Source organism: Muntiacus reevesi, chromosome 3 (genome assembly GCF_963930625.1).
Source record: "Muntiacus reevesi chromosome 3, mMunRee1.1, whole genome shotgun sequence".
Taxonomy (NCBI): Eukaryota; Metazoa; Chordata; class Mammalia; order Artiodactyla; family Cervidae; genus Muntiacus; species Muntiacus reevesi.
Window position 1 is genome coordinate 201290644 of NC_089251.1, and position 522278 is coordinate 201812921.

At 42.1% G+C, this 522278-nt stretch overlaps 6 protein-coding genes, 1 non-coding gene and 5 pseudogenes across 20 annotated transcripts; 3 read left to right on the forward strand and 9 right to left on the reverse strand.

The window, feature by feature from the left end:
- Positions 1–1242: 1242 nt before the first annotated feature.
- Positions 1243–70175, reverse strand: RALB (RAS like proto-oncogene B). 7 transcript variants are annotated; one of them, XM_065931375.1, is made up of 7 exons: positions 70040–70169; positions 67350–67438; positions 64334–64420; positions 17186–17345; positions 9714–9922; positions 5928–6105; positions 1243–2819 (listed from the first exon to the last, which is right to left on the reverse strand). In XM_065931375.1, the coding sequence occupies exons 4-7, from the start codon at positions 17297–17299 to the stop codon at positions 2700–2702; spliced, it is 621 nt and encodes a 206-aa protein (XP_065787447.1). In that variant the 5' UTR covers positions 17300–17345; positions 64334–64420; positions 67350–67438; positions 70040–70169; the 3' UTR covers positions 1243–2699. The 7 variants fall into 7 exon arrangements, with proteins under 7 accessions (XP_065787447.1, XP_065787449.1, XP_065787450.1 ...); XM_065931377.1 differs by lacking the exon at positions 67350–67438 and having other exon boundaries at positions 70040–70175; XM_065931378.1 differs by lacking the exons at positions 64334–64420; positions 67350–67438; positions 70040–70169 and adding exons at positions 44848–44930; positions 45491–45636.
- A 202-nt stretch (positions 70176–70377) lies between these two features.
- Positions 70378–72073, forward strand: TMEM185B (transmembrane protein 185B). The gene has a single exon (XM_065931372.1). It carries the CDS (start codon positions 70379–70381, stop codon positions 71429–71431), a length of 1053 nt encoding a protein of 350 aa, XP_065787444.1. The 5' UTR covers position 70378; the 3' UTR covers positions 71432–72073.
- A 15329-nt stretch (positions 72074–87402) lies between these two features.
- On the reverse strand, positions 87403–244224 carry EPB41L5 (erythrocyte membrane protein band 4.1 like 5). 5 transcript variants are annotated; one of them, XM_065931382.1, is made up of 25 exons: positions 244079–244224; positions 238111–238297; positions 215945–216049; positions 194108–194150; positions 193065–193143; positions 192087–192131; positions 191866–191918; positions 188329–188449; positions 188122–188209; positions 187102–187190; positions 184019–184088; positions 179632–179801; positions 178042–178148; positions 176666–176693; positions 170547–170589; positions 169932–170047; positions 133847–133998; positions 129328–129425; positions 114846–114974; positions 111903–111967; positions 102344–102434; positions 100395–100469; positions 97085–97126; positions 96597–96715; positions 87403–91630 (listed from the first exon to the last, which is right to left on the reverse strand). In XM_065931382.1, the coding sequence occupies exons 2-25, from the start codon at positions 238288–238290 to the stop codon at positions 91564–91566; spliced, it is 2175 nt and encodes a 724-aa protein (XP_065787454.1). In that variant the 5' UTR covers positions 238291–238297; positions 244079–244224; the 3' UTR covers positions 87403–91563. The 5 variants fall into 5 exon arrangements, with proteins under 5 accessions (XP_065787454.1, XP_065787452.1, XP_065787453.1 ...); XM_065931380.1 differs by having other exon boundaries at positions 96597–96718; XM_065931381.1 differs by lacking the exon at positions 244079–244224 and adding an exon at positions 239987–240135 and having other exon boundaries at positions 96597–96718.
- Positions 135343–135474, reverse strand: LOC136165574 (U4 spliceosomal RNA; annotated as a pseudogene).
- Positions 224431–225218, reverse strand: LOC136163385 (zinc finger CCHC-type and RNA-binding motif-containing protein 1 pseudogene; annotated as a pseudogene).
- Positions 228921–229786, reverse strand: LOC136163386 (kidney mitochondrial carrier protein 1 pseudogene; annotated as a pseudogene).
- Positions 244225–245775: 1551 nt separating the features above from the next.
- LOC136163387 (ADP/ATP translocase 2 pseudogene) lies at positions 245776–246794 on the reverse strand (annotated as a pseudogene).
- A 10263-nt stretch (positions 246795–257057) lies between these two features.
- PTPN4 (protein tyrosine phosphatase non-receptor type 4) lies at positions 257058–446550 on the reverse strand. Of its 2 annotated transcripts, none has more exons than XM_065931385.1 (27): positions 446120–446550; positions 413858–414012; positions 372536–372643; positions 363897–363939; positions 363720–363819; positions 359756–359800; positions 359156–359208; positions 358685–358805; positions 355622–355709; positions 345779–345867; positions 333040–333103; positions 328319–328491; positions 318685–318753; positions 312049–312174; positions 310242–310400; positions 301452–301611; positions 298136–298219; positions 297988–298044; positions 291603–291759; positions 287528–287694; positions 286575–286665; positions 286429–286490; positions 284116–284262; positions 281022–281150; positions 274898–275046; positions 273224–273359; positions 257058–266387 (listed from the first exon to the last, which is right to left on the reverse strand). In XM_065931385.1, exons 2-27 carry the CDS (start codon positions 413993–413995, stop codon positions 266301–266303), a joined length of 2802 nt encoding a protein of 933 aa, XP_065787457.1. In that variant the 5' UTR covers positions 413996–414012; positions 446120–446550; the 3' UTR covers positions 257058–266300. The 2 variants fall into 2 exon arrangements, with proteins under 2 accessions (XP_065787457.1, XP_065787458.1); XM_065931386.1 differs by having other exon boundaries at positions 363720–363798; positions 446120–446549.
- On the reverse strand, positions 303590–304618 carry LOC136162919 (tumor susceptibility gene 101 protein pseudogene; annotated as a pseudogene).
- Positions 442198–442270, forward strand: TRNAF-GAA (transfer RNA phenylalanine (anticodon GAA)). The gene has a single exon. It is a non-coding gene; the product is annotated as a tRNA-Phe (tRNA).
- On the forward strand, positions 446489–475469 carry LOC136164217 (WASH complex subunit 1-like). Its single transcript, XM_065928985.1, has 2 exons — positions 446489–446764; positions 475452–475469. The coding sequence occupies exons 1-2, from the start codon at positions 446489–446491 to the stop codon at positions 475467–475469; spliced, it is 294 nt and encodes a 97-aa protein (XP_065785057.1).
- A 37442-nt stretch (positions 475470–512911) lies between these two features.
- TMEM177 (transmembrane protein 177) lies at positions 512912–515874 on the reverse strand. Of its 3 annotated transcripts, XM_065927813.1 has the most exons (3): positions 515500–515585; positions 514310–514439; positions 512912–514165 (listed from the first exon to the last, which is right to left on the reverse strand). In XM_065927813.1, exon 3 carries the CDS (start codon positions 514142–514144, stop codon positions 513209–513211), a length of 936 nt encoding a protein of 311 aa, XP_065783885.1. In that variant the 5' UTR covers positions 514145–514165; positions 514310–514439; positions 515500–515585; the 3' UTR covers positions 512912–513208. The 3 variants fall into 3 exon arrangements, with proteins under 3 accessions (XP_065783885.1, XP_065783884.1, XP_065783886.1); XM_065927812.1 differs by lacking the exons at positions 514310–514439; positions 515500–515585 and adding an exon at positions 515850–515874; XM_065927814.1 differs by lacking the exon at positions 514310–514439 and having other exon boundaries at positions 515500–515602.
- Positions 515875–522278: the final 6404 nt, after the last annotated feature.

Here is a 522278-nt window from a genome sequence, read left to right on the forward strand (position 1 = left end):
AGTATTATAATACCGCGTTTAGACCAATAGAGGTGAATTTTATATCTCAATGTAAATTTACATATCCTTTTCACTTAATCTAAAGCATCCTTTCCCCGCCATGTATTCATGTCATTGAAATCAGGATGGATTCACACAATTGGCAGGCTTTTTCTTAGTGGTACATAGATTATGGTGATGTCTTAAAATCAGTGGTGTATGATATCTGATGAACTAGGGTACTTGTGGGAAATTGATATGTGTGGGTATTTTTCCTCTATGTCACTTTATGGAACTATAGCCTGTTACACCTTTTTCTGCTATTCTGCCACTCACCCCACTGTGGCCATCTGCTGGTCTTTGGGGCCTTTTCCTGGGTACCTTATGACCTCTGGACCAGCTGCACCCGAGCCTCAGAGCTTAAGTGGCTCACTTGGGTCTCTTAATGGATGTAGCGACATTGCACAAACTTGTTGACCATCCCACCTGAAATCAGCTCTATGGCCCAGAAACATTTCCTTTTACCCAGTTTTATGATCATCAGAGCTATGATAACACTTATTTGTCTCTTTCCTCACTAAAGCATAAGCTCCAGGAGAATCAGGCTCTGGCCTATCTCGTTCAACACAGTATCTCAGCACCTGGGACAGAGCCTGACGCCAAGGAGGTGCTCAGATATGTCTAGAAGGAAGATTTCAGAAAAATGACGTTAGGCTATATACAGTATCTAGTGATTTCGCAAGGTACTATGTTTCAAATTTATAAATAACATTATTTTTCTATGAGAATCTCATCTATATAAATTATTGTGTTGGGAAGATCCATTTCTGATTGCTGTTCCATTAAACATAATTTCAGAAATGTACTATTGGCATACACCTAGAATAATTTCCATAGGATGCAACAGTTCATACCACACTTAATTAATTTGCACATGTTCCAAATCTTCCTACTCTTGACTGGGACTGATGTCAAAAGGTGAGAAACTATGACAAAAAGAAAAAAACAATTTCAGAAAAATTCAACAATGTGATTACCTTCAACTTTTTTAAATTTTAGGAAGAATCTTCTCTCCCAAAGGAAAGATTTAGTTAAAATTACTGTTTATATCAAAAAACTTATTTCCCATAGCACAATTCAAAAAAATAATTGAAATAAAGTTTGTAGAACATCTAATAAGAACAATATGAATAATTTATGGTCAATTTCTTTAATTCTTATATATCACATGTATGACAAAAGGATAAACTAAAAAGACTGCAGTTCTGAAAAACTCTGAATTTCTGCTTTTATTGAAAAAAGCCCATGATTCTTTGGGAGGTCATAACAAGGTTGTTTTCCAGTCAGATCATAATTTCTACAATTTCTGTAATAACCATAAATTCCAAAGGTTCCCATTCTCCCCACCCCAATTCACTTTTGGCACCTATGTGAAATGTCACTTCTGAAAAATGGGGAAAAATATGCTGAGTACTAGGTTTTTATCATAGTCATCTTTTCTTGATGAAAAACTCTCTGCTGAATTTAGAATATTGACACAAAAAAAACGAATGCTATGTCATCCATAAAAATCTTTTTTTTTTAACTAGATGGTTGTCTCAGAAACAAATTTATATGAATACAGCAACCAGCTCTCAGATGTGAAGGGGCGCTGGCTTTTCTTATCCTGCTCCACTTCTTCTGATTTTAAATTCAGCATTTACTGAGCAATTGTACGAGGTAGCCAGGTGTGTGGCACAGCTCTGGCTTCAGGAGTTCAGAACACAGTTTGAACTCATCATGTACTTCAGAAGAACTGAGGATACACTGAAAGAAAACAAGAGAAAAGGTCCTCTCAGCCCCTGCATCCAGGAGACAGTCAGGATGGAGTGTGCTGGTTACAGGTAGAGGAGCAGGGGCAGGCCCTCATGACTGGCAACGAGGAGAGGGTTTGGCCAAGGGATTTTAAAAAAATTCTTATTAGAAAAGTGTCATTTATAAAGTATACTGATCTTGTATCTTCATTTATTATAAAGTACACTGATCTTGAATCTTCCTTTGTTAAAAAGAAGCTCCTTCACAAAAATCAGGACGCCGCAGAAGAGGAACCAGCACAGACTGTGACTGGCTGATGCTTAACTGTGAAGAATGCGACTTTCATATTGAGAAGGATTTCTGAGCTTGGTATTGACCTGCTGGGCCCAACTCAAAAAAATTGTTTTTTTTAGCTCTGCTTCCAGTTCACAGGGTATGGCCAAAAGGCTTCTCCAAAAAGTCTGAATTTTCCAGCATCATTAGAACCTAACGGGTGTTTCTGAGAGCTGCTGTGGAGCTGACAAGAGTAGGGGGAGTCTCACCCCACTCCTTGCCTCTCAAGAGCTAGTAAGACATTTTTATTTCAAAGAGATACTAATGTTATCAAACTGGGGGAAAAAAGAAGAAACAAGGGCAGTCTTTTTAACTACACTTGGCTAACCCCTGCACTACATTCATGGTTAACTTTAGGGAGGAAAAGCTCAATCTCTGCAACCTCCTGACAAAGGAGCCGTCCCACGGCAGGGTCAAGGGCTTATTTCTTCTGCCAGCCAGTGATTCACAGATATTTTTCCCCATTTACAGAAGTGTGTGTGAAGAGGTTGGGGAGCGCAGGAACAGGCTGAGAGGTCAACGGAAGTCTTGTCTCAAGGAACCTGCCCTCGGTCCTTAGTGGCGACCCACTTGGTCGTCCAGCACCTGGGCCTTCACAGTAAGCAACATCTTTCTTTAAAACTTTTCTTGTTCTTGCTGCTTTTCTTGCCATTCTTATCTTTGTTTTCTGACATCTTCTTTGTCCTGATCTCTCTCATGAGGTCAAAGAACACCTGGGGTGGGGAGGAAAAAGCCATTTCATGATGTAATGAGGCAGTATGACCAAGCAGGATATGTGGTTACATTTTAAAGCATCAAGCCAAATGTATTCTTAGAAACCACGCGGCATCAAAAACAAAAGGTTTAAAGCAAAGGAGAACAATTAACATTAAAAGCATTTTCTGGTTCTACAAAGGAGATATCTCTGCCCACATCACACGACGGGTCAAGCTAAGGACAGAAGCATCACGCTGTTCTTGCCTCCAGTGGCTTACTGCAGAATGATGAAAGCTGCTCTCGGGATAAGTAAGATGAGGGACAAAACATCACCGGACAGAGCCACAGCAGTTTGTGAGACTTACAGACACTGGGAGTGACAACAGTCATCAAACTTCCCGGCACCTCCCAAGCACCAGGAGACGGAAGGAAGGTGCGAGTACCCACTCCTGAAACAATGAACCCTAAAGGCAGGAACCTCATCACGAGCCCCGAGCAGCAGACCTGCACTCGCAGGGGTCGGGGAGAAACAGAAAGAGCAGCCTGTCTCCCCCTCCTCACCCCTGCGCCCCCAGTCCCCGATGTCAGCTGAAGGGGCTTCATCAGGAGCTGATGAGACTGTTGAATGCTAGTGTGCTACTTAGACACGGACTGTCACTCATCACAAGGTTTTTGCCCTCTGCTCCCAGCAGCCACGCCCAGGTACTGACTATACACCTCCTACAAAGAATGGTTCATGATTTCTCATGGAGAAGATGGCAAGTGTGAGACTGAGCGTAGGCATTCATTCACCTTTGGACACTTGCACAGAACAGGCTCCTGTTACTTTCCTAGGGAAAGTGAGATCAAGCTTTCTGAGGGCGGGCTCCACAAGCACTCACCACCAGCTCGGGGTGCAGTGAAGGATCCCCCAAACTGGATCAGGCTAACCTAAGTATCCCTTCCTTCCCTTCAGTCTTTCAGGAAAGCCCACCCCCTGGCTCCGCCCAATTGTGGCTGAAGTGTCAGTTGCTCAGTCTTGTCTGACTCTGTAACCCCATGGACTGCAGCCTGCCAGGCTCCTCTGTCCATGGGAATCTTCCCAACTCAGAGATCAAACCCAGGTCTCCTGCACTGCAGGTGGATTCTTTACCAGGGAAGCCCAACAGTGACTGAGAACAGCTTCAAATATCACTGGCTTTCCTAACAGCAAAAGGCAGAAGGGGGAAGGTGCATGTCCAACATCCAATGGTGACCAAGCTGTTCAGTGGCCAGTCTAGGCAACAATCCCCTTTCCTGTGAACTGCTGACAAGTGCGTACAATGCTGCCTGTCAGTCATCAGTTTCTGCCGGTTCCTGTTTGGCAGGTCCAGCAGGTCGGGGCAGGAAGGGGAGATGACAAGCCGCTCTGTGACAGCCCCTGCTCCCCACGTCCACAGTTCCATGCCCGGCAAGTCATCCTGATATTTTAAAAATGAAGTATGTGACCGGATTTCCTGTGTGTGATAATTCTATGGCTAGAAAACTATTTGATAAAAATGGAAAGATTTGGAAACACACAAGAAGCAACCTAAGAGCTAACAGAGAAAAAGGAGCTGCCGAAGGAACCTGCTTCACACTCCAGACACAACGAAACAGATTTATGTTGTTGGAGAGGCTTCTGGAGTGAACCCCTCCTGACACCAACATCCTAAGCCTTCCGGCATCACTGGCTACAGCAGCACTTGGTATCAGATTTCTTGCTCTTCGGGAGCAAGTGAGAAGTGAGAAAGGAGTCGGGGGATTCATGCCGTGCAGATGGAGCGGACGTGTCCACCACTTGGCTGCAGAGTCCTATGTGTGGGTTTGACGGGAGCCAGGTCATGACATCAGAGCTAAGGAACACGGTGACGGCAGAAAGAGAGTTTCAGCTTTAGAAGCTCTGGGGTAACCACTGTGAACTTTTTTAAAAAAAAAAAAGAACACATTATTGACAAACAGATCTTTGTAGACACTAACGCCTGTTGCTGTAATATGTCTGTAGTCAATAATGTGTTAAAGGGCTTCCCCTGTGGCTCAGTGGTAAAGAATCTACCCCCCAGTGCAGGAGACATGGCTTCGATCCCTGACCAGGGAAGATCCCATATGCCAAAGAGCAACTGAGCCTGTGCCCTATAGCCTGGGAACCCCAACTGTCGAGCCCACACGCCCTAGAGCCCATGCACTGCAATGAAGAGTAGCCCCCACTCCTCGCATCTAGAGAAAAGCCCACTCAGCACTGAAGACCCAGCATGGCCAAAAAAAGTACAATTAATATATTTAAAAGGGCTTGCATCGCTGGAAGGTGGGTTTTCAACTGTTGGTATTTATCACTGTCAAAGTCATCCTTTCCTTAGATACAGGCATTTGAATGAGAAAGTACTCTGGGGCTGAGGAAGAGAGAAGAGCTCCCTAGAGAGCCAATTCCTGGGAGAAACTACGATGTAGGGACTAAGTTATAAAGACAGGACTCCTGGGCTCTGCAGGGGGACAGGAAGGTGAAAAGAATAAATCTGCCCAATTCATGAAAGTGAAAAGTGAAAGTCACTCAGTCACGTCCGACTCTTTGCAACCCCATGGACTATACAGTCCATGGGATTCTCCAGGCCAGAATCCTGGAGTGGGTAGCCTTTCCCTCCTCCAAGGGATCTTCCCAACCCAGGGATCGAACCCAGGGATCCTGCATTGCAGGCAGATTCTTTATCTATCAGCTGAGCCACAAGGAAGCCCAAGAATACTGGAGTGGGTAGCCTATCCCTTCTCCAGCAGATCTTCCCGGCCCAGGAATTGAACTGGGTCTCCTGTATTGCAGGTGGATTCTTTACCAACTGAGCTCTCAGGGAAGCCCACCCTATCCAGCAATGAGAGCAAAACCAGCTGACACAGCCGGCCCTGCCCCAGAGGACACAGGCCACAGAGTCTGCAAGGACAAGGCTGCCACAGTCACGGCCTCGCCCACTGGGCTTCCATCTGGCCACAGGCACGCACCTGAAAAAGGCTCGGGGTGTGGAGTCTGGGGTCGGAACATCCCTGTGCTTCTTGTCGTGATGCGAGGATCCGTTCCCACCCTGTCACCCCGGCCTCCCCGGAACACCTCCCCCAGGAGCAGCAGGCGGAGGCCGACCCACCTTGTCCACGTTGGCCCGTGTCTTGGCTGAGGTCTCCACGTACTGCACACCCCACTCCTCGGCCTTGGCCCTGGCCTCCTCCACTAGCACCTGCCTCCGCTCCTCCAGGTCAGACTTGTTCCCCACGACGAGCAGTGGGATTTTATCTTCTTCAGCTTTAACGCGGAGGATCTGTTCCCTGTGGTGGTGGATCAAGAAGAAAGCAGCTAAGAAGACTGGATTAGGAGCCCAGTTCTGCCAGCCCGTGCGAGACAGCGGGCATGGCTGAGGGAGCTGCCACTTATAGCCCATCCTGAGGAAGCACCCCTCCACCCTGCGGTTAACCGGAGTTCCTCAAGTCTGGTTTCAGTTCGCTGCACTAGTTACTCGGGGTGCTCATGACAAATGCAGTTTCCTGGGCCCGTAAGTACATGCCTGGGTAGGAGCCCAGGATTTTGCATTTCAACAGCATCCCAAATTTATGCTTCTGCAAAAATGAAACAAAAAAAGGGAAAACTTGGGACCCTCTGGGATAGAAATCAGATAAAAGAAATAACTTCATATACAAAATGCTTAATAATCACTTTGGGAGAAAAAAAGTAAGTTCTTTGTAAGAATACAGAAAGTTCAAGTGGTAAGCTGTAAAGAGTCATGTCTGACTCTCTCTGATCCCATGGACTGTTGCTCTCCAGGCTCCTCTGTCCATGGGATTCTCCATGCAAGAACACTGCAGTAGGTAGCCATTTCCTTCTCCAGGGGATCTTCCCAACCCAGGGATCGAACCTGGGTCTCCTGCATTGCAGGCAGATTCTTTACTGTCTGAGCCACAGGAATATAGAAGGGAACAATCTATTAGCAGACCATGAAATCAGTGTAGCAAGTTACAACTGGTCATTCTTTTTACCTCAGTGAAATAGAATATTACAGAAAAGCAAAGAAACAGCAGAGAGATGCTCGAGTAGTAACAGTAAGCACGGATGTGAAACTCTTGCTTCAGCTCGAATCTGCATGTGGGGCCCCTGCCCTTCCCCCTAGTTCTGTGAGGCAGGAACCCCACTTCAATGTGCGTAATTTTTCTACTTACAAAGTGGTGGGAGAAAATGAAATACTCCAAGGCCTATGGAAAAGTACTTCAAAAACAAGTACTTCAAAAACATCTTCTCTAAAGTAACTGTTACCTGTAGCACATCACACTTGACTTCTACTAAAAATAATCAGCTTTCTAAAATTATTTTTTGAAAAACCACATATTTAAAAAAAGTAAATATTCTACTTCCATTATTTTGATTCAGGGGGAACATGTCTACTTCTATAAGAGACCCCTTCAAAAACATTTTGTGGAGATCTGTATTGATTTTTATATAATATAGGGTAACATTTCACAATAATAAAAATACTTAAAATTTTTTTCATACTGTCACTTTAAGTACCAGATATCAAATTATTTTACTGAAGCACAGTTGATTTACAATGTTGTCTTACTTTTAGTTGTATGACCAAGTGATTCAGCTGGATACATAATTCCTTTTCGTATTCTTTTCCCTTACAGGTTATTACAAAATGTTAAATATAGTTCCCTGTGCTATGCAGTAGGTCCTTGTTGTTTAATTTATATACAGTAGTGTGGATTCCAAACTCCTAATATATATATCCTTCCCTTTAAGAAAAATGAAAACAAAAAAAAAACCAAGTAGATGCTTGAAAGTTGCCTCTAAGTAGTTTTGCCACATCCTGCATTTCACAGGCGTCAAAGTGCATGCTGTGTTTAGAAGTTATGTGGTCAGTATACGTGATGAACAATAAAACTGCCTGCTTTCTGGCTTATTAGGGTTACAGAGGCGTAACTAATTACCTCATTGATAAACATATGGATCGAAAAACAGGAGCACCGAGTTCTGATGTAACAAAACGACTTCTCTAGTTTATGGATTATGTCCAGGCAAAGTTTCAAGGAAAAGATGGTATATTAATGTTTTATTTATGTTGGGGCCTTTCCATTTGGAAGAGAAATGCAGAAGTGCTGTTTTTAAACTGCTCACAGACGTGAAGCGCCTGAGTTTAACCATAAGGGCTCAGATAGCCCACATGCGTCCTGTGCACCGTGGGAACCTGGGCGGCTCTAGGGCTTTTCTTTAACTGCCCAGAGTTCAAGCCGCAAGCACTAACTTCCCCTTCCTTTTCTTTAAGGTTAGGACTTCTCCTTTCCCTTCTTTCCAAACAAAGCCTCTCTCCCAGGAGGAGGCGCCCATGGTGGCCGAGGGACAGACATGGAGGCCCCGTTACTCTCAGAGGTGACGTCCACCGTCAGCACATCCTCTCTCGGGGAGTCTCAGGGCCGACGGGACAGCAAAGACTCAAGATGGGACAAGAGACAAGGTGGCGTGTGCGCTGCCCCATTCTGCCTCAGAATACATCTCAACAGGACTGTGCGGATGCAGGCCTAGTTGTGAACATGGGTGCTATTGACGGAAACCTCTGGCTATGTCAGAAAGAGCTCCAAATTAACAGGATTTCTCCCAGGGAATCCTAGCCATTTAACTGCTCATAACACACACACCCTCATTGCCGAGAACTGTTGATATTCACCCTCGGGAGACTTGAGACCATGAAGATGACAAGTGAGGCACTGCCTGCCTCCATTCCCCTTGCTCCGCCAGGGTCCCCAAGGCCTCCCTCCCAGCTCACTGATGCTCCTTCCACACCTTGAGGGGGATTTTTAGCTTCCTCAGTTTCATCTTTGGCTGATGGCCTTCATTTCTGACCAGAACTTGCTAAAGAGTGGGGAAAAAGAAAAAAGAATCACTATTTTCTTTTTCCCCTCTAGATTTGGTTCTTAGAATAAAGTCACCTGAGAAGCCCCTGTCCATCCAGTGGTTAGGCCTTGGCACTCTCATTGTTCAGTCCCTGGCCAGGGAACTCAGATATCCTGCAAGCCACGCCTGGCAACCAAAACAATGAAAAGTCACCTGGATAGGTTTGCTTCCAAGGAGGGGGATGAAGAACCACAGGTGTGTAAAAGATGGCAAGGGGATGAGGCAGAGAGAGATCTTCCCTGCTAGAATCCCCGGAGCACTGAGCCCGCACACTCACTATTTCTTTATAACAATGAATTTCATGATTTCAAATAAGTGATGGCAGTGAACACTCACCACGTGCCACCACAAAATGACGGTTCTACTTGGGAAATTTAGCCTAACACAGCATTTCATTTCATCAGTGAGAGATTTTCAGGACAAGAAACAGAATGCCAAGTACACTGGCCCTGGGTCACAAGGCTGACAGGGCAGGGACCCAGACCTGGCTCTGTGTGACCTAAAGCCGGTGCTTCCCAACCCCATGGGTCCCGTGTCCCCAGGGGAGCGGCACACAGTCACTCCGACCCTGGCGTCCATCTCCTGACACCGGAGGTCTCAGAAACCCAGAGCAGAACTGTTCACTTTCTAGCAAAATTATGAAAAGAGGTAAAGATCGTTAACTCTTACCAACCCCTGCCTCTCAGGATTTACATGAAAACAAAATAACAGGTTCCTGACTGTATGGAATGGCTTTGATCTCTTTAGGGACAAATGATCTTCAAAAAGATCATTTATATTTGGAACTTATAAACCAAGGAAGCCCAAAGAGAGTATAACAAACGATGAGCTATAATGTGCCAAGATCCATAAAGCCCCAGCAAGCTCTTTAGACAGATTTCCTCCTGATGAGAAGGCTCAACTCTGAAGGTGGATGCTTAACCCCAAACTCCTTCCAAGGCTGAGACTCGATGGAAGACACAGGGCCTGCTGGAGGCTATTTCCTCAAACGCACCTGAATTCGGCAGTTGCTGTGAACGACTCATGCTCGGTGATGGAGAACACGAGCAGGAAGCCCTCCCCACTCCGGAAGTAGTTGTCACGGATGGCTGCGTAGTCCTCCTGTCCTGCCGTGTCCAGGATGTCTATCTGCACTTCTTCCCCATCGAGGACCACTTTCTTCCTGTAACTGTCAGCCTTGGTAGGTTCATAGTCCTCCACGAACTGAGCAAACAGACAACATGATCAGTAATTAACAAAATTGTAAGAGAGAAGAAAAGCTGCCAAAAAAAATAAATTTCAATATATGGCCACTTTGCTTATTATCAACTTAGCACTGAGTGTGGGTAATTATCACACCATGTGTAAGGCACTATAAAGTAAAGATAATCCCTTACGTAGTATTTCTGTTCTTTGCTCCTTTCAATTCATTTTAAAATTTTGCTTAAAAACAGTAAGAGCAGATATTCCCATTTTACAAATGAGGACACCAAGCAGAGAGCAGAATGCTTGGCAATATTCTTGTCAGTATACAATTATAATTAAACACTGGTGAGGGTAAGAAATGGGAGCTCTTATTCATAATCAACAGAATTGTAAAACTCATCTGAAAAGTAATTGGTTAAGAGGCACCAAGAGGCTTAAATAACTTACAACAAGATAAACTCCAAATGGGTCAAGATTATGTTAACAACAAAACACTCAAGAGCTAGAAAACATGGGTGAAATCCCTTTATTACCTTGAAGTGGGGAAGCCTTTTTAACTATGACTCAACATCCAGAAGCCATGTAAGAAAAAATTGATAAATTAGACTACATAAAACTGGAAAACTTCTGTATGGCACAACACAGTGTAAACAAAGACAAATGACAAACAGGGGGAAGTGCTTAAAGCCACGTCACAAAGAGCTACGATTAGTTAGGGAGACAGAAGACCGAGCTGATGGGGAAAGTGGCGACAGACAGATACACAGAGATAAATATATGCGATGCTAAACACAGGAAAAGATGTTCATACCCGCTAATAAAATAAAAATGGTAACTACAGGGAGATACCATTCTTCACCTACCAGACTGGCAAAAAATCCCCAAGTCTGACAACGTACTCTGGGGAAAAGGCCTTCTTGCACACTGCTAGTGGGAGGAGACAACATGGTCTGTATGGAGACAAATACGGCAACACCCAATCAAGCTAGAGAAGGTGCGTCCTCCTTCTAGAAATCTAATTTACAGACACACCTGCACAGGAACACGCAAGGTTATTCACCGTGGTACCATACGTAACAACAAAAGGTTAAGAACCACCCCACTGCCCAGGCCAGGGGTCTACATAATGGAATACTATGCGGCTATCTAAAAAAAGAGAGAGAACCCTGGGAGGGCAAAGCAAATAAAAGCTGTTAAACAGGAAAACTGAAACAAAGGATGTAAATGAATGTTAAATTGGCAATGCAGCCCGGCAGAGAAAGAAATTAATTCAAGAGACTTTCAAACAGAGTATCTGGATAGAATACATCCCGCTCAAAGACACTAAAAACAAAAAATTTCAAAGAAATGTTAAACTTCCCTCAGTGGTTATATTATTTAGTAATAATGATACAGAGTTATTTTCTTTATACTGCATCATTCATGAAATAAGTATTTTAATGTTATAAGTCTGGCTATTCAGGTGATAATTTTAATGACAGCAATGCACTATTAAAACTGACTTCATGCTGGCATAACTGGATATCCACATGTGAAAAAATGAACTTGGACCCTTACTTCATGTCACATACAAAAATTAACTAAAAATGGAGCAGAGACTTAAATGCAAGAACTGAAACTATAAACTCTCAGAAGAAAACATAAGGTGAAAATCTTCATAACCTTGAATTTAGCAATGCCTTCTTAGATAGGACACCAAAAGCACAAGCAACAAAAGGGAAAATAAACTGGACTTTATCAAAATTTTTAAATTTTGTGCTTTGAAAGACACCAACAAAGTCAAAATACAACCCATAGAATGGCAGAAAATATCTGTAAGACTGTATCTAATAAGGAACTAGTATCCAGAATAATATAAATAACTCTTAAAACTCAGTAAGAAAACAATTTTGAAGTTAAATACCAATTTTAAAATGGGCAAAGGAAGAAAAAAACCAAGTGAAATGAAAAAAAAAAGAAAAAGACAAAGGACCTGAACAGACATTATCCAAAGAAGATATACGGATGGCCAAAAAGCACATGAGAAGATGCTCAACCTGACTAGTCATTAGGAAAATGCAAATTAAAACCATGAGCTACTACTTCATACCCACTAAGACACTATAAATAAAAGATGGACAATAACAAGCACTGGTGAGAACATGGAGAAATTATAGCCCTCATAAATTGTAAAATGGTGTGGCTGCTGTAGAGAACAGTTTTGCAGTTCCCAAAAAGTTAAACAGCGTTACCATATAATCCAGCAAATTTCACACCAAGGAACACACCCAAGAGAAGTGAGGTGTCTACACAAAAACCTGTAGGTTAATATCCAGAGCAGCATTATGCGTAACAGCCAAAGGCAGAAATAACCAAATATCAACTGACAAATGAATATACAAAATATGGCATATCCAGACAATGGAATATTATTCAGTCCTAAAAAGTAAGGAAATGCTGATTCATGCTGCAACCTGGATGAACCCTGACAAATTTTGGTAGGTTAAAGAAGTCAGACACAAAAGATCATATATGAATCGATTTACACGAAACGTGTAGAACAGACAAGTCTGTGGAGACAGAAAGCAGATTCCTGGTGGCCGTGGCTGGGGGAGGGGGTGGAGAGTGACTGACACTCGGTGTGACGTTTCCTTTGGGGGAATGGGAACTTTCTAGAATTACACAAGTGGTGATGGGTGCACAGTTTTGTAAATATATTAAAAAAAAAACCACTGAACTATACACATAAAAGGGTCAGTTTTATGGTATGTGAATTATACTGCAATTTTTTTTAAAAGAAATGAAGCACTGATACAGCTGTAACACCGGATGAACTTTGGAAACATGACGCTCAGTCACATACTAATTCCATGTACATAGAAGGTCCTCAACAGCACAGCCATAGAAACAGAAAGCAGCCGCCAGGCTCGGGGTGGGGGGCGATGATGAGGAATGGCTGCTGTGCGGGGGGGCGCTTTTCGAGGTGGAAACTATGTTCCACAATGACATCACGGTGATGGCTGCACACCCGTGTGAGTACCCGAGAAATCACTCAGTGGTCCAGTTTAAAGGGTGAGTTTCATGGTACATGAATTCTTCATAGAGCTGTAAATTTTAAAAAATTTAAAAGTCAAATTGAGGGACTTCCCTGGTGGTCCAGCAGTTAAGAACCCTCCTGCCAAAGCAGAGGACACGGGTTCGATCCCCGGTCCAGGAAGAGCCTACATGCCGCAGAGCAGCTAGGCTTCTGTGCCACAACTACTGAGCCCCAGCTCTAGAGCCCACATGCCACAGCTTAGGCCTGAAGCAGCTGAATTAATTAAAAGATGAAACTGAAAATATCAACATGAACTTATGGACCCCTTTGCAGAACACTGAAAAACAGCCTTGTGTTATCAGTCAACAGCTATTAATTCAAATGATTTTCATTCTAAAAGTAAGATACTAAAAGTTTCAGTATTAATTTCTCTTACACTCATATAACAATCTAACAGTCTTAGAGAAAATATGAAAATTTGCCCATGCTTGATAGCAGTATCCTCCTGTTAACGTCTTTCCAAAGAGACAAACACATGACTCCCCCCCAAAACCACCCCAACACCCGGCGTGAACTCAGCACCACCGTAAAGCCCCTCAGCCGCTTATTTCTGAACTCCCACGGGTAAAGGCAGCAGCAGCCCCACTGGGTCCCCTGCCGCTGGAGCCCAAATGTCCCCACGTGGCTGCGCGGAGGCGCCTCGGAGCCAGGGGACAGCGCGCACGATGAGGACGCGAGCGCAGAGCCTTGACGTGGACACTCCCGTTAGCAGGAGCCACGCAGCTGGTTTCGCCGGGCTGCTGGGGTTCTGTCTCAGGTGCCGAGACTCCGAGCCACGGCCAGCCTCACAGACCCTTCGTCCTGAGCCGCCGCTCAGCCGACTGCCAGCCACTGCCGAAGTCTCAAAGCAGCTGCCACTGAAACCGCCCCACTGCCAACCTCACTTTATCAGCCAAGCAGGTAGCTAAAACTTTCACGCACATTAGGCCGAGGGTTAAGAAGGTGGCTCAGTCGTAAGGAACCCGCGTCCAGGGCCCTCAGTCCCCCAAGTGGTAAAGGAGCCTCCCCGCTCTGAGCTGTCTCTGGCCAGGCCTCCTGACAGCAGCGTGACTGACCCTTCAGGCTGGATGATTCCCCGGCTGGGGTCTCCCGTGCACGTTTGGTAGCGGCTCGCCCTCTACCCAGTGCATGCAAACAGCTCCAGACACCGTCCATTATTCGGGGTGGGAGTGGGCACAGAATCCCCTCCTTCATCTCCATTAATAGCTGCTCCTCTAACCCCTTCTCCTTAAGGAATCTTAATTCCTCTCCTCACCATCTCTTCTTCCCTAGCCTCTGTTACACGAGAAAAATAAGGAGTCTTTAGGAAGCAAATTACATTTTTTGGGAAAAAAAACAAAGACTTCCATAGCAGATCCTGAGATTTGCCTCTCTCACGCAAAAATGTTGTGGGTAAATAAAGAGATTCTGCTAGATTTCCCCACTTTGGCCTCTAGTATATAATAAAAGCAAGTGTCAGAAACAAAAGTATACAAATGCTGGAGAGGGTGTGGAGAAAAGAGAACCCTCCTACACTGTTGGGGGGGGAATGTAAACTGGTGCAACCACTATAGGGAACACTACGGAGGTTTTTCTGGAAACTAAAAATAGAACTACCATATGATCAGGCAGCCCCACTCCTGGGCATGTATCCAGACACGATGATGCTTCAAAACGATATATGCACCTCTCTGTTCACAGCAGCAGTATTTACAATAGCCAAAACATGGACGCAACCTCAATGTGCATCAACGGGTGAACGGGTAAAGAAGATGCGCTACACATACAGAGTGGGTTATTACTCAGCCACAGAAAAGGATGGAATCACGCCATTTGCAGCAACATGGACGGACTTAGAAAGTATCACACTAAGTGAAGTCAGAAAGAGAAAGATGGAGACCATATGATGTCGCTCTCACATGGAAGCTAAAATGTGACACAAATGAACTCATCTATGAGACAGAAACAGACTCACAGACACAGAACAGACCTGTGCTTTTCATGGGGGAGGCGGGCTCGGGGAGGGACAGACTGGGAGTTGGGGATTAGCTGATGCAAACTATTATATACAGGATGGATAAAAACAAGGCCCTACTGTATAGCAGCACAGGGAACTATATTCAATATCCTGTGATAAACCATAATGGAAAATAATATGAAAAAGAATATGTGTATAACTGAATCACTCAGATGTACAGCAGAAATCAACACAACATTATAAATCAACTATACTCCAATTAAAAAAAGAAATTGGTCATGCAGAAACATACAAACAAAAAGTTTCTCATGATAAGTTACAGGGGAGTATGACTCAGGAGGTGATGGAGGTTTTGGTCTGAAGCTTATTCACTGAAGGGTACTCTTTAAAGAAACAAATACAAAATCACACATAATATTAAATACAAAAATGATTATCTCAAAGGAGAAAAGAAATCACAAGTCATTATACATTTTATTAAATGTAAAAATACTCTGGTGAACCCACCCTCGGGAGTCCCTTGTGTGACATTCTCCCCTTGACTGCAGGGGACCCCGAGACTGGCTTCGAACCAATCGAGTATGGCAGCTGTGATGAAATGACCTCATGACTACATTTCTGTGGAGGAGGATCTGTCTAAACTACCAGAGATTTGCCTGCTGGCTGGGCAAGAGCTGTCTGTGGAATGGACCACACAACAGAGAACTAGGGGCAACCCCCAGGAGCCAAGGGTGCCATCCTGCATCTGCCAGCAGCCAGCGAGCTGGCAGGAAGCTGGATACCCTCCCCGCAGCCTGAGACCCGAGGAAGTGCCCTCAGCTCAGCCAGGCCACACCCCTGACCCCTGGAAACTGGAAGTGACGGCTGTGTGTAGTTTGCAGCTGCCGAACGTATGGTAATTTATTATACAGCCCCACTACAAATACCACTGACGCCCCAAATCCAGCACAGTGACAGTCTTGTTAACTAACTTCCTGGCACACCTCTAGAATACGGTCCTATGTTGTATACACTTGCTGTATATGCTTGAACTGTCTTGTTATATGCTAGTGATCCTGAAATATCTCCTATAGAGCATTAACAACGCATGTAGTCTTCCTTCTAGCATAGTTGATCTAAATTTCTCTTTGATGATGGTTTACAACTTCACAACCACGTGGCATTGCTAGTAATGAAGGTTTGAGGACACTTGGCAAATTTCGGCAACCTCTATCCATCTTCCCTGTAAGAGGCTGCACAACCTGGAAGAATCTTCCAGACTGGTTTCTGACTCCATGTTTCGAGCCCGCCCCTCCTGCTTCCCACACTTTCCGTGCCTGGTGCCTTGGACACACTCGTGCCAGGACCCCTGGCCCTGCACCGCCCATTACGATGCCAGGTTGAGTGAGGTGGGCGGTAGGAATCATCCTGGCGGGCAGCAGACACTGGGACAGCTGGTGATAACCCAACCACATGCCCAGTGGTTCCAAACCACACAAATGTGCATCACTGGTCCTCTGCTAGGCGTATCCTTAACCTCACTTCCCTCAGCCATATCCCAAAATGTCACGGCCATCCAGCCCCATGCTACATAGGAGGGGGCTGGACGGGGGTCAAAGTCTAGTGAAAGGAGAGGATGATCTTAACTGACTGTGGTGACAGTATCTTGTCTCGCAAATTCTAGAAAGCACGTGTCATGCGAACACACGGCCGGCAAGAGGCCCCGCGGCTCAAACTCTGGTCTGGGGGCTCTGCCGCAGGACTGGTAATTGGCCGCCAAGCAGAGACACTTGCTGCCGCAGGAACCAAGCCTGTGCCGTCACACTGGACTTGCACCAGAGTCGTTACACTCAGTAAGTGATGGAAACGTGGAACTTTACCCTGACCAGTGGGACAACTAGAGCGCATGTGATGTCTGTCAGTTGAAAAAAGATGAATTTTCGCTGTCAGTATATCCCCCGGATCGACGGTCACAAAGCTAAGCGCCTGGCTCACTCTTCAGATACACCTGTGCAAAGGCGCCCCCATGCTCCTGTCATAATTCAATCCTGGGAATAATGGGAGCCGGGACCCCAAACACCCCGTGCCAGAGCTGAAATGGTCACCTACATCAGCAGCGCAGAGCTTACCCTGGGTAGAACCTGCTGGAAAGCCGTTCAGACGCCACTGTAATATAATTTACCCCTGACTCTGCGCGCAGGGAGCAGGCACACGAGGGATGGGGCAACAGCCGGCCCGACAGGGAGGCAGCATGTGCTGCGTGTCTTACCTCGTCGTACATGAACTGCAGAGTCAGGGCCGACTTGCCGACCCCTCCGCTGCCAACCATGATCACCTTGTGGAGGGCCAGCGAGCTCTGGCTCTTACTCTTGTTGGCCGCCATCCTGCTGGTTTTCTGCGAGACGCGGCTGGAGGACCCAGGGCCAGAGCTGCCAAGGAGAGAAACAGAGACTCAGATGCGGTTTGGTTTCCACCCGAAGGAAATCAGATGAAAACGCCACGCTCCGTAAAAGCCTAACCCAGATGCTCCAACAGAGAAGTCATTCATCCAGGCTCCAGGCAGAGAGAAAGCCCCAACCACCCCGGAGTCATGGACCAGGAGCAGAGTGAAGGCAAGACAAGAAGCGTGTGTGCGCATCTGATGCCCCATCACCGGACAGGCAGGGAGGATGGCCGCCATCAGACCCGTGGAGGGACCAGACGGTGACCCCGCATCGTCTGTGCCCCGGGAACTGCTCAGGGGCCCAGCCTTGTCCTCTGTATCCTCCCGCCCACGCCCACGCCCCCCACCACCAACACACACACACGCACACAGCCCGCCCCAGGGACCAGGAGGGGCTCTGAAAAGGGTGAGGAAACCTGCTGTTAATAATCAGTACCCCTTCACGATACAGGACAGTTACAAGGAGGAAAACTCGGGTTTTTACTCCACACTGATTTACACTGATGAACTAAAGTGAGTTAAACCTTTCTAAAACAACTGTCTATTAACTCAAAATCAGTTTAGCCTCATCAGAAGTGAGGTGAAGTATGTAGAACAGAGCAACCTTGGTGGTGTGGGAAGAAAAAGTATTCTGAACAAGTACAGTTAACACATACCTGAAACTTGGGATCTAGTTAAAAGCTTCTGCACAGCAAAGGAAAATCATAAACAAAACAAAAAACAACCTACAGAATAGGAGAAAATATTTGCAAATGATGCAATCAACAAGGAATTAATTTCCAAAATATAGAAACGGCTCACACAACTGAAAATCAAAAAACCACCCAACTGGACTTCCCTGGTCCAGTGGCTCAGAACCTGCCAAGGCAGGGGAGACAGTTCCATCCCTGTCTGGGAAGATCCCACACGTGGGACCACCAAGCCCATGTGCCACACCAGAGACCCAGGAGCCGCGAGCCCGTGCTCCACGGCCAGCGAGGACGCCACAAGGAGAAGCCTGCGCACGACAACTGGAGAACAGACCCTGCTCGCCACAGCCAGCCCGAGAGGAAGCCTGCGCCCAGCAGCGAAGACCCAGCGCAGCCAGAAATAAATAAATCTTAAAAAAAAATAACCCAACCAAAAAATGGGCAGAAGACCTAAACAGACATTTCTTCAAAGAAGACATACAGACAGCCAATGGACAAAGGAAAAAATGCTCAATATCACTAATTATTAAAGAAGTGCAAATCAAAACTACAATGAGATACCACCTCACACTGGTCAGAATGGCCATCATCAGAAAATCTACAAACAATAAAAGCTGGAGAGCGTGTGGTGAAAAGGCACAGCCACTATGGAAAACAGTATGAAGGCTCCTTTAAAAGCTAAAAACAGAGTTGCCATATGATCTACATAAACCAAGTGCCAATTTTTATTTTGAAAGATCTGTATGGAAAATCTCTTTCACATCTGCCAAGGCATAAGGAAAAAGGGTGTGGGCTTGGGCATGTCATGGGCCCAAGTCTGGTTCTCTCATTTGTGAGATGTGGACCCAGATGCTTGTTACTCATTTTCTCCAAGCCAGTTTTCTTATCTGCAAACACAAGTAAACCATCACCCACCCTACAGGATTTTTCTGAGTATTAAATGAGATAACACATGTGAAAGACCAAAGCACTGAGCCTAGCATGTAAGAGGAACTTAACAGCTGGCTTCCTTCTTATCTCATTGTAAGAGAGTTCTTTTTTCTAATTAGACATGATGGAAACCTGCTTCTGACAAAGTAATTTGAAAATACCCCCAGTAGAAAAATAAAATATGTCTAAACACACATACCATTGGGTAACATAAAACATCATGTTAAATTGGTGGTTCCCATCCTCGGTGGCAAAAGGGAATCCCTGGGGAGCTTTACAAACATCCCCAGAGATTCTGATTTTGGTCTGGGCTACCTGGGAACATCTAAACGCTTCCCAGGCAATGATAATAGATGCCAAGGTTGAGAACGTCTATTAAATGCACAGGGGAGCTCAGGAGAAAGTAAGAAATCCCCAAGCTGGGGAGAAAAAAGTCAGAGCAGTAAGAGCTGATATTTCCACAGTTCTGGATGGCTGCTGCTCTTGTCTGTATAGTCACAGCTATGCTTTTTCCAGTAGTCATGTATGGATGTGAGAGTTTGGAACATAAAGGAAGCTGAGCCCTGAAGAATTGATGCTTTTGGACTGTGGTGCTGGAGAAGATTCTTGAGAGCCCCCTGGACAGCAAGGGGGTCAAATCAGTCAACCCTAATGGAAATCAACCCTGAATATTCATTGGAAGGACTGATGCTGAAGTTCCAATACTTTGGCCACCTGATGGGAAGAGCTGATTCACTGGAAAAGACCCTGATGCTGGGAAAGATTGAAGGCAGGAGAAGGGGGCAAGAGAGGACGAGATGGTTGGATATCATCATCAACTCAATGGACCATGAATTTGCACAAACTCTGGGAGACAGTGAAGGACGGGGAAGCCTGGTGTGCTGCAGTCCATGGGGTCACAGAGAGTCAGACACAGCCTGGTGACTGAGCAACAACCACCACACAGGGCCTGGAGACCAGAGGCCCATGCCAGGTGGGGGTCAGAACTGAGAAGCCAAGACCCTGAAGGAATGGATGAAGTTCTCTCTGCCCTTCTAGGTTCTTCTGACTGGTCTGAGAGTTAACGTGATGTGAGACAGATTAACAGAGACAATCCAACAAAGTTTAGTAACACATAGACCTAGGAGACCCACACAGACTGAATCAATTGTTCAAACGGCCAAGGAGGATGTTGAGTGAGGGTGAGGAGAGTCAGCTCAAGCAGTTACCAGGGAAGCCCAGTAAACAAGCTAAGGTTGTCATGCAGGTTGAAATCCTGCCTGCTTCACTGATAAGAGATTCTAGAGATTCCATCATCCTCCTCTTCCTGGTACAGTGACGGAGACACCCTTACAAATGGAGCTGTACCTGATAAGTGTCAATGTTTCCTACAGAGGTTTAGCTCCTATGTGGTTTTTGGAATCTTTTCCATGTCTGTCGTTTCCTGAAAAACCACCATTAGTATGCCAAAGAGACATATCTGGGAACAGTAAATTCTCCCCTACAGCACCAAGAGGGGAGGATGACAAGGAAGCGTGTCTGCCTGAGCCCTGGCCGAGGAAAGTGTGCTGACACTCTATAACCACAGCGCTCCTCCAGTGCCAGAAAGTAAAAGAAAAAGTAACCCCAGGCTGGTCAGGGGGCTAAACACAACCCCTGAGGAGCAGGGACAGCATGCAGTGAAGACAGCTCAGGGTTCCTACAACCAAAGGCCAGACAGGAGGCCACAGCTCCATCCTACGAGACAGTTAAGAAACTAGCCACCCAGGAGAGCCGGCATCTGTGACAAGCAGGACTTCACAGACTCTATAAAGAGCGGTACTTGATCATTTCTCACAAAGACAAAACCAAAATGTGAGGAGGACTGCATCATCAAAAGGCCAAGAGTTGAACAGAATCATTCTGAATGCCTACAGGATTTTTTTTTAAAGTATTTACCACAGAAAGTAATAAAAATGTAGTGGGGGGAAAACAAACCCATCTTAGTTCACTGGCTGGGGCCCTGAAAATCAGACTAATGAGAGATAGATCCAGGAGGAAAAACCAGACAGGTGCATCTTGCACACACATAGCGGAGCTCAGCGGTGGTGACTCCGAGGGGACACTTAGAACTTGGGCTCCCAGAGCATCTGAGCCTAAAAACAAAGAGTACTGCAGGGAAGTGCTAAGACAAGGGCCAGGGGCCTTGCACCTCTAGAAGTGGGAAACTGGGGGAAGGTAAACACACGGGGGTCTAATGCATGGTGCCACCTCTGGGCGATTAAGCATCACCCTGCCCTTCCTGGTACAGAGGGGAAGGCAGAGAATTTTTCTTCATGTCTGTCACTTTTCATGCTCAAATAAGCATGTCAAAGTGGCATCTCTGGGGGAGGCATACCCTGACCCCCTTCAATGGTCAGTAGAAAGTTTAGAAAATACACAAAACTATCTTTAAAAAAGAAAAACATCCTGTCATCCAGAGATATTCGCTATTACTGGTATTATTTCCTGCTGGTATTTTAATCAATATATTCTTATACTTTAATCCATATATTCCTATATTTAAAATCTTTCTAAGATCATATATATGTAGGTTTTTCATTCAATTTTTCATGTATCATATCTACCTGTCTTCTTAAACAGAGAAGACTGAACATAATCATACGTTTCTGGATGGTGTAAGGATCATCATCTCTATGGAAACCAGCCGTGTGACCAACCTTGGGCCGTCCCAGGTGGGATCACATGTCTGCTTGCTCCCCTCAGGTTGGATCCTCAGTCCACTCCTCCTTTTCTTTTTTAAAAAAATAATATTTATTTGGTTGCTTCAGGTCTTCTTGTGGCATGTGGGAGTCTAGTTCCCCGGACCAGGGATCGACCCTGGGCCCCTGTGTCGGGAGCATGGGGTCGTGGCCACTGCACTGCCAGGGAAGTCCCAACTCCCCCTTTTCCAATTAAGTGCTTTTTAACAAGTGTTCTAAGCAATTAACTAGATAATTAAGCACATTTGAATTGTGACTAAAATAGGGTAACTGGGATGAGAAGCAGGCCTCCCCAGAGGCTCAGGAGGTGAAACTGCTTTTGACCGAATTTCTGAGCCACGACCGTCACCCATTACAGGGCTGAAGCCGGTGCCTGAGGCTGGAGACTCCAGAACACCAGCCTGCCACATGACTTCTCTGAAGGAAACTTGCTCCCATGAATTATTATAGTTGTATGAAAATAGGGAAATCCTTTTCCAGATTAGAGGCAGGGGTGTCAAACACATGTAGACATCCAATTCTGAGCTGTTATTTTCAAAACGCAAAGTCAATTTCTCTAGAAGAAACCATAATAAACAGAGGACTGGTTTGACAAATCCACAGATATTGCCAAAGTGTCTGTGCTCAGAGCTCAAGAGCTGAAATAACCATGGTGGCCATACAGTCTGTATGACCCGTGAGCGCCTGACGTGAAGCGGGAGAGGGCAGAAGGATCAGCCACGTGCCCGGCCCTGGACCTGACCTGGAGGTGGCCAATGCCAACCCTCCAGACTCCTGTCCCTGGAGTCATTCTGAATCTCCTTATTGTTATTTGTGCCGAAAGCACTGCAGAAGCACTCTTTGCACTCAAGAAACTCAGTCTAGTGATTAGTTACGGAAGCTGAGTGAATGATTCTAGTGTGGGCTGACAGATTCTATGGCAGAAGTACAGAGGAGGGACTTCCAAACCAGAGTAGAAGGTCAGGGGACATGACCCTCAGTTCTGCGGGAGAACTGAGCCCTGAAGAAGTGGCCACAGAGGCTACAGAAGTACAGAGGAGGGACTTCTAAAGCAGAGAAGAAGGTCAGGGGACGTGACCCTCAGTTCTGCAGGAGAACTGAGCCCTGAAAGAAGAGGCTACAAAGGAGGAGAAACACCAGGAAGAAAACACGGCAGTGAGGCTCAGAAAGGTCACAGTGATGATTCATGCTTACAACAGATAAGCTTCACCAATAATCGTGTTTTTAAAAAGTAACACAGCAATCCTTTCCCCCAACATTTTATGAAAAGTTCCAAGTTTTCAGAAAAGTAGAAAGAATTGCATGGGGAACCCATATTCTTACCACCTGGATTCTACAGTCAATGTGTTGCTACTTTTGCTTTATCGCAGACCCAGTCACCGGGCATCCCTCTCCCCATCCATCAATCCACTTGGCTTTCTCACGTGTTTCCATGGAAGCTGCAGACATCAGTACCTGCCATCCCTAACCAGCAGACGTCTGTTTTTTACAAAGCAATTATACCTCTCCCGGAATGCCCAATCTCTTTTCATGAACTGTTTGAGTTTGTCGCCAGTACCCAAAAGCCACAACACAGACTTTCCTTCAGGGCCCATGACACCAAGTCCTAGCAAGTTCCCACCTTAGCGTAGGAGACCTTTTACTGGGGACTTGAGAAACACACCAGCAGACACCCTTTACTGTGTCTCTACTCACCAACAGGGAAGCTCTAAAGTAGGCTTCATTTTTTGTCCAAAAACCATATAACTCTGTGCTAAGCTATGTATCTCTGCCCTTAGAAAACTCAGTCTAAGGGAAGATATATAAACAGAGCATGGAGACAGGACTGCCCACATGCAGTGATAAAGATGGGCCAAGGTCTGATGGAAAGTGTGATGAGCTCTGTAACATAGGGAAATGCTCGACATGAGTCTGAGTTCACTCAGTAGTGGGCGTGAGACAGGGATGCTTCCCACGTGGAACAGAGGGAACGTCCGAGCAATGGAGGCAGGGAGTGTCTTGGCGGGTCAGGATGTCACGTGACAATGAAGCACAGGTGTGAGGCAGGAAAGCGCCAGGTGCTGTGTCTCAAAAGGCAGAGTGCTCATCTACATGCGTGCCCACTATCGCTGCAGTCGTGTCCGACTCCTTGTGACCCCATGGGCTGTAGCCCACTCGGCTCCTCTGTCCTTGGGATTCTCCAGGCAAGAACACTGGAGTGGAGTTGCCATGCCCTCCTCCAGGGCACCTTCCCAACCCAGGGACTGAACCTGCAACCCTTTGGTCTCCTACACTGGCAGGCAGATTCTCTACCACCAGTGCCACCTGCGAAGCCCTGTTCGTCTACAAATGGACCTAAACCGCTATCTTTAGAAACACATCCTAGAGAGAGAGGGAGCCGCTGCAGGGTGGGTCCCCCAACCCAACCTCACTGTAAGGCTGAGGGTCAGTAAGAATGAACACGTCCCCTCCCACATAGAAAGTCAAGACGCCGCCATTCAGATGGCGTGGCAGGGAAGCAGAGAGCTGGGCGATGCTCCTCCTGTGTGATGTTCTGTAGGATACACTAGTGTCAGACTGGGCTCACTACCGCTTAGTGTTGATTCAAATTCAAGGACCCATATTTATCTGAGAAGTAAAATTCTGAAAGGAAATCATGATGTACAAACATAAACCGTGCAGATGTGTGTTGTGAGGCGGGGGTGGTCTCTACTGCACCCCAGTCCCCTGGGCTACCACGGCCCTGAGTCTTTCTTAGGCTGGAAGGAAACAAATTGGTAGGTCGAGTCCAGATGAAAAATGTAGTACCTTGTCTGTATCACAGGGTTCTCATAAAAATCAAATGAGAATTTGAAAATTCAGGAACAAATTTACTCCTCAGTCCTCATGAAATTCCAGTCTCCTGGGTCACACGGCACACAAATGTGCAGAGTGAGTGATCCAGCATCCACACGGGCCAGGAACTGCATTTAGCACTTTTCTCCAGATAGTAACCTGGATGTTACTCATAGACCATCATCATAATATTTCAGTCTCTCAGAACATTATTCATGTTTTTAACCCTTGAGATGATCAAAATGGGAGAGAATCCTAAACCTGGGGCACTTTAAACACCAAAATAATTATGGGCAGTAAGGAAAGCACACACTAAAAAATGAGGAATTGATGAATCCACACCTATAAAAAATATTAAACCAGGGAGACAGAAAGGTTCCCCCTTAGGGAAGAATGCCAACAGCAGGCAAATAAACATAGGGGTGGGGAAGTGAAAAAAACAAAAAATCAACATTTTGCAGCTATCAGAGTAAAGATTGATTCAGGCAAGAATCACTCAGTCAGTCAGTTCAGTCGCTCAGTCATGTCCGACTCTTTGTGACCCCATGAATCGCAGCACGCCAGGCCTCCCTGTCCATCACCAACTCCCAGAGTTTACTAAAACTCATGTCCATCGAGTCGGTGATGCCATCCAGCCATCTCATCCTCTGTCGTCCCCTTCTCCTCCTGCCCCCAATCCCTCCCAGCATCAGGGTCTTTTCCAGTGAGTCAACTCTTTGCATGAGGTGGCCAAACTATTGGAGTTTCAGCTTCACATCAGTCCTTCCAATGAATACCCAGGACTGATCTCCTTTAGGATGGACTGGTTGGATCTCCTTGCAGTCCCAGGGACTCTCAAGAGTCTTCTCCAACACCATAGTTCAAAAGCATCAATTCTTCGGCGCTCAGCTTTCTTCACAGTCCAACTCTCACATCCATACATGACCACTGGAAAAACCATAGCCTTGACGAGACAGACCTTTGTTGGCAAAATAATGTCTCTGCTCTTTAATATGCTATCTAGGTTGGTCATAACTTTCCTTCCAAGGAGTAAGCGTCTTTTAATTGCATGGCTGCAATCACCATCTGCAGTGATTTTGGAGCCCCCCAAAATAAAGTCTGACACACAAGAATCATTAGTAGATGCTAAATCTAAAGTGGAGACTGAGACGAGGAACAGGATATTTGCACGGCCTTAGAGTGTCTCCACAGGTTACTTGTGAATCAGACTCTGCACTTTAGTATGCAGCACTATTCTAAGTGTCAAGACAACTCCCAGCCGTTCGCACCACTTCCTGTTACAAACACCTGATCTAAGTTAGCTCAGGAAGGACCCTCCCCCCGAAACAGCATTCTCAGATATGAAGGAGCACAGGAAACAGATGGATTTGCAGGGACAGTAAATGCTGAAAATGAAAAAAGAAGAGTGCAGTGATGCTGTCTATGCAGGCAACATCATTTCCATTAACACTGAAAATCCTATTTCTCAGCATCTAACACCTATTATTACATCTAACACAAACTATTTATCATTGTGACAAAGTGACTGTACATGTGGGTGTGCGTGAGAACAGGAATTGACGGCGCTGAGTCCCTACATCACCGTCGTTTTAGTGATATGATGCAAACTTCGGGTAATCTGTAAGCAGTCTCACACACTCTCCCTGGACAGAAAGGTAGGTAGCATCTTGTCCACGTGTGTGCCTCCAGGGCCTACAGAGAATCAGCGACCTAGAGATGCCCAGAGAATGAATAAAGAATGAATGAACGGTGAGAGAAGAGCTCTAAAAAGTAAAAATGAGGACACATTTTAAACAATTTTCTGTAGTAAAAGTACATTTCTCATCTACCTGTCAAGGAAACATTGGCTCGAATGTTACATCGTGAACACTGACTCTAGAAGGTGAGCAAGTAAAGCAGCAGCCCCCCCCCCCCCGAGGGTTTTATTGTAGTTTAGCAATAAATGCTGTTACCTGCAGAAATCGTAATTTTTAAAGGCACACACGTGCACACGTACACACACACGCTCAGCAGCCAATCTGAAGAGACGAGTCAAAGGTGAATAATTATAGATCAGAAAGATGACAACTGCAACAGACTGAAACATATCTAGTTTGTTCACAATGATGATATACCAAAAAGCACCTTATTCATCACTTTGGAGGACTAGTAAACAAGTCATTATTTTTAAAACTGGTAAAGGAAAAGAGTTAAAAATGTATCTCGCTTCTCTCATACCAACTGTACCAAATAATAGATGAAGCGAAGGTTCCCGTAACAAAATATTCTGACTAATCAAGAACAATAAAATTGGGGATATCACCACTTTGCAGCTCCTCATGAGTTAAGAAATCAAGGTATCAGGGGGAATTCCCTGATGGTCCAGTGGTTAGGACCCTGTGCTTTCACTGACAAGAGTGCAGGTTTGATCCCTGAAAAGGGAATTAAAATCTCACAGGCTGTGTGATGCAGCCAAAAAAAGGAAAAGAAAAGAAGTTCAGTATCAGTGGCTGCTAACATTACAAAAAAGATACAACTTGACACTTTGAGAAAGACAGGTAACCATGAAAGATGCAGTCTTTCAAAAAAAAAAAAACAACAAAAACTTCTAAATCTAACTACTGAATTACTGGAAGTGCAGGACACAGATGAACATGCTGAATATACCACAGACACGCCATCGGCAACACAGAAGCTGTAGAAGCTCTATGCAATAAGCCACCCAGTTTTGTCAACAAAGTGCAAGAAAAAAAGATGAAGAGGGAACCTGTAAATTATGAGACCTAAGAGTCATATCAACTGATTAAAATATATGGACCTTATTTGGATCCCAAGTTGAACACACACACACACACACAATAAGAAGACTAGAGAATTCTGAACATTTGGCTGGACTGGATAATACTAAGGAATTATTATTTTTTAAAAAAATTTCAAGTGACTACATTTAACTTCATTACAAATGAAGCTAAATGGAATATGGAATTTGTTTCAAAGTTATCAAGGGGAAGAGAGTGAGTAGGGATGTGGAGGAAATAAGATTAGCCATAAATTGGTCAGAAACTGTTGACGCTGATTGATAAACACAGGTAGTTCATTATATTAGTCTTTGCCCTTTTGTTTATATTTGAAATTTCCACACTAAACAGCTTTTTAAAATAATGAGGACAAAAATATAGGTACCTGGGTCCCACTCCCCTAGAGATTCCAAATTAGGCACATGGAAACTTAGGTTCTCTGTGTCCACGTGATTCCAGTTCACACGTAGATTGAAAACCTTCCCATTAGACTGACTTCTTTGAGAACAGTCTGTATGTTGTTTACTGCAATATCACCCATTACCTATCACAGAAAGCATATTTAAATACCAAGTGAATGAACTAAGATTGGAGCCAATTTGTCACCTTAAATTCTACAACTAGAATACTCATCTGGGTGGAACTGACCTGGAATTCCTACTTTCTAATACTGTTAGCTGACAATCTCACAGTTAACAGTATGCTACCACTTTTGTTTTTTCAAGGGCCATGGTTCATTGCTATCTTAAGAAAATAGATTCACTTTTCACAAACTGATTCAAAATTATTTTCCTGATTTTTCTAGTATCCTGATGGAGATGAGAAATACCATCACTCAGCTTTTTGATGTCATCCCTAGAGATGATCTTCTTTATTTTTCATTCAGCCCATCAAATGAATTCTTTTTCTCTTCATATTCACCACCTAACCAGAGAATCTTACTCACCATAGACTTTTCTATTGAACTTCTGTTCTTCAAATTCAAGTACTAATAATCATCTCCATATATTCACTCTGCAGTTTTTACGTAAAGCCTACGGAAATAGAGGATCCCTGAGTAAATAACAAAGAAAGTTTTTAAAAGACTGTCTTGGGAAAGTATAGAAGTTTACCAAGGATAGGGCAAAATCATGAAGGTTTAGAACAAATGCTCACTTCCAAATAATGAAATAAATTTAAGGAAACAAAGTGATTCTGATTTGGAAAATCATTCTTGAATTTTCACAATTAGAATAAAGAAGAAGAGACTTCCCTGGTGGTCCAGTGGTTGAGAATCCGCCTTCTAATGCAGGGTACATGGGTTCAGTCCCTGGTTGGGGAACTTAAGATCTCACAGGCTGCGGGACAACTGAGCCCACACCCTGCAAGGAGACAGCCCACACGCCGTAAAAGAGAAGCCCCTGGAGACCCAGCAGGGCCAAAAAGAGAAAGGACAGATAGAAACTCTACAAACCAGGAAACATGTCTTAATACTTTATCAAATTCTGTCAATACCTAAATTTTAATTTTTACTAAATCAGGTTTGGAACATTTTAGGATTTACAGCAACATTTTGGAATCCTACCTTAAATCATCCATAAAAACAATTGGATAAGCCAAGTTACATCATAGATTCCAATTCATGTTTCAATTTTTGATGGATACACTCTCAGAACTAAATTATTACTTTAGTTTCTTAATGATGGTCTGCTTATCAATCTTTATATTGAGGGGGAAAAAAGTACAAATTGCTTCATCTTCTCTCAACGAAACCTAGAAATTCAATTCAAAGCAGTATTTTAAAGATGTGCTTATGCACCCAAATCTTGCATATGACGTGTGTGGTAGGAGAACATGTCTACGGCAAGACTGCACGTCTCCAGATGCAGTGCTGTCAAACCACACACTTAATCACACACATTAATCATATGTGTGCTTTCACATGCTATTTTGTTTCTTGCCATAAACCACTAAACTTCTCCAAAGCTCTCCCAACTCTCCTTCGAAATAAAAAAGCAGAGGACTGCTTACAATAATAACACATTAAGAATAACAGGCCCAAAAAAAAAAAAAAAAAAAAAAAGAATAACAGGCCCTTTGCATAATCTCCAAAATATTCAAACAGCTCATACAACTCAACAACAACGAACCACCCAATCAAAAAATGTGCAAAAGATCTTAACAGACATTTCTGCAAAGAAGACATACAGAAGGTACATGAAAAGATGCTCAGTGTCACTAATTATCAGAAAAATGCAAATCAAAACTACATGAGATACCACCTTACACAGGTCAAAACAACCGTCATCAAAAACTCTACGAACATAAATGCCAGAGAGGGTGTGCAAAATGTACTGGTGGTGGGGATGCACACAGATGCAGCTAGTGCGGAGGCCCCTTAAAAGTCTACAGACAGAACTACCATGTGATCCAGCAAGCCCAGGCCTGGGCGTATATCCCAGCAAAACTTTGATTTGAAACAATCCATGCACCCCCTATGTTCACAGCAGCACTGTTCATGATAGCCAAGACATGGAAGCAACCTAAACGTCCTTTAGCACATGAGTGGACAAAGAAGATGGTACATACATACAATGGAATACTACTCAGCCAATAAAAAAAAAATGCCATCTGCAGCAACATGGATGCAAGTAGAGATTATCATACTAAATGAAAAAGACAGATACCATATAATATCACTTATATGTGGAATCTAAAATATGGCATAAATGAACCTAACTATAAAAGAGAAACAGACTCACAGGTTGCTATGGTGGGGAGAGGGAGAAAGCTGGACTAGAAGTTTGGGGTTAGCAGATGCAAACTATTACATAGGAAATGGATAAACAATAAAGTCCTACTATATAGCACAAAGAACTATATCCCTCCTGAGATAAATACTAATGGAAAAGAATAAAGGGAATGTGTGTGTATATATATACACATATGTGTACATGTGTGTATATATATATATACATGACAAAAGTACATGTGATAAAATGAATTTTAAAAGATTTCACTACATAACACAACATACACAATTAAAGTACTGTCTGCCTACATCCTTTTCTAGAGACAGTTCCCCTCCACCATCCTCATGGCTATTCCAGGAGGACAGGGCTGAGGGGGATGAGGTCTCCATGTTAGTATCTGGCCCCAGCCCAGGGGAGAAGCCGATTCCAAGGAGGGCGCCTGACCCAAGTCTGGGTGGAGGCTGAGAAGGCTGCGTCCATGGTGGCTGCAGCTGGCAGAGGAGCCCTGGGGCAGAGGTGGGAGAGAAGCAGGACCCACTGGGGCCCTTCAAACCCTGCACCGCTCCTTCCAAAAGGAGGGCAGTCTCCCAGCTGGGGTTTGGGAACGTCAGTCATCCGATTTTTTATGAGGCACCAGAAATCTGGGTTTTTATATGCAATGTCCCTTTTTTCAACGTTAGTAACTCAAATCTATTTTTAAAAGCACTGTGAGCAAACAAAGCATGTCTGCAGGCCACTCAGTTTCACAAACTGACAGCTGTCCTTTTGGCCAAGTAGTAGAAGCTGATCTACAGCAAGAAAGAGGGACAGAGCCGCACATGGCGAGAAACAGTGGCCAGTCCCAGCGACAGCCGGGGTGGCGGCTCCAGCCAGGCCTGAGCCCTGCACAGCCTCTGCTCCTTCCTGTGGCTTCATGTTCTCTCTGAGCACCCTCCCAGTATACCCTCCTTTGGGAAAGCGGGGGAGGCGTAAGCTAGGAGTTTGGGGTTAACATATAAACTCTACTATCTATAAAACAGGTAACGAACAAGGACCTACTGTTCCAGCACAAGGGAACTCTACTCAATATCCTGCAATCATCTATAATGGAAAAGAATCTTCAAAAGAACACACACACACCCCCAAATCACTCGGTTGTACACCTGAAACTAACATGACAAGGTAAATCAATTATATTTCAATTAAAAGAAAAAAAAGCCCTCTGTGGTGTGACGCTGCCTACCTGGCATTTCTGTCCCTTCTTGCCCAAGGCTCCAGGGGACAGCACACAGAGCTTGGAAGTGTACAAACAACTCAAGTCCAGAACAGATCCAGGCAGGGTCAGGGGAAAATACACAAGAACACTTCCTTCCGAAGGAATAAAGCATGAACTCCAACATCAACTCTGCTGAAGGAGCTTCCAGGGAATCCCAACACTCTGCCCCTGTATGTCAGGACTCTTGTCCATGATGACAGATGCCCCCAGGTGAAAGCAGCTTAAGCAAAAAGTCCTGGATTGGCTCACACAGCTGATGTTCGGGAACAGAGCTCGCTCCAGGGACCCAGACAGCAACTCTGGGATCCAAACTCTCTCTGCTGCTGGTCCCCCCAACCATCGCAGCAGCCCCCACCCCCAGATCCCTCGCCGTCAATGCTCAGACCCGAGGCCTCCTCCTGTGGCTTTCCAGACACCTCATGTGCTCAGAGAGGCCTCCCGGACCTCACAGCCCCCACTTCTGCTCTTTACATCTTTCGCCGCCCTGACCGCAGCCTGCAGTTCCTTTTTTTTTTTTTTTTCCTACTTCCTTGTTTTTTACTGTTTATCCCACTACAGGTGAAGCTCCATGAGGCTGGCCCCAGGGCTGTGTTTACCCCTCACATCCCGCCACTGTAGGGATATTTCCCTTTATCATCAAAGAAAGCATGCTGCAACCTAAATAACATGAATTTTACCCAAACTACGGTCATCATGGGAGAAGGAAATGGCAACCCACCCCAGTATTCTTGCCTGGAGAATCCCCATGGACAGAGGAGCCTGGTGGGTTACAGTCCATGGCACTGAAAAGCGTCGAACATGACTGAGCGACTCATGCTGCATAATTATGGTCAGCATGAAATCTAGCACATGGCATATATATGACATTTGGGGATTCATCCATATCTTATTTCTGGTACTTATAGTCAAAAGTCTAAAAACTGTAAGCCACTACTTCCTTATTTTAAAAACAAAGGTTGACAAATGAATAATACTAATATATTGTCTCAGGTTTGAGAAGCTGCCACTAAAAATTTTTAATCTCTTAAGGTTGTTATTTCAGTCTCTTTGAGCTTATTCTGAGACTGCTGTTATTACTGATGAGATACCCACAAAACAGATTACCAGCCCCAGGTAAAGTAAGTTCATTCATTTGACAAGTCTACACGTAAACAAAAAACTGTAGCCTCAGTGGTTGGGTGTTTCAATCCAGTATGCAAACTCCATACAATTATACCAGAGATACTCTAAAAATTAGAGCACCTAGTTTCTATAGGAATCTCATCATTTCACCCACTGCTTTCAATGAGGATTTACGGTCACTTGATTGCTATCTGACTGGCAGTGACCTTTCTGACTGGCCATCTCCTGTACGACTTTGCCCTTAGAAGGGAGCCGGGGCCCCTGCAGGGGACAACTGAACCTGGATGGTCAGGTGACGGGAACAGCAGGACAGGGGCTCTGAGCTCCGGGGACCGCTGGTCACCCAGCCAAGGGTCTCTACAACCACAGGTTCATGAGGGCCACTGCTCAGCCTCCGCCAAGTCTTTCCAGCGAATGAAGATGCTCAGACTGGACCTCTCTGGTTGCTAAGTTTGTACTGTCTTGTTGCTTTTCATGATACAGGGATTCCAGGAGTGATGATCCCGGCAGGAAACTGAAGTCTGAGTCTTTCTGCAGTCTCAGCCTTTCCCACATGGACTGATTCAGAGAAGGAAATTCTGTGTCCCCTCCCTGTGTGTGGATGCTACAGCCATCAGCACCGGGGAACAGAATATTTTTATCTTCTCATACAGATAGACTCAGTTTCCATGTCTATGAAAATAAGGAAGTTGAATTAAATGATCTAAGTTCCTTTCCAATTTTTTGCAGGTTTTTTTTTTTTTTTTCTTTTTCCTGGAATTAGGTCTGCAAAACAAATTAGTGCTCCCCTCCACTTAAGGAAACTTCTTTTAGGTGTTTCTGTTGCCTAAAGCGTATGTCTAATCTGTTCTCCTGCCTAAGGCAGTTGGGGGCTGGGGGGTGGCAAACAAACAAAACTAAATAAAAACAAACTGAATTGACTGAAACAAAACCACCAGAACCTCTGAGTTGCTCCTTGTAAGCTTCTGGTCTGTACCTCTGGACACAGGTTACTCCTTCCTCTTGATGAAAGGTCCACATGAATATCTCCTCCACCACCTCCCTGGAACCCAGGCCCCAGCACAGCTGACCCTCCCAGTCCGAGTGGGCTCCCAGGCCCACCACCACCACCCACAGCTGCACTGAGATGAGCAGTTTTCCTCCTGGGTGAGCTGCTGTGTGCCTGACACTTAGGAGACGCTCAGTCCTTGGTGGATTGAAAAAAGGCAAGTTCTCCATCTGGGTTGAGAGTCCTCAAAAGGACAAGTGGTAACTAGTAAGATCTGAAAAGTTAATTCCCTTAAAGGGCGACGTTCGTGACCTACAAGCAAAGCAAGGAACAAGGGGAGGTAATTTTCAAGCTCTGGTTTTTTTTAAAGAATGTGTAATTATTTCTGAAATAAAGACCTCTCCTACGAGACCCTCACTCCCAGTAGAATCTGGGCCTTGATGAAGGCCACCTATTTAGACAGACGTAAATTCCTTTTACCTGCAAAGGAGTCACGAAAGCTACTTCACTCTCTGATGGCTGAATGCCAAGTCTGGAACTAGCATACATGGCCCTATCCTGAATGATGTGTGCTACCACCGTTTCCATTTCTGCATCATCTGCTGCCACATCACATGCACACAAGCAGAGCTGGGTGACCTGGAAGGTCACTGAACTGCAGGGCTGGGAACAGCTGCCCACTGTCCTGCCTCGGGGTCCCCACTCTGAGCCCGACACTATGTGGCTCCATTAGCGGACTGGGGTGGGCAAGAGAGACCTGCAAACGTGGTGTGAAATCCTGGGACTGACGGATCAGAAAGTTCAACGTGCAGCAGAAATGCACAGGCAACCAGAGTACAAGTTCTGAAGCAAACACCTGGGAGGAAATACACAGCCCCTGGGACAGTCAGGGTCACCGAAATGAACAGGAGACTAGTGGGGGCTAGACTGGGGGCCAGGGAGGAGGGGGTGAGCGTTTAATGGACACAAGTCAAGGCTATGGTTTTTCCGTGGTCATGTATGGATGTGAGAGTTGGACTATAAAGAAAGCTGAGCACCAAAGAATTGATGCTTTTGAACTGTGGTGTTGGAAAAGACTCTTGAGAGTCTGCAAGGAGATCCAACCAGTTCATCCTGAAGGAGATCAGTCCTGGGTGTTCATTGGAAGGACTTATGTTGAAGCTGAAACTCCAATACTTCGGCCACCTCATGCGAAGAGCTGACTCATTGGAAAAGACCCTGATGCTGGGAAAGATTGAGGGCAGGAGGAGAAGGGGACGGCAGAGGATGAGATGGTTGGATGGCATCACCGATTCAATGGACATGAGTTTGAGTAAACTCCAGGAGTTGGTGATGGACAGGGCCTGGCATGCTGCGATTCATGGGGTCGCAAAGAGTCGGACACGACTGAGCAACTGAACTGAAGTTTCAGAAAGGGATGACAGAAATGTTTAGGAGACAGAATACTATTGATGACTTACAATATGAATGTACTTCATGCCACTGAACTATACACATAAAAATTGTTAAAATGGTAACTTTTATGTATATTTTACCACAATTGTCTTTTTGTTGTTTGTTGTTGTAGCTATATACCAACTGCAGTGTGGATCAGGAGGAAAAAACTGCTCAGCTTGAGGTCTGAAGCCTGCCCCAAGCCAGTTAATGACCCTGGTTAAGTTGCCTTTTTCAGCCTTAGTCTAATGCATAAAATACACAGGAGATCTGTATCCTCAGGGTCATTGTGAAAAAAACGAGAAAACACCTATCGTGATACCTGGCTCTCAGTAAGCACTTTGCTTTCTAAATACCCCTCTGATATTCTAGAATAGTCTTGAGAGAGAAATTGGCCAAGGAGCCAAAGTTACCCACGGCCAGGCATCGCCATCATCAGTGTCGTCTCCTCTGACCGTCCGGCCCCAGCCTCTACCTACTAGCTCACCAGCTCACGTGCCCGCCTGCTGCCACCTCTGCCTCTGAACTCGGGCGCGCTGGACTCCTGCACCTTCCCGGGTGCCCCACCCCGCCGTGGGCCCGTTCTCCTCTTTCCCCGGGTTGAGGCCCCAAGTCCCCCTGCAAACACGGTCTCCTCCCTCCCAGGCTCACGACGCTTTCCAGCCCCCGCGCCTGGTGTGCAAATGCTGCTGAAGCGGGAAAGCAAGTCACGGGGCCAGCCTTGGGACGCGTCACCACACACCAGGGGCGAGCGTGCACGCCACACGCCCAGAAATCTCCCTGTGAGGCTCCCCAGGCCCTCCCCACGCCAGCGCTCCACCAGCGACCTGGCCTTATTTCCCCAGGCAGAGGCCATGGAACACATCTGCCTCACGGCTGCCTCCAAATCTATAAGCACCAGCGCCTGTGCCCACTCCCCCCTCACCTCCTGCTCGCAGCAGAGGCCAGCCTTGCACGCAGATTTCGGACACTGTGCTGCCCCCACCCCACGCCCAAGAACGTCCTTCTGCCGTCACTCTGCCGTCATTCATCCTTTCTTCCGCATCGTTAATCAGCCTTTACTCCCTACGGGGTCCCCTCCAACAGCACACAGACACACTCTGTTTAACCTGCATCCGAAACACACCCGTGGTTCCCACCTGTCCCTCCAGGCAGTGACACAAGCTCTCCGTAGGCCTGGTATCTGGACCGCTGCCTCTCAGGCAAACTGCCAGGGAGTCTTGTTCAAAGGCACATCGGAGGCAGCAGGTCTGGGGTGGAGCCCAGGCTTCTGCACTGCTGGCCCCCCCAGATGCTGCTCCCACCACAGACCCCGCTCTGAACAACAGAGCCCAGTGCTTCTTCCCTCACACCTTCGTGTACGAAATCCCTCCTAATCCGCCCCGGCACAGCTTCAAGGAGACCCGTCCCATCAAGGTCACCAATAAACTCCATGTTGCAAACTCCAATCAAAGCATTCCTTCCTCCTCTCCAATACTCTCCAGTTCTTTTCAATTGAGCTGTAGCAAGTGGAATAAAACTGTGCCCAGAAGGGGAAGGCCCCTGGTGGACCACCCACAGACCCCTCTCCATCCCCTCGGGCCTCTGCACCCTGCACCTCTCACAGCAGCTGCTGCTCCTGTGACAGCAGTGTCGCTGGCAGAGGTTCCTCCAGGTGTTCCTTCCCTACCTGGCTTCCTAGTGTCAGCTGCCCCCAGAGCTCAGGCTCCCCCTCACCTCTCTAGACTCTCCCCTCAGGGATCCCATGTGTCTCAGCAGCTTCAACAGCAGCCCCAACTCTCAGAACCCGGGCCAGAGTGCTCTCCTGACCTCCAGACTCACTCACTCCCCTCTGCCTTGTACTGCCTCTCCCAAGAATCTCAAACTTAACATTCCCGAAGTACAACTCTTGATTCCGTGCCATGTTAAAACCTACTCCTCCTCCATGGTTCCCCATATCCAATCATACCCAGGTCTCATCACTAAAGCCAATACATGAGTCACCTTTGATTCCCCTTGCTCCTTACCCAACTCAATTCACGACCAGCTCTACTGACCTCACCTCCAAAGCCACCTGCTTCCTCCACCTCCTCTGCCACAGTCCCGCCCGCCCACCAACCACTGGCCAGTCACAACCTCCCAGCTGGCCTCTTATCACCACTTCAGCCCTCTGCAACATCTTCTCCACACAGTCCCTGCTGTAAACAAAAGCACCACAGGTGAACGTGTGTCTAGGCCGTTCAATGGCTCAGTGTGAATGAAATCCAAACTCTCCACCCACCGGGCCCCCAAGACCCGGAGGCACCTTCCGGCAGGTGTGCCTCCTTCCAGTTCTCGGGGCCTGCCAAGTGAGGCCCTGCGGGGTCCCTCCCATGCACTCTCCCCTTCTCATCCTGCTGTGAGGAGGACGGGAAGCAAGAAGGAACACAGTCCTGTCAGGAAACTGAAGGAAGACCCTCGGGGCTGCCTGCAGAAGAGACGAGGCGGAGCCTGGCAGGAGATGAAGCTGGAGAGTAAAGTCCCAGGAGCTCAGCAGTTTAGAGATATTAGACCTTCTGCCGAGAACGCAGAAAAGCCTTCCGAGTGTTACAAGCAAATGGGTGGCACAGTTAGCCTTGCCTGCTGAGGGTAGAAAAGCAGAGGGGCCCAGAGCTGATGAGGAGGGGCAGGGTGGAGCCAGCAGGCCTGGCCGGAGGGAATGGGAGTGGTCACGGGAAAGGTGACCAGGCTTTAGAACTACTTTGGAGGTTATGATATTGTGAGTTATAAAGGATACATATTCGGTCAGTCACATGACCTAATTAAAGTGCTCATGTGTGAAAGTGTTAGTCACTCAGTGGTATCCAACTCTTTGCGACCCCATGGTTTGTAGCTCACTAGGCACAGAATTTTTCTAGGGAAGAATACTGGAGTGGGTTGCCATTCCCTTCTCCAGGGGATCTCCCGGACCCAGGGCTGAACCTGGGTCTCCTGCCTTGCAGGCAGATTCTTTATCAACGGGCCACCAGGGAAACCCATGCTCACGTGTAGTTGGTCTGTGTCCACAGTTCCTGGCTCACAGCTCCAACTCTTGGAATTTCCTGAGTGATGAGAGCAGGGGGGAGCATCTGTCGCTATGTCTGGTCCTGTCCTCAGTTCCAAAAACCAACTCAGAGGTATAAAAGTGAAATGGTCGCCTCGTTGCTCACAAGTCCCTTTTGACCACAGCTAGGGCACGCCTACAAGCTGATCTTGGGGCCCCTCCTCAGGACACCAGGGGAACTGACCTTGCAAAGATGGTTGGAACCTTCAGCCCCGCCCCCTGATTTCAGGGGGGGGCGCTGGAGCAGGGGTTGGAGGCTGAATCCACCACCAGCAGCTGATGATGTGATGAGCCATGCTTATGGAACGAGACCTCCATAAAAATCCAATAGGTGAGGTCAGGAGAGTTTCCAGGTGGCGGAGCAAATGACCGTGGGAGCCTCCACATTCCACGAGGACCCTGTCCTGTGAGCCTCTTCCCTTGGCTGCTGAGTCATACTTGCTAACATCCTCTGTGATAAAGTGGTAATTCAGTGATTAAACGGGTTTGCTGGGTTCTGTGGGCCACTTCAGCAAATTAACCGAACCCAAGCAGAGGGCTTTGAGACCCTGTAGTCGTTAGCCAATGGGTCAGGAGTACAGATGATGACTGGGCTTGTGACTGGCATGTGAAATCCAGTCAGGGTGCTGTGGGTACCTCCAAGTTGTAGGCGGTTGGGCAGATACACAGCCTGGACCTGTGACTAGTGTCTGAAATGGGGCCAGTCCTGTGGGACTGAGCCCTTGACCTGTGGTATCTGATGCTGCCTCTGGGTAGCGAGTGTCACGCGTGAGTTGATCTGCAGGACACCCCACTGGGGTCAGAGAATTCCTCGGTGCTGTGACCCCACACACAACCCACACTGGAATTGGGTGTAGAACCCTCTTAGGAGTTAAAAAATGGCACAGTTAATGAACGAATATATATAATTTGACATTTTAAAAAGGCTTAATATGCGAGGGTGAGCAGAGGTACCCCTCTGGCTGAAAGCCATCCCTAACGATGGGATCAACTCATGCACAGTGAATGACTGGCCACAGATCTTTTCCTGTTTTTACTAGCGGAAGGGGGTAGGAGGAAGGAGGGGGATGATGGGAGAGGCAGGATAAGAGGAGACGAAGATACTAGCTCATAAATTAGGGCAGCGGATGGGAAAGGGGCCAAAAACAGGAAGAGAGGAAAGGCAAATCGTGCTGACTTCTCCAGTCTGCCTCCTGGTGACTCTCAGCAGCCTTGACCTGGGTTGGAATGAACAAAGGCAATTCTCAGAGGACTTCATTTTCTGAAATTACAATTTAACATGATTTATGAAGCTTCTTGTTATAAATATGCTTGAGTCAAAGGATATTTGTCACATGGAAGTATTAGAATCATAGAACTTTTAGAGACAGGAAAAAATCTGCCGATCATTGACTTAGGCTTCTGGCTCGGGGTCCCTAAATCCTTGTCTCCACATACAGACAACCCAGAAAGATTTCACTGAGAAACTAAAAGAATACGGCCCTTCTCTCCAGGTAGATAATTAAAATGTGTTAGGCTTCCCAGATGGCTCACTAGGTAAAGAATCCGCCTGTGAATGCAGGAATCAAAGCAGACACGAGTTCAATCCCTGGGTCGGGAAAAATTTCCTAAGAGGAGGAAATGGCAACCCGCTCCAGTATTCTTGCCTGGAAAATTCCATGGACAAAAGAATCTAGCTGGCCACAGTCCCTGGGGTCACAAAGAGCTGAACATGACTGAGCAGAGCAACCATGGGGTTTCAAATAGAAATGAAGAACTGCTAGGCAAACACTGTCCGAAGATTAAGGTAACTGGAAGAGTGGCTCCCCCCCCAACCCTAGAATGCCATAGTTTATTTATTGGTCTTAGTGTCAGGGCTCTATAAGCACTTTTTCTTGTGATTATGCCTCTTCCCTCCCCCCTTTAAAAAAAAAAAAAAAAACTTTTTACTGTGGAAAGTTTCACACATACATAAGGGTAAGAAGAAGTGTTTAATAAACAGCCTTGTACCTATCACCCAGGTTCTCTGAGACTTTTTCAGCAACTTTGCCAGTGAGTTTTATGTTTAAAAAATACACAGATGATTAATGACTAATTTTACACTGTTCATCAAGGAGATCATTTTGGCAATCATTTTTAACCAATTTGTTTTAGGGTTAAAAAAAATACTCAGCTGCTCCATTTGGTTTAGGGAGTAGCAAGATGTTAGTTTCTAATTTCCAAAGCTACTGAATATTTGGCTAATTAATCCTAGCATCTGATAATGAATGACCAGAAGAAAGAACATAAAGTTTCAAGTATAACATTAAAAGTTCTAGAATAGTAATCCAGCTGCATTTTAATCTCCTGTGGTACAGACTTCAGGAAGCACACGAAACAAAACCTTTAAAAAGAAGCTGTGGTCGCTAGTGTCCAAGAACGCTAATGGTCCTTACGCTTCCCCAGGGCGGTCCACTCCCACAATGCACCAGGCTGTCCATGTGCTGGCAGAAGCCATGGTGGACACCCAGATTAGGTACCAGCATACCACGCTTTCCAGCCTGATCATCCTCCCTTTCCCTCTCAGACCACCTGCTCCCAGGAGAAAGTGAGCTCCCATGTGGAGTCCTGTGGGGCGGCCACGTGGTAAGGGCCGAGGCCTCCACCCAGCAGCCATGTGAGTGCCCCACCCTGGGGCGGTGACCACAACCTCGGCAGAGCCTCTGAACAACAGCACCCAGCCAGGCTGTTCCCACATTCCAGAAGCTAGATGATTATGAATGTCTGTTGTTTCAAGTGGCTAAGTTTGGGGCAATTTATTACACAGCAGTAGAAAATTCATTCAAAAGATAAACTTTAGAGGTAGGTAGTCAGTCACACAGGGCCAAACTACTCTTATTTCTTTCAACTCATATACCAAGCAAAATTACATAGCTTGGAGTATCAGTATTTTAATTTGGATCAGACTGAACTTAATATTCTGTATGCCAATTCCCAATCGGTGGGCCTAAAACATACTATATAAAAATGGCCCACAAGGCACTGGCAAAAGCAACAAAGAACAACAACGTACTAGCAATTACCTATTTTTTTAAGTTTTTTTTAAAAATGTGGACCATTTTGAAGTCTTTATTGAATTTATTACAATATTGCTTCTACTTTATGTTTTGGCTTTTTGACCACGCAGCATGTGAGATCTTAGCTCCCCAACCAGGGGAGCTGCATTGGAAGGATAAGTCTTAACCACTGGACCACCAAGGAAGTCCCTGCTGCTGCTGCTGCAAGTTGCTTCAGTCGTGTCCGACTCTGTGCGACCCCATAGACGGCAGCCCACCAGGCTCCCCCGTCCCTGGGATTCGCCACTCCAAGAACACTGGAGTGGGTTGCCATTTCCTTCTCCAATACATGAAAGTGAAAAGTGAAAGTGAAGTTGCTCAGTCGTGTCTGACTCTTAGCGACCCCATGGACTGCAGCCTACCAGGCTCCTCTGTCCACGGGATTTTCCAGGCAAGAGTACTGGAGTGGGTTGCCATTGCCTTCTCCACAATTACCAATTATTAATAGCACCTGTTTCTGCATTTAGGCTTCAACTTTTCTAATGGCAAAAACTCCTCAAAGATCTGTCTATAGCAGTAACAGAGAACACCCAGGAAAATGACAAGCACTTGCCTTTTTTTTTTTTTAACGGTAACATAAACGTGAAATTGAGACCCGGCTGGCATTCTGTAGTTGCTATGGAAACCACAAGCACCTGCCCTCTTCGACAAGCAGCATTCACATTCTCTTCCACTTTCTTCCTACTCTCACCCACCCAAAAGCTCCCACGTCCTCTTGCCTTCTTTGCCCCTCTACTTTTTGGAACATCCAAGTATATGTACATATGCACCCATATTTGTATTCACAGAAACCAAAAAAAATCAGGAGCAAAAGGAGACAGCTCACGGTCAAGTGTCCAAGACCAGATACTCAGCTGCCGTTAGTCAGATCAGGGGGTCTGTGTGAGCAGACAGTTAATGCTCAATGAATACCAGTTTCCTTCCTCCTCCTCACCTCCCCCCAGGCTCCCCGGTATGGTGAGAACAGCTTCATTTACTCTGGTACTGGTTCAGTTCTCCTTCATTCAGACTCCTCAGCAAATTGCATTCACTTTAGAAAAACATCCAAGGGGCTGTTTGTTGAGAGGTACAGGCAGCCCCCAACTTAGGATGTAACCTATGATTTCTCAACTTTATGACAGTATAAAAGCAATATATGTTCAGTAGAAACCATACTTCAAATTTTGAATTTTGATCTTTTTCTGGGCTAGCAACATACAGTAAGATACTCTCTTGTGTGCAGACAACCTATATAGACATATCTCCCAAAAAGATATACAGATGGCCAACCGGCACATGAAAAGATGCTCAACATTGCTAATTATTACAGAAACGCAAATCAAAGCTACAATCATCTCACATCAGTCAGAATGGTCATCATTTAAAAGTCCACAAATAATAAAGTGCCAGAGAGGGTGTGGAGAAAAGGGAACCCTCTTACATTGTTGGTGGGAATATACAATACATTGGTGCAGTCACTATGGAAAACCATTTGGAGGTTCCTTAAAAAGCCAAACATAGAACCATCATATGATCCAGCAACCCCACTCCTGGGCACATCCAGAGAAAACTAATTCAGAAAGATACAGGCACCCGTGTTTTCCCAGCAACACTATTCACAACCTAAACATCCACGGAAAAATGAATGGACAAAGCAGATGCAGCGCATATATACAGAGGAACACTACTCTGCCAGAGAAAGAATGAAATAACGTCACCTGCAGCGACATGGATGAACGTAGAGATGATCACACCAAGTGACGTCAGTCAGACAGAGACAGACAAATACCACATGGTATCACTTACAGGTGGGATCGTAAAGAACAATACAAATGAGCTTACATACAAACCAGAACCAGACCCACAGAGGTAGAGAACAAACTCATGGTTACCAAAAGGGAGGGTGAGGTGGGGGAGGGCGGGGCAAGGGGAGACAGATTAGGAGGTTGCGATTAACATATACACACTACTATATATAAAGCAGATAAACAAGGCCCTACTGTATCGCACAGGGTAGTTACATATCCAATATCTTGCCATAACTTTAATGGAAAAAATCCAAAGATGAATATATATATGTATGTATATGTGTGTGTTAGTTGTTCAGTTGTGTCCCACTCTTGCAATCCCATAGACTGTAGCCTACCAGGCTCCTCTGTCCATAGAATTCTTAGGCAAGAATACTGGAGTGGGTATTCCCTTCTCCATACATGCATGTATATATGTGTATATATTTTTCATGTGTGTGTATATACATATGTGTGTATGTATCACTGTGCTGTACCCCTGAAACCAACACAACATTGTAAACCAACTAAACTGCAAAAAAAAAAAAAAAAGACCCTCTCCTGTGATGACGGGCCGCAGCCCCATTCAACACGGGATCATGAGGGTGAGCAACTCACACAGGGACCGTCCACACCCTCCAAACCCACAGGGCCAGTCTGCCTCCCACTCTGAATGCAGAATTCAATAGGCTACACGAGATATTCAGCACTACAAGACAAGCTTTGTGCTAGGCTGTTTTTTCCCAAATGGAGGCTGAGGAGTGCTCTGAGCAGGTCTAAGGTGGACCAGGGTAAGCGATGAGGTTCCGAAGTGTATTACATGCATCTGTGACTTATGATGTCTGTAACCTATGATGCATTTACCAGGAGGCACCTCACCCGAAGTCAAGGACGGTCTGTAATTGGAGCCAGTCAAGAGCGGGCCTCCCGCTATCACCGTGAGACAAGTTACAGCTCCCGGGACTGCTCCGTACTGTCCTTCTAGGTCGTTACACTCTCCACATGCAGCTTTCAGAAAAGAGCTCCAATTATGTTTCTAACATCCACAAATCCACTAAGTAGATAAGAATTAAGTAACAATAAAGAAGTATTGTGGGATGGGGTGATGTAGCACAAAGAATTATCTCAACTGGGTGATTTAAAAATTTCCAGCATCTCAAGCCAATCTTGGGTCAAGGCAAGAACCTTGAAGAATTAAGGCAAGAAATCAGAACTTTTACGCTTCTTCCACCTTCTACCAAGGCTCACTGAAACCCCATTTACAGCTCTAATTCTATTTTCCTATCTTTAGATGTCCAGTTCTATACCCCCCCACACACAAATAAGGTATCTAATTAACTTATTCCTCCACTCTTTTTCACAGGAAATCTTCGGAAAGGTTCTACTCCTTTGGTATAGTAGGGAAATCTTGCTGATATCTCAGATCAGAACACCCAGTTTCCAGGAGGAAATAACATGAATAGGAAGGAAGGAAAGACCCAAATGGGGTCAGAAGACAGACTAGCTGTCCCAACTGAAACCACACAGAAGAGATGTGTGTCCCTGGCCTTTTTCCCACCCAACAACCATCTACCCCCACTACCACAAACAGCACCTCAAACATTCCTTACTTTGTTTAATACTAACAAGAAAGTCAGCTATTATCACCTTTTCACAGCTGTGGACTCTGCAGCAGAGAGAGGAGCAAAGCGCTGCTCAAGACCACACATCGAATCAAGTTTCAGAATCTGGACCCTCCTGTATCTGATATTCCAATGAAACTGCTCCAGGTTGAAGGACCACTGCCTTAAATTGTTTTAATTCTTACATCAGAGAACCTTACTGCCGTGCTTATAACATGGGGCATTCACCCACTGAAAAGATACCCTATCCCCTCTGATCATTAGTACCCACTATCCATCCTCAAAACCTAATCCTACCCGCCCCCCCCAAAAGAGGTTAGGAGATCAGGACAAAGTAGAAAGTTTACTGCTCTACGAGGGTTGAAACCAAGTCACAGGTAACTGCAATGAGAGCCATCAGCCACGTCTCCCTCACTGGCAATTCTAAATGAGTCCGCCAGACAGGAGAGCTTCTCTCTACAAGAATCACCTGGAGGCAACGAAGTTCGTCGTTCCCAGATTCACCTGAAAACGAACACGGATGCGAGCCTGGGCGCGGCTGTTGCTGCCACTGGCCGTCGGAATCCAGCACGGATGGCCTCCCAGACCTACCGGGGGCGAGAAGAGAAGCGCGCGCAGGTTCAGGTGCGCCCGAGGAGAAGCCGCCCAACGCCGGCCCCCTCGGGGAGGAGCCAGGGTTGGGGGCAAACTCAAGCTCGTCTCCAACACAGGACCCAACCAAGCCCGCACAGAGACCGCACGACTGCCGAGGAGCGGCCCTGGGCCGGCCGCGGCCAAGTTCCTGCGGCACTCACAAGTTTGTGCAACACTCGCAGACTCGCCCACCGCGTCACCACAGCGGCGACTCCAGGCCTGAGGAGGCAGGAGGCCGGAAGGGCAGGCAGTGGGGGCAGAGGCCACTCCGGGAAAAGGGAAGCAGCGGCAGACTCGGGGTGGGGGAGGGGGAAGGCGGGGCGCCGCCCCTTCTTCTCGGCCCCCAGCGAGCCTGGGGGGACACCCGCCCCAGCCTCCGCCCGAGCGGGGCCGCCGCCGCCAGGTCGCCCTTCGGCCACAGAGCTGCGCGGAACTGGGCGTAGAGGCCACTGGCCCGGGACGCGCACCCGCTCCCCGCGCGCGCCCCACCTCGCCTGAGCGCGGACACCCTTACCTGGGACCCGTCCCGCGCCGCCTGGCCGTCCGCGCCCGCCCCTGCCCTTAAGCCGGCTCCGCCCGCCTCTTCGCCTCCTCTGGGGGCCGGACCCCAGCCGTGCCCCGCCGATTTGTCATCGAGCAGCCGGCCGGCCTCCCCACCCCTGAGCGCGCGCCCGGCGTCGCCTAGGCAACCCCGCCCCTCCGGAGCGCGCCCCGCCTTCTCTCCCGCCCGCCCCCCGGAGGCCGCGCCCATCGGGAGCGAGGCAGCCAATCGGAAGCGGGACTTCCGAGCCTCGGGCGGCAGGGGCGGGCTCGGCAACCTGGCCCCGCCCACCCCGCTGCTTCCGGTCCGCGGCGGACGCGCCGCACGTGACCGCTGCGGCAGTGAAGGAGTCCCAGCCGGCCTGGGGACGCTGGGTGTGGTGCCGGGGTGTTCCCGCCGTGGGCTTAGGTCAGGGCGAGGCCAGCGCCCTGGGAAGCAAAAGGGAAGGTCAGGCCTGATACAGAGAAACCAGGGTAAATCACGATGCGGCGGCGCGGGACGCGCGGACCAGGGCCGCCCGAGGCGGGACCTCCGCCTGCCGCCGGGACTCGCCAGGCTGGTGACACCCCATTAGCAGTCATGCGGCTGTCGGTGCCAGCAGTAACTTGGCCCAGGTCACGTACGGGGGCTGGAATCCTCACCCCAGCCGTAGCCTTGATGCAGCAAGTTCAGTGGGCCGTCAGCTTTTCCACCCACAGTATGTCCCGTTAAGGTCTTCCAAAGCCGGGGAACTTGTTCTTTCGATCCAGATAGGGTTTGGGTTAATTTTCCTAACCGCCCGTTCCTAGAGCTGCGTCCTCCCCTCACTCCACTTGCCTGCGAAGGATTTATGGCCCCACTGACCCCACACAAAGCTCACAGCATGTCCATCACACACCCTATGGTAATTAATTGCTTAAATGACCGCCTCCATAAGCTCTAGGGATGGAAACTATCTCTTGTTCAATTTGATATCCACAGTAGCTAGCATCGGTATAATTAATTCTTTCCTTGCTGATAATTATACACCAGGGTGCTGTGTGTATTATATGAGAGGCTTTGTGCTGTGATTAAATTGCTATGTATAAGCAACAAACAGATTCAGGCACTCGACCAAGAGCTGAAGCAAAAAGCACAGAAGCTTTTATTTGGTCTTTAAGTAAGGGGCTTAACAACAACAAAATGTCACCAGAATATCCTAGTGTTACCCTACTGTCTTAAATAGTCTGTTTCGTCCTTCTCATACACATTGGTCTTGGTGAGTGTGTGTGTGTGTGTGTTAGTTGCTCAGCTGTGTCTGACTCTTTGTGACCCCCATGGACTGTAGCCCACCAGGCTCCTCTCTGTCACTGGAATTCTCCAGGCAAGAATGCTGGAGTGGGTTGCCATTTCCTTCTCCATAAAGTCTTATATTGCCTGCTCATTATATGACAGAAATTCTGCTGGATGCTATGAGGGATAAGGTAGAAGACTTCTCAAAAAGGATAAAGATGCTCATACTGAGTGAAGTAAGTCAAGGATAAATGCCGCATGATATCACTTCTATATGTGGAATCTAAATTTGTGACACAATTGAACTAACCTACTAAACAGAAACAGACTCAGACATAGACTTGTGGTTGCCAAGGGGATGGAGTGGGAGTCTGGGGTTAGCAGATGCAAACACTTATACACAGAATGGATAAACAGCAAAGGCCTGCTGTGTAGCACAGGGAACTATAATCAATACCGTGTGATAAACATGATGGAAAAGAATATGAAAAATAAGTATGTAACTGCATAACTGAGTCAGTTTGCTGCACAGTAGAAATTAAAACAACATCGTAAATCAACTATCCTTCAATAAAATAAATTTTAAAATGAAAAAAAATTTTTTTAAATTAACAGAAGCTGTCTAGTATTTATAACCTAGAAGGGGAATCAGACACAAACTTTTTCCTACGACGTAATGACTAAGTGCACAGGTTTAGAATCAGGAAGCACAGACTCAGAGGAAAGCTCAGTCACAAACTGGCAGTGACTTAATTAGGAAGTTAGCCTCCGCCACCCTCACAGGACGGCACCTGCACCCTGGAGATGTGAGGATGTACATGCAGTTGCTTGTACAGCTCTCAGTACAGTGCCAGGAACCTGATGAATGCTTAACAAATGTTAGCTTCAACAGTGATGGCCGCCAGAGGCTGAGGTGTACACTCAAGGCTCTTATAGGAGCCTTTAGGAAGAGCTGTCTCACAGAGGACACAGCCGGGGAACACGTCCCAGTGGGGATGAGCTCTGGGAGGTAACTGGCCCTGGAAGCTCTGAGACTGCTCCTGTCAGGTCTCAGGGGATTCCCTTGTCTGCTGAGCTTCTCCTGACGGAACCCTGACTCCCCACACACCAGGGGCCTGAACATCAGGCACACAAGATCCCCAGCAGGACCCTGAAAGGCCACTCTCAGCTTTAGAAAGAACATTCTAGATGCTCCCCGCACCCCCCGCCCAAAAGCATCACTTGAGTGTTGTGTGAGTCTTGAGCGCTGTCTGATGTACATTTCCACTTCTCCTTCCCGGGTGCTGGGGAGGCTTGACCTTCCAGCTCCCTGTGCTTGAGTGAGGCTGCATGCCGAGTTCTCCCCAGTGATTTCGAAGTGGAAGTGACACACACATTTGGGGGTGGAGAATTTCTCAGTGAGAGACGCCTCTCTATGGCCATTGGGAATGTCTGGGAGTGTGGCTGCTCCATCAGCCCAGGCCCCTGCAACGAGCAGCCCCTGCCCCACCCCCTGACCCCCCCACCCCAACCTGCGATGAACATTTAGCGTGGCTGAGAAATAAACCTTTGTGGTTTGAAGGTACTGAGGGTTGGTGGGTGGTGGTTCTGGCTGCAAAGCTCAGCCTCCTCTGACTGGTGCCAGGCCCTAAGGTGTACCAGGCTGGGGGGTACTGGTGAGCGACTCAGATGAGAGGACCAGTGAGCAGACAAGCGACTGGAGAATCCCAGATAATTCTAATTTAAATTAGATAACTAAATAATTAAATTATTAACTAAATAATAAAACTAAATAAAAATAAATAACTCTAATTTATTAGAGTGAGTAATCAAGAAAAGTTCCTCTCAGGAGGTGACATTTCAGCTAGGACCTGAAGGATGCAAAGGAATCAATCCCAGGAAAGGTTGGGAGTGAGGAGAAGGAGAAACTATTTTGAGAGGAATAACAAGCTACACAAACTCCTACGGCAGAAAAAAGTGTGGTCCTTTTGACAACAGACCGGGGCGGGGGCTGCAGAGAGAGCGCTGTGGGCCAGGAGGGAAGTGAACCCCCAGCCAGGGCAGAGGGAGGCAGGGCGTCTAGGTCGTACGGAGACTGAAGTTATTCCAGCTGTGACTCGGTGCCACTGAGGCGATTCAAGCCCAGAGGCTGACATGCTTTGATTTAGATTCTGGAAAGACCACTCTCACTACTGTGTAGAGGATGGGCTAGAAGGGGCAGATGTGGGCCTCGGGGTTAGAAGGCTGTTCCAGGTGAGATGTTTTCATCTTCCAAGAGAAATTAATCCACATGGGAAACACATTAGAAAAAACTGAATCCTTGTTATTTTGAATAGTTGAATCAGCTGCCCTTATCTTTCTGCCATCACAGCTTACCATGAGCTAGCTCCCTAGAAATGAGGACAAGTTTGTCTTGTCATTAAGTAATGTCTTCATCTTTATGGCTAAACCCCACCACATGCCAGCTCATGCTCTCCCCTTCCAACTTTGTGGACACATGCTCTGAGCTTCTGAAACTCTGCAGAAAACCACTGCCAAGATCCAGTACTGACCTCCAGGTAACCAGAGAAAAAGCCCTGGATGGTGCTGCTAAGGCCCACAAGGGAGAGAGAAAATGAGATCCAAGTGCCTGCATCCTCTGCTGAGCTCGACCCGCCACGGTCTCCCAGGAAGCCAGCCCCTTCTCACGGGGTGAACATGCCCTGCCTCTCTCCCAGCCCAGACATTCTCCTGATCTGCATGAAACCCATGGAGCTAGTCAGCTCTGGGCAGCAAGGCAGACAGCCAAGAAGGACGTGAGGACACCAAAGCCTGAGTGAGGAAGAGGGATGAGGGAATAAGTGATGTCAGCCGTGTAGGGGAGCAAACTTTGCCAACCCAAAGTGTGTCTCTTTGGCCTGAAGATTATTTTGAACTAAAAACAGTCAAGGCCCCAAAAGACTCTGACCCTCCCCCTAACTGCTTAAAAGAACTTAGATAGGGCTTCCCTGGTGGTTCAGTGGTTAAGAATCTGCTTTGCAATGCAGGGGACAGGGGTTCGATCCCTGGTCCAGGAAGATCCCACATGCTACTGGGCAGCTAAGCCTGCGCACTGCAACTACCAGACCTGAGCTCCAGAGTCCGTGGGCTGCAACTACTGGACCCACGTGCCCTAGAGCCTGTGCAACAAGAGAAACCACCACAATGAGAAGCCTGTGCACCACAACCAGAGATGAGCCTCCATGCACCACAACCAAAGAAAGCCCACCTGCAGCAACGAAGGCTCAGCATGGCCAAAAACAAACTTAGATGGAGGGCCTGTTGCAGGATGATCCATCGCCATAGAAAACCATAATAGGACGGAGGACCTCTGCGTCCCTGTCACTGCACAGCCCAGCAGGCATCTGTTTACCAAACATTCATCTTCCTATAAACTACCCTCCTCCTCTCTGAAGTCCCCACACTACCCCTTCTCCTCTAGAATGGCATATAACCCTCAACTACCTAACTTGTTCTGGGGCTCCACATGCGTAGAGAGGCCCTGTATGTACGTAATTAAATTTCATTTCTCTTGCTCATCTCTAGTTAACTCTTAGGCCAACCAGAACCTTTAGGGCCAAGGAAAGCCCTTCCTCTCCAGCAGCTCAATGCCCTCTAGAGGCCTGCGCTGCGGAGCCTGCCCTTTGCTCTCTCGTGCCCTCTGCCGTGGCCTATGGGGCTGCTGCTCCTCACTTTACAGATGAGGACCTGGGGCCTCAGGGGCCCACAGGACCAAGGGGAAGAGCCAGGCTTGGTGCTTGGCCTTAACCGGCTCTGTTCTTGCCCCAGTGCAATCACAGCAATCCTGGCGGGGAGGCCCCCTCCTCCCTCCTCCCACCCCTCCACCGCGGCCCCGGCAGTGTGGTCCAGGGAACCCCCGGCCTTTTCATCACCACCTGCCTGCTCCTGGGAGAGGGCTGGAACTGCATTTCAGCCCCTGCCCCAGCAGCGGGTGAGGGGCCCCACAGCAACCTACTGTTGCAGACACTGTCACTCTGCCCCTCCCATCCATAAACGCCAATCCTCCACCCCCGGCCATGACTCTTTCATGGAACACTTTTTTAACGTGCTTTTCTTTTTTATGCATAGCCCCGTCTCTTCCCTGCAGCTGCTCCAGAAAGTAGGACAAGTCTACCAGGTCAGCGGTCTGAGGGATGTGGGAGTGACTGGCAGGGGATAAGGGACCCCTGAGCCGGGAGACCTTTGCTTTAGAAAGCAAGCAAGCTATTATCAGCAGAATCACCCCCAGCCCCGAGTCTCTCCTCCAGAAGCAACACCATCAAAATATTACAATGTCTGCCGCAGGGAACCTGGGTTCGAGCCCTGGTCTCAGCATGGCCAAAAAAAGAACATCTCTAGGCTGAGGCTTGGGGAACAAGTCCCTTTTCTAGCATCCATTTTTCTGGGGAGTTTTAATTCTTTACAATGGCCAAGAAGAAACTGGGTAGACAGGAACAAAATGAAAGTGGCAATGAGGTGAGTATGGCCCCTGTAAAGCTGCAGGCTCCCAGGGAGGCTGGGCCCCCACTGGGACAGCTAGGGAGGAACAAGATGGCAAGAGTCACACTCCCGGGACCCCCTTCCAGAACCCACGCAGGAGGCAAATCCAGCCACAGTGGGTGACACTCGGGCCGGACTCCACAGGAAGCAACTCAGGGGGCTGTGCGGACCCCTGCACGCAGGACGGGTCAAGCGGCCTGAGGCCAGATCCCTGCCCTCTGCCCCTTGGGCCGCTGCCCTCACCTTAGACAGGCAGGAGATGAGGCCCAGAGCTCGGGAAGCCACAGGGATGGGTGTGAGGCCACGGGGAGCCTCTCAACTGAGACGGGGGCCTGCCCTGCCCCTCAGCCCTTCAGGCGAGCACATCACCAGGTCCTGGGCTGAGCGGTTCACAACGCCCTTCGGCATCTTTCATGCAGCACACTCCAAGAGGGAGGTGAGATCCCTATTCACAGGTAGGTCAGTGAGGTTGAGAGTTCAAACCAGCTGTGCCTGACAAGTCCACGCACTCTATCCCAGTCCTGTGGCAGCGAGGCTGTGTGACCTTGGACAAGTCGCCTCCCCTCTCTGGATCTCGGTTTCCTGTCTGATGACAGTCTGGTCTGCTGAGCACCTGCTTTGGGCCAGAGCTCCGCCAGGCACCAGCTGTCAGGGGACAGTGTCCCTCACGGCCTGTGCTCTCACCCCTCCCGGGGGTGCCCAGACAAGGGGGACACCACACCTTTGGCAGAGCCAGCTTAGCTCCCTGCTGCTGAGGCCTCCCAAGACTCCTGGCCCCACAGTGTTCTGCTCCCATCTCATCACAGCCTGAAGTCTTTTCTGGGAGCTTCCTTGGAGGAGTGGCTGCCATCTAAATGCAAGGCTAGAGAATCTCTCCCCAGATGACCTGGTGCTGAAACATGGGAGATCAGGTCCTTTGGTTCACTGGAGGTCTGATGGCTGTCAGCCATTTTACATTTAAATATTAATTCCTTTAGTCCCTCCTACAGCTGAGATGTTAAACATCAAAGTGCTTGCTACAGCGAAATGCTCGTTAACTAATGGATGGATGAAAAGGCAGATGGATGGATATGTGGGTGGGTGGATGGATGGGAGGATGGGTGGATGGATAGATGGATGGATAGATGAGTAGATGGATGGATGGTGAATAGATGGATGGATGGATGGAGGGATGGGGAGATGAGCAGATAAGTAGATGGATGGATGAGTGGATGAATGGGTGGATGGGTAGATGGATGGATGAACAGACAGTTGATTGACTGGATGGAGAGGTGGGCAGATGGCTGGATGTGTGGGTGGGTGGATGGATGGGAGGATGGGTAGATGGATGGGAGGATGGGTGGATAAAGGCAGATGGGTAGATGGGTGGATGGATAGATGGGAGGGTAGATGAGTAGATGGATGGGTAGATGAGTAGATGGCTGGCTGTATGGATGAATGAATGGATGGATGGATGGGTGGATGGATGGGTGAATGGGTAGATGGATGGATGGATAGATGGGTGGGTAGATGAGTAGATGGATGGATGGATAAATGGGTGGATGGAGGGATGGGCAGATGAGAGGGTGCAGAGATGGATGGGTGAGTGGATAGATGGGAGGATGGATGGATGAATGGGTGGCCAGGTGGATGGATAGGTGGGTAGATGGGTGGGAGGATGGATGGATGAGTGGTTGGATGGGGGGATGGGTAGATGGATGGATGAACAGACAATTGATTGGGTGGATGGACAGGTGGGCAGATGGCTGGGTGTGTGGATGAGGGAACGGAGGGATTGGAAGAATACGATTAGGAGGCTCCACAATGAGAGAGTGCCATTCACCAAACTGTAGACACCCTGATGAGGTAGGTGTGAGCTGGTGGACACAAGAGAAGGGCAGCCAGAGGGTTGTCTGGAGGTGTTGAGAAGACAGGCGGGAGGCAAAGACACATAACAGGGAAGACACATGCCGCGGCCAGCGTCGGGAACACAGACCCCCAACGTTTCAACAGTGCCAGTCTTCCACTGCAGGCCCCGCGTGGCTCGCAGGGCAGCGTGGCCTTCGGCCCATCTCACTCATACCTAGCGATTAGGGCCCCTGCTGTCCGCCTTGTCAACTCACACGGGGTGGTGTCTGTTGCTGTCTCAGCAGAGCTGTGACAGGCTGGGCCCAGGCTTTGATGACCAACGCCAGCAGGCCCCTGATCTGGAACACCCAGAGCATCCGTTCACTTGCCCCTCCCTCAGCGGACAAAGTCCCAAGACTACTATGGCTGCCACATCAACTAGAGATGCAATACTGGGGGCATATCTATACTACAAATTATTCATTGGTGAAATTCAAGATCAGCTAAGCATCTTGTATTTTTACTTGCAAAATGTGACAATGCTGCCCAAGCCCAGGGGTCTCTGGGTGGGCAGATCTCAATGGTCCACACCCACCAATGCTGTCAAAGCCTCGGCTGCAAGGTTTGCTGAGAAGGGAAGCCAGAGTGGCAGGCCTGGACAGAGTGACTCCTCCCAGGGCATGCAAGAATCCCTCCTCAGCAAGAACAGCAGGGCTCAGTGAGATGGTGTGTGGCAGCCCTACCCCTCGGGAAGGTGGGTGCAGGGAGGCGCCCTCTAGGTCTTATCCAATCCCAGCCCCTCCTCTAGGCCTCTGATCTGTGCACACATTTTCACCACCAATTGCATGGCTCCATGTGCTCTTCTGCTGTCCTGTGGGTTGGAGAAGCCCTAGCTGAAATCATTAGACCCCAGCAGACTGAGCGCCTGATGCTACAGCCCAGCGTGATGCACTGGGGCCAGCTCTCAGCCAGAACGTGAGGCTGACTTAGATCCTGGCCTGCTGCAGCTGAGCCGAGGGACCTCAAGCAAGACGTGTCAGGGCTCTGAGCCTCAGTTTTCCTGTCTGCAGGAGAGTCAGCTAACACAAGTAACACAATGCTGAGAGCTTGCTGCCAATCTGGCCTGTAGGAGACCTTGGTTCACATCCGTTTCCTATATTTTGTTTTGAATTAATTTATTATTTTTTAACTGTGGTAAAATCCACACTATAGGGGACTTCCCTAGTGGTCTAGTGGTTATGACTCTGCCTTCCAATGTAGCAGGTATGGGTTTGATCTCTGGTTGGGGAACTAAGATCCTACATGCCACACACTCAAAGGAAAGAAAAAAAAAAAAAGACAAAACATACAAAAAAAAAAAAAAGACAAAACATAAAAAAACAAAATACACACTGTAAAATTCACCACCTAAACCATTTTTTAAGTGCACAGTTCAGGGGCACTCAGCACATTTACATTCTTGTACAGCCATCGCCACCATCCATCTCCAGAGCTCTTTCCATCCTGCACGGCCAGAACTCTTCCCCTTAAACAGGAGCTCCCAGGACCCTCCTCCCCACCAGCCCCTGGCTCCCACCCTCCTTGGGGCTTAGCTCCAGGGGGAGCTATGCCTCTATGGATCTGACTCCCACAAGGGGTCTTGTGTAGATGGAATCCTATAGTATCAGTCTTTTGTAACTGGATTGTTTTACTTCCCTTAACGTCCTCAAGGTTCGTCCACGTAGTAGCATGTGTCAGAATTCCCTTTCTAAGACTGAGTAGTATTCTATTACATACATATAATAACCATATATATGTATATGGTTATTTCATTCATCCAACACTTGGGGGTGCTTCCGCATTTTGGTTATTATGGATGCCGCTGCTGTGGACACAGCGTTCAAATATCTCTTTGAGACCCTGCTTTCAAATCTTGAGGTTTCACGCTCAGAAGTGGAATTGCAATCACACAGTACCTTCTAACTTCTTGAGGGACCCCGTGCTCTTTTCCACAGTGGCTGCACCCTTTCACACTCCTGCCAGCAGTGTGGGAGGTTCCATTCTCTCCACAGCCTCACCCACACTTCCTTTCTGCTTCTTCAGAGCAGTCGGCCTAGGGGCTTGAGGGGGCCAGTCCCCCCATTTCTGGACCTGCTCCCAGCAGGGAGTTGTGGCTGTTAGTCCTGAGAGTCTGTCCTGAGCTTCCTCCCCTGGTCCTCTGGGTCCCTGGGAGGCAAACAGGTTTCTCTCTCCCTGGGGGACCACGGACTTTGCTCCTGGTTCCCCAGAGGGTCTTCTCGCTACCCCTGGAGCTAAGCCCTCACTGTCCCACCCAAAAGCAGTCTGAGTGGCAGCTGGCAGCCCCACCACAAGGACAGCATCTCCCCTGGTCCCCAGCACTCACACTCGATGCCTGGAAGCCACCCCCTCACTAAGCCAGCAGCACGCGGGGCAGAAGGCGCGACCATGGCTGGCATGTGGTCGAGGTAAACGCTGATGGAGGGAGGGCCTGGAATGATCCAGAACAAGACGGGGAAGCGGGCCTGCATGTATCCTGCTGTTCCTTACATTAAGGGCGATGCCTCAGCAGCACTTTGGAGCCATGGAGACCTGGGTTCAAATCCCAGCCCTACCAGTACCTGCTGTGTGATGCCACGCAAGCCCCTTCATCTCTCTGGGTGTCTCCCTGTGAGAAGGCCAACACCTAAACCCCAGGGGCAAGCCTGGCAACGCAGCACCCACCCGCCTGCCTCCGTTTCACACAGAAACTGCCCTCCGCCCGCTCTTACCCCCAGCTGCCGAGATCCCCCTCTGCGTTCAGAGCATCAGAAGGAAGAAAGCGCTCGATTACAAGATAACACCCTCCTTCTCTGACTCCGGCTGGCCGGCTCTGAAGGAAAAAACAAGCCCTCTGCAGCCCCACCTCCACTTCATCCTTTCTTTGTGTTCGGGCTTCTGAGGAAACAAAGGGTCCCCCGTGGCTTTCTTCCAGGGTCCCCCCTCCCTCCCAAAATTCCCCAAAGGCTGCCAAACTCAGTGAGAAGGGAAGTGAACCATTTCCTGGAGGAGGCCAGCACACTTCAGACGTGGATCAGTGACACGGCCGCTCCTGCGGTCACCCCCTCACCCCCTCCGCCTTCAGACACTCGTCACCTGGGCCACACACCCACTAGCACGCGGCCTCCGGGAATGTGCTCAGACGCCCAAAGATAACCTGATGGGGGTGGAGACAGTCACCTCCTCCAGGCTTGTCGGCCTGCCCCCACCAAATCCCGGACCCCAAACATGAGGGGCAGGGGTAGAGAGGCATGATCGGGCACTCACTGAACACCCAGAGACCCCAGCATCCAACAAGCAGTCGTTTCATGACGCTACGCCGAGCACATGCCAGCGGCTGGGCATCGTGCCGGGGATTCGGGCCCTGGGGCGGGGGGGCCCAGGGAGTGGGGCCCAGGGAAGGCGCCGCCTGCTTTGCCCCCTCCCCTTTCCCCACGTGGCTGGTGCTCAAAGCTCTGCCCACTGGAAGCTGAGAGCAGGGAAAGAGGAGGGAAAGCAGCCGGCAGCCAGCAGCCAGACAGACAGACGGGGGTTGGGGTGGGACTGGAGTTCAACCCAAGGAAGTGGGCGGGCACAGGGGAAGGGAAGCTGGGGTCCCGAGGAAAGACCTTCCATCTTCCTTCCCCAGTCCGAGTGCAAGACATCTCCGGAGAGGGCTCCAAATGCTCCCCTTTCACCCCAGGATGGTGACGGGGGCAGGGAGGCCTGGACCCGAGTCTCTCCCAAAGCCTCTGCCCCTTTCCCCTCCTGCCCCTCCACAATCAAGGCCTGGCCTTGCCCCCCCAACAGCCTCCATGACCTCGTCTCCCAGGAAAGTCACAGCTCCCGGCCTCCTCCCGGCTGCTCCCTGACAGCACCCAGCACCCCGAGGGGCGCCCTGTCATTCCCGCCCCTCCGCCTCCCCTCCCTCCCTGGAGCGCCCCACCGTCTGCTCCTCAGTGCCCGGAGAGGCCAGGTGTCCCCTCGTCCAGGGTTTTCCGCCGGAGCGGCCTCAGGCCTGGTGGAGAGCAGGGAAGACTGATGGCTTTATTTAGCACCTACTGTGTGCAGGCGCCTCCACGAAGGTCACGGCAAACCATCTTCATACTCCATCCCCGACATGGTACTGTCCCGGCTTACAGAGCAGGAAACCAAGGCCCTGAACGGGGAGAGGCTTTCAGAGGACTTCCAGGCAAAGTGGAAACGCAGCGGAATGAAGCAGGTGGCCAGGTGTGTCCCACGACAGGTGGAGCTTTGCAGAACCAGGCGAGAAAAAGCCAAGAGGATCCTGCCAAACACAAGGGTGAGAGAGGAGGAGGCCCCCGGCTGGTGCTGAGAGGAACAAGGGCTGGCGGCAGGGAGGCCCAGGAAGGGGCGGGCAGGGCGGCTTCGCCAGTCCAGCAGGGCAAGGATGGCGTGCTGTGGACCCGGGGCAATGTCGGAGCAGTGGGCGGTGGTTTCAGAGTTGAGGAGCCCTTGCTGACAACCCCACATGGAAAGCCCTGCCCAGGGGGCTGCGGGGCCAGCAAGAGAAACCCGAACATCCCAGCCTCCAGAGATGGCTCTGGAAGGCAGAGCCACTCTCACCAGCATTCCACAGCCCATCTCTGCCTCCCCCAGGAGTCCTCCCACGCTCGGTAGCCCCTGACTCAGCTTCCCTCATCGTCGACTCTGGTCTTCGTGACTGCGGTCAGGGCTCCTATGAGGGGTGTGTGGGGGGGTATACCCATCTGTACACAGGCATGAGCCAGGGTGGGCCCGGTGGACTTTCTCTGAGGCCCACCCACCATCTGTACCCAGTTCCAGATTCAACAAGCTCAGCCCCCTGACTGGCTGCAGAAGCCCCTGCACCCCCACCTGTCTGCCGGGGAGTACATGCCCCCACTGCACGTGGGAGTGGCCGTCAGCCCACTGACCAAGGAAGGACCCAAGGGAACAACCACAGACGGAGGAGGCCTGTTACAATGTGGGGGGCGTCCCAAGTCATGCTCCCTGCACGTGTCCCAGAGCCATCAGAGGGCAGCCCCAGACACGGGCTGCACGGAGGCCAGGCGGCCAGCACGCCACTGCCTCTGCCGCAAGGCTCCCCCGGGCAGCTGGCTCTAACCCTAGCTGGTACCTCAGCCCTCACCTTGACCACGCGATCCAGCAGCCCTGGAACTGCCTGGGCTGGCGCGCCTGTTGCTTGGGACACGAGAAACGTGGGTCTGGGGGAACGCACAGCCGAGGCCCAGCTGCCTGGAGAGCTCCTCACCCGGATTCAGCCCTGCTGCTCTGGGTGGGCAGAGGGCATGGCTGAGGGGGACAAGGCATCTCGGGGGTGGGGGGCCCAGGCCGCTTGGCAGCAGCCGATCCCAAGCAACAGCTGCAGCACACAGCCTGCACCTCCCATCTCACAAGAGTGCGAAGGTCTGGCCATGCCGCTGGAAGATGACTTCCCCTGGAGCCCCACATCAACTGGGCTTTGGATTCCACAACCCAACCACTGAGTCAGCACTCCTGGGTGTCCTATGAGGGCTTAGGTGGGGAGGCCGTGACCCCAAAGTTGAAACTGTCAGACACATGTGCGCACCTGTGCGATGTGCCTGGGCTGGCCCAGGCCCTGTAAGTGTCTGCTACGATTTATCTTAAGAGGAGTCCGGCTAAGTCCAAACGAGGGATTACTGCAAACTAAAAGCTTGAGACTCTCACTCAGCCATAGAAGAGGATAAAACTATGCCACCTGCAGCGGTATGGATGGACACAGAGATCGTCCCACCGAGTAAAGTAAGTCAGAGAAAGATATCACAACATCGCTCGTATGTGAAATGCAAAATATAACACAGATGAGCTCGTCTATAAGACACACACAGAATCACGGACATAGAGGACAGGCCTCTGGTTGCCCAGGGAGGGGGCCTGGGCTGGGACTTTCAGATGAGCAGGTGCAAACCGTCATACACAGAATGGACAGACAGCAAGGTCCTCCCGTGTAGTTGTGTACTGAATAGTTCCTACAGGGAACTATATTCAATGTCCTGTGATAAGCCATATGGAAAAGAATATGAAAAAGAAAGTATACACATGTACAACTGAGTAACTCTGCCGTACAGTAGAAATTAACATCACACTGTAAATCAACTATATGTCAATAAAATAAATTAAAAAAAAAAAGCTTGAATCCAGCCCAAGGCGTAGGGACACTGGTACCATGGGTCTCCACCATCTCCTTTGCCACCCAGAGACAGGCCCTGGCTCTGAGCAGCAGCAGACAATTTCTGTGTGAGCCCTGCCGCCTCCCTCATGGACCGACTGCTACAGCAAGTCCCACTGTCACACACGGGTCATCAGGTTCTTATCACAGACCCAAAAAATAAGATCCCCTGGAGGAGGAAATGGCAACCCACTCCAGTATTCCTGCCTGGAAAATTCCAGGGACAGAGGAGCCTGGCAGGCTATAGCCCTTGGGGCAGCAATGAGTTGAACAGAACTGAGTACACACACAAATAGTCACTGTCCCACCAGAGCGACAGTAAAATCCTACTCCCTTCTCCAAGGCTGCAGACGAGAGAGAAAAGGACCAGGGTGGTGAGGAAACACTGCAGCCGGCAGCCGGCCCGCCCAGGCTCTGTTGAAAGGACTCACTTCGTGAAGATAAAAGGAAGCGAGACTGCTTTCTACACAGGAGGGTGGCTAACAGCTCTGGACGGCTTCCCCACGCATCAGGACTGCTCCAGGGCTTCCCAAGCCTGCCTTCAGCCAGTCCCACGGCTGCCCTCCCGAGTCCCTGCATCGCCTCATCTTACAGTAAAGAGAACAGAGGTGCCATGACTGGGTGGTGTGCCCAGTAAGCAGCAAAGGTGGGATCTGGACCAGGGCTGCCCCAGGGACAGTTCAGCCCTGAGCTCACAGCGCTGCCACCAACCACACAGGGAAGCCGCCCAGGGGCACAAGGCCAGGAAGCAGCTTGCTCAGGAGACGGGGGTAGGATAAGTCGATGGGCCACAAGACAGTGGACCAAGGAGCTGGAGGAAGCAGGGCCCCAGGCCATGCCCCTCCCCGGCTCTGCTGAGGGAACAGCCTGACGTCAGGGCCTGCTGTGTGCTGAGAAGTCAAACCCAGCCTGGGTCTGCGCCCTGCTCCCCCCCCCCCCCCCACATCTCCCCTGGTCCTGGTGGAAATGCAGGAGTGATCCATGCAGACCTCTCCCCTGAAAGGTGAGGGCAACACCGAGGTCAGAGCCTTGCCCACGGGAAGCAGGCAGTCTGCTGGTTGGACCGGCGCTCCCTGGGATAGAAACAGGAATGTCAACTCACAAGAAAAGGAGAAAAACCAGCTCGTCAGGAGTGCCCCCCTCCCCCCCCCCCCGGCGGCTGAGACCCAGACGGGTGAGCAGGACTCCCAGCAACCCGGGCCTTGCGGGAAGGACAAAGACCCTTCTCAGCATCTGCTCAAAATCCCACCCAGAAGCACCACCTGTGTTATGATGTCAGAAAAGGGGTTCTTATCCACTCCTTTCTGTTCACCAGAGGTCAGTACACACTTTGTTTCCTTAATGGTGAGACATGGTCATTCAGGAAATGATTCCTGAAAAACAACTTCTCACCAGCTGTTTGTCAGCATCCCTCTGGGATTTTTCCTAGGAGTACATCTGACTTAGCGCAAGCCAGAATGATGTTCTGTCTCCTCCCTGCTCTCTGTGCAGATAAGGCAGCGCTGCACGGTGACCCCAGGGTGCACAAGTCGGCTGTGACCCTGGCCAGGCACTTGGTCTCTCTGAGCATCACTGTCCTCCCGGGAATGTGGGCGAACCTCCCCCTCCCCCACGTGAATAAAGCAAGTTCTTCCTACTGACATCACTGCCATGGCCACCGTCATTGTACGTGACAGTGAAAACTGCTTTCTGGCCTCTTGCTTCCAGAGACCCTCTCAGCCCCAAACGCCTGCTATTTACTTCTAAATGTGTATCTGTTTTTTCATTAAAAAAAAAAAAAATCCTAGGTCTTCTTCATACCTCTGCCCCCCACACACCCCAGCTCCCAACCGTGTACTTGACGGCATTCCCTTTTGCTGATACATCTGTTGTGATGGGCCTGATAGCCAGTAAAACCATTTCACTGAGTTTTAAAAATCACCCACTTAGAAACTGTAAAGTAAAACCTCTTTTCTCCAACCTCTGCTCTGTAAAAGCACTTGGGGTTCAAGAAATTATCTGTCTTCATGGGGGAAATCTGCCAGTGCTGATCTGCAATAGGAATTCATCATGTGAGCAGAAACTCATTGCCCTGACGGCTCCCCAGATAACACCAGAAAGTTTATAGCTGTTTCCGGCAATTCAGAAAGAACCTCAACGATGGTAAATAATTTTTATGTTCTTACAAGACAAAAAGCCAGGCCAACAGGAACCCTGCAGAATTTCATCTTCTTTGCTATAAAAGGAGGGATTGCTTGGTCTTGGCTTTTGTCCTGTAATTCAGGGATCCCCAACCCCAGAACCAGTCCATGGCCTGTTAGGACCTGAGTCTCACAGCAGGTGAATGGTGGGCGAGCGCGCCAAGCTTCATCTGTATTTACAGCCGCTCCCCACGGCTGTGCGAGGATTACCCTGTAACCATCTCCCCCTACCCCCTAGCCATCCATGGAAAAATTATCTTCAGCGAAACCAGTTCCTTGCGCCAAAAAGTTTGGGGGACTGCTACTGTGATGTATCTCCAGCCTCAAAAACACATTTTCCATTTACAGTCAGCTGATCCACGGTGAGAAAGCAGCCCAGGTCTGAAGCTTGCTGTTTTCCTCTCATCAAAGACGACCGCCACGGCAGGGCCCTGGGCGGCGGCTAGAGACTCAGTTCCAGACTTAGTGATCCCCCCGCCTTGCTGTTTCATCACCTGAGTCAGACCGGGGGACCCATCTCTGATGGGTGAGTTCTGGGCCCCATCTCTGATGACAGGGGTGAGTTCTGGGCCAGGCGCTCCCATGGCGGCACAGGGCATTTGATGGGGACAGAAACACAGGCTCTAAGGAGCAACCCCTGGTGGGTAAAGAAGCCGCCTGCACTGCAGGAGGCCCAGGTTCAACCCCTGGGAGGGGAAGATCCCCTGGAGAAGGGAATGGCAACCCACTCCAGTATTCTTGCCTGGAGGATCCCATGGGCAGAGGAGCCCGGTGGGCTACAGTCCACAGGGTCGTGAAGAGTCGGACACGACTTAGCAACTAAACCTACCAACAAAGACTAAGATAACCTGTCAGGGGTCAGCTGGCTGGGGGTTCTGAAAGCTTGCAGCACGCTGGAATCATCCAGGGAGCTTTAAAAAAACTCTGGATTCCGAACCCAAGCTGCGAGGACTCGGATTCGGGCGCTGGGGCTGAGTTGAGGGATCTGCTTGTGTAGCCAGCAGCGCTGCACTGGGAGAGCCCAGTCCTGTCCGCTCCCTCTCACTGATAAAGCAGACCTGGGTCCAGGCGGAGACGTGACTGAGCGGCAGTCACCGGGGTTGAGTTACGCCACCGAGCCGAAGTTCCCCTCTGGTTGTTACCTGTGACCCCCTCCCCTTCACTTCCTGCGAAGACGCCCTTCTCTGAGCCTCAGCTCAGGTGAGAGGGCCAGCGGCGGGTACACACACAGCGTGGTCGTCGCCCAAATGTGACAGCCCTGCATCTCTCAGCCTGCCTTTATCCTATGAGGGGCAAAGTCATCATCCCCATTTCACAGACGCTGGGTCGTCTGGTCAAGGACACACATCTGCATAAATGACAGAGCTGAGCCTTGCATCCAGGTGGTCCCTTCTGTGGTTCATGCTTAAATCCACCAGGGGCCTCCTGCATCCGTCTAGTTCAGGGTTCTGTTCCAGCATCCTTCTTCCCCATCACCCAGCCGGCCTGGTCTTCACCCGATAGCTTATTTCCAACGCTTCTCTTTCTCTCATTTTCAGCTGACGTTTAATTAGCTTCAGCCCAGGGACCTCTGGTCCACTCTCTGGCTCCCCAAGGGTTGCCCCGTGTGTCATGTCTGAGCCGTGTGACTGTGTGGCTGAGTAAGCAGTCCTTGGGGTCAAGGCCACAGGGCCCGGCACGCAAGCGTCCTGGGAGGTGCCCACGGCAGAGTGACTGTGGATGGCCTGAGCCCGAGCGCAGAGCAGCCCCCGAAAGGGTGTGCACAGACATGCAAACCCAGGATGCCCCTGAGGCCAGAGAGATGGGAGGAGGGAGGCTGGTAAACCAGGCCCCAAAGGGCACGGGAAGGCGCTGGGCTTCGGTCCTGAGAAATGAGCAGCTGCCAAAGCTTTGTGGCAGGGAGACTCCACCCTGTGACCCAGTCTCCGTGTACCGGGCAGGCCAGACTCATGGCCCCCTGAAGGCAAGAACCTCATCCAGTTCCTGGGGTCCCTGGGTGACAGGCAGAGGCATTTCTTGTACTTGGTGGTTTACTATCATTTGCTACTTTGCACCAGTTAGTGGAAGAACGAGAGGGACTCCAGAGTGAAATCATGATTTAAAGCTGACAAATGTCTTGCTTCTGCCCCAGTAAACACATCATCCACGCACGACACATGCTCCCACACTTTATGGCAAAGCCAGGTGAGAAGAGGAGTGAGGATTAACCCTATGCCATAGAAGACTTTTGGGGCAGTAAATTAACAGTGTACACGAGACTGGGAGAAGCAGACTTAGATTTCACATGCGAACTGCTGAAAATATTCTGGGAGTGCCGATTTAAGTACAAACAGTGGATTTTGAGTGGCCTACCATTTTTTGAACAATATCCCATCGTTCAGGAAGCTTCTTGACCACAACTACAAAAAAAACATGTGAATTAATGAAGTTTAAATATATTTGGATGCCTCAGAATAAAGTGGAATTTGGAAAAGACCCTGATGCTGGAACGATTTGGGGCAGGAGGAGAAGGCAGTGACAGAGGAGGAGATGACTGGATGGCATCACCAGCTCAATGGACAAGAGTTTGAGGAAACTCTGGGAGATGGTGAAAGACAGGGAAGCCTGGCGTGCTGCAGTCCCTGGGGTCACAAAGAGTCAGACACGAGTCAGCAACTAAACAATAACAACAACAAATTAAATAATCCCAGGGCTCGGTTTATGGGTTCCTAATATTTGGCGATTACTGTGATTGACCCCAAATAAGCCACTGACCCCATACACACACATGTCAAAACCAGTCCTGGTTTTTAGTTGACTTTCAGTCTTATGCAGCCCGATACCTGAGTCTCCATGTGACTGGGGCCTTTTTACCTTGTTAGCGTTGTCCTTCACCTTTGTGGAGTTTTACAGACTTGACCAGCTGCTCTCCGTAGTGGCAGATTCGTACTAAGTCTGTTTCTGCAAAGACAACCAGAAGAAAGAAAAACACTCAATCTTTAAAAACACTAGACTTTATATGTCAAGAGCCTTAGGAATACTCATTCCTTCAATCCAGCAATTCGATTTTTGGGAATTACCCATAAGAAACTGAGTGCAGAAGAAGCTGCGTGGAGTGAGAGAGACAAGAGCCCCTCTTCTCTTAGAAAAGAACAGGAAGGACCCCAAGATGCAGTAAGGGAACAGGTGAGGAAAGCGAGGGGCAACCCTGCGGGGCCACGAGAAAGGCGCTCATGACGAAGCTATGGGGACCTGAGATGGTTCTCTTTATGTTACTTCATCACCTTGGAGACATCACTGACTGTAAGACAAACCACTGTTTCATGTATCACCAAGACAAAATCTCAGGCTGGGGCAGCTAGTAAGAGGCATCTAAGTAAAACTGGGACCACCCCCCCGCGCCCCGCCACCAAGGGCTATTCCCTGCATGGAAGGGGAATGATAAACAGCCCTGTCAGAGAGAAACGGCATTCGACTTTGACCCGAGATGTAGGGAGGCAACAAAAGTAGCCTTGAGAACCTGAACAAGCCAGGACTCAGGCAGGCTGGAGTCTGAGTTTGCACTAACGCCACGGCCTAAAAAACACCACGAGTTGCAACTGAATGTATGTGAAATTTAATGCCAAGCGCTCTCAAGTTGACAGCGCCCCCCCAGGCGACCATCAGAAGTCAACAGAACCCCCTTCGGAAGAGCTGGATTTCAAAACGGGCTGACAGTGCCTGTAAGACACCGTCAGTTGAGCCGTCAATGCATGACTCAGAGATGTGAAAATAAGTGAGTTGCAGGATTAATGTAAGCAAAAAAGAAGACTAAAATGGTACGTAGATAATGACATGTCTTTTGCAGAGGCGACCATGTGGAACGAACTACACTAAAATGTTAATAGTGATTTTGTGTAGGTAGTAAGATGAGAGCTTTCTCCCCCTCTCTCTAAACAACTCATTTTCCAGATTTTCCTAAAGCAAGCATGTATTCAGTGGTCACAGAGGAAACAGGAGAGGCAGAACAGGGTGATGCACATAGGGAGGGAGGGTCAGGGAGGGCTTCTCGGAGGGGCCTCCTGAACTGGGAAGGGGGCAGCAAGGGAGTAGTCAGCGCTGTGCACAGTTGCATCCCACGTCAGGATGGGGCCCAGGTGATGGGGCAGATGCTGGATACGTATTTGTTAAATACACAAGTTGAGGAAAATCTGCTAAAACGTGAGCCTAAGCCTCCAGGGGCCTCAATCAGAGAGTCTGGCTCTTCAGTGGGCCCATTCTCACTGGACTGAGCCGCTGCACAGGGCCAGGCTACCAGCTGGGCCAACAGCAGGACTCAGGAAAAAGTCTGCAGCTGAAAATTCGGCAGAAAACTATGGTTGCGTCTAGTTTCCCCATCTGTGAAATGAAGGTCATGCCTCTGCCACCACGTGAACTTCAGATAATACGGAGCTCTGAAATACTGAGCCCAGCGCAGCTGCAGGGCTGGGGTTCTCCGGGGCGCACTCCTGGGGGCCCAGACGCCTCCCTGTAAATGCAGCATCTCTGAGCCTTAGACAAGCTGCTCTGCTCCATCGCTCAGCACACAGGAAAGCTGCCACATCAGCTGCATCCTTCTTGCCTGCCTGTGCCTTCCTGGACACATCTGCTGCATACAGTCCTGAGCGCAAGAGGGCCCTGCCCTCGGGGCGCCAGGAACAGCCAGGCAAGCAAAGATAGGGCCCCAATGCCTGGGGGTGTGAGCCCCAGGACTGACCGCATGGCAGGGAAGACAGGCTTCTTGAAGGAGGGACGCCTCCTCTAAAGCCAAAACAGAGACCAAGGCCAGCAGCAGGATGGGGTAAGTGAGTTCGTTCTGAGTTCTTCTACATTGTTTACACTTACAATTCTATGAGTTCATCTCCATCTCACTGACGGACCGGAGGTGGGAATACCTGCCAAGGTCACGGAGCTTGGGGACCACAGTGCCAGGGTTCACAAGCTGGCCTGGGAGATGGAGGGGACCACAGAGCGCCGGGGCGCCAAGAGGGGCACAAAGGGCCGTGGGGGCTGTGGCCTCGAGAAGAAGCTGAGCTGCGCAAACCCAAATGGGTCTGAAAGGGGAAATGTCCCTGGGCCTTCTGTACAGATCATTCTCTGGCCCAAGTCACTACTAGGAGGACAGTCAGAGGGGGACCCTGTCTCCTGGGGCCAGACTCCTGCCCTGGTCCCAGCTGCTCAGGAGAACTGACCATCCAGCAGGGCCCAATGCGATCATGAGTCCTTGAAAACAGAAAAGGCAGCAGAGATGCAGCAGGAGGATGAGCCACAGTGATTCAAAGTGGAAGAATGACTCAACCCAATGCTGGTGGCCGTGAAGGGGGCCACTGCCCAGGAATCGGTGACCCAGAGCCACCCCTGGCTGACAGCTGGCACAGCTCCAGGGAACGGAATGCAGAGAAGCTAAATGAACCCAGAAGCTGATTCTCATCAGGGCCTTTCAGATGGGAACGAGGCCCTCGATTCTGGCCTGTGAGACTTGAACAGAGAACCCGCTGCGCACCCTGTGCCCAGGCTCCTGAGCCCTGTTGTGAGCGGCTGCGGTTATGCCGAGTTGGAAAGAAGGGTCGGGGGAGGAGGAAGGGAGAGCACAGGGCCCATGATGCTGTCCTGGGGCCTGGGCCTGGCTGCTGACCCCACATGCTCAGAGCCAGGGGGCAGGGAAGCACCGTCCTGAGCAGGTGCAAATGGACTCATTCACTCAACCGACTTCCCTCAAGCACCAGCTGCAACAGAAGTGCTCTCCAGGGGTCCAAGCTCCAATCTCATGGAGAAAAAGATGGCCAAACAGTCTTTTCAAACCAGTGAAAGACGCCCCCCAGGAACTAAGCCCCTGAAGTGAAGGGAGGTCAGAGAAGGGTCATCAACCCACCAGAAGTCGAGAATGTTTTCCCGGGACGGAAGCCGTGCCTTGGGTCTTGGTAGCTCCGCAGGGAGGGAGGCTGGGGTAGTGGGCTGGCCCTGAACAGAAAACGCAGAGATCAGCACGGCAAGCTCTGAGGGAGGGCAGCAGCCTGGCAGGGGACCACAGGTGGGCCAGGGCAAGCTCGGGGGCCTCCCAGGCCAGCCGAGGATGCTGAGCAGCGCTGAGATCATGCGACAGAGACACACTGTAGGCCGCCGCCCAGAATCAGCATGACAGGCCTGCACTGGGGGACCAGGGCATTTACACCCTGGGGTGTCTGCCAGCCTCGAGATGGCTGGGTGGTCAGCACCTGGCACAGAACAAACAGCCTCTGTTAGCTTGAAGGGTCAACGTAAAGTCAGGGGGAGGTCCTTGAGACCCTAACCACATCAGGGAAAACAGCAAAGGAGAGGAGTCTTGTTCAGAACTGAGGGTCCAGGCCTGGGGGCCCAGGAAAGCTGGCTGCCGGGGCAGCAGACAGTAGCCTCTCTGTGGCTCCACCTCAAACCCATAAGCAGGCTCTGACCCCCTCAGGAGGGGGCAACAAGGACTCATTGGACCGTGAGGGGCCATCGTATGATCCCCCCTTCCTGGAGGGAGAGAACCAGGTGCCTGTCCTGAGGAGCTGCAGAGATGGGACAACATACTCCAAACTCCAACCTCTGCCACAAAGACAGTAAAGTATGGGACAATATACTCCGAACTCCAACCTCTGCCACAAAGACAGTAAAGTATGGGACAATATACTCCGAACTCCAACCTCTGCCACAAAGATGGTAAAGACAGATGACCCTGAGGTCACCTGGCTACAGGATTTCTGCCCATTCTAACAGGGTCCAGAAGACTTGGCCCGGCCACCGCCTCCCTGGGGGGCTGCCAGTCAGCCCCACCCGTAAAGGATTTACTTGCCCCAGTGTGGTAAATATTAGTGGCTTGCATTTCTCTAAATGCAAAGTGTTTTCCATGTATGGATTCATCTCAACCTCAAAATGGTCTTAAGTGCTATTATCAGCCCATTTTGTAGTCGGACTGGCAGAGGGGTTTTGAATTTTAAATTTTGTTTTAGCTGACAAATCCCTCCTTGAAAGGAAACAGTAAAAGAAAAACCAGGATGCAAAACAGATGGACTGGAGCCTGGGAGGAAGGGGTGAAGGGTGAACCTGGTGTCCACATAGTCAACAGTCTTCCCACAGTGACTCCCAAGGGGTCCTAACAAACAAGGGGCCCTGAGGACTGGAGTCTGAGATCAAGGCCCACTCAGCTGGAGTCCCTTGCCTGAGGACCACCCAACTGGCCTGGCTGAGGGGAGGGTGGTGAAGCTGTGGGAGAGCTTTGAGAGATGGGACTGTCCACCCCTCACCAGGCTTCACCAACTTGGAAGCGGACTGGGGAAGGCTGGCTCCTGAATCTGGACCATGGCCCCCTCTTTTCTCTCCGGAACCCCTTCCTTGGGAGACCCCACATCAGCCAAGTCCCATTGACTGGCTCAGAGCCCAGCACTTGAATGTGGCAGATTCTACGGGAGCTGGAGGGCAGGAAGGGCGAGCAGCCAGGGCTCTGGAGAGGGAGCATGAGGAAGGCAGGGAGGGGCCTCCAGCGTCGGCGCAGCTGGCAAGAGGGGGTCCTGGACACCACCACGGCCGGCCCCCAACTTACAGCCCAGGACCCCTGAGGACAAGACAGCACAAGTCCTGCCCAGGTTTCTCAGCGGCTGGGTGGCAGGACCAGAACTGGAAGCCAGATTTCTTGACCTCTGGCTCCAGCCCCTGGCCCCAGCAGTATCTGCGAGAATCAGACTAAGGCAGGACCAGACAAGTCAAACGAGGATGAGGGACTCAATCGGAGTCTCCATTCTGCTCTAAGCTGCCGGATGACCAGCGGCAGGAAGCACCTGCTTGTCGCAACTTTGCCAACGGACCCTGAAGGGTCTAGTGCCCTTCCAGCGCCCACCCTCCACCTCCGGGTTGAGCCACCCCGGCACCCTGCCTCGGCCACCTAATAGACGGCCGGAGAACGGCCGGCCGCCCGCCCGGTGCGGTCCAGCCCCGGAAGCCGCCCGTTCCAGGCACAACCCGGGCGCTGATCGCACACACGAGCGTCTCTCCGCGCAGGCACAAGCCCACCGCCTCCCGCGCGCGCACACACCCGCCCTGTGCATTCAGCCAGCGGCGCCCACGCCCGCGCCCACAAACTCCCACACTCCCCGGCCCCCGCCCAGCTCGCTCCCACGCCGTCCGCCATCAGCGCAGCGGGCGCCCAAGCCTCCCCGCCGGCGCCTGAGCCCCCGGGTGGGCTGCGGGCAGAGGTGGGGCACCCGCGGCAGGCCGCGCCTGCCACCCTCCGGTCCCGCCCCCTGGGCTGAGCCCCGCCCCCGGGCTGAGCCCCGCCCCCGGGCTGAGCCCCGCCCCCGGGCTGAGCCCCGCCCCCCGGACTGAGCCCCGCCCCTGGGCTGAGCCCTGCCCCCGGGCTGAGCCCCGCCCCCTACCGCCCCTCGGCCCCGCCCCCGGCTCGGCCGGAGGATGTGAGCTCACTCCCGCCTCCCTCCTCCCGACGCCGCCAGGAAGCGGCCGCCCGAGGTCGCCGCCCGCTCGCTAGCAACGGACCGGCCAGGGAGTCACCAGCGCGCCAGGAACCCGGCCAGAACCCTCTGCCCGTACCCTTCCCGCGCCAAACGCAGTAGCTGCTTTCCAAATGGGTACAGCGTGAAGGCGGGCGGCGGGGCTGCCGCTAGCCCCGCTCACGGACGCCCCGCGCCGCCCGGCCTCTCGGGTCGCGGGGAGAGCGCCGGCGCGGGCGCCCCGCCCACCGCGCTTCCGGCCAGGCCACGTGACCGCGCGCGCACGTGTTTCGGCCTCTAGGTGCCGCCGGCCGGAAGCCGGTCCCGGCCGGCGCCCGGCCGCTGTCCACCCAGAGCGGGCCGGGGCTAGCCGGCAAGGCGGCGGGTCCGGGACCGGCGCAGAGGCGGCGCCCGCCCGAAGGCAGGCAGCGGCCTGGCCATGAACCCCAGGGGCCTGTTCCAGGACTTCAACCCGAGTAAGTTCCTCATCTACGCTTGCCTGCTGCTCTTCTCCGTGCTGCTGCCCCTGCGACTGGACGGCGTCATCCAGTGGAGCTGCTGGGCCGTGTTCGCCCCCATCTGGTTGTGGAAGCTTCTGGTCCTCGCGGGCGCCTCTGTCGGCGCGGGCGTTTGGGCGCGAAACCCGCGCTACCGCACGGAGGGGGAGGCCTGTGTGGAGTTCAAGGCCATGCTGATCGCCGTGGGCATCCACCTGCTGCTGCTCATGTTCGAGCTCCTGGTCTGCGACCGGGTGGAGCGGGGGACCCACTTCTGGCTGCTGGTCTTCATGCCGCTCTTCTTTGTGTCCCCCGTGTCCGTGGCCGCCTGCGTTTGGGGCTTCCGACACGACCGGTCCCTGGAGCTGGAGATCCTGTGCTCCGTCAACATCCTGCAGTTCATCTTCATCGCCCTGAGGCTGGACCGGATCATCCACTGGCCGTGGCTGGTGGTGTTCGTGCCGCTGTGGATCCTCATGTCGTTCCTTTGCCTGGTGGTCCTCTATTACATCGTCTGGTCCCTCCTGTTCCTGCGCTCCCTGGATGTGGTTGCTGAGCAGCGAAGAACCCACGTGACCATGGCCATCTGCTGGGTAACGATCGTGGTGCCCCTGCTCATTTTCGAGGTTCTGCTGGTGCACAGGCTGGATGGACACAACATGTTCTCCTACATCTCCATATTCGTCCCCCTTTGGCTCTCATTAATCACACTTATGGCCACAACGTTTAGGCGAAAAGGGGGCAACCATTGGTGGTTTGGTATTCGCAGAGATTTCTGTCAGTTTCTGCTTGAAATTTTCCCATTTTTAAGAGAATATGGGAACATTTCCTATGATCTACATCATGAAGACAGTGAAGATGCTGAAGAAACGTCGGCTTCAGAAGCTCCTAAAATGCCTCCAATGTTTGGAAAGAAGGCCAGGGTGGTGGTAACACAGAGCCCTGGGAAATATGTCCCCCCACCCCCCAAGTTAAATATTGACATGCCTGATTAAACCTCTTCTGGGGAGTGCCCACCAGTGGAAGAGAAGTCATATACACACAAAATCCACCTTCCTTTGGCCTCTTGGCCCATCCATGCCAAATCTGGAACTGAAAACAGGCTTCAAAACATCATTTCATGCTTTGAAATTGCTGCCTATCAGTGACTCATCAGTATTCACCAGAGATGCAGGAGGTTCTTTTACTGTGTAGGTGTGTGTGCGCACGCGTGCTGTGTGCCCCCATGTGTGAGGAACTTGTTTTCTAGGCTCATGCTTGCAGAGCTAGCTGAGAGCAGTAAATTGAGTTGTTCCGGTAGGTCCCCAAATGGAATAACTACCTGTGGTTTTTTAAAGTGGTACTATACCTATCGAAAGTATTTAGAAAAGTATTTTTATACATTGCTAACGTAAAATTGTATTTCAGATTGTGCCTGCTGTGACATAATAGCAAATGTAAAGAATTCTCTTTCCTATCACTTGCATATAAACCTCATAGTTGTTATTGTCAGTGTTTCCGCTGTTAAAATAGTTTTTCTTTGGGCTTTACTGATACTGGTCTTTAATAGCCTAATAGGTGAATTTTTCTAATGTAGTGAGCCCACCCATATTTATATGACTATTTTAGCAATGTAATATATATTATGTTGAATTCTAGTTTTGTGCAGTGTATTATGTTAAAGTATTTTTTTTTTAAGTTTGTGAAGATATATATGTCTACTGCAGATGTTAAAAATTGCTTAAAACATGAATATGTACCTGGTGTGGGGTCTTATCAGTTCTAGGCATGAATACAGGGATTGAAGATCCCGAGGATCTTACTAGTCAGGTGTTAGAGGATTCTAACAGTTGGGAGGTCTCTCTTGGAAGAAACCACTGACCTTTGGGAATAGGTGACATGCCTCAGTGTGGTATCAGACCCTAAAGTGACACCGTTATTTAGCACCTTGAATTCTTCCACACAGGCAAGAACATCTCTTCAGGAATAGTCAAAAGAAGCAGATGGTTTGTCCATTTCTAAGAATCTTAGAATCTTAGTTGGCTGTGATACAGTGATGATTGTACTTGTCATTGGAAAGCCAGAGAAGTTGACCTTAACCTGAAATGGCCAACAGATTCAAGTATTATTTTAAGGCCCAACTTTCTTGATCGGGCAGTGACAGGGAAATAATAGCTCAGTTTATTTTTTAAATAAGTAGTTTTTCTAGGTACTGGTGGTACCAGGGAATTAGAAGGGTGAAAAGCATGTCCTAGGAGAGTAACGTTCTTCTGACTAAGAACAAATAAATACCTTCAAAAAGGAGGTTATCCTTTAAAAAAAAAAAAAAAAAAGGTTAAAAGTAAAAGGAGTGTTGATATTATTACTGGGCTCCATATGAACTTAAGTAGACAGTCTGCCTGGTGAGAGGACAAGCTGGCAGCAAAAGCCAGCCCTTTGGAACCCGGGTCCCTGGAAGCCTAAGGGCGCCGTAGCTCAGTTTAGTACCTAGAGCTGAACTGAGGTCAGAGCCACACATAGTTGGTTCCTGCCAGCTATCAGGATGTGGGAGGTGACCTGAGCAGCCGTGGGTGTAATGTTTCCTAAGCGAGGATTCATTCATTTGCTTTCTCAACAAATATGTATTGAGGACCTACTCTGAGCCAGACATGTATGTGCAGATCCATTGGAGACCAGTTCAAAGGTGGCCCCGGCCTGCTCGTCACAGTGGCCTGCCTGTGGGAAAAGCCAGGTCAGCATACACGGGAGGATGCCACTGGCTCAGGGTGAACTTCACCTGGAACCTCAGGCCCATATTTCTTTCTCGAGCCCTGCCCTGAATGCCCTTCCACTCCCAAATAATACCCCAGACATCTTAGCGTACACTTTGGGAAGACCTGGGAGGAAAGGGGAAGGTTACCTGAGGAATCAGAGGGTGGGTTCAACAGCAGCACTGGGATAACCTGTCCCTCCTGGTTACAGTTTAAGACCAGGGACTTGTTGACACCTGAAACAATCGCTCCTAACCTGAGGGGTCACCCCTACACTTAGCCTACCCATCTCCTCACTACGCCAGGGTGGCCTGGATTGGAAAGCCAGTGCCTAGATGCAATGACACGCTTGCTCACCCAGTGGGTCTTCCCCTTCAAGCCTCTTTCCTGCCCCAAGACATATTAAGTAAAAACAGCGGGAATGATAGTTGTAGAAAAGTTGTTTCATCTGTAAAAGTTAATACAGTCTCAACTCTGCCTGGGGATTTACCTAATGGTCAGTGCGACTCTGACTATCCACAGTATGTAGCATGCGTTAAATTCTGTAACTAGTTTGTTCTGTAAGACGCTTAGTCAGTTTTTACTGTGAAACATCCTGAAAAATCTCAGCACCCTACCAATTACAAATTTTCACCCTGGGGCCTGTGGCACTTACACTCCAGGCTGTGGCTATGGTCCAGGTCTGTCCCAGGAAGCATCCCGCATCCCTGATTCTATTCCAGGTCCTGCAGCAGGACTAGCAGCCCCTGGGAGATGTCCTTTCTCATGGCAGAAGCACAAGAGGCCAAGCCCATCCCACAAGCAGCCCCGTAACCCCCATTCACACATGGTGTGTGACATAATGTTTTGCTGGTCCAAGCACAAGGCCAAGCCCGGCCTCAGGGTGGCCAGTTCAAGCCAGAGGAACACTGACAGTCGGCACCGACGTGCAGTTTCACACCGTTCTCACCGATGTGCTAGTTTTGAAGGATGGAATCACAAAATTTGTGGTAGAGTTATTTCCCCCCTAATGTTTTACAAACGTATCATGTTTTAAAGTTCACTGTTTACTATTGTAATAATAGAAGGGAATCTTGGGAGGGAGGAGGGGATTTGAGGTGAGATGAGAAAGACCCATCATTAAGACCCCTCTAGTGTGGAGGGTTCTGGGGGCTCCACACACAATGGGTTTATAACAGTGCTGGACTCAAGAGGGTTTCCCTGGGGACCCTGCAGGGTGTTCTGGAAAGGTCCAGCCTGAGCATAGGGGGCCCAGCCAGGTAAGAGGTGATGGGAAACAAAAGTGGAGTCTAGATGGGCCTCAGGAGCATTCAGGAAGCTCACGCTGGCAGGAAGACTGGGACCAAACTCCGCAGGCGTGTGCGGGTCCAGGGAAGTTGTGCTGCCAGAAACCGCAGCAAGTTTGTACCGCAGGGACCATCTGGTGAGGGTGCTGCAGCTGGGGACCCCACCGTCTGTCAAGACGCTGCCACCAGAATGACAAACGCCACCATTGTGGCCCCTGCTGCCATGAGCACTTCCTCAGCCGTCTGCCAAAAGCTCAAGACTCAAGTACCCAGAGGGTGGGTGTGATGGGCAATCCTCAGGTGTGCATTTACCCTTCCGACTCTAGAACTGAGATGGGAGGTGACCTGGTTCCTGTGGAGCTGGGAGGAGGCTGGCCGGGCTCAGCCAAAACATGCTCAGTAGAGGATCTGCCCAGAAGAGAAGGGTGTTCAGACACTGGGTGACCAAAGCTAATGACCAAATCAGTCATGTGTCCGTATGAGCTTATGCTTCAAAATCACGGCTCCTGTCTGGCAGGACACAAGTGGCCTCGAGACCAAGCAGGGATCACCCCTCCCCGAGGGGGAAGGGAGACGATGCAGAGTGCTGCGTTGATTCCTTCATCCACCTCTTCATCCACGGCGTTCAGAGACATCTCTTCCTCTCCTGTCATGCTCTCTGTATATTCTAGAATGTGTGGATTAAAGTGACTACCAGAGCAGGCCTCCAAATGTGGTCCGAGGATCCCAGGGGCCTGCAGGTATCTCCCCTCCTCGTGACACCTCTGGGGGAGGCAGATTCTATTCATCCTTCAGCCGAGACGACACACCATAGCAGGCAAGATGTAGACACAAACCTGAGACGCAGCGCCTTCTACTAGGCCAGATGCTAAAGGCTTGCAAAAATGCAAAAACAATACCACTCCTCTACTCACCAGATTCCTTGTTATTTTTCATTAAAAAAAAAAAAAAGTTAACATGTAACGGACTTTTTGTTTTTAAAAGAAATAATATTTTTTAAAGTCATCGTTTTTCCTGTCTATCGTAAACGTTACTACTAGTCACAGAAAGGCACCTCGGGGTCCTCAGCAATGTTTACGAGTGTTGAAGGGGTCCCATGACCAAAATCTTTTGAGAACTGCTGGCCTGTATTCCTGTGGGTGGAAGAGAGAGGAAGGAAACTAAAGCTGGGTGAGATAGGTTAAAATCCATGCCCATGGCAGGGAAGGGGCAGTAAAAGGCACTGGTCTGCCCCACAGCTTAGAGGATGCTCCCTCTCTGCTACCCTGCACGGCCCTGCTGGCCTCTGCTAGCCCTCAGGTGGCTGGGTTATGTAACCCAGTGGGGTAACTCATGCCTTTGTTCTGGGGGGCCTGAGCCCTTTGCTGGTCTCGCTGGGTTTTCATTTCTTAATAATTTCACCTGAAACGACGAGGGTCCTGAGGGACTGCCTGGAAACTGGCCATAATCCCCTTCCCTTTTTGTGGCAGCCACACTTAGCACCAGAGTCCCCCCCCACTGCAAGGGTGGCTGTGTTGGCTGGAGGAGGGTGACCCTGACCGCCAAGAGGAAGTAGGGATGGAGTCATCCCCCTGGAGCTCATGGGCCACCTCTGGGTTCTCAGGACGTCCTCTTGGCTAAATCGTTTGAGGGGCCTGGGAGGGGAAGTGGGTTTCAACACCTCCCTCTACCGCAGAGGCTGCGGGCTCCCCAGGTCCCCGCTCCACCCACTGCTGCCCTTCACCTGGGTGCAGAGTGTGGGTCCACTGGGTCCATCCCATCTCTTGTCCCCTGCCAACCCTGCTGCTCCCAGGAGCCTGGCCACAGGGGCTGTCCCTCCTGGGCAAGGGCCTCCCACCCCCACAAGGGTCTCCTGCCCTCCATCCTCTGCTCCACAGCACAGCCCTCTCATCTTCTTGACCTGAGCAACTCTCTGGAGTGGAAATATGACCAGTCAGATGTGGCTGAAGTCCCACCCCTTGTGGCCCACCCACCCCACTTCCCACTACCCCGCTTGTTTTAACGACAGGACTCTGTCTGGGTGTGTATTGGTGGAGGGGTGGGCTGCTGTCCTGCTGGTTAAATATTCTGAGCTTCACTTAAGGCCCCTTGTCTACTCAAGGCCTGGCTTGCCCTTCTCCTTGGTCCCTGCCTGGCTCTTGTCCCCGTGGACAGGACACCTGGGCCTGGTCTCCCAGCCGACCCTGAGGACCAGGCCGGTCTCAGCCCCAGGCCAGGGGTGCATGCTATAACCACAGGACTGTGAAGCATCAAATACACCCCTAAGAGCTGGGAGATCGGGGCCACAGCCACCTAGACCCAAGTCCTGGCCGAGGGAGGTGAACAGGGCCAGGACACCCCAGGGGGCCCAGTCACTTGCTGGCATGGCCAAGCCCTGCTGCCCCCCGCCCCCTAGAGCAACCCCAGCGGCACTCTACGGGTTCAGAGAGCCTCCCGCCCAGCAGCACCAGCACTGAGGCCAGGACCACAGAGCCTCAGTGCAGCGGTGGTGCATGGGTCCAGACCAGCCCCTGCGTCCTCCCGACCTTCATGGGGACCCACTGCACGTCTCTGGCTCAGGGACCACTCTGCTGTTTTGATGTGCCAGACAGGCTTAGGTCAAAGGCCCACACAGTGGGGGAAAGTTGGGGACCTCAAGGGGGAGGAAGAGGCCGCACCACCGGGCAGACAAGCCCAGGCGGGAAGTCCTGCAGAAGCAGCGAGCCGCTCTGGTTGCTGCTGGGACTCGGGGCTGGATGGGTCTCCCATCACTCGGGCACCAGCTGCCCTGCCCTCCTCCCCAGCTGGGGAGCAGGTAAGCCCCTCTGGGAGGTTTTCCTACAGACCTGAGAAACAGGACCATCCACAGGGCCTCTCGAAGTGTGTCTGGATCTCCGTAATGAACCGATGAGCTGGCGGGAGTGCAAGTCACCCCTCAGTTCTGAGTCTGAAGGGCCCCCCAGCCTCCTATCTGAAAGACCCCCCACATTTATTTACCATCATGACTTGTGCAATTCCTAGCTCCCCTGAAGGTGCCCTGGGAGGGCAGAAACAGCTGCTTTTGGAAAGGTTGGCTACTTGGTGAAAATTCCTCTTTTTCTCAGTAAGCCTAGGAGGACTTGAAGTTTCTGCTGGCGTGGTTTCTGCCTCCTCTTTCTAACTGTGACTTTTCCAACTGCAGCAGGGGTTTCTCATTTGGACATTTTTACTATGATCTTGATGTGATCCGTTATTCTATCTTTTTCAGGTAATTTAGTGTGCCTTCCATTTCCTGTTTCTTTTCTCATTTTGTAAAAATGAGTTATTTGTTGTTGTTTTTTTTGGCCACACTGGGTCTTCATCACTACGAGTGGGCTTTCTCTGGTTGTGGCGAGTGGGGGCTACTCTCTAGTCGTGGCGCACGGGCTCAGGTGTCCCGTGCCGAGTGGAATCTTCCCAGAACAGGGATCAAACCAGTGTACCATGCGTCGGCAGGCGGATTCTTTACCAGTGGACCACCAGGGAAGTCTTCCTGTTTCTCACAACAGTTTTCAGATAAAGGTTGAACTTGAACAAAGGCTCCTCTTCTAGGAGGTCCCTGTCCTAACATCCTATCGCAAGCTGCCCCTTCCTCGCCATTCTTCCCTCAAGATGGGACTGTCCTTCAAAGCATCTTCCAGTGTTGTCTACAATTCTTCTTTCTTTGATGGATTTCTTTGCTTTGGTTGCTTTGGTCACAGGTCCTTGAAATAAGATGTGACTCTGTCCATTTTCTCAATCTTTCTGGTGAGTCTCAGCCCGACGTATCTGAGTATATAGATTTCTCATCTTTCAGGTCTTTTTGAGAAGTCTCTGTTGAGCTCAAGAGAAGATTGGGATTTTCAAGCTTTTTGTCTCCAGTGTTTGTGTTGCCTTCAAGCAAGAAAAATAACAAGTGTCTTATCTAAAGTGACTAAATCCTGGGGTAGGACTGACTTCTAAGCCCAGTGATTCAGCAGCTTGATGACTTCATCAAGGCAGCTCTGTCTGCTGCCGCCTCTGTGGTAGCTTCATCCTCAGCCTCATCCCCAGGGGCCGCCGCTGTTTCAGACACCGGGTCGGAGAAACAGCCTCTCCTCGCCAGCTCTCAGCTGGGAACAAGGGAACCCTTCTGAGGAGCCCTCCAGCAGACTTCGCCCATCTCACTGGCCTGAACTGGGTTAATGGTGAATTACACTGATGGATTTTCAGTCCAGGATAAATCCTATTTAGTCATTATGTCATATTCTTTTAAATGTATTACTGGATTCAATTTGCCCAAGTTTTGTTAGGAATTTTTGCACCGACGCTTGTGAAAGATGTTCATTTGTAGTCTCCTTTTTGTTGTGAAGTCTTTGTCTAGTTTTAATAACTGGGAAATGCTGGTCTTATAGAATAAGTTGGGGGTATTCCCTCTCCCATTTGTTGCAAAGCTGTATAGAATGAGAGTTACGTCTTCCTTAAATGTTAGTTGACGTTCTCCAGGGAGACCATCCGGGCCTGATTTTCTTTGTGGGAAGATATTTAACTACAGGGGCAGTTTGTTTGTTTATTTACATGTTGTCCACAGCTCTTTTGTCCTATACTGTCCTATAGTTGCAGGAGGCAATATGGGCGGCAAAGCTTAAAATATATGTATCTGGCTCTTTTCAGAAAAAGTCTGCTGATTCCTGTGCCTAAGACAATGAAGCCTGAGCTTAAGAGCTGACTGACAAAGCTACATGTGAATTTTAGATATTTTCCTCCCTAACTGAAACCTCAGAGAATGTGACACAGCACTAATGGGTCTTAGTTTTCTTATCTGTAAGTTAGAAATACCAGCAGTCAACTTCTGTAAGGCTCGTTTCATCTCAAGCCTAAGACTATTACCGTATATTACCATAGATTCTTATTTTCTCGTTTTTTTTCCCCCTGAAATTTCTTTTATAACTATATGACTACTCAGGTTATCCACGTCTTGAACGAGTTTGGTAGTTTGTGTCTTTGAATTTGTCCATTTCTTCTAACTTGTCAATTTTATTGGGATAAAGTTGCTCATAACATTCCCTTATTATTTAAAATTATTTTTTTAGTCTTTTCTATTGGATGAAAGATTCTTTTAAAATTCTGTAGTGCTTTACAGTTTTCAAAATTTCATACACACATTTCATATAATCCCCCTCATCATCCTATAGTATCTACTGATTCTGTGGTGATGTCATCTTATTACCCAGCAACTGGGTTGGCCTCTTGGTAGGTGTCAAGCCAATAGACTTGACCAAACCAAAGCTCAGTAGAAGATAAGGTTTATTACTTGCAGCAAGTAAGAACACCAGGGATCTTTCCCAAAGCAGTGTCTCCCCAAATAGCAAAACCGGGGAAGTTGTACGCTAAGGGTCCAGGCATCTTCATGAGGGGACTGAGCAGAAGAGAATTCAGCACAGAATTGGGACTAAGACAGCCAAAGTCCAAGCTTCACCAGATTTAAATGAGGAGCATCGACATCATCGTCCCACCCCTCCCCTGGGCGGGGGCCTTAATTCTTACAGAACTAGAGGCACATTGCTAAGTGTGTCCCTTGGGGAACCAGGACCCTGTCCCCCAAGGCCGCACTGCTGTTTCTGGGCTGCTCCTCGCTTGTCTCATCTTCCTCTCCCTTCCTTGATTAGCAACCGTTTGAACCTGCCCTTTGGAACGTGGCTCAGAGGGTGAAGAGTCTGCCTGCAATGCAGGAGACTCAGGTTTGATCCCTGGGTTGGGAAGATCCCCTGAAGAAGGAAATGGCAACCCACTCCAGTATTCTTGCCTGGAGAATCCCATGAACAGAAGAGCCTGGCAGGCTACAGTCCATGCAGTCGCAAAGACTGAGTGACTTCACTTTGGAACTCAGGGAAGGTCATGGAGGCTAAAACCTACTCCCTATAAACAAGAAGGACTTCCCTGGTGGCTCAGATGGAAAAGAATCCGCCTGCAGTTATGGGAGACCTGGGTTCGATCCCCGGGTTGGGAAGATTCCCCTGGAGGATGGCATGGCAACCCACTCCAGTATTTTTGCCTGGAGAATCCCCATGGACAGAGAAGCCTGGCGGGCTACAGTCCACGGGGTTGCAAAGAGGCAGACACAGCTAAGCGACTAAGCATAAACAGGAAAGCGGGGACACAGAAAGGGTTTGTACCAGGAGCCCCAAGGGTCCTGCTCTGTTTCAACCTCTCCACGTGTAATTCCTGGCTTCTCCCTTTTCCCCTTGGTTTTACTCACTAGAGATTTATTAATTTTATTGGTCTTCTCAAGGAACCACTTTTCGGTTACTTTTATTTCCTCTTGTTTTATTTTTTGGTTTTCATTTTCATTGATTACTGCTTTTTATTATGCTCTTTCTTCTGCTTACTTTGGACTCAATTACTTTCTCTTATTCTTTTAAAGGTGTAATCTGGGGTCATTGATTTGAGAACTTTTCTGGTATAAGCATTAAGTGGTATAAATTTTCTTTTACTAATTTAGCTGTAGCCAGCAGGCTTTGACGTTTTATTTTTATTTTCATTCAATTAAAAACACTGAATTTCCCTTTTAATTTCTTCTTTTCACCACTAAGTCATTTAGAAGTGGGCTCTTTAGTTCCTAAATACCTGACGATATTCTAGATACCTTTCTGCCACTGGTTTCTAGTTTGATCCCATTATGTGTGTGTGCTCAGCTGCTTAGTTACATTACGTGTGTGTGCTCTGCAACCCCACGGACTGTAGCCCGCCAGGCTCCTCTGTCCATGGTTTTTCCAGGCAGGAATACTGGAGTGGGTTGCCATTCCTTCTCCAGGGGATCTTCCTGACCCAGGGATCAAGCCCACATCTCCTACATCGGCAGGTGGATTCTTTACCGTTGACCCACCCTGGAAGCCTCTTAATCCCATTACATTTGTATGATTTGAATCTTTTAAAAACTCATTTAGATTTGAAGTCGGGGGCAGGGGCTAGGGTTTTATGTGTTTACTCCTACTGATGAACTTAGAACATAAGAGCAGGAATAAAAGTATGAAAAGGGACAAGCAGTGTCACCCAAAGGCCAGTTATCTGAGTCACCCAGGGCTCTCTGAAGGGCAACTCCATGCATGGGGTGGCCTGGTTCTTTATCTCTGTAGCTGGCAACGCGTCTCTGAAATGGATGCCTTGGCAGTGAGAAACTTCATGTCAGACACTTAAAATTTTAAAAAGTGAATTCTAAGGCACTGAGATTAAAGTACTCAAATCTCTGGATGTAACTATGTTTCTCTTTGCGCTTCTGTTAGTTCCGCTTCGCACGTACTCTGAGGCTCTGCTGTTTAGCGCACGGACATTTAAGATTCTTCGGTTCCCTGGTGAAGCTTTCCTCTTTTATCATTACGTATTATCTGTCTTTATTCCTGGTGGTGGTCCTTGTTCTACGAAACTCACATAGTATAAACTAAACCATTTTAGAGTGTACAGTCCATCAGGATTTAGCCCAGGCGCGAGGTGGTGCAGCCGTCACCTCTGTCTGGCGCCGGCATTTTCAGAGGCCAAAGTGAAACCCAGTAGGACCCAGTGGGGCTCCGGGTATGGAGGCCTTTCTGCCTACGCCTGTTTGTTGCTTTTAGGGAACAGGTTCCAGCCTCCACTGAGGGACTCCACTGAGGGACTCCACTGAGGGAGTCCAAAGGGCAGGTCCAAACAGTTGCTAATCAGGGAAGGGAGGGGATGCAGAGATAAGGGAGGCGTGGCCCAGAGACTACAGGCCAGACCTGGGGCAGGATCCTGCTTTCACCTCAAGAGATACGTGGACTATCTCAGCTCTTCTGCAGAACTAAAACCCCCAACAGATGGAAGATGCTAGCTACCTAATGACGCATTCTTCATTCCAGAGGGAAGTCAGTTTGATAGCCTCAAGAATCACAGCCGCTCATCAGGAGACCACAGCAGGCCAGATCAAAGGAGCTCTGGCCCTGCGCACACCCTGATCCTTATCAGCAAGCCGGCCCTTGAACTCCTCACCAGATCCCCTCAGGCTGGGACACGGAGCTTTGAGGGCTCGAGCCTGTCGGGACTCCCTCTCCCTGGCGAAACAATAAAGATATATTTTTTCTACTTCACTCCAAACTCTGTCTTTGAGATGGAGTTTGGCCCAGAGGCCAAGCTTTTGGTGTCAAAGGAGACACTACGCCTATTAGACACATTTCCCTCAACGTCCCACTCCTGGCGACCACCGACCTGCTTTCTATCTGCGGATTTACCTGCACTGCACCTTTTGTATTGGTGGAATCGTACCGCGTATGTATGACTTCTTGTGCCTGGCTTCTTTCACGTAGCACACGATGTTTCCAAGGCTTATCCATGTTGCAGCACACAATTCATTCTTTCTATGGGTAAATGCTCTTCTGCTGTAGAGACAGACCACATTTTGTTTATCCATCCACCCATGGACAACTGAGTGGCGTCCACCATTTGGCAGTAACTTTGCTGCTACAATAAAGCCAAGTGGCGCCTCCCCAGCCCAGACTGATTTTCCCTCTGGCCCTCCAGGACCCTCAGCTGCTTTACAGACTGTCCTCCACCACCACGGTCACGTCTGCTCTCTTCACAAGGCACCAGGCTGCCAAGGGGTCAGACCCCACCGACCCTCCCCACACACGTACTGGCGCACAGGCGGGCGTACACACACCTGCACAAAGCCAGGGATAGACTCGTTCCCTGCAGGGGGTGGGTGGTGCTGGTCACACCAAGCCCACATCCCCTAAGAAATGATGATGAGTGAGGATGCTTGGTAAGCCAAGGAAAGCTGTTTGCCATTTAAGCAACACGAGAACAGGATGAAAACGATACACACTTCTAGCTGCTATCTTGACTCCTTTGGACTTAAATTCCACGGTCTTTCAGAGCCATGTCAGTTCCCACAGCCTCACTTCAGGCTCCCCCAAATCCCCACCAAGTAGCAGTGGACTTCTCATACTCTTTGGTGTCATTAACCTTGATCTCCCCAAGGTGCCTGGTTTTACCACCATCAGTGCAAATATCAAAGGTATTTTGCATGGTAAAGGGAAAATGTATTTCAACATTTTTAGACAAATAGCTTTGACTTCCCCAACCCCATGTTCCCCAAACTCAACTTTGAAAACCTTTAGACTGAATTATTTTCTCAGTATCTTCCTGTCTCATGAGCCCCCATGGGCTGGGCCCCCCAAAATTGCAGTGAGTGAGTGCTGGCTCAGAGGCTGGCATCACATCCATGATGTGAGTTTCAGGGATTAACACATGAATGAAGGATCTGGGATTTGGAAGTCGAAGTTAAGAACTCAGGACCCTAAGGCCAGACAAAGACACTACAAGTAAATGAAATTATAGACAAATATCTTTATGGATATTGGTATAAAAATCCCACTAAAAATACCAGCAAACTGAATTCAGCAGCATGTTGAAAGGATTATACATCATGACCAAGTGGGATTTAGGTGCAGATGCAACATTCAACATATGAAAACCAGTGAATGTAAGACACCACATTAACAAAATGAAAGAAAGTAAAAACATGTGGTCATCTCAATCGATGCAGAAAAAGCATCTGACAAAACTCAATATACCCTTTCATGATAAAAACGTTCAGCAAAGTAGGAATGGAAGGGAACTGCTTCAACGTGATAAAGGCCATATACGTAAAGCCCACTGCTTACGTGATGCTCAATGAAAAACTGAAGGCTTTTGGCTCATCACCTAAGGTTGCTCTAACAAATGATCATAACCTGGGCAGCTTAAGCAGCAAGCATTTCTTTCCTGCAGTTCTGGAGGCTGGGAGCAGAGTTCCAGCCCAGCCGAATGCTAGGCAAGGGCCCCATTCCTCAGCGCACAAGTGCAGAGAGAGATGCCTGTGTTTCTTCCCCTCTCTCTAACCGCATCTGTCACATCATGGGACTCCACGCTCATGACTTCATCTAAACCTAATCAGATCAGGAAAAAACAAAGATGCCCTTTCTGGGGGGCCACTTCCACTGAATACTGGAAGTTCTAGCCAAAGAAATTAGCTAAGAAAAAAAAAGTGACACCCAAAATCAAAGGGAAGAAGTAAAATTTTCTCTGGATATTCGCAGCAAAAGAATGAAGTTGGATCGTTACCGTATACAACACATAACAATTAAAATGAATCAAGACATAAAAGAGCTAAAAACTATGAAACTCTTAGGAGAAAATACAGGGGGAAATCTTCGTGACACTGGATTTGACGGTGATTTCTCCGGATATGACACTGAAAAAACACAGGCAAGATAAGAAAAAGATAAATCAGACCACCAAAATTAAAAAATGTGTACATACTAAGACATTCTCAACACAGCAAAAACGCATTTCACAGAATGACAGAAAATATTTGTAGTCATGTATCTGGTAAGAGATTAAAATCCAGGATATATAAGGAAGTCCTAAAGTCAACAAAAACAATTCAATTTAATAATGGACAAAGAATCTGAATAGAGATTTCTCCAAAGAATACACACAAATGTTCAACAAACCTATGAAAAGATACTCAGCACCACTAATAAAACAGGGAAATAAAAATGAGAATTATAATCAGATATCACTTGTGTGTCTGACTCTTTGCAACCCTGTGGACTGTAGCCCACCAGGCTCCTGTGTCCAAGGGATTCTCCAGATAAGAACACTGGAGTGGGTTGCCATGCCCTTCTCCATTATACCCATTAGGACAGCTATTATAAAAACCTAACAAACTAAAGCTGAGAACAGTATCAGTAAGGATGAGGGGCAACTGGAACGCTTACGCGTTGCTGATGGGAACATAAAATGACGCAGCTGCTGTGGAAATGAGTTCAGCGGTTCCTCAAAAAGAATGACATTATGGTTCTGCCATTTTGCTTCTGGGTCTACGGCCCAGAGATTTGAGAACATGGAGTTGAACAGACACTCATACATGCATGTTCACAGCAGTGTTATTCACAATAGCAAAAGGTGTAGGAGAGCAGGATTTTCCACCCCAAGATGTGTCTTTGGGGCATATGAATTATTTGGTTATTTTATAAGAAACAGCAGACATTTGGGAAACTCTGAACCAAGTAGAAGTCACCTTCTGATAAGGAATGTGGACATTTCTAAGGGAAATCTCCACTTGTAAGGGCATCTTCCTCCCCGTATCGGGAACAGTGGGATGACCAAATCTCTAGAAACTTCTACCATCAGAGAGGCAGGGCTTCAACTGAAAGCAGATGCAGGAGGGCGGCTGGTGGGGCTGCTGCACAGGTCAGGCATCCTCAGAGGTAGGTGGGGACACAGAGGCTCTGGTGTGCCTGTGGAAGGGGTGTGAGCACGGCTCCTTCAGGACGGATGGGGCGAGTTCTGGGTCCCCTGCGGTTCTGAGAGCAGGAGTCCATGCAGCCCTCCTGTTCACGGCCAGCGAGCCTTTGCTGGCCACACCCAGCCTGAGCTGTTGTGAAACTCTTTTTGGTGCAAGAACATCTGTGGGCACATCCAGTCCTTGCAGAGAGCTCAGTCTGTCCAAATCCACACTCCGTCTGTCTCCTGGGGCATATGGCATCAACAGCTCCATCATACATGCTGGGAGATGGGCTGGGGACCTCCTGCAGCTTCTTTCCAACGCTGGTCCATCTGGGCCTCCGGCCTGACTGCCCGTGGATGCTGCTGACCCACAGGCTGGGTTATCTCCTAGAAGGGTGACCACAGAGCAGTTTCTCTCTGCGTCACCACCAGACAGGCCTCTCCCTGCCCCTCGGCCACCTCGGCTTAGACACTGCCTGCCTCCAGGGCCTCCCAGGCCCCCTCTGCGCCCTCCACTGCAGCCCAAGCTTGGGACAGCATCTGGCCTGCAAGTCTCCTCTGGGTCTGTGGCCAAATAGGAGAGAAAAATGTATCTCATGAACCTTCCCTGGTCCCCACCCTCAGCGGGCCAGGATAAGGGACCGCTTGGCATCTCACTCGGCACCCCTGGGTCCGAGGCGGAGACGGCAAAAGACCTCCGAGCCCCTGCTGCCGTGACATGGTGACGAGCAGGACAATGCCAGAACCAGCCGGCGGCCCCATGGTTTCTGCAGTGGTCCCCAACCCCGCTTCCCCACTCAGCTCCTAAAGTCTTCCTGCTCCCAGGACACTGGATGTCCCAGACGGAGGGCTCGGGGCCTGATGCCTGGACCCCGCTGTCTGCCGTGTGTTCTGCAGCAATGTGTCTGCTGGTCGCCACTGGTTGATCTGAAAGGGCTTCCCTGTGTCACTGGGTGGCGGGAGGTTTGGTGTTACTGGCGGGGACGTGACACCCTTGTACAGATAGCCTGACACCTCGGAGATGGTCAGTCACTGGGTGCTGTCCGTCCACCTAAGCGTGTTAGGCTCGGAAAAGCAAAGCCCGGCCTGTCTGCCTTTTGGGTTAGGCAGAATGGGCTTCACTCTCGGGCTGGGGGGAGAGGGGGCCCTGGGACCCTGGTAGGTAAACCAGGGCTGCTGAGACAGCAGACCATCCAGGTCTCTGGGGACCTGGTTTCACCCCCCAACCCTGGAACCTGGGGGCGGATGTGCCCTCCTGGACAGAGAGTCCTGGGAGGTCCAGTCTCCCCAGCTGCCCACTTCTTTCTGCCTTCGGTTTGTGGGAAGGCCTGCAGCCTGGGGCACACAGGACAACCCAGCTAGCCGGGTCTGAGCCGGTTCTCAGGGGTCCTCCCTGGGCCTGGTGCGGCCCGCAGGGTGGGGGAGGGAGTGCAGGGGCAGTGGCAACGGGACGGCTCCACCAGGCCCGATGGGGAGTGAGCAGTTCTTCCTGCACCACGCTGCTCTTCCCAGGATGTGCTGGGGATGGCCAATGGGGCCATCTTAACTCTCAGAATCGACATCCAGGTTTACACCACTCACATCAAAACGAACAATGCACACTGTGGGGCTGCTCCTGCTCGACTCTTGCCAACAGCTCTGCTGAGAAGAGAAGGGCTCAGGAGGCATGCATCACACGTCCAAGAGACTGGAACGGCTCACAAAACTGAGTGCTTCAGGAAAACTTTATTGGTGGTCACATCTACAGCGGTCATCTCATTGTACAAACAGCTCACAGGTGAGTGCAGTGCTCCTAGTACAAGTCATATAAAACTGGGACACGTTGCAGGAATAGTGCACTTGATAAAAAAAATAAATTACACTTTAAAAGCTACTTCAAAGCTTTATACATATAAAAAGTAAACACAAAATAGTTAGTGAGGTCCTCGTAACCATCTATCACATCCAGACAAGGAAGATTAAAGAGCAGAGGTCTGCACCCAAACGCTTCTCTGATGAATAAAAACCCTGGAAAGGGACTGAATCATGGTCTCCATCAATGTGATAAAGTGGCTCGCGGATCCCACCTCTCGGAGCTGGAGACAATCACAGCTCTGACAGCATATGAATTCAGCAGAATTCAGGGCAAATTTCAATGAACCAAACAAACTGCCTCAACTTGCAGGCTAACAGACAGGAGAAGCTCCCAACGTTCTTCTGAACATTCAGGAACCATAAGTTTACATTTGTGAGAGGAATAAGAACAAATAATATGGAATGTGTATTATGCATTAGAAGACTCCAGGTTCCTAAGCAACCAAAACGCTGAGGGCACGATGGATCAGAACTGGGAGCCCTCCTGGCCTCTCAGGGATGGGAGCCCAGGACTGTCTTGTCCACACGGGAGTGAGAATGCCAACGGAGGAATGCCAGGGCCTCCAGGGACAGAGAACCTGCAGAGCCTGTCTGAACACCCGCTGGCTCCCGGGAGCCATCTGCAGTAAACTGCCAGGAAGATGTCCCTGCCTGCAGCCAAGCCGGGGCACTCACCTCCATCTACACTGCCCACACTCGGGCGGCAGGGGGCAGCCAAGTCTTCACCACCTCGGCTCCTCACTTTCCTGCCTGCTGTCCCAGCCCTCAATGAGAAGCTGAGAATTTGGCTTCTCAAGAGCCTGACTTACAGAAACATAAGAGAACTTCCCTCTGTGGAAATGACTGCCAAATAATCCAATCTGAGGGGGTTTCTGCAGTGACTTGTCTAAGTCTGCAGGGGCTTGTCCAAAAGGAGACAGACGCAGTGTTGGCCAGAAATGAGACGCATGAGGAACAAGCAATCAGGAAGCAGGGGTTTCCAGTGTCCAGAGAACTTCTGTGACCGCACAAGTAGATATAGGTAAAGACAAAAACTTAGGAGACTATATGACATGTTTAATAAAAACTTCTCAAAACAACGTCAACATTTTAGGAAAGCACCTAAGGGTATTTCTAAATTTATCAGGATCACAGGAGTCTAATCATTCCTTTGTTCAGCATGGTTTCCACAAGGGCAGGAATGCAAGAACCATGAGCCCTTCGTGTGCGCACAGATGCTATGACCTTTCTAAGGTCCTGAGAAACAGGATTTCATGTGCTACTTCACAAGTTCTCGAGAAGAGTCTACGGGAGAAAACTGAAACCTACCAACCTGACTTTAAATCCCACCTGCACACCCAGGCCAGGTCTCCATCCCCCCACCTTCTCTGAGAGCCAGGACGTGAGCTGATCTGCACCTTGGCCCTAAACACTGACAACCACCACCCTCAGGTGGCAGGAGACGAGGGCCTCAGCACTAACTGAACCCTGCAAATCACCAGAAACTGCAGATCCTCACAGACCAACCAGGCAATGGCAAGAGAACAAAAGCAGCTCCCTCCCACTCACCCACCCTGAGCCCCTAAACCTGCCCACAGCCACAACAAGCACCATCATCCTAGCTCCTAGGGAGTCACCAGAGTGAAAACTGGAAAGAAAGTGACATAGAACTGAGCCTCTGGTTCAAGCAGGCTTCGGTCACTTCCACCAAACAGGTCTATCAGCTCAGCTATAAACCCTGCCCAAGCACCCTCCAGTGCAGGGGTGCCCAGAGTGCTCCCACAGAGTCATTCCTGCTCTTTCCAGACACGTGCTCCTCACTCCTGATGGGATGAGACGCGGCCAGGACTCTCTCCAGCTGCACAGAGCAGAGGAGACCCTCTAGATACGGCGAAGCTTCCCACCCGACCGCAGGGTCACGTCACCTCAGAGCTGCACTCAGCGGACGAGCTGGTCCCAACGCACAGGAGGGCGCTGAGATCTTCCATCATCAGGAACTGTGCCTGAGGGCCACCTCAGCAGGACCCCCACTGCCCCCGCAGCGTGACCGCCTGCCCGCCGGTCCATCCAGAGTCCCCACACTCGGCTCTCTGCCAGCATCCTGACTCACGCCTGCCGCTCCCCCTTCCCCCCGCCCCAGGTGGGCAGGGCAGGGGGAGCCTTACGTTGCCTGGGGACGGCAGACGGGGAAGAGATGTGTATGTGACAGGCATCTTTTCTGTCAGGGCTAATTCATTAAACTATCAATTTCCATATTTACCACTCTTCTCAGGACCTGAAGCAAAACTTCCTTTTAGCTTGAGATTCAAACGCATTCTAAGAAAGTCTCCTCAGTGTTCTGACTGGCAGGGGTACAGGTACCAGAAGACACAAGGTAAGGGGATCTTTTCAACAACCTAGCTCCAAATCTAGAAAACGTCTCTGTGACCAGAAACGCGGCCTTAACGCTCCGCCTGCAGCGTCGTCAGTGTGCTGGAAACACAACATCTGGTCCCGCTCGTCCTGGGTCAGGTCCGCAGCCTCAGCCTGAGGGCTACAGGAGGCAGCCCGCAAGAAGAGCCGACCCCCTTCCTTCAGCAAAACTGTTTGGTGCAAAGTGGTCTCCAACCTCCACAGGTCCCGGGAACAGCTCAGGAAGAAGACCCTCTCCAGTCAGACACACGCGTGTGACTGCCTGAGCTGACTATGTTACAGGGAGCCCGCGACAGTCTAGACCATGGAGCTTTAGATCTTAAAACCGCGTGTTTTTTTATGGAGAACAGCATACATTAACACTCAATTAAGTTCTGGTTTCTGCAGGGCAGGAAACCAAGACCAAATTCCAGGAGGTAAACTTTAACATCAGCCCTTGATAACAGGGATTAACGACAACTTCCCAACACGGTTTCCAGATCACCCTCATTCCCCACGGCAACTGAGGTTTACACATTCCAAAGTTTTAAAGCTAAAAGAGTATTTTTCTGGGTGTTGAAATTCTTTTCTCTATTTTCTATAATGAGAATATACCAGCTTAACATCCAGAACTTTCTGTACAGATGGAAAGTAATGAGGAAATTCGAAAGAACCCCTTTAAAGTAACATAAAATCCTAATAATTCTCTCAATACCTGTATTTAGTTTTAGATGTGGATCCCGCTAACCCAATTCCCTATTTCTATCCTGATATTTTTTTCCTTTAGTTTACAAAATCTAAGTTTACTCAGCTTACATTAAAAAGAAATGGAGCCTTCATCCAAAGAGGCACCCAGAAACTACCACGCACTCCTTCCGTCCCGAGTCACATGGCCTTCAGCCCCCTGTGGCCCAGGAAGAAGTGTGGGTGCCTGGAGGAAATGCCTCAGGCTCTCTGCAACCCTCCCCACCCCTTCCAGGCCAAAGAGTGACAGGTGTGTGAGGGCCATGGAGACATGCTTCCTGAGGGGAGGCTGGGCTGAAAACGCACACCAGGCTACTGACTTTTCTGTAGTTCTTCTCATGGTCTATCTTACCTTGATGTAAACTTGCAGTGTCAAGACAGCCAGTCCAGCAAAAAGTCAAAAGTATGGGAAGCATCTGAAAATCCTCTGAATTCTAAAAACTTCTCCTTAGTAATCATTAATCTATCTATATCCCCGATCTCCAGGCAATGACAGAAAGGTGCAGTTTCTCCAGCAGGCATTCAGGGACGCTCACCCTGACACCAGCCAGAGAAGGAACTGATGACGCCAAGCTGATGACGACCGCCAGGGACAGCCCACCCAAAGGGGCGTCGTGAACACTCACAGCCACTAGGCGGAGCCAAGAGCGCGGAGGAAACCACAGGGCGCGGCAGCCCCACCGCTAGGGACTCGACTGCAGCGGAATCGGGGGAGTGGAAGACGGGCAAAAGTGTAGTGTACGTAGCCCTTCCAGCTGGACGGAAACGTAGCTGCTTTTTCATGGAACTGAAGTCTAAACCAGGCGAGCCTTTCACCCACTGGTGCGGAACCGGCCCCGGCAGCAGCGGGCTCTGGGATGGACGCTGGGGCCCGGCCTCGGGCCACAGGAGAGCCACCACCCCTCAGAGCTCTGTCGTCAGCAAACACTTCTGCTTCAAGGTGGCTTCTCCAGCTGAGGCTGGAGCAGAGCTGACAGGAGGAAAGAATGTGTTATTCAGTTTCTGGAAAATGAAAAGACAACCCTCCCACAAGACAGCAACATGCATCTCCCCACCAGCGCCCCACAGAGCACGTGGAGAGCAGGGGGCTGCCTTGTAAACGTAATTCAGCAATTTCACACAAGGTCACTTTCTAGATAACCAATGCTTTTTTCATCTTGAAATGGACTCTGAAAGACACTGATTTTCCCCGACTTCCTTGAGTAAAACGCACTGAACAGATACCCAGTTTCTTGCTGAGTCAGGGCTGTTACTAGAACACGGACATGGACAAGGCGGTGAGCAGGAAGGCCACACGCTGAGGAAGCAGCAGCGCAGGGGTGCCTGCGCCCGCGGCCGGGTCTGAGCTCCGGGACCACCTCCTCTGCTTGTTGCAGCTAAAGGAAGAGTAAAAGTACTTGGTCTGTGGGACTTCCCTGGGGGTACAGTGATTAAAACTCTGCACTTCCAAAGCTGGGGGTGTGGGCTTGACTCCTGGCTGGGGAACGAAGATCCCTCCTTCTCTGTGGTACAGCCAATACATAAGTATTTTTTAAAAAGCGCATGGGCTCTGCCTGAGGTGAAGAGCATGGATGGAGGCGCAGAGACGTAACAGCACCTACTTCGGTTTCGCTCTGTCCCTGGACCGAGGGAGCGCCTTGGTTCTCACTGAGACTGCCTGCCCAGTGTCTAACACCAAGTGTCTAACAGTGTGTCCCTAGCCTGGCAAACGCGCCATGGCTCTGTTCTCCTGCAAGTTTAATTTAGGGGTGGGTGATCCTGTGTGTTGCCATTTCCCTTGGCAATATCCTTCCTGGAATGCTACGTCCTCCTCAAATCCGCACAGGATCCCTTCTAGGCCTGCTTCACTTTCCTCCTGGTAAATTCCTGCACCTGTTTCCTGGGTCCCATGGTTTCGTTCTGGGATAGTCATCTGGTTGTTTTTTATTTTTATTTTTTTAAACCTATTTATTTTCAAATTTTAAACTTTTTATTTTGTATTGGGGTATAGCCAATTATAATCACCCTATTTTGATGGAACACATCCTCCAGTTAAGTAGTTTCCTGACAAAAGTCACCTTAGAAACATATATTTTAGAGGAATTCTATGTTTTAAAATTTCTTTTTTTTTGGCTATGTCATGTGGCATGTGGGAGAGCCTAGTTCCCTGACCAGGGACTGAACTCAGGCCCTGGCAGTGAAAGCACTGAGCCCTAACCACTGAACCACCAGGGAACGCCTGAAAATGTCATTTTAATCGCACTCTGCATTGGTAGTTTGGGTATAAAACACGAGATGGAAACGATTCTTCTCCAGATTCTGCAGGCACTGCTCTAGTATCTCCGAGCTTCAGTAAAGTCTGCTGTCATCTGATTACCAGTCCTTTGTAACTACTCTTTTCCCGCCCTCTCTGAAGACCTACATCCTCTCTTAAATTTGATATTCTGAAATCTCATGATGTTCCATGGTGTCATCTATTTTCATTGTGTTATTGGGTACTCACTGAGCTCCTTTAATGTAAAACTCAAGTACTTATGTTCTGGAAAAATCTTGATTCCTTTTTAAAATATTTTGGTCACTTTTATTTACTCTGTTCTTTCTTCTGGCTCTCCAATGATTCGGATATTGGACTTCCTAGACCAATCCTTGAACTTTCTCTTCTGTCTCCATTTCCAGCTTTTTATTCTACTTTTCTGGAGATTTCCTGAATCTTATCTTCCATGCATTCTTTGGATCTTATTTTTAACTTGGTGAATAATTTCTGGGAATATCTCGTGGGGAGGCCGAGTTCTAAATGGGTCTAGATGCTTTCAACCAAGTCTCAGGTTCTCAGCTCCACCTGGATCATCTTCATGATATTTGGTCCCTCTACCTCCTGAGACTCTCCTCAGAGCTACAGTGAGAACGTGGTTCTTACTTTTCCAGTTTCCATTCCTGCCCCATTTCAGGCTTAGATCTCAGTTTTCTCCTGTCAAGCTATTTATCACTCATCTGTCATTTTGCTGCTCCCCAAACTTATTCATTCTTTCAACTGCCGCTGTCTCCGCTCCTGTTTTAAGCCTTTAAAATAAGATTTGCACAGTGCACACGCCCACTAAATCTGAATCCTCAGAGGTGCAACGCCAGCACCATCCTTTTAAACACGTTACTGATTATAACGCTCACATGCTGGCGTGCACAAAGCAGCAGGAGCTTGGAGGTCGGGGAAACCTCACACACCAGCCGCACCTGTACCATCAGCACACAGTCAGGAAACAGAACGTCACGAGGGCTCTCAAACCAGACCTCGAGAGGAGTCACTGCGTGGTTCCTCGAGGGCTGGGCCTCTCTCTGAGCTTTACTTTGCTCACCATTATTGTGCAACAGGCACTATAAGACAACCCCCAGTGACCCAAACATCCCAGCACTCTCACGTGACTTCCTCCCCTGAGCACTGCAGGCCCGTGATTTGCTTTATCCAACAGACTGGAGCAAAAGTAACCGGTTCTCACCCCTGGGATTACAGTAGAGATGGGCACTTCTGGGTGGCAGGCAAGTGTCCCAGAAATAAAGGCTCCTGGAAATAAGGGCTCCATGGCAAGTCCTGAGGGCAGCCTCTGGCTTCAAGTCAGCTAAAAATGCGGGCCCTTGGCCTGCAGCCCCTCAGGAACTGAATCCTGTCAGCAGAGCCTCCTACACCTGACCCTTCAGCTGACGGCCCAGCTCTGGTCAACTCCCCGACTGGCACCTGGGAGAGTCTCTGCAGCAGAGGACACAGCTAGGTTGTATCCAGACTCCTGACCCACAGGGATGAGGTTGCAGAAACCTGTGCTGTTTCAAGCTGTTAGATGGGTGGTAACCTGTTACACAGCAATAAACACTTAACATAACTCAGGTAAGCAACTCATCAGTCTTTCTCTAACACACTTAGTTCGTTCGTTTTCACTGCTCTAGTCTAGTATTTATCTAGTCGACTGCTAATGGATTTTAAGTTTTCAATTACTATGATGAATACAGTTGCTATAAACATTTTTGTACATACCTTTAATGGATGTATATTTGTATTTCTACTGAGTATGCATGTAAGAGTCTTTTCAGCTTTCATAGATACTGCCAAATCTACGTGCAACACAGTTATTTAAATTTACAGAGCTTCTGTTGCCCTATGACTTCATCTCTACTTGGTACTACATGTCTCTTTCACTTGAGCCATTTTAGGTGTACAGAGTGGTATCACAGTGGTTTGAATTTGTATTTCTCAGTGACTTGTCAAGGTGTGCATCATCTAATGGTTTATTGGCCATCTGGATATCCTTCTTGTGAACTGTTTTTCAACTCTTTTGCCAATTTTTCTATTGAGCTGCATTTTTCTTGTTGATTCACAAGAGCTCTTTATATATTCTGGATCAGTCCTTTGTGAGAGGGAAAGAGTCAGAGAGAGGGGAAGTGGCAGCTGTCTTCTCTACTGTGTGGCTTCTTTTTTGAGTGCTTGAAATTGTATGTTGTTAAACAGAAGCTTTTTGATACAATCCAAGTTGTCAATTTTTTCCTGAATGAACATAGCATTTTATGACTTGTTTAAAAAATCTTTGCTTATCTCAAGGCCACAAGGATGTGTACTTATATTTTTTGCTAAACCCTTTATTTATGAACATTTCAAATTTTCAGTGCACTTACAGTAGATTTTGGTATGCAGTATGAGGTTGGGTCAAGATGACTTTTTTCCCATAAGGATATTTAACTTGTTAGGCTGACTGCCTGGGAGACCACTCTTTCCCTTCAGCACTGCATAAATCAGGGAACTGTATTTGTGTGGGTTTGCCTCTGGACTCCAGTGTTTCACTGATTTACCATCCTGTTTTCCTCATCAAGGTCCTGACATATTATACTAGCTTCAGGTGTACTATCTTATTTTTAATCTAATTCCTTTATGATTCTTTGCTTTGGGAAGGAATGGAGACAAGGCCCTGATGTCATCTGTGACTTAACATTTGGAAGTCTGTAAGAACTCACATTTTACTGTGTAAACTCAATTACAGAGAATTATTACCTGGCTCTCTGCAGGTAATCTCTACTTTAACAGTGGGTACTACTAGTCATACAAATGTTTAGGGAAACAGGCCCCACATCCATCCTGCTTACAGCTGTCTTCAATGCCAGAGAGAAGTAATGCCTGGTACCTAATATTCAATGGGTTGTTTGCTGAGTAAACAATTATATTAAAGACTACAGAGGTAAGACAACAATTTTAAAATGAACTATGAATTTCTCTCAAATTAATCATCTCTAGTAACTTTTCCTTGATACTTAGGAATTTTTTTTTTTTCATTCTCTAAAGCATCTACTACAACTGATCTGCATTCTCAACACCAGGAAGATGTGAGAAACAGCAAACACACCCATGAAAAAGTCAGAGGTAAGAAATGAAGGCAAAATCTTTTGCAAAACAGGCACAGTCTTGGTCGTAATAAAAGTTGAAGAATAACATGCTGAACAAAAGCTCTTCTGAGTTCAGTTTCTGTTTGTGGCAAGCAATGAGATAAAATGAGCTTGCAACAAGCAGGCTTCAGTGAAAGCTACACCAGAGCCCGCACATTGGGAATCCCCTGCCCTACCCTCATCTGCATCTCTTCCTCTGTATTGATGGACAACATAACAGTAAAGCATGATAGGAAAAGATATAAATCAATTTTAAAACAAATATAAAATTTTAAAGATAGACCTATTAACATCTTTATCTAACAAAGACTTCCAATTAAAAAAAAATAAGGTCTACTTCTTAATTTTATAGAAAATTGCTACTGACAAGAAAAAGAAAAAACACTACTCTAAATAATTAACAGAGGAAGAGATTTATTCAGTTTCAATTAAGTTCGGTTAAAGAAGAATGGACATTATTGCTTTAAATGCAATTAATTTTATTATTTCTTTCCTCCTAAGAGATGCCTGAGAAGTGCAACTGAGAAATAATTCCTCACCTGGTCACGGCGTCCACCAAGAACGGTGCTGGGGGAGAGATGAGCTCTCTGCTGTCCAGCCCTTCCTTCCCCGTCAGGGAAAACCCATTTCCTGCAAGCCCATTAGGAAGGACAGTGCTCTGCTGAGAAAGACACACAACACATCTGAGAGGAGGTGATCATACCTCCCTGACAACCAGCACTTCAGCTCCAAGCCATCTTCTCCAACAATTACGGTAATGGGGACGATGTTTATGATCAGAGTTGCTTTTTTTGTTGTTTATTTGCTTTTACTATCCTTCACATTAGATTTTTATTTTTATATTTGTTAGCACCCTTACACATTTACAAACAGAAAAGTTATATCACTAGTTTGAAGCCAGTAAGTTTAATTAAAAGAGCTTTGATGATGACCCCAGGTTTTCAAGGGAAAATAAGAACCTGGTACTCCTTCAGGCCTCATTCTGTAAGGAGAACAGAAAGAAAAATTCTAAATATCATTAACTTACTGGCACAATCCAACGGGGTGTGATCGCTGACGTTGAAGACACCTGAAAAAAATGTGTATATATGTGTATTTACTTTTAGGGAAGACTGAATTTTTATAATTACACTCATGATGCTTTCTTCCGCTATGAGACCAGGGGTTGGGGGTGGAATTTGAATGCTGCTACTACTTTCAGGTCATTTACTAGGGGTTTCCCGAGTCCCTAGCATTCAATTTACCATTTACTTTCTGAAATTTCATTTCAGTTCATTACAAATAATCACAGCCTTCTTGAACAGGGGACTGTGACTAATTCAAATGGAACAGCAAAAAAGAAAGTACACAGAAAAAAAATCTGTCTCTATACAGTCCATTTTCTAACTATGCATGCAGCAAACAGAATTAAAAACACCCACACTGCTCCTGACTCAAGGGCCTTTGTTATAGTCTTTTTAATGTTTGATTTGCTAGATCTCACTTTTATGTGTAGAACAGTCATCTAATGAACTCCCAACTCTCCCTGTTTCATGGAAACTTAACACTAGCCCTCGCACTGGTGACATTCTGATAAGAAAAATTAATATAAGTTCAGGTCTTAGTAATTTAGGTAACTACCAAAAGAATAAAAATACAAAATAAAGGGACTCCCCTGGTGGTTCAGTGGCTAAGACTCCATGCTTCCAATGCAAGGGGTCCAGGTTCTATCCCTGGTCAGGAAACTAGATCTTGCATGCCACAACTTAGATAAGGCACAGCCAAATTAATAAAAAATAAACATTTTTAAAATATATAAAATATGACTTTCCCATCAATATTAAGAAATGAATTTTTAACTATAGAAAATAAAACATAGAGAAAAGAAGTACAGTAAAAGTTAACAAAAAATGGTTTGGCAGAAAGAAATCCTATAATAACAATAATTACAGTAAATATAAGTGGATTTAAACTCAATCAAAGCATAGAGACTTTTGACTGAAAATAAATTAATAGAAAATTCTACTTCAGGCGATTCAAACTTAAAGCTACATTGTCAAATTTTTATCAATCAAAAGGGAAATAAAGAGAGGAAAAAGGGGCAAACAAGGACAATTTTAAGTGTTAAAAGGAGCTCAGGAAAAGTATAATTACAATCAACAAACATGCATCTATCTTCAAAATACACACAAAATTGAAAGATCCAACAATAGGTTAAGAAATGAATTAAGCAATAATTGCAGACAGAGATGCTAAACACACCCCAGAAACTGATGACAGAATATTTGAGAGAATCAGCAGAATGACTACTGAAAAGAACTCAGCAAGTTTCCTAAACACAAAATCAACTTACGAATTCAATAGTAAAAAAATTAAATACCATTAACAACATCAACAAAACTATAAAGCATTTAGCAATTAACCTAACAAAGAACAGAGAGGACTTGCAGAGGACATTACAGAGGACATTACAGACTATTCTCTGTTAAGTCCTAAATACTTTAATGGGTGAAAAATCTTACTAGCAAAAAAACCATAAATGGTCTGGAAATAACAATAGGAAAACATAAAATTTATATTGGGGAGACTATAACTACATAACTTTTAGGAGAAACAGGAAATCTTGGATGAGAAAAACATTTTATACTCTTAGCCAAGAAGATAATCACAAATATATCAGTTCTTTCCTCAAGGTAATTTATGGATTTAATACAATCACAATAAAAACTTCAAAGGCTTTCAAGGGAGTGAAACTTGACAAAGTTATTCTAAAAACCATCTGAAAGAACTAACAATCAAAAACAGCAAAATATCAGCATAATGATGCTGGACTGGCCTCATCACGTATCAAAATCACTTAAAAAGCTCAATTTATTAAAAGAGTATTACAGTTCTAATAACTAAAAATTAGTAAGTATAGTAGGATAGCTTATATGCATAATCTAAAATGCATCATATTCTACATTTTTATTTAAAACAAAGAAAACATTTTAAATTTGCAGGGAAGTAAAAATACACTAGTGATAGAAAATGCTTTTAATGAAATTCATTTTCATCACCCACCCACCTGTGAGAAAGCGTAGACACACAATAAGTGTTCTGAGCTGGGCCCCAAGGATTCCTTCTCCAGCTTCAGGCTATCTTTCATTAGGCTTAGAAGTTACCTCTTTGTCCTGGTTAAAGGATTATTGTGGCCCAATACCGCCAACACCCCTTGTATTTTCTGTTTGTGCATGTGGTAAAGACTTTGTGTTTACTGATATCAGCTGGTGGTTCCTGGCCACATCTGAACCCCCGGGAACGGTCAGAAATGCAGCTTCTCAGGTTCCACCCCACAGACACCATGTCAGAAACTCCGGGGGTGGAGACCAGTGGTCTGTGCTTTCTTTTGCTCTCCAGTGATGCACACACACCCGAGTACCACCTGTACTTCCAAGCCTTCAGGTGATGTCACAGCAGTCCCAGCACACGAGTCATTAGGCACTAAATGAGGCTTCTGTGTACCTTCCATCCCAACTAGTCTCCATGTCTCTGGAGGGAAGGGACTGTTTCTGATTTGTATCATGCTCACAGTTGGCCATGACTTGGCATGCACACACAGTACTTAACACAGTTATCTCCCAAACTCAAATAAAGATCAATGTGTTTAATGTCAACCATTCTTATGATTCCATCTTTCTGTAAATGTTTTATTTTTAAATTAAAATTATTTTAATTTAAAGAACTTAAAACTCTTTAGAAGTTCAGACAATAGAAGAAGCTGGTTTACCCCCACATGTTCCTCTCATGCTGTTTAATAGGATTATGTTATAAAAAGAGCTTCCCTGGTAGCTCAGCTGGTAAAGAACCCTCCTGTAACGTAGGAGACCCCGGTTCAACTCCTGGGTTGGCAGGATGCCCTGGAGGAGGGATAGGCTACCCACTCAGTATTCTTGGGCTTCTCTAGTGGCTCAGATGGTAAAGAATCCACCTGCAATGTGGGAGACCTCGGTTCAATCCCTGGGTTGGGAAGATCCCCTGGAGAAGGGAATACCCATTCCAGTATTCTTGCCTGCAGAATTCCATGGATAGAGGAGCCTGGCAGGTTACAGTCCATGGGGATGCAAAGAGTCAGACACAACTGAGTGACTTGCACTTTAGTTACAAATAGGCTCACAGTTAACATGTGGTTATGTAATGACACACAGATTCAAGTTGGCAGAACTTAGTATAGAAAAGCAATGCCATGTGGTTACTGAAATATAAACTCATGAAATGAAAAGTCTTACTAAATTATAGACAAGGTAAAAACTGGAATCCAGCAGGGACAATTTCAAACAGAAATACCTTTCCACCTTCCTGTTTTAAAGCGTCTTTACCTGAGGTGTGGTTGTGTGGTCAAGGAGATTCTCAGTGAGAGACAAGAGCAAGGCATCCAGTTCATCTGCAGCATCCTGTGGGAGACAAGACGCACAGATCTTAAACGACCCACTGACCACCAGACAGGTTTTTCCATATCCTTGCAGTGTATAATTTGGACTCATGCCTGGTTGGTGTTAATCTTGAAACAAATGGGGACATTCAGGAGCCATAGGTATCAGTGATTTCACTCGTGTTGGAGGGAACCTAGCGTACAGTCAGAACTTCAAAACACTCAAGGGTTTTGTGAATTTTCATACAGTTATTCCTTCTGGTAAGACTAAGACTTGGGTAGGGTTTAGGACTATGCTGGCTCTCAGCTCTTGAACCAGAGAAGAGAGGTAAAAGGTTCAGCCAGCAACAAGCCAGCACGTAAGGAGAGGCCTGAACTCCGAGCGCTTCGTCATTCACACGTGTGGGTGCTCTGTTCACAAAGGAGTATAATGTAAATTTCCCCCATAAACATTATTTAATGCTTTTGTCTAATCAATATTTGAAGCACCTTATACAAACAGAGTTCTGTATAGCAGTGCATGTATATGTGTTGGGGGGGGGGTGCATAGGATAAAAGATGGAACTCCAGTCTGGAAATAAGAGCAGTAAGCACCCAGGGTGTACCCTTTATTTATACATTTCTGTCTGCCTGTCCTCAGGCCATGGGACATCTCCAGTTCAGTGTTAACTGAATTTTAGTCACACGCATGAAGTAACTGTCTGCTCCCTCCTCCTGTCCCACTCCTCCTTACCCTGTGGGACCTGGTGAGCCCCGAAAGAGCCTGTGCATATCTCCACCACATGTATTAAAATTCTCTCTCTGACTGTACTACAAAACAGCTTGAAAGAGGAGGCCATGTCTCAGTCATTTTTTAATTTTCAAAGTCTAGCATGCTATCCTGATACATAATATGCAATAAATTTGGGGGAAAAATGTCCTCTGTTGCAAAACACGTCTGAGGTTCCACCTAATGATTTTCAATGATCCAACATGTCAATATATCATTTTAGGATTTTAATTAGCAGAAAGGAATTTCTGGATTGAAAATATTTTAGGTTCCTTTTTTAAAATCCCAAAGTTTTTTTTGACTACTGGGAATACAGGTAATTGCTAATGTTTTTCTTTTTATAAAATATTTGGTAAATTTCTATGATAAATGTGCTTGTGCAATACAAGTACAAATGGTAACTGTTCCTTTACAAAACTAATTTGTTGTTTAAATAGCAAATTAAAACATCCCCAGGGCAATGAACTGGGTTTCCATGATTTCTGAACTGGCATGGGTGTGTGGGGCTTCCCAGGTGACTCAGAGGTAAAGAATCCGCCTGCAATGTAGGAGAGGCAGCTTCGGTCCTCGGGTCAGAAAGATGCCTTGGAGAAGGAAATGGGAAAGCACTCGTTTTCTTGCCTAAAAAATCCCACGGACAGAGGAGCCTGATGTGCGGCAGTTCATGAGGTTGCAAAAAGACCCGGACACAAGTTAGCAACTAAACAACAATGGGTGTGTGACAAGTGGATACAAGAAAGGTAGGATTTGAGATAAGCTGGTTATAATACAACACAATTTCAGAATGTTACTTTTGATCAATCAATACTTATTTACTGCCTACCATGTGCAGTGTTCTGTTTCAAACACTAGGGAAGTAGAGTCAGCATACAGAAACCAAAAATAAGAGATCATCTAAAAAAACAAAATAACAACAAATAACTCAAAAATGGAGAAGAAACCCTGAGCTACTCTTGGGTTTGACAATAGGATTTGACAATAGGATTCTCCCTAGAGAAGTGAGGTTCAGTGCTTTCTTCACAGCTTAAGTTCTGGTGTCCATCAGAATTCACCAGATGTCCCGTATAACCAAGATTCAACTCAGTAGAATGTGAGGAGAAATCTGAAAAAGTGGCAGTAATTGTTACCTTTAGAGCAGACCCACTTTCTGCAGGTGTGGTTCGCATCAGAGCCACAGAGTCTCCACGGACGGGCACAGTGTTCTCATTTAATTCAGCACTAGGAAGAGAAAGGTATGTTCACATCATGAAGGACTGGCAGAGGTGACACAGGAGTCACAAGCAGCCTCCTCAGGAAGAAGAAAAACGAACTCTTCAATAAGAAATTAGTCCTGCTTTTCAACACACAAACTATCAACAAGAGATATCAAGAAAACAATGCCATTTAAAATTGCATTAAAAATAAAAATATAAATAAAATAAAATTGTATTAAAAATAATAAAATATCTAGGAATAAAGCTAATCCAGGAGGTAGAAGACCTTTATTTTGAAAACCATATTCTGAAAACTGATGAAAGAATCTGAAGATGATGCAAAGAAATGGAAAGATATCCCATGTTCATGTGTTAGAAGAATTAATATTGCCAAATGTCCACACTATCCAAAGCTATCTACAGATTTAATGCAATCCCTTTCAAAATGCCTATCAGGCCTTTTCACAGAACTAGGACAAGTAATCCTAAAATTTAGATGGAAAAGTTGTTGTTGTTTAGTTGCTCAGTCGTATCTGACTCTGCGATCCCATGGACAGCAGCACGCCAGTCTTCCCTGTCCTTCACCATCTCCCTGAGTTTGCGCAAACTAAGGTCCATCAAGTCAGTGAAGCCATCCAATCATCTCGTCCTCTGTCATCCCCTTCTCCTCCTGCCTTCAATCTTTCTCAGCATCAGGGTCTTTTCCAATGAGTCAGTTCTTCTCATCAAGTGACCAAAGTATTGGAGATTCAGCTTCAGCATCAGTCTTTCCAGTGAATATTCAGGACTGATCTCCTTTAGGATTGACTGGTTGGACCTCCTTCCAGTCCAATGGACCCTCGAGAGTCTTCTCCAACACCACAGTTCAAAAGCATCAATTCTTCAGCGCCCAGCTTTCTTGATGGTCAAACTCTCATCCACACATGACCACTGGAAAAACCATAGCTTTGAGTATACAGAACTTTGTCAGTAAAGTAATATCTCTGCTTCTTAATATGCTATCTACGTTGGTCATAGCTTTTCTTCCAAGGAGCAAGCGTCTTTTAATTTCATGGCTGCAGTCACCATCTGCAGTGATTTTGGAGCCCAAGAAAATAAAGCCTCTCACTGTTTCCACTGTTTCCCCATATACTTGCCATGAAGTGATGGGACTTCATGTGATCTTAGCTTTTTGAAAGTAGAGTTTTAAGCGAGCTTTCTCACTCTCCTCTTTCACTTTCATCAAGACGCTCTTTTAGTTCCTTTTCATTTTCTGCCATTAAAAAAGGTGGTGTCATCTCCATATCTGAGGTTATTGGAATTTCTCCTAGGAATCTTGATTCCAGTTTCTGCTTCATTCAGCCTGGCATTCGGCATGATGTACTCTGCATATAAGTTAAATAAGCAGGGTGACAATAAACAGCCTTCATGTACTCCCTTCCCAATCTGAAATCAGTCTGTTTCATATCTGGTTCTGTTGCTTCCTGACCTGCATACAGGTTTCTCAGAAGGTAGGTAAGGTGGTCTGGTATTCCTATCGCTTTAAGAATTTTCCACAGTTTGTTGTGATCCACACAGTCAAAGGCTTTAGCACAGTCAACAAAGCAGATGTTTTTCTGGAATTCTTTTGCTTTTTATACGATCCATTGGATATTGGCATTGGATCTGGTTCCTCTGCCTTTTCTAAATTCAGCTTGAACATCTGTAAATTCTTGGTTCAGGACTGTTAAAGCCTAGCTTGGAGAATTTTGGGCATTACTTTGCTAGTGTGTGAAATTAGTGCAATTGTGTGGTAGTTTGAACATTCTTTGGCATTACCTTTGGGATTGGAATGAAACCTGACCTCTTCCAGTCCCGTGGCCACTGCTGAGTTTTCCAAATCTGCTGGCATATTGAGTGCAGCACTTTCACAGCATTATCTTTTAGGATTTGAAATAGATCAGCTGGAATTCCATCACCTCCACTAGCTTTGTTTTTATTGATACTTCCTAAGGGCCACTTGACTTTGCACTCCAGGATGTTTGGCTCTAGGTGAGTGATCATACCATTGTGTTTATCTGGGTCATTAAGATCTTTTTTGTATAGTTCTTCCGTATATTCTTAAAACCTCTTCTTAATATCTTCTGCTTCTGTTATGCCCATACCCATTATTGTAATATGTCCTTTATTGTGCCCATCTTTGCATAAGATGCTCCCTTGGTATCTATAATTTTCTTGAAGAGATCTCTACTCCTTTCCATTCTATTGTTTTCCTCTACTTCTTTGCATTGATCACTGATGAAGGCTTTCTTATCTCCCCTTGCTATTCTTTGGAACTCTGCATTCAGATGGGTTTATCTTTCCTTTTCTCCTTTGCCTTTTGCTTCTCTTGTTTTCTCAGCTATTTGTAAGGCCTCATCACACAACCATTTTACCTTTTTGCATTTCTTCTTCTTGGGGATAATTTTGATCACTGCCTCCTGTACAATGTTACGAACCTCCGTCCATATTCTTCAGGCACTCTGTCCGTCAGATCTAATCCCTTTAATCTATCTGTCTCTTCCATGGTATCATCATAAGGAATTTGATTTAGGTCATACCTGAATGTGGTCTAGTGGTTTTCCCTACTTTCTTCAATTTACGTCTGAATTTTGCAATAAGGAGTTCACGATCTGAGCCACAGTCAGCTCCCAGTCTTGTTTTTTGCTGACTGTATAGAGCTTCTCCATCTTTAGCTGCAAAGAATATAATCAGTCTGATTTCAGTGCTGACCATCTGGTGATGCCCATGTGTACAGGCACCTCCTGTGATGTTGGAAGGGGGTGTTTGCTGTGACCAGTGTGTTCACTTTGCAAAACGCTTGCCTCTGCCCTGCTTCATTTTGTAACGCACGGCCAAACTTGTCTGTTACTCCAAGAATCTCTTGACTTCCTACTTTTGCATTCCACTCCCCTAAGATGAAAAGGACATCTTTTTTTTGGTGTTAGTTCTAGAAGCTCTTGTAGGTCTTCACAGAACTGTTCAACTTCAGCTTCTTTGGCATTAGTGGTTGGGGCATAAAATTTATATGGAAATTTATATGAAGGACCCCAAATCGCCAAAGTAACCCTGAGAAAAAAAGAATACAGCTAGAGGAATCACACTCCCGACTTCAAGCTATACCATAAAGCTACAATAATCAAAATGGTATAGTACTGGCATAAAAACAGACACATAGATCAATGGAACAGGATAGAGAGCCCAGAAATAAAGCCACGCACTTTTGGTCAATTAAGCCAAAATAAAGGAAGCAAGAACATACAGTAGGGAAGAGACAGTCTTTTCAATAACAACAGCTGGAAACCTGGACAGCTGCATGTAAAAATGAAATTAGAACATCTCATACCATACACAAAAATAAACTCAAAATAGATTAAAAAATAAAGTAAGACCAGAAACCATAAAACTCCTGGAAAACACAGGCAGAATGGTCTTTGACATAAAATATAACAATATTTTTTTTGGATCTGTCTCAAAGCAAAGGAAACAAAAGCAAAAATATAAACAATTAGATCTAATTAAACTTAAAAGCTTTTGTGGTGCAAAGGAAACCACTGACAAAACAAAGATAACAGAAAGAAAAAAAAATCTACAAATGATATGACCAATATGGGGTTAATACTCGAAATACATAAATGGCTCAAACGTCTCAATATTTAATAAAAATAAACAAACCAATAAAAAGTCGGCAAAGGGGTGGTGGGGGGAAGTGGGCAAAAGATGTGACAGACATTTTTCCAAAGAAGATATATACAGATAGAAAACAGGCACATGAAAAGATACTCAATATCACTGATCATCAGGGAAATGCAAACCAAACCCCCAGTGAGACATCACCTCACACCTGTCAGCATGGCTGCCATCAAAAAGAACATAAATAACAAATGCTGGCAAGGATGTGGGAATTCCCTTTGGTGAGAATTCCCTGTTGGTGGGAATGGAAGCTGGTGCAGCCACTATGGCAAACAGTATGGCAGCTCCTCAAAAAAACCAAAATGGAACTACTGTATGATCCAGCAATTCTGAGTGTATATCTGAAGAAAAAAACACTAATTTAACAAGATACGTGCCCCCCCCCCCAGTGTTTATAGTAGGGTTATTTACAATAACTAAGATATAGAAGTAACCTAAGTGTTCACCAAGATGAATGGATAAAGAAAATGTGGTGTATATATATGTAATGGAATATTACTCAGCCATAAAAAGAATGAAAAATTCCAACAACATGGATGCAGCTAGAGGATATTATGTTTAGTGAAATAAGTCAGACAGAGAAAGACAAATACTATATTTTGTCACTTACATGTGAAATCTAAAAAATAAACAAACAAATGAATATACAAGTGAAGTAGTCAGGAACAAATTTGCAGATATAAAGAACTAGGGGTTACCAGTGAGATAAGGTAAGTGAGGAGGGAGTGGGTAGTGGTAGGAAATCAATAAGCAGAAACTACTATGTATAAAAGATGCTTTACTCCTTGGAAGGAAAGTTATGACCAACGTAGACAGCATATTAAAAAGCAGAGACATTACTTTGCCAACAAAGGTCCGTCTAGTCAAGGCTATGGTTTTTCCAGCAGTCATGTATGGATGTGAGAGTTGGACTATCAAGAAAGCTGAGCACAGAAGAATTGATGCTTTTGAACTGTGGTGTTGGAGAAGACTCTTGAGAGTCCCTTGGACTGCAAGGAGATCCAACCAGTCCATCCTAAAGGAGATCAGTTCTGGGTGTTCATTGGAAGGACTGATGTTGAAGCTGAAACTCCAATACTTTGGCCACCTCATGTGAAGAGCTGACTCATTGGAAAAGCTCCTGATGCTGGGAAAGACTGAGAGCAGGAAGAGAAGGGGACGACAGAGGATGAGATGATGGGATGGCATCACCGATTCAATGGATATGGGTTTGGGTAAACTCTGGGAGTTGGTGATGGACAGGGAGGCCTGGTGTGCTGCCGTCCACAGGGTCACAGAGCCAGACAAGACTGAGCAACTGAACTACGTATAAAATACATAAGTTACAAGAATATTAATATAACCAATAATTTATAATAAATGTAAAAATAGAATATAATCCATAGAAATATTTAATCATTACATTGTACACCTAAAACAAATATAGTATTGTAAATCAATGAATAAGAATCCTGAGGCCAAACCAAAAAATTTTTTCAAAAAAGAGAGATTAGTTCTAGGTAGTTTACACTGCTACAAAATACAGAAAGCAGATGAAGAAACCCTTACAACGTATGTGTATACGGAAGAACACGTACAATGCTAATCTGTAACAAGTGTTTGTCCTTTAATAAAAGAATGAATATACTGTGGCAGTTAAAATGAAGAAACCATGGGCTTCTCTGGCGGCCCAGTGGTTAGGAATCTGCCTCGAAATGTAGGGAACACCAGTTTGATCCCTGATCCAGGAAGATCCCACACGCCACAGAGCCACAAAGACCATGTGCCACAACCACTGAGCCTGTGTCCAGAGCCCGAGTCACAACTGCTGAGCCCGTGTGCGGCGACTGCTGAGCCCGTGTACAGTGACTCCTGGGCCCATGTGCGGCGACTGCTGAGCCCGTGTGCAACAACTCCTGGGTCCGTGTGCAACAACTCCTGAACCCTTGTGCAACGACTCCTGAGCCCGTGCTCTACAGCAAAAAAAAGCCGCTGCAGTGAGAGGTCTGTGCACCACAACCAGAGTAACCCCACTCACTGAAAGTAGAGAGCCCGTGCGCAGCAATGGAGATCCCCAGCACAGCCAAAAGTAAATAAATACATCAATCTTCCAATGTTGGTGGAAATGTAAACAATACAGCCACTACAGAAGCCGGTGTGGAGATGCCTTAAAAAACTAGGAATAAAACTACCACATGACCCAGAAATACCCCTTCTAGGCATATACCTGAGGAAACCAAAATTGAAGACACGTGTACCCCCAGTGTTCACTGCAGCACTACTTATAATAGCCAGGACACGGAAGCAATCCAGATGTCCATCAATAGATGAATGGATAAAGCAGTTCTGGTACGTAGATACAATGGAAGAGTACTCAGCCATAAAAAGGAACACATTTGAGTTCACTCTAATCAGGTGGATGAACCTAGAGCCTATTACACAGAGTGAAGTAAGTCAGAAAGAGAAAAACAAATATTGTATATTAATGCACATACATGGAATCTAGAAAGACAGTACTGAGGAACCTACTGGCAGGGCAGCAATGGAGGTGCAGACGTTGATAACAGACTATGGACACGGGTGGCAAGGGGGAAGTAGCTGGTGAGACAGATAGAGACAGCCCCACGGAACCACATACACCATCACATAAAACAGACAGCCAGTGGAAATTTGCTGTCTGACTCAGGGAACTCAAACCAGGGCTCTGTAAGAACCTAGAGGGGTGGGGAAGGTGGGAGGGAGGGACGTGTGTGTATCTATGGCTGATTTATGTCCATGTATGGCAGAAACCAAAGCGTATTATAAAGCAATTATCCTTCAATAAAAAAATAAATTTTTAAAAAAGAATATGAAGAAATCATGGATAATTTTTTAAAATTCAGATATATCAAAACAAAAACCACTGAATTGTACACTGTAAATGGGTGAACTGCATTGCATAGTATTTGAACTGTATCTTAATAAAGCTGTTACTACAAAAACAAATGATCTGAACAGAAATTTCTCCAAAGCAGAAAAGATGTTCAATATCATTATTATTTTTTTAATTGGAGGATAGTTGCTTTACGATTTTGGGTTGGTTTCTGCCATACAATAACATCATTACGCTTAAGGTAAATGAAAATTAGGACCACATAGAGTTTTGTGGTTCATACTCACTGGGAGGGGTATAATTTTTAAAATGGAGAATAATAAACATTGGCAAGGATATGGAGAAACAGAAATGATCATACATTGCAGGCGGGACTGGAAAATGCCACAGCTGCCTTGGAAGGTAGCTGGGCAGGTCCTCAGTAAGCTAAAAATACTTACCACATGACTGAGCAACAACCCTCCCGGGTACACATTAAAGAGAACTGAAAGCAAGTCTACAAATTTTTTGTATGTAAACGTTCACGAATGACCTTATTCAAAATAGCCACAAAGCAGAAATAACAAGGGCTTCCCAGGTGGCTCAGTGGTACGGAATTCACCTGCCAGTGCAGGCAAGGCAGGTTCCACCCCTGGTCGGGAAGATCCCCTGGAGAAGGAAACAGCAACCCACTCCAGTATTCTTGCCTGGGAAATCCCATGCACAGAGGCCGGCAAGGTACAGTCCATGGGTTGCAAAAAGAGCTGGACTCAGTGACTAAACAACAAACAACGGAAATATCCATCGACACATGGATAAACAAAATATGGCATATCTACACAATGGACTATTATTCAGCTATGAAGTACCAAAACATACTACATGGGTACACCTTGAAAACATTATGCTAAATGAAAAAAGTCAGACACATATTTGTACAATTCCAGTTATATGAACCATCCAAAGTAGGAAAATCCAGTACAGGCAGAAAGCAGATGGATGGCTGCCAGGTACTCGACGAGGACGGGGAGAGACTCATACGGGGAGAATGCTTCTTTCAGGTGTGATGACAGTATTATGGAATTAATAGGGGTAAGGGCTGCACAACTCTGCCAAAGTACTAAAAAGCACTAAATCGCACACCTATAAAGTGTAAATGCACGGGAACTACAACTTTATAAAAAGGATAGAAGAAAAATGATCTAAATCTACTACAGCAAAATAGGATAATGTGACAAAGCTTGACATCTGGTGCACAGATACGTATTATGCAATCTCTACAGCTTTCTTATGCCTGAAATATTCCCTTTTAGAAAGGGGGTACAGCAATTTTTTAAAAGTCTAGTATGGCAAGGGGAAGAAAAATCAGAGTAACTGGAAAGGAAAAGACCCAGAAACAGACCCAAGTTTATATAAAAGTATATAAGAACATGAGTATTATTTATTTATTTATTTATTTTTTGCAAAAAAGGGAAGTTTATTGCTGATTCGAGTCAGGGCTTACTGCCGCAACCAACGCAGTGGTGCAGGGTCAGAAAGCCATGAGCATTATTTAAAGCAGGGGTCCCCAACCTCTGGGATCTAATGCCTGATGATCTGAGACAAAACTGATGTAATAATAACAGAAATAAAGTGAACAATAAATGTAATGTGCTTGAATCATCCCGAAACCATCCCCGCTACTCCTGGTCCATGAAAAACTGTCTTCCATGGAATTGGTCCCTGGAGCCAAAAAGGTTGGGGATTTCTGCTTTAAAGGATCCATCTCAAATGCTGGAAGGAAAATAGATGATCAGAACACCAACAGCCATGAAGAGAAATAAATGTGGAAGTTGGATATTCTAACATCTTTCCAGCTTCAGTGAAATTTCTGATAAACAACTGGGTAGTTACATCTTCATTATTTCCCTCTTCACAAAAAAAGTTTATGAGGAGGTTATTCTAAAAGGCTTCAATATAACAGTATTAAAAATGTTGTGGGCAAGGGACTTCCCTGGTGGTCCAGTGGTAAAGAGTCCACCTTGCAAGCAAGGAGACTCAGGTTTGATCACCGGTTAGGGAACTAAGACCCCACATGCCACAGGGCAACGGAACCCATGTGCTGCAACGACTGAAGCCCACGGACCGCAACTAGTGAGTCCATGTGCTGCACTGAAAGATCCCGCCTAACGAGACAGAGATCCCTCATGCTGCAACTAGGACCTGATGCAGCAAAATAAAGCAGTAATTTTTAAGGGATGTGGGAAACTTGATTTATTAGAATTAATTAAAAGGTTAAGCCGGAATTCCAGTTGTACCCTGATCACCAACGAGTACGTTTGCTGAGTACTAACTGTAAAGTCCTCTATACAAAGCATGCACTTAAGTGTTATGTTGATGACAGCACCTGGAACTGAAGAGCATTAATCAGAATATTCACTCAACAACGTTTAGCACCAAGTAAGCACAGAACACTGGACACACACAGATGAACGAAACAAACCGGCATAGAGCAGGGGGCAGAAATCTAGTAAGATAAATAAATGGTCTAACAGTCAACGAGAAAAGATGCAGAAAGAACTCAGAGGGAACCGTGAAGACACCTGCGTGCGTCACGTGAGAGCCTGTAGAAACAAAGTTTGTAGAAACAATCCACTGTGCTGACAGCGTGGCACCAAGACAGCTGCCACCCCGGAGAGGCGCTGCACGTGCTCCTCAGCAGGCAGCTCACAACACTGACAGCATCGTCACAGGTTTCAATCAGCTGAAGAAGGACGAGACTGAGAAAGACTCATCAGGAGCAGCTTCAAAGGATCTAAAAGCAGGGCTTAGGAAGCTATGTATGAATGGACAGAAGAGTGAGTCAAACTATCTTTCAAATAGATATTCCAAAACCATGTGGTCACAGACTTGAAAAAAGGGGAAAAAAAGCACCCCCAAAGAAAGGTGAGAGGAAAAGAGCATCAGTTTACTCCCATCCCCCCAGCACTGTACCTGTCTGTGGGAGTATCCTCAACACTGGCATTTTTGTGACTTAATAAGCGATCTTCTCTTGCAACCTAAGAAAAGGAAATCACAAAAATTAAATCTCTATTGATGATACTAAAGTAAGAAGAAATTTATATTCCTTTGCAGTAAAAACTGAAACACCAGTTTCCTTCTGTTCTAGAAAGAGGCAATCACAGTTCATCCATGCAATATAAGTTAACTGCACCCAGTGCGGTCCTATTCACACCTGAACTCACACACCAAGTGCCCATTTCAATACATAGGTATGCAAATCCATACGCTTTACTAGACAGCTCTCCATGATTTAAGACACCACCGTATGTTGGTCAATATACACAGAATCCAAAAAGATTCAATGCCAGAATTTTTCAAATTTATCAAAAGAAGAAATAGATGTTAAGCTGTGTATTTGGCTTTTTGTTTTTCCTTGAATATTTCAGAAGAGAATTCTAAAACATCTTTCTGAAGAAGTCAGTTTTTCCCTTAATTTTATTGAGATATCATTTACATACAGCAAAATGCCACGTTTTAAATGTATGATGATGAGTTCTGAAAAATATACAGGGGTACCTAATCAACACTACAGTCAACAGACATAACATGTCCACTGCCCCCAAACGTTCCCTTGAGGTTTCCAATGCAATCCCATCAAAAACCCGCACATGCAGCCAGCCGTGATCTGGACTTCTTTTTGGCCTGCAGGTTTCTGATGCTGCGCGCAGGCTCTCTCCAGCTGCAGTGACCGTGGGCTACTCTTCGTTGCAGCACATGGGCTTCTCGTTGTGGTGGCTTCCCTTGTGGAGCACAGGCTCCTAGGTACGTGGGCTTCAGGAGCTGCAGCACTATAGTTGCATATAAAAGGATTTATAACACCTGTCTTCTGTGCTTCCCTCTTCAGAGAGGCATGATGTTTTTGAGGTTCACCCATGGTGTTGCATGCATCAACATATTCCTTTTTATGTGATGAGTAGCTTTACACTTTACAGATATAGCCTGATTTGTTTATCTGTTTCCTTGCTGACGGACATTTGGATCACTTCTAGTTTTTACCTATTAAAAGCAAAGCTGCCAGAAGCATTCATGTACCAATATCTGTATGAACCTATGTTTTCAGTTCTCTTGGATAAATACCTAGGAGTGGGACTGCTGGGTCACACGAGAAGTGTGTGTTTAATATATTACCAAACTCCTTTCTAAATTACCTGCCATATTTTATGTTCTTAACAGCCGTGTGCATTGCAGGCAGCGCATTACTGCCCACACGGGGATGGTCGGTTAACTCTAGCTATGAGGTACGGGCTTGGCTGCAGATTATCTGCACAGACAGCCCTGCTCGAGCTGAGGCCCCACTCTCTCCCCATTCTGCTGTGAACACTCGTCATGTCGGGTCTTAGATCCTGGGCAATGTCCTTTCCATCTAAGTGGAGACGTTTTCCTTAATCTTTAATATGTTGAACTATACTGGTTTTTGAATGATAAACCACCTTTTCCCCCAAGATAAACTCTGGGCCACGGTTACTACCCTGTTTATAAACTGTTGAGTACGACCTGCTTCTATTTTGTTTAGGACTTTCAATCTGTAGCAGCTTTTTCTGTACAATCACTCTCTGGCTTTGGTATCGGGGTAAAACCAGCCTTGGAAGTGAGCTGGGACATGCTTCCTGCTCTTCTATTTCCTGCAAGAGCTTATGCAGAACTGTTATTATTTCTTCCTTAAATGTTCAGTAATCTTAACAGTGAAGACATCTGGTCCTGAGTTTTTCCTTGTAGGATGATTTTAAACTACAAAACAAAATCTCTTTCATTTAGAGCTATTGAAGTTATTTCTCTCTCTTGTTTGAGTCAAGATAGATTCAGAAATACAACTGAAATGTCAGGTGATGACAGCTGCCACCACCTCTGCTGCTACAAGAGGCAGTGTCAGCATCGGGATCAACATTTGCTAAACACTCACTATGTGCCTGCCAGGAGTCACCCCATGGCCTTCATATTTATTATTTTATTTCATCCTTACAATCCACCTGAGGGTAGGTATTACCATTACCCCCATTTAAACATAATTTAACTGAGGCTCAGAGAAATAAACTAAGTTGCCAAGTCACAAAGCTAGTAGGTGGCAGATAAGAAACAGGATTCAAACTCCAGCTGTCTAATTCCAGAGCCTGTACTAACATATTTCATAATTATTTTTACATGTAAACATTATGTTTTATGTTTCCATCTGGGTGAGAAGGTACAGAAAGCACACAAACAACATCCCTCAAGTTCTTCCAGTTCTCTTCAAGGCCTGAGCCTGGGACAGGATGGGTAAAGAGCCTCTTCTCACAACAAGGTACTGGGAAATCCTTGCTGACAACAGGATGCAGTAAGACAGGCTTCTGACCTATTTCAGCACAGAGGGTAAATCTGACAGGTGGGAGTGCCAAGGAAAAGCCGATTTTGAGAGCATGGATGCCATTAACTTCTTGGGGGCTGGTCACACTGCGTCCTTCACAAGATGTCACAACCAACGCTTTGTCTTGCAACCATCACTCAGTTGCTAATAACATGACTGATAACTTTACTGAATCAGCTATTCAGCTAATAATTTTGCTGAACTCGGATAGATGGATGGGAGGAAAAGTGAATTGATAAAGACCCAAAATCACTCTAGGGTTTCCAACTGTAAAAGTGACAAAAGATTAGGGACTCACTTCTACAGGAATTTGACTTTTAAAAAACTTTATTCTTTTTACTTCATGACTGCCCCGTCCTAATCTACTCTGACTAGAATTTAGAGCTGGAAAGGCATTTGCCACCTTGAGCGTATTTCCTGGTTTTACCCTCTGTCTCATCACCAGCCTGCTCGCTCATGTCCACCATCTGTGTGTGTTCTTGTTCCATAGGGTATCCTTCCACCTCAGTGGGACCCTAGTGAAGGCAGCTTACCTTCTGCACTGCTTCTACTTGAGCCTTCAAAATATTACTCTTCAAGTCAGGAGGAACTCTCCTGGTATTCAGCGCTGGGCTGTCGATGGCATTATTCAGACATTTCTCAGTTAACTTTACCACTTCCTCCTGGACATTAAAAACACACTGTGAGCAACTCTGAGAGGATTCAACTAAATGGAAACAGAAAAGGACAGATGCAAGTTCCTATCCAGACAACTAGGGAGTCATGTGTTTCAGGTAGCCATCTTATTCCAGGAGGAGTCAGCTCTTAACTTGAGGTTTTAAACTAAGATCAGTAATCACAAATAAGGTAGGGACCCCTGAAAATCATCGAGCCCAATTTCCTGTCTTTAAGCCAACTGAATAACTAACGATACTACCCTGGAAAAACGTCTGAATTAAACCACACATGAAGAATGTGTGCCATCTGCTATAATTAATTTCAATGGATTATAGGTTGGGCCCTAAACTAACTGATCCCTAGAGCTGTTACTGGGTAGATGCCTGTGCTTGAGACTTAAGTTATTTGGCCACAAAGAGGCCACTCTCAGGTAAAAACTTACTAAAATGATAAAATAAAGCACAAGTTCATTGAATGAAGATCATAATTAAACAACATACATTAACTATTAAGAAAAGAAATGGGAGAAAAATTAATAATTTTAATTGTCTACACTACAGCTGGTATTTTACCTAATTTAAAATAAATGACAATCAATAACAACAATCACCATCACCATCATCCTTACTGTGTGCTGTGCTAAGTCGCTTTGGTCATGTCCAACTCCTTGCGATCCTGTGGACCAGAGCCCGCCAGGCTCCTCTGTCCATGGCATTTCCCAGGTAAGAATACTGGAGTGGGCTGTCATTTCCTTCTGAAGGGGATCTTCCCGACCCAGGGACTGAACCTGTGTCTCCTGCATCTCCTGCACTGGCAGGGAGGTTCTTCACCACTAGTGACACCTGAGAAGCCCTGTCCTTACTATGGTTACCATTTAATACTGGTCTAAATAAAACTCACTCTAAACATTTTCTTAGCCTCAGATATAGCTTTTGTTCTGTAAAACAGGCCATCTGCCAATGTACAGGATTACATATTGCACCGTTTGTTCAGATTTGAAAAAATTTAACTATGTGCTTATTCTAATATGGTTTTTCTTAGTGTGGTCTCCACATACCTGTCTCTGGGTGGGATCCCATAATCTGAATGTTTAACAAGCTTTCCCATGTGACTCTGATATATATAAAAGTTTGAGAATCACTAGTTTGTACTAGATTGTATCCTCCAAGTCTACAGAATGGTTCCTAGTAATTGAGAGAAGACCCTATACCCTTTTTCAGTCATGACTAGTTCACATCATATGAGCAGGCAATGCCGCTTCTGGGTACACATCCAAAGGACATAAATTCATGATCCCAAATAGGCGTCTGCACCCCCCACATTCACTGCGGCATTATGCACAGCAGCCAAGACATGGGGATAACCTAAATGTCCATCAAGATGAAAGGACACAGAAGATGTCAAATGCACAGACACACACACATAAATATACATACACAATGAAATATTGTTCCACCTTTAGAAAGAAGGAAATCCTGCCATTTCCAACAACACAGACGAAGCTGGAAGGAATTATGCTAAGTGAATTAAGTCAGATAGAGAGTAACAAATACATCATGGTATTACTTAAATGTGGATTCTTAAAAAAAAATCCAGCTCAGAGAGTAGAATGGTTGCCAGAGACTAGGGGTGGAGAAATAGGGGGAGGTTGGTAAAAGTTATCAGATCCTGAGGACCCAATGTACAGGATGATGACTAAAGTTAATTACACTGTTTTTTATGCTTGAAATGTGCTGAGAGCAGATCTCAAGCATTCTCACCAAAAAACAAACAAAAAGGAAACTAACTAAAGTAAGGTGAGATTGTGTTAACTATCAATCTGACTGTAGGAATCATTTCACAATGTATACTTCTATCAATTTATCAAATTGCACATTTTAAATGTGTTTAAATTTTGTCAATTATACCTCAATAAGGGGCCTGGAATGTTAGGCCCACACATTAAAGTTAATTGGAAGTGGTCAAACATGAGATGGCAAGAGTGAACATTGACATTTTAGCAATCAATGAACTAAAATGGACTGGAATGGGTGAATTTAATTCAGATGACCATTATATCTACTACTGTGGGCAGGAATACCTTAGAAGAAATGGAGTAGCCCTTATAGTCAATAAGAGTCCGAAATGCAGTACTTGGGTGCAATTTCAAAAATGACAGAATGATCTCTATTCGTTTCCAAGGCAAACCATTCAGTATCACAGTAATCCAAGTCTATGCCCCAACCACTAATGCCAAAGAAGCTGAAGTTGATAGGTTCTAGTAGTCCTAGAAGATCTTCTAGAACTAACACCAAAAAAAGATGTCCTTTTCATCACAGGGGAATGAAATGCAAAAGTAGGAAGTCAAGAGATTCCTGGAGTAACAGGCAAGTTTGGCCGTGGAGTACAAAATGAAGCAAGGCAATGGCTAAGAGTTTTGCCAAGAGAACGCACTGGTCATAGCAAATGCCCTCTTCCAACATCACAAAAGACGACTCTACAAATGGATGTCACCAGATAGTCAACACCGAAAGTAGACTGATTATATTCTTTGCAGCCATAGATGGAGAAGCTCTATACAGTCAGCAAAAAATAAGACCGGGAGCTGACTGTGGCTCAGATCGTGAACTCCTTATTGCAAAATTCAGACGTAAATTGAAGAAAGTACGGAAAACCACTAAACCTAAATCAAATCCTTTATGATGATACAGTGGAAGTTACAAATAGATTCAGGGGATTGGATCTGACAGAGTGCCTGAAGAATTATGGATGGAGGCTCATAACATTGTACAGGAAGCGGTGATCAAAACCATCCCCAAGAAGAAGAAATGTAAAAAGGCAAAATAGTTGTCTGAGGAGACCTAAAAATAGCTGAGAAAACAAGAGAAGCAAAAGGCAAAGGAGAAAAGGAAAGATATATCTATCTGAATGTAGAATTGCAAAGAATAGCAAGGAAAGATAAGAAAGCCTTCCTCAGTGATCAATGGAAAGAAATACAGGAAAACAATACAACGGGAAAGAGGAGAAATGTCTTCAAGAATATTAGAACTACCAAGGGAACATTTCATGCAAAGATGGGCTCAATAAAGGAAAGAAACACCATGGACGTAACAGAAGCAAAAGATATTAAGAAGAGGTGACAAGAATACACAGAACTATACAAAAAAGATCTTAATGACCCAGATAACCACAATGGTGTGATCACTCACCTAGAGTCAGACATCCTGGAGTGCAAAGTCAAGTGGACCTTAGGAAGCATCAATAAAAACAAAGCTAGTGGAGGTGATGGAATTCCAGCTGATCTATTTCAAATCCTAAAAGATGATGCTGTGAAAGTGCTGCACTCAACATGCCAGAAATTTTGAAAAACTCAGCAGTGGTCACAGGACTGGAAAAGGTCAGGTTTCATTCCAATCCCAAGGAAAGGTAATGTCAAAGAATGTTCAAACCATTGCACAACTGAACTCATCTCACAAGCTAGCAAAGTAATGCTCAAATTTTTCCGAGTTAAGCTTCAACAGTACATGAACCAAGAACTTTGAGATTTCAAGCTGGATTTAGAAAAGGAAGAGGAACCAGAGATCAAATTGCCAACATCCATTGGATCACAGAAATAGCAAGAGAATTCCAGAAAAAAATCTGGAACATGAAACATTCTGCTTCACTGACCATACTAAAGCCTTTGACTGTGTAGATCACAAAAAAAACAGTGGAAAATGCTTAAAGAGATGGGAATAAAAGACCACTTAACCTGCCTCCGGAGAAATTTGTATGCAGGTCAAGAAGCAACAGTTAGAACTAGACATGAAACAAGGACTGGATCCAAATTGGGAAACAAGTACAAGAAGGCTGTGTATTGTAACCCTGCTTATTTAACTTAGATGCAGAGAACATCCTGCTAAATGCTGGGCTGTGTGACTCACAAGCTGGAATCAAGATTGCTGGGAGAAATATCAATAACCTCAGATATGCAGATGATACTACCCTTATGGCAGAAAGTGAAGAGGAACTAAAGGGCTCCTTGATGCAAGTGAAAGGGGAGAGTGAAAAAGCTGGCTTAAAACTCATCATTCAGAAAACTAAGATCACGGCATTAAGTCCCATCACTTCACAGCAAATAGATGGTGAAACAATGGAAACAGTGAGAGACTTTATTTTCTTATGCTCCAAAATCATTGCAGATGGTGACTGCAGTCATAAAACTAAAAGATGCTTGTCCCCTGGAAGAAAAGCTATGACCAACAAAGATAGCATATTAAAAAAGAGACATTACTTTACCGACAAAGTTCCGTATACTCAAAGCTATGGTTTTTCCAGTGGTCATGTATGGATATGAGAGTTGGACCATAAAGAAAGTTGAGCGCTGAAGAATTGATGCTTTTGAACTGTGATGTTGGAGAAGACTCTTGAGAGTCCCTTGGACTGGAAGGAGATCCAACCGGTCAGTCCTAAAGGAAATCACTCCTGAATATTCATTGGAAGGACTGATGCTGAAGCTGCTGATCACCTGATGAGAAGAACTGACTCATTGGAAAAGACCCTGATGCTGAGAAAGACTGAAGGCAGGAAGAGAAAGGGACGACAGAGGATGAGACGGTTGGATGGCATCACCTACGCAATGCACAGGAGTTTGAGCAAGCTCTGGGACTTGGTGATGGACAGGGAAGACTGGCATGCTGTAGTCCATGGGGTCACAAACAGCTGGACATGACTGAGTAACTGAACTGACTGATGAAGGCAGGAAAAATAGCACAGCATAGCTAGTTGAGTCACACAGTTGTGTCTGACTCTTTGTGACCCTATGGACTGTAGACTGGCAGGATCCTCTGTCCAAGAGGATTCCTCCCTTCCTCCTCCAAGGGATCTTCCCATCCCAGATATCAAACCCAGGTCTCCCACATTCTAGGCAGATTCTTTACTATCTGAGCCACCAGGGAAGCCCGCTGAGGACAAAAGACGAGATGGATGGATGGCATCACCAACTCAATGGACATGAGTTTGAGCAACCTCTGGGAGATGGTGAAGGACAGGAAAACCTGGCATGCTGCAGTCCATGGGGTCGCAGAGTTGGATATGACTGAGCAACTGAACAACACGAATGGCTAGTTCAAATGCACTGACATTTTCTTTTCAGAGAGAATTACATTGTAGACTTTGTATTATATGCTCAACATTTATATTTCCATGTCATAGCATCTCAAAGCAGCCTGCCACAGACCTAGGCAGATATTTCTCTTCCTGCCTACATTAAAAATCAAGAATTCAACACACACATCACAAAAGTACTTGTGATTGTTACCATCTTTCTGGAAGGCAATTTTGCAAATGTACCAAAGGCTTTAAAATTATTTTTGAAATCTGACTTAACACTTCTGCCATGCCAAGTGGTTTTTGCAGGATCTTACTTCCCGGATCAGGGATTGAACATGAGCCCTCAGCAGTGAAAGAGCTGAGAACTAACCATTGGACCACCAGGGAATTCCCAAACCTAACACTTCTACTTCCTAGGAAAATAATCAAAGATAATGCAGGATATTTATTTCTAAGACTGTTTGTCACAACACTGATTATGACAGTGAAAATTAGCAAAATGTCTAATAGGAGACTGAGTAAACACAACATTGACCTATGCATGCCATTTAACTATTATCTGTAATGTGTTATTGAAATAAAGAGATTACAACTGATTAGCTATAGAACAATGTTAACTGTAGTTATCTCTTAGGACTGGGATAATGGACATTTTATAATTTCTTGCTTTTTAAAATCTACATTTTGTGGGGAATTCCCTGGCAGTCCAGTGGTGAGCACTCAGCACTTTCAGTCAGGGCTCAGATTCAGTCTCTGGGGAACTAAGATCCTGAAAATGCACAGCATGACCAAAAAAAACCCCAGAAATAAACATAAATAAAATCTGTATTTTATACAGTTACCTTCCATGTATATAAAAGAAAAAGATTACTGAAATACAAGTTCAGTGTAACAGCTATAAAACATTTTCATATAGTTTTATTATAGGATGCAAATCCAACAATATCCAGTTACTATGCTGTTGATATGTCTGCCCTGGATGGCCAACATGTGCAAACAGAGATCCAAAATAATTAAAAAGACACCCTGATTCCTAAACACCCCAAGTTAGACCTGTTCTAACAAGACTGGATGCTCAAACTCTCCTGCAGAGGCGTCCTCACTGTCAGAATCAGCTTAGTTACGCGCTAATGTCAGGTTAAAGAGGATCCAAAGTCCACTTCAGTTTGCTACTGAGCCAGGGCTCATGCGCCTGCAGTGCAGAAAGCCAGACTGACGGCAGGAGTTTGCAGAAAACTAGGGGTGTATTTGCAGGGCACCCAGGAAGGAGGACAGGCAGCTCATGTACAAGGACCAGAACCCCCTGATGCCTTCTGGCAAAGGCCTTTAAAAACGGCGCGAGTGCACAGGGTCCAGGACGTGTGGTCAGCCTGCGGACCTTCTTCTGACTGGCTGTGCTTCGTTGCTCGGTCATGTCCAGCTGTGTGCGACCCTACAGACGGTAGCCCGCCAGTCTCCTCTGTCTGTGGGATTCTCCAGGCAAGAATACTGGCGTGGGTTGCCATGCCCTCCTCCAGGGGCTTTTCCCAACCCAGGGATTGAACCCAGGTGTCCCACATTGCAGGCGGATTCTTTACCGTCTCAGCCACTGGGGAAGGCCTCTGATTGTTTGGTGATGAGGTAATAGGGTGATATCTTCAGAACCTCAACCTTCTGGCTCCAACCAGTCTGGGGACCACCTGCCTGTGGTCATCATGTAGTCATCATTGCCCATGTGGGTGGGGGGGGGAAGGTCTTAGTTTTTGCAGAACAACTCAAAGACAGGCACAGACAGTTATCCATATCCCTTCAGAACGAATGAGAAGTCCTGTGATGCTCTTGTCCTAAACATTAACTGCTAGACTCTGCTCTTTGGAATTTGGGGAAGGTCCAGGAGATTACCATCTTTTTCCTACAAACAGGAAATAGGGATGTGGAGAGGCTTTTTGTACCTGGGATGGCCCCACAGGGTCCTGTTTGGGGTCCAATTCTCCCTTTTCTTTGATGCTCCTCAATTCTGAGGGGAAAAGGGGTAAAATTAGGAAGGGAATCAATTTTTAGACAGATTAACCACAAACTCAGCAGGGGAAGTCAGTTTTAGGGGGACTTGGTTTCAAGTTCTGAACCAGAATGCCATTAGATCCAGACTCAAAACCACTCTTGAAACAATCTTGGCTAGAAAACATAGGTAGGCCATTTATACATTCAAACACATAATGCAAAGTATTGGTATAAGTAGTAAAACTAAAAAAAAAAAAAAAATGGTATTTTTTTTTAAAACACAGAGAGATCTTATTTCTGAGAGCTCCTTCTTTAAATGCCTTAGAAAAATTGAAATTATTTAATTTTAAAAAATTATATAAGCCTTTTAAGTAAAGTGAAGTTCTTTTTAGCTCTAACTTTGGGAAGATGCAAAGAGTTATTTTAAGATTGGTATGGTTTACTCTTTTTGAGGATTTAATAAAATTTGGACCCACTTTCCTAAAAAATATGTAACTGAATTAAAGCAAGAATAGGAGCTTCCTTGGTGGTCCAGTGATTAAGAATCCACCTTGTCCATACAGAAGAGGTGGGTTCGATCCCTGATCAGGGAACCTGATTCCACATGCCACAGAGCAACTAAGCCCATGCATCGCAACTACTGAACACAAGCACTTTAGAGCTCATGCTCTGAAACCAGAAAGAAGCCCCTCACTCACTGCAACTAAGACCCAGTGCAGCCAAAATAAATAAAACAAAAAATAAAAAAGAATATGTGTTCCATTTCATAGGGTTTAAGACATCTCTTATAATTATTTGTGGGTAGATCCGTGATCTGCAAGAATCTTGCTTTAGAAGAATAAATACAATTTACCTTGAATTTTTACTAAATAAACACAAAGGTTTTAACCACTTTATAAATTGCTTCTTCCCCTTAAAGTGCTGAAAGTATTTACATAAATCCAGAAGAGTCCCTGAGATCATGACAAAGGGGATGTGAATTTTTAGGGCTGGCCTACTATATAAACTAATAAATTCTAAGATACCAGTAGTTAAATAGCCTGATTTCCAGACTTAAAAATTATTTTTTAAAACACCTGCACCAATAATATTAGTATAATATTAGTAACTATTGTTTCAGGCTTCTCAGGTAGCACTAGTGGTAAAGAACCTGCCTGCCAACGCAGGGGACACAAGAGACGTGAGTTCGATCCCTGGATCAATAAGATCCCCTGAGGGAGGGCATGGCAACCCACTCCAGTATTCTCATCTGGAGAATGCCATGCCAGAGAAGCCTGGCGGGCTACAGTCCATAGGGTCGCAAACAGTTGGACACAACTGAAGTGACTGAGCAAGCAACTACTGCTCCAGCTGAGAAAGTCATGGCAGTGAGGGTAGCAGAATGTGCCATCCCCAAATATGCCACCTGTGGCAGGTTATTCTGAGCTGAAGGCAACTGGGAAGCAGGAGATATAAGAAAAGCGTTGTCCTTCTCCTATCTATCTAAAAAGGAGTCCCTCCTTCCTTTCTACTAGGAAAGACCAACATTCATCCCTGCAAACAACTCCCAACTCTTATCATTGAATAGCAAGGACTCAAAGCTGCGTAAGAAGCCTTACTTCTGCTTACCCTGCTTTTCCTTGAACCCTCCCCTACACTTTCTTTCGTTTGTCTTTAGCTGAAGATGGTATTTAACTGGAATTCTAAGCCTAAGAGTTACTCATTCTCCCCTGGTATTGCCCATCTGAACATGAGGTACACATTAACAGTAAACTTTTGTTTTTCTCTTGTTAATCTGTCTTTTGTCACAGAAGTCTCAGCCAACAACTCAGAGGAGTAGAGGGAAAAATTATTTTTTCCCCCTACAGCAATTACTGTTAAAAAGAGAGCATTAGCCTTTGTGTTTGTAAAAGTATCATTTCTACTTACCTTACATAATATGCAATAGTTCACTGATCCCTGGAGAAGTGTGGCCTTTGTAAGGCTAACATCTGAAGCTCAATTTCCCAAAGGGAGGTCAGACCAACTGCCACACTTTTGTGTCCAAATTGAGGGTAGAAGGGAAGAAAGTTAACTACTTATAGAGCCAAACTGAAATGTCTGGTGTCACTTATGTCAGGGACAAAATGAAGACAGCCAATGTAGGCACACAGAGGACACTTAACCTAACCTCATGGGGATGTACAACTCTTCCCAAAGGTTGGCACAGGACACCAGCCAAGCCCCCACGCAAGTCTGTTCATGGCAGCTCTATGCTTCCTTGCTCCCCTGACTCAGCTACTCTGATCCAAATAAGAAAGAAGACCACCAGACAACTAATCAGCTGACAACAACAAATAACTCCTGTATTTATCCTATAAAAACCACTTAAATTTGTCAGCAACTCAGAACTTACTATTTTCACAGTCTTGAATGCTAAGGCTCATGGGTCAAAATCCAGGTAATACATTCATCTTTCTCCTTTGCTTTCTTCAGAGTGCCGATTTTGATTTTTGATATACTTTTTGGTTATATCTTCTTAAAGGTTTGGGTACGAAAAAAATCAAAAGGTTAAAAGTGACAAAGATTATTCCAAGTCACGTGTGGCAGCAATCTGCTGTAGGATTACATTCCCAACAACAAGAGAAAGACAACCTACAGGCCACATCTGCTTTAGTAAGTAAACTCCACCAGAACACGGCCATGCCCAGGCCCACATGGCTATGGCTAGCTCATGCCATGGTGGCACAGTTGAGTACAATGACAGAGACCGTACGGTTACTGAGACTTAAATAGTTACTGACCTTTAAAGAAAGAGGCTGCCAACTTGTGGTCAAGAGAACATGGTCATCATGCCTCTCTTTTAAACCTTTACACTAGAAAGACTAGCTGCTAAAGGTCAGACCTTAATCACGTCCCCATCCTCACTAACAAATGCAGCTTAGATTTTATTACTTTAAGCATTTTAAAAATTTTCTGATCAAGGACCAAGAAAAAAAATTATCCTTCAAATTTGAAGATAAAGAAAATTTTGGAATTGTCTCAAGTAATTAAGAGGAGGAAGGTAACTGAAAAGTCTTCAATTCTTGACACAGCATAAGCCCTAAAGGACTCCAAAGACACAGATCAGGCAGACATTGTGAACACATTCCCCATACCAGCAGGCACCCAGAAAGGGGAAGAATTCCAACAATGAACCCGAGGTTCAGGGTGTCCCAAGGTGGAAAGAATGCTCCAACCTCCAAGTACATCCAACCTCCAAAATATCCAAAGGCTGACTTCAGTCTTAGCCTGAGGAACTTCCCACATTAGGGAAGCTGCTGCTTTCTTAGCTATCTGTTCAATTCCCAGGTGTGTTAAGATATGTTTTCTTACACTGAGGTGAAATCTGCCTAATTTCGTCACTCACTGACCTTAGCTCTTCTCCAAGACTGTTAAAAAACATTATCAATACTTTACTTCCTGTCATATCATAGCTCCTCAGATAACTGAAGTATTCTTTCCTGAGATCGCTGAGCATCATTACAACTGTGCTTCAAGATTCTTCACTGTACTCCTCCTCTTCTCAAATCACTTTAGTTTTCCGAAATCATGTTTATCTTTCTTCCTTTTTAATACTATGGCTGGAGCTCCCCTTTTAAGCCCTTTCAGTTAATACAATAGATATGTTTCAGCAGTTACACTTCATATTGTTTACAAAATTCTCAAACTTTTTTTTAACACATGCCTGTTATATTCTACCTCCTGATCCTAATGCTGACATTTGTGTCAGACTAGTCTTAAATCCAATCCATCATTCCAGCCTTTCAAAGTATTCATAGATCCTGATTTTGTCTCTCACACTGTACTTTCCAGTTGTTGCCATCTGAAAATTCCATTAGCCTAAAACCTTCTCAGTTACCCAATTTTTAGAGCTAAACATCCAACATCTGACACTTTGCTTTAGAATATATTCTATTTACAGTAGGTGTTTCATCCTAAAATACTATACTTAGTAAAACCGATATTAAGATTAATCTGCATTCCTTAAGCAAACATTAACAGTTAGTGGCAGAGGTAGAGAAATCAAGGTGGATTAAAAGTGCGTCATATAAATAAACCATCAATTAAGGGAACTTTCATGCTGGTCCAGGGGCTAAGACTCCTTACTCCCAATACAGAGGGCCCTGGTTCAAACCCTGGTCAGGGAAAAAGATCCCACAAGCTGTAACTAAAAGATCCCATGTGCTGCAACTAAGATCCAGCACCATCAAACAAACAGATGTAAGAAAACACATGAATTAACTTGAGAACTAAAACGTTGCTGCTCTAACGGTAAACAAAGGATGCTGCAGCCATCACGCCAACACATTTCAGCCACTGGACAGTGAGCCCTGAGGCAACTCAGGATGGAGACAAACGACCCGCCCACTGAAGCCCACGCAGTGGTCAGCCTCTGCAGCCGCCCTGATGGTGCTTCCGAGGAAACTCACGACGCTGGCCCCAGACAGCCGAAGTGCGTATCACGGGAATGACTGCAGTGAGCCCAGACTCACATCTTCCCATACACAGTAAACCAGGGCTTCCCTGGCCTGCAATGCAGGAGACCCAGCTTTGATCCATGGGTTGGGAAGACTCCCCTGAGAAGGGGATGGTAACCCACTCCAATATTCTTGCCTGGAGAATTCCATGGGCAGAGGAGCCTGGCAGGCTACAGTCTATGGGGTCAACGGACTGGTTCAAAATTGGGAAAGGAGTACGTCAAGGCTGTGCATAGTCACCCTGCTTATTTAACTCATATGCAGAGTACATCATGTGAAATGTTGGGCTGTATGGATCACAAGCTGGAATCAAGATTGCCGGGATCATATCAACAACCTCAGATATGCAGATGATACCACTCTAATGGCAGAAAGCAAAGAGAAACTAAAGAGCCTCTTGATGAGGGTGAAAGAGGAGAGTGAAAAACGTGACTTAAAACTCAACGTTGAAAAAACGAAGATCATGGCATCCAGTCCTATCACTTCATGCCAAATAGGTGGGGAAAAGTGTAAACAGTGACAGATTTTATTTTCTTGGGCTCCAAAATCACTATGGATGTTAACTGCAGCCACAACTTTAAAAGACACTTGCTCCCTGGAAGAAAAGCTATGACAAGTCTAGACAGCATATTAAAAAGCAGAGATATCACTTTGCCAACAAAGGTGCATACAGTCAAAGCTATGGTTTTTACAGTAGTCACGTATCAATGTAAGAGTTGGACCCTAAAGAAGGTTGACTGCTGAAGAATTGATGCTTTCAAATTGGGTGATGGAGAAGACTCTTGACAGTCCCTTGGACTGCAAGGAGATCAAACCAGTTAATCCTAAGGGAAATCAACCCTGAATACTATTGGAAAGACTGATGATGAAGATGAAGCTCTAATACGCTGGCCACTTGATGTGAAGAGCTGAGTCACTAAAGAAGATCCTGAGGGCAAGAGGAGAAGGGGGCGACAGAGGATGAGATGGTTGGATGGCACCACCGACTCAACGGACATGGGTTTGAGTAAACTCCATGAGACACTGAAGAACAGGGAAGACTGGTGTGCTGCAGTTCATGGGGTGGCAAAGAGTTAAACATAACTTAAGAGACTGAACATCAATCCATAGAAAAGTACTAAATTCCTTAATGTGAGATAACTGGTTTTCTTTTATTAACACTAATCTTTTGATGATCATGACCAGGTCTTTGTTGCAAAAACTCCTATGAATCCGGGCTCATCCTCCCCTCTTTGAAGCAGCATCTCAGGGTTATTTGGGATACTGTCTCCCAAGCTTGAAGTCCTAAGAAAGTCTGTCAAATAACGTATAACTCTCAACTTTTAGGCTATGCTTTATTTTTCTTCAGTTGACAAACTTGTACACAGCACTAGTTGAAGCATTGAGGTAGGGTAGTCTGACATCTCTTATTTGTCAGTACAGCACTGAATTATTTCTTTTTATTTCTGCCTGGCATAGAGTAAGCCCTCACCAAATATTAGCTATTATCTTCCTAGTTACATGAGCCCCAAACACTTCTTCACGGCACATCATCCTTCACCTAACCCTCTCTCATATTCCCTTTCCTATCTTAAACCCACACTTGTATTTATTTTTCCAAGGTTTCATAACTAATCTAATAGATCCTCTGGTCCAGAGGTTCAGCTAAGTTACAGCAAAATGTGCAGTGAATGTTGCTAAAAAACAAGCAGCCACTCAATGAATTTCCTGTGCAACAATTACCCTTCAACTCCCTGTCAGGATTTACCGGGCCTCAATCTTCAGGTTCACTCCAGACCTCCACTAAATTTTTGTCAAACTGTCAACTACCTAAGCTTTCATTGAAAGTTTTCAGTTAACCCTCTGACTTTGACCCTGCATTCCCCTACCTTACAAAGACAGTAGAAAAACTGACAATGTGAAGGAAAGAGACCATATAATTGAGAATTACTGAGGGGTCAAAAATGGAAAGGCTTTCTGAAATTGAATCGGCTTCTAAAAGACATTTCAATGAAAAATGTAATAGGATGAAAAAAAAAAGAAGACACATTCTAAAGGACAGTTATAACAATGACTATGAAGGAAAGAAGTCACTCTGTGCTCCATACTGGTCTCTGAAGAAGTCCAGCTAGTTATCCAAGGATGAAAGAGAAGTGCAAGTCAGATGTTCCTTTTTCCTCTTTAAAATCAAGCCAAAACAAAATTCATTCAGCAGGTCTTTGTTATCTATTGCCTAGATACAGGAAAAAAAATAAATAAAAGGCTGTCTCCAGATTATTACCTAAAATTCACTCTTCCGTTATTGGGGACAATTATTTTTATCCTATTCCCACTTTAGTTACTGCTATAAGTTATTTAATTGTAGAAATAATAAAAAATTTTAATTACAGTCAAATAGTTAATTGAGGTTTGATTGGTTTAACTGGTATGTCACCCCACCACATGCCTAAGACTTCAGGAGGACAGGAAGGTGAAGGGTATGGGGTGATGCTTTAGCATCTCATGTCACTTATTACAGAGCAGTTCCCTTCCAAACAGATCCATTTACAATTTAAAAGGCTTTCAATTAATTTTTTCAACTAAATCAAGATTCACTGAACAGAATTAGAGAAGGGATGGGCTGAATCTAAAGAAAAAACATGAAATGACCTTATAATTCTTAACACTGCTGTCCAAGTTTCCTCCTAAATATCCACAAATTTCACCTTTTTAAATTATATAACAAGTTTTAAGAGTTCAGCACAGATAGACTTCCCAGTGAAAGAAAAGAAAAAATATTAGCTTTGGATGGAAAAGATTTCTGGGAAGTCTGGGGCTGTATGACAGGGATGCGAAAAAGAACTCAGAATACCTGGTTGTTAATGTTAACATCCACGTTGGGGTGAGGAGTCAGCACAGGACTGTTTTCCATTTCAAAGTGTTTGAGCTTCTCTGAGGCATCTATGAATGCTGGAAAAAAAAAAAAAGGAAAACAGCCATTTAGTCTGCCATGCTGTCACGGCTTGTAAATGGAGAGACTCAGGCTTTCCTCACCGCCTCCCCTCAATACCAGTTACCACCAATAAAAGGTAATAATCCAGATCACCTTGGACCAGACATTCTTTCTATAAGCAGGAAACTCACCATTAATTTGAGTAAGAGTTAACCTGAACAGGAACGTTTCCTGTATCTGCTCTGCTCCTAAAATGCCACTGGATGCGGACTCTCCGTGGCATGAGGGGTTAAGAAAGCTCCCCAGCTACACGACTCACAGAAAGGGCACAGAGCAGCGGGACACCACCCTTCCTCCCAAAGTGCGACCCAAGCTCCTCCTGCAACCTGACACCCAGCCGTCCTCCTCCTCTTCCTGACCACACGGGGCCTAAAACTACACCGATGAAGAGCACCCATCCATTCACCCACTGACTCAACCTATCACACACTGGTGCCATCAGTCAGGCGTGATGCAGGACAAGCATCTTATCTTCACTACCTGCAACAAGCGCTGCACAATACATTACAAGTCAAATCCTCCAACCACTGAAAAGAAGATACATTAAACACAATGAATTCTATCTCGACTAACAACTGTTAGTTGTTCTTATTGTGCAGGAATCAATTTGGTAGGAATTTGAATTTATACACTGTCCACATAACCGAAAAAGCTACTGAATGCCTAATAATTTCTAAGCAATCAAGTAGAAGAAAGGAGGGAAAACTATGAAGTCATTTCCTCTCAAAGAGATCTTCTAAAGTGTTCATCAGTTAACTCTAAATCTGCCCGTTGGCTACACATTAGAATCAGATGGGGAACTTTTAAGAAATACTGATTCCCAGAGCTGACCCTAGAATAACAATACCAGATTTCTGAAGGTAGTTTTCTGGCACTACTAGTTTTTTTTATTAATTTATTTATTTTAATTGAAGGCTACTTATTTTACAATAGTGGTTTCTGCCCTCCGTTGACAGGAACCAGCCATGGGTGTGTATGTGTCCCCCACCCTGAACCCCCCAGGCCCCTCCCCACCCCATCCCTCAGGGTTGTCCCACTGTACAGCTTTGCGTGGCTCTTGCAGTTTCTAAAACCCTCGAGGTGACTTTAATGTACAATCAAAACTGAGAATCACTAATTCAACATTAATCTCAAAATCTTCCGTACTCATTTTCTTACTTAATGGCCACCTCCTGTTTTTCTTATGCTTCAAATGATTGGACACTGCATTTTAACAGGATGACACTGGGCCCACAACACTTCAGCTTATGCTGTTAACTTAATACTGCTGGACTGTGGTGGTGAGGGGGAGCTGGTTAAAATAAAACTTACTCTGCTATTCCTGTTTGGCTGAGAAATATCCTGAGATTGTAGGATAAATGCTTTTCTTTTTAAGTTACTATTTATTAACTATTTACCTAAGTCAATCAGGGTTTGAATATCATAACCAAAAGAAAATATAGAATAAATTGGGCACCAAGATTCATATCTTGGTATAAAACCTTAATTCTTAATATCAAAATGCTCTAGTTTCACTGATTGACCCTGAGTAAATGTCATAACTAGATAAGTCTTATCAACTGGATAAGTCTTACTAATGAAACCTCTACATGATTCAAGAATTTCTTTTGTCATAACTTCCAACAGTATTTAAGCTCTGCTTGAATAGTTTCTGTAATGGGGGGCCCACTCACTGTAAGATATCTATTTCTGATATATGGCAAGAACAGTTTAAAAGATTCTTCCCTAAACTCATTTTAATTTGGCTTTGCTCTATTTTCAAACTGCTAATCCAAGATTCACTAAGAAGGTGACACAAATTCCCTGATATAAAAGGCTTCTGAATATTTGAAGTTGTTACATTTCATTTGGTCTTGTCATTTCTAAGCATCCTTAGTTTGTTCTACCAAACTCCTCGAAACCAATATAATCTCCTAGAAAGTGTACACTAAATAAACGTTCTTTGTTCATACAACACTACTGCAGTGCTGGAGGAATTTTAAACACTCTTCAAACCCAGACAACTGTTGTTGCTGTTCAGTCGCTCAGTCGAGTCTGACTCTCTGAGACCCCATGGCCTGCAGCACAGCAGGCATCCCTGTCCTTTACCATCTTCCGGAGCTTGCTCAAACTCATGTCCATTCAGTCAGTGTTGCCATCGAGCCATCTCATCCTCTACTGTCCCCTTCTCCTCCTGCCTTCAATCTTTCCCAGCATCAGAGTCTTTTCTAAGGAGTTGACTCTTTGCATCAGGTGGCCAAAGTGTTGGAGCTTCAGCTTCAGCATCAGTCCTTCCAATGAACAGTCAGGACTAATTTCCTTTAGGATGGATTGGTTGGACCTCCCTGCAGTCCTAGGGACTCTCAAGAGTCTTCTCCAACACCACAGCTCAAAACCATCAATTTTCTGGTGTTCAGTCTTCTTTATGGTCCAACTCTTGCATCTATATATGACTACCGGAAAATTCATAGCTTTGACTAGACAGACCTTTGTCGGCAAAGTAATGTGTCAGTTTTTTAATATGCTATCTCAGTTTGTCATAGCTTTTCTTCCAAATTAATTAATTAAATTAAAATTTTAATTTAAGCAACTTTTAATATATACAATGGACAGACATAAAATGAAAATAGAATCAATGTTGCCATTCTATAAAAGAGACTTTTTATTTTAATCTGGAAAATACTTCACATTAAGCTAGTCTTGCTTCTGGCTGAATCCAAACACCGATGGCCTCTATCTGTTACATATCACATCTTTCTAGTGACAAAGAGTGACTATTTCTAACAAGAGACAGAGTCCAGAGCAAGGCTGTGAAAACTGGAAAATAACCAAGAGCAACTGATGCAAATAAAGTACATGAGGAATACTGGCATTCCTTGGAGATACTGTGGGTTCAGCTCGGGATCACCACAGTGAACTGAGTCATGTGAATTGCCTGGTTTCCCAGTGCATGTAAATTATGTTTGCACTATATTGCAGTCTACCTATTAAACATGCAATAGCATATGTTTAAAAAAATAATGTGCATACTTCAGTTAAAAAATATTTTATTGCTAAAAAATGCTACCCATTATCTGACAGTGTAGGGTTGCCACAAACTGTCATTTTGCAAAAAAGCACAATATTTGCAAAGTATAATAAAACAAGGTGCTCTGAGTAACAGATGTGTTTTCTTAACCCGACAACTATTACCTTTAAAAAATCAAATTAGAACATCATTCTGAAATTATGAATAAATCAAAGCTAATTTATGTTTCCTGGACCTCAGACTCAGAATAACAATTAAATATGGTAGATGTCAATAAAAACATAACATATAACATGCCAGAACATTTTTCTAACAGTGCAATTGTAGTGGTTACTTCAGGAACAAAAAAACAGATTTTTTAAATCAACTGAAAGTGAAAGTGAAGTCGCTCAGATGTGTCCGGCTCTTTGTGACCCTGTGGACTGAAGCCCACCAGGCTCCTCCATCCATGGGATTCTCCAGGCAAGAGTACTGGAGTGGGCTGCCATTTCCTTCTCCAGGGGATCTTCCTGACCCAGGGATTGAACCCAGGTCTCCTGCACTGCAGGCAGATGCTTTCACCTCTGAGCCACCAGGGAAGCCCAGCAGTAATTCAGCATGTTCTATGAACCAGAAGCACTGTAACAGTTTTCATCACGTCTTTCTAAATTACTAAATCCTATTGCTGTATTCTCACTCTTCAGAGAGAACAGCATACTCATTGGCAATTTCCTATAAGTTGTTTAAAAGATGGTGCCTAATTTTAGAAAAAGAAATCAAAATTGCCAAGAGCCATGCAAACATAAGCTGCTTTTAAATGATCACAGTTACACTGAAATTCAACAGAAAGTTCTTGTTTAAAGACAGTTATGTTTCAATATCAAACCAAACTCACAAATAGATAGAAATATGTGCAATTTATTATTTCCTTTTAACCTTTTAAAAAGTTAAGGAGAGCAGCATTCTTTCTTGATTATTTACTTTTGTGGGTCTGGGCAACAACAGCTCTCATTAATAACAAAGTATTTCCTATGCGCTAATGGAATGTCCAAACATTTGTTCAGTCCTGTGCTCTAGGTCATCTCTAAGGAAACATTTTTCTTTTAATTTTCACTCAAGAAACAAAAAGCAAATTTGAAAATTCAAAAATGTTTAATGACTTATAAATAACACAAATGTTTAATGGTATCAATTATGTGATCTTAAACATTTCAATGCACTCTTAAGTCAAAAAGGCAAGCAGGCGTTAACTATTCTACATTAAAATTTTAAATTCAACTACTGCTGCATAAAATACTCTTGAAGTGACTGACAAATAGCTCAATTCAAAAGACGCAGACTAGATTAATGACACTGACATCGCACAGAACGTTCACTTACTCCTGCGCTCACCTTCAGGTCGCTCTAACGCAGCCTGCCTGGTGGCTGTGCTCACTTCACCTGGGGCTTGGGAGGTGTCCATGGTGTCAGCCACCCCAGCCACCTCATCAATGGTTGTTTCCAGTAAGTCTGGACTATCTAGCAAATCAATCTTCAGAGGCAAGCTGTAAAGGTAACAGAAAACATACTTAGACCAAGACATTTATCATGAAAAGAATTTAAAATACTAATGAAAATCTGTTGGAAAAAAATTCATATAAAAGTTCATATGCCAAATGGTTTATTCATCTGTCAAAACCTTTGGGCAGATTCTCTTCCATCCAAGATGGATGTTCCCTGAGGGGAACCAAGGGTCAACTCATTCTCACATTCCTATAAAGGCTGCCTCCCAAAAAAGCCCATGTTTGTTCATATTGCTCCCAAGAGAGGCATGATGCATCCCCATTGTTGTGAGGTTTCGTCCTCCTCAGGGCCATGAGGATATGTGTTTAATAAACTGCTGTCAGGGCTGGGCATTGTATGTTGGGCCATCTAACAGTATTTAGGGTAGAGGATCCCTCCCTTACCAAAAGGGTGTGTGAGTGTGGAGAAGAACAGCTGAGAGTGGGTGTGGGGCTTCGTTTTTGTTGTTCAGTCGCCAAGGTGTGTCCGACTCTTTTGCAATCCCATGGACTGTGGGCTGCCAGGTTCCTCTATCCATGGGATTTCCCAGGCAAGAATACTGAGTGGGTTTTCTCATTTTTTTTTTTTTTAGTGAGGGGCAAAATATTCTAAAGTAAAATTGTAATAAAGGTTGCACTTTCTATGAAAGTGCTAAAAACACTGAATTGTTGGCTGTGAATGGGTAAACAATGTGAATTATATCTTAAAAAAGAAGAAAGACAACAGGAATTCATGACCAAAAGACCAGCACTAAAAAAATATTAAAGGAAGGCATACAGGCAGAAGTAAAATGAACAATGTATTATAGGGTCTAAAACATACATAGAAGAAAAATATTTGAAAAATGACAGTAAAAAGACTGGGAGAGGAGAAATAGAAGCATGCTCCTGTAAAGTTGTTATACTACACATGAAACAGTATAATATTCTTTGAAAGTTGACTGATAAATGCTTAAGTAACCATTAAAGTAAAAAAAAACAACAACAACAACAGAGTTACAGCTAAGGAATAAGAAAAGGACACAAATGAAATTTTTGAAAAATGAAAAAAGAAGAAGATGGAAACAAGAAACACATGGGACAAACAGAAAACAAACAGAAGGATGACAGACTCAATCATATCAATAATCATATTAAAAGGAAACAGTATAAACATAACATTAAAAAAAAAATCAATCCCTGCAGAGACTGTCAAAAATTGCCAATGCGGGACTTCCCTAGTGGTCCAGGGGCTAAGACTCTGAACTCCCAAGGCAGGGTAGCTGGGCTCAACCCCGGATCAGGGACCTAAGATGCCACATGCCCATTAAAGAGTCAACATGCCTCAACTAAGACCCAGTCTAGTCAATAATTCGATACTTTAAAAAAATTGCCAAAGTCAGCTCTATTTCAAGTCATCACAGCAGAGGGTTGGGGAAAGTTTCCAAGTAACTGTGTCTCAGATGAACCTCACTGAGTGTACTGCCACTGTGCAAAGCTGAGACATACCAACTTTCAAATGCAGAGACTATCAGTTAAAATTTAAAAAGCAAAACCCAGTTATGTGGTGCCTACATGAAACAATTTAACTATGAAGAAACAAATGAACAAAGATAAAAAATAAAAGGACAGGAAAAGATATGCTATGCTAACACTAGTCAAAGCTACAGCGAACGCATTGATATCAAAGTAGAGTTAAGAGCAAAGAACAGTACTTAAAATGAAGATGACCATTTCATAAGGATAAAGGGGTCATTTAATCGAGAGAACATAAAAATCCTAAATATTTATTAACTTAATGGTGGCATTTTAAAATGCATGAAGCCAAAATTGAAAGAACTGCCAAGGACGAACAAATCAATTATGGCTGGAGATTTCAACACCCTTCTTTCAATAAGTGATAGAACAGAAAATCAGCAAGGATAACAGTGGACATGAACATCACTAACCACCAACTTTACTTGATTGACATTTAGAAAATACTCTACCCAAAACATCAAAACACATGTTGTTCTCAAGGGCATACAGAATCATCACTAAGATAGGTCATATTCTGGGCCATAAAACAAGAGTTAATAAATTCAAAAGGACTCAAATCATACAAAGTATGTATGTTCTTTGACCAGAACATAAATAAATTATAAATCAAAACAGAAAGTTCCTTGGAAAATCGCCAAATATTTGGAAACTATATAATGTACTTCTAAATAACCACTGGATCAAAAAAGATATGAATAGGAAAATTAGAAAAGAATTTAAAACTCATGAAAGCAAAAGCACAACACATCTATATTTGTAGGATTCCACTAAAATAATAATTAGAGGAATATTTATAACAGTAAACATCTATATTAGAACAAAGTTTTCAAATCAATAACCTCAGTTTATGCCTTGATAAATTAGAAAAAGAGCATGTTAAATGCAAAGGAAGAGGAAGGCAGGAAATAATAAAGATAAAAGAAAAATAATAGAGAAAATGAATTAAAGTGAGAACTAGTTCTTTGAGCTCAATGCAATTAATAATTTGTAGCTAGACTGATAAAAAGAAAAATGAGAATATGTATATACAATATCAAGAATGGGAAGAGTGAAATCACTACAAATACTACAAACATTAACAAGGCATAAGGGAATATTATGAACTGCATGCCAATAAATTCAACAACTTAAGATGATATACAAAAATTCCTTAGAAGTCACAAATCACCACAGCTCACTCCAGGAAAACAGAAAATCTGAATAGATGCAGAAAAGTATAGAAATTAACTGGTAATTAAAAATCTTCTCACAAAGAGAAGCTTGGACCCAGGGAACCTTCTGAAAAATTCTATCAAATATTTAAAAGAAGAAATAATTCTAACCATCAACAAACTATCTTACAAACAGAGGAAAGGCAGCGTTCTCCAAGTCATTCTATGAGCCCATTACTGTCCTGACAGAGGAGAAATACCTAACACACAAGAAATCAAACAAGGAATAAAAAGGACCGTCCGCTATGAACAACTGGGACTTTTTGCAGGAATGCAAAGTTGGTTTAACATTCCAAAATCAATTAATGTAATATTACATATTAACAGAAACAAACCACATGATCATCTCAATAGATACACAAAAAGCATTTGACAATATCCAACAACACTAAGGCTATCGTTTTCCCAGTGGTCATGTATGGATGTATGAGAGTTGGACTGTGAAGAAAGCTGAGTGCCGAAAAATTGATGCTTTTGAACTGTGGTGTTGGAGAAGACTCTTGAGAGTCCCTTGGACTGCAAGGAGATCCAACCAGTTCATCCTAAACGAGATTAGTCCTGAGTGTTCATTGGAAGGACTGATGCTGAAGATGAAACTCCAGCACTTTGGCCACCTCATGCAAAGAGTTGACTCATTGGAAAAGACCCTGATGCTGGGAGGGATTGGGGGCAGGAGGAGGAGGGGACAACAGAGGATGAGATGGCTGGATGGCATCACCGACTCGATGGGCATGAGTTTGAGTCAACTCCGGGAGTTGATGATGGACAGCGAGGCCTGGCGTGCTGCAATTCATGGGGTTGCAAAGAGTCGGACACAACTGAGCGGCTGAACTGAACTGAACTGAACAACACTAATGGTGAAACTCTCAACAAACTAAGAATAGATAGGAACATCTTCAATCTGATAAAGGAAATATACAAAAAAAAACACAACCCAACAGCTAACATTACACTGGGGCTTCCCTGGTGGCTCAGATGGTAAAGAATCTACCTGCAATGTGGGAGACCTGGGTTCGATCCCTGGGTTGGGAAGATCCCCTGGATGAGGGTGTGACAACCCACTCCAGTATTCCTGCCTGGAGAGCTCCGTGGACAGAGGAGCCTGGCGGGCTACAGTCCACGGGGTCATAAGTAAGCACAGCATATGACATTGCACTGAATGATGAACGACCAGATCATTTACCCTGTGAGTCAGACACAAGACAAAGACTCCACTCTTATCACTTCTATTCAACAGCACGCCGGTGTTAAAAGGTGCAGTATGAAAAAAAGGCAGAGTAAATTAAGGGCCCAAACTAGAAAGAGAGAGATACAAAGAGGTTTCTATGTGCAGATGACAGAATTCTATATGTAGAAGTCAATGGAATCCACAAAATGCTCCTGGAAAGTAATAAACAAGTTGAGCAAGGAGGCAGGACACAAGATCAACATGCAAAATTCAATTATGCCAATACACTAGCAGTGAACAATAGAAAACTGAGATTAAAATAATTCTGTTCACAACAGCATCAAAAGAATAAAAACAGGAAAAAATTTAATAAAGGATACGCAGAGCTTGAGTTTCCCACGTGGCGCTTATGGTAAAGAACCCTCGTGCAGGAAATACAAGAGACTTGGGGTAGGGAAGATCCCCTGGATGAGAGCATGACAACCCACTCCAGTGTTCTTGCCTGGAGAACTCCATAGACAGAGGAACCTGGCAGGCTATAGTCCATAAGGTTGAAAAAGTTGGACATGACTGAAGTGATTGAGCACGCATGCAGAGTTTATACACTTAAAACTATAATAAATAAACGGTATCTAAATAAACAGAAAGACACTTTATGCTCATGAATTAGATGGAAAAAACATGTGAAAATTCAGGAGCTAGAACAAGCAAGTGCATTCTGGAAAAGAAGAAAGTTGGAGGATACATACTGCAACTTGCTATAAAAACACAGTAATTAAGACAGTGTGGTACTGGCACAAAAATAGGTATGTAGGGGGTTCCCTGGTTTCCTGGGCTCAGTGGTGAAGAATCCGCCTGCCAACACAGGAGACGTGGTTTTGATCTCTGGTCTGAGAAGCTCCCACATGTCACAGAGCAACTCAGCCCCTGCGCCCCAACTACTGAGCCCGTGCTCTAGAGCCTGAGAATGACAACTAGTGGGCCCATGTACTTACTGAAGCCCACGTGCCCTAGAACCCATGCTCCACAAGAGAAGCCGCCGTAAGGAGAAGCCCAAGCGCCACAGCGAAGAAGAGCCCCTGCTCGCCACAACTAGCGAAAGCTTGGGCAGCAATGAAGACCCAGCACAGCCAAAAATAAATAAAAAAAATTTTTAAATAGATACGCAAATCAACAGAATGAAATTGAGAGCTTAGAATTCATTATATTTGTGGTTGATTTCTGCCAAGACAAATCAATGGATAAAAGAACAGGCATTCAACAACTGGTGTCAAGACAACTAAAAATACATGCAAAAACATGAATTTAGACTCTTACCTCACAAGACACAAAAGTTAGACCAATATGGATAACATACTGAAATCTTAAGAGCTGAAACTATAAATATCTGAAAAAAACACAGGAGGAAAAGGTCTTTGTGAATTGGGGTTGGCAAAATGCTCTTTGATATGATACCAAAGGTGCCACCCATAAAAACAAAAACAGGGGAAGTTGGACTTCATCACAATGTAATGCCTGAGCTTCAAAAAAAGTCTTCACTGAAATGAAGAGAGAAGTCACAGATGAAGAGAAAAATTTTGCAAATCATGTACCTCATAAGGAACTGCTATCCAACATATACAAAGAACTCTTAATATCAAAAAGATAAATAATTCATATGAAAATGAGCAAAAGGTTCAAACAGACATTCCTGCAAAGACAATCGATGAACAGCTGACAAGCACATGAAAAGAGACTCAACCTCAGCAGCCCTCTGGGAAATGCCAATCAAAACAAGGAGATGCCACTATTCACTCTCTCAGACAGCTGCAATCAAAAAGACAGAAAATAACAAATGTTGGCAAGGATGTGAAGACCTGGACCATTCAAGCATTTCCTCTCTGAAAAATCGTTTGTCAATTTCTTGAAAAGTTAAAATATAAACTCACCATACAACCCAGCAATTTTCCTCCAGGAGTCTATTCAAGAGAAATGACATTTTATGTCCACACTAAGATATGTACAGGAATGTTTATAACATTATTCACAGCCAAAACATGGAAACAATGCAAATTTCCAACAACTGGGGAATGTATAAACAAAACACCGTATATCCATAAAATGCATCACTAATCCACAACTGAAAGCAGAAGAGTAGAATACATGGATAAATCTGAAAAACATTATTCTAGGAGAAAACCAGACATAAAACCTGTATACTGTATAATTTCATTCATACAAAATGTCTAGTTAAGTAAAATTTATAAAGACTGAACTTTTGGAGATCATGAAAATGTTCTAAAACTAGACTGTAGTGATTGTACATTTCTAAAAATCATGGACTTGTACATTTACCATAAATGAACTTTTAAATTTTATTATTTTTATTTTTTGGCTGTGCTGGGTCTTTGCGGTTGCTCTCGAGCTTCCTCTAATTGCAGAAGGTGAGGGTCACTCTCAGCTGAGGTACCTGGGCTCCTCATTGCGGCGGCGTATGTTGCGGAGCGCAGGCTCTACCACAGTCAGGCTTGAATAGTTGCAGTTCACAGGCTCTAAGGCACAGGTTCAACAGTTGTGGTGCATGGGCTTAGCAGCCTCACAGCACGTGGAACCTTCAAGGACCATAAATCAAACTTGTGTTCCCTGCATTGGCAGGCAGGTCCTTAATCACTGGACCACCAGGGAAGTCCCAATAAATGAATTTTATAATGTGCACAAATATTTTTGAGTATGTAAAAACCTTAGTCAAATTTAGGATTTCAAAACTAATCTAGTTCAACTTGAAATAACAAAGTTGCAGGATACAAGATCAATATACAAAAATCAACTATGTATCTGTATCCAGGAAATGAACAACAGGAAAATGAAATACGAAAACAATTCCAGGACTTCTCTGGCAGTCCAGCAGTTAAGACTCCACTGCAAGGGGTGCAGGTTCGATCCCTGGTCAGGGAACTAAGATCCTGCATGCTATGAAGTACAGTCAAACAGTAAAAAAAAAAAAAAAAAAAATCATCTAGAAACGCAAACATTCTAACAGTTATGTTTATTTATAATTTTATTTATTTGGCCGTGCCGGGTCTTTGCTGCTGGGCAAGCTTTTCTCTAACTACGGTGAGTGGGGGCCACCCTCTAGCTAGTGCACAGGCTTCTCATTGTGGTGGCTTCTCTTATTGTGGAGCGTGGGCTCTAGGGCGAGCGGGCTTCGGTAGCTGCGGTTTCTGGGCTCTAGAGCACAGGCTCAGGGTTGTGGAACACGGGCTTAGTTGCTCCATGGCATGTGGGATCCTCCCAGACCAGGGATCAAATCCGTGTCTCCTGCATTGGAAGGTGGATTCTTTACCACTGAGCCATCACAGAAGCCCTCTTAACAGTTCTTTAAAAAGCAAGATTTTCAATTTATCTGCTGTGGCAAAGTTCCAAGGTCGATGCAGACATTTTATTTTGTTGACCTAATCCTGAGTGAGGCTGGAGGAAACAAACTGCCGCTGCTGCATGTTTTCCTAGAGGAATGAAGGCCATGCTTTAATCACCCTGGGTCTGGGACACAAATGAGAAAAAAAAAACTTCAAAAATTGGTAAGAGAGATAGTGAGAACAAAGACAGCATCTTTGCAAGTCAAGACCTCTGTGTCCCAGCCCTATCCCTGCAACCACGTGGCTGTATAGTTTCAAACAACTTCCTTCACTGTGGTCATCAATGTGTGTTCTACAGAGCCCAAAGGAGTTCAGACTCAAATGAGCTACACAGAAAGTGGTGAAGATGGTAGAGTTTTGGTTTTCCCCTGGTAACTTTTTTATGAGATTTTATTTGGAATTCCCAGATAAATTTAATTAGAAGGGTTTTTCAGTTAAAACTCACTTGGAAACCATGGGAGTAAAGGTACTTCAGGCACTTTTCATCTTCAACACTTATAAAAATCTATTAATGTAAAACCATATATTCAGCTCATTTTCAATTGGTTATCCTTCCTAAATGTGAACCAGTGCAACTTGGGAGGCTTTTTTCTTTTTAAAAAAGGTTAACAACATCAAAAGAAGAGATGATGGTGGTAACGAGGAAGAGATGAAACAAAAATGACAGAACACAGGAGTTTGTTGAAGCCGACTAATGAGAATGACTGATAAGAATGTTGTGGTTCACCATATGTTGTACCTATATATAATCCTGAAATTTTCATCATAAATTCTTAAAAATATGGATACGAATATTTTTGGACAAAAGAATGTGAGAACTGGTAGTTCACTTCCTGTAGTCCTAAGATGGACATATGATAGAAATTTTTTATTTTAACTACACACATATGTCTTAGCCTGTTCAGACTACTTTAACAGAAATACCAGAGACTGGGTAGCTTATTAACAACAGAACTTTATTTCTCCCAGTTCTAGTGTCTGCCAAGTCTTACCAGCAGATACAGTATTGGGTGAGGGCCCTCTTTTTAGTGCAGAGACTGTCTGTTTGCTGAGTCCTCATGTGGCAGAAAGAAATGAAGGAGCTCTCTGGGGTCTCTTTTACAAGGGCACTAGTCCTGTTCACCAGGGCTTAAATCCTCCTTCATGAAATAACTCCCCAAAGGTCTTACTTCTAAACACCATCACACTGGGGACTAGATCTCAGCAATGAATTTTGGAGGGACACAAATGCTCAGTCCCTTCTACCCAAAAATAAGATTGAAAGCTTCACGAATCAGAAATGAAATAGATATTCATATCTAAAAGAATGTTGAATTATCCTGGAATTTCTGAAGAACAATGTTTTAAAAGTACGCATGTTATGGATTAAACTGCCCCATCCCAAATTCATATGCAGAAGTCCTCATGTCCATGACCTTGGATTGGGATTTTACTTGGAAATAGGACAGTTGCAGGTATACATTACTTAGGTCAAGACGAGATCATACTCAAGTCAAGTGGGCCTTAGGAAGCATGACTATGAGCAAAGCTAGTGGAGGTGATGGAATTTCAGTTGAGCTATTTCAAATCCTGAAAGATGATGCTGTTAAAGTGCTGCACTCAATATGTCAGCAAATTTGGAAAACTCAGCCATGGCCACAGGACTGGAAAAGGTCGGGTTTCATTTTAATCCCAAAGAAAAGCAATGCCAAAGAATGTCCAAACTACCACACAATTGCACTCATCTCACACACTAGCAAAGTAATGCTCAAAATTCTCCAAGACAGGCTTCAACAGTACATGAACTGTAAACTTACTGATGTTCAAACTGGATTTAGAAAAGGCAGAGGAACCAGAGCTCAAATTGCCAACATCCGCAGGATCATTGAAAAAGCAAGTGAGTGTCATAAAAACATCTACCTCTGGTTTATTGACTATGCCAAAGCCTATGACTGTGTGAATCACAACAAACTATGGAAAATTCTTAAAGAGATGGGAATACCAGACCACCTTATCTGCCTCCTGAGAAATCCATATATAGGTCAAGAAGCAACAGCTAGAACTGGTCATGGAACAAGAGACTGGTTCCTGCTTATTTAACTTATATACAGAGTTCAGTTCAATCATTCAGTCATGTCGACTCTCTGCAATCCCATGGACTACAGCACGCCAGGCCTCCCTGTCCATCACCAACTCCCGGAGTTTACTCAAACTCATGTCCATTGAGTCAGTGATGCCATCCAACCATCTCACCCTCTGTTGTCCCCTTATCCTCCTGCCTTCAATCTTTCCCAGCATCAGGGTCTTTTCAAATGAGTCAGCTCTTCACATCAGGTGGCCAAAGTACTGGCGTTTCAGCTTCATATATACAGAGTATTTCATGCGAAATGCCAGGCTGATGAAGCACAAGTTGGAATCAAGACTGTTGGGAAAAACATCAATAACCTCAGACACCCAGATGACACCACCCTGATGGCAGAAAGAGAAAAAGAACTAAAGAGCCTCCTGATTAAAGTGAAAGAGGAGAGTGAAAAAGTTGGCTTAAAACTCAACATTCACAAAACTAAGATCATGGCATCAGGTCCCATAACTTCATGGCAAAAGATGGGAAAACAATGGAAACAGTGCCAGACTATTTTGGGGGGCTCCAAAATCACTACAGATGGTGACTGTAGCCATGAAATTAAAGGACACTAGCTGCTTGGAAGAAAAGCTATGATCAAACTAGACAGCATATTAAAAAGCACAGACATTACTTTGCCAACAAAGGTCCATCTAGTCAAAGCTATGGTTTTTCCAGTAGTCATGTATGGATGTGAGAGTTGGACTATAAAGAAAGCTGAGTGCTGAGTACTGATGCTTTTGAACTGTGGTGTTGGAGAAGACTCTTTAGAGTCTCTTGGATGGCAAGGAGATCCAACCAGTCTATCCTAAAGGAAATCAGTCCTGAATATTCACTGGAAGGACTGATGCTGAAGCTGAAACTCCCAATCCTTTGGCTACCTGCTGTGAAGAACTGACTCATTTGAAAAGACCCTGATGCTGGGAAAGATTGAAGGCAGGAGAAGGGGACAACAGAGGATGAGATGGTTGGATGGCATCACTGACTCAATGGACATGAGTTTGAGCAAGCTCTGGGAGTCTGATGGACAGGGAAGCCTGCTGTGCTGCAGTCCATGGGGTGGCAGAGAGTTGGACATGACTGAGAGACTGAACTGAACTGAAATCATACTGGAGGGGAGGGCAGGCACTTAATGCACCATGACTGATATCCTTCAGCTCAGCCTATTTGAAGAGACATCCTTATAAAAGGGCAAGTATGGACACAGATATACACCAAGAAGGCCATGTGATGATGAAGGCAGAGACAAGGTGGTACTTCTGCAATCCGCCAGCAAACCACCAGCAACCAGGGAAGAGGGTGGAACAGATCTTCTCACCGTTTTCAGAAGGAAGCATCCGGCCTACACCTTCATCTCTTGAACTTCTGGCCTCTAGAATCATGAGAAAATTCTGTGGTCACCTAGTTATAACAGCAGTCCCAGGAAACTTAATACATGTCACATTCCAAAGATTTGAGCAGATCTTACTGAAAAGAATCTGAGCAGATTGCACTATCCACACCATAAAAGAAAAGATAAGACATCCAAAGGGACATTCTGCAAGGGCAGGACACCAGGGCAGAGAAAAAGTCACATGAAGTAAATGGAGGCTCTGAAAGAATCTGTGAAAGCAGATGATTCCATTTCACTTCAAGGGGGAAAGGGGATCGCTAAGCTTGGCAATCCAAGTCTATGACCCAACCAGCAACGCTGAAGAAGCTGAAGTTGAACAACAGTTCTATGAAGACCTACAAGACCTTCTAGAACTAACACCCAAAAAAGATGTCCTTTTCATTATAGGGGACTGGAATGCAAAAGGAGGAAGTCAAGAAACACCTGGAGTAACAAGCAAATTTGACCTTGGAGTACTGAATGAAGCAGGGCAAAGGCTAATAAGAGTTCTGCCAAGAGAACACACTGGTCATAGCAAACACTGTCTTCCAACAACACAAGAGAAGACTACACATGGACATCACCAGATGGTCGACACCAAAATCAGATTGATTGTATTCTTTGCAGCTAAAGATGGAGAAGCTCTATACAATCAGCAAAAATAAGATCGGGAGCTGACTGTGGCTCAGATTATGAACAACTCATTGCCAAATTCAGATCGAAATGGAAGAAAGTAGGGAAAACGACTAGACCATTCAGGTGTGACCCTAAATCAAATCCCTTATGACTATACGATGGAAGTGAGAAATAGATTTAAGGGACTAGATCTGATAGACAGAGTGCCTGATGAACTATGGATGGAGGTTCGTGACATTATACAGGAATCAAGATCATCTCCAAGAAAAAGAAATTCAAAAAAGCAAAATGGCTGTCTGAGGAGGCCTTACAAATAGCTGTGAAAAGAAGGGAAGTGAAAAGCAAAGGAGAAAAGGAAAGATATATCCATTTGAATGCAGAGTTCCAAAGAATAGAAAGAAGAGATAAGAAAGCCTTCCTCAGTGATCAGTGCAAAGAAATAGAGGAAAACATTAGAATGAGAAAGACTAGAGATTTCTTCAAGAAAGTTAGAGATACCAAGGGAACATTTTATGCAAAGATGGGCTCAACAAAGGACAGAAATGGTAGGGACCTAACAGAAGCAGAAGATATTAAGAGGAGGAGGCAAGAATACACAGAAGAACTATACAAAAAAGACCTTCACGACCCAGATAATCACGATGGTGTGATCACTCACCTAGAGCCAGACATCCTGGAATGTGAAGTCAAGTGGGCCTTAGGAAGCATCACTACAAACAAAGCTAGTAGAGGTGATGGAATTCCAGTTGAGCTATTTCAAATCCTGAAAGATGATGCTGTTAAAGTGCTGCACTCAATATGCAAGCAAATTTGGAAATCTCAGCAGTAGCCACAGGACTGGAAAAGGTCAGTTTTCATTCCAATCCTAAAGAAAGGCAATGCCAAAGAATGCTCAAACTACCGCACAATTACACTCATCTCACATGCTAGTAAAGTAATGCTTAAAATTTTCGAAGCCAGGCTTCAGCAATACGTGAACTGTGAACTTTCAGATGTTCAAGTTGGTTTTAGAAAAGGCAGAGGAACCAGAGATCAAATTGCCAACATCTGCTGGATCATTGAAAAAGCAAGAGAGTTCCAGAAAAACATCTATTTCTGTTTTATTGACTATCCCAAAGCCTTTGACTGTGTGGATCACAATAAACTGTGGAAAATTCTGAAGGAGATGGGAATACCAGACCATCTGACCTGCCTCTTGAGAAACCTGTATGCAGGTCAGGAAACAACAGTTAGAACTAGACATGGAACAACAGACTGGTTCCAAATAGGAAAAGGAGTACGTCAAGGTTGTATATTGCCGCTCTGCTTATTTAACTTATATGCAGAGTACATCATGAGAAACGCTGGGCTGGAAGAAGCACAAGCTGGAATCAAGATTGCCGAGAAAAATATCAATAACCTCAGATATGCAGATGATTCCACCCTTATGGCAGAGAGCAAAGAACTAAAAGAGCCTCTGGATGAAAGTGAAAGAGGAGAGTGAAAAAGTTGGCTTAAAGCTCAACATTCAGAAAACTGAGACCATGGCATCTGGTCCCATCACTTCATGGCAAATAGATGGGCAAACAGTGGAAAGAGTGGCTGATTTTATTCTTCTGGGCTCCAAAATCACTGCAGATGGTGATTGCAGCCATGAAATTAAAAGACGTTTACTCCTTGGAAGGAAAGTTATGACCAACCTAGACAGCCTATTAAAAAACAGAGACATTACTTTGTCAACAAAAGTCCATCTAGTCAAGGCTATGGTTTTTCCAGTGGTCATGTATGGATGTGAGAGTTGGACTATAAAGAAAGCTGAGTGCCGAAGAATTGATGCTTTTGAACTGTGGTGTTGGAGAAGACTCTTGATGCAAGGAGATCCAACCAGTCCATCCTAAAGGTGATCAGAACTGGGTGTTCACTGGAAGGACTGATGTTGAAGCTGCAACTCCAATACTTGGCCACCTGATGTGAAAAGCTGACTCATTTGAAAAGACCCTGATGCTGGGAAAGATTAAGGGCAGGAGGAGAAGGAGACAACAGAGAATGAGATGGTAGGATGGCATCACCGACTCAACGGACATGGGTTTGGGTGAACTCCGGGAGTTGGTGATGGACAGGGAAGGCTGGCGAGCTGCGGTTCACGGGGTCGCAAAGAGTTGGACACGACTGAGTGGCTGAACTAAACTGAACTGAAAGTTAGCAACTGCTAGGCCCACATCATGTGCGCTGAGAGAGCTCTCAGGAAACATGGTGCACGAATCTGCAAGTCTGAGAGTATACAAAAGTGCACCTCCCATGTAGGGAAGTGCATCTCTTGAGCATGGGGACGTCCAGCTCCATGAGCTCACTGAAGTTTACCGTAATAACTGGGGGAAGGCCAGCAGCTGGACAAGGTACATTTCCAGTGCTGGGCAGGGCAAGCATGTATAGATTCTCAGAGGCCAAATTTAGAGTAAGCCACATATCAAAATGAGTAACATGAGTAGATGATACTACATTCTTAAAAAATTCATGAATCTATGAGTAACAAATTATTTCCTTTAAAGGTGAGAGGAAAGAGGAAACCCTCTTTTACAGAGGAATGCCACCTTATATTTGTAGAAAGAAGGACAGAACTTAAAAATCAACATATTATAAATACCAAAACAATAATTGATTCAGGTAAAAATTAACCACCAGATAAGAGAGTTCAGGGAATAGGCTATCTACTCTCAGTTTTAAAATGACACTCCACAGATTAAAGGGGAAAAAGGTACTTTTATAGAGATATCTGGTGGACATCACCTTAGCCGAAATACCAGCAAAAACGTTTAATCTGAATCTAGGATAATCTCACAAATCTAAGGTGCAAGGTATTCCAGAAAGAAATCAGCATAGGCTCTTTAAACAGGCAGGGGAAGTTTTCATGAGCAATGAAACACGAGAAACTAACTGAAATTCTCACTGCATCCTGAATCAGGCAGAAAAACAACTATGAAGGGCATTTGTCGCAATTTCTGGAAAAATTTTAATATGGACTTAATAGTTACAACAATGTTAAAATCTCTGGGTGTAGAAACTTCCTTGGTGGTCCAATGGTTAAGAATCCACCTTCCAATGTAGAGAACTTGGGTTTGATTTCTGGTCAGGGAACTTAAGACCGCCACAACTTTTGAACCTGCAAACGGTAACTAGAGAAAGGCCATGTGCTGCAACAAAGACCCAGCATAGCGGGGGAAAAAATAATTCTGTGTAACAAATACATTACATATAAGATTATCCTTGATTGTTGGAGATAAAGGGCTTCCCTTGTGACTCAGAGGTAAAGGATCCGCCTGCCAATGCAGGAGAGGTGGGTTTGATCCCTGGGTCAGGGAAGATCTCTTGAAGAAGGAAATGGCAACCCACTGTAGGATTCTTGCCTAGAAATCCCATGGATGGAGGAGTCTGCAGGCTATAGTCCATGGAGTCGCAAGAGTTGGACACAATTTAGTGACTACACCGCCACCGTGCAGAAAGAAGTATTAATGGATACGGACTGCAACGTCTGTGTTGTGCTCCTCAATTATTTCAGTTTAGAAAAACTCAGTGTCAGCAAATAGGCAAAATATTAACAGGTAGAAAATTTAGGGGGAACGGCATATAACTATTCCATTCACTATTCTTTCACCTTTTCTGTCGGCTTGACGTCTTCCAAAATAAAAACTTAGGAGAAAAGAAAAAAATGTATGCTTCCCTTGTGCCACATGTGAGTCCAGTCTGAGGCATATTCACTGGAACTCTACCTATGGGACAGGTGTCTCAGGGTAAGATGACCCAAGCGGAAGAAGTCTACGCAGACTCAAGAGCCAAAGCCAGCAATACGGGAGACAGAGTGTGGCAAACGGTGAGGAGGAAGAAAACTGCCTCTTCGGGGAAGTGATGGCTGGGTTCTGCGAGGGCCGCGGAGGAAACACTCAAGTGTGGCCAGTGGTTACGTTCATGCCACCACACCTGGCTGGGTCACAGCAGCGTCACACACGTTAGACCCTGCTCCTTTTCTCTTTCCTCTTCCTCAACCCTGAAAGCATGCACCACCGAAAGTGGGAGAATGTGAAGATTAAAGGAACAAACTCCCACTACTGTATGTATGGGCAAAGGAGAAATCTTTTAGACTGGAACTGAACTTTCTGTAACTTAAAGTATAATTCAGTTACTGAAAGTAAGACTGGTTTGTACGTACAAACGACGGGCTAGAGAGGGAGGAGAGGAGCTGACTGTGGAGAAAGAGGTGAACACACAGACTAAAATCACACAAACAAAGCGGAGGGTTCAGTCCTTTCCAGACGCAACAGTGATAAACTCCCAGTGGTGAACTGCTGCTGCAGCCGGGAGGAACTCAGGGAGCTGAGAGGGAAAACAAGTACTGGGGTCGGAAACCCAACTCCTCGGAGGAAACAAAACCTGTGACAGCTCCTGGGAGGCCGAGAACAAGAGTCAGATTCACCGCAGAGTCAGGGGACTGGACCTTCTGGACAGCAAGAGGTGAAAAAGCTCTAATACAGTTTCAAATGAACAGAAAGTACCTACCTGTGACAAAGGAAGAATTAGAAGTATCTTTGCAAATGACAATCAAACCTCTGTATGCTCACTCAGGACTGAAGGCAGTTTCCCTGAAAGATCCTATTGTAAGACTTCTTCGGAGCTGAGGACATAAACAGTGGCTGACTTTATTTTTCTGGGCTCCAAAATCACTGCAGATGGTGACTGTAGCCATGAAATTAAAAGGCGCTTACTCCTTGGAAGGAAAGTTATGACCAACCTAGACAGCATATTGAAAAGCAGAGACATTACTTTGTCAACAAAAGTCCGTCTAGTCAAGGCTATGGTTTTTCCAGTGGTCATGTATAGATGTGAGGGTTGGACTATAAAGAAAGCTGAGCGCCGAAGAACTGATGCTTTTGAACTGTGGTGTTGGAGAAGACTCTTGAAAGTCCATTGGACTGCAAGGAGATCCAACCACTCCATCCTAAAGTAGATCATTCCTGGGTGTTCACTGGAAGGACTGATGTTGAAACTGAAACTCCAGTACTGTGGGTCAGGCTGCGGCAATTTCAGAAGTGCCTTAGAGGAGAGGGTGAGCATAGGAAGAAGGGGGAGAAGGGTGGGGGGAAACACAATGCTGAAAGAAAACAAGGCAAGTCTATGAGCTCACAGACAGAGCCTCCAAAGCAAGTTAAGAAATGTGATACTGGGACAGACAAACAGAGGGACCCGAGAAGTAGGAGCAGTTATAGCTGAGGAAGTTGAAAGGATAACACGATCTAAAAGAGGGTTTAAAGTAAGTATATTAAATGTGCTGAAAGATAGAAAGCAAGGACAGAATCAGTAAAACAAGGAAGGAGCTTATAAAACTTGAACAGTAGATTCTGAGAAATGAGAAATTAAATGAGTCATTCAACATTCAATAGACGGGACACAGTAGACTAAACAGAGTTAAAGAATTACTGAATTAAAAGATAAAAATGAAGAAAACCACCAAGAAGGCACTAGATAAAAAGGCATGGTAAATATGAGGCAGGAAATAGAGACGAACATAGACTGAAAGTTGCAACATACATTTAATAGACATTTCAGAAAGGAAAAAGAGATAACAAAAGAGGGGCAATATTAGAGGAGATAGGACTATAAACTTTTCGAAAGGCATTCATGGGGATTACGTGCTGCACACTGAACATGCAAGATTTACTCCTGCTTTCTCATAAAACCACTCGAAAATGACAGTGTAAGGTCATAAAATCACATTCACTCATAACAAACAAAAAAAAAGGCACGGGAGGGGAGAGAACAGTTTGCAGGTGGTGGAGCAGATGGACAAGTCTTCACTGATTAGAAAGACTGAAGAAAGGCAAACCCTCTCCAGGAGGCGGGAAAGCCGAGAAAAAAGCCCAACCACTCCACAGAACTCAGGGACAGCTGTAAATATTTTCTCACATACCACAGGATGCTTTCCACTTTCCTGACGACATCCTTTGAGAGACAAAAGTTTTCATGTTTGATGAATTTCAATTTATCTATTTTTTGTTTTCTCACATGTGCTTTTGGTATCACATCTAAAATACCATTGCTGAGTCCATGGTCACAAAGATTTGATCCTATGTTTTCCTCTAGGATTTTTATAGTTCTAGCTATTAACTTTAGGCTTCTGATCCATTTGGAGTTCACTGTCTATATGACGTGAGGTAGGGGTCCAATTTCATTCCTTTGTATATGGATAACCAGTTATCCTAGCACCATAATGAATTTTTAAAAAACTAGTGTTGACATAATTGGAAAGCCATCTGGAAATGAATAAAACAGACTCATTATTCACACCTAGTAATGAGGCAATTCTAAGTGGATCTGAGATTCAAATATATATTTTAAGAAAACGAAAGCATAAAAGTGCTAGAAACAAAAACGGCTGAATTCTAAAATGTGGCAGGGGGAAAAACTTTCCTATTAAAATCCAGAAACTACCGAAGAAAAAGAGACAGATTTGTTTATATAAAAATTTAAAACTTACTAAAAGCAAAATAAAAAGACAAATGACAAATTGAAAATGTACTTGCAATTAATATTACATGAGTTAGTTGCTGATATCATGTCTGTGTGTGTGTACAAGCATGCATGCCCGACTCGTTGCAACCCCATGGACTGTAGCCTGCCAGGCTCCTCTGACCATAAAATTTTCCAGGCAAGAATACTGAAGTGGGTTGACATTTCCCACATAAAAGTTAATATCCTTAATATTCATCAAAAACTGGTTAACAATAGAAAAGAAAAAGGGACACCAGAGATAAAAAGTCAATTCAAAAAAAAATATGCAAACACTAGTAAACATATAAAAATATGCTCATAAAAAAGAGAAATCTAAATTAAAACTACACTGAGCATATCCATCATTAATCCTGATTATAGCGTTGGTGTCACAGGTGTGTAAGTGCCAAAACTTATCAAACACTTTCAGTTCAGTTCAGTTGCTCAGTCGTGTCTGACTCTTTGCAACCCCATAGACTGCAGCATGCCAGGCCTCCCTGTCCATCACCAACTCCTGGAGTTTACCGAAACTTATGTCCATTGAGTCAGTGATGCCATCCAACCATCTCACCCTTTACATAAATGTATTTTACTGTATGTCAGAGTACATCAGTAAAGCTGTAAGAAAAAAATATATACTTCATCTGCAATGAAGGGGAATATGTCATCATCTAGCAAAATTAAAATGTGTTTACCAAGAAAGAATGCCATAATTAGAGAAGGGAAAAAAAGGAATTAATCCAAGTGAATTTTAAGCATCACACTTGGAACTATTTACTCTTAGCCTGGGGAGGAAGAACTGTGAAGAAATACTAAGTGTACTTAGTAGGCCTGCTGCTGATGGAGATATGAACATAGCAACTCTGAAACTATGTAGCATCTACAGTATGACTGGGTGAACCCGGAGGTATCCATGCCAAGTCAGGTTTCTCACCAGAAGAGAAGGGAGATGGAAGTGAGGAACTTGGGTGGCAGAGAACCCGAGGTACTAGACTGGGAATAAGAGTATCTGAAAGTATTTGTGATTTCAACGTTTTGTTGTTTGTTGTTTAGTAGCTAAGTTGTGTCTGACTCTGCAAGTCCACAGACTGTAGCCTCCCAGGCAAAACTACGGGAGTTGGCTGCCCTTTCCTTCTGCAGAGGATCTTCCCGACCGAGGCGCTGAGCCCACATCTCCAGCACTGGCAAGCAGATTCTTTCCACTGAGCCACCTGGGAGCCCTACATATTAGTGTTTTAACTGTCCACAGGCTAGTGACATTTATAGCAGTAAAAAACAGAAGCAGTACCCAGATCTTGGCTCCTAAACACCATTTTAACTTAAAGGGCTCAGGGCTCTTAAAGAAATGGCTGATTTCAGGGCTAAGGCAAGGAAAGTGTAAGATGAATATGGAAACTCTTATGCTGAAAAGTAAGAAAGTGGTTAAAAAGTGGGAGGACAAGTTAAGAGGTACAGGATGCAGTGTACAGGGTCTCATTGGCCAAACGTGGGACGGGTCTTTGGACTTCCTTGGTAGCTCAGTTGGTAAAGAATCCGCCGGCAATGCAGGAGACCTGGGTTCAATCCCTGGGACAAAAGGAGTAACAGTAAGCGGCACATACCCAGTAGGTGGCGCTAGTGGTAAAGAACTCACCGCCAAGGCGGGAGCAGCTCGGTCCCTGGGCGGGGAAGGGCCCCTGGAGGAGGGCGCGGCAAGCCAGTCCAGGATTCTTGCCTGGAAAATCCACGCACAGAGGAGCCTGGCGGGCTACGGTCCGCAGGGTCACAAAGAGTCAGACACGACTGAAACCACTTGGCGTGCGTTTATAAAACGGACAACTAATGAGAACCTCCTATACAGCTCAAGGAAGTCTACTCAGTGGTCTGTGGTGACCTACACGGGAAGGAAACCCAACAAAGAGGGAACAGAGAGACACACACAGCCGATTCACCCCAGTGTACGGGAGACAGTGACACAACACCGTAAAGCAACTCCGCTCCAGTAAAAGTTAAAGAAGGAAGTAACAGCGTTCACGGATAACTCAGTCAAAACTAACTAAGGGTACCCTTGATCCGTGTGTAAGCAGGGAGAGAAAGTTCTTCCTGTAGAGCACCAACTAACTGGTTTAGAATGATGGTTAGCAGGTCGCCATTTCTAACAACTGGAATAACTCATTTTCACCATTAGGTACAAGGTTTGTTGGGAAACAATACTTACACAAAGTATCTGATATTTTTTCAATTACAAAGGAAAATAACCTTACACAAGGAATTTAATAACTTTTCAACTACCAAAGAAAGATAACTCCCTTAGTGCAAAGACATACTCTAACCAAGTAAAGTAACACCATCAGTAACGGACAGAGACGCCAAGGACCCCGTGATGTGATGCACCACCGACACGCGGTGTCTGCAGACACGTCACATGTTCTTGCCCAAAGCGCCTAGCTTGAATAGTGAGTTAACAACCAGTTAAACCCAAATTAGGGACATTATATCAAACAATAACTTTGTACTACTTAGGAATGCTAATGTTACGAAACATAGAGGCCAAGGAACTGCTGCAGATTAAGACACTCAAGAATCAACACAACACTAATGTAGAATCCTGAGCTGGACCAAAGAAGCTGCTCTGAAGGACAGTATGAGGACAATGAGGAAACCTGAATGTGGATAGTGTGTATTAGCTAACAGTAGGGTATTATACGCGATTCTCTGGATGTATGTGGTAAACGCCTTGTACACAGACCACAGAAAATAATGTTATCACTCTAAAAAAATATACCTGCTGAAGAATTTGGATGGGAAGGCTCAGAATCTATGGAAATTAACTCTTAGCTGGTCAGGAAAAAAAATCTAGCATTGTCTTAGATTCCCCTACAACAAAATCATCTTCTAAAAGAGTGTATCACAAAAATAAGAAAAAAGAAAAATAAAGTTAAGAGCATGTAAAGAACACATCCCTCCCCTACTTAAAATCCACCACAGGCTCCCCAGCGCACATGGAATAAAATCCAAATTCAGTCCAGTTCAGTTGCTCAGTCCTGTCCAACGCTTTGCGACCCCATGGACTGCAGCACGCCAGGCTTCCCTGCCCATCACCAACTCCCTGAGTTTACTCAAACTCATGTCCATTGATTGAATATTGTCCTTGATATACACGGCCCCACCTGCCCGGTCCCCTGCCTAGTGCCCTCAGAACCTTTATCACACCAGCGTCTTCCTCACTTAGGCTCCATCCACTTTCCTTTCTACCCTCAAAAGGCAACTCAAAGGCCCCTGTGCCAGCTGTTACTTCTGCCCAAGTTATTCCTCCTCTTCCGGATGGCTGACCCTTACACCACTTACATTCAACTGAAGGATGTCCTCGAATGCCTGCCTGCTCTTCCCCTACACTCACTCACACTGACATGACCTTATTTTTCTCACAGCATCTAGCACTACTGAAACCCCAGCACCTTCATCCGTTTGTATAATTACTGTCAGTCTCCTTCACTAGAATGCAGGTGTCGTGAGTAGGAACTGATGTCTGTCTTGCTCACTACTGTTTTCTAAAATACAGGCCAGTGACTGTATACAGCAGGTACTCAACAACTAGTCACTGAACAACTGAGTTACTAACTTCTATTGTGCCAAGACAGAAACTATAATTTAATGATAATGAAAATCCTCATGAAATTTCAAATGTTCATTTAGGAGCCACTCAAAACAGTACAGAACAGTCCAAAATAAAATAGTGTAACTTTAAATGGTTAGCACTGAGGAGGAAAACGGCAAGAAAAAACAAGGCCTGTCAACTTCCTACAGTGTAAACACGCCGCCACCAGGTCAGGAGTCACTCCACACATCCCCTCCGACTCCCAGCCGTTTCACTCCACGGTGAAAGAGGGGCTAAGGGGCCGGGATGCGCAAACAAGGGCCGGGGGCTAGAAGCAGCACACCCACTGTGAGCGGCGTCAGCCACGTTTTCTTTTTCAATCTTTTCCAAACTCTGTCTCAAAACAACGCCAAGGCAGCAGCATTCACTCCCCAACCCCCCCGTCTTCTACTAAGACTGTGGCGGACACATCTGAGTCACAAAGATTCTAAGCAACCTTTCCTCGCTCACCACACCCGCCTTTGAGTACAGGCTACGGTTTATCTCAAGGACGCTTGTGTGGGTTACTGAGATTTTAATAGGTAACTTCAGACAAAACACCTCTCCCGATTGAAGCCTGTCTGCAAAATCCACGTGAGGACTTATGTCATTTCTGGATAACCTGTTACAGGGCTTACCCCTAGTCAGCCAAACAGGCTCACTGCAATCTCTCTTCTCAAGGGAAATATACATGTCACTCAAACAGAATATTCTTACTGCCCTTCATCCAGACTGTCCCACTGCAACTCACAAATAGACAGGACTACCATCTACAAATAGGCACGGTTCAACAGAATTTTTTAAAATGTAATAATATACGAGTAATTCATCCCTGAGCATCCCATCTTCTGTAGATGTAAACTACAAAATTTTTTATTCTAAAACAGAGAAACAACTAATTGTCCTGGTATAAGAGTTGTTCATATATTGAAGACTTATTTAATGTAAATGTCACTGTGCATTATTTTCACTCTACACATTCTGTCTTGCGTAGGTAGGGACAAACATAGACAATGCCTCAGAACATTCAAGCAAAATATTAGTTCTTTGAAAAAATACACAAATTTGCCTCCAGGGGAATAAAAAAAAAAAAACACCCCACAAACAAAAAAGGAGACAAAATTTCAGAAGTTAAAGGTAAATAAGATTATTATAGCCAATTTTTAAAATGGGCGAGGATGTGAATAGACACATCTTCAAAGAAATATGCACATGGCCAGTATGTTTACAAAAATTCCAACATCATTAGCCTCCTGAAAATGCAAAACAAAGTCACAAGGAGACACAACACCCTCACAACAACCGGGACGGCCGTGATGAAAATGTCACGTAAACGGATGTACCTGCTTTGGAAAACAATTTGGCAGTTCAAGACATTAAACAAGTTACCATATGACTGGGCAATTTCACTCCTATGTATATGCATGCCTGAAAAGAATGAACATACATGTTTATTAAAAAAAGATAAACCTGTACATTAAAGTTCCCGGCTGCCAAAAAATAGAAACCCAATGTCCACCAACTGATAGACAAAATGCTGTATATTACACAAGGGAATTCACTGAGCCGTTGAAAGGAATCAAATACTGATATAGGCTACCACATGGATGAGTCTTGGAAACACTGTGCTAAGTGAAAGAAGCCAGACACAAGAGGTCACATATTGCACGAGTCTATTTATAGGAAATGCCCAGAATGAGCAAATCCAGAGACAGAAGTAGATTAGTGCCTGCAGGCCTGGGGGAGAGGACAGTGGGCAGTAACTGCTAACAGGTGAGGGTTTCCTTGGAGGATGATGAAAACGTTCTGGAATTTGAGAAGTGGTGACGGCTCTAACACTTCTGTGAATACACTTAAGTCTGCAAACACAAGTCAGATGTTGCACTTTCACTCTGCGGCTTCTGGCAATGATGCTGTACACATTCATTCTCCAACATGCACAGAGGAACACACAAGCGCATTACCACACCTGTCCACCTCCTTCCTTTTCACGGACACTTACCTGAACACACTGAAGCAATCTGTCTTGTTCCCCATGACATTTTAGGGCATTTTAATCCGTATTTACTTATTTAAAGTAGTACACGCTAGCTAAGAAAACCTATGTCTCCTTCACCCCACTCTCTGAAAAGTCACTCTATCCAGGTGCATTTCCTGTGCACCTTACAGACAGACACACGGCTTGGAGGTTTTTACAGAAGTGGGGACATACCTCAAGGAGCCACTTCACTAGAGTTTGTTAACTCAACAATGTAGCACTGACACATTCCAATAAGCAGCTCCTGCAGATTTTCCTCATTTCTTAACAATTATAGTATGGATACAGTGTGACTTAATTATCCCAATCTCCCACCAACTGACATTAACTCTTCACAAGGCCTCCAGAGGGCACTTTCTAAAGTGCAGGCCTCACAGAGCTTTTCACTGTGATGGAGCAAGTCAGCATAGCAGACACCAGTCTGGGCCCTACGACTAAGCTGAGTCTGAAGCTCAGCCATACCCTGTACGAGCAACATGGCTTTGGAGAAGTTACACACTCTCATCATGCCTCAATTTTTCACTTCATCTTAGATTTGTATTAGAATTCAGTGACTTGCTGGGGTAAGTGATAACTACCATAACTCCAGAATGAGGCCAGGCACAGAAGCACTCAAATGTCAACTTGTCATTATTACTAAACATCCTCATGAATTCTGTACTAACTACTCAAACCCCATTCATCACTCCTCGACTGTAACTTGCCCTGAAAGAGAGTGAAAGTCGCTCAGTCATGTCCAAAGCTTTGCAACCCCACGGATTGTAGCCTGCCAGGCTCCTCTGCCCATGGACTTCTCCAGGCAAGAATATTGGAGTGGGTAGCCATTCTCGTCTCCAGATCTTCCCCAGCTCAGGGATGGAACCCAGGTCTCCCACGTTGCAGGTGGATTCTTTAGAGTCTGAGCCACCAGGGAAGCCCATAACTTGCCTATGCTACTTTAAAATCTTCTTTTGCTACAGTCCTTTCGTCCCTAATGATTTATCAACCCAGTGTTCCTGCCCCTACGCCCCTCAAAATCTGACGTAAATGTTAGGAAGCCTTCTTTAGTTTCAACCTCATCTACCTTCTATGACTTCACTTACTAAATGACTTTGCACATGTATCTGTTATTTGTAAATCTGCTCTTCTCCACAACTAGAGTGTAAACGTCTTGAAGCCAGGGACAATATCTTGACTATCCTTTCATCATCAAGTGTGACAAACCATTAATTACCGTTTATGGAGTGCTGAGCCCCGGACTGCTCCAGGGATGGAGGAATACACAAAACACTCTCCCTTGATAGAGCTGACATTCTATTAAAGGATGTAAAGATGACAAATAAGAAAACATACCCACAAAATAAAGAAAGAAAAGAAAACATACATGTAAGATGAAACGAAGAGAAAAAAAAATGAGCAAGGTAACAGGGACACAAAAGGCCAAGAAGGTTGGGGGCCCGTTATTATTTTACAGAGGTCAGCAATGTCCTGCGGTAAGAAGCCTGAAGGTGTCAGAATGAACCACAGGAGATTCAAGGAAGGAATATCTAGGCAGAGGTAAAGTTCAGAAATCTAGCGATGGAACCTGTGGAGTACGTCTGACCAAGTCTTTGGAGGAAGGTGGGCAAGGTCAAGGAGTAGGAAAAATGACTTTTTGTCAGCATGTAGATTTTGGGTTTCAGCCTGAGACGAGGACCCTGGAAGGTCTGAGCAGAAGCAGAACGTGATATAGTCTGAAGTACCATCAATGCGGAATATGAGACAGGACTGCGTCAAGGGCGATGGGAGACCAGGTTAAGACGAGCTATATGGAAACAGGGCAGGAGCAGTACACAGTGACAAGCAAACTCTGGATACAGAGTCAGGACTGGCAGAACTTACTGACTGATGAGAGACAGGAGCAGCCAAGACGATGACAGGTGCTGAGAGCTAGGCCAGCGCTTCTCGTGCCTCAGTGTGAGCTGCGTCTCCAGGAGAGCACGCGCAACAGCCCGGGGCCTCACTGGGGCCAGTCCATGCGGGCACACGAGGCCAGACGGAGCACAGATGCTCTGACAGAGAGACACTAGTCCACCATCAGACTGCAAGATGTACAGATCACTTCTGATGGCTCATCTTCTCAGTGAACAGGAAGCAAGGTCATGACCTGAGACGGAGTGAATGAGAAGCAAGGAGATGGTGGAGGTTTGCAAGAGGAGACATTACTGCCGCCAAGTGGGAAAACCGACAGATTCAGGAAGTGTGACAGGATTTCAGCAGCACTGAAGGGCTGAAACTTGAGTTCAGTAGCCAACATTTAAAGTGAGACCATTTAATGATATGGCATTTCACAATTCCCATCCAAATGCAGAGAGGACAGAGTAGGATTTACCCAGGATCAGACCCAGAATTTAGCTAGACGTGTACAACTGGGGGGGGGGGGGGGGGGGCTTCCCCGGTGGCTCAGTGGTGAAGAATCTGCCTGCCAATGCAGGAGTCCTGGGTTCGATCCCTGGGTCGGGAAGATCCCCTGGAGAAGGGAATGGCAACCCACCCCAGTATTCCTGCCTGGGAAACCCTACGGACAGAGGAGTCTGCAGGCTACACGGCCCATGGGGCCGCAAGGGAGCTGGGCACAACTGAGCAAGTACACAGCACCGGCACATGGGGGGGGGGGGGGGGGCGTGCAGAGCGACCGTGTGGGGAGAGGGGGTGTTCTGGGAGACACTCGGCAAAGGCCGAGGTGGTCAGAAAAGCAGACAGCGATACGGCATTCCCAAAACCTTTCACTTAAAACCTTGCAGTCATGGCCCCAGCTCTCTTCACCAAATCCAAACTCCCCCAAAGGCCAGTCCACGTCTTTCCAACCCATTCAATCACTGGTTGTTGCTACTGTTCCAACATAACTGACGTTTAGGCACAGAGTCAATCTGCGAACCCTCTGGTACCAAGTCTTTCCAAGTCTTTCTAAAGGCTTCCCGGGACTCTGCTGGAAGAAGTTTATCCCCAACCAGAAAGAATTAATACAAGTTGTTAAAAATGGGCCTTATCTCCAAACTAGCAGAAGTGAAGTGAAAGTCACTCAGTGGTATCCGATTTTGCGACCCCATGGACTACATCAGTTCAGTCGCTCAGTCGCGTCCGACTCTTTGCGACCCCATGAACTGCAGCACGCCAGGCCTCCCTGTCCATCACCAACTCCCCAAGTCCACTCAAATCCATGTCCATTGAGTCAGTGATGCCATCCAGCCATCTCATCGTCTGTCGTCCCCTTCTCCTCCTGCTCTCAATGCTTCCCAGCATCGGGGTCTTTTCCAATGAGTCAGCTCTTCGCATCAGGTGGCCAAAGTACTGGAGTTGCAGCTTCAACATCAGTCCTACCAATGAACACCCAGGACTGATCTCCTTTAGGATGGACCGATTGGATCTCCTTGCAGTCCAAGGGACTCTCAAGAGTCTTCTCCAACACCACAGTTCAAAAGCATCAATTCTTGGTGCTCAGCTTTCTTCACCGTCCAACTCTCACATCCATACATGACTATTGGAAAAACCATAGCCTTGACGAGATGGACCTTTGTTGACAAAGTAATGTCTCTGCTTTTTAATATGCTGTCTAGGTTGGTCATAACTTTCCTTCCAAGGAGTAAGCGTCTTCTAATTTCATGGCTGCAAACACCATGGGCAGTGATTTTGGAGCCCAGAAAATAAAGTCAGCCACTCTTTCCACTGTTTCCCCACCTATTTGCCATGATGTGATGGGACTGGATGTCATGATCTTAGTTTTCTGAATGTTAAGCTTCAAGCCAACATTTTCACTCTCCTCTTTCACTTTCATCAAGAGGCTCTTTAGTTCCTCTTCACTTTCTGCCATAAGGGTGGTGTCATCTGCATATCTGAGGTTATTGATATTTCTCCCGGTAATCTTGATTCCAGCTTGTGCTTCCTCCAGCCCAGCGTTTCTCATGATGCACTCTGCATATAAGTTAAATAAGTAGGGTGACAATATACAGCCTTGAGGTTCTCCTTTTCCTATTTGGAACCAGTCTGTTGTTCCATGTCCAATTTTTAACTGTATAGTCCATGGAATTCTCCAGGTCAGAATACTGTAGTGGGTAGCCTTTCCCTTCTCCAGGGGATCTTCCCAACCCCAGGGGTCAAACCCAGGTTTCCCACACTGCAGGCAGATTCTTTACTAGTTGAGCCACAAGAGAAGCCCAAACTAGCAAGCCTGCAATTAAATAATCACTGAAGCTAGTGGCTGGGCTGCAAATGTAACTTTGCTGTAGGAAATCCTTCTGTGTAATAATATAGATTCTGATGGTATTTACATGCTGGGTGTGTCCGCAGATCTCTGGATGCCCCTCTAACTAGCTCCACAAGAAAAACCAAGGTAGCAGCTGTCTTCCTATATCATCTCACCTTTCATTCTTTTCTTTTGTTCCATTCCTAATAATTTAAATAGTTTCCATTATATATTAACAATAATCAGTTTTGTCTGCACATCAAGTCTTTATTAAGAAATCTGCAACCTCTTACAAATCCTAATCATACTCTGGTATATATCTCATTTGTTTTTAACATATTAAAATTAGTTAAAGACAAACAAACAAGAATTCCTTTGACAACAAGAAATGAGCTCTGCAGCTGCTGAACCTGTTTTCAAGAGGAGGAGGTATAGGTTTATTACACCACCAAGGGAGGTTCCAGTCACACTCCTTAGAGAATGTTGTTCACTGAGTCAGGTATCTATTCCCATGCCAATGTAAACAAAAGGCTGGCCAGCTGTCAGGAACAAAAAGGGAAAAAGTTCACTCAAGCACCATCACCCAGAATTAAGGCCATGGCTTGCTGTTAGGAGAACAGAGGCTTATGTAATCTTCTAAAAACAATAAGTCTATAAGAACAATTTCTTCAGGAAAAAGAGGAACACTTATTTTTCTACTTTGGCATAAATAATAAAATATATCATTAAACTTTTTTTTTCCTTTCCGCAATCTCTTTTGAAATTTTCTCTTCTCTAATTTCACTCCTTCTCTGAGGCTCTTGTGATTCTCCCACCAGTGCAAAGAGCTCAAAGGAGTTAGTATGTTACAAATTAGCAGGGGTCAAGAATTGAAGGAAGAATTGAAGTCATATAAAAACACATTTTCCACAGGCCTGTGCCCTAGTATCTTTACCATTGAGGTAAATGTCAGCTGAGCAAGACAGAATTCTCACAATGATCTCATATGACTAAAGTAAAAGTTAATTTATATGAAGAAAGGAGGAGAAAGATATATGTTCCTGAAAAGGAGAAGCTGAGGAAGAACACCATACCTAAATTCACATGATTCATAACATCTAGGAAAGGGCTGACAAATCCCATTTTATGCATGAGACAGAGGCACATGGAGAGAGGGACTTCCCCACCACAGGCATATCTTCACATTCTGTCCCTTACATAAAAGCATCTCACATGCAAGCATTCACAGCAACTCTGGAAGCAAGGTATAAGTGATAATGTGGCATGATGTATATTAAAATTAAGAAGTATGTGGGGGTAAAGAGATTAAATGTCATTGGCACAAGATGATTTTATTTCTGCAAATTCATGTAAGTCCTATATACCAGGATATAAAATAATTAATGCAATGTGATATTTTCTAACTCAATATTCAAAGCTCAGCACACAAAACATAGTGGTTTTTCAAAGCAGTTAATGATGATTTATAAATGAAGAGTCTGCTTCAAACAGGACAGAGCACTGTGGTTCAAGTGCTGACCACTCCACCGTCAGAGCACACGGCCTTAACGCAGGACAACCATCCTCCCACTTCTCTCAGTTTACGGCTGTGAACACGGACAGGAAGGGGATCAAAGCAGAGGGGATCAAAGTGTCTTCTTACGCCTATAAAGCCAGTCATTTTCACAATACTCTTCTTCCTCCTCACACCCCAAACACTAGAGCCCTCCACTCCTTACCCTTTCATCTGTTTTCCTGTTTGGCAAGACAGAAAGATGAAACACGGGATATCAAGACACATGAAAGTTATAAAGCAAGATTACTAAACAAAATTATTTTCTAACAAATCAACAAATATGCAAAAATCTAGTAAATAAGAGAATCTCCCATAAATAAGGCTCAGTTAATGGTTTTATCCCATGAAATAAGCTGCCTCCCTGTCTTCCATTCAGGAGAAACATAAGCTGTATAACCCTGACATGTTTACACGGCACCTTCTACATCCTGAACAATTTTAACAAGAAAGAATGATGCAACTGTCATGAATGTTGTCATGAACAATAGCTTCCAGGTCAACACTTTAAATAAAAGGACCCCCACTTAAAAATGATCTAAATTATACTGATATCACAATATTTGTACACGGGCTGCTTTTTAAAAATAGACATATATATAATAGGATAAAGTTTTCCTCTGTAATATACAGACATATATAATAGGATAAAGTTTATTTTTCGCTGCAAATTCATCTAGAAGTGTATCTGTGATTACACCCTATCAAGATCAGAAATGTTAGATTATACTCAGAGATAGGTAAATGCCTCAGAAGTGCTTTTACCATCAAAAGAAATAATGATCTTAAGAAGTGCATGTATTTTCATGCATCAAAGTGTAAAGGTCGCTTCACTATCTTTGCTGTTTCTATAAAAAGGCAGTTGACACAAAACCAACTTAATTCAAGATGTTAAAATTAGTTAAGCAAAATTAGCCAAAGCCCTGAAGTTGAATCACATGATCTTGGTGTTCTGGGCTGATGAAAAGGAGGGTAAACAGCCAAGTAAGGTGCTTCTGGAGTGTATTAGGTCCCCAGTCAACAACGTAGGATCACTGAGCTTTTAGAATAAAATGTAGAGTATAAAAAGGTTGGCGACAATTTATTTAATTTAGGATGAACCGCTGATAAACTCTTCATACATCTGGAAACAATTTGTATATCCATCTTGAAAATACGAGTAGCAAATATTCCCAACACTTGCACTCTGAGATCCTGGAGCACAGGAACTTGTATGAAGCAGAAAGGCTTGATTCTACAGCCATTCAGCCTTAGCCCTTCACTCCCCTACCCTTTGCCAACTTCTTGCCCCATCACCCCTCCAACCCAGACTCTATCAGCAGGAATTTACAATTATCATCCTCCCACTGATGCAAAGAGCTATTTTATAACAATGCTTTCAAACAAAGGAAAACCACATGATTCTTCTATTACTTAAAAGTAACAGTATTAACTTAAAATTCTAAGTACAGAAATGACCACTTTTACTATAAACAGAAGAGTTTATTCTTCAATCACAATCCTTCTGTACTTCCCCAAGTTAAGATTCTGGGTAAGACGAATATGAGGCATTATATCAGGGGTTCAGACTTTAAGATTAATTTTAAAGTGAGAGAAGTCAAACCTTAGGACTTTCTAAGAGACCAGAAAGCTGTGTTGATATTATCCCTCTTTCTGGTTTCTATTATAAAAATAGTAAGGATTTAATCATATTCATACACATGAAATCTTTTCTTAAATGGAACAAATCAGAGTTTCCGTGCTTAAAATGTTATGATTCAAATTCCCTTAAAAAAATAATCACCATTGACAATAAGAGTCTGAGCTATGTAAGTCTAGCAGAATCATGAGGGGTACACATTAGTGGCCATGTTTAAGCATGCTATGATGATAGCCTTCCAGAGTTTTCAGCTGAGCTATTTAAGATATGTATCTGCTCATATGTAGATACATTAAAGAATACTTATATATGACTTAATAAATTCAGGTTGAAATCTGCCTATATATTAAATTCCCTAAATATTACTTACTTCCACTTATTTATGTCTTCTGCTGACAAGGTGTATTATATTTGCAATCAAGAACCCACTAATATAAGGCCCTCTGAAACTTCACCTTCATCTAGCAGACAGTAAGACTGACCTGAGGTGAGCAGAATGGTACACAAGTTACGTTATTTTTAATTAAATCTTCATTATCTTGATGTACTATGAATTCTCAGACTATAAAATGACTCTCTCTATAAATATAGTTTAAATGTTTAAAAACTTAAATTTTTAAACTCTAAAAAGACTTCTAAGTTCTTCCCTTTACATCATTTCCCATTACATCAGAAATTTATTTCTTCCAGTTAATTTGCCTCTCTGAGTTAAACCAAAGACCACAGACAATTACATTCTGAAGTTCATAAAGAACCAAAAATAATAACATATGCAAATAGTGATTAAAAGTGATATGCATTAAGTATTAAAAGTGATATAGTTTTGGCTTCAGAATTTTATTTTAGAGGTTGTGCAAGGCCAGATTATGAGCCTGTTTGCAAACCTGAGAAATCTATCAGATGCATGAGATAAAAGAGAAAAGTGAAAAGGCAAAAGTAAATACATGTTCCATTTGTACAACCATTCAGTAGTAATATAACCATTCAGCTCACCATTGATTAATCAGTTAATCATGCAAAAGTAACCATTCAGACGCCTCTCTTTACATGAGGCACATTATAGTGATTTCTAGACCTTCTGCTAATTTAAAATACTTGTGTTTATTAAAAAGTAAGTTTTAAACTTAATTTAAACAGTAATTAAATAAAAGAAGCTCAGGCACTCAACTGAAATTAAGACTTGGGTCACTTCGGAAGTATTAGTGTGTAAGAGCAGTCTATAAAAGTACCGCCACAGGCTGATCTGCCTGGCCTGGACATGCTCCCTTCTGTGTGCATTTTCAGTGGGACTGATTCTTCTCACCTCCATCTACTGGTGCTGCATGGAGCCTGGGGTGATAATGGGCAGTTTATTCATAAACAAATCTTCTCCTGAAACATCTTCTATGTGATGTGTTAACATATTAAAATCACGGAAAATCTTTCCAAAATACCCTTTGCAACACAAAAATATTTTTTACTATCACTGATGGCATCTAGCTTCTTCAGATCCTTTTCCCTTTCACAGAAGATTTCAATTACAAACAACACTACCCAGTGAGTGATTCAGTGTAAAATATCTTCTCGCAAATTTTCTTAATGTGACTGATCCTCTATAAACTCTAGAAATGTATACCGTCAACTTGCACAACAGAGTCCCAGTGCCCAAGAGGCTCAACACTCATATGTCAGTCATGGCTGCAGGGCCAGGGAAATGAGCGTTCTGCTGGGCTCCTGCATTCTTCACATTGTGCTCATGGATAAAGGCAGGGTAGTTTCTAGGTGCAGGATGGGGTGGGGACAAGGCCCTTGTGTCCCACTGGTTTCCACCACGTTGAGAGCGATCACCGGCAGCCGAGAGCCTGGATGGTTGGGGTGGGAGGGGAGCACAGTTAGTCAACAGGAGAAGATGAAGGTGTAAGAGGTAATAAAGGCGGCCATGGGACCAGCATGCAAAACTGCCACAAGCAGTTACCAGCATCTACTCCATGCAACAAGAGCATTCAAGAACAACAAATGGGGAAATCCACAAAGTTACATGTAGTGGAAAATAGCAATATGGAAATATGTACAAGTAATCAGAGTCAGGTGAATTAAATGAAGAAGGAATTTCACAGAGAGCAAGACACTCTGTATCTGTCCCCAGTACTGCTATCAAAATCAAAGGCAGAAAAGTTGCCTGAGGTCCTAATGAGAAGAAAAAATGCTTACAATCTACTTCATTCAAGTATCTGAAAGGATAATTTTACATAAGGACAAAGCCACATACAGCAAAGGGCAATTGTGAAAAGGTATTTCACAAATCAAGTGGCATAAAACTGAAGTTCATGAAATAAAATTCAGAAAGAACATTAAAAAAAAAAAATCTGCCCTCACAGAGGCTATGTAATTGGACATCAATGTTTCCAATTAACAATGGAGAAACACTGTTCCTTCTACAGTGAATTAAATTCAACAGGTACAGATAATGTGACGAGAAAAAGCCCCTCCAAGAAAGTGTTAGTGCCTTCTATCACAAGTGCTATAAGCAAACATATGAAAGTAAGTATATGACAGTAAGAGAGTGAAACATGCAAAGCAGCAATTTCTGATTAGAAATGATCAGAGTCCTCCCGGAGAAAGAAAACATTTGCCAGAGTTTTGTGCATGGCCAAAAGGGCAGCACACATTTAAGGTAACTACAAAGGAAAAAAATCATCCCAATTATAAAAATGTCTAAGGATAGACATTCTATTCAATTAAGGCATGCATCGTCACCTTTCTTCCTTAAGGAAACTGAAAATAAATGAGCTAAAGGGATTTTCAGGACAAATTTGGAAGCCTTTTTTGTTTTTTTTAAACAATAAAATTATCATCCTTCCTTCAACTGCAATACAAGCTGTTCATCAGATCTAACCTAGAAATAGCAGATCTAGCCCTCAATATAGGGTCTCTAAAAATTTAGAAAATTAGGTTTATGTTCTCCCGTACATATGCAAGATTTTCTGCATAGTATTCAGTTTTCTTTATAAATAGTTAATGAATTTTAAATAAATAAATTCTCAAAAGATAGTTTAAATATGGGGTAATTCTATACTGACATACCAAATCATTCACTCAAATAAATAATGGTGTCATTTAGAAGATATCAGCAATAAAAAGCTACAGAACTGAACAAGGAGTACAATTAGATTAAACTGGTTAAAAGTTATTTGCCAGAAATAGAATAGTCCACTATTCCACCCAACCGTCCAAACCCAGGGAGCATTTCCAAATTTTATTAACATCACTTTCTAAAGGAGGACTGGTTTACATTCATGTGAAAGTATTAGAATCAAGGCATGCAGAAGCAGAAACGGAAACGTAGATTCGTCTTAAGTTAAGGCTGGGGAACCCATCAGCTCCAGGACAGGCCAGCTCTATGGTTAGTACCAGGCCTTGCTGACACACACGGAGGCCTGAGGGCCACCACTCTGCTCCATTTCCACAGAAGTGGCCACAATACAGTTATATAAAGAAGGACATACAGCTCCAAATTTCTCCTTTTTCTTATAGACTCAGCATTCTCTTTTCAAAGGCTGCATCAAAGGAACTGAGTAAATGCCTAACAAATCAAATTAAACAGATTTAAATATGTACCAATTAAAACTGAGAAGCTAAAGATTTAAACATTATACAGATACAAACAAATCAGACTCTCATTTGTATTAAAATAAAATGTAAGCATGTATTAAATAAGCTCTTTTCTAGTTGAAATCTCAGTACTATGTTTCCTTGCCAAAGATGTGGCGGTAACAAGGAGACAAAACATAGCCTCCTACTGGAGCTGAGTTTTCAGTAGGAAACTGAAGAAACTGTTTTTAACGATTTAAAAAAATAAAGACTAAAATTTGACATGTATAAACCTCACTGTTTATCCTTTAAGTGTGTGCCCACGTGCACACACACACAAAAAGTACCCCAACCACATTCTCAAGTAGAAAGGGGGGGAAAAAAAGGATAATGGGAGAAAACAAGGGCAAAAATCCCCTTGATCTTAGAAACTCATCAAGTTATTTGGAACTGAAGCAAAAATATGCCCAATTATCAAAAGCAAAGCACCTTGCAGTTAGTTAAGCCAAAATAACAGTGAAAAAACAATTACATAGCAAAGACTGAAAATAATCACCAACCACTGTTGACCCACCACCATGAAGGAAGAGCTGGTTGCACAGAAAGCTGACCCAAACCTTGAGATCACCAACAGAAACTCATTAGATTTCAGGTACTACATAAACTGAGAGCAAGAGAAAAAGAGAAAGACCCTATCAATTATCAAAGCTCATTTCATAAACAGACATAAAACTTGAACAGATGATGCCCAACGCGACCACTCAATCAAATAATCCCCAAGGAGCCCCCCAGGCCACATACATTCATTCAGGAAGGGATGAACCTCATGGATTAACCCCATAAGCCACAAAGTATCCATATCTGTGCACTCACTATTAGTCTCAAAAAAAAACAAAAAAAAACCCTGGGACCTAAACAAATAAAGTTTCTTCCCATCATAAGATTATTTCTCCAACTCTTTCCCATGGAATATTTCATGCTTTGTTTTACTGGACTATAATTATGGTTCTGTTTTGGCTTTATCTCCAGTCTTTAATAAAGAAAACACAGCCAAAGCAATGGCATCACGTTGTGTAGAATAATGTGGACTGAAGACATGATTCTTATGAATATGGGAAAAGGTCCTATCGAGTAGCACTAAAGTCTTTTTTAACAGAAAACCACTGCCACTCCCAGCTCACACTAACCAGTCAGGAGAGCCATCTCATAGGCTTCACTGACATGTCACCCTGCTTCATCTGCATCCCAATATGACAACTCAGCAACATGCTTTTTTTGTCAGCTTACAAATATGAATAATTTGCTTTCAATCATATTTCAAGTAGCCTAAGATTATGGCTGGGGATTCAGAACACCCTTAGGCAAGCAACATTTTATTTTGGTTTAATGAATAAACGAACCATTTCTTGTCGTGCTGGTCTGTTCCAGGACTCCTTGGAAGATTCTCGACCTCCACTACCACAGGACCAGAGGGAACAGAAGGAATCACAGGCACAGTGGACCTCACACCCCAAGCCTTTGGACACAAATTATAAAAGATCTCTTCACTGTTAAGTAGAATATTAACATGGAATACTAGCTACACAGTGAACAGTAATGATAGTAATAAACACAGCAATTAACAAATGCTTGAAAGTTATATACCTAAATAAATGAAAAATAAATAAATAAAAAAATTCTTACATAATCAGTAACAACAACAAAAAAGAAAGTTATATACCACCTTTGGGACAGATAATAATCTAACTGAACATTAGTATTTTTTCCATTTTACAGGATGTACAGGGTCAGAAAATGTTTTATTATAACATTAAAACCTTTTCTATTATAACATCTTAAGGGAATAAAGTAACAGGTCTCATATGGTTGAGCCATTTTATAGATAAGAAAAAGAAAATGCATAAAACTTTCCTAAGGTTATACTAGTATGAAAACTGGGTTAATAATACTACTGTCTATCATACTGATAATTAACTACAGCGTTCTAGTGCTTTAGAAGCTTAATACTCTCTTACCTGTTGGGAACCATTACCCTGAGCTGAAACATTGTTGTGAACACTGTAATGGGAAAAAAAAGAAAAGAAAAGAAAAAAATTACCATGAGCACCTAAAACTAAGAATAGACAATGTCCAGAAAACATCTGCTTTTACTGGCAGACACTTTCCTGCTCATTTGATATTTCCATATACCTGTATTCTACTTGTGCTTTAGATATATACTTCGCTAATCTTGTTTATTCATTGGACAACATCTGTCAAAGACAACAAAATAAAGACAACTGCACAAATGATTCCTTAAGGCATTAAGTACAAACATCCACATAAACTTACCTGTCACTTCTGTATATTCCTACCCTCTCAAGATTTTCCAAGGCCACTCAGCATTTTATAACTCAATAGGCCTTACTATAAACTTAGAAGCTTCTCTATACACCCTTCTCCTCCAAATGATTTACAAGTATGCCGTTAAATCTTTAGTTTAGGCTGTGTTCATTCCCTTCCCACCTCCCCCAAAAAAGCACTTAAAAAACTCAGCATATAATACAACATAATAAACAAAAACAAACCTCAAAGCTGGCTAAAAAAAGAACAAATATTCAACAAGAACTCAAAGATGAGATACTGACACAACACAGTAAGATAAATAAAAGAATTCACTGACTTCAGACCTTCTAACATGAGTGTAACTAGTATCCTGAGAAAAGGAACTCAGCTAAGGTAACTGAAAATATATTCAGTGTCATTAAAAAAAAACAAAACAAAAAAAACTTCTCTGAAAGTGAGAAAAATAATCTACAGATTTAATGAAAGCATTGTATTCCAAGGAGATGAAATGCAGAACTAAATACATTCAGTTCCTTATTGTTATATTACTGACCTTCAAGGACAAGGAAACAACACTTTAGAGAAGAGTTTAAAGAGATGTAAAAGCACATCACTGCCAGTATCAGGCCAGCACAGAGTTCTCCACGGCAACCCTCAAAGAATACCATACCCAGCCAGGATGTCATGCCAGCAACAGGAAACGGGCAAAGCTTCACAAACACAAAACTACTCTGAATACAGGATCCAGGAGCCTTCTCAGAGAGGGAGAACAAAACAGAAGTAGATGATGATGGAAGACACCAATTAAGAAAGAACTCGAGATGAAAAGGCCTTGCTAAAAGGCTGGGGGAGGAGGAGTAACCATTTTATACCTCGTATTTTACTAACCACAGCTCTACTACAAGTCAAAGTCACCGGAACAAGCACCTCCACTGCCTGGGTTCAAATCCAAACAGAACCACTAGCTCTGCTCTCTGAACTGCAGTTTCCTTATTTGCATGGGGCTCTTAGCAAAGCACAAAGAACAGTGACAAATACAACTAAACAAACAAACAAACAAAATCTTTCAAAAAATATACATTTAGTGTAGAATCTGTTGCCAAGGCCAGAGGGGAAGAAAACACCTGTCAGGCAGAATTTCTTTTACTAATCTTGCTGTAATTCCCAAAACACACTGTATTATATTCAGGAACTCTTAATCTCCAAGTTAATGAAAACCCACTCAATCTGTATGGTTCAGAAATGACACATTACTCTGTGGCCCTTTGGTTACACTCTGAAGCTTTTCCTTCAACTGGGAATATCTCCAGTAGGTGATAGGTAAAAGATGAAGGAATAAAACGAGAGGGAAAAAAGCACTTATAATAAGTGATATAGGACTCTAGCTCCCTGTTTTAGAGCAATTTGGAAGACAGGAAGCACTATGCTCTCATCACTGCACCTCTTCTTTCACCTCCACTAGTATGAAAGTAACAGACTACTTTTCATTACTGACCCAATGCAGCTTCCTTTTTAAAGAAATGTTTTGCTCTAATGCCTTCTCTATGTATCACTTCTTCCACCATTTCTTCTCTTCCTCTCTTTTCTGTCTTCAAGACTGTTCACTAAGTCTGTGCAAGAAGTACTACTAAATGAAATGTGAACTGTCCTTTAAAACGCCACCTCTTCCTAAGATAGTTTGTATTAGTCAAGACTCATGAGGGAGTAGTGGGAAACTAACCTCGGCCAATTTAAAAACCTGTTACTCAAACAAGCGCAGTTTTTAGGTCAAATGGTTGTGCTTTTTCAAACAGTACTGTTTTCCACGGTTCACTGGAGCAAAGCTGCTCATGCAAACAGAAATCCAAGGGCAGGAATGAAAGGGCGTTCCTGCCAGTCCCAGGCCAGGTTCTCTCAAGCACTGTTAGGAGCAGGGCTCAATAACTTTCAGGAGAGTGGCCCTCCTATAAGTGTCATTCCTAAAATTTTATTCTAATTAAAAAGTAATAAAGTATATGCTTAACTACCCCATTTTTGCTCTGTTTTCCCAGCCAAAAGCATCGCTCAGGAAGACACAGTAAAATTTAATAAGGTTAAACTAATCTCAATTCTAGAAAAGAGACTATATAGTCATATTCACTTTTTGGTCAGAAATCTGTATTTCAGAAAAACTAAAAGGAGGACAAACTCCTCCAAATAAAATAAGTTATTTTTTCAACTACATATCACTGCTTGCATGTTCTCTTTTACGTTTCTGCAAGAATCTCTTCACTTTAAGCTCTAATATTCTGTCCCAGCCTGTTTTTCAGGGAAGCAAGACATGATTAATTAAACAAACAAAAGACAAATAAAATACTTTACATGGAACACCTCTTAACACTTCTCCACCATCCACCATTCTTCTTAAAAGCATAGCTTAAAAATAAACCCAAGAAAAACTAAAGTGCATAACTCAGAAAAGGCAGAAAATGTTTTTACCTAACTAAAAATTCACAGGGCTTCCCTGGTGGCTCAGATGGTAAAGAATCTGCTTGCGATGCAGGAGACTTGAGTTCAGTCCCCAGGTTGGGAAGATCCCCTGGAGAAGGAAATGGCAACCACTCCAGTACTCTTGCCTGGAAAATCCCATGGACAGAGGAGCCTGGCGGGGTACAGTCCATGGGACTGCAAAGTCGGACACGACTGAGCAACTAACACGTTCACTTTCAAAAATTTACAGTGAAAAAATCCCTCACCTTTCTCCCTACTCTACCGATTTATTTATTGTTAACCACTTACTGACAGCTAAAGGAGCTTCAGAGGAATCCTCACTCAAAAAGCAGAGTGCTTCTGCGATGAGTCACTAATCACAGCCTGGCTTTACCGGCTTTCTAAATGAAAACAAAACTGAATACGACATCGCAAGGTGAGACCAATCCTACTCAGCGCCCAAAACAACTCCTTCTGAAGGAGCTCTAGCTATACACTTGCCGCACAGGAGATTATACAAGTTGCTGTTGTTTAAAGAGAACAATACTAGATTTGTATGTCTCGAATCTGATAGTGTACCAGGCATCCCAGGAGGCTCTGCTTCACACCAATGGCTGAGAACCATTACATGAAACTACACTACTACTATTAACTGAGCCATCAGAAGCAGGACTTCAAGAATCATGGTTTGAAGACGGGGCAGATCCTCTTCCCAGCAAAACAAACATTTGGCTGGTGAAAATTATTTTTTAAAAAAATCATTAAAAGGAATACATCAAGTGGAGACATTTATTCAAGACAATCTACTCAGCCTGAGAGCTGAGTCTGGCATCTGAAGCCCAGTTTTCTCTCCTGGTTCCCCTGTGTTCAGTGCTGTTGGGAGACTCACTCCAGGTGGGTGAGGCCAAGAAGACAATCCGCTCCCTGCATCCAGAATGTAAATCGGCTATTTTAAATATACTTGAAAACTAAAAAACCACATGTGAAGAAATAAAAGTATGACAACAGTGCATTCACAAATAAAGAGTATTTTAAACAGAGAAATTATCTTTAAAAAAAGAAATTCTGGTGTTGAAATGTACCATAACTAGAACAAAAAGTTCACTAGAGGAACACACAGCAGATTTTAGCGGACAAAAGAACCAGTGGCTTGAAGGTAGGTCAAATGAGATGATGTAGTCTGAGGGACAGAAAGAAAAAGAATGAGGGAACATGAACAGATTCGGAGGTCTGCAGGTCCCATAAGGAGGGCAACATGCGTGTAATCGGAGTCCTGGAAGGAGAGAGAAAGGAGCAGGGAAAAAATGTGAGAAATAATGAGGGAAAACTTCCAAAACTTGACAAAAACAGGTAAGCCATAGAAAAGCAACCAGAAGGGAACTGGATTGACCACACTTACATCAGACTAAGTAGACTTTAATACAAAACAGTTACTGGAAAAAGAGAGGAACTTTTTTTTGTAATAAAAGAATAAAATAATCATAAACAATATATGCACCTCACATGAAGTTCCAATACATGAAGCACAAAGAAAGAACCAGACAACTAACTGGAGAGTTCAACAGTCCACATTTAATAAAGGATAGGACTAGCCCAAGATCAATGATGAAACGGAAGTGAACAACAGTAAGCACCAAACAGCCCTCACAGGTATCTGCAGGACATGACGCTCAACAGCAGAATAAACAGCATTCTCAAGCACACACACCTGGACCACTTTCCAAGACAAACTACATGCTGGGCCATAAAACAGGCCTTGACAACTGCAAGGGATCAAAATCATGTGAAGTACATTCTATAACCACAATGGAATAAAATAAAGAGAGAGAGAGGAAAATTTAACATACAAATGTGTATGTTAAGCAAGATACTCCCAAGCAGTCACTAGGCCAAAGAAGCTATCACAAGAGAAATTAGAAAATAATTTGAAGGAATAAAAATGAAAATACAACAGACCAAAACTTATGAAATATGATCAAAGCAGTGCTTGGAGAGAAATTCATAGCTATATATGTTACATTAAAACAATAAAGATCTCAAATCTCAATAAACTGATATTCCACCTAAAGACACCAGAAAAAGAAAACTAAATAAAAAGCAAGCAGAAGGAATGAAATAATATACCAGAGACAAAGTTAATGAAATAGTATATAGAGCAAAACCAAAAGCTGGCTGAAACCAAATGAAACCAAAAGCTGGTTCTTCAAGCAGGCCAACAAAACTGACAAACCTTTATCTAGGGTGACCAAGGGAAAAAGAAACTCAAAGAACTAAAATCAGAAATTAATGAGGGGTGTGTGTGCTTAGTTATTCAGTTGTGTCCAGCTCTTTTTGACCCCGTGGACTGTAGCTTGCCAGGCTCTTCTGTCCATGGGATTTTTCGGGCAAGAATCCTGGAGTAGGTTGCCATTTCCTCCTCCAGGGGATCTTCCCCACCCAGGGATTAAACCTGTGTCTCTTGCATCCCCTGCATTAGCAGGCAGGTTCTTTACCACTGTGCCACCTGGGAAGTCCTGAAAGAGGGGACATCACTACAAAGCTTACAAAAATAAAATGGAAAAGAGAAAAATATGAACAACTGTATGTGATAAACTAGATAATTTAGGTAAAATGGAAAAATTCTAGAAAGACACAAACTCCTAAACTGATTCAAGATAGAAATTAAATATGAATACATCTACAACAAGAAACTGAACTGGAAATTTAAAAATCTGACATAAATAAAGTCCAGGCCAGATGGTTTTAATGGTGAATTCTACCTTATATTTAAAGAATTTTTTACAAATTCTTCCCCCAAATTAGAAGGAAATATTCCCCAACTCATTCTATGAAGCCAGACCCACTCTGATACCAAAACCAGATAAAGACAGTACAAGAAAACTACAGACCAGTGTCTTTGATGATACAGACACACAAATCCACAACGAAACTAGTGAACCGAATCCAGCAACGTATAACATAAAGAAAGATTACACACCAGGACCAAGTGGGATTTACCCACGAATAAAAGGAACTGTTTATCTACAAATCAACCTTTGTTCTCTGAGCTCCCTGAGAGCAAGGGTGACAGTTTATGCATCTGCATACCTTCAGTCACACACCAATAACAGATGCATGTCAGTCTCATTATGAACAGCACAGCTACCCAACCCCACTCTTTTTCTTTAAATTGCTTTATTTGCGTTGCGCCAACTTTATCTGGCACTATGAATTCATTTTGTTCCCTGCCATGTCCACCATGCTCAGGGACAAGGGAACACTCTAACAGACCTTCAACAAATATTGGTTGGATTAATGACAGCAACTACAGAAATGTTAAAACATTCTAGTGTCAACCCCTAAGGAGCAAGACATTACCCACCTGAGTTCTTCAGGTTTTCCTGTACTTGCTGACAGAAAAGAGAAAACATCCCATTAGTTTCCCTCCAACATGATAAACTGCTTTACCATTTATTAGTATTACTTCTTTTAACTTTCTGTCCCACAGTACAGCATGCAGAATCTTAGTTCTTCAACCAGGGACTGAACCCGGGCCCCCTGCACAGGAAGCACGGAGTCTTAACTGCTGGACCACCAAGGGAAGTGCCTACAAAAGTAAATCTTGATTAACTGCTTTGTAAGCTACTTTCCACTATATTTAAAAATCTTCATTTCACAAAAGGTGTTCCAGGGTTCATGCCATTAAAGTGAGTAATAATAATTATTTCCAATTTTTAAATAAGGCAATAAAATAAGTATACATTAAAAAAAGAAAAGAATCATCCGCAAGCCTCTAGAATAAGCTGATAGTGAAAAATCATCAGTGGAGTCTATGAGGTATTTAAGGATATTAAACAAACTGAAATGGTTTTATTTATAACTACATATTACTTAATTTATAGCTACATCAAAACATATGACTATAAGTCAGTTTTTTTGAAAAGATTGATACTGCCAACATCAGGTCATGGCACTTATTTATAACTCTGACACTGGACACACTTAAAATGCAATCTAGGGACTTCCCTGGTGGTCCAGTGGCTGGGACTCTGCGTTCCCAATGCAGGGGGCCCGGGTTTGAGCCCTAGTCAGGGAACTAGACCCCACATGCTGCAACTAAGAATTCACATGCTGCAACTGAAAGTCACACATGCCGCCACAGGGACTGAGGACCCACGTGCCACAACTAAGACTCAGCACTGCCAAACAAATTTAGCTTACTGGTCAAGGTAAACCATTCTTTGTATTATATAATTAAAGTAACAAACAACAGGGAACATTTATGAATTTGGAAATGTCTATGTACAACATACACTGATGATGAAATATAAAAATTATACTTAACAGAATCTTTAATATTCTAACACAATACAAAATAATCTTTACTTAAAATTTATTCATCATATACCCATGTTTTAAAAAATACTTAAGGGAGCTCTGAAAGTCAAAAAGGGAGGGAAAATGTTGCTCTACAGAAGAACTACAAGAGTAAGAACAAAAACTGAGCACAAGCTTGGCACAGCGTCTGAACTGTGATTAGCTTCAAGTTTAATCTCAGCAACCGCATAGGCAGTTTTTCCCCTTGTATTTTTTAAACTGATTATGCCAGGAGCAAATGCAATTATTTAAATAAGAGTATTTTAGCACTCCTGATATTACAGAGCTAAGAAGACTGAGACATCCTCCCCTCCAGTCAACAATACCGCACAAGATAGACTGTCAGGAGAACAGTCCTTGGAAAACAGGGCTGCATTTCACCTTTCACTTGCAGAGCTCGTCGAGAATACCGTTTGCTGGGCCTTCTTTCAAAGGATGTTGATCTTCTTGCTTTATTGGTCTTAGTGGTCTGATACTCAGTTTTCCCACTAAAATAAATGAGACATTTAACAGGAACAAGAGAATTTTAGGCTTACAGTAACCAAATACACAAAAACAACAGAAAGTCTATCCTGAGGTTTTCCTTAAAAGAACCTTCCTGAACTTTATCAAGATAGTCTTGATGACTCTCTTTATCACACCATTCTTTTCACTCTTCAGGCTTGTGTGAAAGATGCAACACAAGTTACGTTGCTTTTTCCTAATTATGCACATCACCTAAGAACATATTAAGTGAGTTTGAAATATCTGTGCTTTTATGGAACTCTTCTCTTTCCCACCCACACTCCTCAATGCAAGATGTACAATTAACTCAAGATTTTCCATTAGTTTTTCTAATTGTGATATGCTTTTCAGAAGACTTTCTCAAAAATATTAAAACTATTTTAATATTTGATACTTATTTTCATTGCCATTTAAATTCTGCAAGAAAATGTGCCCCCCTCCCATGTAAGTAAAATAGAAGCTTTCTTACATGAATTCTACACACAGTCAACTTGCCACATTACTGATATCCATTCCTTCTTTAAATCACACTGAAACATGCTGAAAACTCACCATCAATAAGCTACTCTGAGTAAACCAAAATGTTTCTAGCTTATGACTAACAAACATGGAATATGCAAGAACAATGGAACATCAGGTTTATAAGGACCAGAAATATTATCCAGATTAATATCCCACTAGAACACCAAACGCATTTTCTACATGGCATCCAGCTGCTGGATAAAGACTCCTTAAAACTCCTGCTATGTGGATTTAAACTAGGGGTTAATAAATATATAAAGCAAACATTAGTGTTCACCAACAGATGAAAGGATAAGGAAGATGCAGGAGATGTACACAAGAGACTGCTACTCAACCATAAAGAAGAGTGAAATAATGCCATCTGCAGCAACACGGGGGGGCCTGAAGGGTATTACGCTACGTGAAGTGAGTCAGAAAGAGAGCGATACTGTATGACAGCACTTACACGTGGAATCTAAAAAATAAACTAGCAACCAGAACAGACTCACAGACACAGAGAACAAACTAGTGGTTACTGGTGGGGAGAGGGAAGGGAGCTGGGGCAAAAGACAAATAGAGGATTAAGGGGTACAAACTACTATGCATAAAATAAACAAGCTACAAGGATACAGCATACAACACAGGCAATATGCTCAATATTTCATATAACTAAACTTTTTTAACAGGAAAAATTCTGTTAAATTAGTCCTTAAAAAACAAAAAAAGAAAACATCAAAAGGGATATGAAATCCATTATACCTTTACAATATTCTCTTATCTTTTCAGGAAATTACAACCAATAACAATATATACCATCTTTTCTTTGATTTTAGCCAATGAAAAACACAGGCAAACTGATTCATCTTTCTATGCCCTAGCTTCCACATCTGCAAATGAGGAACTGGGCTACATTTTCTGTCCTCTATGAAATTATGAAAGATACAGCAAGTAGCCACAAACATTCACCTGTATCTAAACCGTGATCCTAATCGAATAAATCCTGAGCGATGAGAACTCTTTTGGACAGGGCCTCGCAGCCGGAAGAAGGCGTGATGCTCCACAGCACATTTCCATAAATGCTTGCATGCTTTGGGATGGTCCAGTCTAAAGACAAACGTATGCTCCTGCTCCTTGCCCTGAAAAACAAAAGAATGTTAACAGAGGTAATTATTAACTCAGATACTCTTGTCACCTGTTATTCAGCTACAAATATAACCACAGCAATATCAAAAGTCAAATACTAATAAAGCACCTGGTTTGCTTCTTGAAACTCTGACACTCTCTAGAGCCTCTTACAGAGACAGGCAGAGTTAAAATCAAACTGTCCATTTTCTCAGCCAATATAAAATTATCCCCAAGAGTTTCCTCTCTAGTTACACGATCTCATTTCTCAGAGATATTAAATGAACCTTTCTCTGCCATACTTCAGGATAAATGAATGTATAATTATAATTAAAAGGTTCACATAAGATATGGCAATATACGTAACAGCCTTAAAAATGGCCACATTCCTGGTCCTAGTAACCATGCTCACAGGAATCAAATTATACTAGTTAATATTCATAGCCACTTTTCTAAGAATTTCACATGAATTGTCTCAATGAGTAGATACTATCATTAGCTCCATTTTACAGATAAGGAAACTGAGGATCAAGAAATTAAGCCCAATGTCACAAAGTTAGTAAGAAAAGGAACTAGACTTTGAATCTAACCACTGAGACACCCGCACCTACATTTATAACAACTAAGCTATACTGTGTCTCCAGGGGAAAGGACTCTCAAAACCAAAATTTACCCCCCAAGATTTTCTTCAGTCTCATTTATAAAAGTAAAAGCTGGCATAAAACCCTAAATGTTCAAAACATGAGAAATGTAATCAAGTAAACAATAACATTATTTTAAAAGTACACAGACAGTAATAAAAGATAAATGAACTGATGCACTACTGGTGATTCATGTTGCAGAATATGATACATAGGTTAAAGTGAAAGAACTAAAACTACATGGCTACAGATGCTTAGGTAAAATAAGCAAGCTGCAAAAAAAAGAAAAATCCCCACCTTAATGTATATATGTAATATACATATATATGCAGATTTCTAAAACATTCTACCATGTGTCATGATGTGGTTATATTTACAAAAGGTTAGAAAATATGAGACTGATAACCTGAAAGAATGAGGAAGAAAGGGACAAGCTTTGGCTTAGACCTTAGCTGTATCAAATATACTTTTATTAATTTATCAGTTCTAAAAGGGATCTGAAGTAGCAATGCCAAAAATGTTAAATCAAAGTGAGTAAAATGGTTAACAGTTTCAATTATACTTTTCAGTATATTTTTGAATATGTTGTCATTTAAAAATACTTCATAAACTTTATACACAGTTTCTTAATAACCTTGATACAGGCAGAGATCCTTATACTTTAAGACAAAAAACATACATTGGTCACAAAGGAAAAAATGTATAAACTACATTTCATTAAAATTACAATCTTTTTTATCCAAAGGATACTAATACAGGAGTCAAAAGGCCAATCAAGGTGAAGATAGTTACAACATATATATCTACAAAGAAGTGACGCCCAGATATAAAAAGAACTTCCTTAGTGAGAGGAAAAATACATGACCCAACAAAAAAACAAATGAAAAACTTAAACAGGCATTTCATTAAAAAGAATATCCAAACATCCAACAAATATAAGTGACATACTGAAACTGTCATCAAGTAAAACCCTAACACAATTCCTCTACCAGGATGGATGAAGTGGGAAAGAGACCACTGAACACAAGCAAGAGACCAGATTAAAGCCTCACGCATGCCAGGTGGGAGCGGTTCACTTGCGCAGACAGTGGCACACAGCCCAGCTGTTTCCACAAAAGCCAAACACACGCACATCCCAGGGCTCAGGGTCGCACTCTTCTCACCAGGCAAAAATTAAAAAAAAACCTCAAATGTCCATCAGCAGCAGGATGGATAAATATTGGTCTATTCATATAACTGTACACTATTCAACAGTAGGAATGAGCCAACTACAGTCACCTCCTACAGCAGGGCTGAAAGCTCAGAATCACAGCCCTGAAATACAGAAGGAAGACTCAAAGAGACAGTCAGTCAGGTGTCATTTATACCAAGTTCAAAAGTCAGTTGAGTGGTTATCCTTGATCAACTGGACCTGGAGTGGCACACAAGGGAAATTCCCTAATTCTGCTGGAATTCTATGTTCTCACCCTGGTACTGGTCATAAAAGTGTACATAAAAACTCAACAAGCTGTACATTTATTCTTAAACTTTTCTGAATGGAGGTTATATTTCAATGAAATGTACCAACAAAATCTACACAAAGAAGGAAAAAAAAAAACCATGAGAAAATGTCTTTCTCAAGACAGGGAAAAGCCTTCTGTGACATAAACCCCCAGATCCATAAAAGATGAATATATTCACCTATTTAAAAAGTCTTAAAGTGCATGACAAACCCAACAATAAGCACTGTCAAAGGACAAACAATTATCAGATAAACTATTTATAATGTCAGTGACAAACAGTAAAACTGTAAGAAAAAAAGCCAATAACCCAGAAGAAAAATGGGCAAAAAAGGAAATCAAGTAATTCAAATGTATGACAAGATGTTCAGTATCACTCATAAAGCCAGAAATAAAATTTAACCCTACAATGAAATTCCATTATTTTTTAACCTTTCAGATACAAATGTCATTAATTCCCTCCTGGAGATAAGCCTGAACACTGAAAACTATGCAAGCGGGTAGGATCGCTCTACATCCAGGACAAATGCACATAACGATTCAGGCCCACAAATCCCCCTTAAGGACATTATCTTATAGATACTTACCAATGTATAAATTATATGTAGTTAATAAAATAGTGAATAAATGTCAATTAACGGATAACTGATTAAATAAGAGTACACTATATAGTAAAACACTATGCATTTTAGTTTGCTTTTATAAGAATGGAGAACAACTTTACATATTGATATAGAAAGTATTCCAAGTTAGAACATAAAGTTTAAAAAGGATAAGCAGGAGAACAGCACATAAGCATGGAACCTCTGCACACAAATGATACACACATTTGCTTGTGTATAAAACACCTTCAAAAAGATATCCAAGAAGTTAATACTGTATTAGATTAAATCTGAAATTCCATCAATTCTAAGATGTACAATTATTTTATAGCCCAAAAAGAACAAGTATCACCAATTAAACTATGACCATATTCTTTATCATATAGAACTGTATCTTATTCTTCTTGAGTGATTCTTTTACATTTAGATACAAATATCATTTAATCACATCTGTGCTTAAATAAAAAGGAAAATATTTGTAAAATAGATTGTCTTTAGATGTGAAACCTGACTCTTCTGAAGCATTTTCAACTTATTTGTCAATAATATAATGATCATCCGTGCCATCGAGACATTTCTTTTTAAATGCTCGATTATTGTCTCTGATATTCCTCCAAGCTGTGTGACAGGGTAATCCTTTGCATGTATTTCAGTAATACAACTGAAAACTTTCCAAAAACCTGGAGTTATTTTATCTAATTTTCAGGGTCTCCTTTTTTCAGGTTCTGCTAAGTAGCCCTACTCACACTTTACTGAGCATACAGATCTTTGTAACATTTGACCTGTCTGCTTTTATTTATATCTGTTTATATATTTCCAATGTATTACTTGGCATGCAGTAAAGTTATTTTTATTCACTCATAATTCTGTGGCTTTTGAAAATGCACAGAATCACGCAACCACCACCCAAATCAGGATACAGAATAGTTCTCTCAACTCCCAAATTCCTCGTGCCGTTTCTTTGCAGTCAGGCCTCCTCACACACCCAGTCCCAAAGGATCAGTGAGTGCTTCCCTACTCCTGTAAGGGCTGCCTTTCCTAGACTGTCACAGGATGAATCACACAGTCATAATCTTTTAATCAGGCTTCTTACCCTTTGCATAATTCACTTGAGGTTCATTCATGTTGTTATGAGTTTATCAATTAGGAACCAGATTTAACTGAAAAACAGATAATCCTTAGTATAGAAGGCTTTATTAAAAAATATTACTAGGTACATCTTTCTGATTAATCTTTTTGATCAGGAACTAAAGGCACAAAGCCATTTAGATATAATTTTTATACACTTGAGATACACACTCATCAACAAAGGAACAAGAATAGTCTTTTATTTATTCTTTAATCATAAAGACAGAAAACTATAGTTTGAAGATGATATGACACAAAGCAAGGAATTACATTATTAATTATACTAAGTTTCCCCTTTTAGAGAATTAAGTTATCATATAACACAATCACTGTTAAATATGTAATACAATATAATTCCTACCTGATCATCATCTTCTACAACCACCAATGTTAGTTTATTCTTCTTAAAATCCAATCTGGTTATCTTGGGCCTATAACAATATGAGCATAACAGTCAGATTTCAAATAAATGTCCTCAAAGTTTAAAAAATTTGCTGTTACTTCAAGTACATTGATCATCTAACTTCTGAATTGAAAGCTGGTAGAGGGTAAACATAACCTGTACTACTCAGAAAAGACATCTCCAATCTAAAAAACAGTTAAGAGACCAGAAAAAAATTTCAAAAGCAATACCTTTGGCAAAACTTATGCTGCACATATATAAGACATTAAAAGGGTTAAGGAAAAAATAAAATGAAGAAACACACACGCACACAATACATATTCACAGGCTCCTATGGTAGAAGAAATTCTCCAAGCCTAATAATGCTCAGCAGCAGCACAGAAGTGGACACAAGAAGAAAGAGAAAAGCTTTCTAAAAGGCATTAAAAAATCCAGGTTACTGATTTTCAACTCTTTTCTATAGCCACTTTATGATCAAAGACATCTTAAATTTAAAAAACAAAAAATGTAAACCTCACTTCATGGCCTACTTTCGAACCGCATCTCCCCCTGTACTAAAATCCTAAGCAACCCACCCAACTTATCCGTGTGCTTCTATGAACTGTGAGTGTGAAAACAATAAGACTCTCACTAATTTTTAAATATACCTTACATAAAGTAGAATTGCACAACAGATCTTATTTACAAAAGCAGTACTAAAACAAGGAGTGAAGAAATGTCACAGGTGAATCTGGCACTCGGGTGTAACAAATTCTTACACAATGCCGAGTAAGTGGCAGGTGCCCTCCCAAGTGTTTTATGTGGTGTATTAATTCAATAGATTTTTACGAGGTAGTACACAAGATGCTCTCCTTATCTCTTGACCTGGAGTTTCTCTGCCATAAGAATGTTCCATCTGCCCCAGGGCAGGCTGGAAAGGTCAGAGAGTTAACACATAAAGAACTAGGGAAATACACAGCCCATCAAGGGACAATTATAAAAACGTGTTACATTCAAATCTCCCAGGGAATCTCTAGGAGATGCAAAAATAAATGAAATACTATCTTCAATTTTTTGAGGGAAAATAATCTAAAAGTCCATTCTCAGCCCAATTATCAAGAAATCACAAAAGAAGACTAAATAATTTTAGGGCGTCCAAGGACTCAAATAATTTACCTCTAGTCGTCTTTTCTTAAGCGTCACCTGAGGATATGTATCAGAAAAACAAAAGCAAAGAAAGGAAAATGTGGAAGACAACATAGATTTATAACTGAGGAAACAGGACAAAGAGCAGCCTGGAAGAGTCAACAGTTACAACTGGAAAAGAGCCATCTCAGGAATTTGAAATAATTTAAGATGCTGGCAAAGACTGAAGGTGGGAGGAGAAGAGGAGGACAGAAGATAAGATGGTTGGATGGCATCACCAACTCAATGGACGTGAGTATGAGTAAACTCCGGGACTTGGTGATGGACAGGGAGGCCGGGAGTGCCGCAGTCCATGGGGTCACAAAGAGTCGGACACGACTGAACTGAACTGAGGAAGACAAAGGCAGGCCACTTAAAGGGATGTGTGGGATGAGTAAGAGCTAAGGCTCTAGAATAACAAAGGAAACAATCCCAGCTGAGTTCAAGGATTTCAGAGCTCATCAAGAAAAAGACAGGAGCAAAGACAACAGTATCACACAATAAGTTCTACTGAGAAGTATCCCTTCACACAGCAGACCTTCCCAAAAAAGGAGCCCAGGCCCCCATGCAGGACAGAGGAAGGTCCCTGAGGAAGGAGGGGGGCCAGGGATGGGTTTCTCCCCGGAGAGGCCTCTGAGCCACAGAGCTCCAAACAGCAGCAGAGGTGTGGGGGCTCTCAGAGCTACAGGATTTGCTTATCTAGAGCCAGTTAACAGATGTGAAGTGCAGTTTGCAATGAGACATGCAAACCATGCAGGCTCTGAAAGGCTAAGACTATTACTTGCTGGCCTATATTTAAAGCAACTGGGTGTGTAAGAATTTTGAGTTTGGCACTGGCAGACTTCAAGTGAAGGGTCCTGACATGCTTTGAAGGAGGAAACAACAGAGGAACAGACAAACCAGTATATTATACAAGAACCCTCTTCAGCCCCTGCATATAACCCCAGTGTACTACTAAGCTTCACACCAGTTCCAACAAAGACATTATAATAGAAACACTATTTCCTGATTTCCAGCTTTTAGAAGCAACCAAACAAAAGCTAAAGAACTTAATTATGGTTATGAAATCCAAGTAATATCTATCCTTGATGTAAAGGTAACAAGCAAATATAACTGAAACATATGGATGACAGAAGTTGGGACTCAGAAAGAGAAGCACAGCTCCAGAAGAGGATAAAAGTATTAATATCTCCTTCCTATACATTGAGGGGCAGGATTTCCTGGTAGCTCAGCTAGTGAAGAATTCGCCTGCAATGCAGGAGACCCAGGTTCAATTCCTGGGTAGGAAGCTCTCCTGGAGAAAGGACAGGCTACCCACTCCAGTATTCTTGGGCTTCCCTGGTGGCTCAGGCGGTAAAGAATCCATAGGAGAGCCGGGTTCAACCCCTGGGTTGGGAAGATCCCCTGGAGGAGGGCATGGCAACCCACTCCAGTATTCTTGCCTGGACAGAGGAGCCTGGCCGGCTACAGTCCATGGGGTCGCAGAGAGTCAGACATGACTAAGTGACTAAGCCCAGCATACAGTGAGGAGCAGGGAGTAAACGGATCTCTGTGGAACAAGAAACACTAAACAGACACATAACCACACGACAGAGGGTGTGTCCATGTCAACAGCTCAGGCACAGAACCAGATAGCATTTATCCTAAGGTATGTATTTTGGCATATGTTGAAACTAACAGAAAATGCAATTAAGAGTTTTAAAAAATGGCTTGGGGAAGCAGGACTACAGATGAATAGGTGAGAGTTGCAATTCATTTTCAAGCTTGTCAGAACTATGTCCAAATTCTATTTTATGGTCTAACTTCATGTAAGTGTTTTTTTTTTCATTAAAAAAAACAAAACAACAGTAATAATCTTTGACATTAACTCTGCTTACCAAAAAAATAAGCCAATTTTGGTCTCTCCTTCAAACACAAGGACTCCTGTTGGGGTCAGTCCCAAGCTGTAGTCATTCCCATCTCTGGCCTAATTTTAGGGGAGCAACATGTGTTAGCTTTATCTGCATAAAACAGGGTTCACATTTTCACAGGACTGTTTTTCTTTTCATACTGAATTATATTAATTACATACAGGTTAATATTAATGTGAAAGGTGCTTTCAACAATTAAAACATCCAAAATAACATTCTCAGGAAAACTCACGCATATTTAGTTCACTGAGACACTAGAGTTTTAGGGTATGTGTTCACTGGAAGACACACAGGTAGCGACGACCACACCAAACTTCAGAGTCTTCCCGAACTCTAGTCACTATTTAAATCACAGAGTTTGAAAAAGACTGCATCTCTTGGAAAATGGAGCTTTTAAAACTAAAAGTAACAAATCACTCCATAAGTTATACTAGACTAGAGCTTATCAATGGAGAAGAACATGGCAACCCACTCCAGTATTCTTGCCTGGAGAAAGAATCCTATGGACAGAGGATCTCTCAGGTTAAAAGTCAACAGGGTCACAAAGAGTCCGACAAGACTGAATAGACTTAGCATGCACGCAGGCACAGCTTATCAAAGTCCCCTCAGGCTACAAATTTTCAACTTTACCTTCTAAATTATTTTCATCTTTACGGAGCCTACTCAAGCTTACATGATAAAAGATGACATGAATATGAAGTGAAAGAATAAAAAGTGATTCAAAAACTAAAAAAAAAAACAAAAAAAAACAGTGATAAAACCACAGACACACCTTTTTGGAAATTTTGGCTGTTTTCTTTCTTATAACAAGTTTTTGTGTGAGACTCTCATCATTCAGTATCTACTCTCAATCTTCATAAGCACACATCCAAAGTGCCCAGTATGCCCCTGCAAATTATACACTCTCCTTCACACTAAGAGATACCATAGTTACCTTGAGTCTTGAAGGAATAACTTTCTTAGAAAGCATCCCAACACAGTGCTTACCTTGACCACATGCATATCAACCCCATACATTTCTAACCACTTGGCTTTATTCAGATAATTGGTTTCAGCTTGTGCTGGTGTCTGACCCCTGAAATTTAAAAAATAATACATTTTAAGATGATTATAAATATACAATGAATTCTATGCTAAGTAAGAAAAACAGAAGAAAACAAATGTGGAATCACTGTTGTGGCGATGTTAAAGTACCTGTATTCTTTCCATTTCTCAAATATAGCGAGCTCCATCTCTTCTGTCTGAACAGGCACAAACCTGAACTCAGACACAAGTTCAGGGCTGTGCTCCGCAAGGTCGTAGTCTCCAAGTTCAGCTACAAATGTCAAGTTCCACAAGGTTACGTTTTGTTGGTAAGTTTACTTCCTGCTGAATCCTTCTTCAAAACCCACTTATTAATAGAAGATTAGACTTGCTTAAACTGCAAGGCATTCATAACACCCAGACCATTACCAAAAATAAATCCACCTTAGACTTGTGACTTATCTGTCTGTAGGCACAAATCATATAATTGTGCCTAGTACTATATTTTCAATTAAATGTCTTGCTCCTAACTGAGTCACACTGTACAATGCTTAGCTTTTGAAAATCTCTTTTAGCCTTCCACAGAGAAATAGCTTTTGACTGTATATTGAATAAACAAAAATATTCAGCAATCCTTTTAAAAAAACAGCTAGCATCTGCTAAGAAGCTATTATGCACAGAACATGACATCAAACATCACTGTAAGATATAATCACTGTCCCCCTGGAATTTTAAATTATTAATCCCAAAGAAATAAAAAAGAAAAGTTACTGGATAGTGCAGACACATTTATGCGCCCATCTGCAGTTACCTCTGAACTGGGTTTGGGGATGGAGGGAAAATGATGATTCTCATTTTCTGTTCTTTAGAAAGTCTTCCTTTAAAAAATATTTTACTTATATTAAATTAAAACACTTCCATTTTGATAAAAAATTCGGCCATGGAGAGAAAAAGTACATGAGTCCTACTTTGAGATAATCATAAAAATGGTAATAACTGTTTACTAAGCATTTACTTTACACAACAGTCATATTGCAGACATATAACAGTATTTAACTTCACAGCAACCTTGGAAAATATTCTAACTCCCACTTCACTGCTAAAGAAGTTGCTCTTCTGCCTGGAACATAAGTTTCTTTTTTCTTTGTAACTTTTTATTTTATATTGGAGTACAGCCGGTTAACAATGCTGTGCTCCTTTCTGGCAGACAGCAGTGACTCAGCCATACGTATACATGTATCCACTCTCCCCCAGACTCCCCCCACTCTAGGCTGCCACCTAACACTGAGCAGAGTTTCCTGTGTCATTCAGTAGATCCTTGTTGGTTTTTCATTTTAAATATAGCAGTGTGTACATGGATCCCAAACCCCCTAACTATCCCTTCCTCCCATTCGTCCCCTCCTGGCAACCACAAGTAGAACACAAGTTCTTTAAAAGCCCCAAACTAAATCGGCTACATAATGCTGTTCAGGATATATACTAAAACGGTGGAGAAAAACTAAACTTGAGTGTGTGATAAAACTGATAAAGATTATTTTGATAAAACAGAAAACCATATATGAGGGCTTCTATGGTGGGCCTTAAAAACTCCACACTTCCACTGCAGGGGGCACAGGTTCGATCCTTGGTTGGGGAAGTTTCACATGCCACAAGGTGTGGGGAAAAAAAAAAGTCATAAACAAGAAGCAAGGAGCTAATTTTATGAAAAGTGAGTAATACTTCAGTTAATTTACTCTTAAGGACCTTAATAATCCGTAGGATTTGGTGACCTATTACACACAGGACAATGAGATGCATAAGACACAGTATGAAGCTTCGAGGAATCACAAAAACAACTGCACCACGCCCACTCTGCAGCCAGGGTGTCAGATGAGTATGAGCAGCGCTCCTCTGAGGCCCTGAAGGCTGCCCGTATTTGTGCTGATAAGTACATGGTGAAAAGCTGTGGCAAAGATGGTTTTCACATCTGAGTGGGCTCCATCCCTTGCACCATACTGTCCTGCACCAGAGCTCATAAGCTCCAGACAGGCATGCAGGGTACCTTTGGAAAGCCCAGAGCACAGAGGCTAGGGTCCACATTGGCCAAGTCATAATGTCAAGCTGCAGAGCACAGAGCTTGTGATTGAGGCCCTACTGAGAGGCAAGTTCAAGTTTCTTGGCTTCTAAAAGATCCACATCTCCAAGAAGGGGTATTTACTAAGTTTAATATGGATGAATTAAAAAATACAGCTCATCCCAGACAGCTGTGGGGTCAAATACATCCCTAATTGTGGCCCCCTGGATGGATGGTGGGCCTTGCATTCATGAGAGCCCTGACACTGTCCCCTCCTTACTCGTGTCCACCAGTAAATCCTACTTTCCTGTCTCCTACCCAAAAACAATGGTAACCACGGATAGAGAGAAAATAAGAAAGAGATTTTATTTAGGGAAAAAATATAAATAGGGTTAAGAGATAATATAACAGAGCTATATGCATGAATCAGACAGTAAATATTTAGTGAGCATTACTTTAAGTGTTTTGTTAAACACACAAAAATGCACAAAGATCATTTTCAAGAAGTATAAACTCTGGCTGCCATGAAATTTACAAAATGAGACACAGAATGTATGAGGCAATAAGTGATGGAACACAGATATTGAAAATGACAGCTTTTCTATAGATCCGAGAGTTTCAGAATTCTCACACAGCAATTAGAATAAAAATGTGCTTTCAAAAAAAGATGCGTGCAATTATGCACTGTGATCTAAAGTTCTAAAGGTACAGCACTTCCAAATAGTATCCATTCAGCATTCCAGCAGCAGAGGAAACAAGTTTCAGTCTGTAGACAGGCTACAATTTACATTAGCAGCAAATTTCTGAAGTGCAGAAATTTCTTTCAGTCACCAGTTACTCTATCAACAGAAACATATGCTTTCCAAAATAGAAACACAAAATCAGCAGATTAGGTTTACCATAAAACATGAAAATTCAGTCTATCAGCCATACAATGGAAAATAAATACTACTGATTTAGAGAGGTTGGGGATAATACAGAATCACCCAAAAAAAGCATAAAATTATTAATGTCTTAATTATTATGTATTATTTTTATTCTAGTATATACAGATACTCCAGCCAAAATGTTTCTTTCCATTTTATGAACAAAGGCAAATTATTATTTTCCTAAAATGTCAATTTTTTTCAGAAGAAAAATGCCTAAGTTTAACAAATATTTGATCAGTGTAACAAGGTACAAAAGGGTAAGTTTTTCTTTAATCTCATTGACTAGAAAACACGTTTTAAAAAATTCTTAAAATAACCATCAGGAACTTCTAAATACATGCTAAGTATTTCTTTCCATGGACTTATTTTTAAGAATAAGACAAAAGAAAGCAAGCCAGGTGGCTACAGCAACAATTTACTCATACATCTTGCATTCTTTATAAAAAGAAAAAATTTGCTGAGGGTCCAACCATATCATGTATTGAATTATCAAGTAGACTGCAAATTCGGCTTGAAAATACTATTGGACAGAAAGGTAGCAAATAAATGGAAGGAAAAGAAGGCAATGCTCTGAAACAAGGGAGTCAGAGCTGGATACTGATGCAAGATTACACAAACACAGGTGTTTCTCTTCTAGCATGTCACTATGAATCTTCTGAGAGGCTTCAAAAACACACAAAGAAGAATTATGCTTCACTCTTAACAGTGAACATAAAAACTGCTTACCTTGCAAGTTATAAGCTGCCAACTGAACCGCTGTATCAAAGGGACACTCTAATCTGAGACCAAAACATAAATGTGTTAAATGAGCCAATGTCACAACCTCTGTTTTATGATAAATGGAAATAAGACATAGTTAATGCTGACTGCTTCTTTTTCACATTTAACTATGAACTTATTTTTTCAACTACTCAAGAAAACATGGTTTACCTTAAACTAATACTCACTTTCCACTGAGAATATCTTGTTTTAACTGAAGAACAAATAAATACCTAAGAAAAATAAAAGGCACAAATTTTACTAAACAGAACAATCTAAGGTGAAAAATAATCCTGCCCTTCTAATTTGAGAAGAAACCTTATTAATTACAAAATTTTACCCACAATAAAGTCTATAAAGGAAAAAGAATATGAAACAAGAGGCATTCAGCACCAGAAGGATGCACTGGAGTTCAGGACACTCTCAAAAGACAAGGTTTAAAGCAAATTGGTGAGAATGAACTCTGTGATCTGACAACACAGCCGCCTCGTAAGTAAAGGGATACAGCTACATGCACACAGATTACAGCTACGCTCTTATCCATCAGGAGAATATTCAAGAGGAAACCCTTCAACAGGGATTCAGGAATTCAATTTTTTACTTAATAAAAGTAGGACATGTGCATGAGTCACAGAAATGCAATATAGACTCAGTGGATAAATACTAAGGCAAAACAAAATAAAAATAAGTTTCTGTAACTTATCTAAAGTTATTTAAGACCATTCAAGAGAAATCAGGATTCAATATTTTCATTACTCAATGGTATGTCAATAAAGAAAGTCAGGAGCCAACCTGAAACAACTCTCAGTGGCGAAAAATAGATAATTTTGAATATTAATAAACATTAAAAGGTAATATATTAAAACACGATAGCCCTGTTATTCATGAGTTGACAGTGATACTTCAGAACTCACTAGTTACTTTTGCATGATGTTAGAGAACCAACTGTTTATTTTGAAAATTGGTAAATAAAGGAAAACATCCTACACTTAAAAAACACTGTCTCAAAATGAAATCCACTTGTCAGGTCTCCTGTTACCAGGACAAAGCATCCATTTCATAAGCTGTCTGTAAAACTGAAGGAATTATTGAGGTAATCTTCCAACATCTTTAGCTAGTCTACCTGAAACTTGACTCTTGTATATAACTCTAGATGGTGGTCTTACCGGGTCAGCTCTTCACGAAGGTTATTTGGTTCTGAGGAATAAAACTTAACTCGAAGATGCAGACAATAGGGTGAACCAACTGCCATTAAAAGAAAAGGGGGGGGGGTAATTTTTTCAATACAGCTATTTAAATAGTAAGGATTTTCAGTCAGTAAACTTGTCAAAAATCTACTGGACAGAAGAGACTAGATTACTGCAGCAATAACTGAGGTTACACTGTAGGCTTAAGCCTAACACAATCAGCAGACTTTTTAAATGTCCCAACCACCATGCAGCACTGTCACATCACCTGTCCTCCCAAGAACAGACAGCTCCAGATGAATTCCAAAAGTTTAGGGCCAAATATGTCAAATAAAAAAGCCTTGACTGTGTACGCTAACAGCCCTACACAGCTGCTGAGCTGTGTTTCTTGAGAGCAAAGAGAACACCTGTTGTTAACTGAACATGGCAAATTCACTCACATTCTTTCCAGTTCACTTCACCACTTCACTAACCTCTATATTATCAGAGATCCCATTATTTTGTAAAAAAAAAAGTTGAGGTGCCCTAAAATCTGGTACTACAAAAAACATGATGGACTATGGACTGGACACTGGTATTTTTCCCTACCACTAGGAGTAATACTAACATTTTATGTGAATAACTTCTTTTCATCAGTCTTAATAACAACAAAAAAAGTTACAGCCTTAAAGTCTCAAAATACTTTCTAAAGCAGGGCAGATACCAAACAGAAAAATTCCAATGTAACTAACTACTACACAGAAGTTAAGTATCTCATGGGAACTCAATCTCATTTCCAAACTGCAAGCCTTTGTCCTAGAAACAAACTACAAACAAACCACATGAATCTAGATTACCATCAACCCTATATAATTTAAGGGGTGTGTCAATATATCAGACTGAAATTATTTTTACAAAAATGGAGATGCTAAGAAACTCATCAGAAACAGGATTTATGTCCCAACTATGAGAAACCAGTTTCTAATATGCAATTATATATAATTCAGTTTCCAATTTTCTTTCAAAAATTTTTCAACACTTACTTTTTACTTGTTTTTTGATGCTTTTTGTACCATCCAACCAATGCTGAAAGCAAAAACAAAAAGTTCGCTGTTAAGCCAAAAGAGAATTTAACATTTTAATTACTAAAAGTTAATTTTCATCATGCTTTTGCTGAAGGAAGTATTTCACTAGAGAAAAAAAGCAGTGAGACTAAAAATTGGGGTGCAGGTGAATGCTAATCTACCTACCCATAACATAGAAACATAGGACACATATGAACAAAAGACCTACAATCAGATACATGACTTCTTAAAAACATTTCATGTGCTCTTAGTAATAAAGATGGTATTTTTAATTTTGCCCTCAGTTTTTCTCACTGTTCCCAAAAAAGAGGACCCTTTCAAAACTGCTAAAATTACAAGTATATATCATCATTTTCTAATTCTCAGTTCACTTTTGTAATAAGACTATGAGATTTACTAACAGATCGTAACCCCAAGTAAGGTGAAATAACAATTTCACTTATTAGAAATAGATACTACTAAAGTAGTAGTCTTTGCAAAAGCTTACACTATAAAATTAGATCTTTCTCACAACCAAGACCCTTTTAAACAAGCAGTCTTTGCTCCTTTGCTTTACCAAAAAAAAAAAAAAAAAAAGTTAACAGTCTTGATTTCTGTAACCTTTTCACTCTGAAACGCAGAAAACACAAACAGATTTAAGAAGCAATTCCAGAGACTTGCACTGATAAACCATTCCCAGCCCACTTCCTACAATTAATGCCTGTATACTAACAGGGACATGATATACTCATCCCAGTAAGATACACAAGACTGTGTTCTCTTCGGTATGCTCCAGTCCAAGCACCCTGAACCAAAGGCGTGCTCTTGTGATAACAGTTCACAGAGCTACGGAATCCAGTCTCAGAACCGCAGACAGGCCAAGCATGGGCAAACAAGGCTTCATTGTTAACAGACTTGTAACTATTTGCTTCTCTTGCCAATTATTTGCCTAGCCTCTTCTCCCCCTTCTCTGCCAAGATCCAAAAGTGAAATTCACAGAACCACTAGTGTGCCAGCAAAGTACCTCTGCACGTCGACACAAGATGGTCAGTAAACATTTCGAAAGGCAGTTAAATATGGTGCAATATCTTCTCTGGATTCAAGTGTGCAAGTTACTTAGCCAACCATCTCTCATCTTTCGATAAATTCAGTTGGACATCCATTTTTAGGAATATTTTAATCTAGTAAATGTTCAGTTTTATACATCGTTCCATTATAATGCTTGGCCAGCAGCAGGCAGAATACAATTCAATCTATCAGCTGAGAAGAGTTCAACTAGGACAGTGAAAAGTTCACCCATCATGGCTAAGTGCAGGAACCTAATATTCAAATACTCTAGACTTAAATTGTGCAAAATACCCACTACAGCCTAATGACAATCACATACTGGGTATGAGATCAATTTTACTTGCATGCCCTATATTGTTTTCTCCCCACAACCAGGAATCTGGGAGTGGCCTATCTTCAGGTCCCATCTATTATACTGCAATGAATTCGTAAGTGAGTGGCGGTCAACAGGGCATGTCGTGCAGCCACAGTGACGGAGATGCTCATACACATAATGAGCACAAATAAGCCCACACCTTCTGGGAGGCAATCTCATTACACCTTAAAAATAACCATGTGGCTGGATGGACCTGAGACTGTTATAGGGAGTGACGTTAAGTCAGAGACAGAGAACGAGAAGTATATGACATCCCTCATATGTGGAACCTAAATAGAAAAGATACAAATGAACTTACTTACAAAACACAGAGGTAGAGAACTAACTTGTGATGGGGGGAGGGGGCAAGGATGGGGAGAAGGGACAGTTCGGGAGTCTGGGACAGACATGTAAATACAGCTATATTCAAAATGGATCACCAGCAGGGACCTACTGCATGGCACATGGAACTCTGCTCATTGTCATGTGGCAGCCTGGATGGGAGAGGAGTTTGGTGAGAATGGATTCATGTATATGGATGGCTGAGTCCCTTTCTCTGTTCACCTGACAATACTGCAACATTGTTACTGGCGATACCCCAGTGCAAATTAAAAAGTTAAAAAAAACTGTGACTTTGACTCAGCAATTCTGCATCTAATAATCATTATGGATGGTTTAACTCACAAGGAATTATAATAAAAGAAAAGTAGGACAATCTGTATATCCAACAATAGTGAACTGGTGAAATCAAGTATTTCAACATGGTAGAACTATGCAGCAATGAAAAAGAATGAAAGCAAAATAGATAACAATCTATAAAATTAAACAATTTTAGTTTTTACTAATTATTTTGCTTTCATTCAAATAACAACACACTATAAATTATTTTGTCAAAATGTACAAATTTGTACAGGTTATCCTTAAACAACAAGGAGCTGACTTTTCATGGGTCCACTCATATGTGGAGTTTCTTCATTAGATACGCACCACAGGACCATACAATCCTTGGTGGGCTGAACTCACAGATCCTGAACCCTGGACACAGAGAAGACTATGAACGTTATACACGGATTTTCAGCTGCGTCCCAAACCTTAACACTGGTCATGGGTCCACCGTATATGGGCTTCCCAGGTGCTCAGTGGTAAAGAACCTGTTTGATCCTTGGCTCGGGAAGACCCCCTGGAGGGGGAAACGGCACCCCACACCAGTATTCTTGCCTATAAAATCCCACGCACAGAGGAGCCTGGCGGGCTACAGTCCACAGAGTCACAAAGACCTGGACACGAGTGAGCCAACACTGTACATATAAACACGGCTTTTCTTTCAAATCGAAGCAACCTAGGAGATGTTACATCTAGATGGCTGAGATTGTTGACTATAGCTTTTCTTTGTATTTTCTTATATTTTCAACTTATTCTACAACAAGCACATTTTTACTCAACAATTAGGCCCCCCTTACTTTAACATTGTATATAAATAATATATTTATAAGGTTAATTTTTTGGTAATATTAAAAGTTGTACAGTCAACAGTCCCTCCAACCCCTGCAATACCAATTTCTATCACCATATGCACTCCCCCACCTCCCAAGATTACTGGTTTCTGATTCCCTCAAGTTTCTTCAAAGGAAAAAAAAAAATCTGTGTGTTAGTAAAGAGTAAAGACATTAACAATGGACTGGAAATCAATAGGCTAAATACAAATTCTGACAGAATAAATTGTAAGGGATACTGAGAAGGAACCATTAACATAAGCTAGACCAACACTACTTCAAGAACAACCTAGTCTTTCTTAAACGGTTATAACAGAATTTTTCCAGTTTAAGAACATTTATGGCTAGTCTTAAAAGCAAACCTGTAATCTCTAATTTGTGCCCTAAAAGTCTAAGAAGCACATCAAACATACAATTCTCCTGGTGAGACGAAGGTTCAGAGTTTTCTTCCAAGTAAGCATTTCAGTCTTTCTACGTGCATCTAATAACTTCTACACTCTGCACTCCCTTAACTCAACCCAAAACTCAGATAAAGCATCAAGCACATTCTAAAGTAAAATTCAGCAACTGGGGGAGTTCCTGGTGATGCTCTGGGGAAGGTCTGAGTTCATGTTTGCATATTCTCAAGTCTGTTTTCTTTCATCTCCTCCACATTCCAAGCCCTGGGACTGGAAAATTCAGAGCTCAGAGACAGGCACTGATAGTATTTTCTTTGAATCAAGGTCTTTAGGGGTTGAGTTAAATTACAGCAGAAGATAAAGGTGAGAACATGCAGATAGAGACTTCTGGATGCACAGAGTGAAGCTAATGTGGCTCTTTTTCTTCCTCATGTACATTAAAAACAAAATAAATCGCCTAATTTCCTAAAGTGTAGTAGGTATGGGAAGCTACACTTATTTCCATCCTATTGAGCTAGGAACAAAAGAACAATTATTTACTTGTGTATCTTAAAAAATAAATAATACGTAATCACAAGCGTAACAGCCATAGCTAAACCAAACAGAGAGTCACCTAGAAAGCTTCCAAAACACTACCATACATACACCCTCACCCCAGGCCCTACAGTTCTTCAAATGAATGATGCCTGACTTCTAACACCTACACAGCTAGCAGTAGATACACCGCTACTTCTGCTCAAAGGGCAGAAAGCTGGCGGTAGACAAGTGTGAGCCATCTTTCCAAACAACTGCCTCTGCAAAAAATATTTCTCCTGGCTCATGCTCTACATTAAATTATTACTTTAAAGCAAACTTTAACACTTTAACCAATTAACAAATGTTAAAAATCAATGCCATGAAAACAGAAGATCAATCTAACTGAAAACACTTCAATTTACTTTAGATTCCATCATAAATTCTACCTGGGGGATTACTCTTCTGGTGTTAAAAGTCTGTGCTGGGCTTCCCTGGTAGCTCCGTCATAAAGAATCCGTCTGCCAATATGAGAGACATGGTTTTGACCCCTGATCGGGGAACATCCCACATGCCACATAGCAACCAAGTCTATACGCCGCAACTACTGAACGTGGAGTCTAGAGCCTGGTTACCGCAACTACTGAGGCCTCGTGCTGCAACTACTGAAGCCCGTAAGCCCTGCAACCTGTGCTCCACAAGGACACCACTGGAGCGAGAAGCCTGCGATATAGAGAGCAGCCTGGCTCACAGCAACTAGAGAAAAGCCAACACAGCAAGCAAGACCGAGCAGAGCCAAAAATAAATAAATAAAATTCTTTTTCTAAAAGTTCTGTATCGTAAGAAATTCCAAATGCAGGCTTGAAAGAGCCATTAAAATATATTTCCCACAATACCTTTCTGTGTATTATTAGTATGCCTTCTTAGGAATCTTGAAAGTCAAATTTGTAATGGAAATGTAATTGAGTTAAGCAGATTATACATCCACTCTATGGAATAAGAGCACATAATCTATTTCAGAAATATACTTATTTTAACAAAAACAGTTCCTCCTTGTTTAGCAAATATATGTGCCTCTGTGTGTGTTTCTTACAATACAGAATAAACATGCATACTTAAACATATAGGTTATTTCTATGTATTTTTCACTCCCCACTACTTCACTGAATTATTAAGCTCTCAGTAACAATCCCATCCAATCAGCTGCCAACAGTGATCATTTCACCTCCTCCTTTCCAAAGTTTATAATGTTTACAACTGCATTTGCTGTTAGTTTTTTTTTTTATTGTAAAGGTAACTTTTTTTTTCTTTTTTATTTTTCATGCTGTTACTTCTATTAAAATAATTTAATAGCAGTGGTAATAAGGGGTATCTTTGTCGCCTGCCTGTCTTTAATAGGGGCTTTCCCGATGGCTCAGTGGGGAAAGAATCCACTTGCAATGCAGGAGACACAGGTTAGATTCCTGTGTTGGGAAGATCTGCAGAAGGAAATGGCAATTTGCTCCAGTATTCTTGCCTGGAAATCTCATGGACAAGGGAGCCTGGTGGGCTACAGTCCATGGAGCTCCAAGAGTTGGACATGACTAAGCATGCAGGTATGTTGTCTTCAGTCAGAATGCGTGTGTTGTTTCTCTATTAAAGTTGTTTGTTGTATTTAAATCATCAAAACTCTGCACATAAAAGGAGTAGAGCCCTCGAGCAACCACAGATCTGTTCTCATAGGTGGGCCACCTATCTGCCCAACTTCTACCACCATCCCTGGAGATGGGCACACCTTCCAAAGCTAGGCTAGACCCACAGCACAGACAGAAGGAAGGTCAACTCCACATAGGTCAAAGTCCATGAGGTTTATTCAAGGCACTCTGGTGCCAAGAAGAAGGGGCTTCACAGGCCACCAAAACCATCTGATAAGAATTTGAGAGAAGAGTATTATCTGCCCGACCTTGCAGATGAGCAAGCATCTGCAGGCCAGAGAGAGTTTACTACACAATGTCTGCGGTGCTTGAAAGAGCTGCATTCTAACCCCGAACAAGAACTGCCTCTTCCCTTGGCTCGGTGATCGGAGATCCACCATGGAGGGATCCACTGCCGCAGCCTCCAGGGGTGCACTTGTGGAACACCACCCCCCCCCGGTGGTCCCCCAGTCAAGCGTTCTCCAGCTCTCAACTTTGGACTAAGCACCTCCATTTCCATTTGCACCGAGCGTTGTGTAAACTAAATGCCTTAAACTTCAACTCACTGAGTTCCTTCTCTTTCTTTTGTGGTTGATACTTGAGTGTCCATCTTTTTTAAATGCAGTTTCACTTAAATATATGATAGAAGGAGGTGAGCATAAATGAAGTGTCAGGTGCCTGACACTTGAAGGTCAGAAGTGGTACACATCACACAAACTCACATTCTATCATCAAGAGCAAGTACAGTGGCCAAAACCCAGCATCAGCTGAGCAACAAAGTAGCAACGTCTTACAGCAAACACAGGAACCAATCCCATGATGTACAATGCATGATGAATTATACCAACTAATACTAAATCATCTTTACATTTCTGAAAATACACTCCACCTGATCATTATGTACCGTTCACACTTTTAATAGTGTATTTTATTTTATTCAATAGTATATACTTTTAATAGTATAAATAATACATGAGCAGACACTTTATCGTCTGAGCCACCAGGGAGGTCCTAGAAATACAAATAATGTATATCAAATATATATACATTAGAAAATGTTATATTAAATATAATAATACATATAAATAATACATAATAATAAACATAGTATGCTGCTGTTTTACTTAGGATTTTTATACATAAACCAAGCGAAGTTATATATATAAACAAACCAATACTTAAATTGATTTAAGAAAAAGGCAAAAAATAACTACTGATGTGGTATTCTCCTTGTTTCCCAAGTATTAGGAAACCTACTACCCATGTTTCCCTTTCCTAAACATAAATGTCTACAATCTAGGTAATTCATTCTTCTTTAAAACCTTGATTGGGCCAGTTAAAATTCTAAGCTCCAAATATGAAGTTCGAAAAACTTCATCAACCAGAGGTCACAAACATATAAGATAGATCAGAGGATTAAATCTTTGCTGAGACATGTTTTGTTTGGTTCACGCTATATTTTTCACATTCTTTTACTGAAATGTTCACAGGAAGCTGCAATTATAACAACAAGAGGTCCTGCTATCTCCCCTTTCTCCCCCAAGGCTTCCAGCTTACATAACTACAGTACAATACTAAAATCAGACACTGCACAGCGTGCATATACAGTTCTATGTCACTTTATCACACATCTCAGTTCCTGACCTGATATCACAATCAAGATAAAGATATATTCCATTACCACCAATAGATCCCTCATACTTCTACTCTATAGACACATCTACTCCTACCTCCAACATCCCTAAACCTCAGCAACCATTAACCTGATCTCTAATTAGGTTAGAGATTGTTACACACACAGAAGTATACGGTATGTAACCTTTGGAGAATGACTGTTTTTACTCCACAAAATGTCCTTGAAATCCATCCAAGTTGTGTGTGTCAACAGACTTTTGTTTTCTATTGCTGAGTAGTACTCCAAGGTATGAATGTGTCACGGTTTCCTTAATCATTAACTTACTGTAAGATATGGGCTTTTTCAAGTTTTTCGCTATTGCTAATAAAGCTGTCATGAACAATCATGCACAAGTTTTTGTGAAGAAATAAATCTTCATTTCTCTGAAATAAATGACCAAACACACAACTGCTGAGTCATATGTAAGTTTATCTTTTTAAGAAGTTGCCAGACTATTTTTCATACTGGCTGTACCACTCCCAAAACCAATGTTTGAGAGATCCAGTTTCTCCACATCTTCATAAGCATTTAGAGTTATCATAATTTTTTATTTTAGCTGTACTCACAGATGTATACTGATGACATCTCACCAAGGTCGACTTTACATTTCCCTGATGACAAGGGATGCTGAAGATCTTTTTGTGTGTTTATTTGCCATCTGTATATATCCTCTTTGCGGAAAAGCAAAATGTTTTAATTTTTATAAAATCCACTTTGTTGATTAAAAATGATCATGTTTTTGGCATCATGCTTAATAACTCTTCTTCAAGCCCCAGGTCTCAAAGAGGTTCTCATAAAGTTTAAAACAGCTTTACATCTTATACTAATATACACTATTTTTTAATTAATTTCTGTATAGGTATATGGTTTACGTCAGGGTTCATATTTTTGCTTGATATCCGATTGCTCCAGCACAATTATTAAGACTACCTGTCTCTGACTGAATTACACTGGGTGTCTTGTCAGAAATCAGTTGGCCAGCCACACTCATGCAGAGCTCCCTATTCTGTTCCATTCATCTATTTGTCTGTGGTTCTGCCAATACCACACAGTCCTATTTACAGTAGTTATACAGGAAATAGATGGGGAAATGGTGGAAAAAATGTCAGACTTTATTTTTTTGGGCTCCAAAATCACTGCAGATGGTGATTGCAGCCATGAAATTAAAAGACGCTTACTCCTTGGAAGGAAAGTTATGACCAACCTAGACAGCATATTAAAAAGCAGAGACATTACTTTGCCAACAAAAGTCCATCTAGTCAAGGCTATGGTTTTTCCAGTGGTCATGTATGGATGTTAGAGTTGGACTGTGAAGAAAGCTGAGCACCAAGAATTGATGCTTTTGAACTGTGGTGTTGGAGAAGACTCTTGAGAGTCCCTTGGACTGCAAGGAGATCCAACCAGTCCATCCTAAAGGAGATCAGTCCTGAGTGTTCATTGGAAGGACTGATGCTGAAACTGAAACTCCAATACTTTGGCCACCTCATGTGAGGAGTTGACTCACTGGAAAAGACCATGATGCTGGGAGGGATTGGGGATGCTGGGAGGAGAAGGGGACAACAGAGGATGAGATGGCTGTATGGCATCACTGACTCGATGAACTTGAGTTTGAGTAAACTCCAGGAGTTGGTGATGGACAGGGAGGCCTGGTGTGATACGATTCATGGGGTCGCAAAGAGTCAGACACAACCGAGCAACTGAACTGAACTGAACTGATACATCTTGAAGTTAAATAGAGGAATACCTCGCACTATTTTTCTTTTTTAAAATTGGTTTTTTAGGTATTCTAGATACTGTGCCTTTTCATGTAAGTTTTCAAATAATTTTCTCTGTATCTACAAAGGATTTTCTGAATTTTGACACAAATGGCATTAAACTTGATCAACTGGGGAAGAACTGATTACTTTGCCGAGTCTTCTCAGCCATGCACACAGTATGCCTCTCCATTTATTTAGCCCTTTTCTGATTTCTTTCATCAGTCACATTGCTTTTTAAAATTTAATCCGTGTTTTTTAAAAGTGAAAGATTTACTCTGAAAATATAGAGCTCTAACTTCTCTTAAAATATTAATACCTGAAGATCCAGCAGGGTTATCTGGCAACAAATGGCTAGAGATAGGAGGTATCTGCCCCTCCAATTCCTTTTTTGAGGGAAAAGTGCTATGCTCCCTACTTCACCACAATTCCTCTACAAATCAACAGTTACATGTCAGCTACAATTTATCAACGTGTTGGTCTTTTCCTGTGTCTCAATCTATCAAAAAATGGGAAGAGAAAACATGTCAATAAAAAGGAAAAAGTTCTTAGGAGGTGAATTAGAATTGCCAACATCTGTTAGATCATCGAAAAAGCCAAGAGAGTTCCAGAAAAACATCTACTTCTGCTTTATCGACGACGTCAAAGCCTTTGACTATGTGGATCACAACAAACTGTGAAAAATTTTTCAAGAGATGGGAATACCAGACCACCTTAATTGCCTCATGAGAAATCTGTATGTAAGTCAAGAAGCAACAGTTAGAACTGGACATGGAATAACAGTTCAGTTCAGCCCCTCAGTCGAGTCCAACTCTTTGCGACCCCATGGATTGCAACACGCCAGGCCTCACTATCTATCACCAACTCCCAGAGTTTACTCAAACTCATGTCCATTGAGTTGGTGATGTCATCCAACCATCTCATCCTCTGTCATCCCTTCTCCTCTTGCCTTCAAAGTTTCCCAGCATCAGGGTCTTTTCAAATGAGTCAGTTCTTCCCATCAGGTGGCCAAAGGATTGGAGTTTCAGCTTCAGCATCAGTCCTTCCAATGAATATTCAAGACTCATTTTCTTTAGGATAGACTGGTTTGATCTTCCTGCAGTCCAAGGGACTCTCAAGAGTCCTCTCCAACACCAGAGTTCAAAAGCATCAATTCTTCGATGCACAGTTTTCTTTATAGTCAAACTCTCACATCCATACATGACTACTGGAAAAACCGTAGCTTTGACTAGATAGACCTTTGCTGGCAAAGTAATGTCTTTGCTTTTTAATATGCTGTCTAGATTGGCCATAACTTTTCTTCCAAGGAGCAAGTGTCTTTTAATTTCATGGCTGCAATCACCATGGGCAGTGATTTTGGAGCCTGAAAAAATAAAGTCTGCCACTGTTTCCACTGTTGCCCCTTCTATTTGCCATGAAGTGATAGGACTGGATGCCATGATCTTAGTTTTGTGAATGTTGAGTTTTAAGTCAAATTTTTCACTCCCCTCTTTCACTTTCATCAAGAGGCTGTTTAGTTCCTCTTCACTCTCTGCCATAACAGTGGTGCCATCAGCATATCTGAGGTTATTGATATTTCTCCCAGCAATCTTGATTCCAGCTTGTGCTTCCTCCAGCCCAGTATATCACGGGAGGTACTATGCATGTAAGTTAAGTAAGCAGGATGACAATATACAGCCTTGACGCATTCCTTTTCCTATATGGAACAAGTCGGTTGTTCCATGTTCAGTTCTAACTATTGCTTCTTGACCTCCATACAGATTTCTCATGAGGCAGGTCATGTGGTCTGGTATTCCTATCTCTTGAAGAATTTTCCAGAGTTTGTTGTGGTCCACACAGTCAAAGGCTTTAGCACAGTCAATAAAGCAGAAATAGATGTTTTTATAGAACTCTCTTGCTTTTTTGATGATCCAACAAATGTTGGCAATTTGATCTCTGGTTCCTCTGCCTTTTCTTAATCCAGCTTGAACATCTGGAAGTTCACAGTTCACATACTATTGAAGCCTGGCTTGGAAAATTTTGAGCATTACTTTACAAGCGTGTGAGATGAGTGCAACTGTGCAGTAGTTTGAGCATTCTTTGGCATTGCCTTTCTTTGGGACTGGAATGAAAACTGACCTTTTCCAGTCCTGTGGTCACTGCTGAGTTTTCCAAATTTGCTGGCATATTGAGTGTAGAACTTTCACAGCATTATCTTTTAGGATTTGAAATAGCTCAACTGGAATTCCATCACCTCCACTAGTTTTGTTTGTAGTGATGCCTCCTAAGGCCCACTTGACTTCACATTCCAGGACGTCTGGCTCTAGGTTGGTGATCACATCACCATGATCAGTTAGAACTGGACATGGAACAACAAACTGGTTCCAAATAGGGAAAGGAGTATGTCAAGGCTGTACATTGTCACCCTGCCTGTTTAACTTATATGTAGAGTATAACATGCGAAATGCTGGGCTGGATGAAGCACAAGCTGAAATACAGATTGCCGGGAGAAATATCAATAACCGCAGATGTATAGGTGACACCACCCTTATGGAAGAAAGCGAAGGAGACTCTAAGGAGACTCTTGATGAAAGAGAAAGGAAAGTGAAAAAGTTGGCTTAAAACTCAACATTCACAAAACTAAGATCATAGTATCCGGTCCCATCACTTCATGGCAAACAGATGAGGAAACAATGGAAACAGTGACAGACTTTACTTTTTGGGGCTCCAAAATCACTGCAGATGGTGACTACAGCCATGAAATTAAAAGACACTTGCTCCTTGGAAGAAAAGCTATAACCAACCTAGACAGCATATTAAAAAGCAGAGACATTACTTTGCCAGCAAAGGTCTATCTAGTCAAAGCTATGGTATTTCCAGTAGTCGTGTATAGATGTGAAGGTTGGACCATAAAGAAAGTTGAGCACTGAAGTATTGATGCCTTTGAACTATGGTGTTGGAAAAGACTCTTGAGAGTCCCTTGGACTGCAAGGAGATCAAACCAGTCAATCCTAAAGGAAATCAGTCCTAAATATTCACTGAAAGGACTGATGCTGAAGCTGAAATTCCAATCCTTTGGCCACCTGATGGGAAGAACTGACTCATTGGGAAAGACCCTGATGCTGGCAAAGATTCAAGGTGGAGGAGAAGGGAACAACAGAGGATGAGAGGGTTGGATGGCATCACCATGGGCATGAGTCTGAGCAAGCTCTGGCAGTTGGTGATGGACAGGGAGGCCTGGCGTGCTACAGTCCAATGGGTCACAAAATGTTGGACATAACTTGAGCAACTGAACTAAACTGAACTGAATGAGGTGAATGAACCTAGAGCCTATTATAAAGAGTGAAGTAAGTCAGAAGAGAAAGCTAAATATCGTATACTAATGCATATACATGGGATCTAGAAAGATGGTACCAATCAATTTATTTGCAAGGCAGCAGTGGAGAAACAGACATAGAGAACAGACTTATGGACAAGCGGAGAAGGGAGGAGAGGATGAGATCTATGGAGAGAGAAATATGGCAACTTACATTAGTATATGTAAAATAGCCAATGGGAATTTGCTGGATTTCTCGGGAAACTCCAACAGGGGCTCTGTATCAACCTAGAGGGGTGGGATGGGGAGGGAGACGGGAGGGAGGGGACATACGTACACCTGTGGCTGATTCCTGTTGATGTCTGACAGAAAACAACAAAAATTCTGTAAAGCAATTATCCCTCAATTAGAAAATATATGTTTTTAAAAAATTTTTTCAATTAAAAGAAGAGAAAACATATCAAGCATGTAGCATAATTCAAAAAAAGAGAAAACTTATACTTCTTAGAAGTAAATAAAACTCCCATTCTTTAATATGCATGACATTTTCCTTCTCTTTTGTTCTCCTGATTCCTGTAGACATTTCAAGACTGAATATTATTCCTTCAAAATAAATCATACATGTTCTCTGGCAAATTGTTACTACCAATTAAATTAATTAACAATTAATTGTTATTTTTCCAAAATTTGGCAAATTCTTAATGGACTCACCTAAAACCACTTGGTATCAAAAGAATAATTCTTTCTTGCCTGGCTTAAGATATATTACTTACACATTGGAAAGTTCTATTGTACAATAAAATTACCATATTATCATTTTTTAAAACCATCAATATTGGCAGTTCTGCAGTCATAAGGCAACTCTTTACACATCCTGTCATTTTCATGGAAGAAAGTTTTCCTAAAGTGTTCATCAAAAAATATTAAATTACCATAACCTTTTTTGTAGAGTCACACAATGAGATTTAGTAAAAAGGTTTCACCAACAGTATAAAAGATAATAAATTTTCAAACACACTATTATCATAAAGACTTGAAGAAAAATCATGGAATTGAATACCACCATCTGTTTTTCTTTAAAATACAGGTTATTTATTTACTAAAAAAGAATTACTAAACAAGAGTCCATAGGTGGGCTTCAGGGATACCTGAATTACCTATATATGTGCACATCAGGTTATGTGTACATGCCGTTTTCTAGGGAAAGCATCCACAGACTTCATCACCATAACTTAAGGTTTAAGATCATCAATACACTATATAAAAGGATACTAAATTAAGTTTACATTTGAAAACAGAAGATGGGACAGTATTGTGCAGTCAACTAAAACAAGGGTAACCGTATATCCTAGTATGCAATATTGTTCCTTAGAGCACTGGACTTTACTTTCACCACCAGATACATCCACAACCGAGTGTCATTTCTGTGTTGGTCCAGACACCATTCTTTCTGGAGCTGTTAGTAATTGCCCTCTGCTTTTCCCCAGGAGTATACTGGAACCTTCCGACCTGGGGGAGTTCATCTTCCAGTGTCATATCTTTTCACCCTTTCATACTGTTCATGGGGTTCTCACGACAAGAAAATTAGAGTGGTTTGTCATTCCCTCCTCCAGTGGGCTAATTTTGTCTGAAGTCTCCTCTATGACATGTCCATTCTGGGTGGCCCTGCATGGCATGGCTCATAGCTTCATTGAGTTACACAAGCTCTTTTGCCACAACAAATATGTGATCCATGAATGTTCAAACAACAACACAATGGCATTCATTTCGCATGCTAGTAAGGTTATGCTTAAAACTCTTCAAGCTAAGCTCAGTAGTACGTGAACCAAGAACTTAAAAGGTGTACAAGATAGGTTTAGGAAAGGTAGAGGAACCAGAGATCAAACTGCCAACATCTGTTGGATCACAGAGAAAGCAAGAGAATTCCAGAAAAACATCTGTTTCTGCTTCACTGACTTTGCTAAAGCCTTTGATTAAGTTCAGTTCAGTTGCTCACTCATGTCCGACTCTTTGCGACCCCATGAACTGCAGCACGCCAGACCTCCCTATCCATCACCAACTGCCGGAGTCTACCCAAACCCATGTCCATTGAGTCAATGATGCCATCCAACCATCTCATCCTCTGTCGTCCCCTTCTCCTCCTGCCCTCAATCTTTCCCAGCATCAGGGTTTTTTCAAATGAGTTAGTTCTTTGCATCAGGTGGCCAAAGTACTGGAGTTGCAGCTTCAGCATCAGTCCTTCCAATGGACACCCAGGGCTGATCTCCTTTAGGATGGACTGGTTGGATCTCCTTACAGTCCAAGGGACTCTCAAGAGTGTTCTCCAACACCAAAGTTCAAAAGCATCAATTCTTCCGCACTCAACTTTCTTTATAGTCCAACTCTCACATCCATACATGACTACTGGAAAAACCACAGCCTTGACTAGACAGGCCTTTGTTGACAAAGTAATGTCTCTGCTTTTTAATATGCTGTCTAGGTTGGTCATAACTTTCCTTCCAAAGAGTAAGCATCTTTTAATTTCATGACTACAATCACCATCTGCAGTGATTCTGGAGCCCAAAAAAATAAAGTCAGCCACTGTTTCCCCATCTATTTGCCATGAAGTGATGGGACCAGATGCCATGATCTTAGTTTTCTGAATGTTAAGTTTTAAGCCAACTTTTTCACACTCCTCTTTCACTTTCATCAAGAGGCTCTTTAGTTCTTCCTCACTTTCTGCCATAAGGGTGGTATTATCTGCATATCTGAGGTTATTGATATTTCTTCCAGCAATCTTGATTCCAGCTTGTGCTTCCATCACAACTGTGGAAAGTTCTTAAAGATGAGAATACCAACCAGACTGCCTTACCTGAAACTGGTATGGGGTCAAGAAGCAACAGAACCTTATATGGAACAACTAACTGGCTCAAAATTGGGAAAGGATTAAGTCAAGACTATTTATCATTCCCTTGTTTACAGGCAGAATACATCACATGAAATGCTGGGCTGGATGAATCACAAGCTGGAATCAAGATTGCCAGAAGAAATATCAACAATTTCAGATACACAGATGACACCATCCTAATGGCAAAAAGTGAAGAAGAACTAACAAGCCTCCTGAAGGTGAAAGAGGATAGTGAAAAGGTTGGCTTAAAACTAAACATTCAAGAAACGAAGATCATGACATCTGGTCCCATTGCTTCATGGCTAACAGATGGGGGAAAAGTGTAAACAGGGACAGATTTTACTTTCTTGGGCTCAAAAATCACTGCAGACAGTGACTGCAGCCACAAAATTGAAAGATGCTTGCTCCCTGGAAGGAAAGCTATGACAAACCATACAGTGTATTAAAAAGCAGAGACATCACTTTGCTGACAAGAGTCCACATAGTCAAAGCTATGGTTTTTCCAGTAGTCACATACGGATGTGAAGGATGGACCCTAAAGAAGGCTGAGAGCTGAAAAATTGATGCTTTCAAATTGTGGTGCTGGGAAAGACTCTTCAGAGTCCCTTGGACAGCAAGGAGATCAAACCAGCCAATCCTAAAGGAAATCAACCCAGAATATTCATTTCAAGGATTTAATGCTGAAGCTGAAGCTCTAATACTTTGGCCACCTGATGTGAAGAGCCGACTCATTGGGGATGACCCTGATGCTGGGAAAGACTGAGGGCAGAAGGAGAAGGGGACAGTAGAAGATGAGATGATTGAATGGCATCACTGACTCAATGGACATGAGTTTCAGCAAACTCTGGGAGATAGTGAAGGACAGAGAAACCCAGCATGCTACAGTCCATGGGATCACAAAGAGTGGGACAAGACTTAGCAATTTAACAACAACAAATCCTTGTATGCCAGAATAATCCTGGTTTACTCCTATTATCCCAACCTCTCATCCAGTAAATCCACCTCTGGCTCTCTAAATTTGCCTGGTTTAAAAACTGAAGAAACAGAAAATCTGAATACACCTGTAACAAATAAAGAGACTGAGGTGCTAATCAAAAAGCTCTAGAAGAGTCCATGGCTTCACTGGTGAATTCTACCAAGTGCTGAAGTAAGAATTAATACCAATCCTTCATGAGAGCCTCAAAAAAACAGAAGAAAGAAGACTTTCCAACTCATTCTGAGGCTAGTACTTCTCTTACTGAAACCAGAGATATCACAAGGGAAAAAAACACAAAAAAACTATAGACCAATATCCCTTATGAATTTGGACATCAAAGTCCTCAAAAAAATCAAAACAAGCAACATATGTAAAGAATTTTACACCATGAGTGAGATTTATCCCAGAAATGCAATGATGATTCAACAAACCACCAAATATGGTCAATGTAATATATCATATTAACAGAATACAGGAAATATACCATATGATCCTCTCAGCAGATGCAGAAAAAGCACTTAACAAAACTCAACACCGTTTCATGATAAAATGATAAAGGGCATCTAGAAAAATCCCACAGGTAACATCATACTTGATGGTGAAATACCGAACACTTCCCATAAGATCAAGAATGAGACAAGAATGTTCACCCTGAACACTTCTATTCAACGTTTTACTAAATGTTCAAGCCAGGGCACTTAGGCAAGAAAAAGAGATAAGTGAAAAGAAAAAGGAATAAAAGGCATTCAGATTTAAAAGGAAGAAGTTAAAACTGTCCTTTTTTTGTAGATGACATGATCTTATACATAAAACACAAAAAAACTAATAAAAAAGTTTAGTAAGGTTTTAAGCTGTAAGAAACGTATACATAAATGAACTCTATATACTAGAATCCAAACTAAATCTAAAAATGATATTAAGAAAATTACATATTACAATAATATCAAAGGAATAAAATGTTTATGAGTAAGTTTAACCAAGGAGATGAAAGATGTGTAGACAAACCATAAAACATTGCTTTAAGAAATATAAAAACATAATTCATGTGTAAGACTTAACGTTGTTAAGATGACAATATTTCCCAAACAGATATACAGGTTCAGTGCAATTCTCATCAAAACTCCCAACTGCCCTCTCTGCAGAAATAGACAAGTTGATCCAAAATGTATATGGAAGTATGAGTGACCCAAAACAGCCAAAACAATCTTAGAAGAATGAAATTGAAGGACTTACATTTCCCATTTTCAAACTTACTACAAATTAAGTAAGTTTGAAATTTACTTCACCACATGAAGACAATGTGATGCTGGCGTAAGAATCAACATATAGATGAAAGTAACAGAACTCAGAACCCAGGAAAAACCCAAATATCTATGCTCAACTGACTTTCAATAAGCGTGTCAAGACCATTCAATGGGGAAAGAACCACCTTTTCAACAAGTGGTTCTAGGATCACTGGATACACACATGCATTCACATGCAAAGGAATGAAGTCTGATCCCCTACTTTAGAGCTTATACCCAAATTAACTCCAAATGGATACAGAAGAAAATATGTATAAATGTTTGTGACTATGGACTAGGTAATAGTTTAACTCTTACAACTCAGTAAGAAGGAAATAACTGAATTTCAAGTGGATAAAAAATCTGAACAGACATTTACCAAAAAAGATATACAAATGATCAATAAGTACATGAACAGATGCTCACATATCTTTTCTATCAGAGAAGTGCAAATCAGTACTACAATGAGACCACTTCATATCAAATGGTATGATCAGAATCAAAAAGAAGGGGAGGGACTTGACTGGTGGTTCACTGATTAAGAGTCTGCCTTGCAGTGCAGGGGATGCAGGTTCAGTCTGGTCAAGGAACTAGGATCGCACAAGTCATGGTGCAGCTCTGAGCCCACATGCCACAAGTAGAGAGTCCCTGCAGCACATGACGTAACTAAGACCCAACACCGCCAAATAAATCCATTTTTTTAAAAAAAGGAACTTTAAAAAAAAAGGGAGAATGTCATGTTGGTGAGGACATGTAGAAATTGGAAGCCTTATACACTGCTGATGGGAATGGAGAATGGTACAGTCACTATGGAGAACAATTTAGCAGTTCCTCAAAAACTTATATATAAAGTTACCTTATAATCCAGTAGTTCCACTCCTAGATGCATATCCAAAAGAATTTAAGAATTATGTTGAGTGCAAAAACTTGTGTGCAAATGTTCACAGCAGTGTTATTTATAACAGTCAAAAATGAATAAAACTAAATGTGTATCAGTGAATGAATAAAAATGTGGTATACCCATACAGTGGAATATTATTCAGCTGTTAAGAATCAAGTACTGATATGCTACAATATGGATGAACCTTGAAAACATTATACCAAGTGCATTTTCAGACTCAAAGTCCACAAATTACATGATTCCATTTCTATGAAAGTCTCAAAATGGGCAAATCCACAAAAACAGAAAGATGAGCATTTGCCAGGAGCTATGGGGAGGAGGAATGGGGAGCAACTGGTAAACAGTGAACCTCTGGCTATAAATGACACTCTTAAAGCATAATTTGAATGGGGTCTGAAGATTAGATAGTGGAAATGTCACAATAACTTCCTGGCTTTGATGACTATACTGAGTTGTGCAGGAGAACATGCTTGTCTGTAGGAAATTCAAGGGAAATGGGACATCATACTTGCAACTCTCTCTCAAATGATTCCAGAAAAATAATTACTTATATTGTTCTTGCAACTTTTCTATAAATGCACTATAGTTTCAATTAAATGAGTTAGTGCAACCAAAAGTAAGTAACTTAAAAAACAGCAAACTCAGATTATCTGATTACATAGGAAGAAAAGTGAACTATGACCTCATCAATCTACTTTGACTATCTCCTTGATGAATGCATAATTCTAATCATACATATATTGGACTGATCTAAAATGATCAATAAACTAAATTTTAACACACCAATTTAACAAATATGGACATGCCACATATCCAAGGTTAAACTGTAACATGTAATTCCTTGGCTCTTTTTCACCCTGTCTCACTCCCTTTAGATTTCATAGTTATGTCAACAAAGTAAGTATGATAAATAGTTACGGAAACCACGGGTTAACTTAGTTTAAACAGACGATCCTCACCAAAAAAGCCACATGATCTACCAAGTTCGTTATCTTCACTGACAAACTGAATTGTTTGTCAAGTATCAATTTTGTTTACTTTTGGGGTTACATCTGGCCACACTATAAACAACTGACAGTCATCTATCTCTATGTTTACTTATGTCCTAAGACCGTTATGGAATCAAGTGAGTCAACACTTTAAGAATATTTAAAGTGTTACCAAGAGTTGATTTTTAATAGCTTTAATTTTCCAATTATTGTTCTTACAGTTTAATTCAAAAAGTATTTGAGTGACGGCCAGAGGAGAGACTGGAAAATGTACGCCTATTTAAATTTAATCTTAATGCCTAGATTTCTGTGCATTGGGAGGCATAAACCAAAACTAAAAAGAGTAGGGATTACAAGTCCTAATGCCGGCTTTACCAGACGCTTGTTATAACCATGTGAATCAAATGAGAGGGAAAATACAGGATCTAGTAATTCAGTAAGTGCTGATATTAGCAAAGAACAAATAATGAAATTCAGGAACAGCTGCATGTCTGTTTCTTCCCATAATTACTTACATATGTTAAGAAATGAAAAGAAAGTACCTAAAACCTAATATTGACTCCTCAAAAAAACAGAAAGCTGTACAAACCATCTACCCCAAAAATCATTTGCTGTTTCATCTGAATGTAAGACTTAAACTCTCTAGAGATGAGAGTTTAATGATATTAAACTCAACAGTCAACCAAGCCTGTATCAAACTAAGTAGCAGACCAGAATTAAATTCAATCAACAGTCTAGTTTATTACTTAATACATACTGGATAACAGAGGTAACTAAGATTTATTTCCTACCCTTATTGGATTTCATCTAATAGAAGAGAAATAAGATTAACAAGAAGAAATAAGAGAAATGCCTCTTATACAACATCCATCCAAATATCAGAACTCAAACTAGAGAAAATAGCTTTTCAAATTTTTTCATGTTTATGTGTGAACATAAACCCAGAATTTCTTAAAAATAGAAAAATTCAGTTATTTTATATGCTTCCCTGGTGGCTCAAGCGGTAGAGTCCGCCTGCAATGCAGGAAACCCAGGTTCGATCCCTAGGCTGGGAAGATCCCCTGGAGAAGGGAATGGCTACCCCACTCCAGTATTCTTACCTTGAGAATTCTATGGAGAGAGGAGCCTAGTGGGCTTTATTGTAAGTTATTTTATAAATCCTTTTAATGTTTACATCGTTCATGTCAATTAGTACTTAAAAATCACTATTTTTAATGAGCTGCAGATATTCCATTGTAAAGATGTATCAAAATTTACCTAACCAATTCCCTGTAAATAAATGCTCATGCTTTTTTTAAATTGAGGTACAGGGGAAATCAGAGAAAACAAGTGAGGCTGACATTATTAACAGCTGTACATTTACTGAAGATGTTCTATAAAATCGGTCTTGGAGTTCATCTCCAAGAAATGTGGGTTTTGTAAAGTATCTCACAGAGGTACTCCAGTTAATTTATCAACCACACTATATCACCCCCTCACACACATACACACACACACAAACCCACTCAAAAGGAATTTGCTGCTGCTGCTGCTGCTGCTAAGTCGCTTCAGTGGTGTCCGACTCTGTGCAACCCCGTAGATGGCAGCCCACCAGGCTCCTCCATCCATGGGATTTTCCATGCAAGAGTACTGGAGTGGGTTGCCATTTCCTTCTCCGGAAAGGACTTTGAGATTCTTACAGAATATATATTGTTCCTGTGGTTCTAAACACTGCAGTTACTGTGTCACTAAACACAAAAACACCATCACAGACGTCCAGAAAACAAGGCTCAATGTCCTGATATCCTAGCCCTCTTCTGCCCCCACACCCCTGTGAATGCCCTACTCTAGACCCTAGTATCACTTTTATCCCCAAAATGTTTGCACTGACTCTGACTTCCATCTCTGTCCACTCCAAGCAATCCTACACAATACTCCTATGTAAACTTCCTAAACCAAAATATAACCTCTCTGAATGAAAAACCCCTAATCCCAATTATTAGAGAATACTGCCCACTTATTAATACTTCTGTAACTCAGTGTGGATGATGTGGCCACTGATCCACCTTCTAATCTTAATCACTACTCTTTTTCAAATACTGGACAAATTCTTTGAAAAGCCCCCAACTTCCTATCCTATTATATATACTGTTCTCTCACTTGAAATGCACGTCAAAGAGCATCTATTTACAGACAGAGAATCACAGAGCTGGAAGGGATATTAGAAATATTTTAGTTCAACATTCACCCTAATTGCACACTAGGAACTTCTATCATTCACCCAAGAGCCCAAAAAACTCCCATTCCAGCACCCTTCCCTCACACAGCGGTCACTCCACTCTGCTCAAGACCAATCCAGTGGTTGAGATTTCTAAGCCTCATCTGCAGAGATCATGCTCTGGGAATACAGCTTAGGGTTAGGACTTTTTTTAAAAAAAAATAAGCACTTCAGGTTATTCCAAGAAAATTATAGGAAAAAAGACATTTAAGTATAAGTAACCTTCTAGCACTGAGAACACCATCTGACATTTTCCATTTCTGTCCCCATTTTAGAGCCTCCAAAAACCAGATACTCACCGCTACCTGTGCTGAATCCATAAATCTCAGTCCAAAATAGTCGCTTTCAATAAGGTCCAAGTGGTACATAATCTGGTCAAATAGCTCTTGTCCTTTGGCTTTTTTCTGAAATGGCAAGAAAATAAATCAGTGAGTGGCTTATAAGATCAACAAGCCTGAACTGAAGATAGTTTTAATCACACAAGAGCTCTTAAAAGAAATATTAACTGCAACACCAAAAGCATAACCATGTAGCAGGTAATGGGGAAGACACTATGGTTTTCCAATAAGCTGTTTAAGACCAAAAAAGAGTTGTGATCTATTATTTGCTTTCCTGGGCAGTGCTACTACCTATCAACCAACAAGTATTACTTTCTACCTAACACTTCATGTAAGGAGCAACTCTTGTTTTATCTTTTCAATTTTTAGGGTCCCTATTTTAAAGGAGCTTTATAATGTAACTAGAAAGAGTAAATAAGAAAACTTAGAATACTTAAGCACCAACTATGTGAAACTGTTTTGCCAAAAAGAAGAGTCACTGAGGAATCATCAGTGAAGACATGAAGATCAGCCTTAAACTGGACTTGAATGTAGGGTGGGAAATAACAAAAGCAGAAATGGAAGAGGGCAGGGAATACAGACAGCAGTAAACCTCTGAGATCAACAAGATGACACCAAACTGGAGGCAGTCATGGTGATGAAGAAACTTGCCTGGAAAAGGCAGGTTGTAAAGTATGATTTCAGGACCCCCGAGGGACCCCACACAGAAGATCCACAGGGTCCCAGGATTCTCCTCATGAACCCTCAATCAGCATATTGCAACAGAGTGTATTAAAATAGCAGATAAGAGACTCTAAGTACAGTCTATTACACCAGGCATTAAAGAAATTTGCAAAAACTCTTCTCACTAAATTCGTATGTTGTTCAGTAAGGCTCTTCATAAAAATGTTACTTTTGTTAACCTACAGAAGGTATATATTGCTATTTTTAAATCAATCGGTGAAGTTTTTTATTTTTGGCTGTGCCATGCGGCATGTGGGCTCATCGTTCCCCAACCAGGGATGGAACCTGTGCCCCCTACACCGGAAGCATGGAGTCTTAACCACTGGTCCACTGTGGACCAGATCAGTCCACAATTTTTCAGCTGTAACCTCTAATATGGTAACTGCCCACAAATATAACCCACATATCCTCAATTTTTATATATGTCCTATCCATGTCTCTCTCTTATATAGCTTTAAATTATTTAAGACTATTTCCTATTAAAAAAAAATGTAGTTGGCTTTTTATTGAATCATCAGTTTCTGCTTTTTAATTGATGACTTGATGACTTACAATTTGTCCACTGCTTTTGCTGCACTTTCTATTGTGACATCTCCTTTCTATCTGATAAACTGCCATCCCTTCATCAAGATAGAACACCATGCTCTGATCTTGACTCCACCCAACCCTCATCTGATTTCATGGATATAACTCCTCTATTTCTTTTCTTTGGTTGTGGCTAATTTTTTTTTTTTTTTTTTTACCAATCTTTACTTTGGTATTCTATCACTCTTTACATGTCTTACACAGGGACATTACACACACCAGCATATGCTAGATTTCTCTACTCGTTTGAGTTTTTCCTCAAGAAATGTTCCCCATGTGGTACTTTATATTAATATGTAACTTTCTATGTTTGAGAATATTTTAATCAAGTTTTATACTTGAATGACAGTTGGCTGGATATAAAATTCTAGGTTCAAAGCTATTTTCTGTCAATATTCTATTAGTCAAAATATATAACTCTATTGTCTTCCCACTGTCTATGCTGCTGTTGAAAAGTGTGATGTCAATTCAACCTTGCCTTTGTTACTTTTTTCCCTCACCAGCCAGCATGTGCAGGATCTTCCCCTACCAGGGATCAAGGCTGTGCCCTCTGCTGCAGAAATGGGAATTTGAACCACTGGACCATGAGGATCCCCAGTTAAAAGTTCTTGAGGAACCGCCAAACAGTTTTCTATAGTATCTGCACCATTTTACGTTTCCACCAGCAATGCACAGCATTCTAATTTCTCTACATCCTCACCAATACTTGTTCTTTTCTATTATTATTATTTATTTTTTATTTTTATTTATTTAGTTGGAGGCTAATTACTTTACAATATTGTGGTGGTTTTTGCCATACATTCACATGAATCCGCCATGGGTGCACATGTGTTCCCCATGCTGAACCCCCCTCCCACCTCCCTCCCCATCCCATCCCTCAGGGTCATCCCAGTGCACCAGCCCTGAGCACCCTGTCTCATGCATCAAACCTGGACCAGCGATCTGTTTCACATATGAAAATATACACGTTTCAATGCTATTCTCTCAAATCCTCCTACCCTCACCTTCTCCCACAGAGTCCAAAAGTCTGTTCTTTAAATCTGTGTCTCTTTTGCTATCTCACATACAGGGTCATCGTTACCATCTTTCTAAATTCTATATATATGCGTTAATATACTGTATTAGTGTTTTTCTTTCTGACTTACTTTGCTCTGTATAATAGGCACCAGTTTCATCCACCTCATTAGAACTGATTCAAACGTATTCTTTTTAATAGCTGAGTAATATTCCATTGTGTATATGTACCACAGCTTTCTTATCCATTCATCTGCTGATGGGCATCTAGGTTGCTTCCATGTCCTGGCTATTGTAAACAGTGCTGCGATGAACACTGGGGTGCACGTGTCTCTTTCAGATCTGGTTTCCTCGGTGTGTATGCCCAGCAGCGGGATTGCTGGGTCATATGGCAGTTCTATTTCGCTTTTTAAGGAATCTCCACACTGTTCTCCATAGTGGCTGTACTAGTTTGCATTCCCACCAACAGTCTAAGAGGGTTCCTTTTTCTCCGCACTTTCTCCAGCATTTATTGTTTGTAGAGTTTCTGATAGCAGCCATTCTCACTAGCATGAAATGGTACCTCACTGTGGTTTTGATTTGCATTTCTCTAATACTGAGTGATGTTGAGCATCTTTTCATGTGTTTGTTAGCCATCTGTATGTCTTCTTTGGAGAAATGTCTGTTTAGTTCTTTGGCCCATTTTTTGATTGGGTCATTTATTTTTCTGGAATTGAGCTGCAGGAGTTGCTTGTGTATTGTTGAGATTAACTCTTTGTCAGTTGCTTCATTTGCTATTATGTTCTCCCATTCTGAAGGCTGTCTTTTCACCTTGCTTATAGTTTCCTTCATTGTGCAAAAACTTTTAATTACGTCCCATCTGTTTATTTTTGCATTTATTTCCATTACTCTGGGAGGTGGGTCACAGAGGATCCTGCTATTATTTATGTCAGAGAGTGTTTTGCCTATGTTTTCCTCTAGGAGTTTTATAGTTTCTGGTCTTACCTTTGAATTTTTAATCCATTTTGAGTTTATTTTTGTGTATGGTGTCAGAAAGTGTTCTAGTTTCATTCTTTTACAAGTGGTTGACCAGTTTTTCCAGCACCACTTGTTAAAGAGATTGTCTTTTCTCCATTGTATATCCTTGCCTCCTTTGTCAAAAATAAGGTGTCCAAAAAAAAAAAAATAAAGTGTCCACATGTGCGTGGATTTACCTCTGGGCTTTCTATTTTGTTCCATTGATCTATATTTCTGTCTTTCTGCCAGTACCATACTGTCTTGATGACTGTAGCTTTGTACTATAGCCTGCAGTCAGGCTGGTTGATTCCTCCAGTTCCATTCTTCTTTCTCAAGATTGCTTTTTGTATTTCCATACAAATTGTGAAATTATTTGTTCTAGTTCTCTGAAAAATACCACTGGTAGCTTGATAGGGATTGCACTGAATCTACAGATTGCTTTGGGTAGTATACTCATTTTCACTATATTGATTCTTCCAACCCATGAACACGGTATATTTCTCCATCTATTTTGTCATCTTTGATTTCTTTTATCAGTGTTTTATAGTTTTCTATATATAAGTCTTCTGTTTCTTTAAGTAGATATATTCCTAAGTATTTTATTCTTTTTGTTGCAATGGTGAATGGGATTGTTTCCTTAATTTATCTGTTTTCTCATTGTTAGTGTATAGGAATGCAAGGGATTTCTGTGTGTTAATTTTATATTCTGCAACTTTACTATAGTCATTGATTAGCTCTAGTAATTTTCTGGTGGAATCTTTAGGGTTTTCTATGTAGAGGATCATGTCATCTGCAAACAGTGAGAGTTTTACTTCTTTTTCAATCTGGATTCCTTTTATTTCTTTTTCTTCTCTGATTGCTGTGGCTAAAACTTCCAAAACTATGTTGAATAGTAGTGGTGAGAGTGGGCACCCTTGTCTTGTTCCTGATTTTAGGGGAAATGCTTTCAATTTTTCACCATTGAGGATAATGTTTGCTCTGGGTTTATCATATATGGCTATATATGTTGAGGTATGTTCCTTCTATACCTGCTTTTGGAGGGTTCTTAATCATAAATGTATGCTGAATTTTGTCAAAGGCTTTCTCTGCATCTATTGATAACCATATGGTTTTTATCTTTCAATTTGTTAATGTAATATTTATTATTTTCTCTACTTTCTTTTTCTGTGTGGGTAATAGCCAACACAACGGGTGTAAAAGGGCAGCTCATGTGAATTTTTTTTGGTGGGGGGGAAGCAGACTGTGCTGGGTCTTGTTCCTGTGCTCAGACTTTCCCTAGTTGCAGCAGGTGGGGGTTGCTCTCTAGCTGTGCTGTGTGGGCTTCTCTTGTTGTGGAGCATGAGCTCCAGGGTGCACACATGGGCTCAGGGCACTGGCTCAGTATTTGTGGGGCAGAGGCTTAGCTGTCCCGTGGCATGTGGGGTCTTTCTGGACCAGGGGTCGAACCTCTGTCCCCTGCATTGGCATCCAGATTCTTAACCACTAGACCACCAGAAAAGTCTCTCTGTTGTGATTTTGATTTACATTTCCCTAATGCCTAGTCATGTTAAGCATGCTTCATGTGCTTACTGGACATCTGCATATCTTCTTTGGAGAAATATTTATTCCAGTCTTTTTCCCATTTTTGATCTGACTTGCTTTTTTGTTGCTGAGTTGTAGGAGTTCTTTTTGTATTCTCTATATTCATCTCTTATCAGATACACAATCTGCAAATATTTTCTCCCATTCTGAGTTGTCTTTTTACTCAATTGATAGTGAGTGTCCTTTAAAGTAAACAAGCTTTTATTTTTGATGTTGTTGTTCATTCCCTAAGTCATGTCCCACTCTTTGAGGCCTCATGGACTGCAGCACGCTAGGCTTTCCTTTCCTTCACCATCTCCCAGAGTTTGCTCAAAATCATGTCCATTGAGTCAGTGATGCCATCTAACCATCACATCCTCTGTTGCCCCCTTCTCCTCCTGCCCTCAATCTTTCCCAGCACCAGAGTCTTTTCCAATGAGTCAGCTCTTTGGATCAGGTGGCCAAACTACTGAAGTTTCAGCATCAGTCCTTCCAATGAATATTCAGGACTGATTTCCTTTAAGATTGTTTGGTTTGATCTCCTTGCTGTCCAAGGGACTCTCAAGAGTCTTATCCACCACCACAGTTCAAAACCATCAATTTTTCAGTACTCAGCTTTCTTAATGGTCCAACTGTCACATCTGTGTGTGACTACTGGAAAAACTACAGCTCTATCACTTCACGGGCAAAATGATGTTTCTGCTTTTTAATATGCTGTCTAGGTTTGTGACAGCTTTCCTTCCAAGGAGCGAGTGTCTTTTAATTTCGTGGCTACAGTCACTGTCCATAGTAATTCTTGAGCCCAATAAAATAAAGGCTAGCACTGTTTTCACTTTTTCCCCTTCTATTTGCCATGAAGTGATAGGACCAGATGCCATGACCTTCATTTTTTGAATGCTGAATTTTAAGCTTGCTTTTTCACTCTCCTCTTTCACCTTCATCAAGAGGCTCTTTAGTTCCTCTTCACTTTCTGCCATTAAAGTGGTATCAACTGCATACCTTCAGTTCAGTTCAGCTGCTCAGTCATGTCTGACTCTTTGCAACCCCATGGACTGCAGCACACCAGGCCTCCCTGTCCATCAACCAACTCCCAGAGTTTACTCAAACTCATGTCCACTGAGTCGGTGACACCACACAACCATCTCATCCTCTGTCGTCCGGTCTTCCCGCCTTCAATCTTTCCCAGCATCAGGGCCTTTTTTCTCATGAGTCAGCTGTTTGCATCATGTGGCCAAAGTATTGGAGTTTCAGCTTCAACTTCAGTCCTTCCAATGAATATTCAGGACTGATCTCCTTTAGGATGGATTGGTTGGATCTCCTTGCAGTCCAGGGGACTCTCAAGAGTCTTCTCCAACACCACAGTTCAAAAGCATCAATTCTCCTGTGCTCAGCTCTCTTTATAGTCCAACTCTCACAGCCATACATGACTACTGGAAAAACCATAGCTCTGATTAAACGGACCTTTGCTGGCAAAGTAATGTCTCTGCTTTTTAATATGCTATCTAGGTTGGTCATAGCTTTTATTCCAAGGAGCAAGTGTCTTTTTTAATTTCATGGCTGCAGTTACCATTTGCAGTCATCTTCGAGCCCCCCAAAATAAAGTCTGTCACTGTTTCCATTGTCTCCCCATCTATTTGCCATGAAGTGATGGGACTAGATGCCATGATCTTAGTTTTCTGAATGTTGAATTTTAAGCCAACTTTTTCACTCTCCTCTTTCACTTTCATCAAGAAGCTCTTTAGTTCTTTGATTTCTGCCATAAGTGTGGTGTCATCTGCATATTTTAGGATGTTGGCAATTTGATCCCAGGTTCCTCTGCCTTTTCTAAATCTAGCTTGAACATCTGGAAGTTCACAGTTCACATACTATTGAAGCCTGGCTTGGAGAATTTTGAGCATTACTCTGTTAGCATGTGAGATGACAGCAACTGTGTGGCAGTTTGAACATTCTCTGGCATTGCCTTTCTTTGGGACTGAAATGAAAACTGACCTTTTCCAGTCCTGTGGCCACTGCTGAGTTTTCCAAATTTGCTGGCATATTGAGTGCCGCACTTAAACACCATCATCTTTCAGGATTTGAAATAGCTCAACTGGAATTCCATCACCTCCACTAGCTTTGTATTGTTGCTTCCTAAGGCCCACTTGACTTTGCATTCCAGGATGTTTGGCTCTAGGTGAGAGATCACTCCATCATGGTTATCTGGGTCATGAAGAACTTTTTTGTATAGTTCTTCTGTGTATTCTTGCCACCTCTTCTTAATATCTTCTGCTTCTGTTAGGTCCATACTGTTTGTGTCCTTTATTGTGCCCTTGGTATCTCTAATTTTCTTGAAGAGATCTCTAGTCCTTCCCATTCTGTTTTCCTCTATTTCTTAGCACTGATCACTGAGGAAGGCTTTCTTATCTCTCTTTGATATTCTTTGAACCCTACATTCATTTGGTTATATCTTTCCTTTTCTTCTTTGCCTTTGGCTTCTCTTCTTTTCACAGCTATTTGTAAGGCCTCCTCAGCAACCATTTTGCCTTTTTGCATTTCTTCTTCTTGGGGATGGTCTTGATCCCTGCCTCCTGTACAATGTCAGTAACTTCTGTCCATACTTCATCAGGCACTCTGTCAGATCTAATCCCTTGAATCTATTTGCCACTTCCACTGTGTAATCATAAGGGATTTGATTTAGGTCATACCTGAATGGTCTAGTGGTTTTCCCTACTTTCTTCAATTTAAGTCTGAATTTGGCAATAGGAAGTTCATGATCTGAGCCACAATCATCCCCTAGTCTTGTTTTTGCTGACTGTATAGAGCTTCTCCATCTTTGGTTGCAAAGAATATAATCAGTCTGATTTCAGTGTTGACCATCTGGTGATGTCCACGTGTAGAGTCTTCTCTTGTGCTGTTAGAAGAGGGTGTTTGCTATGACCACTGCGTTCTCTTGGCAAAGCTCTATTAGCCTTTGCCCTGCTTCGTTTGTATTCCATGACCAAATCTGCCTGTTACTCCAGGTATCTCCTGATTTCCTACTTTTGCATTCCAGTCCCCTATAATGAAAAGGACATCTTTTTTTTTTTTTTTTAATAAAGGTCTCTTGAGAAAACTTTATGAACATGAATAACAATAAATCACTCCAAACTTTCCACAGATTTATGAAGTTTTTGTTTTAAAGATGAAATTTATTTAAAAAGTTCTTATATAAATCAATCATGAATAAACTTTTATAATGAACTTCTCAAATCTTTTTACTATCTACCTTTCTGGCTCAGCTGGTAAAGAATACGCCTGCAATGTGGGAGGCCTGGGTTTGATCCCTGGGTTGGGAAGATCCCTTGGAGAAGGGAAAAGCTACCCACTCCATTATATCTGGCCTGGAGAATTCCATGAGCTGTATAGTCCATGGGGTCACAAAGAGTCGGACACAACTGAGCAACTTTCACTTTCTTCTTGGGATAGCGTTGTTATGATAGTATTACATTTTCTTTTTTATTCAAATGAACTATTTTAAAGATTAATGATTATTAGCAAATCTTGATGCAATATAAACATGATACTATAAAATTACCATTTCCTATCAACTATCTAAAGTAAAAAAGTATTTGGTACTAAGTGTTCTTATGTTCAAATTCTAAAAGTAATTTTTAATCCCAAGGGAACTTGGTACTCCAAGACTTAAAAAAAATTTTAATGATATTTATGTAATATATATATTTTTAATCACTAAGTTGCTCCTCATCACTGAAGTATGTACTTTTCTTTATCCTTGGGCGTCTTGAATCACCTGATGTTGAAGGACCTCCTGTACTGGGTTTCCGTTTCTTTTTGTACTTCTTCAATTTTGGCTTGCTAGAAACCTTTAGCCTGACTGAGGCTGTCAAGAGCAGGATCTTCCCCTTCATCTTCACTTTCTTCTACTTCTTCAATTTCTTCTTCTGGCTCAGGAATTTTCTTTTTTTTCTTTCTCTCTTTATTCTTTGGAGGTTCACGTTCTCCAGGCATATTTTTAGGACAGGCATAACTTAAGTGTCCACTTTCCCCACATTCATAACACTTAGATTTATCAAAGTAGTTTCATCTTCAGATGAACTCAGCTGCTCTTCCATTGTCGATAGCAATGCTTGCTTTTATCACTCTACCAAAACAACTGTTTGTTGTTTATTGCCCTGGTACAGTTTTGTGCAGAGTGTTTATCCAAAAATAAAATAAATGCAACCCCTTTACTCCTCCTGGTATCTTCATCTTTCATTACAGTAACCTTTACAACTTTGCCATACTTGGAAAATATCCGATATAAGTCACTGTTGGTCAGGGAAAAGGGCAGATTGTATACATACACTGTGCTTTTACTTGGGGCCAATCCACCACTCATTTCTTCAAGTGGGGTGGGCCCGGGGACAGGGCCAGAAGAGCATGAGCCCTCAGCTCACTTGGGGCTCAACACCGACCGTTTGTCACTCCTTGCAGCTACCTCAGCATCACGGGTCCCGGGAAAAGGACATATTTTTTGCATGTTAGTTCTAGAAGTTCTAGTTCTGATTCTAACTCAGGAAAAAATGTATCACTGATGAGTTAGAAATGTGGTCTTCTTTTAAATATTATTCCAGTTTATTAAATAATGATACAAGGTTTATGCCACACATTCCAACTATGTTTAAATGAAGATCTTGAAATATAAAGGCTTATGAAAACTTTTATAGTTTTTATATAGTTTAAAACTTATATAGTTATATAAAAACTTTTATAGTTTTTATAACATACACTATTTCCAACACATGAACAAATACTGAGAACAGAAACTTTTTTATATCTTTAATTAATGATTAAACAAATCCACAAACAAACAAAAAAATCCACTTTCTTCATTTTGATTATAAAAGGTAAAATTCCCCTTGCCACATTTGCCCAAGGGAATGGGGGGAGGCGGGGACTTGTAGTCACAGCCCTGGAAAGAAGGGGACCGAGTCTCCCAGTTCTTCAAGTTCTTTCTTGGGTTAGAAATTTCAACAACTGCATTACATTTTCAGGAAGCAGCAAAAAAAGAAAAAAAAACCAAAACAAGACTGTTCCATAAGGTATTTAATAAATCTGCACTGAAGAAATACTATATTTTTATCTTAAAAATGTGCTTTTACAATGAGGCTTGGCTTTCTTTTCATTCTGGTGTGAACATGGACAGAGGAACCTGGCAGGCTGCAATCCCTGGGGTCGCAAAGAGTCAGACACAACTGAGCAAATACATACACACATGAATATGTACATGTTTGAACAAACTGATACAATGAATATTGAATGGTATTCAATCTTTACATGGTCTTCAAAATTAACTTGCTTCTTCTGTCCTAGGGATTATATGTACACTTAAAATGTCTTCTACATTAAAAGAAAAAAAAGAGTGGCTCATAAAAAAACTCATAAAATAGTCATCCTTTAAACTCAAGGAATGCAAAAGTGAAAGCCTTTCTAATAGAAAACCCTTACCACCTCAGTGGAACTGTGCTGGTAAGAAGAAAACAAAATTCCTCTGTAAAGATATGATTCATTACAAGGGATGAGGCCTGAAAGGGCTCAGCTCTTCAGCATCACATTTGGAGCTGGTCAGGGAGAACTGGACTTCCACCGAGTCTTGAAGCAAGCAACACCCACATGCTCCTCCAACCTCCTTTCGTGCCTTATATCTTACTTTTGGAACTAAAATTCTGCTTCACAAAAATCTTGTTTTCAAAATCAGCATTAACAAAGAAGACAAGGTGACGGTGATTGGGAGGAAAATTGTCCAATCGCCAAGAAAAACCTGTGTGGCTTCTATGTCACTTCCAGGGAGGAAGCAGCCCAGGGCCTGGATCGACTGGGGACCTGCATTTACTGCAGGCGTGTCTGTCCTAGAGTCCCAGCGAGTATGTATTCAAGTTACTCTCAAAGGGTAGAAACAAAGGTACCCAAGTAAATATTAAATATTTCCTTTCCTGGGGATGTCTTCTTGCAGTGTAAAGGTCATGGAGAGCTCAAAGTCACTATTTTAAAAAGAATAAGATGAACACAGCAAAGGAGAATGACATCCTGTCTTCAGAAAAAACAAGAAGGAAGACACTACATACCTCTTCTCAAATTCTAGGTACATGAAAAATCACTTTTGAAATTTCAAGCAATCATTTTCCATTAAAACCGATTAGGAAGTCCAAGACAAGAAATACTTTAATAAACAGGACCAGAACTAAAGTGAAACCTGGGAAATCTAAAAAAGTCAACTCTTTGACTTACTTGCAACCTTTTGCTATTAAGGAAAACATAATCTAACCGTAGCCTCTTTCTTTCACATGGCGTTTATCAAAGAGCCTCACCCAGAAGCAGCTCTTGATAAAATAATTCTCTTCAATATACCAGACCACTTATTTTTGGATTATGGCTATATGAAAGCATGATGTAAACAGAGTGATCCTACAAGTCAAGTAGTAGCAACTACTGTTTTCTTCACTTTATTCTCAGTATCAGTAGAGGTTATCACCCTCATCTTAGACTGGGAAACAGAAACTTGCTAAAATCTAAAATTAGGAACATTACTTGAGGACCCAACTTGCTCAAAAACATCTCCCACCAACACAGACTTTGCCCACCTTCCAAGCTAGCATATTATACCATCCTGAGTTTAGAAATTAACACTTTGCAACAATTCCTCACAAACCTCAAGTGGTAAAGGTTTAAAATCACTTCCTATAATTAAGTGAAAGACCCTACCAAACTAAGAAACTGCAAAGCACTGCAACGCCCCAGGGACCCACAGCCTGCACTGTCTGTGCCCGAGGCACACCAGGTCTCCATGTGTGAGCTTCCTCCCCACACACCAAGCCAGAGCCCCCAAGGGCCCACGGCCTGCCCTGTCTGTGCCTGAGGCACACCAGGTCTCCATGTGTGAGCTTCCTCAGCAGACACCAAGCCAAAGCCCCCCAGGGACCCACGGCCTGCACTGTCTGTGCCCGAGGCACACCAGGTCTCCATGTGTGAGCTTCCTCAGCAGACACCAAGCCAAAGCCCCCCAGGGACCCACGGCCTGCACTGTCTGTGCCCGAGGCACACCAGGTCTCCATGTGTGAGCTTCCTCAGCAGACACCAAGCCAAAGCCCCCCAGGGACCCACGGCCTGCACTGTCTGTGCCCGAGGCACACCAGGTCTCCATGTGTGAGCTTCCTCAGCAGACACCAAGCCAAAGCCCCCCAGGGGCGCACAGCCTGCACTGTCTGTGCCCGAGGCACACCAGGTCTCCATGTGTGAGCTTCCTCAGCACACACCAAGCCAAAGTCCCCCAGAGACCCACAGCCTGCACTGTCTGTGCCCGAGGCACACCAGGTCTCCATGTGTGAGCTTCCTCCCCACACACCAAGCCAAAGCCCCCCAGGGACCCACGGCCTGCACTGTCTGTGCCCGAGGCACACCAGGTCTCTACGTGTGAGCTTCCTCCCCACACACCAAGCCAGAGCCCCCAGGGGCCCACAGCTGCACTGTCTGTGCCCGAGGCACACCAGGTCTCTATGTGTGAGCTTCCTCCCCACACACCAAGCCAAAGTCCCCCAGAGACCCACAGCCTGCACTGTCTGTGCCCGAGGCACACCAGGTCTCTATGTGTGAACTTCCTCAGCAGACATCAAGCCAAAGCCCCCCCAGAAGTTCAGAACAACGACACTTTCTCACAGGCTCTATTCCATGGTTTGGATGAGCTTCTTTAGAACATCTGGGGGTCTCGGCTACGATCTGAGATGCAGGAGTTACTCTCTGCAAAGGAAATGACCCACAGTTCCTGACATTCATGCAAGTTTTCCTTAGCAAGAAACGTTCATTTCATGTTATATTTGATGTGGAAGGATACTTGGATAGTAAGAATAGTGCCTGGATGTTATAGTTTATGCCATTAAATGCTTGGTGCAGAGCACCCAAGGCCAAGATATAGCAATTCACACTAACACAGTCCTCACTTGTTGCTGACACCTAAGCATCTGTGGCAGGCCAAGCAGTGGGAAAGACTGGAAGCATTGCTATTTCAGAAGTGAGCATTTTCAGAAGGATGTCTCATGCAGTCTTGTCACAAATTCAATTCCTTCAACTGCTTGTATGTCACAAAGAAAATAATATTCCAAGGACCAAGTCTCAATCAACTTGGCCAAAACCCTTTGCACAAAGCAAAAAACCCCTCATTCTTCCATGTCTATAACAAGCAATGCAGAGTGCCTGTGAAACCAGGGTGTCTGCCATCCTGAAGGACTCCAATTCATTGTATGTGTTCTCACCACACTGGCAGGGTTTGAGGCCAGGGCCCCTGCCAACCCAGAGCTGAAGCTTGAGAGGAGATGAATTACACAATGTCTCCCATCAGGCACGAGAAAATCAGATGCTTCTCAGTGAGGTTGTAAACCCACAGCTCCATGCAGCCAACATCGGTGGCCCTCTGAGCAATAAGGGACATGCCCTTCCACAGTCCTCTGGTTCCTTCTTGCTAGTATATGTTAATGAAGTCGCCTATTATTCCTCCTTGAAGGGTGTTGTTTTGTGCTGCCATCTGAATTTTCAATACATTAGCTGGAATGGAAATGGTTGAAGATATGACTCCAGAGAGAATTCCACAGACCACATTTATAAGAAGGGTTTCATCTCCTGGGCACTTGACAAATAACTGCTTCAAGCTCTGGTAGGTGCCTATCTTGATGGTGCCACAGGAAGCCTGGTGTAACATCGGAGGGTACTCCTCAAATACAGTGCCTTCAGGCCTTCCTCTCTGCCTATCCTCACTAACACATTCAACATTGCTCAATACTTGATTTCTTTAAAGTCTGCATCATTCTTCTGGTCTTGAATCGGGAGCCGTGTCTTGGTTAAATCAACTGGAAACTTACTGAACTCAGCTAGGGTGGAGGTCAGGCCTCTGTACACGAAGGGCTTCCAGTTCAGGGCCGACAAGCTCATTGCTGTCCCTTCTTTGGTTCACAGAAGCAAAGCCTCCAACAGGATTTTTCTAGGCAGGGGCAGCCCTGCACCTTCTCCTGCCCAGGCTTAGCAGCAGTTGGACAGAAAATGTGATCTTGATAATATCCTGGGTAGATGAACACCTGACTCAGTCATAATTTTTAAAAATATCAATCTGTTACATCAACCCTGGAAACAGTTCCTAAAACAATTGGATCTATCCCATTATATCTTTTTAACATAGTGTCTTTAAAAAAATTTTTTTATTGAAGTATAGTTGATGTACAATATTATATGTTACAGAAGTACAATACAGTGATTCACAATCTTTAAAGGTTATATACACCTACTGTAAACTATTGATTGTATGCCTGTGCTATACAATACCTCCCAATTCATTTTATACAGAGTAATGTGTACCTCACAGTTCCCTCCCCAGCCTGCCCCACCCATCTCTCCTCTCCCCACTGGTAACCACCAGTTTGTTCCATACGTCTGTGAGTGTGCTTCTTTTTTGTTGTATTCACTAGTTTGTTTTATTTTTTAGATTCCACATATAAGTGATATCATATAGTATTTGATTTTCTCTGTCTGATTTATGTCACTTAGCATAAGATACTCCAAGTCTATTTGTGTTGTTGCAAATGGCAAAATTTCATCCTTTTTATGGCTGAGTAATACTCCACTGTATATTTGTACCACATCTTCTTTATACATCCCTCTGTCAGTGGACATTTAGGTTGCATCCATGTCCTGGCTATTACTGTAAATATTGCTGCTATGAACACAGCAGTGCATGTATCTTTTTGAATTAGTGTTTTTGTTTCTTTCTCGTCCCTTACTTTCTTAGATGATTTTTCACTTCATTATGCACTTACTAGTTTACAGAAAATTAACATTTTTGACATAGTGTATCATTCAACTCTATTTAACAATTACTGAACGGACATCTATTATGTACTAGACGCTAGAGACAAATAGCTGAATATGCTTGTATTTCTCATCCTCGAGCAATCACAAGGTTCTTAGTAAGAATAAAACCATTCACTACTAGTTTAAACACAACAAATATGTGTGCTATTCTTGCAGTATAAACAAAATGCCAAGGAAATACGGGTGAGTTAAATCTGCCTAAAAGTAGTAAAGGAAAGGGTTAACACAACTCTGCCACCTTAGGCAGAAACAACATGAAGAAAGATACGGAATCTTGACAGTCTGTGGTGGGGCTGAGAACAGAGATACTCAAGACAGGCAAGAGTCAGAAGATCAAGAGGCAGAAGCTGCCAATGTAATTCTTCCTAAAACTGCAAAGCAGAACGTCACTCTCATCTTTAAAGCCCTTTAATTATTCCTCTTTCTCTACAGATTAAGGTGCAAATTCCAGGGCATAAAATAATTTTTCCTATCTGTTCCCTGAGCTACCCAGGTGGCTCAGTGGTTAAGAATCTGCCTGTTAATGCAGGAGACACGGGTTTGACCCCTGGATCATGAAGCTCCCCCTGGAGAAGGAAACCCATGGACAGAGGAGCCTGGCAGGCTACAGTCCCTGGGGTCCAAAAGAGCTGGACAAGATTTAGCAACTAGAAAACAACTGTTTCTTGCTTACTCTTACAGCCTTCTCTCCTATCACTTTAGCATTTTTACCTGTTTATAATTTCCCCATAAGTCTTACCTGAGCGTTAGCAAAATGCAGTTCTTTCTACTTAGAATGTACTCTAGGTCTCCAATGAACTCTGATTTCAAGAATCAGTACAACTGTGTTACTGTCCAAAAAGCCAACACTAAATCCTCCTTCCTGCGCTTCTCTGTAATTCTAGTTAGTACAAACCTGGGCAAAGGCACACAGTTGCAAAGTGGTCTACAGCCTGGGCAAAGAGTTAAGAAGGTCCAGTAGTGTCCATACTATGTAGAATATGGATGTGAAATCTGCGATCCCAGGGTCAACATCCTGTTCATTTTCACATACTCTCTCACCTTGCAGCTACTGAATATGAACCAAAAAGAAAACAAAGAGTGAAAACAAGATCCACACAGCTCTGGCAAACTACAATTTTCTTGTTAAAACTAGACCAGTGCTCATTACTCACATCCTTTTCTCTCCTAACAAATTAATCTAGGTCATCACCTCATTCAGACCCAGTGCTTCCTTCACATCTCTTTTTGATGAAGACTAAGAGCACCAAGATAGCATCCTCCCGTCAGTCTCCCAGAACACTCCTATCACCTCCACCTGTGTATATGAATCCATATAAGCAAACTCAGACCTCCCCAGGCAGCCATTCTCTACCTGCTGTGCTGTCTTCCTTGTACTGTGTTATTTCCCTGTCTTCCTTTTGCTGCCAAATCTCGTTTTTCCCCATTCTCCAACCCCCCATTTTTCCTTCATGCATTTCCTCACACAACTTAAACAATATCTATTTATTAAATACCCAATAGGTACAAAGGACTCTAAAACAGCCAAAAAATAAGACAGTCCCCAATAATTCCTTTAAGCCTTCTAGACTATGGCTTCTAAACACATCGCACTGAAGCTCTTTTCCCCACTTCACCCCTCATTTCCAGGACAGCCTGACTACCATTTCACAATCTTCCACACAATCAACACTACCTCTAACCAGAGTTCGAATTATACTTTGTTCATTTCTAATCTTCATTCTCCTCCTCCTATATACACATTTCCTCCGCTGCAAACTCACAGCCACGATTAGTCTGCAGCCCCATTATCTTATGTCTTTATTACTGTAAGGGGCTTCCCTGGTGGCTCAGACAGTAAAGAATCTGCCTGCAATGCAGGAGACCCGGGTTCAATCCCTGGGTCTGGAAGATCCCCTGGAGAAGGGAATGGCTATCCACTCTAGTATTCTTGCCTGGAGAATTCCATGGACAGAGGAGTCTGGCAGGCTATGGGGTTGCAAAGAGTCAGACATGACTGACTAACACTTTTCACTTTCACTTTATATTACTGTACAGTCTTGCTTCTCTTCCCTGTAATAAATCAACCATATCACTTCTAAATAAAAGCTATGTATCATCTTTATCATGTTCCTTAACTACTGAAAAACCTTAAGTGGAATAAAACATAAGTATACAAAAAAAATCTATGCATTCTTTTCCTTAAACAGCTTTGAGATATAAATCACATACCACATCATTTACAACAAGGCTGTATACTGTCAACTCACTTATTTAACTTACACGCAGAATGCATCATGCAAAATGCTGAGGTGGATAAATCACAAGCTGGAAGCAAGATTGCTGGGAGAAATATCAAGAACCTTAGATATGCAGATGATGATGGCATAAAGTGAATAGGAATTAAAGAGCCTCTTGATGAATGTGAAAGAGGAAGAGTGAAAAAGTTGGCTTAAAACTCAACATCCAAAAAACTAAGATCCTGGCATCTGGTTCCATCACTTCATGGCAAACAGGAGAGGAAAAAGTGGAAGCAATGAGACTTTATTTTCTTGGGCTCCAAAACCACTGAGGATGGTGACCAGAGCCATGAAATTCAAAGACTCTTGCTCCTTAGAAGAAAAGCTATGATAAACCTAGACAGTGTATTAAAAAGCAGAGACATTACTTTGCTAACAAAGGTCCTTTATAGTCAAAGCTATGGGTTTTTCCAAGTAGGCATGTACGGATATGAGAGCTAGATCATAAAAAAGGCGGCGTGCTGCAGAATTGATGCTTTCAAACTATGGTGCTGGAGAAGATTCTTGAGAGTCCCCTGGACAACAAGGTGATCAAACCAGTCAACCCTAAAGGAAATCAACACTGAATATATTCATGGGAAGGACTGATGCTGAAACTGAAGTTCCAATACTCTGGCCACCTAATGTGAAGAGTCAACTCACTGGAAAAGATCCTGATGCTGGTAAAGATTGAGGGAAGGCGGAGAAGGGGGCAACAGAGGATGAGATGTGTCGATGGCATCACTGACTCAATGGAATGAGTTACAGCAAACTCTGGGAGATAGTGAAGGACAGGGAAGCCTGGAGTGCTGCAATCCATGGGGTCACAAAAAGCAGGACATGACTTAGCAGCTGAACAACAACATCATTTACCCATTAAAACTATACAATTCAGGACTTCCCTGGTGGTCCAGTGGCTAAGATGCTATGCTGCCAATGCAGGAGACCCAGGTTCAATACCTGGTCAGGGAACTAGATCCCACATGCTGTATTAAGACCTGGCATAGTCTAACAAATATTTTTTTAAGTATACAACTCAAAGACATATTCAAACTGATTTTAGAAAATCTTCATCACCTCAAAAAGAAACCTCATAACCTTTAGCTATGGGCCTAGCTACCCTTTTCACCATTCTCTCACCCTTCTACCCTAGGAAACCTCTAATGTACCTTTTCCCCCTTTTGGATTTCTCTATTCTGGACTTTCACATGAATGGAATCACATAATGTGTGATCTTTTGTCACTGGCTTCTTTCACCCAGCATAGTGTTTTGGAAGTTCACCTATGTAGCACGTACCATGTAGAAGCTATCAGTCCTATTTCCTTTGTGGTCCAGCAGTATTCTGTTTGCAGATGTGACATATTTTGTTAGTCCACTGGCCTGCTGACAGATAGCTGGGTTGTTTCTACCTGTTGGTTATCTGGAATAATGCTGCCATGGATATTTGTGTACAAGTTTTTGTGTAAACGTGTTTTCAAGTCTCTTGGGAAGATGCCTAGAAATGAAATTGCTGAATCACATGGTAACTACATTTAATGATTTGAGGAAATGCCAGATTGTTTTTCAGAGCAGCTGGGCCACTTTAACATTCCTGTTGAAACATGTAAGAGAGTTCAGATTTCTCCACTTCCTCACCAACACTTGATATTATCTGACATTTTCATTCTAGCATTCCTAGTTGGTATGAAATAGTATGGTTTTTATTCGCACTTCTCTGACAACTAATGTTGTCAAGCATTCCATGTGCTTGTTAGTCATTTGCATATCCTATTTGGAGGAAGGTCTACTCAGATCCTTTGGCCATTTTTAAATTGGGTTCTCTTTTTATTATTGGTTTCTAACAATTCTCCACATATTCCAGCTACTTATTAGATAAATAATTTTCAAATACTTCCTCTCATTATGTGACAGTTTTTTCACTTCTTGATGGTGTCCTTTAAGGCACAAAGGTAATAATTCTGATAAAGTTTGATTTATTTACTCTTTTATTGTTCATATTTTTGGTGTCAATATCCAAGAAACTAGTATGAAATCCAAGGTCATGAAGATTTATTCCTATATTTTCCCCTAAGACTTTTACAGTCTTATGTTTAGGACTTTGATCCATTTTGAGTTAATTTTTGTGTATGTAGGAGTTAAGGGTCCATCTTCATTCTTTTCTGTGTGTTACTCACAGACAAAAGGCTACTGAAAAGACTTTTCTTTTTCCCTGCATTGAATGGCTCTGGCAGCCTATCAAAATTCAATTGACCATAGATGTCTGGGTTTATTTCTGGGTTCTCTATTGTATTCCATTGGTCCTTGTACCAGCAAAGCACACCATCTAGATTACTACTGCTTTATAGTAAGTCTTGAAATTGGGATATATAAGTCCTACTATTTTGTTCTTTTTCAATACGGTTTTGGCTATTCCAGTCCAGTGCAATTGCACATGAATTTTAAAATCAGTTTGTCTATCTCCACAAATAAATCAGCTGATATTCTGTTGGAGATTATATTGAATCTGTAAAGTTTTGAGGGTATTGCCATCTTAATAATGTTGTCTTACAATTAGTGAACACGGGGTGTTTTTCATTTATTTTAAGATATAATGGTCTACATAATTCAAAGACTTCAGCATCTATACCAGCAGATATATAAAAATTATGTAATCGTTAATCAAATATTTCCTATTAAATTAAAACTCAGGAAAAGCAGAGTTTTATAAGACAAGCTGTTTACTAACCAATTCTAAGCTCATAAGTCAAAGGACATACTGTGGCATTTCCAAAGAGAAAGTTTAAAAATCAGAGATAATTAGGAATTTCTACCTGATGCCTTTATCATTTACTAAGAGGCATTAGTTCCTTCAAAAAAAAAAAAGTAGAAGATATTTAAATCCCTCCTCCAATTTTGAAGGGAAAAGAGAACTGAAGAAAATGACCATTACTACTAGTATATATTAATTTGAAGTGTATAGACCTAGATTTCTCTACTTAATTACAGGTAATCCCTTACAGATTGCCTGGGCAATCATCTGAGTTCCATGTTGATAGACACGATCAATACTGATGCTAACCCCAATGGGAGATACATATGTGCTTCATTCAATTTCCAAAATTAACTCTAATGGTTGAAAAGCTAAATTAGAAAAAGAGAAAGACTTTTCTTCCCAGAAATCACTATTCCTCTAGCCTTTTGCTTCAGTAAGGCAGTTTAACTGGGGCGAGGGGGAGGGGGGATATGCCCACTTTATATCCACACAAGCATCTAGAGTTTACTAACTCTAGGGTTTCACCTGCACTGCAGAGCTGAAAAGGCAACTATTCTACTTCCACAAAGAGTCAAATCTAAAACTCTTGGCTCTTTCACCACAATTGTCTGCATGAGAGAGGCTGGCTAACATTTTGGGCCTTAATCAAGCATCAGAGGCCCTTACTGAGCACAAGCAAAGGAAACCATTCCATACGAGTCACTAGCCATTTAAAACCCAGTGCTGTTTTCTCCTCCACAATACGCTGCCTTTTTAAAAAACTCCTTTCCAAATTCTACTTTCCTAGTATCTTCTCCTCCATCAGCAAACTTGAGACTTCAAATATTAAGTAATAAGAGACTTCTTTCCACTCTTATATAGAAATCTCAAGTTTTTTGCCACATACCTAAGAATATGTTAATGGACTAGTACACAAAACTCTTAGGATACCTGTCAAAACGAATATGCAAACTATCCTCACAAAGAATCACATATTGGGATACTGGACAATACTGCCAATGCAGGAGACATAAAAGATGTGGGTTCAATCCCTGGGTCAGAAAGAACCCCTGGAGTAGTAAATGGCAATCCACTCCAGTATTCTTGCCTGGAAAAGTCCAGACAAGAGAAGCCTGGTGAACTACAGTCCACGGGGCTGTGAAGTCAGGACATGACTGAGCGACGGAGCAATGTATAAATATAATAAATACTCATAAACATGACTTCAAAACATTTCAGGATATCCTGTGTCTTAAGAGTAATTTTATCATATGCCATTATTTTTAAAACGTAAAAGATATATACTAGTACATTCTAAATTATTCAATTAATCAGAATATTCGTTAAAGCAAGTCATCCGATTCCTTAACCTCTCACTCTGTGAGCTGAAGGTCTTCCAGAACTTACTGGACTATATATTACAGCAGCATCCAAGCCATCACCTCGCCCAAAGGGTTTTTTAAAAACTGCATTCTGGGTGAAGGTGTGTGTACCGAAAAGAATCTATGGAGAGGAAGATACGAGAACATTCAACGACACCTCAAATCACACATTTTACAGTTTAGTTATGTCAAGTTTTTTATACAGGACAAAGGCATGAGAAAGAGATTTGGTATTAGCAAATAGCTCAGAAAGAAACTCTACTTCCCCCCAAACCATAGAGCTGCCTCTTATCCCTCAGAAAAAGACCTGCTAGGAATAAGTGAAGTCCTTTCAAACACACTGGATTGTTTCACATTGAATTATGATTACTCATAACTGCAAAAAAAAACAAAAACACCCAAATCTGAATATAATTACAACATCCAATCTTGAAATAAAGAGTACAGTGTATGGAAAAACCCCCCTGCAAACTACTTTGGGAAGAAAGAGATGGGCAGTCGAGTTGAGGGATATCAACAGAGTCCTTTTCCTCACTTCAGTCCTTTAAACTTTCCACAAGCACACCCAAGGGTGGAGAAAGTGCTTGTATTGAGGAAAGGAAACTGTTTTGAAAATTACAAAAAGTTCACAGAACTTGAGTCTTACGGGATCCCTGTAAGTATCATTATTCTTCCCTAAGAGTCTCACTGCTTTAGTAACTGCTCAACCAGGATTGTGAGAGCTCCCCAGAAGGCACACTGCATAATGCCATCCCAAAGAACGCACAAACACACACAGAGGACTCGGTCAGCAGCTGCCCTGACATCTGAAGGCTCCAGTGAGCTGCCACTAATTCCAGCGAAGCATCTGCTGTCCCCACAGGTACTCAGGCCACCTGACACAGGCACCTGTGCGCCTCGGCGCCTGATCGGCACCAGCGGGTAAGAACTCGTCCCCCAGGAAGGTACCAGCTCAGAAGAAGCAAGTGACCTCAGGACGAACACACAGGTCAGCCCGCCCTTCGTACCGGCAAGTCCACACTGACGTCGGTCCCATCCAGAAGGGACACCCGGCAGGTGATCACGGCCCGCGCGTCCCCGGCCGCAGGGATGTGCGTGGCCGCGCGCTGGGCCTCACGGAGCCGGTCCTTCTCGGCCTGCTTGCGCATCGAGCGGCGCCCGAGCGTCCTGCGGAAGAAGCTCAGCATCGTGTCACTGCGGAACCAAGAGAAAAGGGGTCAGTGGTCTCCCATAATAAGCTCTCAGACAAATGGTGTAGTTTAGTAAAGTTCTCTGGACATTAGAGATGTTATTTAAAAAAACACCTGGTCAAGTAAATTTGAAAAAATTAAAACTGGCTACTTTAAAGAACTTAACATAAAATAGACCTCACGGCATTGAGCTCAGAGCAATTTTAAGCTTTCTGGACTATGTTGTAAGAAGCTAATCTGCCAAGAAAGGGGTAAACATTTATTAAATTCAGCAGGTCTTTTGGATCAATAAATTATGTCTACAACAGTCATACACCTCTACAAACACTAGGATACAACGCCATATGCTAAGGTACCCTTTGATGATAACCATCCTCACAAGTTTCATTCCTTCTCTGACCATTTACAGTACTAACACAAAAATAATCACCTATTTTAGCTAAAATACAAATGTAATTCAAATGAATGTTTTTATCACATATTCTACTATTATTTACAGACTTTAAGCTGCTACACAATAGAAACAATTGTTTACAATGTCAAATTAATGTTACTTCTTTCCTTATCTCCATTAAGAACATTAAAGTTAATCGAAATAATTTTTTCCCAATTATTAATTGAAATAATTAAGAGGTTAAATACAGCACATATAAAATGAAAACATCACTAAAAACTACCTTGCTAAAGTTTAACTTCCAAAACTAAGAAGAGTTTGAGAAAAATAAGTACATGTAACTAAGCCAAGAAATAAATTATTAATTACAGAGAAAACAACTTGTGCAGAGAGGGAAAAAAAATCACAGTGCACTTTATGACTCAGCTAATAATTAAGTCATAATGTATTAACATTAATACTGATCTAACCATAAGTAAGCTGGGAGGGATTGGGGGCAGGAGGAGAAGGGGACGACAGAGGGTGAGATGGCTGGATGGCATCACCGACTCGATGGGCACGAGTTTGAGTAAACTCCCAAGAGTTGGTGATGGACAGGGAGGCCTGGCATGCTGCAATTCATGGGGTGGCAAAGAGGCGGACACGACTGAGCGACTGAATTGACTGACTGACTGAACCCTAAGTATAAAGTAACGATAACTCAGAGGAGGTGGCTAATACAGGTCAGGGTGAACTGAGAGCTAATTCCTCATCTTGCCTGGTAGGAATTCAATAGGTAGTTCATGAAACTACAGGAAACTAAAAATCAAGAAGCAACAATGAGCTTATTATTTAAAATATGAAAGTGGTTGCCTTGAGGAGGAAGAAAAATTCAGGAGAATGCTCTTTTGTGGAAGAAGACTTAATATCAAATGACTCTTACCACTAGATAAACTTGATAAAAATAAAAGCTAATTTAAAAATAAACAAATGCTATTATATGAAAACATAAGTATCCATAAAGATTACTGTACACACATTACAAGTAAGGATGTAAGTGAAAGTCGTTCAGTCGTGTCCGACTCTGCCATCCCATGGACCCCATGAAATTCTATAGGCCCAGAATGCTGGGGTGGGTAGCCGTTCCCTTCTCCAGGGGATCTTTCCAACCCAGGGATCGAACCCAGGTCTCCTGCATTGCAGGTGGATTCTTTACCAGCTGAGCCACCTTCCGGCATAATTCACTTGTACATTCATCTGTTTATACCTTAAAGAAATAGCTAAAATTTCAGATAGTGTTTCAGTTTACAAAGCACTCACACGTAACATCTGGGCCCAGTCTCCTCCTCAGGCTTCTTTTCCCGTGGACAATGCTCCCTTTGGACCTTGCTGGCCAGTCTTATTTCAGCTGTCTACAAAAGGCTGTACTTGTCACCCTAAGGCTTCTAACCCCCTTACGTCAGAAGATCCCTACTTGTTCCTTTTAAAATTCTACCTGTATCTCCCCTGAGCAACATTCTCTGACATCTAAAGAGTTAGTCGTTCCCATAAGACTTTCACTGAACCATGAAAATATTTTTGTCTCACTAATCAGATTTTAATTATTCATTTACACGCCTGTCTCCTTTACTGTAAGCTCCTGAAGGATACAATTCCTACTTTGAATACTTAGCCACTTAGCACATTTCATCATCAAATGCAACAAATGTTTACTTTGGAGATTGAAGTAAACAATCTCCATTGGTACTCAGAAAAACTCCCTAAAAATATTGTCTTATTTTGATACGCAACCTAAAAGTCACAGAAATTAAACCCACTGACCAAGTCCATTATTTAGTAAATAGTGAAGACAGGGGCTCAAACTCTGATTTTCTGACTCCAAATCTTGGTCTTTCATGCAAAACTCACATTATAGAAATAAGAAAGAAATTATCAAAGACCACAGCTAAAAAGATGCTGAGTAAAAATGCAATCATAGAACATACATGATGAATTTGTTTTTTAAAACTTAATTTGGCATATTCAAGAAATAAACGGCAAGCGGATGAAAAAGAGAGATACAAAGGAAACTACAGATTCAGAGATAATCACAAAATGTGGACCTATTTTAGATTCTCCTTAAGTTATCAGATGTTATCAATGAGGGAAGCTAGGTGAAATATACATGGGAACTCTGTACTACTGTAATTTTGACCTAAGTCTAAAATTATCTCAAACTAAAATATTTTGTCAATCATACATTTACTATTATATATATAAAACTTACAAGAAGTCTTGCATAACCAGCTGATGTTTTAAACTAAATGCATTTGTAAACACGATAAAAATAAAAGCTGAAATATTAAGTAGCATTTAAAAAATAATTCAGTAGCTATAAATTGAGAATTACAACCTCATTTTACAAGTATGAATACTCCTATGTAATTAGATAAACTCGCAAAACCATGACAGTTGTCATCTGAACTTTCTAAGGACACAAATTATACACATACACATCTGAACACCAATTGGATTGTTTATGATAATCAAAGAAGTACTGCCAATTTTCTTTTGGATAAAATAGTGGCATTAAAAATACGTTTTTTAAGAATAATCTTTTAAAAATACATATTGAAACATTTATAGAAGAAATGATATGATTTCTCAGACTCATCAAAATAATACAAGAAGAGAGTTAAGTGGGAAGAGATGAGACAAACTGACCAGATTACTGGCCACCAACTGTTGAAGCTGATGGGTACACAGAGACTAATAATATTCTTCTGACTACTTCTGTATATGTTGAATTTTTCATAATAAAAAAGCTTTTTTAAGGGAAAAATGCTCAAAATGCACTACAACTTTGTGGTTCTTAGGAAGTAAATGAATTATAAAACAAGTTTTCTTTCACCTCATCCTACATCTTAAAAATAAAATCCATTATATAAGTAGAGTTAACTTGCTAAGGAAAAATACAACTTCTTTCTTATTTAATAACTATGTATTTTGAACTATGAAACTCAATGCCACAAACAAGTTTTTTAATAAAAAAAATATGAAAACACTTATATGAAAACAAATTTCAGATGGGCTAAACAAGTAAAAGAAGTACTAGGAGAAAACAAACATTATATTAGGGTGATGGGCTTTTAAATTGTTTTCGGCAAAAAATATTTTTGAAGGATTAACATGCAGTTTAATAAAGAACTATCACACATAGTTAAGATAAACAACCCAGAAGAGAAAAAATGGACACGATATGAAGAAACAAGCTCTAAAATAAGACATGCAATAAAGAAATACTCATTACAAAGATGTTCAACCTCAGTAGTAACCAAAGAAATCCAAATTAAGAAAAGATACTGTCTTTTAAAAGACTCTAGATACCCAGTATTGAAAAGGATCTGTGAAAAACACTGACGTTCACACACACTCTTTCACAGCAATTCTATTTCTGGTAGGATATCCTAAAAAGAAATGTCCCATATGTGCTCCAAGCCATAGAAACAAAAATTTTCAAGGCATAATTAAGAAAACGTTAAATGCCTCTATCAACACGCAAGTAGTTAAATAATGGTTCATCCAATGGCACACAACACAGCTGTTTTTATAAAATACAGCTGACACAGACACTTTATACTTTATATATACACACACACAAAGGCATTTAGGACACACAAACTTAAATGAGGCTATCTCTAGAAAGGGTCCTGTGGAGGTACTTAACTTTTCTATAACAAGAATATATGAATATGTTAGGAGTTTATTTTTTAAATTTATTGTTCATTTTTAAAAGCCTTGCAACATTCCCTTCCCACCCCCACCCCCCGTCACGCTTTTCCCACCCCGCCCCCACTCCCAGCACCCGTCACCAAGCCGCAGCAGTGGATTTAGGCAACCACCAATCAGATTGCTGTTAACAATCTTTAACTGCCTCGCTCCCGGCTCCAGCTCCTCCTCCGCCCCGACCCTTCCGGCGCCCACTCCCCTCAGCTCGCTCGGCTCTAGTAACTCTCCCACTCAGCCCAGGCGTCTTTCAACTGGGGGCCCTTTTTCCGCCTCAGCTGCTCCAGCTTTCTGGAATGCCCCTTCCCCTTCAACTTCCATCGCTACCCAACCCCACCCTAACCCCCGCCTCCCACCTCACATGGCCATCTTCAGATTTCTGGCTGAAATGTCTTTTCCTCAGAAAATCAATCCCTGCTTTCTAAATCAGGGTCTCCTTTTAGTACCACCAGGGTGCTCTTTGCAACCCTTAAGATACCAACTTGTTCCCCCACCAAGACGCAAGGGCAGAGACCCAGTCTGACTCGTTCCCCACGCTGACCCAGCGGGCACTGCAATATGCGTATCAGGCACTCAATAGGAGCGTGTCTGAAATGGCACAATGGAATTTTTGGTTGGTAGGTGTATATGTGTGTGTGTGTGTGTGTATACACACATTTTTTTTTTAAATAGTATTGAATCTATTACGCCTGACTTTTCAGCTATGAACTAGAAGAGTTTAAGTGGAAAACTGCAAACCGAAGTCATCCATTTACCACCTAAATTAACTTTTTTTAAATACATACCTAAAATTCAAAAGTTTGTCGTGACATGTATACACTCTCCTGTGACTGGTGGACGCAACCTTTGATAAACAATTGCTACCCCCACCCCAAGGAACTATTACTCGCAGCAAGAACACCCTGGGTCTTTCTAAACCCTGTCTCCAGTACTTGCTTTCTGACAAAGCTATAAGCCAACCTACAGCGAACACCATCAGGATATTAACACCCTTCATCCTAGTCATCCCAACACAGAAATCATCTGCAAGGGAGTAATTCAACAGTTAATCACACATATGGTTTCCAGTGAACTTTACCTAAAGAAGAAAACCTGCAAACTAGCTTATGTACAAACAATCCCCTGTGTCAGATTCAGCAATCTGTTAGAGGACAGAAATGGAATGAAAGGAAACTTTTCCCTAACTCTGAAAAACACACGATATTAAAACATAGCCAAAAGGTATAAAATACTCGGCTATTGCTGGTCAGACAGAACCATAAACGGTCGTGCTACTGAAGCCGACCCCAGGAGCCATGCATTGGGCCCGGCCGCGGAGCGCAAGGGAGAGCGGTTCCCGGAGCCCCCATACCCCTACCCCCACCCCGAACACCTGCCCGTCTGCCTCCAGTGCGCGTCAGCCCAGCGCGCTCGCTACCAGTCCTCGGTACGTCCCGGAGCGACCACGTCCGCCCGCAGGTGGACGCTCGTCCGGCCTCCCTCCCTCCCTCCCTCCGCGCCGGCCCCTCGGCCACCGCCCGCCCGCCCCTGGCGGGACATGTTCGGCTGCCGACCTCGAAGCACCGGGCCGCCTGAGGGTCCCCGGCGAGGCCGCAGCCCCGGTGCCGGCGAGGAGGGCGCGAGGAGCCAGGCGGGTGGCGCGCTTACCTGGCGGCGACCACTCGAGGCCACTGGAGGGGAGAGGGCCGCGCGAGGCGGTGAGGGGGCCGCTCCGGGGAAACGCTGAGAAATGGCGGCCAGAGGCGCGCCCACCGCACTAATCCCGGCGGACCCCAGCCGCAGCCGCCCCTCCCTTAAAGCCTCTAAGCTCCGCCCTAGAGGCGGGGCACGCCACTCTTAAATGGGCAATGACACCGCCCCGGAAATGGCGGGGCGGGGCGATGCTCGGGTTAAAGCGGCGATGCCGACCTGGCTCGAGAGCTGACCGCAGGTTTAAAGGGGCGCTGCCAAAGCCGGGTCCCCTGAGGGTGCGCGCCCGCGGCGCCCCCACGTTAGTCCTGTCACAGAGGCGGCTTACCCTGCAGACGGAGTCCGGCGTCAGGTACCGCTAGGACATGCTATCAGCCCTTCAGCAAATTAATTCACTCAACAAATATTTACTTGCCCGGCTGTTTTCTGGAGACAAGAACAGTAAGGCAGCGGCGGGAAATAGGAAATTTCTGCTTAACAGGGAACGCTGCATCCTTTCTGTGTACGGAGAATTCAGGGAAGTGCCTGCGATGGGCCAGGGTGTATTCTGGACAGTGGCGATACCACGGATAAACGGGGCAAACTTTTTGCCCTCGTAGGCGTTCAGAGCTGGCAGGAAAGAGAGAAAGTGCATGTCACCGGTTAGTAAAGTTCAGCACTATTCCTGGTTCTCCTTGGGCACTAGGGTTGCGTGCGTGCGTGCTAAATCGCTTCGGTCGCGTCGGACTCTGCGACCCCATAGACTGTATCCCACCAGGTTTCTCAGTCCATGGGATTTTCCAGGCAAGAATAATGGAATGGGTTGCCATTTCCTACTCCCTGGGGTCTTCCAGATCCAGAGATTGAATCTGCGTCTCCTGTGTCTCCTGCATGGGCAGGCGGATTCTTTAGCACTGCGCCACCGCGGAAACCCCAGGTACTAGAATTAGGCATTGCTAAATGACAGAGAAAACTGGAAGCCGGGACAGAGGGAGGGCTGGTGATCTTACACAGACTGGTAGGCAAAGAGGAAAGTCTTGGAGTGAGGGCCTGAAGGAGATGAAGGCGCGCCCCAGCATGGCCTGCGCGGTAAGCAGGGTGGCTAGGGGTAGGGACAGAGGGAAGAGCCCTGGGACAGAGGCAAGTCAGGACAGAACTGAGCTGAAGGGGCCCCCAGACCTTGGGCAGAGCGCCGAGGGTTCAGTGGAGGACCTGCTGGCTGGAAGAAGGGCCCTTCCTAGGGTTTGGCACTGCCAGTTTGACCCTGCACCACCCCAAGTCTGAACAGCTGGGCTTGGTAAGGACAGCTGGCTTCTGCCCTCTGCACTGTGAGCTGGGGCAACTCAACAGGAACTGGAGTTGCCCAAAGGGCTTCACTCATCTGCATGGTATCTCAGCTGGGGTGGCTCTTAGGAGCAGCTGGGTTGTCTTGGGCATCTCCAGCAGGGTACTTGAAATGACTGAAGCCCCTCAGAGTGAAAACTGAAGCTCCAAGGCCTATTAGGGCAACGCCCAGAATCACACACAGTCACTTCTGTTCTCTGTTATTGGGTGAAACATGTCAGAAGGCAAGCTCAGGGATAGGAACAAGATTCCACCTCTATTTTTTTTTCCCCTAATAGTATTTTTTTTTATTCCAGGTATTTTTTATTTCTTCAAATTTATTTGCCAGGAGTGACTGATTGGGTCCCATCGTCGTCATGGAAATGGCTTTAAGAGAAAACTGGTCAGGTGAATATTATTGCTTCCTGTTTTCAACCAGTAAATAGTTGCCATTGATAAATAGACAGCTAATAGTCTGTCAGGAATGCTGAAGATGTGTTATATAATACAACATGCCTAGTCACAGGAGAAAAACTAGGAAATAACTTAGGTGAACTTCTTGATTTCATCATACAGGACAAGCACAAAAGCCCCGCCCATGCCTCTGAGAACACTGGACCACGAGTCTTTGAAAAAGGCTTTGGCTCCTTCGTCACGAGCAATCTTCCTCCAGCAGTCAAGCGTGCCTGTGTACATGATATCAGTTCCTTTGAGCCCTGACTGCATCATCATGCAGCGACGCACAGTGTCAAACGGATATAGGAAGTCAACCCAGCAACTGCCGTGACCGACTGTGCAATCATCCAGCTGATGAAGATATGTATGTTCTTGGGACCTGGAAGTATTCCCTTGGCAGTGTCATAGATACCGAAGTAGGCAGCTCGGTAGATGATAATATCCTGCACAGACACGTTAAAGCCTTGGTACAGGCCTCTAATCCCGTCAGATTTGTAGCTCTTAACCAGGCAGTCACCGAGGCCTCTGAATTCCCTTTCAGCTCCAGCTTTGCCCACGTCGGCTGCTGGACGGGTACGGGCAAAGTCGAGAGGGTACACGAAACACAGGGACGTGGCCCCAGCAGCACCACCTGATGTCAGATTCCCTGCAAAGTAGCGCCAAAACTGGGTCCTCTTGTCCACACCACCCAGGAAGATCTGCTTGTATTTATCTTTGAAGGCAAAGTTGAGAGCCTACGAACCATGCAGTCTATGATGCCCTTGTACTGCTTATCTGCAGTGATTTGCTTGCTGGCATGCTGCACCTGCAGCAGCAGCTTCACCCGCTCGATGGGTGCAACCGCGGTCTTGGAGATGGCCGTGGCCACTCCACCTGCCAGGAAGTCCTTGGCAGAGGACACGGTGGCATCTGTCATCTTGGAAGGAAAGAGTAAGCAAACAACTGAAAGATCGGCGAGGAACCGGCTTGGACTCCAGGGCTCTGGGCTTTTTTCCCCTAATAGTATTAAAGTTGTTGTTGTTGTTATTCAATTGCTCTGTCGTATCCAACCCTTTGCAACCCCATGAACTGCAGCGCACCAGGCTTCCCTTTCCTTCACTATCTCCCAGAGTTTGCTAGAACTCATGTCCATCCAGTGGAGATGCCATCCAACCATCTCATCCTCTGTTGACCCCTTCTCCTCTTGCCCTTGGTCTTTCCCAGCACCAGAGTCTTTTCCAATGAGTCGGCTCTTCGCATCCAATAGCCAAAGTATTGGAGCTTCAGCATCAGTCCTTCCAATGAGTATTCAAGGTTGATTTTCTTTAGGATTAACTGGTTTGATCTCCAGTTTGATCTTTTGCTGTCTAAGGGACTCTCAAGAGTCTTCTCCAACACCACAATTTGAAAGCATCAATTCTTCCGTGCTCAGCCTTCTTGATGGTCCAACTCTCACATCTGTATGTGACTACAGGAAAAACCATGCTGCTGCCACTAAGTCGCTTCAGTCGTGTCCGACTCTGTGCGACCCCATAGACGGCAGCCCACCAGGCTCCCCCGTCCCTGGGGTTCTCCGGGCAAGAACACTGGAGTGGGTTGCCATTTCCTTCTCCAAGGAAAAACCGTAGCTTTGACTATATGAACCTTTGTTGGCAATGTGATGTCTCTGCTTTTTAATATGCTGCCTAGGTTTGTCATAGCTTTTCTTCAAGGAGCAGGCGTCTTTAAATTTCATGGCTGCAGTCACTGTCCACAGTGATTATGGAGCCCAAGAAAATAAAGTCTGTCACTGTTTCCATTTACAGTATTTGTAGAGAAGCTTTCTTCTTCTGTTTTTAAAAAATAGCTTCATCAATAAGACATCTTTGAATTTTAGCTCAATAAAAAAGCAATGATGCAGCCATTAAAAAGAATGAAATAATGCCATGGATGGACCTAGAGATTATCATACTAAGTGAAGTGAAGCGAGTCAAAAAGACAAATACCATATGATGTCACTTATATTTGAAATCTAAAATATGATACAAATGAACTTATCTACAAAACAGAAACTCACAGACACAGAGAACAAACTTGTGACTGCCTAGGAGGAGAGGGTAGGAGAGGGATGGATTGGAAGTGTGGTATTAGCAGGGACAAACTATAATATACAGAATGGATAAACAACAAGGTCCTACTACATAGCACAGGGAACTATATTTAAATCCTGTGATAAACCATAATGGGAAAGAATATGAAAGAAGAACGTACATATATGTATAACTGAGTCACTACCCTCTACAGCAGAAATCAACACAACATTGTAAATCAGCTATACTTAAAAAAAAAAAAATGATGACAGTGATGCATCATGGGGGGAGGGAGGGAAGTGGTTCATGTATAGATGAAACCAGAAAGGGCCAGGGCGTGAAGCTGGGTGATAGAATCATTAAAATATTCTGTCATTTTATGTACAGGTTTACATTTTTTTCCATAGTAAAAAGTTTTTAAAAAAAAAACTATCTGGGCCATGTACCCCATGGAAAGCCTTCCTGAGACCCAGGAATTAGATTACACAGTTTGAGAACTGTTTGGTCTTGAGTGCCATCCACTCACTCTATCAGGGCTGTCTCTATCCAAGCATTATCAGTGTTTATACATGTGAAAGCTGTATTGTGCTTTTTCTGTTTACTGATCAACAATGGAAACATTTCTGTCAATGTTTATAAAACGCTTCATTGTCCTAAACTGTTGCCTAGCAAGCTAGCTTAGAGAAAGGGTCCTCTTCTCTCCTTCCGCTTTATCCTTTTTGCTGTCTCCTGTCAAAGGTGGTGGGCTTCCCAGGTGGCGCTGGTGGTAAAGAACCTGCCTGCCAATGCAGGAGACATAAGAGACCTGGGTTGGATCCCCGGGTTGGGAAGATCCCCTGGAGGAGGGCATGGCACCCCACCCCAGTATTCCTGCCTGGAGAGTCCCACGGACAGAGGAGCCTGTGGGCTGCAGTCCATGGGGCTGCAAACAATCAGACATGACTGAAGCAGTTTAGCATGCAGCATGCATGTCAAGGGTAGTGTTGGAGTGAGAGAAATAGGCTGAGAAAGATTGTTACAGGTTGAAAGACATATGAAATCTTGGTGGATGAAATCTAAGGACCTAAGTCATAGGAGGCTGTGCTCTGATCATGAAAGATTTAATTCATCCCCTCACCAAATCCTCTCTTCAATCATAGATACCTGCTGCAACATTTCTGTTTTGTGGTGAATTAGCCCGCTAACTGCCTCCTACCTGAGACAGAGAATGCAGTCTCCTTAAACACAGCTGAATTAAGTAAAAATACACTTGGCTGCAAGTAATAGAGAACACAATTGACTGTAGCTTAAAAAAATAAGGAGTTTTTTTTGTTTTACCTAAATAATCTAAAGGCAGTTGGCTGCCTAGTATTGGTTCAGGTCAACAGTCCTATAGAATCCTAAACTCTTACTTTTTCTGTTCTGCTATTTGTATGTTGATTCTGGTTTTTATGCTTCTAGCCTACAGGCCGCAGGAGGGAGGCAGTGTTTCCAGCTCTTCTTCCTGAGTTTCAGAAATGAAAGGGAATGGGGAGAATATCTCCTTTTCCTGTAGCCTTGTCTTTTTGTTGAGGCCTGCGAGGGGGGGGGGGGGGGGGGCGGGGGGGAGGGGTGGTGGTGAGCGTTGCACCATATGATTTGCAGGATCTTAGTTTCCTGAACTCTCAGGTCCATAGCAGTAAAAGTGTTGAGTCTTAACCACTGGACCACCAGGGAATTCCTAGTGAAGCTGTGTCTTTAATTCAGGGAAGGACGTCCCAACACACCCTGTCTCATTGAATGGGCTTAACTGAAATAGCAGGAGAAAACGATACCATCACTGGTTTAGACCAATTAAAATTCACACTTGGGGTTTAGGGGAGAACCTGCTATCTCTGAGATTAAGGGCTCACTATCAGCTTCTTTAAAAAGTCCAAGATCTATTAGCAGGAAAGACAGGGTGTTATGAGGAAGAATGACTGTGGGCATGGTGTTGAAAGTGCCGACTTGAATAACCCACTTTTGGTGGAATGGTCCTGGCCATGGAAAGATTTTTCCTTTAGTGAATGAACATCCTTACCCTAGATTTCCACCAGTGTTTTAGGTCCTGGTTTTCTCTCTGGAGTAACAGAAAGGGGTGCATCCAGGTTTTGTTAGTTCTGAAAACCATACAGTTGTTGCGGGCAGGGGGCGGGGAGGCTTAAGTGAAATGAGACAAACTTAAAGATTTAAAATGAGAATTAGGGTCTTGGAAGGGGCCCACACAAGTCAGGAGCCCTAAAGCTTAAACATGATGATCTTCATGGTAAATCTGCCTTTGCCCACAAGGAGAGAGTTGCTCTTTCATATCACAGCCCTTTAAATAATGACACTGGTCCCAAGTCTACAAAACCCTCTCCTACTGTCCTGATTTCCAAGCTCCTTACTTTCTCAGTCAACTTGGCTGAACTGGTTCACACTGGTGGGGCCATTCATGCTGAGGCATCCTGAGCAGACAGAATTCCAGAATGAGAGTCAGTCTTACTGGAGGCTGAAGGGGCCCTGCCTTCCAAAAGCCTCCATTGTGAAAAGACCCTTGGTGATTAGTAGAACAATGCAGAAATCAGTGTGTGACTTCCAATAACCGGCACTGTCCTGTCTGCCTTGACCTCTTGAATTGTTCACTCTGGAGGCCAGCAGCCACCATGTCGCGAAGATACTCAAGAAGCCCTAGGCAGCCATGGATGGAGAGGAACTGAGGCCCCCCTCCAACAGCCAGCACCCACTCGCCAATCACGTAGGTGGGCCATCTGGCACAGGATGCTCCAGCCCCTCAAGCATTCCTGTGACAGGGCCCGACCAATATGTATCTGTGACTGAGTCAGAACCACCTACCTCCTGTCCCACAGAAACTATGAGCAATAATAAACATCTGTTGCTATTTTAAGCCAGGAAAAAAAGGAAGGAAGGAACGAGAAAGAGAGAAAGGAGGAAAGAAAGACAAGACCCTTTTGTTGTTCATTGTTCAGTCGCTCAGTCATGTCCAACTCTTTGGGACCCCATGGACTGCAGCACACCAGGCCTCCCTGTCCTTCACTATCTCCCGGAGCTTGCTCAAACTCATGTCCATTGAGTCCGTGATACCATCCAACCATCTCAACCTGTCGCCCCCTTCTCCTCCTGCCTTCAATTTTTCCAAGCATCAAGGTCTTTTCCAGTGAGTCGGCTCTTCACGTCAGGTGGCCAAATTATTGGAGCTTCAGCTTCAACATCAGTCCTTCCAATGAATATTCAGGGTTGATTTCTTTAGGATTGACTGGACAGTGGAAATCAGGAAGAGTTTATTTTCCAGACACTGGATGAGAGGAGCACTAACTAGTCAAAAATGCATATAAGTAAAAAAAAATAGAACACAAAAAAACTCATCAGGAAATACCACTAAGAGTTTCATTAGCATACAGCAGAGTCTAGACTTCAATTCAGAAACTAAAAGATCGAAAATAACTTTAAGTCTGTAAAATGAGGATGATACCACCTTCCTAACAGGGCAGTTATGAGGCTGGCATAAAATAACTTATCCGAAAATGTTTTCAGAGGCACACAACACTACATATAATGTAAATGTTACTGTCCAAGGAACAAAGGTACTTATGCACTGCCGATGGCAGAGGCTGGGTCAGGAGGGTAGAGGGGTCTGTAGCCTGGACCTGGGTCCATGCACTTGCATGCTTTCCTTATTCAGCTAAGTCTTTCCTGAGCCAGAATCTCATGTCTGCAAGTTCACCCTTCCTCTCTTTGCAAGTATTCCTGGCAGTAGTAAGACCTTAAACTAATTCATACTAAAGTATTAGCCACACAGGCTAAATGAAGGACACCTTAAAAGGATGGGGAGAGTTGGGGTAGAGGTGTGCAGAGATGGGACATGCAAAATAAACTGAAGTCAAATCACTTCTTCCTCCAAAGCACTAAGTCAGGCTTTTCCATACTTTTGGAGATTCAGGGCAATAAACCTGAGCATTCATATTCCATGAATCTGTATTTCATGCATCATTTTGTTCAGAATTATCTGGAACATAGCACTACTGATCTGGTGGTAGACACGCCTTGTTTATTCTGCTAGGGAAAAAAATTCAGAAAACCCTGGATGGCCTCAGGCAAGTTCATAATACTGAGTAACAGAGAGGCGGAAGTGAAAACATTTTCCCATCAGATTTGCCTAGTGGTGAAACCAGGATGAGACTGAGAGAAAAGGGGTGGAGCCAAAGCACAGAGCTTCTAGAAGTTACTGCGCATGAGTCACCTGGAGATGCTGTCACAAGGCTTGTGTCTGGGGTGGGACCTGAGCGTCTGCATTACCCACAAGCTGGCAGCTGGTGACACTGGCCACTCACAGGCTACACATTTGAACGAGGAAGCCCTTGGATGACCGCTGCATACCTTGACTGTGTGGCAGGACCCACAGAGGTGTTCTAGGAGACGAGCAGCACTGACCATGCTGCCCTGAATTCACAGGGACAAGCACCTGTCTTTCCTGGTGTCAGTTATCTATAAAATGAGGTAATTAGGACAGATGCTTCCTGAGGTCTCTTTCGGATCTTAAAATCAGTGATGCTATACCTATTTCAATACATGAGAGGATTTCATTTAATTTTACATAAACCAAACCTCAAAATTCCTTTGAAGGGAGAATTGAGGAAAACAAATGATCATATATTAACACATAAATGTAGAGTCTAGAGATAGTACAGATGAACCTATGTGCAAAGCAGAAACAGAGACACAGATGTAGAGAACAAGGAAGGAAAGAAGGGGTGGGATGAACTGGGAGATTAGGACTGGGACTGACATATATGCACTGTTGATGCTATGTTTAAAATGGATAGCCAATGAGAACCTACTGTGGACCCCAGGGAAATGCATGCAGTGTGGTGGTGACAGAGGGGGATGTGTACGCACACATGGCTGATTCACTTTGTAGTTCAGCAGACACTAGTAGAGGAGCATCCCTGGTAGCTCAGCAGTAAAGAAACTGCCTGCAACACAGGAGACACGAGCACAATCCCTGGGTCAGGAGATCCCCTGGAGGAAGGTGGGGCAGCCCACTCCAGGATTCTTGCCTGGAGAATCCCATGGACAGAGGAGCCTGGAGGGCTACAGTCCACAGGGTGGCAGAGAGTCAGACACTGACTGAGCACGCACGCAGAGAAACTAACAGAACATTGTAAAGCAACTAAACTCCAATTTGTAAAAAAAAAAAAAAAAAAAAGTTTAATTTTGGAGGAAAAAAGAGAATCATCCATTTTAAATGCTTATTTTCCAAACATTGATCTAGAATGTGAGGTCAGGTTAAAGTTATGACAGTCATTGTTCAAACAACTTCAAACATATAGATTGGTACTTTTTTTTTTTTTAAATTCTCAGAGAATATTAACTTTGGCTGTAGAATCAGACACCTCCATTCACTAGCTACTTAACTTCCAAAGGATAAACTGTGTTTTAATTTCCTCACCTGTAAAACGGAGATCCTCAAATATAGCTTTGAGGATCAAATACAAAGGTAGGAGATGTGCCTTTTAGGGGCACTGAACCTCATTCTTAGCACTGTTAATGCCAGAGAAAGTAGTGGGAGGGTGGTGAGAAATGAAGCTGGCTGTTGAGGCAGTAACCACTTTATAGGCTTCTAGGTTTTCTCAGTGATAGCAAATCTTTATTCTCAGAGGATGGATTTCGTTCCTGGCAACAGACGAGAGTCAACCCAAACATAGTTGGGTGAATGTGTTGAAAAATACAGAGTCTGAAAGTAATGGGTTAAATAGAGTCCATGAAACTAGCAGTGTAAGAATCCTCTTATTCAGAACAGCAACCACCAAACAATAAAACATGGTCAGAATTAACTTTTTAAAAACTCTGGATATTAACCAAAGGTTTGCAACAATCCAGAGGTGTTTATTCAAGAAAAAAAGCTGAATTTTGGAAATAGCAGTGAGTTTTATGGCATTTTGACTGGCCCGAGTCTCATCTTCTCTCCCCAGTTCCTTTGTAGCCTTAAAACCAGCAGCTAAAGGGCCACTGGAGGGAGCAGAACAGAGTCAGAGTTCCTTCAAACCCTGTCCTCAGAGAACTGTTACTTTATTTGACCTAACTCACAGCTCAAAATGAAAAGCTGGGAATAAGATATCCAGTTAAATAAATGTTCAGTTCAGTTCACTCAGTCGTGTCTGACTCTTTGCGACCCCAGGGACTCTAGCCTGCCAGGCTCCTCTGTCCATGGGATTTCCCAGGCAAGAATACTGGAGTGGGTTGCCATTTCCTTAAGGTGTCCAGAGCAGGCTTTGAAAAGTTCTGACACATTTTTGCAAATCTTGAAGTCTACTTATGTGCACAGTGCTGTGTTCAGGCCCAGCTCTGAGAACATGTTAATGTTTGAACCTAGTTATAATCCCTTAGTCTTCGTTGCAAAAAACAGACCCCAAGTATATCATCTATTTTTTTTCTGTTCTAGTTCCAGTTCAGTTGCTCAGTCGTGTCCGACTCTTTGCGACCCCATGATCCGCAGCATGCCAGGCCTCCCTGTCCATCACCAACAGCAGGAGTCTACCCAAATCCATGTTCATTGAGTCGGTGATGCCATCCAGCCATCTCATCCTCTGTCGTCCTCTTCTCCTCCTGCTCTCAATCTTTCCCAGCATTAGGGTCTTTTCTTTTCTATATTTTTTTTATTTTTCAGTGGGTTTTGTCATACACTGATATGAATCAGCCATAGAGTTACACGTATTCCCCATCCCGATCCCCCTTCCCACGCATTAGGGTCTTTTCAAATGAGTTAGTTCTTCGCATCAGGTGGCCAAAGTATTGGAGTTGTAGCTTCAACATCAGTTCTTCCAATGAACACCCAGGACTGATCTCCTTTAGGAGAGACCGGTTGGATCTCCCTGCAATCTGAGGGACTCTCAAGAGTCTTCTCCAACATCACAGTTCAAAAGCATCAATTCTTCGGCGCTCAGCTTTCTTTATAGTCCAACTCTCACATCCATACATGACTACTGGAAAAACCATAGCTTTGACTAGATGGATCTTTTTGATAAAGTAATGTCTCTGCTTTTTAATATGCTGTCTAGGTTGGTCATAACTTTACTTCCAAGGAGTAAGCATCTTTTAATTTCATGGCTGCAATCACCATCTACAGCGATCTTGGAGCCCAAAAAATAAAGTAAGCCACTGTTCCCACTGTTTCCCCATCTATTTGCCATGAAGTGATGGGACCGGATGCCATGATCTTAGTTTTCTGAATGTTGAGCTTTAAGCCAACTTTTTCACTCTCCTCTTTCACTTTCATCAAGAGGCTCTTTAGTTCCTCTTCACTTTCTGCCACAAGGGTGGTGTCATCTGCATATCTGAGGTTATTGATATTTCTCCCAGCAATTTTGATTCCAGCTTGTGCTTCCTCCAGCCCAGCATTTCTCATGATGTACTCTGCATATAAGTTAAATAAGCAAGGTGACAATATACAGCCTTGATGTTCTCCTTTTCCTATTTGGAACCAGTCTGTTGTTCCATGTCTAGTTCTAACTGTTGCTTCCCGAGTCTGTTATAACTGTCTTGCTCATACCAATTTTTAGTAATTTTCAGGCTTTCATAAAGTTTCAGTGACTCCTTTAGGAAGCTTTTGGAAAAACACTACCCCTTTTCACATGCACATTTCACTGGCTTAGGTAACAGGTAATTCTAAATGATAGAATATAGATAAATATATTTGCATGTATAGTTTAGCAAATAAACAGAACTGATTTCAGTAAGCTTACAAGAGAACTGGTGGAATTAGCAAAGCTCTGGCATAGTTGAGTGCAGCCGGTGGTGGCAAGGGGAGAACACGAGCAGAAAGCAGAGCGCTGGTACACTGAGTGGGTTATTTGGATGCTCGTTAAGCTTCCATCACAGATAGAATATTCGTAGGAATTAGAGCAAGGTTTTTGCAAGTATACGCCAATTCAGAAGTCATAAAGGAGCAGATTAATTATAAAAGTATTAAAAATACCATGTCCTCCCCCAGACCCAAATAAGAATAGTCAAAGAACACCATAAAAAAAAAGGGTTTGCAGCCTAAATAACTGTCAAATGACTAGTTTCTTTAATTTCCAACATCTCATATAAATAAACATTAAACAACCTGATATAAAAGTAAGCAAAGGATATCAATATAGAATTTGGAGAACAAGAAATAAGAGAGATCAATAAAGATACAAAAATCTATTCAACCTCTTTATGAGTGAACTGTAGCTCAAAATAAGATAATAATTCATGTATGAGATGAGCAAATAAATTGTTTGATATCAGTCTTAACTAGAATGTGGGGAAACGGACATTCTCCTAAGTTTGGTAGAAGCACAAGCTACTAAAATCTTCTCTGAGAGCAATTATTAACATTTAAAAATGCAGGTGCCCAATGGGTTAACAAGCCTACTGCTAGAAACTTACCTTATGCATAGACTTGCAAATCTTTAATGAAAACACTTGCCTGAAGATATTCACTGCAGCACTGTTCATACACTATAAACCAGAAACAAATCAAGAAATTATAGCATATCCATCTGTATGATGGAGGTCAAGGCAGTGATTAAAAAGAATGAAGTAGATCTGAGTGTGTTGATATGGAAATGTTTGAAAGATGAAAAAGCAAGCTGCAGAATATATTGTACAATTCCTTTGGCCTTAACAAAATGTACATGTACACATAAATACTTGTGCAGTATTTTCTGCTAGAAGACAAGAAATTAACAGAGGTTGCCATTGATTTGAGGGGGACTATTCTTAGGGGCAGGGTTCCCCAGTGGTTCAGTGGTAAAGAATCAACCTGCAATGCAGGAGACTTGGGTTAGATCCCTGGGTTGGGAAGACTCCCCAGCAAAGGTATGGGACAGAGGCTTTCATAACTCCTCATGGGTCTTCATTATAGTATTTGAAGGTTAAGTATCATGCATGTAAGAACAGAGGCATGGCTTTACTTTTGCCCCGGTGGCTCAGATAGTAAGGAATCTGCCTGCAAGGCGGTAAACCTGGATTCAATCCCTGGATCAGGAAGATTCCCTGGTGAAAGGAATGACTATGCCACTCCAGTATTCTTGCCTGGAGAATACCATGGACAGAGGAGCCTGGTGGGCTACAGTCCATGGGGGTCACAAAGAGTCAGACACGACTGAGCGACTAACACTTTTACTTTATTTCTAGGTATAAAATTAATACCCTTTTATAACCTGTTAGTACATTTCTAAGGGGGAGATAAGCACACAGACTTAGTTTAACATTACATCAGCTTGTCTTTCAGGAAACCAGGTGTTCTCTGGATACTTTTGTTTATGAGAGTCTTTTCCATAGATTTTTTTGTACATCTTCTGGCCTTGAGTTTAGCAGAAAACAGAAAAGTGGCAGTCTCATGGTACAGCAGGTTGCAACATAGTAGAAATACAATCTTGTTAACTCAGAGGTCAGTCTTTTTGCAGGAGTTTTCAGCTAAATTTATCTAAAAAGTTTTACCACACAAAGACTCTGCGGTTCTGGTGAGGCAGCCTCTGTTTAGCACTCTTCGTTAAAATTAACAATTATCTCATTGTTTTTATACTAGGGCTAAACTCTTATTTTTCTAAATCCTTAACTATACCCACTTTTAGAATAATAGTTTTGTGTTCTGTAATAGGGCTTCCTCACCCCCTGGAGGGCTCTGTGCCTATTAGGGCCTTTTTTATGGTTAATCTCTATGTATAATATCTTTTGGCCTTCAGGCCTGTTCACATTTTATGGCTTGCACCTGGTGTAACTTTAAGCAACTTCAGTAGCCTTTCTCTGTCTTTCTTGTGGTTAATCTATTTTCTTTCTATTAGGCATCATCTCCATGGGAACTAGATAGGATTGCATTTTACAGAACAGAAACGCAAAGGATTGCAAAAACAGCAGATATGGCACAAAACAGGCTCTTAGTCTAAAAGTTAACTACCTGCAAGAAGTCACCAGCTAACCTCTATCTAAAGTGTTTTTTATTAGGCACATTTGTGGCTATTTTATTTGTGGAGCCTTTTCTCACCCCTCGGAGGAACCTATGCTTAATGGTTTCTTTTGTTAGTGTACTGTGCTTAGGATGTTTAGAACAATCATGAGCATTTTTTGCAATAGGAGCACACATATGCCAAACAAGCTAGAGTGCCAGCAAAAGGGTTTGAATTGAAGCATTCCCTTCATCCTTGGCCCCTTCATAGAGTACCAGCATCTAGAAGATTTATTAATTAGGGTTTTAAGTTGGTTCTCATTCAGCGAAAGAGGAGCAGGAGAGCTCTCGGCAGGCAAGACAAGAATCTGCAGCAGGGCAAACAAGAACAGCAGCAGAAAAGGGGGGAGGATACAGGGTGGGGTAAAGGCCGAGGCCAACCTGGAGGGTCCCTTGTATCCTGAACGGCCTTGCGTGTCAGGTCTTTTCCTCATGACCTCGTCATGGGTGGGATCTCCCACAACGGCTCCCGGCACTCACCCGCAAACACAACCACTACATCAGTAATTCTAGAAATAAATTTTGCACTTAGCATTCTCCTAGTCTATGACCACCCAATAATGAAAATAACCATTGTCTGAAAAGCCCAATAATGAAAACTCCCATAAAATAATCTTTAAAACTCTTATACTTAAATTACTAAAGCACATCTTTATTTTGCAATTGAACAATTTAAAGTCACAGCTAGAGTTTTTTCACGTTGAACCTGAACAACTATTTCTCAGTCAAAATGAATTATGGCCAGGAAAATACGTATAATGACTGCATTTCACATAAATTGCTTTCAGGGTTAAACAGTTTCAATGCAAAGCAACATTTTTATCCTGTTTGCCGTTAGTACATGAAATTCATTGCAGGAATTCTAATTTTTCACGGAAATTAAGACAAATCCACAAGGTCTTTCAAGCACACAGTAAGCTGCAGTGACAAATGCATAGAATGCATAGTGATGATTTCAAATAACCCAGTGTTGACCAAATTCAAGTTTACAGATTTTAACTGAACTCTACGATTCCTTATCTCCTAATTACGGGAAACCATATGGAAAGAGGTATTTTTGTGAAATGGGGGAAAAGAATTTAAAAAGTGAAGGGGTTAATCCCATTTAGCTACTAGTTCAGTACAACCAAACCTGAAATGGCAGCAAACAATGTAAAATCATAATCTAATTAGAAAATGAACTAGACTTTTAACTAGGTGACTTTTTGCCCTTCATATTTACATATAGCACCTGTTACAAGAAAAAAAATCCCAAATTGAAACAGTCTCTACATAGAAATATTATTTTTAAAACTACTACTTAAAAATATCACTGGTGAGTCTATCGTAAACTATCTATCCTAAAGTTAAGCCTACACTGTAGAAAATAAAGACTAGCTTTTCTTATTTGAAAAGATTACAATATGGGATGTAACTGTAACATCCTGATGCTGTTGGAACACTGGGCTGGACAGTTTTTATTTGCCTCAGCACTAATACTCTAATGACAGAAAACGAAAACAGCTTAATGTAAACTTTTAGTCTCTTAAATCTTGCCTTTCAACATGTATACAAAGTGTCAGAACTTTGCCCCTTTCAACTTACTGGTGGTGAAGCACTGACTTAACGCCTAAGCAGAACTCAAAACAAAACAAATGGATTCCAAGTGTTCATCATGTAATGTACAAAAATGCAAAGCAGAATGATTTTAGTGAACCAAACGTGGCTGAAGCTAGCTGAGAGAACTCAAGAGTCCAGCAAGACAGTCAACTGGATAGCCTTTATTGTACCAAATAAATCACAGAAGAATGGCAAAGCCAAAATCACACAAGTTACCCTTTAAATATCAAATGATCAAGAGATCATTGTAAAGCACTTAAACGTGGGCCTAATCCAATGAGCTTTACGTGCTAATGTTCTATTTTTCCATATTTACAAGACTCTAGGATAAATTTTATCTTTAAATGTATAAATTAAATCAGTAGTAAGCTTGAAATAAAGTGCTATTTGAAATTCAAGAAATCAATTTCAGCACTGAAATATGATCCGACTCTACTGGATACAAGAAAGCATGAGTAGTCTTGTCAACTAGCTGAAGGGTTGGTAAAAACTGGAACACAATTCAGGAATAGAAATGAAGAAGCTTCTTTTAGTAACAGGTAAAATGGGTTCAAGTGTGCCTACAGTGAATTTAGGGAAACCACAAGTCAGAACCTATTTTGGCCTAAGACTGTAGGACTGAGTCTCCTTAATGATTTTATGGTGATAATTTCATGCACCGATGTGACATTTTAGTTAAGATTATCAGATTATCTGCTAAATTTTGGAAACTCTCAGGGTTGAGGGGGCCTGATATTAACCTTTTAACAACTGTAAGAAAAGTTAATGAAGGAAAATATTACATCATAAAGACTCTACTATAAATGGAAGTTAAAAAACTTTTTTTCACGTTGGAGAAATGGAAGTAGGAGCCCAAATAATGAAGGCCCCACTGAGTCAAGCTCAGTGCATGATGAATAATAAATACTACCTTTCAAAGAAACTGCTGAACAAATTAATCATGCCTGTTGGTTTAAAATGTAGGGCTTTTTTTGTCTTCTGTTCAGCTAAATTAATAAACTCTCAGCCATATAAGACACCACTGCTATAGGTCAGAGTTGGGCTCAATGGTTTTACCTGTCCAAAATGCTGAGAATAAAAAACAAACTATCTGTCAGGGCCTTTGCACCGATTTACTGTGGTGACTGTCAGCCACAGTTTTCTGGCTTCACTGAAGTCACATACTCAGACTGCTGTCCTCATCTGTGGCTGAGACAGTGAGGAAGGCTGAGAACTTTCCTTCACAGTAAACACACGCAGCAGAATGCTTACTCTCATACACACATACTCCCCCACACTCCAGAAGTCTACAATTTAATTATTTTATACTTAAAAACAGTATGCACACATTTTTTGGAAAATTTCTATTCTAGAGCTAAGACAAAGCAAAGCGAAAAAGAAGGTATTTGAAATATTGAAATATGTTTCAATAATGATCATTGTTTATAAAGAGACATTTTCTTCCAGAATTGCATTTTGTATAATGAAATGGGAAACACTCTTCCTTTCCTTTTCAATTCCTCGCTAACTTTTTTAAAACAAAGCGTATCCTTACGATCAAGTCTTAATTCTAGTAACACTTGAAAGATACATTCATTTCTTTACAGCATGAAAGACATACAAATATCATTTTTTTCCTTTTTAAAGAACAAAGCAAAAGAAGTTAACAGTTTCAATCTTTTATCCATAGAAAAATATTTTCTGTATCATTTACACAACAATAGGTAGGAAAATTCTACAGTGTTTAACTGAAACTTTCTATGAGCAAAACAAGGCTTTCAAACATTTTCATTCTTGTACTGGTTTTAGGAACATGTTAGAGCCTCCTCCTAAAACTGTAGTCTTAAACTTGCAATATCACTAATACCTTTCACTTTGTTAATTAAAAAAACAAAGCAAAACAAAAACTGGTTTACTTATTCATTCACTGGACCCTGCCTAGTCAGCACTGATGGACTGTGCCCCAGTACCCCCGGCTGCCCAGTCAGCTTGGATTACGGCAATAAAGATAACAAGGACCACAAAACTTCAGAAATCAACAATAAACTGTAGAAAAACATACAAATAAGTAGCAGCAAATTTAGATATGGGAACAGAAATAACTATTTGGTGTCTACCCACAACAATTTCACCCAGATTATAAAAATAAAATGTCTCATTTCTCACTGAAATAGGCCTTGTTTTTGATAACATTGTAAGGCTTATTGTAGGAATTGCTACTGAGAAAAATGAAGTCTGTGTATAGTAAAACATTGTGTTGAAAATAGTTGCAGATATTGTAAAGTAAGTTAATCCCCAAAAGTACAATTTTGAGATTAACTTCATGAGCTCTCTGTAAAATTGCTGAAGTTGCCTATTAGCAGTTAGCCCTCAAATAAATTTTGCTATTATACAAATTCCTTTGGAGCTATACAATTCTCTAAAAACTTTATAAAACAGTTGCTACAAGCTGTGTTGTGATCACACTGAGACACCAATAAAACTTTGCCAACAGATCAGTAATTCTGATACTTGATAAAATTAATCCAATGGGTTTTAAAAACATAGGTATTTTACTTAGAGGAAACACCAGGGGAAAAAGATGGTTGCAGAAACTGTAGTTGGCTATCTGAAGCAAACATGAGAAGCAATGGGCTATATTAATATAGAGCAGTTACTTTGATGATGTGGCCATTCACATACAGAAGCTGTGGCACAATTAATCTTCCTCCTGTATTATTAAAAGGTATTTGCTCCAACAAATATTTAACTTAATGTAAATGACTTAAATGCAAATTGATCAGAACTACAAAGTAATTACTATAAAATAAAAGAGGTGTAAACATATCCCACATTATTGTGGTATAAATAACTTTTATGAATTCAAAACTACTTTGGCAACCTTACCATCAGAATATCTTTAAATATTCAAAACACAAATATTACACAGAACATTGTTAAAAATCCTTATTTCCTTCTCCCTTCCTGATTTAAGATTATAAAACAAATATAAATGCTTTAATTCTACATGTTCACATTATGAACATAAATTGTTTAATTATAAGTGGACATACATTCGAAATCTTCGTTTTGTGTTTCAAGTGCTTTTAAAAATCAGTCTTCTAATTTGCATTTTAGAATGTTTTCACACTGCATGTACATCAGCCCAAACACATGACAAAAGCTATTGTTTCATCAGGGAAGCATGACAATCAGACAGAGTGGGGCCCTAATTAGATTGCTTTTTAAAGCCTATTTGTTTTCTAAACTAAGTAAAAATACTGCCTGAGTATAATTCTTGAGCTGAAATAGACTAAACTTCACAAGAATTTATGATATTCACACGTTACCTATAGTAATAGAAGGTGAGCCTTGATAAAATCTTGCAAGTTTCTTTCAGCTCTCAGGTTGTGGTACTTCTAGTGGAGACGGGAGACTTTTGTTCAAAGAGCTGATTAGACCTGGCTAATCACCTGCCAACAGATTATAAACAACTCCCATAGTTAATATAATCCTTACCCCTGTTAGTATCAGCCTTGGTGAAACACACAAATGCATAATCTCATAAAAGATCGTTTTGTGTATGTATTAGTACTTGAAACCTTCAAGCAACTGTCTTAATGGCTTAACATATTTTTACACACTCAAAGTCAGTTTTTATATATAAATTTTCTCTTTAATCAACATGGTCAACCCTTTCCACCCTCCTCCTTGTGCCAGCAGGCTGTACAAAGGAAGTGAATTCTTATGCTATTTACTCTGCCTTTATTTTGAATTATGCATTGATTTAATAAATACTAAGTGTTCTTCCTGTGAATGCAGTCTATTCCAGGATATTCCTCAACCTGTGTACACAGTGCTGACACAAGCCAGATGGGAAAGAACATGGCAAAACCATTCTGAATCAGAGGCAAGGTTTTTACACATTCTTAGCATTTACAGAAGTCCTTTGATTCACCAACACCTATTTCCAGTTGTGAGAATAGCAACACTGATTTCTTGAATGTATGGGTTGTTTGGGGGAGGTGGGGTTGGCTGCTGGAGCGGGCAGTAGTTTAGATACAAGGAATTTGGCATTTTTGTCACACACTATTACATTGATATGAATGGAACCTAGAACTACTAAGTGTATGAAAACTGGGATTATTCCTAGAACTCTACTTAGATTGATGAACAGATGAAAAACATTCCCAGGCAGGGAGTCCCCTGGAAGTCCAGTGGTTAGGACTTGGCGCTTTCACTGCCATGCACATAGGTTAGATCCCTGGTTGGGGAACAAAGATCCCAAAGCATGGCCAAAAAATATCAGGCATAAACTCTTACTTGTTAGGTGAACAGGAAATCATAACTAGCAATGTTTACTTTAAAAAGCTGTAGGGATAATTTAAGATCCTAATAAATATGTCTTTGTAAAAGGATCTTTTCTGTACATAAAAATACTGACAGGGTGTACCTCCCAGAAAAAAATTCATATATGAGAAATTTAAAGGTAATTTAAAATTTTTAATATATTATCATTTAAAAACTGGCATTAATGATTTACAAAGGCAGCAGTGCTCATTGCCAACAAATGATTAGTTACTTTCTGAAGTGTAAATGTAACCCTAAGTCAAAAAACCATGACACCATGATCTGCTTACATCTATATAACTTTACCTCTTTGTCTATGGTTGTCATATTCTGTCCATAGAGTTAGGATAGGTTTTCTTTTTAATTCAGGTAAAAAACTACTTCCAAAACAGTTACTAATTATGTAGACTCCCAACATTTTACTTTTTCACATTTCACCTTACCATGATGTCATACAGCAGTCTAAATCATACCTATCTGTTGGCAGAGAATGGAATGTTCAAATAAGACTGTGTAGCTATTTACTATCTTATACTGTCTTGACTGTGAAATTCAGAAATAGATACAAGAATTTCACTTTGACATAAAGGTTATGCTTACTTTTTTCTTTAAAAAAAAAAGTAAAATATTTTAATACAATAGTGTATTTGGTATTTTGACTATTAATGTTTAGGACTTAACTTCCCAAGATTTACTATTATGGATTTGTAATATTTGAAATAACATCATTTAGATTATACCAAAGATTTAAAAATGTACATTTTCCCGCTCATACTAAATGACGTTCCAAAATATCTACCATTCAACTGTAAATTTTATCAAGACTACACAGAAATATTCAGAAACCACTAGTAAATGAATCTATTTTAACCATAATCCATATAAAGTAATTTTGTAATGTAACATTTCAATAGCTGAGAAAATTTGAACTTATATTAAAACTGGATAATTTTATAGTTCTATCTCTCTGAGGACTTAAAAATTAAAAAAACAACAGCAACAAAAAAACCTGAAGAGGATAATGTACACACTATTTTATCAGGTCCTCCATCAGGCTGGACAATCAAAACTCTCCATATTAACATGCTTATAACTTAGTAAGTATATATAAATTGGAGTAATTTAATTGTACACAAAATGACAAGAAAGTCCTCATCTTAGCTGTTGAGGGATTACGTTTAGAAATAACTCAGTAACGTTTTTATTCCTTGTTTGTAGTATCCCAATCAACAGATCAGTGTGAACAAAGCTTGACAAGAACTGAAATGAATGCTAAAAAGGGATAATTTAGTTAGTGATAGAAACAAGTCACAATTAGCTGCTTTAACTTTAGCTTATTCATATGTTTAACTTCAAAGTGTATATTAGGCGCCATTTCTAAAGGTAGGGGTAAAATAAATATGAAATTTGAAGAATAAAGCATCTTTTAACTTCAGCTGCTAAACTGTAACCCCTGTCCCTCAGGAAAGGAATGTGCAGGTTTTGAATAATTCCATAGCAGCAGAGCACTCACTCAGTAGGTCACAAATTATCTTGGCTTCTTGTGGCAAAATACAGGAATTGAGTAAGAAACAGAATTTCATTACCCTCCTTTGACTGCATAACTCTCAATACGAGAAGCCATTTTAAAAATGGTGAACTGATTCAAAATGCATAAAACTGTAAATGTACAATATACATACATACCTCCTAGTAGGGCCAAAGGAGTGCCTTTCCATTAGACATACAAAGATGTCGCAAGGCACTTACGGGGTTAAGACACAATGCATGCATTCCTTTACATCAAGTATGTGAGATCACATGATTTGGAATAAGCCAACCTTAAGATAAATGTAAGTTACATTGCTAAATTCAAGAAAATTTGTAGATTCATATTTATACTTTCTATAAGATGCTGGTAAATGGACAATGTGCAGCATTTCCTGGGAAAAGCAAATTCCACTTTCTTCTTCCAAACAGCAGGTCTCTATGGGGGGAGTGTAGGGGAAGATGTGCTGCATCCATAGGCAGTGTATTGGCTAATATTGAGAATGATATTGCTAACATTTAAAAAGTAACATCTGGTCATCAGTATAGTAAGAACACAAATCACTGGGAGACACCAGAGCTGACTCCTGATGTTGAATGCTTTTTGCTTTCAAGATACAGGTATACAACAGAGATGCTGAGAATTCTGAGCCTTGTTTGTGGCAATTCTACCAGAAGGGGACGGCATGGCACCACCACAAGATGTCAAAAATTACCCTGAACATACTCAGTTATTCACTATTTGTTTGGAGCAAAGAATGAAATAGTCTTCAAACACATGAATTATAGATTTTGAGAGAGTGACTTTTTCTTTAAAACATAAAGTGCAACAGTGCTGAAGTTTTCAGTTTTTGTTAGTTCTTCTTCTTTTTTTGTCTGTTTAGATGCCATTTCCTGTGAGCAGTGTTATGGCACAGTGACTATAATGGAAAGCAATTTCCAATACATTTCCCAGACCTTTGCTTTCTTATTTATTTGATGATGTTGTTAAAGGTTTAACAAATCCTTCTTCATAAACTTTCAAGATAGCTTCACATACAAATCTGTATTGACTCTGAAAAATAAAATATAAAAAATAGACTTGATCAGAAAGACTAGAAAATAAACAAAAAAGACAAACATCTCACCTGGCTTGCTTATACAAGAAATACAAAGTAAAACTGCATGGATACGTAATTTTTCACTAAGACTGGCAAAAAAAGTTTGACAACATATTTTGTTGGCAAAACTCACTCATACATTGCTAATAGGAATGTACAATACTACAAGCCCTATGGGTGGACATTGGCAATATCTAACAAAATTACATTAATTTACCTATTGACTCAGTAATCCCACTTTCAGGACTCTATCCAAAAGATAAACTAGAAAAAGAAATTGAAAACATTTATTCATAAATGAGGCTATTCACTGCAGATTTATAAAAACAAAAAAGCAGAAACAATTCAAATTGTCATCAGTAAAGGGCTGGGTCAGTAATCTGGTACATTCTCAAAGTGGGTACTATGAAATGGAGAGAAAAGGAAAAAAGTCTACAGAATGTTATAGAATGATTCTAGGATATTTTGCTAAGTAAAAAAAGGCAAGACAGAGATAAGTGCATATATTATCTTTATAAGACAAACGGGACAGGGATATAAATATGTATCTAACTCAATGTGTATTAAGAAAACAGCGAAGGAAGGATAAATCATTTTTTTAAAAAATGGCTTCCTTTTAGGAAAGGAGTCAACAGGGTAAAGGAGAGAGATAGACATTAGACTTTATTGAATATACTTCCTTCTTTTATAAATTTCACTTTGGAATCATGTAAAGACACTCCATAATTAGAACATGAATTTTAAAAGCCTCTATAAACTGAAAATACAAAACATATCCACGTATGTATCTAGTTGATGGCATAACAAACAGAAAGGAGCTATTTCAGAGGAATTTGAAACAGTAATTTGACTATACACTTTTTCTGTAGAATATATATTCCAAAGCAAAATAACTGTGGAAAAGAACTGAAAATTCTTTTTGGTAATCATACTGTTTGTGGTGTTAGCTTTGTTATTCTGAGACTTTGTTGAGTATTGTGGAATAAAACAAATGAGTACTTGTGACATGCTACATCTTCCTTTTCCAGTACCATGGAGAACCTGCACTCTTGTTAAAAGGGACAAAGATGTTAAGTAGAAAATGGTAAGTGAAAACACTGTGGTCTGAATCTGTAGCGGAAGCACCAGTATCAACTCATGATAAGTTTTTTTTCCCTCTTCTGGCAACTGAAGATTTCCAGAAACACACAGTAACGCTTACTCAACAGCAATAAAAATCCCTAGTGCTCAGAAGGTGGTCCCTAAAATAATTCCCCAATAAAAAGGACCAGAACTTTATGGAGAAATTACTAATGCTAAGTCTGGGACAAGAAATGCACAAGCTGGACATCTATACTGATAGCAAGTAAGCTATCAAAGTCACTAGCTCTTGATATAAAGGCTCAGGAGCTAGAATGAACAGTCTCCCAGGAACCAAAAGTGGAATAAATTATGCATATTTTAAAAAAATAATTGCAATGGGCTGAAACGTATCACATATGTTTAAATACATGAATTCAAAACAACACCAAAACAAAAGTAAGTGGTCGCCACTGGGAGAGGCCAATGAACCAATTCATTACATTAAAAACTTGTAAGTGAAGGGAAAGCATCAAGTATTTATCTTGCCTTTCCTATGCAGACTGTATCACCAGTTAACCAAACAGCAGATGAGAAGTTTCTCTTTTAAAGAAGCATTACAATTAATAAATAAAAAAGGAATAATAGAGTATCATCATTTTGCAAGCCAAATGAATCAATGATGCAGACAATGATCACCCAACACTGCTATCATCACAAAAGGAAGGCAGAGACATCATGTGCCTCTCGAAGGAAGAACGTAACACCACTGAAGGTGCTAGAGGCTACAGGTCCATTTACAGCTAAGACAAAGAACACCACCTTGTTCAGTCTAGAACGCAACCAGCAAAGCCTAGACTATGGGAGAATACGTAGCACAAACATCCTGGTTTGCTCATCAAATAAACTGCAAGATAAAAGAAGAGAGATGGGACTTCTCTGGTGGCGCAGTGGATAAGAATCTACCTGCCAGTGCAGGGAACGTGTGTTTGATCCCTGGTCCGGGAAGATTTCACATATGGAGCAACTGAGTCAGTGCACCACAACTACTGAGCCTGCACTCCGCAACAAGAGAAGTCACTGCAATGAGAAGCTCATTCGCTGCACCAGAGAGTAGCCCCAGCTCGCCACAACTAGAGAAAGCCTGCACAACAAAACAACAGACACAGTGCAGTCAAAAAAAAAGAGACAGAGAGAGGTAGGAAGAAGACACAGATTAAAAGAGATTTAGGAGACACAGACCAATCAAAATATGTGGACGATATTTGAATCCTGACTTTACACAAACTGTAAGAACAAAATCAAAAACTTATTATGTATGATATGATCCAGCAATTTGACTTCTGGGTATATATCTTAAAAGATTGAAAGCAGTGTCTAAAAGAGATATTTATACATTCATGCTCACAGCAACATTAGTCAACAGAACCTAAAAGTAGCATCACTAACTCAATAGACATGAGTTTGAGCAAATTCTGGGAGAGAGTGAAGGACAGGGGAGCCTGCCGAGCTACAGTCCATGTGGTTACAAGAGTTGGACATGACTTAGCAACTGAACAACAAAAGGTGGAAATAAACCAAATGTCCAATAACAGATAAAAGGATAAGCAAAATGTGGTATACACATACTATGAAGTATTTTTCAGATTTAAAAAGAAAAGAAATTCTGCCACACAACATGGATGAGCCTTGAGAGTATTATGCTCAGTGAAATAAGTCAATTGCAAAATCATGTATGTGTGATTCCATGTATATGATGTATCCAGAGCAGTCATATTCACAGAAACAGAAAATAGAACGGTGGCTGCCGAGGGACTGGAATTGAGGAAAATGGAGAGTCGTAATTCAATGGGTACAGAGTTTTAGTTTTCAAGAGAAAGAAGTTTTAGTGACTGGTTATACAACAGTGTGAATATACTTAGCACTACTGAATTGTACATTTAAAAATGATCAAGATGGTAAATTTTGTGTTTTGTATTTTACAACAATTAAAAATAAATCTTAAAAAAATCTATTATGTATAGATATGGATATAAAAAAACCTCAAGAAAATATTAGCAAATCAAGTCAAGCAACACATAAAGAGAATTATATACCATGTCTAAGTAAGATTTATCTCAGGAATGCAAGGTAAGTTTAACATTCAAAAATTAATCAATCTAATACACTGTATTAACAGAGTAAGTCACAAACCACATGATCATCTCGACAGATACAGAAAAAGCATTTGACAAAACTGAACACCCTGCTGTCATGAGACCACTCAGTAAACTAGTGAGAGGGAACCTTCTCAATTTGATAAAAAAGCATTAATGAAAAGTCTATGGTTAACACAATACTTAGTGGTAGAAAACAGGAAGCTGTCTTCTAGGGCCAGGAACAAGACAAGGATGTCTCGTTTCATCACTTCTACTTAACACTATACTGGAGGTTCTTGCCGGGCACTTGGGCAAGATGAAGAGAATATATGAAGTGAGATGAAAAGAAAACCATACCTATACTGGAAAGGAAGAGCTAAACTATATTTGCAAATGTCACAATTTTATATAGAGAGAATCCTAAGGAATCTACTTTCACACATGCAAAAAATTGAGTTAATAAATGATTTCAGCAAGGCTGCAGGCTACATGGTCTATATACAAAACCAGTTTATTTCTATATTTAAGCAATGCATAGTCCTAAAACGAAATTAAGAAGCCAAGTCCACTTAAAGTATGACCAAAAATATTAAAAAACTTAAGAATATATATTTAACAAAAAGTAGTACAAGATTTGCACATTGAAAACTACAAAACACTGCTGAAGAAAATCAATGAAAATGTAAATAAATGGAAAGATAACTTGTGTTCATGCTTTTGAACATGGATTATTACTAAATGGCAACACTCCACAAAATAATCTATACATTTAATGCAATCCCTATCTTGCTTTTTTTGAAGAGAGGACAAACTGATTCTAATGCTCATATGAAAACGTAAGGGATCTAGAACAGCCAAAACAGTCTTGAAAAAAACAAAGCTGCAACACACAGATTTCCTGACTTCAAAGTTTATTATAAATTTTTAGTATTCAAGACAGTGTGGTATTAACATAAGAACAGACAAACATCAATGGACTACAACCGAAACTCCAGAAATAAACACTTGTATTTATAGTCAACTGATTTTTCACAAGGGACCCAGAAACAATTCGTGAGGAAAGAATAGTTTTTTCAACAAATGGGGCTGAGACAACTGGAGGTCCACACAGAAAAGAACCAAGTTAGAACGCTATCTCAAACCGTATGTAAATGTTAACTCAAAATATATCAGATACCTAAATGTGAGACCTAAACTATAAAACTCTTGGAAGAAAAGGGAAGAATAAAAATCTTTGTGACTTTAAATTAGGCTGTGATTTCTTAGCTATGACACCAAAAGTATATGTGATTAAAAAGAAGATAAACAAAACTAGACTTAACCAAAATTTAAGAAATTTGTGCTTCAAATTAATCAAGAAAGTGAAAGAACAGTATAAAACACTTGCAAATCACAGATCTATAAGAGACTTTATTTAGAAAATAGAAAGAACTCAACAATTGAATGATAAAACCAAAACCCAAATTGCAGAACAGGCAAAAGTCTTGGATAGTTCTTGAACAAAGATACACAGATAAATGACCACATGAATAATTACTTATTACAGAAATGCAAATCAAAACCACAATAAGATACCACTTTATATTTAGTAGGATGGCTGAAATAAAAAAAAAGATAATGACAGGCAATGACAATGATGTGGAGAAAATGGAATGCTCACATACTGCCAGGGGACTGCAAAATGGTACATCTGCTTTGAACGCTTCCTCACATGACCCAGCAGTTTCACTCCTGAGTATATACCCAAGAGAAATGAAAACATTTCCACACAAAAACATATATACAAATGCTTATGGTATCATTATTCACAATAGTCAAAAAGTGGAAACAATCCAGAATATGTATCTATTCAGTGAAAAAGGAATGAAGTACTGATTATACTACAGAATGTATATCCTTTTAATATTAAGCTAATTAAAAGAAGCCAATTATAAAAGATCAAATTATATGACTCCATTCACATGAACGGTCCAGAATAGGCAAACCTATGAAGATAGAAAGTACATTAATAGTTGCCTTGGATTAGGTTGGGGAAGGCTGGGGAAGATACTAGGAAAAATGGGTACAGGGTACCTTTTTTGGAGTGATGAAAATGTGCTAAAACTAGACAGCAATGATGGTTGCCAAACACCATGATATACTAAAAAAACCAACGAACTGCACATTTGTTATAAAGGTTAATTTTATGGTACGTGAACTATATAAAGCTATTCTAAGATGTGAGAAGACATGATTAATATGAAACAACTGGAAGTCTGAATACTGGCTATTGCTAATATTAGAGAGTTATTGTTAATTGTAATTTGGTGTGATAGTGGTATTATGGTTTTGTTTAGAAGGAAAAACATTCCTTTTCTTTTAGAGAAACACACTGAAATACGTATAGACAAAATGATATGGTGTCCAGGGTTTGCTTCAAATATGAGGAGAGTCAGTTCAGTTCAGTTGCTCAGTCATGTCTGACTCTTTGCGACCCCATGAATCGCAGCAGGCCAGGCCTCCCTGTCCATCACCAACTCCCACAGTTTATTCAAACTCATGTCAAGTTGGTGATGCCATCCAGCCATCTCATCCTCTGTCGAGGAGAGTAGGTAGCCATATAAAAGAAACATGATGGCCAGTGCCAGGGCTGAGTATGCAACACAGTGTTCAATACATTACATTGTCCATTTTTGTGTATGTTTGAAATTTTCTATAATTAAATGCTAATAATATAGCAGGCATTTATTAGACCACATAGGTCAACTCACTTGAGTAACCTTAATGCCGCCAACAATGCAAACATTCCACAATGGCTTAATATAAAAAATAATCTTAATATTAACTTTAAAATTCTTTTGATTCTTGAAACATAATTCAGAGTCATTATAGAATACAGTAAGTTAATACCTTAATTTCTAAGATTTTTGATGAACATTGGGGTGCACGTGTCTCTTTCAGATCTGGTTTCCTCAGTGTGTATGCCCAGAAGTGGGATTGCTGGGTCATATGGCAGTTCTATTTCCAGTTTTTTAAGAAATCTCCATACTGTTCTCCATAGTGGAATTTCTAAGATTTTTGCTGTTGCAATTTAAGTTCTTAAGCAAAAAAGAGAGGCAATTTCCCCACAGCTACTTCACAGAAAGCAGGTCTATCAAGATTCTTTAGTCTAGGGATACTATCGTTCTCAGCATTCCATTTGACTAAGTAACACAGGATAAGTTGCTCCCCTGTACCTGTTGAAGCAGTCAAGAACTAGCAAGTGAGGGTAGTGTCAGCAAACATTTTCTGTAAAAGACCAGATAGCAAACATTTTTTGTTTTGCAATCACATGGTGGCCTGTTGCACCTTTCCAGCTCTGCTACTGTAATGTGAAAGCAGCCATAGATAACATGTAAATACATAGCTGTGGCTGTTTCCAATAAAACTTTATTTATAAACACAAGTGGCAGGCCAGATTTGGCTCATGGACAGTATCTGCCAATCCCTATGCTAGGGTTATTAACTCCTGGAAGAGAATTAAAAAGAGAAAAGTACAGTTTGGAACATACACTGATAACAAAAAACCATGGCGTTGAGAATATACACTTACACATGAGGTATGTAGTACTTACAGGAGTTTGGATCATCATGGCTCGCTGATCTCTCATTGTTCTCACAATATCTAGTGGATAAACTGGCTGATTGCATTCAATGAGACACATGGCTGTTTCCATAGTAATAAGAACCCCAGTTCTTCCAATCCCAGCACTAAAAAGGACAAATATGGGGCAAAGTCTTACTGATACTGATCTACTAAACTTCTTATGCCTTTTGTGCAGAAACTTATAGAACTGAATCATACTACAGTAGAAGAACAACTTGATTTTAATATTTTATATTAACAAAAGTGACAAGGCAACTGGAAACTATTTTGAAAACAACAAAAAAATTTCACTTAATACAGATAAATGGTTTGTAACCATCCCTTCCCCACTGTTAGTTGCAAATATACAATTTTAAAAGCGTTACATTTCAGTTTATAAAATCTGAACAAGGTATAGAAGATTAGTGACATAACAGATTTAAAATGCAAAGTAAGAGAATTACAATAATAAATCATTAACAAAAGCAAAAAAGATAACTAAAACACTCAAAAAAACAGCTTTTAAAGCCAAATTTAATTTTCATTAAACTTTACCACTGAGATAGTTAAGAACAACCTTGTGGAGCATTCTGTAGCTATTGAGAACTAAGGATATGCAACAGCCAAATGTGCCCACCATTCCTGTCACTGCGTCTCAAATACCTGGTCTACAATCTGTTTTGATGGATGTGAAAGTCTGCTATTAAAAAGTGCTGGAAAGTATAAGGATAAAGAGATACCTTAATACATCCTCTGAATCAAATCACTTATTAACAGAAGTAACAAGGAGAAGGAGAAAATAATTCCTGGCTCCTTCCTAATCTCTGGGCCTGTGGCAGTGAGGCTGGAGTCACTGATTTCAGTCCCTTGAGGGCAGATGGGCGCCTGAATCTGAAAGGAAGGAGGGTGTCCGCTATTCTCACTTGGAGCTCCTGGAAGTGGCACATCCTGAGGTAGTATTGGGTGGAGTCATCACCAACTCGATGGACATGAGTTTGGGTAAGCTCCGGGAGTTGGTGATGGACAGGGAAGCCATGTGTGCTGCAGCCCATGGGGTTGGAAAGAGTCAGACATGACTGGGCAACTGAACTGAACTGAACTGACTCCAAGGAGGTGAAATGCCAATCAAAGGTCTTAGGAGGAGCCAGGATGGAGTACCTTGCTGAAGGGGGAAATCCAAACCCTAGGATGCAATCTAATTCTCACAATATTGTTACTTCATCAAATCTGTAATACCATTAATTTTAAGACATAACCCAATTTCAGAGATGTTTGACTAGGAAAAAGACAAACTTCTAAGAACTAGTATTATTTTTACTTTTAAATGGTAATAAAGTTTCTGCCAATTGTATGTTAGGTCATACTCTTTGCTTTCTACCTTCAGAACACAGCTTTGAGTTCTAATTACCAGAGTGACGATCACAACTTAAGGGCAAAATATAGTACGTATTCCCTTTTAAAAATGACCTATTTAGTCAGTCAGTCACTCAGTAGTGTCCAACTCTTTACAACTCCACGGGGGTCAGAGGCTGCCAGGCTCCTCTCTCCATGGTGATTCCTAGACAGGAATACTGCACTGGTTGCCATTCCCTTCTGGGCTTCACTGGTGGTTCAGACAGAACCTAGTCAGTTACTCAATCATAAAAGACAGAAAATAAAATACCTGCAATGAACAACTATAGGTTCTTCCTTGCCAGCCCTCTTATTTCGTACATGGCAAACAAAATCCAGAAAGTCACTTGAATCGTCAGGGACTCCATGGTCAGGCCAGGCTATATACTGGATCTGAGTGAGTGGACGACTCTCATTTTTCTACATATAAATGAAAGATAATGCAACTGACTTAGAGACAATTCTTAAAATATATGTAAACATTCATGTCATTTTAATTTTAGAAGCAAAAGAAACTACTTTCATTATGCCCCAAAAGTAATATATAGATTCAATAAAACTCAAAAGTTTAAGGAAAAGGGAAGAAACCACTTTATAGAAACAGTTGTATCCATTTAAGTATCAGTCACCTGGATTATCACTCTTCTTGTAACTAAATTTCTATATTTGTATTTTTAGGATGATAATCAAGTAAAGAGACAAAAACAGATTAAGATTCCAGAGAAAAGTTTAAAACAAAATTAAAGAACTGTTAGGTAAGCAAAAAAGGTTAAAAAAAATTTTTTTATGAACAAAGTTGGGCTAATCCTGATAAGCACAAGTGAAATGATGGACATCAAGAAAATAAAATCTCAGAGTAAATGCAGGTTAAAAACTGGAGACCATAAAACACAAAATCAAATCAGGATTTAATTCTTCTTTGGGAACCAACTTCTCCATTGGTATAATGGAGAAAGTAAGGTATTGAATGTATACATCTTAGTTCAAATCTCAATTTCCCCAGTTAAGACAGTGTTTCATGGTCTCATTTTCTTCAAATGAAAAACGAAACAACATCTACACCTAAACGGGACAGTCTAACATTAAAAGGATTCATTGCAAGGACCTGCAAATCACCCAGACACAGCTGTTTGGAATCATATACTCACAGTCAGATTCCAACACTGGGAGATCTGGTTACTGTCATCTACACTGGGTGACCTTCCAGAGAAATGAAAGTAAAGGTGCTCAAGAAACAAGAATTCCCAGAGACAGCTCAGTTCAACCTGGTAACTAACGCTAGATGGTTAAGGCCTCTAACAGCAGAGACATTACTTTGCCGACAAAGGTCCATCTAGTCAAGGCTATGGTTTTTCCAGTGGTCATGTATGGATGTGAGAGCTGGACTGTGAAGAAAGCTGAGCGTCAAAAAACTGATGCTTTTGAACCGTGGTGTTGGAGAAGACTCTTGAGAGTCCCTTGGACTGCAAGGAGATCCAACCAGTCCATCCTAAAGGAGATCAGTCCTGGGTGTTCATTGGAAGGACTGATGCTGAAGCTGAAACTCCAATACTTTGGCCACCTCATGGGAAGAGTTGACTCATTGGAAAAGACCCTGATGCTGGGAGGGATTGGGGGCAGGAGAAGAAGGGGACGACAGAGGATGAGATGGCTGGATGGCATCACCGACTCGATGCACATGGGTTTGAGTAAACTCCGGGAGCTGGTGATGGACAGGGAGGCCTGGTGTGCTGTGATTCATGGGGTCGCAAAGAGTCAGAGACGACTGAGCGACTGAACTGAACTGAACTGAATATAGAATACTTTTGACTATTATTGTTAACAAAAGAACTTAATGGTACCAGTAATCTACAAGGAGGGTAACTAAAATCATATTTTATTAAGTTTGGGGGTAGTGTTTACCTGTTTGTCCATCTATTCATCTATGTACGTATGTATTTATGGCAGCAAATTAATTTTCCCAATTATATTTGGCTCAAACCTTAGAAACCAATTTGTGTCACAGCATAATTCTGAGGTACTCAGGACTGCAAAGAAAAGCCACTATAACATAAAAACTGCTACGGATAATTCGCAGGTGGAGAACAACAGGATATACATATTACCTGATGTGATCACTGACCATACACAGGCTCATCTTTCATGTCTATTTAGGAAAATGAAAAAAACAGCTTCTTGGCTTGCTTTGTTATATACGACCATGAATTATACAGCACACATGCCCAAACCCAAAATTCACTCTGATAGTATCTCTAGCCCATAAGATTTTGAAACTGTATTTTCTTGTAACTTCAGCTTTACTCAGTGTCAGATGCCTGCAGTATAATTAGCACAACTTCTAGCTCCTTTCCTTTCTGGTCAGCAAGGTCCCATCTCACTGGATTCTTCCTGACACTCTCAGGGAGTGGGTGCGTTAGGAGCAGTGTGTGAGTGGGGTTAGGGGGGATGTGGTCTCATCTCCGAGGGCTTCACCGTGGATGCCTGTGATGTTGGCTCTTCTCCAGCAATCACTCCTTTCTTCCTACAGCCCCTTTGCCCCAAGATGGCTGGTGTAGGCGCTGGCAGTCTGATAAGACAAGCAGATTCTGCCTCCACATACATCTTCCAGTTGGGTTACTGAGCTGGCATTTATTCATCAGTTTGCACTTCTGGCTTTAATCTGGAAGCCAAATGGAGGGACTCAGGGAGCAGGTAAGGAAAACTAACAATTTAAAAGCTGTCATCACACCCACTCCAGTATCCTTGTCTGGGAAATCCCATGGACAGAGGAGCCTGTCAGGCTACAGTCCTTGGGGTCACAGAAGAGTTGAACATGACTTACTGACTAAACAACAGCAGCAATCTGCCTGATGTTACAGTGTCCTGCCTACAATCTTGCCCTCTTAAATAATGAGGAGATGGTGAAATTGGTCTTCTCCACTCATTTCATGTTCAGTCACTCAGTTGTGTCCAACTCTTTGTGACCCCATGAACTGTAGCACGACAGGTTTCCCCATCCTTCACTAAGTCCCGGGTCTTGCTCAAACTCATGTCCATTGATTCAGTGATCCATCCAATGATCTAGTCCTCTGTCGTCCCCTTCTCCACCTGCCTTCAATCATTCTCAGCATCAGGGTTTTTTCCAATGAGTTGGCTCTTTGTATCAGGTGACCAAAGTATTGGAGCTTCAGCTTCAGCATCAGTCCTTCCAATGAATATTCAGGATGGCTTTCCTTTAGGATTGACTAGTTGGATCTCCTTGCTGTTCAAGGGACTCTCAAGAGTCTTCTCCAACACCACAGTTCAAACGCATCAAGTCTTTGGCCCTCAGCATTCTTTATGGTCCAACTCTCACATCCATACATGACTCCTGGAAAAATCATAACTTTGACTATACAGACCTTTGTCAGCTAAGTAATGTCTCAGCTTTTTGATACGCTGTTTAGGTTTGTCATAGGTTTTCTTCCAAGGAGTAAGCATCTTTTAATTTTGTGGCTGCAATCACCATCTGCAATGATTTTGGAGCCCAAGAAAAGTGTGCCACTGTTTCTACCATTTCCCCATCTATCTGCCATGAAGTGGTGGGACCAGATGCCATGATCTTAGTTTTCTGAATGTTGAGTTTTAAGCCAGCTTTTTCACTCTCCTCTTTCACCTTCATCAACAGGCTCTATAGTTCCTCTTCACGTTCTGCCATAAGGGTGGTGTCATCTGCGTCATCTGCATATCTAAGGTTACTGATATTTCTCCTGGCAATCTTGATTTCAGCTTGTGCTTCATTTAGCCTGGCATTTCACATGATGTACTCTGCATACAAGTTAAATAAGCAGGGAGACAATTCATAGCATTGACGTACTCCTTTTCCAATTTTGAACCAGTCCATTGTTCCATGTTTGGTCTTAACTGTTGCTTCTTGACCTGCATACAGGTTTCTCAAGAGGCAGGTAAGGTGGTCTGGTATTCCCATCTCTTGAAGAACTTCCACAGTCTGTTGTAATCCACACAGTCAAAGGTTTTAGGATAGTCAATGAAGCAGAAGTAGATGTTCTTCTGGAATTCTTTTTATAAAGAATTAAAAAGCAAAAAAATTGCTTTTTACACGATCCAACAGATGTTGGCAATTTGATCTCTGGTTCCTCTGCCTTTTCTAAATCCAACTTGAACATCTGGCAGTTCTCAGTTCACATACTGCTAAAGCTAGCTTGGAGAATTTTGAGCATTACTTTGCTAACATGTGAAATGAGTGCAACTGTGTGCCACTATGAACCTTCTTTGGCATTGCCCTTCTTTAGAACTAGGATGAAAACTGACCTTTTCCAGTCCTATGACCACTGCTGAGTTTTCTAAATTTGCTGGCATACTGAGTGCAGCACTTTAACAGCATTATCTTTTAGGATTTGAAATAGCTCAGCTGGAATTCCATCACTACCATTAGCTTTGTTCATAGTGATGCTTCCTAATGCCCACTTGATTTCACTTTCCAAGTGTCCGGTTCTAGGTGAGTGATCACGCCATCGTGGTTATCTGGGTCATTTAGGTCTTTTTTGTATAGTTCTTCTGTTTATTCTTGTCACCTCTTCTTATCTTCTGCTTCTGTTAGGTCCATACCGTTTCTGTCCTGTATTGTACCCATCTTTGTATGAAATGTTCCCCTGGTATCTATAATTTTCTTAAAGTGATCTCTACTCTTTCCCATTTTGTTGTTTTCCTCTATTTCTAGGCATTGTTCACTTAGGAAAACTTTCTTATCTCTCCTTAATATTCTTTGGAACTCTGCATTCAAATGAGTATATCTTTCCTTTTCTCCTTTGCCTTTCACGTCTCCTCTTTTCTCAGCTATTTGTAAGGCCTCCTCAGAGAACCACTTTGCCTTTTTGCATTTCTTCTTCTTGGGGATGGTTTGGATCACCACCTCCTATACAATGTGACAAACCTCGGTCCATAGTTCTTCAGTAAATCTGTAAGATCTAATCCCTTGAATCTATTTGTCACTTCCACTGTATAATCATAAGGGATTTGATTTAGGTCATACTTGAATGGTCCAGTCGTTTCCCTACTTTCTTCAATTTAAGTCTGAAATTTGCAATAAGGTGTTCACGATCTGAGCCACAGTGAACTTCCAGTCTCGCTTTTGCTGACTGTATACAGCTTCTCCATCTTTGACTGCAAAGAATATAATCAATGTGATTCTGGTATTGACCATCTGGTGATCTCTTGTGTTGTTGGGAAGAGGGTGTTTGCTATGACCAGTGCATTCCCTTGGCAAAACTCTGTTAGCATTTTCCCTGGTTCATCTTGTACTCCAAAGCCAAACTTGCCTGTTACTCAAGGTATTTCTTGACTTCCTAGTTTTGTGGTCCAATCCCCTACGATGAAGACATCTTTTTTTTTTGGTGTTAGTTTTACAAGGTCTTGTAAGTCTTCATAGAACCATTCTACCTCAGCTTCCTGGCATTAGTGCTTGGGGCACAGACTTGGATTACTGTCATGGTTTGCCAAAATGAATGGTTTGCCCTGGAAAGGAACAGAGATCATTCTGTCGCTTTCAAGACCGCACCCAAGTACTGCATTTTGGACTCCTGTTGACTATGAGAGAGACTCCATTTCTTCTAAGGGATTCTTCCCCATGGTAGTAGATATAATGGTCATCTAAATTTAATTCATCCATTCTGGTTCATTTTAGTTCACTGATTCCTAACATGTCAGTGTTCACTCTTGTCATCTCTAGTTTGACCACTTTGTCCACTTTCAATTTATCTTGATTCATGGACCTAACATTCCAGCTTTCCACGCAGTACTGTTCTTTATAGCATCGGACTTTACCTTCACCACCAGACACATCCACAACTGGGTGTTTTTATCACTTTGGCTCAGCCTCTTCATTCCTTCTGGAGCTATTTCTCCACTCTTCTCTAGTAGCATATTGGGCACCTACTGACCTGGCGAGTTCATCTTTCAGTGTCATACCTTTTTGCCTTTTCATACTGTTCATGGAGTTCTCAAGGCAAGAATGCTCATTAAAAAGGGGAATAATCTAACAGCTGTCCATTGTGATTTCCATGTCCATCTCCACTTCCATTGGAGATGGACTCTAATACCTTACTGATATTACTTGGAGGAAGAAATGTATAATCAACACCCTGGTATGTTTTATGAACTGGGAAAATATTAATAGTAATAGTATTATTTACTCAATTATTTTTTCACTCATTATTCATACTTAGCTACAGAAATTGGAAATATTACACTAACAGAACATATTTCATAAGATTCCAGCATATCCTAATGAAGCAAATAGTTGAACAATTTTTTGTATTTCCTGATAACTAGGACTCAAGATTAAAAACATTTTCATCTTTCAAAGCCTTTACCTTGAACATAACAGCTCTAACCAGTAGGCACCCCCGTTTCCATACCTCCTGGTTAAAAAGTGTCATCTTCCTAAAGACATATGCAGTGTTCCCCTCTTCTGAGTGGCAGGTGACTTGGTAGCAGCCGTAGGATGAACTTCCTGTGGGTTCTGGCCAATATTGGTGACACTTAACCTGGTATCAATAAATTGTAGAAACAGACAATTTAGGTTCTCCAATTTTTTAAATATTTTAAGAACTTTCAAGCTTAAAGAAATGTGACAAAAATAATTTAATGAATTCCCATATACCCTTCAAAAGAACTCATCTCACACACTAGTAAAGTAATGCTTAAAATTCTCCAAGCCAGGCTTCAACAATACATGAACCGTGAACTTCCAAATGTTCAAGCTGGATTTAGAAAAGGCAGAGGAACCAGAGATCAAATTGCCAACATTTGCTGGATCATCAAAAAAGCAAGGGAGTTCCAGAAAAACATCTACTTCTGCTTTATTGATTATGCCAAAGCCTTTGACTGTGTGAATCACAATAAACTGGAAAATTATGAAAGAGATGGGAATACCAGAACACCTGACCTGCCTCTTGAGAAATCTGTATGCAGGTCAGGAAGAAATAGTTAGAACTGAACATGGAACAATAGACTGGTTCCAAATAGGAAAAGGAGTACGTCAAGGCTGTACATGGTCACCCTGCTTATTTAACTTATATGCAGAGTACATCATGAGAAACGCTGGGCTGGAGGAAGCACAAGCTGGAATCAAGATTGCCAGGAGAAATATCAGTAATCTCAGATATGTAGATGACACCACCCTTATGGCAGAAAGTGAAGAGGAACTAAAGAGCCTCTTGATGAAAGTGAAAGAGGAGAGTGAAAAAGTTGGCTTAAAGCTCAACATTCAGAAAACTAAGATCATGGCATCTGGTCCCATCACTTCATGGCAAATAGATGGGGAGACAGTGGAAACAGTGGCTGACTTTATTTTTCTGGGCTCCAAAATCACTGCAGATGGTGACTGCAGTCATGAAATTAAAAGATGCTTACTTTTTGGAAAGAAAATTATGACCAACCTAGATAGCATATTAAAAAGCAGAAACATTACTTTGCCAACAAAGGTCCATCTAGTCAAGGCTATGGTTTTTCCAGTAGTCATGTATGGATGTAAGAGTTGGACTATAAAAAAAGCTGAACACTGAAGAGTTGATGCTTTTGAACTGTGGTGTTGGAGAAGACCGTTGAGAGTCCCTTGGACTGCAAGGAGATCCAACCAGTCAATCCTAAAGGAAATCAGTCCCGAATATTCATTGGAAGGACTGATGTTGAAGCCAAAACTCCAATACTTTGTCCACCTAATGCAAAGAGCCGACTCATTTGAAAAGACCCTGATGCTGGGAAAGATTGAAGGTGGGAGGAGAAGGGAACGAAAGAGGATGAGATGGTTGCATGGCATCACTGTCTCAATGGACATGAGTTTGAGTAATCTCCGCAAGTTGGTGATGGACAGGGAGGCCTGGCGTGCTGCAGTCTATGGGGTCACAAAAGTCAGACATGTCTGAGCGACTGAACTGAACTGAACATATACCCTTCACAGAGATCTGGCAACAAGCGACATTTTTTTTTGTCATTTCTTCTCTTTGTAATGAGAGTCTTTTAGATATATCTCGAAACTGCAAATATAACTGCAAATATCTTGTTTACAACAAGTGTCCAGCCAGTGTTTTATCATTCATCATTAATTCTTGCCTGAACTAATTATTACTATGAGGGTGGCAAAATGATATACTAATCTTGCTATTTCTTAGATTTAATAGTAAGAAAGACTCTTCAACTAAAATGGGAAATGCAATCCATTTACTTTCATAAATTAGGATTAAAAAAAAAGATTTAATGACATACAGTTCTGTTACATTCTATTCAGCTATTTAGAACACACTACTCTATGACTTTTAGAATATCCACAGGGCTGTGTAACCACCACCACAGTCGCTGTTAGAATACACGCATCGTTCGCAGAGGAAGACCCGCGCCCGTTAGTGACGCCCACGCAGCTCCTCTATCCGCCTTTCTCTCTCCACCCAGGCCTGGGCGACTGCTGCTCTTCTTTCTGCTCCCTGGGGCCTACTTCCGACATCACATATAACTGAATCATAAAACACGCTGTGTTTGGTGACTGGCTTTGTTTACTTAGAATAATGTTTTCTAGCTTTACCCATGTTGCAGCATGTATCATTTTTTCATACGTTCTTATTGCCAAATAATATTCAACTGTATGACTACACTATATTTTATCTGGTACATCTCGCTTCTCCCTACGGCCTACTAAGAACAACGCTGCTGAGAATATCTGTGCACCAGTTTCTGTCTGGACATGTATCAATTCTCTTGGGTATTTCTTCTACGAGTGAACTGCTGAGCTGCAGTCACACTGTGTTTAGCCTCTTGAAGAACTGATATGGTGTCTTCAAGATAGTTGAAGTGAAGTCGCTCAAGTTGTCTCTGACTCTTTGCGACCCTGTGGACTGTAACCTACCAGGATCCTCTGTCCATGGGATTTTCCAAGGAAGAGTACTGGAGTGGCTTGCTATTTCACCAAATCCATTAGCAAGACAGTAGGTTTCACTGTCTCCACATCATTACCAACACTGATTATTTTCTGTTGTATTTACTTTAGCTATCCAACTAGCTATGAAGTAGTATCGCATTGTAGCTTTCGTTTGCATTTCCTTGGTGACCAATGATGCTGAATATCTTTTCATGATCTTATTGGTCATTTGAATGTCTTCTTTGGAGAATCATCTATTCAGATCCTTTGGGCATTTTTAAATGGGATATTGTTATCTTATGGCTAAGTTGTATGAATTCTTCACACATTATAAATACAAATCACTTATTCAAATATATATATTAGTCCATTTAAATAATAATAATGGCTAACATCATATTTCTTTTAACACATTATGTGTCAGTTGTAGTTTTAAGCCATGAACCATGATTATTAAAAGCGTGATTTTAATCATGACACCGTAAGAAAGGAAGTTTAAAGGTTACAAAAGAGATTAAATCAATATGAATATTTTAACTATAGATGTAACGTAATTTTTAAAATGTCTGAGCAATGTGTAAGATTCAAGTATGACTTACTCTGCCACGTTCAACCTGTGTGGTCAACATCACAACCATGGAGGAGCCTTGTTCCCAAGTCATCTGCCAAAAATCTGTACAAGTGTGTGGTAATGGCCCTTGACAAGCAATGTACTGATTTATAATTCTAGAAGAAGGAATTTCCATCTAAAAAGAAAAAGACACAAAACCCAAATTGTTTTGCATTATTACTTTTTCCTAGGATCAAATATAGGAAAATCATCTACTAAATAATAATTGAATGCAATTAATCTCAATAAATTACAAAGTCAGTAATACAAATCTCTATCAACTATTTTATTTGAAAAAGAAGTTTCTTGGCAATGTGCAGTAGCTATATATACTTATCTTTCAATTAGTGGAAACAGAAAATTAAATATTTTCCAAAGCACTCTTATGGAATTAAAAGCATCTATACAGAGAATCCTGTTTCACAGGCAGATTCTTGGTATAGAAATAAAGAATATTTCTCTCTACACAGGAAACAAACTACTATATATAAAAATAAACAACAAGGTTCTACTACAAAGCACAGGGAATATATTTGATATCTTATAAGTTATAATGGAAAAGAAAAAAAAAAGTCTCTAAATATTAGCTTATTAGTAAATTTTGTGAGGAGCAAAAATTCTGCCATTTGCTTTAGTTTAGATTTTTCATATTATATATGTGCTTATATATTACATAATATGCATATAATTATATATAATATATATATAGCATGAAAAGATTGGCAAGTATTTTAAATTCATTATTTTCAGAAGTAAGACTGTAACTATTTGGGGAAGATAAACTATCATCCTATTATATTTTAAACACTGAATTCAAAAGGTGTGTGTGTTTACTTCTGGGCTTCCCAGGTGGCTCAGCTGGTAAAGAATCCACCTTCAATGGGGGAGACCTGGGCTCGATCCCTGGGCTGGGAAGATCCCTGGAGAAGGGAACGGCTATCCACTCCAGCCTTTCAGGCCTGGAAAGTTCCATGGACTGTATATAGTCCACGGGGTCACAAGGAGTCAGACACGACTGAGCGACTTTAACTTTCACCTCACTCACCATACTATTGTTAACACTTTGAACAATAACAACAACAAGCACTTAAATGAATAATGTACTCAACTTAATTCACATAAAGGAAAGTAAAAATCAAACTGTAAGAAATTACCATTTTTTACCTATTAGATTGAAATATTAGAAAATTTGATAATACCATATACACATATGTAGCCTTTATCTGAAACCACGGGTTCAAATATGCATTGGAGTTCAGAATTTGGGGGATTTTTGAAAGGTTCTTCAGTGCACACACTATGTAATGCAATAAGTAATGTTTCCTGCAGGCTATAGGTCATTACTCTGCAATCAGTCACTATCAAAAAGTCTACAAATAATAAATGCTGGAGAGGGTGTAGAGAAAAGGGAACCGTCTTGCATGGTTGGTGGAAATGTAAATTGATACAGCCACTATGGAAGACGGTATGGAGGTTCCTTAAAATTCTAGGAATAAAACCACCATGTGACCCAGCAACCCCACTCCTAGGCATACACCCTGAGGAAACCAAAATTGAAAAAGCCACATGTACCCCAACGTTCACTGCAGCACTGTTTACAACAGCTAGAACACGGACGCAACCCAGATGTCCATCGACAGATGAAAGGACAAAGAAGCTGCGGTACGTATATACAATGGAATATTACTCAGCCATAAAAAGGAACACATTCAGGTCAGTTCTTATGAGGTGGATGAAGCTACAGTCTATTATACAGAGTGAAAATAAGTCATAGAGAGAAAGATAAACATTGTATACTAACACATATACAGGGACTCTAGAAAGATGGTACCGATGAATTTATTTCTGAAGAAACAGACATAGAGAACAGACATATGGACACGGGGAGTGGGGTAGAGAGGGTGAGGTGTATGGAGACAGAAACATGGAAACTTACATCACCACATGGAAAATAGATAGCCAATGGGAACTTGCTGTGTGACTCACAGAACTGAAACAGGGGCCCTGTGTCAACCTGGAGGGGTGGGGTGGGGGGGGGGGTGGGAGGGAGGCTCAAGAGGGGAGGGACACAGGAATAATACGTACGGCTGATTCATGTTGAGGTTTGACAGAAAACAACAAAATTCTGTAAAGCAATTATCCTTCAGTTAAGAAATAAATGAATTTTTTTTAAAAGTCCTCATCAGAGGTACAAAGTAAAGTTGATCCTCATTAATCATGGATTCTAGAATAAACCTCAAAGTTTAGATTGGCCCCTCTTATTCCAAACGACAAAGGTATAATTTAAAAAAAACAAACTTACATTTATATAATTTGCATTGATATAGTCTTCATTACCCTTTAAAATGACCCGTGTAGCATCATCTGAAAAAATTTAAAAGAAAGAATATTTTAATAAAGTTATGTTAAGAAGATTAAACTTAACACACAAAGAGAATAGATACTTACAAGGCGAAATATCTCTGTATCTATTTTTGGAAATGTTCTGAGGTAATTTGGCACAACACATTGTCATTCCAGGCTTCTTCCGATACAGTTGCTAAAAAAATAAAGTACAAGACAAGTTCAGAAAGCCATCAAGAGTTTTTATTTTTTTTAGATTTGATTCTATGCTATCAAGAAATGGGTTTTTACCTTGGAATACCTCATCTATACAATGATGTACCTCTGGTTAGTGAAGTATTAAACCAGGTTTGCAAACCTGAATTCTGCAAGATTTCTAATATGAATTATAAACATTTTGAAAAACGGTAAAACATGAAAAAACAATTTTCCTTACAGAAAGAGTACCTGAAGTTTTAAATAGCAAATCTACAGGTAATATTTATGTCATTTATTTTATATTTGAAGGTACTCCTTTATTTATTTTTTAACATACATCCACTCTTTGTTAGATTTTTCTTCCCACTTAGGTAGCTTTCATTTAGAGGTGTTTAAAAGAAAAACTGATGTGCCCCAAATATTTTATAATCATTTATCTATAACATATACTCCAGAAACAGATATTAGTGATGCCTAACTACATTGACAAAAGTTAGAGAAGGATTAAATATGACAAGGCCCAAAAACTATTCTTTAACTCAGGATTTTTAAGTCTATAATAGTCTATCTTCATCTGCAACCTTTAATAAAAACAGCTATTTAATTATAGAAAAAAATGTAGTTTGATGACATATACCTATAAAATCTCCTTATCTCCCTCTTTTAAACTGATATCTATTAGTGAAATCACAGCTAGTATTTGGGGAGTAATTTTTAAAACTTTACCTTCTACAGCTCTTTTTGCCAATATTTCTCAGTAATATTAATACACTATAACTGATACTAGATTAGGCAGTTAGGAAGCTATGAAATTAATAAGAGCATATGGGCAAACACCTTTTCTACACCATGTTACTTACGTCAAACTGTGTCAGCACTGTTCCAGTGACAAGGCCCTCAGCCAGCTGGGTCATCGACTCTCTCAGGGGGTGGTCATCCCGATGGACGCTGTCGAGCGGGGCTTTCTCAGGAATGTACTGGAAGTCTGGCTCATTTTCTAGCTTTTCTTCCACTACATCATACACAGCTACAAAAACACAACCAATATGGAAACCTTAACGAATTGGCAAAAGGAATTTACCAGATATTATTTAATTTTGTGTCAGAAAAAAGTATTCACATACTGTTCACTGATCAGATCTGAGTCTGGAGTCATTGTATATGGGCCAAGAGTATTGTGGAGTTGAAAAAGTACCTCTGGAGAAAAGAAGGGTTCTTGGCCATTATTGCTGAAAATGTCTGCAATTTGCAGAGACAGTAAGAAAAAGAGGAATGTCAAGAAGGTCTGCTCTGAATAGATCTGTCCTTAATCTGTGTAATCTTGGGCAACAGCACCAATAGAGACCTATCCACCACACATGTAGACAGGAAGAGTTACACACAAACTGAACAGAATGCTAAACTAAATATGTCCTATTGTTGTTTCTCGACATATTTATCAAACAACTTAGAGGACTAGAATTTTTTTTTTTAACTTCTTTAATATATTTCTTTATTTGGCCGCACAAGTTTTAGTGAAGGCACTTTTGGGATCTAGTTCCCTGACCAGGGATGGAAACCAGGCCCTCTTCTGCCTTGGGCGTGTGGAGTTCCAACCACTGGACCACTGGCAAGTCCCAGGAAACCAAATTTCAAAGGAGAATTCTAGGCCAGAATTCATAGTCATGGGAGTAAGAGGAGCCAAACTCTAGGCTGTAACCCTTAGCCCACTCTCAGCCTGCCCTTCTCTTCTTTCCACCCTCGGCTCCACTCTGTAATGTAGGGGCCTATAAACAATACCATGAACAACATCCCGGTCCACACAGAAGCTCAGTCTACACTCCTGTGGAAATTGCTTCTTATGATACCCTACTGGCCTATAACTTGTCACCAACCCTTGGGAGAAAGGACCTGGGAAAACTGGTCACAAAGACCCAGGAAGCAGACTCAGAGCTATTTGGTCAGAGAACTGAGAGTTGAAAAAAGTGGTATAGAAAGGAAGAGGAGGCCACAGGTGCTGGCTTGCATGCACCCTTGGTCCTGCAGAATCCTGACCCCCATGCGGGCAGCAGAACTGAAAAAGAGCAGAACCTTCTAAAGGAGGGAGTCAAGCTCCTGCCTTTAAGAGGCTTTGTTCCTGCTCAGATATAAATGCATTTTTGAGAAGAACAGATTTCTGAAATGAAGAATGCAAAGACAAAAAGACATAAATACATTTTGTCTAAGAAGAAACAAGATTTAAAGGGGAAAAGACCAGGAAAAACAAGCTCGTATCTTTTGATATTTTTAGCTAACTGATTGATTGCAGCTGTGCTGGATCTTCATCGATGCATTTGGGCTCTCTCTGGTTGTGGTGCACAGGCTTCTCACTGCAGTGGCTTCTCCTGTTGCAGAGCATGAGCTGTAAACTCTCAGGTTCTAGAGCGCAGGCCAGTGGCTGTGGCACATGGGCTTAGTAGCTCTGCAGTATGTGGAATCTTTTGGACCAGGGATTCAACCCACAGCCCCTGCACTGGCAGGCAGATTCTTAACCACTGGATCACCAGGGAAGTCCTTCTCTGATATTTTTGACAAACATAATTTAAAATTTTAATTATACATTATTTTCTTTTTTTTTTTTTAATACATTATTTTCTTAAAAAATGGACATGACACCCGCACTGAAAGTGAATCCTGGTCCAGATTTTGATGATAAAACAGTATTAGAAAGATCTTTGCCAAAAGAAGTAGGTATCAGGTGGGTTCCTCTCCTAGTTTAAAGTATAAATGGGGTAAATTGGAATTGCAAAATGACCATGCCTTTTCCATTATATAGACTTTTGTTCACATTCTCTCTCTGTACTAGTCATGAATTTGCAAGCAGGTAATGAATATCTCGGTGAATAAATGTCTTCAACCATAATATGATGTTAATTCACTAGTCTCACTGGATGGCTGTAAACATTAAATGAGAAGATATAAAAGAGCCAGGTCTATGGAAGGCATTTTAAAATTATTAGCTAATATGATTATTAAGTTCTCCAGGATCTATTATCAAGAGAAAATTGAAAAAAAAAATCAGATTGAGAGACAACTCTTAGTAAGAAAATTAAGTTGCTTTATATGACAGAAAATGCCTAAAAATGAACCACCTAAATATCAGATCTAAATAAATGAGTTTCTTTAAAAGTCAAAAATGGTATGTTCTGTTGAAGTCTTCTAAATTTTCCTAGAAAGCTAATTCTAGAACGTGAATACAGGGAAAAAAAAAAAAAAAAAAAAAACTACAGGCATACCTTGTTCTATTGCATTTCTTAGATAACTTTTTTTTTTTTTTAAACAAATTGAAGGTTTATGGCAATTCTGTGTTGAGCAAACCTATTGGTATCATTTTTCAAGCAACATTTGTTACTTTGTGTCTCATATATTTTAATTCTCCCAATAAATTTCAAACTTTTTGTTTTTATTATATATGTTATAGTGCTCTATGATCAATGATCTTTGATTTAGTATTTCAAAAAAGATTATGACTCCCTGAAGGTTCAGATGATGATAGCAATTTTTAGCAGTAAAGTATTTTTAAATTAAGATATGTACATTACATACTTAACAGACTACAGTATAGTATAAATGAAACTTTTATATGTACTGAGAAATAGAAAAAATATGTGACTTGCTTTACTGCAATATTTTCTTTACTGTGGTATTTTATTTATTTATTGTGATGGTCTAGAACTGAAACTGCAATATCTCCAAGGTCTGCCTGTAGAGAAGATAAAATGAAAATGTCTGTACCCAAGAGACAAGATGGGTATGTGGAGGAGTAGGTAGTTCTAATTACATTTTGCTCCTTATGGTATGTAGTCAGCAACTAACAATGTGACATTAACCAATAATTTACTCTTCTGACTAAAACTATGATTAACAATAAATAGTTTAGAACAAAATTAGAAGAATATGTCTAATGCTAGATAGTACAGGCACTTAAGAATTTTTTCCTAAAAAAATTCATCAGGTCCAGGAGACTGATGAATGTTGAGGAAACTTGAAACTATGCATTATGAACACAGGTTGAAGGACCTGGGATTGTTAAACTGAAAAAAAAAAAAAAAAGGGCAGCTTGTAGTAAAACTCACTGCAAAACATTGATGAGGGATTGAACTTATTCTGTATTACATTTATTCTGCATAGCACAAAGTGACAGAACTAGAAACACTGGGATTGAAGGAAGATGGACTTTTAGGTCAGTTAATAGTTTCACACTGTCCATATGGGGAATGAACTGCTTCAGGAGCCACTGAGCACTCCACGTGGCAGGATATTCTTGAGGTTGCCAAGGAAACTAAACTTTAGCTTGTTAATTTTCTACAGATGGAATAACAAGTATATCTGAGTACCGAGGACTCCTTGAGCACCTTGGGGGCGAGAGAGGCAACTGCAGTCATGGTGGTCTGGAGAGAACTTCCTGAGGCTGATATCTCAGCAGAGACCTGAACGATGTGAGGGTATACGTTGTACAAACGTCAAGAGGAGTGCTTTAAGAAGACGGACCATCAAGCAGGCCAGCACAGAGAACGAGAGAGTGAGGAAGGCAGAGGGGCAGGCAAGGTGGCGGAGAATCTGCATTTGACCCTACATGTGAACACTGCTCTGGTGGCTCAGTGGTAAAGATCCACCTACCCATTCAGGAAACAGGTTCAATCCCTGGGCTGGGAAGATCCCCTGCAGAAGGAATATGGCAAACCACTCCAGTATTCTTGCCTAGAAAATCCCACGAACAGAGGAGCCTGCTGGGCTACAGTCCATGGGGTCAAAAAGAACTGGACATGACTTAGCAACTAAACAACAACCACTATGAAGGTAAGCCACAGGTCAGTCTGATGTGACCGAGTTCTAAGAAGCCCACTCTAGCTGCTGTGTCTAGTAATAAACATGAGGGAATTATTAAAAACATGCAGTAAATCACAGAGTACCCACCATTAGGTCGAACTAGAAGGACTAACTCCCCAGAATGTCTCTCACAGCTCGCTTTGATCAGCAGGACCACCTGGTCGTGGGTGTGCTCTGCAATGTCCCGACCGTTGATCAGTACCACTTGGTCCCCTTCATTCAATCGAGGGACACACAGGTCAGCCTGTCAAGGGATGCAAAGAAGGTTTCAGATTCACATGTAGCTTTCTGGAAGTAAGGAACAGCAATTTACTTTTATAGACTCCAGAGCAGAAATAAAATTACATACAGAAATCATCTATCCATTCACTTATCTATTAAAAAAAACAGAAGCAGAAAACTCACTTTCAGACCTCCCTGGTGGTACAGTAGTGAAGAATTCATCTGCCAATGCAGGGGACACAGGTTCAATCCCCGGCCCAGGAAGATCCCACACGCTGAGGGGCAGCTAAGCCTGCACACCACAACTAGTGAGCCTGTTCCCTGCAACCAGAGAAGCCACCGAAACGAGCAGCCCACCTACGACTGGAGTAGCCCCTGCTTGCAGCAACTAGAGAAGCCCCTGCTTGCAGCAACTAGAGAAAGCCTGCATGCAGCAATGAAAACTCAGCACAAACAAAAAGAAATTAAAAACAAAAACTCCCTTTCCTATAAAGACATTCTTTTTTACCTTCTTTATTAATTTTTCCCCTGATGCCCTATTACATTTCCAGACATACAGGTAAGACTAATGTTCTTAAGTGCATAGATCAAGGTAGCTCTCACTTTGCACTGTGCAGATACATACGAATTTCAGTTGCCACAGTTGAGGAAAATAACACCGGTCTCCTAACATCATGCGAATTTCAGCTACTGCATAAAGTTGAAAACTCGCTGTTAGCCTGACAGTCCAAAAATCACTATTCAAATCATAAATATGCAGCATGATCAATGACCAATCACATCCCTTCTTTCAAAGTCTATTGGTGGCTTGTTGTTACGCATCAGTTACTCAGTTCATGTGGAGGTAGCAAAGCAGGTACTTGTGTGGTCTCCTTGTCTCCCAAAGATAAACCCACATAAAAAATGGATAAGGAGCAACTGGCCAAAAAGTTACAAGTGCAGCAAAGAAACAAAAAGGGACAGTGCTGAAGCTGAAATTCAAAGTGAACATAAATGGAGTTATAAAAGTAAATGACTATGTAAATATCAACATTTCTATTGTTTGAGAGACCCTAAATACACAGGGAAAGGAATTTAGAGAAGATGAACTTATTAGCACAAATGATGAAAGTGGCTGTGACAAGGATGAAGATGTCCAAGGTAGTGATGCTGGCAAGAAACTTCTTGGGACTTCCCTGGCAGTCCAGTGATTAAGACTCCACACATCCAATGCAGGGGGTGTGGGTTCTATCCCTGGTCAGGGAAATATCCCACATGCCACAGTGTGGCAAAAAAAATAAAAAATTGAGAGGAAATAAAAATGGACAGATCTCAAAAAACAAAAACTCAATACAGGAGCTCCTGGAAGATATTTCATATCACTGAAAGTGCAAAGGACAAGTGAAAGTGGATTCAGACTTAGAATTATCACGATTTGTTGAGATAAGGAAAAATGCTCACACTGTAATTTAAGTTATATGACAAGAAAAAGAAAAGTACTGTTCACAAATCACCTTTGGTAAGTTTTCACAAAGAAATAAAACTTTGATTCTCAGTGTTTCCGATGTTCTGAATTACAGGATACTAAATCAGTATTATTATTTCTTCATTTCCCAATACATTTAAAAGAGAAAGCATCAGAAATTTTACTGTTTTGATAAAAAATTTACAGGTTCACCATTTACTTGGTATGGGTTCGGGCAACACAGTTATCTTTATAGCAGTGCACTACTGTGCGAAAACAAACAAGCAAATAAGGTAAAAGAAATCAACAGAAATGTGGACAGCCTGTTCCAGGAATACAGTAACGAGAACACAATGGAATTGAGTTTGCAGGATGATGGGTTAGACTTTGAAGGAAATGAAGGGGCTGGGCCTTACAGAAAGGGCAAAGGCTTGAAAGATGGAAGCAGGACTAAACTCACTATACAACACAGAGTCAACAAAATCCAACAAGGTACTGTCATTAGTAGAAAGAGCACTGATCCAGGAGTCAGGTTCTTCCACTGCTGCTTATGAAATGTGTGATTTTAGACACCTGAAATTCTGAAAATGGAACAGGTATCTGTTTTAATTATGCATAGTTGTGAAATGTAAAAAATGAGATATTTCAATGTAAAGAATTAAAACCTGGGAAATTAAAAAGTAAGGTTCAGACCATTCCCTTGAGGTGCTCTTTTTCCACTTCTCTGCCTGTTACAGCACACTACTAATTACGTGCTATAACTGCAGGGAACCCTCTTACACTTAATCATCTTCTGCCCTTTGTCAGGTATAATTTCTTATTTGCATTTCATTCTGATTTGGAAAGTCTACATAAGATGAATTTTGCTCTGGCAAAAGCTATTGGCTTGAATATGATCAGATAGGAAGAAATATATGACTTTGGAGAATGCTGTTGTTCAGTCATGAAGTCATGTCTAACTCTTCGCAAACCCATGGACTGCAGCATGCCAGGCTTGGAAATAATTTGAAAATTACTTTGTCCATTTCAAAAGGTGTCCAATAGAGAAAATGACATTAAAATATTTTAAACACTGCCCTTTTCTACCAATCACCTAAAATGAGGATTCTAAACACTGCAATTGTTTCTAAGTTAATAATATTTCATTTATTTTGTATTTATTTAATTGATTCTAAAGTCAGCCACTATTTATAGAACATCATTCTGACAGAAAGGAAAAGTTACCAATATAGTAATCTGTATAGCCTAGAAAGAATATTTAGAGTCATAAAGTTCTGTTTGGAAATTAACCTGTCTATAGAGTGCTCCCTGAACATCCTTTACTGAACTGCAAACTATCCATGTTCACTGATCAGAAAAAATCAATATTCACTTTATGACTACCTGGCATACAAATAAAAAAAGATTTCTTTCCTAATTGTAAGGGCAATACATGCTCACCATCACGATTCAGACAATTAAAGAAAGGAAGCAAGAGATAAATACTAGTAATTCTACCACCGAGATGAAATACTGCTAACTATTTCAGCATGTTTCCAGATTTTTAAAATATAACTCACAATTTAAAAAACTGGATAAAACACAAATGAAAGTATACTGTGTATTTTCATTGAGTATACCTGACTTACAACACTGTGTTAGTCTCAGATATGCAGGTTACACGTTACTAGGACTCGGTTACACGTGTTAACACATGCATGTTACACGTGTTAACACATGTTACACGTGTGAACACATGCATGTCTTTCAGTTCTTTCCCATTGCCAGTTATCGCAAGACACTGACTACAATTCCCTGTGCAGCAAAGCGCATCCTTGCTACTCACCCATGTTACACACGGCGGTGTGCATCTGTCAGTCCCGGGCTCCCAACTTAGCCCTCCGAGCCTCTGCCCTCCTTGGGAACCATAAGTTTGTTTTTTATGTCTCTGAGTCTGTCTTTGTTTTATAAATAAACTTATTTGTATTATCTTTAGATTCTACACAGAAATGATACCACATAATATTTGTCTTTTTCTGTCTGACCTCACTCAGTTTGATAATCTCCAGGTCCATTTACATCACTGCAAATAGCATTATTTCATTCCTCTTTTATAGCTGAGTAGTATTCCATTGTAAAATGTTTTTCAAAATACTATCTTACGAAAACTTTTCCATACACATAAAACTACATCATCTATTATTTCAATAGCTGCAAACCAAAGCATAACTTATTTACTCAGCTCTAATGATGTTCATTTTGATTTTCCCTCCAATTTTAATTTTCACAGACAATACTACAATGAACATTATTGTGTATCCTATGTTCTGTTTCATAAGAGGTAATTCCTAAAAGTAGAATTATCAGGTCAAAAGTCATATATTTGACTTTTAGTTAAAACTTTCGTATTGGGGAAAGCTATACATTGCACAGTTTAAAAAGCTGACTTGGTCTATAAGATTATTATGACAAGAAACCATTTCCTGCATTCTTCCCTATGCTTCCCCTCCCTCCCCCGCCCAGTCTGAGGCAACGTGTTTCGCAATGTATTTCAACATTTTAGCTACAGCTTTTGTATTTACCTTAGTATCACTATGTAACATTCCAATTTCATTTTTTAGTTTTTACTTTAAATATTATCTAACTTTCTACTTGATAAATGAGAATACGGCCACCTCTCACCTCCTCACCTTGCACTACCCCCATGCCCCAACACATATTTTCCAATACATACTGAACAAATAATTCTAGACTACTTCCCTTATCTTTCACATGTGTAGGAAGTTTATTATATACATCATATCCCTGGCTTGTCACTTCTGATCACAAGGGATTTCTTTAAAAGAGGACATTTTATCCAAACTGGATCTATGAGATTTTGCTTCCTCTGACTCTGTAACTTGAAATGAGGAGTCTAATGACTCTGGGGTGCTGAGCTGGTTATATAAAATATAAGCCCAGAAGTTGCTGGTAGGCACATCTCTTCAAATGAATGGAGGGACAGAATGGTGCAGCTACACAATTTCTATTTAGTTGAAATTTTGGAGTCACTATCATATCTAAACAAAGAGTGTGTCTGTGGTGCTAATGTTACAGGAAATTGGCTTGAAGCTGCTACTAAGTACACTTTTCATTTAGAATGTATTTTATTGTAGTTTGAGAGATTAAGCTGATTCCAGTACAAACCAGTTTGCACTGAGAAAGAAAAATTCACACAAAAAAGAAATGGACATGAAAAATAGTTCTGCAAAAGATTTATAAAATTCTTTCTAGAAGTCTGACAACATTCCTGTCCTGGGGTTTTATGATAAACCTCTACAGCTATATGAAAAATTTTGTATTTATAATTAAGCCAGGAGTATGCAGTGACAGACTATTTTCTTGGGCTCCAAAATTACTGCAGCCATAAAATTAAGACACTTGCTCCTTGGAAGGAAAGCTATGACAAACCCTAGACAGTATATTGAAAAGAAGAGACATCAATTTGCTGATAAAGGTCCACATAGTCAAAGCTATGGTTTTTCCAGTAGTCATGTACAGATATGAGAGTTGAGTCATAAAGAAGGCTGCTACACAAATTTCTATTTAGTAAAGATTTTAGAGTCACCAAAGAATTGATGCTTTAGAATTATGGTGGAGATGACTTTTGAGAATCCCTTGAACTGTAAGGCGATCAAACCAGTCAATCCTAAAGGAAATCAACCATGAATATTCATTGAAAGGACTGATGCTGAAGCTCCAATACTTTGGCCACCTGATGCAAAGAGCCGACTCACTGGAAAGGACCCTGATGCTGGGGACAATTAAAGAGGAGAAGGGGGCAACAGAGGATGAGATGGTTAGACAGTATCACCAACTCAATGGACATGAATTTGAGCAGGTTCTAGGACACAGTGAAGGACAGGGAATGCTGCAGTCCATAGGCTCACAAAGAATGTGTTTGTAGGCCACAGGGTCACAAAGACTCAGACACAAATTAACAACTCAACAACAACAAAAATTCCACAAGTACTCTGTTATTTGCAATCAGCAAGTTCTTAAAAACCAGAACCAAAACTATCATGATATCGTTGATCAATCTTGACTATGATCTTCAAATCAACTTTGAGGTTGCTGCAAAGCACCAAAATCTCATAACTGGTCTCTTTCTCTCAGGCTGCAGGTTCCTACCCTTCCCAGGTCAGAGACAGCTGAGATAACGGGTACTGACTCAAAAGTTCTTGAAGAAAAATGCAGTTAAACAGAATAAACAACAGAAACGGGAATCTGAAAGCAGTATTTACTATATAATGAGCAATAAAAATGATGCGCCCACAATTTATTAAGAATTGTCCTTATGATTCACAAGCAGAAAGTTTATGAGTGCTGAAGCTGAAGGATAGGGCGGTAGCGGGAGGCGGGGGGCGGGTGGCGGGTTTCATCGTCATGGGTACATACAGTATTTTCTTTACTTTGTCTTAGCATGTTCATATGAAGAGTTTCAAATAAATATTTTAAACAGAAAGTAGACAAACAGAATGTAAGTAAACAATTCTAAATGAAAAAAGAAGTCAACGAAAAAACAAACAAACTATACCTCTGTCTACATTTTGCTATTTAGAGGGGTTATTTTGATAGAATCTAGAATCTCTGTAAAAACAAGCATTTGAAAAACTGTTCTAGAAGATAGGGAAGAAATAAAAATTAACTTCCCAGCAATTTAGGAGAGCCAACAAACAACATGGTATACTTGACAAATTAAATGATTCATTTTATTGCTTTATTTATACTAAGAAAATAAGTATGTATTCTTGAAGCTAGGATCACTGAGAAGGCTGTGGAACTCACAGGGGTTCCTGGCGCAACTCGGGACACGATCACAGGCATCTTCTGGTCACACCCTCCCTGCACAACAGAGCAAATCAGGCATTAGTCAGTATTACAGATATAGAAACACCTTATTTACAAGATGAGTGCAATACAAATTCTAAGTTACCTTTACATTGAATCCAAACCTCCCATTTTCATCAGGTTTCATTCTGATTAGAACGAGATTATCATGTGGAATACCACCATTAGGCTTAAAAAGACAAAAACAGAGGACTCATCATTCTCTTCATTTACAGGCTACTGACTTTCAGACATACAGGAAGCATGCTTTGTGTATATTCATATTATCTGAAGTGTATAAAGAATCATAATTCAAATTCCTCTCTTGCCTTACCACTGTATACTAGACTATAAGCGCCAAGAGTAACAGGGCCTTTATTAATTATCTAATTAATAAACCACAGTGTCCCTAGAACCTGGCTCAAAGCTTTGCACAGAGCAAGTATTCATAAGTTTTACATGAATTCATGATTCCCTCTGATTTTTAAAAAACAGCTTCACTGAGATACAATTCACATACTACACTTCACCCATTCAAAGAGTATAATTCAGTAATTTCTACTACAGTGACAGAATTGTACCAATAGCACTACTATTTAAGTTTAGAACCTTTTCCTCATCCCCCAAAGAAACCCTGTGTCCATCATCAGTCACTCCCCCTCTGCTTGCCCCATCCCCCAAATCTTATTCAACCCCTCATCTATTTTTCTCCCCCCCTATATATACATACTTGACTATTCTGAATGTTTCATGTATGTAGAATTACACAATATATGGTCATTTGTAACAGGCTTCTTTCACTTAATGTTGTATGCCTACTCTTTTAAGGTAAGTATCTGGCTAATTCTTTCTTATCCTTCAAGACACAGGTCTGAGATGATTATTTCTGGGAAATCTTCCCTTAAATCCACAGCTGAATTAGTTGTATCTATACCAACCAGTCCATCCTAAAGGAGATCAGTCCTGGCTGTTCACTGGAAGGACTGATGTTGAAGCTGAAACTCCAATACTTTGGCCACCTCATGCGAAGAGCTGACTCACTGGAAAAGACCCTAATGCTGGGAGGGATTGGGGGCAGGAGGAGAAGGAGACGACAGAGGATGAGATGGCTGGATGGCATCACTGACTCGATATAACATGAGTTTGAGTAAACTCCGGGAGTTGGTGATGGACAGGGAGGCCTGGCGTGTTGCGATTCATGGGGTGGCAAAGAGCTGGACACGACTGAGCGACTGAACTGAACTGATACTTTTGTGAATTTCCTAAAATCACTTCTAATTACAGAACTCACCAGTAGCATTTGACACAGGTGATTACTCTCTCTGTACCGTCTTCTCATCAGCTAGCTGGCTAGTTTTCTTTCCTACCATTTTGTCTGCATCTTCTCAGTTTCCTTTGCTTTCATCTCCCTCGTCCTTATAGGTTGGAGGATTAATATTTCAGAATTTCTTATTAAGGTAATCTGCACACTCTACACTTCCTATCTCACGGTTTTAAATATTGTCTTCATGCCATCAACTTTCAACATTATAACTTCAGCTTCAATCCCTCCCTTCAACTCCAGAATCATCTCTCTAAATGGGTTCCTAGCAGACATATCATTGTGCCCCTATTGAGCTCCTGATATTCCCCCCACACCTGTTCTACCTGGCGCCTTTCATGTCCCAGCAAATGGACTTCATTCTCCTAGTTGCATAGGCCCAAAGTTGCTATTATCCTTGATTCTCTCTCCCTAGTACTCTATAACCAGTCCATCAGCAGACTGTGTCAACTCTACTCTACAACTCCACCCGGAACACAGCCACGGTCTTATTTCTCCCACAGCCATGTTGGTCCAATCACCACTGCTTCTTGGGATGACACCTCACGGCCAGTTTCTCTACTGCCACCCTGCTTTCGATTTACTCTCAACATAAAAGCCAGAGTGAAACCATTCAAACCTGTGACAGCATATGGCTTCTCTCCACAGGTATGTCCATTTGCTTCCGATCTCACTTAGAGACTGGACCAAACCTTCACAAGACCAGGCGTTTGGGATCTCAGCCTTCCCTGTTCCTTCTAGTTTGCCCATTCTGCTCCGGCCTCACGCACCCCTCGGTGCCCTCTGACAGTGTCAGCCACCCCCTGTCTTTGCGCCTGCTGTTCACTGGGTTCATCTGCTCTCCTATCAAGTATCCATGTAGTTTATCACCAAACTCACCCCTGGCTCACACCACGTAAAACTGTAACACTCCACTCTGGAAATTCCTAGCCCTTTTCTGCCTGGTCTCTCTAGCACTTATCTAATAGACTATCAATTTATTTCCTTTGTTTATAGCTTGACTCATCCTTATCCTTAGAATATAAGTTCCTTGCAGGCAGAGTTTTTAAAATTTTATTCTACTATATTCCCAGAGCCCACAACAATGCATGGCACAGAGCAGGTACTCAATAAGTAATTTTTGCTTGAGAGAAAAAACAAACTAGACTGTAGATTATTTAACAGCAGGGACGATGTCTGATTTATCTTTGTATGCCCACTACCTACCTAAGTAGGTAAAGAAAGACCTCGGTTAACTATGAACCAATGAATGATACATAGGAATCACCACACAGGTAGCACTAAAGTTGTCATTCATTTTGAATAAGGATTTTGATCTCTATGATGTCATGGTGCAGTAAGTGCGGGAGAACTTTAAATGGCTGCCTCTGGCTTTTCACTTTTAGACAGTGTGGGAGGACTGTGGGTGAAGAACAAGAGGGTAAGTGAGCAATGGCCAGCAAGGCGTTTGGCACTGCCCACATCTGCTGTGGGGCCGCCCTTCCTTGTATCTCATTTTATTCCTTGGTATCCCTTTAAGTTTCCTGAAATACACCCATATTTCTGTCTGTCCTATACTTCTTCATAAACACAATGTATCCTTAAAATTTATTAACAATCTGACCTTTGATTCATCTACTTGAAAAAGCAATGAAAATTCACAAATCAGGGGATTCTAAAAATTTACCATTTTTTTTTGGTACAAAGTACCAAAATATCTCATGGATATATTTTGAAGAACACGGCAATTATATATTCCAAAGACCTGTATTCAATTTTAAAAGGTTGATTAAAACGACAAAGTTGCTGCGTCTAATTATATAATAAAATTAATGGTATTTAATAGGCTACTAGCGTTTGTTCTGGAAATGTGTTTTGCAAGACTGAAATCAACAAATCTGTCAAAAATTAACTTCTAGAGCAATGAACGTTTTATAAATGATGATAAAAGAAACTCCCACAATTGGGTTATATGGTGGCACAATTTATGAGTAAACATATGATGAATAAGAGAAAGTACTGTAACATAATTTACAGATAAACAGGCTAGGGTACAAAAGAAACTTCATTTACAATTAAACATTTTCAAAGAAACGTGAGAATATTTGAAGAAGTTACTTACAGTAGATTTTTCAGGAGATGATGGAACATCAAATGTTTCATTAACATGGTTTTCCAGATCTTGTTGAGAATGTGAATAATGAATCTGGCTCCAACTGTTTTTCTTTGATTGTTTGGGTGGTAAAGCTGGAGGCTGCCCATCTCCAGGAGTCTCTTGCGATCTAGTTAGGAAAAGAAGGGAAAAAAATTAAGTATTTTGGAAGCTGTCTTATAGATCTGTTATTTTAAAAGCTAGGGTCAAGCAACTCAGATATTTACTATGTTTAGTAGGAGACAAGCTTTAAATACCATATTTGCAAATGCCACTGTTTAATGACAGCTTTCTTAACTTTGAAGTTTAAAGTAATAAATCTAATTTCTTAATTTATCAAATCTGTAAACAATTCTACAGATTGTTTATATAATAAATAATAAAATATCCTTTAAGGATATCCCTATGAAGAGATTTATTGATCTACCGTAACAATGTACATACATTTCCGAAAACCCCTTTCTAAGGTCTTCAGTGGAGTTCTATGGGCAGGCAGAGAGATGAGAACTGAGAGCCAAGCTGTTCACAGATACCAAGCTATAACACAGACACTCGGTGCCACCTTAGAAATCAAGGGATTGCCCATTTTATTTGAAAATAAAATGCAATTTATGGAAGTGATGAACACAATGGATAAGAGTGCTGAGTTCACTGAGGAGACAAAACTGGAGAAGACAGTGTTGGAAAACCTGATTTTAGGTGAGGATGCAAAAACCCAATTAACATTAGAAAGCAAACGCCTGAGGCAGAAGCAGCAGGCGCAAAAGAGCTGAGTCTGACAGGGGAAACCTCAAGGTTAAAAATGCAGCTTTTAGGAAGGAGCACAGTGTATGCAGTAAAAGGTGAGTTTTTCACAAAGGCCAGAAGGGGGAACCAGTGGTTCAACTTGGACCTCAGAAAGCCTGCGTCCATAGAAGTCCTGGACTTGAAAGGACCCTGAAGGGGGAAATTGACCATCAGTGGGGTTTTTATTTATCTCAGAGGCAGCAGGAGATCCTTTGGGAAAATGAAAGAATTTCCATCCCACTGCCTTAAGGACAGGTGTCAACCTCACGGCTACTGCTGTGGCAATCAGGACAGGTTACAAGCAGATGCTAAAGGCACACCTACAAGGCCTGCAAGAAGCAGAACTGTACCCTCCACTCCTTCCTGGCTGAAAGCAGGACTGGCTACACGATGTGCTCTGGCCAATGAAATATGAGTAGTCACTACTGAAGGGAAGCTTGCTGTTTATGTTTCTCTCTTCCCTCAGGCAGGAGACCAGCCATGTCCCAACAGGGGCTGCTGTCAGTCTGAGCCTTAAATGACCATGACATGGAGCAGAGCCACAGGTGATCCATGACGTATACGGAAGGTAAGGGAGAAAGAACCCTTGTTGTATGCTACTGTGAGTGGGGAGAATCTGCCTCCATGGCATAATTTGGCCCAAGATAACTGACACAGAGGTCCCTGCCAGAGTGGCTCTTGGAGACATGGTGCCCTTGGTAGAGAAGCTGTGAACTTATTGATAGACTTACTACTAGACACCTGGTAGATATGGTAGTGATACTAAAACATGCTTAGTGCCAAGGTAGTCAGCCAGGATTAACAGTGAATGGTCTAACTTCACCTAAGAGAAAATAATAGCTCTTCTAATCTAGTATAAATTATACTAACTAAATACGCAGATTAACAATAACGACCACTCAGCGGTCTACATGGAAGTCTTCAGGGATCAAAATGCTCTAAATTCTGGTAAGTCTATAAAGACTGCATCAGAGAGCATATCTCCCCATTTCAGCAAAAGCTTCTCTGAGGTCTACCTTGATGGCTAGAGATTCCAGGTTCCCGACATACTAGTTTTTATTATGCTAATTTCAACTGCCAAGAACTCAAGCCTCTAAGATCCAATACATTCAAGAGCTGGTGGTCCAAGAAAATGTCCTCACAGATTACAATAGAGATGTGTGCTTCCACCATGGCCTGCTATAGGGGATTAGGACAGGTAACTATAGGCAACTCTTGGCAGAGCCTCAGAAATGAAATTTCTAAAAAGCAGTTGATAAAATATTCCAGGACTTCACGAAAACCAGAAGTCACTGGACTTCACATGGATTAATCAACAGGTCTCATCTCTTCTTTAGGACCAAGTATAACCATGTGGACAAGGTGAAGAGAAGTTTTGCATTGTTTTCAGATTGATTTTCCATTTTCTCCAGAGCAGAATTGAGTTCTTCTTTCTCAAAAGTTCCATGTTTTCAGTGACCTCAGCTACCTCTCAATCTAGACGGGTAGTCAGCTCCCCGAGTTCCTGGTGCCCTTTCTCAGGTGTTCCTCTGCTCGTTTCAAGGCGCTGAGTTCTGCCTGGGCACGAGTCATCTCCTCCTTCATCCGCCATCTCAGCCTGTCACTGACCGCGGAGCTTAGAGAGGCTCCGACGGTGTCTTCGCTGATTGTGCCATACCTACTGGGACCAAGAGTGGTCACAGGAGGCTGGGAGGGTACTGGGAACTTGTTGTGTCAGGATACTGACCACCAGGTGGGTAAGGACAGCCTGGGTAACCACTGGGATTGGGAGGGTACCCGGATGGTTATGCAGAAATCCCACTTGGCAGGCCTGGCATGTAGGAAGCATTTGGTGGCCCTGTTGCCTGGAATGGTGGACAGGATGCTGAAACAGTAGGACAAGAGAAGACTGGAGGTTCATCTCCAAACACCACAATCATGACTTGAACAAGCCCCAACAAGCCTGACTGGGTGCTTCCATTCAGGTAGATAAGGAAGCTATACCTAAAACATGCTTTCCTGTTTTAATAGTCATTAAGCTAGTAGGCTTAATGAAACAGATAGGGGGATTATACGGATATGTGTCCAGCAGCCACAGGCAGATTGAAATATTTGTATGTATTACCTCTGTAAGGCACAGGAATTGTTCCACTAAGGTTTATTAGTTCCCTAGAAATGCCATCATTAAAAACATATGAATCCAATACAGATTTGAGATCTTTGTATCAAGTAATAACATTAACAGTTTCATGTACAGTTAGGTCTCTGTATTTGTACTTGGACACTATTTTCTTGAGCTGGCTCTCCGACCCCACCATGGCAGCCGCCTCGCGACTCTGGTCCCTGCAGGCAGAGGGTCACCTGCTCGGGGGCCGCCCCAGGCCGCCCCACACAACTGTACATGGACGAGCCAGCCGCCCCCCTTCCCACCCTCCCTCTAGCAACAGGAAGTCGGCCTCCACCAGAAGATGACTTTCATAGGTAAACCATGTATTGTAATTTAAAATTATAATACATTTGAAATAATATCATGAAATAGGCCAGTTCTTTAAAAAGCTTCTATTTCTAGGCCAGAACAAAAACAAACAAAAACTGCCAAGGAAAACAGAATGAAGAACCATCACACACTCTGGAAGGACAACCAGGCAGTGTAGTGGAATGAAGCCCTACAAGGAATAACAGCTAGCATCTGAAAGAAGGGACCTCTAACTTAAAGGAAGACCAGCATCTACTATCAGGTAGTTTAGACAGGACTTGGGAAATAGGAACCAAAATAAGAAGAGGGATCAGGGCTATGGCTGGGGTCTTACAAGTAGAGGTAATCATTCGGCTTTAAGTATGGGAGCTGAGAAAAAAATTGGTCATACAGATAGTATAGAAAATATAATCCTGAAGAGATTATTGTAATTACTCATAAAAAAGAAAAATGAACAGGATAAACCCTGAAAACTGTAAATTAAAAAAAAAAAGCCCCCAAAAGTTTAACTGTACCAATACACCTTTCATACATGTAAGTATAAAGTTTATTCTAATTTAAGAGTAGAAAACAAAAACCATACTCTTGGTAAACACTAATACAAACTTAACAGAAATGATGGCTCTTAGATTTTATTAAAACTCTTATTTTCTAAGATACACACCAGGAGCTCTTGGCTCATTCAATTACAATCACTAGTGTCACCTGTCTTCATTAGGCATTTAACCCTGCCATACTTCTCTGAGATAGATAAAATTCTGGTTCAAAATGCAGGCTTCTTGATATTTTGGCTAATTTGTAGTAACATTTAGAGTATTTCAAAGTAAACATCATTTCAGACTGATTACTAATTTATGCTCAAGACAATTAAAGTGTACAGAAACTCCCCAGGATATGAGTGGTGGTGGTGGTTTAGTCACTAAGTCGTGCCCAACTCTTGTGACCCCATGAACTGTAGCCTGCCAGGCTCTCTCCTTGGGATTCTCCAGGCAAGAATACTGGAGTGGGCTTCCATTTCCTTCTCTACAGGATATGATTAACAGAAGAATACACTTGAAAATGTCATATTATTTTATCAGTAGGCATCTACTCCAGAACCAAGGTCCCAGACCTGAGATTTCTGGTTTCAACCAAACTCCAAGTCTCCAACCTTCGCTTCCAAATGCAAGTCCTGAGACTTCTTCCAGAGCTGGATGGCAGTTAACCACCCTTCGGTGGACCAGCCTGGGACCTGCACTTAGTCCTGCTCTCAAAGGCAAAGCATCTCACATGGTTAATCCTCTGAGGCCCCACAGCTCAGCACTCTTACATCGAACCCTCTCTGGTTCTTTTATTTCCTTGTCCTAGAGCAGTCAAGTATTTGCAGGCTAGACTGGATCAAGACTGGCATGGGAGCTGGGTTACACTGAGACTGCAGGCAAAGTGATCAATGCCAGTAGTTCAGAGAAGCAGAGAGAAAGCAAAACTTTGAGGTCTAGTCAAAAGGAACTGAAGAGGTAGGACAAAGAAACTGTGACTCATTAGACAAGATTGGAATGGGGCAGTCTAGAAGAGCACAGCTCAGGGAACTAGATCTAACATTTGAGGATTATGAAATCTGCAGTCTCTGGTGATCAGGAACTGAATGATGAAGTTGAGAATTTGGGGAATTCCTCATTGTGTTCAACCAGATATCCATACTTCAGACATGCAGACAAATAAAGGGTTGATAATATACTTAAAAGTTGCTGGTATACACCACCTCCCCCAATTAAATGAAAGATGTATTTGTATTTATTAGTTAACATAACTAAGTACATTTTCCTCTGCTGAACTACTACTCATGACCATCTCATTAAATGTTCACAGCAGTCCTATGAGGTAGATATGATCGTCCTGCTTTTACAAACAAGGAAATTAAGGCTTCCAGAGATAAAACAACTCACCCAAGGTCACATAATTAGAAGTGGTGAAACCAAGTTTTAAACCCAGTCTGAATCCAGAGCTTGTGCTCTTAACACTAGGTTATAGTTGCACCTCAAAGAAAACAACTGCAAAAAGCAGGAGGAAAGTTATTTTAAATCAGGGGTTTCTTAACCTGTAGCATGCACACGTGGTACACATACTTTATGGGCTTCCCAGGTGCCGCTAGTGGTAAAGAATCCGCCTGCCAGAGACTGGGGATCGACCCCTGGGTTGGGAAGATTCCCTAGAGAAGGCCATGGCAACCCACTCCAATATTCTTGTCTGGAGAATACCATGGACACAAGAGCCTGACAGCCTACAGTCCACGGAGCCACAAAGTTGGATACAACTGAAGCAACTCAGCACGCATGCAAACCTGTAGCCATGGACTCTGCTTCAAATGAAATGCTGCTCAGAAGCCAGTTTTTAAGATAGACAAAAACTAAGCAACCCTCCTATTGTTGAAGTATCTGAGGCTTCAACAGACCTTATCAGAACAAATGCTGAACATGACTATTTTCTTTCATTCCATTTTGCTTATAAACGGTAGTATCTTAAATTCTACCAGAAACTGTTAATATTTAAAATGAACAGAATATCAGGGCTTTAGCCCTTTAGTAAACATCCATATTTACTTTAATTGATAACATATTCCTAATGCAAAGGTTTTTGATATATCTGAAACCAGTAACTTGCCTAAAATGATCCACAGTGGGAGCTGGATGGGAACAAGGACTTGAAAAACACATACTGTTCAAATTTTACCCACATAAAAAAATTTATGGACGAATTTATGGACAAATACCACCTGTCTTAACTTTTGGATATTAAGAAAAAAAGGAGAACCAGGAATGTGATTCTTCAAGTGTTCCAATGCCCAACTTTCAATAATTTGCTTATCTTAAATCTGACATTTTGGAAAATGTTATGTGAAGAGCAAAAAATGAAAATGTTATACTTAAGTGCACTTTGCTGTTACAGGCATATTGTAATACAACAGCAAAAGAGTTATTAAAATTGTCAATCAAGCCAAGTGGGTAAAAACTTTCCTGATTTATTTCAGTCCAGTCAGTTTTAAATTTCCTCATGAATGCTTCAACAACAGCAGTGATTTGATTTGCTTACTCTGCAGTCAAAACAGTTCTCTATTGCAGCCTTTAGCAATCAGTATCATAAGAAAAATAAAATTTATCCATTTCCCATTCACATGCTCTGCCAATTATTTTTTAGAAATAATCAAACTTCACCGGTACATATCATAATTGTGGTGTGAATTTATTTTTTTAAAAATCTGTTCGGTACTTTAAAAGTAACTTAGGGCTAATGATTATCTTAGAAAAATTACAAACTAAAAATAGTCTGATTTTCTGTGGAACATTTAAAGAAAGGAAGGAAATGGTAGGATGTAGTTTCAATCACCCCTGCCTATAAATGGTAACTTTATTCTAAGCAATAAAACAGCCTCCTATTTGTTTCCACAATAAACACACCTGAGAGTTAATAGCATTTTCTCCTGTGAAGCGGGCAAGCTCACCCAGTGACCCGAGTCAGGACTCACCTTAACTCCCATGGACTCATTCAAAAACTAGGGAACTGGTGAGCTAGCTCAACATCTATTTCCATGCACTACACTGAGATGCTCTGTGCTTAATCCAACATATTGCTGGAACTCTTTCCACATTTGACCAATGTAAAACTAAAATCTATGGAGTCCAAGTTGGAAAATATTTCTTCTAAATGGAAAAAAAAAATCAACAAAGACTTGTCCAGGATACAAAGATCTACAGACTGGCTCAGGTAAGAAAATCTGAATTTTAGTTCTATAATTTGGAATAAATGCTGTAAGTGTGGTTTTTTTTTCTCTTCTATAAAGTAGGGTTATGTGTCTTTTCTATTTTATTGAGTTCTCTTGAGAAGAATAGCGAGATAATTTATGAAGAAGGCTGACTGTAAGCTACTAATGTTAGTTACCATTATTAGTTTACCATTATGCTTGTCTTTTCAGAACTCTCTCATTAAATTGGCTGAATTTCAGATGCAGTGTTACAGATTCAAAACTGAATACAAACACATAGGCTTCATAAAATACATGTCCAAAGAGAAAGCCCCAAGCATCTGAAACTCTTGTGCACTGGACAGGGGAAGCAAACATCGTGCATGGTTCCAGCCTGTGCCAGACCTGCTTTTCCATTCCAGGTCAGGAAAAGACAGCAAGGGTATTCTGAAGAGGGCAAGTGGTTTGGGGGATTTGTGAATCTATACAATTCACAAAAGGGAATATTCAACTGTATGCGTGTGCAGATGTGTATGTGACTCCACAGAAACGGCCCTTCAAAAATCAGACTGAGACCAAGTGGTCAGGTCCCGGGAGTGACATGATCTGTCTATAGTGAGAGGGGCTTTGTCATTCCTCTATGTGGTCGGCTTCCATGTGCTGAAAGCACGTCATTCTAAAATTTAATCAGTTGGCATTTCAACAACATCCTTAATTACTGTACACTTCTTAAAGTTTCAGAAGTAGAAAATACATTGCTTATTATTTAAAATCAAACAAAAAGGTTAGAGTTATAATGGTTAAAGTGATAAAACATTATAAATTTCCACCAATCTTAACTCTTGTCCATCCACAGTGCACATAGGGCATACTCCACGGTGTGCAGTGTGTATCTTTCTATTCCTCCATCCTTTATAAAGTACATATACAGTCAAAATCTTTTATGCAGATACACATTAGCCAGACTAACCACCCAGTGGTCTTGACAGCTTGGCTGCCTTCCCTGCTGGCCACACACTGAGGACAGCAGTGGCTTCTCTGGACCAGGCAGGTTTTCCTGGAGCACAACACTCCACCTGCTCTCCATCTTTCCATCATTTAGACCCACCCTTTCTTCAACCCTGATCACTTTCATTGTATCTTAAACCTCTTTTTCCTTCTCAACAATTAACGAATCTTCTTATCTATTATCTTATCAAGTATCTTTTTCCTAATTTGTAAACTGTATTTTTACTTCCATATGAAATAACTGCATTATATGAACCAATAAATCAGGAACCTGCCTATTAATATGAGGTAAGCACGGTGGCATTAAACTGACATACTGAGTTATGAAGTTTAATTTATGCAGTTTGTAATGAGATAGAAATAAATTTTAGAAATGGTACATGCATGCTTTCTACAACTTATTGTCAGTGTGATCTTTTCCCTTGCTACTTAATTTCCCCCAATACTGCCTATTTATCCTTATGGCTCTCTTCCTGAAAAGTATTAAGAAAATACTACCTTTCATCAACTTACTGCCGGACCACACTGATACATTCAACTACAGAAATATGTAACAGTATGAACTAAAGTTCAAGAATATACAGAGTCAAAAAAAATAATAACAGTGATTCTGTGAAGTGAGGGGCCACCAAGACCTTCAGGAACATATAAGCACATTTACAAATATATGAATTTTTAAAACACTGTACAAATAAGATCTTGTATCAAATACCATAATTTTCCAATTATTTCAAATGAAACAATTTGGGGCATTATTATTTATAAGAAGGAAGCTAAATAAAAAAAGCCTTACGGTGATGATTCCAAAACAATGCTGTTAGCTTGTGTGGAAGATGGAGAGTGAGGATTCCCGAAGGCCTCGCTTGGGGAAGTGTGGACCACGTGGCCCACCAGATGACCCACGGAAGATGGCCGTAGCCGGGTTCCCTCTTGGGTGAATGCAGAATTTCGACTACAAGAGGAGAAAGAGAAACTGAGTAAAAATGTGCTTTACACCCGTATTTTCAAGTTTCTTCATTATATGATTCCATTAGAAAGTGGGTGTGTGTTTTTAAGACTAACCACATTTTACTAAGCTGAGTCTCTGACAAAGACAGTATGGGGTAAACAGAAAGAACACAGAATAGGAAGTCAAAGATCTGAGCTATAGTTAGCAATCTGCCATGGGGGTTTTATCTATTTCAATCATCTATTATCTCTACCAACCTTAATGTTTCTAGGCTTTAGTCACTACAGATTTGCATCTTAAGCAACATTTACAAAATAAAAGGAATAATTCAGAAATATCTTTTGATATTTAGTCTGAACTTTTTTAATCCTTTAATACATTCTTTCATTTATAAATGGGGCTTTCTATAATTTCTAAGAATAGAGATACTGAACACAATATTTCCATCCTCATAAGAGATGCAGTCACTTTAAAATTTAGGGGAAAAAATTTTTTTCAGATCATACCTAAAATTGTTTTATTACCAGAAAGTTTGACCAGAGTTAGTGACAATTAATTAATTCAATTGTCTGGTTTAAATTTCTTGTGTTTTCTACAGTTTTCTGTAATTGTTTACAGGGGCACTGGGAACAAGAAAGGCTGGCTGGAGGAGAGACTAGGTTCCGGACCTTCTTCAAGCTGAGCAGCCTCTGCATTTACACGCAGCCCATTGTGAGAAAGATAACTTAGCAAGACACTAAGAAACGTGTGAGTCTATTTTGTTTCTAGTAGTAAGGAAGACAACATGCTGTGAGCCAAATTGTTTATGAACATACTTTACATCCAACACAGTAGAAACTTAAACTGACACTCATCAGCAAAACAAGTTTTAGGATTTAGTGCATATTTACTGAACATTAATGTGCATAAAATATGTCCAAAGGAACTTCTTTAAATATTATATTCCATGCCATACTTCAAATATTTTGGGGGTTAACAACTACGGTCAACATTCAACTGACACTCAATGGTCAACTGACACTCATTTTGTTATCATTATCTCAATCACATATATATAATACAACACATCTTTTAACTTTATAAAATTAAGATAACATCTTTGGCCAGAACACATGTATTATTACTACTCCCTACACCCAAGCATCCAGCTTTTGTGAGAAATGCTAGGATGAAACATTCACAGTTAACTGCTGAGTATCTGTGCTCCTCAGCAGAGCTACGGCTGCGCCTGTGGGAACTGAGGCTGGAGACCACTGTTTCCTAGAACACAGACAGTCGCAACCCAGGAGGAGGGTACGACCTTAAGTAAGAAAATCATAGCACCTAGCATATTCAAGTAATATGTGGTCCCCTAGAAACAGAGGCAAAAGGATTATGTCATCAACAACCACACTCCCAGATGTAAGTCTACTAAGAGACCTTGATTTATTGGTCAGTGACCTGACTATGAAAGTCAGCTTTGTTAAGTGAGCATTTTTATTTCCTGCTCTGCTTATCCAGGGAGTTCCAAGATAAGAGAAAATAATGCCCTGCAGCAATGAAAATCATGCCTGAGTGAACGATTTAAATTTTACATATTATGATGTTCAGCCCCTGGAAACAGACAGCCAAAAATTTAGAACCTAGCAAAACGTACCCCTGATGTACTTACTGGTTAGGCGTTCCTGGTGGAGATCGTGATGGAAGGCTCTGTGTTTCTAACCTGTCATCAGATAGCGAATTTCTGCTGACTACTTCCCAATCCATTAATTTCCGTGCCAAGGGCTTACTTGGGGATCTGGAGTAACAATTTAAATAGTATGTAAAAATGTTTATTTTTAAACCCCAAACTATGTACCAAACCTTAGAAATCATCTTAATAGATCATAGTCTAAATGAGTAAACATAATGCTTTTACTTGTAAGAAATCAATGCATTTGGAGGCTATTTACCAAACAATTTCTTAAAATAGTAAATCTACTTTATATGAAGAAAGAAGGCTAAGAAAAAGAAGGAAAGAGAATAACGAAGAGGAGAAAAAAGAAACAAAGCAAGGACAGTAAAGAAAAAAACAATGGAACAGCTGGTTAGCAAGTTTTCCCAGATACTATCAGTATTATAGGCATTGTCTGTCTTTTCCACAGTTTCTGTGACTCTTACCTTGGGATGTTTTAATTCCTAACATATCATTTCCTGGGTGTCCTTGAACTGAAACACTGAAACCCTGATGCTCTGCCTCAATGAGGACAGGACAAAAACGCTGTGTATATTTTATTTAAATTTTTCCCTTTTAAATACAGTAGGCCAGTGGATTTTTTTCTTCTTTAGGAAACATTTAGAAAGTTAACCATTTTGTCTCATGGTGGGGCACAGCATATGTTTTCTTAACTTTATATGGTCAGTTATTACGGTGATAAAGAGACTAAGTGATCTTTGCAGAGACCAAAAACCCTTAGAATTTCAAGTAAATTAACAATTGAAGTCATTTGTTATACAAATTCAAAAAGAGGCCAAAGTTTATGAAACATACACGATATCTATTTAAATGCCGAGCTTTTTGACACACAGAATCATGTGAAGATTAATGTAATGAATTAAGTAAATTACATAAAAACACATACTATATCATCTTCTAAACTCAGGGAGTTTTATATTTCAGTAATAAATTCACTGAAGCACACAGACCGGATTTAAAAAGCATGGTAATACTGACCAAGAGTACCCAAGAAAATTTACATACCTAGTAGAAAGCATTAAAATAATGAGTGGGTACCATCAATCCTAGCTTTTATCTTCCCTTAGGCAAACCACTTAGGCTTCTACGTCTAAATACCTAAATTTACTTGTAAAATATATGCTCCTAAAGTCCTTCCCTACTTTCTGAAATGACCTATGAGTATGTAAATTTTCAGTGCAATGTTTTAGTTTACTAACTTTACTAAATCACAAATAACTTTACTTCTGAATGCAAAGCACACAAATGCTCCATCATTTAATGTACTCATAGCCAAAGTATTTTTATATTGGCCAATGACATTGCTTTTTTTTCCTTTTATTTTTTATTGAAATATAGTTGACTGACATCTCCTTAAGAACACTGAAAGTTTTCTAAAAGAGAATCAAAATCACTGACTCAGATTTCACTTTTCATAAGTGAATCTGAAGTAATTTAAACATAAACATTTCCCATTAATCATCAGTTTAAATTACAGGATTTTCTGATTTGAAAATAACTCAGTATACTATTTAGTCTGCCTCGTCATTCACAAAAAAGTATATAATCTCATGTATTAGATTTTTTTAAACGGAAATAAAGATTATTACAATAAATAGTATTTATAGCTTTTCTATTAATGCTAATTATTAATGTAATAAATAATTACTCACATATTAGATTATTAAATGTAAACTGTTTAAGTGAGCTCACTAACCACAATCAGAGAGCACCTATTTTCATTTTCTAAAAGAGGGAAAGAGTTATTTGAAGGAGGAAAAAAAAATCTAGTTATACTCACCTAATATAAAGCATCAGAACACTTTACTGTTGTTAATAAACTAAACATGGATGGAAATGCTTTGCATTTAAAACTAAATTTCAAGGTATTTTATTTTATTAACAGTTTTAACCTCAGAGACCCACCCACTCAAGTTTGCTGTCTATGTTTCCTGTTGAGTGTGGAAATTTCAGAGAAAAAAATACCACACTTCATCAGTGTTTGCAATGTGGTAAATTTATTTTCTGACCATGGCACCTTATTTTTCTGATGCATGGGAAGATTTTTTTGTTTTTTTTCTTAGATATTATATGACAATTGAAAATGTCTGGAAGAAATTCAAAGAACTGATGTATCAGAAAAATAAAATAAATTAATATTTATTATTGCTGAAAAAGCAAACTTACACAGAAAGTTTAAGGAGAAATCTTTTCTATTTATACTGCCAACTGAAATCCCAAGGAGTGAGCAAGGATTCTAGAATTCTCTAATACTCTAACAGAATAATTAAATAATTGCTAAAAACCTCCAAGGCATTTTGATAGATACGCATCAGATTACCACCATCCCAGAAAAGCTCAGTCTTTAAGAGCTAGTAGGATCATTAAAACAGTGCTAATAAAAACCCCATCCTCGTGATGACTTCATTATTTCAAAGAGGATTCACACAATCCCAGCACAACAAAAGAAACACGACACTTCCCTGGGGCTCGCCACACTGGAATTTCAGCTCTGAATAGTACAGAATAGTACTGAATAGTACGTATTCGTTTCATAAGACAACCAACTAAAACAATTTCACACTCTAATTACGTATACATAAAATGAAGAGCTATCTGACCAGTGATCCTATTACTAAGTGAAGTAAGACAGACAGAGAAAGGCAAGTATCATACAATATCCCTTATCACATGGAATCTTTAACAATGATACAAATGAGCTCATTACAAAACAGAAAACAGACTCACAGATTTAGAGAACAAACATGGTTATCAATGGGGAAAGCTGAGGAGCAGGGATAGATTGGGAGTTTGGGACTGACATGTACACACTGCTATATTTAAAACAGACAACCAACAAAGGCTTACTATATAGCACAAAGAGTTCTGTTTAACATTCTGTAATTGAAATGGAAAAAGAATTAATACTTGTATATGTGTAACTGAATCACTTTGCAGTCCACCTGAAACTAACACAACATTGTTAATCAACTATACTCCAATATAAATAAATTTTTTTTAATTTAAATAAAATTGAAAAAATAAAATGTACTGGGAACCACTCTGGGAAAAAAGAACTAAGATGCAGGTGTACCTATCTGCATATTTCTCAAAATCTGATATGCTCAAAATATTAAAGCATTAACACATACAAATAAAGGAAGTCACCTGCATGTGATATTAATATTAACATATAATACATCTATGATTTGGTATTCATATTAGAATATCATATTACAATAGAACCAGTTATGAAATCATGTTCAGTGTTTTTATAAATATCAAGCAGCAAAATAGTTAAGCTTCTTGTTAGGAAAAGAATAAAAAAGTATAAGTATTTTGTTATGGTGCAGTTTTAACAGAGAAGAATCAGGAAAGTATTTATTTTGATTTTAACAAGTCTGAAAGGAGTGTTGCAAAAAAGTTATAGTACTAAGAACTAGAACAAACACGTACATTCTAAGTTAAAGCAAAATTGATAGGAAGTAAATTATTTCTTTCTTAAGAGCAATTTCAAGGAAAATTATTTCAAATTAACATTTTGCTGTTCATTTTACCTTTATACAGATCCTTAGTATTTTCTAACTGGAAACAAGGGTATCTACGACTGTAGAAAGGAGGAATTTGAATAATTTCAGTAGGCATATCTATTAGGGTAGACAACTTAAGTGTTCTTTCTTTCTCCTTTCTGAATAACAAAAACACTAACATGACACTAAGATTTATATTTAATAGAGAAATAGACAATATTTCCATCAATAAATCTAAAAATAAAGCCAAAATAAACCAATTTAAAAATTTCTTTGAACAAATGCCAAAATGAACTATATCATTCTAATTCAAGTTAAACTTATCACAGCAAAATGCTATAGTCCTGACCAGCTAACTCTTTTCTGTATCAAGGCATTTTTCACCAACAATTTTCCAGTTTGGTAGATTATTCATAGACAAATCAGGATGAAGGTAAATCAGGAAAGAAGAAAAAAAAATTAAGTAAATTTTACTATTCAAACACACAAAAATCATGTTTTAATGATTTTTTTTTTGTTTCAAATGTCCTTACTCAAAGGCACTTGTAATATTATTTATTTTTACAAGCATTCCAGGAATAGTGCTGGCACAGCCTCAGATTAAGTAATGACTCTTGACTCTGCAGGCAGAGAAGTGGCAGAACAAAGGGAAGAATCTTAGAGTTAAAGCTACAGATTAGGATAAAAGGACTTAATTGTTTAAGATTAGCTGACATAAATGATTGCAGATTTTTCCAACATTGAAGAAAATTCCTATGATATGCTGACAGAAAAATAAGCAAGAAAAAGCATGAAACAATTTTTGAAACAGATATAGACACATAGAAACATCTTGGTGAGCATATATATGGTAAAATTTTGAACAGTAAACATTGTTTCGGGGTCAAATTTTTTCTTTACATTATCTGACATTGTTGGAACTTTAAAAAAAATTTGAACTATCATTTATATGAGTAGAAAAAAAATAAAGCGATTTATACTTTTTAGAGGAAAGAAAAAAGAATTCAAATTTTTTCTTTACATTATCTGACATTGTTGGAACTTTTAAAAAAATTTGAACTATCATTTATATGAGTAGAAAAAAAATAAAGCGATTTATACTTTTTAGAGGAAAGAAAAAAGAAACAAAAACTTTTTACTCTAGAAACACAAAGCAGGGAGGTCTTTCAGATAAAGACTAAGAAGAAAATTAAAGTAAAAAACAAAATTGCCTAATTCTCATTTATTAAAACTCTCAGGCCTCCACTGGCAGCAGACTCTCAGCACAGGAACTCTTTAAAGAGCTGTGGCTACTATGGTGAATAAGACGGAGGAACTGCCATCCTCTTAGCGCTGACATCCTAGTGCAGGAGACAGATAATAAATAGGACCATCGTTCGCATCTGTGGCAGGGAAGGAATCAAACATTCACCTGTCTGATGCAGAACAGCAAAATCTACTGCACAGAGGTTAAAAGTGTGGTTAGAACCTAGAATACCTGGTTAGAATCTTGTCGGCATCTCTCACTATCTACATAACAATCTCAGGTATGTTATTCAAACTGACTCGGTTTTCTCATTTGTAATAGATTTATTACAGTAATTCATTGAGTTTGGAAACTGTGAGTTAACATACAAAAACTGACTGGCACAGATAAGTACAAAATAGCTATTAGCCATTATGAGATTACCTGATCTCCCTCTTTCCATTCACACCCCACACAGTGCTCCTACTCCAGCAACCAGGATGATCTTCCACCCTCCCCTATATTTTTATTTTGAACATCTCAAACATAAACAAAGTAGAAAGAGGAGTTTGATAAACTCCATGTACTCAGGACCCAGGTTTACCAATCATCATCATGAGAATCTTGTTTTGCCTTTCCCGCCAATTATTCTGAAGCAAAATCCTAGAAACCATACGATATTTGGAAATATTTCAGTTTATCACTCCAAAGCATGAGAACACTACCATATTTTTAAAAACATAAGTCAGTTTACACCCCTCCCATGCTCTCAGTCCCCGTGGCTCCTACTCACACGCCTAAATCCTTACCACTCCCAGCACAGGGCCACAGAGACTCCAGCTTCCGCCTGCCACTCTGACCATTTCCTTGACTATGGCCTTGCACACTCTGGCCCATTAGGGGCTCCAGCTTCACAGCCTTCCCTGCCACAGTCATTTACCTACTGTAGGTCTCTGTTGCACCAATTAGAGTCTAAACTCCATTAGACTCAAGATGTCTATCTTGTTCTTCACTGTATTTCCAGGGCCTGAAATAATGTTCAGCATGGTAGGTCTTCAATTTAATATTTGCTGCCACCAATCTGGTCATTCTCCTTCATCAGCTCTAACTATGTAGTCATCTACTGGATATATACTGTTAGATTATTGCTCAGACATCTCAAACTAGACCTGTGCAGTTTAACTTTTCTATTACTATCCGTTTTCTCCTGTAACCCCTGTCCAATTTGCATCACTCCAATCTGGTAGTCTTTTCCAGATACTCCTGTCTCTCACATACCTACACCAACTGGTCAAGGATTTGTGCTAGCTCTACCCACAAAGCAAATTCCTCAAATTTGTTTCCAATTAACCATTTCATTGTCAATGTTTTAGTTCAGGCCTTGGCTATTTTCATTTGGATTACTGCCTAATTGGTCTCTGGGTATCCAGTCTTTACTTCCAATTCATTTTCTGTTCTTGCTCATAAAACTATTTTCTAAACCATAAATCTGATCATGTCATCTCACTTTTAAAAACTAAACTGATTATTTATAGATCTTAAAAAAATGAAGATAACAAAATAGTACCCAAATAAAAAGCAACTTCTTAACAATATGATTTAAAGAAAGATGGAAATGGGCCGGATAATACATAAAATGAGTTATTATGTTTTGCAAAAGTGTTAACAAAAGGAAAAAAAATTTCAACAAAATGTAGCATTTTTTCCTCAACATAATTTATTGTTTAACTAAAGACAGGATCATGTGGTAACTCTGGGATCACATGTGAGAAAAGAGTTTCTAGTAATTTTAATCTTGCTTTGAAAACAACTCAAGACACTGAATTAGATGTCACTTACCTTGCAAACACTCTGTCCTTATTTGCCTTTTCTTTGCCATACTGAACTGACTGAACTTCAGTTCTCCCACTGAAATACATAAATATGTAGAATAAGAAAACCTTAAGGAGAACTACAAGATAAAAGGACAACACACAACATAATGAGATTACAATTACATGAGATGGTATTTCTAGTGGAGAAAACAGAGCAGAGGATAAAAAGAAGGGACTATATTCCCCTTCAATCTGGGTGGATGAAACTTAATTGGAGTTCTTCCATTAATGAACAAGGACTTGTGCCAAAGACACTGTTTTCAGATACTCTTTCGTTTGGAAGTTAGTGTGAAAGAAGTAATTTTGTGTGAGAGAAAACCCCCTCCCCCCTCTGCCACGCCCTGGAAAGGCACTCCCTCTAGACTCAGAAGCAGGCTGCGCTGTGCCAGCTCATATGAGCCCTGCCCTCACGCCCCACGTCTGTGGTTTGGCCAGTGTCTTCACTGCTGCTACGACTGAAGTGACTCAGCACAGCACCGCAAGCACAATCAAGCGTCTGACACATGCGGAGACCTTGAAGAACTAGCTGCTCTTTCCCTAGGAAGCTTTTCTTCCTCATCTACTGATAATGATCATAGATATATCCTCAAACCTCTTCATGTCCAGATACAGGCAACTCCAGATGTTTTTATAAGAGAAGGAACAAAGGATAGAATGTGGCTGGGAGTTGGGTACTGTCTTGGAGCTGATCTGTCTCCAAGCACACCATTTATGTATGAGAAGTGAGATTCCTCTGTGGTACTGCAATAGTTCAGAGAAAATTTATTAATTAAAAGCCTGGTTCTCAGAGAACCTGTTACCTGACACGTAACATACCTGAGTGAATAAACATAAATGTCTAGAATACCAAATAAAAAACCACTTACATAGACAGAAATTTAATATATACAAAAGCAACCAAATACAGATTTCCAAAGCTAAGCAAGCAATTTTAAGATCATCTTCTACGGACAAGTATAGATGAATGTGAACAGAATGGCAAGTTTGTTGAAATTTTAATGGAAAAGTCAGAAAAACTATCATGATTTTAAAATTTAGATAAATTGATGTTTCTTGAGAAAGTATATTTCCTCTAAGAAGGATAAACTATACTTGCAACTGTGAATAGGGTAACAGATTTGGGTTCACCACTGCTGTGTATTTTCACACCAGAACAAGGACTATACTGGCCTGAATACTTTGGAACAGAGATAATAAGGGTATGTGTATAAGGAAGTTGGTAGAGGAAGTACTAAATCCTCCGATATTTCACAATCCATCCCTCAGTCTTCATAATATTTCAACATTTTAAGTATGACAATAGTTCTAGCATTCCTGTGTACAGGCTACGTACTAAGTCACCTCAATCGTGTCAGACTTTTTGCAACCCTATGAACTGTAGCCCGCCAGGTTCCTCTGTCCATGGCATTCTCCAGGTAAGAATTCTGGAGTGGGTTGCCCATGCCCTCCTCCAGGGAATCTTCTGATCCAGAGATCGAACCTGCATCTCCTGTGACTCCTGCATTGCAGGCGAATTCTTTACTGCTGAGCCACGAGGGAAGCACCCCCCTTAGTATTTCTAACCACTGCTTGTTATGAGGGAGGGAAAAAAGCATTTATCTCATGTGTTTCCATTAGGCATAGGACTGTGTCCAGACAAACATTTGTCCTGCTGCCATTCCTATATCATTTACAATACTATTAATCATTTCGGTGATTTAAAATATTTTGGATACGTCTCTTAAAGTTAAGGACTAGAAACATAAAACCTAACTTTTATAACTATAGACGTACACGGTTTACTTATACACTCATTTAACTCCATGTTAACTGAGCCTCCAGAGGCCTCAATTCTGTCCTTCTCTGCTCAGCTCAGCTCTGTGGGAGGCTGGAGGCTCCTCTACAAGCTGGCTTTCTGTTGGGTTCTGCTTTTTTCTGGGTGGAGACCAGAAAGTGGAGCAAGTCAGAAGCTGGGGAATGTCAAATGCTGGAGTGGCTGGGACAGAACACACAAAGAAACAGGACCCTGGGGATGGCGCCATCCCCAGTCGAAGTGGCACCTCCCTGGCAGGTCCAGAACCGACCTACAGTGCTCAACAGTGTAGCAGCAGGCCTAGATTTGTGGGCTCTATAGCCCATGAGTGACACAAGCTTCTAATCCTTAGGCATTACCCACTCTTCTTGTCTGCTTCTTCAAAAGCCCCCTTCCCTTTTCGATTTTTCAGTCTTTCTAACACCTGTGTAACCAACTGCCATAACTAAGTTGCCTTTATTTGACAAATCAAAAAGGCTTTCTATTTTCCTGACTGATACGGTACTATTCTGGTGAAGAGGATTCAAACAGGACACCACTACTCAAAAGGCTTAACTAACAAATCAAATTTCATAATAAAAATATATAAAGATTAAATTAAAATACGAGGGAGAAATTGTTTATATATCATATTATCCATAATATTATTCTTTAAGGGTTTAGTATAATTAGAACACAATGCAAAACTATACCATAATCTAAGAACAATAACTTCTGACAGTAAGATACTTGTCTTTAGAACAATGAAAAAATACCAGTTGGTGAAAGAATACAGGCTTATTTTAAGTGATGTAAGAAATATATAAAAGCACAACAAAAAAGTAAACAGATTTAGCCACAGCCATACTTGAGAGTCCCTTGGACTGTAAGGAGATCCAACCAGTCCCTCCTAAAGGAGATCAGTCCTGGGTGCTCATTGGAAGGACTAATGTTGAAGCTGAAACTCCAATACTTTGGCCACCTGAAGCGAAGAGCTGACTCATTGGAAAAGACCCTGATGCTGGGAAAGATTGAGGGCAGGAGGAGAAGGGGACGACAGAGGATAAGATGGTTGGATGGCATCACTGACTCACTGGACATGGGTTTGGGTGGACTTCGAGAGTTGGTGATGGACAGGGAGGCCTGGTGTGCTGCGGTTCATGGGGTCACAAAGAGTCGGACATGACTGAGCGATTGAACTGAACTGAACTGATACCCCTAAAAAATACACTCCATTATAAATAGGCAAAAATCATTCTGAAACTCTGTACATACATAGGAAAGACTATAAATATGGCCATAATTCTATTACAATGTCACTATGCTATATATGTCACAATAAAAATATCAAATGGATTTCCTTTGAATTAAAGGAAAGAAAAATGCTACCATTCATTATTTAAAAAAAAAAAAAAAAGGAAAAGGAGAATAAAAAGGCCAGGGAAAACCTTAAAAGCTTAGCATATTCACATTTCATTGTTAATATGCATTCTCATTGTTCACTCGTCCCTGCTTCCTCTTGCTTTCTTAGTTATATTATTGCTTGTACTCTGTCAAAGTTCACAACATATATATTTTTTTATTTTTTGGGGGGTTGCACTGGGTCTTCGTTGCTGCACACGGGCTTTCTCTAGCTGCGGTGAGCAGGGGCTACGCTTCATTGTGGAGCACGGGCTGCTCAGTGTGGGGCGTCTCACTGCGAAGCACAGGCTCTAGGCACATGCACCTACAGCCCGGGGCCTCGGCAGCTGCGGCTCGTGGGCTCTGGAGCAAGGGTTCAGCAGCTGTGGTGCTTGGACTTTACTTGTTTGCAGCACGTGGAATCTCCTGGACCAGAAACAGAACCTGTGTCCTCTGCATTGGCAGGTAGATTCTTATCCACTGTACTACCAAGGAAGTTCATAATATTTTAATACTATTCTATAGTTTTAATTTTCATACTTGTTAAGGATTGGTTCCATATTTAAAGATTTTAATATTTATACTTAATTAGCTCATCAAGATTATTCTTGAGTCATTTTGATTTCTCTTGGATGGCTTAAACTTAGCATTAAAAATATTTTTTTTTTTTCAAAATGAGGTCAGAGATGTTATAGTCCCTGAGGTTTTGTATATGTGATAATGCCTATCTACTGGCCCTTGTTCTAAATGGGAACCTGGCTAAGTGTAATATTTTCTGCTTACTTTTTTCCTTTAAGACTTGGTAGACAAAGGGTGGCCCATAAGCTACATATAAACTTGAAGCGAGGTTTTATTTAGCATTTACAGTGTTTAAAAATATTTAATCTAAAGTGATAAACTTCTAACAAGACTAGTAAGGGATAATGACAAATTATCGATGACAAGAATGAGAGAAAAGACAGTAGTAGATTCTAGAGATATTGAAAATACAATAGAGGAATACTGCAACTTTCATGCCAAAATATTAAAGAACTTAGACAAAATAAATTCCTTGAAAAAACATGAACTGTCAAAGTTCACCTAGGAAGAAAGAGAAAACCTGAACTGTTTCATTTGTGTTAAAGAATAAATGTGCTGTTCAAAAGCCTCCTGTAAATCACACTTCTGCATTAGAAGAACAGAACTGGAAACTTCTACCAAATATTTAAAGGGAAATAATATTACTACAGAGACTCTTTGCGAAGACTGAAAATGAAGCGATACTTCCCAGCTCATTCAAAGACACTAAATCTGATAACAATATTACAAGAAAACTGAGGAGAAATATCCTTTATGGACACAGATGCAAACATTCTAAACTAAATGCAAGCAAATTGAATAAAATGATATATAAAAAGGATAACATATAATAAGTGGGGTTTCTTTCAGAAATGTAGGGTTTCTTTACCACTTGAAAAATCAATCAATATAATTCAGCAAATAAATAAAAAGAAAACCCATATAGTCATTGTTATAGGTGCAGAAAAAGCTTTTGACAAAAATTAACATCCAAAAATCCTAATAAAAACTTACCACAAATGAGAAATAGAGGAACTTCCTTAACGTGCCTGATATATAGCATCTGTGAAAGCCCAAAACCAGCAGCGCGCTTAAGAATGAAAGACTGAGGTCCCCACTCAGATTAGAACAAGGCACGACAGCTGCTCTCACCAGTCCTACTCAACACTACACTGGAGCAACCAGCAAAAAAAGGAATAAAGAAGATGACCACTGCCCCAGTGGTCCCGTGGTTAAGAACCCACCTGCCAATGCAGGGGACACCTATTCAATCACTGGTCCAGAAAGATCCCACATCCTGTGGGACAACTAAGACGGTGCGCCAAACTACTAAGCCCACATTTTAGAACCCACAAGTCACAACCACTGAGCCCACGTGCCACAACTACTGAAGCTTACATGCCCTAGAGCCTGAACTCTCCAACAAGATAAGCCCAAACACAACCAGAGAAAGCCTGCATGCAGCAAATAAATAATTTGAAAAAAGATCAAAATAGAAAGGAAGACTAGAACTGTCTCTATCCTCCAGGAAGAAAATCTGCTGGAAAAGAGTTTTTTAGAAGCTCCTGGAAGACACGAGGTAAAGCAAAGTTTAAAGAAAAGGTAAGAGCAACATAAAAAAAAACTGCATTTCTGTGATGAACAATCTGAAATTAAAACATAGTAAGACAATTTCTAATAGCATCAACAACATGAAATATATTTGACAAAGTTGTGAAAAACCTGTATACTGAAAACTACAAACAGAGGAATAAGATTTAAATAAAAAGATAACCATGTTTCATGAGTCAGAAAACTCAATACCATGTCAATTCTCCTGAAACTGATCTATAGTTTCAGCACAATTCCAATTAGAATTCCAGAAGTGTTTTCTGTAGAAATTGATCAGCTAATTCTAAAATTCAGATGGAAATGCAATGGACCTAGAATATTCAAACAACTTTTAAAAAGAACAAAGTTGGAAGACAAATACTATTGGATTTAAGACTGCTTATTTAAGACCCATTTATTCTCTGGTTTTGCCAATATGGAGACATCCTCCTTGAAAAAGGCATTAAATCCTTCCATTCACTTTAACACCCTGTGCTGAAAACACTGTGTTTAAAGGTTTTAACTATAAAAGTCAAGTTCTCAGCACTATTCTTAAGCCTCATCTAGATTTCTTCCCATGGGTCCAGGGGAGATGATCCAAACACAGTGAAGAACACCTTAGGACTGTAGGCGCAGCTGGCCCAGAAGATTCTGCAGCTCTCTGACCACCTGGCTGGAGGATTTCAGGATTAGGACCCCAAACGGGCTGTGGCCACCAGAGGTGGAACACCACAGTCTGGGGCATCCCTGCCTGCCACCAACACACATGGCACCCCAAATCCTCCTGTCCTCTTCACTACATCTGCTGCTGTGACCTGCAGTTTCTGGATTCCAGGCTGTCTCTGGTTACACTTCTATAAACACACCTGCTGCCTCAGCCCTGCTGATCAACACCTAGGGGGGAAAGGCACACAGAACTGATTTTCAACATGGCATTATTCCACACAAAATTATTTTCTTAAGCCTGCAGATTCTTTTTCATTGGAGGACAACCCCAAGGCTGTGACTTTCTCCGACTGTGGCACCCCTGTGAGAAGACTGGCTGTGCGTGTCCAGTGCGTGTGAGTCAGGCAAGGCCGCCTGGCTCCACGCTGCTGCACTCTCCTGAGGGGCTGAGGACGGGGCCCTGGACTCCGCAGCGGGACCCCCATCTTGGGCGGGAAACTCAGGACCACAGAGCGGTTCTGTCCTGAAGTGAGTCCTGGAGGGACAAGAGCCACACGCGCAGCCGCCAGGGCTGAGCTGGAGCCACAGATGGGCCGCTGATGGCTGACCATTCTTGCCCATCTTCACAGGCGAAGAGTCGCTGTCCTTCCTTCCTGCCCATCACTGTACCTGTTGCTGGCACACACAAGGCAACCCCATGTTCTGGGGCCAGCCAAGAACAGAGACTAGCAGGAGGCCCCTAATTCACAGCGGACAAACTCCCCACTGGACGACTGCTACCTCATGGTGTTCTTGATGCTTCAGAAGTGGAACGGGACGGACAGCACGGCAGTGCGCGGGCCCCTCACCCCACCCTGTGATGCTCTGAGGGCACCAGAACCTCGCTTCACTCGACCCCAGGCACAGACGACCTCTGTGCCCACCCGTCCCGTGGGCCCCGGGCGCACCTCCGGCACTTGGCACCCAGGATGGAGGTGCGGGCGCAGGGCTCCGTGCGCAGCAGGCTCTGAGGCCACCCAGACCTGCCATGGCCCCCAACATCCCCTCTGCTGGGAAAGCTGGACTAAGACTTACTATTAAAAAAAGCTCAGAAATGTGTCCACACAAATATGGACTATACTGATTTTCAGCAAAGGTGCAAAGGCAATGCTGTGCAGAAAGAGTAACCTCTTCAACAAAAAAATGCTGGAACAACTGGATATCCTCATACAAAAAGATAAACTTCAATCCATACTTCACACCATATACAAAAATTACTTTCAAATGGATCACAGACCTAAATATAAGAGTTAAAACTATAAAACTCAGAAGAAAACAAAGGAATAAATCTCTCCGACTGTGGGTTAGGCAAAGATTTCTTAAATATTACAAAAGAAAGATCTATGAAAGAAAAAACTGGTAAATTGAACTTATCACACTTATGTGCTTTTCAGAAAACCAGCCACGTGGAAAGACACCAGGAGGCACTGGTTTGAATGTGGTGGAACTGGAACTCTCAAACACGGCGAGCAGGTGCATAAAATGACACAAGTTCCTTGGAAAATGACCAACAGTTTCTTAGAAAGTTAAACATACATCTACTATATGATCTGGTCATTCCGCTCCTACGGAACTTAAAGGAACTGTCCATACACATCCTTCCACACTAATGTCCACAGCAGCTTTATTCCTAACAGTCCAAGCCCGAAAGCAATCCAAATGGAGAAATAGTCTGTCGGATATCCACAATTAAGTGAATGGATAAACAAATTGTGTTATACCTACACATGGAATACTACCCTACACTAAAAAGAAATGAACTATCAATTCAGGCAACAAAATGCATTAATTTCAGAATAATTATGCTGAGAAAAAAGGATATAACATAAATGCAGAATATTTAAAGTGTGTGCTTCAATTTATATAAAATCCTAGAAAATGCAAACTGATATTTAGGTACAGAAAACACACCAGTGGCTACATAGAGACAGACAGGTGGGAGAAAGGGCGTTTCAGAAGAGTATGAGGAAAATTCCAGGGTGGGTATACTTACTGTCTTAATTGTGGTGTGGGTTCATGGATGAATATACATTACATATTCCAAACAAAAAATTTTAAACTTTAAATATGATAGCTTATTGTATGTCAATTATATATTAATAAAGTTGTTTTAAAAGTGTAAAATGTACCAGGACTAGGTCCATATTCCCCCGGGGCAAGAACAGGCTGAACGGCAAGTGTTGCTCCCATGTGAACCAGTATTTTCTTCTTAAATGATATAGTTAAGCTCATTTTACAAAAAGAACTATTTAATTTACTGTATAGTACTTTAACTTCCATGATGAGAAATCTGCCTCCTTCTTTTTTGTTTTGTTTTGTTTGGTTGCCCCACGTGGCATGCGGCATCTTAGTGCCTCGACAAGGAATCGAACCTGCGCCTCCTGCAGTGGAAGCACAGAGCCGTAACCACTGGACCACCAGGGAAGTCCACTGAGCTTAGTTTTTAAAAATCAATATCCAGGTAAAAATTCCATCCTGTTTCAGGGATAATTTTCTCCCAAAGTGGCTTCCTTAACAATCTTTTGTGTCTATAGTCATCATGGTTAGATTTTGTTCTCTATGGTGCAGTCAGGGTAAGTTACTTGGTTTTTCTTTTTTCATCTGAGTCTGGTTTAAGTTATGGTTAAAGACAGGTTACTACAGTCTGTTAATTTTTTTATTGCCTAAATGAAGTGGTGTGTGTATATTTACTGGGTATATCGTATTTTCAAGAAGAGAGGGAATAAAAAATTCTACAAAGTGTAGCTCTTGTAGAACAAGCCTGGTGGTCTTTAGGTTAGGGATGCAGTTTATTGAGGGAACGCCATTATGGTCTGTACTGCTCTCTCATGGGGATCTCGTCTGTCCTTGCTAAGATTTAGCACCAATAGATAAGACTGTTTGATTTTTCCTTGACTGTTACAACTGCTGGCATACTCACTATCTAAAACTAATTACCTTTAAATTTACAAGTACCAATACCTTACTTTTCCCAATACTGCTTTTAGGATGGTGACAGGGAAGTCAATCATAACATCAAGCCACTTAAGAATCTTCTGTGCCTTTTTTGTGATTACAATTTCCTTAATTCTAGTTAAGTGCTGATAATGAGTTTTGGGGCTATTTTTACTACTTATCTGGAGAAGGATGTATTTTTGATGGTATATCCTGTACTATGCTACATGCTGTGTTTTGTTTTTTCTGACTACAAATAGGGCGATTATAAATGCTTGAGGTTTATAATATAAATCTTTTCTGGGCCACACCTGAATATTTTCCTCATGAAAAGGTTTTCTTGTAAATATTTAACAAAGATACAATGAAATTATAACATGAGTAGGTTGTAAATAATATGGTTGATTTTCTTTAGAAAATAATGACTTGGAATTGTCAATGGAACAGGTGTCTTAAGTTTGTTTATATGTTGAGAACCTACAGAACTTTTTGCCGATATAAATAAAGGAGGTCACATTTCACAGAGATTTTGACTCAGATGGCATCTATGAGTAACAGATTATCTGGTTCAATAAACTAGACCTTTATTTAAGGGGAGGAAAAATCAACAGTAAAGAATCAAAGCATAAGCAATACTTACCAGTACCGGAATTTTGAACCTAATGTAAAATAATGTGCAAAAAAATTCTTTTGAGGTGGAAGCGGTCTGTCCAAACGGAAGAATGTGTGATGTTCTACACATGCTTTCCACAAGTTTTTACATGCTCTGTAATTCACCATGTTAAATCCCAATAATGTTTCTCTAGATTCATGCTGTAATAAATGACAAAAGGCAGAGAATATCATGAAAATGTCAAAATCTAATGCTCCATTTATTTTTTACAGATAAATATTCTAGTCCTATGAATACTAATCCTTCTTGTGTCTTTTCTGCTTATCCAATAAAGAAGCAGTAATATAAATAAGGTGGCAAAATGCGGACCTCATTTGGCAATGTTACAACTCATAGGAACTTTTACTTTAGAGCACAGTGAGAAATAAATTTAGGGCTTCCCTTGTGGCTCAGCTGGTAAAGAATCCGCCTGCAATATGAGAGACCTGGGTTCGATCCCTGGGTTGGGAAGATCCCCTGGAGAAGGGAAAGGCAACCCATTCCAGTATTCTGGCTTGGAGAATTCCATGGACTGTATAGTCCATGGGGTTGCAAAGAGTTGGACAGGATTGAGCGACTTTCACTTTCACAAACAAATTTAAAAATTGATATATACCTATTTTGAAAACTTAATAGCTATAATCATTTCAAAATATAATCCTTGCCCACAAATTAAACTTTAAGATACACCAACATACCTTTCAACAATATTTTTAAATTTATAAATCTGTCTAGGTTGTAAATAAGTAAATAAAAACATTCAGCACTTGTGAACACTATTCTGAAACTCATTTTAAAAGTAGCAACAGAATAGAAGCATTTCTTGAACTTCTAAAAAAATTTGGCACCAATTACTATTAATGTTCAAGCTGGTTTTAGAAAAGGCAGAAGAACCAAAGATCAAATTGCCAATATCAGATGGATCATCAAAAAAGCAAGAGAGTTCCAGAAAAACACCCATTTCTGCTTTATTGACTACACCAAAGACTTTGACTATGTGGATCACAACAAACCAGAAAATTCTGAAAGAGATGGGAATACCAGACCACCTGACTTGCCTCTTAAGAAATCTGTATGCAGGTCAGGAAGCAATAGTTAGAACTGGACATGGAACAACAGACTGGTTCTAAATAGGAAAAGGAATACATCAAGGCTGTATATTGTCACCCTGCTTATTTAACTTATATGCAGAGTATATCATGAGAAACGCTGGGCTGGAAGAAGCACAAGCTGGAATCAAGACTGCTGGGAGAAATATCAATAACCTCAGATATGAAGATGACACCACCCTTATGGCAGAAAATGAAGAGGAACTAAAAAACCTCTTGATGAAAGTGAGAGTGAAAAAGTTGGCTTAAAGCTTAACATTCAGAAAACTAAGATCATGGCATCTGGTCCTATCACTTCATGGCACATAGATGGGGAAACAGTGGAAACAGTGACAGACTTTATTTTGGGGGGGCTCCAAAATCACTACAGATGGTGACTGCAGCCATGAAATTAAAAGACGCTTACTCCTTGGAAGGAAAGTTATCACCAACCTAGATAGCATATTAAAAAGCAGAGACATTACTTTGTCAACAAAGGTCCATCTAGTCAAGGCTATCGTTTTTCCAGTGGTCATGTATGGATGTGAGAGTTGGACTGTGAGGAAAGCTGAGTGCCAAAAAATTGATGCTTTTGAACTATAGTATTGGAGAAGATTCTTGGGAGTTCCTTGGACTGCACGGAGATCCAACCAGTCCATCCTAAAGGAGATCAGTCCTGGGTGTTCACTGGAAGGACTGATGCTGAAACTGAAGCTCCAGTACTTTGGCCACCTGATGCGAAGAGTTGACTCGTTGGAAAAGACCCTGATGCTGGGAGGGATTGGGGGCAGGAGGAGAAGGGGACGACAGAGGATGAGATGGCTGGATGGCATCACTGACTCGATGGGCATGAGTTTGAGTAAACTCCGGGAGTTGGTGATGGACAGGGAGGCCTGGCGTGCTGTGATTCATGGGATCGCAAAGAGTCGGACACGACTGAGCAACTGAACTCAACTGAACTGAACTGAACTATTTAAGTAAACAGTTTCACTGAAATAATAAACCGTCTACAGCAAGGCAGACGTGTCATAAAAGTAGAGCTCTGCATTTCACAGTGACTGTGACCTTTGACCCTCCCAACCTGACTCAGAAATGTGCCATTAGCAGCGCCTGTGAGTGTCCTTCATCCTCCCTCTCTACCAGGTTACCTCTGTAAAGGTGACCACCCCTCTGACTTTATGACCACAGTTTGGTTACACTTGTTTTCAATTTTACACATATGGACCCATACATGTATTATCTTGACTTCTTTTGTTCATTATTATGTTTCTATATTCCTCCATTTAATTGTGAAGTAGTAATCGACTCATTTTCACTCTACACAGTATTCTATTGTATGAAGAGACTAAGTTACCACTTACTGTTGACAGACATTTACTCTTTCTAGCTTGGTAATATAAAAATATTGCTCCTATTTATATTCTTGTATTTTGTCTGATGCATGTAGGTGTGAACTTTTATTGGTGGATCATAGATGTCATGTGCTCACTTCTAGTAGATATCACCCAACCGTTTCCCAAGATGATTAGCTCAATATTAACTTCCTCCTACAAGCAATGAATGCTCTACATACTCCCACATCACTGGGTTCACCAATCTTTTCATTACACTATTCTGATGGCTGTGAGGAATTATCACATTCTGGTTATAATTTGCATTTCTCTGCTGTTTAACGAGGTTCATGTTACTGGATGAAGAGATATTCTCAGTACTATTCTCAGCTGTGAAGTATCTGTTCAAATCACTAATATATTTCTGGATTGACTTGGAGATACAACCAAGGACATGGTATATGTGTTTATTATACATATATTCTATGCTATCTGCCATAGTTCTTAATTTTAACACAGTCCAAATTATCGATCTTCTCCTTCAATGTTCATTTACCTTCTACGTCCTGTTAAGGCAATCTTTGCCTATCAAAAGATCATGAAGATTTTTTTCTGTAACTAAAATATAGTAAAATGTCCATGTATAAATATTAAATGGTGATGGTAGAAAATGATATGTTAAAATATCACTTATTGATCACCAGAGAATTTTTAATTATGCTTAAGAGTTGCTTTGTATGTACTAACACTACCTCAGAGAATAGTTGTGAAGGCTAAATGATATGAAAATAGTTGATACACATTATCAGGCACATAGTAAGATCTCCAGAAATGTCAGATATTATATTATTATTACAAATAACAACAGTACCACAGGAAGCAAAATAGAAAAATTGGCCCCAATATCACCTTCTACCAAAATAATTATCAAAAGTAAAATGTCTGTTCTCCAGTTTCCAGACATGATTTAATATATTTTACTCCTCTAAACATTTATTGAAACATGTACAATAATGTTCATTAACAGCATTAATCATAATAGCCACATTCGGAAATAGCAAAACTGTCCATTAACGTAACTAAGAATGAATAACGAATTGACAGTATATTCATTCAGTAGAACTCCGCATAGCAACGGAGCCAACTACTGCTCTGTGAAACAACACAGATGAACTCCCCAATGCTACGGGAAAGAAGGCAGACAAAAACATTCCGTATGATTTCATATTTCAAAAGTTCAAAACAGGACAAATCAATTCATGATGCTACAAATGAGAACAGTATTTACCTTTTGGGAGAGTTAATAACTGCTAGTGCATCAGCTCTATTAGCAATAATACCAGCTTCTGAGGTAGTAGGAATGTTCTACATAATAACATTGTATATTATACACCTATCAAGCACTATACTTAATTTCCGCCTGATTTATCTCAAAAACGCTCTTCAAAAAAATTTCATGTTTGTGAATATAAATGATGATGAATTATATTCAGTAGATCATGATCTTCTATAAAATGCATTTGATTCAAATACATTTTGCAAACATATAAACACCTTAAAATATGCATTAATTTGTCAAGACTTCTAATAATGTCAAAGGACAAGGCTAATTTAATTTGATGAAATAGATAAAAACCATTTATAAGATGACACTCTTTTTTTTTTTTTTTTTTGCTTGTCATGTATAATTTTATTTTATTTTTATTTTATTTTTTTTTTTGGGTTTTGTCATACATTGACACGAATCAGCCATTGAGTTACATGTATTTAAGATGACACTCTTTACAATTCTGTACTTTCTATGATAACTCAACATGTTGTATTTATTGATAATATAAAAAAAGGACATTACCATTCTAACAAAGACAGGAAATGTACTACATGTTCATGAACTATAAACAAAACTAAACACTCAGATTCCCTACAATGAAATGAGCTTACATATAAAAGGAAGTGCTACAGATTTAGTTTAAAAAAAGAAAGATGCAAAGAAAAAGGACATATAAATTCTCAGTTACTGACCTTATGAATAGAATACGGGGACTGACAGTGAATATCACAACTGAAATTAGTTTCTATGTTCAAGAGACAGCAGAACAGCTATCTAGAATAACCTCGGATCAGAACCACAGAAACACTGGAGAAATACTTTGTCACAAACTGTAAATTAATTAACTTAGTTGGCAGTTATTAATAGTATTAATAACACTTTTATTTACACTAAAACTTCTGTAATGAATAACTATTTATTTCTTTATAAACAATTTATATTAATAAGAACAATACTCACCAATTCTTTTCTTAACTGAATAAAAAATTGTTTGCACTTAAAAGAAATTTTCACAATTTTCAACCTGGATAAAAAGAGAATGAATTGAAGTATTTAAAATATTGAACAAAGATAAAAGTATCACCCAAAGAGTAGTAAAAAATAATCCTTTAATTGCATGTTTAGTAATATCTATTTAACTATATGTACATATACACTAAAGAATATATATACATATACACATTAAAAAATTGAAAGTTTTTAGTATGCCATAAAAAAAATTAGAATTTATACGCTCAGTTGAGCTATTTTACCAGAATATTTACCGTGAACTTATCCATTCTTCAATTTTGTATCCAAAAAATAACATAAAAACACATATTACAAGTTAAAAATTCAAGAATGCCAAAAATATAGTTTATTTATTATTTAAAACTACAAGTAGTTTTCTTGTTCCGCATGTAAAGAGCTTAGAAATCACCACTACATCCTAGCAACAAGTAAAAAGCTCAACAGACTTAAAAATCATAAATTCTTCTTGGATCTGTAAGAAAGAGAAGAGCACAGGGCAAGCTGCAACCTCCGAGATTTGAGAGATGAACAGCTGAGTACAGGGAATCAGAGATTCCCAGAGAAGAATATTGGGAGCAGAAACCGCCAGAGGAAGCAGTGCCAGGGTAGGAGAACCTGAACTGTATTTCATGAATTGTTGAAGGCTCAGCATGGTTAACTGTGAGAGTGAAGAACTCCAAGAGGACCCAGTCATAGGGAGGCCCTCACAGAATTCTAAGATTTATTCAGAAGCTCAAACAAATTCCAACAGTAAATATCAGAGGAAAATACCCTCAGGTTTCCGACAGGGAAGGGGGAAAAGAAACCATGTTGAAATAGGTCAGAGCACTCTGTTCTTAACAAGGTCTGCAATTAGGGGAAACAAGTTAACAAGAGCCTTAAATGATCCAGGGAAAGAAAATACCCGATTTCAGTCCACTCTAGAAATCTTGTCCCACCCAAAGAGGGAAAAAAAAAAAACTGAGAAAACACTTGTGAACCTCACAATCCAGAGATCCAGAGGTAGAGGCTCAGCTAATCACAGGACTATAACCCGCCACCCCCACCCACCGCCCCACCTCCCCCCACCTTCACACCTCATCACTACATTACTAAGAGCCTATTTACAGCAGTTCCTTTTACCAAGGTTACCAATCAATCCTGAACATTCACGGAAGGACTGACGCTGAAGCTCCAACACTTTGGCTATGCTATGTGAAGACCCAACTCACTGGAAAAGACCTTTGATGCTGGGAAAAACTGAGGGCAGGAGGAGAAGGTGGTGACAGAGGATGAGATGGTTAGATGGCATCACTGCCTCCAGGGACATGAGCTGAAGCAAACTCCAGGACATAGTGAAAGATAGGGGAGCCTGGAGAGATGCAGTTCATGTGGTCACAAAGAATCAGACACAACTTAGTGACTGAACAACAATCTTTTACCAGGATATCAGATCGGCCCATCAAGAAAAGATGACAAGGGATACTAAAAGGCAAAAAACACATGAAGACACAGTATGTATCAGGGCCAGATGTGAAAGGAGTGCTGGAATCATCATTCTGAGAGTTTAAAACAACTTAACTAACAGGCTAAGAGCCCCAGTGGATAAAGTAGAGAGCAAGAAAAGATGGGCAATGTAAGCACAGAAATGAAAATCATGAAAAAGGGTACCAAAATATAAAATTAATATTCAGAAACCTGCTCCACTTCTACACACTAACAACGAACTAACAGAAAGAGAAATTAAAACAAGCCCACTTACTCTCACAGTAAAGAGAATAAAATACCTGGGAATAAACCTACCTAAGAAAATGAAAGACATGTACTTGGAAAACTGAAAGACACTGGTGAGAGACACTGAAAATGATGCAAACATGTGGAAAGATACACCGCATTCTTAGATTGGAATTATTATTATTCTTAAAATGACCATATTACCAAAAGCAATCTACAAATTCACAGCAATCTCTATCAAAATATCAATGCATTTTTCACAGAACTAGAACAAATAATTTCAAATTTTGTACAGAAATACAAAAGACAGCCAAACAATCCCGAGAAAGAAAAACAGCAGAGGGAATCACGCTCCCTGACTTCAAACTATACTACAAAGCTACAGAAATCAAAACAGTATGGTACTGGCACAAAAATCAGACACAGAAATCAATGGAAGAGGATAGAAAGTCCAGAAATAAACTCATGCATGCACCTATGGCCATGAATCAATGACAAAGGAACAAAGAATATACAATGAAGACAGTCTCTTCAATAAGTGGTGCTGGGAAAACTGGACAGCTATATGTTAAAAAACGAGGTTAGAACACTCTCTAACACCATATACAAAACTAAACTCGAAATGGATTAAATAAGACTGAATACCACAAAACTCCTAGAGGAAAACATAAGCAAATAGTCTTTGACATAAATCATAGCAACGCTTTTTGTGAACCATATCCTAAAACAAATGAAATAAAAAAAAATGAGACCTAACTAAACTTGAAAGCTTTTGCATAGAAAGAAAACCAACAACAAAAAGATAATCTACTGAATGAGAGAAAATATTCGCAAATGATAAGACCAATAAGGGATTAACATCCAACACATATAATCAGCTCATACAATTCAACATGAAAACAAAACAAAAATCAAACAACCCAAGGAAAAATAGAACTGAATAGATGTGCTTCCAAAAAGGAAATGCAGGTGGCCAACATGCATATGAAAATATGCTCAATACTGCTATAATTATCAGAGAAACACAAATGAAACTACAAATGGATACCACTTCACATCTGTCAGAATGGCTAGCATCAGAAAGACAATGAATGTTGGGTGAGAATGCGGAGAAAAGAGAATTCTCATGCACTGTCGATGGGAATGTCAATTAGTGCAGCCACTTGTGGAAAACACTAAAACTACAACAACTAGTTAAGGGATATGCAAACTAAAAGGTGCAAAATATAACATTAAAAACATAAAACATGAAAGGGGAGGAGTATAAAAGATACTTTGCACAGAACTAGAACAAATAATCATCTAATTTGTATGATACCACAAAAGACCCAAATATCCAAAGCAATCTTCAGAAACAATAAAGCCAGAGGTACCAGGCTCCCTGACATCAGACTATATATTACAAAGCTACAGTAACCGAAACAGTCTGGCACTGGCACAGAAATAGACATAATGATCAGTGAAACAGAATAGAGGGCCCAGAAATAAACCCATGCTCACATGGTCAATTAATTTATGACAACAAGGAAAGAATGTACAATGAAGAAAAGATAGTCTCTTTAATAAACGGTGCTAGGAAAACTGGATGCTACATGCAGAAAAATGAAACTGGACAACTCTGTCACACCACATACAAAAACAAATTCAAAATGGATTAAAGACAAAAAATGTTAATGCCTGAAAACATAAAACTCCAAGAAGAAAACACAGATAGTAACCTCTTTTGATATCAGTATTAGTAATATTTTTTGGATATGTCTCCTCAGGTAAGAGAAGCAAAAGCAAAAATAAACAATAGGACTGCATCAAATTAAAAAATTTTGCACAGTGAAGGAAACCAACAAAAAGAAAAGGTAGCCCACCAAATAAGAGAAGATATTCACAAATGATACACCCAGTAAGGGGTTGATATCTAAGTATACAAAAAGCATACAACTCAATACAAAAAATTTTGATTAAAAAAAATAGGCAGAAGACCTGAAGAGGCATTTTTACAAAGATATACACAGTGACATTAAAAGATGCTCAACATCACTATCAGAGAAATGCAAACTACAATGAGATACCATCTCACACCTGTCAGAATGGCTATTATCAAAATGATAAGAAATAACAAATGTTGATAAGGATGTGGAGAAAAGAGAATCTCTGTGCACTGTTGGTGGGAATGTAAATATGTGCCATTATCATGGAAAACAGTACAGAGGGCCCCCCAAAAACTAAAAACAGAACTACTGTATGATCCAGCAGTTCCACTTCTGGGTATTTATCCAAAGTAAATAAAAACACTGAATCAAAAAGATTTATGTATGCTTCTGTTCATTTCAAGAAGCAACATTTAGAACCTTATATGAAACAACTGACTGATTCGAAATTGGGAAAGGAGTATGACAAGGTTGTTTATTGTCACTCCATTTATTTCACTTATATGCAGAGCATATCATGCGAAATGCGGGGCTGGATGAGTTACAAGCTGGAATACAGACTGCTGGGAGAAATATTAACCTCAGATATGCAAATGATACCACTTTAAAGGCATAAAGAGAAGAGGAACTAAAGAACCCCTTGATCCCCTTGATGAGGGTGAAAAAGCTGGTTTAAGACTCAACATTCAAAAAAACTAAGATCACGGCATCCGGTCCCAACACTTCATGGCAAGTAGAAGGGGAAAAGGTGGAACCAGTGACAGATTTTCTCTTCCTCGGCTCCAAAATCACTGGATGGTGACTATAGTCATGAAATTAAAAGACGACTGCTTCTTAGAAGAAAAACTATGACAAACCTAAACAGTGTATTAAAAAGCAAAGACATCACTTTGATGACAAAGTTGCATATAATCAAGACTATGGTCTTTCCAGGAGTCATGTACAGATGTGACAGCTGGACCATAAAGAAGGCAGAGCACTGAAGAACCAATGCTTTCAAACTGTGGAGCTGAAGAAGACTCTTCAGAGTCCACTGGACAGCAAGGAGATCAAACCAGTCAATCTTAAAGGAAATCAACCCTGAATACTCATTGGAAGGACTGATGCTGAAGCTGAAGCTCCAATACTTTGGCCACCTGATGTGAACAGCCAACTCATCAGAAGACTGCTGCTAGGAAAGACTGAGGGCAGGAGGAGAAGCGGGAGACGCAACCTGGCCGCTGAACAATAAAGTTCACTGCAGCACTGTTTGTAACAGCCAAGATACAGAAACACTCTGAGTGCCACTAATAACGAGTGGATAAAGAAGATGTGACGTATGTGTATAGATGTGTATGGATATTCAGTTCAGTTCAGTTCAGTTCAGGCGGTCAGTCGTGTCTGACTCTTTGAGACACCATGGATTGCAGCACGCCAGGCCTCCCTGTCCATCACCAACTCCTGGAGTCTACCCAAACTCATGTCCATTGAGTCGGTGATACCATCCAACCATCTCATCCTCTGTCATCCCCTTCTCCTCTTGCCTTCAACCTTTCCCAGAATCAGGGTCTTTTCAAATGAGTTAGTTCTTCGCATCAGGTGGCCGAAGTATTGGAGTTTCAGCTTCAACATCAGTCCTTCCAATGAACACCCAGGACTGCTCTCCTTTAGGATGAACTGGTTGGATCTCCTTGCAGTCCCAGGGACTCTCAAGAGTCTTCTCCAACACCACAGTTTAAAAGCATTATTACTCAGTCATTAAAAAGAAATCTTACCATTGTGGCAACATGGATGGACCAGGAAGGTATTGTAAAAATGAAATAACTAGAAAAACAAATACCTTATGATTTTATTTATATGCAGAATCTAAAAAACGAAAAAGTGACTCAGATATAAATAGCAAATGAATGGTTGCCAAGAGGAAGGGTCGGTGCAGATAGACAAATATGTGCAAAGGATTAAGAGCACAAATTTCCATGTATAAAATAAGTCATGGGAGTGTACTACATACAGAGGGAATACAGTCAAAAACATGTAATAGTTTTATATAGTGACATATGATAACCGGACTTATTATAGTGATTGTTTCATAATGTGTACAAAATACTAAACTACTATGCTGTATACCTGAAATTAATGTTACACTAATTATAACTCAATAAAAAAAAAACTGTTGAAGCTTGTTTTATGGCTAGCATATTTCCTCTTCTAATAAATGAACTATGTACCCTTGAAAGGAATATGCATTCTGCTATTGCCAGGAGCAGTACTGAAACAAGAGGGAAGCAGGCAGGGCACAATCTTTAAAAAGAATGACACAGCCACACGACGTGACAGAAACTGGTCAGAACCAACTAGATCCACGCTGGTGGAAGATCTGATTTCCAGGGCATCTTGAGCCTCATTATTTGCTTACTGTAATGCATTAGCTACATAACACACCTGAGCTTCCCACTGAACCTGAGATTCAGTGCTGAAGAAACAGCATGCAATGTAGGAGACCTGGGTTTGATCCCCGGGTCAGGAAGTTGCCTGGAAAAGGAAATGGCAGCCCACTCCAGTATTCTTGCCTGGAGAATCCCATCTTCCCAGTCTATTACTATCTGGCAGTTCGCCTGCATGAACTCTGCACCCCAATCTTCAGTATGTTTCTCCTACTGCTCTGCAGGAAGGCACAGCCTTGGGCGTGCCCCAAGTAACACTGAAATGACAGCAGTATCAATCACCCCATCCTTTCAAAAACCACACCCAGCTGTGAGCTTCTCTAACTGCCAACACATGGCTCTATCATTTTCAACAGTGCCCTCTGTCATCAATTCCTTTAGAAACTAATTCAATTCAAACTGTGGCTATTCTGAAGGAAGAGTTTCTGTGGTAAGCACTTGAGGCTATCTCTTCTACTGTCCTTGATTTTCTCTCCCCTGTTGCCTTTGGGTTTCCCAAGAGAGTCCTCCTTAATTGGTCTGAGCTTTATAGTTAAATTTTGAACCTTTGTTATTATATAGGAGCCCTGGTGATGTGGCAGTTAAGTCTGGGGTTGGGTAGAAGCCAGTCTCTAATCCTGTGATCTGGTCTCAGTGGGTTAGTGGTTTGGGCCTCTTGGCTGCACCCTTCAGCGCTCTGCAACTCACCCCTCCTGAGCCGAAACAAAAAGTAGAGGCAGAGCTTCCCTTCCGCCACCCGGTTAGGCCCTGGCAACCCATTTTGATTAAGTATAAATAGACTTCCTTAAGGGCAGATCTTTGCTAATGAGAAAAGAAGGCTCTGAGCATATTTCAAACTAGTTACATCCCTGTTCAACCCTGATACCCTGCCCTTCGATCACAAGCGGATTTTCTGTCAATCTTGGCCCTGAGATCCCTGGTAGCAAAGGGCCCTTTCTAAGCAAGCAGGGCCTGAGGGAGTGTTTATCTAACAAGCTAGTCTCTGCTCTGTCTCCAGCAATTTGCCAACCACCCTTTATGTACTCCGGCCAGGTACTGCTGAGGCAGTGGTTTCTAGACCTGGTAAGCTGTTATTTCTCGTATTCATCTGCTTCTCCAACTTTCAGAAATGCAGTATGCCCTGTGTTTTCAATTCTTTGAAAGATCTAAAAAAGAGTTGTTGATTTTGAGTTTTTTCAGGTTTTTTTTTTCTTCTTCTGAGAATAGGAGTAACAAGTTGCAAAATCTTTACCTGCTGGACTGGGAAATAGAACTGTCCCCTTCCCTTTTCATTTTACTAATGATGTTTTTTGATAAGCAATAATTTTAATGAAGTCTAATTTACAGAATCCAAATAATTTCCAATCCAGTACTCAACATTTTAAAAGTATGAACTTGAACTGGGTAATTTAGGGTTAACCATATACAGAAAGAAATGAGGAAGTATATTTATCACATGGAACAAAACTTTTTTACACATAGCTCTACTTTTGAAAGAAGAGGTTAAGTGAGAAGCTTGTGTTTTAGAATCTGAAGGACCCAAGCTTAAGGTTCCACTTCATATTTATCGAACTTATTAACCTTGGCCCAGTTAGCTTCTCTGGCATTTCTTATTCCTTATCCACAAAACAATGCTAAGGACATCCAAGTTGCAGGGTTATCAGGTACAGACAAAATGCATTAAAATCTGTGAGTGATTTTCTTCCTTGCCTTAATCTCCTTCGAAAGGACTTAGGCCAGCCCGCCGCGGCTCCCCGGACTGTTGTAGTCAGTGACCCCGCCCTGTGGCAGGCCACTATCAACCCATACCTCCATTGGAGACTCCTGGACACTGATAGGCAAGTCTGGCTCAGTCCCTTGTGGGGCCACAAAAAAACATCTATCTCTGTTTCATCCACTACGCTAAAGCCTTTGACTGTGCAGATCATAACAAACTGTGGACAACTCTTCAAGAGATGGGAATACCTGACTATCTTACCTGTCTACTGAGAAACCTACATGTGGGTCAAAAAGCAGTTAGAACTCTACATGCAACAACTAACCGGCTCAGGACTAAGAAAGGAGTAAGACAAGGCTGTCTGCTGTCACCCTGTTTATTTAACTTACACATTGAGCACATCATGAGAAACGCCAGAATGGGTGAGTGACAAGATGGAATCAAGATTAGTGGGAGAAACACCAACAACCTCAGATATGCAGATGATACCCTTTAATGGCAGAAAGGAAAGAGAAACTAAACTACCTCTTGGTGAGGGTGAAGGAAAGTGAAAAAGCTGACTTAAAACTAAATATTAAAAAAAGATCACAGCCTCCGGCCCCATCACTTCATGGAAAATACAAGGGGAAAAGGTGGAAACAGTGACAGATTTCCTCTTCTGGGGCTCTAAAGTCACTGCAGATGGTTACTGCAGCCATGAAATCAGATGATTGCTTCTTGGCAGGAAAGCTATGACAAACCTAGACAGTGTGTTGAAAAACAAAGACATCGCTTTGCCAACAAAGGTTTGTATAGTCAAGGTTATGGTCTTTGCAGTGGTCATGTATGGTTGTGAGTGCCAGACCGTAAAGAAGGCAGAGTGCTAAAGAATTGATGCCTTGGAACTGTGGTGCTGGAGAAAACTCTTGTGAGTCCCTTGGACCGTAAGAAGATCAAACCAGTCAATCTTAAAGTAAATCAACCCTGAATACTCATTGAATACACTGATGCTGAAGCTCCAATATTTTGGTCACCTGATGTGAAGAGCTGACTCACTGGAAAAGACCCTGATGTTGGGAAAGACTGAAGGCAGGAGAAGGGGGCAACATAGGACGAGACAGCTGGACGGCATCACTGATGCAATGGACATGAACTTGAGCCAACCCCAGGAGATGGTGAGGGACAGTGGGACCTGGTGTGCTGTGGTCCTTGGAGTCACAGAGTCGGACATGACTGAGCAACTGAACAACAGCATGTGGAATGTATAAGATCCTTCAAAATCTGAATCCCAATTTCTCTTCTAAGCAGTATCATCTTAAAATCTTACCCCCTTGCTTCTGTCCTCAGTGAAGATAACTGAAAAAAAGAAAAATCAGGGGCTTCTTTGGTGGCTCAGTGGTAAAGAATCCACCTGCCAATGCAGGAGATGTGGGTTTGATCCCTGATCCAGGAAGACCCCACAAGTCACAGAACAACTGGGCCCAAGCACCAAAACTACTGAGCCTGTGCTCCAAAGCCTGTGAGCTGCAACGACTGAGCCCACGTGCCCTAGCGCCTGGGCTCCTCAACAAGAGAAGCCACCACGATGAGAAGCCCCAACTCTCTGCAACTAGGGAAAAGTCTGCACAGCAACCAAGACCCAGCACAGCCAAACATAAATAAAGATCAAACCACATATCCCATCATTTGAACTTGCCACATCCTTTCTTACGATGAGGCCTCTGCAAATGTTTGGTACCTTTACCCCAAATTCTCTGACTGAACCTTCCAGAAACACGTTCCTCTTACTTTCTCCCTCTTCATTGAGGAAATTTCTATTCATCCTTTAAAAACCACCTCAGATAAGGCAAAGGCCGACACAATACTGTAAAGCAATTATCCTCCAATTAAAACAAAACAAAAAAACCACCTTAAATATCATGAAGACATTAAAATTTTCCCTGGTAAAATTACATCATTGGTACTGCCAAAGTAATTTGTCAAAAACTCTTCCAAAATCTTTATTTTATAATAAAAAATATATATATACACACACACTAAAGAATTTTGAAAATACAGAAAAATTTAATTATTTTAACCCATATCATCTGAAAAGAATTTCTGATTTTGATATTTACATAATAGGTAAAGTTAATAAAAAATGTTTAATTCTCTTCCGTAAATCAGAAAAGCATTAAAATTGAAGATACACATTTACCATTATGAAAATAAACAATCATAACTGCTTTTTCTGAAACACTTAACTCACCAATCTTCTTATGTTTTGTAATTAATTTTTATGTGCTCACTTTTAGGCAATGACCATGTCTCAAGCTGTTTTGTACTTTCCTCTAACCATAACACAAGTTGAATTACACAGAAGAATTTAAAGATATTGAGATAAAATATGAAATGACCTTTGGCTTTCTTTTATGAACTTTAAAGAGGTGTAATTTATATATAAAATGCAACATCCCAATTTTAAATGAACAAGTCAATGAGTTGTGACAAATGTATTGAGTTGTATAACGTCCATCAAAATCACTATATAGCAATTTGCATCACCTGAAAATGTCACCTTAGCATCCCTTTGCAGTCAATTTCCTCTCACTTTTAATCCCTGGCAACCAAGCGGTCTGTTGTCTCTATAATACGTGCCTTCTAGAATCTCATACAGAGAAACAGTACGTCACCTTTTGTGCCAGGCCGCTTACACCTGACGTCAGGTTTTGAAGGCAGGATCACCCATGTTGTTTGGTGTGTAAATAGTTCACTTCTGCTGCTGCTAAACAGTATCTCACTGCACAGATGTAATCTGCCTGTGGAGTCACCAACTGATGGACGTTTGAAATTCTGTTTTGTGCTATTATGAATAATATAGCTATGAACACAGTGTGCACATCTTTATACAAACTTACGTTTTCATTTCTCTTGGGCAAATATCTAGGAACAGAATTGCCAGATTATCCAGTAAATCTCAATTTAATCTTTAAGAAATGCCAGTTTTCCTAAGTTGGTCTATTACTTTGCATTCCCACCAGCAATATATGAGATTTCTAGGTGCTCTGCTTCCTTGCCATCACTTGGTACTATCATTTTTAAAGTTTTTAAATATTTATTTATTTGGCTGCATCAGGTCTCAGTTGCAGCATGGGCATGTGGGATCTAGTTTGCTGAGCAGGTATCAAACTCAAGTCTGCTGCACTGGAAACATGAAGTCCTATCCCCTGGACAACCAAGGAAGTTCCACTGTTGTTCTTCTTAATTGGAATTATTCCAGTGGGTGAATGAAAATAGTTCACTGTGGTTTTAACTTGCATTTCACTGATGACTGAGCATCTTTTTGTATTTATCTGTCATTTGTATAACTCCTTTGGTGGAAATATCTACTATTCACAAATTTTGCCTATTCTTTTAGATTAAGTTAAAAATTTAAAGGACCTAAGAGTCCTTTATGTTTTTTGGATAAGTCCGTTATCAACTATATACTTTATGAAAGACTGAGTTTTGCCTTTTCATTTTGTTTACAGTGTCCTCCGGAGAACAAAAATATTTAATTTTGAAGAGGTTCACTGCATCAACTTTTTATTTTATATTTAATTTTTTCCAAGATAGTGACCTACCAGGGAAATTTATGTTTCTTTTCTCAAATATAATTGTGGTGATTTTCTAAAATAATAGCTTCTGTCAGTTATCATATTTCTATTAAGTGTTATATAAGTGACTAATTACAAAAATCTATTAATAATAGTCACAGATATTGAAAAGCTTGGCCATCTCATTTAGGAGATATATAAATAAACATTGATGCAATATATTTCTTTTGTATTTATTTCTTCCTTAGAAAGGGCTTGGGCGTAGGGAAGCCCTAAGCTTTCCCTGGTGGCTCAGACAGTAAAAAATCTGCCTGAAATGTAGGAGACCCAGGTTGGATCCCTGGGAGGGGAAGATTCTCTGGAGAAGGAAATGGCAACCAACTCCAATATTCTTGCCCGGATAATCCCATGGACAGAGGAGCCTGGGGGGCTACAGTCCACTGGCTTGCAAAGAGTTGGACACAACTGAACAACTAACTTTCTTTCTTTCTTCCCTTAGTGAAAATCATTGTGTTTATTTTTAAAAAACCTAAGATATTTATATGACATATGCACAAAAATCAATGTGGTTTCTACAACTTTCACACTATCCCCTTAAGGGCAGTGGTAGACGCTACTTCTCTTTCTACCTCACTCTGGGATACAAACGTGATGGCTGGTGCGTCACTGGACAGCTAGGACAAGGAGAACACGCTAAGGGCAGTAGAGCAGTGACACAAGAGAAGCATGAGCTTCAAACCACATGGCGTCATCACACCAATCTAGACCATGCCAGTGCTGCAACTAACAAACTAGCACCCACCAAACGCATTTAAATGAAGTACTGTACTCAATACTTTGTACAATGCTCCAGTATTTTGGCCACCTGATGTGAAGAACCAACTCACTGGAAAAGACCCTGATGCTGCAAAATACTGAAGGCCAAAGCAGAAAGGGGCGGCAGAGGATGAGACAGTTGGATAGCATCATCGACTCAATGGACACGAGTTTGATCAAACTCGGGGAGACAGTGAAAGACAGGGAAGCCTGGCACGATGCAGTTCATGGGATCACGAAGAGTCAGACATGACTTAGCAACTAAACAACAACTGTATCCAAAGCAACTGGCAAGGCGCAAGACACACAGTAAACATGATGATACTAGCTATAATACTACAGTACAAATTTAGAGATTGTCTAAGAGGAAAAACTTGGAAAGTAGTATTTTCTTTAAGCTAAGAAATTTTTGAAAAAAATAATTCAACTATTTTTGTACCTTCTAGTAGATTTGAAGTAAGTGGGATAAAGTTGTATGATAACATTAAATAGTTCAACAAAAATATGAACTATATTTGGTAATATAATAGTAAAAGTGAAAGTATTGACAGAAGTTCTTACCATGGAAAGGTATTCATTCGTACTCTGTTCTTATAAATCAGAATTCCTCCTGACATCACCCCAATCATAATTTCATTGTTACTTTGATCCTTCAAAAAACAAACAAACAAACAAAAATGGGAATTCTAAGAAAATGAGTTTTAACTGATAAAGATATAATTTTTAAATATGATTAGTTCTTTTACACAATGTGACATTATATCAAAAGCAGCAGGTGACTGCAATATTTATAAACCCATTTGGCAACTATTACATCATAAAAATAAGACATACTTCAAATCAAATTTAAATGTTACATTATTAAAATTCATTAATATAAAGCAAAAATAATCTTCAGATTTTCCATAGTTTATAACTGGAATTGACTCCTTGGGATAGAAAATCAAAGACTACATCTCATAGAATGTTAAGTTAGTATCCATCTTTCCATTTCTAAAACTATTGTAATCCAATCACTGTGTAAATATGGTGTTAAGATTGCAAAAGTGAATAAAACCTGGAGTTCAGAGCATGGTGAAAGGCGATTTGTAATAAAACAGTATTTCCAATATAAGGAGAAATTCTTTAACTAACATAATATAATAAAAACATCACAGGAAAACAGCGGGGAACAGCTATTGGAGAGTGTGGAAGAAAATTTGAATTGTGCTTTGATGAGTGAGTTTTCATGCTGATTCAACTTGAACAACTGACTTGCAACTATTAACAAAGTAAGTAGAATTAAAACTTTCCTCAGTTGCTAAAAAGTCTTGAAATAGTTTTGCTTAACTTGAGACCCACTCTAGTATTCTTGCCTGGGAAATTCCAAGCACAAAGGAACCTGGCAGGCTATAGTCTATGGGGACACAAAGAGTCAGACATAACTGAGCATGCATGCAAGACTGCTTAACTTGAGACATACTATAGGCAAGCTAATATAGTAATAATGCTTTTATCCCTAGCATTCATGTGATCAGAAGACAGAACTAACTGAAGAAAATATAATCAAGATTTTGTTAACTGTCTCCCTAGGAAAAAACCTCTAAAATACAGTTTCAATAATTTCTAGAGTAAAAACCTGTCTCCCATCAGGTCACTCTCATGTGTTTTGTATACCGAAATTTATATGTTTTATTAATACTGTTCTCATCTCTTCTTAATGTCTCTCTGATGGATCATATCAAACCTAACCAAAGTCTAGATCAAGTCCAACTTCTCTGTGAAAACTTCATTAGACCTATAGAACGTACTGAATTATACCATGAATATGTGATCAGCAAAGTCCAGACTGTGGGAAACTAAAGGCGAAATGGCCCAGTTCTTTAACAAAAAAATTCTATACAGTAAGGGAAGAAGGCATTAAAAGACATTTAAAGTTATTCAGTTAAAAACATAAAGGAAAATAAATTATAGTATCTAGAAAGGCACACTGGGTGATAAAACCACAAAAAAAATGTATACCGTAGGCAGGAGCTAGGACAGGGTGTAAAGGTTTCTGGAATGGCTGGCAGAAGTCTAACGAAGACCTGGGTAGTATTTACAAAGATGTCATGAAATCAGATTGATTATATTCTTTGCATCCAAAGATGGAGAAGTTCTGTACAGTTAGCAAAAATAAGACCAGGAGCTGACTATGGCTCAGATCATGAACTCCTTATTGCCAAATTAAGACTTAAATTGAAGAAAGTAGGGAAAACCACTAAACCACTGAGGTATGAACTAAATCAAATCCCTTATGATTATACCTCCTGCATTGCTTCCGTGGTGACTCACACAGTAAAGCGTCTGCCGGCAACCCAGGTTCGATCCCTGGGTTGGGATGATCCCCAGGAGAAAGAAATGGTAACCCACTCTTGCCTGGAAAATTCCATGGACTGAGGAGTCTGCCAGGCTACAGTCCATGGGGTCACAAAGAGTCGGACACAACTGAGTGACTTCACTATCACTTTTACTTATGATTATACAGTGAGAGTGAGAAATAGATTTAAGGGACTAGATCTGATAGAGTGCCCAATGAACTATGGACGGAGGTTCATCACATTGTACAGGAGACAGGGATCAAAACCATCCACAAGAAAAAGAAACACAAAAAAGCAAAATGGCTGTCTGAGGAGGCCTTACAAATAGCTGTGAAAAGAAGAGAAGTGAAAAGCAAAGGAAAAAAGGAAAGATATGCCCATTTGAATGTACAGTTCCAAAGAGAGCAAGGAGAGATAAGAAAGCCTTCCTCAAAAAAAAAAAAAAAAAAAAAAGAAAGAAAGAAAGCCTTCCTCAGTGACCAAGGCAAAGAAATAGAAGAAACAATAGAATGGGAAAGACTACAGAGCTCCTCAAGAAAATTAGCGATACCAAGGGAACATATCATGCAAAGATGGCCAAGAAAAAGGACAGAAATGGTATGGAACTAACAGAAACAGAAGATATTAAGAAGAGGAGGCAAGAATACACAAAAGAATTACACAAAAAAGATCTTCATGACCCAGATAACCACAATGGTGTGATCTCTCACCTAGTGCCAGACATTCTGGAATGCGAAGTCAAGTGGGCCTTAGGAAGCATCACTACAAACAAAGCTAGTGGAGGTGATAGAATTCCAGTTGAGCTATTTCAACTCCTAAAAGATGATGCTATGAAAGTGCTGCACTCAATATGCTAGAAAATTTGGAAAACTCAGCAGTGGCCACAGGACTGGAAAACGTCCGTTTTCATTCCAATCCCAAAGAAAGGCAATGCCAAAGAATGCTCAAACTACCGCACAACTGCACTCATCTCACATGCTAACAAAGTAATGCTCAAAATTCTACAAGCCAGGCTTCAACAGTATGTGAACCATGAACTTTCAGATGATCAAGCTGGATTTAGAAAAGGCAGGGGAACCAGAGATCAAATTGCCAACATCTGCTGGAACATAAAAAAAGTAGGAGAGTTCCAAAAAGACATCTGTTTCTGTTTATTGACTACAATAAAGCCTTTACTGTATGGGTCACAACAAACTGCAGAAAATTCTTCAAGAGATGAGAATACCAGACCACCTCCTTCGAGAGACTGGAATACCAGACCACCTGACCTGCCTCCTGAGAAATCTGTATGCAGGTCAAGAATCAACAGTTAGAACTGGACACGGAAAAACAGACAGGTCCCAAATCGTGTAAGGAGTACATCAAGGCTGCATATTGTCACCCTGCTTATTTAACTTCTATGCAGAGTACATCATGAGAAATGCCAGGCTGGATGAAGTACAAACTGGAACCAAGTTTGCCAGGAGAAATATCAGTAACCTCAGATATGAAGATGACACCACCCTTATGGTAGAAAGCGAAGAACTAAAGAGCCTCTTGATGAAAATGAAAGAGAAGAGTGAAAAAGTTGGCTTTAAACTCAACATTCAGAAAACTAACATCATGGCCTCCGGTCCATCACTTCATGGCAAATAGATGGGGAAACAGTGGAAACTGAGTGACTTTATTTTCTTGGGCTCCAAAAATCACTACAGATGGTGACTATAGCCATGAAATTAAAAGACGCTTGCTCCTTGGAAGCAAGTTATGACCAACCTAGACTGCATATTAAAAAGCAGACATTGCTTTGCAAACAAAGGTCCATCTGGTCAAAGCTATGGTTTTTCCAGTAGTCATGTATGGATGTGAGAGTTGGACTGCAAAGAAAGCTGAGTGCCAAAGAATTGATGCTTTTGAACTGTGGTGTTGGAGAAGACTCTTGAAAGTCCCTTGGACAGCACGGAGATCCAACCAGTCCATCCTAAAGGAGATCAGTCCTGGGTGTTCATTGGAAGAACTGATGCTGAAGCTGAAACTCCAATCCTTTAGCCACCTGATGTGAAAAACTGACTCTTTTGAAAAGACCCTGATGCTGGGAAAGATTGAAGGCAGGAGGAGAAGAGGATGGTAGATGATGAGATGGGTTGGATGGCATCACCAACTCAATGGACATGAGTTTGCGTAAACTCCAGGTGTTGGAAAGACAAGGAGGCCTGGAATTCTGCAGTCCATGGGGTCACAAAGAGTCAGACATGACTGAGCAACTGAACTGAACTGACCTGATAGCTCAACTGAACTGACCTGATAGCTCAACTGGAATTCCGTCACCTCCACTAGCTTTGTTTGTAGTGATGATTCCTAAGGCCCACTTGACTTTGCATTCCAAGATGTCTGGCTCTAGGTGAGTGATCACGCCTTAGTGATTATCTGGATCATGAAGATCTTTTTTGTAAAGTTCCTCTGTGTATTCTTGCTACCTCTTCTTAATATCTTCTGCTTCTGTTAGGTCCATACCATTTCTGTCCTTTATTGTATCCATCTTTGCATGAAATTTTCCCTTGGTATCTCTAGTTTTCTTGAAGAGATCTTTAGTCTTTCCCATTCTATTGTTTGCTTCTATTTCTTTGCACTGATTACTGAGGAAGGCTTTCTTATCTCTCCTTGCTCTTCTTTGGAAGTCTGCATTCAAACAGGCATATCTTTCCTTTCCCCCTTTGCCTTTCCCTTTTCTTTTTTTCTCAGCTATTTATAAGGCCTCCTCAGACAACCATTTGGCCTTTTTGCTTTTCTTTTTCTTGGGGATGGTCTTGATCACTGCCTCCTGTACAATGTCATGAACCTCCGTCCATAGTTCTTCAAGCACTCTGTCCATGAGATCTAATCCCCTGAATCTACTTGTCAGTTCCACTGTATAATCGTAAGGGATTTGATGTAGGTCATACCTGAATGGTCTAGTGGTTTTTCCCTACTTTCTTCAATTTAAGTCTGGAATTTGCAATAAGGAATTTATGATCTGAGCCACAGTTAGCTCCTGGTCTTGTTTTTGCTGAGTGTATGAAACTTCTTCATCTTTGGCTACAAAGAAGATAATAATCTGATTTTGGTATTGACCATCTGGTGATGTACATGTAGAGAGTCAGTTCTCCCACATTGCAGGCAGATTCTTTAGCAGCTGAGACACAAGGGAAGCTGAAGAATACTGGAGTGGGTAGTCTATCTCTTCTCCAGCAGACCTTTACAACCCAGGAATTGAACCGGGGTCTCCTGCATTGCAGGCAGATTCTTTACCAACTGAGCTATAAGGGAAGCCCCTCAACATCATTAGTCATTAGGAAAATACAAAGTAAAACCATGATGAGATAAAACACACTTATCAGAAAAGCTTAAAAACAAAACAAAATGGGCAGTACCATATGCTGAAAAGGATGTAAAACTATTGGAACTTGCAAATAAGCTGGTGGGGATGCAATGAGGTTCAGGTACTCTAGAAAACAATTTGGTAATTTTATATAAAGCTACGTATACACTTACTGCATGATCTAGAAAGACCTCTCTGGGATTTGCACTCTACATAAATGAGAATTTAAACCCACACAGCAACTATAAATGAATGTTTCCAGAAGGCCTATTAAAAATTACTGGAAGCAACCCAGATATCCTTCAATGGGTGAATTGGAGAAACAAACCATGGTACATCCACACAACAGAATACAATTCAGCAATAAAAGGCATAAACTATTGAAGCACAGTATCTCAGACCAATCCCAAATGCATTTCTCTAATTAAAATAAGTGAAGTGCAGTGAAGTGAAAGTCACTTAGCTGTGTCCAACTCTGCAACCCATGAACCATACATAGTCCATGGAATTCTCCAGGCCAGAATACTGGAGTGGGAAGCCTTTCCCTTCTCCAGGGGAGCTTCCCAGCCCAGGGATTGAACCCAGGTCTCCCACATTGCAGGCGGATTCTTTACCAACTGAGCCATCAGGGAAGTCCCTAAGTAAAGGAAACCAGTATCAAAAGGTTACATACTATACTATGATTCCATTTATAAGACATCCTGGAAAAGACAGACTATGGAGTCAGGGAATAGGCCACCTGTGGCCAGAAACTGTGGGTAAGAACAAGGCTGGACAACACAGGGGGAGCAGGAGTGAGGATTTTAGGGGCAAGGCAGGGGTGGTGGTGATAGAATTATTCTGTATTCTGTTTGTGGCAGTGGTTACAGGAATCTACACATGTTAAAATTCATACAACTGAACACCAAGAAAAAATGCATTCACTATGTTACTTTAAGAAACAAATATTCCCATGCTCCCTGCCCTCAAATCTTTTTTCCTTCCCTCTAATCCTGAAGTTGTCATTCACAATACTTTTCTACAGTTCTCTTATTCATATTATCCTCTAGGCATACCAAATGTCATCATGTTTTCAATCAAGCCATGTTCTCTCTTGATTTCAGGTCTTCCTTCATCCCGATAGCTCTATGATGGGAACTACTATCTTGGCTAAGTAATTCTTACTCATTTTTCTGGCTTCAGTAAATTACTCCTAAGAAGCCTTCCCTATGCTCTGCTCCCAAGTTGGATTAGAAGTTCCTGCTCTAGGATCCCACAGCATTCTGTACTTTCCCTTTCATATTCTCAAATATTTAACTGTTTGTACAGGCTCTAATTTTTTCCCCTCACTGTCTTGTGTGCTCCACGAGGGCAGGGATAACTGATGTTTGGTTCACTAAGTCATCCTCCGTGCCTACCATGTACAAGGCATGTAACAGATGCACCACAAAGAAGGTTCTAAGATGTCTCATATCTTGCAGATTGCTATAAATAACTTGGTTCCACTCTGATCTTTTTTCAGTCTATAGTCTAGAGGCAGAGAGAAAAGATCTTACCTTGGTTTTCAAAACAAAGTATTATTTTATATTCAATTAAATATTGTGATATTCAATTTAAACAAGTATTTTCTTTACGTGTCCTCTCCCCTCTTCCCTTTGTCCCTTTTTGTTTCTGATGCTGCAAATTTCTCTTCATGTTCATTTAATATCTGCACATTTTCTTAAGTTCTCCATATCCATATACAATAGAAACACCTTTTCCTAGCTCATGTTTTTTGGGTCTGTACAAAATACTTAATATTTAAATTCCTTTAATTTGGTACTCCACATTTATGGTTTTCTGAAAAAGAGTTTTACAATGTAATAATTTAAACAACAAAAAAAAAACCTTAAATCAATAAATAATAAAACAGTTAATTATGTATGAGATCCAGTCATATCACTTAAGTTAAAAAAGGAATGTCTAACATTCCTTGGTGGGCTCAGCGGTAAAGAATCTGCCTGTCAATGCAGGAGATGTAGGTTCAATCCCTGGGTCAGGAAGATCCCCTGGAGAAAAAACTGGCAACTCACTCCAGTATTCTTACCTGGGAAATCCCATGGACAGAGGAACCTGGTGGGTTTAGTCATTGGGGGGAGGGGGGTGGCAAAGAGTCGGACACAACCTAGAGACTGAAGAATAACAACAAACATTCTTTGTACTTCACTGACAGCAGCCAAAGAAAGCAGACAGAAGCCTAAACTACCTTCAGAAAACTGTTCAGGACTAAAGTGACTGACTTTAGTGGTCTTTTTACTGTTAACCACAGTCTAGTATACATATTGACAATTTCATTTGTTTTAAGCTGTATTATAATAAAAAAACAAAATCTAGTGACAACTTGTTACCTTTGGAGAATCATGTCCAAAAGTAATAGCCACAAAGAGAGAGGAAGGGTGAAGGGACAATTTAAAAGAACATAAAAAGTTCAAGAGGAACTTACTTAAATATTTTAAATCAAACCAGATAGGTTTTCAAGTCACAAATGCTCAGAATTACCAAATACAGTCACGTGAGTAAAGCAAATCATTTGATTTTTTTAAAGGAATGACTGACACAAGCTTTGCGAAATGTGAGAACTAATCAATCCTCCCCTCCAAGAAGACGGCCAAAAGAAGCCCGATAAAACCATGACACGGAGCAGAGCTGAGTCCTCAAACTACTGTCTGCCTGTGGGCCTCTGCATGTCTGTACACAAAAATAAACTCAGAGCGATTATCTAGGGAAAACTTAACTCCCTTCCAGGCTGGTATCCTTATGAGGCTTAGTAGTTGACCCAAGAAAACATAAAGCTGTTACCAATTCAACTGACGATTACCTATAATTCCACTTTTCATCAGGTATAGAGAACAGTGGTACTTCAGGTACTTCTAAAGGAATGTAACCTCTTGATAAAACAATCATAAAAAGGAAACTATTCCTTTTTACAAGAGGCACACAAATGAAGAACCACCACATACATGTATGCTGATAGTAGGAGGGTAACAGTCTTCTGGAAGCAGCAAATTGACACAGTGAAAAAGAAGTTAGGGTGTTACACAGGAAAAGCCAGTAATTATAAATTTTCATGTTAACAAAGGGATGGTGTAGGGGGAAAACCAAAATACGCAAATACAATTGATTCTGTGCTTTTTTTTTTTTTTTTTAATTAGTTGGAGGCCAATTACTTCACAACTTTTCAGTGGGTTTTGTCATACATTGACATGAATCAGCCATAGAGTTACACGTATTCCCCATCCCGATCCCCCCTCCCACCTCCCTCTCCACCCGACTCCTCTGGGTCCTCCCAGTGCACCAGGCCCGAGCACTCGTCTCATGCATCCCACCTGGGCTGGTGATCTGTTTCACTATAGATAATATACATGCTGTTCTTTTGAAACATCCCACCCTCACCTTCTCCCACAGAGTTCAAAAGTCTGTTCTGTACTTCTGTGTCTCTTTTTCTGTTTTGCATATAGGGTTATCATTACCATCTTTCTAAATTCCATATATATGTGTTAGTATGCTGTAATGTTATCTTTCTGGCTTACTTCACTCTGTATAATGGGCTCCAGTTTCATCCATCTCATTAGAACTGATTCAAACGAATTCTTTTTAACGGCTGAGTAATATTCCATGGTGTATATGTACCACAGCTTCCTTATCCATTCATCTGCTGATGGGCATCTAGGTTGCTTCCATGTCCTGGCTATTATAAACAGTGCTGCGATGAACATTGGGGTGCACGTGTCTCTTTCAGATCTGGTTTCCTCGGTGTGTATGCCCAGAAGTGGTATTGCTGGGTCATATGGCAGTTCTATTTCCAGTTTTTTAAGGAATCTCCACACTGTTTTCCATAGTGGCTGTACTAGTTTGCATTCCCACCAACAGTGTAAGAGGGTTCCCTTTTCTCCACACCCTCTCCAGCATTTATTGCTTGTAGACTTTTGGATAGCAGCCATCCTGACTGGCGTGTAATGGTACCTCGTTGTGGTTTTGATTTGCATTTCTCTGATAATGAGTGATGTGGAGCATCTTTTCATGTGTTTGTTAGCCATCTGTATGTCTTCTTTGGAGAAATGTCTGTTTAGTTCTTTGGCCCATTTTTTGATTGGGTCATTTATTTTTCTGGAATTGAGCTTCAGGAGTTGCTTGTATATTTTTGAGATTAATCCTTTGTCTGTTTCTTCATTTGCTATTATTTTCTCCCAATCTGAGGGCTGTCTTTTCACCTTACTTATAGTTTCCTTTGTAGTGCAGAAGCTTTTAAGTTTCATTAGGTCCCATCTGTGCTTTATAAATAAAAATTTATAATGATGTCACTAGATGAAAAGAATACAGTAATACAGGCCTTGGTGAGGTGAAATCATCTTTTATAATAATGATTTTCATAAAATTAAAAATACAAATAACTACTTTTCTTGTAACAATTTTTATTTTGCAAAAAAAAATTCTAAAGGCACTGTCTCTTATGGTCAGCAAAAATTATCCTCGTAACACACTACCTTGAAGAAAAATAATATGTAAAATTCATGATTCTTCTTGTCAGGTAATGAATCTTGAGTGACTGGGTTAGTAAAATTACTTATATTCAGAGGAAACTGTCAATGCAATGTTGGTGGCACTCACTATTCCATTTGTTGCCTAATTCTATCAGGGAATTAAAAACTTTTTTTTTTAACTGAATATTTATGCTTAAGTCAACAACATCAAAATATTTTCTTCACTTACCCTTGCATAGTGGAATTCAACTCCATAGAGTTCTAAGGTACGTGCTGTGTTCAGGTAACTAAATTCTGCTTCTGCAGGAGATAAACCTCTGTAAAAACATCACTAGGTTAAAAACTGTAACAATCACAAATATGACCAAGTTACATAAAGGTTATTTATTTGGAAAATTTTCAGCCTTCTAATTAAATCTTTTACAAAATACAAAATGTATGACTATTCCTCTTAGTTATGTACAGTAACAGCTACCTTTTCTGGAGGGTACATTTTCAGCAATGCTAACTAGTTTGTAGAATCTGTTCTTATTTTCCAGAAACATAAGAATGAGTCAAGTTTTTAAAGTTCCAAGCTATACTTATGGATGTTACAAAGTCACTCTCAGACTAAAACAAGTATCCTTCAAAATTTGGTCTACACTCCACATGTGCATTTTAATCACACAAGGTACTTCTGACATATGCAGTCTTTGGGGCGAGCTCCAGAGCAGGGTTTCTCAGGGTATGGTGCCCAGACAGAGGCCGACTCATAAGAAGGACAAAAATTAAGAGGGTCACAGCCTTTTGTAGCACTTTGGCAGAGTTATTTTACATCTGTTGCATCTAATGACAACAAAAAGTAACTGTAATTTTTAAAGCCTTTGTTTATTTCTCCATTTTGTTTTTTGAGTAATTCATTTTTACTATATTTTTCAGAAGTATTGTTCCATGAGAGACTGGGGGAAAAATTAGTCTTTCATCACAGATAGTTTCAGAAGCACTGTTCTATAGAACCCAGTATTACAATAAAAGGGGCTCAAATTGTTTATATTTTAACACATATTCCAGTGATTCTTATGAACACAAGTGCGAGAACTACTACTGTAAATGCAAAACCTTTAAAAAGGTTCTATTATATACAGTTCTAACAGCCTTGGTTATCTGACATCATGCTCTAGCAGAGCAAAAGCAGCAAAAAAAACGCAAAGATAACCATTCATTAATGATACCAGAAAAGGGAGTAAGCAGCTTGCCAATGTGTGAACATAAAACAGGATTCCTCAAAAAAAAAAAAAAACAAAGCAGATATACTTCAGTTTTCTATAAAATTCAATTAAGTTAAATAAATACTCTACTCTCCCCCGAAGCCCCATAGTTAAACTGGTTGATTCTATTTTTTTTTCCTTTAAAAATCTGCAGAATCATTTCTTAAAGGCAAACAGAAATATATAACCAACACTGTAAAATCTATAAACATTCTCCTGACAAGCAGCTTATCACTATTGGTAAATTTTTTAAAAATCTGATTTATCTTCAAACCCTTGGTTCTGATATGCTATGTGTAGAACTTTTATAATAGATGGCATTTACTTTTAGAACAAAACAATCCCCACACCTCAGGAAGCCAGTCTATTAAAATTTCCAGTCATTAGTCTTATTTTAGATTAGGGGTCAGCAAACCTTTACTGGAAAGAGCTGGATAGCTAACACTTCAGGCTTTCAGACCATAGAGGTCTCTGTTGCAACAACTCAGCTCTGCTGTTACAATGTGTAGAACAATGAGGGAATCTGTGTTCCAATGTTCATTTATGGACATGGAAAGTGAAATTTCTCAAGCTTTCATGTGCCACGAAATGTTATTCTTCTTTGATTTTCTTCAACCATTTCAAACGTACAAACCACTTTTATTAACCTGTAGGCCATACAAAAGGTGGCAGGGGGCCATAGTTTGCCAACCTGTTTTTGACACATGGGCCATTACTCAATGAAAGGAAAGTTTCCTTTTACTAAGAGCTCACAGACTCGATGGGCATGAGTTTGAGTAAACTCCGGGAGCTGGTGATGGACAGGGAGGCCTGGCAAGCTGCGATTCATGGGGTCGCGAAGAGTCGGACACGAATGAGCGACTGAACTGAACTGAACTGAATATTTCTTCAGTGCTTACTATGTGCCAAGCACTATTCTGAGTACTTTGTATATATAAACTCATTTGATCCTTAAAATAACACCAAAGGTAGATAGCTTTATCATCCCCAATTTACATATAAGGAAGCAGAGAAACAGAGTGATTGGGCCAAGGTTATAAGATACAAGCTGCCTCATTACAATTTCAAACCAGACTGAATGAGTCTGGTTCAGACTCTTAGAATCTAGTCTTTCAATCAATATGTAACACTGCAAAATATTCCATGAGTATTTTGAAAAGTGTGGTAAAGCAAAACTGAACTCTGAACCAATAAACAATAAAACTTTCTATTCAAAGCAATACATTCTCTTCTTGAAAACTCATGTCACAGAAAATTAGACTCACAAAATATCAAAGCTGAATATTGTTATGAACAAAAAAAGTTAACTATTTCAAAAGAATGTTTTTTATTAATTTAAAATTCCATGGACAGAGGAGCCTGGTGGGCTACAGTCCATGGGATCGCAAAGAGTTGGACACAACTGACTAACACACACAGAGTCATTACCAAACAGAATGGATTCCTTTCACACAGCTAAAAACTAGGAAAGAATGCTAAGTAAATTGATCTGCATATTATGAGTACATTATTAATATTCTAAAATTCCTTTTTAAAGAAATGGCTACTTTGTAGAACAGCAAGTGCTATGTCTGTTTACATATAGCTTAATGTTTCTTAACAGACATGAAAATAAGCCTCATATATTCTATGAAATGGGCTTCACTGACAGCTCAGCAGGTAAAGAATCTGCCTGCAATGCAGGAGACACAGGAGAGGGGGGTTCGATCCCTGGGTCAGAAAGATCCCCTGGAGAAGGAAATGGCAATCTACCCTAGTATTCCTGCTGGGATAATCCCACAGACAGAGCAGCCTGGCAGGCTATAGTCCATAGGGTTACAAAAAGTCAGATATGACTGAGCATGCCTGCATTCTATGAAATAAGTGATATTTTTTAGTATAAATTACCTACATTTCTTTATACTAATCATACTATTTTATATAATAGCAACTGTTCTATATAAAGTAAATAAAACCACCACATTAGAAATAATTTAAAACATTTCTCTAGAAGAGATACCATCAAGAAGTTTACTAAGTAAGCAGAAAAGTAAATAAATTCTTACATATGTTGCTGATGTAATTTTGCAATTTCTTTTTCAAAATCTTGAGGTTGATTAGGAATGAAAGAATAATCTGAGAGGTAGCCTGACAAGTTTTCTGATTGATTGTAGTCTCCAAATTCAGCTAATACATGGAAAAAATTTTAACACTTTATAAACAAACATTTAAGTTTTATAGCCAAATCAACAATGTTATGAATTCTATTATATTTCTGGATGTAAAGTATCTGTTTCTACTGTTACCATTTAAGCAAGTTATGACACATTTAACATTTTTCTAGGTCTTAAACAACTTCAGAAAAAGTCTTTCCAGGAACCAAAGTAATTGCTAATTGGATGTTTTATTATGTTTTCTGTGCACTTTTTTCTGTATGGTAACATATGCCTCAATAACTCATACATTAAAAGTAATGGTCTAGCAACAGAAACCATCCAATCATATGCTATTTGGCCAAAATCTGCGCTGATACTTACACTGAACAGCAAATGAAGCCAAAAGAGCAGCAGTATTATAAGGACAGGGCAATCTAATAAAATAAAACAGTAAATAACCCAAGGTTAAACACAATAATTTTTTTTGTTTTGTTTTGTTTTTTTCTTCTTTTTTTTTTTAAATTTTATTTTATTAGTTGGAGGCCAATTACTTCACAACATTTCAGTGGGTTTTGTCATACATTGACACGAATCAGCCATAGAGTTACACGTATTCCCCATCCCGATCCCCCCTCCCACCTCCCTCTCCACCCGACTCCTCTGGGTCCTCCCAGTGCACCAGGCCTGAGCACTCGTCTCATGCATCTCACCTGGGCTAGTGATCTGTTTCACCATAGATAATATACATGCTTAAACACAATAATTTTAAATGCACTATAATTTAAATTATATTATTCACACTTGAAGTTTCCAGGTGACTTACATCTTTAGCTATTAAGTAATGAACTTATCTGATGAAAAGAATTCAAGCTACATAGAGCCATCTTTCAGCAGATAATCTGTCTGCAATGATCACAAATTACAAAATGCAGAGTTAAAAGTATTTTTAAAGCCCATTACTAAAAATTTAAAATAGCCCACCTTCCAGTAAGAATGTCTTGTTTGATTTGCAAAAAATACTGGTACCTTGGGGGGAAAAAAGATAATTAGTATTTATTGGAATTACAAAATAAAGAGTTTTAAAACCTGTATATTTACATTAACAAATAAAACTGAAATATTTACTTTTATAATGAACATATTAGCACATGTAAAGATATTTTAAAATAAACTTTCATAAATTCATGGATCCAAATATTTAGAATTCTTTGATAAATGAAATTTTATACTTCAAATATTTTGTTTCCCTAGCTTCTATTATAAAACTTTCATGATTTTAAGAATTACATGACTGAAGAAGATGAGGGAGAAATACTCTGAAGATTGGTGTCTGCCAAAAGTAGAACTGGGAGGCACAGGGAACGTGAGTCAGAGACACAGAGAACAGACAGTAGCCACACACTAGAGACCAACTGAAGAAAGGCCCTCTTCCTGCCGAGCCAGGAGGCCAGCAGCAAGGACACCCCATGCTGCTCACTACAGCATCAGGCAACAAGAAGCTGCTAACTGTAGAGAAGCACTTTTCCATCTTCATTTGAGTTAAGAAAGCTCTCTTTGATCAGGGGGGGGAAAGTTCCCTTCCCTACTGTTGCTCTACTATTAAAATTGCCAAGAGGCCAATTTCCTTTAAAACCAACAAAAATTTAAGTATCCTATACCAAGAATACCAAGGCTGCTCCCAAGATGGCCTTGCCCTTCTGTCCCTGCTGGTGGGTACAGCCATCCCCTCCCTGGGTTTATCAGTGCCTGGGAAAAGGCACCTGCGCTGTATCACGTGGGCAGAAGATAAAATTGAGTGGCTTTTAATGTTTAAACAGAGAATTAAGACTTTCATTTCACCCCACTAAAAAAAGTACACCACAACAGTCAAAATTATTTAAAATTTTAGTTGTTTGGCTATTACAGTTATTAAAGTTTCATGACAATATTCAAATTACCAAAGAATGTAATTAAGATTTTCAGAGAATCAGATATAAAACAACTGATACAAATATCCTGGCTTCATATATTAATGAAGTACATAAACTCCTTGTGAGGCTTAATACATAGTATTATAATATTACCTATGTACTCAACCCAAGACAACATATTTCTATCTGGTTTACTTGATTTCATAATAAAAAGTTAAAAAAAAAAAAGTTAAAGATTTCTGGTGGGAAACAGCCTTATAGTTAACATTGAAATCTGTATATCCTTGATATAATACTGTAAATCCTATACAAATAACATCTATGCTTCCTGAATTTGATTTATATGCTGAGCAGTAAGAACTGATGGAGTGGAAACCAGAATTAAAGTCCTAAGCTAAACCAGCCTGTGATCTTTGGCACATTACTTAAAATTTGGTGGAGCCTTAGTTTCTCTATTTGTAAAAAGGAAGTAATATCACTTGCCTAGTATATGTATCACAGGGGCCCTAAATATGGTGATAAAAGTCCAATTTTTAAAGACAATTCAGACCTTTAAGATAGATTAATAATGACTGAGCTAAATGTAGAGACGATTTAAGTTGTAAAAATAATACAATAACATATCATGCACTAAACACCTACTATGTACTGAATATACTAAGCACTAAAAAGTTATGAAAGAAATGTCATTTGTATTGTAATGACTCCTAAGAAAATGCCAGCTCTAGTTATGCCAGCACCTGTTAACACAAATGACATTTAACCTGATGAAAGGTCTGTAACTCCTTTTTTTTTTTTTAAACCACTAATCCAAAAAAGAATCTCAAGGCAAGGCGGTACAACAGTAGACTTCCATTTTGTGGGGCTTAAACCAATCCTTAAAATTGAGCAACTGTGGCTAAGGGTGTCCTACCCCTACTCATGACCATAACAAGAAAGCTACCCAAGCACTCAAGTTTTAAAGGAGTCTTTTTTAAACCTTGGCTGCATATTAATAGAATCACCTGGAAGCCAGGTCTCACCTGAGACCTGTTAAATCAGAATATCTATGCGTGTGGCCATGGTACCAGCATGTTTTAAAGCTCCTCTATGGTGATTCTAACTTGTAATTAGGGTAAAGAATCCTTGATGTATAAATGGTAATAAAATTAAAATTTGCCATTTACTCCATTTTACCAAAAAACACCAGTTACAAGATTCTAGGACATTACGTTATAAAGGATTTTTTAAATAATGCTTATTTGCAGGGAAAACATATTTTAGACTGATAGACTTTAGCACAATTCCACTACTACTACCAAACATGATTTTACTTTATTCTACTTCATGAAGATAGTTTGACTTTAATTATCAGTGAGACATTTATTCCCTGGTTATGTTTTCAACACAGGCTATAAAAGAACCAACACATCAAGCTTATTAAGAAATTTAAAGACAGTGTTTTGAGTGAAGTAAATTATGAACATAACTACAATTGACAACATTTTAATTGCTTATGCCAACAAAGTTTTCATAAACATTAAGCACATTAGAAATCCAATTAAAAACTACTGGTATTTTATTTTTCATATACATTTAAAAACTAATTACATAAATACATATTATGCAATACTTTGTTATTTGATTTCAAGTTACATGTACCAGTAAAAAACGCATTTTAAAATGCTTTATGATTCCCAATTTTCCGTAATTCAGAGCAGTTTCCTTGAAGTTCATCCAAAGTTTGGGAAAGTTTTATTATACTGAGAACTATGTATTAAGACAAAGGATCCTATTAATTATTTAACAACAACAAAATCTGACTGATTAAGAGTTGCAATATTAAACTAAGGTTTTCATATGATACAACTTTGCCTTTCAAGATAAATTATGTTGGACATTATTAGGGACAAAGGTTAGGACTACCTAATCCTGGATCTACATTCCTGAGTTCTGTTATAAAAACGGTAACACGCTGCCCCACAACAAACACATAGCAAAGGACCCTCAACAGTGCCTTACTTCTCCACTTGACCAAAGTATTCTAAAGGATAATGAAAACATTAGCATCTAACAGCCTACCTACAGATAGCTTTAGGTGTGTTTGAGTGCTAAATCGCTTCAGTGTTTTCAGACTAACTGCAACACCATGGACTGTAGCCCGGCAGACTCCTCTGTCCATGGGATTCAGATTTTTAATTTGTCACCTATCTTTTAGAGTTAATTCTGAATACAGTCAATGACCTATGTTCTTATATCATGTGGAAGGTATAATATACTAATTTTTAATTCTGTATTTAAAAACAAAAACTACTAATTCTGTCTTTCAAGCAATATGTAAGGTTATCATTCAAGTTATTTTAATAATGAGAGTTATGACACTGTGATTACTCCCCATGATTTCTACCTTAAACAGTTCACCTAACATTTATGTGATATCAAAAGGCTTATCTGGGTCATTCTTGTGTACATTATGTCAAGTAGAAGGGACAACAGAATTAACTGCAAATGAAGATCAAACTTAAAACGGCCGATGCTGTGGGATCTTCAGCCTGAATGTGCCGGGGCACTCTGCCAGCATGCTCTACAAAGACACCTGCTGACCATCACTCCTGCACACAATGGGCATACACTTAATGAATTCCATGCTCTCTTCAATGGAAGTAAAACACAGAATATGCTTTCACAAGGCGAAAAAAAAAACCTAGATTAACTGTGACAATGCAGAATCCCTGGAATAAAACTGTAGCATCATCTAATTACTACAATTAGTGACAGCAGTGCTTCTGAACCACTTTTCACAAAGTTAGTATTTATATGGCTCAGGAAGCTGCTTACAGCTGGGTGATGCTGGCCCTGGGGTTAAACAACCTCCTAAACCTCTCCCAGCCATTCAAAAGTAGAGCAAGAAACTTATCTTAAAACATCCACAATCTATTCTGTGTGCTGGCAGGGAAGCTCAGAACTATGTCATGGCCATCTATTTTTGCCTAATTTCAAAATTTCTTAAGAGTTTTGACAATATTTTCAAGTAAAAATATGCTCCATAAACCCACCTTGTATATTCTTCTTGTAACTTGTTGGGGTCACTTACAAAAAATTTGACTCTAAAGTTCAAACTGTAAGGAGATCCTCCTAGAATTAATAAAAGCAGTTCTAATTAATCAGATTATATTAATCCTTTATCTTTATAAAGTACATTTGTATAACATCAAGTAAATTTGTTTGCTCACTCTTTAGCTGCTTCCTTATTGGTTTGTTTGGATCCAGCCACCTCTGAAAAATAAATAAATAAGACTGATTTGTTTTTTCCTTGAGGAACTAATACATCAATTCTTGCAAATCTATTCCATTTGAAGATTAATGCTAAAAATTGCATATTTTGAAAAGGCCTAGTAGGTGGGGGGGGGGGAAATCAGTAAATTACAAATTCATATCAAATGTAACAAAATTCTACAAGAAAGTACTGAATGTATTTGTGATTTAAGATTTTGATTTAAATTTCAGTGTGTAATAACCTCTATTCCAAAAGTAAAAATGCTTCATTACCACAATATGAAGTGATTCTGTTAAGTATTAAGTCTATAAATTTTTAAAATTCTCTTTATCTCTTATAAAAATATGCTTGACTTTATGCTCTCATTCAGACAAAATTTACACATCATGAAAATCTGCTCTTACAAAAAATATTTAACTCCTTCTCTATTCCTCAAAAAAGAAAATAAAATACTTCCCCCAAAAACATCCCACACTAATTTTTTAAGAGACAATGTTTAGAGAAAAGACTGCTTTTTGTATATGAAAATTTCACGTAGTCTAAACACTTCTGAATGCCACTTAAGCTCTATTTCAGGAAAACTATAAATTCAGAAAACATTTCAACAGCCAATGTTTCAGTTAAAAAAATTAAACAACCCAAAATGAGGCCATAGATGCGGCAGTATTTTCAAAGCACTACGCAAATATAAGCTTATATATTGTTACTTATAAACTTTCCTACTACCACCCACAGTTGATCCAAGAAAGTGCACACAAATAGATTTTAGAAACAAGTGACTGAAAGTAATCCCTGAGTCTTTCCTTTCCACTGTCTGTAACATCCAACACATCAAATCCAACTAATTCTACCTCCAAACCATCCCTAGAATTTAACAATTCTTCTCCACCTATTCTGCCACCATCCTTTAGCCTCTTAATAATCGCAGTCTGTCTCTTCTCTTACTCTCATCCTTCATCTTCCAGAAGCTAGTCCATTTTTTTTTTCTTTTTGGGTCTTAATTGTGGCACTTGGGGTCTTTGACCTTCGTTGTGGCATGCAGGATCTTTAGCTGTCGTATCCAAACTCTTAGTTGTGGCACGTGGGATATAATTTACCAACGATTGAACCCAGGCCTCCTGCTTTGGGAGCTTAGCCATCAGATCACCAGAGAAGTCCCTAGAGGAGTCTTTTAAAAGTGTCACTCCTTTGCTTGATATCTCTTGATAACTTCTTAATGTAAGATCCAAAAGCCTTACTATGGCGTACATGATCTCTCCTTACCTCTTCTTTTTTTTATTTCTTTAATGTTTTATTTGCCTCAGTTAATTTTAAAAATGTATATTTCAAAGAGGCAATTCTAGACTCCTGATAAGTTTTAGAAGCTTTACAATACCAATCAAAACAGGTGTCCAGTTCAGATGGCTGTTAAATTTTTTTTTGACATATCCACATATCTACTTCTTTTAGATTATTTTCCCAAATAAGCCAATACAGAGCATTGAGTAGAGTTCCCCTGCTATACAGGAGGTCCGTATTGGTTACTTTATATACTGTAGCGTGTATATGTCAGTCCCAATCTCCCAATTAATCCCCCTTCCCTCTCTGCCCTGTAACTCTTAAAATGTTTTCTACATCTGTGACTCTATTTGTTTTGTAGATAAGTTCCTTTGTATCCTTTTTTTTGGTTTCACATACTTAAATTGATATATTTCTCTCCTTAACTTCTCCCACCTCAGTTTTCTGAGCTTCAGTCATAATGGCCTCCTTTTTGTTTCTCCAAGATACCATCTTGGGGCCTCAATTCCAAGCATCCCGATGCAAAGAATGTCCTTTTCCAGCTTTTACCATGGTTGACGTTTTTCGTTATCTGTCTCAACTTAAATTTCACTTCATTAGAAAGGCCTTCATTGACCGCCCTATCAAAAGTATGTCACAAAGCTCCTATCTACTTAGTTATCTTCTTTTTTGTGAGGAACATTAAATTCCTTCGTAACATTTTAATTGCAATGTGTTTTACCTTTTATTGCCTATCTCCTTTCCTAGATTATGAACTCCTTAAGCTAAGGAATAATATCTGACTTAGTCAAAGCTGAAGGGTCAGTACACAGCACAAATTATAGCATATAACATATACTACAATTATCTGGTGAAGGGCTAACTAACCCTGTTGAATGACTCAGCAGTTTCTACTTCTGTGCCAATAATCAGATGGTTTTACCCCTACTTAACACATCTGTTCCCCCTAAGTATCCACCCATTTATCCACAGTCTCACCCATGTATTTATTAATATAGTGATTTTTTTCCTGCATATTTTCTAGAAAAAAAGCATAAATTATATTTATTTTACTGTCTGTCTAAAATCAAAATTTGGGACCATTTAATTCCCCATAGCCTGCCTTCCTCACTCAGTTCCCCTTCAAAACATTCCAATATCATAGATGCACACGTTTAATGCACACATAAGATGTGTGAGGCTGGCACAGCTTAGAGGAGCACACTAACAAGCCCTGGGAAACGTTACAGATTTCCTCAGTGATGTTGATTAGGTAGGAGGTATACTCTTGACTTAAACCACGAAGATGGAGCAAGACGAACTTGAGGGTGACGGGGTCAACTTCACTCACTCCACCCCAAAAATTCAGTTCAGATTCTAACGAGCAATTGTTAGCTAAATCTTCATAACACTGAATCTTCCGCATCCTGAACATGCTATTTCTTCATTTACTCATGTCGTCTATTATCTCTTCCTGTTAAGTTTTATGGTTTTCTTCCTATAAGTTATGATATCTCTAATAGCAAAAGTTTATTCATAGATATTTAATGGATTTGGGTTTTCAAAAGAAAATCTATTTAATTTGCTATTTTGTTGGATTATGTTCCCTAATCAGTACATTGAAAGTGACTGACACTTGTTTGTTCAGTTTTAAGTCCTACTAGTTGTGAAAAGTTTTCAAATGATTCACTTGGACTCTCAAGGCAGATTAATTACATCACTAAGAAGATACAAGTTCTCTGCACCTTCATCCCAAACATACAAACGTATTTATTCCACAGAGAACAGCACATGCTGCCTGAGGGGTTAAGAGCCTCGTTGTTTCAAATACTTTCTCAGTGAACTGTTTGACAAACCATACTGCATCACCCTGAAAACTCTCCCACCTCCACCATATTTCTCTCCTACACCCTCTTTGATTCCCTCTATTTGATTTTTCCACTAATCCTTGTAAGCACAGAATCTAAGAAGTCCTTAAAATTTCTTGTGTGCTCATGGCACTCATTTTATTGTGTGTATGTACAATATTTGACATCAGAAAGCAACCAAAATCAGGCAGAAGAAATAGTACCCAAGTTTAATCTTGAAAAACAGAAAAACTGCAATGGGTGAAATTTATACATTTGTAGTTTTTTCCCTGAGGGCAACCTCAAATCAGTACAAGGCAGGGGACAGTCTCACTAACTTGAGGTGTCAATGGACAGAGTTCAGGTGGAGGAAATCCTTGAGGAGGAAATCGTGATAGACAGGAAGCAGTAGAAGGGTTTAACTAAAGTCTGGATATAAAAGCCATCACAACTCTGGTTGATGGTTCAGCTTTTGCATGCACAGGAAGATCCCAAAACCCCAGGAAAAAGAAGCAGTTGGAAACATAAGGAAATGATATTCATTTCCGTTAATTGAGATTAACTGTTCACCCAAAGGGAAGCAAAATATGGATGTGGGTCCAGCCAGACCGCACTCATTCTCCATTCACAGTCCAAGTCATTCAGGGCCTCACTACCAACCTCTTTCTACCACCCTGAGAGGTTCCCTATGTCCTTTTGCAATCAGCCCCTCAACCCCCCAGGCAACCATTGATCTGCTTTCAGTCACTATGGACAAGTTTTGCTTGCTCTACAATTCACTATAAATAGAATAATAGAGTATATACCATATAGTATTCCACTATGTAAAAACATAACAATTATTTTTCATCCATTCACTTGCTGATAGATGCTGAAGTTAATTCAGGAATGAGCTATTATGAATAAAGCTACTATGATCATTTGTGTACAAAGTTTCACAGACTGTGTTTTCATTTCTCCTGCGTAAATACCCCAAAGGTATTTGGAGATATGTATTAAACCTATGTTTAAGTTTATAACAAACTGCTAAACTATACTTTCCAAAGCGGCTGTATCCTTCTAAAGTCCTACCAGCAATTCTTAACAGTGGCTCCACATCCTAGCCAAAACCTGGTACTGTGAGACTCTCACCTTTTAGCCATCCCAGCAGACGTGCAGTGACATATCACTGTGCTTTCACAGTTCCCTGACGCGCCTGTGCTTAGTACACGCCCTTATCACAGTGCTCATGTTCCTTTTCCAAGTTTGCCAACAGTTTCCATGACGAATGGATGTTGGATTTTATCTTATGTAAATTATGCCTTTGGGCTTCCCTTGTAGTTCAGTTGATAAAGAATCTGCCTGCAAAGCAGGAGACCGGGGTTCAATTCCTAGGTTGGGAAGATCCCCTGGAGAAGGAAATGGCAACCCACTCCAGTATTCTTGCCTGGAGAATCCCATGGACAGAGGAGCCTAGCAGGCTGCAGAGTCCATGGAGTCGCAACAGTCAGACACAACTTAGCAACTAAGCCACCCAATTATGCCTTAATTATACTGTTTTTTAAAAAAACAAACCCAGCAGCTAAAAGCATACTTAATGGGGAGACACTGAGTGCCTTCCTCCCACGACAGACAGCAGGCGAGGCGGTTTGTTCCCATCACCTCTATCATCAGCATCCTCAAAATCTCAGGCTTCACGTAATAAAGAATGAAAAAATTATAGGAAAAAAATAAAAAAGACTGGGAAGGAAGAAGTAAAACTGTCGCTATTCACATATGACATGATTTACACAGAAAATTCTAAGGAATCAATGGAAAAAAAAAAAAAGATACCAGAAGTAATAAGTGAATTTAGGAAGGTCTTAAGATACCAGGTTGATACAGAATCGAGTGTATATCCTAGTTTCTTTCTTGAATACAGAGTTGGTTAAAAATTTTAAAATAAATGTAACTGACCATATGTTTACATGACAATCTCTGTAGAAAATTCTAGGGAATTTACAAAAAGTGACTAGAATTAATAAGTGAGTCTAAACTCACAACCTTCCTAAGAAGGTTGCACAATAAAAAATAAACCATTTCAATAAATGGTAACTGAAAAAGAAAAATCAACAATACCATTTGGATGGTTCTTCTATCTACTTGCTGAAGACAGAATTTGAGGTATCAAACTCTCTGAATTTACTCTTTCCCTCATGAACCCTTCTGACTTTATCTCCTAAATACCTTGAGCACTTACCCATCCATCACCACAGCCAATCTACTAACTTCATTAGTGCAACAATCTCCCAACTGTCTCTAGTTCTCAGCTTTACTTGCCACTGGCTATACTGCAACCAAAGTGATATGTCTAAAATACAAGTTTCATGATGCTTGTGTAAATAAATCCTTAGGCCAGTACAAAACTCACATCAAAAGCACTTGATGATCTATTGTACTATTCATATCTCATCTTTGACCCATCTTCTCTTCTGGTTCTACAGTCCAGCCATAGGTGTTAAGATTTTTTTCAGTTCCTCAAACGCAACAATCCTCTCTCTTCACTATGGAACTTTGTATATGCTACTGATGGTTCTCTCTGAAATACTTCTCTGCACCCCATATTCCTCTGCCATTCCCTACGCAAATGAAACCAGGAGAGAACAAAAACAAAGATCTACCATTGAGCAGACTACTAAAGAGGCTTATACAAAAGGCAGGAAGAGCTGAACTGAGGCACACAGTAGAAATGGATGGAACGTGAGAAAAATACGGTAAGAACATGACAAAGAATAAGAGCAAGCATTTCAGCAGGCATGTTGTGCTAAAACATGGCATGTCGAAAAAAGTCATCCTCAATGTGACTGCTGTATTTCCTCAAACTGTATAAAATAATTCAAGAATACTGACTTATGGTAAAATTAACTCAAATAGTAGATTAAATTATTTTCTATGAATCATTTCTTACTTAATTAACAGCCCACTGGGTTAGAGCAGTGGTTTTCAAAATGTAGTCCCTGGAACTAGCAGCATTAGCATTATAGGGGAATTTGTTTGAAGTGTGAATTACTGAGCTCCACCCCAGACTTTTTGAATCAGAAATTTAAAGCATAGGGTCCAGAAATCCTGAACTATAAAAAGTCTTCAGGTGTTTCTGATCTAGGGTCAAATTTCAAAGTCACAAGGTTAGGGGATATGGAAATAGTAGTAAATATCATATCCATAATATGATATCATATCCTAAAATATCATAACCATAACAAAACTATCATCGGAAGGATGAAATTACAGAAAGAATAAGTTAAGAATAATCAATTTAGTCCACTCTTTGTCTCACTGAAAGGCACTATAATTCACTCTGGGGGGAAAAAAAGTAAATATATTACCCTTGATGCACACAAGTAATATAACCTCAAGACTCTGATGAAATCACGCTGATAAAGGCCACCAAGGTACAACACCATTAAGTGCGTATGAAATTAAGGAAATCATGGATAATGAATTATAGCCATTTACTCATTATTTTGCCCTCTCATTCAATACATATTTACTGAATAAAATTATTATATAAGACATTATGCTAACAGCTAAAGCTGTGATAAATAGGTTTTAAACAAAAGCAGAAGAAATTTCAAAATTCAAAGCTTTTAAGTAATTTTGTTTGCTACACTGGAACTCGTTGCCAGGGAAGATTCTAAAGCAAAGGATAGTCAATTATGATTCTGTATTTCCACATATAACTCTACAATTAAATACTAAGCGCTTTTTCAGTTTATCAATTAAATTGGTATCAGTAGCTATGTACCTAAGACAATATTAATTCTGATCCCCTAAAGTGAATATACAGTGTGTGTATATGTGTATAAGTGTATATATATAAACATATGCAACATACATTTATACATGTACATGTATAAATAACATACATAAGTTTTAAGATGAAGAAACTGTTAACTAATAAGAATTGACAACAATTCACTTTTTAGGAATATTAGCAAATTCCTTTGATCACTGCTGGTAATTTTATGGCATGATCACCCCCTCTCCTCAGCATGTTCATTTTTATAAGTCCTGTGTATCTATATCATTATCTCTTGGGAAGCAATACTTTTCAGTAGAGAAATAAAGGCTTTGGAGTCAGATAAATATGACTTCAAATCCTTTCTCAGCTACTTAATTATCTATGTAATTAAATGAGTTTTGTAAGCTTCAGTTTTTCAACTTCAGGAAAATTTTAATAACAGTTTCATAAGATTATTGTGAGAATTTGGTTTACTAACAAGTCCACAATAGATATTTCATAAATGTTATGCCCTTACTCTTTTTCTTTTTAAAAATGGCACTTTTCTCCTTCAGTACGTTAATTATCCTCAAAGTCTTGATACACTTCATACTGACAATCAGAAATGGGGCAATAATGAGATTTGTGCTTTAAAGGCTCCTCCTCAGACATGTTTTCCCATTACATCGATTCTTCTGAATATTTAAATACTGAAGCTGTAGTGCTGTGAAAAGACCTGCAGGGGGAGTTAGGAGATTCAAGTCTAGTTTCATTAATACCAGCATGGCGCTTGGGCTTTAGGGCTTCCCTGGTGGCTCAGACAATAAATAATCTGCCTGAAATGTAAGAGACCCAGGTTCAATCCCTGCGTGGGGAAGATCCGATGGGAAAGGAAGTGGCAACACACTCCAGTAATCTGACTGGAGGACCCCATGGAGACAGGAGCCTGGTGAGCTACAGTCTGTGGGCTCACAGCCACTCCGGTATACAAAACGTTTCCTTCAAAACAGTCCTTCTCCTTTACTAATCAAAAGGACATCATAGTCTTTTGTGAAAAACCCCCACTGTATAACCATATAAATTTACAAAGAATTCACTATTTCTGTTATTAATCACATGATATCTGCTATTTCTATGATGTGATTTTTCTAATAAAAAGAATCATTACTGTACTTACTAAGGAATTAGTTAACAATCTAAGGAACTTAATGCCCAAGAACTGTAGACCTTTGAAATTTAACCTCTGTCATTTGGAAGCATCTCCTGTGAATCTTTGTACTTGAAAAATTTTAAATTAACAAATTAAGAATTTTGGTCATAAATAGCTTGCCAAGAATGCCACAAAAAACTAATTTCGTCTTAATACAGCTTGATTTATGTAAGACTCAAGATACATTAATATTTTAAGTATTTACTTCAAAATTTTAATGTTAACATTCTAACTTTTATGCCCAATATTTCTCTCAAAGAAGTATGAATTAGGTTTGCCATTCAGTTGTCTTTAAGACATATAGAGAAAGAAGCAGGCATTTGACCAGTAGACTGACTTCTGATCATGAAAGCATTAAGGAAGTAACCTAACAGACTAAAACATCAAGAAACTGAGGTTTGGGGCCTAAGAATTACCTCTAATCACTCAAATTAAATCTTTTTTAAAAACTCACTAAATCAGTGAACAATGTAAATCAGAAAGGACTTAGTATGAAGACAGAAAAACTGCAGTGACAATGAAAGACAACAGTTTAAACTTACTGGGTTATCTGTGGAATCGTCAGTCAACTGCAAACCAAAATAGTCATGCTCAGTCAAATCAAGATGCTTGAAGACTATATCCAACAAAACTTGCCCCTGATCATGTTTCTGGAAGAAAAACAAAAAGGAAATCAAACTCACAGGCTATATACTTACAGATTGTTAAAACTCTTGGACTCTTCTCTCATATTAAGTTTGCAACTGTTTTCATGCCAGTGACTTGGTTGAGCATAGGGACTCCACACATTACACAGTAGTTTAAAAAGTCTGACTCTGGGCAAATTGGTTCTAAGAGTATATAATAAAAATGAAGCTATAAGGAGAACTTTGTAAATGGGTTCTGCTTTCAGGTTATTCAGTTCAGTTGATTCAGTTGTGTCCGACTCGTTGCCACCCCATGGCCTGCAACATGCCAGGCTTTCCTGCCCATCACCAACTCCTGTAGCAGACTCAAACTCATGTTCATCACATCAGTAATGCCATCCAAAGATCTAATCCAATGTCGTCCCCTCATCCTCCTGCCTTCAATCTTTCCCAGCATCCGGGTCTTTTCAAATGAGTCAGTTCTTCGCATCAGGTGGCCAAAGTACTGGAGTTTCAGCTTCAGCATCAGTCCTTCCAAAGAACACTCAGGACTGATTTCCTTTAGGATGGACTGGTTGGATCTCCTTGCAGTCCAAGGGACTCTCAAGAGTCTTCTCCAACACCACAGCTCAAAAGTATCAGTTCTTCGGTGCTCAGCTTTCTTTATAGTCCAGCTCTCACATCCATACATGACTAAAACTATAACTTTGACTAGATGGACCTTTGTTGGCAAAGTAATGTCTCTGCTTTTTAATACGCTATCTGCTGCTGCTGCTAAGTCGCTTCAGTCGTGTCCGACTCTGTGCGACCCCATAGATGGCAGCCCATCAGGCAGCCCCATCCCTGGCATTCTCCAGGCAAAAGTACTGGAGTGGGGTGCCATTGCCTTCTCCAATGCATGAAAGTGAAAAGTGAAAGTGAAGTCACTCAGTCGTGTCTGACTCTTAACGACCCCATGGACTGCAGCCCACCAGGCTCTTCTGTCCATGGGATTTTCCAGGCAAGAGTACTGGAGTGGGGTGCTATTGCCTTCTCCGAATATGCTATCTAGGTTGGTCTTTTCTTTCAATGAGCTTATCTTTCAAGGAGCAAGTGTCTTTTAATTTCATGGCTGCAGTCACCATCTGCAGTGATTTTGGAGCCCAAGAAAATAAAGTCTCTTACGTTTTCCATCATTACCCCATCTATTTGCCATGAAGTGATAGGACTGGATGCCATGATCTTAGTTTTCTGAATGTTGAATTTTAAGCCAACTTTTTCACTCTCCTCTTTCACTTTCATCAAGAGGCTCTTTAGTTCTTCACTTCCTGCCATAAAGGTGGTGTCATCTGCATATCTGAGGTTATTGATATTTCTCCCAGCAATCTTGATTCCAGTTTGTGCTTCATCCAGTCTGGCATCTGGCATGATGTACTCTGCATAGAAGTTAAATAAGCGGGGTGACAATATACAGTCTTGACATACTCCTTTCCCCATAAGGAACCAGTCTGTTGTTCCATGTCCAGTTCTAACTACTGCTTCTTGATCTGTTACTACATTAACTCCTGTATATAATCCATGTCTTACTGTCCTATTCTTATCTTTACATTATGACAGGAAAGTGACATATTTGACCAAATACAATTTAAAATTTGTGTGTGTAAAATAATGTCACAAAAAGGGAAATAAAGAGAGAAACTGATTTGTAGCAAACTGGTAATATTCTAATTATACAAGTACACAGGAAACTTTAGAAAAATATCTCATTTTAACCTCACACCAATTTTATCATGTAGGCATCACTACTGTTGTAGTAATATAATAGTAATTCCAACTTCCCAAAGTCCCATAGCTACTAAGCTGTGGAACAAACAGAATGATAAATCTCTTAGAAAAGTGTAACTAATCAATAAAACATGGAGAAACTACTAACACGGTCAGCGATAAAAGAATCAAAGTGGAAAACCATAATGACATATTATGAGCAAAGGGAAAAGCAAAACTCACTCAGTCATGTCTGACTCTTTGTGAACCCATGGACTATATAGTCCATGGAATTCTCCAGGCCAGAATACTGGAGTGGGTAGCCCTTTCCCTTCTCCAGGGGATTTTCCCAACCCAGGGATCGAGCCCAGGTTTCCCACAATCAACCAAAATGTAAAATACAAGGAGCAAGGTAAAAGTCACTTGATGCTGTTAACCTTGTAGACAGAAAAGTGTCCGGAAAGCACTTTGAAAACATTAGCAAAAGCAACAGCAGATGAGAAGTATAATCAAGCGCCAGGTTTCTCTGCACCTCTCTAATCTGCATTCCTGATATTGGCTCCATTTATAGGCTGCTAGTAAGATGGCCAAAGCAATTTCAAAATTAAAACCCACAGGAGCAATCAATGCTCAAAAGGAGAATTTTCCTTGTAAAGAGCTTCCCTTCCTGTTTCAGGGCCTCATATAGTTTCATCAATGGTAGGAAGTATGTGCTTCAAACAGTGCTTCACAATGAAGGTCCTCATCTGAATAACCTGAGAATATTTTCTGCATTGATGCAACTCAGCTCCTCCACTCCTCTACCATTCTCACAAAACTGGCCCAGGATGGAGAGGGGAGCATTCAGTTCAGTTCAGTCGTGTCCAACTCTTTGTGACACTAAGGGCTGCAGCATGCCAGTCCATCACCAACTCCTGGAGCTTGCTCACACTCATGTCCATTGAGTCGGTGATATCATCCAACCATCTCACCCTCTGTCATCCCCTTCTCCTCCTGCCCTTAATCTTTCCCAGCATCAGGGTCTTTTCAAATGAGCCAGTTCTTCACATCAGGTGGTCAAAGTATTGGAGTTCAGCTTCAGCATCAGTTCTTTCAATGAATATTCAGGACTGATTTCCTTTAGGATGGACTGGTTAGATCTCCTTGCAATCCAAGGGACTCTCAAGAGTCTTCCCCAACACCACAGCTCAAAAGCATCAATTCATCGGCGCTCAGTGTTCTTTAAGGTCCAACTCTCACATCCATACATGCATGATTCCTAGAAAAGTCATACCTTGGACTAGACAGACCTTTGTCACCAGAGTAATGTCTCTGCTTTTTAATATGATGTCTAAGTTGGTCATAGTTTTTCTTCCAAGGTGCAAGAGTATTTTAATTTCATGTCTGCAGTCACCATCTGCAATGATTTTAGAGTCCAAGAAAATAAAGTCTCTCACGGTTTCCACTGTTTCCCCATCTGTTTGCCATGAAGCGATGGGACCAGATGCCGTGATCTTCATTTTCTGAATGTTGAGCTTTAAGCCAGCATCTTCTCTCTCCTCTTTCACTTTCATCAAGAGGCTCTTTAACCATCTCACGCCGGTCAGGATGGCTGCTATCCAAACATCTATAACAATAAATGCTGGAGAGGGTGTGGAGAAAAGGGAACCCTCTTACACTGTTGGTGGGAATGCAAACTGGTACAGCCACTATAGAGGACAGTGTGGAGATTCCTTAAAAAACTGGAAATAGAACTGCCATGTGACCCAGCAATCCCACTGCTGGGCATACACACCAAGGAAATCAGATCTGAAAGAGACATGTGTACCCCAGCGTTCATCACAGCACTGTTTACAATAGCCAGGACATGGAAGCAACCTAGATGTCCAGCAGCAGACGAATGGATAAGAAAGCTGTGGTACATATACACAATGGAATATTTCTCAGCCATTAAAAAGAATACATTTGAATCAGTTCTAATGAGGTGGATGAAACTGGACCCTATTATACAGAGTGAAGTCAGTCAGAAAGAAAAACACCAATACAGTATACTAACACATACATATGGAATTTAGAAAGATGGTAACGATGACCCTATATGCGAGACAACAAAAGATACACAGATGTATACAACAGTGTTTTGGACTCTGTGGGAGAAGGCGAGGGTGGGATGATCTGAGAGAAGAGCACTAAAACATGTATATGATCATACATGAAACAGATCGCCAATCCAGGTTCAATGCATGAGACAGGGTGCTCAGGGCTGGTGCACCGGGATGACCCAGAGGGATGGGATGGGAGAGGGAGGTGGGAGGGGGTTTCAGGATGGGGACACATGTAAACCCATGGCTGATTCATGTGAATGTATGGCAAAAACCATTACAATATTGTAAAGTAATTAACCTCCAACTAAAATAAATACATTTTAAAAAAGAGGCTCTTTAGTTCCTCTTCACTGTATGCCGTAAGGATGGTATCATCTGCACATCTGAGTTTACTGATATTTCTCCCTGCAATCTTGATTCCAGTTTGTGCTTCATCCAGTCCGGCATTTCACAAGATGTACTCTGCATGTAAGTTAAATAAGCAGGATGACAATATACAGCCTTGACTTCTTTCCCAGTTTGGAAGCAGTTCATTGTTCCATGTCTGGTTCTAACTGTTGCTTCTTGACCTGCATACAGATTTCTCAGAAGGCAGGTAAGGGGGTCAGGTATTGCCAGCTCTTGAAGAATTTTCCACACTTTGTTGTGATCCACACACTCAAAGGTTTTAGTGTAGTCAATGAAGCAGATGTTTTTCTGGCATTCTCTTGCTTTTTCAATGATTCAACGGATGTTGACCTCTGGTTCCTCTGCCTTTTCTTAATCCAGCTTGAACATGCAGAAGTTCTCAATTCACGTACTATTAAAGCCTGGCTTGAAAATTTTGAGCATTACTTTGCTAGCATGTGAGATGAGTGCACTTGTGCAATAGTTTGAACATTCTTTGGCATTGCCTTTCTTTGAGACTGGAATGAAAACTGACCTTGTCCAGTCCTGTGATCACTGCTAGGTTTTCCAAATTTGCTCGCAAATTGAGTGCAGCACTTTCACAAAACCATCCTTTAGGATTTGAAATAGCTCAACTGGAATACCATCACCTCCACTAGCTTTGTTTGTAATGATGCTTCCTAAAGGCCACTTGACTTCGCACTCCAGGAGGTCTGGCTCTAGGTGAGTGATCACACCATCGTGATTATCTGGGTCATGAAGATCTTTTTTGTATAGTTCTTCTGTGTATTCTTGCCATCTCTTCTTAATATCTTCCATTTCTGTTAGGTCCATACCATTTCTGACCTTTATTGAACCCATCTTTGCACGAAATATTTCCTTGGTATCTCTAATTTTCTTGAAGAGATCTCTAGTGTTTCCCATTCTGTTCTCCTTTACTCCTCTGCATTGATCACTTAGGCAGGCTTTCTAATCTCTCCTTGCTGTTCTTCAAAATTCTGCATTCAGATAGATATATCTTTCCTATTCTCCTTTGCCTTTCACTTCTCTTCTTTTCTCAGCTATTTTTAAGGCCTCCTCAGACAACCATTTGGCTTTTTTGCATTTCTTCTTCTTGGGGATGGTTTTGATCACGACTCCTGTACAACGTCACGAACCTCCGTCCATAGTTCGTCAGTCTCTCTATCAGATCTAATACCTTGAATCTACTGGTCACTTCCATTGTATAATCACAAGGGATTTGATTTAGGTTATACCTGAATGGCCTAGAGGTTTTCCCTATTTTCTTCAATTAAAGTCTGAATTTTTGCAATAAGGAAGGAGTTCATGATCTGAGCCACGATCAGTTCCTTGTCCTGTTTTTGCTGACTATATAGTGTTTCTCCATCTTTGGCTGCAAAGAATATAATCAATCTGATTTCGGTATTGACCATCTGGTGATGTCCATTTGTAGAGTCATCTCTTGTGTTGTTAGAAGAGGGCGCCTGCTATGACCAGTGCGTTCTCTTGGCAAAACTCTATTAGCCTTTCCTCTGCTTCATTTTGTACTCCAAAGCCCAACTTGCCTGTTGCTCCAGGTTATCTCTTGACTTCCTACTTTTGCGTTCCAGTCCTCTATGATGAAGAAGACACCTTTTTTTTTCATTTATTTTTATTAGTTGGAGGTTAATTACTTTACAATATTGTAGTGGCTTCTGTCATACATTGACATGAATCAGCCATGGACTTACATGTATTCCCCATCCCGATCCCCCCTCCCACCTCCCTCTTTACCCAATCCCTCTGAGTCTTCCCAGTGCACCAGGCCCAAGCACTTGTCTCATGCATCCAACCTGGGCTGGTGATCTGTTTCACTATAGATAATATACACGTTTCAATGCTGTTCTCTCGAAACATCCCATCCTCGCCTTCTCCCACAGAGTTCAAAAGTCTGTTCTGTACTTCTGTGTCTCTTTTTCTGTTTTGCATATAGGGTTATCATTACCATCTTTCTAAATTCCATATATATGTGTTAGTATGCTGTAATGGTCTTTATCTTTCTGGCTTACTTCACTCTGTATAATGGGCTCCAGTTTCATCCATCTCATTAGAACTGATTCAAATGAATTCTTTTTAATGGCTGAGTAATATTCCATGGTGTATATGTACCACAGAAGAAGACACCTTTTCTGGTGTTAGTCTAGAAGGTTTTGTAGGTCTTCATAGAACCGTTCAACTTCCTCTTCTTCAGCATTAGTGGTTGGGGCATAGACTTGGATTACTGTGATACTGAATGGTTTGTCTTGGAAACAGAGATCATTCTGTCATTTTTGAGACTGTCATTTTTTTCACCCAAGTACTAAATTTTGGACTCTTCTGTTGACTATGAGGGCTACTCCATTTCTTCTAAGGGATTCTGCCCCACAGGAGTAGATACAATGGTCATCTGAATTAAATTCACCCATTCCAGTCCATTTTAGTTCACCAATTCCTAAAATGTCTATGTTCACTCTTGCAATCTCCTGTTTGACCACTTCCAATTTACCTTGATTCACCGATCTAACATTCCTTGTTCCTGTACAATGTTGTTCTTTACAGTATCAGACTTTACTTCCACCACCAGTCATATCCACAACTGGGTGTTGGTTTTGCTTTGGCTCAGCCTCTTCATTCTTTCTGGAGCTATTTCTCCACTCTTCTCCAGTAGCATATTCCGCACCTACCAACCAGGGGAGTTCATTTTTCAGTGTCGTATCTTTTTGCCTTTTCATACTCTTCATGGGGTTCTTAAGAATATCAAAGTGGTTTGCCATTCCCTTCTCCAGTGGACCATGTTTTGTCAGAACTCTTCACCATGACCCATCCATCTCAGGTGACCCTACATGCCATGGTTCATAATTTCATTGAGTTAGACAAGGTTGTGATCCAAGTAAACAGTTTGGTTAGTTTTCTGTAATTGTGGTTAGTCTTTATGACTAATTGAACATTACTGTTTTAAACAAAGCTAATAAGGTGAGTCTAATGCACTTGTCTAGAAAAAAGATAGAGTAGATACATTTTCCCCTATACCTGCCATCTGAGTGAAATCAACAAACAACAACAAAAGGAAGATTAAAAAAATTTTTTTAACTCTGAAAGAAAAGAAGTAGCAAGCAGCAGGGCTAGGGAACTCCTTGTGTTTTCTTTCTGTTTCTTTTCACTGAGGTAACATTCACACAATGCAAAAGTGACCATTTATAAGTATGCAATTTGGGGAATTCCCTAGTGGTTCTGTTATTGAAAATCTGCCTGATAAGTCAGGGGACACAGGTTCGATTTCTGGTCCACAAAGCTTCCAAATGCCACGGGACAACTAAGCCTACCCACGATAACTACTGAGCCCACAGGCTCTACAGCCTGTGCTGTGCAATTAGAAAACCGACCACAATAACAGAAGACTGTAATAACGAACTGAAGGTTCATTCGCGCACCTCAACGAAGAGTAGCCTCTCCTCACCACAACTAGAGAAAGCCTGCATGCAGTAACAAAGACCCAGTGCAGCCAAAAATAAACAAACAAGTAAATAAGTTACAAATAAATAAAAGTGTGCAATTTGTTGCATTACTATATTCACAGTATTTATTGTACAACCATCATTTCTACCTAGTCTCAAAACATTTTCATCAACACTGAAAGAATACCATATCCATTAAACAGTATCTCTTGTCCTAGCCCTGGCAACCACTCATCTGCTTTCTGTGTCTATGGATTTCCTTATTGTGAATATTTCATGTAAATGGAACTGAACAATATGTGACCTTTTTTATCTGGTTCCTTTCACTCAGCACTAATGTTTTCAAGGTTCCATACTGTATTACATAATCACATTTAAGCCCTTCAATGGAAAAATAAATAAATCCTTCTATGGTTAAATAATATCCCACTATATGGATACATAACAGCTTGTTTATCAGTCAATGGACATTTGGGTGGTTTCCACCTTCTGGGTACTGGCATTATGTACAAGTATCTTCAGTGGCAGGCTTTATTTTGGGGGCTCCAAAATCACTGCAATGGTGACTGCAGCCATGAAATTAAAAGACACCTGCTCCTTGGAAGGAAAGTTATAACTAACATAGACAGCATATTAAAAAGCAGAGACATTCCTTTGTCAACAAAGGTCCATCTAGTCAAGGCTATGGTTTTTCCAGTGGTCATGTATGGATGTGAGAGTTGGACTATAAAGAAAGCTGAACACCGAAGAATTGATGCTTTTGAACTGTGGTGTTGGAGAAGACTGTTGAGAGTCCCTTGGACCGCAAGGAGATCCAAAGGAAATCATTCCTGAATATTCATTGGAAGGACGGATATTGAAGCTGAAACTCCGATACTTTGGCCACCTGATGCAAAGAACTGACTCATTTGAAAAGCCCCCAACGCTGGGAAAGACTGAGGGCAGAAGGAGAAGGGGATGACAAAGGATGAGATGGTTGGATGGCACCACCGTCTCAATGGACATGATTTTCAGTAAACTCCTGGAGTTGGTTATGGACAGGGAGGCCTAGCGTGCTGGTCGCAGAGTAAGACACAACTGAGCAACTGAACTGACCTGAACAAGTATCTGAGTGTCTACTTCCAACTCTTCTGGGTTCACAGGCCGAAGTGGAATCAATGGGTCATATGAAAATTCTGTTTGCCTTTTTCAGGAGCCACCAAAAGCTTTTCCACAGCAGCCGAACCATTTTACATTCCTACCAGCAATGCCCGAGGGCTCCAACTGCTCTTCAGCCTTGCCAACACTTTTTCTATTCTTTTGATTAAAGCCATTCTACTGGGTATGAAGTGGTACTTAACATGGTTTTGATATGATTTGCATTTTTATAGTAACTAATAATGTTGAGCATTTTTTTTTCTTGTGCTTGTTGGACATTTGTATATCTTTGGAGAAAGGTCTAAAAAAGTCCTTTGCCCATTTTAAAAATTGGATTGATAATCTTTCTGTTGTTGAGTTCTTTTTATATTCTAGATGCTAGACCCTTATCAGATATATAATTTGTGAATATTTTATTCCTTCTCATAGGTGTTTTTCCACTTTCTTGATCATATACTTGTATACACAGAAGTTTTAAACTTTCATGAAACCCAATATATTCATTTTTTTATGCTTGTGCTTTCACTGTCATGTCATATCTAAGTATTTATTGCTAAATCCAAGGTCATAAAGAATTATCTATATATTTTCTTCTTAAAGTTTTAAATCTTACATGTAGTTCCTTTAGCCTTTTTGAGTTTATTTTTGTATGTGGTAGGCATATACCTAGGTAAGGATGAAATTTCATTTTTTGCATGTGGATATCCAACTGTCCAAGCATCATTTGTTGAAACTATTCTTTCCTCACTGAATACTCCTGATAACTTTGTTGAAAATCTGCTGACCGCAGATATATGAGTTTATTTCTAGACCCTCAAGTTTTCTTTTTACCTCCCACATACCAAAGACTTGGTACTAGAGAATCTTACAACCCAGAAACACCAGTAGGCTGGATGGAAAGAGGCCACATAAACCTGTTTCTCCAGCAAATGACCAAGAAAAGGATACCTAAAGCAGGACAGAAACCTTACTACTACTGCCGACTCAATCCCTGCCAAACCCAATGGAAAACACAGCGCCTGTCTCCAACAGCACCATGGAAACCAAGTAAGGAGCCTGGAGTTCTATCTACCTACTGGTACTGCTGCATCAAGTGGGAAACCTGGTCTTCTACTCTTTCCCAATCAACCTCAAGCTGCAATACAGTCTCTCCACAGGCGTGGTATCAGTTAAAGCTGAGGGCAGAGTCTAAACATCTGACTAGTGGTAACAGGCGGTGCTCAGACTCCCCTATGTGGGTGGTCACAACAGGAGCTTAGAGGGAAGCCTAGACTTCTATTCCCACCTCCACCCAGCTGCAGTAGGTAGCATCTGCCAAACAAAAACAAACAGGACGATCTGGGAGGGGAGGTTGCTAGAAAAAGAGAAAGTTAAATCCTGAAATAAAAATTCAAATAATGAACCATATGTAAAACTGACCAAAATTAAAAGAGCAAAGGTTTAAAACTCCAAAGTATGGAATACATGTATAATTTTGAGTAACGTGTCTAAATAAAACACACACACACAACACATCAAAACAGTAATGCAAAGGATTGGAAAATAGACTGTCATTAGAACCGCAACTCAAAAAACAGGCCAGGACCTGTTTACTGCCAGGTCAACTCTCTGCTGCAAAGAAGATTAAACATAATCCACAACGTCATAATATAGTGCCCCAAATGTCCAGGATACTAACTAAACTCAGTAATCATAACCAGGAAAACTGTAACTAGAATGAGAAAAAAATCTACAGATGCCAACACTGACATGACTCAGATGTTGGAATTATCTAACAAGTGTTTTGAAGCAGCTATCATAAAAATGTTACAATGAGCTGTTACAATGCTGTTTAAAAAATAGAACATTTCCACAAAGAAACATAAAAGAACCATAAGGAAATTATATAACTAAAGCATACAGTAATGAAATGAAAAACTGACTGGATGTGCTCAATAGAAGAATGAAGATGAGAAAGAAAATAATCAACAAATTTCAAGACAAATCAATTAAAAATTACTCAATCTAAACTCACAGAGAAGATAGATTAAAAAAAAAAAGACCACATCCTCAAAGACCTATGGGACAAGAAGAAAAGATATAAAGTCATGGCACTAGAGTACTTAGAAGAGAAAGAGCTTCAGGATGATAAAATATTTGAGAAGAAACTCACTAAAATTTTCACAAATTTGGCAAAAAGTAAAAACATGGATCGAAGAATCCAAGTGAGGGTTTCCCTAGTGGTTCACTGGTAAAGAATCAGCCTGCCAAAGAAGGAGACACAGGTTCAATCCCAATACAGGAAGATCCCACATGCCGTGGAGCAGCTAAGCACAGGCACTGCAAATATTGAGCTTGTGATCTAGAGCCCAGGAGCCACACTACTGAATCCTGTGAGTCCTAGGGCCCAGGAGCCACAACTACTGAATCCTGTGAGCCCTAGGGCCCGTGTTCTGCAGCTAGAGAAGCCACCACAATGAGAAGCCTGCTCACTGCAACTAGAGAGTAGTCACTGCTCACCACATCTAGAGAAAAGCCTTGTGCAGCAATGAAGACCTGGCTGCTGCTAAGTCGCTTCAGTCGTGTCTGACTCTGTGCGACCCCACAGACAGCAGCCCACCAGGCTCCCCCGTCCCTGGGATTCTCCATGCAAGAACTGGAGTGAGTTGCCATTTCCTTCTCCAATGCAAAAAAGTGAAAAGTGAAAGTGAGTCACTCAGTCGTGCCCGACTCTTAGCGACCCCATGGACTGTAGCCTACCAGGCTCCTCCATCCATAGGATTTTCCAGCTAAGAGTACTGGAGTAGGTTGCCATTCCCTTCTCCAAAGACCTGGCACAGCTAAATAAATAAAATTATATATGTAAAAAAAACAAATACAAGTGAACTTCAATCAAATTGAATCCAAACAAATCTAACTAAGACACATCATGATCAAACTACTGAAAACAAAATGAAGAGGAAAAATCTTTAAGGCAATAAGAATTTACCTATAGGGAATGACAGCTCATTTAGAATAGGTTTATCATCTGCAACCATAAGACCAGAAAAAGTGGCACAACACTCTCTAGGTAATGAAAGAGAAGAACTATCAACCCAGAATTCATTATTAATAGAAAATATTGCACAGCAAAGAAGAGTAACTGAAGAAAGTAGGGAAAATCCCTAGGCCATTCAGTTCAGTCACTCAGTCGTGTCCAACTCTTTGCAACCCCATGAATCACAGCACGCCAGGCCTCCCTGTCCATCACCAACTCCCAGAGTACACCCAAACCATGTCCATTGAGTCGGTGATGCCATCCAACCATCTCATCCTCTGTCATCCCCTTCTCCTCCTGCCCTCAATCTAAATCAAATACCTTAGGATTATATAGTGAAGGTGACGAATTAACTCAAGGGATTAGATCTGGTAGACAGAGTATCTGAAGAACTATGGACAGAAGTTTGTAACACTGTACAGGAAGCAGTGACCAAAACCATCCCAAAGGAAAGAAATGCAAGACGGCAGAGTGGTTGTCTGAGGAGGCTTTACAAATAGCTGAGGAAAGAAGAGAAGTGAAAGGCAGGGGAGAAAGGGAAAGATATACCCAACTGAATGCAGAGTTCTAGAGAATAGCAAGGAGAGAGAAGGCCTTCTTAAACGAACACTGCAAAGATACAGAGGAAAACAACAGAATGGGAAAGACTAGAGATCTCTTCAAGAAAATTGAGGATATCAAGGGAACATTTCATGCATGGATGGTCACAATAAAGGACAGAAACTGTAAGGGTCAAACAGAAGCAGAAGACATTAAGAAGAGATGGCATAATATACAGAAGAACTATACAAAAAAATATCTCAATGATGGGATAACCGTGATGGTGTGGCCACTCACCCAGAGTCAGACATCCTGGAGTGTGAAGTTAAGTGGGCCTTAGGAAGCATTAGTACAAACAAAACTAGTGGAGGTGACAGAATTCCAGCTGAGTTATTTTAAATCCTAAAGATGATGCTGTTAATGTGCTGTAACTCAATATGTCAGCAAATTTGGAAAACTCAACAGTAGCTACAGGACTGGAAAAGGTCAGTTTTCATTCCAATCTGAAGCAAGGGCAATGCCAAAGAATGTTCAAACTACCATACAACTGTGCTTATTTCATATCCTAGTAAAGTTATGCTCAAAATCCTTCAAGCTCAGGTTCAGCAATATGTGAACCAAGAACTTCCGGATATACAAAATGGGTATCAAAGCTGGGTTTTGAACAGGCAGAGCAACAGGAGATCAAACTGCCAACATTCACCAGATCATGGAGAAAGCAAGAGAATTTCAGAAAAATATCTACTTTTGTTTCACTGACTACTACGCTAAAGCCTTTGACTGAGTGGATCACAACAAACTCTGGAAAATTCTTAAAGAGATGGGAATACCAGACCACCTTGCCTGCCTCCTGTGAAACTCATATGTAGGTCAAGAAGCAATAGTTAGAACTGGACATGGAACAACTGACTGGTTCCAAATTGGGAAAGGAGTATGACAAAGTTGTGTCCTGTCATCCTGCTTCTTTAACTTATTTGCAGAGAACATCATGCAAAAAGGCAGGCTAGATGAATCACAAGCTAGAATCAAGACACCCAGGAGCAGTATCAACAACCTCAGATATGTAGAGGATATCACTCCACTGGCAGAAAGTGAAGAGGAACTAAAGAGCCTCTTGATGAGGGTAAAAAAGGAGAGTAAAAACACTGGCTTCAAACTTAACACTAAAAAGCAAAGATCATGGCATCCAGGCCCATCACTCCATGGCAAATAGAAGGGGAAAAAGTAGAAGCAGTGACAGATTTTCTCTTCTTGAGCTCCAAAGCCATTGCAGACGGTGACTGCAACCATGAAATTAAAAGACACTTGCTCCTTGGAAGAAAAGCTATGACTAACCTAGACAGCGTATTAAAAAGCAGGGAGACCACTTTGACAATATATGTCTGAATAGTCAAACCTATGGTTTTTCCAGTAGTCATGTATGGATGTGAGAGCTGAACCATAAAGAAGGTTGATGCTTTCAAATTGTGGTGCTGGAGAAGACTCCTGAGAGCCCGGTGGACTATAAGGAGATCAAAGCAGTCAATGCTGAAGTAAATCAACCCTGAATATTCACTAGAAGGACTGATGCTGAAGTTGAAGATCCAATACTTTGGCTACCTGATGTGAAAAGCAGATTCACTGGAAAAGACCCTGATGCTGGGAAAGACTGAAGGCAAAAGGAGAAGAGGGCAGCAGAGGATGAGATGGTTAGATAGCATCACTGACTCAGTGGACATGAATTTAAGCAAACTCCAAGAGATAGTGTAGGACAGAGGAGCCTGGTATGTTGCAGTCCATGGGGTTGCAGAGTCAGACAGGATTTAGCAATTGAACAACAATAAATGAAGGGTAAATAATAACATTCTCAGGAAAAGCAAAAAGTTAAAGGAATTTATCACCAATAGACCACCACTAAAAGCATGCCTAAAAGAAGTTCTCTAGCCAGAAAGGAAATAACAACATGAAGAAATGCAGAAAAACAGAATAGAAAAGCAATGTGTAAGAGAAACTGAGAAATACATAAAAGCCTATCCTCTTCAGTATTAAATTATGTTCGATGGTTAAAGCAAAACACTTAACTTTATCTGATATGCTCCCAAATGTACAGAAAAAAAAATCCAGACAATATAAAGAGGGGAAGGTAAAAGTACACCTAAATGTAGATAAGTCTTCTACACTCAACTCAAGGTGGTAAAATGCTATTACCAATATTCTATGATAATTTATATATGTAAAATGTAGTAACAAGAGCAACCACCACCAAAAACAAAAAAACCTACCCAGAGACACTAAAAAATACTGAAATAAAAAAAATGAAATTCTTTTGAATGCTCACATAATTCATTAGAAAGGCAGGAAAAAGAAATGAAAAACAGAAAGTAAGTAAAAAAAAAAAAAAATGGCCAAATTAAATTCTAACATAATAAATATAGGAAAGCACATGGTCTAAATATACTATATATATTATATTGAAGTATAGTTGATTTACAATGTTAAGTTCTTATGTATTTATTTAATATTGTTTTCCATTACGGTCTATCACAGGATGTTGAACATAGCTCTCTATGCTACGCAGCAGGACCTTGTTTATCCCAAAAGGCGGAGATTGACAAAATAGGGGAAAAAACCATAATCCAACTACACACTACCTAAAAGAAATTTACTTCAAGTATAATATCAATAATACATATGTAAGCAAAGGGATAGAAAATTTCAAATACTATTTGTTTTGTTTCTTATCCCTTTTGAAAGCAAAGGGAAAGAATATGGTTGGAAAATTAACGAAACAAAAATTAAAAGATTACAAATAAAATTAGAAAATACTAAAGGCAAAACTATAACTAAAGATGTCAACAATTAAGTCATTGCAAGAATTATTAACTAGAAAATTAGCAAGAATATAGAAGAACTCAATGATATATCAACTAACAGGATCTGACTGACATTTAAAGAACATTCTACTCAATAGCCGAATACCCATTCTTTTCAAGTGTCTATGGTTATAAAACAAACCTTACCAAATTGAAAACTGGTATCATACACAGTATGTTCTATAATCATAATTAATTGAAAATATAAAACTTCAACAGAGAGATAAGAAGAAAAATTTAGAAACTAATCGCCTGGGGTGCACAGAGGGAGACACAGTTCCAAATAATTTATAGGATAAAGAAGGTTCAGGAAAATTAAAAAAAAAAAAAAAGATCTCACACATCAGTAGTCTAAGCTCCCTCCTAATAAAAACCAGAAAAAAGGCAAAATAAACAGAAGGAAGGGAGTAATACAGGTAAGAGCAGAAATCCATAGGAAAACTGGATATCCACATGCAAAAGAAGGAAACTGAAACCCTATAAAAAACAAAAAATGAACTTCAAATGAATCAAGCCCTAAAATTAATAGCTAGAAGTATAAAAGTCTTACAGAAAAAACACCTTTGTGATCATAGACCAGGGAATGATATTTTAGATATGATATCAAAAGCACATGTGATAAAAGAAAAAAGGATAAATTAGAATTCATCACAGAGTAAACATCAAAGAGAATCGAAGGTGCCATCAAGCAAGGGAAAAGACAACCTACGGGCTGGGAGAAAGCATCTGCAAACGGCGCATCTAACCAGTGACGTGAACCCAGAACACAAAAGAATTCTTACAATTCAGCAGTAAGCAGCAAATAACTACAAAGTAGGAAAGGGGTCTGAACAGACATTCTTCCAAAAAGAGCAAATATTACATAGTTCTACTTTTATGAGATACATAGAACAAGTAAAATCATAAGATTTGGGGGGCAGTGAAAATAGGGAGTTATTGCTTAATATTTACAAAATTTCAGTTTGGAGTGATGAAAAAGTTTTGGAATAGACAGTGATTGTAATGATTGAACAACTGTGTGAATGTAATTAATGCCAGTTGGTGAAATCAGTGATAAATTTTATGTTTTGTAAGTACATTATAATAGTGAAAAATTAATGTTGTGAACACATAAAAATATACCCCCAAAACCACTAAATTATACACTTAAAAAGGATGAACTGTACATTTTAAATGTGAATTATATATCAATAAAAATATTAAAAAATACAAAGCATAAAAAGCTGAAAGGTTCTATAAGAAGAAACTGATAAATCTTCTTGATTTTAGCAAAGGGGAACCAAATTACTGACAAACTACAGAGTGACTTTAGAGCTAGAAACCTAAATGATCAATAATTATATGGAAAAATCATACAAATATAAAGAACAAAAACATCAAAATGAAGTGGTGATAGTGAACATTCTTGTTTCCAGTTTACAGGCAAAAATTTTCACTATTTCATTTCTAGGTATGATGATTGCTTCAGGGTATTTGTAAATACTCTTCATAAGTTAACAGAAATTCACCTCCATTTCCACTGCACTAAGTTTTTGTTTGTTTTTAAAACACTGAAGAAAAGATTATATGGTTTTTCTCCTTTATTTTACATCTCACATTCTTTGAAGAAACCCAACCTGGTATTAACACATATGAGAGAGAGAGAGAGAGAGAGAGAGAGAGAGAGAGTGTGTGGGTGTGTGTGTGGGTGTACTATAGATTCAATTTGCTAATAATCTGCTTGGAAATTTTATAATTCTTGTTCACAAAAAACTGGTCTATAATAATCCTTTTTTGTATAATGATATTATTAGCTGTTAGTATGAAGGTTATGCAGGTATCATAAAATGAGTTATGGATCCCCCAGTTCTCTGGAAGAGCTGTGAGAATATTATTTTCAAATGTTTGAAAAATTCATTAGTAGAAGAAAAAATCACAAAGAGATACTACAACACTAGCATCAGAATGACCCAAAAATGTTAAATACCAAGTGTTGATGAGGATGTAGAACAAATGTAAATCTCATAAACTTCTGGTGAAAATGTACATACATATAAGTAATTCAGCAAACTGTTTCATAACACTCGATTCAGCATTTCCACCCCTAGACATCTGTTCAACAGAACCATGTGTGTGCTCAGTCGCTTCAGTTGTGTCCAACTCTGTAACCCTATGGAAAGTAGCCTGCCAGGCAACTCTGTCCATGGGATTTTTCTGGCAAGAATACTGGAGAGTGGGTTGCCAAGCCCTCCTCCAGGGGATCTTCCCATCCTAGCGATTGAACCCACATCTCCAGCATCGCTGGCAGATTTTTTTCTGCTGAGCCACTAGGGAAATATATATTGATATATACACAAATATACACATGTATAAGACTTATTTAGAGTTGCAGTAGCCCCAAACTAAAGAAACCAAGGGTAAATTTGATAAATTTTGATATATTCATGCAAAGATGTCTCACTGTCCATTGCTAATATGGTAAACACATCTCAAAAAATTTTTTTAAAGTATTAGTGTATCTCATGCGTCAGTGGCTTGACTAAGCCTAGGTTCAGTTCTCACTTTTGACTGCAGTTAGATGGCAGCGGTTAGAGTCCCTGAAGTCTGACTGGGCCTAACACACAGGAAAGCTCACTGGTGTGGCTGACAACTGATGTGGACTGCTGGCGGGACAACCAGCTGTGGCTGTTAACCAAAGAACCTACACACACGGTCTCTCCATATGGGATGGACTTCTTACAGAATGGCAGCTCAGAGTCTGAGCTGAACTGTTCCAGAGTGAGTGTCCTAAGACACCCAGCTAGAAGGTGGAAGGAAGACGTCTTACTTTACCAGGCGTCACAGGGACAAAGCAAGGTTCAGGGGAGAGGGGCCTGCAGGGGTGTCAGCAGCAGGAGGCATGGAGGGAGGCCGCCTTCGGAGACTAGCCACCGCAAACGTGATACTATACAGCAATGAAGAAACAAAGAAACGTTTGCACTGAGCCATATGTGGCACTGTCAATACCATGACTGACATAAATAACAATTATACAGTTTATTCTAACGTTAAAAAGACGAGCAAAACTCATCTATGGTGATAGACAAGTAGAATGGTAACTACTTTAGGGAAGGAATGCATACTAATAAGGAGAAAGCACAGCTATCCTTCTATTGGAGTGGGTAGCCTATCCTTTCTCCAGCAGATCTTCCTGACCCAGGAATTGAACCAGGGTCTCCTGCACTGCAGGTGTATTCTTTACCAACTGAGCTATCAGGGAAGCCCCTATCCTTCTAAGATACAAGTAATGTTCTTTATCTTGAGCCAATGGTGGTTTCACAAAGTATTATGCTTTGCAATTCTTATCAATCTTATGTTTATTTATTTTTGGTCATGCTGTGCGGCATGTGGGATCTTAGTTCCCCAATCACAGGCAGAACTCACATCCCCTGCATAGGAAGCAGTCTTAACCACTGGACTGCTAGGGAAGTCTCAGTCTTACATGTATTTAAGATTTGATTTCTACTGCATGCATGCTATACCTCAAATAAAAAGTTACTTTCATCCCAAATGCACTATCAAAACCCTCAATGAAATATCAGCTCATACTCATTTAAATAGGTAAAAGTTTTCTGTTTAACCAAGGAACACTAGCAAGTAAATGGCCAAATGGGAACTCTCATTTACTGATGATGCACACAAAACTTGCAGTTTTACTCTTTACATATTAGAAACTCCCTACTTCAAAATTAATACTGAGAACATTCTACTTTCCCATTTTGCCTTTTTTTTTTTTTTTGCCTTCTTTTAAAGTTGAACTCAAATCGATTTTTTCACAGGAAAAAGACAGACTGGCACATTGATCTGTCTTAATTTAGCCATTTTTATTTATAGAGCATGATTAATATACAAATATACAACGCAAACTATCAACTTAGGAAGAAAATATTTGTGTATGGAGGTGCAAAGGGGATAAAACTAAATGTTTTAACTTTTTCAACTTTCAAAAGTAAAAACTCCTAACTGGCAGAAAACTGCAACTAAGAGAAGATCCTTTTAAAAATTAATTTATTCATCAAAAAATTATTGAACACTAACTTTATAGAGTATAGTTTCTCAACCAATCTTGGCACTGTTGGCAATTTTTGTCAGCTAAATATCCATGCAGGGAGTAAGGGTATGAGGGGACTGTCCGGTGTTATTTTAGGATCTTAAACAGCATCCCTGGTTTCCACCCACTAGAGGCCAGTAGCTTGCATGGACTTTAACAACCAGGAATGTTATGACATTGCCAACTCAGTCCTATTTGAATACCCCTGCTGTAGAGGTGCATTTACAGTTCTCATAGGGGCACAAAGCCTCTTGCTAGAGATTACCCTTGTAAAATACAGATTACCTTCTCATTCAGGTATAGAAAAACACTGAACAGAAAACCCTACTCTATGAGTGATAGCAACGAGAAGTATAATACAGCTGGGATTTAACATGGATTTTGATTCTGTCCCATTGAGTATATACAATGAACAAACAGGAAAATGTGCTCTATAAATAATAGCTAATAATAGAATGTTAATGAGGCCACAGCAGTCTCCATCCCTTCCAACTGTTTCTCTGAAAGGCCAGAGACTACATGCATCAGTACTATCTTGTGTTCACATTTAAATTACAGACTCTTGAGCCCCAACAGATCTATGATATTGAAGTGTGGGAACAGCAATGTGAACTTTCAGAAAGTCTTCCTTAAGATCTCACCATTAAATTCTTACAAAATATAAAAATGTAAGAAAAACAGCACAAGAGACTGCTTATTTCCAATCTCTCATGATCACACTTTTTTTGGCTGTGCTGGGTCTTCCTTGAGGTGCGTGAGCTTCTCTTTGCTGTGAAGCATGGGCACTAGAGGTCGGCAGTCATGATGCGTGGGCTGTTACCCAGCGGTACGGGGGATCGTAGTTTCCTGCTCAGGGATCGGACCCACATCCCCAGGATACGAAGGTAGATTCTTAACCACTGAACCACCAGGGAAGTTCCCATGACCACATTGGTAATACGGTTTAAATGTGTGTCACTGATGACAAATTTAAATGTACAAAGAAGCAATAGAAAACTGTTCAACTGATAGCAGATGGTATGAAAAACAAAACACTTAGTGTGAACAAAGTCCAGTCTAGCCTTAGTTCTGTCACTTAATGGCATGTATTTATGAGCAAGGCGGAAAACCCCTGGGTTTGAATTCTCTGTTTGTAAAAAAGAAAACACTTCTGTACCGCATTAATGCTGATATAAAGAGCCAAATACAGATATGAAAGCTCCGAGGAAACAGCACAGCACCTACACGAGAGATTAGTATCACTGGACAGATATGAGTACAAAGGTACAACTGAGAGACAGATTCCAGTGCAATTATCCAATGCACTACTAACTAGGATAACATTAAAAAAAAACCTGTTTCTGCAGAAACATATCCAAAATACTATAGGAAGGGTTGTGAGCAACTGCCGAAGATAAACTTACTTTAGTATACTGTAGCTAAAAAAAGATTTATCTTTAAATCTTGGTGTAGACCAATATGACATAAGCACACCAGAGGCTGCTTTTCCCGCTGATTACAGCCAAGACTCCAGATGAAATTACAGAAAGCAGTTATATGAGAAATCCAAGCAGCAAATTATAGAAAGCCATATATTATAGAGAAAAAAAATTACAGATTGAAGTATGGTGAGTCTTCTGTTACCTTTTCTTTTTTAACTTTCTGTGCCTCTGCTGTGACTCCAAGGTGGGTCACAGCAGGCACGGGCAGCAAGAGAGACGAGGGAAACGCCACTTCCGGGTAAGAAGGCCAGAAAAGGAGCTCAATCACCTGGAGTGGTTGGGGGAGGGGGGGGGGGGGGCGCCGCTGTCCACTGCCCCAGCACTAGCACTATTTGAAGAAAAATCTTCAAATATCTGAAAACTAATATACATGGAAACAACCCATGGAACAAAGAGAAAATCTTATGGGAAATTAGTAACTATTTTGAACTGAATATGAAGAAAAATGATATATGACACTTTGTAGGATACAGCTAAATCAGTGCTTTGAGATATTTATAACACTAAATGCTTACATTAAAAAACAAAAAACATCTTAAATCAATAATGTATGCTTATACCCTGGTCTGTGAAGATTCCACATGCTGCAGGGCAACTAAGCCCATACACAACTACTGAGCCCATGCTCCACAACAAGAAAAACTACCACAATGAGAAGCCCACGCAACACAACTGAGGAGCAGCCCCCACTCACCTTAACTAGAGAAAGCCTTTGCACAACAATTAAGATACGGCACAGCCAAACATAAATAAATAAAAGATATATAGACAGTAAATACACATAGAAAAAGATGTTGCACATCATATGGCATTAGACAGATGCAAGTTAAAACAGTAAGATACTACAACACATCAATAAAACTGACAAAATCCGCAACACTGAGAACACCAAATGCTGGATGGGGAGCAACAGAAATTCTCTTTCAAGGCTTATGGGAATGCAAAATGGAACAGCCACTTTGGAAGACACTTCGGCAGTTTCTTACAAAAAGAAAGACTCTCACCATAAGATCCAGAATCATGTTCCTTGGTACCTGCCCAAAGAGAACAGAAATGCATGTCTACACAAAAACCCACACACAATGATTACAGCAGGTTTATTCATAGTTGCCACAACTTGGAAGCAACAAGATTCCCTTCAGTAGGTGAAGAGATAAACTGAGGATTTGATATATTTAAACAACAGAATGAACAATCAACAATAATAACCCAGCACTAAAAAGAAATGAGCTATCAAGCCATGAAAAGATGAAAAAAACTTCAAATGCATATTATTAAGTGAAAGAAGTCTATCTGAAAAGGCTACATACTATATAATTCCAAGTGTATGACATTCTGGAAAATGCAAAACTATGAAGAGGGTAAAAAGCTCAGTGGTTACAGGGCTTGTAGGAGAGGAAATGGGCTGAAAAAGCAGAGCAGAGAAGATTTTGGGGGCAGTGAAATTACTCTGTGTGATACTTTAAATGGTGAATACATGTCATTTTACATATGCTTAAACCCACAGAACGCACAATATCAAGAGTCAAGCCTAATGCAAACTATGCACTTACGATAATAACGTGTACTTCATCATGTATGCCACTCTGGTGGGGAGACTGAAAACGGGGGAGGGCGCGCGTGTGTGAGAGCAGGGGCACGTGGGAAATCCCTGCACTTTCTGCCCAGTTTTGCTGTGAATCTAAGACTGCTCCAAAAAAGGTGCTCTAAAAAATGTTTAAGCTTACTATAAATGTGAAAACTGAACACGTGTTTACCTTTGCTCCTTCCTGAAAAACTCATTATATTGAAGGGAAAAAATAAGACAGACATGTGCTTTTTCTCAACTAGAGAAAGCCTGCAAGCAGCAACAAAGACACAGTACTGCCAAAAATAAAATAAATAAAATTTTTTAAAAAAAGGAGAATAGACATTAAAAACATAAAAACCACAAAGACACAGCAGAGAAGACATCAGTTAAAGAAATATGAACACGCTTTAAAAAATGGAGAGCATAAGGAAGAGATGGTGGAGCTAAACACCAAGTACCAGAGAAAGAAGGATCCAACAAAAAGGAAGTCAAAGGCATGCAAAAGCTTGGAAATTGAAGGCACGCGTATCAGAAAAGGTGAGAAGAAAGCATGAGGCTAAAATCTGGAAGAAAAGTGGTAAAAAAAAAAAAAATTGTCAGGAACTGTAACATCCCTCAATTTCCAATTCCATTTGCCAAAGCTAAGTGACTGGACTATACAATTCCCCTGAGACAGTCCAAGATAAACACAAGTGGCTGCAAACCTAGGGACACTGGGCATAGTGGAGAATAGGGAGGAGTGTCATAATGGGAACCAGTGGATTTTGTGAACAATCTACATGAACCTTCAAAACAAGATGATAGCGATGGGTGACTCTAGTTACACACCAAGTGTATAGAGCGACCAAGCCAAAAAGGAGCAAACAGAAGGGTCTTAGTGTTCTCCAAGGTGAATTTGACAGAATATTTGACACAAAGAACATATTAAGAGAAGATTCAGACAACTATTAAAGAGTCTGGGGTAATTAATAATATATACAGGAATCTAAGAGGAGAAAGAGAGAGAGAAAGAAAAAGGAAAAGGTAGTTAGGGTAAGAAAGAAGGAAGGAGGGAGGGAGAGAGGAAGAGAGCGAAAAATACCAACTGTGAAAACCAAGATGTTTAGTACAAAAGAAAAGGATAATGTGCTACGTGGCTCAGCTATGAACAGCATTTTCATAGACATAACACCACCCATTGAATCCTAACAAACACATTATAAAAGTCAATTATAGTGATAAAATGAGAAGTAACGGTTAGAAGTAAAGAATCAAATTCTCGTCTTTTTAAATGGGGAATCAATACATAATGCCTAAAACTGAAAACTTAAGTATTAGCAACACAAACATGGTATTTAGAGATATATAAGCAAATATCAAAAGAATCTACTGAAAAGAATTAAGCTGGTTATTTCAGAGGTGGCACTAGGGGTAAAGAATCTGTCTGCCAACGCAGGAGAAGTAAGAGATTCAGGATCAATCCCTGAGACAGGAAGATCCCCTGGAGGAGAGCCTGGCAACCCACTCCGTTGTTCAGACCTGGAAAAGCCCAAGGACAAAGGAGCCTGGCCGGCTACAGTGCACAGGGTCACCCCGAGTTGGACACAACTGAAGGGACTTAGCAGATGACTGCTACTCTGTAACACAGAGGTAGGACTTGTAACAGAGGTAGGACTATCTAACTCTTTAAATACAACTGGAAAAGGAAAAAAACTAAAGAAAGAAAATTACAGAAAGAAAACTAACCATACTTTTTAAAAGATACAATGAATAATTCTAGAAGAACAAATTATCATATAGCCATACTACACTATATGGTTTAGCAGTAAATTAACTTGCATAATCACAAAAAGGTAAGTCAATTAAGGGAGAAAGTGCTAACTGCTTCTGTCATATCCATTTTCTATTATTTCTTTAAAATAAAATTTCAGTATTGTTTGGGATAGCAATAGGAACATAAAATACCCAGTGTGCAGACCAAATGAGGGCCTGTGACTAAATTTAGGTCAATAAAGTATAACTAGAAGCTACAGGGTATAACTTTTAAGCAAAGTTTCTTAAGACTGGGAAAGAAATTGGCACGTATGCCCTTTTTGATTCTTCATCCTTCCCTTCTCCACCCTCCATCACCTCTCCCTTCCTTCCCTGCCCCTACCTGCCTGAAACCTGACATCATTGCTAGAGGTCTAATAACTACCTTGGATCATGAAGCGATCTTATGTACAGCGATGCTCTCAGCAAAGTGAAGGAAAAACAGGGAGCCTGGTTCCCTGATAACCGTGAAATTGCTATCCCATTCCTTGGACTGTCAGTCTCTAGAATTCTATGTGAGAAGAAAATGAACTTAACTCATTTATGTTTGTTACTGCAATTTCCAGTTTCTTTTACTAGAGCCAAATACAATTCTTACAGAGAAGATTTAACTAAAAATTATGACCTAAGAATTTTAGGAGGGGGAGTGAGGGTGTAAAATGTACTAAGAATATGAAATTCTCAACTCATATAATAGGTAGTCAACAGATAATGCCCCAAACAGAAAATATAAACCAGCATAGAAAACTGGTAGCGAATGTGTAAAGGAAACCTTCAAACCTATTTGGAAGCTAGTACTAAAAGAAAAGGGAGGGCGTGTTTCATTAGGCTTTTACAATTTATCTTCTTGGCTTTTTAAAAACTATTTAGTATTTATTATATACTATTATTTAGATAAAAATCCCTCTGTCCATGGGATTTTTAAGGCAAGAATACTGGAGTGGGTTGCCATTTCCTTCTCCAGGGGATCTTCCTGACCCACGAATCAAACCCAGGCCTCCTGTATTGCAGGCAGTCTCCTGCATTGCAAGTGGATTTGTTACCAACTGAGCCATATATACTCTTATTTAGATAAGAATTAACAACCAAAATATTAAGTACTGAACAATTTAATTAACCACTACAAAAATACAGCACTGACATACAGTGAAGAAACAACATTTTCCAAAGAGAAACCTGGCCTCTGTCCTCAGCTACTGAAGGAGGTGGTCTCTAGGCCTCCGGAATGCCCTACCTGATAGGGCTGTCTTTGTCTGCCAGGGACTTTGGTCACTGGACAATATGATTTATGATGGAGGCTTTGGACCACATCACATCAGTTCTGACTTCAGAGGAATGGAGATTAAGGGTATTAGCCTGGCCTCTGTGAGAGGACAGAGATCGGGTAAGTCACACAAGTACATGACTGAGTCCCAGCAAAAAGTCTGGACCCGAAGGCTCAGGGCAGCTCGGCGAGCTGGAGTGCTCTGAGGGTAACTGCCACACGCAGTGACCAGGAGGGGGCAATGCCACTGACGACTCCACAGGGAGAGGAGGGCCAGAACCGCTCCATTCAGACTCCTGACGGCCCAGCAGTGTTTCTTTGGATTGGTTTTAATTGGTATCCATTCATTCCCTGTAGTAAACCATAACATACAAGGTTAAAGCTTGCAATGAGTTCTGTTGAGTCCATCTAACGAATTATTGGAACTCAGGGTGACTTTAAGAAACTCCCAGAGCTTCCCTGGTGGTCTAGTGGTTAAGAACCTGCCTTGCAATCAGGGGACGTGGGTTTGATCCCTGATCAGGGAAGTAAGATCCCACAGGCTGTGGAGCAACAAAGCCTGCCGGCTGCAACTGGAGAGTCTGTCTGCCGCTGCAGTGAAAGATCCGTGTGTGCAACTCAGACCTGAGACAGCCAAGTAAATTAATAAATATTTTTAAAATAAAATGAGGAATAACCTTAGAGGTATTTTTTAAAAAAGGAATCTCCCAAACTCGCAACTGCTGTCAGAAGTGCAGGCAGTTTGGGGGTCACTGCGCCTCTGAGCTGTGCCTTGGCTAACTCTGAGCAACTATGGGAGACGGAGAGAAGAGAAAACAAAGGAGAAGGGTGAGGACGGCATCACATTTCGAGAGCATCTACTGGAATCCTTACTGGGCGCTTGATACACATTCATTTAACCTAACAACCCCAGTATTATAGTCTTTCTACTTCAAATAGAAGGAAATTATATACAAAAGTCAACTTAGTGGAATGATGCCACAGAGCAAGCACTCAATATGTCCAGGACACAACTCCAGCCTTTGGGATTCCCAGGCCTGTGCACTTTTCATTGTAATACACCATACCACAATGCTTCCTGGAACAATTTATACAGGGCTTAGGATCTTAATTTTGACATCACTATATGCTTAAATGATCTGTCTGTGATAGTCAAATACCTAGAATCCAGGACTGGATCTATGTAGTATGTTCTTTGAAGAACTATCATAGTTCCCACCCAAGCTATTTTTGATGAAGGAAAATAAAAGTCACCTCACAGCAATTCAAAGTTAAAGTGATAGCAAAACAATACATAGTGAATCCAAAGTTATAAATTAATCAAGTACTAAATTTGAGTACCTACCTAGTCAATGTAATTAAGGGCCTTATCTCCTCCAGATTTCTTTATCGTGGGAAAAAAGTTAAATAACTGCAAAAGAAATAGCAAAAACTATACACTTTCAAGTTTAGTTAAAGCAAATCAAAGGAAGCATCAAAAGGAAGTATACGCACATTCAGAAAAATGTCTGTCATAACAGTACTACTAATCCTCATATGTTACAGCTGTTGCTTTTCTTTGTGGAAACTAAACTGTTACACTAAAAATTATGTGTAGAATTCAAAAAATAAACAAAAAAAGTCAGAAAAACCAGCTATTAGGAAAAATATTTAAGAGGAAGACATATTACTATACTGAATTTCCAAATAGGAGGAGAAAAGAGTTTCCAGATAAGTAAAAGTTTTTGAAAGTGATCAATTTTGCTGCATGTGTACATGCAATGCACGTCCAGTGCTGTTTTATTTTAAACTTTTGGAAGCAAAATTATTTTAAGTCTTTTTTAATTAAAAATAATGTTAAATAAAGGCAAAGACTCCATTATAAGGCTAAACAGAAGCTACCTCTAATACAAAACCAAGCTTCTAATATACAGATACTTAACTACCTAACCTCCTAAATGGGTACAAAGCTGAGAAGGAATTTCCTTTCTACAGTACAGTACTCAGGAAAATCCAACCACAAGCACCAACATCAGCCTCTGAGCAAAGGGTCACACTGGGCTTCCTCTGGGGGGATGTTGGGTCCAAAAAGGACTCAGGACAGAGAACTACACAGGGAAGCGGCCCTCACAGGTGTCACCGGCAGTGGGGCATCAGACAGGCCTATAGCTCATTTATGTGACAAAGACTCCATCTCTCTGTGGTCACCAGCACCACTCCGAAGAATACTGACAGGCTGTTTGCTAGTTCGAGCAGAGAAACAAAGCTATGTCATGTATCTTCTTCCAAAGAACAGGTCACATCTGAGAAGGGCATGCCATCCAACTTCAAAAGAGACACACACAGAACAAGAGGGAGAAAGCAGACTGCCAGTTAACCACTCAGTTTCATCAAATTAATCTTGGCAACCAGTGCCTAGACAGTCTTTATATGCAGTACAATATAGAAACTAAATATGATGGCAAAAACACTTAAATGACTATTCCCTCAAATAATATTAAGTAAGCCATAAAGCAGTGCAAACCAACATTGTATTCCATGCACACTGTGAATACGGCAATTAAGAGATAAAGTGTGGGTTAAAATATTAACAAATTGTTCTAAAGATGCTGGACATGTAAATGATAAACACAAAACTGTTAAATAATCATTAAGAATTGATCAGCCAAAGAAAGTTTCTCTGATGCTGAGCCCAGCTCATTTGGGGTTAAGGTGTACCTTAAACGTGGCAAATAATTCATGAGTTGAAATATTCTAAAAGAACAAGCCGCTGGCTCACCTGGTCAGGCCACATTCTTTGGAAAGCAAGTACCATTTTATTTCTTAAAACTAACTACTTTTATTTAGTTACTTTTGGCTGCACTGTGTCTTCGTTGCTGCGTGCAGGCTCTCTCTATCTGTGGCGAGCAGGGGCTACTCTTTGCTGTGGTGCATAAGTTTCTCACTGCAGTGCCTTCTGTTTGGGAGCACAGGCGCCAGATGCGTGGGCTTAGTAATTGTGGTGCACGGGCTTAGCTGCTCCATTGTACGTGGGATCTTCCTGGACCAGTGATCAAATCCATGTCCCTTGCACTGGCAGGCAGATTCTTAACCACTGGACAAACAGGATGTCCCAGTGTCATTTTACACCCTTTGCCAAATCTATGTATCTTAGAATGACCTGATTTTGTAAGATGCATATATTTACCATTATACACTGAGATCGAAGTCCTTCTATTTGGCTCAAGTGAACAATGAATCAAGGAACAGAGAAAGCAGTATGTTCAGTTCAGTTCAGTCGCTCAGTTGTGTCTGACTCTCTGTGACCCCATGGACTGCAGCACACCAGGCCTCCCTGTCCACCACCAACTCCTGGAATTTACTCAAGCTCAAGCCCACTGAGTCGGTGATGCCATTCAACCATCGCACCCTCTTTTGTCCCCTTCTCCTTCTGTCTTCAATCTTTCCCAGCATCCGGGTCTTTTCAAATGAGTCAGTTCTTTGCATCAGGTGGCCAAAGTATTGGAGTTCCAGCTTCAGAATCAGTCCTTCCAAAAAATATTCAGGACTGATCTCCTTTAGGATGGACTGGTTAGATCTCCTTGAAGTCCAAGGGACTCTCAAGAGTCTTCCCCAGCACCACAGTTCAAAAGCATCATTTCTTTGGCACTCAGCTTTCTTTATAGTCCAAATCTCACATCCACACATGACTACTGGAAAAACCATAGCTTTGACAAGATGGACCTTTGTTAGCAAAGTAATGTCTCTGCTTTTTAATATGCTATCTAGGTTGGTCATAACTTTTCTTCCAAGGAGCAAGAGTCTTTTAATTTCATGGCTGCAGTCAAAATCACCTGCAGTGATTTTGGAGCCCCAAAAAATAAAGTCTGTCACTGTTTCCACTGTTTCCCCATCTATGTGCCATGAAGTGATGGGACCAGATACCATGATCTTAGTTTTCTGAATGTTGAGTTTTAAGCCAGAATTTTCACTCTTCTCTTTCACTTACATCAAGAGGCTCTTTAGTTCTTCACTTTCTGCCATAATGGTGGTGTCATCTGCATATCTGAGGTTACTGATATTTCTCCCAGCAATCTTGATTGCTATATTGTCTTGTTAGCAGTATGTTAAGTGTTCTCAAATCAAAATCCACTATTACGTTATGAAATATAGATCCCATTTCAAAACAATCAGAATTCTGGTCTTATCATGACAGAGCAGCTAGTGTTAGAATACCCTTCTGCTATAAACCATCTACAGAAGCTGGATCAAATATAGAAAGAGAGACAGAGAGAACACTATTTGTAAGCATTAGATGACAACCAACACAACACTATTATCCTTGATAGAAGAGGTCCAGATTAATCAAATCCTACATTCACCCTAGCTTTCTCCTTAATGGCATCTTCCAAATTGTGGTATAGAGAAACAGAGCCCAAGCAGAGTGGCTGTCTTGCTGGGATGAGAAAACTCTGGGACTGCTAAAATAGCTGGATTGGGGTGGGGGCAGGTTATCAGAGGGAAGAGTGAAAAAGAAAAAGCTATAGAAATCTACATAAAAATCCCTCCAGGTCCTCATCTGCCCTCCTAGACTGCACACACACACAGGGTGAGGCTCCTAGAGGCCTAAGAGAGAACAGCTGTTAGAAGGCTGTTAGCTAAATGAAGATTTCAGAGACTGCACAGTTCCAAAGAAATGGAGCTCAGCCTTCATCAGAAGAAAAACCTTGATGAATAATCCAACATTGAGCTGAGATCCTAGATAACCCATGCCCAAATTCTGAAAGAAAACACAGTTAAAACAGATCTGTCTTTCTTACCAACAGCTAAAACTAAGTTTCCATAGGATCAAAGTGGTCCACTACCAATTTAACTGGCTGTCAGAATAAAACTCAATACTATTTAGAGGGGAGAAGGCAATGGCAACCCACTCCAGTACTCCTGCCTGGACAATCCCAAGGACAGAGGAGTCTGATAGACTGCAGTCCGTGGGGTCACTGAGAGTCAGACACGACTGAGTGACTTCACTTTCACTTTTCAATTTCATGCATTGGACAAGGAAATGGCAACCCACCCCAGTGATCTTGCCTGAAGAATCCCAGGGACGGGGAAGCCTGGTGGGCTGCCATCTACGGGGCTGCACAGAGTCAGACATGACTGAAGCAACTTAGCAGCAGCAGCAGCTATTTAGAGGAAGATAACACTGCAGAGCTTCTACACTAGGGTTGAATAGGGGTCAGCAAACCTTTCTCCTAAGAGGCCAGCAGGTAAATATGTTCAGGTTTTGAGGGCCATAAATAGTCTCTGTTAAAAAATATAGTCTCTGTTGCTCTTAAAAAATGAAAAATCCATTCTTAGTGTCACGGGCCACATAATAAACATCCCTAGACTGGATTTAGCCCAGTGGTCAGTTTGCTTTCTGCTGCTCTATATTATGGTTTCCCAGGTGGCACAGTGGTAAAGAATATGCCTGCCAATGCAAGAGATGCAAGAGATGGAGTTCAATCCCTGGGCTGGGAAGACCTCCCGGAACAGGAAATGGCAACCCACTCCAGTACTCTTGCCTAGAAAATTCCATGGACAGAGGAGCCTGGTGGACTACAGTGTATGCAGCTGCCAAGAGCTGGACGCAGCTGAGCACACAAACACACACACACACTCTACATTACCTTCACAGTATCGATCATACCGATTAAGCAGGGAAAGCGACTAATAATCAAGAGACAACGCAGTCAACAAAAACACACAGACTTACGCGGGGTCTACACGCTGGTCTTGGGTCCAGTAAGGGCTTCAAAATAATTACGATTAACATATGGACAACAGAGGCAGAATAGAAAAAATGGATTAAAATATGAAATACTCAAAAAGAGAATTATAATCTATAAAAATGATCATGTAGACATTCTAGAACTACAGAATACAGTATGTGAAACATAGGAATTGGTTGGATAGATTTAATAGCAGAATAACGACAGCAAAAAATGAAATCAGCATATTCAAGAACAAGTTAGTAGCTATTCAAAACACAGAAAGAAATTATAAACAACAAAACAGAACATATGTTAGATGTGGGATGTAGTCAAACAATCTAATAGATATAACTGGAGTCCAGAAGGAGAGAAGGAAAAATGGGCCAGAAGCAGTATTTAAATCTGTAAAGGATAAGAAATTTTCAAATTTTATAAGATATCAACCTATGGATTCAAGCAGCTCAGTGAATACCAAGCAAGACAAATGCACAAACACAAAACTGTACCTATGTATATTACAGACAAGAGACCAGAATCAAAAATAAAGTGAGAGAACTCAAAAACAGAGGAAGAAAGGACTTATCTCTCATCCTGCTTGAAAACAACAACAATAAAAAATCACTTCTCAAGGGAAACTATGAAAGCCAATGAAATGATACATTTAAACTACAAAGAAAAAAGCCTATCAATGTAGAATTCTATACCCAGAAAAACTGTCCTCCAAAATAAGGAGTAACTAAATGCATTTTCAGACAAACAAAAAGTTGAAAGACTGCTATTAATAGACTCTACTTCAAAAAACAATAAAAGAGGTTCTTTAGGAAGAGAAAGATTCTAAATGAAAGTATGGATATATAAGAAATGAATAGATGCAAATAGTGTAAATATAAAGGAAAACAAAATACTGACAGTTTAAAGCAGTGTCTAATAGAGCTGGCCTCTTATGAGAAAGGTTTGCTGACCCCTATTCAACCCTAGTGTAGAAGCCCTGGAGTGTTATCTTCCTCTAAATAGTACTGAATTTTATTCTAACAGCCAGTTAAATTGGTAGTAGACAACTTTGATCCTATGCTCAGTCCTGTCTCTCTCTCTGCAACTTCATGGACTGTAGCCTACCAGGTTCCTCTCTCCACGGAATTCTTAAGGCAAGAATACTGGAGTGGGTTGCCATTTCCTTCTTCAGGGGATCTTACTGACCCAGGGTTCAAACCCAGGTCTCCTGCATTGCAGGCAGATTCTTTACTGTCTGAGCCAACGGGGAAGCCCAAAAACATGAGGAGGAAGTCCCAAAACACATGAGGAGGATGGCAAACCTAAGAATAATAGCAAAAAAAAACAGGACACAAGTAAATAGATTCAGACGGCTGTAAGTGTTTGCCTTTGGGGTAAACATGGTATGAGTAGAGCTGATCCTGGAACAACCTGGGGATTAGGGGCACAGACCCTCTGCACGGTAGAGAATCTGTGTGTGACTTTACAGTCTCCACATCCACGATTCCATATTTGCAGTGTCAACCCAATGTGGGCTGTGTAGTACTGCAGCGTGCATTCATTAAAAATACCCATGTACAGGTGGAACCACACATTTCAAACATGTTACGTTAAAGAGTCAACTGTATAAATAAAGGTAGGCTTTTGTAAGTTGACAAATTTTGCAATTTCTAACATAATCACTGAAAGCATAGCGATTAAAAGGTTAACCAAAAATTAAGCTAACAAAGATAAAATGGAGTAAGAAATACTTAGCAGAAGAATCTTTCTTGCTGAGGGAAGAATTCAGTATCTTAATCTCTGCTGGCAGTTCCACAGATACATACAGAGATAAGCACTCATTGAGTTGTAGAGTAAAGATCTGTGCACCACACTGTATAACATGTATTATATATATTATAATAAATAAACAAGAAAATTATACATTATTTCTAAAGTAGAGGACATTAAGTTACAGAATCTAACTAGAATCCATCATATTCATCAAAATTTTAATGGCCTACAGCTGCTTTCTGAAACTTTTTCCCATAGTGTATAATATGCACTAAATAACTGTCATTAAATGAAGTCCATGAACAAAGACAATTTACTGTAGTAGCCAAGATAAAAAATATCTAACTTTCAAAGATGTAACATCTGACAACTCTTTAAGAATAAACTTGCATTTTTACAATTTTCATGTACACTTCTTTTTGCTTGTTTTTGGCTCTGCTACTTGACTTTCAGGATCCTAGTTCCCTGACCATGGATTAAATTTGGGTCCTCAGCAGTGATAGCATGGAGTCTTAACCACTGGACTGCCAAGGAATTCCTGTGTACATGTGTTTTTAATCAATATGCCAGAAACAAGCTGGGTTTGGGAAACTGTACATGTACAAAGTACATAGGTAAGAATATCATATAGATGTATAAAGCAATTGTGAGACATTTTAATAATAATATTCTTCCAAGAAAACACTTCTGGAACCAAAGAATAGGTCAACTGGATCACAAGCAATAAAGAATCAATCTTGTGAGTCAGACACACACAGAACACTTCATAAACACTCTCATTTAATTCTAAACGTCCTATGCAAGATACATGTTCCTTCTCAACAAATGAAGAATCTGCAACACACAAAGGGAGAGCAACTTGTGTGCAGTCATAGAACTAGTAAATCTTCAAAATAAAAACTTTTAAGTTCATCACTGCATAACTGCCGAAGAAATCTTTCAACAGAGGTAAATGTCTTGGGACTTCCCTGGTGGAAAAATGGTTAAGAATCTGCCTTTCAATGCAGGGGACTCATGTTTGATCCCTGGTTGGCGAACTAAGATCCCATATGCCGTGGAGCAAACCCATGCATCACAACCACTGAGTCTGCATACCACAACTACAGAGAAGCCCATGTGTCACAACTAAGACCTGACACAGATAAAAATACATTTTTAACATAATATCTATCATTTATTTTTTAAAAAGTAAATGTCTTTAACAGTAAAGACTTATACATGACAAACATGATACAAGACCTAAGAACTATATATGCCTGATAAAAACAAAAAATAATCAAAGAATAAACCAAGAAATATGGTAACTTTATGCACAACTATAAACCTAATTGATACTTTTCTAGTGCTTAATATTATATAGTCTAGAGAAAAAACATTCAAATTAAAGAAAAGATTTAATGATCTATCACATACTACAATGTTGGAATTGTCAAACACTATGACTGCAAGGAGACTACAGTCAATCCTAAAGGACATCAGTCCTGAATATTCATTGGAAGGACTGATGCTGAAGCTGAAACTCCAATACTTTGGCCACCTGATGTGAAGAACTGACTCACTGGAAAAGACCCTGATGCTGGGAAAGACTGAAGGCGGGAGGAAAAGGAGACGACAGAGGGTGAGATGGTTGGATGACATCACCAACTCGATGGACATGAATTTAAGTAAGCTCTGGGAGTTGGTGATGGACTAGGAAGACCGGCATGCTGCAGTCCATGGGGTCGCAAAGAGTCAGACACGACTGAATTGATTGACTGATGACAATTAGCCAATTATCATACTTTTTGCACTAAATATACCCACTTCCATTTTAACATCTAGTTTTCCTCAAAAACCTTGGTAAATAGTAAATTCTCTTTCAGAGCATGTTGAAAATCAATCTGAGAGATCTCAAGGTCACATGAGGCAGGCTGCACAGAAAGGTGTATTTATGACCCCTGACAGTGCTGGGAGGGCTCCACTCAGAGTGTGTCTGTAACTGCTTTCCACAGCCAGCTCTCACTTCTCCTTCCTCTGCCAACCATACAAGAATGAGAGATTCATTCTCTGAAGAAAATGGCCTAGTAATCATCTAGACTCGGAAACACCAGGTACAGCTGACTGATTTTTACTGGGCTGAAAACAGGAAAAATCTACCTATAACAAACAGAAGTCTACCTATGGAAGAGCTGAGACTTCTCAGTCCCCTTCACTCAGTTCTCAGAAGACCCACTCAGGGTTCTACAAGCTCTGGCAGATGACTGAAGGATTTCCCTCTAAGGAAAAGAAATTCTGAACTAATCAAATGTTGTTACATTAACTCCTTTGTTTATTGAAAGGATGACAGAGGGGAAGTATTTGTGTATGGAGGGGGAGGAGAAGTATAAGATCTAGTCTCATTCTCCAAAGTCAATATATAACATGGAGAACAAAAAACAAAACCAGGCAAAACCAGAAATACTGTAAGTATGTTTCCTAGAACCACAGAAATAAACAGAACAGAAAAAACTAAATGTGTCAAATGCAATTACTTCTAAGGAGCAACAACGCAGGGGTCTGTTCTTATTGCAACACTTAACAGAATAATTATTTTAAATTGTGTACATGAATAAGTCAAATAACCAAAAATCAAAAAATTTCTCAGAGAATCTGAATGATGTATAAATGACAGTATTTTGAAAGGAATTAAGAAATCAAATTCAAGTACGGCTAGAAATAATACCAAATAAATGATATTTAATACCAAAGTGTTGAAAATAAGAGGTCCAAACAGACCTTCCTACATACACATATTACCTGTTCTATTCCCGACTTGGCAAATAACCTAATAATTCTAACTTATTTAAACTTATCTAAACTTATTTTCTCATTTGATGTTATCTAAACTTATTTTATCTGAAATTACCCAAACTTATTTTCTCATATGAAAAATAAAGACAATGGAGGAATAACCAGAGGGGAAAATTCCCCCAATTCTATCCTCTTTTACAAATATGACTGCAAAATGATTCAAAGTAAGTTCCATTTAGGTATGTCTATCATTCTTATGCTCCTTTTGCTTCCAATTTCAATCAGCAGCCACCTGCTAATTCTACATCTATAATTATGTTTGTACAATGGATTTGGGAAGAATATACAATAGAGAAAAGATAATCTCTTCAACAAGTAGTGCTGGGAAAACTGGAAAGCTACACACAGAACAATAAATTTAGAACACTTCTTCACACACATACAAAAATAAACTCAAAGTCAGTTTAAAGACTTAAATGTTAGACACGACACCATAAAATTCCCAGAAGAGAATGCAGGCAAAATACTCGTTGATGTAAATTATTGCAATAATTTTTTAGCTCAGTCTCCCCCAAAGCAAAAGAAATAAAAGCAAAAATAAATAGTATCTAATTAAACTTGAAAGCTTTTGCACAGCAAAGGAAACTATCGACAAAATGAAGACAACTTATAGAACGGAAAAATATTTGCAAATGATGACTGAAAAGGGATTAATATCTAAAATATACAAATAGCTCTTAGAACTCAATATCATAAAAACAAACATTACAATCAAAAAAAGGGCAAAAGACTTCAACATTTTCCCAAAGAAGACATACAGATGACTAGTAAGACCATGAAAAGATGCTCAATATCGTTAATTATTAAAGCAACACATCAAAACCACAATGAGGGATCACCTCAGAACTGTCAGAAAGGCCATCATCAAAGTCTACAAGTAACAAATACTGAAGAGGATGTGGAAAAAAGGGAAACCTCACACACTGTTGGTAGGAATGTAAATTGATGCAGTCACTATGAAAAACAGTATAGTGGTTCCTTAGAAAACTAAAAATAGAATTACTATATGATCCAACAATTCTACTCCTGGGTATATATCTGGAAAAAGCAAAAACAGTAATTTGAAGATACATGCACCACAATGTTCACAGAAGCACAATTTACAACAAGCAGCCAAGACAAAGAATCCAACCAAGTGCCCATCAACAGATGAATGAAGATGTGGTACATATACATAATGGAATATTACTCAGCCATAAAAAAGGATGCATTATTGCCATTTGCAGCAATCTGGATGGACCTAGGTATTATCATACCAAGTAAGCAGAAAGAGAAAGACAAATGCTATAAATCACTCTTCAGTGGGGTCTGAAAAATAATACAAATGAATATATATGCAAACAGATACAGAAAACAAACATGTGGTTATCAAAGGGAAGGGACAAATTACGGGTATGGAATTAACAAACTACTATACCTAGAATAGGTACGCCACAAGGATTTACAGTACAGCATAGGAAATTATACCCAGTATCTTATAATAACCTATAATGGAATATAATCAACAACAAAAATGAATCACTACACTGTACACCAGAAACAACATAATTTTATAAATCAATTGTATCAATATTTCAATTAAAAAATTATCAGTTATTCTTTATTGAGTACATAAGAGATACATAACAAAGAAAACAAAAAGAAAACTGAGGGAACAATGCTATGTGGATAAAAACAAAAAGAAACCAGCATAAAACCTCCCTGCGTAAGTCATGTTTCGTCTTTAAATACTGCTACCTATGAAGTGCCTCAGAACTGTGCATTGAATCATGTGTGCTAAATAAATGACCATACATTTTGAGTATGTTTCAGTTTTTCCAAATATAACTATATATATCAATTTTACATACATACACATATAAAATAAATATATAAAAGCCAGAAAGCAATTTAAATTATATAAAAGGTAGACAGTAAAAATTAAATCTCCCTCTTATCTCTGACCTCTAATATGTCAGTCATCTTTCAAGTAGGAAGGGAGACAATTGTGGGAGAACATTCTTCAGAACATATGAAGGCGAACACAGGTATAGTTGTGTGAGGAGAATGTGTTAGATGGAAGCCTCCCACCAGAGGGACACACTGGCAGATTATACTTTCCCCAAAGAGTCTACAGCAGTTGTCTGAACCCACGTGATCTTTTAGAACCTTACTACTTTCCATCAACTGACAGTCTATTTCCCTTTCCTTGATCCCAAGTGTGACTTTGTGATAGTCTTGACAAATGGAATATGGTGGAGCTGACATTATGTGCCTTTCAAGGCCAGATGAGAAAAGGTAATGTGGCCACATCCTGGTGCTCTCTCTAAGGATGCTTACTTTTAGAAGTCAGTCACTGTGCTATGAAGAAGCTCAGGACACAGAGAGGTCACATACAGGTGACCATCTAAGGTCTGAGGTAACTGTTATACGAGTGAGCTAGACTTCAAACAATTTTAGCCTCCAGCCTTTGAGTCTTCCAGCTGACGTCCAACATACGCAGCAGTGGGTATAAATCATCTCTGTTGGACCCCTGACTCACAGAATTCCTGAGGATAATAAACACGCCATGAAGTTCTGGGGTAATTTCTTGCACAGTCCTATTATTTGCAACAGGCTGGTTTTACAGAAACCCTCCTTGTCACACAGGTTACTGCTAAACATCTCTACCAAAGTAAAAATAAAAACAAAAATTAGGGGAAGAGCATCATAGACTGAAATCAATCCATGTATAATACGGATTCAGTTCAGTTCAGTCACTCAGTCTTATTCGACTCTGAGACCCCATGAACTGCAGCATCCCAGTCCTGTCCATCACCAACTTCCGAAGCTTTTTCAAACTCATGTCCCTTGAGTCAGTGATGCAATCCAACCGTGTCATCCTCTATCATCCCCTTCTCCTCCTGCCTTCAATCTTTCCCAGCATCAGGGTCTTTTCTAGTGAGTCAGGGCTTCGCATCAGGTGGCCAAAGTATTGAAACTTCAACATCACTCCTTCCAAAGAGTATTCAGGACTAATTTCCTTTAGGATTGACTGGCTGGATCTCCTTGCAGACTCTCAAGAGTCTTCTCCAACACCACACTTCAAAAGCATCAATTCTAAGGTGCTCAGCTTTCTTTATGGTCCAACTCTCACATCTATACATGACTACTGGAAAAACCACAGCTTTGACAAGACAGACCTTGGTCAGTAAATAACGTCTCTGCTTTTATAGTACAGATACTATACATTTTAAAGTTTCTAATAGAAATATGTTTTTGGTAAATTGATGATAATTTAGGGCATGACGGAGACAGATCTGTAGGCCAGCTACAGTAAAATGAATGGCCATGAAAACAGAACTTGAAACTGAAGCAACAATAATGAGCTTATGTCCACACAAAGAGAGCTAATAAAGTTCTATCAACTCCTTTAGCACAACATTTTCTCTCAGAAAAATATAAAGGAAAAACTTTGATGAGTATCAGATGAAAAAAAAAAAGCAGGCTTTGGCAACAATGAATATTTTACCTATGATATAAAAATCTTCAGGGAAAGTAATGGCTCCAACAACTAAGATGTTACACTCACTCGTAACCTCCAAACAAAACTGAGCGGTTCTCCTTTCCAGTGAAGAGATGCTGGAGAATCTAGGAACTGTCCACAATGGGGATTTCTAAGACTTAGAGGTACATAATGGACATGAAAGAATAACTAGCAAAGTTAAAGCTCTCCTACTAGTGTGCAGACTATCATGAACCACTGCATAGACTGTAAGTTGCATAACAAGAGAACTGTTCACATAGATTAAAATATGCAGCATCAATAATAAAAGTGCAAAGCAACTCTGACACTCTGAATGAATCCAGTCCTGACACCAAGAGGAATAAATATATTACATATCCAACAGTCAATTTCTCATATTGTTTCTCCTAAGTTTTCTGATATCCTAAATTAGTGACAGAGAAAGTTCCTAGTAACATACTCAACTCTATTAGAAATGATATTTAAGTATATAATATTAAAAAGATCTAAATATAAACATATATAAAATAAATATACCAAACATATGTCTTCCTGAAAGAATAAGTAGATAGCATGCTGATTACTATATTGAAAAATACAAAACTATTATCAACTAAAGTACACAACAAGAAAATTATGTCAGATAGGAAATGTAACATAAACACAGTATGTGGTGAGAACATTTAACATTCATTCTCTTAGCAGCTTTCAAGCATGTAACACAGTACTGTTACCATTAGATCCCATGTTGTACATTAGCTCCCCAAAACTTACTTATCTGATAATTGGAAGCTTAACCCACATCTCCCCATCTTCCCCATCTCTTGACCCTGCCAAAACTATTCTGAGTACAGGTTTTTTTCAGATTCCACATACAAGTAAAATCACACCATATTTGCCTTTCTCTGTCTGACTGATTTCACTTAGCCTAAGGTCTATCCATGCTGTTACAAAAGGGAGGAATCCTGAAGATTAATATTCTGTATTACATAAAGATTTCAAAGTCTGGAAATACCTGGGTAACACAGCAGGAAGCAGATCAAAGTGTTATCCTGGAGATGTGGAAATGAGGAATTCCAGTTTCAACATGGACTATGTATTAGGTACTACTGTTTTCATAATGTTAAATTTTAGGATGTGATAATGGTATAGCAGTAATTTATGAGATTCTTAGGCTGCCTTTCTTGGTGGCTCAGATGGTAAGCAATGTGCCTGCCATGTAGGCGACCCAGGTTCCAGCCCTGGGTCGGGAAGATCCCCTGAAGAAGGGAGTGGCAATCCACTCCAGTATTCTGCCTGGAGAATTCCACGGACAGAGGAGCCTGGCGAACCTGATGGGCTGCAGTCCATGGGGTCACAGAGTAGGACTCGACTTAATGATAAACACAATAGGCTCCTGAAACACAGGTAAAGTGTATCACCTACTTTCAGAAGGCTAGGAAAATACAGACAGAAAAAGAAAGATGAAATGAGCAAAATGTTAACAACAGGTCAATCCAGGAAAATGGTAGGTGGGTATTCATAATACTATTCTTTCACCTTTCTATAGGTTTGAAATCATTTAAATTAAAAAAAAGAGAAATGCCTTTGTCATACTTTCAAACACATTTACAAAAACCTCAGCGGTAAAAAATCTGCCTCCAACGCAACAGACACAGGAGACTCAGGTTCAATCCGGGTCAGGAAGATGCCCTAGAAGAGGAAATGGCAACCCACTCCAGTATTCTTGGTGCAAGAATTTCATGGACAAAGGAGCCTCACAGGCTACAGTCAGACACAATTGAACACACACACATGCATGCACCCACATACTAATGATGTGCTCCACTAATAATCCACTGCTGGGTTGTCAACCTCTTAATAGACCCAATTTGAATTTAGAATGTGTATTTGATAGTTACAAACCCAAACTAACAAGACTTTCCTCACTGAATAAGGCTTTTCAAACTGTACCATAATTAAACAATTTTAGCTTTAAAACTTAACAATAAATTCAGGTTTATAACCAAAACATCAAAATTTAAAAAGACATACAATACTTACATTAACTTTGAACGCTTGTACAGTGTTATCCAGAAGAAGGATGTTGCAAACCACCTCTGTATGCTGTCTATCTCGGGCCAACTCTGACGCTCGTACATTGTAGGTTCTGCCAGCAGGCAATCGGAAACGTGAGGTCATCACTGTCCACACAAGGTCTAAGTTGGAAAAAAATTAACTAAATAAAGGGATAGTTGAAGATACAAATTATTTATATAAAAATATACAAAGTTGCCCATCCGCAGATGAATGGATAAGGAAGCTGTGGTACATATACACCATGGAATATTACTCAGCCGTTAAAAAGAATTCATTTGAATCAGTTCTAATGAGATGGACGAAACTGGAGCCCATTATACAGAGTGAAGTAAGCCAGAAAGATAAAGAACATTACAGCATACTAACACATATATACGGAATTTAGAAAGATGGTAACGATAACCCCATATGCAAAACAGAAAAAGAAACACAGAAGTACAGAACAGACTTTTGAACTCCGTGGGAGAAGGTGAGGGTGGGATGTTTCAAAAGAACAGCATGTATATTATCTATGGTGAATCAGATCACTAGCCCAGGTGGGATGCATGAGACGAGTGCTCGGGCCTGGTGCACTGGGAGGACCCAGAGGAGTCGGGTGGAGAGGAAGGTGGGAGGGGGGATCGGGATGGGGAATACGTGTAACTCAATGGCTGATTCGTGTCAATGTATGACAAAACCCACTGAAATGTTGTGAAGTAATTGGCCTCCAACTAATAAAATAAAATTTAAAAAAATATATATATATACAAAGTTATTACATAGTTTTCAACAAAGTTAAAAAGTAGTTACAAATTTTGAAACACCTGGATAGGAATTGTAGGTATAAAAGAAGACACCATCTCGAGCTCATCATCTAAACTAAAATTACAATTGCCTGGAGGAGGAGCTTTATTTTGAACTGTCCATTAAGAAGACAATAAACAAATTGTTGAGGAAGCTATATTCCAACTCAAAATACATAAATTCAGGCGTAGTCAAAAAGGAGGAAGGAGAATATGCTACCCCAGGCAACTGGCCATTACTCACTGACGCAAGCATTAAAAAGACACTGTAGGATGACCACAGAAGGGAAGGTTATTTGACTCAGAGGGGCTTTCCTCTTATTTAAGCTTACGATTTGGGGGGAAAATGGGAGTTTATTAGTTGGGATTTTTTAAATATAACTATACCCTTCATCTTAACTATCCTCAAATTCAAACTAATTCTAATAGAACTATTCTTAGGAAAACAAAAGCAAATTAGAAATCTTAAGACTACAGATCTTTGCTTCTCAATTTTTTAACTTAACAGGGAATAAAGACTGCCTACCAAAAAAACCCAAAAAACTTGTATCATTTTTGGCATGTTACGAGGTTAAAAGACAGTGAAATGTAGCTTTGAAGTTCTGAAAGAAAATCATGTGAAACAGAATTATATTCCCTCAAAATTAGCATTCATGTGAAAGAATAAAGCTAAAGTCATTTTCAGACATTCAAAAATTTGCAGTTTAAAATCCATAAAACTTCCCTCTTTCAAAAGACAAATGGATAAAGGAAACAAACTACACTACAAATAAACACAACTCTATAAAATTCTTAAATATGAGTAAGCAATAAGTACTAAGAAATTTAATAAGTAAAAATTAATAGTAAAAAGAAATTGCAATTCAAATCGATGGTATTCAATAACTGCTGTTGACATCATACTGCTCATGTCAAAATGATTAAAACTAGGAGTAAATGTCAATGTTTTCTATGGATAAAAATTGTATAGAGGAAAATAGCTTTAGCACGTTGACAGAGAGGAGCTAGCCAAGTAAAATTCACAATTAAAAGACAGTGACTGGCAGTGATTTCCAGTTCCAAATGTAAAGAGCTCGGAAGTCCTCATTGTGTCCTAACAAGTAAAAAAAGGCAGAACAGACTGGAAAATCAGCAGCCGTTCCTAGATCCATAAGAGAGGACACAGGGCAAACTGCAGATTGGAGAGATAAGTAAAAACAGAGAGTCACAGCTTATGGGAGCAGAAATTTGAAGCAGAAACTGTCACAGAAATCAGCATGCAGGTAGCAAAGACTGGATTCAGCTGAGGAATTGTTTGAGGCTCAAGGTGGATAATTTTAAAAGTTAAAAACTTCAGAGGGTGGGGGTGGGGGGTAGTCATACCAGGACGCACACAATATTGTGAGATACAGCTCCAGCAGCAGTGTGAAGGCTAGTGTGCATTGTCAAGGATGGTGCACACTTGGAGGCGACAGAGTTGGCTTGGACAAGACACTGCACTTGAATAGGGAGAGTGCAACCACTGCTGATCCTAATGGAGACAACTGACGGGGAGCTGTCTTGAGCTCCGAGTGGCATACTGTGACCGTCCTGGCAAGCGACTTGGCCTATACCAGCCACTCTTGCTCTAGTTTGTTCCCCTTGGGGATGACAGCCCCATTGCTGAGAGTGGACAGAGAACACACTTAAAGGGAACAGACCCACCTTGGACACAGACTTCAGGGCTTTTGCTCCAGCATGTTAGGACGTGACTCTGTGCCCAAGAGAGCAGTGACAACCACTCAGCACAGCTCTGGCTCAAACCTGGGAACAGCTCCAGCACCTTCATCTCCAGTCTCTCCTCCTACCAAGATGACAGCTGTGAGTCCACCCTGAGCGAACATGTGACCCGTGCTCACTTCAGATCCAGCTCTCCTACCAAAGTCACAGGGTATCTGCAGAGTGTATAGGGACACTCCCACGTAAATATACTCCTTCAAGACCAGGACAGATAATGTGCTTCACCCAACTCCATAGACACAGAGAGTTTACCAAAATGAGAAGAGAGAAATTTGCCTCAAATCAAAGACCATGAGAAAAAATCCTGGAAAAGAAGAAGAAGAAAAAAAACTAATGAAAGAAATAATTTACCAGATAAAGCATTCATAGTAAGAATGCTGCCTGAAACTGGGAAAAGAATAAATGAACACAGTAAGAAATCTTACAAGGAACCAGAAAATATAAAGAAGAATCAGTCAGAGCTGAAGAACACAATAACTGAAATGAAAAATTCACTAGACAGAAATTAACAGCAGACCAGGTGATACAGAAAAAACCATAAGTACTCTGAAAGATAGAATAATGGAAATCACTCAATCAGAGGAGCAAAAACAAAAACAACTTTTTTTTTAAAAATGAGGAAGGAACTTCTAAGACATTATTAAGTATATGCTATCCACATTATAGAGGCCCCGAAGGAGAGAGAGAAAAAAAGGTTGAAAATATTTGATGAAGTTATGGTTGAAGAATTCTTGAACCTGAAGAAGGAAACAGATATCTAGGTACAGGAAGCACAGAATCCCAAAAGGAGAAAACCAGAAAGACCAAGACATATTGTAAGTAAAATGGCAAAAGTTAAAGACAAAAAGGATTCTAAAGACAGCTAGAGAAAAACAGAGTCACATACAAAGGAACCCCCAGTAAGGTTTTAAGTTGATTTTTCGGCAGAAATTCTGCATGCCAGGAGGGAGTAGCATGATATATTTAAAGTGCAGAAAGGGGAATATATACAACTACCATACTCTACCCAGCAAGATTATCATTCAGAATTGAAGAAGAGAAAAGCAAAAACTAAAAGAATTCATCAATACTATATCAATTCTAAAAGAAGCAGTAAAGGGCCTTCTCTAAGTGAAAAAGATTAAGCTACAAGAAGAATTTATAGGAGAGGAAAAACCCCACCAGAAAAGCCAAATATATAGTAAAGGTTGTGGATCAACTATTTGAATAAGTTATTATGAAGGTTAAAAGACAAAAATTATGAAATCAACCATAACTGCAAAGAACTGCTTAGGGATAAATATGATGATGTAAAATATGAACTCAAAAACACAAAATGTAGGGAAAGGGAGTTAAAAATGTAGATATTCTAGAATGTGTTTGAACTTCTATAACTATCAGTTTAAAACAAGTAGATATAGCTGTATGTCAACACATATGAATCCCATGGTAACCATAAATCAAAAACCTACAATAGATACAGGAAATTAGAATGAAAGGAAAACACAAGCATACCACTAAATAAAATAAAATCACAATGGAAGAAATTATACTAAGAACAGAGAATAACAACTTGCAGAAAACAAATAACAAAAATGTCAAGAAAAGTATTTATCTAACAATAATCATTTTAAATGTCAACTGAATAAAACTCCAATCAAAAGACATAAGGGGATGGATAGACCTAGAGAGTGAAGTAAGGCAGGAAGACTGACCTACAGAGTGAAGGTCACTGATAAGTCAAAAAGAGAAAAACAAATATAGTATATTAAGGCATATACATGGAATCTATAAAAAATGGTATAGATGACCTTGGCTGCAAATTAGAAATAAACTCACAGACATAGAGAACAAATGTATAGATGCCAAGGGGGAAAGGGGTGAGATGGGAGGAATCGGGAGATGTGTAAAATAGATAACTGATGAGAACATACCTAAATGGGAGGGAAATGCAAAAGGGAGCTGATATATGTATATGTATGGCTGATTCATTCTGCTATGCAGTTGACACTAACATGACATTGCAAAGCAACTATAATGCAATACAAACTACTTTAAATTTTTAAAAAAAGGAAAAAAGATAAGGTGACTGATTAGATTAAAATGACCCATCTACATGCTGCTTATGAGACTCACTTCAGAGCTAATGACACACAAAGACTGAAAGTGAGGGAATGGAAAAATGTATCCCAACCAAATGAAACGAAAAGAAAGCTGGGGGAACTAGGCTTTAAAATCATCTATAACAAAAGACAAAGAAGGGTATTACAAAACAATAAACAGATCAATACAAGTGGATGGAACATTTGTAAACATATATGCACTGGTATAGGAACACCTAAAAGCAAATATTAACAGACATAAATGGAGAAACTGACAATTTAATACAATAATAGTAGAGAATATTAACACCCAATTTGCATCAATGAACAGATCAGCCAGTCAGAAAATCAGTAAGTAAACAGTCATCTTAAGTGACACATTAGACCAGACTTAGTAGATATCTATAGGATATTTCATCTGAAAATAGTGGAATACATATTATTTTCAAGTATACATGGAACATTCTCCATGACAGATCACATTCTAGGACACAAAACAAGTCCCAACAAATTTAAGAGGACAGAAATTACAGGAAGCATTTTTCCTGACCAAAACTATTAAACTACAAATCAGAGGGGGAAAAAAATGGGAAAACACAAACTAGTGGAGACTAAACAACATGCTATTAAAAAAAACTACTGGGTCAATGAAGAAGTCAAAGAGGAAATCAGAAAATACCTGGAGATGAATAAAAATAAAAACACAACTTTCCAAAATCTACGGCACACAGGAAAAGCAATTCTAAGAAGGAAGTTTAGGGATACCCCAAGAAACAAAAAAAACCTCAAATAAACATCCTAAGTTACTTATAAAAAGAGCAAAATCCAAAGATAGTAGAAGGAAGGAAATAATAAGGATCACAGGAAATAAATAAATGTAGACCAAAATAAAAATCAATAAAAGACATCAATGAAACTGAGCACAGGTTTTTTTATTTTTTATTTTTTGAAAAGATAAAATTGCTAAGTCTTTAGTCAGGCTCACCAAGAAAAAGAGAGCCTAAATAAATAAGAACTGAAACAGGAAAAATTACAACTGACCTCAGAGATACCAAAAAAACATAAGAAAACACTACAGATATTTATATGCCAACAAATTGGACAACCTAGAAGAAATGGATAAATTTCTAAATACAATACAATTTCTAAAAACATACAATCTTCCAAGACTGAATCAATCCAAACACACCAATCACTAGTAGTGAAACAATTAGTTTAAAAACTCCCAGCAAACAAAAGCCCAGGACTGAATGGATTCACAAGAACTCTACCAAACATATAAGAACAACTAATCCCTGCTGCTGCTGCTGCTAAGTCATTTCAGTCGTGTTCGACTCTGCAACCCCATAGACGGCAGCCCACCAGGCTCCCGCGTCCCTGGGATTCTCCAGGCAAAAACACTGGAGTGGGTTGCCATCTCCTTCTCCAATGCATGAAAGTGAAAAGTGAAAGTGAAGTCGCTCAGTCGCATCCCCCATGGACTGCAGCCTACCAGGCTTCTCTGTCTATGGGATTTTCCAGGCAAGAGTACTAATCCATAGCCATCTCAAAATATCCCAAAAAACTGAAGAGAAGGGAATACTCCCAAATTTATTCCACAAGGATACCATTACCCTGATACCAAAACCAGACAAAGACACTACCCCAAAAAAATTTTTTAAATTACAGGTCAATATCTCTGGTGAATATAGATACAAGAATCTTCAACAAAATATTAGCAAACAGAATTTAACAACACATAAAAGGATCATATACCATGATCAACTGGGACTCACTCCAGGGATGCAATGATGGCTCAATCCCCACAAATCAATCAATGTAATACATTAACAAAAAGAAGGGGGGGGGGGGGTGGAAATCACATGATCATCTACAGATACAGAAAGAGCATCTGACAAAATTGAACATCCACTTATGATAAAAACTAATCAAAGTTGGTATAGAGGGAATACACTTCAACATAATAAAGGCTATTTATGACAACCCCATAGCTAACAAATTCAATGATGAGGATTCTGTGATTAAGAGATACCAACTACTGTATATAAATAGATAGGCAGCAAGGATAGATAATTATAATACTGTAATAACCTATAATGAAGTATACTCTGCAAATATACTGAATCACTCTGCTCTACACTTGAAACACAATTCTGTAAATCAACTATACTTCCATTAAAATTTTTTCCAAAAAAAGTAATTTATATATATTTGCTATCTCTGTCCACTATTAGAACCTAGAAGTAAAAATATTCCAGTAACACTGAACATACCTACTGCCTATGTACTACTCCACACTAAACGAAACCAGGCTTTCTGGGGAGAAATGGCTGATTCCAGAGCTGGAGCAAAGAAAATACAAGGTGAGGCTAAAATACCAATATTTGGTGCCAGTAAGTAAAGAAGTCCTCAAAACCTGATGGGAAAAAATGAAAAACCATGAGAGGAAACTAAAAGGGGCTGCCACCAGTCAAATGAGACAACGTGTCTCAAAATAAATAATATGAATAGATAACACTCTGAATAACACAAAAACACACAGGTTTAAACTCATAACTAATTTTTTTAAGTGAGGGAGGAAAAACTCTTCTTAGTAGAATAATGTCAAATGATAAATGTAGAATAATGCAAAAAGAAAACTGCCATTTACAACTACCGTAACTGATTCAGGCAAGAATCATCAATGAATAATAAAATCACTGGGTGTATTGAGGAACAAGATAATCTCAAAAGTATTTTCCCACTGATTACTTACTAATTACAAACGGGGAAATGTACCTTTACCATGCAGAAATCTGTCAAATCCCACCTTCATCCAATGATCAAATTTATCCTCACCAAAATTACTGTCACAGGCACCATGTCACACACTGAGAACACAGCACCTTTGTACTATTCCTGCAAAAAATGTTTAAGCTGAATCTACTCATGAAAAAAATTAAAACAATCAGACAAATCCAAATTGAGGACACTCTACAAAACAACCCGCTAGAGTCTTCAAAACTGTGAGGAGGGTGAAAGGAGAAGAAAGAGAGGATGTAGAAGGGTGGGGAAGCACTGCAGATTAAGAGATGTAACAAAAAATGCAATGTGCAGTCCTTGATCCAAATATGAATTAGAAAAAAAAGTCATATGCATGTGTGCATACACACACACATATATTATATAGGCACATAAATGAAGAAATCTGAATGTGGAATGTATTTCAGACTATAGTATTGTGTCAGTGCTAAATTCCTTGAGTGTGATCACGTGGTTATATAGAATGTGTTGATTTCTAGAAGATTCATGTTTGCATGCTATAGAATTTTTAGTGGTAAAGTGTTATGATCATGATATCTGCAACCTTTAAATAATTCATAAATTTTTAATATATAAATACAGAAGCAAAGTAGCAAATTGTTAGCAATTAATGAATCTATATGAATGGTACATTGGTGTTCAATATACTATTCTTGCTACTTTTCCCTAAGTTTGAAATATTTCAAAATAAAAAGTTGTTAGGATGGAGAAGGAAATGGCAACCAACTCCAGTATTCTTGCCTGGAAAAATCCATGGACAGAGGAGTCTGGCGGGCTGAAGTCCATGGGATTACATGACTGAGCATGTGTGCACAAGGGTGGAGGGAGATGGGTTGATAGCAATAAACTGGTAGAACTAAAAAAAAAAAAAAAAAAGTTGTGAGGAAAAAGTAAAAGGAAACGCCTTCCAAATTCTGTTTTCACACTTAAAAAAAGAAGCAGATAAACTAACACCTTTGCTATCCAAAATTATGAAGCAATTAACCACTCACAAAAAGTTCTCTGGATAGCTGACAATCCCTTACAGTTATCATTTTCTATAGAATGTTCTCCAATGAACCATATGCTTTATTATAATCTTAATTTCTTATATATGATGCTCTGGATATAACTATAAATTAAAATGTTGGTACGTAAGTACTGGACTGAATAACTAAGCTTACTGCTATAACACTATATTCAGTGAAACCTCCCTCAGTCCTCTGAACGGAAGCTGGTAATATAAAACTAATTATCTTAGGACAGTGCTATCAAAATTATGAGCTATAATCCTGACATTCTGTAGAAGAAGAAAAAAGTCAAAGTTAACAATAGTTTTGACCTAAAATTTCTCTATATATTTAATATACCAAACATATATGCACAGTAATTATTATATAGTAACTTACACAGGAAGCTTATTTAAGAAATGGTATATAGTACAGCAAAAAAGTATCCCAGATAACCATGTACAAACCAATGACCCAAGACATGAGCACTGGACATGCAAACTGATTCACTGATGTACAGGCAGCATTTTCCAAATGTCCTTTGTGTTTCCGGGCTTTCCAGGTGGCGCTAGTGGTAAAGAGCCTGTCTGCCAATGCAAGAGACGCAAGAGACACGGGGTTCAATCCCTGGGTCAGTAAGATCCACTGGAGGAGAGGATGGAAACCCACTTCAGTATTCTTGCCTGGAGAATCCCATGGACTGAGGAGCCTGGCAGGCTACAGCCCATAGGGTTGCGAAAAGTTAGACATGACTAAAGTGACTTAGCATGCACACATACTTTGTATATCCTTTATTCAACTGCTGCTGACCTGCTAAGAAGACTGAAGTACAACATGATATTCATTGTGAACTATGAACTGCAGGAATTGAATTGGAACCATTCTGTGTATCAAATTTACTTCTCTGAAGCTTTTCATTTTCTGTTACTTAATATTTTATATCTCATTATCCTATTTACACATTGTAGCATTTAAAGTACCATGTGCCTGTGTGTCTGTGAGATACAGACACATAAGGTAGGAAGGCCCCTGAAGAGTTCCCTAATCTGTGCCTTCAATGCACCTGTTTACTCATGTAAACATGTCAGCAGCTCCCAGTTACTAGACACAGCATTAGATGCTGGAGATATAAATACACACACACACACACACACACACACACATCTAGATCTCTGCCCTCAATGAGCTCACAGTCTAGTTGGGAAAGAGACTTTAAATAACTCAGTGAAACAGTAATACTAAAAAAAGATACAAACAAACTGTCCCAGTGACTCCAAGAACTACTTCTCTTCTGTCTGTAGCTCATTACCTAAGTACTAGAAACAACTTCAGCAGCCACTAGTTCTTCCCCTTTCTTCCCCTCTTCATTTTGTAAATTTTCAAAAATAGAGCCAATCCTTCATAGGTACCAACAGTCAATGAAAAAAATATTTTGTCTAAAAAGGGCCAGTCATGTAGTCCATGTGGTATCATTTGGGGGGCTCCGGTGTTCCCCTCTTATTCATTCAGAAAAATGAATGAATATTAGCTAGGGGTTTAATGTAGAGCACTTTTAGATGGAAAAAAGAGAGAATGCTGGGCTCTAGAGTTTTGATCCTTCCTTTAGAAAGCAACTACTTCACGAAAGTAGTTTTCTTTGTAACTTACCACAAACAATAGAGTTTATAGCATATAAATGTTTACTGAAATGTTTCAAACTATAATTTGAAACTCACAGGCTATAAAATCAAATTAGTGGATCATACACCAATGTTTTTAACAAAATAGAATAGCATAAAAGAGAAGCTATCAAGAACATGATATAAAAGGTACCTCTTAATTAGGTCAAGTGTAAACAGTTAGAAAACTACTGACTTTACATCTAATACCACCATGCAATCCTATTTATTATCTCATGTTTTCATGGGTCCTTTCTGTTTGTTGTAAAGAACTGATAATCAGTCTTTCACAAATAAAGTTAGATTAAAAGAGAAGGGCCCCTGCAAAGGGGTCAGGACTAAAAAATACCAACTATGGGAAGTAACACTGATGAATAAGACAGACTGTGGCTCAGAAATCAGAATGTTTCAAGGCTCAAATCCCTATTACCTTTATGACCTTGATAGCTGCCAAACTGCTGTGCCTCAGTTTCCTCATTTATAAAATGAGCTGCTATGAGGATTAAATGAGATAGCAAGAAGCCTTTAGCACAGTACCTGACATTCAGAAGTATCTAATAAGTGTTAGCCATATCATCATCATCATTATTAGGTAATATCTCTCTAAATACTAAAAACTGACTTTTAAGAAGAAATTTGGAAACGCACATGCTTTTATTAAAATATTCTAGTTAACACCAGAATTAAAACAGTATTATTAAAAGCCTCCAAAACCAATATCCAAGAAACAACAGTAGGCCAGTTGGATGGAACACAATTCACCAGAGGAACAGCAACCATTGTAGGTGGAAAGATACTACCGACAGTACTGTGGAGGAATTTGCATTAATTTGGGCAAAGATCACATAGTCCAGAGGTCAGCAAACTATGGCCCACAGACCAAACCTGTTCACTGTTTTGGGGTCACGAGGTAAGAATGATTTTTACAGATGAACATTCTCAATTGATTCAATGATAGGGGACACTAACTTTGAACCCTAACGAAGGTAAATATTATCCTATAAAAAAGAATTATATTCTTCTCATTATTAGACCAAATACAACAAAATACTATATTCAATTACTGTATTTTGATTTCACCAATAAAATTTTGTGAAATTTATAAAAAAATAAAAGCCTCAAATTAAATGTCTATATGTTAGATAATTAATGTTACTCTTTACTTTCCCCAACCCTTCCCTATTCATATTAACTACTAAATGTCCTGTTATTTGCCAGAAACAGGGAAGCAACATGACTATATCAACAAACAAAAGAAGGTAAAAGCTTCTGCCCTTATGAAGCTTCTTTCTAATGAGCAAAGAAAAAAGTTACACGGTAGAAAGCAGAGAAAGTTAGAACAGAGAGCAGTTTTAGATGCAGTACTCAGGGGAGGCATGGCTGAGAAGGTCATTTCTGGCAGACTTGAAAGGGAGTGCAAGAGGGAGTCATATGGATACTCGGGCTGGAGCACGTGCCTGGAAACGTGTTCCAGGCAGAAGCAAGAACAGCACGAAGACGTGATGAAGAAGCACACAGGCCTGCTCCCAGAAGAGCAAAGAGGCCAGTGCATCATGCTGAGAAAAGCAGACAAGCAGAGGAGTCAGAGAGAGAACAGGAGCTACAGGTAATGTAGGGCCTTAGTGGCCATGGTAAAAAACCTCAGCTTTTGTACTTCTAAGTAAGACAGGATTTTGGGCAAAAGAAGAGTCACCTCCCTTACATGACAAGTTCATGAATTTTCACCTTGCTTCTTTTCCTACTGATGTGTTCGATACAAAAAGCTTAAACTATGTCATAAGCATGATACTGCACTAACAGAAAAACCAGTTAATGTCTGTAACATTACAAATTGGCAAGAAAAAAAGATTAAGACCCTATCAAAAAAACTAACAAAAAACTTAATGTTTTCAATAAGAAATGAAATCAGTAACTTTTTTTAAAAGCCTAGCTACACCAAAAAGATATTCTAATTAAAGTTATCTTAATTAGGTAAAGTATAAATAGTTAGAAAACTATTTTAAATACTTAAATTAGTTAAATATTGTTTAACTATTAAAACAAAATATCGTTTATCACTGTCCACTAGGGAAACTGGTAGTAATAAAAATTGCTTCAGGTCTAAAATCCTGTATCCAAAACCTCTGGTTTCAGAACACTTTCAGAAGTGTTTTGAATTTCAGAATAGTTAAATTATAAAGAGGTGATATTGCACAGCTATCTTAGATTAAGTAACATTCTTGGTTGGGTCTGTCTGTATTAGCCACACTGCTATTAAAATTTCTTTGGAAAACCTTAAGAATGTTCACTCTAAGGACTTCCTTGGTGTCCAGTGATTAGGAACTCGCCTTCCAATGCAGGGAATGCAGGTTCAATCCCTGGTCAAGGAACTAATATCCCACATGCCACAGAGTGGGCATCTGGACCCAGGCGCCACAACTAGAGAGACACCTGCATGCTGCAACTAAAGAGGCTCACACACCAAAATGAAGAGCTCAAAAGCCACAACTAAGAACCGTCACAGTGAAATAAACATTTTTTTTAAAAAAAGAATGTTCACTCTATGGGGAATAACTAATGTATAAACAACCTAACATCAGTACAGGTCAAGTATGGCTGCCAAATTAATTACAAAAACTTCTGTAGTTCAAAAACCATAAAAATAACCAGATGCAAGGTGGGTCACAATATCAGATCACTTGGGGGAAGTGTTCTAAATCACAAAACCCTTTCCACTGAAGATTACCCATTTCCCTAGTAGATTGTACAGTAAGTCACTGGGACTGACTCAAGTATGGATTGGGCATACTACACAATTTGGAAATTCTTGAAGTTTGTAAAATATTCTATAATATTTCCATTCAATAAGAAGTATCTTAAAAAGAAAACAGAAAAAAAAAAGAATACCAACTTATTTTAAGGACTGAAATTTCCCAAATATTAATCTCCTTGGAAAATTCTATCCACTTGAAGAGTGAAAACTGAAAGTGAAAATGTTAGCCGCTCAGTTGTGTCTGACTCTTTGCAACCCCATGGACTATGCAGCCCACCAGGACTATGGAGCTCCTCTGTCCATGGAATTCTCCAGGCAAGAATACTAGAGCGGACAGACATTCCCTTCTCCAGGCGATCTTCCCGACCCAGGGATCAAACCTCAATCTCCATACTGCAGGCAGATTCTTTACAGTCTGAGCCACCAGTAGTCTCTATTAATGAGCACATATCACATTCAAGGCATTATAAGTACCAGGTAATACCAGTAGAAAGGCTTAAATAGGTAGACAAGGGGCTGACTATGGGTTTAGATTTTACTTTACAAGCAGATAGAAAGGAAATAACAAAATTCTGAGCAGAGGTATAAAGTGGTCAGATGTGCACGTCAGATCACTCTGGTAGTAATATAGAGGATGGATTAAAAGGGCAACACCAACAGCAGAATGCACCTTAAGTAGACTATTATAAAAGTCTAGATAAGACACAATGACCTTTCAAAAAAATGACCTTTCATAAGCTATGCCCAAGCATCATCCTGCCAAGTGGTGATAGGGCTACAAGACAGCACTATGAGAGCAGAAAGGGAAACTGAACAGGGATGATGAGAGGCAATCCAGACAGGCGGTAAGAAAATGATATCCATTTTACAGTACCAGGCAATAGGCAGTGACCCAGGCAAGCAAAACCCGAGCTGTAGAGAGCAGATAAGCAGGTGGTACCCCAGCCGTCAGAAACACACATTAGGGAAACACGTCCTAATTCATAGTTCTTGAGAAAAGGCTTACAGCACAGCACAGAGCCCCAGTTATATACTGGAGCTCACGAATTCAAAAACAGGAGACAGAAAACAGGGCAGCAGCAGAAAAGACACAGGTTCAGTACTCAAATTAACCTACTTTCAAAACCTAAATCTCTTTATTTTCTAGCTGTGAAGGTCTAGACAACTCAGCTTTTTGAGTCTCAGCTTCTCTATCTATAAAAAGCAGATAACACTATCTATTGCACAGGGTTGGTAGGAGAACGAAATGTGATCTCATACATTAAAACATCTGGTAGAGTTCAAGGAATATTAGTTTTGTCCTTTTCTTCTTATAAAAAGATAAGTTACTGAGTTTTTTCATCTAACCTATAAAAATAAGGAAGTCTTTTTTATTTATTTATTTTTTCATTTATTTATATTACTTGGAGGCTAATTACTTTACAAAGGAAGTCTTTTGCTTGGCCACAAGGTCTGAAAGCCTATCCAAAGGGGCACTGTTCTGTGCTTAGCCATTCAGTCGTGTCCAACTCTTGGCAATCCCATGAACTGGAGCCCTCCAGGCTCCTCTGTCCCTAGGGATTCTCCAGGCAAGAACACTGGAGTAGGTTGCCATGTCCTCCTCCAGGGGGTCTTCCCAACTCAGTGACTGAACCCAGGTCTCCCAAAATTCAGATGGATTCTTTACCATCTGAGCCACCAAGGAAGCCCAAGAATACTGGATTGGGTAGTCAATCCCTTCTCCCGGGGATCTTCAAAAGCCAGGAATTGAGCTGTAGTCTCCTTCTGCAGGCTGATTCACTACCAGCTGAGCCACCAAAGAAGCCCAAGGAGGCATTAAAGGACTTCAGGTAAAGAAAGTAAGGCTGGTCACTGATGCAAAATGCCTCATAGGAGCTCCAGTCCATACAGAGGTGAAAGTAAATGAGTTACACAAGTAAAAGAATCTAAAAAACTAGAGTAGAGTAAAAGCTTAAATAATTAGGATCAGCTAGCCTACTCTACCCACTCCAGTGTTATTGCCTGGAGAAACCCAGGGACACAGGAGCCTGGTGGGCGGCCATCTGTGGGGTCGCACAGAGTCAGACACGACTGATGTGACTTAGCAGCAGCAGCAGCAGCCTAAGAGTATACCCACACAACAGAACATGTCACTGTATTTAAATAAGCAAGGAAAAACGTGGGAAGCTCTCTGTATACTGAGTCAAAGGCTCTCCAAGGTATGTTTTAAATGAAAGAATTACTATATAAAACATTAATATAGTGGGCTATCATCTATATACAAAGGTAGGGGAAAACAATAATTTACATTTGTATTTTATTTCTCTTTGCATAAACACTGGTAAAATATACAAAAACAAAAGTGGTTACCTATAGAGTGCAGGGAAGGGAGAGACAGTAAGAGTAGTATTGACACTTCTAATTATATGCTTTTTTATATTATTTTGAAATTTGAATGAAGTAGCCATACTTAACAATTGTCTAACAAAAGGGCAATACCCATATTTAACTAATAGCAAAACTAACAATGACCCCTGAATAACTCCAGAACTCACTATAAGATGGCAATCATTTGAAATGGGTATAGGGAATTGGCTCAGATGACTACCAAAGTTCATTCAGGACATTTCTTTGATAGTAGCTGTTTCCATGTAGTTTCTCTTATCTATCTTTCAAATAATTACTACAGTTTCTTTCTTTTAATCCCCCCAAAATATTAAGGTGCATATAATCTTAACCACTGGACTGCAAGGAGATCCAACCAGTCCATCCTAAAGGAGATCAATCCTGGGTGTTCACTGGAAGGACTGACGCTGAAGCTGAAACTCCAATACTCTGGCCACCTGATGTGAAGAGCTGACTCACTGGAAAAGACCCTGATGCTGGGAGGGATTGGGGGCAGGAGGAGAAGGGGACGACAGAGGATGAGATGGCTGGATGGCATCACCGACTCGATGGGCGTGAGTTTGGGTAAACTCCGGGAGTTGGTGATGGACAGGGAGGCCTGGCGTGCTGCGATTCATGGGGTCGCAAAGAGTTGGACACAACTGAGCAACAGAACTGAACTGAATCTTAAAAGAAAAGATATTTTTTCAGAAATTCCACAGCGTCCGGTGGTTAGGATTTGGCGCTTTCACTGCCAGGACCTGGGTTTGATCCCTGACCGGAGAACTGAGATCCTGCAAGACAAGCAGCACAGCCAAAAAATAAGATATTTTTCTTGATTCTGTTCCCTATTCCTCTATGACCTAAGAGATCTTCCTTCTTCCCCTTATGACCAAATTTCTTAGTGTCATCTAGTCTACATTCACTGCTATGTCTAGTTTCCTCTATTCACTTTCTCATCATCACACTCTTCCATTGTATCTCTTCTGCTACAATGAATCTCAAACTTTACTATACCTTAGAATAACTGCAGCAGCAGTAGCACAGCATTTAAGCAGGTTTCCTCTGTGGTGACCTCCACATTCTTCACCCACCATTTAAAAACGCTATGCAGTCTGAAAAGAAACCTGCAGAATTGGTATCTTTATTCAGTAGCTCACTTGATTCTGATACAAGTGGTCTGCCTGAACACCTGAAAACCAATTACCTAAGGTCATAGTATGCTGTTGTTTAGTCACTAAGTCATGTACAATTATTTTGCAACCCCATGGACTGTAGCACAACAGGCTCTTGTGTCCATGGGATTTCCCAGGCGAGAATACTAGAGTAGATTGCCATTTCCTTCTCCAGATCTTTCCAACCGAGGGATCAAACTTGCACCTCCTGCACTGGCAGCTGGGTTCTTTCCCAGTCACCAGGAGGTCCAGGGTCATAACAACCTTCCACAAATCAAAGCACTTTGGATCTCATGTCTCTCTCTCTGTAGCATCTGACACCTTACACCAACTTCTTCCATCACCTTCCCCTACACAACTGGACTCTCCTCTCTTTTCTGAGAGCTCTTATCCTTTACATGATACTGGAGGGGCCCTCACAGTGGCCTTCATCCTAACTTTACACACACTTCATAGGCAGTACAAGTCACAACCACTGCTTCAACTACCATCTGTATAGCACTAAATTCTGACACCTTGACGTCCCAAGAATTTTCAGGAAGTTGGAGGTTATGCAGTCAGTACAGGAGGAAGAAGATGCTTCAATATCATGCACATCTGAATCCAAAGTATCTGTTATTTACATGGTAATACATCCAAAGTCACACATCTTTCTGAATTTCATCATTGTTATCTTATGGGATAACACCTTTAAAACTAGGGATAACACCTTTCTGACAATTTCTGTTTGAATTAAATAAGGGAAATAAAAAAATTAAATGAGAATTTTCTTTCCCTTCCTAGCTTAGACCTGACAGCATGCCCTGTGGACCCCATGGCATGGGCCTGAGGTGGCAGGCAGGAAACAACTAGCCTGGGGCAGAGAGATTGGCAACTACAAGGGGACTGAGCAAATAAGTAAATGCACCAAGGATAACGGGAGCCAATCTCTCACTGCTGAAGACAAGACTTAAAAATGTAGAAAACGGACAACTGGAAAGAACTCTGGAGTGTTGGACTGAAAATGGATTATCAGTGTGAACTTTTGAATATCAGTCCAGTTCAGTTACTCAGCTGTGTCCAACACTCTCTGTGACCCCATGGACTGCAGCACGCCAGGCCTCCCTATCCATCACCAACTCCCGGAGTTTACTCAAACTCATGTCCGTTGAGTCAGTGAAGCTATTCAACCATCTCATCCTCTGTTGTCCCCTTCTCCTCTTGCCTTCAATCTTTCCCAACATCAGGGACTTTTCAAATGAGTCAGTTCTTCTTTTAAATATATATACATAGTTAGATGAAGAAAGATATTCAAATGTGTATATAAATATGTATATTCAAATGCATATATATAAGTATTTCCTAGCTCTGTCTGCCTTAAATGTGATGACACTCCAGCAGAAATGAGAATATTAAGTACCAAAATCTTGGTTTCTAATACCACCTCCATTAAAAGAAATCAGGATTCCTAGGGAAAATGAATGATTCCAGAGTTGGGTCAGGAAAAGTATAAAATGAGTCTAGAACTCATTAATGTGCCAGAAAGTAAGGAAATACTCAAAGGCTGGGATGTGTCAGAAAGATGGGGGCCATCTTCAAGGGGCTCCCACTACTCAAATACAAGACAATTTAAGTGTCAAAATAAAATCTGAAATTATAATAACTTATAAAATCTACTGAATAGGAATATAAATCCTTGGGCATACTGATATAAATAAATAAATGAATTTATTTATTTACATCAATAAGTGAATGAACAAATACATGAAAGAAAGGAAATTTTTGGTAAAAAAAAATTAATAAATGCAGGTGGCAGCCTTCATAGTAGTGGTTGATCCAAGCAAGTCATCAGTGGACCCAAAGGCTGGTGGGCAGAGATCTGAGGCGGAACAGAACATCAACAAAGTCTTGGAAATCCTCCCACAAAAGGCTTACCAGTTACAAGAGGGAAAATGATGATTGTATAATAAAGAAACTCAGCAGAAATGAACTTAACAAGGTGTTCAAGGTTAAACAGAGTCAGTGGTGGGACAACGCACTGGACCTCCTAGAGATGCACTAAGAACACCATTTCTATAGCATCCCTGTCAACAATGTATGCAGTCCCCACACAAGCAACTACTGAATGAACAGAAGTTAAGGAACATCTCAAACAAAAAAGTCAAGGCCATAAAAAGACAGGGAAATATCAAGGGCCCCAAATATTCAGCGCTGTTCCAAACTGAAGGGCACTAAAGAGACATGACAATTAAACACGGTATATGATCCTGAACTGGATCTTGGGCCAGAAGGGAAAGAAAGACACTATTCAGGCAGTTGGAAAACAATGAATGGCCTCTGGGTTGATTTTCCAGCCACAGGACTGGAAAAGGTCAGTTTTTATTCCAGTCCCAAAGAAAGGCAATGTTAAAGAATGTTCAAACTACCACACAATTGCACACATCTCACACACTAGCAAAGTAATGCTCAAAATTCCCCAAGTTAGGCTTCAACAGTACGTGAACCGAGAACTTCCTGATGTTCAAGCTGGACTTAGAAAAGGCAGAGGAACCAGAGATCAAATTGCCAACATCCGTTGGATCATAGAAAAAGCAAGAGAATGCCAGAAAAAACATCTATTTCTGCTTCACTTACTATGCTAAAGCCTTTGTGTGATCATAACAAACTGTAGAAAATTCTTAAAGAGGTGGGAGTAACAGACCACCTTACCTGCCTCCTGAGAAATCTGTATGCAGGTCAGGAAGCAACAGTTAGAAATGGACATGGAGTGGACAGATTCCAAATTGGGAAAGGCTGTATATTGTCACCCTGCTTATTTAACTTATATGCAGAGTACATCATGTGAAATGCCAGGCTGGATGAAGCATAAGGTGGAATCAAGACTGCCAAGAGAAATATCAATAACCTCAGGTATGCAGATGACACCACCCGTATGGCAGAAAGCAAAGAGAAACTAAAGAGCCTCTTGATCAAAGTCAAAGAGTAGAGTGAAAAAGCTGGCTTAAAACTCAACATTCAAAAAATGAAGATCATGGCATCTAGTTCCATCGCTTCATGGAAAATAGACGGGGAAACAGTGGAAACAGTAATAGCCTTTATTTTCTTGGGCTCCAAAATCACTGCATATGGTGACTGCAGCCATGAAATTAAAAGATGCTTGCTCCTTGCAAGAAAAGCTATGACAAACCTAGACAGCATATTAAAAAGCAAAGACATTACTTTGCCAACTCAAGTCCATATAGTCAAGGCTATGGTTTTTCCAGTAGTATGTATGGATGTGAGAGCTGGACCATAAAGAAAGCTGAGCACCGAAGAATTGATGCTTTTGACTTGTGGTGTTGGAGAAGACCCTTGAGAGTCCCTTTGACTGCAAGGAGACCAAACCAGTCAATCCTAAAGGAAATCAGTCCTGAATATTCATTGGAAGAATTGCTGCTAAAGCTAAAGCTCCAATACTTTGGCCATCTGATGAGAAGAACTGACTCACCAGAAAAGACCCTGATGCTGAGACAGACTGAAGTCTGGAGAAGGGGACAACAGAGGATGAGATGGGTGGATGGCATCACCAACTCAAGGGACATAAGTCTGAGCAAGCTCCAGGAGTTGATGATGGACAGGGAGGCCTGGCGTGCTGCAGTACATGGGGTCACAAAGAGTCAGACACAACTGAGAACTGAACTGAACTGATAACTGACTTACAATGTAGTGTAAGTTTCAAGTGTACAATACAGTGATTCAGTTTTAAATATGTGTGTGTGTGTGTTAGTCGCTCAGTTGTATCCGAATCTTTGTGACCCCGTGAACTGTAGCTTGCTAAGCTCCTCTGTCCATAGAATTCTCCAGGCAAAAATACTAAAGTGGGTTGCCATTTCCTTTTCCAGGGGATCTTCCCGACCCAGGGATCAAACCCAAGTCTCCTGCATTGCAGGAAGATTCTTTACTCTCTGAGCTACCAGGGAAGTCCCTTTATTCTTTTTCAGATTCTTTCCACTTACAGGTTACTACATAATATTGAGTATAGTTCCCTGTGCGACACAGTAGGTCCATGTTAGTTACCTACTTTATACATACTAGTTTATACAAAGGGGTTTTTCTGGTGGCTCAGTAGGTAAAGAACTGACTGCAACACAGGAGACCCAAGTTCAATCCCTGGGTGGGGAAGATCCCCTGGAGAAGGCAATGGCAACCCACTCCAGCAGTTTCAGAAAATAGCAAGGAGAGATAAGACCTTAAATGAACAATGCAAAGTTATAGAGGGAAACAAGAGAATGGGAAAGACTATAGAGATTTCTTCAAGAAACCTGGAGCTATCAAATGAACATTTCATGCAAACACAAGCACAATAAATGACAGAAACAGTAAGGACCTAACTGAAGTAGAAAGAAATTAAGAAGAGGTGGCAAGAATACACAGAAGAACTATACAAAAAGGTCTTAATGACCTGGATAACCACAATGGTGTGGTCACTCATCTAGGGCCAGACATCCTTGAGTGTACAGTCGAGTAGGCCTTAGGAAACATTACTATGAACAAAGATAGTGGAGGTGATGGAATTCCAGCTGAGCCATTTAAAATCCTAAAAGATGCTGCTGCTAAAGGGCTGCAGTCAATACGTCAACAAATTAGGAAAATGCAACAACGGTTACAGGACTGAAAAAGGTCAGTTTTCATTCCAATCCCAAAGAAGGGCAATGCCAAAGAATGTTCAAACTACTGTACAATTGCACTCATTTCACATGCTAGTAAGGTTATGCTCAAAATCCTTCAAGCTGGCATCAGCAATATGTGAACCGAGAACTTCCAGATATACAAGCTGGATTTCGAACAGGCAGAGGAACCAGAGATCAAATTGCCAACATTCATTGGATTATGAAGAAAGAAAGGTAATTTGAGAAAAACATCTACTTCTGCTTCATTGACTAGCTAAAGCCTTTGACTGTGTGGATTACAACAAACTGTGGAAAATTCTTAAAGAGATGGGAATACCAGACCACCTTACCTGTCTCCTAAGAAATCTGTATGTGGATAAAGAAGCAACAGACAGGTAATGATAACCCTATATGCAAAACAGAAAAAGAGACACAGAAGTACAGAACAGACTTTTGAACTCTGTGGGAGAAGGTGAGGGTGGGATGTTTCGAAAGAACAGCATGTATATTATCTATGGTGAAACAGATCACCAGCCCAGGTGGGATGCATGGGGCAAGTGCTCGGGCCTGGTGCACTGGGAAGACTCAGAGGAATCGGGTGGAGAGGGAGGTGGGAGGGGGGATCGGGATGGGAAATACGTGTAACTCTATGGCTGATTCATATCAATGTATGACAAAATCCACTGAAAAAAAAAAAAAAAGAAAAGAAAAATTAAATAAATAAAAGAAAAAAAAAAAAAAGAAGCAACAGACATAGAACAACTGCCCAGTTCAAAATTGGGAAAGGAATATGACAAGGCTGTATATTGTCGCTCTGCTTATGTAACTTCTATGCAGAGTCTATCATGCGAAATGCCAGGCAGGATGAATCACAAGTGGGAATCAAGATTACTAGAAGAAATATTAATAATCTCAGATATGCAGATGGTACCACTAAATAGCCTCTTGATGAGGGCAAAAAAGGAGAGGTGAAAAAGATGGCATGAAACTAAGCATTAAGAAATCTTAAGATCATGTCATCCAGTCCCATTGCTTCATGGCATATAGAATGGGAAAAAGTGGAAGCAGTGATAGATTTTATTTTCGTGGCCTCCAAAATCACTGCTGACAGTGACCCTAGCCATGAAATTCAAAGATGCTTGCTCCATGGAAAGAAACCTATTACAAACCTTGTTGCTGTTCAGTCTCTAAGCCATGTCCAACACTTTGTGATCCCATGGACTGCAGCACGCCAGGCCTCCCTGTCCCTCACTAACCTCTGGAGTTTGCTCAAACTCATGCCCATGAGTTTGAGCCCATGAGCTCAATTGAGTCGGTGATGCCATCCAACCATATCATCCTCTGTCACCCCTTTCTCCTCCTGCCCTCAGTCTTTCCCAGCTCAGGGTCTTTTCCAATGAGTCAGCTTTTCGCATCAGATGACCTAGATGCAAAATCTAGACAGTGTATTAAACCTAGACAGTGTGTTAAAAAGCAAAGACACCACTTTCCCAACAAAGGTTCATATAGTCAAAACTATAGTTTTTCCAGTAGTCATGTACGGATGTGAGAACTGGACCGTAAAGAAGACTGAGCACAGAAGAGTTGATGCTTTAGAACTGTGGTGCTAGAGAAGACTCCTGAGAATCCCTTGGACCACAAGGAGATTAAACTAGTCAATCCTAAAGGAAATCAACCCTGAATATTCACTGAAAGGACTGATGCTAAAGCTGAAGCTCCAATACTTTTGGCCAACGGATGCAATGAGCTAACTCACTGGAAAAGACCCTGATGCTGGGAAAGACTGAAGGCAAAGGAGAAGAGGGAGGCAGAGGATGAGATGGTTAGATAGCATCACTGTCTCAACAGACATGAATTTAAGCAAAATCCAGGAAACAGTGAAGGACAGAGGAGCCTGGTGTGCTACAGTCCACGAGGTTGCAAAGTAGGGCACAACTTAAGACGGAGCAAGTGTTACAAGTGTGTAACAAGTGTGTATTAATCCCAAACTTCTAATTTATACCTCTCCCTGCCTCCTTTTCCCTTCTGATAAAACTAACCACACATAGCTGATACTGAATGATATTTGTCTTTCTCTGTCTGGCTTACTTTACTTAGTATGGCCATCTCTAGGCCCATCCATATTGCTACCAATGGCATTAAATTCTTTCTTTTCTATGGCTGAGTAATATCCTATCATATATATGTACCACATCTTCCCTTTCCATTCATCAGTCAGTGGACATTTAGGTTGCTTCCATGTCCAGGCTGTGGTAAATAGTTCTGCAATGAACACTGAAGTGCATATATCTTTGTGAATTATGGTTTTCTCCACATATATGCCCAGGAGTTGGATTGCTGGATCATATGGTAGCTCTATTTTTAGTCCTTTAAGGAACCTCCATACTGTCCTCCATAGTGACTACACAAATTTATATTTTCACAATGTAGCAGCGATCCTCTTTGTCCACATTCTCTCCAGCATTTATTATTTGTAGACCTTCTGATGATGGCCATTCTGACTGGCAAAAGGTAATATTTCATTGTATTCAGTTGTTTTGGTTCACATTTCCCTAATAATTGGTAACGCTGAGCATTTCATGTGCCTGTCAGTCATCTATATGTCTTCTTTGAAGAAGGTCTATGTAGGTCTTTTGCCCAATTTTTGATTGGGCTTTTTTTTAAATATTGAGTTGTAGGCATATGGGATTTTGAAGGTACTGTTGTGTCAATGCTGATCTCCTGATTTGGGAGTTATGTAAGAGACTGCCCATGTTCTGGTAAAAACACACTAAATTATTTAGGAATGATAGGCATCATGTCTGCAACTTGCTCTGAGATGGTTCAGGAAAGTCTATTTAGATGAGAAATGGTACTGTCCTCTGAAATGGTGATGCTATCTAACCATCTCATCCTCTGCCTCCCTCTTCTCCTTTGCCTTCAGTCTTTCCCAGCATCAGGGTCTTTTCCAGTGAGTTAGCTCATTGCATCCGTTGGCCAAAAGTATTGGAGCTTCAGGTTATAAGTAGAGATGAAAACGACAGACTAAAAATAAGATGATTAGGTAGTTTCACTGAAATTTGAGAATTCAGTAACAGAGAAGGACAATGTCAAGGTTCCTTCTCTGGGCACCTGAAAGGGAAGGCTTCACTGCAATCCCTAGAGTGAGCCAAGTACAAGATGTGCGGGTTTATATTCTGTTTACACACAATATATATTTAGTACTGTGTCCAAAACTGGTTGAGGTTATGTGTAGAGATGAGAGAGCTTATGGGTAATCTCTGTACCTTCCCCTCAATCTTGCTGTGAAACTAAAAGTGCTATAAAGAGTCAAGTCTTACAAAAACTAATTTTTTTAAGAGGCAAGAATAGTTCAATGAAAAGGAAGCTGGTTGAAGGGGATTCTGAAGTTCTTTGTGCTATTTTTACAATTTTTCTGTATGTTTGAAATTATTTCAAAATAAATTATTTTCTTATTTTTTTTCATTTATTTTTATTAGTTGGAGGCTAATTACTTTACAATATTGTAGTGGTTTTTGTCATACATTGACATGAATCAGTCATGGATATACATGTATTCCCCATCCCGATCCCCCCTCCCACCTCCCTCTCTACCCAATTCAGTGAGAACTCATGACAAACCTTGGTGCCTAGCAAAACACCTGGTTCACTATAGGTACTCAATAAAAATTATTTGGTCTTCCCTTTCCAGTTGCCCAAAGAGAAGTCTTAGCAGCAACTCTTCCACTTCCACTACAACCAAATGGACTCTCAGTTCTCAGGAAACTGCCTCATCAGTTTTCAGTTCCAGGCTGACACCCTCATCTTTATTTCCTCCTTTCTGGCTCTTATCACCTCTCACCTGGACTACTGCAAGAGCATCCTAACCGGTTTCTCTGCTCCTTCTAACCTCATCTTTGCACCATCCTTATATCTTTGCATCATTATTTAGAAGTCAAGGTTTATCTTTCCTTATTTAAATACCTGTAATTGCTGCCAATGTAAATGCTGATTTCCCAACAGGCAGACAAAAGACTCCTGTAGGGCATTAGCAATGCAGGAGAACCAAAAAGATATTTCAGATACACACATAAAGTAATCAACTAGTAATTCCTGGGGGGAGGAGGCGGAGAGAGGGGAGAAAAGATGAGGACTTTGACAGGACTTCATTTTTATATTAAGGTTTGGTATTGGTTTTATTTTTGGTTACATACACTGAGAATGCCAGAAGTGTGGGTATCATAAACTTTCCAATACTAACAGTGCTTTTCCCAATCCTTTTCACAACTTGCACCAAAGAAAATAATGTTTAGCTCACTGGGACAAGCCAAGGAGATTATTCTAGGTCAGAAGAAACCACCCTGGTGGGTTCAATGTGCTTTGATCACATACACTGACAGCTATCTTATTCTCTGGCACAATGATAAGCCATTCAAGGCACCCCAGTTGGGAAGCTCCATTCTAAAGATCTTAATATGATTGCACTCAAAGCCCAAGCAAGGACCCTCACAAGGTTTTATCTCCTACCACAGTCAACAAACATATACAAGCACACGGATTCACACATAAAATCAGACACCAACACCCACGTGATAGACCACTTCTCTAAATGCATGGATCCTCTCATGCTTGACTTTTTGTACATGCCGTTCTCTCTACCCAGAGACCAATCCCAACTCATCCTTCAAGACGCTGCTCAAATGCCACTCTCCTTTCCACAGATCTTATTACACTTGTCACTCTGAATTGTAATTGTTGACATACGTTACCACCCTAGAATTTGAGCTCAAGGACAAGATTCATGTCTTATTTACTGGTATACCAGTGATCTCTATAACAAACATTCAAATGTCTGTTTAATTACACACAAATAAATGTTCACTATATCATTTTCCAATAAGCCAAAATTTTCAAAATACATTAACTAAAACAACAAAGTATAATTTTATAACAAAATTAGCATTTTTCCCAAAACAAGAACACCCATTGTTCTATAAGAGATTTGGCAGAGAGAGATATCCAAACCATTATCCTAGTCCTAGAGTTTTAAGTTTCAGACTGAGGAAACAAACCTGCAAACAAGCTATGAGAACAAAAATATTCACTGCAGATTATAACAGTGGAAACTTTAGGAACAACCAAAATATTTAACAAAAGGTAAAAGATTAAACCACCTGATTGATAAATCACCTGAATGTCTAAGCAATTGTTTAAATTCATGATGATGAGAATGGGAAAACAGGGGAAATATTATGTTACCATTTACTGATCATCTCTTCTACTTAAAGAATACTGCTGGATGCTTTATATATATTATCCTAATCCTCCCAACAAGTCAAGGGCAAGTACTATTATCCTAAATTCATAGACAAGAAAGTAAGCACAGATGTTACATAGTTTTTCCAAGGTTTATGAGACCAGATTCCTACCCAGATCTCCCTCACTCCAAAGTCTGTCACCTTTTCCCTATATTGTTCTTCCCTACAATGCAATGTTTCCAATATATTAAACTCCAAAATTGTTATCTCTACCATACAATTATATTAAAAAATACAATAAGGCAATGGCCTGGAAAGAAACAAAAATATCTTTTAAAGTAGTGATTATGGGTGAATGTTGTTAATAGTTATTATAATTTTTTTATTAGCAACTTTTTAAAAGCAGAATTGCTGAGAAATGGTCTAAACTCACAAAGCAACACAGAAGAAACAACCCCTATTTTTTAACGTGTTTATTAAGGACACACAGTAGGTAAATATAAAAACTTAAGAAAGATGAACTCTAGGGGCTTCCTTGGTGGCTCAGTGGTAAAGAATCTGCCTGCCAATGCAGGAAACACGTGTTTGATCCCTGATCCAGGAAGATCCCACATGCCACAGAGCAACTAAGCCCGTCTACCACAACTACTGAGCCTGTGCTCTAAAGCCTGGGAGCCGCAACTACTGAGCCCATGTGCCACAACTACTGAAGCCCTTGCACCCTAGAGTCATGCTCCGCAACAAGAGACCACAAAAAGCCGGAGCACCGCAACTAGAGAAAAGGCCCCGCAGCAACCAAAGACCCAGCACAGCAAAAATATAAATAAAACTTTTTTTAAAGAGAAGGAAGAAATCAAGAAACTATATCTAAATAATCATATATTAACACCAGGGTACTCTTTACTAGGATTCAAAAGCTGATCATGACTGGATTAAGCAGCATTCTTCCAGAAAAAGGTGAATTCTGTGGAAGACTTGTGGACTGGAGATGTGCGTGCATGCTAAGTCACTTCAGTCGTGTCCAACTCTGTGCAACCCTATGGACTGTAGCCTGCCAGGCTCCTCTGTCCATGCGGATTCTCCAAGCAAGAATACTGGAGTGGGTTGCCATGCCCACCTCCAAGGGATCTTCCCAACTCAGGGATCAAACTTGCATCTCTTACATCTCCTGCATTAGGAGGCAGGTTCTTTACCACTAATGCCACCTGGGAAGCCCCGTGAACTGAAGACAGGAATGTTTAAACTGAAGAAACGAGGGAGGGGGAGGAAAAAAGAATGCCTTCTTTTTAAGCAAAAATGAGAAACAGGGTTAGTGAGATGAAGTTGGCAGAAAACCTGTAAGGCTAAGCAAAGTAATTCCAATTAATCTGATAAGCAACAAGAACTGTAATATATTCTGAAATGGCAAGTGACACTGGGCTTCCCTCGTAGCTCAGTTGGTAAATAATCTGCCTGTAATGCAGGAAACCTGGGTTCGATCTCGGGGTTGGGAAGATCCCCTGGAGAAGGAAATGGCAACCCACTCCAGTATTCTTGTCTGAAGAATCCCACGGACAGAGGAACCTGGCAGGCTACAGTCCATGGGGTCCCAAGAGTCCATGAGTCCGACACAACTTAGCAACTAAACCTCCACCAAGTGGCATGCTGAAAAGAAGATCTCAAACTTCGTTTCAAAGTACTGTCTTTTGGTTCAACACAATGTTTTTGCCAAATAACTGAGGGTAAAAGAATCCATTATCCTTTATGTGCTTTAAACATACTCTTCCGAAAGAGAAACTGACTAAACAAACAAAAGTTTTTATATAAGGAGTGAGTATATGGGGAAGGGGTTCATTCAGACATAATGCTTGCAAATATGAAATGCTACAGTACATTTTAATAAGAATCAAAGAACTTTAGAGCAAGGAGGGATACTAGAGATAATCTTTCAGTGATAACATCTTCTTCATTTTCACAAGGGATTAAATTGAGGCTCATGAACTAAGTAACTTAACTAGCGTCATATAGAAACTAGTGGCAGACTCGATATCAAAACTCAGATTTTCGGGAATTCTCTGGCGGTCCAGTGGTTAGGAGCTTCCCTGATAGCTCAGTTGGTAAAGAATCTGCCTGAAATGCATGAGACCCAGGTTCAATTCCTGGGTCAGGAAGATCCCCTGGAGAAGGGATAGGTTACCCACTCCAGTATTCTTGGACTTCCCTGGTGACTCAGCCTGTAAAAGAATCTGCCTGCAATGCAGCAGACTGAGTTCAATCCCTGGGTTAGGAAGATCCCTTGGTGGAACGGGTTACCCACTCCAGTATTCTGGCCTAGAGAATTCCAGGGAATGTATAGTCCATGGGGTCCCAATAAGTCAGACACAACTGAGTGACTTTCACTTTCACTTTTTCACTTTCCAGAGGTTAGGACTCTGGGCTTTCACTGCAGGAGGCAAGAGTCTGATTCCTGGTAGGGGAACTAATATCCCACAAGACGAATAGTGAGGCTTGGCAAAAAAAAAAAGAAAACAAAACACCCAAACCAAAAACAAACAAAACTTCAGGTTTTCTAGGTAGCAAGATCTAAAGTTGTCCTGTCCAATACTATAGTTACTAGCGAAAACTAATTATTTATATTTAAACTGATTAAAATTAAATACAATTTAAAATTTAGGTCCTCAGGCACAACAATCACATTTTAAGTGTTCGCTCTATGCCACACACGGTTAATGGCCACCACATCTGACAGTGCAGAATAAGAATTCTGCCACCACTGCAGAAAGTTTAACTGGACAACATGACCTAAAGAATAAGCTTCAGAATCAGACAAACCTAGTCAAATTCTACTTACTAGCAGTATGATCCTTGACAAGTTATTCATGGTCCCATTTGGAAGAGGTGAGGAGAAGCAGGGGATAATAATCCCTACCTCACAAAGGATATTTGATACTTATGTGGGATAACATGAAAAGCCCCTTCTGGCATGTAACAGACAATAAACACGTCCCTTCCGGATCCTTTTTCCTTTATATTCCTCTATAAAAACCTCCTTGTTAAGAGATACAATAACCAATAACACACCCAAATTAATATCTTTCCCACAAGATAGTCCACAGTGTCTAATTTTCATTCTGTTCCCCTCAATTCCTTCAGATACCTGCACCTCTCTTCCAGTGTTTCTGCTTAGGAATAATGAAAAATGAATGTGGGGGAAATCACCTCTAATGAAATGGAGGAGAATGTAATAAATTTCCCCTCTAGTTTCCCATTCCATTTTAAATATGACTGTACTGACTGATTACGCAATGAAAAAGAAATAAATTATATTCCTCACAGGCACCATACTTCCGCATTAAGAGAAGATTCTACAATACTTCTTCACTATATTCTTTCTCACCATCTGTGCTAATCGAATATTAAATGAAGAAATAACACCTTCCTTCTACAGTACTTTTTTGGCAAACAATAAGAAGATTTCCAGAATACTAAACCAATCTTCAAGGCTTCACAGCTTAACATAGTAAACTAATTTGACAAATCTAGACTACTGAATATAAAAAACTTCATAACATGCATGTTATTACCCAGAAAAACAACAAAATTCAACTCAGCTTGGAATCAGTGAATTTCTGCCAATACTAAATTTTATTTAGAAGCAACAAATCATACTTAGCCACATTAAGTCACACAGACTTGCCATTTCTAGTGAGGTCTCCAACTTTACATTTTGAATAACTAACAATTAAAGGACATCTTTAAAACATGTCTTTAAACATCCACCAAACAAGGTTTCTACATATTTTTAAAGCTTCCTTGTTGTTTAAAACTGACCATATTAATCCAGGGATGCGGGGAGGAGATGAGGGAGTCCTCTCAGTAACAGCAACAATGTCTCCTTGAAATTATCTGTCATTCTTACTTTGTTCCTCAAAGATAATTTACTTAAAAACATGACCACTGACGCTTCCACCCTTAAAGAGCTCAGAATAAATCACAAGTAAATACTAAATAGATAACATTGCACACTATACTATCACACAATTTAAATTATGTTTAGTAGACAAAATTAAAATATTAGTATCTCAAATACACAAATCAGAGTTTAATAAGTCTATGGGAGTCACGTAAGTTAAAAAAAAAAGCACTGTAAAAAGTTTTCATTACTATCCCACATGAAGCACTTTGTATTAATACATCAAAGTTAGGCTCTGAACTGATGAAATCTAATCGTGAGAGTTCTATATTGTTTTAAGCCCTTCTGTAATAATGAATACTGTACACTGGTCACAGTAGAATAGTTCAAATGAATTTTCCTGAGGCTGCATTCTAAGTACATCTGACCCAGAAAGTATTTTTAGCAAGTGTGTTCAATCAATGCTGGTTTATGCCTAGTCTAAATTAGAAATTGGGTGTCACAAATTTAAAGTAACAAAGTTACTAGGGATATTTTAAAAGATATTCAATTAGAAAATCGGGAAAACCACAAAGTTTAAACAATTCAATACCCACAGCCTATAATCTAAGCAGGTTCTAGGAAAACAGGCAATAAGAGAGCCACATCTTCATCCATAACTACTTTTGAGGAACCTATGATTTTCTAACTTTAACCTACTCAATATTAATAAAACTGCAAAACAGTGATGGCTCCCTGTTTTCAAAATCTCTTGCCAAATGTTTAAAATAGGCTAGCTAAGTCACAAACACTCCCATATACAAAAATAAGATCACCAGTCTCTTCTTAAAAATCACTCAAGATCATGACATTGTGGGACCACGCACATGTTTCAAAGAAAAGAGATGACAAAGATATGTGTGCCATTAAAAAAAGAGAGCGAGAAAGAGACATAAAAATAGCTTCTGTGGTAATTGGAGCATAAATTTATTCTGACAAAAAATGGTGGGATCCACAAAATGATTGCGCTCTTCTACTATGAGTTAGTAAAGAAGCTCTGTAGAGAAAAACTTTTGCTTACAAAAAGCCTTAAAAAAAAAAAAAAAAAACTATAGGTTGAATTTCTCAAATTCAAGATTTAACTGATGTACTATCTAGCTCTATTCCATTAAGCATATTTTGGGCTCTGAACAATCATTTATTTTAAGGTCATCTCCTTCCCCGTTAAAAAATGTATTTTTCCCCCTCTGGCAACAAGGGTTAAGGTTCAAAAAAATCAGGATACAAAAATGCCCTGGCCTAACTGTTCCACAGTTTTCTTTACAAGTCAGATACTTTGGCGTGTTGATTTTTTTCTCCATAAACATGGTTTAAACCATAATGTTTCAACTGAGCCCAAGATTTGGTTACATAAACCGAATATTACTCCAATCTCCGATTCTAACAGCAGCTGGTATATTGCAGATACACAGACTGTCCTAGAAAAAGCGCCTGAAAAACCTTACCCATACACATTGTCCTCCGCTGTGGTTCACTGTATAATGCCTCCCAGGCACAAAGTCTCCCATCCTAAGTTTCCCAGAACCATCCGTGCGTATATACGTGCCACTGTAAACTACTCCATGTTAAGGAAACCCTGGGAAGCGCATCCGTATGTCTATTTTGCTACACCTCAACTTTTTCTTTCGGCTCAACTACAGGTTCCTAAACACAAGCATGCAAAGGCAGAATCATAAAAGGCTTAAAACTTCAAGGGTAGGACAGTATGCCCAAGCAGCAAGTAGGAAGCTTTCAAAGGAGCCAATTTTTTTTTTTTAAGGAATCCTATCAGTAATGGAAAACTCTGAAGATTCTAAAACCTCACCTAGAGTTTAGGGGCCATGGAACACTCCATCTCCGCACCTATTCCATCCGTTCTCCCCTGACTCCCCCAGAACAGAGATTCCAACTAACACACCAGGAGGTTGAGAGCAGGGGTCCCGCAAAGAAAGGGAGTAGGCAAAAAGCATCCTTCTCCCTTGACTTGAAAACAGCCTCACGCCTTCGGCCGGCCCCACCTGGCGGGCCGCAGGTAGCAGCCTCGCGTGCCACGCAGGGCTGAGAGGCGGCCGGGACCCGGAGCCTCTTACCTTCGAGTCCCAGCCGCGTCCTCCGGGCTGGAGAAGAAAAGCCTGGAGGCTCGGCCGCGCCGCCCCCGGGGCTCCGTCAGCGTCCGCCCAGCAGCCGGCGCCGCAGCGGCCGCGCCACGGCCCCGAGCCGCCGGCACCACCTCATACTGCGGGGCTGCCGCGCGCTCCCGCACCTCCCTGCGGGGATGAGCTAATCCAGCCCCGCAGCGATGTCGCGGGGGTGGGGGCCCCGGAGCGGGGCCCAGAAGCCAGCCCCGGGGACCCTGGAGTCCTGAGAGAACAATGTGGGGCCGCGAGGAGGAGGAGCGGAACGGCGCGGCGAGAGCGAACGGGCGGCAATCCTAAGCAGCGTTTGTGTGTGAGAGTGCAATGGGCGCTCAGTCCCTCCCGCCGCCGCCGCCGCCTCCTCCTCTTCCTCCTCCTCCTCCTCCTACTCCGTCTCCTCCTCCTCCCTCAAGCACACCCCGACTCCCAGGCCACAGCATAGCAACCGAACATGGCGGCTGCGCAGACGCCGCCAGTCAGCCGCTCGGAGCGGCGGCCGCGGCCACGGGAGGCGATCTCGCGAGAGGTGAGGCCGAGCCCCGCTCCCCGTCGGCGCGGGCTGGAAGCTGCCCCACCAGCCGGAGCGCGGGGGACGCGCAGGTGCGAGGGAGGAGGGACCTGGGCGGGTGGGAGCGGCTGGGTGGGCGGGGCGCCGCGGCTCCGCGGCGATTGGTTACTGAAACTGGGACCCTTTTCCCCGCTGGACCTAGAGGTTTGAGGGAGCCGATGGAGGGGGAAAACAACCTCAGTTTAAAGTGGAAACCCGGATTTTTTGGCCCCAGGTTGTCCCAACTTCAGTGCTGAAAAAGGATACAGGTTTTAGGGTGCAGATCTGAATGATTTCCTCTCCTAAATATAGACCCTGAAACAAAGAACGTTCATTTATAGCGCTGAGTGCCTCTGTGTGCCAGGAACGGTGTGCTGTTAAATATGAAATTAATTCTTGCTAACCAAGTGTATGAATCGGTTATTACCACGCAGGGGTTTTTAACCAAGTGAGTCTAAAATCTTATTGATGAAACAAACTTACTGGAGGTGAGACAAATGCCTGTGGACTGGATAATAGTGGAAATGATGGCGGGAGGAATTTTTGCATTCATTTTTGTCAAGAGTCCTCTTCTGTCGTCAGACACCTTCTTGCTCTTCCTCACTCTTAGCCTCAGCACCCCATCAGGGCTGTCCTTCATGAAACATTCTTTCAAAAATCACTTTCCCTCCAACCCGACAAAGGCCTATTTACTAATCAGGGATGTTTTTTGCAAGCTGAAACCTTGCAGATCTGTATAGATCTGTGAAATCTGCAGTTTCTAGGGACTCTTCTCCCTCTCACCTGGCTCAGTTTTTCCGTTTTAAAAAGACAAACCATCAGTCCGTGTTGTTCTGACTTTCCTTCCCACAGCTTGGTTCCAGCCAGGTTCCTTCCTCCTTCCCAGACATGTTCTCCGGCCTCTGTGTCTCTGTTGCTTGTGCCTTGATTCACACTGTTCCCTCCACTGAAATGCTCTTCCCTTCACGTCCATCCTGTCTACACTGTCATCCTCCAACAACGGATCTTACTTCTACCGGAAGTAAGAATTTCTTCCTCTTTGACGTGATACTTCTAGGTTTATACCTCCCTTATCTTACAGTGTTCTTTTTATTATAGGATACTTATCCCTGTGCAGGTTTTATCGCCACTATTCATGGGGAGCTACTGGAGTCAAGGATCTTGTCTTGGTCATCTTTGTATCCCCTCTGATACCGGGTGACAGTGACATTGCCCGGTGTCAAAAAAGTTTAAGAGCATGAAATGCTTAAATCTTTAATTGGTGGGACTTGGAGAAGGTACTTGAGACAGACTGGTCTCTTACTTAGCTTCAAACCTGGCAAACTGCTGTGTCTCTGAGTGACACTCATCTGATCTGAATTTGTGTTTATTGATGTCCTGTAGAGCTTTGTAACTAGTCCTTCAACTAACCCTCATATCTCCAGACCTTCTCCCTCAGCCCATTCTGCCTACCCTCATCCATAGAGCACAGCAACCTTCTATATAATCAGAAATCTTGATTGTAATATATGTATAACTGGAGTCTCAAGATTGGAGAGGCAGGAGGGGGATGCCCTTTGTTTTGGAAAACGCCACAGGATGAGTCCTTTAGGTAAATGGACTATCTATCTACTATTCTTTAGGAAAACTGTGAAGTCACTTGTTAAAAATTGAGTTATAATTCACATACTACAGTGCTTTTTGGTATATTTGCAAGGTTGTACAGCCATCACACCTACCTCATTCTGGAATATTTTTATCACCCCAAAATGAAATCCCATACCCATTAGCAGTCACTCCTCATTCCCTCCTCCCCTAACCCCTGACAACCACTAATCTACTTTCTGCCTCTAGGTATTCACCTACTCTGGGCATTTCATATACATTGAATTATACCATCTGCAAATTCTCTATCAAAATGGATAAATGTTTGTGTTTATTTAAATTATAATCTTTAAAAAAATTAATCGATGCCTATTCTGGATCATTTGGATGACCACCTTGTCATCAAATGCTGGCATTTGATTTTGTATTTGGCACCAAGAATTATAACTTGCATTTTCTTGAGCTAATGAGAAAAAAAATAGAATACTCTTTGTAGACACGGCAGCCTAACTAGGAGATGGTCAAGTGTCCTCATGGTTCAGTTGAGTTCAATTCAGTTGCTCAGTTGTGTCCAACTCTTTGCGACACCATGGACTGCAGCACGCCAAGCCTCCCTGTCCATCATCAGTGCCCATAGTTTACTCAAACTCATGTCCATCAAGTCGGTGATGCTATCCAACCAGCTCATCCTCTCGTTCCATTCTTTAATCTTTCCCAACAACAGGGTCTTTTCCAATGAGTCAGTTCTTTGCATCAGGTGGCCAAAGTATTGGAGTTTCAGCTTCAGCATGAGTCTTTCCAGTGAATATTCAGGACTGATTTCCTTTAGGATTGACTGGTTGGATCTCCTTGCAGTCCAAGGGACTCTCAAAAGTCTTCTCCAACACCACAGTTCAAAAGCATCAATTCTTTGGCATTCAGCTTTCTTTATAGTCCAACTCTCACATCCATACATGACTACTGGAAAAACCATAGCTTTGACTAGATGGACCTTTGTTGACAAAGTAATGTCTCTGCTTTATAATATGCTGTCTAGGTTGGTCACAAGTTTTCTTCCAAGGAGCAAGTATCTTTTAATTTCATGGCTTCAGTCACCATCTGCAGTGATTTTGGAGCCCAAAAAATTGTCTCTCACTGTTTCCACTGTTTTCCCATCTATTTGCATGAAGTGATGGGACCGGATGCCATGATCTTAGTTTTCTGAATGTTGAGTTTTAAGCCAACTTTTTCCACTCTCCTCTTTCACTTTCATCAAGAGGCTCTTTAGTTTCTCTTTGCTTTCTGCCATAAGGGTGCTGTCATCTGCATATCTGAGGTTATTTATACTCCTCATGGTACACTGTGCAAAAGTTTCAGATATTCAAATAGAGAAGAATTTTGGAATGATTAAGTCACTTATAAGCATGCCCAAAAATGCCAATACCAGTGGGGCAGAAGAATAAATTAGGAGGTGGGGATTAACACATACACACTACTACACATAAAACAGATAAACAACAAGGTCCTACTATAAGGCACAAGGAACTCTACTCAATACTCTGTACTAACCTATATGGGAAAAGAACCTGAAAAGGGTATGCGAATATGTATAATTAAACCAGTTTGCTGTATACCTGAAACTAATACAACATTGTAAATTAACTATATTTCAGTATAAAAATTAAAAAAAATTAGACCCTACCACAGCAGTGAGTTTCATAGTCTCATCACACACACACAAATTTAATTTCAGCAAAACATCATTTACATTACATACTTAACATTAATTGAATTTTTAACTTTATTAATCAAATGTTCAAAATTGTCATTTTATAGATGTAGAAGGGTTATGAGAATGAGGGCTTTATACCTAAACTTATGTTTACACAAAACAAAGAAACATAATCTAAATAATTTAATACTACATTGAGAGTTAGCAAGACTTTTTTTTCCAGTTCAAAGTGGCAGCAAACATTCCTAGATATTGGCAGACAATGCTGTTGACTGTGACTTTTCCCCTTTGTCTGTGCCTGCTCTTGGCTGTGCTTTGGGAGTGAGGAGCAAGGGTTGTGTCCACACTTGGAGGGTGTTGGCAGAAAGGACTGGCCTCTCACTGTGTGACTGACTCCCAACCCCCGGTAGCTATAGCCAGAATGGAAAAGGCATCCGTTCTAGCTTGTGCAGCCAAGCCAGCCTGCCTGCGCTGTGGCAGTGACCTCTGGCAGCTGCCAGGCAGAGAGAAGAAGCTTTGATCAGGCCCTGTGGCCAACTCACCAGCCACTGTCTCCCTCCTCCCTAGCCTCCCCATCAACCTGGGAGGACCCCTTTGGAAGAATTAACTCTTGGGTCAGTGGGGATTTCTGAGGAAGACAACCCCACGGAAAGTTGGACTCGGCTTGCTGGGTGGAACTCAGAGTGGTATGAATTTTAACATTAAAAACACGTGACTTAAGGTGACCCGGTTTTGTCACCTAAGCTGGTGAAGTGGGTCATGCAAGGAAAATAGGGTTTCAAACACCTGGTCTCTGACATGTGACTTTAACTGGATATCTGTCTGCCTTAGCTGGACAATTTCATTCTTTCATCTGTCTGGAATCTTCAGACATAACTTGAAGCAAAGCAAAACAGGACAAACAAATTTAGACTTAAACCTTTGAAGTGTCATACATTTTCCCAGGAAGTTTAGAATTCTGTGGCTTGGGCTTGCTTTAGTCGTGGAGCCCCTGTGCAGCTCAGGGTTCTGTGACCACCTAGATGGGTGGTATGATGGCTAGGGGTGGGGCAGTGGGGGGAAAGTTAAAGAGGGAGGGGATATAAGTATACACACCGCTGATTCACTGCTGCTGTACAGCAGAAACTAACACAATATTGTGAAGCAATTATACTCCAGTAAAAAGAAAAGAAAAAACCATAGAGCTCCTTTGAATGTACTTTTTAAAAATAGGTATTTATTTTTAAAAATTATATAACATGTATCTCTGAGGCAGGTGACCCAGATTGGTCACTCTTTAGATATAACCTGCTTCCTCTTCACTTGCCAGCAATTCTTTCTTATTCTTTCTTTTCTTCTTCCTTCCCTCCTTTCGTTCCTTCCTTTCTTTTTTCCTGCTTTCTTTCTCAAGCTCTCTTTTCCCTCCTTTCTTCCTTCTTCCCCTTCTCTTTCTTTCTTCTTTCTCCCTCCCTTCCTTCCTTTCTGTAGCAGGAAAAGATCCATGTTAGCAATCCTTAGGATCAAGAACTATACAGAAAAATGTAAAATTTTAAAAATCAAAGACTTCCTCCTACTCCCAGCTCCAGCATCCAAAGGTACGCAGTATTCACAACTTCTTGTGTGTGCTTCCAGAATTTTCTCTGCATCTGTAAGCTTAATCAATATCTTTTCCCCCTAACTACAATCAATGTCTTTTTTCCATATTTACTATAGTTTACTTACAAATGTTCTTAATAGAACCTATGGGTCTATGTCATTCTTTCTAAGGGCTGTATCATAGTGTATTTAATCTTCTTTATTGGGCATTTAGGGACCTCCCTGGTGCTCTAGTGGTTAAGACTAGGAGTTCCCAATGTAGGGGGCACAGGTTCAAGGAACTAGGATCCAGAGTAGTCAAAAATGAAGGTGGGAGCATTTAGGCCATTTCTGGTTCTTTCCTAAGACATGCAATGCTGGAAAGAACATTTTCATGACAAAGCTTTGTACATAAATAAAAGCATTTCTTTCAAATTTCTGGAAATACAATTGCTGGCTTGAAGTATATGAAGATGTTTAATTTTGACAAGTATTGCCAAGACTTGATTACCAGTTGCACCCATCAACGATGTGTGAGTTATTATTAATCTCTTCTTTCTCATTTCTAGGTTTTGTATTCGCCTCAGTCCAAAATAAACAACAAGAAAAGAAAAAAAAATTTCTTCTAGTACTTTTAGGTTTTTTTTTTAATACTTAAGTCTTGACCCATCTGGAAATAATTCTGGTGTAAGGAAATAGGGATTCTGCTTAATTTGGGGGAGCATGGTTGGGGATCCTGCTTAATTTTTTAATGGTTTTCTAGTTGTCTCACTGTTACCTTGTTGAATAATCTGTTACACACACACACACACACACACACAGTAAATTTCTTTTTTCAAATACTAAATTCAAAATTTTGAATTGGGGAGTTTTTCGTTTACTGCACAGAGCTAACTATCTTTCCTCTGTATAAGTTTCCTCTTGATGCTATAACAAATTACCGCAACTTTAGTGGCTTAAAACACAAATTTATTAAACTGCAGTTCTGGACATAAGAATTATCCATAATGGATCAACATGCTGTGTGCCTCTGGAGGGTCCAGGGGAGAATCTCTTTCCTTGTCTTTTCCAGCTTCTAGAGGTCACATGGCCCCTTTGTCCATCTTCACAAGCAGCAGCCTAGCATCTTCAGATCCCTATGTCTCATTACCTTCTCTGCCTTCTAAAGCCCTCTTGCCTCTCTCTTATAGAGACCCTTGTGATTACACTGGATCCACCCACACAACCCAGGACCATGCCCCCATCTCAAGAGCCTTCATTTAATCACATGGGCAAAGCCTCTTTCACCATGTCAGCTATGTACTCACACAGTGACCCTGTGCATGAGGTTGTGATCATCTTTGAAAACTATTTCTCTAGGAGTCACCATGTCTAATATCAAACTTTTTAGCTATTAGAGATTCTAATAAGTTATAATATCTGAAGGCATGAATTTCTTCTAACTTTTTTCCAAAATGAACATACTTTTACTTGTATGATTTTAAGATATTTGAGCCCCCTAGAAGACCTAAATAGATATTTCTTCAAAGAAGACATACAGGTGACCAAGAGGCATGTGAAAAGATGCTCAGTGTCACTAATTATTAGAGAAATGCAAATCAAAATTACAATGAAGGTACTGCCTCACACCCATCAGAACAGCCATCATTAAAAAGTCTACAAACAATAAATGCTGGAGAGGATGTGGAGGAAAGGGAAACCTCCTACACTGTCGGTGGCAATGTAAACTGGTGCAGCCACTATGGAGTACAGTATGGAGGTTTCTAAAAACAAAATAAAAATAGAGCTGCCATGTGATCTGGCAATCCCACTATGGGCATCATGCACCTCCATGTTCATAGCCGGACTATTCACAGAGGCTAAGACATGGAAGAAACTTGAGTGTCCATGGACAGGTGAATGGATAAAGAAGATGTGGTACATATATACCATGGAATGCTACTTAGTCATAAAAAAGAATGAAATAATGCCATTTGCAACAACGTGGATGGACCTAGAGATCATCATACTAAGTGAAGTAAGTCAGACAGAGAAAGACAAATATCATATGACATCACTTATATGTGAAATATAAAGGATGACACAAATGAACTTATCTATGAAACATGAAGAACAAACGTGTGGTTGCTGAGGGGGAGAGGGTATGGGGAAGGGAAAGAGGTAGAGTTTGAGGCAAGCGGGTGCAAACTCGTATGTATACAATGGATACACAACAAAGTCCCTGCCATATAGCCCAGGGAATTTTATTCAATGTGCTGTGATAAACCATCGTGGAACACAATATAAAAGAATGTATATATATGTGTGTAACTGAATCACTTTGCTGCACAGCAGAAACGAACACATTATAAATCAACTATACTTCAATAAAATAAGTTTTTTAAAAAGAAAAATAATAAAATATACAAGCCCCAGATCTTGACTAAAATATCAAATTGCATTAATAGCATATACGGTGTGCCTAGTTTAGGATCTATATATTATCTGAAAAAAATTATTTGTAGATGTATAGTAGATGTAGGTGAATATAATCTTTATAAGTACATTCATAGAACACTGATCATCCATAAGTCGCTTAACCTATAAGTCTTTTTAATGTAAATATTAATGCAAATTAGTTCTCATAATTTTCATTTACTTAAAAACACATGCATTGCTCACATACTATTTGAGAGCCACTGGTAAGAGGTGGCCCTTGCCCTCAAGGCAAGAATTTTTCATTCTTATATTGTGACTCATCCGAGGGTTTTGAAATCAATTTTAGTGGATTTTGAAAAGAGAAATGAACTAGAGTAGAGAAGAAAACAGAATGCATCACACAAAGTGAAGGTAAACATGGGACTGTGAAACTTTAGGTTTATGTTTGTGTGTATGTGAATTTTGATGTGAAATCTCTTTCCTATTTTGGATGTGGTGGTCAAAAAAGGTGTGAGAGCCTCTAGCTGAGGGAGAATGAATAAGCGCACAAACAATACTAATTAGTCTGAGACGTGCTTTCATAGAGTAAACCCCATGAGGGCGGGCACCCTGGCTGTGTCACCATTATTTCATCATAGCCTGACCTAATGTCTGAGATATAATCAGCCCTTGGTTATTCTTCTTGAGTCAATGAACGAACGAGGTGGGCCTGGGGTGCCAGGGACAGCAGGAAAGCAGGTCAGAGGATGAGAACATTTTGTCCTTACCTGTCCATGGCTCACTCAGAGCTGTGGGCTACAGCCACAGGCCTGGAGAGGAAAATGATCCAGTGAGGAACTGAAGGCTGGGCAGAGGGAAGCCTGAGGGACCTTGAGTGACATCTAGTGGCATCTTGGACCAAATCAGCCCCAGCCTCTGTGATCTCCCATCAGGTGGAGTATTATTGCATAAACTGCTTTAAAGCGGGGGAAGGGGGACTCCATTCCCACATGGAGTGTCAAGTGTAGATGAATTTGTAGATGAATCCTGTGGGTTTACTGGGTTTATCTTTTTTTTTTTTTTTTTTAATATATGTTGGTTTTGTCCAAAGAGGCTTTCACATCACATTAGAAAATCTGGGTTAATATTTGTGCCTTTGCATTCTGTTACTCAGCACCTGGGACAGCACTTTCAGGTGTGGTTCAGGTGTGTGATAAATGCCTGCTGGTGGCTGGCTGACATGTTTAAACATTCATTCAACCTGCTTGATCAGCTATGGCCCACATTAAGGATTCTCATCCCTGGTCACACATTAGAAACATCAAGGGCATTTTAAAATAAATATAGGAGCCTTGCCCTACCCTGACCCCACCTCCCTGCTTACTTAATTAATTGGGGTGGATCACAGGCCTCTCTTTAGATATGGATGTAGGTATTTTTTTAGCTCCCACAGTGATCCTGCTGTGCCACAGAGTTGAGACCCACAGCTCCCATTTGGACAGGCACTGGAAGTAACAGAGCATCATTGGAAAACGGGACTCCCTGAATCCTACATCAGTGCTTCTCAAACTGCCTGGGGTGGGAGGACCAGTCTTCATAGACCCATGTTTTTGTAAAATACAAATAAAAAGAAATTCTGAGAAAATTAAATGAGGAGACAAAGACATATAATAAAATCCAAGCCCCTCTGTTCAACAGAAATGATTTTCTCTGTTTTATCTCTCTTAAAGGTTTTAACGGCTTAATCTGAAGTTCTGTACTTGTGAGCTGGTGACAAATGCTCTGCAGGGCAGCACTTGGTCATGCCCTGGATGAAGGTGGGGGCGTGAAGGAGACAGGAGATCCAAAGACACGCCAGCGGCAGTAGTAACAGGACACACAGACTGTTCTTGTGCATTTGAGCAGGAGGCCTGTGGGCCCCTCTGCCCCCTCAGTCACAGCCCTATGGAGCCATCAGGAAAGGGTCCCAGGCCTCAGCTCCCCAGAGCCAAACTCTGATCTTATCAGAATATCCACACAATCAGGCACTTGGTACTGCCTATGAGTTAAAAGGCTTTTTGCAAACTGGTTTATAAAGCAAATATCACTCTCCTTTTAAAACAAATGTAAAAGCAAACCACTCCCCTTTCCAGGTGCCAGACACTGATGTTTGTTTTAAGGCTATCCTCCTTCCAGGATGAAGGTCTTCAGGCCCGAGACGATTATTTAGCAACAGAGGGTGAAGCCCTGCCCTGTGATGGAGCATTCCATTCAGCAATGCAATGCTCATACCCACTCCATGCAGGTGTCTCTCTCTTAGACAGTAATAAATAACCACCATCAGACTGACAGCTGTCAGACTTCTAGCTGTACCTCTGTCCTTCCCCACCTCCAGCAGGCAGCCTCAACACCCTAGATTGCTACCACTTCTTCTACAACTGGGTCTTTGTCCTAAGATTTTTTTTTTTTTTTTTTTTAGTGCTTTAAGATATCCCAATTTAATCACAGTAGTAAACTGAGAGTTTTTCCAAGGCTGTGCCTTCTTTCTGTTTTGGGCATATGACGTTTGGAGTGATCATACATATCAGAATCTTTCCATATATGAATGTTTATGCTTAGAGGATGCGGAAGGGAGGGAAGGATTTCACAGGAACACTGATCTGGTCATTGGGGGAAAAGAGGAGAAACCTAAACCCAACAGGAGACAATTGCAATTGTATCTTCATTTGGTGCGTAGGGAAGAGGGAGCAGATGTCACTATAAAGCATAACTGTAAGGTGATCTTTCTTCTACAAGTATGTATCAGAACCTACACACGTAAATTGGTACCGCCCTCCAACTCAGTCATTCGAGGAAGCTATATGTTTTCCAACCACTTGACTATTTCTCAAATACCATCAACCCTCATCTAAGTTCATGTCTACCACCTTTATGAGAGGATGCTGTGACTGGTCCTTTGGGGCTATTCTGCCACCCCACCCCTATTCTAAATCCTCGCTGAAGCAGAAGGGATCCAAGGACCTCTAACCCCACCAGCAGGACTGAGCACTTGACTTAGTTCAATGCCTTCTGGTGCCTGTGTACTGGGCATTATGCCAGGATTTAGGTTTGCAGAGATGAAGACAACACAGCACCCATCCCCCAAAACTTCTCAGACCCGTGGAGAAAGGGTTGACCTCAGAGCCTGTACACTCATTCTCCCTCTCTTTATGAGAAGTAAATCTCTAGGTATTCATACAGTTGAGGCCAAGTATGGGAGACCTGTGAGTGTTGATGTAAGGTACATGCTCCAGTTCTTGGGATATACCTTTAAAGCTGCCCTCGGATTGTTGAAAGTTTGGCTAAAATCCAACCTAATGGGGGAAAAAAAACTAGATAAATCCTGAGTGTGGAGCATGTTGCTCCAGATAAAAACCAAGTTTAACCAAATGGGCAGCCACAAGTGGTCCTATTTTAAAGCTCTTGTGAAGTGAAGACAACATAAAATGGCAGTTTTGAAAAGAGCAAAAAATGTCAAAGTGTCTTTGAAGCTCTTTCCAAACTCCTTCATGTATAAGGCGAGAGCTTTAACTTTGCGCTAAATTATTTGGGTATCAATGTTGTCAAACCAATTAGTTACTGGATCAATTCAGTGGAGAAAGAGCTTTTTAAAAAAAAAAAAAAGTGGAGATATTTCGGTATGGTTGAGGACATGTTATTGACCTTATACTAGCATTGTAGAAATTAGTTCTTAGATTTTTGTGTCTATCTCAAAGTAATTTGTAACATGCTTATTAGAAACTCTGGTGCATATAGTTAGAGCAAAGGGATTAATGTGAATGACCTGCGTAGGTTTGCACCATGGTTAAGGGCAGGGTGTCCTGTGCTGCCCTGCCAGGATTCTAGTCCTGTCCTTGAAACAATCTGGGTGTTATTAGACGGGGTACTTGTTCTGAGCCGAATTACGTCCTCCCCCAAATTCGTATGTTGAAATCCTAATCCATAATACCTCGTAATGTGACTGTATTTGGAGATGGAGATCTCTAAAAAGTAAGTTAAAATGAGATCATTAAGGAGAGGCTCTCATCCAGTGTGACTAGTGTTCTTTTTCTTTAATTTTTATTTTTGGCTGTGCTGCATGGCACATGGGACCTTAATTCCTCAACCAAGGATCCAGTCTACACCCCCTGCATTGCAAGAGTGGAGTCTTAACCACTGGACCACCAGGGAAGTCCCTGGTTCTTTCTTGAAGTTCTTTCTTGAAGTCCCTTGAAGTTCTTTCAAGATGAAGAAATGTAGACACATACACACAGAGAGGACCACATGAACACACTGCAGGAGGTGGCCATCTGCAAACCAAGGAGGAGACCTTAAGAGAACGCAAACTTCCTGCACTTTGATCTTGCTCATATAGCCTCCAGGGTGGTGGGAAAATAAACTTATGTTGTTTAGGCCACTGAGTCTGTGGTTCTAGCTTACCAGAATGATACTCAAACCCCCTGTGCTTTCTGCTGCATCCAGGAAATGGGACTAATAATATGTACCTACCACAAAGGATTATTGTGAAGATGAAGAGAAGTAGCAAATATGAAGCACTTAGAGCTATTACCACTGACTGGACACTTAACATGTGCCATGTCTATTAATTTACTCCTCCCGTCTCCCTTCTGAATAAGTCATATGTCTCCATTTTGCAGATATGGAAATTTGAATTTGGAGGTTTCAGCAAGCCCCAGCCACATTTAATTTTGGCCTCCCACCATGGAGCTATAAAGATCGAAAGTGTTATACATAAATGCAAGCCACCCACGTCATCAAAGCTACAGCAGTGTGTTGTTTGCAACCAGCATAGGGAGAGTGTAATCTAGAGGAAAGAACAGGAATTAGAATGGAGAGGTGGATCACCTTTGCATTTGTGTGCCGTAGATATTGTTGGCAGCAGAGGAGAACCGTAGAAGGAGATGTGATTGCCGTCATGTTTTATAAAGTCCATTGTGATGATAGGGGAGCACAGACGGGGGGCGGGATGCAGGATCAGTTTCAGACCATTGTAATAACCCAGAAGCGTACGATAAGTGCTTGAGCCAGGGTGGAAATTGTGGATGCAAAAGAGAACAGAGATCCTTGAGGTATGAAGGAACATAACTCAATCATTTATTACGTGATCCAGGTGATGCCCAGGGTTCTCACTTGCCCAGGTGGCTGGACGGGTGGCCCAATCAGTCACCAGGATCAGCAGCACAAGATGAAAGAGGGTGGGTTTGAAAATGATGAGGATGAATTGAATTTAGAAGAAATTGAACTGGAGATACCTGTGAGATTCCAGGTAGAACTATCCAGAATTCAACTAAAGACATGGATCTGCAGCCCAGGTCTCCAACCCTGCTCTGGAGTTAGCGGTTTGTGATGGTAGCGCAGGTCATAAGGACAGTGTCTGGAGGAGGAAGAGAAGGAGGAAAGGAAAGAATCCTGGGGAGTGAGCACCATCATTTGGGAATGGGCCTCCATGGTGGGCCAGTTGGGGTGGGGAGAGAGGACGGACCCAGGCTCCAAGGGAAGAGAACCCCTCCAGACTGCCATAGAGGTTGACAGTGCCAAGTGCCCTGGAGCTGACTGAGTAAGCGCTGGGTAGGAAAGGATGCCCGGGATTGGGAATTCAATATTCATTCATGACCTTTGCCAGACAATTTCAAGGAAGAGGTGGGGGTGGAAGGCAGACGTCAGTGAAGAAGGAGTGGGAAGGAGAGAGAGAGAAGACAGGTTGCAAGGAGCTTCGCTGAGTAAGGAAGTGACAGGAATAAAGGGCGGGGGACAGGAGTGCGGGGAAACTTTGATCAGAACATTGTGCCAACAGCATTAAGTCATGAGGTTCAAGTTTTCATGACAGTCAATGAATATGCTCTTTTTAAAAACTCACAGTTAATAAACCTTAACCCAAGGTAACCTTTTGGTAAATGAATGATCCGTGCTTCACCAGCTCCCCAGTGAGTCTGGAGCAGCCTGAAGGGTAGTTGGCTGGCCTTTCTGACTATATTCAACCGACTGTCCTGGGCTGCTGGCCCGCCGAGCCCACAGACACAGTGCTCAGACCTCGTGCCCCCTCCAGCACCGGGCAAGCCAGGGTCCCCAGGCCTGGCTCTCATCTTCTGGCCCTGCCCACTGCACAGTCAGCCAGGTTTCCCCAGGCCGCCTCCTACGTTACAGCAGGTGCCAGGGAACCAGCCCCCGTATCCGACCAAAAACCACAGAATAAACCCTGTGGCCAGCAGGTAACATCAACCAAATCCACACTCCTTGGGGGAAGGTGTCTCTGTCTGTCTTTCACCGTCAGCTTAGGAAGATGGTGCTGAGTCATGAAGAGAATGTATACTTTGGACCAAGGCAATGATGCAAATCCCAGCTTCAACTCTTGAGAGCAACTTGAATTTGAACAAACCATGTCATCTTTTTAATCATAGCAATGACAATAGTGGTAACTAGTATTTATTGATTGCTTATTTCTCTGCTAAACACAATGTATTCTTTCTATCCCCTGGGGTATCCTATAATGGAGAATATGTTGTTCTTGCCATTTTACAGATGAAGAGCCTAAGACATAGATTGTTAAGTAACTTCCCCAAATCACAACCAGTCAGTGGAGGAGCTGGATTGGCTTGATTCTGGAGTCCAGACTCCTTGAGACTCAACTTCCTTATGTGTGGAATGTGCATGATGATAACAATCTCATGGAACTGATCTAGAATGAGACATAACTTCTATGAGGCCCCTAATAGATGCCTGTCAAGGCGGGTTTCCTCCTGCTGTCTTCCCTTCTAAAGGAGTCTAGACAGACTGTCAGGACACTGGCTCTCTGCGGCTGCTGCTAAGTCGCTTCAGCCGTGTCCGACTCTGTGCAACCCCATAGACAGCAGCCCACCAGGCTCCTCCGACCATGGGATTCTCCAGGCAAGAATACTGGAGTGGGTTGCCATTTCCTTCTCCAGGAGGTCTTCCCGACCCAGGGATTGAACCCAGGTCTCCCACATTGTAGGCAGATGCTTTACTGTCTGAGACCCCAGGGAAGTGACTAAACTCAGTTGCAAATCCGAAGTCACCAGCCTCCTATATTTACGACCAACTGGTCATAGAGAGGGGTCCCAAGACTCTGTCCTTCAGCTTGATAGTTTGCTAGAATGGCTCGCAGAACTCAGGAAAACAGTTTATTTACTGTTAGCAGTTTAGTACAAAGGCTACCTACAACTCAGGAAGAGCCAAATAGAAGAGGTGCATAGAATAAGATACAGGGTGAGGTATGGGACTCCCATGCCTTCTCTGGGCATGCCACCCTCTGAGGACCTAAATGTGGTCAGCAACCTGGAAGTTCTCCGAGCCTTGTGGTTTAGGGGTTTTTATGAAGGTTTCATTACATAGGTGTGTTTGTGTGTTAGTTGCTTAGCTGTATCTGACTCTTTGCAACCCCATAGACTGCAGCCCACCAGGCCCCTCTGTCTATGGGATTCTCCAGGCAAGAACACCGGAGTGGGTTTCCATTTCCTTTTCCAAAAGGAACTATAGAAAGAAAGAAAGTGAAGTTACTCAGTCATGTCTGATTCTTTGTGATCCCATGGATTGTAGTCTACCAGGCTCCCACATCCATGGAATTTTCCAGGCAAGAGTGCTGGAGTGGGTTGCCATTTCCTTCTCCATCATTATATAGGTATGATTGATTAAATCATTGACTAGGGGTGATTATCTTAACCCTCATCCCCTTTCCCCTTCCTGAAGGTGCCAGGCTGGACTGCAAGTTCCAACCCTCTAATTCATGGCTGGTCCATCCTGAAGCTGTCTATGATTCCCTCATCCAAGAGTAAACTCATTAGTTTACCCCAGGCACCCTCAATCATTCAGGAAATTCCAAGGGTTTTAGACGCTCTTGTGCCAGGAACCAGGGACAAAGACCAGGTATATATTCCTTATTATATCACAGCATCACACAGTGACACAGCTGTTGAGAAAAACGTCTTCCAGAAACACACGTACTCTTAGAGGACAACCAGTATTAATGGGGACAGGACAAAGACCATGGACAAAGACCGTCTTTGGGGAGGAGGCAAACTTGGATACCAAACTTGTGTGAAGTTCCTCCGAGTTGACTCAAGTCTGTAATTTAGAACCACACATAAAAATTACTTTTTTGAGAAAGGCTCAAAATTACTTAAATGAAGCTTCTTTCTTTCCACAATGTGAGAGCAAAGACTCCCAGACCCACCCACACATCAGTTTCCTCCACGTTCTCTTACAGCTTGGTTAGTTTGCTTCCCCTGCCCATCCCCTGCCCACCTCCTTGGGTTCATGCTTTTCCTGGCACTGTTAAGAATAGCATAATTTGGAGTGGTTTTTTTCTTTTTTTCTCTTTTGGTCTATGTAAACGGTCTGTGGATGTATTTCATTCCAGATGTTTTTCCCCAACCTGTCTTTCTTAAGAAACCCAGAATTATTTTTAAACATAATTTGGGGGCTTCCAAATAAAACAAATACCCTAACTGCCTGCGGGTTCCTAAGTTACAAGTCCTTGCTTGGTGGTGGGGAGAAAAGAAGACATGGAGCAAATGGGGCCAGCTCTGGAGACCAAGTGAGGCCGTCCCTGGGCTGGCCTGTTTTCCTCCTCTCTCTTTTCCACTCCTTGGGCATTGTTAAGGGCTGAATTTTGTGTCCCCCAATACCTGAATTCACATGTTGGACCTCTGATCTCCCACGGGAACATATTTGGAGATGGGTCTTCTAAGGCAGTAATTAGGGCAAAATTAGGTGCTAACAGTGAGGCCCTGATCCCATAAGACTCGGGGCCTCATAAGAAGAGACAGCAGAGAGTTCTCTCTCTGTCCACACACACTCAGAGGAAAGGCCATGTGACAATGAAGTGGCCGTCTGCCAGCCAGGAACAGAGCTCTTAGCAGAAACCAAACCCTGTTGGATCTTGATCTGGGACATGCAACCTCCAGAACTGTGACAAAATAAGCTTCTGTTGTTCAGGCCACAACAGTCGTGATGGTTTGCTCTGGCAGCCCTAGCTGACTAACAAGGGCCCTCTGGCTGTCCCTGAGGCACCCTTCTTGAGATACTCACTTCTGTCCCCTAAAACACATCAAGTAGGGCTTCTGTTGAATTTTGTCAGCCTCCTTGTCCCCCAGGAGCTAATCTGAGAAAGTGACTCATCCAATCATAACAACAAATCACACTACTTCTCCCAGTTAATACATTGTTGGGGACCCTCAAGGCTTTAACCCGGGGGTTCTCAATTCCAGTTTCATATGAGAATCATATGGAGAACTTATTTAAAAGATTTCACTTGTATGGGAATCTGAAAAAACAACAGGAATGAACTTATTCACAAAACAGAAAGAGACTCAACAGACACAGAAAAACTTGTAGTCACCAAAGGGGAAAGGTCAGGGGACGGATAAATCAGGAGTTTGGGGTTAACAGACACACACCACTGTGTATAAGATAGATTAAAAAAAGGACCTACTGCATAGCACAGGGAACTATACTCAGTATTTTGTAATAACCTATAAGGGAAAAGAACCTGGAAAAGAATATGAATATGCTCAGTTACATATATGTGTACAGTTATATACATATAATTGAATCACTTTGCCCTACATCCGAAACTAACACAACATTGCAAATCAATGATACTTCATAAAAAATATTTTCCAAGCGACACCAACCCCAGATCCGGGGATAAAACCTCAGAAACAAGACCTTAAATAAAAAAAAAATTATTTCATTTTTTATTATGAATGTAACGTGCTCAAAGGCCCAATTTGGTTTCTTAGATAATTAAACTAATACTCTATTTTCCACTCTTTATGGGGGTTACCTTCTGAATTTCAGGGTTATTTTCATCACCCTTTCCAGTATGGTGACGTGTCAGGGAGGAGAGAACCCATCCCACCCCACCCCCCTGCCCTGCCTCCAGTCCCGGTTCTGCCACTACCTTGGTGTATAAGGTGACACAAGCCTTGTAACCTGACTCGGCACCAGTCTCCTTAACTATGAAATGATGTGAATAAGATAAATGATTTTTAAGGTCTTTTCTGGCTTACAAATTCAAGGTTCCATAACAATGACCATACACAAACCATAAAGGAAGTTTTTAAAAACTACGGCTGAATTCAGATGGTAGAATCCCATCACCCAGCTGGGTGGTTCCTATTTACACTGTTACTTTCCTGACCTGAGTAGCTCTTTCCCTTTCAAAACTTGCTATAATTGGTCTGAGCTTGCTTTTTCCCAGAGTTACCACCACCCTATCACTTATTTCATGAGAATATTGTCCAGTGTAAAGCACTGTAATACCAGTGATGTCATTTGTATGAGCTTTAGGAGGGTATCATGAATGGGATTTTAGAAGGCACATGGGATTTTCAGGAAGAGATACCAGCGTTTGAATTCAGCCTTGTAGCAGTCTGGGATTTAGATGCAAATAGAAACTGTTTCTGGTTAATTTAAGCAGGAGAGAATTTACATGCGGATCAATGGGTAATTCACAGAATCACTGGGTGGTGGGAGGGGCTGGCTGGGCCAGGACCAGAGGAGGAGAGGCGCCTCAAGAGGTGGCCTGGGGACCAGCTACCTGGTGTGGGGGACGTGCTTGCCACAGCACTTCAAGCCACTTCATAGAACCCCTTATGGACCTGTGTCCTGGCTTGTCTCCCTCAAGGGTCAAAGCTTTGAACAACCAAAATGATACAACTGACAAGGGCCTAATTTCTAAAATATACAAACAGCTTATATAATTCAATAGCAAAAAACAACCCAATTGAAAAATGAACAGAAAACCTAAAAAGACATTTCTCCAAAGGAGACATACAGATGGCCAGCAGGCACGTGAAAAGATGCTCATCATCGCTAATCATTAGAGAACTGCAAATCAAAACTACCATGAGGTACCACCTCACACCAGCCAGAATGGTCATCATTAAAAAGTCTACAGATAATAAATACTGGAGAGCGTGTAGAGAAAAGAGAACCCTCTTATCTCTTGGTGGGAATGTAAGCTAGTACAGCCACTACAGAGAACAGTATGGAGGTGCATCAGAAAAACTAAAAATAGAACTATCGTGTGATCTAGCAATCTCACTCTTGGGCATATATCCAGACAAAACTCTAATTCAAAAAGATATAGGTCTTCCTTGGTAGTAGAGTGGATAGGAGCCCACCTGCCAAAGCAGGGAACCTGGGCTCGATCCCTGGTCTGGGAAGATTTCACAAACCACAGAGCAAGTAAGCCCTTGTGCCACAACCACTGAAGCCCGCATCCCTAGAGCCTCTGCTCCGCAAGACGATCACCAAAATGAGGAGCCTGTGCAGGGCAACTAGAGAAAGCCCTCTTGCGGCAACAAAGGCCCAGTCCAGCCCCCAAAAAAGACACATGTTCATAGCAGCGCTATTTACAATAGCCAAGACATGAATACAATCTAAATGTCCACGGACTGATGAACGGGTAAAGATGCAGTACATATATACAATGGAACACTACTCAGCCATAAAAAGAAGGAAATAATGTCATTTGTAGCCACATGGATGGACCTAGTGATCATAGTAAGTGAAGTAAGTCAGACAGAAAAAATACATGATATCATCATATATGGAATCTAAAATATGACACAGGACATCCCCTGGCAGCTCAGTGGTTAGGACTCTGAGCGGTCACTGCTAAGGACCTGGGTTCAATCCCTGGTTGGAGACTAAGATCCCACAAGCCACACAGGGCAGCCAGAAAAAAGAGAAAAATGAACTTATCTCTGAAACAGAATAGACTCACAGAGGTACCAGATCTGCGGTTGTCAAGGGGGAGAGGGTAGGGGAAGAATGGATTGGGAGTACGGGGTGAGCAGATACAAACGATTATATTTATAATAGATAAACAACAATGTCCTACAGTACAGCACAGGGAACCATATTCAATATCCTGTGATAAACCATCATGGAAAAGAATATGAAAAACGATGTATATAATATATAACTGAACCACTCTGTTGTACAGCAGATATGAACACAACATTGTAAACTAATATACTTCAACAGTATAAGCTTAAAAAGAGAACTATAAAACTTATAGAAGAAAGCATAGAATAAGTATTAAATATATTCAGGGACTTCCCTGGTCCAGTGGCTAAGACTCTGGACTTCCAGTGCAGGGGAACTAGATCCCAAATGCAGCAAATAAGAATTCTGCATGCCTCAACTAATGACCTGGTACATGCGTGTTTGCTTAGTCGCTTCAGCCATGCCCGACTCTTTGTGACCCTGTGGACTGTCAGCCAGGCTCCCCTGTCCATGGGATTCTCCAGGCAAGAATACTGGAGTGGGTTGCCATGCCCTCCTGCAGGGGCTCTTCCTGACCCAGGGATTGAACCTGTATCTTCTGCATTACAGGCAGATTCTTTACCACTGAGCCACCAGGGAAGCCCCCAAAGACCTGGTAAAGTCAAATATATATATTTAAAGTATATCTAGATGCTAAGTAGTCAAAATGACATTCACCACCTGGCCCTGGCACCTGCTGTCTCTAGCTGAGTGACCTCGGTAAAACGAGGATGGGGATGAAGCTCATATTGGGGCAGCCCTGTGATTCAGTGGACGCATGTGTGAGACCTCAGCCCAGGGCCTAGTCCTGCACCCCCACCCTTGGCATGGCTATGTTCCCCTGGCCTGGCCTGAAGCTTGGGTTCCTGGGTTCCTGGCATATCTGCCTTCAGGTGTCATCCTGCCGGGAGGGAGAGGGGCCGGGGATGGAGGGGGATCTCAGAGGGGACAGATCCTTTTTGATACCTCTTGGGTTTTGCAGCTTTGAGAACCCTGGAATTTAACCTTTCCTGGGGGCTATGAGTAGGTGAACGGAGAGCGTCTCAGGCACTCATGGGGGGGGGTTCCCCTGAGACACTCCCAGGTGTTAGTCACTCAGTTGTGTCTAACTCTCTCGGGACCCCATGGACTGTAGCCCGGCAGGCTCCTCTGTCCCTGGAATTCTCTGGGCAAGAGTATTGCAGTGGGTAGCCATGCCCTCCTCCAGGGGCATCTTCTCCATCCCGGGATCGAACCTGGGTCTCCTGCATTGCAGGCAGATTCTTTACCATCTGAGCCACCAGGAGCTCCCCAAATATCTCTGGTGAAACTTCCATGGTGGGGTGGGGGGCGGGGGGTTTGCTGGAGGCATGAGCTGCCATACCTGTACCGTGAATTCGTCTGTCCTCTGGCCGCTGGGGCCTGAGAGAAGGTGGACACGCACACTCTTTTCTCTGGGGTTGTCCTCACAGCCCTCTGAGGTCCGCAGAGCAACTACGCACAGGCTCATTTTTCTCCCTGGAGGAGGAAAGTGAGGCCAATGAACTGCGTACAAGAGATTTGCTGAGATCATTGAGCTCGGTCCAGGGGCTTGTTTTCCTTATCCTGAGCTCAGCATCCTTTCCACCATCTGATAGGCTTTCCTGTGCTGGTCCCTCCGTTATTAGAACACCTGGATATTCTTAGCTAACAATGGGTGACAGAAATAAACTCTCTGCGGTTTCCCCGCATTTCCGCACAGACCCGCTGCAGGTGGCAGAGGCCTTGCTCTGAACACACCGCATGAAAAGGCATTTCAGAGGAGCTCCAGCACTAATGGCATGAATCATCGCAGGCTGGCAGGGAGTGGCCCTGCGGAGGCCGCAGGCTACTTCAGGGCACCTGGGGACCCTCATGATGGGAGGTCAAGGTTGTCATCCCAGTCTAGTTGGGGGCTGACTGCTCCAGAGAGCAGTGCTTGCGCTCAGTCTTCGTGGATCTCCCCGTCTGCCGCCCTCCCCTACAGAGCCTGGCCTGCAGCTTTATTCCGGGGCCAAGATCCGGCCTCATCCCAGGCCAAGGTGGGGGAGGGGTGGTGTCTGCCTGTGAGGCCGGCCTGGAATTCTCCACGTATTTACTGAGCCAAGGAGGACAATCAAAAATAGATCCTGGAAGAAAGAAGAGGTCAGAGGCCAAGAGAGGCCGCTTCCTGTGTCAGGCTGGGAGGTTGTGGAACTGGGGTCCAGGGGGACGGGGCTCAAGGGGGAGAGTCAGAATGCTCTGTGCCTGGCGGAGGGGAGACCGGCAGTCACTGTTGGGTGAAGTAATCATTTTAGGTTAAGTCAACCTTCAGAAAACAATCTGCAGTGTGGAAGAAACAGTGTGTCCATTTAGTAACTGAAGCTGGACTCGGAGGTGCGGGCAGCTCTGTTTATCTGCGGGTGACCTTGATCACATGGTCTCTTGCTGGGGAGGTGACAGGGCCCCTGAAAGCCCTGTTCCAGGCCACCCCTGCCCACCAAGTGCCCATCCAGACTGCTGGGCTCTCTGAGCCCTGGGGGTCCTGGGGCTCTGTGGTTTTGTCAGCCTCAGGGATGCCCTCTCGGATGATGGCACCGCATCCGGTAGCTCTCAACATTCCTCGCCTTCTAATTTTTGTGTCACGCCATCCCCTGGAATCCTGCCACTGGAAGAGGGATTTTTCTGGCTGTTCACTCCAGCTTCCTCCTTCTCCCCCTTCCTTCCTTCCGTGTAAAATGACACGATTGGGCTGGATCAGTTCCAAATCCTTGCTGCTCTAACTGGCCCATGGGTTTAATCAAGGCGCCATCGACATACCCAGGCAGGGGTCCCTCTCCAAAACCACTGAGGGAGATGTGTGGGTACTCCACGTGCGGCGTCCACACAGCTTTGCTCCCGAAGCAGAACTGAGAGGGCTTTCTGGACAAAGCTAGAGGACACAGGAGCCAGATGGGGAGCAGGACTGCAGGCCGGTTTTCAAGGACCATTGTGCCGTGGAGGGAGGAGGGCCTGCCCCTGGCACTCAGGGCTTTGGCAAAGTGGATTTGTCATCCCATTCCCTCAGGCTGACAAGCAACTCATTGTTCTCAGAAAACAGCTGCATCTGGAGAGTTTCAGCTTTTGGGTGTGACAGCACAGGGAAGCTCTTCCTAGCATCAGGCCAGAGGCTCTCCCCTCACCAGGATTGGGGGAAGTCTCCTGGCAGGGCCTTGGTTTTCCAGGTCGTTGCAGCAAATCTGGTGCTTCAAACAACACAGTTTACATACAGTTAAGTAGGTCAGGAGACCGACATGGGTCGGGTTCCTTTGCGGAGGCTCCAGAGGAGCCTCTGTTTTCCTGGCCATGCCGTGAGCAGAACTCAGCTCCCTGGGGTTGTACGACTGAATGTCCACTTCCCGGCTGGCTGTCAGCTGGGGGCTGTCCTTAGCAATTCAAGGCTTCTCTCTGGTTCTCACACCTGAGCCACTGCATCTCAGAGCCAGTGTCAGGGCTTCTCCTCCTGCCATCTCCCTGCCCTCTCTCCCCTTGTCCACAGCTGGGAATGGTTCTTCACCTTTAAGGACAGACGTGATTAGATTGGGTTCAGCTGGATAACACAGGTGACTCTTCTCACCTCAAAGCTTTAACTTAATCACACTGGCAGGGTCCCTTTCGCCATGTGAGGTAGCACTCATAGGTTCTGGAGATTAGGGCGTGGACATCTGTAGGTGTGTGCTAGGTCGCTTCAGCCATGTCCGACTCTTAGCGAACTCATGGGCTGTAGTCCGCCAGGCTCCTCTGTCCATGGGATTCTCCAGGCAAGAATACTGAAGTGGATTGCCATGCCCTCCTTCAGGGGATCTTCCCAACCCAGGGATTGAAACCATGACTCATATCTCTTGCATTGCATTGGTGAGGGGCCCACATTCTGCCTCCCACAGTCAAGGTGAGGCAATATGATTTGCTGACCCTCTGCTAGAAGTGACACTGCGATGGTAGGCCTTTTGCAGATGACTCACATCTCCTGTGCAAGTTGAGAGGTACAGAGGTGTGTGAGCTACAGTGAGCCAGGGCCAGCTGGCACTGGCCAAAGTAAGACTTGAATGCATGTGTCCCAGGCACTTTGTGGTCAAGCCATCAGATTCACTGCATAATTAAAGCTCACTCGCCTTTGTGAAATGCAGTTATGTAGGCTTGCTCATAAAGTGGTTTTTTTACAGGGTCTAACAGTTAGAACCCACTCAGCCTGCTCGTCCTGTTCTAGCCTTGCCAGGTGTAGTCAGGACCCTTCTGGACTTTCCCAGCATCCCCCTCTCACCAGTGTGGTTGGGTCCCTTTCAGCCTCTGACCTGCAGGCTGGATCTACGAAGGCACGTTGACCCACCCTGAACTCCTCCTCTGTGTTCACACTTGCCTTTCTGCCTGCAGTGCCAGCCCTCCCCGTCAGGGGCTGAGCAACCCCCTCTCTGCCCAGAGTGCGGCAGAGTTGCAGGAAATGCAGAGTCTCAGGCCCCACCCCAGACCTATAGAAGTCAAATCTGCTCTTTAAAAGTTTTTTTTTTTTATTTACAATACTGTGTTAGTTTCAGCAGTACAACTTCAGGTTATTTTCTATTATAGGTTGTTACAAGATATTGAACGTAGTTTCCTGTGCTACAGTAAAAAAACAGTGAATCCTGTTGTTTGTTTATTTTATATATAGGGTGTATATCTGCAAATCTGCTTTTTTTCCAATCCCGGGGATCACAGGCACTTTAAAGTTTGAGCAGCACTGGATGAGGGCCTTTGGGGGGCTTCTCTTCCAGGAAGCCCCTCCTAATTGCCCCAGACCCAGCTAAATGAGTTCTTTCCTAGCTCCCACTGTACCCCGTTTGCCCATCACTCATAAGAAGGTCATATAACTGGATGTTAACAGTGACTTTTTCCCTGAGACACAGAAGTTTTAGCAGAGGCCTCAAAGTCATAGAAGCCCTATCTCCAAGTGAGGTGCCAAGACCCCATGTAGGTCAGGCTCAGAGAAGGTGAAACTTCCTCTGTCAGCTTTAGCCCTTCCCCACTTCCAGCCTCTGAAGGACAAGTCAGAGGGTTACTCTGAAGAGAGAAAGTTGGCTGGAGGCTGGATCTGCACATCCCTGTTGCCCTTCCATTGGGTAGGAGGAACAGCAGCCTCCCTTCACCTCTAGGCAAGCCAGAAGGACTTCAAGGGGAGCATTCCTTGTACCTGTAAGTGTCTGGGGAAATGTAAGGATGGGTCGGAGAAGTGGAGGGCAATGCAACCCTGTCCCCAAAGACAGTGAGACAAAGGTATGTGGTTTCCATGGACCTGATGAGGCTCATGATGCTACCTGAGGTAGCTCATGATGCTACCCAAGAGAGCTGCCTGGGGAGGGCCGACAGAGGGACCCAGCGGAGAGAGATGGACCGCTGGAAAACCAGAGGCTGAGGGCTACTGCAAGCCCTTCCCCAACACACACACCCTAACCTCACACTGAAAACTACCAGAATTAGCAAATACAAATACAAGGTGGCCGTTTAAATTTGAATTTCAGGCAAACAATGAATGGGTTCTTCGTGCGTTTTCAGTGTCACATGTAATATCTCAAATAGAGATACACTTTAAAAAAGGTATTTATTGTTTATCCGTGCTTCAAATTTAATTAGGCATTTTGTATTTTATCTGGCAACCCTGAGTCAGAAGATTTGTAGCAGAAATCCTTGTGGGGAAAAAAAAAAAAAAAAGAAATCCTTGTGGGTTCTCCAAGAAATCCACAGAAGTGGCCCAAGTGGTAGTTAGCTATTGGACCCCAATGTCAGATCACTACTGAAGCAATCAAATAAGATTCTTTTTGCTCCTTCATCCTTGTTCCTTACCCCTCCCCGTCCACGTTTCTCATCCATTACCCTGGCTGATGAGTGGGAGATGGAAGAAGGGAGGGAGAGTCCCTGGAGATAACTCCCAACCTCTCCCTTCCACCACCACAGAACTAGTGGACAGAAACACTTGGAGTGGAATTGAGCATTTGGATTATTACCTGGATCAGACTTCCAGTCACTGTTCCTGTGTCTTAAAGGGACCTAGACATGCTGCAGCTGCCTGAGACATCACGCAGGGAAGGGGGGGAAGGGGACCCCGGAGCCAGACTGAAGGGCAGTGACTGGAAGACGAGAGTTTCCCTGAGGCTGTGGCCTGCTGGGTGCTGGCTCTAAATGGATTTCTCGTCTGCATCCATCTCTCTCACTTGTGTCCTCTTTTTCACCTGCATCCCAGTGCCTGGTGTATGTAGAAGATCTTCAGCAAATGAGTGTCGAATGTCAAAAATGCAGTGAATTGACCCACTTTTTCACCCACAGAAGCTATGCAGAGTTTTCCTGGGGTTGTATTCTCCTTCCCAAAGGTTCTTTGGCTGTGCTGAGCCTACTTGTTACAAAACACAGCAGGTGCGCTGATGGAGGTGAGCTCTGGATCTGAATCATCTCTGAGAACGTCTCCAATCATGTATGCCCTCAGTCAGGGCTTCCCAGGTGGAGCTAGGGGTAAAAAGCCTGCCTGCCAAAGCAGGTGACAGAAGAGACATGAGCTTAATCCCTGGGTGGGGAAGGTCCCCTGGAGGAGGGCGTTGCCACCCATTCTGGTATTCCTGCCTGGAGAATCCCATGGACAGAGGAGTCTGGCGGGCTATAATCCATGGGGTCACAAAGAGCTAGACGTGACTGAGATGACTTCACACACATGCACATATACTCTCATCCAGGGCAGATCCATGGTTTAGGGAACCTGAGGCTTATATAGTTGAACCCTTTCTGAGAAGAGAATATCAAATGGTGAAGTCAAAATTAGGCATAAACATAAACATTAATTTTGGGGAAAGCAAAACATGACAAATTTTTTTAGAAATTAAAATGCTATTTATTAAATTTTATTTATTAAAAAGTAATAGATACCAGAAAAAATCACAAAATTCAGGAAAATAATATTTGTAGTGTTTAACTGAAGGACAAATTGCTATAATACACTATATATAATCTTCATTTTTTTGCTAGATTATTTTTCTACATTGTTTGGTCAATGTCCTTTTAGGTGAAATTTGCTCAGTTGTGTCCAACTCTCTGCATAGTCCATGGGGATTTTCTAGACAAGAAAACTGGAGTGGGTTGCCATTTCCTTCTTCAGGGAATCTTCCCAACCCAGGGATTGAACTGGGGTGTCCCACATTGCAGGCAGATTCTTGACCAGCTGAGCAATGTACTTTTAGTAGCAGCCTGTTATGAGTCTGTTGATGTCAATATTTTGTGGTCAAATCACAAAGAATGCAAATCTTTTAAAAATATATTCATATGATTCATTTTTCTTCATTAAATTGGGGTTTATTCAAATCAATTTTTATACTCAAAACATATCTCTTCCTCTTAATGAAGTACTGATTCTGACCTGATCTGATTCTTATAAACTTGTCTTGTCATTTTCATGATTTATATATGCTTAGTTGTGATTTTTTGACTCCTTCCCTTAATTTCATGCTTTAATCAAGTAGACTCTTTTAGCTTCTGTTGTGATAGAACAAGAGAGTGTTTGACATTTTGAAGCTTCTTCCAGTCAGTTTTTGTCTGAGGCTCCCACTAAAATTTTTTTCTAAATACATTTGATTTTTGCATAATCAAGAAATCTGAGGGAATTCCCTGGCTGTTCGGTGTTTAAGACAGCACTTTGACTGCCAAGGGTGTGGGTTCGGTGCTTGGTTCAGAAACTAAGATCCCACAAGTCATTTAGTATGTCCAATCAATAAATCAATAAAAAGGATAATAAAATAAAGAAAATTTAAAATAAAATAAAAAGGATAGTACAATAATAAATTAAAAGGATAGATTTAAAAAAAATTTTTTTACAGAATTCTGAAATAATATACAAAATTAATCAGAAATAAAGGCTTACTCAAGAACAATTCAAAAGCACTTCGGATAATTTGAACTGAAAAACAAATTTTAAAGAAGCACTTAAAACTTGCTGAAATTTATGTTGAGGTAATACTGCTTAATCAATTACTCCTCTATATAGACCGATCTGCTGGTGAGTATGTATAGGGGTTTGGTTACCATGAAATATTCCTCTTTTTTTCCTGTATCTGTGGTAACTTGGTACACAGTTTCATCACCAACTACCGGAGTTCATCATGACAGAAGCATCACTCTCAGGGTGATCTGCTCAAAGGAAAGCTTTGGAAAGCGTTATGTGTGAAGCGCAATCTCCTTTCTTTACTGAGAAGAGCGGGAAAGCTGTATTAAATGGGAAGCATAGACTTCAGACCAAGGCTTGGTGTGAACTGGGATAATGGAGTTGGAAAGCAGTGTATATTGAAAACCTTAAAAATAATTATATGCCTCTCAAACACACTTTGCTTTGACTTTGGGGTTTTACTCTTAAGAAAATACTACTCCTGAAAGTGAACAAAAAATTATGCCCCAAATGTTAACAATATATACCTAACAAAAAAATGTTTGGAATAACTTGCTCTGATAGTAAATGACTGATTATCTAAATCATGAAGCATCAATTTGATGAGTATTATACTATTGAAGTTTGTAGAAGCTTTGTTGTATGGTGGGAAATAGTTCTAATATAATGTTAAGCCAAAAAAGAAGCAAGTTATAAAATTATGTATACATTCTCATTTCAGGTGGACTTTAATAATACCTATGCTCTGAAAAACCTTGGAACATACACGATTTTATATTGTATAAAATACAGTTTAAAATGTATACTCTATAAATGTATACACTATACATATTGTGAACATCTTCCATGTTAATAAATATAGACCTATGATATCACTTTTCATAGCCCATCAACAGATGAATGGATAAAGAACATGTGGTACATAAATACAGTGGAATTACTTGGCCATAGAAAGGGATGAAATTGGGTCATTTGTAGAGACATGAATGGACCTAGAATCTGTCATACACAGTGAAGTGAGTCAGAAAAAGAAAAACAAATACTGTGTGTTAACACATACAGGTGGTACCTAAAGAAACGGTGCAGAGGAACCTATTCGCGGAGCAGGAATAGAGATGCCAGTGTGGAGAAGGGACACGCAGACGCGGCCGGGGGGAAAGGGGAGGGCGGGATTCACACACACACACTGCCGCGCGTGGAGCAGAGAATGGGTGGGAACCTGCTCAGAGGCACAGGAAGCCGAGCTCCGAGCTCTGTGACGGCCCAGATGGAGCGGCCGGGGAGGGAGGTCCGCGAGGGAGGGGTGGATGATACACATCGCTGATTCCCTTCCTGGTACAGCAGAGACTCACACAAGGCGCTAAAGCGCCTATAACCCAATTTGAAAAAATGTCTGGATTGTTTCCAGGCGTTTCCTATGTTAAGTATATTTGCAGTGAATAATAACACACATTAATCTTTAGCCAGCTCTCTGTTTCCTCAGAATAAATTCCTAGAAGCAGAATTGTTGGGTCAAAGGCATTTTTAGGGCTTTCGAAACTTATTGCTAAATGATCTTCCAAAGAGACTGTAAAACTCTCCCAAGCAGTTGATGCATATGTGCCCTTTCCCTGGAGCCTCTGCAACACTGACTCATTAATCTGCTTTCAAGTTGAGAAAATAGCTTAGGAAAATACGCCTGCAACAGATTTGAAACTTTTAATAGTTTTTATTACCCAATCCCAGGTTGCTGTAATAATGTTGATAGAACTAACATTTATTATGCAATTTCTAGGTCCCAGACACTGCGTGATGTGGGTTGACTCATCATCCTTAAGGTCTTCTAGGAGGTACGTACCATTGTTAACCCATTTCACAGGTGAGGAAATTGAGGAACAGAGATGCTAAACAACTTGCTTGAGGTAACACAGTCCAAGGTAATGAAAGGAGCTAAAATTTGGACCAGGCCATGATCTATATCCACCTGCACAATTTCTCTCTTGAAAATCCTACTGAAATGTCCTTAAGCACCTGGCGGGGGTGGGTGGGGGGAACTCTTTAGTTCTGGACTCACCCGAGCACTGGAAATTTCTCTGATCCATTTGGGAGGATGGGTTCCCAATTAGGCAGAGGTCTCCGAGGCAACCACTTAGAAAATGCCAAGGATCTACACCTTAGAGTGAGGTAGACCCACTCTACTGAACCTCCTGAGAGGCCATAAAGCTGGTCTGCCAGTTCTAGCCCACTGGTCAACCCAGGCTGAAGAGTCACAAGGAAATGGTTCCTTTGGAGGGAGCTGAGGAGTATGCCCTGCACCCCCCTGAGTGAGGTGACCAGTGCCTCCTGGTTTGGCTGGGGCTGTCCCAGTTCTGGCATACTGGAAATTCTGCAGCCCCGGGCAGATAAGGACAATCGGATACCAGATTCTTGGGAGAGGGTTCTGGCACTTTTCTTTCCCCTCCAGACAAGGGCAAAAGGTTTTGAGGTTCCACTCTGGAGCCACAGTCCTGGGCCAGAGGGAGGTCCAGTGAATCAGACACCCGGAGGACTCGACCAGAGCTCCCAGGCCCTCTGTCTGTGGAATCTGACCTCGGGTGGTCTGAAACCTGGTGAAGGAGTCTGGGGTTGGGATGGAGCTGGAAGAGAGGAGAAGCGGATGACACAGACCCCCTCCCCTCGTCACAGCAGCTTCTAAGCCTGAAGTAGGCCTCAGCCTGCAGCAGCAGGCCAGCACAGAGCTTAAATCTAATGCAGTTTTGAGTTTGATTATGACACTGGCTGGTATATTTTAGTTACTGAAATGAGACTTGAAAAGGCCCAGAAACACAATGGGAGGTTCAGGAGATGGTCCCCGGGGATGCGAAGATGGTTGCGGAGGGCAGCCTGCTTTATAGTTGCACACTGCTGAGTCCAGCCCTTTCGATAATGGGGTTACCTGCAGCGGCCGTGGGGGGCCCCCTAGGGCCCGCTCCCCTCGGTCAGCGGTGGGGCCACAGCAGCTGCCACTGCAGCCGCCTAAGGGACAGGGGCGGGGCTGAGAGCCCAGGGCCCCTCACTGCCTCCGGTTCATCAGGCTGTGGCTGGACTGTTCCTCACCCCAGTGTCCCTCCCCCAGTGGAGCACCCCATCTCCTCAAAGTGCTAGGGCCACCCCCGCCCCTCTCCTGAGCTGCTACAGTGATAAGTGATGGCTTGCTCCAGACCCAAGAGCCTTTACTAGGTCCTTCTAATGCATTGTCTTCTTTCGTGCTTGTCTGTCACCTGTGACGTGTTAGAATCATCATTTGTCAGAGGCTCAGAGAACTTAAGGAACTAGCCCAGTTATTAATTAGCAGAGGTGACTCAAAACCAGCTCCATCATCATCCAAAGCGCATGCCCAGTTCACAGGTCTGTGGGGCCTCTTAGCTATCTGGGCCAGACCTCTTCCCGCCGGGGGCCCTGGTGAGCTTGCTGGTTCCACCTGTTGTTGTTGATTAGTCACTAAGTCATGTCTGACTCTTTGCAACCCATGGATTGCAGCCCGCCAGCCTCCTCCGTCCATGGGATTTCCCAGGCAAGAATACTAGAGTGGGTAGCCTTTCCCTTCTCCAGGGGATCTTCCTGAACCAGGGATCGAACCTGTGTCTCCTGCATTGCAGGCAGATTATTTACTGCTGAGCCAGCAGGGAAGCCCTGCGGGTTCCACTAGTCCCACTTGAAACTTAGAATATGCTTCTGCTTGGAAACAATAGGGCGGAGGGTTCTTTCAACTCCACTGTGGTTCCTTCTTGGTTAAGTCAGCCTTTGTGACCTGGCCTGGGCTTCTCACCACATCAGATCACATGATTTCCTGGGAAGAAAACACATCCTGCGTCCTAAATAGCAAATTCCAAACACACTGTTAGAACACAGTTTATTTGTGAGTTAGGGAAAGTCTGCCTGAATTCCGCATGACAAGAAAAACAAGCTGGGTTCTTAAATTTGACTGTTTGGGTTGTTGGTTTAAAACAGCCTAGAAGCCACCGGGCTGTCTCATGTTGTCCTTCTGCAAGGGCGGCGTCTAGTTGAATCATGAAATCTTACAAGAGTCTGTGACTGTGGTCAGAAGGAAACATCAGTGGCACAGCGGGTAAAGGCTAGCTTAGGATCAGGGGATGTGGGTCTGACCCTGCCCGTGCCCTTGCTAGTTGTATGGTGTTGGGTGAATCACTTGACCTCACCGGGCAATTGCTTCTCCATCTGTAAAATAAGGGGTTACATGAGAGGGTCCCCAAGCGCCCTTTCTGTTCTCAGTTTAAGGAAACAAACAGCCTCAGGTGCAGAATTACAAATGAGGGGTCGGCTCAGAAATCGCCTTTCTTTCTTTTATTTCCTTTGTAATTTTTATCTCTTAGGAGGGGCCTTTTAGCTGCAGCAGAAGAGAAAAAGGGAGAGTGAGGTTCTTTTGTGCTAAATGGAGCATTGAAGGATGGATAAGCAGAAAGATGTGTGATGGGTCTTTTTCTCACATTAGGTATTTGACAAATAGATCAGCAGACCCTGGCATCCAAGTGACAACCTGCATTGAAGAGGGTGGAACTTGGCTGTGCGACCCTTCCAGCTGTGAGAGCTTGAAAGGGAAGCTCTGGGGGAATGTCTCTCATTTTCCCCTGGAAGCTGGGAGACAGCTCAGCTCAGCACTGCCAACCGTGTGATGCGGGCGCTTGTAAATGAAGCCTTTTTCCTTGGATGTCTTTCAGGCTGCAGTCTCCCCTCTGGCACCTCCACCCCCTTGGAACAAAGCCTAGTGTAAGTCTGGGTACAACTCAGACCAGCCTGGGAAAGAATTTGTTCAATAGTGGCAGGGAGGCCTTGATATGTCTTCAATGGCTTCAAAAAAAAAAAAATCTAGAATTTGGTTTGTCTGTTTGTTTTTACCCTATCTCTTTCAACAACAACAAAAAAATGGCTTATATCAGGGACACAGCAAACTGCTCTTGGGAAGAACAAAAATGAACATAAGTAGAAATACAGGCACAAGGAAAATAGCAATAGAAAATCAAAATAAGAGACTTCCCTGGTGGACCAGTGGCTAAGACTCCATACTGCCAGTTCAGGGGGCCTGGGTTCGATCCCTGGTCAGGGAACTAGATCCCACAACCTGCAATTAAGAGTTCGAATGCCACAGCTAAAGATCCCACCTGCCACAACGAGGACTGAAGATCCCGCAGGTCACAACTAAGACCTGGCACAACTAAATAAATAAATGAAAGGAAAAAAAAAGAAAACCAAGATTTTCTTGGGCCCACTTCAGCTGGGCCAGCAGACTGAACACAGAGCCCCAGTCACTGGGTAGGCAGAAACAGGGGAGCCTGGGCAGGTGGGTGTATGGGGTCACACATGGCTATAGCTTATGTGAGTTCTGCAACAATATAGGTTTTTACGGAAGGAACATAAACAGGGATCCTAAACTCCAGAAGAATGGGCATTTATTCCTCTTGCTCTAGTTTAAGGTACAAATTCTGCCTATGATTCCTGCTGCCAACCTGAGCTCTCTCAGACTGGGTGGGCCCCCACCTGTGGGTGTGGAAGCATCCTTAGCAACAGCAGAAGGAAACAGCTCAGGGCAGGCAGGCAGAAGCACAGAGAGAAGCTTCTGTTCATGTGAATCTATCAGGCACATCCTCCTTTTAAAGTCTCTGGTCAGGGGCAAAGGCCAACCATGGGAGAACTAGGAGAGCTTCAGGAAGCTGTGGCTTGTGACCTGGCACACAACTTGTCAGCAGCCAGAGGCCCAAGAAGGACTCCATCGGCCAGGTGACAGTGTGGGTCCCAATCATTACAAGCAGAGCTGGCTTCGTGGGCACGTGATGTGTGCAGGCACATGGGGCCCCAGGCTCAGAACAGCCCTGCCACTCTCTCAAAGTTCTTTATAACTGTGAACAGGGGCACTGCACTTTCACTTTGCACTGAGCTCCACACTCTTAGCAGCCAGTCCTGGGAATGAGAAGGGCCAGCAGGGCGAGGTGCCTTATGCCTCCTCCCTGCCCCGAGGCCCTGGTGGCCCGGGAAGAATTCAGTCCAATTGGTCTTGTGTCTTCCTGCCCCTAGAGCTGCCTTTAGGCTCTCCAGCTCCCTGCTTCAGGCCTTCCCTACGTCAGAAATTCCACATGGGTTTCACTGGGCTTCCCTGGTGGTTCAGTTGGTAAAGAATCCGCCTGCAATGCGGGAGACCTAGGTTTGATCCCTGGGTTGGGAAGATCCCCTGGAAAAGGGATAGGCTACCCACTCCAGTATTCGTGCCTGGAGAAACCCCATGGACAGAGGAGCCTGGTGGGCTTCAGTCCATGGGGGTCACAAAGAGTCACGACTGAGCGACTAGGCAGAGCACAGCATATAGGTCTCACTGGGCTAAAACCAAAGAGTCTTCTAGAGGCTCTGACGGCAGAATTTGCATCTTTGCCTTTTCCAGCTTGAGAGATCAGCCATATACACCTGGGTTTCCAGCCCCTTCCTTCATCTTCAAAGTTGGGGTGGTGGGAGCCCTTCTCATAGCCCTCCCTCTTCCACTTTTAAGGACCACTAGGATGCAGAGTACATCATGAGAAACGCTGGGTGGGATGAAGCACAAGCTGGAATCAAGATTGCCAGGAGAAATATCAATACCCTCAGATATGCAGATGACACCACCCTTGTGGCAGAAAGTGAAGAGGAACTAAAGAGCCTCTTGATGAAAGAGAAAGATGAGAGTGAAAAAGTTGGCTTAAAGCTTAACATTCAGAAAACTAAGATCATGGCATCTGGTCCCATCACTTCATGGCAAATAGATGGGGAGACAGTGGAAACAGTGTCAGACTTTATTTTTTTGGCCTCCAAAATCACTGCAGATGATGACTGCAGCCATGAAATTAAAAGATGCTTACTCCTTGGAAGGAAAGTTATGACCAACCTAGACAGCATATTAAAAAGCAGAGACATTACTCTGCCAACAAAGGTCTGTCTAGTCAAGGCTATGGTTTTTCCAGTGGTCATGTATGGATATGAGAGTTGGACTGTGAAGAAAACTGAGCGCCGAAAAATTGATGCTTTTCAACTGTGGTGTTGGAGAAGACTCTTGAGAGTCCCTTGGACTGCAAGGAGATCCAGCCAGTCCATCCTAAAGGAGATCAGTCCTGGGTGTTCATTGGAAGGACTGATGCTGAAGCTGAAACTCCAGTACTTTGGCCACCTCATGCGAAGAGTTGACTCATTGGAAAAGACCCTGATGCGGGGAGGGATTGGGGGCAGGAGGAGAAGGGTATGACAGAGGATGAGATAACTGAATGGCATCACCAGTTCGATGGACATGGGTTTGGGTAGACTCTGGGAGTTGGTGATAGACAGGGAGGCCTGGCGTGCTGCGATTCATGGGGTTTCAAAGAGTCGGACACGACTGAGCGACTGAACTGAACTGAACTGAGGATTATGTCCAGCTCTCCTGCATAACCTCCTTACTTAATATCAACTGATTAGTGACTGTAACTCCCCTTTGTGTAGCCTAACGCGTTAGCACTGATGGGGATTGGGACATAGACATCTTTGACAGTGGTTGGGGGCTGGGGGTGTTACTGTTCTGCGACATGACTGTATCTTTATCCTTCTTTCTTCAACCTGAGGCCCCAGTTCATCTTGTCCCTTGGCACGTTTTTGCTCAGGGCTTTTTTTTTTTCCTTCGTAAATCTCCTTCATATGAACCTTAAGGAGAAACTGATGCAAAATGGAAGGAGAGGAATAGAGGGAACATATACAGAGTACCATATAAAATAGATAAACAACAAAGACCTACTGCATAGCACAGAAACTATACTCAGTGTCTGGTAATAATCTATATTGGGAAAGAATATGAAAAAGAATATATATATTAATATATATATATACATATGTGTGTATTCAGTTATATATATATAACTGAATCACTTAGCTTAAACCAGAAACTAACACAACATTGTGAATCAGCTGTGCTTAAATAACAATTAAAAAACAAAACAAAACAAGGGGAGGGAGGCAAGGCAGAGGTGAACATTTTGATAGCCTCTCAATTTATGATTTTATATTTTCATACTCCCTTTACCACCTCCATTTCTCTTCAGCACTACTGTTTCTGACATATTCTAAGGTCAACAGAATTTTAAAGTTAAAAAAATTACTTATGAGAAGGTAATAGGAATTATAGCCATTGAGCAGGCCAAAGAACCAAGGCCCTAGAAAAAGCCTTTGAGAAAGAGAATGTGAGAAAGATCCTTGAGTAATTGCATTTCTTTTTTTCTTTAATGTGACAATTTTTTAAATTGAAGTATAGTTGATTTACAACACTGTGTTAATTTCAGGTATACAGAAAGTGAGTCAGTTATGTATGTGTGTGCTCAGCTGTGTCTGACTCTTTCCGAACCCACAGACTGTAGCCTGCCAGGCTCCTCTGCCCATGGGATTTTCCAGGCAAGAACACAGGAGTGGGTTGCCATTTCCTACTCTAGGGTATCTTTCTGACCCAGGGATCAAACACATGTCTCTTGTGTCTCCTCCAATGGCAGGTGGATTCTTTGCCACTGTACAACCTGGGACAACCCATTAATGTATTCTTTTTTAAAAATTTTAGTTTTACTGGCGTATAGTTGATTTACAATGTTGTGGTAGTTTCAGGTATACAGCACAGTGATGCAGTTATACATATACATATTTTTGTTCTTTTTCAGATTCTTTTCTCATATAGGGTATCAAAGAAAATTGAGTAGAGTTCCCTGTATTATACAGTAGGTCCTGGCTGGTTGCCTATCTTAGGTAAAGAACTGTGTGTATGTTCATCTCAAGCTCCTGATTTATCCCTCCCCTCCACGTTTCCTTTTTAGTAACCATAAGTTTGTTTTCAATATCTATAAGTCTGTTTGTTTGGCAAACAAGCTCATTTGTTTCATCTTTTTAAAAAATTAGATTCCACATGAGTAATGCCATATGATATTTGTCATATATATTCTTTTTCAGGTTCTTATCCCATATAGGTTATTACAAAATATTGAGTATAGTTTCCTGTGCTATGCAGTAGGTCCTTGTGAATATCTGCATTTCTGTCTTTCACTTCTGATTGTGAAGTCTATGGTCTGGACCAAATGAATTACCCAAGACTCTTAAAGTTCCCGGGAAAGTCTCCATTCCATTCCCACCTCCAAGGTCAGGACCTCCCTTCTTTGAGGGGGTGAGTGTAAATTTGCCCCTGAATATTCCTCACACCGCCTTCTCCCCCCGCTGGGTTTTGAGCATTGCAAACAAGAACTTTGAGCAGATTGCTCAAAGAGGATCCTGGCTGGGAAACTGTTGCCAGCTGGTCTCGTACCCATATCTTTTCAGTAAATTTCTCTCAAGCATATGTACACACACAAATACGCCTTCTGTTGAAGGCAATGAAATCATCATTCACCACAGAGATTAGAGGAGAATGTGCTGAACCATGAAATTGAAGTAATGCTTTTGGTCTGGGTAGTTTTTCCTGGAGTAAAGGTTCTTATTAACATCACTGTTTTGCTCACGGATGCACCCCGGCATCTAGGACCTGGATGCTCCATCCACACTGGGACAGGCCTGACTGTGGAGACCACATGTCTTAACTCTGGACCATCACTCAGAGCTCCTGTCTGTCGGGCCGCCCAGTCCCTCAGCTGCAGGGCAGTGACTTCTGACTCCCATCCTCTCCTCTTGACCTAAGACCCAGCGAAAGGCTTTGCCAGTTGGAGGTCAACCTGCAAGAACCGGGGGCGAGCCAGGTCACAGGGGAGCGCTGCCAGGGCTGGGAGTCAGCGAGGGAGAACCCCTCGTCTGATGGAAGATGACACGCAAAGAGCCGCCTCCAGATCAGCGTGGTGGGTGTTCTCGGAGAGCCTGCTCTAGGTGGTCGAGACACCCTGGGGCAGCCGGGAAGGCCTCCAGAGGAGAGGTTCTTGAGTGGAAACTTGAGGAATGAGCGGGAGATGGCCAGGAGCAAGGTGATTTGTGCCAAGGGACAAGGGTTCAAATCCCGTCACTGCCCCTGTGTGACACTCTCGCACTCTTGGTTCTCCGTCTGTGGAAGTGTGATCACCTCCATACTTTAGGCTCCTAGAATCCCCAGCAGTGGAGTCGAAGGACCTGGTTCCTGCCTTTCAGTCCTAGGAACCCCCATTCCAAGCGTAGGGGGCACACCCATCCTGGCTTCCCTCTGCCCTCATTCCCTTCCTATTGCTTCATCTGCTCCAAACCCTCTGCCTGCCTGGGGTCTGCTCATCAGATCTTGCCTGTGCTGAATCCCATGTCTCAACCAGGGCTCTACGTGGACGGGGGCCCAGCATGACCCCCAACCAGCAGCACAGACTGGTCTCTGTCACCGGGACCTCGATCTTGGCGGCTTGGAGTGACCCCGCCAAGTGTCCTGCATGGCCTGTCTTGCTGCAAAGCCAGGCCGCTGCCCAGGCTGGGTCTGAGGGACCGGGCGGAGAAGCAGACTGCAGGAGGGCACGTTCAAGCGGCATCCCCCGAGGAACCCTCCGGCTGCCGGCTTCTCCTCTTGGAGGAGGTCATCCACACGCCGTCCACACCTTCCCTCGTCCCTGTGTTTCACTCAGGGCTCTGGAAGGAGGATTCATCAGCTCATGTCTCAGAAATGCTTTGAAGATGAGAAGCCCTGAGCATTTCCCCACAGCCCTCAATTTAACTTTCCCAGAACTCTCTCTGGGTTGTCAAGACTTTGTAGCTATTTTTATAAACCGTGATCGCTGGCTGCTTCCATTTTCACCGTGGCTGCCCTCCTATGGCAGGCTGGGCAAGGAGCTGGGTCTCCCCTATCGCCCTTCTTCTCTGTCTCAGACCCACCCTTCCCACCCGCTGTGTGCTCCCAGGGTCCCCCATCCCCTTGGTGCCCAGCCACTGAGCTACCCCAGGGCTCCCAGCTTCTCCAGTACGGTACCCAGCGCCCTCCAGCGCTGGCAGCGGCTCCCCCGTCAGCCACACCCCTGCCTGGTGTCCAACCCCGGACTCAGAAGCCCCAGGCTCGGTCTCACCTCCAGGCCAGGACAGAAGCTGGGTCGTAGGAAACGGACCCCGAGCCTGCTGGCGGGCCTGCCCAGCATGTGACTGGCCAATGGGCATTGTTTTGAATCGAATATTTAAATTATACAAAAAGTGTACGGGGAGACAAATATATGATACAGATTACATGTGGAATTAAAAAAAAAGATACAAATGAGCTTTTATCCAAAATGGGAAAAGACTCACAGACACAGAAAACAAATTTACGGTTAACAAAGCGGAAAAAGGGGCAGGGGGAGGGACAAGTTAGGAGACTGGGGTTGACATACACATACCGCTACGTGTAAAATGGATAGATAAGGACCTGCTGTATAGCATAGGGGACTATATTCAGTATCTTGTAATAAACTATAAGGGAAAAGAATCTGAAAAAGAACAGATATATGTGTATATATATCAACTATGAGAGTGAATGTGTTAGTACCCAGTCATGTCCCACTGTGACCCCATGGACTACAGCCCGCCAGGCTCCTCTGTCCATGGAAATCTACAGTCAAGAATACTGGAGTGGTTTGCCATTTCCTTCTCCAGGGCATTGTCCTGACCCAGGGATTGGATCCAGGTCTCTGCGCTGCACAGTCTTTACAATCCGGCAAATCAGGGACGCCCAATTTACCTTTATGTCTATGGACCTTCTTTTATTTCTTTATTCCTCTATTCTCCTATGATCTCTCCCAGAGAAAACCACTATCTTAAATCTGGTGTCTGGTATTTCTAGGAAAGTCTTTACACTTTGGTTACAGGTGTATTATTAATATGTGATATTGATATGTAATTAATATTAATATGTGATATTAATAATACGTAGTACTATTTTGTGTCTTAGACTTTACATAAACACTAACTTGTGGTGAAAGAAATCGAAAGTGAAAGTCGCTCAGTCGTGTCCAACTCTTTGTGACCCCATGGACTATACAGTCCATGGAATTCTCCAAGCCAGAATACTGGAGTGGTAGCCTTCCCCTTCTCCAGGAGATCTTTCCCACCCAGGAATCTAACCGGGGTCTCCTGCATTGCAGGCTGATTCATTACCAGCTGAGTTACCAGGGAAGCCCAATTGGTGGTACATATCCTCATCAGATCTACCTACTGGCATTTTAGTCACTTATTCAACACACTAACCCCGGCTTCCTTGATGATCCCAGTAAAATCTTTTTGTCATAATGACAAGACACGGAGTGGTTGATGGAGGGCCTTAGGCTGCAGGAAGGAGCATTTTATCACTGATAAATGAGCATTTTATATGATCATTTGATTATATGATTTATATGATCACATGATTATATGATTTATATGATCACATAATCATATGATTATATATTTATAAATGATAAATGATACCATTTTATCATGTTCTTTAGAACTGCTGGTGCATGCTGGTAACAGAGTTGACTGGCTTTTGTGGTGTCTTAGCCCGGGCTGCTGTAACAGAATACCACAGGTTGGGGGGCTTAAGTAAAGACATTTACCGCTCATCGTGCTGGAGGCTGGAAGTCCAAGGTCGAGGTGCCGTGGCTTGCAGATGACTGCGGGGGGAGGGGAGAGACAGAGAGAGGGAACAAGCTCTCTGCCACCTCTTCTCAGGAGGACACTCATCCCATTTGGGTTCCCCACCCTCGTGACCTCATCAAAACCTAATCACCCAAAGGCCCCACCTCTAAGTGCCATCACATTGGAGATTAGGGCTTCAATTTAGGAATCTGGTGGGGAGGGACACAACTCAGTCCATAGCAAATGGTTTCACTATTTGTTTCTAAATCCTTTACAGACAACGCACCCCTTACTGCCTGCAGCAGGTCGGCAGGGTGGGGGCAGGGTTCAATGCCTCGCTGTGGCATCCAGGGGTGTCCTGGGAAAGAAAGCATCGGTGTAAGCGACTCTGAGGGAGAGAGGGTACACCTAGGGTGAGTTGGGGGCTAAGGATGGCAGTGCCCCCCCCCGAGTGTGTATGACAGGTTTTTGGTTTTGGCTGGGTTGCATGGCGTGTGGGATCTTAGCTCGCCAACTAGGGATTGAACCAGGACCCTGTCGATGGAAGCACCAGGTCCTAACCACTGGACCACCAGGAAAGTCCGTGTGTGCATCTCGTGACGGGAGGACTGATCAGATTAAAAGACACTCAGAGAAAAAGACACTTGGGAAGCACATGTACCAGATGCAATGTGTGGGCCTTGTTTAAACATTAACTCAAACAAGCCCAATGGTAAGATAGTCAACTTCAGAACTGGGAGAATATGACTATGGATTGGGTGGTACATGACCACAAGGAACTTTCTCTCGTTTTGTTAGGCATCTTGGACTTCCCAGGTGGATCAGTGTAAAGAATCTGCCTGCTAATGCAGGAGACTCGGGTTTGATCCCTGGGTCGGGAAGATCCCTTGGAGAAGGAAATGGCAACTGCTCCAGTAATCTTGCCTGGGAAATCCTGTAGACAGGGGAGCCTGGCAGACTAACGTCCACGGGGTTGCAAAGGGTCAGACACGACTGAGTGACTGAGCACCTTAACATGTGAACACGGGTAGGAGCCGTTTAAATACACTTGCTGTGTAAGAAAACTCCCTTATTCTTTAGAGATATATACTGAACTCACTTAAGCAACATCAGCAGGGCTGGGATTTTCTTTCCCACAAAAACAAAAATAGATGAAACAAGTACGGCAGAACTGCAATCTTTGTCAAACCTAAGTGATGGTTATTTGGGTGTTTACTGTACTGGTTATCTGAGTCAAGATCGAGCCAGGAGGCGAGAACCACTTGAATATTTAAAGCAGTGGGACTTTAAGGCTGAGTATTGGTCACACAGGCGATGGAAGCCTGAGGAAGCCGACAGAGAACCAAAATCGGTGTGGACAGGGGCCAGCTTGGGCTAGAGAGTGACACAAGAAGGCGGAGTCACTGGGCCCAGAGGCGGGGATCACTCAGCAAAGCAGAAAATCAGCAGGCCTCTACAGGGGCGGTGGGGCTATGGTGGGGACAGGACCTGAGGTAGAAAGGGAAAAGAAAGACCCTTCCTCCTACCTGTCACCCTGCTGCCCAAGCGGCAATCACAATGAAGCCATTGGGGTGACCCTCGGGGACACAGGGCAGAATGAGGTGGGCAAGTAGGATGACTCTGGGGGCAGACTGGGCCTGCATGTTTTTCATGCAGGAATTCCCTTACATTCTGCATGTTTTTCAAAAGAGAAGGAAAAGAGACCTGCCCTCTAAGCACTGCTTACACAGCGACCTCTCCTGCCTCCAGAGAGCATGGATGGCAGGGCTCCTGGGGCAGAAGAGCCATGAGCTCCATTTTACGGCAGCTGCTGTTGGAATCAAGACTGCCAAAGATCAACAACCTCAGATATGCAGATGATGCCATTTTACTGGCAGAAAGTGAAGAGGAAGTAAAGAGCCTATTGATGAAGATGAAAGAGGACAGTGAAAAAGCTGGCTTAAAACTCAACATTCAAAAAAAGAAGATCATGGCATCCGGTCCTATCACTTCATAGCAAATAGATGGGGAAAAATGTGGAAACTGTCAGATTTCATTTTCTTGAGCTCTAAAATCAATGTAGATTCTGACAGCAGCCATGAAATTAAAAGACACTTGTTCCTTGGAAGCTATGACAAGTCTAGATGGTGTATTAAAAAGCAGAGACACCATTTTGCCAACAAAGGTCCATATAGTTAAAGATATGGTTTTTCCAGTAGTCATCTATGGATGTGAGAGTTGGGCCATAAAGAAGGCTGAGGGCCGAAGAATTGATGCTTTCAAACTGTGGTGTTGGAGAAGACTCTTCAGACAGAGTTCCTTGGACAGCAAGGAGAGCAAACCAGTCAATCCTAAAGGAAATCAACCCTGAATATCCATTGGAAGGACTGATGCTGAAGGTGAAGCTCCAATGCTTTGGCCACCTGATATGAAGAGCCGACTCATTGGAAAAGACCCTGATGCTGGGAAAGATTGAGGGCAAGAGGAGAAGGAGGCAACAGAGGATGAGAGAGTTGGATGGCATCACCGACTCAATGGATGTGAGTCTGAGAAGACTCGGGGAGATAGTGAAGAACAGAGAAGGCTTGCATGCTGCAGTTCATGGGGTTGCAAAGAGTCAGACATGACGCAGCGACCGGACAACAACTGTTCCTCGGACGATGCTCTCCTGGCAAATGAAGCAGGAACCCCTGTGTCAGCGTAGGCTGTTGATGAAGACCCAGAAGGAATTGGCCTCTGTCACTGCAGGGAACCATAGATGTGTTTCCTGAGCTTTGAGAGGCCATGGAGATTTGGTCTGGGGCCTCAAGTGGTTCTGCAGATGACCAACCCCCAATCCATCTCTCATCTTTCTACTAATGGAACTTTAATTTTGTTCCTGAAGACAATGTGCCCAGCTAAAAATTTCACCTCCCCCAGATCTCTCAGAGTTAGTGGTGACCACGTGGTCAAATTCTGGTCAACATGATGGAAGTGGAAGTCCTGAGGAAGGGTGATCCTTCCAGAATAAAAAGGCATCTCTCCTTCTCTCACCTGCTTCTTCCTGTGTGAAATATGGATGCTATGGCTGGTGCTGTGGTAGCAGTCTTGTGACCATGAGGACTAAAGTTAAATGCTGGAGCAAGGAGTTGCTTTGAGCAACTGCACCAATCCTAGACTTTCTAGCCCTGGGCTTCTTGCTACATGATTAATATATACCCCTTACTTATTTAAGTCACTGTTTTTTGGGTTTTCTGTGATCTGCGGTTAAAGAGATATCTCGACTGAAAATGAAGAAATTGGCTTTTACTCAACAGAAGGAAAAGAAGGAAGTAAAGAAATTGACTCCCTAGGTAGAGACTAGCATTATCTTTATGAGCAATGCTAAGCACACAGCAGGTGCTCAAGAAATATAAGCCAATAAATGGGTGAGTTGATATGGCAAGTGCATGACCACCTGAAGAGTCTAAAGGCTTCTGGCGGTGAGTCCATCTCTTCCACTGCCTGAAAGGAAACCAGCTGCAAACACTGCCGTAATATTATGGAATTATCTGGTGATAAGCGAATACTTCCTGAGCATCCAGGGGAAAATGCAAATGGCATGCATAGGAGGAAAAGATATGTTTGCTTATACCCAGCAGGTAGCGGAACTGTGAGGGGACAGGTGTGGCATACATACTCTAAGGAGACCCCCCGTGAGTCACAGGCTGTGATTCACCCACCCACCCATTCACTGGGTGTGGGCAGAACCTGGGGCTTGCCTCTGACCAATAGGATACGGCAACGGTGACAGGCTGACACTCCTTTGATAAATTGCATTCTATGGCACGGGGATTAATGCCAGCTCTGAGGAAGGAAGCTGCCATGTGGTGAGCGGGTCACTTGGCAAGGAAGTGGGGGCAAGAGGAGCCTAGAGGAATGCTTTCAGCCAGCCAGCATGAAAACAAGGGCCTGAGTCCTACAGCTAAGGAGCTGAGCTCTGCCAGCAACCAGAACGAGTCTGTGAGACCCCGAGGCCAGCTGACAGCTTGAGGCCGAGCCTCAGTCAAGGCTCCAGATAAGAAGACACCCCTGCCTGCTCCTTGAACACAGCCTGCCAGTCCCTGAGTAGCAGGCCCAGTGAGATGCCCCCCGAAACCTCCAATAAGAAGTGTGTGCTGTTTGAAGCCGCTGTTTGTGGAAATTCCTTGGGCTTCTCAGGTGGCATGAGTGGTAAGGAACCTGCCTGCACACACAGTAATTGAAGCAAAGTAGGATGGAGAATGGCCTTCTGTGAGAGAGAGGACGGGGACTTCCCTGCTGGTCCCGTGGTTATGAATCTGTCTTCTAATGCAGGGGGTTGCAGGTTCAAACCGTAGTTAGGGAACTAAGCCGGCTCGCTGCAACTAGAGCAGCCTGAGTGCCTCAACAAAGGGTCTGCATAGCCAAAAAAAAGAAAGATAGGAGGCTGCACAGTGTTCTTGGAGTCAGCCTGGGGAGGGCAGATCTGGGCAGAGCATCCATTTGTTCATTCATGGACTTGTCAGCTGCTTATTAAGGGCCATTGCCACATGCCAGGCATAGCTCACAGCATGAAGTTTTTGCATCTTATACCCCATTTCTTCATCACCACGCAGCTGCAGTAGTATATCCACTCTAGACAAGGTTGCTGAGTCCCCATAGTGATTTGGCCTAGAGCCACACACTTCACATCACTGACTCATCAGTCATCACAATCACCCTGGAGGTAGGTATTAATCACCTTACACATTTAAAAGACTAACATCACACAGTGGAAGAGCTGGGATTCTAAGAAATTAAGTCAGCTCCGCCTGCTCCAAGTTGGCTTAGAATTTGGTGTCGGGAAAAATCAGGTCATCTGAGCTCACAGGGCCTCTTCCTCCTCCTCCTTTCAGAAGCACATTCTTAAAAGAGGTAAAGTGTTAGGCATGAAAAATTACAATCCAGGGGACACTTATGTCAATTTAAAAACGAAATAAATATCCAGTGTGCATTTTTCACTTTTTCCTTGTCAGCATCTTCTTCCTTTCCATGAAGACATGATTAGAATGCTCCTTCCAATGCTTTCTAAATTTGAATCTGGTATCAACACTCCTTTTGACTGCACTCTGCCGTGCCGCTGTGACGGTTCAATGAAATGATGCAGACAGAGCACTGGGCCTCTTTTTCTGCACAAAGCTTCATATTTGTCTCTCTTCACTTCACATCTGTGTCACCCAGAGACCTGACAGGAAAAGCATTCAATCTGATGGTTCAGACGAAGAGCCGCTTAGTGAAGGACAGCTTACAGAGATGTGGGCAAGTCTAAGGGAACCAGCGAAGGATGCCCAGGTACCCAGGAGCTGCCCAGAGCAGGAAGCTTTTACAACTTTCAGTGCCAAAAGGGTAAGGGGAGAAGATGGTGGTAACGGGGCCAGAGAGGGTGCAGATGTAGATGAGGGCTGCCCTCCGGGAGATCGCTTGTCTAGAGGCACCAAGGCAAGAGAGGGTGAAGAAGACACATCCTACCTTTTCTCCTAACCACCTTCCACCTCCTGCTGCCATCTCCCACTGGCATCTCCAACTTGCGGTCAGAAGCAAAGGGACTTGGGATGAAGTCTTGCGCTGGGGTCAATATCCTGGGGTGCAGAGCAGTGCAGAAAGTGATTCTGGAAGGACAAATGGAGAATCAGTGCATTATATTATGAGAATTATCCTGCGTTATCAGAGAGTTCTTGAAGACTTGAGTGTTCTTAAAGTATAGTTGATTTACAATGCCATGTTAGTTTCAGGTGTAGAGTGAAGTTATTCAGTTATATACATATATATACATACATATATATATATTCTTTTTCATACTCTTTTTCCATTATGGTTTGTCACAGGATATTGAATATAGTTCCCTGTGTTATACAGTAGGACCTTGTTGTTTATTTTATATACAGTAGTTTGCATCAGCTAATCCCAAACTCCTGGTTTATCCATCCTCCATTCCCTTTCCCCTTTGGTAATCATAAGCTTGTTTTCTATGTCTGTGAGTCTGTTGAAAGTGAAAGTGAAGTCGCTCAGTTGTGTCCAACTCTTTGTGACCCCAAGGACTGTAGCCTACCAGGCTCCTCTGTCCATGGGATTTTCCAGGCAAGAATACTGGAGTGGGTTGCCATTTCCTTCTGTGAGGCTGTTGTTGTTTTGTAAATATGTTCAAGTCATATTTAAGATTCCACATATAAGTGATATCATGTTATTTGTCTCTGACATTTTATTTAGTGTGATAATCTCTAGGTCCATTCGTGTTGCTGCTGTTTCACTCTTGTTTACAACTGACTAGTGTTCCACTGTGGGTATGTACTTCTTTATGCATTTCTCTGTTGGACTTTTAGGTTGCTTCCATGGAAGACAGTGTTCTCAATGGCTAGGAGCTATTTCACCATTTGGTAGGTGTATTACTTGTTTTTATTATTTAGTAGTAGCAGCACTGGTAGCAGCAGCAGCAGCAGTAACATTAACCAATACTTAGACTGGTCTCTGTTCAGTTACTACAGTGGACATCTTTGCCCATAACTATTTTTCTACACTTGCCACGTTAAGGCACCCCACTCCAGTACTCTCGCCTGGAAAATCCCAGGGACGGAGGAGCCTGGTGGGCCGCAGTCCACGGGGTCACTAAGAGTCGGACACGACTGAGCGACTTCACTTTCACTTTTCACTTTCATGCATTGGAGAAGGAAATGGCAACCCACTCCAGTGTTCTTGCCTGGAGACTCCCAGGGACGGGGGAGCCTGGTGGGCTGCCGTCTATGGGGTCGCACAAGGTCGGACACGACTGAAGCGACTTAGCAGCAGCAGCAGCCCTGTTAAGGAACCTAGTTCATGGAGGTCTCTCCACAATCCTCAGGCTTGAAGAGTCCAGGTGGGAACACCACTGGCTCGGCCCACCCTCCAGCCGTCCTGGGATCCCTGGAAATCATGCTGGGCCATCAACTCCTACCTTTCTTAGTGCAGTTAGGAGTCAGGATGAGGCCTGGGTGGCACTTGGATGAACTGTTCATAAAATGAGGGCTGGATTCAGGGCTGGGGGAGGGCGGGTGGAAGCCTGGGGTGGGGGTTGGGGGGCTGACGCTCCCCGAAGTGCTCACTCCCTCTATGATGCCGCAGGGAGACTCCATCCTGGCTTCCACCCACTGGTTTCCTCCCTGGGGCTCCCGGGCCCTAGGCTATGGCAAGCTTGCGCCCCCTGCCGGTGAACGAAGCATCTGCAAGAAACAGTGTCCTGCAGTCCTCAACGTCAGCCATCCTGAGCACAGCCACCAGCTCTGGAACTAGCCCCCTGAAGAGTTCTCACAGGGATGAGATGCTCATCTTGGATGAGGAATGCTTGGATTCACCTCCCTGCGGTAGAGAACTGAATTGGTTGGAACAGGATCTCCTAGACACTGGTGGAAATGTAAATATGCATACATATCAAGAACCTTCAAATTTTTGATTCAGCCTCACCTCCTCCAGGAAGACTTCCATGACCACACCCCTCAACACCCCAGTGTAATCTGTATGTCTCTCTTCCCTGTAGCATTTTTGCTTGTCTCTGACTCAGCTGAATAAGAAAACTAACTTTATTTTGCTCTAATTGTTTACACCTTCATTTTGAACTCCAACGTCACCAACTATTTGTAGTAACTTGATTTCAATTATTTCAGGGTTTCTCTGTGTCCTGTCTTTGGGTTCACGTCCTGGAGGCAGGTGGAGGGAGGAAGGAATGTTTATGAAGCCAAGACAGGCAATGCATAGCTACCAGGCTGCCTCTTAATTATCTTGATCTCCGGATTGGCCGGGGGGGGGGGGGGGGGGGGGCGGGGAATGGTGCTCAGCTTGAAGTGGGACTTCGGCTCCCAGCCAGAAATTGAGGTGGGGTCATGGCAATGAGAGCACCAAATCTAGCCTTTAGACCAGTGGACAGTGACAAGGCCCTGGCCCCTTGGCTTTGCAGAAAAAGAATTATCACAAAGATGGAAAGTAGTGAAACAAGTATATTATTTATTAGGAGAAAGAAAAAAGAGTACAGCAGGTGTGGATAGACACATGGGCAAAATCAGAGGGAGAAACCCTGAGTCACGCCTTGGTGATAGCTTGAATTACTTTTGTGGGCCATTTCTTCTGGGTTTCCTTTGGCCAACCATTTTTATTTGCCTGGTCAAGAGTCTGTATTTGGTATAGCTCAGGATCTTCCCACGTGTGCACAAACGTCTCTTAGCCACAATGAATTCTACCGAAGAGGCCTATGGATAGCTTGGCATCACTTAGCATCATTCCCCTTTGACTGCTAAGGAGTCTTTCTGTGCATGTGTAGTCTTGGAGGGCTCCAGACTTTGAGAAGGAGGGCTATGTAATCTCATCTTATATCTGGGCAGAGCCAAGCCTCCTCTCTCAATTGTCCTGCTATTCTTGCCTTTAAGTATTGGTCGAGAATCTCCAAAAGCTTTACCCTGGATGGGGGAGGGGGCATCTACCTCCTGCCTCAGTCTGTCATTGCAGACAGCACCCAGGGAGTCCCCACCAAGAGGCCCCACATTCCCGCTGACTGACTTCTTCACTGGTTACATTTGGATTCTGTCTGTGGCCCCAACACTTTCCAGGGGCACCAGGTTTTCTGTAAGGACAGCTAAGGAAAGAGAAAGCTCAGCTCTTTCCCACTCCTTCCCTCCCTACATTCAGTACCTCCCAGGTTATGAGGGCCCCACCTGGTCCTGCCACACCCCAGGGTCAGCTTGGAAGCCAGGCCCAGGGTCCACCTTGCACTTCCCCCTCCTACCTTGGCCTGGCCCAACCCAGGGAATCAGCTCCCATTCCCTGGCGGTTTCCTCCCAGATCTTTTGTCCATAGCCAGGGACTCTCTTTCCCTAACGGTCTGCGAGAGCTTTTGAAAAACAAAAGCCAGGAAGCGCCTGCTTTTATTCTGCTTTCTGCTCTGGCATCTTCCTGTCTTCCCAAAGGCTGGGGGTGGAGGAAGCGCAGCAAAGAAAGGAAGGAGAGAAAAGTAGGGGGTGAAAGAGAAAGCCTTTCTATTTCCAAAACAGCACCCACATTCCTGCCCTCCTCACCCCTCCTGTCCTGGGCTGGGATGGAGGGGGCAGTCAGAACTTCCCCTCCCAGAGGGGAGACGAGGCACTGAGGGGTGGGGGCAATGCATGCCACCAGGAATGATCAGACGGCCAGAAAAAGCAAGGAGAGTGAAGGGCAGAGAGAAAAGCACAGAGAGAAAAAGCCGGCAGGAGCTGGGGACCTGCGTTCAGCGAGACCTAGAACACAGGGCTGCAGCCAGCCGTACTCAGGGCCGGGTCTGACGACTGAGTCCAGGAGCAGGAGACAGAAGAAATTCTCGTCTCTGCAGCTGACCTTGTCCCATGAGACTTGGCTCAATGGGAGGGTGATGTAGGCAAGCACGGAACCTTTCTAGAAGTTTCCTTGTCTGCAAAGCAAAGATCAGAATCTCCACATTGCGTGTGGTTGAGAGGATTAAGGAGGACAGATGATCAGGGACCACAGGCTACCTGCTGGCAGATGGAGATGTGCACCTCCGCCAGCTGGACAAGCCACGGGTTAGATGTCCGGGGACGCCGGGGCCAGGGCAGGGAAACACTGGGCCCTGGGATGTGTCACTTTGGAAGCCTGCAGACTGCCGCACGGCCAGGCCCCTCCTGTCCCCTCCTTCTTTCTCATCTCAGGTGGCCTCAGCCTGCAGTGGCTTGAAAGCAGGGCTTTCGTTCTCAGCCAGAGACTGAGGTCAGGTCACGGCAGTGAGAACACCAAATCCTAGCCATTAGACCAGTGGTCAGTGACAAGGGCCTGGCCCTTTGACTTTGCAGAAAAGAATTCCCACAAGGACAGAAAGTCGTGAAACGAGTAAAGGTTTATTAGGACGAGAAAGAGGACAGTACTTGTTGATAGACGCACAATCGGGCTCAGAGAGAGCTGCGCCCTCAGAGTAGTTTGAATCACTTATATGCAGCATTTCCTCTGGGTTTCCTTTGGCCAGTCATTTTGATCTGCTTGGTTCTGAATCAGTATTTGGTTTGTCTCAGGATGCTCCCATGTGTGTGTGCACGTCTCTGTCAAGATGGATTTCATTGAAGTGGCCTATGGGTAGTTGACATCACTTACTATGGGTGGTGCCCCCTCCCTTTTTGACTTCAAAGGAACTTTCTGGTTGGGACAGCCTCCTTGACTTTGAAAATGAGAAATATGTGGTTTCTTATCTTTTACCTAGACTGGGCCCAGGTTAAAAAAAAAAATTCAAGAGAAAATCCTCTTTTGATTTTCCTGGCTATTGATATTTTGGAGTTTCTGTCCATAGGGAAGGAACCCAAATAGCTTTCCCAGGGGTGGGGGTGTGGTGTGTGAGTGTGTGTAGGGGGATGTCTATCTCCCTCCTGCATCACTTCCATAGCCTGTGTCCCCATCTCCTGAGGTCGGCTCAGCAGAAACATTGAGCCACCAGCAGCTTCTTTTCCCCACTGCTGTTCATTCAGAATTTCTAGATTCTCTCCTGTAGTGTAACAATGCTGGGTGCTTGCGTATGGGGAATGAAACAGACACACCGGGAGGAGAGAGAGAAACCAGGAGATCGCCTTTAGAGGAGCCCCCCAGGATGGCAGGGGAGAGAAGGGAACTGCATGAAGACCAGGCCGGGTTCCATAGAGCTGGGAGGCCAAAGCCAGGTCAGGGGATGGAGCCAAGGCAGAGCCCTCTATGACCTCAGTCCCTTCAAGGATGTGGTTCCCTGTTTTCACCTCAACCGTTGTCCACCCAGCCACACCATCCAGGCTGTCCTGCTCCTGCATTTCTTCACTGCCTGACTCTGGCTAGACCCTGTAGGATGCTCTATGGACCTAGGGATGAGGTGGTCAAGGCCTGAGCCTCAGACTCAAGGCACCTGCACACACATCTTGTTTGCCAAAACAACAGTGCTACAGTCATAGGTTTCAGGCCAGGCTGGGGTATGATAAGAAGGTGTGGTTGCAGAGCCTGCTCCCCATTATAAACCAGATGAAGCTCCCCGAGGTCCCGGGCTGGTTGAGGACTCAAAACACGTTGCATGCGTGACTGAAGCCACTGTCCTTCTTGTTATATCTCACGTGAACCCTGTAGACCCACTCACTTCTCAGGTAAAAGGTTGACTGTGTACAAGTTGCTCATCACAGTGTGTGAGATTAAAAAACAGTGGACGTTAAAGAAAAAATAAAGGATATGAACGTGCATCTTACACTTTCATGATGAGTGCATCTTACAAATCTGGTCTTTTCCCCCGAGCCCTGCATGCCCAGCAGATGCTCAGTAAGAGCCTTTGGGCCGCGTGGCCCTCAGCCCTCCGCCTGTGGGGCTTCTCCCGGCCTCCCCGCTTCTGCCCGGCCCCACCTCCTCACCTAGAGGCTGCCAGGTGCTCGGCCAGGCGGCCGAGAGGCAGGAAGGCCGGCCCCTCCGCCCCGGCGTTCTCAGCCCAGTTGGGAGAGGCTGACAGGAGAGCAGACGAGGCGCGGGTGTGAACAGCGCTCGCAGCGTGCCAGGCTGCCATGGGAACGGGGGTCGAACTGCGAGTAGGAAAACAGCCCCTTACATCTGCGTGTTGCTTTCAGCTTTTCAGGGGTGGTGTGAAGGGCGGGGGTGGGGTGGGGGACGGAAAAGCGAGGAATGGTGTTTTCCAGGCCAGTTTTGTTCGCATTCCAGGGCTGTCACCTTAATTGAGCTTAATCTCTCTCAGTGGGGGGGGGGGGGGGGGGGGGGCGGGGGCGGGGGGGGCGGGAAAGACACAAAGATATCCTCACACACCCATACGCCAGGCATTTCCAGCACCGGTGTCTTGCACAATCGCTTCTTGCTGTTTGTTTTCAGAATGGCTTTGCGGGGTCAGCTGACACCACGCTGCGGAGGGCTGAGCAGGAAGGATATGCAGGGCTGCCTGGGGAGCAGAAGCTCACTCCTGTAATGTATGGATCACCATGTGCATCACAGATGGCTAATGGGAAGCTGCCCACAGCTCAGCGAGCGCAGCCTGGTGCTCTGTGACAGCCTCGAGGGCTGGGGTGGGCGGGGGGTGGCAGGGAGGCTCAAGAGGGAGGGGACGTGTGTCTACCTACGGCGGATTCATGGTGACATATGGCAGAAACCAACACAGTTCTGTAAAGCAATTGTCCTCCAATGAGAAATTAATAAACTTTTAAAAAGTGAAAACAAAGTTTACTAGATAATTTTATATGCAAGCTTGTTATTAACATAAGGACTTGTTAGTCCATGAACTCACTGTAAGTATGAAACATTAAACTTGTAATTACATATATATATATATACATATATACATGTATTCATGCATATGAAGTCTCACTCCTATGAATGAGTCCCTCACACCCCGAATGACATGCACTGTCTAAGCCGAGGGCGTCTGACCCTTGCAGTTTGGCTCCGGCGTGTGGCCCAGTGGTTGCCGCTGCTGCTGCTAAGCCGCTTCAGTCGTGTCCGACTCTGTGCGACCCCATAGACGGCAGCCCACCAGGCTCCCCCGTCCCTGGGATTCTCCAGGCAAGAACACTGGAGTGGGTTGCCATTTCCTTCTCCAATGCATGAAAGTGAAAAGTGAAAGTGAAGTCGCTCGGTCGTGTCCAACTTGTAGCGACCCCGTGGACTGCAGCCCACCAGGCTTCGCCGTCCATCGGATTTCCCAGGCAAGAGTCCTGGAGTGGGGTGCCATTGCCTTCTCCGTCCAGTGGCAGGAAGGAGCTAATTCGGTGGTAACAAGTAAGCCCAAATCTGTGTTATAAAGCCACATGGGTTTATTTTTTGCTCTTGTATGTGTCCCTTTAGAGGAAGGGGGGGATGGAGACCCCGGGCTGACAGATGCATTCCTGGGGACGTGAGCAGCTCCTGGTGCACACCTCCCCTCAAAGAAGGAAGGAGCAGGCCGGGGCAGAGCCTGGGCCAGAGCATCACACTACACGTTACACAAGTGTGTCAGGGACGGGTGTGTGAGCTCACCTGGAGAAACCACCTGTGTGTCCATCAGGGGTGACATCCACACCAGTGACATTGGTCCACTACTTTTGTTACCACACTACGGACAACAGCGACTGACACCAGCTGACTCTGGTTGATTAGAGTCCCGTGAGCACGGGGTTGAGGCCAGAGGGGACGAGAAAGGTTCTGGACAGATAGATTACCCAGAAGCTCGGCAGAGGAACTCGCTTTTGGGGGGACTTGGTCTCAGGGTAAGACCCCAGGCCAGCATCACATCTTCAGAGGACAGAGCAGTGACTTGGTGGCAGAAATGCTCGTCGGGGCTCCCGGGTGCCCCCCAAGCTACTGCTTCAAATCTGTTCATCAAGGATACGCCAGAAGTGGCTGGGGCTCCCTGGGGTCTGCAGGAGGCTTTGCTGTGTCCCAGCTGTGGAAACCCAGGGAGCTCCCTGCTTCCCAGGGAGGCTGTAGCCTCACCAGAGGAAACAGCACAGGTCTCACCTTGGGGCTTCCGGGGGTCCCACCTTGGCCCCATCTGCAACGGTGGTGTGGGCAAGTTACTCAACCTCTCTGAGCTGCTGCTTCCCATCTGGACCAAGGGCATAATCCTGCTACTCTTTAAGGGGTGTCAACTACAAATTGGTACTTGCTGTGGGAACTGGCCCTCTACCGCTTTAAGAATTAAATCACGTGCTGCTGCAGTTGCTGACCCCCCGAAAGGAGCTCAGGATGGAGAACAGAAATGAGGTGCTCTGCATTGGGGGAGATGCGGACTGGCAAAATAAATCTTCAGATAGATATTTTCAGGAACCAACTTTAGGAGCTCAATTCTGGGATTTCTTCACATTTAGAAAAGCACTAAAATTCTTCATGGTGACGTCCAATCCCCATGACCAACAGAAGCCTTCTGAAAAAATATATGTGCTTCTCAGAAAGTAATAGTTACTTAATATTGGGGCAAGTGAAAAATAAAATGTGCTTGATGGCATGTATTCCCCCTCCACCAAAATCACATATATATTGACCTTTTCCCCTTCTTCTTTGGAGCCGTTTCTCAGAGCTGCGTGAGGTGCTGTCTCCTGGGCGGTAGTCCTTGAGTGCCTGCATGCTCAATCATTTCAGCTGTTTCTGACTCTGTGACCCCATGGAGTGCAGCCCGCCAGGCTCCTGTGTCCGTGGGATTCTCCAGGCAAGAATACTGGAGTGGGTAGTCATGCCCTCTTCCGGGAGATCTTTCTGACCCAGGGATCAAACTGGTGTCTCCTGCATTGCAGGCAGATTCTTTACTGCAGAGTCACTGGGGAAGTCTGGGCTATAGCCCTTATTTTCCCCCCAATAAAACTTAAATTTGCAACTCTCACCTTTTTAAGTTGACAGGGGCTTGCTGCAATTTAAGAAAGTAATATAAGGAAATTGCCTGCACTGCTCCCTACCTGGGAGGTGATACTGTTGAGTGGAGGGAGGTCCACCTGGGATGGAGCAGGCAAGGCCAAGGGGGTGATTCCCCATCAGGGCCTGAGGGAGTGTGCAGGCTCTGCCCGGCCCAGCCCGTGAGCACATCTGCCATCTCTACCAGCTCTGTGGAGGGACAGCCCACGGTCAGTCAGGCAGGGGCCACAGGCCGCTCAAGCCTTCTGCCTGGGGCCACAACCCCCCTGAAGCCTCCTCCCTGGCTCATAGTGAAGGAGGAAACAGACAGAGCTGGACTCCATCTTCGCCCAGTTTGCGAACATTAGGTTACATGCAGGTTCACCCTCCCAATGGACTCTGAATTTTTTGCCTGGTGTCTATAAAAATGGCACACCAATGGGAAACCAGACCCTAGGATAAAAGGGCCTCAGGGCTTGGACTTGGACTCTCCGTTGCCTAAAAGAATATGCTAATTATCTCCGTAACAGAATAAAGTGGTAGATTCCACTATGTCTATCGGGATACGACCACAGGCCTATTGATAAATGTCCACTGTTTATTTAGTCTTGTGACACATGAATCATGGGTTAACTTTGATCGTTATCTCTCTTTTACCTTGTCCAGACTAGTTTCAAGGAGAGGTGGGTTTGAGCAAGTACACTTAGGGTATATAAGGTTTTCACAAAAGCTGGTCAGGGTCCTTGGCTAAGAGGAGACTCTGCCTTGAGCCCGCCGGTATAATAAACTGCACTCCACTATCTGCATTGTCCTTCTGAGTGAGTTTGTTTCCCGGAATGCGTGGCTGCAACAGGGCCTCTCGCCAGCTTTACTGTTCAGTCACTCAGCCCTGTCTGCGTCTGACTCTGCGATCCCGTGAGCTAGCGCAGCAGGCTTCCCTGTCCTTCACCATTCCTGGAGTTTGCTCAAACTCACATCCATTGAGTTGGTGATGCCATCCAACCATCTCACCCTCGGTCGCCCCCTTCTCCTCCTGCCCTCAATCTTTCCCAGCATCAGGGTCTTTTCCTGCCTGCTGGGCCTCTTCAGTTTTGTCTCTGGGCTTCTCACCCCTGCCCTTCCCATGGGCTGTGAGTTCTGCCTTCCCTAGGTTAATGTAACCTCTGAATAATTTGGCAAATTCCCCTTGCTCAACTGAAGATCTCATCACGAGGCACAACAAAATCAATTCATATGTATGCAAGCATTTTCTCAGCAGCTGCCGTTGGCTTAGGCAGCAGATGGCTCCTGACACTCACTTGGCCGGCAGGGAGAGCCTCAGGGCCTGGATCCAAAGCAGGTCGAACAGGAGAGAGAGACAGGAAGCTCTGGGTCTGCAGGCAGCACGACTGGGAGGAGGCGGCACCAGCAGGCCAGAGGGGTGGAGCAGGGTGGGGCAGAGGGCAGCCTCGGCCTGAGATGCTGCGCCCCTCTGCTGCCTGGGGCGTCTGTGCGCGCTTCCTCCGCTGCAGGGGCCGAGTCCAGGACTCAAGGCTGGGACACCCTTCCTCCCCAGGGACAGCCAGCAGGCTGGTCCAGACCTGTGGACTGATGCCCAGGTAGCCTCCAGCTGCTGCTGGGAGCAGTATCAGAGGTGCTGGGGGCCCCTTTTGAGGTGTCTTATCCAGAGGGAACAAGACTGAGGCTCACAGGCCTTGCTACAGCAGCCTCTCCCCTGTGCAAACCCCTGAGAAATGCGAGCTGAGCAGACCTTCACAGGCCAGCACCTCTGGGGTCTGCCCGCGTGTCACAGGCCTCTTGCATCATGACTTCATCATGGACTCAGTCAACACTTCTGAACCCCAACGGCATCAGGTCCTGGGAATAAGAGGGTGGGGATGGCCCCGCGGCTGCGCCTAGGGAGGCCCCAGGCTGGAGGAGGAATCAGACGCAGGCATGGGCCGGGGGCGGGGGCTTGAGGAGTCTGCGCAGGGTAGTACCGCGGTCCTAATTTCCATCACAACCGCCCGAGAGGTGTCTGCACAGCGTCATCTCCCCACAACCACACTTTGGTGAATACAGGTTATTGACTTCCACAGGCTTCAACACTGTTCTAAGTGCTTTACAAATATCAACTTATTAACCCTTTAAATCACCTCCAGGAGAGGGGCACTGTCATTTACAGACAGGAAGCTGAAGGACAGACAAGGTGAGTCCCATACCTGCAGTGGTAAGCTGCACAACCAGGGGCCAGTCCGGTTCTGAGACCAAAGTTCGCCTGCAGAGTCAGCCCCTGGCTGAGGGCCCCCCAGTGGACCCCAGTCTCCCAGGACCCCGATTCCCAATTTTTTCTTCCCTCAGCACATCCACAAAGACATGTATACTTCAGGCCGCAGGGCTGCGCCCAAGCAGCGGGAACCAGAAGGGACCTCCAACCCGCATGTTTAGTTCTGATGGGGACCAGCTCCGGGCACAGGAGCTCAGCGACCCAGGAGAGTGAGGGAGACCCTCTACCCAGCAAAAGGCTCAGGATCTGGGCCTTCTCATGTGCAGATAACGGTAGGGAAAATTCACCGCTGACACTGATTTTTGTTCTGGGAAAACCGAGCAGCGAGCAGCAGCGTCCACAGAATTGGGCTGTATGAGAGCAAGCGTGACTTCCCTGGTGGCTCAGTGGTCAAGAATCCACCTGCAACGCAGGAGACCTGGGTTCGATCCCGGGGTCGAGAAGATCCCCTGGAGAAGGAAATGGCAAACCACTCTAGTATTCATGCCTGGAGAACCCTATGGACAGAGGAGCCTGGCGGGCTGCAGTCCATGGGGTCGCAGAGCTGGACACAATTGAGCGACTCTCACACACACACACACACACACACACACACACACACGCACACAGAGAAAGCATAATTATGGCCGTTGAACTACGTGGTCAGTGGCTCAGTGCCAAGGTATCAGACTTGGCAGGTCTTGTTTGGGGACAGCAGTGACGTCTGTCAGTACAGAGGGTCTGACTGGGAAGTACTAACATGGCTTCTGAGTACGGATGGCCAGCCCCAGCCTCCCTCAGTGTGGGTTCTGGCACTCGCTGAGAGCCTTCCACCACTGCAGCAGGTGGAGGACAGCTAGTGGAGGTGGGTGATGGCATGAGCCTAGTCCACTGATGCAGTTTACCTCTGACAGCAGTAGGGAGCAAGGCCTTCTGGAGAATAAGGGCTCCAGGAGGCTGGGACTGGAAGAAGCCCAGAGCCAGGACAGTCTGGAGTCAAGGTGGCTCCAGGCACTGCAAGAGATAAGCTTGTGTTCCCAGCCTGCTGCAGTTCAGTGTGGCTGAGTCAGGGGTGTGAGGAGCAGGGGGCAGAGAGAGGGGCGCTGAGGGAGGAGTTGGCAGGATCGAGCCTGTGGGCAGGGCTACTTACCCCGTTGGCCTTTGCTCTGAACAATCTGTGGGTGCTTTAAGGATCATGTTTCAGTTCTTATTCATCCTGCCCCAATCTGGGAACTTGCAAATTCCCAGTGCACTGAAAGGCTTCAGTCACCATCGCTATCATCACCACCACCACCACCATCACCATTTCCATCAATATTACCATCATCACCACCACCACCACCATCACCAATAACAACAAAACTGCCTCCCCAAGGCGGCACAATCAGACGTTATTCTGAGAGAATGTACACGACTCTGGCAACACACAGCAGCCCTCAGCAGCCCTCACAATGTTGAATTTCGTTGGCAGAGGCCCTGGAAGAACACTGGAGGAGGAGAGGCTCTTGCAGGTTCTCCGAGATGGGCTCCTCCAGGGTGACCCCCTGGGGTTGGGCTTCTGTAGCCCACCTTCTCTCTGGTTGTCTTGTCACAGAGGCTGCTGAGGAGGCCCCTGCTCACGGACCACTTCCTCAGAATCTCCTTGGGTGGGTGTGCAGCAAAATTTGTGGGGAACCTAATGTGCATGGCTTCTCTGTTATCCTAGAGGGTGGATTTCGAGGCAGTTCTGCCGTGTGGCACCTGATGGAGCCACTTCTCTGCACCAGGGAGCCGTGCTGACACCTTCTGTAGCGAGATCAGGTCTCACTTGGGCAGGGGTGGTGGCTGCTCCTCATAGCTGCCTTCAAGTATTATCAGGGTTCTCCTGAGTTCCTACAAGCAATTCCCTCATCAGGCCAAACCCATTACGACTGTAATAATTCCTTATAGAATAATAGTTCTTCATATTAAGCTTTCCCTGTTAAATCACTGTGTGGTTTGACTCCCAGTTGGGCCAAGACTGACATGAAAATTATACAAATTGTCCCGTTTCTGGCTTTTGTATAAGCTAGTCCCACAGCTTGTTTCATTTGGCTAACAGGGTCCAGTGGCTAAGAGCACAAACTCTAGGGCCAGACTGCCTGTGTTCAGACACCAGGTCTAGCACTGGCTAGTGGAAACCACTTCATCTCTCTATGCCTGGGTCTCACCATCTGTAAAATGGGGACAACAGGACTGTTGGCGGGATTATGTGAATTAACGAAGGTAGAGGGTTTGGCACATCAGTGCTCTGTAAGTATTTGATATCATCAGGATCAGGTTCTCCTGACTCACAGTGAGGATTTCAGCACCAGGAGCCCCTCTTTGAGGTCTCTCTGGCCACTTCCCAGCCCAGGCTGAGTTAGGCTCCCTCCCATGCGCTCCCACACTGATCGGCTCACACCCTCCCTGCACTGATGCCATCCTGCTGTCACTGCAGGCTTATTTCTGCAGATCTTGATGAGGGCAGGGCCTGTCCCCAGGGCCTCAGCAGCAGTGAGGGAGGGGTAAGTGAGTTAAGATGCTCTGGAAATAGGATTACTTGAGTAAGAGGCTGCTAAGAGACATGCCTGTGAGGTCAAAGGGGGCGGGAACAGAAGAATGTAGGGAGAGCCTTCAAATCACAACATAAGGTAGGTCTGACATGTGTGAAGGAGGTGGGGAAGGAAGGAGGTCTGGGGAGAAGGATCTCAGACCTCAGTTCAGTTCAATCAGTCGTGTCCAACTTTTGCAACACCATGGACTGCAGCACGCCAGGCCTCCCTGTTCATCACCAACTCCCGGAGTTTACTCAAACTCATGTCCATTGAGTCAGTGATGCCATTCAACCATCTCATCCTCTGTCATCCCCTTCTCCTCCTACCTTCAATCTTTCCCAGTATCATGGTCTTTTCAAATGAGTCAGCTCTTCGCATCAGGTGGCCAAAGTACTGGAGTTTCAACTTCAGCATCAGGCCTCCCAATGAACATTCAGGGTTGATTTCCTTTAGGATGGACTGGTTGGATCTCCCTACAGTCCAAGGTACCCTCAAGAGTCTTCTTCAACACCACAGTCCCAAAGCATCAATTCTTAGGTGCTCAGCTTTCTTTGTGGTCCAACTCTCACATCCATACATGACTACTGGAAAAACCATAGCTTTGACTATTTGGACCTTTATTGGCAAAATAATGTCTCTGCTTTTTAATATGCTATCTAGGTTGGTCATAGCTTTTCTTCCAGTGAGCAAGCGTCTTTTAATTTCATGGCTGCAGTCACCATCTGCATTGATTTTGGAGCCCCCCAAAATAAAGTCTGTCAGTGTTTCCACTGTTTCCCCATCTATTTACCATGAAGTGATGGGACCAGATGTCATGATCTTTGTTTTCTGAATGCTGAGCTTTAAGCCAACTTTTTCACTCTCCTCTTTCACTTTCATCAAGAGGCTCTTTAGTTCTTCTTCACTTTCCGCCATAAAGGTGGTGACATCTGCATATCTGAGGTTATTGATATTTCTCCCAGCAATCTTGATTCCAGCTTGTGCTTCATCCAGCCCAGCGTTTCTCATGATGTACTCTGCATATAAGTTAAATAAGCAGGGTGACAATATACAGCCTTGACGTACTCTTTTCCCTATTTGAAACCAGCCTGTTGTTCTATGTCCAGTTCTAACTGTTGCTTCCTGACCTGCATACAGGTTTCTCAAGAGGCAGATAAGGTGGTCTGGCATTCCCATCTCTTTAAGAATTTTCCAGTTTATTGTGGTCCACACAGTCAAAGGCTTTGGCATAGTCAATAAAGCAGAAGTAGATGTTTTTCTGGAACTCTCTTGCTTTTTGGACGATCCAGTGGATGTTGGCAATTTGATCTCTGGTTCCTTTGCCTTTTCTAAACCCAGCTTGAACATCTGGAAGTTCATGGTTCACGTACTGAAGCCTGGCTTGGAGAATTTTGAGCATTACTTTACTAGCGTGTGAGATGAGTGCAATTGTGCAGTAGTTTGAGCATTCTTTGTCATCTCAGGCCTAGAGTTGTCCTAAGATAGATCTGCCCAGGCTGCTGGGGCATCCTTAAGCCAGTCCTTGACTGGAGGAGTCCCACAGTTCACCAGAATGGGCCTATTTGAGTACTGCACAATGATCAATCCCTTCCTGAAGGGAACCTACAAGAGGCCTGGCTTCAGTGAAAGCATGCTGGGGGATCTAGATAAACAGCAGCTGGGACTGTCAGTCAGTTTTGCTTCCATAGCAGATCTGAGCATCATGGTTGCCACAGTAACTGACAGGCAGAAGGTAGGCCACGCCCCAAGGATATGGGCCAAAAGCAGGGATGCCAGGATCTGTCACCTTGATGAAGGGAGAGGGGGGTGGGCCCATGGACCTCTCTGAGTGAGACTGCATACACATCCCTGTTAACATATATATATATACTGGTAAGTCCTTATATATACTGAATGAATAAAGTCATTCAAATCTCACCATTATAGAATTATTTTCTGTTATGAAATTTTGAATTTCAGAAATTTTGCAAATTTCCTTCCAGGTCTTACCATAACTACATTATTGCAATTCTCATGCATGTTATACTTCAAATGTTTTAAAAATATTTGATATTTAGAATATTTCCTCTTGTTTCTACCATAGCCTTCATAATTATGCTTTTCAGTAACTGAACAATATTCAACAAAATGGATGTACCAAAATTTCCTCACTGTTTTCCAGTATTTCCATTATCCTTATTTTCTTCCATATTATAGGTAATGCTTGCATGTGTATCTTTGGACATACATGACTTAATTTCTGATGGATTATAGCTCTAGGATAAACTTCTAGGTTTGAAGTTACTGGATCAAAAGATACAGTTTTGTGATTGTGTCAAACTTTGCTCCACTGCTTTCTAAAAATATTATGTCAGTTACATTATGTGTATGTTATCTATTGCTGCATAAAAATTATCATAAAATGAAGTGGCTTAACATAACCTACAATTACTGCCTCACTGTATCTGTGGGTTGGTGATCCAGGCTTGGTTTAGCTGTGTCCTCTGCTTCAGGGTGTCACAGGCTGCAGTGAAGGTTTCGCTGAGGCTGGGGTCTCGTCTGAGTCCTGACTGGGGAGGGATTTTCTTCCAAGTTCCCATGTGCTGTCAAGACTCAGCTCCCTGCAGGCTGTGGGGCCTCGGTGCTCAGCTGGCTGTGAGTCAGAGGCTGCACTTGGTTCTCTGCCACGTGGGCCTGTCCAACAGGTAGGATGCTTCACTGAAGCATGCATCTGAGAAATAGCAGTCGACTGGTAAGACAGAAGTCAGTCTTTTCTAACAATCACAATTGCCTTATTCTGTCGTGTTGAACCAAGAGAAGTAAGGGGAGAAGACGACACAGGCCAAGAACACAGGAGCAGGGATCTCTGGGGGCCATCCTGGAGGCTGCCCCAGAGTGTCACCAAGAGGACACATTGCAACAACTTCACCACAACCTCAAACACCCAGAACGTTCCAGGATTTAGAAATTACCTGTACAGCAGGGGTAAAAGACCATCTCCTACTTTAATGACTTCTCCTCTAGTGTGGTGTTCCCCCCAGGGCCACCTGGGTCCTTTGCTTTCAGCTGCTGCCAGTTAATTTCCCAAAAGGTGTCAACTGGGAGCCGTGTGACGACATGCCCCCATCGGGGCTCTGAGAGCTGTGAGCGGAGCTCTGATTGTGAGGCAGCGTCCCTGAAGGGGCTTCAGCCTCAAGAAGCTTCTGGTATTTGAACAGCAACTCCAAGACCTGGACACCCTACTACCTGTACCCCTAACATTTAGGAACCAATCTTCTCTTAAAGCTTACTACAAATGGATTCACATTTTGCAAATTTTACTTTCACTGTCAGGACAGTCCTATAGGATACATATTAATGTCTCTCTTTTACAGAGAGGAAACTCAGGATCACAAGTGTGAAGTCACTTGCTCAAGGTCACTTTGACAAAGTGGCAGGAAAGAAAGTGAAAGTGTTAGTCATGTCCGACTCTCTGCAACCCGACGGACTGTAGCCCTCCAGGCTCCTCTGTCCATGGGATTCTCCAGACAAGAACACTGGAATGGGTTACCACTGCCTTCTCTAGAGGATCTCCCCGACCCAGGGATCGAACCCGGGTCTCCTGCATTGCAAGGGGACTCTTTATCATCTGAGCCACCAAGGAATTGCTGCCCCCTCTTTGTTCTCTGCCTCCTATGGTACCCCAGTTCTCAGCTGGGGCCTCCTAAGGCTCCATAACACCCCACCCCGCCTCCCCATCCCCACCGCAGCACTAAACATTACGGAAAGGGTGGACCCTTTCCCTTCAGTTAGCTGGAAGGTCTCCCCTGGAAGTTCCAGAAATCTCGGCTCAGTGACATTTTATTTCCTGGTAAAAGAGGTGAGGATGAAAAGTCACCTCTAAGTGGCAGGGGGTGAAAGGCTATAGAGACCACAGAACATGGTTTTAACCTTTTTGGGATAAAGTCCTGAACTGCTTTAAGGGGCACAAAATATCACAGAATCTGGGGAGTCAGCTTCCTCTAAAGCCTCTGAGAAGGGGGTCCCTGGAGCCCTGAGAAGTAATCTGTGCCCTATAGGAAGGGAAGTGATGCACAGCGTCCCGGTTTCCCCATGAAGTCAGCAATCGTGGCCAGGCCATGGCCTCGGAAAGTCCCAAGTCGGGAAGGAAGGACAGGGTCACACATGATTCACAGTGGCCGTGCCCAGGGCCCCCAGTAAGCTCAGAGACCCTAAGGAGCCAAGCCTGTGTCTGTGGGAGCTTCAGAGCCTTGTTCATTTATTCCCAAATGTGGAGCGCCTCAGTCGCGAGCTGTAAACGGGACATACAACCCTGCCTGTGCAGACAGTTCATTTCAGCAGAGGATATGCTCAGCCATGGTCACTTAATTACTTAGTCACAGTTGGCAGCAAAAGTCTAGGAAGAGCACTAAGGTTCAAAGGGTCTTCCCAGAGGGTGATAATGATAAAGAATCCCCCTGCCAATGCAGGAGATCCAAGAGACACAGGTTCCATCCCTGGGTTGGGAAGATCCCCTGGGGAAGGAAATAGCAATCGACTCCAGTATTCTTGCCTGAAAAATCCCATGGACAGAGGAGCCTGGAGGGCTACAGTTCATGGGGCTGCAAAGAGTTGGACACGACTGAGCTACTGACCACCACCACAGGAATGGCTGCAAAGGTTTTTTTTGTTTTTTTCATTTATTTTTATTAGTTGGAGGCTAATTACGTTACAATATTGTAGTGGTTTTTGTCATACAGTGACTGCAAAGGGTTTTAAGCAGAAGAGAACCCAGTCAGGCCTGTGCTCTGAGAGTTGGAAGAGGTGGGGAGAATGGCCAGAAACCCATGCGAGAAACCACCTGGGGAGGGTGAGATGGAGCTGGAGTCTCTGGGCAGGGAGATCACCATGCTGCACCCTGGTTTAGCCACAAGGCGGGAAGAAGGGGTGATGGGGAGGATGGCTCAGTCCCAGGCACGTTCTCAGCCAGAGCTGCCACGTGCCTGCCAGGCCTGCAGCAGGAGAGCTCTGGATGGTAGCAGATGGCAAGGATGTGCAGGATGTGGGGAGCAGGGGGTCACTTAGCCCAGGCCTAGAGTGGGCCATGGGCAGCGTGTGTGGGGTCTTAGAACAGCCCGAGTGGAGACCAAGTTTGCAATTTGGACTAGAAGGAGCCAAGTAAGTGTGTCTCAGGAGGTCACCTCCCCGTCCCCACTGGCACCAGGGCTCTCTTCCCCTCCCATCCAAATGGAGCAGCAGGAGCGCCTGGCCTCTTCTCAGCTCTGGCAGCACTGTAAGCAACTGACGGGGGTGGGACCATCTGTCCGCCTGGTCAAGCCTGTGGCCAATGCTGCCGAGGCACCTGGGAGAGGCAGCGCAGTGCCCTCAGGGCCATCTGCCGGGCCCCAGCGCAGAGACCCCCAGGATCGCCCAGTACGGGGCCAGAGCGCCGAGCCCGGCTCACCACCAAGGACCCAGCAGGAAGACAGGCCAGCCCTGCCTGCTCACTCCATCCACGGTCTTCTGGCAGGGACCACCGGCCACTCCCGAGTGGGCCTCCTGGGCTGGTTTTGTGTCCCTCCTGCGTGGGGCCTAATTATACCCTCTGCCCTGAGTTACACTGACACCAGGCCTGAATTCTTCACCTCTTCCAGCGAAAACATAATCACCAACACAAGGGACATGTGGGGACTTCTCGGGTGGTCCAGTGGCTAAGACTACACGCTCCCAATGCAGGGGGTCTGGGTTCAATTCCTGGTCAGGGAACTAGATCCTGCATGTGCAACTAGGACCTGGTGCAGTCTAATTAACAACAAAAAAGACAGGTGAATGGCCTGCGAAGATGCTCAACGCCACTCATCATCAGACAAATGTGAATCAACACCACAGTGAGATATCACATCAGTCAGAACGGCCACCATTAAAAAGGACAAGTAACACATGCTGGAGAGGATGGGGAGCAAAGGGAAGCCTTCTACACCGCAGGTGCAGCCACCATGGAAACCTGTACGGGGCGCTCAGCGGTCGGACTTCACCTTCTGGTGCGGGAATGGTGAGGGTTTGATCCCTGGTTGGGGAGGTGGGATCCCACATGCCTTGTGGCTGGGAAACCAAAACAGAGTTAATGTTATAATGAACTGAATAAAGACTTTAAACAACCCAAATGTTCATTGACAGGTGAATGGATTAAAGATGTGGTACATACACACAGCAGAATATTTCTCAGCCACAAAAAAGAATGAAATAATGCTATCTGCAGCAACATGGATGCAACTCGCGATGATCACAGCGAGTGAAGTGAGTCAGAGGGAGACAGACAAACACCAAATGATATCATCACTTACATGTGGAATGTAAGATGTGATGCAAATTAACTTACCAACAAAACAGAAACAGACTCACAGAGAGTACAGACTGGTAGTTGCCGAGGGGGCGGGGGTGGGACATGGACGGAGTGGGAGCTTGAGATTAGCAGATGCAAACCGGTACACAGAGAACAGACCAACCAGGTCCTACTGTGTAACGCAGAACGCTATATTCAATACCCGGTAATAAACCATAATGGAAAAGAATATGAAAAAGATACACACGTATTTGTATAACTGAGTCACTCTGCCGTACAGCAGAGAATAATACCACATTGTAAATCAACTATACTTCAATAAAATAAAACGAAACTAAAAAAATACAGGAATGACCAAGGGAACCTGGCTGACTCATCACAACTCTCCTCACCTTCCCTGCTGGGGTCTCCTGTCCAAGCACCAAAAGTGGGGGGTCTGTCTATCCAGCTGAGGACTGGAGGGAAACAAACCCAAAGGCTGCAGCCTCCCGTGGTCCCAAGTGGGACAGCAGGCCTGGCCCACGGCCCAGCGGCACCCCTCTGCTCTCCTCACCGTCCCTTGGCCCCATTCCCATCTCCCTTCATGGTCCCTGCCCTCCCCAAGCACTCACCTGCTCTGTCCTGACTGCAAGGCCTCAGCTTTGCAGGCCTGCTCCCCGTCTCCCTCAGCCAGAACTCCGAGTAGGAGGTCCCGCCAGGTTCCAGCAATACCTTCTCCCTCCTTCAGGCCCAGGGGCTCTCCTGGGGCCCTGCAGGGCTGCTGGGCACCCAGCCTCTCTGAGCTGCCATCTGCACTGGATACACCTCCCTCAAAGCCCCACAGGGAGCTCTGTCTCCCAGCTCTTGGGCCCATACAGGCTTCTCCTCTCAGCCCCTCAGGACCTTTACCCTCTCCACAGGAGGGGAGCCTGGGATCTGACCACCAGGCAAACTGTGCAGTGAGGACCGTAAGAAAGCGGCTGCATCCCGCAAACACCTCCGGTGGGGAGACGTGGTCTGACCCCTTTGCTGCTAAGTCGCTTCAGTCGTGTCCGACTCTGTGCGACCCCATAGACGGCAGCCCACCGGGCTCCCCCGTCCCTGGGATTCTCCAGGCAAGAACACTGGAGTGGGTTGCCATTTCCTTCTCCAACGCGTGAAAGTGAAAAGTGAAAGTGAAGTCTCTCAGTCGTGTCCGACTCTTAGCGACCCCATGGACCGCAACCTACCAGGCTCCTCTGTCCATGGGATTTTCCAGGCAAGAGTACTGGAGTGGGGTGCCATTGCCTTCTCTGTCTGACCCCTTTAGCCCCCTGTAATCAAACAGCAAGGAAGACAGCCTTCTGTTTATTTAGGCGCTGGCACCCAGGCCCTCCTGTAATGACCTCACACAACCCCAAAGGCATGCCAGGGAGTTTACATCAGCCCCGTTTTACAAAAGAGGAACCAAGGCTCAGATTCATAAAGGGACGTGTCCGAGCTGACTTGGGTCATGGGTGGTGGGCTGGGGCAGGAACTGGGCTGTTAAACCCCAAAGCTGCAAGTCTGCTGACACTGGGCTGCGGGCTTGCCCGAGTCCACGGCGAGTGGCCCCTGCCTGAGCTGGAACCGTCCGAGCCACGAGGCCCTCAGGAGCCGCCGGGGCCAAGTGCTGCCCGCCACATCTGCAGCACCGAGTCCCGGCGGGCCGTGTCGGGCAGGTGTTTGATGCGGAACCAGTGTCTGGGAACAACGTTCCCGCTGGGCGTGTACAGCTTCTCCCCCCGCTGGTCCAGCAGACTACGAAGGGCCAGGTTGCCCGACAGAACCTTCTCGTAGAATTCTACCCCGCCCCGGGCATAGGCTGCAGACAGGGAGGCCGTGCGGCGGTCCAGCCAGGCTTCCAGGGCGTGGGTGAGAGAGTCCGTGGAGAAGGCGTAGGCCACGAAGCCCGCCGCTGCTGCCACCAAGTTGAAGGCGGCCCGCAAGCTCATGGGGCCCCCGTAGAGCCCCAAGGCGTGCTTGGCCCCCACACTCAGCGCCCAGGTGCCCGCCAGGCAGGCTGGGGCTGGCAGGGCCTGCAGGGCGGCCGCCCCACTCTCCAGGTACACCACCTCCTTGGCCAAGGCGAACTTCTGGGCCTCGTGAGACAGGGTCAGGGCATCTCGCAGCCGGGCGCCCGCTGGGCTCCGCCAGTCCACGCGCTGCCCGTACACCACCACGGGCCGGTCAGTGCTGGTCACTGGGCCACCCAGGAAGCTGGCGGGGATGCCCACGATGGCCCCGCCAGGGAGTCTCGGGAAGCCGGCACTCACAGGCTGGAAGGTGAAGGTGGTGAAGGCCTCGAGGTGGTGGCCCGCGGGGATGCCAATGTCCTGCTGCACCTCCCGGAAGAGCCTCTCCAGTTCTGGGGACAGAGGCGCCGGCTGGCCCTGAGGCCAGTACTGGTACAACCACTGGACCACAGGATCCGGGAAGAGGTGGTACGAGATCTGGGCCCCGAACAGGCCTGCGCAGGAGCCCACCAACAGGCCCGTCCTGTGTCTCTGCACAAACACCGTGGCCAGCCACAGGGGACCTGCCATGAGGGCTGCCACCACTGTAACCTGGGCCAAGAGAAAGAGAAGTGAGCCAACAACTGCCGGGGTCGACCTGCAGACCAAACACCCCCGGGCCACATCCCCTTTAACTGAGGCAATACGCGCAGGAGCCGAGAAGTGGCCCCACTCTGACTCTGCGTCACCACTTACCAAATGTGCGCGTGACAATGGTCTACCAGGAGGGGGTCTGTGCTGAGTCAATAAACACACGCCACACGCGAAACAATCAGGGTCTGGCAAGGAGCAGACGCCCCTCGGCCAAGGCGAACTTCCGGGCAACCTGAGACAGGGGTCAGGGCATCTCTCAGCTGGGGGCCCGCTGAGCTCTGCCAGTCCACTCGCTGCCCGTAGACAACCACGGGCCTGTCAGTGTTGGCCACTGGGCCACCCAGGAAGCTGGGGGGATGATCATGACAGCCCCGCCAGGGAGTCTCGGGAAGCCATGGAATGGCTATAATTACAACTTTGATTCCCACGGCCAGGAACGGCCCCAAGCCACCCACCTCTCACCCCACTGCCATACTGAACACGAGCACTAATTTAAACACGAAACACATGGTCAGCTTATTCCATCCTTACTATATGCCCAACACAGTTCCAAGACCCTTACACATATTATTTAACAACTGAATCCTTACAACTCTGCGCCCTTATCATTATGATGTCCCTATTTTAAAGTGGTGAAACACGGAGGCACAGATAGGCCTCAACTAGTAACGTGGCAGAGCTATGGGCAGAACTATGTCCCTCCAAATTCATATGGTGAAGTCCTAACCTCCAGAAGGAGGAATGTGACTGTATTTAGAGATAGGCTCTTTCAAGAGGTAATTAAGTTAAAGCGAGGTCATTAGGATAACCCCTAATCCAATCCAGAGTGGGACATTCGGACACAGAAGGACTACGAGGACCCAGACCCGAAGGTGGCCATCTACAAGCCAGTGGGAGAGGCCTCAGCAGAAACCAGCCCTGCCAACACCTTGATCTTGGACCTCGGGCCTCCAGCATTTCAAGAAAACACATTTCTGCCACCCAGTTCTTGTCACTACAGCTCCAGCAGACAAATACTGGCCCAGTTTTGAACACACGTGTCCACAGCAAATTTTCCACTGTAGATTATTTTTTATGATAAATTATAAACACGCAGGAAAGTGGAAAAAATAGTATATTACAAACTAATTTCAATCTGTCAAGTCATGGCTAGCTTTGTTTCATCTCTACTCAAACGCATAATCCCGTCCAGCTAGTTTATTTCCAAACACAGTAGGGCCATACTATTATTTCATCCGAAAATGTTTCGGTAAAATTCACAATTGTTTAATTTAACTGCGCCTGAAGCTTACTGTCTTCCCGTCTGTTCAGTGTTCACTTAGCAAGTAAATTGCTGCAAACAAGAAGCCAGCGTATTCCTTGAGAGTCACGTCACTGCGCCTTTTCGCCAACGAGGCAACCAAAGCCAGGACAGGAAGGGTCCAAACGTAGGTCCTAGCTCCCCCAGGACCCCAGCACCAAGGCCGCGCGCCCCAGGGAGGCGTGGGAAGGGGTGCCGCGCATCCCGCAGGCGGCTGGGCGAAGAAGGACCGCAGGACCCTTGCTCCACGCGGGATCCCCTGGCTACGCCCACGGCTGGAACACACCGCCTAAGGAGCCCGCAGGGGTCCGCTGGTCTGCCCGCCACCCTCCGCGCGCTCACCTCCTCCGCCGCCGCGCCAGGTACGCCGAGCACGTGGGCGGGGCGGGGCCAGGCGCAAAGCACGCCGGCCGGCTCTGGGGGCGGGACAAAGCGGCGGGGCCCTAGGGGGCGGGGCTGAGGCGGCGACGCCCGCCCGCCGGCTTCGGGGGCGGGGCTCGGGGGCGGAGACAAAGGGGGCGGGCAGCTCGGGGGCGGAGACAAAGGGGGCGGGCAGCTCGGGGGCGGAGACAAAGGGGGCGGGCAGCTCGGGGGCGGGGCGCGGGGCGGGACCCTGGCTGATCCGCTCGAGCCGGGTCTCCCCGGCCAGTGAACTGCCTCGGGCGGCTGTCTGGGCCGTCCCTGTTTAGCACTGGAGAGACCGGCGTCAGGGCGTGGGTCAGGAGGCCTCTGGCGGGCCCTCTGTCGGAGCTCACGCCCCGTCCTCCCGCCAGGTCCCATCCTTTCCCATCCGGAAGCGCTCTGTGCTGGCGGGGCCTCGGCCCCAGCTCCTCCCAAGTGATCCGCACTGCACGGTCCGCGGAGCGGCGTCACACCTGTCAGCCCAGCTTCCCAGCAGCTGTGTGAGAGTTAGGGGTCAGCCTGCCGGGGCCCAGCCCATCCTTTACGCGTGTCTGTGGCTGCTGTCCCTTAGAAGGGCAGAGGGGAGTAGCCGGGTCAGAGACAGTCTGTCCAGAGCCTAAAACACTCATTATCTGGCCACTTGCAGAAGAGGTCTGCAGACCCTGAAGTACAGGTGGAGTTGTGGGAAATTTGCTGGTGATGGACCAAGCTTTGTAAAGTCACAGTGAAGTCTGAGAGGCCTGCGAGGGGTGGGTGATTGATTGGGACTAGATTAGAGGATGAACAGGATATGAATACAGGGATAAGCATCCATGATGGATAAAAGGGCCTCTCTGATGGTTGCTTTTTTTTTTCATTGTGGTGACATACACATATTTACCGTCTTGACCATTTTAAAGCATATAGTACAGTGGTGGTACAACCCTCACCACTGTCCACCTCCATAGCTTTTCATCTCATAATGCTGAAACTCTGTATCCATCAGAGAATAACTTCCATTCCCTTTTCCTCTGCTCTCTGGCATCCACCATTCTACATTCTGTCTCTATATTTTGACCACTAAGTATCTTCTGTAAGTGGAATCAGAACTTCCTTCTTTTTAAGGCTAAAGAATGTTGCACCCCGTGAATATGACATGTTTTGCTTATCCACTCACCTGTTGATGGGCACTTGGGTTGCTTCCGCATTTTTGCTGTTATGATCTTGCGACTGTGAACATGAGTGTACAAATATCTCTTGGAGACCCTGCTTTCAATTCTTTTGGGTAAATACACAGAAGTAGAATTGTTGCATAATATGTTCATTTCAAAGTTTTTGAGGATCTGGCATCCTGTTTTCCACAGAGGCTGTACCATTTTACATTCCTGCCAACAGTGCTCAAGCGTTCCTATCCTTCACATCTTTATCAATGTGTGTTATTTTCTGTTTTTTTGATAGTAGTCATTCTAGTATGTGTATGTGGTGGTATCTTGTAGTTTTGATATGCTTTTCCCTAGTGATTAGCAATTTTGAGCACCTTTTCATATGCTCCTTGGACATCTGTATATTTTCTTTGGAGAAAGAAAATATAAAGGTCTATTCAAAACCTTTGTCCATTTTTTAATTGGGTTGGGTTGTATGTGTGTGGTTGACTTTTAGGAGTTGTCACAGATATGTGATGCAAATATTTTCACCCATTCTGGGGGTTACCTTTTAAATCTGAGGATATTGTCTTTTGATGCACAATATTTTTAGTTTTCATAAATTCCAAATCTCCTATTTCTGTTTTGTTCTCCATGCCTTTTGTGTAATATCCAAAAAATTATTGCCAGAGCTAGTGTCATGAAGTTTTTGCCTTATGTTTCTTTTTAAGAGTTGTATAATTTTGGTCTTTGTTCCATTTTGAGTTAATTTTTGAATATGCTATTAGGTAAGGATCCATGTGGATAGACAGTTTTCTCAGCAACACTTGCTGAAAAGACTATTTTTCCCCATTGAATAGTCTGCACACCTTTGTCAAAAATCATTTGATCATATATGCCAGGGTTTATTTCTGGACTCTTTATTCTGTTCCATTATTATATGTGCTAAATCACTTCAGTTATGTCTGACTCTTTGCAACCCCATGGACTGTAGCCCACCAGGCTCCTCTGTCCTTAGAACTCTCCAGGCAAAAATACTGGAGTGGGTAGCCATTCCTTTCCCCAGGTGATCTTCCCAACCCAGATATTGAAGCCAGGTCTCCTGCATCACAGGTGGATTCTTTACCGTCTTAGCCACCAGGAAAACCCTCCATCGATTTTTATGTATGTCTTTATGCCTGCACTCACACTGTTTTGACACTGTAGCTTTTTAGTAAGTTTTGAAATCAGGGAGTATGAATCCTTCATCTTAGTTCTTTTCTCAAGATCATTGTGTGTATTCAGGGTCCCTTGAAATTTCATATGAATTTTAGGATGAATTTTTCTATTTCTGCAAAAAATATCATTGGGACTTTGATAGGGATGGCTTTAATCTTTAGATTGCTTTGGGTAGTACTGTCATCTTAATAATATTAAGTCTTACACTTCATGAACATGGGTTGTATTTCCATTTATGTCTTCTTTGATTTCTTTCAGCAGTGTTTTATAGTTTTCAGTGTATAAGTCCTTCACCTCTTTGGTTAAGGTCATTCCTAAGCATTTTATCTTCTTGTTGCCATTGTAAATGAAATTGCTATCATTTCCTGTTCAGATTGTTTATTGTTAGTGTATAGCAACTGACTTTTGTGTGTTGACTTTGTATCCTGCTAGTTTGCTGAATTCATTTATTAGCTCTAACAGGTTTTTGGGCAACGTTTAGGGCTTTTTAAATGTAATTTTTTTAAAGTGTAATTTTGTATCATCTATGAACTAATTTTACTTCTTCCTTTCCAATTTGGATGCCTTTTATTTCTTTTCCTTGCGTAATCTGGCTAGATCTTCTAGGACTATGTTGAATAGAACTGGTGAAAGTATGCATTCTTGTCTTGTCCCTGATCTTAGAGAAAAATCTTTCAGTCTTTCACCATTGACTAGGATGTTTGCTGTGGATTTTTCATATATAGCTTTTATTATGTTTAGGCAGTTTCCTTCCATTCCTAGTTTGTTGAGTGTTTATTCATGAAAAGGTGTTGAACTTTTCAAATGTATTCCCCTAATCCTGGAGCACAGAACCACCCTCATGGGCCATTTTACCCTGAGGATCTGTGGACTGAACCCTTGGTGGGATGTTCTTGCCCAGGACAGGGGTCCAGAACAACAAGGGTCCAGGTGGATTTGTCATGAGTTGGCATTTATTTACAGAGATAACTGGACTTCTCAAGCCTATGTCTTTTTTGCCATAGTAAAATCCTCCACAATTTTTCATTGCTTGAGTAGAGCTGATACGATTCTGCAGTTCCTACCAGGAGGGCAATGAATATTTCAGCTGTTTGATTTGTAGTAATGATATTTTGATGCTGACCAACGCTTCAGTGCAGTATACACATAGTTTGGCTTCATCAACATGCTGTAAACATCATTAAAATCTTGTATGTGCCTTTTCCCCTTCCCCCTTTCTTTCCCCTAGCATGTCTCATGGCTCTGCAGAGAGCTACCGCTTTCTTTCTAGTGCTGAAACTGTCACAACTTGCTCAGTGGGAGCTCCTTTCAACTGGCTCCTTTACCCTTTCAAGTTGTCCCGGATCACTTTGAAAGCATACTTTCTTTCCGGCAACAAACACATGCTCCAGGAACATCTTAATTATCCTTGTGCTGAGATATAGAATCGGATGCTTTCCAAGGTTCCTTGCTTCCTTCTCGGGAATGGTACTTGAGACCAAACTCTAAGAGCTTTGGGCACATGTCAGACCATGCTACTTGGCCCCGGGAGTGGACAGTGGCTCAGTGGCCATTTCAGAGGCAGACCCCGAAAAGATGTATTTTAAAAATGTCATTGAATCATATCATTTTTTTTTTCTTTTTTGGCCCCACAGCATCTGGGATCCTCCTGAGCCAGGGATGGGAACGCTTGTCCCCTGCATTGGAAGCATGGAGTCTTACCCACTGGACCCCACCACCACCAAGGAAGTCCCTGGAATCATACCATTTTAAATTTAACTACAATTTGACTACTTAAACAGACCTTGTTCTAATGTAAAATATTTTTGTCTTTTCTTTTATACTAGTTTCCTTATTGCCACAAATACTAACTTTAATGAGCATGCCATCTATTATAATACTGGTATTATAATTTGGTAGAATATAAACCAAATTAGACCCTGGGTCCCTTGCCTTGGCTGCCCTGCACAGCCCCCTCTGGCTTCCCAAATCCGATTTTCCACCAATAATAATAATAATTTTTCTCATTCCTTAATATCTTTTTTTGATATCAGAAGCTGGTGAAGACTATAGTGTGAACAGTTTGAGTAGTATCAGCTCATTTATGGATAAATGAAAGATTTAATTTTTTCCAATAATTGCTACCAGCTGTACTCTTCAAACCATCTCATTTCCTGCTTATTAGTAGGCTCCCCTAAGGATGCACAGTCTGAGTCTATAATTTGTCAGTCAGTGTTGGTTACTTAGACAATATCACTTTGGTTAAGACTCAGTCTCATTGTTTTGAAACGTCAGTCTCATCTCTCACCCAAAACTGCCCTGGCCACATCAGCATCCTCCCCCAGTATAGGTGAGCTGTGTGGCTCCACTGGCTGTGGTGGAGGCTTGGGGCCTGCAGCCTGGTTCATAGCTCTTCTCCTGGGGAATCTCCATCTGGAAGCACAGGAAGAGGAAGAACGATGTCTCCGTCTATGACGATCCACTGGTGGCCCTCCTTCCTGCAGTTCATGATGTGAACGACTGAGGGTGGTAGGAACCAGCTTCCGGCCTCATTTCACCTCTCGGTTAATCCAGCTTGACTCCTGGTGCTGGCTGAGGTAAACCGCGTGGCGGAGCAGGAGATTAGTCTTGGTAAATCCTCTAGATGTAGCATCCAGGAAAAGGTGGGAAACCGGTTTGGTTAAAGGTCCAGAGTTCTTGGCTGGAAGTTACAGGAGAGGCCCTGGGTATCCTGTTTAGGCTTGCAGTTCAGATGCTTCAGCCTGACACTGAGGGGGGAGCTTTGGAAGGCCAGGGTTTGGGGGAGCAGCAGAACCACTGGTGCCTAAGGGTGGCCAGTCGAGCTTCAGGCAGTGGGGACCTGAAGAGTAGCCTGTCCTTAGGTTCAGGTCAACTCTACCACTGGGGAGAGTGATCGCATAAGAAAGGGTCCACTTCTTATGGCCTCTAGTGGGAGGGATACTGCACTGGACCTGGGAAGGGCATGTGTGTGCATGTGTGTGCCTATGTGTGCATGTGTGTGTGCACAAGGGCTGGCACTGGTCACTGCTGGGGCATAGGTATGGTCTGTCAGTCTTCAGGCTCTTTCCCATGTCTCGCTTCCTCTCAAGTCTTTTCACAACAGCTTTAACAAACTTCCTGCAAAAAGAGTATCTGAGAAGAAACTTCTGCTGAAGACCCCGCTGTTGGAGAATGTGTGACCAGATCCCTGTGTCCATGCCTTGGCTGAGTCCTGTGAGCTGATTCATCTCTTTGGTGGTGAGACCCAGACACCCTTGAACTTCTTTAAGGAAAGGAGGGGCTGCTGTGAGGCAGGGCCCTGGGACCGGGCTGGCTGGGAACCTTGCTGCTCACGCTGTCACAGGTGAGAAGAAAGTAAGGAGACCCTGGTCAACAACGCTGAGCCAGTTTGTTTGTTTTTTTTCAATTTTAAAAAGTGGATATGTTGTATTTTCATTTTTTTATTCAGTTCAAGAAATTTTCTTTTATTTATTTTTTGGCCACGAGGCATATGTGCTCTTAGTTCCCTGAGCAGGAACTGAACTCGCACCCCCTGCAGTGGTAGTCACCCTCTTAACCACTGACCGCCAGGGAAGCCCCCAGCCAGTTTTAATTTCCTGTTTTAGATGATTGTGCCACAGTAGATGTCAACGTCAGGGGAAGCGGGGTACTATATATGTGAGCTCACTGTGCTGGTGTTGCAAGTTTTCCTTAAGTCTAAAATTTCAAAATGAAAAAAAATTTTAAATTACCACTGCTTCAGTCCTGCTCTGCAAGTTGCAGGAGCTCAGATTTTTCAACTACTGTTGAATAATAGGTACCCTTTGCAAGTTTCCTAAAGTCATTCTCACAGCCCTGCGGGCAGTGAGCACTGGAGTCTGGTCTTACATGTTCAGAGATGTTAAGGGGGCCACGTGGTTAGTAAGAGGAGGACCAGCATCCACCCACAACCAGACGCCCACCCAAGCCAGCAGTCTCCACCGCCCTATAGAGACAGCCGAGAGCAGGGGGCAGAGGAAAGGTTGAAGCAGAACCCAGAGAAGTGAGGGCT

Bases quoted from the DNA above. Each gene is read 5' to 3' on its own strand.
- TMEM177 (XM_065927812.1), bottom strand. From the start codon at position 514,144: ATGGCAGGTCCCCTGTGGCTGGCCACGGTGTTTGTGCAGAGACACAGG.
- EPB41L5 (XM_065931380.1), bottom strand. From the start codon at position 238,290: ATGCTGAGCTTCTTCCGCAGGACGCTCGGGCGCCGCTCGATGCGCAAG. The intron at 170,048-170,546 runs GTAAGAGAGTAT...TTGTGTCCAAAG, and splicing joins AGGGTAATGGTTCCCAACAG to GCTTGGGGTGTGAGGTCCAC. The intron at 91,631-96,596 runs GTGAGGAATTAT...TCCTCCTGTCAG, and splicing joins TTGGTGGACGCCGTGACCAG to CTCTGCTCCAGCCTCAGCTG.
- LOC136164217 (XM_065928985.1), top strand. From the start codon at position 446,489: ATGGGCGCTCAGTCCCTCCCGCCGCCGCCGCCGCCTCCTCCTCTTCCT.
- RALB (XM_065931377.1), bottom strand. From the start codon at position 17,299: ATGGCGGCCAACAAGAGTAAGAGCCAGAGCTCGCTGGCCCTCCACAAG. The intron at 9,923-17,185 runs GTAAGACACGCA...CTGTTTGCTCAG, and splicing joins TGCAGTTCATGTACGACGAG to TTCGTGGAGGACTATGAACC. The intron at 6,106-9,713 runs GTGCGTTTGAGG...CCACCACCACAG, and splicing joins ACAGCAACTGCCGAATTCAG to GGAACAGATCCTCCGCGTTA.
- PTPN4 (XM_065931385.1), bottom strand. From the start codon at position 413,995: ATGACCTCACGTTTCCGATTGCCTGCTGGCAGAACCTACAATGTACGA. The intron at 281,151-284,115 runs GTAAGTCATACT...TATTGATACCAG, and splicing joins CACAGGTTGAACGTGGCAGA to GTTAAGTGTCACCAATATTG. The intron at 266,388-273,223 runs GTAAGTACTACA...TTTATTTTTCAG, and splicing joins CCATGATGATCCAAACTCCT to AGTCAATACAGATTTGTATG.
- TMEM185B (XM_065931372.1), top strand. From the start codon at position 70,379: ATGAACCCCAGGGGCCTGTTCCAGGACTTCAACCCGAGTAAGTTCCTC.